The sequence below is a fragment of the Podarcis liolepis genome (assembly GCF_965112155.1).
Source record: "Podarcis liolepis genome assembly, chromosome: 12".
In the NCBI taxonomy this organism is placed as follows: domain Eukaryota; kingdom Metazoa; phylum Chordata; class Lepidosauria; order Squamata; family Lacertidae; genus Podarcis; species Podarcis liolepis.
Window position 1 is genome coordinate 46931838 of NC_139563.1, and position 576716 is coordinate 47508553.

Below are 576716 nucleotides of genomic sequence, written 5' to 3' on the forward strand. Positions count from 1 at the left end.
AGAAAGATCTTCCTTGTCCCTGACAATTTAAGATTTGGGGTATGTGCATATGTGTCTCATTTTAGGCCTCCGTGACTTGACCAGCGATTAACTGATTATCATGGAGCTCCAGTTCAGACCCTCCATGTGTCCCCTGTTTTCCATGGACAATCTCGGATTTACAGAAGCCACCCCAGCTTCTGATTCGATACTGGACTGCCCTGCTTTTCCTTAGGACGTCCCTATTTCCATTTGGGAAATTTTGGAGGGTATGGAATAGGCTGTCCCCAGGGCTTTTATTCAGCCGGAACATTCCAGAACTCAGTTCTGGCACCTCTCAGGTGGGCGCCATTGCCATTCTAAGAGAATGAGGGAGGTGTTCACACTGAGCTCCAGCAGCTCTTTTTCTACACATACAAGCACTGGACATTGCTTTTTTCTTCTGACAGAGGGCCTTCTCAGTAGTGGCGCCCGCCCTGTGGAACACCCTCCTTTCAGATGTGAAAGGAAATAAGTAGCTATCTTCTCTTTAAAAGACATCTGAAGGCAGCCCTGTTTAGGGAATTTTTAAATATTTAATGCTGTATTGTTTTTAACACTTGATTTGAAGCCGCCCAGAGTGGCTGGGGAAACTCAGCCAGATGGGCGGGGTATAAATTATTATTATTATTATTATTATTATTATTATTATTATTATTATTCGGAGAAATGTTGGAGAGTATGAATAGGATGTCCCCCTATTATTATTATTTGTTTTCACATATTACATTACAGTACAGATGTAACGAAGCCAAAACCATTCCAAGTGATCTATTTTCATTGTTCTCAGAGATTTCTCTGCATTAAATACTTTACTGGCACTCTATCTGTGCATCTCCACTCTACTTTAAACTCTGCTTGTGGGCCATAGCAACCCAGGGAGCTGCCTTGTACCTAGTTAGGACATTGGCCCCTCTAGGCTCAACACTATCTATGCTGCCTGGGAGCAGCTCTGTAAGGTTTCAGACAGGGACCTTTTCCAGCTGTTCCCAGAGATGCTAAGGGTTGAAATCAGGACCTTATGCATGCAAAGAACAGGACAAGGTCAGTGAGGATCAGGGAGGACAAAAACCTCCCGTGGAGCAGAAGGGAAAACACTCGCTTGACCCTAGCTCAGCTCCCTTGAGTCCTTAGGAGCTCTCCATACCAAATAGCTGCTTTGGGGTGGAAAAAATATGCGCATTAATCATGCTGTAGCTAGTTTGTCTTATTGAGGGATCCAGTATGGAAAGAGCCTATTTGTGTGATTTTTGATGAAGAGGCTAGAGGCTTCAAAAGCTAGGGTAATAAATAATCAAGGTGCTACTGTGCAGTGTGTCCTGACAATTCACAGAGTTCAACAGGAGAGAGTTGAGGGCAGGTTCAGGGATTAACCAATGAGTAGTGATGGTGGAGGGATGCGGGTGGCACTGTGGGTTAAACCACAGGGCCTAGGACTTGCCGATCAGAAGGTCAGCGGTTCGAATCCCTGTGACAGGGTGAGCTCCCATTGCTCGGTCGCAACTCCTGCCAACCTAGCAGTTTGAAAGCACTTCAAAGTGCAAGTAGATAAATAGGTGTTTCCGTGCGCTGCTCTGGTTCGCCAGAAGCGGCTTCGTCATGCTGACCACATGACCCAGAAGCTGTATGCCGGCTCCCTCGGCCAATAAAGCGAGATGAGCGCCGCAACTCCAGAGTCGGTCACGACTGGACCTAATGGTCAGGGGTCTCTTTACCTTTACCTTTTTAGTGATGATGGAAAAGGACCTGCCCGTTAGGTATCAATGGCAGAAGTAGCTATATAAAGGTTAAGCTTCTTGAGGGGAATGGAGGTCTCTTAACAACCCTCAGCACCCTTGACAAGCTACACTTCCCATAACTATTCAGGGGAAACTGAGTGTCTAAGGTGGTATGGTAGTGCTTTAAATGTATAGCATGGATGGGACCTTATCTTCCCTTTTGCATTTTGGCAAAATGTTGTGTGTAAAATGGAACATGATGAGAAGCAAAAGGCATGCCTGAATAAAAATATGAATATTTTTTTAATCCCATCTCATCTTTAGAGCTGATTAAAAGTACTTCAAAGCATTATTAACAGCTATTATTCCAGTATGGAAGAGTTGTGCTGCTAACTAATAAAGTTGTCCCTTTTGTTAATGAGACAATTGCGTCTTTGCTGAGGGCTTTCTCTGTAAAAAGAACCACGCGCCTTTCCTAGGCTCTGCAGAGACTTCAATTGGCTTAATTCCCAGAAACCGAATGCCTAGGGCTCATGCTATTGTAAAGATGACACCTTTCTATGCAGTGATTGTGCTCTGCTTTTCCTGAACGATTCAGGCTTCTGTAATAATAATTTCACCCTCAGCAGCAGAGAGTACAAGGGTGCTTCTCGTAAAACAATCTGTGACCAAAGGTGCAGAGTTTAATTACACGTCCCAGTGTTTAGGGGAAGTGGCAAAAATGGCTGGCCCCGAGACTGGTAAAACTGCAGGATTTTGAGGTACAGTTTATTTTACTGGATTGTACACTTGAGACTACAATCCAGTAAAATAAACTGTACTTCTTCAAAATCCTGCAGCTTTACCAGTCTCAGGGCCTGATGCGGGTGACGCTGTGGGTTAAACCACAGAGCCTAGGACTTGCTGATCAGAAGGTTGGCGGTTCGAATCCCCGTGACGGGGTGAGCTCCCGTTGTTCGGTCCCTGCTCCTGCCCACCTAGCAGTTCAAAAGCACGTCAAAGTGCACATAGATAAATAGGTACCGCTCTGGCGGGAAGGTAAATGGCGTTTCCGTGCGTTGCTCTGGTTCGCCAGAAGCGGCTTAGTCATGCTGGCCACATGATCCGGAAGCTGTATGCTGGCTCCCTCGGCCAATAAAGCGAGATGAGCGCCGCAACCCCAGAGTTGGTCACGACTGGACCTAATGGTCAGGGGTCCCTTTACCTTTTACCCTTGAGACTGTGTGTGTGTGTGTGTGTCTCAGATTTTTTTAATGTCAAACCCCTTGTTAACACAAAGGAAAAAAATGGGGGGAGTTCTCCCTTTGCCTACACATAGAACATTAGCGCCCACACACCCCTTTCCCCAGTGCTCTGCTCTACTATATTCCAGGAATAATTAAAAATGATATTTTTGGATATATTTATTATAATCCATAACTGAGAACAGAATGGCATAACTGTAAACTAAGGGGTTACAGCAAACTGGGCCACCCGTACTTGGAAAGCTTGGAAATCAGGGATCCTAGAGGGACACAGTGGTGGTCAGCATGGTCTCACGAAGACAATGGAAGGATCATACTGGCCAGCTCAGTTGCATCCCATTGTTCCTGCTGACAGGTAGGCTGCCTGGGTGTAATTTACCTGGCCTTTGTGTAAACCTTCAACACACGGACGAATACATTAAATTAGCATTTATATAGTTGGGCTTTGCATCTACAGATTACCGCAAGGAGTTTCGCAAACATCGGCCTGAACCTCCGCTGAAGAGATGTGTCCATGACAAGGTGAGCAAATAGATTATAGCAGCTGAGCTGCTTGAACAGAGTATCAGCTGGGCGATAAGGGATGTAACTGCTTGCTGTGAGCAGCCCATTAGAGGGGGGGAGAGAGAACTGTCCTTCCTGCTTGGTCGCTTTACGAGTTCAAGTTCAGACGAAGCAGCGACGAGGAAAACCTCTGAGGAGCATCCTTTCACCCCAACATGAGAAGAAGCATTTAAAGCAGCCTTGGCTCATCTAATCTCCTCCAGGTTTTCTGGACTATACGTCTCATACTCCCCAGCCAGTGTGGACTAGCTGCGTGAAATGCAGTTCAAAACATCTTTAGGGAACCAGTTTGGTGAAGACTGAAGAATCATTATGGGAACTAGGAATGTCTCTAGAAGCCAGGGGTTGCCAACTATCTGGGGCCTGTGGGAACATGTAGGATTTTGGGAAACGGCCATAGACACCAGTCTGTTAGTATTTTTCATTCTCCATTGCTGTTGGATCTCGTTCTCCACACTGTTTACATTCCATACTTCTGGAAGTGTGAGAATGGAAGCTTAGAGGCTGAACCTCCGTCCTATGTACTTTTGTTTTTAGGACAAAAGTTTGTGTGAGCTGCTCCTCGTCCTGCTGTTATTTTCTTTATTGTGATTTGCTTTAATCCGGTTTGATTTGATGTACAGCAATAAAATAGCGATGCTACATACTTCCGCAGCCAAGCTTTAGTTTACCCTGCTGTTCGTGTGCTCATATGAGCAGATATGACTCGCTGAGACACAGGACTGTTGCCAAACTCTTCATGAGAGTCCTGTTAACGGAGGGAGAGGCTCCGATACAGTCACACTCCATAGCCAGTGTGAGAGGCAGTGTGGTTAGAGGGTCAGACTAGAGGCTGAGAGACCAGGGTTCAAATCCCCGCTTAGCCACAAAGCTCACTGGTGACCTTGGGCCATTCACTGCCTCTCAGCCTAAACTACCTCATAGGGTTGTTGGGATTAATTGAGGAGGGGGATAACCCATGTATGGTTCGTGGAGCTACTTAGAGAAGGTGCACTATAAATGCAACAAACGAACTCCCCCGTGTTAGAAAGCACCCAATTGCCACCTAGTTCAATAGCCACTCTCCTCCCCACACAACCCACAGATGTAAAAATGTGTTTTAGCTGTGTTCCCCCCCCCAAGTCTAATATTCTTTTTTTGGTGGGGAGGGTAGCTTCCTGGAGCGTGCAACTGAGAAGGGAAGGTTAATCTTTTCCAATATTAATTGCTACTGGGGGGGGGGGACAATTGGTAGGGATGGCAACTGGGAAGCAAATGGTTAACTCCCCCCAGGTGTGAGTCCCCCCAATGAAAACACCCCTCTCCTTTGACCAGTAGAAAGTTCCATCCTCACCAGGCCAGGCTTAATTGCTGTGGGGTTTGGCAACTTCGGGGGGGGGGAGTCAGGGTTTGGGAGGAGAGGGTTAGGCTTCTCCATCAAACCTGTGGCCCTGTAAAAAATCACCCCTCCCCCACTGCAATTAGGTTTGAAAAAGGCCTTCTATAGGCTACAAACGAAGGCCACGTTTTAGTAGGGGGAGGGGAGGAGATGCTGTGACCAGATATGGGGTACCCAGGATCCTCCTGGGGCGCCAGCAAAGGCCTTTGTAGGCACATGAGGTCCTGTGGGCACCATGCTGGCAACCTCCGCTATGAACCTTCAAGGCAGCTTGAATGCTACAGCACCACCAATGACATGCACAGGCGAAGATGGTCCAAATGGACCAAATCCTTAGATGCCATTCTCTGCTTTCCACCCCCTAAAGCAGGGGCCATCAAACTTTTTCAGCAGGGAGTTCAGACCTTGTGGGAGGCCGGACTATATGGGGGGGGGGGAGAAAATAAACGAATTCCTATGCCCCACAAATAACCCAGAGATGCATTTTCAATAAAAAGACACATTCTACTCATGTAAAAACACACTGATTCCCGAACCGTCTGCAGGCCAGATTGAGAAGGTGATTGGGCCAGATCCGGCTCCTGGGCCTTAGTTTGCCTACCATGTCCTAAAGGCTCAGCAAGTTCACGTAGTGAAGAGTAGGGCTTGCAAGCACTGGGAGCTGGGGATTCATTTGCTATCGTCCGGATTTTCAGATGAGAGAACTATTTCTGCTGCTGAAACAATTTTCACCTCCAATTATGCCTTATTTTCTAAGGGAACCTATTTGGCACAAATCTTTCTTTCAAGGGTAGCTTAAGAGCTGTGTACTAATTATGAGGAACATCGCGGAAAATTGCAGTAGGAATCTTTTTTTCCACCAGAAAAAACATGCACACACACACGGCTAGCCCTACCATTTCCCTGGGTGATGCTGCTTATCTCAGGGAGCAGAAATTGGGGTACCATAAACAGTGGGGGAATGTCAATTATTTAGTTTTTCTACAACTGGTTGACTGCTAGTAGCCGTAACGGCTATGTACCACCACCAGTATTAGAGGCAGTATGTTTCTAAATACCAGTTGCTTTGATCACAAGTGGAAGAGTACTGTTTGGGTTCATGCCTTGCTTGTGAGCTTCCCACAGACGTCTGGTTAGCCACTGTGAGAACAGAATGCTGAACTAGATGGGACTTTGGTCTGATCCAGCAGACCTTTTCTTATGCTACGTGTTTATGCTCAAACAATTAAAACTCTTATCGGGAAGAAAAGATATACAATTTCATTTCTCCCTCAATACTAAAATTGTAAGGATGCCGTCATGCTGTAGTTCATGTGGTCACCAGTAGGTGGCCAGGCAAACTGCTGCAGGACGACATAAAAACAGGCACACAGCCCAGAGAGGCAAGTGAGCAAGCAGGCAGCTCAGGTAAGTGGTGCAGGTGGTGAGTAGCCCAGGCAAGCTGCAGAGGAACAGCCGGAACAGGCCAGGGCAAATCCCAAATAGCTATCCTACTGTGCTGTCGCTAGCCTCCTCACACCGATACCACTATTTTGGCCTCAACAGCATCACAGCACAAATCATGAACACAAATCATCCCAGTGAATGGAGAATAAAAAGGATGTATTGAGAGGTCCATAGTCCCTGGAGCGGTTGAATGCTGGAGAGAACAAATGGAAGAAAGCCTATTACATAACCAAATACTGCATGCATCTGGAAAAGGGGGACTTGGCTTAATCAATTATTCTGACATGAGGATCAGAGACACAGTGGGGGGAGAATACCCATTGACAATAGAGCTGGCCAATTACCAATACTCCAGGTAGGTAGCTAACACATTTGCTCCAGCATTTGCATTATCAACAGCAGCAAATTGATACTGTAGAGCAGAAAGCTCAGACCTCCAGAATATGTCACTGCCATATTAGCTCCTGTGGTCCCCCCTGGCCCAAGAACTGCCCCAAGACTTCATGCATTGTGCTAATATTTTAACCTACTGTACCCATTTGGATGATGTACGGGCTATAGCTACAACATTTTGTGCTTTGTGTCATGACAATCTTGCAGCCACAGAGATGAGAAGAGTCGTTCCATGGTCTGGAGAGGATTACTTCCTGGTTCAGGCAACAACACGGGTGGCGCTGTGGTCTAAACCACTGAGCCTCTTGGGCTTGCCAATCGGTAGGTCAGCGGTTTGAATCCCTGCAACTGAGTGAGCTCCTATTGCTCTGTCCCAGCTCCTGCCAACCTAGCAGTTCGAAAGCACACCAGCGCAAGCAGATAAATAGGTACCACTGTGGCAGGAAGGTAAACGGCATTTCCGTGCGCTCTGGCTTCCGTCACGGTGTTCCATTGCGCCAGAAGTGGTTTAGTCCTGCTGGTCACATGACCTGGAAAGCTATCTGTGGGCAAACGCTGGCTCCCTTGGCCTGAAAGCGAGAGGAGCGCCGCAACCCCACAGTCGCCTTTGACTGGACTTAACCATCCAGGTGTCCTTTACCCTTTTACTTCCTGGTTCACATGGAGATGCCGTATTCAACGGAGCCCAGTGACGGAAGCAAGTAGCTGTATTGAGGCAGCACCGGGGGTTGAAATTTTGCACCCTTAACAGTTTTGCACCTGGGACAACCATCCCTGTGCCCCCCCCCCAATGCTGTGCCACTGCTGTGGCTTAGCTCAGGGGTAGAGCATTTCCCTTGCATACTCCAGAGTGCAGATTCAGTTCCTAGCATCTCCTGGAAGGACTTGGAGATACTGCCATCTGGGATCTTGGTGGGCCACTGCCAGTCAGTAAGGCACACCATCCCTTCTTTTACTGGGCCATTTCACCCACATTTGTTAGTACTAAAAGCTGAAGGAGCAATCACCACCTTTTATAGAAGGACCCCAAGTGGCTGAACACCAACTATATGGTTTTGTCATGCTTTGAGGCGACAACAAGAACAGAACAACATAAAGAACCTAAAAGCTTCTACCCACAAAAATCTTTTCTGCACCTGAGGCTTGACAGCTTTACTTGTTTGTCCAGGTGGACATTAATTACACTTAAGCAGTTGCATTGTTGATTTCACCGAGGCCATCTAGAAGGTGATACAACAGGCAAAACAGGGCATTAAGAAAGCCTGACTTGCGTTTATATCACTGGAGTATCAATATGGCAGAGAAGAGAAATGCCACAAAAGACTAAAGAAGGAAAAGAGAGCAAATGTGATTTTTTTTTTTTTACACTGGCTATAGCATGAGACTCTTAGGCTGAATCTATGCATATATAAAAACACTGTGAAAATGCTTTAATATATATATATATATATGGAATTTGCCATTAGCTCACCAGCACCATCTAGTGTCACATTTGTATAATGCACTTAAAACGCTATATTTGCAGCTGTATAGCTGAGTCCCTAATCTCAGGGTTATGGGTCTGAGCCCCCAGCTGGGGGCAAAAAGATTCCTGTATTGCAGGGGGTTGGACTGGATGACCCTTGTGGTCCCTTCCAGCTCTATGATTCTATGAAACACACGAATAAAGGTGGGAAGAATGCGTGCAGTCCTCGTTGTACTATGATCTACCGAGTCATTTTGGCGGCATAGTGCAAAAAATTTTAGGCTTGGTTCGGGGAAACCTGGGCTCAAGTCCATGCTGACCCATGAAACTCATCCCCACCCCCACAAAAGACCTACCTCGAAGGGTTGTTGTGAGAATTCAGAAATGGGCAGAGCCCATCAATGGCACCCTGGACCCATTGGGGGAAATGGCAGGATATAAATGGCTGCAACTTCTGGCAGCAATTTCCCCACAGCGCCTTTGGCTGCTATCCAACAGAGTTATGCATGCTTCACTGGTAGAGAGTGTAAATAATGGCTTTGATCATTCTAATTCTACAGCGGGACAATTTACGGGGTAATCCTATACATGCCGACTCAGAACTAAGTCCCACTCAGATAAGTGTGTAAGACTGCAGCTTAACAAGTTCTTCTGCTGCCCTGATTAAACCCATTGTGTTCTTTCTCTTATTTATTTTCAAGAAACAGGGAAATGCTGTGATCCAAGGTGATTGTCACTTATTTCAAAGTACAGGGTTTGCTAACTAAGAAGAGAGGGGAAAGCAGACAGGGCAGCCTTAAGCAACTGACACTTTGAAGCCAACAAACATCTACTAAGCCTCTTTTTCTTCCTTTGTTATATATGAGCACTGCTACCCCATAAATCCTAAATCTAGTCCAATACCAGTTATATTCCTCTACTCCATACCAACTCAGAAGTATATCCCAGTCTTTTCAATGGGGCCTGCTCCCTTCGATGTGCTTGGGATTCTTATCTAAGTAGCAGTAGAGTAGTAGCATAGATTACTATAGATCTTCCTCCCATCTAAGGCCAGTCTTTAGCACAGACTACAAAACAGACTGGACTTCAAAAATGCAGAAAGAAAAAAGAAAAGACAACCGTATCATGATTCATAACAGTTAGAAGGGACCCTTAGGATCATTTGGTCCTGGGGTCAGCAAACTTTTTCTGCAGGGGGCCAGTCCACTGTCCCTCAGACCTTGTGGGGGGCCAGACTATATTTTGAAGGGAAAAAATGAACGAATTCCTGTGCCCCACAAATACCCCAGAAATGCATTTTAAATAAAAGCACACATTCTACTCATGTTAAAAACATGCTGATTCCAGGAATGTCCGCGGGCTAGATTTAGAAGGCGATTAGGCCGGATCCGGCCCCCGGGCCTTAGTTTGCCTACCCATGATTTAGTCCAACCCAAATATTCAGCTATCCCAATACAGGGATTGAACCTGAAAACTTGGCATCATCAGCACCATGCCCTAATCAGCTGAGCAGAACCAAGGTGAAATTTACTCTCCTTGTGCCGCCCACTTTCCCCTCTGGCCCTGCCCACCACTGCATTGTGGCCCTCAGAAGACTGGCCAGAGGGAAAAGCGGCCCTTGGCTTCCCCACCCCTGATCCAAGGGCTGCTTGGGCTGCATGGAAGGAAATTAAACTGTCATTCAAGCACTCAGCTTATCAGGGTGTGGTGTTTGAAGGTTACATCTGTAATCAATAAAGTTGTGGCCTGTTTTAGCCCATTAACCTAAATAATCGCATCTCTGTGTTATTAATCAATAGGGAACTGTGGGGCACAGGACCTGGGCATGCAACAGAAAGCATTTTCTGATCACTGCTTACTACCTTATATCCAAGACCCAAGATAACTGTTAGCTCTCTCTTTCTCCTCTTGGCAGCAGTCAGGAGTCGTCCCAAACTGCTGGGACAATGAGACATTGGACCCTCTCTCTCTCCTCCTATCAGAGCCAACACCAGGGCTCAGCATTGTGAAGCTGGGGGGAGAGAAGCATCTATTTTCCTCCTGAAAGTTCTTGGAAGAGCAAAGCTAAAAACATGCAACAAGGAACTGAATGCAATGGGGCATGCTTAGGTAGCAAGGCACAGATTTAGCTTTGCATGGACAGGTGGCGTCCCCCCAACCCCAGGCGATCCCCTGAGCGGAATAATGACTCAAGACAACATGCTATGGGATTAAAATTGGCCACAACGTTATTAAGTTTCAGATGTAGGGAGACCTTGGCTCAGGGATTGGGTGTTTATCCATCCCAGTCCCCAGCCGGGGATCTGGGAGACTTCAGGATTATCCAGAATGTGTGGGGATTGGGCTGGCTCTGGAGAACATATGTTGAAGCAGAGAGCCCGCCCCCTGTTTCACCGCCATTGGAAGGGAGAGCAATGACAACCTAATGGTGTATGACCAATGCCTCCCTTCAAGACCCCTTTAACGGGGAACCCTGGTATCCCTGGTATCACCGCTGCAAGGGGGGCGTGGGTCACCACTTCACACACACCCCATTTAGAAAGATAGACTAAAGGATTCCACCCAAGACCTGAAACCGCCAAAGTTGTAACTTTTTGCTATGGGAAAGGCAAAACCTGCCAGTGCAGGAAAATTCCTTTCTGGCCCTTCAACAGTGACCCTGACGTAGCAGCACCTGCGTACTTGTGGAGAAAAGGTTAACCTGCAAAAGAAGACTTAACTGAGGGAGGGAAAGGTGGGAGAAGCTCTGGAGCTGACTGCTGCTTCGCAGGTAAGATTCACCTTCTGTTGTGTGGGCAGGGTGGTCCCTCCCCTTACCTGACCAATCCCCTGGCAACGCCTCCCCAGACGGGATTGGGCGATTGGCTGAGGTAGGGAGAGACCTCCAGGTAGCCAGCCTGGGGAGGATGAAACCAGACCAAACTACCAGGAGTCGCACTGGGATTGGGGGGCTGTGCGCGACCACACAAAAGGCACCCCCATTTGATGTGGGAGCAGTCATTTCCTCTACACAAAAGGTGGGGTCCTGAGATCCCACCAGGCCTGGGTACTCAGTGCCATGAAAACAAGGCCCAGGCCACCCACAGCATACGAAAACAGCCCTCTCCGTCCTGCTGTGCCATATAAAAAAAACCCCCATATATATTGCATCTCACCGTGGTGTGGGGTCATGCAAGGCATTTGTCGAAGGGGGTATCGGCTATGTGTGTTCACCCTGCCTCCAGCTTCAGCCTATAAACACAACAGGCAGCCTTTCACCCTTCATCTTATTGCTTGATCTGTTCTCCAAATTGAAAATTGTTAGGTGACAGGATTGGAGCAAAGTGCGGCTTAGTAATGTACTTGGAGGAGAGTGGTGGAAATAACTGTTTGCCCTTGAAGAAACACTTTAGGAACGGGTTTTATACAGACCTAGGCAGCCAACAGCAAACAGAGGATAAATGATGGCTGGTGGAAAGGAGTTGGGAAGGAAGGGGCTGCTTGAGTAAAGTCACAGAAAATTAAATATGACTTATGAAAATGTTTGCTTTGAGTGAGATGAATGGGGAGATTCAACGGAACAATAATTTAGCGAATAGCTTGCCTGCTTCACAGGCATAGATGAAACGTATCTGTTTTCTCCAGTTCACTTGGTATGATAAATTCACATTGGCCATGAGAGATGGTGTTAATTCCACTTGAGACTTTTCTCTCCCAAATACATAATTTGTTAGTTGTGTTATCTTGCCCAAGGTAACCCAAAGCAACGTACCACCAAACATACACACACAAAGAGAAAGTTTCTGGGCCAGGTTTACTGGGTTACTTTCTTTGGGGGGGAGGGATGGAACTGAAGACTGAAATGGTATTATGTACCAGTGGAGGCACGGAGTCTGTCAAAACTGGACTTTCGACCTGGATTCGGGAAGCCTGCGCTCCTGTCCATGGATCTGGTCAGTCTGAAAGGGATACTGACTGGGCCTTTGATGCCTTTTGCAAAGGCAGTTTTAGGGCAGCACAACCAGTTCCCAGCACTGGCCATCAAGAGGAGAGGGCGCCCAGTAATCACTTGACAGGGTCTAGAGCCCCCCATCCCAAAGCCAAATATGTGAGCCAGTCAAGCAACACACGCAATAGAATGAGAAAGTCTTCAGGTGGCTTTGAAATGCTATTAGGGAGTAAGCCAGCTGTTGGGTGACCACATCATCAAATAAGAGGAAATGTGCAGTGCCAAAGGGCAAACGAGGATCAGGAATTGCATTGCATTCGCACATACTTCTTTATACAGTGGTACCTCGGGTGCTCCTGCCCACCTAGCAGTTTGAAAGCACGTCAAAGTGCAAGTAGATAAATACGTACCTCTCCGGCGGGAAGGTAAACGGCGTTTCCGTGCGCTGCTCTGGTTCGCTAGAAGCGGCTTAGTCATGCTGGCCACATGACCCAGAAGCTGTACGCCGGCTCCCTTGGCCAGAAAAGCGAGATGAGCGCCCCAACCCCAGAGTCGGCCATGACTGGACCTAATGGTCAGGGGTCCCTTTACCTTTACCTCAGGTTACAGGCGCTTCAGGTTACAGACTCTGCTAACTCAGAAATAGTACCTCGGGTTAAGAACTTTGCTTCAGGATGAGAACAGAAATCACGCAGCAGCGGTGGCAGCAGGAGGCCCCATTAGCTAAAGTGGTACCTCAGGTTAAGAACAGTTTCAGGTTAAGAATGAACCTCCAGAACGAATTAAGTTCTTAACCTGAGGTACCACTGTATGCACAGAAGCAAATCTAGAAAGAATCACCATTGTTTGAATATAGTTATGCAGCATGTCTCAGCCGAGTGGGGACGACTGTGACCAGGTGACCTGTCTGCCTCCTCAGTCTGCAGCACAGACATTTAACAACCCTGGCTTCTCCCATCTTACGGTGCTTTTATCTTTGTTCCAGGTAGGCCTTCAAATACCGGACTTCTTCAAAGAGAGGACTGCCCTCTGCAAAAATATTTCCTTTGAGGTTGTTCTTAGAGAGAGAAGCTGAACGGATGTACATGAAAGTACTCCTCAATATTATTATCTAGAGTATTGAAAGGAAATAAATCCTGCATCCCTAGTTATAAGCCAACCACTAGAGGAAGCCATGAGTACATGAACCAGGCAGGTGCAATTCAGCTTGCTTCTTCATTCTGCTGTGAGTTTTTTGATTTAGAGATTATGAATGTCCTATTGACTTCACCGAGCTCATTAGGGCTTAATCACAGGCAAGTGGGTATAGCCGTGTACTTTCAGTTGACTTTCATGCATGACGTCATATATAAAAGACATGGAGTCGTAAGAAAATGTCCAACTTCTTGTGAGAATTACAATAGTTGTTATATGCTATTCTAGTTTCAGTAGTGCCAGGCAACACAAAATTTCTATTTTGCATTACACTTTGCATTGAAACTTTTCTTTAAAAAAGTGTTGCATGTGTTTTTATTTAACCATTTATTTTATTTAGACCATTTCTACACTGATATATATATATATTAGTAAAGAAATTATTGGTAATATAGAAAATATCTATGATTCTATCTATATTAGATAGATCTAGAAAAGGTCTATAGCAAGACCTTTTGCTAACAAGATGTGGGAAAGAACTGAAAAAAAATGTGGAAAAGCTGATATTTTGAGAACCACAATTAAGCCCAGGTGCATTTAGTGTTCCCTCCTGTATTATGAACATATTGGCAAAGAGCAGAATCTTGAAGAACAAGTGGTCCAATCCCCCTTTTAAAAACCCTTCACATTTCAGATGTGATTGCAGAAAGCCTGGAGAAAGCTATCATCATTACCTTGATTACGCCCCCTACACACACTCAAGAATGTCACTGATTTCCCCCCCCCCCTTCCCCTCCTCCCCACTTTTCTGATTTGGTAATAGGGCTGCATTATAACCTACAATTTACTTCCATCCCAGATAGATTTACTCCCCACCCCCGCCCGGATCAGTTTGCCCAACATTTTGATCTCTCTGATCCAAGGTGCGTAAAGGACGCCGTGTCAAAATTTGTCTTTGCAAAAAGGAAACGGCAGAGGCTTTAAGTCAACAGAAACAGAGGACTGCTCTGAAAGAAGACGAGTTCCGATGCAACACCGAGATATTAAAATTGGAAAAATCTGACAATAGAGTTGACAGTGCTGTTCAGAGAAGAGATAGCCGCTGTGGTGTTGTTGTTTTTTAATGGCTATAGCTGTATCTGTTTGTATATACTGCCATTGCTGAGCATGGCACTTTGCAAGGGGAATCTGCAACAAAATGTTGCAGTGCAGAATGCTTCTTTTCAGTTTTCCAGCCAGCCATTCCTACTCTCCTCTGCAATATTCCCTGCCTGTTTCTCCATCTGCCCCACTTCTAATTATCAGTCCTTAGACACTGAGCACACTCCTGGGGAAGTTTTAGGGCCCCCCCCCTCAAGCATTTGACCAAAAGAGGTGGTGGAGTCTCCTTCCTTGTAGGTTTATAAGCAGAGGTTGGATAGTTCTCTGTCATGTAAGATCTAGTTGAGATTCCCGCATTGCAGGGGGTTGGACTAGATGTCCCTTGGGTCCCTTCAATTCTATGATTCTGTGATTCCTTAAACCTGCCAATACCTCTCTCCTACGTAAGGGTGGCACCAAGCTACAGTTAAAGCACAAGGCTTCCCTATAAGAATTGGGGAAACGATAGTTGACCCTTCACTCTAGGGCAGGCATGGCCAAACTTGACCCTCCAGTTGTTTTGGGACTACAACTCTCATCATCCCTAGCTAACAGGACCAGTGGTCAGGGATGATAGGAATTTTAGTCCCAAAACAGCTGGAGGGCCAAGTTTGGCCATGCCTGCTCTAGACACAGCGACTGTAACATATCTTCTACAAATTCTACCACACAAGGTTGCCTTGCTCATGATTCACACACAGGAGGAGGAGGAGGAAAAAACAATGTCCATTATATAAGAGATGGTAACACAACCATCAGGAAAATCTGAAACAGTGATGTTATTTTTGCAAATCGCCGTACCTGGCAGAGATCATACAAATTTAGCAAAATGCAATCCACAACACACTGCGTTTGAAGTAAGTGTAATGTAATGAAATCATCAGCAGGTACAGAATAGCGAACATGACGGCTGGGACCACCTTAGAGCTGATATTGATAAGCCACTCTGAGAGTCTTTTTGCCTAAACTGTGGGGCATACATCCTGCAAATAATTACCTAAAATATGCTCCTTAATCAGAGGTTTCTTTTTATTAAGGTAGGAAGCAATGTTGCTGACCAGTATTTTCAACTGCTATTAGATCTTGTCCAAAGTCATAAAAAATTAATAAAAACCACTCAGATATATATGTGTTTATTTTTCTGGCTTGGCAACTTGCTTGAGGTTACAGGTCGAACTCTGTAAAATAAACGAAGTGCTGAAACATTTGATCAAAGTAAAGCAGGGACAACCGTTGGCAATTTAGTAGTCACGACAGGGATACAACACGAAATTTGCACCACCAGTAGTGTAAGGAACCAAAGTGGTCTATCATCAAAGAAATGATCTGAACATTTTCTGATTGGAGAAAATGAATGAAAAGCAACAGTCTCCAGGTGTACCAATCTGGATATGAAATGGAATAATTAGCTACTGCAGCCTGCAGGAAACTGATGCTTAGCGATACATTATGTCCTCCTTTTCTGTAGAGAATTTAGCTGTAAAAGCTCTGTTCTTCTGGGGTGTTGATTTCAGTTATAGGCAATCATTTCCCTTTTATCGTAGCAATGGCTGATGTTCCCCCTGCCCCCACCGAGGAAAGACTGGCGGGGGATCAAAATACTTTCCTGATTTGTGCTTAAAAGCGTGCGCTAGCTAACTCCCACACATCTTGCCAGCATGGTTTGGCTATTTGTTTTCTACGACCACCATGCTATTAAGTGATCCTAAAAATAGGCAGGTTTTTTTTGAAAGGTCAAATGGCTGAAAACAAAAGTACAGAGGCAGCTTTCAACAGGTGTGACTTCCACTTATCTGAAAGGTGGTGGCAACGATTGGGGAGCAGTGCAGTTTGCATTTAAAAGTGAACCTACGTCGATTTGCACTTTCAGAAACAAGATGCAAATCAAAACATAGCCATCGTTTGAAATTTGCAATTCTCTGAATTTTGCAATGCCGAGAAAAGTGGAAAATGTACACCTTAGGATATAGCGAGCACAGAAACGCACATGTTTGTGAAAATAGTGTGCAAAATGCAGTATGTTAGGCAAAGTGCAATACAATGGTACCTCGGGTTAAGAGCTTAATTTGTTCTGGAGGTCCGTTCTTAACCTGAAACTGTTCTTAACCTGAAGCACCACTTTAGCTAATGGGGCCTCCTGCTGCTGCCGTGCTGCCGGAGCACGATTTCTATTCTCACCCTCAAGCAAAGTTCTTAACCCGAGGTACTATTTCTGGGTTAGTGGAGTCTAACCTGAAGCGTCTGTAACCTGAAGCGTCTATAACCCGAGGTGCCACTGTATTATGTACAAAATGTGTATACTGGGGGAAATTAGCACTAATATGCAGAATTGTCATGAGGCAGAAGCTGCAGCAGGTGATGGGAGAAGGGAGACCAAGATGCAGAGAGGAATCAGGATGGTGAAGAGTCATGGATGTCTCCCCCTCCTATGACCAGCTCCCCTTCCCGTTTATCTCCCAGAACCAGAAGAGGTGTGAAAAGGGCAGAGGAGAGGTTGCCTTCATGCAGGAGCAGTATCTAATTGCTTGGGGAAAGTCCTGGAGAAGAGGGAACAGTGGGAGCTTTCCATCTTGGCAACTGATCCATGGGGATGAGCTGCTGTGCTCTTTAGGCCCAACACTCCACCAAGTCTGTGCAGATCGTGTTCTTGCTAATAAATAGTTTGCTCCAACTTGAATGCTGTGATTTACTATTGGCTTGCTCTTGACAATTAGTGAGAAAAGGCCCTATGTGCATGGATATTTGCATCAGATATGCAGATGACACAACTTTGATGGCAGAAAGTGAGGAGGAATTAAAGAACCTCTTAATGAGGGTGAAAGACCCTGATGCTGGGAAAGATGGAGGGCACAAGGAGAAGGGGACGACAGAGGACGAGATGGTTGGATAGTGTTCTTGAAGCTACCAGCATGAGTTTGTCCAAACTGCGGGAGGCAGTGGAAGACAGGAGTGCCTGGCGTGCTCTGGTCCATGGGGTCACAAAGAGTTGGACACGACTAAACGACTAAACAACAAGCTCCTATTTGCATGGGACCCCTTTCTCACTGCTGCCAAAGATGTGGTCAAATAAGCATGTAGACACCTGGTGGAATCCCACTTGCTCCCCTGCCCTTGAATGTGTGAGAGAGGTGGACTGAATGGAGAATATTTATAATGGGATGTTTGTTTATAGTTTATGTATGCAGTGACGGCAGCGAGAATGCTTCTAGCCCAGAGATGGAAAGAAAGAGAAGTGTTGACCAGAGAGGAGTGGCAGACCAAGCTGATGAGAATACGCAGAAATGGCAAGACTGACGGGAAAGATCAGAAACCAGGAAGACCAAGTTTTTTTAAAAAAAGATTGGAATAACTTCTTAATATACTTAAAAGACCACTGTAGACAATTAAAATCATTGGCAGGGATACCATGACATTTGTAATGTGAAATGAACTTTGGTCACTATGATTATATTAATAGATGGTTAACGGTAAAAGATGAAGGAAAAAAGAAAAGGACAAAATCTTTAGAAAAAGAATCCATGGAGGGAGTGGGGAGGGGGTTCGAAATAACCTTTTTATTCCTGTGCTTTGGAATGGTCATAGTTATTGTGTATAAATTTATGTAAAACCAATATTATTTTTTTAAAATATATTATGAGACATTTATTTGTAACAAATATTTATCATGGGATTCTTCACAATGTCATTGTGGAGAGACATCGGATTTCAGCAGTGATTTCTGCATCGCCTGGAGAAAATAGCCTGAGCCGCTTAATTTTTCGCAGCATTTTTCTTTATAAAATCAGAAACGGGTTACTCGTGGCCTTGGCTGTGCTAGCTGGCTCTGAAGGCAGTAGGGAGTTCAGCAACAGCTTGAGGACCACAGGTTCCCTGCCCCTCAGTAAAAGTGTTAAATCAGGGGCTATTCTAATAATCCCCTTCACAAAGATAAATCCAGATAAATGGCTGTCCTCTGCAACGTTTGGTCCATTCTCATAAAGTATTGATATCTGAAGCACTTCTTGCCTCGGTACAATCAGAGGCAGAAAAGTTCACTGCCTATGTATGGGTGCATTCATATGTATGAACTTCTGCCTGTTCTTTGTATCTCTCAGTCCTTCATCACATGAAAAAGAATATGCAGAGATGCGCTGTGGATCAGCTTACAAGGAAGAGGAAGGCAGAGTGGGTGATTATTTTTCTGAATCTTATTACAATGCCCTTTGAATAGCACAGAGTACTTCCAGCTGGGCTCCCCTGAAGAATGATATGCTAAAAAAGAGGGCTTGTTTGAAATTCAGGTGTCCGGAAGAGAATTTTTGCGTGCGCGTCGGTATTTTGATTAAGAGGCTGCCGCGAATTGCAGAGAGTCCTGGCAAATGCAATTACTTAGACGCTGACTGGGCCCCATCCTATCTGCGCCCATCCATCAAGGGACAGGGTCCCTCCATCAGCGCAGAGGCCGGATAGGGCAGAAACTAGAAAAAAAATTATGCCATCTTACAATTCCAGCTGTGTCACAATCCTAAAAAATTGTGCTAGTGCTAATTTATTTGGCAGCTATATTCTTGCCAACTTGTTCATTCCCCTGCCCAGTAATCTATACCTTCCTTTTTTGGTCTATCATCTAGCCACCATGTTGCCATCAGTTGCCTTCATTCTCTCAGTGATCAGTGATGGTGTTAGTCAGGCCATGAAGGGAGGACAGCAAGGGTTGGGGGACCCTTTCCCAGCTCAGGAACTGTATTCCCTTTGTGGTCAATCTGAGGGCCACGTGTACACCTTCCAATATTCCTCAGATGAAAACGGGGACATTCTATTCTACATCAGCCGCGGTGGGTGAGGGCGGAGCTTTTTGGCACGTTAATATTTTCATTAAGGGATGTGGGTGACACTGTGGGTTAAACCATAGAGCCTAGGACTTGCCAATCAAAAGGTCGGCGGTTTGAATCCCTGCAATGGGGTGAGCTCCTGTTGCTCGGTCCCTGCTCCTGCCAACCTAGCAGTTCGAAAGCACGTCAAAGTCCACGTAGATAAATAGGTACCACTCCGGCGGGAAGGTAAACGGCATTTCCGTGCGCTGCTCTGGTTCTCCAGAAGCGGCTTAGTCATGCTGGCCACATGACCCGGAAGCTGTACGCCAGCTCCCTCAGCCAATAAAGTGAGATGAGTGCCGCAACCCCAGAGTCGGTCAAGACTGGACCTAATTGTCAGGGGTCCCTTTACCTTTATTTTCATTAAAGTTTTCCATGAGACAGACAACTTTTCCCCAAAACCAAGCTAGCTCCCTGGACCCCTCAAACTCCAGCCCCCCCCAAGCCTGGCTTCACCCCACCAGCTACATCCTCCCCACTCAGGGCCTGATCCTGTCCAGAGTGTCTTCCAGCCGCCACCTTCTCTTCAGGCCTGACCAGGCTCACTTTCTCCTCTTTGTTTTTATTCATCACGGCTGGAAGGATGGGCGGCTTGGTATTCACCAGGCCGGAGAGTCGCAGCCACCCACGGTGGGGATGGTGGTCCCCATTGCCTCATTCCCCCTTTGTGCTCCTGCTATTCCATTGGCCAGCCTGCCCAGCTCCCTCCCCTTAGACCCAGCTCATGTCAGGGAGGGAGCCGGGCACCTTTCCCGACTCCCAGGAGCAGAGGTGGCAGCGGCAAAGGCCTCAGTTGGCATCTCTTTTCCTCCTGCTTTGCCCAATGTCAAGCCATTTTCCAGTTAGCATACCTCAACAAAGGTGTGAATTCGGGACTCTGTGTGACAAAGTGAGATGCCCTAATGGTACAGTGGTACCTCAGGTTACATACGCTTCAAGTTACAGACCCTGCTAACCCAGAAATCTTACCTCGGGTTAAGAACTTTGCTTCAGGATGAGAACAGAAATTGCGAGGCAGCAGCGGGAGGCCCCATTAGCTAAAGTGGTACCTCAGGTTAAGAACAGTTTCAGGTTAAGGACGGACCTCCAGAACGAATTAAGTTCTTAACCCGAGGTACCACTGTATTGGCATTTTCAGGGCAGCTGGAGATGATGCACATGTCAGTGGTGGGTGGGGCAATGGATGTGACTCCTTTCTTTGCCCAGCTGTGAGAAAGCCAGAGGTTTCTATGTTCACATCTCTCCATGTTCACATTATAGTTTAAAGGGCACATTCCACCTTGGTCAGTGTGGGGTGTGGCCTCCAAAGAGTGCCAAGGGTCAGACAGAGAGATCTGGAAGTCTGCATTTGGCCCCGAGGTTCCCCACCCATGAAAGAGAAGATCTGAGGACCAAAGGATGGGGAAGCCCTCTTGTAGAGAAATGGGCATGTTTGGAATATGGTATTGCAGAAAGGCTAATGGTGAAGGCCAATTGTTACACTAGCCATTTCACTGTGTCTGGAAATGCTAAACATTGCTTGATCCAATCCCTTACTAATGGGCAAGTCTTTCCCCAGCGTGGCAATAAAGTGATTGCAACAACAACAGCTTAATTTCTGTGGTTCAGACTCCTTTAAAGTACAGGAAAATGGCAGAAGTGAAAGTGAAAGTGAAAACAAAATAGACTGTAGCAAAAGAGTTTCCAGGATAGGAGTCAGGGGGGTGTACGGAAAATGGCTTGGGTACTAGATGTCAGCAAGATCAGGAAGCTTTCAGTCACAAGCAAGTATACAGGTCAAAAGTTCACATTAGGTTTCAGTGAATTCCCAGCAATATTCAAGTGAAATATCAAACACGGTGAATGTTCACGCTTGCTGCTAATGTTGATATCCACGCCGTCCCAAGTCTCACTTGTAAACCTGGCGCTGCTGACAAAACATATCACACGTCTCAAGGCTGATCAGATTGGCTGAAAATAGAGGGGATTGTTTTGGCGTGGCGAAGGAGGGGTGGAGAAGGAAAGAGAGATGATCTTGACAGAATTGTCTTTGGGGATCTTCCTGGTGGCTTAATTGGGTGCTGGAGGAAGATTCACTGAAGTAGTTCTGTGCTTATTGCCTGCCCTGCCCTGCCTAACACTGAAATTGCTGTGTGAATGTCGCCCAATTGCTGTCTTGCGAATCTCACAGCCATTTGTTATAGAGCCCTGAAACCAGGGAGAGCTGACAGACACACTTTGGGTTCTCCACACGTTAAGAGCGATGAGTCCAAGCAAGGAAAAAAGTCCTGGGCCAGCAGCTGAAAACAAGGCAGGAGTGATCAACTCATAATGCTTTTTCTTATTGTAACTGTAGCAGGTGGGGACTAGATCAAAAAGGCATCTAGAACATAATGCATTTCATCAGCACATTTTTATATAAAAAAATAAGGTCTGTTCATAGTAAAAAGGTAAAGGGACCCCTGACCATTAGGTCCAGTCGTGACCGACTCTGGGGTTGCGGCGCTCATCTCGCTTTATTGGCTGAGGGAGCCAGCGTACAGCTTCCGGGTCATGTGGCCAGCATGAATAAGCCACTTCTGGTGAACCAGAACAGCACACCAAAATGCCGTTTACCTTCCCGCCAGAACGGTACCTATTTATCTACTTGCACTTTGACACGCTTTCGAACTGCTAGGTTGGCAGGAGCAGGGACTGAGCAACGGGAGCTCACCCCATCACGGGGATTCAAACCGCTGACCTTCTTATCGGCAAGTCCTAGGTTCTGTGGTTTAACCCACAGCGCCACCTGTGTTCATAGTACAACAGCACATTTTTGCTGCCTCGTGGACCAGCATCTCCACCGGCTACATGAATCGCATTGGACGGCACTCGGTTGATTGTTTATAGCTGGGTTTTGTCCTCTTTCACCCATGAGGCTCATTTAACTCCCCCTGAAGTCAGAATCTTCCTTCCCAGACCACCCAGAGCGCAACGCCAAGTCTATGTTGGTGTAAATGCTAGAATAAACCTGCCCCTACGGATTTAAAATCAAAGCTGTGAGTCATTTGTGTGGAACAAACAGAAGCAGACAGGTGTGAATCCCAACTGCAAGGGGATGGGGGGGTCGTACACTGCGGCTGGGGGGGGGGGGCTGGGAGGACAGTGGTACTCATCTTTCAGGAGCTGAGCAGAAAGCAGCTCGCAGACACAACTTAAAGCCCTTGTGACAGGCAGAATGGTGAACGCAGAAGAGCCAAGCAGGACGGGGAAATAACAAAACATTTTAGCTGCTCAGGCAACCCAAGAAAGAAAAAGAGGATTGGGGGGGGTGTTTGAGAATGACTCTAACTTTCACAGTTTCGAGACAAAGACAACTGTGACTTCATGGAGGAGTGGGAACTTTTTACAAACTATCCAAAAAGATAGTATTTAAATAAATAAATGTGATTTAAAACAGTAAGAAAAGTGAATAAGTTAGTTTTATTATGTGAGATTTGTTATAATTGTGGAAAATTTAATAATTTTTTTTAAAAAGACAACAAAATGAAGTGGACTCCTTGGCAGGTTTTGAATAAGCACACACAAATTTATTGGTTGATAACATAATAGATATGTAAGGATATGTACAATTTTATAATATGCAGAGAAAATATGTGAGGAGAAATCAGGGAGAGGAGCTGAGGGAAGTCCTTGGGGGGAGGGAGGAAAAGGGGGGGAATAATGTATGTGATTATATGGTTTGATAATTTGTTATGTGGAAATTGAGCAATAAAAATATTTTTTTAAAAAAAGAGAGAATGAGACCAACTTTTAGGTCCTGTATCAAAGAAATCACTCTTGGAGAATGCACAAAGGAATAGCTAGTGTCAAAATTGTACTTAAAATTTGCAGGGGCCATGTTGTAAATAAGAGACAGGCCTGCAGAGGGGCGAGGGAAGCAAGCATGCAGCCAGAGATTTGTTTGCTCCATCAAAACATCCTTCTCCCCCCCCCCCACTCCCAACTAGTGATTCAATTAATTCCATTTACATGGCACTTGTCAAAGAAGTAGTGCTGACGCAATGGACAAGGACAACGGCATACAAGAGACAATAAAAGTCCGTCTTATACTTAAGATTTCCATCTTGGCCCAGTATACCTAAAGGAGCGTCTCCACCCCCATCATACTGCCCGGACGCTGAGGTCCAGCACCGAGGGCCTTCTGGCGGTTCCCTCCCTGCAAGAAGCAAAGCTACAGGGAACCAGGCAGAGGGCCTTCTCGGTAGTGGCGCCCGCCCTGTGGAACGCCCTCCCATCAGATGTCAAAGAGATAAACAATTACCTGACATTTAGAAGACATCTGTTCAGGGAAGTTTTTAGTGTGTGACATTTTAATGTATTTTTAATCTTTGTTGGGAGCTGCCCAGAGTGGCTGGGGAAACCCAGCCAGATGGGCAGGGTGCAAATAAATTATATTATTATTATTATTATCATCCGCAAAAATCTCCTCATAGCATACAATGACAAGGTTGAACACCAAAAACTGTAGCGATCGAAGGCAGGTGACCATTTCCTTATCTAAGTGATCTCCCCATTTCCAGAAGTGACAACAAGAAAATAAAAGCTAGAGAGTGTCCTCCAAAGAACTGCTGGGTTTTCATTCAGTTCCACCGTTTAGCCTCACCAATAGAAAATGCCATTGCTGAGACGATGGTTAGATTTCTTTTTGAACCGCCACTGTCTTCTGACGAAGATCCGCAGAGTCTTTGCAGCTTGTGTAACAGACCTCAGCAACTCAGCATTTTGGCTAATCTACTTTATTTACATATAAACACACACACGGAGCACTGCAACATGGCTCCCTCTCTCTCTCTAGCATCAGACAGCAAAGAGAAAAAACAAAGGACAATAGTCCCACTTCACAAAACACAGTAACACAAACATCCTGTCTCCGTCACTCCCCACTCTGTGGAGTCAAAACATACACCGTCATGTGACAGACAAAAATTACATGACTGCAATCACAGAGCAGGAATTCTAACAGGATTAAGTGCTTTTTAATAATCCACACTTTTTTGACACAACACGGGTGAAACTGAGGGCATATTAACCTCTTTAAAAAGGTAAAGGGACCCCTGACCATTAGGTCCAGTCGTGGCTGACTCGGGGGTTGCGGCGCTCATCTCGCTTTATTGGCCAAGGGAGCCGGCGTACAGCTTCCAGGTCATGTGGCCAGCATGACTAAGCCACTTCTGGCAAACCAGAGCAGTGCACTGAAACGCCATTTACCTTCCCGCTAGAGCGGTACCTATTTATCTACTTGCACTTTGACATGCTTCTGAACTGCTAGGTTGGCAGGAGCAGGGACCAAGCAATGGGAGCTCACCCCGTTGTGGGGATTCGAACTGCCGACCTTCTGATTGGCAAGTCCTAGGCTCTGTGGTTTAACCCACAGCGCCACCCACGTCCCACTATTAACCTCTTTATATCAAACTAATTTCCTCTGTGGGGCAAATGCAGTGGTTTAGGAATTAGGGGGGAGGAAAACAATTCTTTGGGCTAGTTGAAGCAGATTCCCCCCAGCTGCCTAACCAAGTAAACAGCCTGATAGTAAGGGGCCTGAAGCCGCCTCCCCATGTATGAAATGCCCTCCAACAACAGGGCCACCAGCAACCGCATTATCCCAATAAAGAGGCTCCAAGAATATCAGTTTTCCCCGTTTGCAATTTTTGGATAAGTCTGACAGGCTGTGGTTCTTCAGAAGTGAAATGTTTCGCAGTGAGTTGCTCCACCTTTTGGGTCAAAATGGCAATATGCGATTTCTAAAACATGTGCATAGATTGCCTGTAATTTTACATTAATACTGGATATGAATTTGACACTACAAGCAGATCTCCCTCAACCTAGTCAGCCACAAACCCAAAGAAATCCCGACACGAAAACAAAGCAGGGGTGACAGGGAAAGTGCATGCTATTGTACAGTGAGGGCCAGCTCTGTCATTAGGTACAGTGAGACAGTCGCCTCAGCTGTCGTTCAGACACGGATTTATTATTTACAGTTTTATGGGCGAATCAGAAGACAATTGGTATCCGAAAAGATTATGAGCAAGTTACGGCAGCAAGAAACCAGTTTTATTTTTATGTTTAAAACTATTCATCCAGGGGGACTTAACTCTGAATTAGACCTCAATTGTTTTATTTGATTATCTGTATCTTTGCTGTTACTTTGTCCTGTGTCTCCCTGTTATTAGTATCACCTGGGGTTGGCTATATATATTTTTCAAAAAATGTTGTTAGTAACAGTGACTACATAATCGTATGAGCACTGTTCCAGAGTATTTTTCATTATATCTATTCGAGAAAAGATTGGGTATGTAACTTTTTAATGTTACAGTTTATCATTTCTACGCAATTTGAAGTTGTTGTTATGCATGTGCAGGTCATTGTTGGAATATTTTATTTTCAGTTAATGAAGAAATTACATCTCTTTCTACTTACAAGTGTTGAACCAATTGGCTGATGAAGAATTCAACGAAACAGTAGTTGTTATCCAGAAACACCGTTCAGCAGAGTTCAGAGTTGGACATCAGAACTGGACATTTGCTGAATATACAAAGCTTCACAGCTTGCTCTCCGCCGGGTAAAGTCTGGCACCGTGATTCATTTAAGGACTTTCAGAGACTTCAGTTTTGTTAGTTTTGATGTTTTGAATTATTCCATGAAGTTGTTCACATTACAGATAGGTAGCCGTGTTGGTCTGCCATAGTCAAAACAAAAAAATTCCTTCCAGTAGCACCTTAAAGACCAACTAAGTTAGTTCTTGGTATGAGCTTTCGTGTGCAAGCACACTTCTTCAGATACACTGAAACAGAAGTTGCCAGATCCTTCTATATAGTGAGAATATATAGAAGGATCTGGCAACTTCTGTTTCAGTGTATCTGAAGAAGTGTGCTTGCACACGAAAGCTCATACCAAGAACTAACTTAGTTGGTCTTTAAGGTGCTACTGGAAGGAATTTTTTTGTTGTTCACATTGTTATTGTTGCTGGCCATCGTGTTGCTTTCGATATTGCTGACTCATATTTTGCAACACAGGGGTTGGTTGGCTTACTCATTAGGTAGAGTGAGGTAGTCGCTTCAGGTGGTAGCTGCTGGGAAAAGGCTGTAGTAGCCTCACATATTGTTCTTGGGAGCCTGGCCATTCTCCTCTGTTGGAGGTGAGAGTTCGATGCGCCATAGCCCTGCCACATACCCCCATTAAGCGATCCTGCTATCCTGGAGGACATTCTCCTATTGCCAGCATCAAAATAAGATTCATTTGTGGAGGTGCCATCTTGCCTTTTGCCTCAGGCATCAAAACACCTCGAATTGGCCCTGCGTATTATTCTCCCTGCTGGCAAGTCATCTAAACACACTGAAAACCATCATCTTTGGGAGAGGCTATGGAAATCTGATCTGAAATTTACGGCATGTTCTTCATTGAAATAAAACTATATGAAAACGGTGTATTGGTGGCACTTAACTCCAGTAAAACCAGCAAAAATGTATAGAACAAGTACCAATATATGCTGGAAATGCAAAGAAAAAGAGGGTACCTTTTATCATATGTGGTGGAATTGTAATTTTAAAAATTCTGGGAAATGATATATAATGAAATGGGAAAAAATGTTTAAATTAACCTTTCTTTAAAAACTAGAAGCTTTTTTTACTAGGAATAATAGGTAATAAGATCCCAAAAGATCAGATGAAATTGTTTATGCTACAACGGCCACTCAGTTGCTGCTAGCCCAGAGATAGAAGGAGGAGACAACGCCGACCAAAGAATAATGGCAGATAAAGCTGATGGACTATGCCAAAATGGCAAAATTAACTGGGAAGTTCAGGATGACAAGAAACTTAAAGGGGAAATGTTTATAATGTATATACAAAATCATTGCAAACAGGTCAAAACATCAGCGGGATTTTAAATACACTTGTAAGGTAATAGAAACTACAGATAATTTAGGAAGATGAAAATTTTGGAGAAGTATTGATATGCAGAGGAAAACAGAATTAAGAGGACCCATGGATGGGATGGGGGGGGGAGTCAAGAAATTCAGAGTACTCTCGATACGTGAATGTGTATGACATTTTGATGTAGCTTTATTCCTTCATTTTGTTTTTCTTTGTTTTTGAAAATCAAGTAAAAAAGTTATATATATAAAAAGAAAACCATCTTTGGAAGTCAAGCCTAGTCCAATTCCTTTCAGACCCCTAGCATCCCACAAGAACCTCAAATAATGGGTGAAATCAGTATTCTTCGTCAGCCATTTTTGCAACTGCACAGTGGATACATAGATTGCCCCTACTGACCTGAGGGCTTGTGTGCACGACCTTTCTAAATTTATTAATAATATACCTCAGCACATTTCCCGCTTTACAGCTTGTGGACATTTTCACTGCTGCATAAGCTTGCTGAAATGTCAAGTGCACGAACCTTGCGCTGCATTTTATATATAATTCACTGTTTTGCAGTTAATTCCTAAAAGCTAGCGGGAATCATGATTAATGAAAGCCAGGAGGACGGAGGAAGGTTTGAATCATGGTTACGAGGCTAGGTTTTAACTGGTTTTCCTTTCATATTCAGAGATATTGCGCCAGTTAAATCAAACAGAAAGTATATCCCTTTTCAGGTAGTTTTACTGCACACATAATAGACTGAGAGGAAGTACTGTGATGGCAGCCTCCAAATCTTTGATATACTTATATTTGTTGTGGTCTTAAAAGGCCACATCCACAGAAGTGTATGTATGTTTGGGAGCCCTGCACTCCCAGACGCAGAGTCATTATAGGGCTGTAGAATATGTTCATTTTTTCCTCAATCACTCTGACTCCACGTTTTCACTGTAGAAAGCCTAGGCTGTTTCAGATTTTACTCATTTCCATTTATTTTGTTCTGAGGCAACAATTTGGCGGCGTTTCCCCCTCAATAAACACCTTTTAAGATGTTTTGTGCTGCTGTGTTTGGCAGCCGCCATTTTGATTTTTCCCTCAGAATGGCTAGACACAGTGTTGTTCCTGGGCATTTGGGAAGACAATGGCAGTTCTCAATGGTGGCGGCCATTTTGTTCCCCTAAAATGTCCTGGAACGATCCAGCTTCTAAGCATTCTGTGGAATACAAAATGGTGGCTGCTAGGACCAAATAACAATGCTTGCTCCTCTTGCTGCTGGCTTAGCTCTTGACACAAAGCAAGTCCTCCCTCTTTTTGAATGCAATGAATGGGCATAAATGAGAGTTGCATGGGAGTCCCAAGAAGACTTGGCCCCATTCCTCTTGCGCTTTTGCTGTTAGCCAAATGAACAACTGAACCAGATCAAACCCATTTGGTTCAATTACCCATTTGTACCAAAACAAATGTGCACCCCTAAGTTAACTGAAGACACGAGCAAATCATTTGAAAGAGGCTTATGTCATGATTAACTTTACAGAAACTAGGTCATAATCTTATTCTTTGTTTCTGTAATGGTTCACTTCAAAAGCAACAATTTTAGGCACATGCTTTATTCAATGAACCTTTTAAAGTAGAGATCTTTCCCAGGCAGCATCTGTATGGGAATTATTTTTAATAATAAAATAAAAACAATTATTTATATCCTGCCCTCCCCAGCCGAAGCTGGGCTCAGAGCAGCTAACAACATTAAAATATGTATTTAATGCTTTGTCACTTCTTGTTTGCTGCCATGGGCTTCTCTCTGAGAGGAAGGGTGGGATACATATTTATTTTTAATAAAAATAATTTAATAAAAAACTTTCACATTTCTAAGCGTGCAAGGGTAGATTGACATGATTCTTTCTCTATGTCTGCCTTCTAGTTAACATTAAAATGCTAACAAACAGGTAAATGACCACAGGAAAATAATTTTTAAAATGGTCCAAATTTCTTCAGTCTGGCCTGTGCGGCAGAGCCCAGTGGAGTGAGGCCAGCCAACCAGTAGGGTCTCAGAAGGGTAACCAGCATTTACAAAAATGACAACCGCATAAAAATACAGGAAATACAAGATAAACTAGGGGACACTCCAATACCCTGGGCTAACCCACAACCAACTACAAGCCTTACTAAACCACTCAGCAACCAAAACAGCAGCCACCAAGCCACTGACTAGCTTTGAGAAACTCCTAACAGAGACACAATATAGGGATGGCCTCTACAATATATAAAATACAACTCCAAGACACTACAGACCACCTTACCACAATTAAAAGCCAATGGGAGCAGGACATAGGACATGAACTAAACCACACCCAATGGTCATTCCTCTCAACAACTTTGATGAAGCTTCACCAAAAAAAAGCTCAACTACTCTGGTCAATCCAATGGGTAGATCACAGCCAGTTTATTTATAGTGGGAGTAGATTGCTATCTCTTGGAAGTTGGATGTGCCTGGCCTACACTATAGTCTAAACCACCATTCAAATTGAGAACTCACCCTGAAACATATACAGATAGTAGTTAACACCACAGAAGCTAGCAGACACAGCCAGAAACTTCATCTAAATGCTGGAAAGGCTGCACTGCAATAGGCACATAGCTCCCAATCCTCCCGGATATCAGTGCTGAAGGAAATTTCCAAAATAACAAAACAGGTAATAGAAGCAACTCAAGAACTCGCCCTATTAAATATCTTCCAGGAGAGCAACACACACAAACACTATAAGGAACTCATAAGTCACTTACTCTGAAACAGCCTGGGAACTCTTAACCTCTTACAATATCAATAAAAATAGATACACAAAGGACCTATCCGTGCGATGCTGACACAAACCTCCCTAAACTAAGAACAGGCAATGGAAGAAAAGACTATCCCTACCCTGACCCAACTGCAAGATGTCTATGACAAAAAGGTCTCTCACCAAACGTAAACTGTGAAAAAGTCTACAAACTGAAAGTGGAGACAACAGATGTACCGTTCCCGGTTTATCCGTTTGCTTTGTAACACAAAACCCCCCAATAAAATCTTTTTTTTAAATAAAGGGTACTTGCCTGGAGGCAGAGTCAGTAAGCAAAGTCAGGTCCAGTCCTAAGGTCAGGCCTATAGCAGCTCACGTGGTCAGAAAGTCCAGGGGTCAAGGTATCCAATGACCCAAGAGGAGGAAAAAGCAGCAAGGCTAGACCAGGAACCACATTGTTTCCATCAACTGACTGAGGGTGGAAGCCTTGCTTAAGAAAGGTGGAGCCAGCTGGTTCTCATCAGCACCTCCACCTCGGAGTCCTTGATGGCTGATCAGCAGCAGGTGGAGTCACTCTGCTTTCTGCCTTCAGGCTGCTGTTCAGCAGGTGAAGCTGACTCCTAGCCCAACCTATCCTAGTCCTTCATTCTGTAATGGAGGTTGTGTTGATTGGCTTTGAATTGGTGCCTGAGGCAAGTAATGAATACTGCATATGCATCAGGTTGGAGTTTCACTGTATATAGACTTATGCCACCAACACTGGCCTCTCCCCATTATCATATTAAAAACAGACCAGCCAGGCAGACCAGCTTCAGGGTTTTGGAATTGCTAGGATAAGATCATTGCTGCCATTACACAGTTAAGGCCCTGTCACTGTACATCTCTGCTCATTCTGTACATCTCTGCTCCTGTCTTTCCTAAGAAGCCCACATGAAATGGGAGCACCCCAATTCTTTTGCACCCAAAAAATGATGGGAAAGCAGAATCTCTCAAAAGCTGAGAGGCAGCAAGAAATAAATTGCTTGCCGGGAGTCACGGAGTGCTTGACTGCCAGGATTAGCAATGTTTGCTAGAATTACATGAATTAGCCAAGGGCGATGGAAGGGCCTTCCTCAATCCAATATAAACACGCCCATAATCTAGACTCGAAGGCAAATGCAAAAGGTTCACTCCAAGATGACATGAAGCAAAAACACACCAGGGAGACAAACATCAGTCCATGGACACTTCCCTGTCTCTTTTTGGGGCAAGAAATTAAAAACCTGGAGATCTGGCTGCCAATTACTACAAAGGAATAAAGGAGGGCTATTTAGGCTTCCTGGTGCAGCCTTTTTATTATTAAGCCGTTATCAGCTCTGAAAATTTTGCCTGTCTACAATGGAACTGTCAACAGCAAATACTTGTTCTCAGCTCTGGAAGGGAAGCACAGTATGTGAAGTCAAGAGACTGGCAGGCATTGGAGACATCTAAAGACAACCCGACAAAGGTTTAGGATGAGAGCTAGCAGACTTGATCCGGACTACATCTAAGAGAAGACGACAGAATAGCTGCAACGTTTATGCCTTTGAATACTAGTTGCTAGAAATGCTGTTACCCTCACATCCAACTTGCAGGCTTCCCACAGCATCTTGTCGGCCACTGTGAGGACAGAATATAGAGAGGACATTGGCCTGATCCAGTAGGCTTGTCTCATGTTCTTATGTTCCTAATACTGGCCCACTTTGCCACATCTTGTTACACCACGGTATAAATTAAGCTCTACTTTAATATGCACCAGCACTAAGTTTTCCATGGTACATCTCCATTTTTTTCTGTTGCCGTGCCACAAATAAGCCAGAATTCAGATTGTCCTGTTGTCTGAACCAGTTCCTTTTTTTGTAGGAAGCAAAGACCAACCAATCACTAGCACTTGCCATTGGTTTGGGGGAAAATGAACCATGTGCCTGGGTTTGGGTCACGTGAGACTTTTCATCTGCGGTGTGGCAGATGAGGGGTACTACCCTGACGCTCATTCGCATTAAGCCATAGTTTTTTAAACCTATGGTTCAGTGTGCCATGTGAACCAGGCCAGGCTCAAAGATGACTGAGCGTAGTTGGGAATGAAATACAGCAGTTGGTGGCAGTGAAAATCTCAGTGTAAGCCCCAGTATTGACTTACTTTTCTGCTGCTCTTGACTTCTGTATGGCAACATGTGATCCAGTACAGAATACTGCTTGCTTGATCAAAGCTTTTGGCACCCCAGATCTCTATATTGCTCAACATTTATCACTTTTATACATTACAGAAGCAACTCCAAGGACATTTTTATACTTTCCGAAACCAAGGAATGGAAACAGCAGAGAGGCAAAACATAGTACAGCAGACAAAATATAGTAAATTACAGGGAGATTACATGGAGCTGCCAGAAAACAAGAAAACACACCTCTTGGCATTGAGCAAGGATATACTATGGAGGTAGTCAACATGGTGCCCTCCAGACTACAACTCCCATCATCCTGAACCATTGGTCATGCTTGCAGGAGTTGATGGGAGTTCTAGTTCAATCCTTGCTGGGAAGCAACTCGGTTATATCAGAGTTCTACTTTTTCAAGTCATCATCCTATTCTGCCTTACATCATTGCAGGCCAGTAGATAATGCTTTTAAACAATTATCACCCTTATGACTCTATGTTGTATCTGCTAATAATAAGAAAGATGTGGAAGTCAACATATTCAAAGTTAACTGGGAGGCAGGCGGCTTGCTGTTATGGGACATGGCTGCGAAATCTCGTTAATTAACACTAATATTCCAAAATAACAATGACATCAAACAATATGGGGGGTTCTTCATTTTAGATTAATAGATTAGGAATATACTTTCAAAACATAATTTGTATTTAATATGTGGGATTTAAAATGTTTTTTTAAAAAAATTAAAATCTCATCATGCTTATAAACAAGCAATTATTTTTTAAAATAAGATAGAGGCCCTCATGTGAAATAATTAGTTACTAACTTGCATTAAAAACGTGCACTTTGATAGGAAATGATAACGGTGGTTGATATGGTATTGTGTCTCAGTGAAAAGGCACAGCACAACTCCAAATCAAAGTAGACAGCTTGGACATTTATTAATGTGACAGATTTGGGAGTTAGAGATGAGCACTGATGGAGAACAATTGCTTTCTCTCGTATGAGTGCAATCTTCAGGTAATTGAGGGTAGCCAGGATTGCCATCTGAAGCACTTAAGAGTGAACTGCAAACAGGCAAACTTGACAACTTTTTTTTTTTTAACTCTTCCCCTGCTCCTGTTGCTAGGGGACATCAGAAGACGGGAATTGCTCAAAAGATTGTGTTAAGTTCCTGAAAACACAGAGCACCATATATACTTCAGTCTGAACTGGGAGAAATTAGAAAGAAATTCTTTATCCCTCTTATTCATTGCACCCTTGTTGTTGAATATGCGAAGATCCCTGGCTTTGTTTATGTAGATGTATGTGAACAGCAGACACTGGATCTGCCTTCTCTGTGGGTTTCCCTTCAGCAACTCTCGACAGCCGATGCCAATACTGATGCGCCATTAAAAAAAGCGACTCGTCTTGCTGGCTGTCAGATCTGCTGTAGTAGGGACAGCCAAGGAAGCCACCACTGGGAGTGTGGGGCTTTCTACGATGTAGGTGACAAGGTCTCTTGAAGCACGCATAGCCTGTGTGTCTCCAAACTGCTCATGCACAGGGCAGAATGAACTTAAAAAGTGGTATTTTTCATATTAAGCAATTAACAACAGCCAATTTTCTGCTTAAGAAAGGAAAAAAACCAGACACACGTATCTGTTTCATAACATGATAGAGGTAAATATTACACTAAATATAAACACACACATGTATTATCAGTATGGAAGGTTTTGAGTTATTTTTTGAAAGTGTCAATCAGCCATGTCACTGTTTCTTTGCTTATCATCCTTTGGCATCTGTTGCGATGAAGAAAACTCTTAACAAAAATTGTTGTCCAGAGTCATGTGGGCAGGTTGGTGCCAGATGATACCTTTTCGGGGGAAGATTTTCCTGCTTTGCGTCTTCGGACCGACATTTTTGATGGGAAGCCTGCCTGCACCTCAGGATGTCAATAGTTAAGTGAATGTTATGGAGGGCTCAGTGAACTGAAAAATGTCCTCATCAAACAACTCATCAGACAGCTGCTCTTCGCCATCAGCGAAATAAGTTGGGAATGGTAAATTCTTGCTGTCATCTTTGTAAGCTGGTAGAGCCGAATCCTTGACCTAAAACACAACAAGCGCAAGAGGATGAAAAGTGGGCAAAAATTCACTTAGGATTCAAAACACAAAGCTATTGCTCAGAGCACCAGTTGGACTAACTAGATAAGGAAAGTGTAATGTGAGATGAGAACTTGGGAGGAAAGAAGTTTGTCATTAGACATAATGTGACAGAGAGGACAAGAAAAGAAAGATCAGAGAGGTAGTTGTAGAGATGTGAAAGCCTGGGGGGAAAACCTTGGAGTCAGGGCAAAAACATTTTTTTATCATTTTTCCTCCTAATAGAAAAAAATTTTTTTTGAGAGCATAGAAGAAAAAAAGCCTCCTATGAAACATTTCATCTTTTATACAGAGCTAATTATTTAGATTGCTTTAAGACAACCTATAGCATTAAAGAATGACACTCAAATGATCTGCGGTCATCTGCAAATGTGGCCACTTCACTGCTCTTCATGGATGATTCACGAGCAGGTTAAAGAACATTGATCCTTATACGGATGACCAGAGAACTCCCACGTCTCAGTTTCCCCCACTGTGAGAAGTGTCCATCTATTACTATACTCTGCTTCCTGTTCTATAACTAGATATCAACCCATAAGACGAGCTCATCTCATGGTTATTAATGTTCTCCAGAGGCATGAGCACATACAACAGAGTCTCTCTCTTGCTGTCCTTTAAGAGACAATTGGGGGAAACACTGATGAGTGGGTGCCTTGTAGGGTCTTTTATTTGTTGTGTGTCACCGGGGGGGGGGGGGGATGAGCCTGGTTATCCTTTGGATAAATGAATCTGGGGAGGGGCTCAGCTTTCCCACAATGTGTTTAATCGTGAAATGGTCAGCCTGGCTGCAAGCACAAATGTTACCAATTCCTTTGATTTAATATCTGCGTTAATGTCAACCAAAATAGATAATAAAGTATTGACAAAATGTGTGTATGTATGCCAACACCATCAGTATTTCCAGGTAGACACGCACAAAGATACTTGTTTTGCCATGCTCCTTGTTCTTTCTAAATTAAAGCTTTATCTTTAAAAAAATTAAAAAATAAAATAACAAACTAAAAAAGATCACACAGCAGGTATGTGTTTAGAAATGGGGCATAGGTATTCAACTGTTTAAAATGGGTTTTGGGTCACGGTTTTGCAAAACAGTAAATTAATGCCTTGTAGAAGCCTAGGGAAATGTACATACAAGACACTGTGCTAGTGACAGCAGAGGTCTCAAGTCTGAACAGCTACAGCTCAGCAGAACATAATCCGCAAAAATTGCTTGAGCATGTAGCAAGCTTAATGCTTAGAAGTAGGGTGAAGTCACAGACCACTTTGCAGTTTAGCAGAGCTCCAGGCTGAATCAGTACTTTGCATGAACAGTAACAAGATGCAAGACACTTACGTAGCAAAAAAAGGTACCTTTTCCCAAAGTGAGCAAGACTGGAATCTTTTTGCCTCAGTAAAAATGTTAGATATCAAAGGGCTAGGGACACTGAATGCTGCAAGACTTCTCTGCTCTCAACTGCTCCTAGGCTAAGGGTCATGGAGGAAAAAGCACCCTGCAAGAGTGAAGAAACTGTCCCACGTGAGTTTGTGTAGCCACCATTCCCCAATCCTATGGTTTACATTAATTTCCTTGTTTTAATTAGAAAACGTGCTTTAGATTTTTTTTTTTTGGGGGGGGAATATGCCCCAATTACATTCTGAGCATAGTCAAAATTATATGCACCACAATTTCCCATCAAATTAGGTTACAACAGCCAGAGGCAGCACAGTCTGCAATGAAGTCCAGCATTTCCATAGCATATATCCTACATGATGAGCTCAGGTGAAGCTCCTAGTAGGAAAGATAGACGAAAAAACTCAGCCTTTGGCATGAGTGATCATGATGAAAATTGAACATAACAAACTGTAGGACAGGAGCAAAATGGCACACTATTACTCTTAATATTTTTATTCTGCTTAATCTGGCAATCGCCCCCAGAGCACGATTTCTGTTCTCATCCTGAAGCAAAGTTCTTAACCTGAGGTACTATTTCTGGGTTAGCGGAGTTTGCAACCTGAAGTGTATGTAACCCGAGGTACCACTGTAATATCATACAGCCACATTTACTTTAAGGAATCAGCACCCAGCACCATATTATTCAATGCTGTGAAATTTGATTTCAGAAGAAAATCAAATTTCTATTTTTTTTTCTAGCTCGTACCACAGTACCAAATTAAAAATGATAATGTAAAAAGAGAAAGAGAGAGAGAGAGAGAGAGAGAGAGAGAGAGAGAGAGAGAGCGCTATCCTGCTTGTTAACAGGCTGCTTTGCAAAGGTCTTACCTGACCAACCACTGAAACATCACTTTGTATTCTTCTGTGACAGCTTTCAATGCTTGCCAGTATCCATTCACAATGTAAGGAGCTTTTTTTTGCAATTTAAAAAGAGTTCTTTGCCCAACCTGACACCTTCCAGATGTTCTGGACTACAACATCCATCACCTCTAGCCAGAATGGCCACTTGTCGGGAATGATGGGAACTGGAGTCCAAAACATCTGGAAGGCACCAGCTTGGGAAACAAAGCACAACACATTGATGCACATGGCACAAGGTGGAAGAAACAATAAAATCAAGGCTGACCATAGCAGTCATTGAATTCACTGTGTTGGCACATTATCCAACAGTTCAGAGCCAAACTTACCTTTACTAAACAGTTTTTATGACCTGGAACACAACCGTGTACATAAATGATATTGTGCTTCACACTGATCCGCCACACCTGAAAGATTAAAATGACCAAATTGAAACCAAAACATTCTGTGGAGGTTTTAAAAATTACTTGCTGTTCTAACTGCAGTGCTTTTCTGCAGACTTTCATATCTTGTGGGGAAAAGAAAATACAGCTCCAGATCCTCTTTACATAGCAACAGAACAGCACCATCAGCATTTCCAGACAAACTGTGCCTCACTTGTCAAGCAGGCCGGGCTGCACTGAGTACTGAAGAGGCACTTTGGTACTTTGACTTGCGCCTCGACAGTGGCAGGGTCACCACCTCCGGCGATTTCAAGTCCCCTTTCCCCAGCTCCATCAGTGGCCAGTGCAGGTCAGGGAAGTCCTCTTTCTCCCCCTGCCCTGAAGCAATGCTGTTGTCAGCAGGCAAGCAAGAGGGAGAGTGGGAGGAAAGGCCCTTATTCCACCTCCATGCTAACAGCAGTGGTCGTCTCCTCATGCCTTTGTGGGTTTGCCTCTTTGATACTTAAGAAGAAAACGTGATGTTTGCTATTACGTAAGGGTGATTATGCGCTAGGAAGGTACTTTATCAAAGGGGCAAATAAAGGACACGCACCTCACCTTTATTGCACATTCATAAGCCTCACCTTTAGTCCCACCGTTGTTCTGAAGACGTTTCCCATCCGCCCTGGCATTTTCTTTCCCTTGAAAACCCTTGCAACCTTCTGTCTCAAAAATACGAAATACAAATTAGGCATCGACCATGGAAGTGCTTTTATATGGCATGTGAACAAGAGTAAAATAAGATAAAATAAGATTCAAAACCAAAGCAGGTATTGTGTTAACAACATGCCATAAGTACTAGTTAAAAAACACATCTTGACACCTATGCACATTTACTTCTAAGTTTTATGGACTTGTGTCACGCTCACTATGTAGGATCCCAATAAACTGTTCAACGTAGAGAGCTCATTGTTTAATGAAATGTCTACATTCACTAGAAGAAACTTTTTCTAAACACTTGTCTTTTTGTAATGACAAAGTCATAGTAACTCAGTTAGGGAAGTTTTTAATGTGTGACATTTTGATGTATTTTTAATCTTTGTTGGAAGCCGCCCAGAGTGGCTGGGGAAACCCAGCCAGATGGGCGGGGTACAAATAATAAATTATTATAATATTTTTATTAAAAATACTTACGCTATTGGAAATGGCTCCAGGTCGCCTGTGTGTTTTAGTCTGGCCATGGGAAGCAGGCTGACCTTTAAAACCCCATCTTCTCATGACTCCTTGGAAGCCTTTGCCAAGTCTAAAGCAGAGAAGGCCAAGTCAAATCAGTTTTGAAATAACCCACTTGGAAAAGGTAATTTCCCCAATATATGGATTGCCGTTTCAGTACAAGGCACTTATAGAATGCTGTTCAAAAATGCCTCTGTATGGCAGATAGAAAGGCGCATGCGTCCTTTGCAGACTTCCCTGGGAGTAAGTCACCCTTGCAAAGAAGCCCCCTCTCGCCACAAAGATACAAGATTGCAGGCAGATGGCAGAGGACGGATGGGAAGCTGCAATTCTATGCTGCGTGTGGAGGAGGGAACTTCTTTCTCCATCAGTCCACTTGGTTTCAATGCTTCATGCAGAGAAGGAACAGAGCTCTTCCTCTCTCCTCAGCCAGCTCACTCTCCCACCTGCATTTAACTCCCGGCCACCTATGACAACCAGACTAGTGCTTAAATACAAAGTTGATGTAAGCCACATAGAACAAGACTTGCTTGCAATGTTAAAGCATGGAATCTACTTCAGGAGGATCCCGCATGCAAGTCCCAGTAGGCCAGATCACCTTTTGCAGCCTCCCAGTGAAGTAGAAGCAGAACCACCATAGAACAGCGTCCACGGTCCTATAAATCAGCTTGAAAGGGTATCTTAGTGGATGATACTGAAAGCCACTGAAGGGTCTCAGCAGAATCAAAGGGTCCACACACTGCTATTGTGCAGCAGATGTCAACCAGTGATCAACAAATGAAACTCATCTCTCCAAAATCTAAGGCAGGCCTCGATCAAGCCTTTGCCAGCATGACCAATGATCAGGGATGATAAGGAGTTGAAGGCATCACGTTGACTACCCCTGGCCTGGAAACTTGAATTTTCTACAATGGAGTTAAGATCAGAACAGACGCAGGATGGTTTTGGAAAGGAGTATTTTGCAAAAGAAAAATGTGATAGTGGGCCATTGAGGATTCCAAACCTTCCAACTGAAAAACTCTTTAACTACCCAGACTAAGCAATATACTAGGTTGGATGCAGACTAAGTTAGAGTTCAGTCCCACATGTCTCAGTGGGGCAGGTTAGATATAAGTAACTTAAATTCAACTTTTACAGTAGTAGTAAAATGTAACAAACAATCTCAATTGATTTAATCTTAATCCAACCCATTGTTTAGAGTATGTACTCCTTTCTCCCAAGATGGGTGCAATTAATAAAATTATGTTGCCAAAACGACATTTTTTTGAGTATAAATCAATTTGCTTTAGAGGTATAGGAAATACTCAAATACAGAAAAAAGGCAAAGTTGCCTATAAAACATGGTAATTTCTTTAGTTGTCAGCATAATTACCTATCATTACAGAAATATCTTATGTACATATTTCAACAGCATTTGTTTTAAGCAAAGTAGAACAGCACAAACATGTTTATTTAACCTGTAATTTTCAGACTGCTGCTCAATGGTCTATTAAGACAGAAGGTATGCAGCTGCATTTGGGCCTTAGAATTAAAAAATGATCACTTCTGCAAGTTAGCAGAAAGCAGTTTTCAATAGGTTATACCATATAAGGCATTGTCTTTCAAGAGCTTCTTGTATGGAAAACGTTAAGGACTTTCAACACAATCATATGCAGGTTTATTCAGAAGTAAATTCCAGTTCTTGTTCTTAATTTAATTTATTACTTATTCACTTTAAGGTCCCAGGGAGCGTGATAACAATTTAACATATAACATTAAAATAGTTTGTTTTGTTTTTGTTTTTTAAAAAATACAATTACAAAAATTATTGAGAGTCCTGAAAATAGACATTGCAGCATTCAACAAAAACTATAATGAAATTGCCAGAGGAAGAAGGTAGTCGAGTTTTGAAATGTTTGATTTACTGTTAAACTACTACTGAAATGTATATAAATGAAAATAATAAATAAAATTATTATTTTTTAAAGAGGAATGTTTCCTTGCAAGAGATTCATGAACTGAAGGAAGCAAACTTCAAAGAAGACAGCTCTGTCAACTTTAATCAACTGGCATAATCCCTGGTGTCGTAAGACCAAGTGTCCACTTAAACATTTCATCTGGATGGTCTGTTTTTATTTCATTCTTGCTTTTAAAAGAAATACCATGAATTATCCTCACAGCCAAAAATAGTCCTTTCCAAGGGATAAAAATCGAAAAGCAATTTCATCACAACCATTTGTGTGTGTGTGTGTGTGCGCGCGCGCAGCCACACTCAGGGAGCAGTTTTTCTTTTTCTGCCTGATTCAGGCACAAGCTCCAAGTATACGACAAAAGAAAAATTCCAGTGGCTTTGGAAAACATTTCCCTCGTTTTATTTTATTTCTCTGGCTTATTAATACCTTTTGTTTTAATATTTTATTGTAAATCACTTTGTGCATTTGCCTTCAAAGTCTAATACAGTGGTACCTCGGGTTACATACGCTTCAGGTTACAGACTCCGCTAACCCAGAAATAGTGCTTCAGGTTAAGAACTTTGCTTCAGGTCGAGAACAGAAATCGTGCTCCAGCGGTGCGGCAGAAGGAGGCCCCATTAGCTAAAGTGGTGCTTCAGGTTAGGAATAGTTTCAGGTTAAGAACAGACCTCTCGAATGAATTAAATACTTAACCCGAGGTACCACTGCAACTATCTAAAATAAAGTGGTTCAAAACATCCTAGTGCATAAATAGCAACAGGAGGAAACTTACGTTTTTGCAGTGACATCCACATATTGTCCAGGACGGAAGTGAGCAGCATACAGGGGAGTCCCTGGTGGGGAAGGAAGGTAATCAAGTAAACCTATTATCATTATTCTTATTTGTTTGTACAAAGTCCAAGGCATATCAGGCATTTCTGGAGTGCTGCGATGGGCCCTGAGTGATCCATGGCATGCAATGGTGAAGGTTGTAGTTTTTAGCAATTCCCTTTGTTCCTGCAGGGGGAGGCATCAAAAATAGCCTCCCTCCATGTTCCCCTGATTGGAACACCTTCCACAAAACAAAACAAAAATATATTTATCTCTAAGAAAGCTTTTAAAAAAGGTAGCAGCCGTTTCAGATAACATGACTTTCTGTGTGGGAAATGTATGGTTATAATATTGGACTTTTTACATACATAGGATTTGCTCCATTTTACCATAGGACTTCAAAACCTTGTCAGTTCTGCACAATGGCTCTGATCTACCAAGAGAAAATATTGTGCAAAATTATATTCCGCGGTTCTTCATTCTGCATAGATTACCTGGCTTAATAAGGGCATTCTCAGACACTCTAAACGTTGAAATCTTCTCCTTTGGCGGGATGCCAACAGTTCTGCACAACTCCATCATAGCTCTCCCTTTCTGTAAGAAACGCAACCAGTAACAACGAGAGAAATATTAAGAAATTAGATTGAAAATCCTCGAACACTTCAAACAATTTAAAATATATGCTAATTGTGTGGTTTTAAGGACTTGCTTCTTGATAAAATTTAGAGAGTCTTTGTCTCATAATAGTATCACAATGTGTGATCCTATATACAACTGCTCAAAATCTTTAGTTTTAAAGAAGTGTTTGTTATTATTTATTATTAAAATAAAATTATTATTCATTTTATTACAATGCATAATCAAGCATAGGAAAAAAAATCATAGAAAGAAACTGGAGCTCAGGATGGCAGATATGTTCTCCAGCTTTCTGCCCCATTTTATCCTCACAAAAACTGTGAATTAGGTTAGGAGGAGACACACTGGTTGGCCCAAGGTCAGCCAATGAGCTTTAAGGCTGTGGGGATTTCAAACCAGGTTTCCCTTGTCTAAATCCACCTTTTATTAACTACACAAGACAAAATGTGGCCTTGCTTAGTGATACAGGAATGCCTCTGTGAAAGCCTTGGGCTTGTGTGCTACCCACTCCCCCCCCCAGCGCAGCCACAAGGAGTTTGGAAAGCTTTTGCTTCCTTTTTCAACTAAACACAACTTAGTATTCTGTCTGATCCCAGACAGGCTGTGCTTATTCTAAACTATGCCCTGGTAAAACACAGCAACTTCAAAACCTAGTTTATGCAGCTAGCTATAGTTGAGATTAACTATAATTTAGGGTATTAAAACTGTGGATAGAAACCAAATTTTGAAAAGTGTGCGATTAATAATAACCTAATACCACAAATTTTTACATGAAGAATAATATTTTAAAATTTGCCGAAGCGTGAAGGTTCAATAAAGCATGGACAACCGAAGAGCCAGAATGAAAATGGTGAAAGAACAAAGTCTTGCAAGTTTTTAATTTTAATTCACCATACTAGAGTCTATAATCTTTAGCACAAGGATACTTCATTATTAACCAAACACATAGGAAGCATAGTTTATAAGTGGTTTATAGTGGATTAATTCTGAAATTGCCCTTGAGTCTCTCTCTCTCTCTCTCTCTCAACCTATCAACTAAACAGAAGTAAAATGAATGAAAACCGAAAATGCAAGAAGCCGTATTGCAGAGTGTTGTGCTTTAAATGGATTCCCCTAGAAAGCAATTTACATGACTGACAGGAGCGACACACTTGGATAATCACCATCTGTCAGGTGGTCAGTGTTGTAGAAGTTATCTGCAGTTTTCCTTTTCCCCAATGAAAGTGCCTTCCTGAACTTTCAGAGGAGTTCAAATGACAATTTTAAGGTTATACAGCTGCAGCATCTTGCCCCACCTGAAAACGCCCCCTGCTTATCATTTTGTGTGCAAACTGCATAAAATTGATAAACCTTTATAATACTGTTTTATAGACGAAGGTTAAAATACTTCTTAGTGTCACCTTCCTGAGATTCTCTCACACACAAATGACTACTATAAAAATAATTAAAATCCGGTCCTAAGAACACGTCATTACAGTAAGCTCCACGATGGTCACTGGAACTTATTTTCAAGCAATGCATTTAGGATAGGAGTGTTGAGTTTCTACAATAAAACATAGCTAATTTCTTAGTCAATCCTTTGCAAACTATTATATTTAGATAGCAAATGTATTTGTCATTGGTGCAACAACTTTAAAACATGTAAAAAATTATCCTACAACACATATATACATTAAAAGAATTTATAACCAGTATCTATGGATGCTCTTTTAGAGCAGCAAATAAGGGGAAAGGTGTGAATGAAGATAAAATAAAGTCTTAGTAGAATTAAAATAAATACAGTGGTACCTCTGGTCACGAACGGGATCCGTTCCAGAGGCCCGGCCACATCCCGAAAACTTCATAACCAGAGGTGCCCTTCTGCGCATGCGCTCGGCACAATTGAGCGCTTCCGCGCATGTGCGCACGGCGAAACCCAGAAGTATACACTTCTGGGGTTGCCGCATTAGCAACCTGAGGATTATGTTACCCGAAGGTCCACTGTAATAATAATTAAAGAAATGAAAAGACAGCCACTAGAGGCAAAAGCTTTTTAGGTTGTCTCCACGTATCTGATTCCAGCTTTCTATAACATCTAACACAAGAAAGAACATTTCATCAAGACATTTGACAGGATCAGGTAATCCTTTCAATTTCTGGAATTATTTTATTGACTATATTAAGTGTACTTAAAAATGACAGGATGCTTTAACTTATGTGTGCAGTTCACAAACATGTAAGATTTACCCAATGAGCTAGGGCATGAAACATCTATGTCCCAGTTATACTATAAACTTAGATGCACTTAGCTTTTGTAAATTTAAAGGCATAGTTTATCTCTAGACCTTGCAACAAGCAGCTGGATGCTGTAGGCATCAAAGGCATCTCCCTGCAGGAATATATCTCCTGCATATTCAGTCATTTCCAGAAGCTGTTACAGGACAGCAGTTTAGAATCTTCTGCCCACAATAAATTATTGATCTTTCAGGGTAGATACAGTGAAATGCCAATATCTGCAAGAGGCAGAGTTTTGATTCTGCATTGTAGAGCATGCTGAATGGGGATGATAGATCACAAATTATACATTGTGAGACTGGGTATGGCTGGCTGTTGCTGTTTCCTCTGAGTACCAATTAATCAAATATACTACAGTATACACATACTCTATGATTCCACACATATTATTTGAAAATTAATAACTCAATTCCAAGTTGAGGCCTTGTGAGGCTTTAACCCATCTCATAATCTCTCTCTCTCTCTCTCTCTCTCTCTCTCACACACACACACACCCACCCACCAACCATTGTTGTTGAAACTTTTTACATCAATAATAAGATGGAAATTAACTTTCTATAAAACAAAAGCATTTACCGCATTTTTCGCTCTATAACACGCACCCGACCATAACACACACGTAGTTTTTAGAGGAGGAAAACAAGAAAAAAAATATTCTAAACGAAACAGTGGATGTATGATTTTTGTGGTTCATGCTGTGGCCACAGACATGTGATCTGATGGTGAATTGGGGGTGACCCAGTGCAAAAATCCTGAGGATCCATGTGGATCCGTGCTTTGTAACCACGTTTTAAGTGGGGAGGGAAGGAAAAGCACTCAAGGGACAAGGAGCATGCGTGGGGTGGGTGGAGAAAGATGCTGCTAATAATGAAGAAGAGGGGTATAAGGGGAGAAGGCTCCTCTCCTCTCCCGCTTTGCTCCTTTAAAGCAAGCAGGCTCTGCTTTTCTCCCTCCTCCCCGCTCATCCCCGGCTTAGCGAGCTGAAAAACTTTGCTGCTATTTAGCGAGCTTAGTGGGGAGGAGAGAGGGACAGAGAGCCTGCTTGCTTTAAAGGAACCAACCGGACAGGAGCCGCTTACACTCGTGTAAGCGGCTCCTCTCCTCTCCCGCTTTGCTCCTTTAAAGAAGCAGGCTCTCTGTCCCTCTCTCCTCCCCACTCAGCGACTCTTCTCCCGCTTTGCTGTTTCAAAGCGAGCCACGGAGGTGGGGAGGAAGGGGAACCATGGATCCTCTGCTCACGACTGCAGCAGATCCCCCCCCCCGCCACCCGTAGGCATTCCCTCCATAACACGCACAGACATTTCCCCTTACTTTCTAGGAGGGAAAAAGCGAGTGTTATGGTGCAAAAAAAAATACGGTAATTCTGTTTCCAAATTGGAGCAAGTTTACACCTGAAGAGCTGAAGGTTTATTTCCACATATGCCCAATTTCAAAGGAATCAATGAACACTAAAGAGATCTATAAAACCTAGATATTGATTAAACTAGAGATTCAAATTTGTAAATGAGAACAGTTGCTAAAAATGAGGCAAAAAAAAGCTTAATAACAATTAACAGAAAATATGGTAGATTTACTCATTGATAGAGCACTTTCTTATATCCCACACAACATTTTCTCTGGACATCCCATGAGATCCATCTGCTATAACAGCGAACTAAATAATAACAGCAATCATCATCATCATCATCATCCCAGTGGATGCAAGCGATGTTATCCTTAAAATGCTTTGCAAACAAGTCATAGCAAGCTACCGCTGGTTCAGTCACCTACTTTGGGCCAGAGTGTAAAAGACCCCACACTACCTGGAAAAGCTTTGCCGGATGCCACCAAAAAGACACAACGGGGGAAGAAAAGTATGCCTTCTTAGCTACTAGGTACTACCTGTGCCATGTGCCCCTTACCTGGCCTGTTCCACCTGCCAAACCACATCCTCCTACTCTGAACCACAGTGATTGGGAGCCTCCTTGCTCTCCCAGCTCCTCCCCTCCCTCAATAAAAACAAACAACAACAATAACTAAAACCCCACACAAATTAAAAACGGTGGAAACAATGAATGGTTCCATGCATGGTCTGTGTCTCACTACAGATGCTCTAGACTGGCACATATCTGCTGGAATAGTTATTTATGTCCATCGTGTATGTTTTGGTATAAAGGGTGACTTGGATTTTTCCCCCCACAGGAAGGTAGCATGCTTGCTTTCTTAAAACAGGAAATAAAAATTATTAAAAGGAGGCTGAACAGGGTGGGGGAGAATTATTCCCCCTCCATCTTTGGCAGTTTCCCCCCCTCCTCTCAAGCTAATAATAATAATGATGATGATGATGATGCCTCCCTAGAAACCAAAGCCTTCTGTCTCAATTAGCCCTGTGTTTCTGTCCAAGGATAAATGGGAAAGAAGCTGCGTAGGAGCTAAAAAGCCAAGGCCTGCACATGCACATGCATGTGGGAAGAAAAGGAAGCAGAGAATTAGAGAATACATAGTACACCTAAATGAAGGGGGAAATGTTGCAATCAGGAGGGGAGAGGCCAGAAGAAGGACATGCTGTGCCTCCTTTTCCCCCTTTCCAACTGCGTGTTTAAGCAGCACCCAGCAGGACTGAATCCTCCACTCGCCTCAGCAATGCGGGTATTCCTTTAGGTACTCAGGCCTGAAGACATTAAGGGATTTACAGGTCAGCACCAACACTTTTAATTGTGCCCGGAAATTGAAATCTTTTAGGAACAGTGTTATATGGTCCTAGCAGCCACTCACAGCCATCAGTCTGGCAGCTGCATCCTGGATTAGTTGTAGTTTCCTTCAAAGGCAGTCCCACATTAAGCACGTTGCAGTAGTCCAAGCGGGAGATAACCAGAGCATGTACCACTCTGGCAAGACAGGGCACAGGCTGGGAAGGTCTCAGCTGGTATAGCAGATGGAGCTGGTAGACAACCTTGACATAGAATTGACCTGTGCCTCCATGGACAGCTGAGAGTCCATAATGACTCCCAGGCTGCGCACCTGGTCCTTCAGGGGCACAGTTATCCCATTCAGGACCAGGGAATCCTCCTCCCCATGTCCCCCATGCAAAAATCCTCTGCCTTCAGAGAATGGTAAAGAGTAGGGATAAATCACATTTTCAAGAAATGGCAGCAAACAGTGATGCATGCGAGCATTTTTTTTTAAAATAAAAAAGGCAGACTTTTAACTATAGAGGCACACCACACACCAAAATGCACTCTATAGAAGAAGTTGATGAAAACTCTATCACAAAAAGCAACACAGTAGACTTACATAAAACTGTGAAACATTTCTTCCTCCAACAAGCAGAAAGGGATCTTTTCCGCCCATTTCTTCCTTCGGTATATGCTTTAATACATGGCAGTCTCTAACCTTCAAGGAAAAAGAGCCAACACAGAATGGTAAAAGTAATCTCAAAACCCGTATACATATTTTGTTGAATAATAACATCCTCATCACCATTTGTTTATTAGAGTCAACAGACCAGGAATGTATCCAAACTACACCAAAATCTTACAAATATATAAAGTGTAACATCATTATATAAATCATCTAATAGGGATTTGCTAATTCAACCTCAGGTAAGCACTTGGAAATAACCCTTCCAGCTTCAAGTGCTCAATTTCCTGCTTATACAAACAACAATGAATAAGTAGTCAGATGCTGTACACAGTGCAGTACTGCAACCTTTAACCTTTATAAAGGGGAATTGAAAGTCAGCGTTTATTTTTAGAATTTATACCCAACCTTTTGCCATGAATGGCCTCAAGGTAGCTAGGAACATAGTAAAATATAATTTTAAAACCAACAACAAGATAAAGATACAGCACAGCCAGCAGTTTAGAAGAATAAACATGAATAAGGACACCTTTCTATAATGTCCAGTTCCGGAGAACTGCATTAACTGCTGATGTGCACTTGTATCTGCAGGTAATCTCAGGTTATTGTTCATGGGGTGAGGGGGGCAGGAGGCAACCAGGTCTGTTTCTTAAGCCGTATTTTGTGTCTGGCTCCACCTCAATACTTATTTTGCATCCAGCTCTGATTATTGGACTTCAGAGTTCTAGCAAAACCAAACAAGAGACAAAACAGATTTCACAAGCCTGCAAGGGGCACCGGGGAGGAGTGGGCAAGGAAGTTCCATTGTGCTGCTACAACTAATGGAGCTGTTTAGTTAGGATAGTGCCCAGATCTTAAATATGCAATCTAGAAGACAGGCTGCATGTTATTTTCTTCAACCTATCATGGGTTTTTAGAGACTAATATTTGCCTTACCTGAAGTAATGTGACAGGCACTCTTTCACCTTTCTTGGTCCACAATGGCATCATCCCCAACTTTACTGCAATAAGTCCAACTCTTTTGGAACCTGTGTTTAAAAGTGAAAGCAGTCCCTTTAACTGTTTAGCCAATGGCAGCCAGGTGCTCCATACAGGTGAGCACATGGAATTTCCTCAAATGTGTGTAGTGGCTGGTGAAAGAGGGACAGAGAACTCTGCTTCCATATTGACTACAAAGAAAGAAGCTTCTAGCTGGAAACTCCTCCCCCCATTTGCTTACCAGCCTGCTTTTTACTCATAAGAGGGGTCCATCATAGGAGTAAAAAGCAAACAAATATTTATTTTTGCATACAGCTATGTATTTTTGGCAGATTAGTACCAAACCCGAGTGAATGAAAGGGACTATGGTTGCAACTTAATATTAAATGACCTTTTGTGAGTGTTTCCTAATTGCGGTCCACAGACCACCAGTGGTCTACAAGCTTCATTCAGGTGATTCATGGCATGCCTGTGAAAAATGATGGGAGCGTCAGCCACAAAGGGCAAGAGCAGTGGCTGAGCCATCATTCTTAGAACCTGGCATTCTGCCCAGAAGGCAGATGGGATGGACTGGAAGTGGCAGGGCAGGGTGCTTATGGGAATCTAAGTGTGGACAACACCTGAAAAACAAAGGGTTCAATCAAATCCACTGGAGACCCAATGCCTGAGTACAGAGGGATCCCTTTGTGGCATGACAGAGCCCTTTCCCCTGTGTTATGCACATGCAAGTATTCACACAGGCACCACAACAGGGAACAAAAGGATTGTGCATGTATTCCATATTCCTAGCCAGTATAGATTCATTTAGTCAAGGACTACAGATTTGGAACATGTGGTCCTTGGGGATGAAAAAAGAAAAGGCTAGCTGGAATAATAATAATAATAATAATAATAATAATAATAATAATAATAATAATAATAATTTTATTTAGACCCGTCCCATCTGGTTGGGTTTCCCTGGCCACTCTGAGAGGCTTACAGCACATATAAAAACATATCAAATCATGAAACATTAAAAACTTCCTGATACAGGGCTGCCCAGTGATAATAATAATTGATAGGAACTTCCCAATTCTCATAATGGCCTGGCATGCTAAATGTTTACACACATGCACTGGGTGCAAGGGAAAATAACTCTTAGGTCCTACATGTGCTGCTTCCTTAATGGACTAGAATCCAGCTCGCTGATTTTAAAAGCATTTGTGTTTTAAGGAATCCAAATACAGGCTCAAGTACTGGACATAGGTTTGCTTTTGCTTCCCAACCTGTCATATACAAACCTGGCTCCCATGGATGCAAAGGCCAGGGTTCATCTTTTAGTGGACAGAGTTTACTGGCTGTTTGAGCTTTGAATTCTTCCGCTGTATACTTCTTAAGGAACTCGAAATTCTCTTTTGAAAGGTGCTCATCCCACCATGTGGAATTGTCAGTAATATGCCTAGCTGTGACACACCACAGACCACTATCAAACAGAAGATAAAAATGGTTTAGAAAACGAGATATGCACAATTGCCTTTCCCAATTCTCAGTTCTGATACCCAGTTATCTTCAAGGTATTGCCAAGCATAAATAAAGGTAGGCAAAAATAATAATCCCAGACTGGCAAACACCTGCAGCACATGCCCCAAAAGGAAGGACAGGAAGAGAAGGGATCTGATGACTACTATAACAGTTTAAAAGATTCGAACTAAAGAGTTGATTATCAATGTTGAAGGCTCTGGTTGAGATGCCAAACACAGAATGCATGTTGAGAGGTCTTGGCAAATAATCATGCTCTCCAGAACATTACACTAACATGTTTCACAAGCATATTAAAGGACAGCAGGATGGGAGTTAACTAGAACTTTTCCATGCCTTACAAGCGCTTTTATGTTAAAACTTTCCAAAGCATGTGGGCTGCGACCCAACTGACATTGCAGAAATGGAAGAATGAAGTGCATTACCCTAACTGTTGTAGGCTGATAATGAAATTGTAAGAAAGGTAGAAAGAATTGCTGATGAGAACATATTTAGTAAATTGGCAAATGGCAAAGCAGAAGACTTACAAAAATATTCAAGGTTCCTTGGAGAGTATTATGCAGCCAATATAATAAGCTAAATCTATGGTGCAATTTCAAGGAGAAACCCTGCTTTATTAAGGTGGACAGACAGGTTCACTTTACCTAAGGCAGCAGGTTATACTGTAATAGTTGAAGAAGCCTCTTATGTGAAGTGTCCAACTCTACCCCACTCACCTATAGTTGCCAGAACAATACCTTTTCATTGGCTAACAGAGAAAATGGTCCCAGGCTTAGGGCCATACAAGCAAACCAATGTAGTTGCAAAACACCAACTGATACAATAGCATACATCTTAAGAGTTCCCTTCACACATCACAATTTAACCAAGGAAGGGAATAAAACACGGGTTTCAAAATAAGTACCGTATTTCTCACTCCATAGGGCGCACCGGACCATAGGGCGCACCTAGTTTTTAGGGGGGGAAATAAAGGGAAAAAAATTATTCCCCCCCCAGCCCCAAAGAGCAACAAAGCCAAGACAGCCAGCGGGATCCATCCCGGGAGAGGCTGCGCACGGCTTCGTTTCTAGCCGCGGGGCCGGGGAAGCCTGAGCTTCCGACCCCAGAACAGGTCTGGGAGCGGAGGCAAGGTTGTGCAGCCTTGCCGCCACTCCCGGAGCTTGCGGGCTGGGGGAGCGCTCTGAAGGTTTGTGGATAGCTGCGTGAAGCCCAGGGAGCGCAGTGGGAGTTGGCACTGCGCTCCCCGGGCTTCAGGCTGCAATCCGCAAGCCTTCGGAGCCCGGCGGGAACTCAGCGAAAGCCTGCATTCGCTCCATAGGACGCACACACATTTCCCCTTCATTTTTGGAGGGGAAAAAGTGCGTCCTATAGAGCGAAAAATACGGTATATGCTAGGCCTGGGTGATATATTGATATATACAGGACCAGTATGTGGGGGCAGACCGCAATGACAGCTTCACTCAGCGGTATATCACTGGTGAAACCGTCACCACTCTTGAGTCCCTCTGCCTCCAGTGCCCAGTGTCCTGAGGAAGAAACAAACTAGCTGAGAGCTGAAAGCAGAGGGACTCAAGTAGCGGTGGTTTCACCTGTGATATACCAATGTTGAAACCACCATCACACTCTGCCCTGGCAGAGGGAGAATCAAGATGAATTGGTGAGGTCCCGATACAGCCTTTTCCTTCCTTCGCTTCTTTAAACTGCTTGGGCTGAGGAGCATGCTGCTGCCCTTGCCTCAGCCAAGTAGTTTTATGGAGCCCCTGACCCGATACTGGCTTGCACAAGCCAGCGGCAGGATGGGGGCTCCATTAAAGTGCTCCCCCTCCCCAACCGAGAGAGCCCCAAGCCCGCTGTTGCTTGCATGTGAGTAGGATCTGGCTGCTCTCAGCTGTGAAGCAGGAAGCCCCCGCTTCCCAGCTGAGAGATCCCTGCCCTCCCGCCCCCACCTGCACTGCTTGTGACAGGGGACTTGGGGCTGGCTCCGCTGGGGGCAGGAGCATTTCTGCCCCCCGGCTGAGCAGCAGGCTGGAGCCAGCTATATTGGCCACAGCCTGCGAGGTGCTGGGGTGAAAGCATCTCAGCTTCCACAATGAGAGCTGTGGCAGTTTCACACAGCATCTCGCCAGTTGGGGCCAACACAGTTTTTTTTCAACATCACAGTATATCGCCAAAGCGCAATGTTTGGCTGGCGCTACACCGCGATGCAAAAACTCAGCATCGCCCAACTCTAATACTGTATATGTTGTCATAAGAGACTTGTTTACGTGTCAGGCTCCTGAAAATCGGTCTGGTTCCCTGCTAGTAATAATAATCAAAATATTATTATTTGTACTATGCCCACCTGCTTGGGTCACCCCAGCCACCCAGGGCAGTTTCCAAAAAATATAAAAACACAGTGGGACATCAACTACTGAAAACCTCCCTATACAGAGCTGCTTTCAGACGTCTAAAAGTTGTATAGCTATTTATCTCCTTGATATCTGATGGGAGGGCCTTCCACAGGGTGGTCACCACTACTGAGAAGGCCCTCTGCCTGGTTCCCTGTAACCTCACTTCTCACAGTACAGTGACATAAATCCTTATTCATATACTGTACAGCTTTTCTCCCTTTCTCCCTCGCCCCAGTAAAACAAAGCAACCACAAAGGCACAGAGCATGGGGCAAGAGAAGAATATTAACCCTACAGCATAGACATACGGTGGTTGTGGTATGAAACCACCGTTTGATGCCCTGTCCACAACTTAGAAAAGTAGAGCACCACAAATTACTACAGGTGCACACCCTTTCTCTCCCCCTCTCAACATGTTGGGGAGAAAAAACCCAATATGCACTTTCGGAAAGTGAGTTTCAAGCAGTCTTTCGAAACTCCCATTGTCCTAGGCGCATTTTGCGACAGGGCATTTCATTAGTGCAAGCAGTTTCTGAACTCCTGCACCTAAGATTTCAGATTAAAACTGCAGAGTGGAAGGAAAGGGGGAGCTTTTTTCTGCCTCCTCACTTCCAGCTCCTCTCTGAAGACTGGAGAAGAGACTCTCTTGGGAATATTAGGGGGGTGGGAAGGGGAAGGACTGGACCATGTGAAAAAAAGGAACACAATATTTTAGCTGCAGTTCGTTCATTTTCAGCTTTGTTATATATAAAAAAGGCGCGCCTAGACAGTCGACCATAACCCAGGTTCCAGGTGCCCTTTAGCTCCCAGCTTTCCTATCTCAAGTTTCCAACACTGGTTCCAAAAAGCTTCAACGAAACTCTCCACATTTCCCCCTTGCTGCGTTTTACAGGCAGAAACCCAACAGGTAAAGCTTGGGTTCCACCCCCTTCAACCCCTGAGTCGTGCGGAGAGGGGAGCCCGCCTTCCCCTGTGGAACTTCTGCCTGAGGGAACGGGAGCCCCTTATTTGGGGTCACGGGGTGGGTGCCTGTGAGGGGGAAACCAGCGCCCGGCGACGGTTGAGAGCAGGGGCGCGCGCACGAACCCCGCCCCCCCCCCACGTACCCGCTCCGAATCCCCGCTCCCGAAGCCAGCAGCCGCGAGCCCAACCGACACAGCAGCCCCACGCGCGACATCACGCCCGCCGCGTTCCTCGACGGGGAGTCCGGCGGAAACCCCCCCCCCACCTTTCCGCCCGACACGCTCTAGAAACTTAAGTTCCGGCTACACTTGGTTCCTACCAGCCCCGCGCCGGCGCAGAAGGAAGCGGAGCTTTTTTCTAACCTCGAGGCACAGGCAGGCTAAGAAGGGGCGTTGCCTTTTCCCCAAACGAACACCCCGCCTACGTCATGATATATATATTTACATAAACCATAGACAAAACTTCGCCGGAGGGAAGCGGCTGCTTTTGACTTTGGCGGGAAACGGGGAGGAGGCGGCGGGTGCCGCGCCACCTGCCGGCGGGATGCCGCCGTTGCAGGGGCAAATGGCCGCAGATTTATCCCGGGATTCCCATCCGGGCATAAGAGGAGTCTCTCCTCTGATTTGAGTCATCCTTTTTTAATTAAACGAAAAAGCCTCCAATTCTAAAAGCAGTTCTCCTTGTCCCCCACCCCTAAGGATGCTGCTGTTTGGAGGCTGTTGCTGTGCCTCTGCTCCAACAAGTGAGCAACCCAAACTGGAATTCAGGCGGGGATGAACCTAAAGCAGAGGAGCAACAAACCCCTTCACCCCTAGAAAATATTCACTTATATATTCATGAGTATGGATATCCTGTTTTGTAGCCTCAATAGGCTCTCAAAGTGTTCTTACAGCAGATTCCCACAATGTACCATCAGGAACAGAAATAACATGGTGTCCGTCTGATGCCAGGAATTTACAGACACCATCTCCATTGTTGTTGTTTACTGGTGTCGTCCTCTGGCCGCTACCTCATAAACCAACAGTGCCCACTGCGGACCTAAGAATTTCACCCAGGCAAAGAAGCTTGACCAAATATGCCCCATACACCTTTTAAGTCATGAATAACTAGAATAGGTTGGTGTGGGCAGGTGGGCTTGTAAAGATCTCCAAATTCCAGAGAATAGGAACTGTTGTAAAGGTAAAGGGACCCCTGACCATTAGGTCCAGTCGTGACCGACTCTGGGGTTGCGGCGCTCATCTTGCTTTATTGGCCGAGGGAGCTGGTGTACAGCTTCTGGGTCATGTGGCCAGCATGACTAAGCCACTTCTGGCGAACCAGAGCAGCGCACGGAAACACCGTTTACCTTCCCACCGGAGCAGTACCTATTTATCTACTTGAACTTTGATGTGCTTTTGAACTGCTAGGTTGGCAGGAGCAGGGACCGAGCAACGGGAGCTCACTCTGTCGCGTGGATTCGAACCGCCGACCTTCTGATTCGCAAGTCCTATGCTCTGTGGTTTAACCCACAGTGCCACCCATGTCCCAGGAACTGCTATGGACTTATCTAAAAAGCTTGCTCAATGGCCATATGAATGTCCAGTTTGCCAGAGATTTCAATCCATGGAAGAGAAGCCACAATGGATGCCTCGTCTTCTCAAAACGAAATTGTTCTCAATTAGGAGACAACTGTTCTTCTAGTTTGAAGGTATATGCTGCTCTTCTTTTCCTTCAGGAAAGGGCCACATCTCCAGGACAGAGAATCCCAAACCTCCTAGGTTGAATCTCAGCCCATGTAGGGATGGGAAAGACCTTCTGGCTGAAACCCAGAAGAGCTGTTGATGGACCAAGTAGAGATAATACTGAGCACAATGGTCCAGTGTTGTGACTTGGTATACGGCAGCTTCCCATGTAAGACTAAGGTCTTTCTTTGTGATGCTGAAGTGCAGGGGAAGTTGTATGGTGTAGCAATCAGCAATCAGATTGCGACAAGAGATTTTAACATAAAAGGCAGCCGTGTAAGTGAATGTAAGTAATGTATGAGATGAAGCGAGACAGTGTGTTCAAAGCTTAATGGACTGTGGCACGCAGGGTTTTAAAGTCAGATTTGAAATTCATTGTACTAGATGGAATGACTCAATTCAGTAAGATATTAAAGGTTTGGGTGAGGGTAAGAATGGTAAAATATGCAGATATAAGCCACAAGGGGAGGGAGGGGGAATCTCCTATCACATCTTTTGCTAGATTTCACTTAAGACTGCTCTGCCATTAGGCTGCTCAGGACAGGTCTCTCAATACATTTTGAAGCAAATCTACAGCCCTTGGCACAAATGTACCATTGTAATGTTGAAATCCTAACACACACACACAACCCCGAACTCCCTCTTCTGTCACTCAAAAGCTCAGTTATGCAGACACTTTCAAATCCAATTCAGAATAAATTTTCAGGGTTGCCTTAATTCAGGTCTCTTCTAGACACCCTGTTTATTCAGCACTCATCCTGATTTCCTGGCTAAAAGCTTACACGGAGATTGCACTTAATCTGTATTGACCATTTGTACTGACTTGTTTGCAGGGAGGTTATATGACAACGAGCATTTATCCTGCATTCATCCTGATTTACTTTTGATACGTTTATTCTACATGCTCCCATTAATCATTTGTTCTATGCTTTTCGGTTCATTTCTCCATCACCTTCCCAAACTGCTTCTTTTTAAAAGTGGATTTTCGCACTGGAGTGACATAGCTCTTTGATTTGCTCTAATTGTGCAAACCTAAATTTCCTGATATGCGCTTGAATTACAGGGTATGCTCCTGTAAAATACGCACGGTCTGCAGGTGCCCTCATGCCTCAAGATCCGGAATATAGGTAATGAACTGAAGCAGTGAACAGAGGAACAGCGGGTGACTCAGCCTCCTGACAGCTGGGTTGCTGCTGCTTACTGAAATAGACGGGAGGGTGTGCTGCAGAGGTCAGTGTGGTGTAAATGGACCAGCAGCACAGGGGAGTTGAATTGCTCTGCTGGTGTGTTTGTGCCATGCCCACCTTGCCCCATTTCATCTTCTTCCTGGTAAGCAGCAGCAACTCAGCTGTCAGGAAGTCGGGTGAACATCCTCTCCCCACCATTCTGCCCACTACTCAACATGCCACCACCAGCTCCAAGAACAGGTTTGAGGAGAGGTGTTCATTTTTTTCCTGCTGTCCAGAAAGAAAAGGCATTTGGGTGTATATCTGTCACTTATTACAGACCCCCCCCCCCAGTGTCCCTGTTTCCCAGGGACAGTCCCAGATTTACAGAAGCCATCTCTGTTTCTGATTTGATCCCATAACATCCCGCTTTTCCTTAGGACGTTCCTATTTTCATCTGAGAAATGTTGGAGGGTATGGATTAGGACATCCCTCTTTTCATCTGAGACATGTTCAAAGGTAAGGAATAGGAATATGGAATTTGATTGATGTTGGAGGGTATGTTATTACTTAATTTTGTTTCTGCACCGTAAAGTATCTTAGCAGTGAGTGCCTCTCTTTCACTTTGGGGAACAGACAATGGCTTTCTAGTTTGATTCCAGCCCGGTGCAAACTTGCACACATCTCTTCAGGCATTTGTGCAGCTTCCTCCAGTGCCCTTAGTCTTGCTTTTAAGAAAGAACCTTGAAGATCTCCCTACTCTGATGGGAGGGCCTTCTTGGTAGTGGCGCCCACCCTGTGGAACGCTCTCCCCTCAGATGTCAAGGAAACAACTATCTGACTTTTAGGAGACATTTGAAGGCAGCCCTGTTTAGGGAAGTTTTTAATGTCTGATGTTTTATTGCTTTATCATCATCATCATCATCATCATCATCATTGATTCTGTTGGAAGCCGCCCAAATGGGTGGGGTATAAATAATAAATTATTATTATAGTAAATCAGTCAAGAGCTAATTCCTTTTCTGCTGGAAAAGAAGTATTAAATTAGCAATAGAGTGTAAAAAAATAAAACACATCCCCATTTTGTCAGTGCTTCTACTTCAGAAAGTATGTAAGAGTGGCAAATAATGAAATTACTTACTATAATCTTAGTTTGCTTCTTCCCAGCCCGCCTCATCCCTCCCTCCTCTTTGCCTCATTGCTTAAAAGTATTTTAAAAGTATTTTAAGTCTTTTGTGTCCAGAGTGCAAAGACAATATACTTTTGACATATCACATAGCATCTTATTCATGAGATTAAATTCTGATCTGCAACCAGGGGGAAAGAAAGAACGAACCATGGGGGCAAGGATTGATGTGGAAAGGACTCCTGTGTCACGGCACACAGGCAGAACCTGCCATTATGAAACTTCAGCCCCAGAGAGTTTGTTCCAAACATGATGAGTGTGGCATATTGTGCTGAAAACTGCTGACATGTGCCATCAAAAACGAAAGTCCACGGCCTTAGGTGGAATTTGGGATGCTCAGCCTTGTGTTCACGCGTTCTTACCAGCTCATCTAGTAGGTAACTTCTTGTCCTAAATGCCAACTCAAATGCAGCCTCCTTTCACGCAACTTGATTATATTTTAGAAAAACCTTGGCTAGGCAGATAACCTTTCATGTTCTTCTTACAATTAATGAAAACACTTTTGTGGTATAAAAAGGCAAGACTATTGTGGAACTGGGCAGAAGTCTGCTTGTTGCTCCTCAGCTGATGGAGAAGCTACAAATGGCACACAGAAATCTCCACTGTTTTTAAAGAGACTAAACTATATTTTCTCTGGAAGCTGGTAGAGAGAAGTGAGGACTAAGTGTTGGGAGCCTGAAAGCCGCTGCATTTGGGAGAGTCGATGTGATTGAGGAAATTATTTTTCAGCAATAATGCAGGTGGCCTGCACGTCACCTAGAATCAATGGACTCAGACCTCGAGTGGCAGTCGAATTAAGAGTGGCTTAAATTAGAGGCAGAATAACATACTGACAGTACTCAGAACACCTTGCCGGAGACCTGGAGTAATTGCTTTCTTCCCTTCCTTACTCCACCCTGCAAGCCATCGTTGCCCAACATGCGTGAGTCACACCCTGTCCTGGAGATGACACAGGGTAGCAAGCCTGTTGTTAAATAACGTGTGTGCATCAGACAAAGATGGACAGGGTTTAATCCTGATTGGTTTTGCAATCTGAGATCAGGGGGCTTAAAAGGGGAGGATGGGGAGACTTGCAAAGTACAAGGGGTTTTGGCAGCTGGGTCAAGTTTGGGAACAAAAAAAAGTTGCCCATTCCTGAGCTAAATAATAAGGGGGGAAACCACCCTTCTAAAATTTGGTTGGGCACAACTTTCTTTGCAACAAGTTGGAAATTATTTAGTTGCCCTGAGGAGGAATGCAGAGGGTAAACACATAAATGGAATTCTGGGAGATTTAAAAATCATTTTTTGAATAAATAATCTCCTTACACCGTTTTGTGCATTTTCCCTCCACCTGCTGAGATAGCTCAGCTGGTAAACCATGAGGCTCTTAATCCGACTCTACTCTGGTCTTTTCTGACTCTACAATTCTATGGTTCAAATACTCCTAGTTTTGGGCCTTCAGAAACACAGGCAGCCTGTGTAATAATCAGCCTTTCAGTGATCTGCTGTGTTAAAGCCATGCAGTTTAGGTTCCATAGTGTCTACACAAACCTGGCCATTGTGCATGAATGTAAAGAAACAAACAAAATGTTAATGTTACAAACATGATCAGATGTGTCCGAAACATAGTCCACCAAAATCCTGTAACAGCTAGCCATGACTATTTTTAAACATGACATGGCATGTAAGCCTACTGGCCAGTTAAGACGTATTGCAGCTGCTACAGTTTCCTGCTGTTACAGAAATTACAGTGGTGCCCCGCAAGACGAATGCCTCGCAAGACGAAAAACTTGCTAGACGAAAGGGTTTTGCGTTTTTTGAGCTGCTTCGCAAGATGAATTTCCCTATGGGCTTGCTTCGCAAGACGAAACGTCTTGCGAGTTCTTGCGAGTTTGTTTCCTTTTTCTTAAAGCCGCTAAGCCGTTAATAGCCGCTAATAGCCGCTAAGCCGCTAATAGCCGTGCTTCATAAGACGAAAAAACCGCAAGACGAAGAGACTCACGGAACGGATTAATTTCGTCTTGCGAGGCACCACTGTATGTGCATATCTGGGACTTTCTACACAGTCCCCAAACTTTCAAAATATTGGCTATTTTTGAGCACATCTTTTACAAGCTGTTCTCATGTTTGTTACAGACATCTTAGACTCATGCTTGGAAGTAAATCTCCTAGAATGTTCTGGTGTGATTTTTTAAAATTTATTGTTATTATTTGAAGAATGGAAGAGTCGATGAGAATTTTTCAGCAGGCAGCTTTGTGGCAAGAAATAAATAAACACAACAACTGCAAAACTGTGTTGTTTTTATTTTGGAACATGCAAAATACAGTCCATGCATCTGCCATTTTGAAAAAAAAACCAAAACCTTTTCATTTCATAGCAGATAAACCCAAAGACGTTTTGGCTATCAACTTCCAATAAATGTTTCAAAATGCTTTACAGTGTAAAGATAATAAGAAATTTAGCAAAATTTCAACAAACCTGTATAAAAAACAGATACAGATAACTTTTTTTTTCATTTCAAGGCGACATGCTGTAATGTAAAGAGTTATAATTTTGTTTTTGTTTTTGTTTTCATAAAAAGTCTTCAACAATACAATTGCTTTAACCTTTACCGGCAAGCCTTTAGGCTACACATGCAAAAAAAATTATTTGAGTTAAAAATCACCAAAACGTGCTATTTTCATTTAAGTACAGTAACTGTAAGTAGTAGCATATCTGAACTCTGTAAAAGTGTCCAGGGAAGGTCATGGAGCTACTGTCCTGGAAGACTCATACTCTGACATACATTTTGGTTTAATCGCTTTCCCATTGTAATAGTCCACCACTTGGTTTGGAACTTCAGCCAAAACACTTTTTGCTAACGCAGCTGGAGATGCCTGCAGGAAATGGCAGAAAATAACAGTTGTTAACACACTTCTACCTAAAACGTGGCCGTTCCACACACATAACCCCATAACCAACAGGGTTGTGATCAGCACAACTATGCTGGCCTTTAAGATGCAGGTTATTCCACTTCAATCTAGCCAAACACCTGTGAGTATATGATTAATGCTGCAAATACAAGGCTTTAACAAGGCTGCCCAGTTTCCCCCCCCCCCCTATGCATATGGGGCTATCTTGTCTACAACAACATCAAGGCCTCTGATGTAGGTAAGGCTATGTTGTCATTTGCTTTGTCTAATCACACTAAGATGGGGTAAAGCACACAAGTCATTTGGCATCCATCTGGTCAGCTGTTTGTGGAGACTGAGGAACTTTGGGTATTATTGCCCCAATCATCACTATGGCATGCAAAGGCCTTATAGTTCTATTGAAGTCTTTGGGGCCTTTGAGCATTAAATGATTTCCCACCATGCTTCTATTTTGCAGTACACTCCACCTGCTTATATTTTTGATTAACGTGCAAAAGGAACTGCATTTCTGCTAGCAGGAGAAACATCAAATACTTCCTGTAGTCTACCCTTATCTGTTATTGTTCTGTTACCTATATGCATGCATTTGGTAACATTTCTGAAATATATAGCATTCGGTTTAATGTATTTGCTGTGGTTTATTGTTCTAGAAGGCTACATGCCTATGGAGTGTTCAGTATTTATGCTTTAAGTTAGTCTTAGCTGCTGCTTTGGTTTCTGTAACAATTTCTATGCGTTATCCAAATTCCGAGTCATTAAGTTTGCATTGTCACAGTAAGCTTTTTCTTATATTAAAAAATGTTTGCCTTTTAGTTTACTGTCAATTTTGGGGGTCGTCTAATACGCCCAGTCGCCTAATACGCCGAAATCTACGGTAGATCCTGGATTTTTGCATAAACTCTGGAAGTCCTGCTAATAGTATAAACACATATGATGGAAAACACACATAAAATTCATAGTATGCTGAATAAACAAGATTAACACATGTACAAGCCTAGGTGGGCCTACTCAGAAGTAAGCCCCCACTGAGTTCATTGGGACACACTCCCAGGTGAGTGGGTGTAAGGTTGCCGCCCCTCTATTTACTTATTTTTAAAGTATTCAAATTTAAAGTTGAAAATACAATACAAAATGAAACAACTGTGCACAATGAACGTTAGATCTGCGATTTTATTTCATTCATACATATGCAAACGCACACTTCGGTTCGAAAGAAATGCAGAAATAAATCCTGCTTGAACCTTCTTTTGAGTCGATGGGATTAACAGTATAGCCTAGAAATCTAGCAGTCTTTAAAAGGTGAATTCTTCATGGCGACAATGGTTACTTTCTTTCTGGGATGAGAGTTGCTCAATGCCAACGTGGCAAACTTCAGAGCTGTGTGACAGAGGACCCTGCCTGCCAGGGCAGCGCTATCTGGCAATACCTTTTCTACGGCTGAATCCCCAGCTACAACCTAGCAAGACGATAATGGCATTTATCTTCTCAAGCTGGAGCTTAATGAGGGGCACGACTCCTCTCACTCGCTCACTGTCTCGCTCCTGTGCAGTTCTGTAGGATGATGGGAGCCTTGAAGGAGCTTTCAAGCATCTGTCTTGTTCTGCTAGATTAAAAGCTCATTGTAATGGCCATCCTTGACCTATTTGGAGCAGCTAATTTCTGTGCACAGATACTGAGGTGGAGACTCGTAGATGTCCACTTCACAAACCACTGAACGGCTCTCCTGCCTTCAGATACTAAAAAGGTAAAGGTAAAGGGACCCCTGACTGTTAGGTCCAGTCGTGGCCGACTCTGGGGTTGCTCATCTTGCTTTACTAGCCGAGGGAGCCGGCGTACAGCTTCCGGGTCATGTGGCCAGCATGACTAAGCCGCTTCTGGCGAACCAGAGCAATGCACGGAAATGCTGTTTGCCTTCCCGCCGGAGCAGTACCTATTTATCTACTTGCACTTTGACGTGCTTTTGAATTGCTAGGTTGGCAGGAGCAGGGACCGAGCAACGGGAGCTCACCCCGTTGCGGGGATTCGAACCGCCGACCTTCTGGTCGGCAAGCCCTAGGCTCTGTGGTTTAACCCATAGCGCCACCCGCGTCCCTTTGCCTTCAGATACTGCTTGACTATAAAACTCCATTCATCCATGACTGTTGGCTGGGACTGATGGGAAATGAAATGCAACAATATCTGAAAGGCACCAGGGGTCAGGAATGTAGGTTCACTCTTACGATTAGGATGCTGTTTTCGTACATCACTGAATCTTAGCCTAAAATCACTTGATCACACCACACTTAAGTAATTCAGTTAGCAGGAATATTGCAGTTTTAGTCCAATCAGATTGGCACTTGCAATTTCAGCCATTCAGCTGGGGATAATTTAAACTCTGTCCAAGTAAGGCGAAACTGGTTTTGCCCGGAAGCATATTTTCAATAAACTGAAAACAGATATAGTAGTACCAATTCATAAATCAGTCTCATTTCAATTCTTTTTACCAAGGAAAACTGTATTTAGTGACAGGAGCCGGACAGTAATATATGAGAATTTCCAAGATATAGCTTGTTAAAGCTGTTGTTTCATAGGTGGCCTAGTAGGGTTGTTAATGTCTAATATACTTGTCTAATAAATACGAACTTTAAACTGAAACTTGACAAAGAAAACTACTGCAGATGTAGGTGTGGGCGAACTGGTTTCTAATAACACGTTTAGTTCTCTGCCTTTCCACATCAGCTTTTTTTTAAAAAAAAAGTCTGCATAAAAATTCATTAGTATTTTAGTGCACAATTCTCTTAATAACAAATATTTTGTATACAATTTTGTCCAACACACACATTTTTTTTGCAAGCAATGATCACCAATATTATGCATATTTCCACGTTATTTCCATTTATATATGTGGCTTCATGTACACTTTACCCTAGTATATGCTTTTTTGTATATATTACTTGGCTAGAGAACTCAGCAATCAATGGTGAGTGGGACTGTTAATTATTAAATCTTAGAAATGGCTTGATACCTCAGAACATCCTCCAGGTTTTGTCCCTTTAAAAAACATCCAAGGCAGAAAGGAAACCAGGTTTTCCTAGCTCAAAACCTGCCGTAGTCAGGATATCTGAGCACTTCTGATTGGTACATCAGAGCTATTTTCCTGCATCGCTAGCACCACAATCCTTGTCTACTCAGAAGTAAGTACCATTGAGTTAAGTGGGACTTATTCCTAAGTCCACTGATCTTGATGGTGTCTACTTAGTTCCAATTCAATATGCATAGGATTGCACTGTTGGTAGAAAGTTGGAAATATATGCACTTGTTTTATGGGCTTGTGACAGTTTCACAAGTAAGTAGAGACAATGGAGTGCACCTCCAGGGGCGGAGTCAAACTGCTGGAGAATCACAGCTCCTGCTGTGGCTGCAGAGACAGGTAACATGCAACTGCTGCCTCCTGTGTTGTTTTTGCTGTGTTGGCAGCACCTATGTGACCTCTCTGGGCAGTGTGTATGGAGGTTCTGGGCGGCCCAGATGATAAGACCTCACTCTCAGCCTCGCTGATGTGGTCCAAAGGAAAACAGAGCAATACATTTGGCTCCAGTTTGGCTGCAGGAGTTACTGGAAGGAGGTGTACAAGATGCCATCTAACCGTCTTAGGGACTCTACTCTGGATTTGTGTAGGGTTTACTCCTTAGCCTCTCGAAGATGGGCAGACAGAGCCTTGCAATTAGTTCCCATATTATTAGACTCTCTGCCCCAAATTTGACTACTGGCTCCGCTCACAAACACCCATATGATTATTTTCTAAAAGACATTGGGGGATACCTCCCAATGGAGGATTGTAAAATCATGACCTTCCAAATCTAATAAATCTGTATTTTTAAATTTTATCCATTCCCAAATCCAACAAATACATGAGGCTTCATAATATAATTTCAGGTCAGGCAGTGTTCTAAAAGACATTGGGGGATACTTCCCAATGGAGGATTCCTCTCCTCGCCCCAAGCAAATACTAGCATAGGAAGAGGGATTTTCCTCGACTGCAGCAGAGAAAGAAAGGATTAGATTCCCTCTCTACACCTGTTCTAATACTATTAATTATCAGTCTTCCCACCACCAACTGACACAATTTGCATTTTTAAAAACCTGACTGTTTGATCCTTAGTTGGGAAAACAGGGGTTGGGGCTCATCAATTTTACAGTCCCTGTACTAAGAAATAACATATTCCAAAAGAGAACACAGCGGAAAGTAATCTTACATGTTTGAAGTTTCTGAATGGCACAAACTGAACAATGTCGCGAAGAACAGGCTCTCCCTTGGGCGATCTCAGGATCCCATCGTCCCCATCCAGCATCTGCATGTCACTGAAATCAGCATTTCCTACTCCAACTATAATGACCGACATGGGGAGATGGGAGGCATGGACAATGGCTTCGCGTGTATCGGCCATGTCTGTGATGACGCCATCCGTCAGAATCAGCAAGATGAAATATTGCTATAGAAGGGTTGAAAAAGAAAGTCAGTATTCCAATCCATTTCCAGCAACTATTTGGCTTCCTAAATCGATGATGCAGAGATTCCCTGGCACTTCTCCCTGGGAATTATGTGTTTTTTTTATTATGCTATGAATAAGTGGGGGAAGAGATCAAATTTTTAAAATAAGTTAAACTGTACATAAACTATGCTTTCACCTACTGGGGATGGGTGAATCTCTCAATTTCTGTTTCTCTTTTTTTCTTATTTTTCTGGTTTTAATTTGAATTTTGCACACTTTCCTATCAGTATGTGATTTTTTTTCTTTAAGTCCTTGTGAAAATTCACCAGCATTTTAATCTGCAGTTTTGCCAAAGATACATGTTTTTGCAAGCAATTTATCCTACTGCAATGCATTCTGTATGCTATTTTTATTTAAATATGCCTTTTATGTACACAAGCATATGCTGCATAGAATTTGAATAGTAATGGGGGATTTGCAACAAGGCAAGATGCCAGGGGTATGAATAGTTGTGACTGATTTTCCCTGATGGACTGATGGTCACCTGGATGACCAATCTAGTTGCTAAACAAGGCGGTATGAACTATTGTAAAGGTGGTAGAAATTACAGGCCATAGCCCTGTTCCATCTAAAGGTAGTCATAACTAACTTTCACTGAAAGCAAAAGGAATGATGTAAATGGAAAAGGTTTCAGTGGGGATTGTGGCCTCCAGGTTATCACTCCTTTGTGGAAGGGGCTGAAGCACATACCAAAAAGTTGGATTGTGCAACTGAAGAGGATGTTAAACTGCTATGCATAGCTGTCAACCGTCCCTTATTTGGCGGGAAAGTCCCTTATCCCAGCGCCGTGTCCCGCTGCTGTCCCTTATTGATGATGTCCCTTAAATTTCCCGGGTTTCAAAGGAAGCAGCTCCTCTCCCTCCCTCCCTGCCGGCCAGAGAGGAGGGAGGCTCCAACTGTGTTGGCTTGGCTGCGTTGCTCACCCAATAAGGAGTCTAAGAACGACTGGGGGGGGGTGGAGCTAGCATGCCTTGTGCGGATCAAATTGGCCGTGTTGCCTGGGGACTCGCTTTTGCTCAGCGCTTCCCAGTGGAGAGGTGACGGTGGTTTTCCTTGCTGCATCCCCTTTGCCGGGTTGCTGCGCTGTGGGAACCACTGAGGCTTTGTTTGGCTGCTGGCTGGGCTTTCTGCCTTTGGCTCGGAGGGGCCAAAGTTGAACATACCTGTGCCCAGAAAATCCCTTATTTTGGTTGCTGATCCCTTATTTTTGAGGCTGCTGGTCCCTTATTTTCAAATCAGTAAGTTGACAGCTATGCTGCTATGTTATCCTAGTTGTTGTTTTTTTAATGGGCTTTTTGCAGTTAGGAAAGTGACATGGAAATGCCCTGGAAAGTGTAGGATGAAGGAAAGTTCGGCAGGAAGATATGCCAACAGCCCCCAAGAAAATCAGAATGAATGCAGTACAAACGCTCATTGTTGTTGCACGGTCTCTTAAACAAATCAGAACAAATGATCAGTAAAAAAGGACAGACATATTCCAACATATTTGTGCAAGCAAATTGGGATGAATGCTGAACAAACAGGTTGTCCATCCTTTAGCTGGAGCTCTGTAGACCAAATGAACGGAACTGGACCATAGATGCATTACAGGCTGCAGAGGTTGTATGAACACAGCTATCTATCTGATTCTATGAAAATACATGTATATTTATTAAGACTATTGTGCCTCATATAATGAAAAGGCACTGTTTCTGCCTTACATACACAAGGCAACATGATGACCAAGTACAACAATGCAAGCCGTTTTCATCAGATAAGAAACTGTTATTGTTTCAATAATTCATTTGCAGTTTATGAAGCATTTCCGTATCCTGCTGCTGTGCTGAAGAAGAATTCTACAAAACAGTGGGTATATCCGGAATCACTGTTCACTACGTCTGTTTGCGGACCACTTCGGCAGCGTTGGACGTTATAAAACAAAGCTTTATGGCTTGTTTTCATCAGATAAGAATCGGACACATTGCTTCTTTCAGAGACTTGCATAGTCTACAAAGACTTTCAGAGACTTATAAGACTTATGTTTATTTGGTTTCCATGTTTTCAAGAGAATCCATCAAGAGTGCACATCTAGTGACTTTCAGAGATTTATAAGATTTCTGTTTATTTGATTTCTCATTTTGTTCAATGTTCCGTATAGACTATATAAAGAGTTTATACAGTGGTGCCTCGCAAGACGAAATTAATTCGTTCCGCAATTCTCTTCGTCTTGCGGTTTTTTCGTCTTGCGATGCACGGTTTCCCATAGGAATGCATTGAAAATCAATTAATGCGTTCCTAGGGAAACCACCTTCAGACCAGGTCCGGGGACAGTCTGTCCCCCGACCTCTTCTGAAGGCTGGGGGGGGGACAGGGGCTTTTCTTTACACTGCCAGCCTTCAGAAGGCTGTTCTGAGGGCTGGCGGTGGGAGGGGAGGCCCTTCTTCCCACCTCCCGCCCCGCAAGCTCCGGGCGGCCGTGCTTCGGGTGACAGGCTGCCGCCCCGAGCCTCGCGCGCCCGGCGGGACCTCCTGCCGGGTGCGCGGGGCTTGCAGGCATTCGCCCGAAGCAAGGGGAGCTCTCCGAAGGGCTCCCCATGCTTCGGGTGACAGGCTGCCGCCCCGAGCCTCGCGCGCCCGGCGGGACCTCCTGCCGGGTGCGCGGGGCTTGCAGGCATTCGCCCGAAGCAAGGGGAGCTCTCCGAAGGGCTCCCCATGCTTCGGGTGACAGGCTGCCGCCCCGAGCCTCGCGCGCCCGGCGGGACCTCCTGCCGGGTGCGCGAGGCTTGCAGGCATTCGCCCGAAGCAAGGGGAGCTCTCCGAAGGGCTCCCCATGCTTCGGGTGACAGGCTGCCGCCCCGAGCCTCGCGCGCCCGGCGGGACCTCCTGCCGGGTGCGCGAGGCTTGCAGGCATTCGCCCGAAGCAAGGGGAGCTCTCCGAAGGGCTCCCCATGCTTCGGGTGACAGGCTGCCGCCCCGAGCCTCGCGCGCCCGGCGGGACCTCCTGCCGGGTGCGCGAGGCTTGCAGGCATTCGCTTGGCCCTTGGCCCCCCCGCTGGACTTCAAAAGAGCTTCGGGAAGTCCAGCGGGGGGCCAAGGGATTCCCTCACCGCCGCCCGCATTTAGAAGCGCTCGGGGAAAGCAGCGCACTTCGCAGCTTTCCCCGAGCGCTTCTAAATGCGGGCGGCGGTGAGGGAATCCCTTGGCCCCCCGCTGGACTTCAAAAGAGCTTCGGGAAGTCCAGCGGGGGGCCAAGGGATTCCCTCACCGCCGCCCGCATTTAGAAGCGCTCGGGGAAAGCAGCGCACTTCGCAGCTTTCCACGAGCACTTCTAAATGCAGGCGGCGGTGAGGGAATCCCTTGGCCCCCCGCTGGACTTCAAAAGAGCTTCGGGAAGTCCAGCGGGGGGCCAAGGGGTTCCCTCACCGCCGCCCGCATTTAGAAGCGCTCGGGGAAAGCAGCGCACTTCGCAGCTTTCCCCGAGCGCTTCTAAATGCGGGCGGCGGTGAGGGAATCCCTTGGCCCCCCGCTGGACTTCAAAAGAGCTTCGGGAAGTCCGGCGGGGGGCCAAGGGATTCCCTCCCAGCCGCCCGCATTTAAAAGCACTCCGGGGAAAGAAGCGAAGTGCGCTGCTTTCCCCGAGCGCTTCTAAATGCGCTGCGCTTCCCCGCTGTCCCAGAGATTTCCCTATGGGCTTTCGTCTTGCGAAGCAAGCCCATAGGGAAATTCGTTTTGCGAAGCGCCTCCAAAACGGAAAACCCTTTCGTCTAGCGGGTTTTCCGTCTTGCGAGGCGTTCGTCTTGCGGGGTACCACTGTATTGATATTGCATTGTTGTACTTGGTCATCGTGTTGCCTTGGATATTACTGATAATTGTTTGCAACACAGGGGTTTAATTGTTTGGTTACTAACATACACAAGAGCACACTATTCCATACTCACTGAATTAAGTGGAAATGGCTTCCCTCTTCCCCCATCCCCATCACTTCTTGGTTCCAGACCAAGTGCCCCAACTAAAATGAACCCTCCAAACGTGCACTGAAAAAGTAGGGGAAACTCATCCCTTTACCATCCCTAGGATAGCAAGTACACACGGGTTGTCAGAGTGTGTTCATGGTCAATTAATCTGTTATGCATTATTGAGGATGCAGTTGACACCCAAGGTCTAGTTTAGCTTTCCAGTCTGCTATGATTCTCACCGATGCCTCCTTACTGTTGCTTTCTTCTGAGGCTGATTTAGCCACCTTCTGAATGATGGGAGCAATGTTTGTAGGCCCATAGAGCTGGAGCTTAGGCAGGCAGTTCTGATACGCTTCGACCACTCCTTGGATCCCTTACATTAAAAAGGGGGAAAGAACAGCAGATAACGTCATGACCAATCATTGAGCAAAATATATTTGGGGCAATGATTCCGTAGAGAGAGCCCTTGTTTCTTCCTCCCCACAAAAAGTTTATTTTGAGTGATTCACGTCATTCCGCTTCCACTATCCTGCCAATTTATTCTGCGCAGCTGTGGCTCTGAAAGGTTTGCTCAAAGCCTATCTCTCTCTCCCCTGCTGACCTGACCTCTTTCAGATGTTATGTCATATATAATTCATGAGCCAGCTTTTCTCCTCGCCAGCAGCATTTAAACGGTGCATTTTGCAGATATTAACCACCCTGAATGATATTAAAACACTTTGCAGCATGCATTAGTTTTCTATACCATAGAGGTCTTAAGATCTGGACACCAGAGGATGTCCACACCTTCAGCTCTGTAGATTTGAATGATTAGATGATAATAACTTTCTCTCTTGCTGCTTATAGCCAAATGTTTACTTGCAGTGAACCAGAGTGCAACAGACTGTGCCTTTTCTAAAGATCCATATTTCTTATATCTGGATTCCAGAAAAAAACATATCTGGAATCCTATTAAAATATTTATCCACCATTTGCGTAATTAATTTAAAATGTTCATATCCAACCTGGCTAGCATGGCAAGGTGACTCGTATTTAAAACGCCGCCCATGTTTTATACCAAGTCAGACCACTGGCCTATTTAGTTCAGTATTTTCTACTGTGAACCAGGGCTAGGGGAGACCTGGGGTACCCCAAAAGTCATGGGGATCCAGTTATCATCATCCCTGACCACTGACCATGCTAGCTGGGATTGATGGGAATCTGGAGGACTACAGACCCCCACCCTAAGACTACACTGCCTTGGTAGTGGGTCTCTGGGTTTTCAGACACTGGTTGTTCCCCAGATGTCAGGGACCATGCTGAGGTGGAATGGTGAGAGCCACCCCCTCCTCCTGATCCTGAATCTTCCCAGGAGCAGGAGGACAGGATAGATTTAGAACAGTGGTCTGCAGAGGGGCACAGTTCAGAAGGCAGAAGCTGGGAAGCACTGGATGGGGAACAGCTAGGAGAAGAAACACTAGAAGGGAGAAAGTTAACAGATTCACAGTCTCTGGATAGTATTCATGCCCCCTTCTCCAAAGTTATGGAGAGCTCAGAAAGTGTTAGAACAGAAAACACAGAGGCTACAAACTCAGATTACAAGACGTAGGAGTGACATAGATTAATAGGGATGGAGGGGGGAGTGACCCTTAATTAGGAGCACCGCCATCCTGGGTAGATGCTTTCTTTTGTCCCTCACTGTGTTTATTAAAGAAACTAACTGGTAAGAATTTCCTTTTGTTTGATCTGCTCATTTATGGCCAAGGGGGAGCAAGCCGATTCCCTGAAGCCTGACTCCAGCTATACATGAAGGTGCCAGGCCTTCAATCTGCAGCCTTTTCTACATGTGGCACTGCCTCATTTCATCTGTTTAAATTGAGTTTTAGACCACAAGCTATTTCCCCTTAGCTAACTGGTTCAGAGGTTCCCCAACTTCTTTGGACCAGTGGGCATATTTGTAAACCAGAGACGTTGTTGTGGGGCACCATACATTGCACCCAAGCATACACTGCAACCTATAATGCTAGCTCCAATTAAATGCTTCTTTCCAGGATAATTTCACTGAGGTGGAAGGGACCCTGTGGAAGGCCAAGGAAAGTGCATTCGCCATATGGCCATTCCCTGCACTAGCTGATCAAAAGGAAGATTAAATCATAGTGGAAAGAGGGGATTTCCATTTCATTTCATTTCACTTTTAATTTGCATACCACCTTTATATATTACTATACACAAGGCGGTTTACAAGCTGAAGAAACATCAGAATATACAACAAAGATCACAGGCCATCGAACAATCTGATCCCATACAAAAAAAAAGTCAAAATAAAAACCTAACTTTAAAATTAACAACTTATATCAAATAAAGCAATATTCAATAATCCAGTATAATATACTGGGACATGTAAAATGAAATACCAGCAAATGATAATTACACAGAAATTCACTCTTAGCAATTACAACAAATAATTACTAACCTATAATCAATAAAAAGAACAGCAAGTCCGAATGCATAAAATACCAGAATGCATACAAGACCATGTAAAAGGATCAAATAGAGGAACAAGACACACAACTTATATAATTATTAGTATTTTTTTTAAAAAAAAACATTAACCCCTCCCACTCTTTCACTAGAAGGAATCTAACAACTATAACTGTGTCTCCGTGACTCACATAGCATGTCCTATTATTTCTCAGAAGATAATGTAAACAATTAACAGGCACAAAAATGACACGGTCTATAGCCAAATATATGTTACATCAGACACATCAGTCTCTTTGCCGTAACAAAATGATTACCTGCACATTCTGGGTTGTCTTCATTAAAGTTGATTGCAAAATCATGAGAGACCTATGGGCAACCCCCCAAAAAAATTAAATAACATTTTAGTTCAGAAAAGTGACTCAGGTTTTTCCTGCAGCAGATGGAGAATTCACACAGGCTGTCCCTATATAGACAGTCACTGAAAATTGTTTAAAGGAACCTTTTATTTTTCATTTGAGTGTATTTAATTATCACACTGCCTCATACTTGTGGAATTTGTGTCATACATCTAGATTGCATGACTTGCTTTGATTGGAAAAGACAGCCAAATTAATGGTGGTCATTATTATTATGTTCATTACTTTCCCAGTTTCAGACAAGCTAATTCCATTGTGCATGTGTGAACATATGTGGAAGTAATTAAACTTTGGCTTAAAAGTGTATGTGACCAAACTTAACATTTCTTTAAATGCTTGTGGGCATAATTTTCACTCATACTACTAAGCACTTAATTGTACTATTTCAAGTGTATATCTTCCCAACAACGTATCAAGAGAAAAATGAATCAAATTTAATGTTCAAATATCATTCCCCCCCCCCCCCCCGCTTTTGCAAATCTATGCCTGTTTGAATTTCTAGCATCTTATTTGTCTTATACTTCATTCACTTCAAGTAATGTTAGGAAAAGCACAACCATGTATTTCCCCTGTAATTGCAAACAAAGCATGTCAGTGAGCGTGTTGGATGACTTTGCCATTACGTTTAGAAAGAGCCGCAAAGAGCATAATTCATCCTGCGCTGTGTTATTCCATTAAGGTTGTAAGTCAAAACAATATTATTGGCAGCTATAAACAGAATATCCAGTCACCCAGTCCAGTTCAGACATCACATTAAAGCAGGTGTCATACTAAAGCATTTTAGCATGATGAGATGAAGTAGAAGCAAGCCTTGGGCATGTGTGCTCTCCTCTTCTCCTCTGATGTGAAGTGAGGGGGTAAGAAACATTCCCTTCTGATTTTAACCGCAGCTTAGCTTGTCATCCAATGGTTAATAGTAACCATGGTTTGTTGGTTTGTTAAAACCAGCCTCATAACCCGCAATCCATATTTCCAATGCTCTACTCAACCACAATTTATCAGATTTGGCCAACATGACAAGCAGTTATTCTAAGCTGAAGATTTCCCCCTTGCAACCACACTGGAGGGATAAATTGGAGTGCACAAGCTCAAACCTTACTGCAGCTCATTGACATTGGGCTAAACTATGGCTTGGCCTGATGTCCAAAATGGGCCAATATACTGTATGTCCCCAGTAAGGACACTTCCATAAGCACTTTTCTAGCCTAGTAACTTCAGCTGTCTAATCATACTAAAAATGGATATTCATATTTCTTTATTTTCTATTGTTCTAGTTTATGCAATACCCCCCCACACCCTTTCACACAATGACCACCTTTGGGCTGGTTCTCAGACGCCATTCTTGAATCATAAACCATATTGCTTCGGTTCAAATGCATTCGCACCGCAAAGAAGAAGAAAGATTCCTCTGAGCAATTACATTAATCCTACCCCTTTGAAGCATTTGACACCCAGTCTCGATGCCAAATGTATTTTCTAAAAATAAGATTTGTCACAACAGGAGGGGGAACCGAGTGGCATGGGAACCCTGAAATATGGTAATATTCTGTGAAGAGCCAGAGGCCTTCAAATTATCTTCATTGGCAGAACGTTTAGGACTCACAATTATGCACACAGCAATATAGCATGCACAGAGAGCTTCAGAGCTGCAAGAATCTTGGGGAACTCTAAAACTGCTTGGTGATCTCCCCCAGAGCCTTCAAAATCCTTTCTCAACTTGTATGTCTTTTCTCCAGCAATCTACCCACCAAGAGAATGAGGAAGATTCACCTGTACACCTACTTTATAGTCCGGAGGTATCCTGGCTCCAAAACCGTAGACTGGGAACATTTTGTCGCTGAAATCAAAAGGAAAACAAGGATGCGCTGTTATACTAAGCCCTTTTCATTTATTCACAAGAATATCTCGGTGCAAAAAGAAGGCTTGAAATAAGAACATTAGAAAAGGCCTGCTGCCTCAGGTCAAAGGCTCATCATCCTGGCACACTCCTCCATTGTCTCCTGAGACAGATGGATGCCAACTCTAGTGTGTAAATGCTACCCTTAAAGGTAAAGGTACCCCTGACCATTAGGTCCAATCGTGACCAACTCTGGGGTTGCGGTGCTCATCTCGCTTTATTGGCCGAGGGAGCCGGTGTACAGCTTCCGGGTCATGTGGCCAGCATGACTAAGCCACTTCTGACGAACCAGAGCAGCGCACGGTAACGCCGTTTACTTTCCTGCCAGAGCGGTACCTATTTATCTATTTGCACTTTGACATGCTCTCGAATTGCTAGGTTGACAGGAGCAGGGACCAAGCAACGGGAGCTCACCCCGTCACGGGGATTCAAACCCCCGACCTTCTGATCGGCAAGTCCTAGGCTCTGTGGTTTAACCCACAGCGCCACCCACATCCCATGCTACCCTATCAATACCCACCCAATAGAATACAGTGGCTCCTTCTCATTGTGTTTTCTGCATGGATCACAACAAACGCAGTGCGTTGTTGCCTTGTCCTGCACCATATTAGCAATCAGTCTCAGAAATACGGGTTAGCATATTTTACATGGTGGTGATAGTCCCATCCCCCTTCAACAAGGGCTGTCAAAAGCAAAGTAGGTGATGCAACTTTAATTTTATGTTAATTGCCTGCTGATTGCCTATGCTGATTAAACGGTGGTAGAAGTAGGGAAGCCCTGTTTAATAATTAGGAATTGATATGCAAAAATATTCAGGAGACTAAGAAATCAGAACAACAACAACAAAGATTAAAAGGACTGAAAACTCTGCTCTACCAAAGAGGAATCAGAATTGGATTTAGAAACACCCTCCTCCTTTTCTTTATCTAAAGGGCAAGAGGAATCAGTTAGAATAGTTCAGGATACTGTTCTGCCCACAATTACATGCACATCTCTGTGTGCAGAACTGTGTATGCTACTGTAACCTTGGTATAATACCATGGGCCACAATATCTCACTCTACTCACTAATCCTATGATTGAAAACAAACAATAAAGGTGGTATTCAACTAAGGTTTACTCAGAGTAGAGCTGCTGAAATCAGTGACCCCAACCTAGCCATGTTCTACTCTGAGTAAAAACTAGTTGTGTAGTAAACTACATATCCAGAAGTTTCTGGTACCCTTTGATATGCGTAAAGGTTCTGAAGCCTTTACACCACCATATAGGTTTCATAATAATTTGCATTTTAAGACGGCAAATGGCCCTGCTCTTTTGTTAAATCTAGTAAAAGTTGCTCATCTTCTGTATCCTAGGTAAAGGTAAAGGGACCCCTGACCATTAGGTCCAGTTGTGGCCGACTCTGGGGTTGCGGTGCTCATCTAGCTTTACTGGCCGTGGGAGCTTCCGGGGCATGTGGCCAGCATGACAAAGCCGTTTCTGGCGAACCAGAGCAGCGCACGGAAACGCCGTTTACCTTCCTGCCAGAGCGGTACATATTTATCTACTTGCACTTTGATGTGCTTTTGAACTGCTAGGTTGGCAGGAGCAGGGACTGAGCAACGGGAGCTCACCCCGTCGTGGGGATTCGAACCGCCAACCTTCTGATCAGCAAGTCCTAGGCTCTGTGGTTTAACCCACAGTGCCACCCGCATCCCTTCTGTATCCTATTACCTACTAATTTCCTTTAACTCAGGTGTAGGGGACCTTTGGCCCCCCAGATGTTGCTGAACTACAACTTCCCCCATCCCCAGTAATTATAACTCCCAAATGGTAAACAAAGTCCCTTAACTCCTGTTTACCTTCCAGCATATTTGTGTGGATACTAACATTGCGTTTCAAGAAACTTCTTCTAAAATGCATAGTAGATTTCAAGTGCAAAGGCTTATGTTCATTATTACATAACCAAATACACTGGTGGGCCTTGGAAAACTACAGTAAGATAGTAGAATCGGTGTGTGTGTGTGTTTTTACAAGATCACATGATAAATGTTTAAAAAACAGATTAAAATATATGCACCTACTTTAATGACTGCCAGTTTTACATTCCACACCCCACCCCTACAAATTAATCCCGAGGTGCCTTGGGGAAGTGGAATCTGCTGACTATGAAAAAATGTGTGTCTATAATTGAGCTTTTAAGTGCACGGGGATGCAAAATGCAAGTGCGCTACCTACAAGAGGAATAATTAATGAACATGGGGAATACGCATGCCCTGAAGCTAACTTCTGAAAGGCATCTATGAGTGAATTAACCAGCCAAGCTAAATCTAAATACTAAACCCATAAATTTCACTGATCAACATTAAAAGAAGCTGCTCCGGCAAAACTCACGCCCGCTCCCCACAACTCCACGAAACGAGTTCTCAGATGTGTAGGCTAAGCACAAAGATGCAGTAAGCATCTATTTTTAAGACAACCATCAAAGCTTAGGAGTAAATGAGGGAGGGACAAAGACAGGGAGGTGCCTTATACTGCTCCGCGATTGGGCCATATAGCTCAGTATTCGTTATATTGCCCAGGCTAGCCAATGGGGTAGACAATTGTTATTGTGGTATCATGGGGCAGCCAATTGTTTTAGACCAGGAGCGGCCAACTCCCAAGAGACTGCGATCTATTCACAGAGTTGAAGACTGGAAGTGATCAAAGTTCAGGTCAAAGTTGTTGAGGAAGGAGGTAAAATGTTGAGGGTTTTTTTAGGGGAGCCACAGTTGTTCAGCTTCTTTGGGGAGAGCCAATGACCTAGCAGATCACGTCCAGTGATCTACCAGTAGATCACGGTCTACCTGTTGGATATGCCTGATTAGGGAAGCTTTTAATGTTTAATAGGTTATTGTATTTTAATATTCTGTTGGAAACCCAGCCAGATGGACGGGGTATGTATGTATGTATGTATGTATGTATGTATGTATAAATAAATAGACAGACAGACTAATACTTGAACTAGGATAATAGGAGAGAGGGTCTCTTAAGTGGTAGTCCCCCATTTGTGGAATGCTCTTCCTAGTGAGGTGCACCTGGATCCATCATTGTTAAATTTCAGGAGAAATCTGAAAACAGTTCTGTTTGCAGCTGAATAACACTGTTCCTAGAAACCCCGATATAACTGGATGCAAAGTTGTTAATGCTGTTTGTAGGATGTTTTAACTGCAACTGCTTATAGGTGTTTTTAACTGTAATTCTTTTTAGAATGTTTTGACTGTTTTAGAATATTTCTGCTTTGCATTCATTTTAACTTGTAGGTGTTTGCCACTCTGCGCTCCTTTGAGAGGAAAGCTGGGTAGAAACTGAATCCATCCATCTATCCACAGAATAGGTTAAAACACAAATAGCTACTTAGGATAATGTGTTGCAATAGGACATACAGCATGATGCTTTAACCAAATTCAAGCTGATAGTGTATCATATTTAGGGCCACATGTTAAAATGGCACTTTCATTTAAACGTTATTTAAACATAAAGCTTCATGCACACGTTTGCTAAGCTGGGAACACTGATTAAGCCTGCAGTCCTATTTATATACCTGGGAGTAGGTTTCATTGAATTCAGTAGAACTTCTGAGTAGACCCACCTAGGACATTGTGGCATTCTTTCATTGCACCCACTTTGTAGATACAGTGAAACCTCGGTTCCTGAATGCCTCCGTTTTGAGATTTTTCGGCTCCCAAATGCCGAAAACCTGGAAATAACTGCTCCAGTTTTCAAATGATTTTCGGAAGCCAAACGGAGGTTGTCGAATGTTTTGGAAGTCGAATGGTCCCTTCAGGAACGGATTACGTTCAACAACAGTGGTTTGACTGTACAGTGGTACCTCAGGTTACATACGCTTCAGGTTACATACTTCGCTAACCCAGAAATATTACCTCGGGTTAAGAACTTTGCTTCAGGATAAGAACAGAAATTGTGCTCCAGCGGTGCGGCGGCAGCAGGAGGCCCCATTAGCTAAAGTGGTGCTTTAGGTTAAGAACAGTTTCAGGTTAAGAACGGACCTCCGGAACGAATTAAGTGCTTAACCTGAGGTACCACTGTATAACAAATCAATGTTACTGCCACTATTTTTCTTATTCGAAACTTAGTTTACAATCTGAAGGGCTTGCTGGTAGTAGCTTAAAAGGAAAGACTAAATTGCGAGTCAACTTCCAAGGAAGGTGCAATGGTCACAGGGGAGATGCAAAGTCACGAAGGCACGGGAAACTTCATTTCTTCTTTGCACTCCCCACCCACAGCCAGAAGCATTGCTTGTTTCATGAATTCTAAACTCGAGAACTTTCCTATTGACTGGAAATGCAATTCCTGGGATTATAAGGAGAATTGATGCCATGTGACTGTGGGGAAAGGATGGAGGAAGGAGGCAGTCAATAGTAATCATTTCTTATCCCTGCTCTTTGCTGGCACTCATATAATCGGTCGTTCTCCGGGGATTTCATTCCAATTTGCAGAAGTTCCATTTATGCTCCTCTAGCAGAGTTCCACTCAACTCTTTCACTTGCCTTTGAAAAAAGGTTTCATTACCATGCAAATAGCAATCCTTTGAAGCTGCCTAATTACTGCACCCTGTCGTGTAATACATGGAATACAACAGTAAACTCCTCGAGAATGATCTAGAAGGCATTATTAGCATCAGGGCTGACAAGGCACTCCCTGTCAACTTGACAGCCGACATTTCAGACTGGTAAATAGGTTCTGGGTACCACATACCACAAGGTCCTGTGTGAGTGCCTGGAGGTGGTTGGAGGATGGATGGCGGCTAACAGATTGATGTTGAATCCTGACAAGACTGAAGTACTGTTTTGGGGGGACGGGGTGGGCAGGTGTGGGGGACTCCCTGGTCCTGAATGGGGTAACTGTGCCCCTGAAGGACCAGGTGTGTAGCCTGGGAGTCATTCTGGACTCACAGCTGTCCATGGAGACGCAGGTCAATTCTGTGTCCAGGGCAGCTGTTTATCAGCTCTGTCTGGTACGCAGGCTTAGACACTACCTGCCTGCGGACTGTCTTGCCAGAGTGGTGCATGATCTAGTTATCTCCCGCTTGGACTACTGCAATGTGCTCTATGTGGGGCTACCTTTGCAGGTGACCCGGAAACTGCAATTAATCCAGAATGCAGCAGCTAGACTGGTGACTGGGAGTGGCCGCAGGAACCACATAACACTGGTCCTGAGAGATCTGCATTGGCTCCCAGTACGTTTCCAAGCACAATTCAAAGTGTTAGTGCTGACCTTTAAAGCCCTAAACAGCCTCGGTCCTGTATACCTGAAGGAGCATTTCCACCCCATTGTTCAGCCCGGACACTGAGGTCCAGCACTGAGGGCCTTCTGGTGGTTCCCTCATTGCGAGAAGTGAGGTTACAGGGAACCAGACAGAGGGCCTTCTTGGTAGTGGCACCACCCCTGTGGAATGCCCTCCCTTCAGATGCGAAGGAAATAATCAGCCATCTTCTTTTTAAAAGACATCTGAAGGCAGCCCTGTTTAGGGAAATTTTTAATATTTAATGCTGTATTGTTTTTAACACTTGATTGGAAGCCGCCCAGAGTGGCTGGGGGAACTCAGCCAGATGGGAGGGGTATAAATAAATAAATAAATAAATAAATAAATAAATAAATAAAAACAACAACAATAATAATAATTACATATGACCAGGGGCAGCCGATCCTGTTGCGTTGCCTGAGGTGAAATGGGAAGGTGAGGCCCTGCGACTCTGCTCCCCCCTTGCCACCCCCACGAAGCCTCAGTTAATGGGGTGACATGGAGGAACCTTCCGAGTTCTGGTGAGTTCTCCTGAGATTTCACTGGGTTCTCGTGAGATTTTGCCAGATTCTGGAAGCCACTTTTCTTTGCTTCTCCAGCAGTGCCGGAGGCAGCCATGTTGCACCCCTTGGGTTCTGCTGCCCAAGGCAGCTGCCTCAGTCTGCATCATGGAGGGCCGGCCATGTAAACGACAAGTCACCTCTACATGTTTCAAGACCACTTGGAAAATAACATTTTTTTCACACCGAAGAGGTAAGCAGATAGAAGCTCTGATACTCAACCAAGGATCCAAATGATCAGTGGGATTTCTCTGTATAGTGGTACCTCAGGTTACATAAGCTTCAGGTTACAGACGCTTCAGGTTACAGACTCCGCTAACCCAGAAATAGTACCTCAGGTTAAGAACTTTGTTTCAGGATGAGAACACAAATCGTGCGGCGGCAGCGGGAGGCCCCATTAGCTAAAGTGGTGCTTCAGGTTAAGAACCGTTTCAGGTTAAGAACGGACCTCCAGTACAAATTAAGTTCTTAACCCGAGGTACCACTGTACATTTTTCTTGCCATTCTGTGGAATCTATATGTTTTGCATAAATGACTCAGGGTGCCTTCAGAGTGTCACTGTTTTGCCGGAGAGATTTAAGCACATACCATAACTTATCGAGTTTGTGGAGTTAAAGTGGGTTCAAGAACTGTCGCCGTACTGCAACAAATCTGCTTTTAAAAAAAGAATCAGACTTTTTGTGTTTTGGAATGTGAAGGGGAATGAATGCATGATTAACAGGAAGCTGTATAAACACCCTGCAGACTCAGGGTTGCACTAAAGCTTGCAGCACTTAACCACCAGCTTTGACATATTATTTGAACGCTGTGCTGTAGAAACGACTCTGAAAGAAATGTGGTTATCTTTTCACCTGTCATAGTCTTGGCAGATCTCCCCAACAGCTACCAGTGCCTTCAAGTATTCGTTCGGCTGATAGGGGTGGATATAGTGGAGTGAACAGCTGTTCCGGGGATCGCCGTTTGAGGCTGTAAAATCTATAGCTACCTGGAAAAGAATGGAGGGGGAAACAAGATATACTGTATAGCTTCTCTGCCATGTGCTTCCGTCTTCCTTTTCACGCTTCCCTAAATCTGCCTCTGACTGTAGACCCAGGACAGGTTACAAATCACAAAAAGCAAAACCAGCATCAATAAAACTCACACAGCATACCAAAAAAGCAGCAACATTTAAAAGCAACATTTTTTTAATTTTTACTATATATTTTTGTAGCCCGTCTTTCCACTAGACATGCGCAAGGCACTGGGGGGCGGGGAGGAGTGGGCAGGAGGAAATAAATTCACAATGAAACATAAAAACAGCAAACGGCAACAAAACAGCAATACAGATCCAGAATTGACATCAGCCAAAATATAGTAGAGAATATGACTTAGGATTTCCAAAAGGTCCAAGGCCTATTGAAAGAAGATCTTAAGAACCGTACTGTATTCAGCATGAATAGACATCATGTTCAATTCACTCTCAGAGGAGTTATCTGAGGTAGATCACTTTCCTCTGAATAAACAGAGAACTGAGATTGTAAGGTGGCGACTTCCTTTCCCCTCTAAGGCACTACTTGGCTTGTTTCCCTGAGGAATGCGGTGTAGTAAATGTTTTGGGACTACAACTCCCATCATCCCTAGCTAAAAGGACCAGTGGTCAGGGATGATGGGAGTTGTAGTCCCAAAACATCTGGCAGGCCTAGTTTGCCTATGCCTGATCAAGGGTATAGATGGGTAGGGATTGGGCTTTGGGAACATCACTATTCAAGGACACTCATCCCAATTTCACCCCACTCCCACACCAACTTTCTACAAAGGGTAGCTAAGGAAAGATAGGGGGCCAAGGGTTGAACATGGATGGGTCAGGATAGGCAGTCCAATTACACAAACTGAAGCAGAGCTGGAGACCATACTGCCCTCCCCAGCCAAGCACACAGACACACAATGGAGATATCCTAACAGAGCAAATGCAGGAGGACAAAATAATCACATATACTCCAGGTGAAGCCTTCTAGAACAGCAGCTACGGGAGCTCATCATCAATGATCAGAGGGGAAGGCACCTCTAACCCCCCGGGAAATTTAGTGCTGCCAAAAATGCTTCTCCATCTTTCCAACTAATTTCCAAAGCAAACTGCAAATGCCGGCAAATCTCAGCATGCTTAAAGTAAATCACATTATTTGTTTCAAGAAACACACCGTCTCTTCCAATTATATTACAATGTTCATTTGTTTAATTATAAGCTCAAAGCATGCAGAGCTTAATTTAATCCCCCACACTCAGGTGCTTTCAGGTTCACACATCTGTCTAACATAAAATCGCTGCAAAATTAAAATGTTCTACATTGGGGGTATGTGTGTGTCTATCTGTGTGTGTCTATCTATATATACATATATCTCCACACACACACACACACACACACACACACACACACACACACTCCAAGCAGTGTCATATGCCTACATTCATTTCATTCTCGCTGCTCAAACTTTATTATGATTACTATAAAACTAATAATTGGTATTTCACTTTCCATACCCAAATAATTTCATAAGCTAATTAACCGCTCCTCATTTCTTTTACCAGATGGGAGAGAGCTTGAAGGTGAGCCAGGAGGCAGAATTAAAATTTGAGCTTTGAACAAATTTTGATACACCATGCCCTCGTTTCTGAGAGACGAGAGTCATCTGGCAGTAAAAAAAAACAAAAAAAAAGGTAAAAATAAAGCTTTACTTAACCTTTTATAGAGCCCACGGTTTCTCTTTTTGGAAATGTCTTAGTGTTTTTCTAGATCACTGAAAATGGGATTGTGTCATCGTGGAGTCTCCTCAGTGAACCAGGACAAACATGCAAGACAAACGGGATGATCGTATGAACTGAAATAATAAAAATGTAATGGAAGTTTAAAAGGAGGGGGGGGGGTTAGTCACACAAAGAGTGAAGAAGTTTCTACCTGAAGACAAAAAAAATACCAGCTGGAAAGTATAGAGGAAGGAGAGTTGGTGGTTGTCAGCCAAGTCTCACAAGGCAAAGATGTCATAGGTAAAGGGACCCCTGACCATTAGGTCCAGTCGTGACCAACTCTGGGGTTGTGGCGCTCATCTTCCTTTATTGCCCGAGGGAGTCGGCGTACAGCTTCCTGGTAATGTGGCCAGCATGACTAAGCTGCTTCTGGTGAACCAGAGCAGTGCACGGAAACACCGTTTACCTTCCCGCTGGAGCCGTACCTATTTATCTACTTGCACTTTGACGTGCTTTCGAACTGCTAGGTAGGCAGGAGCAGGGACTGAGCAATGGGAGCTCACCCTGTTGCGGGGATTCGAACCGCCAACCTTCTGATCAGCAAGTCCTAGGCTCTGTGGTTTAACCCACAGCGCCACCCGCGTCCCCTAAAAATGTCATAAGCAAGGCCTTATCTGAAGATTGTAGTGTATGGAGGTATGGATATACAGTGGTACCTCGGGTTACAGACACTTCAGGTTATAGACTCCGCTAACCCAGAAATAGTACTTCGGGTTAAGAACTTTGCTTCAGGATGAGAACAGAAATTGTGCTCCGGTGGCGCGGCGGCAGTGGGAGGCCCCATTAGCTAAAGTGGTGCTTCAGGTTAAGAACAGTTTCAGGTTAAGAACGGAGCTCCGGAACGAATTAAGTACTTAACCTGAGGTACCACTGTGTGTGTGTGTGTGTGTGTGTGTATACAACCCCCCCTTAAAACGGGTCACCCACCTTTTGCAGCCAGGAGGTAGTGCACTTTGAATTTTGAGAGAGTGCTGGAGGTGCCAGTCACAAAACCATAACATAACACTTAATGCCTGCCATGGGGGCAGGAGGAGGAGACGTGGAAGCCCTTGACTCTTGCACCTGTTCTTATCTCTCCAATCCCGTAGCTTCTCCTGCCTCTGACTCTCCTCTCCTGGAAGTTACAGGCTCCCGTCAGATCACTGATCCCTTCTTCCCAGTCAGTCAGTCAGTCAGTCTGTCAGTCTCTAGCCCCACTTCTTCTGCTGCCCACTCATCAGTATCCAGCCACCACTCCTCTGTGCCCAGCAGATGGGCACAAAGGTCATCTCTCAGTTTCTCAATTTCCCAGTCTTAAGTTCAGTTCCCCATGTCTCTACATCAGTTTGCTTTCTTAAAAAAAGTAAAAAGGGGTCCTCGTGAAAATTTATCAGCATTTTTGTTTGAATTTCTCCTTACACATTTTTGCATGTGATTTTTCCTGATAGAAACAGCTATCCCCCCTACTAAAATGCATCTTTGAATGTTACTGTTGTAAATATATGCATTTGCAGGCACACTTTATACCCTGGGTATTTGCATTTTTGTATACCTTTCATGGGTGGAAAACTGTATTGCAAAATTTGGAGAAGTACGAGTCTGTTTTGCTTCAAATGTTTTTTCGGAAAGTGCAAATTAGGTACGTTCCCCATTAAACGTGAAATTAATCTCCCTTGTGAAAAAGGGCTTCTGCTTGCACAAACTGAGTCAAGTCAATTTTTTGCAGCTCCTCCCCTGCCTACTGCAGCGCTCCATGTCATATCTCATTCTACTGTAGAGCGTCTCCCAATCCCCGGGAGCCGGATGGGGTGGATAGGTGAAAATCAGGTACCCCAACATTTGTGAGTGGATGCACTTTAAAGTAAGGAAGAGCCAACAGTGGACACAACCCACAAAGTGTTATCCGGTCTGGGCACATCACGTTAGGTTTATGGGCAACTGATTCCCTCCCTTGAATTGAATCAGAATTGAATCATATTTCCATTGTACTCAAAAGAGCTACATGGAAACTCCAGCTATGTGAGCTATGAGATTACCGTATTTTTCGCACCATAGGACGCACCAGACAATAGGACGCACTTTGTTTTAGAGGGGGGAGAACAAGAAAAAAAAATTCTCCCCCTCTCTGCCCAGCACCCCTTCAGCAAAGCGGCAGGAGGCGCTGCGCAGAGAGGGGGAGAACTTTCCTCCTCTTGTTTTCCCACTCTAAAACAAGGTGCCGTTTAAGGTGCGTTCAGGCGGCTACCTTGGAAGCCTGGAGAGCAAGAGGGGTCGGTGTGCACTGACCCCTCTCGCTCTCCAGGCTTCAGGTTCCTTTCGACCTGCTCTTTGGGGCTGGCGGGGGGAAGCCCACCACCAGCCCCAAAGAGCAGGTCAGGGAGCAGCAGAAAGGCGCAGCGGAGAGGCTCCTGCCATAGCCGCGCGTCACCTCTCCAGCCGGGAGAGGGTCGCGGGGCTATGGCTTCTTTAGCCCCATGCGCACTCTCCCGGCTGCAGAGGTGACGCACGGCTATAGAGGCTCCTGCCATAGCCACACGTCACCTCTCCAGCCAGGAGAGGATTGCGGGGGGCTGCTTTAGCCCCGCACGCGCTCTCCCGGCTGGAGAGGTGACACGGGGCTGTAGAGGTTCCTGCCATAACCGCGCATCACCTCTCCAGCCGGGAGAGGGTCGCGGGGCTATGGCGTCTTCGCTCCATAGGACGCACACACATTTCCCCTTCATTTTTGAAGGGGAAAAAGTGTGTCCTATAGAGCGGAAAATACAGTATTTCTCTTTGGCGTCTAATGCAATGCCACCCAATTGCCCTGGTCAGCACAGATCCAGATTCAAAGAACATTTGTTAACATTTTTGCATAGAGGCCTCCTGCCCTCAAAGGGATGGCTTGATCATGATGTCTTTTAAAATGATACCGAAAGGACCACACATTTGCTTTTATTTATCAGAGAGGTTCTTTCCAGCCAAAAATGATGTGCTTACAAAGGATGTGCAGAGCATCTTCAGAGCACCCAGCATGATGCCACAAAAGCTCTCATTAGCTCTTCAAATTAGCAGGTACATCATACCATGGCTTTTTGTTCGCAAACCCATGCTTAGCGTCTTGGCTCCCTCCCCTATCAAACAGCCTTTCAGATCACAGCTGCAGCTCATTGTCTGCACCCAACTTGAACTCAATGGAAACATAATTAAATTGAAAACAAAAAGAGAGTGGGCTGACTTAGGAGTAACTCCAGAACTCTGCACCTGTGGTTCGGAGAAAAACTGTCAGTAAAAAAAAGCAGGTCCTTAATGCCGTTAAGGCTCCCATCAAATTATGGGGCCTATTTTCTTCTGTGGATATTGCAATAATTGTGTGTGCACGCACACATTTTAAAAACAACTGGAATCATGCTAATAATTTTTAAGCAACAAGACTTTTGCACAAAGAATGAACCCTGTTCATCCAAAGTTGGGATGACTAAGTTCATTTTGGCAAAAGTGTTTTACGGGGCAATCCTATGCCTATCTCCCCAGATGTAAATCCCATTGAGTTCAATGTGCCTTACGCCCAGGCAGGGATGGGGAAGAAATTTGATTCCGCTTGCATTTTAAGGTGATCTTACCAGATTTGCACTTTAGCCATGCAGTTCTCCAAGCAATGTGTACTAAAAAGCACCTATTTGGATAAGTGAGCCTCTAAATGCATACATTAGTGAAAACAACATACAGAAATGCATGGTCAAAACTGAGTACAAAAATACATTTATTAGGAGAAGTACACATGGAAATGAAGAAGAATTTTTATTAACATTCTTTAAAATCACCAATTGCTGCAGAAATGTGGAGAACTGAATTTAAGAATGGAAAAATGTACAACTGAAAGAACCAAAAATTGAAAGATGCGTTCATCCCTACTCCCAGCTTGATCCATAGGTTTCACTGGAACCTACAGCCCAATCCTAAACAGAAATAAATCACACTAAGTTCAGTAACTGTAACACACTAAGTTCACTAACTCCCAAGTAACTGTACACAGGATTTCAGGTTTAGTTGTGACAAATGTTACCTGGATTTGAGCCACCAGGTTTCCAAACGTTTGTCTGCCCCTCGTTTTACTGGGCTTATGTTTTGGGGTGTCTGAGGTAATCTGATTTATCATATCCATTTCCCAGCTACTGTCATCAACGTAGTTTCTGGCAAGCAGAGAAGAATCTGAAGAATCATGCAAACAACTGTCCTGATTACTGGTGGAAGTGGAAAGGCCTTGATAATGCCATGGAAATGCCTGTTTAGCGCAGGGAATGACCGAGCGGGTGGCAGGGTCTGCAAGGTTCGTGGGCCCGATTAACGAGCCTGGTGGGCCGTATCCGGCCTGCAGGCCTTAGTTTGATGACCTCTGGATTAGGCATTGGAATTGACCCAACTACCGTATTTTTCGCCCCATAAGACGCACCGGCCCATAAGACGCACCTAGTTTTTTGGGGGGAAATAAAGGGGGGGAAAAATTATTCCCCACCAGGTGTGCTGCGCTAATCCCGAAGCTTGGGGCGTGCGGAGCTCAGCACGCCCCAAGCTTCTGGGTGCCGGCAAGCAGTCCGCTAGCCGTGGGAGATCCGTGCAGCTCTCCCATGGCTAGCGGAGCGCTGCACTAATCCCGAAGCTTGGGGTGTGCGGAGCTCAGCGCGCCCCAAACATCTGGGTGCAGGCAAGCTCTCCGCTAGCCCTGGGAGAGCTGGGTCTCCCACAGCTAGCGGATAGCTTCCTGAAGCCTGGAGAGCGAGAGGGGTCGGTGCGTACCGACCCCCCTCGCTCTCCAGGCTTCAGCGAAAGCCTGCATTCGCCCCATAAGACGCACACACATTTCCCCTTCATTTTTGGAGGGGAAAAAGTGCGTCTTATAGGGCGAAAAATACGGTATATCTGACTCCTGCCTGCCAAGCAGGAAATCCAGTAAGGGTCAACCACAGGTAGGGAAGGCCCCGTCAATGCAAACCAACTCGAGTTCCCCTGGGTTCCCGACAGGGTCGTGGCATGGCCCTAGCCCCGCCCCGGACTTCGGACAAGATCCACACTCCCAGATTCCTTTAACGGAATACCCTTAAGCTTGGAGGGGCAGGTGATGGCCACACCTCCCCTCCCCCCATCACATGATCAACCAATGCCTAACCGCCAAACCTTACAAAGTGGTGACGATTGCTATGAGGTAGGCGAAAACCAGATGGCCCTTGCCAATTTGCCAAGTGGGAAAATTCCTACCAGGCCCCTCAACGGCGACCAACCAAGGTCCATAGCAAGGCCAATATCAAAACCTGAGAATTACGGAGGGTGGGCAGGAGATTGAGGAAGCGAGTCGAGAGGAAGCTCTCCTGCTCGCGCCTCAGTTTAAATGGGGCCCAGCCACGCCTCCCCAGCCAGCGGATTGGCTGGCCAGATGACTGTGTCCCCCTAACCTGGAGGGGAGTGGGTGGCCATGTGGTCCACCGCAACTCCTCCCTGCTGTGAAGCGGAGTGGATTTGCTGCAGGAGCATGGAGAGTGAAAACATGAAGAAGACCTCATTGCTGCTTGATAAATTTGAGAGACCACACCATACATTTAAAGCACACAACTTCCCCCAAAGAATCCTGGGAACTCTAGTTTGTTAAGGGTGCAGGTCATTGTAGTTCACAGAGTTCTTTGAGGAAGCCACACGCTTCAAATGTACTTTAAATGTGTGGTGTGCATGAAGTCCGCCTCAGAGTTTCTGTGACTTGGCAATTATGAGAAATATCTGCATACCGGCCCAAGAGCGTGGTTTTCAACAAAACTAGAATAGTAAAGCGGGAATGCAAAGAATAAACATTTAGATGTACATGAATGTGTAATGATAAATACATAAAGAGGGACATAACTGCAGAACAGGGTTGTTCTCGAATCTGACTTCAGTGAATATAACACTTGCTGTCAATGCAATTGTTAGCTGCTTGTAGGCAAAGTAATTCTGACACGCTGTCAGGTTTTAGCTGAACAAAAATAAGAATCATGCAAGCACCAGCATTTAAAACGTGCCATATGAACAAAAGTAGATAAAACACAAATAAAAGGCTTTTTACACATTTAAAAGCAATATTCACTATTTAAAATACACATAACACTATATCATCTCCAGAGCAGTCATAAAACACTATGCGCGTTAATGCAGTGCACCTAGAATAAATGCACACTTTGATTATGGTAAGGTGTTAATTTAAAACTTGAAATCTTTTTGTCTAATGTTTATTGAGGCTGCAATTCTGTATGTGTTTACTTGGGAGTGAGACCCATTAAAAATAATGGGACTTGCTTCTGAATATCCATGTATAGATTATGCTGCCACTCTCCCATGTGAACACAGCAAAAATGTACAAGACATGATGTATGGGGGGAAAACGGTACCTGGTTGTCTAATTTTGTCCTGTGTGTGGAAAAAACCAAATATTTAGTACTGTGAAAGCTATCCATCTGCTGTCCATTTAAAAACCACTTACTGTAAACTGTATTTGGCAGCCACCCATGATGTAGTCTAAGAATGAATGCATCTTGTGAATCTGGAAGAGAAGAGAGCCAGAAATTCAGATTTAAACGGCACATTCCTAAATACTTCTTCATGTATTAAATGGGAAGGTACTTCTGTGAAGAAGGCATTTATTTAGAGGGTGGGGTGGGGCTTATTTTAGGCCAGATCCTTATTAATCCTCAACTCTGTGGGCCAACTCTGAGAACCTGACATTATTACGGGCCCTGGGACCTTAGGGTAAAGGGCTGGAAATAAATATATAAGCAACCCCCCCATGCTACATGTGGTAAGCAGCTATATGCGTTTTGATTGCACACAGGGAACAGAATGGGTTTCTGAGGATCAGCAGCAACTACATTCCTGAACAACAACTGTCATCCCAGTGAAAACACTGATCCACCTTGACTCCGCAACATCTGTTATGCTACCTCTGGGAGTCCCTCGCTATAATTAATTTCTGAGACATGTTTCAGTGTACTTTTTTACTTTAGTTTAACATAGCAATGCCTACAAAATGCCTACAGTGAATTCAATTCCCTTTCATCAATTGGGCTCTTAACCTAGCTAAACACACACACACACACACACACACACACACACACACACACACACCCCACCCTTCCAATTCTAAATACTGTGACTCTGTTCAAATGACAGCACCTTGCAGAGATTGAGAATGACAATGCCAGAGTTCTTGTAATTCTTCTTCTTTACTTTGTACTTGGGGTTTATGCACTCCCACTGTACCTGTGAAGACACAAACCGGGAGCATGAAAGCCGTTTCATGTAAGAATCTGAATAATTTATTCAAGTTGCATAATGCGCGCTCTGCCGATGAAAACAGAAATCACATGAAACAGTCCAAAGCTAAAGACATTTCTAAACATCAGCCAATCAGGAGGGAATTATCCCTTATCCGAGACCTTCTGCAAAGTAAAACACCTGCATATCAATTATTATTTTTTTACAAGTGCCATTGCAAACACTGATTTGGGATGCACCTCTGCAAGCTACTCAAACATTAGGCTAACTCTGATGCCTTGTTGGAGCAGATTGGAGGTCCATCATGTATAGGGATGAGGAACCCACAGATTCCCCAAGCCCTGCTGTAGACCAAATGGAAAGGCAAAGCCTGTGTAAATGCTTCATAAGACAACCCATTGCCACCAGCTGTACTTTGAAGTGCGAGCCAGGTTTGTATAAATTTCTAAATATATAAAATGCATCCACAAAAATACAGCTATGGCTATTTAAGATGTCATGCACTGCCTCAATGAAAGTGCTTTAGTCCCCTAACCAGTCAAGCCAGAATGCTTATTTTATCAATGTAGTCCTATTTAAGTCAATGCAAATTTGTTTTTCAGTCTAGCACATATATATGGACAAAACATACATCTCCTTGATGTTATCATGCTTCAGTGTTTATAATCCATTAGTGGGTCTCATTTGATTCCATAAACTATTAAACTGTGTTATGCTGTTTAAAAAACTCAACCACTTACCCCAGGGTAAAGCCATTAGTGCTGGAGTCACAAATTGCTTAAAGGGACAATTTGCACTTAGCTGGCTTTACTCCCATTGAAGTTAAAGAATTAAACACATTTTCTGCAAACACAGGCATTATAAGGGATTGGAAGACACCGGCTATGGGTATGTTGAAACAAACAAACAAAAATCCTTCCAGTAGCACCTTAGAGACCAACTAAGTTTGTTATTGGTATGAGCTTTCGTGTGCATGCACACTTCTTCAGATATGGGTATGTTGTCGGACTACAACTCCTATAATCATTGGATGTGTTGCGTCGTGCTGATGGGAGTTGGGCATCCAACAACATCCGGTGAGGCACAGGTTCTCCAGACCTGCGCATAACCCAAAGGGAATGGCGGGGCCAGTGAAAATGTGTCAATAAGACAACCCCTTGGGCCTTGGCCATCAATTTTACTCTGCTATGCCAACCAATCTTGTGGTCTCACTGCCCACATGGGAGATTCCACTCTGCACACTGAGCTGCAGATGGGACATGTTGCCCCTCTCTTTTCATGTGTCCACAACTTTGGACCAAATATGATGCTGTTCTAAAAGGAGTCATCACCTCATCCGCAGGACACAATAACTAGTATGTAATATATAAGCAGTGCTGCTGCAAATAAATATTGCACATCTTTTCCTTTTCTTCTGCTGGTGCTCTTTGGATTTTCATCTTTTGGTCATCTCAGGTCATGAGCCACTCAGGCTGCTGTTCTTAGTGTATAAGGTAAAGGTAAAGGGACCCCTGACCATCAGGTCCAGTCGTGGCCGACTCTGGGGTTGCGGCGCTCATCTTGCTATATTGGCCAAGGGAGCCAGCGTACAGCTTCTGGGTCATGTGGCCAGCATGAATAAGCCGCTTCTGGCAAACCAGAGCAGCGCACGGAAACGCCGTTTACCTTCCCGCCAGAGCGGTACCTATTTATCTACTTGCAGTTTGACGTGCTTTCGAACTGCTAGGTTGGCAAGAGCAGGGACCGAGCAATGGGAGCTCACCCCGTTGTGGGGATTCGAACAGTGACCTTCTGATCGGCAAGTCCTAGGCTCTTTGGTTTAACCCACAGCGCCACCCAAGTCCCCCACTCAGGCTGCTGTTTTGAGTGTATAGCACCCAGCTAAACTGTCAGGAGGCTAAACTGCCGGGAGGCAGTGGAAGACAGAAGTGCCTGGCATGCTCTGGTCCATCGGGTCACGAAGAGTCGGACACAAGTAAACGACTAAAGAACAACAACAAAGGTTAAAACATGCTCTTTTTTAAACACTGCTGTCTTTGATCCTGCAGATGGAACTGATAACTAAACAAATTTAACAAGAGGGACATTTCCATACTCTGCCTGGCCCAGATAGCTGAATGTGGCCCAGCTTCCCCAGGAATTAAAATTATTCATCTTGTGAATTAATTCTCTTTTCCAGTCGAGGTAACAGACAGGACCACATGTTTCTGGGAATTTTTCCAACATCTTCATTTATTTTTTATTGCTTTCTGATCTCTGGAGTACCTGCTCAAGTTCAGCCCCTCCTTTCAGATCTGATATACTGTATCTTAATTGATGGTTTACCAAAACGCTGGTGGGAAGCAAATTTGACAGGGTTGTACTAGTCTAATAGTTCATATCTGCCCAGATGTTGGACCTTAGGGTGAAGGGTGAGGATAACAACAACAACAAGTAGTCCTGTGTGCTATGTGGACACCCATTTGCACATTTGCTTATGTTAATTTATACAAACAGATGCAAATTTAGAAGTAATTACTAACATCAGATTTAATTTTTACAGTTTAAATAGAAATACTGCACATCTCACCATAGTAGGAAAGATTATGATCAGGTCTGATTGGTTGCTGGCCGGGTGCTAACTGATGATGCGAAACTTCTTTTTTACATATTTTATTTATAATTTTCAGTTTTATACATTTCAATAATTTTACAATCATTTTAACATTTCGAAACTTCCTTCCCCCCCTTCCTGCGGTTCCTCAAATTTATTTTTAATATTTTTTGCATGTCCAAATTAACTTAATTTGCTCATTTATTCATCTACTTTAAATATATATACTCTTACAAAACTGCAGGTTATTACAATAATCCTGCCAATGTTCTTATCTGTTTACAGTTTGTAAATATTCCACAAACCATTCCCATTCTTTTATAAAATGTTTGTTGTTTGGATTTCTTATTATTCCGGTAAGTTTCGCTATTTCTGCATATTCCATAAGTTTTTGTATCCATTCCTCATTTGCTGGGACTTCTTTCCATTTCTGGGCAAGTAACATTCTTGCCACTGTAGTCGCATACATGAATAAATTTCTGTACAGTTTGGGTAGTTCTGGGAAACTTCTAAGCCCCTCCTGCTCTCCCTTCTTATGGTTTCATCTCTTTAAACTGGACTAGGACTGGAGTGGACAGACCTTCAAACAGAGGACTGTAAATTAAGACATATGGGAACCCCAGTGCTTTAGTCACCTTTTGTCACCTTTTGTACAAGGCATGGGAGATGAGGGCGGTACCACCTTGTCCTTTGCCTCAGGCAGCAAAATGTCTTCAGCCAGTGCTGTGTACGAAATTAGACTCCCAGGATTTGTCAAGCCCTTTTTCCAAGCACCACTGCGCCCATTTTACAAACACAAGTGAGATTCCTTGCACTCAGGTGAACTGAGAGAGAGTTCTTCAGTAATAAAGCAGACAAATTTTGGAGTCGGAAGCCCTGCCAGATCAATCTCACGATGCCAGCTAATGAGCCATTTTGTTATTAAACATGAGATTGTTCACATTTTATTTTTATTTTTTTTGGAAATGAGAATTTTATGTACAAAAGTGACATAACATTTGGATGCCCTGTGGAAATAATTTAGAAGACATGTTTAAATGTTTAGAATATTTCTGGATTTTTACAGTATTTTAACTACAATGAATTGAAAGTCCAAGAGGCCTTATTTTGTATGCGCCACATAACAAAAAAAAACAACAACAACCTCTAAGAAATGCAAGGCTATTGTATTGTTATATTGCCTGCCTCAGAAATCTAGAAGTGTTGGCCTCAGATACATGAATTTTTCAGATACATGAAAACTAGTTTTTCCTCCATAATTAAAATAGGTGTCATGTAGGAAGTATTATCCTGTTTAGGCTGAAATCCAGCACATACTTACCTGGTAGCTAGTCCCACAGAACTCAATGGTTCATACACAGGATTTCACTGTTAATATAGAAAATACATCTAGTTTTGACACTTCAAATCAGGCTTCCTCAACCTCAGCCCTCCAGATGTTTTGAGACTACAATTCCCATCATCCCTGTCCACTGGTCCTGCTAGCTAGGGATCATGGGAGTTGTAGGCCAAAAACATCTGGAGGGCCGAGGTTGAGGAAGCCTGCCTCAAATGTTCCTTTCCAACTTGTTTTTGAACTTCCAGAGATTAGACACTGTTCGTACGACTAGACTTTAACATACTAATAATTATAAACTATCATAGTTAAATAATATCCTCACCTTCTGGAAATTTCCATGGAGATTGCAAATGTTAGAGGTTTTCTCAAAAACCATTTACTTGTTGTTTTTTCCCTGTCGCAGAAACAGATTTTCACTTATATAATATTCCCATTGCTAACTGTCCAGGTGCACCTTCTTTTTAAAGGCTATTTTTAAACCCCTCTGGCTCCCTTGAGCTGAGCAGAGGAATTTCCTTGGCACCTTCGATTGCCTTTATCAAAACTTATAATCCAATTACATGCACGATGTATTGACATGTGTGCCATAGGGTTTTGTGTGGGTGGGTGGAACTGAAGGAAGTCGCCAAACAGAAAGGTGTAGAAGTTCAGTTTTCTTAATAAAATATGACCGAAAGAACAAATGATTCCAGCGTTACACACTCATCAGAAATTATTGTCGTTTCTCATTTTCAACAACAAAACAATGCAATGAGAGCCTACTTAATAAGGCCCATGACCCATCTAGTCTAGCAGTGCCTCTCCCAGGGGCTTATGGGAAACTTGCAAGCAGGACATGAGCACAACAGCATTCTCACACCTGTGACTCCTAGCAGCTGGTATTCAGAGGCACACTGCTCAGCATGGAGGTGGAACATAGTCTTCATGGCTAGTAGTCATTGACAACCTTGTCCTCCATGAACAGTCTAGCAGCAGCTAGACTGGTGACTGGGAGTGGCCTCCGGGACCACAAAACACCGGTCCTGAGAGATCTGCATTGGCTCTCAGTACGTTTCCGAGCACAATTCAAAGTGCTGGTCTGACTTTTCAAGCCCTAAACGGCCTCGGTCCTGTATACCTGAAGGAGCATCTCCAGCCCCATCATTCATACCGGACACTGAGATCCAGCGCCGAGGGCCTTCTGGCTGTTTCCTCATTGCAGGAAGTGAGGTTACAGGCAGAGGGCCTTCTCGGTAGTGGCGCCTGCCCTGTGGAACGCCCTCCCTTCAGATGTGAAGGAAATAAGCAGCTATCTTATCTTTAAAAGACATCTGAAGGCAACCCTGTTTAGGGAAGTTTTTAATATTTAATGCTGTATTGTTTTTAACACTCGATTGGGAGCCGCCCAGAGTGGCTGGGGGAACTCAGCCAGATGGGCGGGGTATAAATAAATATATCATCACCAACATTAATATTATTATTATTATTATTATTATTATTATTATTATTATTATTATTAACTTGTCTAAACCTCTTTTAAAGCCACCCAAGTTGGTGCCGTTACTGCCCTCTGTGGGATCCAGTTCCAGAGTTAAGTAGGGTTTCTACACCCTACTTAATAAAAAGTGTTACTTACTTCCTGTCCTGTTTTTCTAGAGAAACAGGTGCCAGAACTCAGCATGAAAGCCTCCCCTGTTCTCTTATAATGACAACGGTGTCCACCTGAGAGGGGCCAGAACTGAGTTCCAGAAAGTTCCAGCTGAAAGAAAAGTGCTGCTTTCTTCTTATTGTATTGTTCTTCTGTTGCAGGCACCCCCAAACTCAGCCATCCAGCTGTTTTGGGACTACAACTCCCATCATCCCTGACCACTGGTCCTGTTCGCTAGGGATGGTGGGAGTTGTAGTCCCAAAAATGGCTGGAGGGCCAGGTTTGGGGATGCCTGTTCTATTGCATAGAGCAGGTATTATGAATGAAAGCTTCAAAGAAGCAACCAGCTGTTGGAAGATGCAAGTCTTGGAAAGCTGGCTAAGCTGTTGAGCTCAGAAGATTCTTTTGGCTAACTATAATATTCAGGGGGAGTGTGGCAACAGAGAAACCTATGGGGGTGCATGAAATGTAGTGATGTGAGTAAACTAAAGAGCAGCAAGGAAACACATCTGCTCAGAAGCTCCCTTCAGTGTGGTTAATTCAGGCCAGTGTTTCTCAACCTTGGGTCCCCAGATGTTGTTGGACTACAACTCCCACCATCCCTGAGCTCTGGCTTCCTAGCTAGGGATGATGGGAGTTGTGGTTCAACAACATCTGGGGACCCAGGGTTGAGAAAGGCTGATTTAGGCAGTAGAGAATGAGTAGAAATATTAGCTCACCTGGCCTTTATGAGTAGTCTTCAGCCAGTTTGGTCCTGGAACCAACCTTCAAGCCAAGCATGCATTTGGGGACCATTCCTGAACATGGTTATGATATACTATCTGCCTGGTGTGTTGTGCTGCTAATGCAGCCCACCTTAGGTCATGGCATGACTCAATGGTGAGTCTCAACTCAACTTAGTGGCCTAAAGATTCAGAATGAGGATTAGACCCCTCCAAAATGTTTTCCTTCTAGGGGAGTAGGGGGAAAACCAGAATGAGTGGGATGGAGGGGAGAAGCACTCCCTTCATCCATGAAGCATCAGTGTCACCACTGCAGAGAAACAAAAGAATGTGCACTGGCACGCTGGATCAGAAGTCTTAATATCCTTCCCACAAGCAAACTGACAGCTTTCTAGATCTAAAGGTTGCTAATAAGTTGACCTGATAAAGTGGGAGGTCATCTACCCAGGGAGGAATAAGAAGTTTTCTCAGAAATTCCAATTAAAGTCTAGCTCAGCTCTGGCTCCCACTGAAACCACCGGTGACATTTTAACACAGCGCAGATGCAGGAGGCAAAAAAGCAATCTGTAAGGCGGAGGTGGTGAGAACAACTGTATTATTTTCTATAGAAGAATCAGTCTGAAATAAACAACATATGACTACTTGTTAAGATGTCTACTAGGTCTGAAATGTGATGACAGGTGGGTATGGATAAAGCCTGAGGAGGAAGAATGAGAACTGGGAAGAATGAGACACGGTCACCAGCCTCAGCTAGCCCCCCAACCCAACTGAACAATCAGTCCAGGGGGGGAAATTCCTGTCAGCTTCCTCCTCTTTAGCCTCAGTGTTGTTCCTTGAAACTCAGCAGGGAGGATGGGAGCAAACCTAGAATAATTCAGCTTTGTTTGTCGTTGGTTCTGACTCCTGTTGGCCTCTCTTGCCTTCCGCCCTATTAGTCTCAATGGCCACCAGCCACCACTGGATAAAGCGCTTATCCACACAAGTGTTCTGCATGAGCCCTGTCACATATTTGCCATATAGCTGGCTCTTTCATGTAAAGGTTTGGTGTTAAATTGGCTCCTTGCATCTAGTCCCGGGGCACGTTGAGTATCAGATTTGCTCTGGACCCCATATAAGTTCTCAGCCACCCTGGGGGGAGACAGGCCTTGCTGCCTTAGTGTTATTTCCAGCCCTACTACAAACAAAATGGTTATATGGTTTTGTAAGAAGACTAGTCCTCCTGTAAACAATTAGCTCATTTCGCAGTCTAATAAAATAGAAGTCTAGAGTTTTTAGTGTGCATTCTAATCACTTTTTGTCCACATTGTTGTTGTTTAGTCATTTAGTCGTATCCGACTCTTCGTGACCCCATGGACCAGAGCACGCCAGGCACCCCTGTCTTCCACTGCCTCCCGCAGTTTGGTCAAACTCATGCTGGTAGGCTTGAGAACACTATCCAACCATCTCGTCCTCTGTCGTCCCCTTCTCCTTGTGCCCTCAATCTTTCCCAGCATCAGTGTCTTCTCATGAGGTGGCCAAAGTATTGGATCTGTCCTTCCAGTGAGCACTCAGGGCTGATTTCCTTAAGAATGGATAGGTTTGATCTTCTTGCGGTCCATGGGACTCTCAAGAGTCTCCTCCAGCACCATAATTCAAAAGCATCAATTCTTCGGCGATCAGCCTTCTTTATGGTCCAGCTCTCACTTCCATACATCACTACTGAGAAAACCATAGCTTTAACTATATGGACCTTTGTTGGCAAGGTGATGTCCCTGCTTTTTAAGATGCTGTCTAGGTTTGTCATTGCTTTTCTCCCAAGAAGCAGGCGTCTTTTAATATCGTGGCTGCTCTCACCATCTGCAGTGATCATGGAGCCCAAGAAATTAAAATCTCTCACTGCCTCCATTTCTTCCCCTTTTGTCCACATTACTTTTATGAAATTGTCCTAAGCACCTAAGGTGCTTTCAGACTGTCACCATTTTCTGCTGGGAATCAATAATATAGTAGCAAATTTAGGCAGTACAATTAAAGCTTATTTCAGACTTTATGCAATCAGAAAAAGTGATGAGGAAATGCACAGAAGAGTGTGAGTAGCACTTGTTTGACACAGTGTCATACAACATTCCTGCAAGCAAATCAGATTGAATGCTCAATAAACAGCTAATATAATCTAACGTCCCTGCAAGCTTTGTGCAAACAAATCAGACAACCAACCATCTGGAATTCACCCTAGTGAAAAGCTGGCTTGAATGCTCATATCACTGCAGTACAAGGGACTGCATGTTTGGCAAGGCACCCCACGCATTAAACTCTGATGGCTATGGATTGAAAAGGTGAATCTTTTAATTCTGCTGTTGCTTTTCAGTGGCACACATTCACCTGAGCCTACCTGTCTCCCTTCCAGGGCTCCTCGCATCTCCTTGAATGTTGAACTGAATTCTCCAATGAAGTCATGCTTGCCATTGGAATCCCAGTCCCAAACTATGCACTGAAAGAAAAAAAGAGAGAGAGAGAAATAATTCTTCCCCTTCCTTTAAAAAGATTTCTGGAGCGGATTTTATCCAAAACAATCCATAGACCCAGTTTGTGTGACATGGTAAGCCAAACAATAGATTCGTAATACCTATGTGAATAATAATAATAATAATAATAATAATAATAATAATAATAATAATTTATTATTTGTACTCTGCCCACCTGGCTGGGTTTCCCCAGCCACTCTGCGCGGCTTCCACAAAGACCAAAAATACACCAAGATGTCACACATTAAAAACTTCCCTGAACAGGGCTGCCTTAAGATGTCTTCTGAATGTCAGGAACAGAAATTGTGCATGTGAATAACAGCAGTATTTGTTATTGTATTTTTTCCCCCGTTCACAAACATTGCTGTAAATAATTATGCTACGTTCTGATTGCTCTTTGGGCTAGCCCCACATTTAAAAACAGGGTCTCTAAAAAGATAATGTCTGTCTTAGGCTGCATCCCGTTTCCTTCATTTTTGAAGTGATTATGCAATACTTGAAAACCGAACAGTTTTTTAAAAGTATTTAGGGCCTCCCCCACATACATCCGAGGTCCTAAGCTGTGCATAAAACTGTACTGTGTGCATAAATCTGGCACTGTCTCTGTGTTATGTTGTTTCTGCCTGACATTTTGGAGTTTTTTTCCCTAACAAATGCTGCCACTTCCCACTCCTTCCCCCCCCCCCTTGGGAGAGTAGCAGGTTGGGAGGGGAGATCCAAGCAGATGGGTTGATTTGGATAGAAAAATTGGCAAGGATTTCCTCCAGTTAAATGCAAAGATAAATATAAATACAAGCAACTGTGATATATTAATTAATTCCTATGCACAGTACCTTTTGGCTGCTGAAGACCAAAATTTTAATATATGGTGGGGTACAGAGTACATCTGTGATCTAAGAAGAACTCCTTTGGGGGGGCAGGGGAGCTCCTGAGCAAGATATTCTGGTGCCTTTTCAGACTCAAGAGGAAGTGGGAAAAGAACACGACTGAAGTAGTCTGTCATTTTTCACCACATAAGTCTGCAGCTTCTGCTTTGACCTTTATATCCCAAAGGGACGGAATACGCTTGAATCAGGTGCAGGAACTACATCTCTCTCTTGAAAACCGACAAGCTTGCTGACAAGTCTGACAGAGATAGGAGTGATGTGCCCCTCTGTGCCCAGGTTTGTATGTTTAGAGGTATACAGTTAAAAAGAGAGATTGCTGTGAAATTTGGCCCCCCCTCCCCCATTTGATAAGGTTTCATTTTCACATTGCCAGTGCTAACAGGGAAAAGAACACACCTGGACAAGAAAATTGTGGGCAAGGAGAAACGATTTAACCTCTTTTCTGCTTGTTGTTCTCCAATTGGATATAAAGTCCCTATATCTAGCGCTACTTGGGGGGGGGGCGGGGCGGAAACCTCAGCTGGTTTGGATTAAAAACAACTGAAGGGGAAAATAATGGTATTGAGTCTTAAGGTGCCTCACTCGCCCCATACATTTAAAGATCTATTATATCACTGATTATATCATTTGGGTGGGGTTTTTACCTTTACATACAAGGCAGAGAAGGGTTTCTTCTTCTTTCTTTTATCAAAACAAAAAAATAAATAAAAATTAAAGGCTTTTCTGTCATTTCAACCGGCGGCTCAGCTGCATTTCTGGGGCAGAAGGCTGATTGGAATGACACTACACTGTGATGTAACATCATCCCCAAAGGCTCTCTTGAGGAATCTCCCTACGACTGCTGCTACATAATGATGAACTGTGGCTCCCAGGAGTTTTCTGTATCTGGAATGTGGCCCAGCTGCTGAGACCAGTCATACTGTTGCCTGAATTGGCAAGGTTGCCCCCCCTTTCTTTTGGTAAAGCAAAGAGAAAAAAAATCCTTCATACGCCTCTCATTTAAAAAGAAGATCACCCCCAGAAAAATCTGTTCCCAGCCCCCAGAGTTCTCAAAATACTCTGTCCACTTCCATGGGTGGTCAAATGGTTTGTCTCTAATAGACAATACTGACAACAGTTATATAACAGTTATATATTGTATTTTGCTTTGGTGAAATGCGGCGTATTTTCCATTGTGGTACTGGCCAGATGTTGTTGGACTTCAACTCCCATCATCCCTGACCTTTGGCCATGCTGGGCAGGGCTGATGAGAGTTGGAGTCCAACAGCAGCTGGAAGCTACCATGTTGGTTACCCCTCCTCTATTTCCATACTTGTTTGATTTTGCCTCTTTGAAAGGATGCAGAATTAAACCTGTTCTCCTTGGAGGAAGAGAGGGGAGTTTAAAGGTAAAGGTAAAGGGACCCCTGACCATTAGGTCCAGTCATGACCGACTCTGGGGTTGCGGCGTTCATCTCGCTTTATTGGCAGAGGGAGCTGGCGTACAGCTTCCAGGTCACGTGGCCAGCACCACAAAGCCACTTCTGGCGAACCAGAGCAGCGCATGGAAACGCCATTTACCTTCCCGCCGGAGCGGTACCTATTTATCTACTTGCACTTTGACGTGCTTTCGAACTGCTAGGTTGGCAGGAGCAGGGACTGAGCAACGGGAGCTCACCCCATCGCGGGGATTCGAACCGCCAACCTTCTGATCAGTAAGTCCTAGGCTCTGTGGTTTAACTCACAGTGCTACCCGCTAAAGACACAAACTCAGTTAGTTTTAATTTCCCCAGGGATCTTCATTCATAGATAGATAGATAGATAGATGATAGATAGATAAATGATAGATGAGAGATAGATAGATAGATAGATAGATAGATAGATAGATAGATAGATAGATGATAGATAGATAGATAGATGATAGATAGATAGATGATAGATATACATACATACATACATACATACATACATACATGTATTACACACTCACTCACAATCAAGATTGTGATATCAAGATGATATGCTGCTGGCATGGGAGCCATTCTCCCATGGTAGTCCTTCTCTTGTTAGTGCCATCAGGATAATTGCGAGCAGCCCTGGGACATGAGCGATGAGCCTCATATTCTCTCCGACAACAATATCAACCCTTAAAACACCACCCAAAGCTGGTTTGTGATGCAGTAGCCCCCATGCCACCAGGATAATGTAAGAGGAGCTTGCTCCATGATGTTGAAAGAGTAGCTAAGGGTGCAATTCTGTGCACATCTGTTTGGGCACAGGTTCCACTGAAGTATATGGGCTTTACATCCCTGCAGGATCCTTGTCGCTTCAGGAGACAGACTGGTGGGCAGGCAGCCCACCGGTCAAACTTGGCCTTTGGAGGGAGGCAGGGGCAGTTAACCAGCTGGTCTGTTGCTCAGATCCAGTTCCCCCACCCCTGTTCTAAGGAAACCAGTGTGCTGGCACCACTGACCTCTCTTGCTGCTTGAAGACTGGGCTGCATGTAACATTGCTACCTGCACTGACTAACAGCAGATCTCCAGGGTTTCAGAAAAGAGCGTTTCCCAGCCCTACCTGAAGACGCCAGGAACTGATGCTGGGACCTTTTGCATAGCTCCAAAGCTATGACTCTTCCCTGCTACTTTTATGGAGCATCAATCTTGTCTTTTTTCACATGTGTTTAAGGCAGCAGAGCCAATCTCACCTGGAGGAGACGATAAATCAAGTGGTTTACTGCTCTGTTAACTTCCAGAAAAACTGCTTGCCAGCTGAGTCTCTGTTTACAGACCCAGGGTCTGCTAGGGCACTATTTGCACACCATACAACTGTCCTCTGCTCTTTATTGAAGCAGGTTGTGAGGGATGCCAGGTTGCATAGCCTCTAATCACATGTCCTTTATTCCTTCAATAAAATGCTGTGTAGGGCTGCTGTTAAAGAGTGAAAAAACCAATTTCACCATCCCTCTCCCACATAGGTGCCAACTCCCTGGGGACCTGGGTGCCCGAGCATGAGAGGGCTGGGCACCCACAAATTTCAGTGCCAGAGCCATGCACACTGTATGGCACACATGGCCCCAGGCACCCATTGTCGCGGGACCAAGTTGGCAATCCTGCCCCTCATGTCCCCCAGCAGTCAGGATTCTGTGGCCACTGAGCATGCTCATTCCTCACTTATCCTTTAGCTGCTGCCCCTTCCATATTTTTTGTACTTTTGCAAATCTTATAATTGGGACACATGTGATACTGAACTAAACCACTGAACTTCTTGAGCTTGCCAATCAGAAGGTTGGCAGTTCGAATCCCCATGATGGGGTGAGCTCCTGTTGCTCTGTCCCAGCTCCTGCCAACCTAGCAGTTCGAAAGCACACCAGTGCAAGTAGATAAATAGGTACCGCTGTGGCGGGACGGTAAACAGCGTTTCCGTGCGCTCTGGTTTCCATAACGGTGTTCCATTGCGCCAGAAGCGGTTTAGCCGGCTCCCTTGGCCTGAAAGCGAGATGAGCGCCGCAACCCCATAGTCACCTTTGACTGGACTTAACTGCCAGGGGTCCTTACCTTTTTACCTTTTTATGATTTCCCCAAGCCAGGCAAAACCTCCCTTATGTATTTGTGGTGCTGTTTTGCTTTTAAATACATAAGCAATGGTACATTTTGGGTTTGGCTACAGGAGCCGCAGGACTCATAGCCTAAATAACATAAACAGAGAACAAATAAAAGCTACCATAGGCAATGTTCAGCCTCTCCTGTTCTTCCCCCTCCCCTAAAAAACAAACATTCACAATTGCCAGTTGCTGATTAAAGAAAAAGAACAAAGAAACCTGATTGCACTAATGATCCATTCATTATCTGAAGTTCGTTATAATGCCAGAAAGTTGTTAAGCAGAAGGCGAAGGCGAAGAAGAAAGGACTGTTTTGGATTATTTGAGGTTTGAATTTTAATTGGAGATCATTAAAAGTCAAATTGCATCTAACAAGGTCAAGGTTAACGTAGATCAAGCTGGTTGTTTATTTCATTCCTGTGGGCTTCTAACTTTAGCTTTAGGGAAGCAACCTAGTTCTTAGTACCACTGAGCTCTTGGACAAAAGAAGCCATTATTCTCTCAGTGTTGTTTGCACAGCTATAATCAGGGTGAGGGTAAGGGTGCTTGTTAGCTGGCCTATTATAATTGCCTATTATGCAAGAGATTTGCAACTGGCTATAAACATTCATTGCCACCCCAGGTCAGTATACTACATACAGTGGGCTGCTAAACAAAACAGCAACTGATGTGAATTCATGTACCATTTTACAGAACCAAATACGCTGTTAGGGATAAGCAAATCTGTAGGTTTCCTGTAAGTGTGTCACTTTTCCAATCTAAAGTTCACTTCCCAACATTTCCACATCCATTTGCAAATTCCTTTCTTGAAAAGTCCATCAGTATTTTAGTGCTGATTTCTCATTTTTGTATGCGATTTTGCCTAATATATTCTTTCCTAATATTATTTGTTTATTTATCAAAAAATTATACAAGGCTTGATTGTAAAGAAAACTTCAAAGTAGTTTACAAAAAGATAGAACCATAAAACCAGGATTTTTTTATTTTTTTAAAAAAAGAACACCAAAACATACAAGGAGTTAAAATACTAAGACACTATTTCTAGGTTTGTCTAAACAAGAATGTTTTTGGCAGGTGCCGAAAAGAATGCAGAGCTTGATCTTAATAGGCAGGGAATTATTTCCCAAAGTGTTGGTGATGCCACACTGAACGACTGAGTTCTTACAAATGCATTTTGTAGTACCTGCAGTAGTGGCAATTCCACCGACTGAAGCAGAAATAAAATGCATTTTTGTATGTTATTTTCACATATAGACACACTGGTGTACTGTACATGCATTTTTGTACCGATTGTCTGGCAAAATGCATTGCAAAATTAGAAGAATTTCAAAGGACAGCTGTGTTTTGGTTTGTGTATTGTTTTATATTCAAGTTAGATAGATAAAGGACGTTCAGTACACATTAAAAGCTGAATCTACCAAATCTGTGCACAACTGTCCTTCAAAATTTGCACTTATCTGAATTTTGCGACACAGTTTTCCAATCCCTGTTTACAAAATAGCATAGGTCAAGGGAAGTGTGTGCATACATGAAGGTGTTAATGAAAATAACATATAAAAATGAATTATGTTAGAGGAAATAGTTTGCAAAAATGTGTAGTCAAAACTGCATATAAAAATGAGTTTGTTAGGAGAAATTTGCACAATACGGGCGAATTGGCATGAGGGTTTACTCCCTACCCCAGAATACTCATTCACTTTTGATCAGCTGTCTCTGTCTTCTTTGAAGGTTGGTAGGAGAAATGGAAAGGCTGGACCTCTTACAGTATACAATTAAGAAGTAGGCCTTTTGGACAGTGAAATGCCCTCCATCTTTAAAGGTAAAGGTAAAGGGACCCCTGACCAGTCGCGGACGACTCTGGGGTTGCGGCGCTCATCTCGCTTTATTGGCCGAGGGAGCCGGCGTACAGCTTCCGGGTCATGTGGCCAGCATGACTAAGCCGCTTCTGGCAAACCAGAGCAGCGCACGGAAACGCCGTTTACCTTCCCGCCGGAGCGGTACTTATTTATCTACTTGCACTTTGACGTGCTTTCGAACTGCTAGGTTGGCAGGAGCAGGGACCGAGCAACGGGAGCTCACCCCGTCGCAGGGATTCGAAGCGCCGACCTTCTGATCGGCAAGTCCTAGGCTCTGTGGTTTAACCCACAGCGCCACCCGCGCCCCATCTTTACAGAGGTTCAAACAGCATCTGCACTGTTCTGAATACTTTGTACTCCTCAGAATGAGATGCTTCCATGCCCATCCAACTGTGGCTGAAGCCATCCTGCCACATTACCAACACTTAGTCAACCTCTGAGTCAACTGCTTCATTCTTAGTGATTTGTGGGTTGGAGGCTGGGAGGGGAGAAGTGGGAAACATGCTGTTGCAACTGCTACAAGAGCTGAAGTCTGGGACACTGCACACCATCAACATTGCCCGAAACAATGCATTATACTTGAAATGGGGAACTGTCTCTAAAGTTTTGTTACCAACACTTTTCTAGACCTCCCTGCTCCTAATGCAAACCAACAACAAAAGTTCTATGAATGGTAGCATCACACACACACACACACACACACACACGGTGTGTAATACCTGAATAGACAGAAGACAAGAGCCTTTTAAAGAATGGGGAATACCGGCAACATTTTTTTTCAATGGCCTGCTGGTGCCAAATAAAACACAGCATAGATCTAATTACACCAAGTGAGAATCTGGTCCTGTGAATCAATGTTTTGTTGTATAGCTTCCTGCAATATAAGCCACTGTTTCTACAACACAACAAAAGCAACATATGTATGATTGCCACTTTTGCGAACACTGTTTTCAGATTCTCTCTCACGCAACTGGTAAGGCTGCCAAAATGTCTCGGCAAGTTTTTTGTTTTGTTTTTTAACAATAATTATTCTCTTTTTAATTTCTTTGTTTGTTCTCGTCTCTCCAGCAAAGGCTACCTCCTGTATATATATGATAACTCAGATACCACATCCCCCTTGAATGTTTTCTATCTCTATTTTTCATGCACTAGCCACCTGGTGACCCAGACACCAACCCCAAAGAGGGGACTTGTCTCATCCTTGGTCTAGAGTAGTGATGCAGACATAAACATGGAGGTGGAGATCATGAAAGGATCAGAAGCTTCATCTAGGAATGAACTGATAAAGGATTCCATTGCAGGGAAAGGCCTCTGCCACATGGAAAACCATGTACCAGCAACAGAGTTCACCTGATTTTGATTTATTAGATTTCTAACCTGCTTTTCATTCATGTGAATTGCAAAGCGGCTTACAAACAATAAACAACACTAACCATAATAGGTAAAGGTAAAGGGACCCCTGACCATCAGGTCCAGTCATGACCAACTCTGGGGTTGTGGCGCTCATCTCGCTCTATTGGTCGAGGGAGCCAGCGTACAGCTTCTGGGTCATGTGGCCAGCGTGACTAAGCCGCTTCTGGCGAACCAGAGCAGCGCACGGAAACGCCATTTACCTTCCCGTCGGAGCGGTACCTATTTATCTACTTGCACTTTGATGTGCTTTCAAATTGCTAGGTTTGCAGGAGCAGGGACCGAGCAATGGGAGCTCACCCCGTTGCGGGGATTCGAACCACCGACCTTCTGATTGGCAAGTCCTAGGCTCTGTGGTTTAACCCACGGCGCCACCCGTGTCCCATGTACTAATCATAATTAAACATCACAAATACAACATACATCATATAGTTGCTGGCATCCCTCTGTCTTGAGAAACAAGGGAGTGCACCTCCAGCGGTGAAGTCAAACTGCTGCATTAGCAGCACTGAAATGACCTCCCCAGGATGCAAGCCTGGGAAGTGAGAATCTGTACTTAATATTTTTATAAGCCCTCCTTGCCCCCAAGAATCAGATACAGTAAGACATTGATAAAATGGTTCAAGATGGAAAACAATCACAAATGACGGTACAACACTTCTGAAGCAGCTGCAGGTCCTTTGTTCTGCAGCCAAAATGGCAAGTAATATTTAAAGTATGAATCTCATGTCAGTCCCCAAAGTGATGTCAAGTCATGCACATATTTACACGCTCCTCCAAATTTCTAGCGATTGCTTGCAGAAAACAACAAGGTTTAGTATTGTCAGGGAACTGCCATCAACTCAGAGACAAGAGATGGAAGGGCAGTTGTCTTATAGGGAGCCTCTGAAAATCTTGTGAAGCAGTTCCTCCTCCGGCAAGGAGGAAAGCCCCTCCTCCACTGCAGAAGAGGTGAAGGGACCAGGGGATGCTAGGAAGAGCCTCAACACCGAGCCTGAGCAAACCGGAGAGGCGGGAAGTACACTCCTGCCAACGCCCATTCTGTGCAGTAAGCTTTGGCGCAGGGAGGGAAGGAAAAGGCTGGGGGTGACGCGATTTTTATGCTGGGGGAGGTACAAAGACCGACCACTCCCAGATTCTGCTAGCGACTGAGCCAGACATGAACTTAGGATGCTCTTCACTGTAAATAGTTTGCACCAAGAATAAAGCCTGGAAAAAACAGGTCGGAGTCTTGCCTGTTTACTCTCGAGCAACCACACCAGCTGTGCTGGTCCCGGGGGGAGGTTACCGTGCAGCGTGGTCTGAGTCTGGTCCTAGGTTGAGGGTATGGAGGCTGTCCGTCAAGGGTGAAACGGGGTCCAAGGCAAGGAGCCGGGCGTGGTCAGGAACTCTGGAAGAGCAGGACAGGGTGCTGGCAGGAACAGGTTACCAACGATGTTGCTCCCGCAACCTGGGACTGGGCTGACTGGCCTTTATCTCCTCTGAGGCAAAGGCGGTCCTGGCCCACAGGTGACTCGTCCCTCCTGGCCTGGAGGCGAGCACTCCTCCTGCAAAAACTTAGTTCCCTCCGCCTCTCTGCCTGAGCCTCTGCAGCTCCGGAGAGGCTGGAGGGTTACTGGACCCAGAGGCAACCTCACCTTCCCCTGACAGGGCTGGGAGAGGAGCAGCTGCAGGCAATGGGTCCTCGATCACCTCCGGAGCCAGAGCGGATTCAGCTGGTGTCTGCTCCTGAGGTGAGGGCCCTTCAGGTTCAGGTGAGGGCCCTTCAGGTTCAAGCCTCTGCCCCGGCTCAGCTGGCCCTGGAGGCGGGGACTCCTGTGCAGGCTGGGATTCCTCAGGTTCAGCCTCTGAATCGGATTCCCAGGCCATCACACCAGCATCTGACAAGTATATTCAGGCGGTGCGATAGGACAGTGCGTCTGGCAGCTAGCCCAAAGGTTGGAGGTTTGAGCCCATCCAGGGACGGCTGTGGACAGGATTCCTGCATTGTAGGGGGTTGGACTAGATGACCCTCAGGGTCCCTTCCAACTGTACAATTCTATGATTCTATGTATTTGGGGGCGCACCTGCTGTTTCTGATGAGGGGGCCCCCAAGCCCTGCCTTGATGGCACCAGCAAGCAGACCATGCTGGTTCCCAACTATTCTCTGTTCCGCCTTGGTTCCCAGACTTCCCAGAAGCAGAGCTGTTCCTATCATTTAATTGGCACATAATCTTTTTTTCTAAAAGGTCTGAGCAGCCAGAGATTTTAATTTAACTCTTCCTGGCAACTTCCCCCAGATATTAACTGTCAGAGCAGATAACAGAAATTTGGCGGAGAAGGTGATTTCGACAGAGGGGTTGATAAGAGACTTGTGGAAGATAAATGGTAATAGTGAACAGAACCAAGGGATGGGGAGGTTAATAGAATGCTGGGAGGGAAACCAGCTCAGAGGTCTGAGACAGAACAGGATCACAGTGGCCTAGTCAGAAATGGATTTCAAAGAGGCAGAAAATGGATTGGTTTACAATTAACACATCAAGCACACATCTAAAGAAAACGTGGCGGGTTTAGTCATGTTGAGTATTAGGCACAAGCCGTTGTTCATGAGCTTTATTTCTACCGTTGGGTACTGGAGGTATGATGATGTACAAGGCAGTCATCAATCCAATTTGCTATCAGGCCCATTGTTAGTGGACTGCATGGTTTGCAGCCAGGCCTGGTGTTAATGGAAGAGCTGGTGTTAGGTGGAGGACACAGGTGGCGCTGTGGTCTAAACCACTGAGCCTCTTGGGCTTGCTGATCAGAAGGTTGGCGGTTCGAATCCCCATGATGGGGTGAGCTCCTGTTGCTCTGTCCCAGCTTCTGCCAACCTAGCAGTTCGAAAGCACACCAGTGCAAGTAGATAAATAGGTACCGCTGTGGTGGGAAGGGAAACGGCATTTCCGTGCGCTCTGGTTTCTGTTGTGCCACAAGTGGTTTAGTCATGCTGGCCACATGACCCAGAAAGCTGTCTGTGGACAAACGCCAGCTCCCTCGGCTTGAAAGCAAGATGAGCACTGTAACCCCATAGTTGCCTTTGACTGGACTTAACCAAGATGGAGCCCTTTACCTTTTAGTGGAAGAGTATCTGCCTCACATACAAAAGGTCCCAGGTTCAATCCCTGAGATCTCCAGGTGGGGCTGACAAGGATTCCTGTCTGAAACCCTGTAGAGCTTCTGCCAGCCAGTATAGAGAATGTTTCGCTAGATAAACCAATGACTTGGTATAGGGCAGCTTCCTAGGCTCCTATGACCTGCCTGAGCACAAATCCCAGCTAGGAGGGCCACTACTTATTGGAACCACTCCAGTTCCTCTCTCTGTCCCCCACAAGAGAAGCTGATTTGGCCATACCTCATTCCTTCCTCCTGCCCCACATTTCCTGAGAAGCCCCAAGAGCACATCCTGATTTCCATGACAACGAGGCCAGTGCTCCACACTGCATTAGCACTAGTAAAAGCAAAAGAGCAGGAAAGGACCAGGACTGAGAAGTACTGTGCGCTAAGAAATCAAGTTTGGCCGGAGTCCGGTTTCAATTTCCATCCAAGGGACTGTATTACGAAGAACAGAAGACAAAAAAGAGTTAACTACATACCGTATTTTTCGCTCTATAACACGCACCCGACCATAGCACGCACATAGTTTTTAAAGGAGGAAAATCCGTAGGCATGCCACCCGTAGGCATTCCCTCCATAACACGCACAGACATTTCCCCTTACTTTCTAGGAGGAAAAAAGTGAGTGTTATGTTGCAAAAAATACGGTACATTCTCCGGTGGTGTGTGTGTGTGGAATTCATATAGAAATTCCCAAAGAACATTTATTAAAGCATTGCTATAACGTTTATTTCACTGGCCATCCTGGCCCTCATCTGCCTGAACTAGTGCTTGACCCCAACCAGTCTCTGACACATATATTGCTTCTGTTCCTTCTGATGCTCACAAGCCTGTACCTGAACCAGACCCCAGATGCAGCCCAACATAGACTAAGCCAAGGCCTGATAATGTGAGCTGAAGGCCACCGGATGTAGACTTTTCCTCCATGGCTGTTACACAGAGATACACTTATGAGGGTACGTTTTACCATATGTGGTAGACTTGTAAAAGGGTAAAAGAGTATTGGGATATGATATATAATGAATTGAAAAAAATGTTTAAAAGTATATTTAAAACAACAACAACCCTCAGTCTCTTTTTTGTTGGGGATAATTCAGAGGGAAATTCCCAGGTGTCTACCACGGCCCATGTTTTGTTAGCTCAAAAATGGAAAGCAAGTGAGGTCCTAACCAAAAAAGAATAGCAACTTAAACTGATGGAATACGCGCAGCTTGCAGACTTAACTTATGGAATAAGAGAACAAGAAGAAGGCATGTTTAAAGAAGACTGGAAAATGTTTAATGAATATATAGGTGAAAATTGTGTTTATTTAAAAACAGTGGTAGCATTAAGATAAACTGAACAGTGTAAATAAGTTTTGATGGATGTAACAATGGAATATAGAATGGTTTAGTTCATGTAAAATATGCAGGGATGTATGGTATGCAAAATGAAGCACGGAAGGAGAAGAATGGAAGTCATTAATTTAAGGTTGTTTAAATGAATACTTTGAAATGTAATTTAGAAAATTCAATAAAAAATATTTTAAAGATGGAAAAAAGAAAGATACACTTATGATCCTTTCTCTGCTAATTCAGCACACACGTATTTTGAACCAAGAAAATAAGTGTACCAGATTATAAAACATCATATGACAAGCCACCATATGGTGAATTTCAAAAATAGTAATTTGATATTGCCTGGCTGAAAATTATAGCAAAATGGAAGACAGTCATCCTCTCCATGATCCTACTGTGAAATCTCACCTAGTCTCCCTTTTTCTCTGTAGAAGACCTGGTTATTCAGGTGGATTAAAAAGCCTTTTTAAAAACATGGCAAATCGAGAATGCTTAATGGCAGTAATGTTTAAATGGACAATTTTGTATGTCTTGAGGCCCTTCATTGCTCTTTTGTTAATTCAGCCCGCAGAAAATATTAAGTCCTGCTGGGATTTGAAGTGATAGATTTGACTGCCTGGGATATCTCTGTAAAAATGTTAAAACCATTATGTTGATATGATTGCTTATCAGAATAATGCTGTTCAGCTACTGATAATGTGTCAGACTGTAGTCTGCAGAATGGGGCAAAATATTGTTTATGTCTAGAATGTGCTAAACTGGTATCTCCAAAAATTTTGGGGTGGATCTTCCAACAGTCCCAGTCAGAAAAGGAAAAGTTTCTTTGGGTGATACTTCATGGTAGACAAACCATGGGATTTGAGGGAAAGGGGCATGATATAGTACCCAGGGGCGCCGACTTATAAAAAATATTGGGGGAGCCCGCGAAAGCTCATGAATAATAAATAAGCTCATGAATATGCAGATAAAGTGGCGTCGCCTCCTCGTGAGCGAATAGGGGAGAGCGTGCTGCGCCTATTAATCAGCTCCTAAGGAAATTGGGTGGAGCTTTTGCTCGGGAGGGAGGGCAGGAAGCATGCAGCCCGACCCTGTGCATTTTGGGCTGGGGGAGGGGCGGCGGTGGCGCTCTGCTGGAGGGGCGCCCGAGATTATTGGGGGGCGGAGCCCACCCAAACGAATTTTTGAGGGGGCTCGGGCCCCCTCAGGCCCCATGGAGTCGGCGCCTATGATAGTACCACTGTTTTATAAAGGCCTGCTTGGAATGAACTGGTTTAAACACATTTTAAAGGGGGGGGGAGAGAGAGAGAGAGGCGGAGATGGCCTAAATAGAGAAAATGTAGCACCAGGGCTTTCAATCACCTCTGTCTAAATTTTACAATTTAATTACAGCAGGAGGAAATAGGTCATCCAATTTAGATATTTAACTGCTAGTCTTGAATACCTTACCAGGTACCTAGGTTGCCCAAATAGGACCAATTACTCTCATAATAATTGCAGGTCTGAAATTAAAGGCTTGGTTAAAGAAGGCTCCCGAGGCCAACATTTTGCACCTGGAATATGCACTCTTCTGAGTTTCTACAATGGTAGCAAGCAACGCGATGTACTAAAGTAATACATGTTGTTAACATCCCTTAACTGACACATAAACTAACACTGGGAGTATCAATGAACCAGAAGACTAAATACGATTCCACTGAAATGTCTCTAAGCAATAAAAGGTATTCATTTAACTTGCCAGTAGAAGATGCAATTGGGAACCATCTCCTGTAAACCCTGCCTTTTCTCCTCCTGATCCTTCCTACCCCATCCTCTGCCACCATCTTATTTTCCTGCACCCCATTCTTTTTCTTACATCCTGCTCACCCTTCCTCTTGAACTTCTTGGATACTTTTTGGGAGAAGAAAAGCTCCCAGATGTTTACTCAGATCATGTGCGATCTTCCTTCCTGCCTCTAAAATGGGGGCATTGAAGGAGGAGAGTTAAGTTCTTACAATTGCTTGGGAGAAGAGGGGACAGACTTTGGGGCAACCAGAAGCTTTCTCATCATGGCAGCAGATCAGGGCATCTCCATTTAGATGGCTGTTTGGGACACAGGTGGTGCTGTGGGTTAAACCACAGAGCCTAGGACTTGCCGATCAGAAGGTCGGCGGTTGCTCGGTCCCTGCTCCTGCCAACCTAGCAGTTCGAAAGCGCATCACAGTGCAAGTAGATAAATAGGTACCGCTTCAGTGGGAAGGTAAACGGCGTTTCCGTGCGCTGCTCTGGTTCACCAGAAGCGGCTTAGTCATGCTGGCCACATGACCCAGAAGCTGTACGCCGGCTCCCTCGGCCAATAAAGCGAGATGAGCGCCACAACCCCAGAGTCGGTCACGACTGGACCTAATGTTCAGGGGTCCCTTTACCTTTTACCTTTGCATGGGCATCTTGGCTGCTCCGCCCCCCGGCGATAAATATTTTAAGACCGATGGCACTGCTATCCATTGTGAGAAGGAAGAAGAAGACACGGCACAATACAAAATGAGAATATTTCAAAACGTTTGCCATAAACCTAAATTACAGTGCGAGTTACACACTAGTGGCTCTCCTACAAGAAAGATTATACAGCAAGCCACCTGGCAAATTAAAGCCAGGTCCCCCCCCCCCCTGGACAAGAGATTAACCTTAGCTGAGAATGGTAATGATGTCAACATCTCATCAGGATTCCAACTCCGTTTTTAGAAACAGGAGGGTTGTTCTTGATTTTTCTGCTCCCTTCATTAACTTTGTATATGATATGACTCTATTAAGACAGAAAGCTCTTAATACTTGTGGGAAAGCCATACAACTGAGGGGTAAACTAACTAGACAGTACAAGACACATGCCATTTCTTATTTTTTTAAAAAAATGAACAAGCAAGTGTGCAGGGAGGGGTTTAAATCCTTCCTCCTAGTGCCAAGATCCTAGTGAAAATTCTCCCCCTCGCCCACCCACAGCTAATTAAGGAAGGGAAGCTGCCATTGGTGCTATTTCTTTTAAAATACAGTATACATGAAATGCAATTGTGTCTTTCTAGTATTATATGGTTCGATCCAGTTATATAGCTGGACCCAATATTGGGTCCAACAGTCAAGAAGGCAGTTACTGCATGTGCTGTTGAGGAAAATGAGGGGCAGATGGGGCTCGTTCACCTGGGAAGGTAGCCCATCTAGGAGAAGGAAAACTCTGATTATAAACCTCTGCTACCAGACAGCTATACTCATCCACAGGAAAGGCCTTGGGAGTAAACTCTGAGGAACAATCCAGAACCGATGCCTTGCATCTTGGGGAGAAGAAAGGGCTAAGGAATAAACCTTCCCCAAATCTGGAGTGCAGTGCCTAAGACAGTTGGATGATGCCTTGTACATCTCCTTCTAGCAACTCCTGTAGCCAAGCTAGTGCCAAATGTATTTGGTCCACACCAGCAAGATCAAGGTTGGGGGGTCTTGTCATCAGGGCAGACCAGGACCTCCATACAACACTGCCAAGGCCTGCACCCCAGAAAGGTCAATTCACATGGGAGGCAGCAGTTATGAGTTAGCAGTCTCTGCAGCCGCAGCAGGCGCTGTGATTCTCCAGCGGTTTGACTTCAGCCTCCAGAGGCGCACTCCATTGTCTCTTGAGACAGAATGGGTGCCAGCAACAACAATATAGTTTGACCCTTAGAGCCAGATTTCTTGGATATATTATAGACCATGTTTGAGTAACAGAATGTGAGATTTTGGAAAAGTTAAGTGTCCAGCGGATGTTTTTGGAGAGGGAACAAAGTTGGCTTCCTGTGCACAATCAAGTCCCAGCAGGCTGTAGATCCCACATGGTTCTGTGTAGCTTGTTAGTTCTCTGCTAGTTCTGAAGCTACCTGGTTTGCACTTCTCAAACTAATGTGCAGGTCGGAATGCAGTTACCATTCATTTTGGGCTTATCAGAGTATTGCAATGTAGATTTCAGCTCCAAAAAATAAATAAATACAAATCTTGTATAAAATCCACATATTAGGATAAAACACATCTAGAAATGCACACTTTTAGAGAAAACAAGATTAGAAATTCATGTTTGTGGATTCTGATTGTATTTTCTCGCCAAAATTAAATTCATACGTAAATATGGAGCTTTTTTTGGTATAGATTCTTTTAAAAATCACAGATTAATGCAAAAATGGGATGGAACGGACTTATGACTGAGTGCACACAAAATTGAAACAGGTCAGAAATAGACCAACCTATCCATTCCTAGTTCTGAGTTATCTCTTCTCACTCACACCAGGGATTCAATGAGTCAGTTTGGAGTATACAGCCATTATTGCCAATGTAATATTATGATCATTTGTCTTTAAAGATGCCAGTTTTCCAATACTCTTCAGGCCTGGGTAATTTAAGAGAATCTAGGCTCTGAACCAAACTGTCACCCCTACACAAGTTCAAATTGAGAGAAAACGGAATACAGGCTTTTCAGCTTTGTTTTTTAAGTGAGAGACAGAAAAGGCAGATTTGCACACACACAAAAATGCTTTTTAGCAGAAACTAATTGTCAGAGGCTGCCTCAGGTCTCAGCTCACAGAAGACCAACGCCAAGCTCTTCTTATATACAAGGATGTTTATTGCCCTTCATTATTGGTTCCACAACCGAGGCGTGCAGCCCCGAGTCTCTAACGTCAGACATTTGAAGTCCCCTCTGACTCGGTCCCGCCTCTACACCGACTTAAGAGGCTTGTGCTAGACCACCTCTTCCTGTCTTTCCTTTTCCGCAGGGTCTTTCTGCCCCCCTGGGTTCCTGCCCTCCTGCTCTCTCCTGAAGCGGATTCCTCAGATGCCTGTTCCCCCCTCCTTCGTGCTTTGGGGCCAGGCTCCTCCTCCGGGCTCTCTCCATTTCCGCGCGCCTCCACATTTGAACTTGGCGCGCGCTCACTACCCCTGACCTTCCTTTTGACACTTACACTACTCCCTGTACTACTCTCCGCCTCTTCCGGCAGGACGTTCTCCCCCGAACTCCTTCCCCTGTCTCTTTCCTGCTCCGCTCCGTGTGTCACACTGGGAACCCCCCTCTCTTCCCTTCGTTCCTGCTGGGAAGCCGGCCCCGATCTCCCACTCCCGCTCGGGGTTTCCCTGCTGCTTCCCTGCTCCTGGCAGGTCCCCCCTGTGACCCCCCTTGTCCTGACTCGGGGCGCCCCCTCCTGAGAATCCTCCGATTCACTTGAGAGACTCATGGAAGATCTCAAGTCATTGTCATCCTCTTCCTCACTGTCCTGGGATTCTTCCTCGTCGCTCTCCGTCTCCTCCCTCACCTGTGCCTCTGTCTCTGAACCCCTGACACTAATTTTATCATTTCTGTTTAAAGACGGTATCACTGATATCTAAACCAGGAAATGGCAATGAGCACAAAGACTTTAGGCACCAGCAAGACACAATCTTTTGGCTTTCAGGACATCAAAAGAAGGGATATGAATAATGTCATATCAAGGAGCTTCCGTAGATCACAAGCTCTGTTAATTTCAAAGTAATAAATGCATTCAGCTCTCTGATATTGATCTTTCATTACTAATAATGATGGATGTGAACTATTGGTGGGCATTCTTTTTCCACCCTCAGAATAAGCAAAGAACAGAAACTGTCCTGCAAATGAACAGTGGAGTAGACGTTCTAAAGTCTTAGCTTAAACTTGTACTCCTTGTGGCGAAAGTTCCTGCAAAAAATAAATAAATCCAAACACACCGAAAATGCTTTGTATGTAAAACATGGTCAATAAGAGGCAGACTCAAGGATAAACACAAAACAAGGGATAATTAAAACATTCAGTATAACAAACAAAATTTAAAAACCACCAATAAAAACAAAATGATCATCATATCAGGGCATCACTATAGCTATCCCTGTATGAAATTCTAATGGACCCATCTCACATGCTTAAATAAATATACCTGGATACTTACAGCTACAGTGGTAGCTCGGGTTACATACGCTTCAGGTTACAGACTCCGCTAACCCAGAAACAGTGCCTCGGGTTAAGAACTTTGCCTCATGATGAGAACAGAAATCGCGCTCCGGCGGCGCAGCAGCAGCGGGAGGCCCCATTAGCTAAAGCGATGCTTCAGGTTAAGAACAGTTTCAGGTTAAGAACGGACCTTTGGAACGAATTAAGTACTTAACCCGAGGTACCACTGTACTTGGGAAGCTCCCCCCACCCCTCTCCAAATAATATGTTTCCCCAAGAACTCTCCCTTTCTTCTGCAAATAATAGCCCAGGCAATCTGATTAGGGGTTAGCTTGTGATTTGAAGAGGGGCCACAGGGTGGTGTCTGCTCACTCCATGACCTGGAAGGCATACTTGTGACATGGGGAGCCTCCTGTATCTGAAGTGGTTAATATTTCCATGTATAGAACCATATCTGTTTTATAAAAGCACCTTCTTAATTTTTTTTTTTAAAGTAGCTCATAAAATAGAAATCACTATGTAAAAAGGTAAAGGGACCCCTGACCATTAGGTCCAGTCGTGGCCGACTCTGGGGTTGCGGCGCTCATCTCGCTTTATTGGCCGAGGGAGCCAGTGTACAGCTTCTGGGTCATGTGGCCAGCATGACAAAGCTGCTTCTGGCGAACCAGAGCAGCGCACAGAAACGCCGTTTATCTTCCCACCGGAGTGGTACCTATTTATCTACTTGCACTTTGACATGCTTTCGAACTGCTAGGTTGGCAGGAGCAAGGACCGAGCAACGGGAGCTCACCCCATTGCGGGGATTTGAACCGCCAACCTTCTGATCGGCAAGTCCTAGGCTCTGTGGTTTAACCCACAGCGCCACCCGCGTCCCTAAATCACTATGTATACCTTCCTAACCCCCTGACTCCAACTATGCTATCGTGCTCCTTTATTTCCCGGGGTGGGGTGGGGAGTGAGAATCAGTTTCTTTCTCCTTTGTCCAACCAGGATCAGGTGCAGAAACAACCTCTGGAACCCCCACTGTCTCTGAAAAGCCTCAGAGCCTCAGGGGCTCGAGACGTCCAGCATCATTCGTTTGTTTACTTGCTGCATCTTCTGCCCAGGTCTGCAGACTCATCAGCGTGTCAAGAGGCTGTAAGTGCTCTGTTTCCGAAAACACAGTGGGGCTGTGGCAGTGATCTGGAGAAAAAGCACCTGTCAGGCTGAAATAACATGCTCGCCTGCCAGAAGCCAGCCAAGCAGAGAGAGCGAGGCTCGGAACGCCCTCATCCCATTATGGGCAGGAGCTATTCATTGCCACCCTTCACCCTCAGCCTGCCAGGTCTCTAAAACAGAAGAGTCCTTGGAGACCCAAAGAGTGGTGCCGTTATTTTATTTCCCTGATAGCACATCTCCCAAGAAATCCAAGTTATTAGACCAGCTAATAGACGCCACTTACACTGTCTTTTGAACTTCAAAGTGTCTCTGAGGCAGATTAATTGACACAAATCTATACTAGTAATTAAACCGACGAGTCCTTTGCAATATATATGAGGAATTATAGTAACCATTGCCCATGACATAGGGGACATGAGCCAGTTCGGATCACGAGTTCAGCTGCAACTTTTGCAGTGGGGAGAGGGTTGTCCCCTCCCCTACTTGTGGAGGCTTAGAACCATACATTCCCAAATCATTTGCGGAGCCTTTATGAGAGCAGAAAAGACTGTAGACATTATGGCAGAACAGCCAACAGGAGTATGAATTTCTCCAGATATGCACAATGTTGCTTGCAATTTTGCGAAATATACACATTTCTGAAAGCGACCCCCCCCCCATTATCATGCATTTTCATATGTTATTTCCACAAATGTGCCATTTATATACACACACTTTACACTAGTATCCACACTTTTGTACACGTTGTTTGGCTGGGGAACGGCACTGCCAAATTTGGAGAAGTGTGAATTTCAACAAAAGGCTGTGTTTCAGTTCACACCTTGCTTCGAAAAGTGCGAATTAGGTTAGGTTTGCCTCCCCCACCTCTAGTTGCAGGGCCCTGCAGCCCCTTTCAGCTGACTTTTCCACTACAGGCGAGAAAAAACTGAAGAGAGCTCAGGTTTCCTTTAGGTAAGGGTTGGCTAATGGCCAGTTCAAGGGGCTCATCCAACATCCGAAGCAAATAATTTCTGTTGCCCTCCAAGATCCTACAGGTGATTGTAAAAAGAAAAGGAAATGGGAGTGGTGGGAGGCACCAGCTGGGGAACCCCCAGAGGAAGAAGGTTCAGAGCCAGGGGATTGGTGGTGGGACAATGGTGAGTGGTCAGAGGGGGAAGAGGGGGAAGACTGGGAGGAGGAGGTGTCAGAAGCTGAAGAAGCAACAGGGTTTAGTGAGCAGGAAGAGGCTGTGGCAGAGAGCAGTCCAGACTCTGAGGCAGGAGAGGAGGGTGGCCAGCAGACAGAGATGAAGCAGGCTGCTGAAGAATCCAGGGAATGTCCAGCCCCGCTTCCCCCTGGTCTCCCAGAACATACAGAGAAATGAAGAGAGACGAGATGAAGGAGCCTCAGGTGGCTGGGGAGGATCCAAGGGAAGAGAAGCCTTAGAGAGCAGTGGAAGGCAGGGGCCTTCAATCCTCACAACTGCCTCACTGTGGCGAGACCTAATGGGAAGAGTTGCTGCGATCGCTAGGTCTGAGTTGTTTTGGTTTCTTTGAATAAAGAGTTCACTGACACCAGGTGTTTTATTGCTGAACCGGCTCTGGCTCCTGACAAGTGGGCACAGGGCAGAAGGGTGAAAATTGACCCTTCCCTGTTGATCAGCTTGATTGATGAGAAAAAGAGAGGGCAATAGCTCTCTCCCTCAACTGATCTGCATAGATTTCGTGTGCACATGCAGTGTGTGTCTGTGTGTTGCTGTCTAGACCTGCCTTCAACGAGGAACGGACACAGTGCCTCCACCCCAAAACCCCACCCCACCTCACTGATACTTTCTTGTCTCTGGGGGAAGAAGAACACCTGCAGTTCCAGAATCAGATTCCAGAGCTGAGCCCAAACTCACATTAAAACTCCAGGGTGGTTTTAGACCAAGCTATTTTCTCTTTGTATTAATTCACTTGACCTGAAGATAACCCTTTTCGTGTGAAAGGAGGGCATAGGGGGAACAACGCAGCCCGATTGCTCTAATATTGTTCGGATTTTAGATAGATCAGTTTTTGAGCAGCATGCCTGCAAAGCTGATTGACACACGTAGGCCCCTTATTTTTGCTTTCTGAAATATTTCAATTTTGTTGGCTTAAGTGGTGTTACACTGAGAGACCTTTTACAATATTATGCACAATCATTAAGGAAATGTACTGCTGTGTGGGTTTCAATTCAAACTGCCAAAGCATAAATAATTCTGCAAGATGATGTACTTCAAGTCAAAGGAGTGTGTGTGTGTGTGTGTGTGTGTGTGTGTTCAGTGGCAGTCTTTAATTTCGAAGTTTTTAAAGAAAATGTTTTTTTTAATAGGAAAAAAAACTTGTTCCACACTTGATAAGAGACCACCAACCTTCAGCCTGCGATCCTGATCTCCGCTGCAGAGTGAATTTACAGACACCTTAAATGACTTCCAGGCTGGATTTAAGTTATTCATCACCACCTATGAATGAGAAGGAAAGGACTATAAACATATTTCAAAACCAAAATGCTAAACACCAATAATTATCACTTGCAAATGAAGTTCTATTATCACAATTTTAAAAAAAAAAACTGAGCAAAAGAAACAGTATCTTTAGGCATTATTCATTTTTTGTATACTTTTTGTGGCTATATGCTAGGCAATCAAGTCAACATAATATTGAGCATGCTTCTTGTTATCTTCTATTTGATAATTTATTTTGTCTTTTGACGCCTTTCCAAAGTCCATTAAAATCAGTGGGAGTCAGTTAAAAAACAAACAAACCCAAAGGATTGTACATCACAAAATGAGAAAACAGAACACAAAATGGGAAAACAAGATAAGGATTGAAAAGTCTGAAACAACAATCTGAACAGAGAAAATAAATTTGCTTTATGGGCAAATTTACTAGCTGTGGGGGGGGGGGATTCACACTCCCCTAACTACTGATCATGCTCTCCAATTAAACACTGGAATTTCCCCCATCTTCTATCCCTGTTATATGATCTAAGCCAGCCAACATTGTTGGAGCACTGTGAAATGGAATCAAGGAGTGACAGCAGCAACAAAGCTGCTTTGCTAACATATGGGCAAACACATACAGGGTTAGTCCTTTAAAAGAGGCCCCATGGATACAGACTACACATGTTCCACGGGGCCTCTTTTAAAAGACTCACCCTGTATATGAACAGAGAGAGGAGAATTACCTGTTGCCAAAGGAGTTGAAAGCCTATCTATGGCAGTGGTACATGTTTCAGGTAAGGGCCTGCAAGCCTAGATAAGCTTTCCCCTTGGAGCAGCTCAAGAAGGCCAACGCTTGCTAAATAGCATGGTATGTGACGAGTGAAGAATGTCTATCTCATTTGGAGGAAATAGGGAAGTAACAAATGTCCCTCAGATTGACATTTCTGGCTCTGGGAATCTGAATGTGACTGGTGATGCACAGAATAATGGCTACTGGTAGCTATATATCTGTTTGGACTTAAACAGCCACCTCTCACCTTGACTACTGAATCACTTCTGTGAGGGAACCTTTTGGCTGCTATGAGCGCCCTTCATCAAATGCTTAAAAAATATATATTTCAGAGTACTGTTGGCAACAACATAGCTCACTATTGTGGAAACACTAGAATAAAGATGGATTAAGAAACAAGGGGAGAGAAAGCACCCACCATCCATCACTTTAAACGTACAATTTGAGGAGCCTCAATGGAAGTCTTGAATAACCTTCCCCAAATGATCACGTGAGCAGGGAAATGGAAAGAGGTGGGCCGCTAATCATTTGTGACGTGACTGGTACTATCCAATACATGGCTGCGACCCTGACATAGCTACATTCCCCCCAGCAACTGCACCATTTTGTGCATTACTATTGCTTGCTTACTTCTCCTGAGGCCAGGCACATGCTTAATGTGCTACTGAAGCGCAGGACTGCTGACGTGACAGAGCAGAATGGCAAAACTGCCTCTTCTTCCACAGAGCAATGCCCAAGAGGTTCATACGACTTTTTATTTCCCCCTCCCATCCACCTTTGTTTAGATCACTTCTTTGAAGTGTAGTCCCCTTTCCGAGTGGAATGAGGTGCCAAAACACATCCTCCCAATTAATGGGGTACTGCTTTCTTCCCAGACCAGAGCAAAGTGTTTCCTTTTGTTCCTGTTGAGCAAGGCTACTTCTCTTCAACTACATGGGGACAGGATATTCTGCGGGTCTTGCTGGATCCATGCTACCACTAGTCATGAGTGGTTGGTGTATGAGGCAGTGCCACAGAGGAGCACACACACACACCCAACATTGGCATCACTGTCACTTAGTGAGACTAGTCCCTGCATAATCCTTGTAAGCAGCAGCTGTGCCATTGTCCGAAGGGCAGCCCCAGCACACAAGACACTGGTAAAGCACTAAAAGTCTAGCACATGGGTAGGCAACCTAAGGCCCGGGGCCCGGATCCGGCCCAATCGCCTTCTAAATCCGGCCCGCGGACTGTCCGGGAATCAGCATGTTTTTACATGTGTAGAATGTGTCCCTTTATTTAAAATGCATCTCTGGGTTATTTGTGTGGCCTGCCTGGTGTTTTTTACATGAATAGAATCTGTGCTTTTATTTAAAATGCATCTCTGGGTTATTGGTGGAATTTGTTCATATATATTTTTTTCCAAAATATAGTACGGCCCCCCACAAGGTCTGAGGGACAGTGGACTGGCCCCCTGCTGAAAAAGTTTGCTGACCCCTGGTCTAGTAGTTTATATTATTTCAAAAGACCCTAAATCTCCCCCACAACAACAAAATTATAAGCCTACCAAGGGAGGGGGGGCCACAATAATGCAAAACAAAGTAAAAGAGGGTTGCTTTTGAACGTCCTATAAAGTTCAATGTAAGTAAAAACAAAAAGAGCCCTCTTTTCCTTGCCACAGACAGCTGTGCCCAGCTGATTTCAAAACGGGCTCATTTCTCACCTCAGTCCTGTGGACGAGCTGCTGAGTGGCATCATCATTCATCCGGAAAATTTCCAGAAATGGATCGGATTTGCTGAAGAAATCCTGAAATCGAAACATATAGATCGTTATTCTTCCAGGCTTATTTGATTTTATCCACACAATCTCTCTGCTCCCCCTCCTGAAGGAAAATGAAAGTTCATTCCATTGGAGAGTGACATTACCAAAATATATCACCAAAAGAAGAGGAAGAGTTGCATAAAATTTGCATATGCTTGTTTATGCGCACACCTGTATGATTAGAAATAATTCCTATAATTTAAATAGAAGCACATTGCATCTCACCATAGTGGGGAAACTTCCAGGCCCCTGCTCTCCCTTGGTCTGGTATGTTATCTTGAATGCAGCCTTCAACTAGGTTGCTTTTCAAACATAGGATGCCTTCAAATACAGGACTATCCTCTGACAGACCTTGGAACAGAGGACACAACTCTTTCCAGTAGAAAACATGACCACACTGTGGCCAAATCTGTACCATGCATTTAGAAGCCCCATGATACAACTTTAACTGTCATGGCTTCCCCCAAAGGATAATGGGAACTGTACTTTGCTAAGAGTGCTGAGAGTTGTTAGGAAAGAACTGTAGCAGAGCTATAGTTTGAGGAGTGCTTTATCAATTCTTCTTCCTAGGGAACTCTTTGGGAATTGAAGCTCTGTGAGGGGAAGAGAGGTCTCCTAGTAATTCTCAGCACCACCAACCCCGGGATTCATGACTGTTAAAGTGGTAAAATAGTGCTTTTAATGTATGGTGTGGATGTGACCTGTTTCTCTTTAATTTACTCAGAGGAGTAAATAGGCCTGCTCTCTTCCGGGTGGCCCTGATTTTGACTTACGGTGGATAGCAATCCAATAGGACAAAGGCCTCTATCAGAAAGGGTTCTAGATGTGCCTCTCTAGGAGGTGAGAGTCAAGTCACTAGGATGGTAGTGTGGCAATATGTCCTACTTTGCGATCAACCCTTTATTTGAAGGCTGCATCCAGTTATTTTTCAGTTGCTAAATCTTCCTTGAGAGCCAGTGTGGTGTAGTGGTTAAGAGCGATAGACTCGTAATCTGGTGAACTGGGTTCACGTCTCTGCTCCTCCACATGCAGCTGCTGGGTGACCTTGGGCTAGTCACACTTCTCTGAAGTCTCTCAGCCCCACTCACCTCACAGAGTGTTTGTTGTGGGGGAGGAAGGGAAAAGGAGATTGTTGGCCGCTTTGAGACTCCTTCGGGTAGTGATAAAGCTGGATATCAAATCCAAACTCTTCTTCTTCTTCCTCACATATAGCCAGAATCCTGCTTCTGAACAGAGTAACCTCCCACCTTGCTGTTTTTCAGTTCCAGAAAGCATCATAGAACGTTCAGTCATACAAATACCAGATTTGTGAAATTCTTCTGCTTCCAAAGGCGAGGATTCATGTGAATTTGACACCTGCACAATGGCACATCCATATGGAATGCCCACACCAAAGGCAACATTATGTGTGTGGGGAAGAGGAGAACACCTGCTCCTTCAACCATAGGGTGGCTCTCAATCTGTCCCTTCTTGTCAGGTTTCCCGTGACTATAAATTGCAGCAAGATTTGTAGCACTATTTTCAGGTTCGTTGAGACTCGATATTGTTTAACTCTGGCCTTTTAGTCCAAAAGAATTGCCTGCTTGTATATTGATTTCCACTATGAAGGCTGCTTCACCCATAGGGCTGGATTCAGACTCAAGTCATTGTTAGAGTAGACCCATTGAAATCTATGGAACTTTATGACTAAATCTGGATTCAACCCATATGGCGGGCTCTGCCAACCTAGTACACCCCAGACACTTTGGAGTACATCTCCCAGGATTGCTGGGTGGGGCCAATGAGAGTTGCAGAAGATGGATTTAGGGAAACATGACTGGTTCCGCCCCCCCCAGATGCTGAGCCAAGGGGGTACCTTCCCGCCTCCTTCCCAAAGCCTAGTAAGCCCTTGCTTTGAGAAGGAAGTGTGAGGGCTCTGGCAGGGTCCTAGAGTTCCCCACCTCCTTCCCAAAGCCTAGTTAGCTTTTGGCAGCTTTAGGAAGGAGACAGAAGGGCTCTAGGACTCTTCCAGAGCCCTTACACCTCCTTCTCAAAGCCCAGCGCCTTGCTTACCCAGCTTTGGGAAGGCAGCTTTGGGCTCGGTGGGGGGCATCAAGTTTTGGCCTTGCACGGTAGCAGACTTTGGGCTCTCAAATTTCAATGGCACCTTGTGCAATGCTACAATTTGTGAATAGTATGCTGCCACCATAGAAACAAATTAACTTAAGATCACAGGAAGCTGCCTTATCCTGAATCAGACTATTTGGTCCATCTATCCCAGCATGGTCCCAGTATTTTCCAGTCCTAACGAGAGATTTTGAGGATGGAACCTGGGACTTTCTGCATACAAGACACATGCTCTGCTACTGAGCTGAGTCCTTCCACTTCAGCTGCAAGGAAGTCCAGTTACATTTTCTGTAGAACGTATTTATGAATTTGATCCCAAACTAATTAAAGCTCATTCTCCTTTCCCCCTCCCTCCCCTTAAAAGGCAAGACTCTAGTGTAGTGGGAAAACAAAATATGTTTAGCCTGGTGGGGAATGTTGATATACGATATGATAAGCCGATGTACTGGACCAAAATTTAAATAACAGAAAATAAGAGGGCTCACCCTGGGCAATTTGAATTACACACTCATCTTTAATAATTAGACTCTGCCAAGGGAGAGGAGAGGAAACTAGGATACATTGTTTCATAAAAGCTCTTTAAATGCATAATGCAAACACTAATTATTTATAAAGTAATGTTATAAACACAGCTTCTGATACTATTATTGCCTGGTAACAATCCAGAATAACTCTTGCTTAAGGAAATATTTTTCTGCTTGCTCTGATTCAGCAGATCTCCATTCAGAGTTAATGATATTTCCAAAATGTTTATTAAGATGGTAAAATGGGCCTAATAGCATGTTCAATTTCATTTTGTTGTGCCACAGCAGGAGACCTCTTTATAGAAATAAAAGGTTTAACAGCATTGTAGTTTCACAATATTTTTATAACTCTGTCAATAACAACATACGTATGTGTATATGGCAAACATATACAATTCTCTGGGAAGATAGGCATGCAAATATTTTATCATAGGTTTATCGTGGATTTTAATTTGGCATTGAAAGTATTGTTTGATGTCCATTCAAGCGAGCTTGAGAGAAAAGTGTTTACTCTGTCGTACTGCATAAAGGCAGAATTAGGTACTAGGTACAAAATAACTGCAAAGTACACAGTATGGTGTAGTGGTTAGAGTGTTGGACTAGAACCTGGGAGAAAATGGTTCAAATCCTTGCTCCACCATGAAACTCACTGGGTGACCCTGGGCCTGCCTTTTTCTCTCAGCCTAACCTACCTCACAAGGCTGCTGTAAGGATAAAATAGGGAAGAACAGAACAATGTAAGCCTTAAGCTCAAAGGAGCAAAGATGGGATAGAAGTTTCATTAAATTACATTAAATTAAAACATGTAGTCCTTATTCCTATGTAGTTTATTGTGTACAGCTACAAACCACCGTGGAAAACTACTTATTTATCTGTTGCCACTTTTGCTGCCATCCTGCTAATTTTGACATACAGTCAACTCACAACTTGTGCACCTTTAACTTGTACGATCGCAGCTTTACACGTTTGGCGGCGGGCCACTCAAAACTGCACAAATTAAGCACACTCAAGGTGGAGAGATTTAAAGCTCTTTCTCCGTCAGATTTTCCCTGCACGGAAAGAGCTCTTAAGTTCTCAGAGTTGCTTGCTCGGGGCTGAGAGGCTTTTGCGAGACCTTGCGTGGCTGTCCAAGATAATAATAATAATAATAATAATAATAATAATAATAATAATAATAATAATTTATTTATACCCTGCCCATCTGGCTGGGCTTTCCCAGCCACTCTGGGCGGCTTCCAAAAGAATATTAAAATACTATAATACATCAAACATTAAAAGCTTCCCTAAACAGGGCTGCCTTCAGATGTCTTCTAAAAGCCTGGTAGTTGTTGTTCTCTTTGACATCTGGTGGGAGGGCATTCCACAGGGCGGGTGCCACTACCGAGAAGGCCCTCTGCCTGGTTCCCTGTAACTTGGCTTCTCACAGTGAGGGAACTGCCAGAAGGCCCTCAGTGCTGGACCTCAGTGTCCGGGTAGAACGATGAGGGTGGAGACGCTCCTTCAGGTATACTGGACCGAGGCCGTTTAGGGCCTGAAAGGTCAGCACCAACACTTTGAATTGTGCTCGGAAACGTACTGGAAGCCAATGTAGGTCTTTCAAGACTGGTGTTATATAGTCTCGGCGGCCGCTCCCAGTCACCACCACAAGATCTTGCAAGAGCCTCCCTAAACTTGCGCGAGACCTTCCTCGGCAAGGCTTTTATGTTCTCCACCTTGTGGCAGGCTCTCTCTGCACAGCAGCTTCAGAAAGTTGCAGGTGGTCATACCAGTGTTGGCGCTAGGCTTGTTCCGACAATAGACAATTTTGACTTTACACGCAATCTCCAGAATGTAATTCCCGCACAAGTTGTGAGTCAACTGTATTTCCATCCAGGGAGATGGACACATAGAGGGCCACCTCTAGGTTTGAGGGGACTCCTGGCAAATTCCATCCTGGCGAATCCGATTGACACCAGCAGGGCTTACTGGCAGTGGGTAGCAGAAGCACCAGGATCAACGACGAACAACTTTGAGTTCCCTGCCATTTAAAATTGCTCATACTGCTCTGACATAGTGCCACCCAGGGCATCATGGTAAATTTAAAATGGTGGGTGGCTTCTCAGGCCAATCACTACCATCAGGTAAACCTGCAGCTGAAGGATCAGGCAGGTGGGAGGGCCAAAATGGGCATCAGCATGAGGGGAGAGACTCCATCAGGCAAGGCCTCCTTCCACCTGCCTTGCTCTACCCTCTGCTTCTCAATGTGTATTGTATTGTATTGTATTGTATTGTATTGTATTGTATTGTATTGTATTGTATTGTATTATGTACTGTGGCTTGCCGTTGTTTTATTGCTTATAGTTTAGATATTATTGTAACTGTTGAGTGGATTTCTGTTTAACTTTTATATGTCTATATTATTACTTTATACTATTCTAATGATTGTTGAATGATACGTTTTTGATGGAGGTTGCCTATTTTAAAGTTATGTTTTATTATCACATTTTTGTATTGCATTAGATTGTTATAAGATGTACACTTTTTTGTTTCTTCAGCCTTGAGTATTGTAAGACAGAAAGGCGGTATACAAATTAAAAATGATGAAAATGGTGATGATGGCACACAGTCGGGGCATTTGAACCGCAGCAGCTGCTTGGGATGATGAGCGCCTATGTTTGCTCTTTGCAGGCATGCTCCACGCTTTGGAGCTCAGTGACCCAGGCCCGTCCCCCAGCCACCTTTTCTTTTGCTCCAGAGGATTCCCCACAAAAACACTCTCTTTAAAACTCAATGGGAACAAGTAACCTATGAAAAACATGAACTGACATTTGCTCCGATTGAACGCCAAAGAGCAGCGTTTCGCGGGGGAAACTCCAGGATGAAAACAACAACAACACACAGACATACCTGGACACAGAGTTTTTATGTAAGTGTGGACCTGTGCATGGAAAGGGTGAGGCAAAAGGGAAGTGTGGATAAGCCCTCTCTCAAGCTCTTTGTTCTGACACAAAGGTACACAAGGCTTTTCTTTTCTCTCTCTTTCTCTTGCTCATCCCTTCTTTTGGGGTGCAGAACAGCACCCCAAAAGGAAGCTGCAATTACTGGGTAGAGTGAGGAGAACCCCCACCACCTTATTTCTCCTAGAGCTTTCTCTTCCCCTAAAAGAAACCCATTTTCAGTCAGATATCTACAATGCCAACCAAGGCCTATGAAGACAGGTAAGCCTATGTTACTCAAGATTAATCTGCCCTGATCCTGAATTATCACGTAATAGTCTTATTTTAACAAAGAATCCTTTTACATAGCCATAATAATCATGAGGGTGCATCACTCTGGGGATTTAAATTTACATTTAAATGCTTGTAAAAAATCTTCCCTGTGTGAAACAAGTGAGAGCTGCAGCAAGATAAGGCAGCGTGAAGCATTCTGTGACATTCTCTCTTGTACAGCGGTACCTCGGGTTACAAACACCTCGGGTTACAAACGCTTCGGGTTACAAACTCCACTAACCCAGAAGTAGTACCTCAGGTTATGAAATTTGCCCCAGGATGAGAACGGAAATTGCGCGCCGGCAGCAGGAGGCCCCACTAGCAAAAGCGCGCCTCAGGTTAAGAACGGTTTCGGGTTAAGAAAGGACCTCCAGAATGAATTACGTTCATAACCTGAGGTACCACTGTATCTGGCTTTCCATTTCACCCCCACCCACCTGCAACATACAGCAACCACTGAGTGAACTCAGTTCTCATTGGGATGTGCGTTTGGGTTTCCACCTTGGTGCACAAAGGTTCCTAAAGATTGTATCTCCTGCAAATTATGGGGCTCCCCCAATCCTGCTGCTATCTACCCCTTGTGAGATAGTAGTGCTGTTTTGGCTGCGAAAGCAATGGCATTCACGGCTTGAACATCAGAATTAGAGAGATGTCTGTTCTAGCCTATCCATTTTCCTAAATGCAGTGAAGGTTCTTCTCCAGGGTGGTAAGCAGGTAAGCATTCACAAACGTTCTCCACTGATACAATCTTGAGAGAGCTGTACCGCATGATTATGCAGAATGGGTGGATTGGCTTTTATTCAACTGATGGAGAGAGTTCATCTGCCGAACACATTAGCACAGTCTTCTAAAAAAACACCACCACTGGTGCATATTCTCCTCTGTTTTGATGTTCCTTGTAAGGCTGTGGAACTCCTGTCTCTCTGCTTTTGATACATACTTGGGATCAAATCTTCTGAATGACCTTAACAGCTATAATGTTAACTCTGCCTGCAAGGCCATTGTTTTCGCCAGATTATAGAGTACACTTTTGGAAACAAAGGAAAATCAGCTATGGGTGCACCTGCTCTTTTGTAATTTGGGGGGTGCTTTTCAAAAAAATATATTTTTGGCATGACCAACAGAACACAAACTACAGCTAACAAGCCTGCTATAATCTTGTGCTGTGTGGCTTCGCATGCGTGTGTGTGTGAAAACGCTTAAATTTAGCCTCTCAAACTCCCTGCCAAGGAGTTAAATATAATGGGCAGGTTTTCAAAGGAGATTGAGAACTAGTAGTTCTCTCCCCAATGAAGCACGATTCACCTTTCAGAGGAGAGGCAAAACCAAAGTTCCTGGATGGTTAGAATGATTAAAGATCCCTAACTTAAGGATGCTATTAACCTTTGCACTTTAGTCAAATTACAAAATCATTACACTCTGCCCACCTAAATATTTCTGGCAGTTTTAATTAGATTTGCTACTACTAATCATATGCAGTCTTTGCAGGCTAATGCTGTTCATAGTCATAATCTCCCCCAGGTGAACAGACCTTCTTCCACCGCTCCCCGCATGGTTTTACTTTCCTGATTGCCTGCAATCTTTGACTGCAAGGAACAGTGTTTAAGCATTTACAGCTGAACCTCAAGATAATATAGTTCCACTGACTTAAAATGAATGGTCTCAGTACAATAAGCAGGTGCACAGAGGCAGGAGCAGTTCATAGGTTGAAGGATACGAGCCTCAGCAATGGAGTCAACCCTGTGCACAGACCTCCAGGCTGGTACCAGGATTGAGAGGGTACTCCATTCTTAAGGAAATCAGCCCTGAGTGCTCACTGGAAGGACAGATCCTGAAGCTGAGGCTCCAATACTTTGGCCACCTCATGAGAAGAGAAGACTCCCTGGAAAAGACCCCGATGTTGGGAAAGATGGAGGGCACAAGGAGAAGGGGGCGACAGAGGACGAGATGGTTGGACAGTGTTCTTGAGGCCACAAACATGAGTCTGACCAAACTGCGGGAGGCAGTGGAAGACTGGAGTGCCTGGTGTGCTCTGGTCCATGGGGTCACAAAGAGTCAGACACGACTAAACGACAACAACAACATGGCAGTCACCCTCCATATCTCACTAGTGGTGGCAGTGGCAGACATTTAAATGTCTCAGAGTATTCACAATGCAGCATCACTCCTCAGCATTATGGGATTTGTTTTAAAAAGTGGTTCCCAAATCTACCACTCAGTGTGGGGGTGGGGGAGGCCCTGCAGCCGGCACCCCAACAGCTGCTCTTCATCCAAAATGGGAAGAGGGGACCTGCTACTCGCCAGGTGCAGCTGGACTAGATCCCCCATCATTTCTGACCATGCTGCCTGAGACTGATGGGTCTTGTTGTCTAACAATATCTGGAGGGCCACAGGTCATTACTGCCCCTGCCCCCCAGCTGCTATATGAGAACTCATAATTATAGAGGGGATACTTCCCATTAAGTTAAATGAGGAATTCTCAGTTATTGTGCTTGTATGATCTATTAGCGTAACTGGAGCGAAAAGAGTGATCTGTGTAGGTCAAACCCAGCTGCCAACAATCTTAGCTGCACACAAGCATGACCAAGGAACAACCAAGGTGGTGTTGGTAGAAGCAGGGTTATTTTCAAAGGTTGTGGTCATTGGGATTGTTCAACTACCAAACCAGTGGTCCCATCAAATGTTCCCCTTGCCTTTTCCCCACATGCATGAATGGCTACAGTCCACTCCTATGTGCACCTGGAAACATTGCTGTCTTTCACCCCCTCTGATCCCTGGTGGCTCACTCCACACTTATTGGAAACTATTGTGTGTGTGCGCATGTTAAGAGCATTGTGTCCTGCCTCCCCCTACGATCTCTGCAACGCCTCCACCACTCATAACAATGAGAATTTTGCTAGCGCTGTGCAGACATTACAGTACAGAAAAATGGAGAATAAAGTTTTTCCATAGAATAAGGACTGTTTGGTTAAATGAGCAAAAAAGTTGTGCCAAACACACACAAAGGGAATTAAATTCCCTGTTGCCTGATATGCGCAGCTAGGAAAACCTTCCAGAAAAACAACAGCCCAGACTCAAAACTATTCCACGGAGTCCCTAAATTTATAATTTAAGGCATCAATCTGCAATGTTATGTCTTTGATGGCTTGTAAAAAAAAGCCAACTGATGTGATTGGCGGCATTTTAAATACATGAGGTCTCAGCATAATTGAATTGTCTTGGTCTTAATTACATTCCATTGGGATTCTCTTTTTTTAATCTAATTACTATGCAACTTGAAGAAAGCCTTATTATGAGCATTGATTTGAAATCTCTGATATGTTTAATAACATCAGCATTCCAAAAATAGCTGCAGCAGGGGATGTCTGAGTAAAACTCATTTGTCTGCATTCTTATGCTGTCTTTCGGTCAGGTTAACATCAAACTGCTGGCTTACCTTGTCATCCAATTTCCGTGCACTGAAGGAAAGCTCAACATAGTCATCGTTACCAGATAATTCTTCAGCAATCACCTAGGTGAAAAATCACAGATACGTTTAAATGGAGGAGGGGTGGGGGTGGAATTAAATTTGGAACAGTGCCATTTCCTAATGTGCCTTCATGAAGATTTTACTTATGTAGTAAGCCCTGTGATGCTGCAGAAATGTGACAAATGTGACAAGGAAGCTCGCCTGATGCCTTTGTTAAATATCTTTAGGCGCCAGGAAAAAAAGTCCAGCTTCTCCCAGGCCTTTGGTTAATTAAGCCATCTATGTCCTCTTAAGCTGTGTGTGAGGAGTGGTGGTTTTTGCTTTTGTTACCATGCATTTTTGTGATTTTATATTGTAAACTGCCCTGTGATTCGCGGATGAGGGGCGGTACAGAAATTTTAAAAATGAATGAAATGAGGCACAAATGCCAATATAATTTAAAGCCGGGATATCCCATTTCTGGGCACCATTAATTCAGCCCTGGGGACCCACTCCACTGTCTCTCAAGACAGACAGATGCCAACCAAACAAGGGCACCACTGCTCACCAGACAATGAGCTGAGAGGATGGGGCAAAAGTCTATTTTGTCCATTCTGACAGAATCACGCTGAATAATAAATCTGTTATCCTAGCAATAAGGGCTTCGTGGTGTGGAGAATACAGACTTACACATAACTAAGCAATATCATTACAAGCACTATCCCGAGAGGGAGACAATGTTAAAGTGTGATCCCACTCTCTCTCACACTCATGTACACAACTTGAAACTTTTTTAAAATAAAAATGTTTCAGTGAAATTGAGACTGATCCCCCTCACCACTGTGTATAAGGTAAAGGTAAAGGGACCCCTGACCATTAGGTCCAGTCGTGACCGACTCTGGGGTTGCACCGCTCATCTCACTTTATTGGCCGAGGGAGCTGGTGTACAGCTTCTGGGTCATGTGGCCAATATGACTAAGTCGCTTCTGGCGAACCAGAGCAGTGCACGGAAACGCTGTTTACCTTCCCGCCAGAGCGGTACCTATTTATCTACTTGCACTTTGACGTGCTTTTGAACTGCTAGGTTGGCAGGAGCAGGGACCGAGCAACAGGAGCTCACCCCGTCGTGGGGATTCGAACCGCCGACCTTCTGATCAGCAAGTCCTAGGCTCTGTGGTTTAACCCACAGCGCCACCCGCGTCCCTCCCATGTGTATAAAGGTAAAGGTACCCCTGCCCGTACGGACCAGTCGTGTCCAACTCTAGGGTTGTGCGCTCATCTCACTTAAGAGGCCGGGAGCCAGCGCTGTCCGAAGACACTTCCGGGTCACGTGGCCAGTGTGACTAAGCTGCTCTGGCGAGCCAGCACCAGCACAGCACACAGAAATGCCGTTTACCTTCCTGCTATAAAGCGGTACCTATTTATCTACTTGCACTTAAGGGTGCTTTCGAACTGCTAGGTGGGCAGGAGCTGGGACCGAACGACAGGAGCTCACCCCGCCACGGGGATTCGGACCGCCGACCATACGATTGGCAAGTCCTAGGCACTGAGGTTTTACCCACAGCGCCACCCACGTCCCTATCCCCCTGTGTATAGCTGCATATAAAAAAAAATGTGTTGTGTTGTAGAGCTGGGCGATAATCAGCTTTTCAACACTGTGATGTATCACCAGCCAAACTTCGCAATACATTGCAATGTTGAAAAGCAGAGGAAGGAACAAGCTGCATTGGGCCTCAGCAGGAGCAATGGTGATTTCACCCTGATGCCTTGCAGGACCAGGGCTGATGGAGCTCGTTCCTCCACATGCCAGGCAGTGGCTGGAGTCTGTCCACTGACAGCACCCAGCACGCTGAGGGAGAAACGAGCTGCACTGGCTCCGGTGCCTCATTTCCCCCTTGGTTTGAGGGCCAGAGCACGATGGGGCCTTCACCCATGATATGCCACTGAGTGAAGTTGCCATGGCACTCTGGCCCTCAAACCGGTCCTGGGCGATGTACTGATACATCACCCAGGCCTAGTGTAGAGAAAGGGGATCCGGAGAAATTTTTCTTCCTTTCTCATAATACTACGGAAGATTCAGTGTAGACAAACTGAGTCAATTTTCCACACACTGCAGAGGTAAACTATGGTATCTGCTCCCACAAGAAGGAGTGGTACCTACTGTGACATTAACATATGAGAGTGCTGGAGGTGAAATAGTTAAACAACTTACCCAATCAGAACCCAAGGGGGTGGAGTCAGAGGGACTATAAAACCAGCTCTGGGAGGGGCGAAGAGGGGAGTTCGTTGGGAGTTGGGTGGTTGGTTGGAGTGGGAGTGAACTGGGATAGAGTCTGTGGGTAGGTTGAGTTAGTGTAGCGAAATAAGCTGAGTCAGGAACAGTTAGGAGCTAGGAAGACAAGCAAATATCTGAGAGGTGGTTTAGTGAGTGAGAGCAGGTGGCAGAAGTTATAGGTCTGGATAGGCAGCCCATGATTGTAATTGACCGATACCGTTTATGAAACCACACGCTTGTTAAACTGCAATAAACAAACAGAAGTTTATGTTCCAATTTAACCCTGACTGGACTCAGTATTGTACCAGGTAGGGCCTGGGTGGTGGCAGCGAGAAATAAAGTGGTGGCACGGGGCTCAATAGACGGTGAAACGTCTGGGGACCCTGTGTGATCGCCACACCTATCAAATTGGATGGCTTTTAAAAGGATTAGACAAATTCATGGAGGGCTAGGCTGTCAGGTATCACTAGCCACACTGGCAACTTCTACTCCCATTTCCATATTTGCTGAAATTCTCTCACACCCCCAAGTGTTTCTGTTTACTTATTTGTTTTAGACAAGTCAGTGAACATTTGACTGCTCCTTATAATCTAGACAAAATTACTCTTCCAGGCTCACTGACCGGATGATTCACGCTGATCTCATTTGTTTGATGGGTTTCAGGTCCATGAGAGACATTTAACTAGGTTACAAATACTGTCAATATAAATTTTAAACCCCATTAAAATTTCCCTGAGTTTTTAAAATTGCATTTTGTGGCCACATGCCCATATTATAATGCTGATTAGATAATTCCTCAAATAATGGGAAACTAAAGAAAATACCTTGGGTTATATCTGGACTTGGGTTGCAGCGTTACCTATGTATACACAGAAGTCCTATTGAATTCTAGGGTCTTAGAGTTAGGATTGAAATCTAAGTTGTTTATACTTTGTTCCTATTGAAATTGGTGCGGATTAAGTTCTTATTGATCTGTCCCACTGATTTCACTGAGACTTAGTGCAATTAAATTTCTGTTGCAACACACTAAAACTGCTAACCCTTTGCAAGCTGGTACATGAAGATTGCATTAAAAAGTGCTCATCCATGAGTCTGTTTTTTCCCTGTTTCCCTGTTTTCATTCTGTGATTTTTTTTTTAAAAACCCTGCCATAAAACTGTATTTAATTTTTGCATTTGTATTTAAATACATTTTTAAACAATCTGGGTTATAGTCAATGTGAGGAATATTGCATCTTTTTTATTTATAAAAATCATCCTGAGGCAAAAGAAAAGCTTATTCAGATGGACCTACCGTTATGGAAGATTTTCCTGCCGTGTTGCCATGTTTCAATAAAGATTTTGAGAGTTTTCTCTGTGAAACAATCTGTAGGAAATGATAAGAGAGGGTGTTAGAAAATGTATCTAGGTTTGTGATGTAATTTTCCTCTAAGAAATGTATGTACATGTCTCACCAAATAATTCACTAAAACAGAGATAAAGTAATTCCACAGCGCAGGAGATCGCAATCTGGTTTTAAAGATGAAGGATTAGTGAACGATCTCAAAATAGTTCTTGCACAGAAACTTAGAAGAAACCTAGAATCAAGGTTGCAATTCTGAACACACTTGTTAGGGAAGAAGCTTCAACTAGTACAGTGGAACTTACTTCTGGGCAAAAAAATCCAACATGCATATAGGATTGTTGCCACCTCTGTGACAAATGGGTTTTTCAGTTGTGGCCCCATTTGCGGACTGTGTTTACCAGAGAAGCAATGACTAGCACCTTCCTTCATAGACAGTTTTTTTTTACTTGTCAGGCTAAGACATTTGAATTAACTCAGGCTTTGGGTGCTGAAGTTAGCCACTACTATTTTGCTCATCTTTTTGTGGGGTGGGGTAGGACATACAATTTTTACTGAATGGTTGGATGAACATTTGGGGAATTTTATATTGCATGCTGTTTTTAATTTGGTTTTCTTTGTTTGCATTCCCTGGTAAGTCATTCTGAGGCTTTTTTTTAACAAAGCAGCAAGCTGAGGTAAACCATCATCATTTCCCATGTTCCTGCAGTGCCTTGGTGGGCACATACTTAACTTGTGTCTCTTAGGGGGGAAAGCAGGTATAGATATCATCATCACCATCATCGTAAAAACAATAACTTTTCAAGTGAAATGGATATCATTTCTAGAAGCTGAAGAAAAGGTGAGCAACCACTTACAGTGGTACCTCGGGTTACATACGTTTCAGGTTACATACGCTTCAGGTTACAGCCTCCGCTAACCCAGAAATAGTGCTTCAGGTTAAGAACTTTGCTTCAGGATGAGAACAGAAATCGTGCTCCGGCGTTGCGGCAGCAGCAGGAGGCCCCATTAGCTAAAGCGGTGCTTCAGGTTAAGAACTGTTTCAGGTTAAGAACGGACCTCCGTAACGAATTAAGTACTTAACCCGAGGTACCACTGTATTTACAACCTCAGAACTTTTTTTTGTCTGAGAGTGTGGGCTCATGGTGAGAGGGCAAAAGACTTTCTGAAACTGCTCCTGTTTTTGTTCTAAATGGCTTTTCTTTGTTATCTATGTCATTTTAAATTGTGATTGATATTAATGATGTATTCTTAGTTTTAGATTTTGTTATTCATGTGGAAATTGCTTTCCATTTGATTGTGTACATTTTGATGTGTTTTATTTATAGTGTATGACTTTTGTGATGTTGGTAATTATGTAAATCTTGTTATGTTGTAAGCCGCCTTGAGCATTGTTTTAACTGTGGAAAGGCGGCATCCAAATAAAATGATGATGATGATGATGATGCTCTCTACTCACCTTTTCAGCCATCACCTCCACCTGTTTCATAGTCTGGGCAATCCCAGTGATAATCATCCTGGTGGTCCCCATTTTCCCCTCACAGGGCATGGCCCTCACTCTGATTTGTCAACTCATGGCATCACCATGAAGCCAAATGAGAGCGAGGGCAATGCCTCAGAACATCCCAAGCTGAACAGCACAAATGAACCCTTGCATCTGGAACTAGGGAGAACGGCTTGCAGCTGACAGACATGACCTGGCACCAACACCTCTTGTTTGGGAAACCAATCAGTGGGAGATAATACATTTTGGTCATGCATCTACCTGAAGCTACTTCTGCCTTAAGCCACAGCCTCTGAAGCATCAAATAAAGCAGATATTGCTGCTTTTTGGATTCAGTGTCTGCCCGCATGGCTGGAAGATTGAGGTACCCTGTCAATCTGCAAGCTGTTACAATTATCTGTCATATGCCCACTTAACTTCCTGGGGGGGGGGGACATGATTGGCACCTATTTTCTTCTCTGGCAACTGTGCAATAAATCAAAATGTGCCACAGCTTCAATGGTGGAAGGAAGAACACTATGAAAAAGGAGGGCTGAAAAGCAAAGCATCATTTATGAGAAGCAAATATCAAATGCAAGACCAACTAAAATGTTTGGGCTAGCTTTAAAAAAAAAGAGCTCTGTCTCTTGCATCTGAGTACCCATTTTGTCTGAGCTACATTTTCGTGCTTCTTTTTTAAAAAATAGACAAATGGTATGCAAAATGTTTTGCAAAAATATTATGTGCATAATGCATGTAACAGTCAAGCCCCAACGTGATACCAAGTTTCTGCAGCATCATTTTAATGTGTAAGTATTTTTATACAGTGATATGCTCTGTTGTATGTTTCTGCATACTTTCAAAAACCCGGAGCATATATGCAAGCAATAATACACATAACAGTGTATATAATATGTGAGAATGGGTCATATTGTTAATTGAAGTGGTAAAAAATAATAATACTTCTTGTTGAAATCAAGGAACAAGACGTGAATTAGAAAAGCATTGTGTGGGTTGGCTTGACATTGACATTTTCAGAAAATACTGTCCCTGCTAATGATTCCCCACCTCCACCTTCACAACAACTTTGTGAGGGGGTTGTGCTGAGAGATGATAATAATAATAATAATAATAATAATAATAATAATAATAATAATACCTTTATTGTCAATGTACAACCTGTGTATAATGAAATTAACCGAGCCTCCCTCCCCCCGACACAAACACTCAATCTCATTGCACTCTGTGTGCTTGTCGCACAACACACCAACCCCAAAAGTCAGTTGCACTATATTATTTTCTGTTCAGCAGCCTAACAGCCCATGGATAGAAACTGTTTTATCCCACCTTTGTCGCCAGTATTAAGTAGTGGGTTGACAAAGCAGACCACACAGAGATTCCTCCAAGTAGTTCTTTATAAGTAAGCTGGAACTGAACTGAACTGAACAGCTCAGCCGGCCTGCTTTTATGGGCAGCCGGCTGTCAACATTGTAACAACAACCCAGGGTTTCCTGCCTAATTTAACTGATGTGGACCTGAGTGAAAACTATATACATAATATCCCTGGTGGCCAGGGTGAGCACTTCAATACATAACAAGCCTGTTGGTACGACTGGTTATAATTCTGTATCTCCTGCCTGAGGGTAGAAGATTAACCCTGGCTCATTCAGCTTCTTGGTTAATGGGGGGTGGGGTGGGGTGTCAGCAGTGATTTCACTATCCAATTCTATGACCGACGTTCTGCTTAACAGTATCATATAACCTCCCACCTCTCATTGAGAGCCATAGTTCATTGCAGAGAGAGTGTTGCCCTGGAGAGTAAGGTAAAGGGAGCCCTGACCATTAGGTCCAGTCGTGACCGACTCTGGGGTTGCGGCGCTCATCCCACTTTATTGGCCGAGGGAGCCGGCGTATAGCGTACATGTGGCCAGCATGACTAAGCTGCTTCTGGCGAACCAGAGCAGCGCACGGAAACGCCGTTTACCTTCCCGCCAGAGCAGTACCTATTTATCTACTTGAGTTTGACTGCTAGGTGGGCAGGAGCTCACCCCATCGCAGGGATTCGAACCGCCAACCTTCTGATCAGCAAGTCCTAGGCTCTGTGGTTTAACCCACAGCACCACCTGCGTCCCTTGCCCTGGAGAGAGAGAGGTTCAAAAACCCACCCAGCTGTGAAGCTCACTTTAGGACTTCTGGTAGGTTGAGAGATTGTGACTGGCCCTAACTTACTTTGCAGGATTGATGTAAGGACAAAATTTGGCGGAGGCCATGTTCATCACTCTGAGCTCCTTTGAGGAAGGAGCAAGATAGAACGCAGTCCATAAACAGGTACAAGATGGGATTCATTGCAAACCTTCCAGTAAGAAACCCTGAGAGATTTCTAATGAAGTGTCAAACACTGAGATCTTTGCTCATGCAGTAGCTACATTTTCTTAAATAGCGTGGTTGGAATTATTTTGATGCTTCTGTCACTCACTCGCTCATTTAAAGGAGTGCAGTTCTCCAAGAGTAATTTTGCCACAGCAAATATTTATCACACAGAAATGCGGCTTTTTTGTTCTCCCAGCCACAAGCTGTCAAACAAACGAATAGTAAAATGGATCAATTTGGCAGTTAAATGCCTTCATCATTGCCTTCGACAGTAATGAAAAATTAGGCAATGCAGGGCATCAATTATATAATTGAGAGGAAATCAATTTTTACTGGCATTAAACTGCCCTTTGAATATGCATGCCTCTTAACTAGTCACCTTTTGGAAACTGCCATCAATTATAAATCATGTTTATTGCTTATTTATAGGCATAAAAATCCCCTACCAAGAAAGATCATAAAGACTGCTGGCTTCTAAGCAAGCAAGTTGCAACGAAGCAGAAAACAGATATTAGAAGCAGCTGAAATATCAAAAATGCAAACAAACAAATATCAGTAGTTCAGGGGTCACGTTTCAAGGAAGATCTCTGATATGACTAAATGAGCACCCTTTGACTGTCTTAAGTTTGACCTCTTTTGTCTGCATTTTGCAGGCGAAAACTGGCTTTCAGTGGGTAAAAATTAATCTGTCAGACTTATAATACAGTTCTCAGTCTGTACTTTGCTGATCTTCATTAAGATAATGGAAAACTTCCCAGGCTCAATGTCAGATGCTAATGGTGCACTTGGGCCCACCCCTGAAAGGGGGTCCAGACTTTGATTTATTTTTATTTTTATTTTTAAGTAAGCCTATGTCCTCCTGAGAAGGAAGGTAAATTGATGCAAAATGTGCAGGCAGCTTTCTAACTAATTTCTGTGAGATGAACCAGCCTGGCTGGTCCCACAATTCAGTGCTTTTAGCCAAGCAGTGAAGACAAAGTAGTGATTGATAAGTGAGATATTTGGACAACCAGTGACAGGAATTAGTAGGTAAAGGGACCCCTAACCATTAGGTCCAGTCGTGACTGACTCTGGGGTTGCGGCACTCATCTCGCTTTATTGGCCGAGGGAGCCGCCGTACAGCTTCTGGGTCATGTGGCCAGCATGACTAAGCCGCTTCTGGCAAACCAGAGCAGTGCACGGAAACGCCGTTTACCTTCCTGCTGGAGCGGTACCTATTTATCTACTCGCACTTTGACGTGCTTTTGAACTTCTAGGTTGGCAGGAGCAGGGACCGAGCAACGGGAGCTCACCCCGTCACGGGGATTCGAACCGACAACCTTCTGATCGGCAAGTCCTGGGCTCTGTGGTTTAACCCACAGCACCACCTGGGTCCAAAAGAGCTGCAGTTTCTCCCTCCCCTTTAGTGCACCTTATTATTATTATTATTATTACTATTATTATTATTATTACTATTATTATTATTTTAATGAGGGTGAAAGAGGAGAGCGCAAAATATGGTCTGAAGCTCAACATCAAAAAAACGAAGATCATGGCCACTGGGTCTATCACCTCCTGGTAAATAGAAGGGGAAGAAATGGAGGCGGTGAGAGATTTTACTTTCTTGGGCTCCATGATCACTGCAGATGGGGACAGCAGCCACGAAATTAAAAGACGCCTGCTTCTTGGGAGAAAAGCAATGACAAACTTAGACAGCATCTTAAAAAGCAGAGGCATCACCTTGCCAACAAAGGTCTGTATGTTAAAGCACTGGGTTAAGGTGATGGAGGGGTGGACTCTGGTGCAGTTTCCAAAATAGCTGCCTTTTGCAGGGATGGGGTGCGTGTGGAAGCTACTGTACACAGACTGTAACCAGACCGTTGTGAGGAGATGCCTTTGTGTTAAAACAGAATTATAATAACAGCAACGATAAAAAGCCATCAAATTCAAACCTTCATTTCATTCAGTTCCCACATGGAGAAAGCACAACGAACGAGTTTTGCCTGTAGTTATAGATTTACCCAGAAAGCAATAAGCAGGAAAGCCTTGGTTCCTACCTGTCCAAGAGTACATTCCATGCCACCAAGGAAGTCTGCATCCTTAAGCCCATTGTGGTTGCTGCTGATGTCATGGACTTCAAATCGCAGCCGTTGAACCTCTTCAAAATAGAAGTCCACTGTGAAAAGCTTTGAGAAGATGGGATTTATGCAAGTTCGGATCACTTCCGTCCTGTCGACCTGTCAATCAAAAGACAGTTTACATGAGTGGGTTTTGTTTTTTCAACTGGAGGAAAAATGACATGTAAAAATCTCTTCCACCAAGTGGAAGAAGGGGTGTAAATGATGTATGTTTAGCACAACTACTGCTGAAAAACACTTTATTTAAAACAAAAGACTATCAGGACATGAGCCATTTTTTATGGCCTAGGACCCTCGTACCTACAGGACTGCCGCTCCTGGTATGTCCCACGGAGGACCTTACGGTCTTCAAACAAAAACATCTTGGAGGTCCCGGGCCACAGAGAGGTTAGGCTGGCCTCAACTAGAGCCAGGGCTTTTTCGGCTGTGGCTCCGATCTGGTGGAACGCTCTGTCACAAGAGACTAGGGCCCTGCGGGACTTGACATCTTTCCGCAGGGCCTGCAAGACAGAGCTGTTCCACCAGGCCTTTGGCCAGGGCACAACCTGACCCCCTCCTTTGGCAATCCTCACAGAGCCCAATGGTTGCCATTAATCTGATTTGAACTGATTTTATAATGAAATGATTGTAGAAATGATTGTATCATTTTACTGTTGTTAGCTGCTCTGAGCCCAGCTTCGCATGGGGAGGGCGGGATATAAATAAAATTTTGTTGTTGTTGTTGTTGTTGTTGTTTTGGGCCTTGCTAAAATAGGTTTGGTGAAGTTTTAAACCAGCCTTCACCAATGTTGTGCCCTCAAAAGGTTTCGTACTACAACTCCCATCAACTGTAATCCAAAGTATCTGGGAGGTGCAAGGTTGCTGAAGCCTAGCTTAAAGGTTCATACTTTTCAGAAAAACAAATAAAGTCATTGGGGTGTTCACATGCTACATTCAGTGAGTGTACAGTCTGTGTACCTGCATACCCAACAGTTCAGCTGTACACATGTTCAGTTATTCACATGTAATGTTCAGCAGGTGCACAGTCTGTGCACCTGTGCACACAATAGTTGAGTTCTACACAACTATGAACAAGCACACCCTCTTTCACACAAGCACTTGCACGTGTACAGACAGCTTGTCCCTGTGTCCAGCGTAATGTGTGAACACACCTATTAGTGGAAATAAAACAGCATGCAGATGGGTAGAATTTCTTCATCAATAGACAGCAAAGGAGATGAGCTTAGGCAAAATTTTATCATCTGAACATTTGGGATACATAAAAGATGCAGGATTGATCGCTGATTTGCACATGCAAATCAGATGTTTCATTCCTTGCCAACCTGCAGATGACCATGTGAACAGTGAAAGGCTTTATGATGTAAATTCAGCAAAAAGTAAGTCACAATAAGCAATTCTCATAGAAAGTGATGGCACACGACTCAGTTGAAACAAAACAAGACCCAACAATTTGCAAATGGGCCCAAGGTGGGACTTGGGATGGGAACATGGGATGGCTGCCAAAAATGGCAGCCTCATTTTCAGTTCTTTATCTTCTCCCCTGTAGTAATGGGAGCATGTGACATGATGTTGCAAGTAGGACTTTCTCCTGCCTCCCACCGCATTACACATCATCATCTGCTTCTAGGAGGGAAAAGCAAATTACTCTAGATGCCAGAACAAAGAGGGAAGTAGTCAGGGAAGCTCAGGAGAGAGAGTCCTTCTCTGCCCCCATACATCCCAGCTGCCTCAGGGCATCTGTCTCCCAGCTCCACCCAGTATGACGGCCGAGACCCTGCCTGCCTGCGCATTGTCTCGCCAGAGTGGTACATGCTCTGCTTATCTCCTGCTTCGACTACTGCAATGCTCTTCTGTGTGGGGCCACCTTTGAAGGTGACTCGGAAATGACAACGAATCCAGAATGAGGCAGCCAGAATGGTGACTGGGAGCAACCGCTGAGACCATATAACATCTACGTTGGCTCCCAGTATGTGTCAAACAGATGGATAACTACATGCCTTTTGGAGGATATATGAAGGCAGCCCTGTACAGGGAAGTTTCTAGTGGTTGAGGTTTTGTTGTGTTTTTAATATTTTGTTGGGAGATGCCAAAAGGGGGTCACCCAGTCAGATGGGTGGCATATAAATAATAAAATTATTATTATTCTGAGAAGACTAAAGCTGAATTTCTTTGAACTGGAACTTAACTTATATTATAATTTTTATTGTTAATGTCTGCAATGTCGCTTGTATTGTCTGTTTTATTATTCAATCAAATAAAACAAAACGATATAACATACCATAGTTAAGCAAGCCATGGTTTATAAGCCAACAACAACAAAAAAGAAAAAAAGAAGGACATTCTTGTTGAGTGTTCCTGGTGTCACGTTTCTGTTCCTCATCAACGTCTCATTCCACCCTTAGTCGTGACCTGCTGGATTCTGCCTACTGTGCTTGAGGAAGGAAGATCAGAGAGCTCTCACTCTGTGAATCACGTCTGCAAATGCTGTGAAGGTGGAATCAAATCATAACAGCTCTCCATGGTCTGAGGCCTTTCAAGAAAGCACCACTCAAACCCAACGACAGTAGCTTTTCACAAGCTTTAGATTTTGACCGAAGAATTGATTGAAGGTCAAAGAAGAAATATGGTCTTAGCAGACTTTAGGCTTTCATGACCGACAGCATAACCCTACATTTGTCTACTCAGAAGTAAGTTGCACTATATTCAAGCCATCTCATTTCCTAGCAAGTGTCCACTGCCATATAAAAACCTATAGAACTTGTGACCAGGATACAGCATATCATCTACCCAGTAGGCCACTGCCATCATTGGAAGATGCCCTGTTATCTTGTATTATTATGGAAACGGTCCTTCTCTGTAGTGTCACCAAGACCCTGGAATAGCATTGCTCATGCCATTTTGAATGTGGCATGTTTCAGACACCTCTTAGAAGTGTATTTCTTTGCTCTCTGATCATCAATTATTTCCAGATTGTGCTACTCAGTAATGAGAGCCAGTATTTTACTATGTTTTGAAACTATGTATCTCTTAGATGACATGCACATTCCTGAAATGTTCCATTTTGTTTTGTTTTGAGAATCTGTTTGAACCATTTTTAATCTTAAAAAATATTTTAATATAGACATTTATAAAAAATATAAACATAAACATAAATATATATTTTAGCTTTGCAGATTTGTGATTGTATACTCTCTTGTATGCCTCTTGGAGATTATTTCTGCGAAGCAAGACACACATATTTGAAAGAAATTATGTGCATTAAAAATCATTAAATGGCCATTCCTAAATATTGATTAAATCTGAGAAGCCTAAGAGAGAAAACATTGAATGTGGCTGTGGAGAGCAGTGTTATTTTTAGGACTAATGGAAATTAACAAGATGAAACTTTCCAGGCAGCAATAACTTATATGAGATTCCAACAGAAGCACAAAGCAATTTACACTTCACTTGGTAGCTCATGAGTAAGTTTGGCTTTTTATTATTAACTCTGCTTTCACACCACTTCATCTCCATTCCACAAATGGTCAGAAAGGTCACCATGCTTCAGAGCTATTGCTTTCACATTGACTGACGTTTGAGAATAGTGATGAGTAGCTCACGGGACGTGGGTGGCGCTGTGGGTTAAACCACAGAGCCCAGGACTTGCCGATCAGAAGGTTGGCGGTTTGAATCCCCATGACGGGGTGAGCTCCCGTTGCTCGGTCCCTGCTCCTGCCAACCTAGCAGTTCAAAGGCACTTCAAAGTGCAAGTAGATAAATAGGTACCGCTCCAGCGGGAAGGTAAACGGTGTATCTGTGCGCTGCTCTGGTTCACCAGAAATGGCTTAGTCATGCTGGCCACATGACCCAGAAGCTGTATGCCAGCTCCCTCGGCCAATAAAGCGAGATGAACGCCGCAACCCCAGGGTCGGTCATGACTGGACCTAATGGTCAGGGGTCCCTTTACCTTTACCTTAGCTCATGTGAAGCTCTTTTTTTCAGCATAGTGTTGGAATGTCCCAGGATTCGTGCACTAACCTAATTGTTTCAAATCCCTGCTTTGCTCCAGGGGTGAGTTATTTAGGCTGCAATCCTAGACCTCTGCCTTGTAAATAAGCCCACATGACTTTTCATGCGTGACAAACTACACCTGCTGAAATGGTGGTGAGCTTGGCATGGTGCAAGCACAGCAGCGGAGTCAATCTGGCACTCCCATTGCTGTGTTTGCCCAGCGCCAGCTTCTGCCACCTTGCCCTCCTCCTCTCAGTAAGCACAGCAACACAGCAGATGGGAGACCAGTTGCCCTGAAGCGCTCTCCATGCAGCCACCCATCCCCAATGACTAGCCACTGGATGCCCTTTCATGACACCCCAATTCAGCTGCCTCTCTCTGCTTAATAGTAGAGCTGGCCCTGTGTTATTGTTAAAATTTCTGTATCACCCTTCATCCAAAGATCACAGCAGAAAATGAGAATACAGTGGTACCTCGGGTTATGTACTTAATTCATTCCGGAGGTCCGTTCTTAACCTGAAGCTGTTCTTAACCTGAAGCACCACTTTAGCTAATGGGGCCTCCTGCTGCCGCCGCGCCACCGGAGCACGATTTCTGTTCTCATCCTGAAGCAAAGTTCTTAACCTGAAGCACTATTTCTGGGTTAGCAGAGTCTGTAACCTGAAGCGTATGTGACCCGAGGTACCACTGTACAAAAAACAAAATAAAAACAAAACAAAAACAAACCACCACCACCCACACTTAAATTTGGGATATTATCATCTATTTTATTCTCAAGTTACCATATCACTACTTTGCTTCATATATATTTGTTCTTATAGAACAAGATACTACTACATTTAAGAAATAGCCCTGCATAATTTCTAGAGCTTTCTCTTAAACCCCCCCTCTGCAGTCCGATCATTTTTCTTCTGCTGAGAAGGCCTTTACATTCTCTGAGCTACTGCTTTAACTAATCATTAGGTACTTGATATTCTCGAGTGAGGTGCCTTTCAAGTGCATTCAAATGCACTTCTTCAGAGAGGTCCAGAATTTTGAGGCTGATCCAGCTGCTGTAAGAAGTGTGACTCTCCATTAAAATATGAAATGAACAGAAGACTTTTTTTTAGGTCATTCAGTTTGACTGGGAAGAAAATACATGAAGTAGAATAAATGAGCTATTTGAATTCTATGCTTCACTTTCCCCATAATTCAGTTCCTGTACTTCTCTTCTTTTAGTTTTGATGATATGCCAATACCCTGCCCACACTAGTTCTGTCTGTCTATTTATTTATCTATCTGCATACACACACACACACACACACACACACACACACACACACGTACGTGTATTATGAAAAGTTGTTCATTATACATTTCAAAATCTCTTAAGATAGCATAGCTAAATTTTGCATTCCTGACATCAAGGAGTAGGTTTCTACCGACGTTTGGACACATTTGGACACCATTTTGAATCAAGATGACAGGCTGAACCTTTCATAATTGTACTGATTTGAACCACTGATTTCAAGACTGCACTAGTTTTTCAGTTTACCAGCACACCCATGAAGAAGACTCATGACTCAACTTACTACAGTGGTACCTCAGGTTAAGTACTTAATTCATTCCGGAGGTCCGTACTTAACCTGAAACTGTTCTTAACCTGAAGCACCACTTTAGCTAATGGGGCCTCCTGCTGTTGCCACGCCGTCGGAGCACAATTTCTGTTCTCAGCCTGAAGCAAAGTTCTTAACTGGAGGTAATATTTCTGGGTTAGCGGAGTCTGTAACCTGAAGCGTATGTAACCTGAAGTGTATGTAACCTGAGGTACCACTGTATTATTATTATTATTATTATTATTATTATTATTATTAGTTTGACCAAACTGTGGGGAGCAGTGGAAGACAGGAGTGCCTGGTGTGCTCTGGTCCATGGGGTCACCAAGAGTCAGACATGACTAAACAACAACAAAAAATATTATTATTATTAGAATTTATATACCACCCTATACCTGGAGGTCTCAGGGCAGTTCACAGGACAAAATCAAAATATAAAACCACAAAATATATAATCAAAATAAAAACAAATAAACTTACATGGTTTAAATGGTTATATTTGTTACATATAACAATTTAGAAGATCTGCCACAAATCAAATAAATCTAATCATAGGAGTCCAGGCAGGTGAGGTTGTCATAAAAAGGGATTAAATCCCTTTCCATTGGACATGTTAACAGCTGCAGCATGTGGCCATACAGAAAAGGACTCTTCATCTTTGCTGTGTGAACTTGGGTTATGTGGATCTGACAGGCGCACCCTGGCGCCACTCTCCAGCATTCGCCAAGGTGCGCATACCAAGTCTAAAGGGCACCCCCAAGGACCACCTTCTACACACCAGGGAAAATGGCAAAGATGTTATTTTATTAGAGTGGGAAACCAAAGATGAAGAGGTTAAATCAAAATAAAAAAATTCCTTCCAGTAGCACCTTAAAGACCAACTAAGTTAGTTCTTGGTATGAGCTTTCGTGTGCATGCACACTTCTTCAGATACACTGAAACAGAAGTTGCCAGACCCTTCTATATAGTGAGAAGGTGGGGAGGGGTATTACTCAGAAGGGTGGTGGGAATGGGAGATTGGCAGATAGCTGAGATGAGCCTGTTGACGACTCTTAAGGACTGCAATAGGTCTTATAGGAAAAGGCAAGGGGTGAGAAGGTGAGAAATGGCTTAGTCATGTATAAGGCCTAAGCCCTCCCCACCTTCTCACTATATAGAAGGGTCTGGCAACTTCTGTTTCAGTGTATCTGAAGAAGTGTGCATGCACACGAAAGCTCATACCAAGAACTAACTTAGTTGGTCTTTAAGGTGCTACTGGAATGAATTTTTTTATTTTGACTATGGCAGACCAACGAGGTTAAATCAGTTATGATTAAATGGGCTCAGGATGTGGGACACAACATTCAACTGGAAAGTTGGGGAAAATTGTGGAATATTGACATAAAATTCACAGATTGCATACTATTAAGAGAGAATTACATGAAAATGATGTATAGATGGTATATCACACCTTTTAGCTTCAGCCAAATTTTTGCCTTCAGAGAAACAAAAATGAAGATGAACCGTCTTTGGACTCTTGCATTCTCACCATATTTACATATTACGAGCAAACGCTGCAAGATTTACATTCTTTCAAGCCTCCTTACTTTGGATGTTCCTTGGTCCCAATGGTCCCAATGAAACCAACATCGGTGCAATTTAGAACTTAACTGCTTATAATTATATTAACATTGTAATAATTATTGTTATAACATAAACACTGCTGAATGAAGGGGTTGTTCACCTTACTGAGGATCCAGAAAGTGATCTGTTCAGAATGCAGAATGAGACTCTTCAATTACTTTTTTTTATTTTAAAGGTGTTTGTGATTGGAAATGCCTTTTAAGGTAGACAAACAATGCCTTTTAAGGTAGACAAACAACAGTCAATATTAAGCAGGCGTGGCATAGTTAAATAGTATTTTTTTTTTTTGAAGCTATGTTTACTCACAGCAATCAAGACTGCTAAATTCTGAGAAGTCACATTCTGAAGAATGATTTCAGCTTCATTCACTTAAGAAATTTTAACACTTAACAATCAAGTTGAAGGAAATAAGTGATTTTTTAAAAACAAAAAAAAAATCCAAACAGTAACTTGTAAACAGGTTTGTCTATCAGAAAATAGAAGAGAACAAACAATGGATATATTTAAAAAATAAATAAATGATGCCCTCACATCATAACTGCTGATGCCTGGAAATAAATAACTTTAATTTTCTTTGTCTATAGTGATGCTGTTACTATGAAGATCATTATCTGATCTTCTTACATCGGTGTGTTAACCTCATTACATCGTTCCTGTAATTTGCCACTTAATGAATTGCCTATAAATAGCAATCCAATAAGGCATTTGATGCTGCTAAAGATCTCCTAATGTATACGCTTGGGTAAGCAAAGCATGATTAATACTCATGCTCAGAGATGGGTTTATGAATCATATCAATTGATACAGATCCAGTGCAGCTGTCAGTTTAAGAAATCTGTCTGCTAATGACATGCTCTTAATGAAAGATTTATTAATTCACTTTCAATGGTATAATGCAAATGGCAAATCAATTATATTACTGAGGCATTAAAAAGATAGGGGACCCAACAGGGTTCCCTTTGAGTCTCTCTGCCGTAAGTGAAAGTTTTGAGATGAAGCTTGCACTTCTGCATGTTAATAATAATAATAATAATAATAATTTATTGCGGCCATAGGCCCATACAGATAAAAACAAGACATAAATAACAGCTTGTGCACGTGGGAAAAAACAGCCGCTAAAACACTACTATAACAATAAAATACTATAAGATGGAATGGCATACTACGCCTTAATTAGCTTGTGGTGCTCCTTGGCAACGCTTTTGGGTAAGGACAGTGACCAGGAACCTAGCCACTTTCAGGGTCGTATGGGTATCCTTATCCTGCAAGATTTGGGCAAGGTGGAATTTTGGTGGGGTACCCTCTAGTTTCTTACTTCTGCATGTTGAGATCCCATTGGATCAGATTCCATACCCAGTTACACATTTTGTTCTGTATTTGAAATCTACTTGGAGTCAAGAGTGGATTTCATGCTCTTTATTCAGCTCATAGTGGTGAGGAGGAATGGAAGTTCCCCCACAATATCTGCTTTATATACATTATTTACACAATGGGCTGCATGTGATTGGCTAATTCTGGGATTCTCCGGTAGGCCAATCAGGTTGTGGATTCACTTCCACCTGGAGCTGGATTGGGTGGCTCCTGCGGACCAATCATACTGCTGCATTGTTCTAGGACCAATCAGACTGCTACATTCTGAATCCTATTGTTCTAGGACCAATCAGACTGCCACATTTTGGATCCTATTCAACTCAGTACATAACAGTATTTTAGCCGCTATCCTTAGCATCTGCAACACTGCTCCTATTGTTAGAGTTACCATGGATCTCTACATTGTTAACGGAACATAAGAAGGGTGATCAGGCCAAAGACTCTTCCCAGTTTTACATCCAGCAGATACTGGTAGGAGGCCCACAAGCAGGAGATGACTGTAGACATAATATTTGGTATTCAGAGACATAGGTCTATACATAGCCATCCTAGCTATTTGCTTCTCCTTGCTTTGCCCCATAGGAGAACTGTGATGTTAGCCGTTCTTGCCTGCTACCACCAGTCCAATTAGAAACATGAGTGGGTTGAACACTGCTTACAAGCCCTCAATCTGTTCCCCACTCCAAGGCCATGCCATCTGGCCCCCAATGCCTGGCACATTTATCACTCCCATCTCTCCTTTGCTCTCCTCTCCATATGCATACAGTTCAGTTCAATCACAAGTAGACAACAAGGTGCCCCCCACATGTTGTTGGACTACAATTCCCAGCATCCACAACTATTGGCCATGCTGGCTAGGGCTGATGGGAGTTGAAGTCCCAACAACATCCTGAAAGGACTACATTGGCTACCTCTTAGTTAGGTACACATGAATTGCCAAGTGGCAATCAAAGAGGGTTTTGGTTTGGCGGCCAGTTTTCTTCTCATAGTATTATAAATTACGCCATGCATTCCATAAAGTAGACCTTAAGTGTTCATAATAATAAAATTATTGGCCACATTTTCTTCATTCCCCACAATATCAAGTTTGGCACCTTAAATAGTGTTTAATCACTTAGCCTTAGTTGTTCGGGGCACAAGGAGAGTGGGGTTCAATTTAAATGAAACTTAAGAAAAGTCAAGTATTCCACTCCACTTGGCTGAAATGACAGTCAGAACTGGGCTGCCCAGATCCATTTGGCACCTTTGAAATTGCTCAACTCAACACAATCTAGTGATATTTTCAAATACAGAAGGGTTTATACTTGAAGAGAAAACTTCTTAATAGCTTAGGTCAAACACTCAGCCTTTAATATCTTGGGAACTGGCAGCTGCCTCGAGAGAGCCAATCCATCAAAGGAGGAGCAGCAAATAGCCAAAAACATAGATGAGAGTGTGCAGGAAAGCATCCCATATTTTTAGAACCTATCGCTTGGCTTTTTAAAACTTATTTTTCAGGGGCAATATCAAACAATATTTTCAATAAGTGTCGGCTGGATAGAAAATGATTTGTTAAGGATAACTTTATTGGCCAAAGCCCCTCTAACATTACTTTGTAACTGGTCTTAAGAATTATGGGTTGTATCCAATGCTAGTCCTAGAGTATGCTAGTCCAGAGTATGGCTCATTCATTTCAATAGGTCTACTCTAAGTATAATGTAGCTGGATACAACCCATTGATGGGATCAGGGACCCTTTTGCTTGCAAACTCTGAAGGGCACCAGGTTGAGGGAGGCTGGTGTAGATGAAGCAGTGACCTGTCTCCATATTACAGCAGTTGAAACAATTTCAGGTACATGTTCAGTGAGAAATAAATAATAATAATAATAATAATAATAATAATAATAATAATAATAATAATTTATTTATACCCTGCCCATCTGGCTGAGTTTCCCCAGCCACTCTGGGCGGCTCCCAATCAAGTATTAAAAATAATACAGCGTTAAATATTAAAAACTTCCCTGAACAGGGCTGCCTTCAAATGTATTTTAAAGATAGGATAGCTATTTATTTCCTTCACATCTGAAGGGAGGGTGTTCCACAGGGTGGGCGCCACTACCAAGAAGGCCCTCTGTCTGGTTCCCTGTAACCTTACTTCTCGCAATGAGGGAACCGCCAGAAGACCCTCGGCGCTGGATCTCAGTGTCCGGGCTGAATGATGGGGGTGGAGACGCTCCTTCAGGTATACAGGACCGAGGCCGTTTAGGGCTTTAGAGGTCAGCACCAACACTTTGAATTGTGCTCGGAAACGTACTGGGAGCCAATGCAGATCTCTCAGAACCGGTGTTATGAGGTCCTGGCGGCCACTCCCAGTCACCAGTCTAGCTGCCGCATTCTGGATTAATTGCAGTTTCCGGGTCACCTTCAAAGGTAGCCCCACGTAAAGCGCATTGCAGTAGTCTAAGCGGGAGATAACTAGAGCATGCACCACTCTGGCAAGACAGTCTGTGGGCAGGTAGGGTCTTAGCCTGCGTACCAGGTGGAGCTGGTAGACAGCCGCCCTGGACACAGAATTAACCTGCGCCTCCATGGACAGCTGTGAGTCCAAAATGTCTCCCAGGCTGCGCACCTGGTCCTTCAATAGCCCTTTCTTAAAAAATAAAGGCATATCTCAGCTATGAACTAGATATGCACCTAACCATTCTTTAAATCATATGTTTGCATAACATTTGACGTACACTGAACATGTACATAACTGAAGCAGCCCTTAATCTGGGCCTTCTGTGCAGTGGCATGGAAAGCTTATGAGAACTGTTGAGTGCTGGAAAACGAACAGGGAGATGAAAGTGCTCCCTTTAAGCTTTCAAGCTAAGATTCAGAGTACGACCCAGAACTGGATATAATGCAAAAAGAAGAGGAGTGAACAGAACATCTTTTCTAACGCCAAAAAGCCTCTGCTGGTTGTTGTTTTTTTTACTCTCCGACCCCACTGTACATTTAAAAAAAGAAAAAGAATCTAGTCATACAAAAAAAAGTACAATGAATCAAAATCATCTTGATCATTGAGGACTCCTGAATAGAAGAGGATAATGCAAAGGGAGAAAGGTCTTTATTTTAAAATAGCAGTGCAGTTTGCATTAATTCGGTCCGTTTGAACTCAATCTGTTTGAATCTCTTCTATTCAAATTCTGCACGGAGGACGTGGACATGAACACAAAAAAAGCTGTGGCCTGCAGCATCCTCAGGCAGTATTGGTCAATGATCAAGGGTCCCGTCAGGACTGGGATTGTCTCCTGCAGCAATCCTGTTGAATATCATCCTTCCTTTCTATTCCCAGGAAGGGAGATGAAAGTTTATCTCCCAGTGCAAACAGCACTTTCAGGATTGCAGCAAGGCATTAAAAAGCCCCCTCCCCATGCACTCAGGCCCCTCATCCCTGCAATTTTAAATTGTTTTAACTAATCCAAAGCATGTTAATTGCATCCACCTAATGCAGGAGTCTAGTGATGTATGGAAGTGAGAGCTGGACCATAAAGAAGGCTGATTGCCAAAGAATTGATGCTTTTGAATTAGGGTGCTGGAGGAGACTCTTGAGAGTCCCATGGACTGCAAGAAGATCAAACCTCTCCATTCTGAAGGAAATCTGCCCTGAGTGCTCACTGGAAGGACAGATCCTGAAGCCAAGGCTCCAATACTTTGGCCACCTCATGAGAAGAGAAGACGCCCTGGAAAAGACCCTGATGTTGGGAAAGATGGAGGGCACAAGGAGAAGGGGACGACAGAGGACGAGATGGTTGGATAGTGTTCTCGAAGCTACCAGCATGAGTTTGACCAAACTGCGGAAGGCAGTGGAAGACAGGAGGGCCTGGCGTGCTCTGGTCCATGGGGTCACGAAGAGTTGGACATGACTAAACGACTAAACAACAACAACAACAATGAAGGAGTCAACAACACAGTGCCTGCAGGCACTCATGCACTTTCCCTGGTGCCCACAGGGTCGTCTCCTCTTGCTGAAATTAGCTCCAAATAATCCTTCTATCACAGCCAACAGAACAGGTTGTGGCATGTGCTTGGTGGCAGGGGTGCTCATGACAGTTCCTCCAGTTTGCAAATGTGCCCACCTGTTATGTACTAAGCTTGGATCCTAGAACAATAGGCAAGTAGTATCCTAGAATGCAACAACTGATTGGCTTGCAGGAGAAGACCAGTCAGGCTCTAGGAGGAAGTTAATCAGCCTACTAGGCTGGTAGGATCGTAGAATGCAACAACTGATTGGCCTGCAGGCTCCAGGAGGGAAGCAGAATCAGCCAGTCAGACGGGACTCATTGTGTAAATAATGTATATAAAAGCCTGAGGTTTGGGGGGCAATTAAATCACTGTTTCACAAGCTGCAATAAAGAGCATGAAATCACTACAGCAGTCCGAGTATATTTCACCACCGGACCCAAAGGTTTGACAGCCCCTGATAACGAATGTAGCATGTGGTTTAGGATGGCCTGAGTTTTACAACTAATAAAACTTCTGCAGCTTACTTGGATGTTGTGGATTACACCATTGGCTATGGATCTTCATATAACTGACCCCAAACACCCACTTAAAATGAGGATGGGGACCATCCAATGGAGCATGAAAAGCTTGGCCATTATTTTGCTAACCCTCTCCCCCTACAGAATCATAGAATTGTAGAGCTGCAAGAGACCCAAAGGGCCATCTAGTCCAACTTTTTCAGCAGGGGGCTAGTCCAATGTCCCTCAATCCTTGTGGTGGGCCGGACTATATTTTGAAAAAAATATATGAACGAATTCCTATGCCCCACCAATAACCCAGAGATGCATTTTAAATAAAAGGACACGTTCTACTCATGTAAAAACACACTGATTCCCGGACCATCTGCAGGCTGGATTGAGAAGGCAACTGGGCCACATCCGGCCCCCAGGCCTTAGTTTGCCTACCCATGGGTTAGAGCTGGGGTCAGCAAACTTACCACGCCTTGGGCCGGTGTCTCCAGCGCCAATCGTGCGGCAGGCCGGAGGGCGGGGGAGTGCGTGCCCATGCATGTGTGCGCACACTATTTCCGGCGCACTTCTGGGTCGGAGGAGCACCGGAAATAGCTTGTGTGCATGTGCACAGGCCTCCGCCCTGGATGTGCACTGGAAATAACGCTTGCGCATGTGCAAATAACGCTTGCACATGCGCACAAGCTATTTCCGGTGCTCCTCCGGAAGTGGGCAGCAGTGCAACGCCGGTAAGAGCAGGTGGCAGCAGTGGGCGGCGGGGGTCACTGCGGGCCAGATAAACGAGTCCCTCAGGCCTTATCCAGCCTGCAGGCCTTAGTTTGGGGACCCCTGATCTAGTCCAAACCCCTGCAAAGCAAGAATCTCAGCTAAAGAATCCATGACAGATAGCCATCCAACTTCTATTGAGCCCACCTCCTACAGAGGTAGTCCATTCCACTGTCCAACAGCACTTACCCTCAGAAAAGTTCTTCCTAAAGTCCTATTTCTATCCATTCATATAATTAACTCCCCAGCAGCCTTTTCTCCTGAGACTTTTAACAGGGAGAGAGGCATCACCGCCCTGGCACCTTGATCCCGCTGACAATATCATTTGGCACCATCTGGGGTCATTTACTGCTGGCTGCGAGAAATGGCATTATTTTACACCGTGACATTACCTGAAATAAGAAGACAAGACTAATGCACTGGCCTGACTGGAAAAGAACAAAGGTGTTTGGAAGAATGACACAAGTGGGCAGAACCTTTCCTGATCAAATCTGTGCAGCGCATTGTTCAGTTCAGGGTCTTTTTGCCAGTCATCCTGAATAAAATAAAAAAAACACCCCAGGAAATGACAGAATAATTAACACAGACAAAACTGTGCTATCTGCTTTCAAACTCAGAGAAGCCTAACACGAAAGATCGCATCAGCGACATCAAATTTCTAATGCAGCGGGGGGAAATGCAATAAATGTGCAACCCCCCCCAAAAAAAACCCCCACATTTGGACTTCAAACAATCTTTTTCATTCCCTGCAAATCCAATCCCTTTACACTTGTTATTAATAAGAGAGAACCACGGTTTCTAACAGCTTCTTTCTATTATTTCTTCATAGGATAGTCTCTCCCTCTCATCAGTCCGAATCAGATAATGCTGCTGAGGAGATTAGGGAGACGTTATCCACACGAAAGTGAAAAACAAGGATGAGCAAAAATAAAAGTAATGAAACTGTTAAATCTGTTTGTTACTTTTGACCTAACGCTTTTGAGAGCAGGCATTGAGAAAGGTACGCTATCAGGTGTTTGGAACAATCTCAGAAAGATGTCGCAATTTAGTGGGCAAACAAGGACAACTGAATAATAGCAGCCTTAATATCAGATAGGCTTAAGGCAGGCTTCCTCAAACTTGGTCCTCCTGATGTTTTGAGACTATGATTCCCATCATCCCTGACCACTGGCCCTGCTAGCTAGGGATCATGGGAGTTGTAGGCCAAAAACATCTGGAGGGCCAAGTTTGAGGAAGCCTGCCTTAAGGTCTCCAACTAGACTTACAGGTGTCTGCAGTGGTGCTAAGAATAATTCCCTGGTCCCCAGAAGGAGGCAGCCTACTCTATTTAAGGAGCAGGGTCATGTTGCAGTGACTGATCTCCATTTTCCTTGTTTTCCTTTGAAATTCATTTTGAACAACTAGAACTCCACATTATTAGCTTTGCAAGAGCTTTTATTAACCACTCCTTGTAATTATCAGTCAACCAACCAACCAACCAACCAATCAATCACCTTCCACACAGGCCTCAAGGCAATGCACAAAATACAAGCAGTTGAAAACAAGACAGAAAATAAAATCAGATGAATATGAAAACAATATAAAGTAGACACCAATGGCAGAGACTTATTCATCCATCTGGAAAAGTTTGTTAGAACAGAAATGTCTTCAATTGTTTCTGGAAAGTGCAGGCATTTTGGCACCAAAGGCAGAAAGTTCCAACAACTGCATTTCCCTAGGAGTAAAAATACAATAAAAAGAGGTTCGCTAGCAATTTACTGCCCTTTCATGACAACAATCAAAACCTGCTGCCTGAGGCAGTCACTCCAGTCTGCCTAATGATAGGGCCAGCGCTTTGTGCTGCCCACTCACCTGCACTATTGTCGTCCATGCAACAGCACCTGGCTTTGGATGACAGTGCGACAAAAGGTGACCTTTTATTTCTATTTGTGAAAAATAGCAGCGGTATTCATTCTTCCTATTATTTTACCCCCTTCTACATGTCTCTCCATAATGCCATCCTAATTGGTCCACCTGTGGATATCAATCAAGCGCTTTTCTAACTCAGTCGAAGTCCATTACACTTGATTAAGAGAATGAGCCCCATCTAGTATGAAGACAAATGTTGACATTTATTACACCATCCCGTATCCACGGTTAAGGCATATTATGTTCTCAGCGCCTTTCCATTACTATTCAAATGGATTTTTAAAATGCTCTCTAATAGCCATATTGCAGAAAGTGCTGCACAATCATCTGGATGCCTTCAGCCACATAATCCATGGCAGGCGAAAGTTTAATGCACCCTCTGGCATGTGGGCTGTTTATCTACATTTCAAAATCAATTTAGGGAAGGAGAAGCTTGCTTCTAATCCACTTTGGGATTGGGATCAAAGTCATTTAGGCCTTTCCCATCAAAAGGCATTTTAGAAAGATTAACACCCAAAACGGTGCTTCCGTTGGCTTCAAACCATAGTTTTTTGGGAAAAAAAATCTTTTTTCTTCTTCTTCAAGAAAACAGTGCCAAGAAACCATTTATGACATTTTAGGTTCTACGACACCGAAAAAGCTAAACTGTCAGAGTGCCAGGAGGGTGATGATCCTACACCAGGGGTAGACAATGTGTTGCTCTCCAGATTTGAACCAAACAATCCTTCAAGTTGAGGGTGTCCTCAAATAGAGGTTATGGCCACCCTGTGTCTTCTCCACACAGTGCTTCAGTATTTTCGAAGGGATTACTGCTTCTATTCCAGTTAAAACATATAGAACCATTAGTTGAGAGAGAGCAACCAATGTAGCTGCATTGTTTTATACTTTATAATATGACCATATAGTCATATTATAGGTCCGTATAGTTAAAGCTATGGTTTTCCTAGTAGTGATGTATGGAAGTGAGAGCTGGACCATAAAGAAGGCTGATCACCGAAGAATTGATGCTTTTGAATTATGGTGCTGGAGGAGACTCTTGAGAGTCCCATGGACTGCAAGAAAATCAAACCTATCCATTCTTAAGGAAATCAGCCCTGAGTGCTCACTGGAAGGACAGATCCTGAAGCTGAGGCTCCAATACTTTGGCCACCTCATGAGAAGAGAAGACTCCCTGGAAAAGACCCTGATGTTGGGAAAGATCGAGGGCACAAGGAGAAGGGGACAAGAGAAGGCCAAAATGGTTGGACAGTGTTCTCGAAGCTACCAACATAAGTTTGACCAAACTGCGGGAGGCAGTGGAAGACAGGAATGCCTGGCGTGCTCTGATCCATGGGGTCACGAAGACTTGGACACGACTAAACGACTAAACAACAACAAAATATGACCATGGGACATCCAGGAAGTATAAAACAATGCAAGTACGTAAGAATATGTATCATTCCCAAAATACAATATTGATTGTCCTCGAATCTTCCGGTCAAACTTGGCAACTTCTTCCTTGGAGAACCACTGGGTCAGGTAAATGTGAACTGGGTCTTCTGAGCGCAGAAAAAAATGTAGACCCTTGACAATGTGGTGGATGCCTAACTAAATGACTCAAGAGATGCCAACAACCACACTAAGTATGCGATGCTACATAACATTTATTCTGGATGTGATGAGCCTTACTAGTTCACGGAAACAGAGGTCTTTTGACATGTGCTCTGGGGATCAGAGTATCTCTCCCACTCATACAAACTCTTCAGTAGCCTGAAAGCTCTCCTCATAACAGCTAACTGTATTCCTTCTGCTCTGCATCTGTCATTGGTAGCCTTAACTTTGACACCTCTATTTACAACTTCACACTTCAACACACACAAAATCACATCACGTTCCTCAGCCTGTGACATGCTATATTAGTCATTCCTTCTCCTCCTCCAACTAATTCCTACTTTATGTAGCCAAGAACCACAAAGACCGAGGGACACTTTGCATTAACAAGCTACCTGCCTCCTGGCTCAGAAGGCTCTGGGATAAGTACAACAGGGAGATACATTGCTTCTGAGCAATTTCCGCAAAACTGATATGTGTGATGCCGGGTGTAGGAGATGAGCAAACTTATGTACACAGGTGACAGTTTGCAAAAAGCAGCTGGCAGATCAGAGCTGGATAAATTATCATGCTACGGGTGGTATTCAACTAAGCTTTACTCAAAGTTAGACTGACTGAATTAATGGACCTAACTTAGTCATGTTCATTAATTTCAGTGGGTATTCTGAGTAAAACCAAACATCACTCTGTGTAAGGAAGGGTGAGCCTAGGAACACTTTATCAGGGTCCCTGTTATGGTGAAGTAAAATCAACCATGTATTTTACACCGATAAGAAAATTATATAAAAATAATAATTTACAGCTCAGAGCAGCATTTTTCAACCAGGGTCTCTTAAGCAGCTTCCTGGAGAGGCCCACTGAAATGTTGAGCTTCCTACCAAACACCAATAATAAATTAAGTAGCTAGCAATTCTCTGCCTCGGTCCAGTATACCTGAAGGAGCGTCTCCACCCCCATCATTCAGCCCAGACACTGAGGTCCAGCTCTGAGGGCCTTCTGGCAGTTTCCTCCTTGCAAGAAGTGAGGTTACAGGGAACCAGGCAGAGGGCCTTCTCGGTAATGGCGCCCACCCTGTGGAACGCCCTCCCATCAGATGTCAAAGAAATAAACAACTCTTTGACTTTTAGAAGACATCTGAAAGCAGCCTTGTTTAGGGAGGTTTTTAATGTTTTATCGTATTTTTAATATTCTTTTGGGAGCCGCCCAGAGTGGCCTGGGAAACCCAGCCTGATGGGTGGAGCAATAATAATAATAATAATAATAATAATAATAATAATAATAATAATTTTAAGATACTCCAAAGCAGCTGCTTGAGGAGGCCATCACACTCTGCCTAAGGGACTGAGTGAACCCCGGGTGGCTGCCAAAATATAATATAATATAATATAATATAATATAATATAATATAATATAATATAATATAATATAATAGGTTGAAACATTGCTAGAGAGATTAACTTGTTTTAAAACGGGATGAACTGCATGAAAAGCAGGCCTATCAGTCACTCCAGGCTCAGAGTCAACATTCCTCTGAATTCCAGTTGTGTATGTGTGACAAATAGGGTCTTGTGTCTGTTGCCTTCATGCCCTGATGTGCTCTCCCCAGAAAAATCTGGCTGCCCACTGTTGGAAACAGATTGCTGGACTAGATGCTAGACATGGGTGACAAAAATCTTTCATAATGACACATCCCCTATCTTTGATTTCACACTTCCTGTTGATGCTGTCATAAATTATGGTTCCTGTTTCCTCAGTGTTTTTTCTCTGCTTAGGATTCCTAGTCAGACATGTGGTGCATGCAGTCACTTCCCCCCTCCCTCCCTCCCCAATTCACTGAAGGTATTTTTGGCACTTTAAAGGTAATGCCTCATGTGAATATTCAGGGATGAGTGCATAGACACCATACATTTAAAGCACATTCCCCCACCCCCTAAGCCAAGGCTGTTGGAAAGGGTGCTGGAAATTCTAGCTCAGGGGTGGGTAAACTATAGTTCCCAGGTGTGTGTGGGTGTGTGGGTGGTGTACATCAAACATATGGTGCATACACAATCTTGGTGTGATAAAAAATGAAAAAGGTGAAAATACCTCAGGCAGACCGACCTTAGGCAAAATATTTGGACCACTGACTCCAAACCTCACTACATTTCTTAGTGGAGGTATGCTCCTGCTATGCTATCATCGCTATGAGGGGCTGGGGTGTTGTTTGGGATTATTATTATTTTTGTCAAGGTTGATGCCGCTGGTATTTTGTATCTTTATTTTAGATCTTGTGATTTATGTGGGAATTGTTCAGCTTGGCTGTGTATTTTTTCAATTTGCCCCCCCCCCCCAACGCTGTAAGCCACCTTGAGCATGGTTCGAAGTGTGGAAAGATGGCATACAAATGAAATTATGCAGGCAGGTAGGTAGGTCATTTTCCAGTCAGACAGATTCCATCCATTATCTCTCCATCTTATCTCACTTCTGGGCTGGGGGAAGAAGTTCTCCAAGTGACAGGAAGGCACAGCGAGGGAGAAAGACAAAGTGGGGGGGGCGTTCATTTGCCTCTCCCTCCTCTGCTCTGTTCATATTCACATAGCTACCTTTTGGAAACTGCATGTCCCGTTTTCCCTTTTGCCAGGTGTGGCCTGCATGGTAGCATGAGGCAAACAGAGCCATTCTCCCAATAGCACCATCAGCGCTGCTTACCTGGAAGGTGTGGCGCTAGGGCACCATTAATGCTGGAGCCGTGTGAGTTCACCAGCACAGTCAGTGTGGGCTGCTTACCTCAGCCACACTCACACCATACATTTAAATCGGGCTTCCTCAACCTCGGCCCTCCAGATGTTTTGAGACTACAATTCCCAGCATCCCTGACCACTGGTCCTGCTAGCTAGGGATCATGAGAGTTGCAGGCCAAAAACATCTGGAGGGCCGAGGTTGAGGAAGCCTGATTTAAAGCATCACCATATCTATTAAAACAGTCATGGTTTCCCCCAAATGAATCTGAGAGCTGAAGTTTGGTCAAGGTGCTGAGAGTTGTTAAAGGTAAAGGGACTCCTGACCATTAGGTCCAGTCGTGACCGACTCTGGGATTGCGGCGCTCATCTCGCTTTATTGGCCGAGGGAGCCGGCGTACAGCTTCCAGGTCATGTGGCCAGCATGACTAAGCCGCTTCTGGCGAACCAGAGCAGCACACGGAAACGCCGTTTACCTTCCCACCAGAGCGGTACCTATTTATCTACTTGCACTTTGACGTGCTTTCGAACTGCTAGGTTGGCAGGAGCTGGCACTGAGCAATGGGAGCTCACCCCATCGCGGGGATTCGAACCGCCGACCTTCTGATTGACAAGTCCTAGGCTCTGTGGTCCTCTCATGGAGCCACAACTCCCAGAATTCCCTGTGAAGAGGGACTGATTGTTAAACTACTCTGGGAATTGTAGCTCTGTGAGAGGAATTGGGATCTTCTAACAACTCTCAGCACCTGTAACAAACTACAGCTCCCAGGATTTTTTGGGTGAAGTCATGACTGTTTAAAGTGGTATCATACTGCTTTAGAGGTATGGTTTGAACGTGGCCCAAGTTAAGCAGCCTTACAGTGATAGCATCTGCAGACTTTTGCCATACCAAACTTGACCCTTAGAAATGTGCCAGACCCAGAAAGTCTGTAACTTCAAAATCTGTTAGAAACTTCCCAAATAATCATTATTAATTGCTGTTAAAATAAAATCTGTTTAGTGAATTTTGCACTAGGAGCATTTTCCCATGTGGCTCTGTCATGAGAAAAAAAGTTGCGTATAAATAATTTCTCTGCTCCCAGCACCTGCCATCCACACTGGGATGCAACCAGAACAATACATTTCCCCTGTAGGGAGGAAATTGATTTAGCCTCATTTGATGCTCTCTAGGAAGAAATCCTAGAGGTGTGAGCATCCTAGGGTGTTTCTGTTTACTATACAAAAAGCCCGATCCTTGAGGGAAAAAGGGCCCCTGAATCGTGGCAAGAGGCATATATTTCACTCATACCAAAGTCAGAGACTGAAAAGACCCAACTTAAGAACTACCGCCCAATATCACTCCTCAATGTGGATTACAAAATTTTTGCAGACATTTTGGCAAAAAGATTTAAAAGAGTATTGATGGAGAAGATTCATAAGGACCAAGCAGGTTTTCTCCCCAAAAGACACCTGGCAGACAATGTAAGGAATGTAATAGACATTCTGGAAAAGCTAGAGGTGAATATAAACACTAAAGCAGTACTGATTTTTGTGGATGCGGAGAAGGCCTTTGACAACATTTCTTGGAGTTTTATGAGAAAGAATCTTCATGGGATGGGGGTAGGCCAGGGTTTTGAGAATGGTATGGCTGCAATATATTCTGAACAAAAAGCTAAACTGATTGGTATGGTATGGCTGCAATATATTCTGAACAAAAAGCTAAACTGATTGTAAATAATGTTATGACGGAGGAACTTAAGATAGAAAAAGGAACACGACAGGGGTGCCCGATTTCCCCATTACTTTTTATTTCAGTTCTGGAGGTGTTGCTGAACATGATAAGAAATGACCAGCAGGTTAAAGGTGTGCAGGTCGGAACTAAACATTACAAGTTAAGAGCGTTCGCAGATGACCTGGTATTGACTTTGCAAGAGCCAAACACTAGTACAAAAAAGGTTTTAGAAATAATACAACAGTTTGGCCAGGTAGCTGGATTTAAGTTGAACAAGCAAAAAACTAAAGTTTTAGGGAAAAATTTAACAGATATGGAAAAGGAGAAATTTCAAGAGGAAACAGGTTTGACTGTGGTAAAGAAGGTGAAATACCTAGGGGTTTATTTAACACCTAAAAATCAGAATTTGTACAAGGACAATTATGAAAAATGTTGGTCAGAAATTAAAAAAGATCTAGAAATATGGTCAAATTTGAAACTGTCAATGCTAGGCCGAATCGCTGTGATTAAAATGAATGTATTGCCTAGAATGCTTTTTCTGTTTCAGACCTTGCAGATTCTCGACAAGATGGAATGTTTCAAGAGGTGGCAGAAAGATATTTCGAAATTTGTCTGGCAGGGCAAAAAGCCCAGAATTAAATTTAAAATACTAACAGATGCTAAAGAAAGAGGGGGTTTTGCCCTGCCGGACTTAAAATTGTATTACGAGGCAGCAGCTTTCTGCTGGCTGAAAGAATGGATGCTCCTCGAGAATACTGATATCTTGGATCTGGAAGGTTTTAACAATGCTTTTGGTTGGCATGCATATCTTTGGTATGATAAAGTAAACAGCGCTTTTAAAAATCACATTGTTAGGAAAGCATTGATTAATGTTTGGATAAGATACAAAGATCTATTGGAAAATAAAACCCCTAGATGGGTGTCGCCAGTGGAGGCCAAAGCAGTGAAGAGACTCAATACGGAGGCCGGATGGCCGAAGTATTGGGAAATCTTAGAACAGGATGGAGACAAGTTCAGACTACAAAGTCAGGAGAAATTGAAGCATAAAGTTGGAAACTGGTTTCAATATCGTCAAATAATGGAATTTTTTAAACAGGACAGGAAAATTGGTTTCCAGGTGGAAAAATCAAAATTAGAAACTGAACTGTTAGAACCCAATACTAAGATTTTATCTAGAATGTATAACTTGCTGTTGAAATGGAACACACAGGATGAAATAGTAAAATCTGCTATGATTAAGTGGGCTCAGGATGTTGGACATAACATCATGTCAGCTGACTGGGAATGGTTATGGAACACCGGTATCAAATTTACGGCATGTAACGCCTTAAAGGAAAACATTATGAAAATGGTATACAGGTGGTACATGACCCCAGTCAAGCTGGCAAAAATCTATCATTTGCCTGATAATAAATGTTGGAAGTGTAAAGAGACTGAAGGTACCTTTTATCACCTTTGGTGGACTTGCCCGAAGATTAAGGCCTTCTGGGAAATGATCTATAATGAAATGAAAAAGGTACTTAAATGTACCTTTCCCAAAAAGCCAGAGGCCTTTCTTTTGGGCATTGTCGGCCAATTGGTGACAAAGAAGGATAGAACTTTTTTTATGTATGCTACAACAGCGGCAAGAATACTCATCGCAAAGTATTGGAAGACACAAGATTTACCCACTCTGGAAGAATGGCAGATGAAAGTGATGGACTATATGACATTGGCCGAGATGACAGGCAGAATCCGTGACCAACGAAAAGAGACGGTGGAAGAAGACTGGAGAAAATTTAAAAGTTATCTGAAGGACTATTATAAACTTAATGAATGTTAAAAATGTCGTGGTTTTCAGAAACAAGGGGGTACAGGGATATATGGTTAGAAGATAGAAAAGAACTAAGTTGACAGAGACTTGAAAGCAATAATTGGGAGTTGCTAGTTGAAGTATGGACATTGGGATGCAGAGAGTGGGGGGTATGGGGAAGTCCAAGAAAAGAGGTTTATAAGAAAATATGTATGAAACTATGCGTGTTTGTTTGTCATTTTTATTGTTTGTTTGTCTTTTTAAAACGTTGTAAAACCAATAAAAATTTTATAAAAAAAAAAAAAATACAAAAAGCCCGAAATGTCATCACATTTAAAAATGAATAAAAGGCAGTCTCTGGACCACAGGCTATTTTTTCTCCAGGCTAATGATTTATTGTCAGAATAATAAGAACATGTATATTAATGATGCCACCCTCAATCAATAGGTGTTTTCAAGGGATGTGCACCAGATACAGCCAAGTCCTGAGACCAACCGGGCATATTCAGAGGGCAGTGGGTGAGTCACATACAAGAAGCCACAGGTGGGTGGGTGGGAGATCAGGCAGGTAGGAGAGGCAAACATCAGATGGGAAAACCCCATGAAAAGGCTGAAACCTACCCTAACCCCTAGTTGCATCTTCCTGATCAACTCATACCTATCCCAAAGTGGAAGCATAGTTTCCTTCAGTCAATTAAGGCTGCAAGCTCATACTCACTAACTGAGGAGTTTTACTGAACTCAATTGGGCTTCGTTCTCAATACTCCAAATATTCATTTTTGTCAAAAAGCTCTATACTTGTCTATTGTATACATGTCTAATATATTGAACTCTCTCTTTTTTTGTTGTTTAAAATTAATATTTAGAGTATTCCCCACCAAATACATTTCAGCTCTATTCAGTATCATTTGTTTTCTGGATCCTAAAAAAATGTTCTTTGGGCTGTGTTTTAGGGAACCCCATAGTTCATTGGAAACTTAGTAGGAGCACCTCAATGAGAAGATAATTATTGATGGACAATGGCTTGGCTGTAACTTTGGACTATGTGCTTTGTGCAATTGCAACAGAGTGCTGGACCTGACCGGATTGACCTTGTGCCCTATTTGACCTGAATATGTGTCCTAAAATGGTGCAGGATCATTCAGTGTCATGGACGGGCTGGATGCATAGGAGAGGTGGGAGTAACCAGCTGTGGAAGCCCCAAGAGAAGAAGGCTCAGAGCCAGGGGATTGGTGGTGGGATGACGACGAGTGGGCAGAGAGAAGAGGGAGCAGACTGGGAGGAGATGATGTTGGAAGTTGAAGAGGTTACAGGGTTTAGTGAGCACAAAGAGGCTGTGACGGAGATAAGTCCAGAAGCAGAGACAGAAGTGAAGGCTGGAGAGGTGGGGTGGGGGAAGAGGCAGAGATAAGGTAGGGTTCTGAAGAAGCCAGGGGATTTCCCCCTCCTGCTGTGATCAGCTCTCCTCTCCCTCTGTCAAGCTCGGAGAGTCATCCCCTCCCTTAGGTAACTTCACAGATAAGAATTAACGAGCAGTTGATAAATTTATAGTCCTTTTATTACAGTTTCATGTTGAGGTCACGAAACACACAGCTCTCCGCGAGGAGGGCAGTTGCTTACTCTGAATCTGATTCCCTACTTTCGCAGCAAGGAGCGCGCCAACAGGAAGTCCCTCCCCCTTTCTGCCTCCTTTGTTCCCTGATACGTTCGGACCTCCGAGTCGGTGGGAAGCGGGGTTTCCCCACACTCTCGATTGATGTGTCTCCCAACTGCCCCCACCCTCCTGAATCTCTTGTCATTATCTCATAGCTGGGTAGCTCCTCCCTAATCCGTTCAGATTCTGCATCTGTGTCTGCCTGTTTCTCTGCTTCTGAAAACACCGGAGGTGGTGGTGTGTGTGAATATTCCCCGTCCGCCTCTTCTGAGAGAAGCTGATCTGCCTGTGACTGCATTCCTCCATCTTTCAGATCCAGACCATTTCCTGACACCCTGGTTTTCCAGGACCAGAAGCGGTATGAAGAGAGTGCAGCAGAGACAGACAAGGCGACAAAAACTCAAGATTGCTTGGGAAGGACCCAGGGGAGGAAGAGACTTAGCCGCATCAAGCAGTTGGTCCCTTACCTTTCCCACCCTGACCTGGCCACAGTGATCCATGCGACAGTCACCTCCAGGCTTGACTACTATAATTCACTCTATGCGGGGCTGCCCTTGAAGCTGTCCCAGAAACTCCAGCGGGTGCAGAATGCTGCAGCGAGGCTCCTCACGGGGTCTCTGCCATGGGAGCATATTCACCCAGTGCTTTTCCAGATGCACTGGCTCCCGGTAGAGTACAGGGTCAGATTTAAGGTGCTGGTTTTGACCTTTAAAGCCCTTCACGGCCTAGGACCCTTGTACCTATGGGACCGCCTCTCCTGGTATGCCCCATGGAGGACCTTAAGGTCCATAAATAGCAACACCCTAGAGGTCCCGAGCCCTAAGGAAGTTAGATTTGCCTCAACCAGAGCCAGGGCCTTTTCAACACTGGCTCTGGCCTGGTGGAACGTTCTGTCTCATGAGACCAGGGCCCTGCGGGATTTGATTTCTTTCAGCAGGACCTGTAAGACAAGAGTTGTTCTGCCTGGACTTTAGCTTAGAATCAATTTGATTCCCCCCCCTCTTTCTTTTTTCCTTTCTTCTCCTGTGAAGAGGCTGCATCTTAATGTTTTAATGTTGTATTTTAATCTTGTTTTTTAAGTTGTATTTTAATCAACTTGTTTTTATTATTGGTTGTTAGCCGCCCTAAGTCTTGTTTTCTTGAATAAAGGGTTAACTTCACTGACACTTTGTGATTTATTGCTGATCTGCACCTGGCACCTGCCCCCGACATCTACAATACTCAGGGGAGTCTGTAACAGACATGTCACAGTGGAAAGCATCCCCGTCCCTCCCATTAGGCACAGTGAGGGCAACTACCTTAAGTGGGTTGGGGCAGCAGCAACATTCCCCACCTGTTCTTCCTAAGACCCTCAACCATTTCCCTCTCTGTTGCCATGTGGCCCCTCCTGGACCTCCAACTCTGGCTTGCTGCCTAAGGTGTGGTGGCAGATGCCATCCCATTGCTGGTATTGAAATAAGATTTGACTGCCTGTTCAACCCATCAGTCCAGTACATGGAACGGGAAAAGGGCACCACTCTGTTCTTCACTCCTGGTGGCAAAATGTCTTGAGCAGGCCCTGCCCACAAAGGTGGTTAATTTGAATGCTTAAAAGGATGAGTTGATGCTGCTGTCAAAAGGCAGGAGCTGCCAATAGCCTGAGCAGACAAATGAATGTGTTTAAAAATTCCTTCTGCTTCCCTCTTAGACGGGAAGCCACGAGAGTCTCCTGTCGAATTGCCCATTCCTTGGCTTTTAAATCAGGCCAATCATTCTGTGTACAGTTCAAGCTGAGCCAGAGATGTCACCCAGCTGACAACCCAGAGGACGTCACACTGCTTGAGTGCCTAAACAGCAGAGCTATTCAGACCTTGAGCAGGAGGGGGAGAGGACCCTAAAAGCTTTTGATAATGTCCTTTTAGTCTGATGAACATGTCTGATAAAGAAGCAGTGGAGATGCTCAAATTTGTTGTAGGTTTTTTAATAGTCACTAAGGGCTTGCCCACACTTCTGCATTTCCTGTTTGCTCTTTATCACTAAACTGAAACAAACAGCAATTTGCTAAACTGTGGGTTTTCCCTGGGGGAAAGCAGTGGAGCAAATGGAGGTATAGATGAGCCCTAAGTTGGGGAGGGGGTGCACTTTTAGATCTGCGGAATCTAAAACTTTCTACCACTCACACTAATGGAATTTGGTCTTTGTTTACAGCTGACATTTCAGTTCCCAGACACTAAACCTGAAGTTTAAAAAGTTTGCTTCAATCCCTTTGTCCCTCAGCGACTACATGCTGGTGACCTACACACCAGGTTTCCAAAATAAAGTTCTGGTCCCCATCTGGGGTTTTTAAAATATATACAAACAACAATAATTAAATGTATTCGTGGTGACCTCTTGGGTGTTCTTTTCCTACCAGGGCCACTGCCACTGCCAGAGAAGCAAGACACAACAGCAGTGGCTTCTGGAATCTGGAATCTGCAGTTGTGTAACTCCAGTAAGCAAGACTTTGGTGGGGCAGAGGGGTCCCCACCTTCCTGTTTTGCCTCAGGTGGCAAAATGGGATGAACTGCCCCTGCCAACTCTGTGTGTGTGTGTGTGTGTGTGTGTGTGTGTGTATCTATATCTATATCTATATCTATATCTATATCTATATCTATATCTATATCTATATCTATATCTATATCTATATCTATATCTATATCTATATCTATATCTATATATCTACATCTATATCTACATTACAGTTTTTTAAAGGATAAAGGTAAAGGAACCCCTGACCATTAGGTCCAGTCGTGGTCGACTCTGGGGTTGCGGTGCTCATCTCGCTTTATTGGCCAAGGGAGCCGGCATACAGCTTCTGGGTCATGTGGCCAGCATGACTAAGCCGCTTCTGGTGGACTAGGAAACGCTGTTTACCTTCCTGCCGGAGCGGTTCCTATTTATCTACTTGCACTTTGACGTGCTTTCGAACTGCTAGGTTGGCAGGAGCAGGGACCGAGCAATGGGAGCTCACCCTGTCGCAGGGATTCGAACTGCCGACCTTCTGATCGGCAAGTCCTAGGCTCTTTTATTTAACTCACAGCGCCACCCGCGTCCCTTTTTTAAAGGATAATTATCCACAATTATTAATATGATTTTAAGCCTTCCTGTCTTCTCTAAAAGTAAACATCCAACATAGAATTAAACTAGCATACAACATCTGTATCAGCCTATGTCAACCTGGGACAATCCAGATGTTTTTGATGAAACAAAACCTCTGCAGGGCACCGCTTACCAAAGGCAAGTAATAAGTAGTGAACCAGCATCCGACATCCTCTTTCAGGTTCAGAAACAGGACTCTATGTTTCTTCTTCATCATACTGAATGGCAGTGGGTTTTGGGGTTTTTTGTCTTTAATCTTTATGGAAGATCTACAGCTCTGAGCAAAATCAGCAAGTTTTTGTGTCACCTGGGACGTGCTGGAAATCACTTTTTATGTATGAGCTTAGATATATTCTGCTTTGAACAACTTTATAGCTCTCCAGCAAACTCGTGACTGCAAATAGAAAAGGATATCTCCAGCCCACGGGGAGGGAAGGGGGGATTTTTAATTTATGGAAATCCTGATAGATAAGACTTTTATGAATTCATTAGGATGCAAGTGGGAGGGAGCTGCAACAAAACGTTGCACTAGGAGCCTCTCCTTCGAAACTGGACTGCTTTGCAAGAAGGGGCCATAGCTCACTGAATGCTGGGGGTCACAGATTTAATCCCTGGTACTTCTAGGTAGTAGACAAAACTGAGCTAGGTGTACTAGAGGTCTGACTCTGTTTATCACAGCTTCCCATGTCCCTACGCTCAGGGTGCCAGCCAACCTGCTATGTGCTCCACTGAAACACAATGTTCCTCGGCTATTGACCATGCTCAGTCCTCGTGGGGCTGTTCTCTGCGGTGTCCCCCATTTTGAAAGATCTTGTGTGCACCTGAAAATTTTGGGGTTTCCTAAAATGTGAAGATAAACCCCTCTTGCTCCTCGGGAGTCCTATTTTTGCTGCCTGGCGGCCACACAAACTAACTTCACTATGAGAAGGTGTGATGAAGCATTGTGAGAATCAAGTGCTCTTAAACAGGAGCAGAAAGATGCTGATTCCTCTCCTCACCTGCCTCTATAGTCTGATTGATGTGTGGCGTTTTTCTACGCTGATGACTAATCTCCATGTAGGAGATTTATAAAAAGTGTGTGTGTGTGTGTGTGTGTGTGTGTGAGAGAGAGAGAGAGAGAGAGAGAGAGAGAGAGAGAGAGTCTTATTTCCTCAGTTACAATCTGCATTCTCTTGGGAACCTTTTGGGTGAAATGTCATGACCCTGAAACACCTTCAGGTGCTGGAGCAACGCCAAGTTACTGTGAAAACAAGGATGCTGCAAATTAGCAGCAGAGCGAACACGTTCTGCTTTTCATACTGCACGGTTTCTGCATATATCCACCTAAAAAAGAATGTGCAAAGCAATGATTCCACCAGGGAACGACTGGGGTGAAAAAATAAAAACCAGCAAACTAAATTGCAGGAGCAAAAGAATTTAACCTTTCTAAACTCTCAAGGTAGCAATTGCAGGGTAGGGCCCAGGGAATGTTCAAGCACATACAGAGAGAGAGAGAGAGAGAGAGAGAGAGAGAGAGAGAGAGAGAGAGAACTCTCCTTCTACAGACACAGCTGAGCATTTTGAAGAACAGTACTGCAGACCACATTACTCTTTAATAAACAGGAGATTAAATATTTATTCCATCTTTTTCCTGAGCGTGTTGACTAACCACTGCATGACCTCAAAATCAATGAGAAACGGAGCAGTTTCCCATGTTTCTCGGCCAAAAAATAGATAGTTGAGGTGTTGTTTTTTTTAAAAACAAACCCACCCACACAAACAAACAAACAAACCCTCAAGCATGGTCCTATCAAATCAGTGAAGAATGGGAATATAAGGATAATAACAGAAGATCCACCACCTTTATTACGCTGGAGATAAATCGTACGGAAAAGAACTAGGTACGCATTTCACTGTGACAATCATATCTCCTGCCAAAAATTGGTATCCTAGCATTCAGTCCTTTTCCTCCACTCTGTATCCTGTAGCATTATCCCACTGTCAAGATGCCATGTTGCTTATCGTATCCGTGTCCCTGCCCTGTACCACCGGCAGGTTGTAGAGGCAAGACTGGAGAAATTCACAACACGTTGGCATTGTGACAAGTGACAGTGGCTACTACAGTAAGTTATGAAGGATGCCATTGTGGGAAACATCTGCACAATGCCTGTATTGAGCAGCCACTTCCTGGGTTTACAGCACTGAGTTTGCATGGAAGAGGCAGATTTTAATCAAACGGGAAGTTGTCCATTTCCCTAATGAGACATAAAACTTCAGCCTGTTCTCAGTCTACCTCCACTTTCCTGTCCTCTTACTGCAAACTGTCCAGCAGGGGGCACTTGCCTGTCGGCTTCCCCTTCCTTTGGCTCAGTGTTGCCCTTATAGAATTCAGCAGGGAAGCGGATGAGTGGACTATTATTATTATTATTATTATTATTATTATTATTATTATTATTATTATTACAAAATGAGCTGGCTCTACCTATAACTGACTCTGGCTCTAATAATAATAATAATAATTTAATATTTATACGCAGTCCATCTGGCTAGGTTTCCCCAGCCACTCTGGGAGGCTTCCAACAGGATATTAAAAACATGATAAAACATCAAACATTAAACACTTCCCTAAACAGGGCTGCCTTCAGATGTCTTCTAAAATTCAGATACAGTGGTACCTCGGGTTACATATGCTTCAGGTTACAAACTCCGCTAACCCAGAAATAGTACCTCGGGTTAAGAAATTTGCTTCAGGATGAGAACAGAAATCTCATGGCGGTGGCGTGGCAGCAGTGGGAGGCCCCATTAGCTAAAGTGGTGCTTCAGGTTAAGAACAGTTTCAGGTTGAGAATGGATCTCCGGAACGAATTCAGTACGTAACCAGAGGTACCACTGTAGTTGTTTATCCCTTTGACATCTGATGGGAGAGCATTCCATAGGGCGGGCGCCACTACCAAGAAGGCCCTCTGCCTGGTTCCCTGTAACCTCACTTCTCGCAGGGAGGGAACCACCAGAAGGCCCACCTCAGTGTCCAGGCTGAATGATGGGGATGGAGACGCTCCATTAGGTATACTGGGCCAAGGCTGTTTAGGGCTTTAAAGGTCAGAACCAACACTTTGAATTGTGCTTGGAAACGTACTGTTCTTCCTCCCCACCTTCCACTATACCAGTCTCAATGGGCACCAGCTGCCACTGCATGGAACTGAATAATACCACAGAAATTTCTAATGCTCACCATGGACGCATTGGTCTTTTTAAAATGGTGTTTGTATGCTGCATCTTCAGTAAGAATTTACTATAACTGAATCACCAAATTCAAACACAAAGCCCACGGCACACTTTCCAAATTCATCAGTATGAACAATGAAATTTCAGTGTTGAAAGCAACAGCTCGAATTCCCCCTTAGATCAGTAAGAAGAAGAAGATGATGATGTGATAAGGAGTATAGAAAGCAGAAATGGGAATAAAGGCTACATTGGATTATTTTTATTTTTTAGTGGAGTTGGCTGGGGTGAGTTATTTTAACTGGAAAGTTTTGATTTTGTTTCAGTTTGTTAAGGTGCAAATAATTTATATATTGTTCCATACAGGTTTTTTTAATGATGGGGGGATCTTTTATGGTGTGACTTGCCTCAAGGTCTTCAAGATTTAAAAGATTAAAATGTGGAGATTTTATATATATCTCTCTCACACCAAATAGCACACTTTCCCAAAGGCTTTCAATCCTTGCACAAACAAGAAAAATGCTCAGAATTTAAACAGATGACAATAATTTGGCAAAATCTGATGCAATTTTAATTGCATTAATATGTAATAAAACTCTTGTTTTTGACAGCCTGAGCTACATAACCACTTATTAGTTTAAATATTAAATACAACATGGGCTTTTCACATAATTAAACGCTTTTTCTTCCTGAAAGCATTTTGAAAACTAATGAGTAGCTTCAGTGCAGCTGGCTTCCACACTGTTGAGTACATTCAAGTGAGATTAAATATAATGTCTAGCATCACTTGGATATTAATCAGAAAACCATTTTCTTTTGCCATTCGGATGCACTGGAGGGGCTTGAAGAAAGCTGTGCAAAAAGGGCTCAAAGCTGCCAGACAAAAATGTTGCGCATAACATTTTTAGATAGGATAACTGGGTATGTGAGCAGTGTCTTATACACTTCCTTCCAGCAACTTCTGCAGCTACGATGGTGCCAAATGTACTGCTCTGCTTTCCTTTGGACCACATCAGCGAGGTCAAGAGGGGGGACTTGTCGTCTGGGTAGCCCAGAACCTCCATACAAGGTGTACGCCTTGGGTACCTCATTTTGGTACCTCTAACAAACAAAAAAGGATGCGGGTGGCGCTGTGGGTTAAACCACAGAGCCTAGGACTTGCCAATCAGAAGGTCAGCGGTTCGAATCCCTGCAACGGGGTGAGCTGCCGTTGCTCAGTCCCTGCTCCTGCCAACCTAGCAGTTCGAAAGCACGTCAAAGTGCAAGTAGATAAATAGGTACCGCTCCGGCGGGAAGGTAAACGGCATTTCCATGCGCTGCTCTGGTTCGCCAGAAGTGGCTTAGTCATGCTGGCCACATGACCTGGAAGCTGTACGCCGGCTCCCTCGGCCAGTAAAGCGAGATGAGCGCCGCAATCCCAGAGTGAGTTATGACTGGACCTAATGGTCAGGGGTCCCTTTACCTTTACATTTAACAAACAAAAACAATGCAGGAACTGCCAGTTATGAATTACTGGTCTCTGCAGCCACAGCAGGCGCTGTGAGTCTCCAGCAGTTTGACTCCAGAGGCACACTCCATTGTCTCTCAAGACAGACGGATGCCAACAATGAGACCAGTTCTTTGACAAGTTGGATAAAGGATAAACCTTTTTCCAGAACAGCCCTAATTCCTCTCTCATCTCCGGCCAAATAGCTGAGAAGAAAGAGTAAATCCCATACATGCCCTCGTGAGTCATCTGCTGGGGAGGAGATACAAGGCTAGTTGAGGCAGTGGGGAGGTTGGAACCAGCGCAGCCACAGAGCCAACCCTGCACTCCCAGCATTGCAGCCGCACCAACCTCCTTGCTGCCTAGTCCCTCCCGGTCTCAGTAAGCTCCTTCTACCTATCTCCCATTTGTTGAAAGGTCCGGCCCTGTCATTTGGCAGTGAGGCGGCTGTCTCAGGCAGCTGATTTTGGAGGTCATGAAAGCACAGCAAGTTATTCAATTCATTACTGGTGCGGTTTTACTGACAGGGTGGGGGAGAAGTGTTTGTGGGATTTCCTGGCTTGGGTGCCCAAACAATTTCCCTGGACCTGGGGACTACTGTGCAGCTGGACATGGGAGTCTTTGCTGTTGTGCTTCAGGGCCACAAACTATATCAGGCCAGCCCTGCAAGGCAAAAACAATGAAGTCCTATCTGGCGATATATTGTTCATTGGCTTGTCTTTTTTTCTCAGGTCTACTCATAGCACAGCCATATAAACTAATGAGCATGGCTAATGTAGGCCCATTAATTTCAATTGGTCTACTCTAAGTAAAACTTTGCTGGTGGCAACCCTCAGTTATAGACTGGCCAAAACTAGCACAGATCATGGTGGAGGCCGAACAAGGGGAACCATCTTAAATTCAAGTAGGTGTGTGGCTCAGGTTGCTTATAGATTCAGCGGAGAAATTATATTCCTGCTTAACTCCAGAACGCAATACAGTGGTACCTTGGGTTAAGAACTTAATTCGTTCTGGAGGTCTGTTGTTAACCTGAAACTGTTATTAACCTTAGGTACCAGTTTAGCTAATGGGGCTTCCTATTGCCGCCGCTGCACGATTTCTGTTCTCATCCTGAAGGAAAGTTCTTAACCAGAGGTACTATTTCTGGGTTAGCAGAGTCTGTAACCTGAAGTGTCTGTAACCCGAGGTACCACTGTACAATTTCTACTCTCTGGGACATAGAGGGTGGAGTAGATGCTGCCACTCTTATACCCAAAGCCTACTAACAAACCCCCCTTAGCCTCTATTAACATTTGCTACGATATCAGGTACAATACATTTGTGGAGTTTCATCTGGCCGAATCTACTTTTGGGGGCTTTTGGCAAAAGGGGAAAGATGTCAAATGTTTTGACGGATGCTGTAATAAAAGCATAACACAACTCTCAAGGGGCAGCTGTAATGGATATGCAACTGCTGATGTCTCTCTCTTACATAAATCAAGGCATGTGTCAAAAGTGATCATCATTCTACTTTCTTTTACCAATACTAGTTTTCTCTGCTTCGTTTGATTTTGGCTTAATCATCACACTGTGTTCTTTTTCCACACCTTATGGAATCCTCAACACTTGGAGACACGATGTCTAATGTCTTGCCAGTTACACTTTGACCCATATGCTCACTCTAAGCTAGATCAATGGGGTAACTTGAAAATACAGAGGCAATCCTTTTTTATGGAAGATGCGGATTGATAGTGGGATTGATACGTTAGAGCACCTAGTAGTATCAGGTGGAACTACAACAATCGTTGCCATCTTTCATGGACCATCTGCTTTGAGTTACCTTGGCTTATCCTGTTATTGCCGTAGGAAATAATTGGATCATCACAAAAAACCTAAACAGAAATGGTTATTGCAATGCTGCAAATTGGATGTTTAGGATCTTGGAGATGAACAGAATAGAGAGTTAGAGCTTGATGCCCTTCTGTGGCCATGAAGTCTATGTGTTCAGTTGATGGCACAGGGTTGTGCCCTACAGCACGGGGCCATTTTATATGTTGAACAGAACACAGAGGAGTTGCCACAAACAGAAGCCTTTCCCTCCAGTGACAATAGCAGATATGGGGGCTGTCCAACCATCAGCAAGTAGAATGGTGTTCAAGCTGTTCTGCACTCTGCACAGGGACCCGATCCAAGCTGCACCCCCACATTTGCAGTGAGCTCTTTCAAAGCCATCCACCACAATTGCTTATTTATCTAATTTATCTGGGATTTATCTTTTGTTTCTAATAATAATGATCGTATCAAGTATATGCGCAATCATGTTACAAAGCGCCTGGTACAAGTAAATAAAAATTTAAATCTATAAAGTTCCTAAAGTGCTGGACAATTTAAGACTTTGGGGAGGAGGGCAAGATCTGTAAAAGGAGATGCGTGCATTAAACAAAATGCACCATACACAGTACAAAAAAAGTTTTCTTTCTCCCAGTGGAAGACCAAACACTGTTTTTCATGAATATGTATAATTAGATGTTCTCTGTGAGTGAGAAGTAGTAATTAATTCAGCGTTAAAAATCACAACCTATTACTTGAACACCATAGCAACCAACACTGCCAAAAGAGAAAATGAAATTTCAAAGCCTATTTTTAAATTATTACATTTGCACATTTTCCAAAATTTCAAAGCAGGCTAGAATTATTTTTAGATAAAGACAATAGAAGTTAAGTTGTCAGAATACTAAGGCGTAAGCTTAGCAAAGCAACAACCCTTTGCTGCAGAATGATCAAATGGCTTGGTGACTTCTAAGATATCGGGAGTGTTAAAATAAAAAATCAAAACACAACAAAATGACGGACTGCTGTGCTTCACTTCTTTCAAGAAGAGCATGCCATGTAGTCTGATAATCGCGTCTTTATTATGACTGGAGCAATTATTTTCAACTTTTTTATTAGGGAGTCCTTTGTTGTGGAGACAACAACAAATTGTTCACTTTCTTTCATTTCCCTTCACTGCTGTTCACTTTCTTTCATTTCCCTTCACTGCTGTTGCCTCCCCTCCCTGTGACTGTTGTGGTGCATTTTTTCCCTTGATTCTCCTTCTTAGAAATTTTGGCATGTGTGGTTCCAGCCAAAGAGCACAGAGTCAATGTTATGACACCGCAACACTACAAAGTCAGCTTTGACAATGCAATTATGCCAGTAAGACCAAGTAAGGCCAACTGAGAATGAGAACAGCGTTTCTCGTTATCAGCATTTTGAATTTGTGAACATTTCTGCTTTTTTCAGAACTACTCATAAAAAAGAGGACTAAGGATTTTCAGAGTTGCTGAATTGGTTCAATGTGGAAAATACCCTTTTCTTTTCATCTCAGGCCTACCTGGTATATTTGGAGTTGGCTGGCAACCTTATTCATAAGCAGTCCAACTGGAAGACATTTCATGGGGGAACTCTTTGCATCAGATCAGCTCAATTTCCTCAATATGAATTTAAGGCCACATATACTGTGTATTCCTTTCACAAGTTTGCCCCACTTCATAGCTGCTCTGGCAGGGGAGACAAGGATATATATGTACAGGCATTTTGCTGCTGTTGCATTAAGTCCAACACAGTCATGCTTACTTCTAGTGAGAATGGATGGGAAGTAGTTGCACCGGTGTCTTGGTATCTTATCTATCTTCACTGACCTTGATCTTCTTTACAATAGGCATAGGCAACCTCCGGCCCTCCAGATGTTTTGGCCTACAACATCATCCCTAGCTGGCAGGACCAGTGGTCAGGGATGATGGGAATTGTAGTCCAAAACATCTGGAGGGCTGAGTTTGAGGAAGCCTGATCTAGATGGACAACCATGTACTTGGATTTGGGCATTTGTCAGAGAGAAAATGGGCAGGAGACAGCAGGAGACTAAGATCCTCCTGGGGTCTAAGATCAGGTGGAATCCAGGGCTACACATGGGCACTCTGCCTCCAATATCTTACAGTGTGGGAACATGGCATGCCTCTGGAAATGATGTTATTTCAACTGTACCATTGCAGGTTCCTTTCAGTCAAAACAGATGTTCAGGGGTTTAAGCCAGACGTACAGTACTTCAAGTTGCTCTTCATCACAGGTTGCCTATGCCTGCTCTAAATTAAATGTGAAAAAGCCAAGGCCCTCCCTGAGGCTCCCTTTCCCATTTTTAAGCAGGATTAGATATGCAAAAATAAATGCTGGACTCTGGGCCTTTACCTCTTTCCTTTGAACAATGCCTCCCATGGACTTATAAGTCATCATAGGAATCATAGAGAGCTGCAGTACCAAGCCGGATCATCGGTCCATCTAACTCAGTATTGACTCTACAGTGACTGGCAGTAGGTCTCCAGGGTTTAGTCAAAGAGTCTCTCGCAGCCCTACATGTAGATGTCGGGGATTGAACATGGGATATTCTGCATGCAGAGCAGATGCTCTGCCCAGGAGCCCAGGCTTCCTTCTTTGATCACTGGGAAGGCATTGTTACATTTTCTTTAATGGATAGCAATTATATCCCAAATCTCAAAAGGTTTGTTTTCATTATTTGATAAAACGGTTCTAATAATCTTAACTGTGTTGCTTTGAGACTATGCAAGTAATAAACAGGACTCTCTCCTTATGTAACCCACCCGGTTTTCCAGATTTATATAGCTCGTTTTTGCCCCTAGACACATGGATGGATGGGCCCTGCGGTTGGTTTGTGGTTGCCTGCTGAGTGGCTGCTTTTCTTAAAAAGCTACTTCCTATTTAATAATTTTTCAATTCCACTTTCCCAAAACATAAAATAGAGGGAGTAAATAAACAACATCTAGGGGTTGAAGCGGGAGTTGTCTGCATGGTGTCTGTGGAAACCAATGGACCCCACCAGTGTCTTCTTACGGCAGCCACAGAAGGTCTAGTAAATATTTCCTCAAACATCCTCAATGCACAAAAGGCTGTTCTTCCTGCTCAGTTCCTATTAGCAATGGCTCAGCCTCTCCTATATTGAACATGGTTCCACAAATATGGTCACATTTCATTGGATACCAAGATTGGATGCCCACCTTCCTTTCCATTTTGAATGGAGGAAAGATGCACAAGGGGGAGGAGCAAGAGCAAAGACTTTGGGAGATCTTTCCACATGAAGAGGAGGAGGAGGAGGAGGAGGAGGAGGAGTTTGGATTTGATATCCTGCTTTATCACTACCCTAAGGAGTCTCAAAGCAGCTAACAATCTCATTTCCCTTCCTTCCCCACAACAAACACTCTGTGAGGTAAGTGGGGCTGAGAGACTTCAGAGAAGTGTGACTGGCCCAAGGTCACCCAGCAGCTGCATGTGGAGGAGCGGAGACGCGAACCCGGTTCCCCAGATTACGAGTCCACCGCTCTGAACCACTACACCTATGACAATAACCCTAGTCATGGCATAATAGAAAAAGGCATGCTTTCTCAAAATGCAGAAAGAATGTCAAGAGACTGACACAATCTAAAGGAGATAACTTATTCTGTTAACCAATATCGTCTGGTCCTTATCAAGCCACATCACAAACACCAGGGAAGCAAGGACAAGATGGTTTCTGAACAACTTGGCAAGCCAACCAGATGGGTGGGGTATTATTATTATTATTATTATTATTATTATTATTATTATTGCAGAGTTTTGTCTGCATACAAACAAACATCAGGCAACAATACAAACAAACATCAGGCAACAAGTTAAGCAAGACGTTGGAGCATGAAGTCAATTCTGTGTCTTAAGCTTACATCGTGTATCCCCAAGACATGGCAGTGAACTCAGGGCAGTTTATTAAAATACATCAAAATATACCAGCAAATAGATGCAGAAAAAGAAAAACACAAATTGTTCAGGTTAAACAAATTCCTTTGCAGGGATGCACAATCTACCCATTTTAGTTCCTCATTATTTCCAGCCTCACAATTCCACATCAATTTGTGTCATTGTGAAAAGTCATTTAACATTTTAGTGCTAGTTTCACCCAGTACACAGATTTCTATGCACTGCATCCAGGTAGTGGTCTACAACCTGCAAACAGCCTCTTCACTTAGATGATGCAGAGAAATAGAGCTGAGGTTAATCTACCTTGCATGTAATGGTGCCTGCATGTGAAAGGTATGACTCTAGATAGAGGCTTTGTAATGCTCCTAGTGGAGGAGGCTTGAGTCTGCTCCATCCCAGAGGTGAACCGTTGAAATAGTACTTGGGCAGTGGGAGCTGTGAGTCTAGTCGTCCTTCCCTCTTCTCACTTCATACCACTTCCCCATTGTAGGACAAAACAGCCTCATGTAACAAGCATAGGTAAAGGGACCCCGGACCATTAGGTCCAGTAGTGACCGATCCTGGGGTTATCTTGCTTTATTGGCTGAGGGAGCCGGCGTACAGCTTCCGGGTCATGTGGCCAGCATGACTAAGCTGCTTCTGGCGAACCAGAGCAGCGCACAGAAACGCTGTTTACCTTCCCATCGGAGCGGTACCTATTTATCTACTTGCACTTTGACGTGCTTTTGAATTGCTAGGTTGGCAGGAGCTGGGACCGAGCAACGGGAGCTCACCCTGTCGCGGGGATTCGAACCGCCGACCTTCTGATCGGCAAGCCCTAGGCTCAGTGGTTTAACCCACAGCGCCACCAGCGTCCCATAACAAGCATACTTAACTCTAATTAATGCATGAAGGGGTTAAGACCATAGAGTAAGCTATCCTGCTAGGCTTAGCTAGGTCACTCCCACTCACATTGCTACCAAACTCTTTGTTCTCCCACTTTCCACAGTTCCAACGTGTGAACCCTATCAGTAAGGATGTCTAAACTGGATGCTCCAAGCTTAGACCATGTAAATTTAGCAAACCATCTTTGTGTTTCTATACAGATAATTTAGAAATCATTTTTGAAAGTAAGATGTACTGCCTGTCTTTTCTTGCTGCTGTATGGAAAAGCACATAAATCTGACCTTTGGAGCGTTTGTGAGTAAACAATTTTTAACTTATCAAATGCATAGTCTCTTTCTATGCTAATGGAAGTAGGAAACTTTGGAAGCAACTTAGAATGGGATATTTTAAAAGTTTAACAGCCTATATTTCCACATTTTACTCTGGTCCTCAAAACATATAAAATATACAGTAATACAATTGTCTTTAAGGTGCCATAGGACTGTTATTGTTGCTGCAACAGATGGGCAACTCTCTGCAGCACAGCTACTCCTCAAAAGTGAGATTGCTATCTATTCCTTTGGTTGCCAATATTGACAAAGAAATTTTGTTACTCTAGTCATGCCCTGAAGGCATTCACAAGTATTTCCCTAACATTTCTCTTCCCAAACCACTTTTGTGACCATAAATTGAAAATGTGCCCAGAGAGATCCCTAAAGGGGGTACATTGCAGAAAAAATACACTTATTAATGTTTCCGCCACTGTGAAAATATTTCAAAAGTGCCTCCTGTAATGGGTCTGAATGCATTCCAAATTAATTTAGTATTGGTTTTAGGATCTCTTTTATTTCTCATAAGGCAAATGGGATTTCAAATGCCTCTCCCCCAAGTATTTCAGATGGGTTGGGAAAGTACATCTAACTGAATAAACATCCTCTGTTGAATAACAATGGGGTTCTGAGATGGAAACCAAAATTAAGGGGCTTCGGTCCGCCCGCAAATACTCGGCTTCATTTCAATCCTGCTTTCAGGTTTCCCACATGCCACTGTGAAAACAGAATGCCGGAGTAGATGGGCCATCGGCCTGAACCAGGAGCACTATTTTTCTGTCCTTGTGACTAGGTGGACAATATTATGCAGCTCCTGTGCAATCACTAATCCAGGAGAAGCCAACACGATGCTCTCTAGGTAGAAAGTGGCCTGTAAATTATTTAAGCAAATACAGTGGTAAAGGTAAAGGGACCCTTCACCATTAGGTCCAGTCGCGGACGACTCTGGGGTTGCGGCGCTCATCTCGCTTTATTGGCCGAGGGAGCTGGCGTACAGCTTCTGGATCATGTGGCCAGCATGACTAAGCCACTTCTGGCGAACCAGAGCAGCGCACGGAAACGCCATTTACCTTCCCGCCAGAGCGGTATCTATTTATCTACTTGCACTCTGACATGCTTTCGAACTGCTAGGTTGGCAGGAGCTGGGATTGAGCAACAGGAGGTCACCCCACCGCGGGAATTCGAACCGCCGACCTTCTGATGGCAAGTCCTAGGCTCTGGGTTTAACCCACAGCGCCACCCGCATCCAAATACAGTGGTACCTCGGGTTAAGGACTTAATTCGTTCTGGAGGTCCGTTCTTAACCTGAAACTGCTCTTAACCTGAAGCACCACTTTAGCTAATGGGGCCTCCTGCTGCGGCCGTGCCGCTGGAGCACGATTTCTGTTCTCATCCTGAAGCAAAGTTCTTAACCCAAGGTACTATTTCTGGGTTAGCGGAGTCTGTATCCTGAAGTGTATGTAACCTGAAGCGTATGTAACCTGAGGTACCACTGTAAATAAATAAATAAATAAATAAAGGGAAGCGTGTGCTCAGTTGGAAATCCAATTGCTAATTTTTGATGAGAAATTTCAGAGTCCCTGCCATTCCTTATTATCTTTAAAACATACTTGGATCAGGCATTCATAGAGAGTAAGCCTTCAAATAGAGGCTTTTCCTCAGTAAAGTAGGACTTCACAGCTACCAAACTTACAGGCAAGAACAAACTTCTAATATCCTGTTTGAAAGCAGCCCAAGCAGTCTGTGTCCACAAGACCACTTCCTTATCTAGAATTTGGACCCAACATGCATTATACATTTAAAGCATCATGATACCACTTTACACAGTCAAGGCTTCCCCCTGTTCTGGGAGTTGTAGAATGTTAAGGGTGCTGACAGTTGTTAGGAGACTTCATTCTCTTCACAGAGCTACAATTCCCAGCGTGGTTTAACAGGTAATATCTCTCCCCAGGGAACTCTGGCAATTGTAGCTCTTTGATGAGAACAAGGGTATCCTAACAACTTTCAGCACCCTTAATAAGTTCCCATTGCTCATTGCTCGGTCCCTGGTCCTGCCAACCTAGCAGTTCGAAAGCACATCAAAGTGCAAGTAGATAAATAGGTACCACTCCGGCAAGGAGGTAAACGGCATTTCCGTGCGCTGCTCTGGTCCACCAGAAGCGGCTTAGTCATGATGGCCACATGACCCGGAAGCTGTACGCCGGCTCCCTCGCAAGGTGAGCGCCGCAACGCCAGAGTTGGTCACGACTGGACCTAATGATCAGGGGTCCCTTTACCTTTAGCATGGTCACTGCCTGTATTATCCTTGCATTTATAATATTTTTTGGTTTTTCAGAGATGGGAGAATCTTTCATCTGTTGATTGCTGGAAAAATACAGCCCACCTGTCTCAACAACATTGCTATGTGTGCATCCCTTAAAAAAAATAAGAACTGAGGCTCTAGACTTCCAAACGGATAATCTAATTACAAGAGCAAGAAATTCAGACAGAAATCGTCAGAAAGTGAAATCTGTCTTTAATAATGCAAGTGGAACAGTGTGTGTGTGTGTGTGTGTGTGTTTTAAAAACACTGCCAGGGGACCTCTGGCCTAAAAGAACCCAATATTTCTGTATCTCTGCAAAATTCATTTCCATCTATTCAAGTGGTTGATTAGGCTACTTGAAGAATACAATGCATTAAATTGAGAAACAAGGAAAAGCTGCAAGCTGATAAAGGGACAATTACTTTAATATTTGGCATTCATTAAAAACCAACCAGCTTAATTCCCCCCACTCTTGTAAAAGAGATAATAGTCCAATAAATATTCACAGTTTTAGAAAAAGACTGAGAATTAGACAAAGAAATTTATATGTGGAAAGTCTTTGGACATGTAACAACTCCTTGCTTGAAGGCCCACTCTAAAAGGCAACGCTAAGAAAAATTAACACTTTCAGTGGTCTCCTGCTAATAAAACCAAAGTGTATTTTTAGGCAACGGCTTAAAGTGATGCAACTTTCCTTCCTTTCCCTTTTTTTAAAAAACCAACCCTCCTCCTGCACCTTTAAGAGCAGATCAGGACACAAAAATAGAGGTTTTGCCATGCTAGAAGCAGCTGTTGATGGTTGAAAGCACAGGATTAGGAGCAGTAAAATAAGGTGGTAACCCCAAATGTGATTATTTGAGAAATGATAAAATCTCCAGCTCAGATTCCACCTTCTGTCTAGTTTAAGCCAAAAACATATTTTGTACGGCTCCCTTCCTGTACAGCAGCAAACCAAGAATAAATTCCTGTTTCTCTGAATCCTACCCCGCCATATTTATATATAACCTGTACACTTCTCTACTCACAACAACAAACAGCTCACACTCTCAAACAGCACAGTTAGGATGGTATTTAGGTGAAATATTTCAGATGCCTAACACAAGGAGCTGTGTGCTTTGACAAACCATTTCATCCAGAGCACTTATCTACCATTTAAATTTTAAGCACCACTGGGATAAAATGGGGTCAGTCAGCATATAAATACACGACTGTCTATTCCACACACCCCCAAAGCACTGATTAATCTAGCCCAGTGCTGTCTTCTCTGGTAGGCAATTGCTCTCCAGTATCTCATTGGAGGCCCTTCCTAGGCTTGCTATCCAAAATTCATTTAGCTGGACCACAGGAAGCCGTCTCATTTGGGGTCAGACTGCTCATCCATCTAGCCCAATACTGCCTGCTCTGACTGGTAGCACCTTTCCAAAGCCTCACGCAGATGACTTTTGAACCAATTGCTAGCTGATCCCTGGGGATGCATCAGACCTGCCACTTGTAAAAACTTGTGCTCTACAATTGACCAAAGGATAAACCAGGCCTGGCTATAGAACTGAATTGCCCTTGGTTGCCCTGATGGATGACCTTTGCAGAGTTCTCTGCACCCTTGCTCCTGCTTCTTGATTTCTCACTAGCATTTTATACTATCAACCATGATATCCTCCTAGACTAGCTCCAGAGAATGGGAATTGGGGCACTGTATTACAGTGGCGCTGTGGTGTATTACACTGTATTACAGGGACGCGGGTGGCGCTGTGGGTTAAACCACAGAGCCTAGGACTTGCTGATCAGAATAATAATAATAATAATAATAATAATAATAATAATAATAATAATAATAATAATTTATTATTTATACCCCGCCCATCTGGCTGGGTTTCCCCAGCCACTCTGGGCGGCTTCCAAAAGAATATTAAAATACTGTGATACATCAAACATTAAAAGTTTCCCTAAACAGGGCTGCCTTCAGATGTCTTCTAAAAGTCTGGTAGTTGTTGTTCACTTTGACATCTGGTGGGAGGGCGTTCCACAGGGAGGGCGCCACTACCGAGAAGACTCTCTGCCTGGTTCCCTGTAACTTGGCTTCTCGCAGTGAGGGAGCCGCCAGAAGGCCCTCGGTGCTGGACCTAAGTGTCCGGGCAGAACGATGGGGGTGGAGACGCTCCTTCAGGTATACTGGACTAAGGCCGTTTAGGGCTTTAAAGGTCAGCACCAACACTTTGAATTGTGCTCGGAAACGTACTGGGAGCCAATGTAGGTCTTTCAAGACCGGTGTTATATGGTCTCGGTGGTCGCTCCCAGTCACCAGTCTGGCTGCTGTATTCTGGATTAGTTGTAGTTTCTGGGTCACCTTCAAAGGTAGTCCCACGTAGAGCGCATTGCAATAGTCCAAGCGGGAGATAACCAGAGCATGCACCACTCTGGTGAGGCAGTCCACAGGCAGATAGAGTCTCAGCCTGCGTACCAGATGGAGCTGGTACACAGCTGCCCTGGACACGGATTTAACCTGTGCCTCCATGGACAGCTGTGAGTCCAAAATGACTCCCAGGCTGTGCACCTGGTCCTTCAGGGGCACAGTTACCCCATTCAGGACCAGGGAATCCTCCACACCTGCCCGCCTCCTGTCCCCCAAAAACAGTACTTCTGTCTTGTCAGGATTCAATCTCAATCTGTTTGCTGTCATCCATCCTCCAACCGCCTCCAGACACTCACACAGGACCATCACCACCTTCACTGGTTCTGATTTGAAAGAGAGGTAGAGCTGGGTATCATCCGCATGCTGATGAACACCCAGCCCAAACCCCCTGATGATCCTTCGCAACGGCTGCATGTAGATGTTGAAAAGCATGGGGGAGAGGACAGAACCCTGAGGCACCCCACAAGTGAGAGCCCAGGGGTCTGAACACTCATCCCCCACCACCACTTTCTGAACACAGCCCAGGAGGAAGGAGCGGAACCACTGTATGACAGTGCCCCCAGCTCCTAACTCCTCAAGACGGTCCAGAAGGATGTTATGGTCGATGGTGTCAAAGGCCGCTGAGAGATCCAGCAGAACTAGGAAACAGCTCTCACCTTTGTCCCTAGCCCACCGGAGATCATCAACCAGTGCGACCAAGGCAGTTTCAGTCCCGTGATGAGGCCTGAATCCCGACTGGAAGGGATCCAAATGGTCCACTTCTTCCAGGCCGGTGGTTCGAATCCCCACGACGGGGTGAGCTCCCGTTGCTCGGTCCCTGCTCCTGCCAACCTAGCAGTTTGAAGGCACTCAAAGTGCAAGTAGATAAATAGGTACTGCTCCAGTGGGAAGGTAAACGGCATTTCCGTGCACTGCTGTGGTTTGCCAGAAGCGGCTTAGTCATGCTGGCCACATGACCCGGAAGCTGTACTCCGGCTCCCTCGGCCAATAAAGCGAGATGAGCGCCACAATCCCAGAGTCGGCCACGACTGGACCTAATGGTCAGGGGTCCCTTTACCTTTACCTTTATTACAGTGGTATGAATCCTACCTTCAGGACTGAGTCCCAAGCGTAGCATTGGAAAAGTGCCTTTCAGCCCCCTGGCAACTATCCTATGGGGTGCCCCAGGGGACAATCTCTGGTGCTATTTAAGGGTCATCTAGTCCAACCCCCTGCAATGCCGGAATCACTCGACATGGGGCTCAAACCCACGACCCGGAGATTAAGAGTCTAATGTTCTACCAACTGAAATATCCAACCAAAGGATAAGTGCTTTCCATTCTACTTATTAGTCCAGTACAGGCATAGGGAAACTCAGCCCTCCAGATGTTTTGGGACTACAACTCCCATCATCCCTAGCTAACAGGACCAGTGGTCAGGGATGATGGGAGTTCTAGTCCCAAAACATCTGAAGGGCCGAGTTTGCCTATGCCTAGTCCAGTAGGTGTGAATCTGGTTGGTTAGCTTAAAAATGCAGGCCGAACATAATTCAGGAGCACCTCTACATGTAGCCAAGCTCTTAAGCCATTTAAAATTAGAGAGCTTCCTGTGATTCCCACAAATGCACATTTGCACTTGAACAACGGCAGAGAAACAGTCAGACAAAGATAAAGAACTTTTGATGATGGAGCACATTTTCAGAAGCCCGTTTCTATTGTATTCCATGACTCATAGGAAGGGGGATGCCATACTTGACTGATAAAGAACTCTGATGTCACGATGGCTAATTTTAGATTTACACAATGCCCATATTCCGGTCTAAGCCAGGTTCTTATCTTTGATAATAAATTCTCAGAGCATAGACTGCGACTTTCAAATGGAAAAATGCAGTACCTAGCAGTAGCCCTTTCTAGGACACAGCAGCTTTTATGAATGCCTCCTAACAATCCATAGCCTGTAAGCTTCGATAAACTGTATAATAGATTTTTTGCATTGTTTGAAGGCATTAGAAAAAAATTAAGATGGATTTCAACAAGAACTGCTTCCAGCAGAGCATAAAATCTTGCGACGTATGTTACAATTCATTTGCCAATTACATAGGAAAATCGGGTTCGTTGACTTCCTACTTCCTTGAAAGCTGTCTGTACGTGTCTATACATGTGCCTGCACAGTCTAAGAATCCAAGTAGCTCCCAATGCATTGCAAAGGCAATAACCAATATTATTATTATTATCAGTGGAGTGCTGGACTCTAAAATGATTTACCTGCTTTTACCCATTCACATAATGCTATATTTTCAGATTCTCTGACTTAGGTCAACAGAAGAATAGTGTCCAGATCAAGGGAATTAATAAAAAGGTAAAGGACCCCTGAGAGTTAAGTCCAGTTGCAGATGACTCTGGGGTTGCGGCGCTCATCTCGCTTTATTGACTCAGGAAGCCGGCGTACAGCTTCCGAGTCATGTGGCCATCATGACTAAGCCGCTTCTGGCAAACCAGAGCAGCGCACGGAAACGCCGTTTACCTTCCCGCCAGAGTGGTACCTATTTCTCTACTTGCACTTTTTGGCGTGCTTTCGAACTGCTAGGTTGGCAGGAGCTGGGACTGAGCAACAGGAGGTCACCCCACCGCGGGAATTCGAACCGCCGACCTTCTGATTGGCAAGCTCAAGAGGCTCAGTGGTTTAGACCACAGCACCACCCACGAGGGAAGTAATAGTCCCGCTCTATTCTGCCTTAGTCAGACCACACCTGGAATACTGTGTACAATTCTGGGCACCACAATTTAAGAAGGGTGTTGGCAAGCTGGAACGTGTGCAGAGGAGGGCAACCAAGATGATTAAGAATCTGGAAACCAAGTCTTATGAGAAACGCTTGAAGGTGCTGGGTATGTTTAGCCTGCAAAAGAGGAGACTGAGAGGAGACATGATAGCCATCTTCAAATATCTTAAGGGCTGTCACATAGAGGAGGGAGCATGCTTGTTTTCTCCTGCTCTGGAGGACAGGACCCAAAACAATGGCTTCAAATTACAAGAAAGGAGATTCTGGCTAAACATTTGAAAAACTTTCTGACAGCAGGAGCTGTTCGGCAGTGGAACAGACTCCCATGAGAGGTGATGGACTCTGCTTCCTTGGATGTTTTTAAACAGAGGTTGGATGGCCATCTGTCATGGATGCTTTAGCTGAGATTCCTGTATTGCAGGGGGTTGGACTAGATGACCCTTGGGTCCCTTCCAACTCTAAGATTCTATGATTCTAAGTTAGTGGTACTTAGTTCCCATTGAAATCAATGGGAAAAGTTTGAAGTCAAGCTAGTCGTCCATTGATTTCAGCAGAAACCCAGTAACTGGATGCAACTCTGTATAAAAATGTTTCAAGAAAGACAGAGTATTTCTTCAGATACATCCATTAGACAATACAGGATGCTTGCTGATAATTTTTTATGGGTCCAAAGAGATGACAGTCAATTTTATTTATCGGCTTCAAAGTCTGAGAGCTAGACTGCTTTGAGAACATGTTTAGACCATGTCTAAACAGTGCCTTTGAACTTGGGGCAGAGCCGAATTGAATTCAATGTAGTTCATTATGGACCATCCATGCTGAACATTTTTGAAATCAATACAGGTAGTTGCCCCAGCACATGATACAACCATGCTCAAAGCAGCAGGTCTATTTCCAGCCCATCTCCACTATGCATTTAAAGCAACATCATAACACATACATAGTCATGATTTCCCCCAAAGGATTCTGGGAACTGTAGTTTGTTAAGGGTGCTGTGAGTTGTTAGGAGACCCCTATGTTAGAATTCCTGCTCCATGATTGCAGTCATGCGACTTTTGTCTATCACATGACGGTATATGTTTTGATTCCACAGAGTGGGAAGTGACAGAGACGGGATGTTTGTGTTGCTGTGTTCCGTGAAGTGGGACTATTGTCCTTTGTTTTTTTCTCTTTGTTGTCTGATGCTAGAGAGAGAGGGAGCCATGTTGCAGTGTTCCGTGTGTGTTTATATGCAAATAAAGTAGATTAGCCAAAATGCTGAGTTGCTGAGGTCTGTCACGTGAACTGCGCAAACTCAGTGGATCCCTAAGTGTGCTGGTGTCGGTTAGCATTGGTCGCTGTGATGTTCGGGCTGAAGAAAACTTTTGAAGCTCCTGAACGATTGACCAGCAGGGAGGGAACATGCCAGTCAGGCATGTTTCTCTACCAGGGTCCTACTCAAGTGTAGGCTGAGCTCCCTATCCCTGCTCATACATCTAAAATTCCCAGTGTTCTATGAAACTGAAGCTCTGTGAGGAGAATAGGAGGAGAATAGGAATATCCTAACAACTCTGCACTCCCCAGAATTCTTAGGGGGAAGCCAAGTCTATTAAAGTGGTTTAGTGCATACAGGGCTTGGAACACTGACTGAATATCGAGATGCTTGAGGAATAGGGTCAATTCAAGACAATTTGTTGCCTTATTTATTTATTTTATTGTATTCTGTTGCCTGAGCTGAAGAATGATGGTGCCTTCCACATAACGAAGCCAACTGAATCTTCAGTGTGACAAGATAGCATCTCCCACTGTACCTGAGGGCAGCCGATCAGCTTAAAGGGCTCAGGAAGGCTGCACGACACACAAACATCTGTCCTCCAACATAAGGAAACAGCCCATTCATACTCTGCCTAATAAGTAAGGAGCTCAGGAATTCACTCTCTGCCAATTCAGACTTGCACAAATTCAGCCATGAACTCAGTGCACCTCTCCTGGACGCATAGATCAGAACGCATACATTCTGATTTCTCTAAATTTTACAGTATAGTTCTCAGCTCAATGTATCAAAATGCAGTTTAAAATAATTTTGCGAGGAGAAATGCATAATTAAATATGTGCAGGGTTTGTTTGCTTTCCCCCCAAAGGTGCAGATTAATTCAGAAACGGGAAAGAATTGATTCATGGATGAAAACATGCAAAAGCAACACAGGCCTATTGGGGAATGCCATGCAAGTTGCCCTCAGTTCTACAGAAGAAAGGTGGGATGTTAAGTACAATCAATTAATAGTGCCCTGCCTTGAGAAAAAACTTTGGAAAGTACAAGGGGGAGGGAGAAAGATCAGAACTGACAGTACCAGACAGGGCTATACTTGGGACATTAACATTTGCAGTTTCAATCAGACACCACATGAAAAGTTTCCTGTGGGGAGGTTGCATTAAAAGGACTATTTCAAGAAGACATTTGATTTAATGTGGCAGCATCTGCAAGCTGTGAGCTAATGGACAGAAAACCCATTTTCCTGACAAGTAACATTTTTAAAAGGAGGGAAACCCACCTTTTAGAGCAGTAATTACTGTTTTTGGTTTTAATGGAAATCATGTTTTCTAGTGTATCCAGGGGGGCAATCTAGATTCATCTACTAGAATAAGCATTCGCTAAAATGCACGTTCTTCGCTGTGTCACTTCACGACGCCAGCATAGATGGATGCGGCAAATTATTCCCTGCACAAATCTGTATTAACAAATGGTTAGTGTTGCAAGACAAATGTGAAGAAGCCGAGCAAACTATGGATGAAAGTTTGTTCGGTACGGTAAGCTCAGCGTTATCTTGCTTTCAGCATCACCACACTCCTGAAACACAACTTGTGTAACCCATCAAGTTGAACTTTACTCAACCAGCCATTTATAGTGCCTTGCCAAGGGCTTGACATTTACACCTCCACTGTTATTTTCAGTTCTGGGCAACAGCAAAAATAAAAAATAAAAATGTAACAGGCCTACACAACTTTTTATCAAGCATCTGTTAGGACATCATGGGTGGCTTGTGGACCGCTTGATGGATCACAAGTTGTGTAGGCCTGATATAACAAGGGCAGAGTGGAGACATATCGTGGTGGGGGCTGATCTGTTTGGGGGTGAGACAAAAGTACACAAAATAGCTCACCAGAGAAGCATCAAAGGGGCAGCGCTAATGTAAGGAAGCATTGAGAACATTTTCATCCACAGCCTTGCATTTGTACCAGTGGTGGATAAAAACAGAGAAGCAAATATGGTCCCACACCCCACGACACAAGGTGACTCCCATATTAGGGATGGGAGAGGAATTCGATTCAGAATTTTAACGAAACCTACATAATTCACACATTCCAAAACAAACATAGAGTCAACCCAAGCTACCCTTTAAAATCCACACTTCTCTGAATTTTGTAGAGCAGCTTCCCAACTAAATAATGTGTAAAGGGTAAAGGTAAAGGGACCCCTGAGCATTAGGTCCAGTCGTGGATGACTCTGGGGTTGTGGCGCTCATCTCGCTTTACTGGTTGAGGGAGCCGCCGTACAGCTTCCGGGTCATGTGGCCAGCATGACTAAGCTGCTTCTGGCGAACCAGAGCAGCGCACGGAAACGCCGTTTACCTTCCCACCAGAGCGGTACCTATTTATCTACTTGCACTTTGACGTGCTTTCGAACTGCTAGGTTGGCAGGATAAATAATGTGTACAACAATGCAAATATTGGCGAAACTGGCATACAAAAATGCCTAATATTAGGGGGAGCTGCTTGCATAATGTGTATATCAGGCAAAATTGCCTTAAAAGTGTCTATCAGGAAAATAATAATGTTGAATGTTCATGAGGACTTAAAAATAAATAAATCACGAACTGATGTTGAAATGTGGAGAGTTGAACTTAAGAGTGGAGAAATGAGAAACCGAGAGAAACTTAATTTATTCCACCACTAGCTGTCACCACCTCACTTCCGCCTCAACCCCACCAACACACTTCAATTCAAGGTTCCAAAATCATGCCTTAGTGGCATGTTCTCCTTGGGGCAGTCTTCTCCTGGGGATCGAGGCCACTTGCCCTTGCCTCTTTGACTACCTCTCCCTGCCCCAATGTCCCCTAAATGTACCCCAGTGGCAGAGGTGGGTGTTCCCAGTCCCCAGAGAGGGCCTTTTCCTGCTGAGGACTGGAACCACAAGTCCCAGAATCCCCAAATGGGAAACTGACACTCCGTGCCCACTCTATGTTACTTAGGAAGCATCAGTTTCCCACTAGGGTTTCTGGGACTTGTAGTCCTAGTTCCCAGTGGGAAAAGATTGAGGACATTGACCCAAGGTAGAAGCAGCAATAGATCAATCAATCAATCTTTATTACGGTCCAGAGACCCAACAAATCATTACAAATCAATACACAATTCATACAGCCTACCTCCAGGTTAATCAAGCATTTTGTTTAGAATATAGGGCTCATTTGTTCTTGCAACCACCGATAAAAACTTTGCCACTGCTAACGTTCTAGCTTTTGTCCGGTCTTCCAGTAGGAACCTGACATAGTGAGCCTCTGATTTTCCTGGGAAAGGTACCAGCAAGGGTAGTATCAGTTCAGCCCTGGCCAAGCAGCAATAGAAGCACGAGCATCTAGTAGGCTCCTTTCAAACCTATCCCTATCCATGATTAGGAGTCGGCTGGAATCAGCCACAAGCCTTCAAAGTCTAACACTATCCAGTATACTACATTGGCCGTGTGATACAGGGTTTCTGCAACTGTGGCATATCTGAGCTTATTTTCATATCGCACCTCAAATGCAATCATTTCTTTGGTAGTAAACCTGAAGCTTTTTCTTGAGTGTTGTGCATTATCTCCCGACAGCAGTTCAATAACCTGCTTTGTAGTTGACAGATAAAGTGAGCAACCCAAGCAGCTTCACGGTGTAACAAATTAACCTGCACCTATTGCTGTCCGGCAAGAAAACACTGAAAGGATACAGCATCACCATCAAATCCTGTCCTGTCCCCACAATTTTTTTTCCTGGCTGTCCCATGATCATATTATAAAGTAGTTGTTATAAATCAAGCACTGAAGGGAGTTGTTTATTTCTGTTTTCCAATATATTTCTTATCAATAAAAAAAGTGGTGTGGCGCAAGCAAATTTTTATTCTAAAATTGTGGCCCGGGGGGGGGGGGAGTGTGAGAACCACTGCATTATGGTCTGAGAGCTGCAGATCAAGTCATTTCATTTAGGAGTTTGCAATATCAAAATATTCAAGCATCTCTTTTGCATGAACTCTCCACAGCTTTAAAAAAAAACCACAGCAGTTGATGTTTTGCAAGAAAATATCAACCCCAACTGGGTGGTATTCAACAGAGTTTTACTCAGAGGAGACCCACCCTGGGACCTTAGGGCAAAGGGTGGGTGATAAATAAATAATCGCAGAGAGAAGAAATGGAATGGTGCCTCTGCAGCAGCACAACTGGACTCCTTTATCTGCCCCAGTTGCAACAAAACATGTCTCTCCCACATCAGTCTCTACAGCCACAGCAGGCGTTGCAACCTCCCAACACTTAGACCTCACCACCTAAGGTGCATTCCTACATTGTATCCCAAGGCAGATGGATGCCAACCTGTGACTGAGTTCAGTAAATGAATGTCCATAGGTCTACGCTGAGTAAAACTTAATTGAATACAACCCATGATATTAAGTATTTTATACCTTTATCTACCCTCATCTTATAAATCCAACAGCATTTATAATAGGGACAATTTTAAAAAAGTAACCTGCTAATTTTAAATCTGGAGTATTTGCTTGAGAATTCCATGCATCGTTTTTGTCAACTCCAAGAGACACTGCCTTGGTCTGCAATCCTACCCCTTTTTACCTGGGAAAAAGCCTCACTGTTCATTGGGACTTATTTGTGATTAGAAGTGGTTAGGATTGCAGCTGTGATCTGCAGCTCATACCCCATGTATTTTTAAAAGGGAAATTGCAGCCACATTTCTAGACACTTCAAGATGTTTGTGTCATACCAGCTAGCACAAATATACATATTTTTTAGGGGAGGGGGTACGATTGTTTAAGAGGCAACAGCAGACATTTATGAATGTTTATAAGACATATGGTAGATGCCAGAGCCACTCTTTCTTGCTATTGGCAAATTTTGCTGTGAAATTTGTTTCCATAATTAATGTGTTTTGAAGTAAGTGACCTTATGTAACAACAGAATAAGCCTTAATTATTGTCGGTGATTAATCCATTCTGTTGGTTTTATTTTTAATCCTGTTATCCTAAAATTAATTTCCAATTTAAAGGTCATTTTACACGTTGGTGATATCGCATATGGCATTGCTGAGCCTCTCTTTCTTGTGAGAAATAAGAGCATCTGATTATCAAAGACACAGAGTGACTATCCATTGCCCTATATGACAGGCTGGGGGATTCTGTCCATTTCTGTATCCCCACCCACCTAATCTGTGTGTATGAGGCAAAACTGCAGTTCTTTGGATAAATCCATATATATATACAGCGGTGTCCCGCAAGACGAATGCCTCGCAAGACGGAAGACCCGCTAGATGAAAGGGTTTTCCGTTTTGGAGCTGCTTCGCAAAACAAATCTCCTATGGGCTTGCTTCGCAAGACGACAATGTCTTGCGAGTTCCTGCTGGTTTTTTTTCCTCCCCCCCTTTTTCTAAGCTGCTAATCAGCTGATCTGATCAGCAGATAAGCTGCTAAAAGCCGCTAATAGCGGTAATCCGCTAATCCGTCAATGGGCTTGCTGCTTCACAAGACGAAAAAACCGCTAGACGAAGAGAATCACAGAACGGATTCTTTTCGTCTTGCGAGGCACCACTGTCTGTGTGTATATATATGCACACACACACACACATTTTAAAGCACCAGGCCAGTTGCCCAACCAGTCCAGCCTAGTATTCTCACCAGATGCCTATGGAAAGCCGGCAAGCAGGACCTGAGTCACTTTCCCTCACTGCGAGAAGCCAAGTTACAGGGAACCAGGCAGAGGGCCTTCTTGGTGGTGGCACCTGCCCTGTGGAACGCCCTCCCACCGGATGTCAAAGAGAAAAATAACTACCAAACTTTTAGAAGACATCTGAAGGCAGCCCTGTTTAGGGAAGCTTTTAATGTTTACTAGGTTATTGTATTTTAGTGTTTTGTTGGAAGCCGCCCAGAGTGGCTGGGCAGGGTATAAATAATAAATTATTATTATTATTATTATTATTATTATTATTATTATTATTATAATTATTATTATTATTCCCCTCTGGTGGTGGTTTCCAACAACTGGTATTCAGAAGCATACTGCCTCTGACAGAGAACATAACCATCAAGGTAGACAGCCTTGATAGCAGCCTCATCCTTCATGAACTTGTCTAACCCTCTTTTGAAGCCATCCAAGTGCCATCACTGCCTCCCATGGGAGTGATTCTCTGGGAGGGGATTATGTAAGACTGGAAATGATACAGGACCTGGTCCCAATGTTGCTTCATTGGAACGTGGTCTTAGTCTTGCGGAAAGAGGTGTTAGTGCAATGCCAGGGATAAGCAGTATACACAGACTGCAGTGGCGTCTATATAATCCACATGGGTATATCAAATATTATTATTATTATTATTATTATTATTATTATTATTATTATTATTATTATTATTATTATATTTATAGCCCGTCCATCTGGCTGGGTTTCCCCAGCCACTCTGGGTGGCTCCCAACAGAATATTAAAAACACGATAAAACATCAAACATTAAAAACTTCCCTAAACAGGGCTGCCTTCAGGTATCTTCTAAAAGTCAGATACAGTCATACCTCATGTTGCGTTTGCTTCATGATACGTTTTTTCAGGTTGCGTCCCGCGGCAACCCGGAAGTACCGGAAAGGGTTACTTCTGGGTTTTGCTGCTCTTTGCTGCTCGCGCATGCGCAGACGTGCAAAATGACATCACGCGCATGCACAGAAGCGGTGAATCGCAACCCGCGCATGCAGATGTGTCACTGTGGGTTGTGTTCTGCTCATGTTGCGAATGGGCCTCCGGAACGGATCCCGTTCGCAACCACAGGTACCACTATAGTTGTTTCTTTCCTTGACATCTGATGGGAGGGCGTTCCACAGGGCAGGCGCCACTACCAAGAAGGCCCTCTGCCTGGTTCCCTGTAACCCTAGCCGTGAGGGAACCGCCAGAAGGCCCTCAGAGCTGGACCTCAGTGTCTGGGCAGAACGATGGGGGTGGAGACACTCCTTCAGGCATACTGGGCCGAGGCTGTTTAGGGTTTTAAAGGTCAGCACCAACACTTTTAATTCTGCTCGGAAACGTACTGGGCGTCTAGCAGGGAGGAGGCAGCAAAGAGCAGAAGCTAAATGCCTGATAGTGGTGAAGGCAAGCTCTGTTGGGGCAGGGTGGCGTTGAAGTTACAGAGCTAGATTTCCAGAGCTGGAGAGTGGGCACAGCGAAAGCTTTGATCTCTGGAGATGAGCCAGCCCACCCTAAGCCAAGGTGAAGGCTGGCAGATCTTTAGCTGTCCCAAGGACAGTAGAGATGCTAAATATACTCTGCTTTTTCAGAAGGGGAGTTTTTGCACATTCCCATTGAATGTAATAGAATATCAAACTTCCAAGTGACTTCAATAGGATTATATGATCCTAGCTTCATAACACTTGGGTCAAGCTCTCAATGCCCTGTGAGTTAAGCAGGAAATAGTTCCCTTTTGAAGTCAGTCTCGGGAACTAAGAATACAAGCAATATTAACTGTTTAAGGTGTTGAATGTCCTCCTTCTGGGAAACTCGCTGCAACAAAAGAGGGGGGGGAGGCTCCCATTTACAGACGTTCTTACCAAATAGGGACCCATGCTATGAATGCAAATGGAAGTTTCCCTTGCTTTGCCTAGCTACCAATCCAGCACCCAGGATTCCTCATGCAGCTCCTGTTAATGGATTGGGATTTTTTCTTAATGTGCACATTTCTAAATATGCATCCTAAAATATACATTTTAACACATTTGGGTGAATGTTTTTGAGCAAAGAATTGTATTGTGAAATCTGGAGAAGCGCAAAATCTGAAGGATAAGTATGTTCTGATCTGTGTATTAATCTAGGAGGTGTGAATTAAATGTGCAGACCAAATGAAATTCTTCTCCATTCTTGGTCATGCATACAGTATTTTTATCATTGGGAACATTGGGGAAATAATACAGCTTCTTGCATTGCAACCCTATTCATTTCTACTTGGAAATGAACCCCACTGAGCTCAGTGTGCATGGGATATAACATCTCCAAAAGGAACTGCACTCTTGATTCTTCCTCTCACCAGCATTCCTTACATAATCCAAATAAAATAAAAAAATTCCTTCCAGTAGCACCTTAAAGACCAACTAAGTTAGTTCTTGGTATGAGCTTTCGTGTGCATGCACACTTCTTCAGATATCTTGGTATCTGAAGAAGTGTGCATGCACACGAAAGCTCATACCAAGAACTAACTTAGTTGGTCTTTAAGGTGCTACTGGAAGGAATTTTTTTATTTTGACTATGGCAGACCAACACGGCTACCTATCTACTACTATAATCCAAATAAGTTGGTCTATAGGAGGAACAATTGAAGCAAAATAATGCCCTTAAGTCCTCCCTGATTTCAGCTTAAGTCTCATTTGAAATCAATGAGTTACAGAAATGCTTTAGTGAGACAGTTTGCAGAAATCTTTATTTTTCCTCTACCAAGATGGATATAAGTTAGAAGTGGGGATTTTTTAAAAACATAAAACCTATTTTCCCACCAAGCAGCAGATTCCTTTTGTCATATTATAAGCCGCTTTCTAACCCTGATGGATTCAAAAGTAAGGGGAGAAAGGGGCTGATGCTCGCCCCAAAAACTAAGCAGAGCATATTGGTGCCTGTAAGCCCTTAGCACCCCCAGACTCCCCAAAGGGCCTTGCTGGATTGCAGCCTAGAGAACTGATTAATAGTTTTCAGCAGCAATGGGTAGTACAGCAGGATATCAAGTCAACTGCACACACATAAAGCCTCCAATATACGTTTAATTGGACACCTACCTCAAACCACTGCCCATGCGACTGCATTTTCAGGATGACACAAGGATCTGGCTTGGAGAGGGCATCTCTGTCTGATATGCTTTTGCATGCGACTCTCAGTTCCACCTTCGTCAGACATGGGCTACTAAAGATCCCCAGAGTATTGGCCGCTGATTCATAGATGTTGCTCATTTTCTGCATTCTCTGTGGAAAAAGAGGGAAAGGTTCAATGGTAAAATCACTTTTAAACAGGAACACTGTATTCTTGTATCCGTAGGGAGATTGCTCCAAGAATCTTCAGTTCTCAAATAAGGGACAATTTCTAACCAATAAACCAAGCATGTTTGCTCGGTGTAGTCTTTGGTTACAAAACCAAATGGCACTCAGGGCCTGAACATGATAAATCAATGAAATCAGAGCCGTCTTTCCCATTGGTGTTAGTGGTTCGTTGTACCAGGGCACCGGCCTCTCAGGGGTGCCCCAGCAAGTGGGGGAGCTGCGCGGCTTTGCCGGCAGCCTCCCCTTTCCCTGCAAGCCCGCCAGCTGCACCCCGCCAACTATATGGCTGGCGGGCGTGCAGCTTCCTTCCGAAGCCTCCGCAGGACGAGCACGATCCCTGCAGAAGCTTAGGATAGAAGCTGCGCGGAGCTTCCCTCCCAAGCCTCTGCATCAGCTAAAGACGGCCATGTTCCCAGTCGTTGTCTTCCTCCTGCTTCCTGGCAAAAGGCGGTGTGCAGTCTTCCTGGGCTGCTTTCTCGGGCGCTCCGACATCGGAGAGCATGTCCGCCAGCACGTTTTCCTGCTTGATCGTCACCACCACGCTGGGGATCAGGGCGGTTGGGGAGGCAGAGGACATTTTCCACCGCCCCCTCCCTTGTTTTGGAGTTGCCGGGGGGGGGCGCCGGAGGGATCTTTGCACTACGGCGCAGGACATGCTTAAGACGGCCCTGAATGAAATTATTATTTATGCTCCTACTACTCTGAAGTACAGACAGATCTCACTACCTGAACACAATGTGTTTTCAGGAAATCATTTGTTAGGTGAACGTTTGCATAACAAGTTGATGATATCCATTGATTCCTATGGGAAATTTTAAGGTTGCTTATTTGTTTAGAGTACACACAGGTCCAGCTGTTTGGATAGCTAAATCTGTGGTGTGTATAGCGAGGTTTGAGTACTAATTGCTCATGTCTGTTGCCGGGGTGAGGAGACAGGAATATTGGAGTGGGAGAGGTATTGTGGTGGAGTGGAGTAGCTGGAATTTTGAGCAGCAGCACTCTGTTCCACAACAGTTTGTTGCAGTCCCAGTTGCAATACTGACAGTGACTTTCATGCTTCATATCCGTCACACATGCAATAAAACTGGTCACTTACAGAATGCAGAAGGGCAATTATATTTTGAAGTGATGTTGGTATATTCGGTTGGTATAGAAATAGCAGCGGCAGAAAGCACAGTCTTAAGAAGGATGAGCTGGAACAGAAATCTTCCATTCAAATATCAGCTCATCCATGAGTGCAGCAGGTGGCCTTAGATAAACTACTGGCACTTTCCCTTATGTCACCATTCATAATAACTTAAGGGCATAAGAGGATCCTTCCTGGGTTCCTATCTAGTTCAGCATTCTCTTTCCCACAGTGGCCAATCAGATGTGCAGGGAGAGGCCAGGAGCCAAGCGATGAGCACAACACTTGTGATGCACAGCAACTGGTATTCAGAGGCATGCTGTCTCTGATCCTGGCCAAGTAGCCATCAAAAGTCCAAAATCAAAATCCAGGGATTTCCATGGCGGTTGTAATGATTGCTGGAATCATGCTTGTGAAAGCAACGATGCCTTATGAGGAACGGCTAAGGGAGCTGGGCATGTTTAGCCTGGAGAAGAGGAGGTTAAGGGGTGATATGATAGCCATGTTCAAATATATAAAAGGATGTCATATAGAGGAGGGAGAAAGGTTGTTTTCTGCTGCTCCAGAGAAGCGGACACGGAGCAATGGATGCAAACTACAAGAAAGAAGATTCCACCTAAACATTAGGAAGAACTTCCTGACAGTAAGAGCTGTTCGACAGTGGAATTTGCTGCCAAGGAGTGTGGTGGAGTCTCCTTCTTTGGAGGTCTTTAAGCAGAGGCTTGACAACCATATGTCAGGAGTGCTCTGATGGTGTTTCCTGCTTGGCAGGGGGTTGGACTCGATGGCCCTTGTGGTCTCTTCCAACTCTATGATTCTATGAAAGTGTGCTGAACAAAACTTGTTCTCCAGCAAAGACTGGTCATCTCCCAGCCAAATCTGAGGAGCTGTTTGTTCTTCCCAGGGCTCTCATGGCAGAAATGCATCCTCTGTGCATCGGTGGTGACCTTACTGCAACGTGCCTCTTCCCAGGGATAGTTGGGCTGTTATTCTTTGGCTGTTGAATCTCCACTTTTTTAAAAAAACCTCTCACCAGAATGTATGCAGCTGCACATTCACAGGTTGCTATTGCATTGGATTTTAAATAAGCATCCTTGGCATTATTATGAATTTATGGCAGGGCTGCAGAAACTCAGCCATAGCTGCCAGGTCACACCCCACACTGACTTGGCTCTGCACTCTTCTCTAGTGATTTCACTTGGCTGGAATGTGCCCTTGTATTTCACAAATACTAGAATCAGAACTTTTCTTTTAATTTTTAAAATGAGCTTTATCGTCCCCCCCATTTTTCTTCTCTTATCTACTTTGCTTTTTGTTATTGCTTTGATATGTTCTTCAGTGTCCTCTACTGTGGGTTAATGAGGGCACTCACATGAAGGTGATGGATGGTTGTTGAAGGACCCTGTGTGAGTGGCATAGAAGGGAAGACCTCCCAGGGTGGGAGGCTGGGAGAAGAAAGGGAAGCTCCTAGGTGGGAGCTGGGAGGGCCCACCCCCTTCTGTGTGAGCCAAGGGTTAAGATCTACCTTTGAGAGCGGGCTTTGAAGTTTGCTTGCCTGGATGGAGGATGGAGAGTTTCTCTCCATATCCACTTTCCCCACACCCTCCACTGCCATGCAGCCCCCAGAAAGTTACCCAAGAGGGAATGTTGCCCTTTGCTGGAAAAAGCTTCAACAACCCTGGTTTATGGGTTGGCCGTTAACTGGTGGGGATTGTCTTGCTAAAGTACCAATATGTCAAGGCAGTGGCATCAGGAAGTATTGAATTTTGAAACTTGCTAGGGGATAGATGTCCACAGCTTCAGAGTTACAAAATTATTGGAAAGTTTTGTGTCCTTTCCATCTCAAGCGAGCAAGGGGGTGGGGTGGGGGTGAGGGTGAGGAGAGTATCATCACCCCATTCTGCTACATTCTAGGTTATTTAAAACATTGCACTTGTTCCACCTTTCCAAACAGATTAGATGGGGTGTCAACATTTGCATCATTCCAATCTCACAAGACTCTTGAAATGTACTGTAATAGGGCTGGTAATGATTACACCTAAAAACAAACCAACCTGGATGACTTCAGTATCAGGAGAGGTGGAGGGAAATCTCTCCAAGGAACAGAACCTGATTGCCTCATTCTGCTGGGATATAATAAATATCTTTTCTCCTCCTTGATATAATGCTATACACTTAACCTACTCCTTCTATATGTAGCATCCAAGGACAGAGTGGGGCTTGTGGTTCTTCTTCTATGATTCCCATGACCCAGTCACTTTATTCCTACATTACTGAAATGGAATAAGAAATGGCAGGAGGACCAAATAGGCCTTTGCTACTGGCCCTTAAGTGTAATCACTAATTTGCAATATTCCAGTAAAGTTTGAATGCATCGAAGTTGGGGGGATAAGAAAAGTACAGTGGTACCTTGGGTTAAGAACTTAATTCGTTCTGGAGGTCCGTTCTTAACCTGAAACTGTTCTTAACCTGAGGTGCCACTTTAGCTAACGGTGCCTCCCGCTGCCGCTGTGCGATTTCTGTTCTCATCCTGAAGCAAAGTTCTTAACCCGAGGTACTATTTCTGGGTTAGCGGAGTCTGTAACCTGAAGCAACTGTAACCCATGGTACCACTGTATTTTATAGCACCTTTGATCACACTCAAACCAGACTGCATAAAAGGCAGATAAGTGAAATATTCCGCTGCATCTTAAATGGAGAATTATGTATGAGTAGTTGTTATTATAGTTTGCTTTAGTATTTCCCCCTCCAATATTTCACCAGCAAATTAGTATTTTATTAGCCACTTCCTTCAGTCCTTCCCTGGCGAGAAGCTAGTATTTCTGAGAGGGAGATAGTACAGAAACATGATGGGTTTGAGGAGGAAGTGTCCTCTCTAGGTCACACCGTAATGCATTTTTCATTCACTGCCACGTTGATTTCATTTTCCCTTTCTTTCATCAGGGAAAAGGGTACATCATGTCACCTAGGGACTCCCTTACAGAGTCATTTCTCATTAACCAGTGACACACCTCATGGCAGAAGAGATAGCTGAAAAAGAGATCCATACACAAATAGAAGGTGATTCAAAAAAAGGATTATTTTTTTTAAAGAAACCTTATGTAAAAGAAAAAAAATCCTTACTGGGGAAGAAGGAAATATGTAATCAACAAGGCTAGGGATTGTTCTTTTTGTTTGTATCTGAGTATAGATGCCAAAGTACAAAATACAAACTAGTTTCTTTGGCCGGGGGGGGGGGCACATTAAATTTGAGAAATTAGAATCTGCCTGCCTGCCTCATACTTCTCCCTCCTAGACGCACTTGATGGGGACACATGACAGATTGAAATTTATTTTATATCTCTCCTGGTATGCCCCACGGAGAGCCTCAAGGTCCATAAATAGCAACACCCTAGTGGTCCCAGCCCTAAGGAAGTTAGATTAGCTTCAACCAGAGCCAGGGCCTTTTCAATACTGGCTCCAGCCTGGTGGAACGCTCTGCCTCATGAGACCAGGGCCCTGCAGGATCTGATTTCTTTCTGCAGGGCCTGTAAGACAGAGTTGTTCCGCCTGGCCTTTGGCTTGGAGCCAATTTGATTCCCTCCCCCTCTTTCTTTTTTCTTTTTCCTTTCTCCTCCTGTGATGAGGCTGCATTTTAATATTTTATTGTTTCAATATTTTAATGTTGTATTTTAATCTTGTTTTTAAGTTGTATTCATTCAACTTGCTTTTATTATTGCTTGTTAGCCACCCTGAGCCCGGCCCTGGCTGGGGAGGGTGGGTATAAATAAACATTATTATTATTATTATTATTATTATTATTATTATTATTATTATTATTATTTGTATCAGCCGCTGCAATTTTTGCACAGAGTACATCAAACTTAAAGTACAACTGAACAGCTACAATTGCCAAATGAAAAATGGTACAAATTAAGACTCAGAGAGCACCATAGTGGCCCTTATTTTAATGGTAGCTGGTAGAAGTGTTGCTGTTGCACATGCTTTCAAATAATGTGATTTACTTTTGAGTATGAAAACCAGAGCAGTGACATTATAGATTTATTGTGCCCTAGAACTGCTGCTTGGAAATTCAGCTACATGCCTTAGGTTAATGGTTTAGCACTGACATAGCCTTTGCAACCACCTTGGTCACTGTACCATGTCTTATTTTATAAGTCCAGCTGGACAAGCAGTATTTGGTATGATTCCTGAAGATGCCCGATGGTCCAATTCAGAGCACCTATTGCCTACATGTCTACCATGCCCTGAAGTGTCCTAAGTGTATGACGTTTTCCAGTGACTTATTCACTTATTAAATGTATTTATAATCCACTCTTCAACCAAAGGTCTCAAGGCACAAGTATACACAGTCTAAACCAAAGACTAAACAATAAAACTGAAACATAAAACAAGATATGACATTTGGTTTGCAAATAAAACCAGTGGTATCGACCGATATTCAGATTTCCAATGTACCTCACCGCTTCCCAAAAGTCTTTACCTGCCTATGAAATGACACCAATGCTGTGGCAAGATGCACTTTTGAGGGGAGGTCAATCCAAAGGCAAGGGTTACTGCAGAGAAAGTGGACCCTTGCTCCACTCCATGCCTAATCTCATTAGAAATTAGGATTACCAGCAGGGCTTCTAGAATGGATAGAATATTTGTGGGGAAAGGGAAGTATTGTGAGTTCGATGCAATGAATACCTTCATTCCGGCTGGACTACATATTCATTCTGTGTCCTGTTTGAGAATGTTACTTTGAGACTACGACATGTTTTGGATAAACGTATGCTGCAATGACTTCAAATCATCAGACAGAAAGAAAGGCCGCCACATTTTCATGCATAGTAATGACAGAAACCCACTGAAGCAAAAGTTCATCTCAGTGCTCTCAGTGCTCCTTCCCAACATAATTATAACACAACAATGGCTTGGAAGCAACGTCTTCCTTATGATCCCCAAATAGTTTTCCAGTGTCAATTTGTATGACTTTCCTGTCAACTCATTTTACAGATGGCAAATCACAGAGGTTAAGCAATTTATTCAGAGACCATGTCGTCAGAGCCCATGTTGATACTTTTCTGTATATTTAAAGTTCACTTATTCTGTCTGAGAGATTCTGTAACAACAAAGTGAGCCTTCAACTAAGAACGAATGAGATTTGAACACAAGCCTGTGTACTGCTTAGCAAGCCAGGTCCCCCCTGTCCACCTTAAGAGAAAAATCCTCTTCCATCAGATTCTTCTCCATCACTTGCCATTACTCCAATAAAGACACAACAGCATGGTAGAATACAGCAAAACAATATAATACCAACAAAACTTGGCTATAAATCCACATTTGAGCAGACTCTCTAACCAAACTGACATGATTTGAGCTGCCTGTGTGACAAAGCAGTTTTCCGATTCCTTTAGCATGCTTTTTACTTTTGCAAGTTCTCTTCATTTCAGAGAGGTATGCATAATAGACATTCAACACAGGCATTTGTTACATTCTGCCCTGGTAATGTCTGCAGTGGCATAGTAACTGTGAGTAACAGTTCAGGACCATGGCCAGCTCCAATATATTTACTTGTTAGTCCACCAACTGCTCACAATGGATGTGTTCGTGGAATTTGGAAAATGTGGCAGGGAGCACAGGGCAATATTGAGGAGGGTTCTGAACCCTTTGGCTGCTTTGACGTTCTCCCCACAACTACTCCCTCCAGCTACCCCTTCCCCCCCCCCTGCTGTCTAGAAATAAGCTTGGCACAGAGTTCTGAGGTAAATCACTCACAGGGATAAAGTGGAAGGTGAGAGAAGCATGAAGCACTCGTTCTCACATATATCCCTCAAAATATACACTCCTTAATTTCCTTTATTCTGCATCCATAGGGAGGAAGAGTGAGGCCTGTGTTTCTTGGTGTAACATGAAGTTCTGTCCTCAGTTTAGTTGAACCCCTTGGTTCTGTTTGTGTTCAGTTCCTCATTACAGTGGTACCTCGGGTTAAGAACTTAATTCATTCCGGAGGTCCGTACTTAACCTGAAACTGTTCTTAACCTGAAGCACCACTTTAGCTAATGGGGCCTCCCGCTGCCACCGCGCCACTGGAGCACGATTTCTGTTCTCATCCTGAAGCAAAGTTCTTAACCTGAAGCACTATTTCTGGCTTAGCGGAGTCTGTAACCTGAAGCGTATGTAACCTGAAACGTATGTAACCCGAGGTACCACTGCATTATTTTTTGAAATTATCTCGACCTCCTGATTTACAGTCTAATTCTATGTGTGTTGGCTGAGAAGTACGTCCCACTAGTTGCAATGGAACTTACTCCTAGGTAAATGTTCATAGCTGATTTTTTTCCCTGAAGGGGAAGAGCGGTAGTTCAGTGGTAGAACATCTGCTTTGCATGCAGAAGGTCCAAGATAGGAGCAGGAGAGAGCCCTTCCTGAGATTGTGAAGAGTCACTGACAGTCAGAGAAAACAATACAGAGCTAGATAGCACTGTAGTCTTAGTATCATTCCAGCTTCTATTCAAGTGCTTTCTAAAACAGCACTTAAATACTTCATTTTCTCTCTCTCTCTCTCTCTCTCTCTCTCTCTCTCTCTCACACACACACACACACACATACAGAGCATTTTATAACCATTTAACATCACAGTTACCAGCTGACATCCATTAAATGGCAGAGGATCTTCTATCATCTACTATTCAAGACAACCATGTAAGGAGAGCTGAAAATGTATTCTTTATGGACCAGCTCTGATCAATCTCCATGGCGGTAATGCTGCAGCCTATTAAAATTATCTCCATTAATGAGGACAAAGTATAAACTGTCAGCACTAAATGGAATATATATTAACACTTACTATGGAAAAGGCAAGAGGTGAGCTACCTCCTTCCAAAGAAAAGGCCAGTGCCATGAAAAATTAATTTATCCTGCTCCTGCGCTGGTATTTGTGCAACTCAGGCAACAATCAGGGATGATTATTTAAAATGACATCTATGGAAAGAGGGAAAGAGCTCTTCGCAAAATGAGCAACATCAATAAATTCAGAAAGACGACAAGATGAGAAGAATTGGCAATTGCATAATTGTGAATGCTAAGCAGATCTCTTACGGCAGCTAATGCAGTTGGACAGCAGGGTAGAAGGTCTTAGAACAAAGTGCAAACCGTGCATATGGAAATATACATATCGCTAACAATGTTAAAGGACTCATTACCATCTAACCAGCTGTTTGAAATAGAAAGTGATAAGACAGCAATGGAAAGAAATTAAGACATCTGATGCCAACAGAACTAGGCTTGTTAATTCAGCTCAACTCTCAAGTAAGTAAAGGCAGTGGGTCACTGTATTTTGACGCTGAGCTGAAACTACAGTGCCTATTTCAGCTGAGTTTTTGTACCACCACAAAATATAAAGTCAATACTGATGTTGCAAATTTCCTTCATAACCAGCAAAAGACCTGGCTTGATTTGAGACTGTGGTAATCGATATAAAGGTGACTGCTTAATCTGTGGGTCAATACTGATATGCATTTGCCAACTCACTTGATAATCTGTTATATCCTACAAAATAGACAATTTGGATAATACTGTCCAGATCCTGTTGAAGCATTTGTGCATGAAAAGGTGCTCCTCACTGCTCAGCGAGATATTAATCCATTTATTAAGCAATGGGTGGATCCAATTAAGTCATTGCACAAACAGGATGATGTCTACTCATGCAATGGAACTTCCTGTTCCTCACCTCTGCACCAACCCAGGAGAAGGGGCAGATAAAGGAGGAGAATGATGTTGGAAGGCTGATTTGTCAACATGGGAAAGAGGGAACAGAGAGAAGAACCTCCCCAGATTGTCCTTTCTGGACAAACCTGTGCTGACCCTCCCTCAGATGCTAGACTTGGGGTTCCTAACCTCATTTCCTACTTCTTTCTTCTTCCTCCTCACCATGGGAGAAGAGCAAGCAGAACTCAAAGGATCTCCACCTTGGTTAGATAAAACTAGGATATTTCCAATCATGCCTGTATTTCCTGTAATAAATGTAGCTTTCTTATTTACCTAAACACAGAGTCTCAGTGTGATGATATTCAGGGTAAAGTGTGGTCCTTCAACAACGATACAGTAAACTTCCACTTCTGCTGATAATTTTAACTCTAAATGCCAACAAAGGAGGGGAAATTCCCATTGTGAAAGCAGAATTCATTCCACTTGCACAGCGACTTAGATGAATACAACCCAATGGCTTTCCACAATGTACATAACCTTGTACAAATAACAGTGACACATATTAATCTAGTTACAGATAGGTAGCCGTGTTGGTCTGCCATAGTCAAAACAAAAAAAATCCTTCCAGTAGCACCTTAAAGACCAACTAAGTACTTAGTTGGTCTTTAAGGTGCTACTGGAAGGAATTTTTTTGTTTTGACATATTAATCTGTTTGTGACTAAACTCCACAGGGGAATCATTGCCTGGCATCATAGTGCAAAACTGTGGAGTATCTGCAGCCCTGGCTTTGGATGAGTTGCAGAACTTGGCAGCCAGTGAGAAGCACGCAGTGGGACACTAGTATGAACAACACACTGTGGCAGCTATTGACAATACTAAAGCTAATTAATATGGTGACAACTACAGCAGCGATGGGGAGCCATGGTCCTCATTATATTGCTGGACTACAGCTCCCATAACATCTAACCACTGGACATGTGGGCTAGAACTGTTGGCATCTGCAGTCCAAGAACATCTCCATCCCTGAGCTAAAGAGCAGATCCACCACTGGTATAAAGTCTACCGAAGGTTGAAATAGTCATACAGAGACACATGTTCTAGGCTTCACCCTCTTGGGGGGAGTGTGTTCTGAGTCTGACTAGCCTTGAGAAGACCAGTCCTCAGTTAAAGGAGTAGTGATCTGTTTTGCTGGCATGCATTAAGGCAAAGTTGATAGCTCTCCTGCTACCCCTGAGTTAGTCTTGTTGTGAAGCAGGAATGCTCAGAAATGAGTTTCTGGGAAGAGTAAGAAGAATCTATTTTGGCAAGAAAATATTTTCAGGAAGAAGGGATCCAAGAAGCATGGCTCTTTGGGATTCATCCTCCTCATTCATGGAAGGCTCTACAACAGAGCTTTCCAAACTGTGTGTCACGTGAGTGTGTCGGCTGCAGTGTGTTGGGTGAACACTCCCCATGCTGCTGCCGGGGCTGGAAAAGGGTTAGTTTAACCTCCGGTTTGCTATGAAAACTGAATTACTGTGTTGTGAAATGATGCATGTCTAAAAAGTGTGTCACCGACATGAAAAGTTTGGCAAGCTCTGCTCTACAAAAAGATTGCGTCAGTGATTATTTCCTAAGATGGTTTAGGGAGAAAGACTCCTGGTTCTCAGTATTCTTTACATCCCACAGCACCTCTTCTGAAGCAAAAGTGTCCAATCCTGGACCATGACAATTATGGTCTGTGCCTGGGTTCTCCTGAATACAGTATTCCCTTAACCACAGGAGGCTAATGGTGATCTGGCACAGATTACTAGAGATAGGGTGCAGAGTCTTTTCAGTGGTGGCCCTAAAAATTGTATCTCTTTTAATATGAGGAGGCTGCTATGAAACATATATATATTTACCTAGGTTTTTAATTCCATTTGAAGATAGCTAATCACTTGGTTATTAATTGGAATATAACATGGCACATATATATGTAGTTTAGTTGCTTATTTTCTCTCCTCCCCCCCCCCCTCAGTGTTGAAGTCTCAAAAATAATCCACAGAGCAACTCTACCTGCTAACACAGCAACATTCGGTACTCATATTTCTTGTGCTCTCATTTTGTATTTCTTGACACAAAGCGTTGCAGAATATTGAAAAACACAATATAATTCAACAAAAGGGCATGGCATGTTACTGGCAGAAGGCTTGCCTCTGACAGCCACACAAATGATTGCTCAGGCAGAGCTCAACAAATTGGTGAAACGGACAGTAACACAATAGTTCTTGGTCAAAGAACAGAACATGAATGTTTACGCAGAGTTATCCATCCATGCTAGATCTAAACCTTTCATAGATTTGGAAGCTGTACATCAGCAACACACACACACTAGTTAAAAATATACATATTAAATTATCTAGCAATGGTGGTAGCATAATGAAAGAGTTGATTATTGTGGATTTTAAAAACACCACGCTCTTTTATTTCTTGTCTTTTGAGATTGATTGGTATTTTCCCCTCAATACCTACCGAAAAAGTTTTCCTTATGATATCAAACTGCCTTTATCTTCACCAGGAAAATGACATGGGACCCAATTTTGATTTTTTTTTGGGTTGACAGCAACCATCCTAATATGAATTCAAGTAAACCTCACAACCTTCAGAGAGGTAGTAAGGCACACAAGGACTATGCTACATTGTAGAAGATATACGGTGGTACCTCGGGTTAAGAACTGAATTCGTTCTGGAGGTCCGTTCTTAACCTGAAACTGTTTTTAATCTGACATACCACTTTAGCTAATGGGGCCTCCCGCTGCCGCCGCTACGCAATTTCTGTTCTCATCCTGAGCAAAGTTCTTAACCCGAGGTACTATTTCTGGGTTAGGGGAACCTGTAACCTGAAGCATCTGTAACCTGAGGTACCACTGTATAACATGAAAACTATCTGAGCATGGGTCTTGCGAGTTATATTCTTATTGGTGGAAATGTGTGTTGGAGGGGAAATATAGAAATAATAACATTAAAAGTTGAAATATGTGGGCAATGTGAAGGTTGGAACGTGAAGGTTGGGTCTGCAAGAGAGCCACAAGAGGAGGACAAAAAGACATGTTTGCAGGAGCTATTGCTATAACTGTTTAGGACAAAGCATGGAAGAAAATATAAAAAGTCACTATGTTTTGTGATTAAACCAGTAGAAGCTAGTAGAAAGACACACTGCCATACATGGACCATAGCTGCCCTTTTGCTTCCCTTTGCTTGAAAATGTATAAACACAGGTTATTTTTTCCCCCATATTTAGGGTGCACGACTTAATTACTTGCTGGTTGAGGCTGTGTCGCACTGGCTTTGAAATGCCTAAATAAATGTCTTGTTTGACAACTGGAGTCTTATTGGCTATCCAGGCTGAATCCACAGAGTATTGGGTATTGAATCCCAATATTTCCCCAACTGGTGGGATACTAATTATCTTAAACTACATAGATACACATATCCTTCTATTTCCAGTGTTCAGAGGAGAGGGCCTGTTTTTCTTGCAGCCATGCACAAGAGAGATGCCGCAAAGGTAAGCTCAAGGTAAACTCAAAATCTGGAGGATTACAAAAAAAGGAGGGGGGGGGACCAATGGGGAAAAGCATCCCAAACAGCTTAGTGAATAAAAGCACACTCAGTGGCTACATAATTCTGACTTGACTGGAAATGGGGAGGGAAGAAAACATGATAGAAAGAGAGATGGAATGGAGTGTTCTGAAGAGGGGCACGGCTGACTGGATTAGTGAATAGGAGCAAGCCAAGTTTTGTTGCATAGCCCATTTGTGAATACATCCTTTGCAGTAAACCTAAGCCATGAAACACTCTTTTCTCCTTGCTGAACACACATTGCCAAGATCCATTAAGTTTCAAGAAGCAAATACTCTCAGGCATCACAAAATTAGCCCCAGCTGAGAAGATACGTTAACTCGTGCATTCATTTCCCTTCCCCGTCAAAGTATTTTTTTTAAATATAAAAAATAAATGTTATTTTGAAGACAACCAATCCACTCACTTTTTGAATGCAGTGCATTCCAGTAAAGGGCAATCTGACCCATCACCACCATGAGCCACTCCATACCCTCTCCACCCACCCTGCTGCCTTGGCTGCAAAACTCAGGATGATTGCAAGCTACAATCTCTGCACATTTAGCAGCACATGTGTTGCTGATTTAGATTGTGTAGGATGGAAGCTGAAGCTCTGGCATACAGCAGCAGCAATTAATAAGTCAGTCCACTTGCCCTACCAAACACACCAAGTCCTAGCTTTACAGGTGATTCAATCGTTTGTGCAGATGCAATGGATCGTATTGGGGGCCTTAACGAGTCCAATAAAATCTCAAGGCCTTGGGTTTCAATGGGCGTGATTCATCTAGATCAGGCTTCCTCAACGTCACCCCTCCAGATGTTTTTGGCCTACAACTCCCATGATCAGGGATGATGGGAACTGTAGTCTCAAAGCATCTGGAGGGCCGAGTTTGAGGAAGCCTGATCTAGATGGACAACGGCATACTTGGTTTGGGGCATTTGTCAGTGAGAAAATGGACAGGAGACAGCAGGAGGTTTAGGGCTAAGATCAGGTGGAATCCAGGGCTTCACATGGGCGCTCTGCCTCCAATATCTAACCGTGTGGGAACGTGACATGCCTCTGGAAATGTTGCTATTTCAATTGTGCCATTGCAGGTTCCTTTCAGTTGACACAGATGTTCAGGGTTTAAGCCAGACGTATAGTACTTCAAGTTGTTCTTCGTCACAGTAAATTACTAGTCCAACAGCCTACTAGCTAGAGCAGGGATGGATGGACTCCATCTCCCATCATTCCTGGCCACTGGCCATGTTAATTAGGGCTGATGGGAGTTGAATTCCAACCACATCTGCCAGGACACAAGTTCCCTAGCCCTGCAATAAAGTCAACAATCACAAAGATGCTTATAACCAAATACCAGAGTTCTGGCACCTTGCACTTACTACCTGCATAATCAGCAATAGAATATGTGGTTGTCAAACCTACAAAGAAACTAAGTCCTTGGCATTGCCCCATAAATCTCACACTCCTTGTTCATCTCAAAAATAGCCTCAAAATTTTTTATTGGCTCTTCCTGCACAGAAGCAGATTCTGAATAACCCCAGTCAAAATTTTACACGAAAGCTCAACAATAGCAGAAGCATCAGGATTAAGAGAAAAGAAAATCTTGCTCTCTCTCTTTTTTTTGGCGGTATGCTGTCAGTTGCTGAACTTCAAAGTAATTGAAGAACCTCAAGCCTGTCAAGCATTTCTCTCTCACTCCACCAGACACATTATATGCCATCAAACACAACCCCACACTCAAAGAAAGAAAAATTCAACTTCAAAGCCATCTGTCCTCTATACACAGCTCAGTTCTATTGTTACTCATAAATTTAGCCTGTCAGTTGCAGGCATTATAGCCAGTCCTAAGCACAACAGTGATGCACATGACACTTCCTAAAGGAAGGATGCAAATCTTATGTATTGGCATTTCCCATTACACCAATTCTAGAATATTCTGTTATTAAAAACTTTTTATCCCCACCCCCATTTCTGGATATATCAAACAAGGTCCTTGAGAGACTGGCTGAAATGTTAACTAGACAGAAATACAGCACAACAACAACAATTCATTGATCTGATAATGTATTGCACTAAAATTATTATTTCCTGTCACCAGAGAGGCAGAAAGAGCTGTACTAATGCTTTATGATACAGCTTTCATTCAGGAAAAAATACCGCTTGAGAGTGAGAGAGGAAATAACTGTAGGATAGAACTCAAACGGGAGGGTTGACGCGGTGACATGCTCAAAATTCATAGGAAAAATTCCATCTGCGGTTAGATCTATTTTCCCAACCCTGAGCAGCAGATGTCAATAAAAAAATCAATTTGCCTATTTGAACTTCAACCATTTCTGTTTGTTTTTATCACTCTCAGTTCCCCTAAAGGCCCTGAATGTATGTGGCGTGAGGTTCACCTATGTCAATGATGGCAATTTGGAAGGGAAAGCTTTTTAAAAGCCATTCGGTTTGGTGGCCATTACTGTACTTTGTGGTAGCAAATCCCATAGCTTATGCGCTGTGCAAATGTGTCCTTCCTTTTGGTTGTTTTGAATCTCCCATTACTCAATGACTCTAGTACTTTGTGGGGGGGGGGTGTGTCTCTCTATCCACTTTCCACACAACATGCATAATTGTATACACCTCTGACATGGTCTCTACACCCGCACCCGTTCCTAACTAACTTCTTTCTTTTGACCTTAGGTAAAGGTAAAGAGACCCCTGACCATTAGGTCCAGTCGTGGCCGACTCTGGGGTTACGGTGCTCATCTCACTTTATTGGCCGAGGGAGCCGGCGTACAGCTTCCGGGTCATGTGGCCAGCATGACTAAGCCGCTTCTGGCGAACCAGAGAAGTCCACGGAAACGCCATTTACATTCCCACTATCTCCTTGCACTTTGACGTGCTTTCGAACTGCTAGGTTGGCAGGAGCAGGGACTGAGCAATGGGAGCTCACCCCGTCACGGGGATTCAAACCGCCGACCTTCTGATCGGCAAGTCCTAGGCTCTGTAGTTTAACCCACAGTGCCACCCGCGTCCCTTAAAGGGCTCGAAATCTTGTAACATGACCACCAACGGGAGCTTCTCCAGACCCCTGTTCGTGTTGGTTGCCATTTCAAACTCTATTATATCCTTTTTTCAAGGTGTTAACTACCTAAAAAAAAATAATGTGCAGCACTAGAAAAGCAGTCAAAGCTTGTGAACTTAGCTGCTCAAAACTCATGTCAATCTTAGTCAGCCCTAATATGAACAGCACCAGGGTTATCTCTGCTGAAGAGGGAAAGCGTAGAGCAAATCCAATCTCTCTTCCATTTTAGTGGTTCTCTCTCTCATTATAAAGGTTTCACCTGAGTGCTGTCAGCAGCAAATCTGCCCCTTTAATCAACAGTATATGAAGTTAGCCAACTGCTTGTCTCCTATGAGGGCAGAGCTGTTGGTCTATTTGGGGGGGGGGTGCCCAATATAATGTGAATTAGGAAACAACAGATAGCCAACAGATGTCCATCAGACATATTTTCTATTGCAGATATTGTCACTATGACAACACAAGAGCCCCTGGACGATCTTGGAAACATAATTATACAGCAAGAGGGGAAATGGAGTGTATCCCTTATCAACTTGATTGCATTTCCACTGCATATTTCAGGATCAAATTTTGCTTTAATGGCTTCTACAAGTGAATCAACTCATCTCAGAGTCCAGAGACGAAGAGGGGATTCACCTTGTAAGCATTTCCCCCTGAATATGAGCATCCATTTGCTTGGTTATCATTGCAGCGGTTTCCCCATTCACCACCCTATTTCTTGAATGCCTAGAGTTATAGTCTGTTTCTTACTCTTCTAGTGGTAGTAGCCATCACACGCCTTATTTATATTTTTATTATATTTATTATTACATTCTTATCCCACCTTGCCTCCAAGCAGCTCAAGGTGTCAGATATGGCTCTTCCTCCACCCCATTTTTATCCTGTGAGGTAGCGTAGGCTGAGGGGCAGTGACTCCCCAAGGTCAGCCCAGTCCGCTTTGTGCTGAGTGCGGATTTGAACCCTGTTCTCCCAGGTCCTAGTCCAACACTCTAGCCTCTGCATCATGCTGGCTTCCCAACACAAGCCCACAAACGTCAGAGATCATTTTGGCAGATGCAGCTTTTTATGCTTTCATTCCTGGTGCCATACATCTGTGTACATTTCAATTGGGATTTGTATTGTAATCTATTAATCTATTTTATGTATTGGTTTTATTGCACATTGCTTCCTCGCATTACTTTGAAATGGTATCAGAATCATAATAAAGTAAGTAAAGAGATGGGAGAGACTACAAGTCCCATCATCCCTGACCACTGGCCATGCTATCTCAGGATGATGATGAGAGCTGGAGTCCAACAACATTTGGGGAACCACAAGTTCCTCATCCCTGGATTAGAGTGCCAGCATGGGACTGGGTTGATTGCAATTCTAATCCTTATGTGCCTTGAAATGACTGGGTGATCTCTAACCAACAACCCCCCCCCAAAAAAACCTCGCTTTTTCAAAGTTCAATTCTAAAACTTTGAAACCCATTAGGAGACCCTTCCAAAAAGCGACTCCATAAGCCCCCACCCCAAAAGCCCCACACTGAGCTGTATTCTATTACTACCTTCACTTCCCCCAAGACATATTTCAGGGGTCCTTGAACGTTGAACATCACTGCCCATACTCACAATGCTGACCCATAGCTGTCAACTTTTCCCTTTTCTTGCGAGGAATCCTATTCAGAATAAGGGAATTTCCTTTAAAGAAAGGGAAACATTGACAGCTATGTGCTGGCCTGGACCCAAGGGAATCCGGGGCAGGGTTTCTGGAAACCCATCATAAAGCTACAGTTCTCCCCACTCTTAGAAAACTACAGTTCGGATATTATTTGGGGGAAGTCCTGTGCTTTAAATGTGTGGTGAATCTGCAGCCCCAGTGTAGACTGTCTGTATTGGATCTGTTACTAATCCTGACAAAATTCCTCAGCAATTTATCTTTGCTATTCATATTACCCGATGGCTCTCGACAGCATGTCTTTAACAGATGAGCAAACAACCAGGGTCTGTTCTGAGAGAGGACATTTCTTTCTTCTCCCACCTTTCTCTTCCTCCAACCCTTGAGCTGAAGGTGATATCATCAAGCTGAGTGCATGTGTGAAGAAACAGCAACATAAGGAAGAGACAGAATGGAGCTTGAGTTATCTCTGGATGCTGACTGTTCAGACAGTGAGTTTTGGTATAGATGTTGGGTGTGTTAAAGCTATACATAAGGACTTAAATGGAGCCCTGCTGGAACAATGGCCTATCTAAGCCCAGCATCCTGTTCACACAGTGACCTACCAGATGGCCATGTGAAGCCTGCAAACAAGACCTGAACTCAAGGAGCCCCTCTCCTCCACTTTTCATCAATTAGTATTCAGAAGCATACTGGCTCTGAACCCAGAGGTGGAACACAACCATGGTGACCACTGAAAGCCTTATCTTCTTTTGAGGCCATTCAAGTTGGTGACCATCACTTCTGGGAGTAGTGCAACACTGGGAATCACCAGAAGCTCAGTTTACATTCTAATGTGCATACAACTTATCAGAGAAATGGTTTTCAGAGAAATGTGGCCAAACTTTACAACCTCTAGAAATTCACTTTCCAAACCAGAGAAACAGGGTGCTTGGATAAAGAAGTCTAGTACGATCACAAGTAGTTTGAGAATCCTTTACTACCCTTGGTTCTCAAACTACTTGAGTTCTCGAATGGATAACAAAAAAGCAGTGCTGTTATTTCACAAAGGAGTTTAAAATAAAGTTCTTCTTTGGGTCAACTTGGATTTTCAGTGGTTTGGGTTAGGCAGCTCCAGGTCACCATCTCCCCATAGCCCACCGACTGCATTTTTACCACCAAATTTCAGTCTGAGGCCTTTTGTTGGCTGCTTGATTCAGCTTAGGGTCTGTCCAAATCTATTTCATTTCCTCCCCATTCACTACTGGGATATTATTATTATTTTTTAAAAAAATCTGCTATTCCACTTTCGACAAAAGTGGAGGGGATTTGCAGACCTAATAGCTTCTCCAGAGTGGACAAAGCCTGCCAAATGCAAACAATTGGATTTCTGACTTCCATTCAGTAACAATGGTAACAACAACAACAAAATCCCCCCTCAACAAAAAGTATACTGCTGAAATAAAGAATGCTGGTTGGGAAGAAGGGGGTAACCACCCCAGGAGTAGATTTATGTGTAGGAGGATTGTGAACTTCATTTATTTCATTCACAAATTCCTGGACTTATATTTCTAAGTATACATCTTTTGTTCCTGGCTCTGGTTGGCAGGTCTCAGGGGTCCTCGTAAAAAGCAAAATAAATCTGGAAAGTTTGAGGTCTGCTGACCCTGTAAATTACAAAACGTATAAAGCAAGTGATGGATAGGGGCACAGGGATGATCCTCATGTCACAATTGTCACTTTTTCCTAATGTTACCGGGCAGCTCAATCAGCAGCCTTCAGTTCTGTTAGCACAATTCTCAACAGTGGAGCCAGTTGAGATCATTCAGGTGATAGCTGAACAGTATCACACGTAGCAGTGGGGAAAGGAAATTAACTTCATGCCATACCGCCACTGAAGCACAGCCTTTTCGATTGCTGTGCATAGGTGAGGGAGGGGAGGCTGTATGCCTGAGCCCCCTTCTAATTCCTGGATCCAGCATAGATTCAATTCTAGGCTAGCTTTCAGTGAGACCCTCTAAGTATAGGCAGGGGTGGAGGAAGGGGTGTGTGGTGGGGGTGGACCGCCCCAGATGTCACCACTGAGGGGGGGTGACAAAATGCCAGGTGGCACTCACCGTGGGGCCTGCAGCGCGCCCGAGCCACGCGTCTCTCCTGGGAGTGATGCGGTGGCTTGAGCGCCCGCAGGCTCCACTCTGCCCCAAACAGTCCGCCCATTGCCTCCCCCACAGCTGTAGGGCAGCTGAGTGGGAGGAGGCAGGCAGACTCCTCGGAGGCCCCACGGAGTGTCCTGCCCTGGCTGGCCCCGCCTGTCAGGGAACTGCCATTGGCTCAGAGGCGAGAAATAGAAGGGCAGTTTTGTTACAGGGAGCCTCCGAAAATGGGGAAGAGGTGCAAGGACCAGAGGATGCTGGTGAGAGCCTTAACACCGCTCCTGGGCAAGCCGGACAGGAGGGAAACACGCCCTTGCCATTGCCCATCCTGCGCAGTAGCCTAAGGCGCAAAGAGGGAAGGAGAAGGTTGGCGGTAACAAAACTCTTATGTTGGGGGAGGTCCAAAAAAAGACCACTCCCGGATTCTGCTAGCGACTGAGCCAGACATGAGCTTTGGAGCTTTTCACTGTAAATGGTTTGCACGAAAATAAAATCTGTAAAACACAGGTTTGGAGTCCTGCCTGGCTACTCTCAAGCAACCGCAACAGCCATCTGACACTGTCCCTGGGCACAGGGCACACACGCCACCCCAGGCGCCAGATCAGCTTACTCCGCCACTGAGTATGGACCCTTGAGATAACAAAGAAATTGGCTCTGTGCTAGACAGAAAATGAGTTTTGGGCAAGGGGGGGGCCTCCTTCAACTCACTGGTAGTGAGAAAGACAAAGGCCAGAATTGGGAGTTATGGAGGCCAGCTAGAAGTGATACGTGGCAGGCAGGCTGCAAGGGGAGACAGAACCACACCTGATTCCGGTTTGAGTCCAAGGCTGAAGCTATGAAAGGACCACCCTGGAGTATTAAGGCTGTGAGCCCCTCCAGCAAAGGCTCAGGCTGTACATCATATTTCATAAAGACACGACCGTCTCTGCTGTCTCTCATTCCAAGGAAACCGATCTATGGGTAAGTGCCTGGAATCTGACACTGCTCCGAGATGAGGTGGTGTGCAACACTATAAGCAATGCAGAGAAACAGAGACAGGACGAAGGACTATTCTCACAGAAATGCAACTTCATGCAAGAACCTCAAGCAGGATTTTGATCACTGGCAACATCAGAAATTGTTCTGACTTCCTCCTGGACAAGTTTGTGCAGAAAACTCTTGCCGCACTGAAAGAGTTGGCAAATACCATCCTTTAATAGGCGGTCTCTTTCCACTATGATGAATTGCAACGGGAGAGAAATGTGTGTGTGTGTGTTTCAGGCAATGATATATGAAAAGAGGCATCCTCATTGCTCTGCTCAGGCTTGTGTGCACGAAGAGTTTTAATTAGCAACACAGCAAGTGGCAGCTCATCATATAGCAAGCAATTAAGTATCAGGGGGTTTACCTACATGATTCATCTACTAAGGGATGTGCAGTGAGCTGGTACTTTTGTCTCCTAAACACACTTTCATCCATAAATGATATCCCAGGGTGCCTTATCCCTGACTGTGTAGAAGATTCCCACTGCCCTCCTTTCCTTCTCGGGTTTTTTTTCTTTGCCACTTTTGTATAGTCAATGAAGAAGTGAAAATGGGACACCAAAGTTGATTACATATTACTTTTAGCATTGCATTAGCATAATTTCCCACACACTGAGAGAGGAACGGATGCACCCTTGTTTTAAAAATTCAACAAGCCTGGGGAATTGTCGTGATAGCAGTGAGCAAGACAAATGAGGAAATCTGACGGCTTGTGCCCCATCAAACGGGTTTTGAAGTATCAACTTGAAAATGCACATTTCCCTATACAGTCATACCTCGGGTTGAATGTGCTTCGGGTTGAGCGCGTTCGAGTTGCGCTCCGCGGCAACCTGGAAGTAATGAAGGGCGTTACTTCCGGGTTTCGCCACTTGCGCATGCGCAGGCGCTCAAAATGACGTCGCCGCATGCGCGGAAGTGGCAAAACGCGACCCGCAGACGCGCCGTTGCAGCTTACATTGCGTTCAGGATGTGAACGGGGCTCCGGAACAGATCCCGTTCGCATCCTGAGGTACCACTGTAATCTAGACAGCACCTATTTACACTTACAGATACCATACTTTCTCCTGAGGCCTTTTAGTGTAAAGAAGAAACTTTGCCAAATAGTGAGATGAATGTTCAGACTCCACCTAAAGCAGCAGTGGCTAACCTGTGACACTCCAGCTGTTGTCGGGCTCACATCCGCACCAGCTGGCATGATGGAACCTGTAGGCTAGCAACATCTGAAGGTTAGTCTCCCCTGATCCAGTGATTTTGGTAGGGTGACAGGGAACAGGGCCGTAAGTAGGGGGTGGTGAGGTGGGCCCCCATGATTGGGGGTCGCAAAATCGGCTAAAAAATATGTCCATAAATATAAATATCGATTATTGCCTAATAAGAAATGGTTTTAAATAGAGGGTGAATTGAATGGGGGGAGGGGGGAGGTTGGAGGAGAGACGGAAAGAAGAGCTAATTTGTCTGTGGCTAGGGGGCGCAATCTGGACGGTTCTGCCAGGGGCGCAAGATCACCCGGCTACAGCTCTGCCTGGGAGGTGGCAACTACTGCAGAGGGGGCATCTGATGGATATATGATGTCAGATGCCCGGAGAGAGGTCAGAGGTCACTGCAGTGGCAAGGACAGCAACAGCAGCAGGGCCAGCAGTAAGAAGAGAGGGTAGCCTTTCCTCTGATCCATGACGGAAGCAGAATCTTGCAATTTAGTTTTGCGGACAAATCTAGTGGCAATAGATGTACTCTCCCAAAATAGCACGGAGTAGGGGAGAAATAAGTTTTTCCTTCCTTCCCCCCTCCTCCTGTTAAGCTTGTACACTGCCCTAAATGTGGTGCTGCTTTAACTTCACCTCCCCACATGCTGTGGACCCAATGAAGGTTTCCTATCCCAAATATGTAAACTGCTGACAACACTGCATACTACGCATTTAACATTCTGTGTACTTAGGCCCTGAATAGAATCTGTGATTGGATAGTATTAATGGATAATATCATGTAAAGAGTGCACTGTGTTTTCTAAATGAAAAGGGACGCTACAAGAAACACATTTCCCATAAATTATAATGGAATAAGCTACATCAGGGACGTCCAACACCCAAGAGAATGTGATCTACTTGGGGGGGGATTGCAGTGATCTACCCATTTGGGGGGGATCCTAAGTTGTTAAACTTTGGGGGGGGGGAGAAGCCAAAGTTGTTAAGCTTTTTTTGGGGGGGGGGCAAGCCCAAGTTGTTTTCCAGTCGCACCGTCGCAGGAAAACAGAGGATGAGTGCCAGAAACGCCGCCTGATCACATGGGTAGACCGGCACGGCCAGAGAACCATGAAGCCTCCTGCTGGAGTTAATTTGCCACAGCTGGCTGGCAGGGGCTTCCAATACGCCTGCATAGCAAGGCACCAGCAGCCAAGCAATGACTGACTCTCACCAGGTCAGGACGGCACATGCGCAGATACTCTTTTTCTCCCGCGGAGGAAAATGAGTATGTGGTCTACCACAATCGACTGGTTGGAAATCCATATCATTCGTGAAATATACTCAGAGTCGCAAAGTGATTTCATGCTCTTTATTCAGCTCATAGTGGTGAGGAGGAATGAATGAAAGTCCCCTCACAGTATCTGCTTTATATACATTATTTACACAATGGGCTGCACATGATTGGCTAATTCCGGAATTCTACTGTAAGCCAATCAGGTTGTGGATTCACTTCTATCTGGAGCAGGATTGGGTGGTTCCTGCCAACCAATCATACTGCTGCATTGTTCTAGGACCAATCAGACTGCTGCATTCTGAATCCTATTGTTCTAGGACCAATCAGACTGCTGCATTCTGAATCCTATTGTTCTAGGACCAAGCAGACTGCTGCATTTTGGATCCTATTCAACTCAGTACATAACACTTCGCTGGATCCAGAACAGAACAGAAAAAGTACTATTACTGATTCACAAGAAAACCTTATTAAGGTTGGTCAGATACACTTGGCTATACTCAAGGATTTCACCTTCTAAAATATCCTGTGCTGAAGTAGTTAATTCTGGAGCTGCGTTCAAAAAATTCAGAAAGAAGTTCAAGCTAAAAAATAAGATAAATTGGCAGAGAAACTGGTTTCTGGCAGAAGCTGCAGAGTCTCTGTCAAAATGCAAGCTTTTGAGAAGAATCTGGATTAAACACCTCAGGAATTGCTTTCGCATGGGCTAATCCTGGCCAGGATAGAGGAGTGCAATTAGATAGCAACATCTGGAGGTACTTTTCAGTCATACAATATGATAGTTCTGTAATTCCAAACCACACTTTTCACTGAAGATATCATTGAGAGATCTAAGCTGGTTAGAGCATATAGCCAAAAAATAAAGTTAAACGTAGGGCTGTAACATTTGCAGGGCAATTCTATGCATGCATACTCAGAGGTATAAACATGCCTTAAATAAACTAAGTCACACTGCCTTGCTCCCAAGTAAATGTGCACAGAATTTCAGTCTGCAAGCTCTGTCCATTTGCATTAGAATTCCCAGAAACTATAATTCACAAGCATCTCTACTTCTGCACAGACAGGTTTAAGATTGCACCATATACCAATATTCAAACTCTTATCAGCTAAAAAATAGCCCAATTTGGATACTTTCCAGATTTAATTGCACTACAATTCCCATCATCAGTTGGGTGGGATAGACTTTGTCCTTTTCACAATATTGCTGGATGAGCATGTTAGATGAAACATCCTATTTTCTTGATGTATTTGGGTTTTTTAAATGTTTCTAAGCTTTATTTATTTTATGAATCTGCAAGTTTGCTTTGGGGCAGTTTTTGTGGGAAATGATGAATAAATGAAAACTATCCATCATCTACAGAATGTCTTGCTGAGATTATATGGACTGCTTAACATACTGAATACATATTGTTATAATCTCATACTGTTTGTATAAATAGTCCCCTGCAAATTTGCTTTTGAAGTTATATAAGCCTTTGGAAACTCTAAATTTTCTGCATATTGCATATCTCAGTGAGCACCTTCCTCATTATGATCTGCTTCCCAGATTTAAGATGAGATTTAAATCAGAAAAATGCCCTTGAAAATATTATTTGGCTTTTACAGGAGATTTTTAAAAATAAAATTCTTCTTAAAATAAAAATCTTTATAAATCTTCTGAGGTGAATCAGATAAAAATCTGATATTAAATACCAATGAGTTGCTTGTTAATCCTGTTCCAGGCGAGGATATTGACCTCACCATTAAGAAAATTAAGACCTCAAAGGCACAGGAACAGACAGCTTCACAGGGATTTTTTAATACAAAAGTTTGTTGATGGACTATCTCCACAACAGGTACACCTTTTTAACTCTTTCTTACAAGGGGATCGTCCCCCTCAAACCTGGACTTAATTGAGGATAGTTGTGTTATTAAAACCAGGCAAGGATTATTCATAGTTCAGAATATTTTAAATTTTATTTTATTTATTGAATTTATAAACCGCCCTACACCCAGAGGTCTCAGGGCGGTTCACAGATTATAACCTGGAAGTTCGTCACAAACAACAAAACCATTAAGACACATCACTAATCCTTTTGTGTCACTGGACATCAAAATTCAGAATGTTTGGGCAAAAAATTACCTCTCTCACCTCCCCATTGACTGCATTTCAGTTTCATCCCATCTTTCATAATCAGGACTTTCGATTTTCAAACTGGGAACCTTTATGGAAATCAACAGTCTTTAACTGGCATGCAGTCCGAGACTAAACTGGGAATAGTCAGAGTAAGTGGGATCCAACTTCACCAAGTGGTTCATTTCTGTATAAACAAACTGGTTCATCAAAAACAACGGGGTTCTTAACTGCTTTTGAAAAAATCCAAATAATAATAATAATAATTTATTTATATCCCGCCCTCCCTAGCCGAAGCCGGGCTCAGAGTGGCTAACAACAGTAAAAGTAACACAGTTTACATAAAATCACAATCTGTTAATCGAAATACATCCTAAAATCAATTCATTCTAAAATCAATTCAGAATCAAATTAATGGCAACCACTGGGCTAGAGTTCTATGAGTATTACGAAAGGAGGGGGTCAGACTGCGCCTTGGCCAAAGGCCTGGTGGAACAGCTCTGTCCTGCAGGCTCTGTGGAAAGATGTCAAGTCCCGCAGGGCCCTAGTCTCTTGTGACAGAGCATTCCACCAGATCGGGGCCACAGCTGAAAAAGCCCTGGCTCTGGTTGAGGCCAGCCTAACCTCCCTGTGGCCCAGGATCTCCAATATGCTTTTGTTTGAAGACCGTAAGGTCCTCCGTGGGACATACCAGGAGAGGTGGTCCTGTAGGTATGAGGGTCCTAGGCCGTATAGGGCTTTAAACCAATGGGGTTCTTTCAATCATCTACAAAATTATATGTGACTTTGCAACTAGTAAGTTTGAAGTGCTGAAAAACCTTTGGGAATCAGAGTTGCGGAAGGAACCGGTGGACTGTCAAAATGTCAGCTAAAAGCCCCAGTCTGCTCATACCCAATTTCTTCCTTACTGGCCTCTGGGGCAGGAGGCACAAGGATTCTGGGAGCGTGCTGGAGGCCAGTAACAAGCCACCATAGGTGCCAACTCCTTGGCGCCAACTCAGTGCCTGAGCACCCACAAAATTCCCCATGAAGGGGCTGGGAACCCACAATTTTTGGTGCCAGGGCCATGCACGCTGCATGGAACCCACAACCCTGGACATCCATGGTCACAGGGCCAAGCTGGTACTCCTGTAAGCCACTGTCTCAATTATCGGGCTCCTGGAAGCTCATGGGGGAGAGAGGGGCCTCCTGCAACCTTCTCAGAGCCTGGGGGAGGGCAGTTCTGGGGGGTTCTTGACTTTTTGTGCACTGACCCCCAGAACCAAACCCTTGCAAAAGTGGTGGGCCAACCGTACTTGTTGGCTATCAACCAGGCACTGGGCTTGCTCAAGAGTTTTCGAATGCCTGCCCTGAGGAACTCCAACTGTCTAACCTCGCTTGACCCCATTCAGAGGCAGGTCCAATCTATTTCTTTTCTTCCAAGACTCTGGTTAAGGGCAGAGCAATCTAAACCTGCTGCTGCTGCTACTGCCAAGGCTCTGCAGGGCAGCAAAGTTACTGCCACATCCGCAACCTGGTCACTCAGGCAGCGGAAGGAAAGAAGTTGCATATAGTTGCAGGGAACCAGGCAGAGGGCCTTCTCAGTAGTGGCACCCGCTCTGTGGAACGCCCTCCCACCAGATGTCAAAGAGAACAACAACTACCAGACTTTTAGAAGACATCTGAAGGCAGCCCTGTTTAGGGAAGCTTTTAATGTTTGATGTATTACAGTATTTTAATATTTTTTTGGAAGCCGCCCAGAGTGTCTGGGGAAGCCCAGCCAGATGGGTGAGGTATAAATAATAAATTATTATTATTATTATTATTATTATTATTATTATTATTATTATTATTAGTCTAATCCATGTGCCAGCTCCAAGTTTATGAAGTGAATCAGCCCCTATGCTCCCTGGCACCAGTGGAAGCTGGGACAGTTCTACCTCACAATATCTGTGTCCTTCTGTAGTCTAAGATGTTATAATGTTCCTTATTATTTGCTCTCTTTTTCATTTTTATGGGTTTTGTTTTTCTTTTTAAATGTAAACCGCTTGTATGAAAAAGCAGTTTTGGGGGAGTAAACAAAACATTTTTTTAGATAAAAACATTCCTGGCTAATTTTAAAAAACAAACAAACATTGTGTGGATATGAAAGTTTCAATAATGCCAGCAATGTTTCCCACAGGATTTCTTGTAGAACCCATCTCCTCAGTAGGGATGCTTGAGGGATCCGTTCTGCTCACATTCTGAAGTGAATTAACATTAGTCACACTTCTCGGAATAACTGATCAGAATGCAGCTCTGCCTCTGTTATGCCCTTTTCTGAATTTTGCAAACACCGTTTTGGCTCAAAACCCCCCACAAAAAACCACTCCATAATAAAATGCATACAAAATATGCATTTTGTATATGGGGTGAGATGCACATGAATAATGCAGATTTTTGTGCAGCTCCCCTCCTCCCCCTAAAACGCAGGTTGGCGCAGAAAAAAAGAGATGGAACAAATTTTTGAACTATCACATGTGAAACTGGCTCAGACTGGGAACAGGCTAAGTCATTCTATCCTACTATTCTATTACTATTATCCTACAGGCTATTAGCGGCTTAGCGGCTTAGAAAAAAGGGGGGGAGCGGAAAAAATCGCAAGACTCGCAAGACGTTTTCGTCTTGCGAAGCAAGCCCATAGGGAAATTCGTCTTGTGAAGCGCATCGAAAAACGGAAAACCCTTTCATCTAGCGGGTTTTTCGTCTTGCGAGGCATTCGTCTTGCGGAGCACCACTGTACTTAACCCGAGGTATCACTGTACATCTAATCTGAGGACTAGCAGGGACTGGATCTGAGAGACCCAGGTGGAATCTACGCACTTATTTTAAAAGTTCTGAAATGCCTTTTTTTAAAGCATTTTTAAAAATTCATTGAATTTTCCATAAGTCTTGCCATCACCATCTAGTGTCACATTGTATATTGCACTTAAAGCACACCTAAAACGTTTTATTTGCAGCTGTATAGCTGAGTCTCCAGGACGCAGGTGACAATGTGGGTTAAACTACAGAGACTAGGACTTGCCAATCAGAAGGTCGGCAGTTCAAATCCCCGTGACGGGGAGAGCTCCCGTTGCTCGGTCCCTACTCCTGCCAACCTAGCAGTTCAAAAGCACATCAAAGTGCAAGTAGATAAATAGGTACCGCTTTGGCAGGAAGGTAAACAGCGTTTCTGTGCGCTGCTCTGGTTCACCAGACGCGGCTTAGTCATACTGGCCACATGACCCGGAAGCTGCATGCCGGTTCCTTCGGCCAGTAAAGTGGGATGAGCGCCGCAACCCCAGAGTTGTCCGTGACTGGAACTAATGGTCAGGGGTCCCTTTACCTTTACCTAGCTGAGTCCCCAGATAGTGTTTCGGGTGGCTGCAGTGGGCAGTGAGTGGGGGAGGAAACACATCAAAATATGAATGAGTACATCAACTCATTCGATGACTACTTAACTATGTTCAATAAAAGCAACAAGCTGAAATGGGAAAACCATCTTCTATCTGTTATCTATTATTTTCCATTTCAGACAATGCTTCATCTTTGCCAGAGTGCAATTATCCAAGGATATACCTCTCTCAGCCCACACGATGTCTGTGGGAAATGGAGGAGCTGACCTTGGAAATGAAGACCACTGTACAGGCAAGCTTTAGCTCTTTTTAAGACCCATTGATTCCATTTGGAGAGAAAGCCAGGTATATGCTGAGCTCTGCCACATAAATCAATGAGGCTTAGGTGAGAAAGGAACACTGTGCTGTGAAATGCTAGGACTCATTTCATTGGTCAGGTATCAAGGGACTGCTTGAGGGCAAGGCAGAAATGGCAGAAATGTTAGTTGTTGTTTTTTAAGGGAGGGGGATGCAAAACTCGCTAAGTGATAGAAATCAAGAGAAGTAAGCAGTGCAAGAGGCTGTGAAATAGGGATGTGCCAACCTGTTGATTTCAGCTTCTCATTTTTCCTAAAAAAGTTCACTGCTCTACATTTCCATGTCACTTTGCAATGCATTTTTAAAATCCTGATGAAAATTTATCAGCCACTTAGGGCAATGCACACATTTTTGTATGCAATCTTGCTGAATGTACATTTTTTTTTTTTTTTTTGCAAAGGAATCTCCCCCAATGTAATGCATTTTTTTGTACGTCGCTTTCGCTAACAGTTGCATCTTTATGAGTCATATATACATTACTTAGCTGGAAAACTACCCTGAAAAATTCAGAGAACTGCACATTTTGGAGAACAGCTATGCTTTGGTTTGTGTATTGTTTCAGAACGTGCAAATTAGCCGAGTTCAACAGAACTGAATACCTGCCCCATCCCTACAGTGAAAACACGATGACACTGTGTTCTTTGCAGTTGCAAAGCAACAGTTTTTAAGAAAATAGCAAACACATTCAGTGGCTAGATAGGATGAGCTTCCTGCTTTCAAACCATATGAAAGGTTTTAAGGTTTAACACATCCTCTCTGCCCAGCTGCCTCACTGTCTCAGGCAGGGAGCCATGGAGCTTGCCAAAGGGTTTGTTCCACAGCATTCCCTTGCGAAGGAAACTGTATTTTTCAAACAACAAGGCAGGCTGCTTCCTAACCTTTAGCATGGCACACGCCCGTGTGGGCATGCAGCATTGATGCCGGCTGGCAGCAAACAATAGCATCCACGGCAGGATCTTTCTGTATTTTTAGAAAGAGGCACGCTGAAGATGCAGTTGCGATTCAGAAGCTGCACAATCCCATCCCTCCTAAGTAGTCATTTGGCTGACAGACTGGAAAATGCCAAGAGGGCTCCAAAGGTTGTTAAGATCAGTTGATTACACTAGGTGGGGGGAAGTTTGCGGCTACCATGATACACTTGACTTGCTCTAAAGGGGAAGAAAGGGAAGACATGATTGAAGAAAGAAAGTGTGTGTGTGTGTGTGTGTGTGTAAGAGAGCGAGAGAGAGAACTGACCATTTTTTTAAAAAACAGAAGGGTCTCAAAGCAAAAACCTAATCCTTTTTTTGTGTAATGTAGATAATTACACAGAGCCATTTTGCATGGCCTTCCTCTTTGTGACATTAGGGCAGTTAAGCCGTCATTGCGTCGGGAGCAGGGGCGGCAAATGTCTGGTCCAAACACATCCCTTCCAGATTCTCTATCTAGCCCAAGGATCAGCAAACTTTTCCAGCAGGGGGCTGGTCCACTGCCCCTCAGACCTTGGGGGGGCAGACTATTTGGGGGGGGGATATGAACGAGTTCCTATGCCCCAGAGATGCATTTTAAATAAAAGGACACATTCTACTCACGCATAGCTGTCAACTTACAGATTTGAAAATAAGGGACCAGCAGCCTTGAATATAAGGGATCAGCAGCCAAAATAAGGGATTTTGCTATTGTGAAGAGTTACACACATTGGTAGGATTGACAGATGCTGTCAATCCGGCATGAGGTGGTTGCTGTGCAGCGGCAGCCGTCTCTCCCCATCTGCGTCTCTCCCCATCCCTATCCTCTTCCTCCTTCCTCAGGCCGCCTCCTCAGCTGCCACCACCGCTGCTGCCTCTGGGCTTGCGGGCGGCATGGGTGAGTCTCTCTCCCTCCTCCCTCTCTCTCGGGGGGGAAGGGCCGATGGAACTCCTCGCACCAGGACGATGGCACCAGCACGCTCTCTCTCTCAAGGCGGAGGACCCCAAGCTGCTGCTTCCCTCCCAAGCCGGGCGAGCATGATACCCAGGAAATTTAAGGGACATCATCAATAAGGGACAGTAGCGGGACACGGTGCTGGGATAAGGGAGTTTCCCGCCAAATAAGGGATGGTTGACAGCTATGTACTCGTGTAAAAACACGCTGATTCCCAGATCGTCTGTGGGCCAGATTTAGTAGGCGACTGGGCCGGATCTGGGCCCCGGGCCTTCGTTTGCCTACCCATGAGCTAAGCCCAAGGTTTCCCAAACTTGTAGTTCAAAAACAACTGGCAACCCAACTCCCATCATCCCTACCTAGCAGGACCAATGGTCAGGGATGCTGGGAATTGTAGTCCGAAAACAGCTGGAGACCCAAGCTTGGAAAACCCTGATCTAACCCTTGAGATCTATCTCCAGGTGATAGACACTCTATCCAAGCTAAGCCGCCATTGCTCTTCCTCTCTCCTACACACAGAGTCAGACTGCTCAAGATGGTCCTCTCCAGGGTTTCAGCCCAAAGACATTCCAACTACTACCCAGAGATGCCACTGCTTGACTCTGGCATGCAAAGGAACTGCTCTACTATGGAGCTACAGCCGTTCCTGGGTGCTCCACGCCCTCCCCAAGGCTTTTTGCCCCCAGAAGGAAGGACTCTGCACCAGTCAGCCTAGTCCTAAGACAAATTGGGTATATTCGGAGGGAAACCACACTAGTTGGTTATACGCAGTTATGGGTCACTGTGAGTTGGATTAGTTGGCCCAGTGCAGTCTATGGCTGTCAGCGGGTGGGGCATTAGAAAGGCAGGATGGGAAAACTGCCCGAAAAGGTTAAGACCTGCCTGACTGGTGGCTGTGTCTTCCCCGAGTAAGGTAGGCTCAATGACGCAGCTCTCCTTCCTGGCTAATGCCCCGCAGGATCAATGCCTCCACTGAACAGCTGCTGAGTGGAGGCAATGGCCCTGTGGAGTGGGGGTGAAATATACGCTATAAAATCATAAGTCTGTGTCGCAAGTTTTTAAAAGTCTCTAGATCAAACAGGGGATTTAGCTTCCCTCTAGGCACACACATCCTGAATGATATCCTTGTGTGTGACTCCTCGGATTCCCTAGAGAGAGAGAAATCAAATTAATTAGGAGACTACTAAAACACACAATTCCCCGCCATTTGAGAATATTTGTTGTTGTTTTTATTAAACCACTTCAGCCGGAGAATTTTTCAATTACAAAAACAGCAAGGCATCAAGGAATCCTTCATTAACCACTCATTTCAGGAATAACCACCAATGTTCTCTTTTCAGGGTCACCAGAGATCAGACTCAGTCTACTGTATTTCCATATTTGTATCATCTTTAGCAGACATCTTTTAGAACTTGGTTTTTTAATTGGTCAGTGTCAATATAAATAGAGGATTGAGTCCAGCAGTGTTTTTGGTGTCCTTTTGGAAGCCGCCCAGAGTGGCTGGGGAGGCCCAGTGGGATGGGGGAAGTATAAGTAATAAATTTATTATTATTATTAACCTTTCAAACTTGTAAGGTTCCTACAGATCTAGACAATAATTCCCTTTCCCCTGATAAGACATGGTTACAAGTGTTGATACCACAAAATAGAAATACTGTACTTTGGGTCCTTAAAAAAATTATTATTACAACAACACCTTCTGTGGCGTAAGGACCACGCCACAGGGTCTGTGAACCTTACCCGTCTCTGTCATTCGGGAAAGGAAGTAACTTGTCACCCAAGTTTAAAAAATGAGAGAAATCCAGACTGTGAAATACTTGGAGCAAAAATTTTCACCATTGATGTCATGCAAGCAATGTCAAATTAAAATAATATGTTTTTCAAGGAATGAGGCTGTGGTCTGAATTTGTCTTTTCTCAAATTGTATAAAATTTCATGTTTTATTGGAAATGGTTTTTTGTATGTGCCAGATTGTATTTTAATATTATGGCTGGGTTTGTGGGTGCAATTTTTAAAGTCTTATTATGTTAATGTATTTTTATGCTTGCAGTTTGTTCATTGACTTGGGAGATGCACATCAAATAAAATAAGTAAATAATCATTCCCTCCAAGGTATAACCAACAGTATATGATCTTTCAAAATACAATAATTTATTTTGACTTGACGATTCAGACAAAACAAATCTCAAGTGAGCCTTTGGTATGGCCCAGTGACTCAGCCATTAGAAATCTCGAGTGCCTTTGTGTTGCTTCATAAACCGGGAGATCAGGTGCATTCAGATCTCCCTTAAGCTATCTTTTGCTATGGCTGGAGATCAGGTGCATTTAAACCTCCCTTATTACCTGGCCTACAAAGTGTAACAGCTGCTATCCTTGTGTTCCCACTGTCCCCTGTACATTTACCAAACAGTGTTTGTTGTTCACAGATCGGTTTTTAGGAGGCTTTGGCTTTAAATTGTCTCAGAGTAAAACATTGTTAGAATGAACGATGATTCTCACTGCTTGTATTCTCATGACAGAAGCCATGACAAATTCATTATCCCGTTCTTTCAAATCTTTTTACACAGAGCTATTTGATACGATTACTTTTTATTAAATCTGAACTACTGTTAATGTAAACAGATAAACCACAGATGGGCAACCTGTTGTTTTTACTTTTATAAAGCCCTGGATACATGGGTGCCATCGGGAGGGCAAACCCCCCCTCCAATTTCCAAGGAGGGGGCCAGGCCCTCTCAAAATCCTGTTGCGACATGCACATGCCACACAATGTGCTCGCCAGTGGCCAGGGATGATGGAAGCTGTGGTCTAACAACGTATGTTGGACACTACACTGGTTACTCCTTAAGCAGCCCAACAGAAACAGTGAAGAAGCAGGGCTTGCAATACAGCATGGTAGTGCCGTGGGCAACTCCAGAAAATGGCTGCCATGGGCAGCAAAGAAAAGAGGCATCAGTACCTTCTACCAGTGAGTACTGTCACAAACACACACAAAGCCCTGCCTGTATCGTTATGGCATAATCAAGACAAATTCTAGCACCTGAAGGAACAAGCAGGAATGTGTGGAGCTAGCTCTGCTCCTCATAGTGATGCCCTGTGCACCGTACAGGCTACTAGCATGCCATGGACTGTTTTGATGTATCAAAATGGTGCGATGAACCAGCTGGGGAACCCAGTAAGGGAAGAAGGCTTGGAGTCTGGGGAATGGTGGGACGACAATGAGTGTTCAGAGATGACTGGGAGGAGGAGGAGGTGTGAGAAGCTGAAGGTAACAGGGCTTAGTGAGCTGGGAGAGTCTGTGGCAGAGAGAAGTGCAAAATCAGTGGCAGAAGCTGAAGCAGGCAAGTGCGAGGCCAAGAGGCAGAGGAGTCAGGCTGGTGAAGAGTCACGGGTGTCTCCTTCTCCTGCTATAACAAGCTCCCTTCCCCCTGGTCTCCTAGAACCAGAAGAGGGCTGAAAAGGGTGGAGCAGCAACAGACTGAAGATGGAGCAGTCTCCGATTGCTTTTGCAAGAAGCCCTGGATAGGAGAGGATTTAGACAGCTGTGAGGAAACAGGGGCAACTGGTTTCATGGGGTAAGGCCTACTGGGAGGGAGGGGGTCTGGTCTGCTCATTAGGCCCAACACTCAACCAAGTCTGTGGAGATCGTGTTTTTGCTAACAAATAGTTAACTCCATCTAATTCTAAGCACATTTTGGTGAACATGCAAAGATTCCCCCCTCCTCCAGTTCAGCATGCAAAGGTGGCCAGGCGAAGCTCGTGGGGGCAGAGCTAGTAAGGGTGCCCCCGCCCCACTCCTCTTGAACAAGGCAAATGCCTGAACAAGGCTTGAGTTTCATTGATTCCAGTATGAAAAACACAAGTACAAGCTTGAGTCTCCCATTCAGCTGAACTGAAATACATCCCTTCTAATTAGATTTGCCATGTTGGCATGAAACGTTGGGAAAGAATCATCGCAGCAAAGCCTTCCAAAATGCTGTGCCCCACACCTGCTATATTTGCCTGCCCACTCGCCCCTTTAAGCCTGCCATTCATTAGAGTGCAACGTTCAAAACAGATGCAATTCCAGAATCTAATTTTAAAATTATAAACTGCATTTCACAAGGTAACATGTTTCCAATACAAGCACACCTTGTTTTTTCATTTGATTCTTTTCAATTGCTGCTTCAACCAGGATCTGCTTAACCCAGGCAGCAATTAGGGGCAGAAAAAGAAAATATGATAGTATCTCAGCGGGGTTTGCATATTGCTGGTTAGGTACTCTACAGCATGTTTAGAACCAATTCAAATGAGCATTCTGAATAGTGTCAACTTTATATTCGCGTTACAAAGCAATTTCAGAAAAAGATTATGTAAGAACTGATGCAATGGGATCTGTATAAAGGTAAAAAAGGTAAAGGACCCCTGGACGGTTAAGTCCAGTCAAAGGTGACTATGGAGTTGCGGTGCTCATCTCGCTTTCAGGCTGAGGGAGCCGGCGTTTGCCCACAGGCAGCTTTTTGGGTCATGTGGCCAGCAGGACTAAACCACTTCTGGCAAAGCAGAACACCGTGACGGAAGCCAGAGCGCATGGAAACGCCATTTACCTTCCTGCCATAGCAGTACTTATTTATCTACTTGCACTGGTGTGCTTTCAAACCAGGTTGGCAGGAGCTGGGACAGAGCAACGGGAGCTCACCCCGTCGCGGGGATCCAAACTGCCGACCTTCTGATCGGTAAGCCCAAGAGGCTCAGTGGTTTAGACCACAGCGCCACCCGAATCCCTACCTTTCCCTTTTTTTCTGTGTAACCAGTGCTAGTAAGTCACTTAGCTGTCACATTACTAAGCAAAATTTCTGAGAAGTCTACAGAGGCAGCCCCCCCCCCATACAATGCAGAGCAGTAGCCTAATCTAAGTTACTCTCAAGGTTACTTGAGTTACACCCATTTTAAATGTTCCGTTAATTTTATTCTTGTTTTTAATAATGGCTTTGTGTATGTGAATTTTGATTGGTTTGTTCATTTCAGTTGTGCTTCACACAACAATCAGGCTTATTATACGCCACTTGGCAATTTAGAGAGAGAAAGAGCTGTGTCCAGGTAGCTTACTTATGTGCAACTGTGCATAGCACTGTGGTGTAGAGTCATCCGGGTGAGACCAAGGGGTGATCCCTGGCTTTCCTTCATCCTTAAAAAGGCATGTTTCATATTACAGTGGTACCTCGGGTTAAGAACTTAATTCATTCCGGAGGTCCATTCTTAACCTGAAACTGTTCTTAACCTGAAGCACCACTTTAGCTAATGGGGCCTCCCGCTGCTGCCGCGCCACCACTGCACGATTTCTGTTCTCATCCTGAAGCAACGTTCTTAACCCGAGGTAATATTTCTGGGTTAGAGGAGTCTGTAACCTGAAGCGTCTGTAACCTGAAGCGTCTGTAACCCAAGTACCACTGTACAAAGAACTCTCTATCCCTCCTCTTGGATAATGCAAATCCAAAACTGCTTGGTTGGCATGCCTTTCATAATCTTAAATCATCCCATGTATTCATTAAACTTAATGAATCCCTCGAAACATCTGCTGAACACTTGCTGGAGCACATAATGTACAGAGGGCAAATCCATACCAAAAGTGAACATCTGGAGCCCATGCGCACACATGCATGTCTAGACACTCATCAACTGTCAGACACACGGATGATAAACAGCAGTTTGGGAAAGTAATTAACAGCAGACCCAACAAGGCACAGCTGTCTGGCATGATTTTAGATCTTGCTAGCTAGAGATTTGCAGTTAATTTTTGTTATATCAAAATAGAGCTACATTTTATTCGCCAGGGCTTCCCCCCACCCCTCTCCTTGCTAATTCCAGCAACATCTGATTATGGTTGCAACCGAAGTTAAATCAAGCCCCAGATATCTTAGAGCTACTTATTGACATAAAATATTTTAATATGCTAATAGTGCAATCATGATTCTCACAAGTAAATCCCACCATGTTCAATGAGGCTTACTCACAAATAAGCAGGATTCTCCGGGAAGCTGCTTGCAAAGGAGAACCCTAGACTGTGCAGGATCCGCACCTCTGATGAATAGTAATAATATAATAATAATAATTTATTATTTATACCCCGCCCATCTGGCTGGGTCTCCCCAGCCACTCTGGGGGGCTTCCAACTGAATATTAAAAACAGTACAGCATCAGACATTAAAAACTTCCCTAAAGAGGGCTGCCTTCAGTTGTCTTTTAAAAGTAAAATAGTTGTTTATTGCCTTGACATCTGCTGGGAGGGCGTTCCACAGGGCAGGTGCCACTACCGAGAAGGCCCTCTGTCTGATTCCCTGTAACCTTACTTCTTGCAATGAGGGAACCGCCAGAAGGCCCTTGGTGCTGGATCTCAGTGTCCGGGCTGAACGATGGGGGTGGAGGCGCTCCTTCAGGTATACAGGACCAAGGCCTGCTTATTTGTGAGTAATAGCTGTTTCTTGGAGGCACGGATCCTGCCCTGTGCTCCTTTGCAAGTGGCTTCCCTTTGCAGCATGAAGGATTGGTGCATCTGCTGATGGATTCATTAAATCCTGGGTGGTACTGCTTCAGGGACAAGCATCAGTCGGGCAGGGCAAGGCAGGTCACGGGCTCCTACCTTCTCCCAGGAAGACACAGCAAGTGGTCAGGGTCTGTCTTGACCTTCTGACAAGTTTCCTGCCCGGTGCCTGCCTCTCCTTCCTGCCTGATGTTCCACCTCATGAGAGCCATGGATCCAGTCCACCCCTGGATCAATCCATGGCTTGTCCAGCACCCTAGTTCCTCTGAAAATGCCCAATTCAGTTCGGGTCTCCGTCAGATCGAGTGAAGTGCTATTGCATATCATAGTAAGTGTGCTGGATGAAACCTAAGGGACAAACATTATTCAAAGATTGCTGCGAAGACTCAGGTAGGGAGAGCGAAGCAATTGACTCAGGATGTTCAATAGCAGTCTACTCTGGCAACTCTGCAGCAATGCAGCTTTATCACCTTCACTGTCTTCTTCTCTCTGTTACAAGCATCTTATTTTAAAAACACTTTGGATCACTCTGTGCAGCCCTGGCCAGCTTTTTGTTGCTGGAGTGGAGAAGCTGCCAATAAATTAGACCTGAGAGGCCTCCCCATTTGGCTCAAGAGGCCACCTGAGCCAAGCCACACCCACCAGCCCTGTGCCTACGTATGAGAACCGTACAAATCTCTATAAAGGTCTCACATAAAATATACATTAAAGCTATTGATAAAGGTCAGTAGGTAAAAACAAGCTGGTCTAACAATATAAAGCGGAATCCAGACATTATAAAATACTGTTACATGTTAAAATGCATGCCAGCTTTATGTTTCTGGGAAGGTTTGCCTAACCAAAAATGTTAACAGGTGGGAAAAATGATACAGTGAAGGTGCACGGGCAGAGTGTAGGTTCTGCCACCATGAGAAATGTGGAATAAGCATAAGGTGGTGTTATATGCATATTTGAGAACCATGTACACTGCCTTAATCTCACTGGAGACCAGGTAGGGAAAAAACCATAATTAATAATTTTCTTGGACTGGGAATACAGAAAGAGTGAGATTGAGACCTAGGAGGAAATCATTGGAAGAACAGCCTGGCGCTCCTCTGGCTCCTCTCTTTTAGAAGAACATGATTTTACACACACACACACACACACACACACAAATATCCCATTGATGAATGTTGGGCAAGGTTGACCCTGGCCCAATTTTCCCAATCAGGATGATTAAAACGTAGGAAGAGGATAGATTTCCTTGCCATTTCCTACAGACCACGCTTATGAGTGCTGTGTCTTGGTGGAAGGCATTCCTACTCTTTAACAGTATGGGCATATTCTGGATTAATAAAACAAAAGGGTGTGTTCTAAATAGCATTGGGTGCAGTTTAGCGGGGGACTGCAGCTTCTGCAGCTGGAGAACAGTGTCCAACTTATCTCAGAGTTGGAATCAAGGGACAACAACCCAACCCAACCCTATTCTATTTGAGCCCATGCGCGCACACACACACACACAAACACACACACACAATTCCCACTCATATATATAATTTGCTCTGTACTTTCTAAGTACTGAGCTTCAGCTTGTACTCCAGTGCCCCCTAGTGTCCTGCCACTCAAATAGCAGCAGCCAGCCTCTCACCTCCTCTGGAACTATCTTGAAAATAAATACACACCCCAGCACTGTATCTATCTATCTATCTATCTATCTATCTATCTATCTATCTCCCAAACCTTGACTCTGTTTCATCGAGACTGCTACAGCTTTAAGAGGGTGCCTAAAGAGAACTAACAACATATTCCAAAAAAATGTTATAGCGTGTTCCATGGTTTTTCTCTAGGATAGACTCCAGAACACTGAAAGAAAATGAAGCTGCTTTTTCTGCCGCTGAAACATTGTTGAAAGAAGCGGCATGCTCTGCTTTCTCCAGAGCTGTAAATTAATAGCCTGGGATTGAAATACATGCAACTTCAATTTGCCTCATTAAGTTAGATGCATGTTTGAATTTTCCTCCTCTTTCATTATGCTGAATGACAGTGGCTTTCAATGGGAAACTTGCTTTCCCAACAGGGCTGCATTAGTCTGAATGTGATGGGCAGACATTCACCTGGTAAAGCCACCAATGCCTTTAGTGCGCTTGGAAAAAAAATCCACTTGTAATCAACGCAATCTAATGGCCTGTGGACGCTTCACCTGGCATCAAAAGGACACGAGGGGTGATGCCAAGCACAGCCAGCCAACCCAAGGCTTCCTGGGGCAGAGCAGCAAGTCTGAGTTTCTCCATAGTTTCCCTATGCTTTTTTCCCATAGAAACCAAGTCCAGCCAAGTTATTTTTACCAAGTGAAGCAGAGCATGCCTCTGATCGCCAGTTGCTGGAAACGGCAGGAGGGAAAAGTGAGCACTTCCTATGTCCTTATGAAAATGTTCCCTTTCACAACACCCAAAATCAACTGCCTAAGGGGGCCATTTCAGTCTGTTTAACAGTAGACACAGCATTACGTAGTTGTGGAGGCTTTTTTCCAGCCACTGCCCACCTCGCCTCAGAAGGCAGGGTACCCAGAGAAGGACTTCAGAAGACCATAGCAGGTTCATAGAGGTGCAGATAAGGCTTCAGATACCCAGGTCCAAAGTGTCTTAAGCCATGCCCCTGTTGCAGGCCCTGAACCGCCATTGGGTGGTAGTGGGTGGGAAGAAAGAATCTATTATAACTCCACAAAACACGGTTCCTTTCTAAATTATGGGGAAGGGGAAACTGGATTTCTGGGGGAATTTTGTTTGGGTCTCTCACCATGAGATTCCGGCTGTTGCATTTCCTTCCTTGAAGACAACGCCTTGAAAACAACACTGAAAAAACTGCTATGTTCTTAAAAGATATGAGATAAATATAGGTTTCACTGCTCATTTGAAAGCCTGCTTGATGAAGGAGTCACGAGGTCAAGTTCGGTAGTCTTGGTTACAGGCCCCACTATTAATCATCCCCCAAACTGCATTCATGACGGTCACATCAGCTATGCTATGCATATTTAAAATTAATAATCTGATTCCCACATCAGCCACATAATCTTATCCATCGCCCATGCACAGAAACTTAGAAATTGCTTTTTAAAGTTTTGGCTGCCTTCAGCTGTTAAAGCCCTAAACAGCCTCGGCCCAGTATATACCTGAAGGAGCGCCTCCACTGCCATTGTTCAGCCCGGACACTGAGGTCCAGCGCCAAGGGCCTTCTGGCAGTTCCCTCACTGCAAGAAGCCAAGTTACAGGGAACCGGGCAGAGGGCCTTCGCGGTAGTGGCGCCCGCCCTGTGGAACGCCATCCCATCCCATCAGATGTCAAGGAAATAAACAACTATCTGACATTTAGAAGATATCTGAAGGCAGCCCTGTTTAGGGAAGTTTTTAATGTGTGATGTTTTATTGTGTTTTTAATATCCTGTTGGGACGCAGGTGGCGCTGTGGTCTAAACCACTGAGCCTAGGGCTTGTTGATTGGAAGGTCAGCGGTTCGAATGCCGGCAACAGGGTGAGCTCCTGTTGTTCGGTCCCAGCTCCTGCCCACCTAGCAGTTCGAAAGCACATCAAAGTGCAAGTAGATAAATAGGTACCACTCCGGCGGGAAGGTAAACGGCGTTTCCGTGTGCTGCTCTGGTTCGCCAGAAGCGGCTTTGTCATGCTGGTCACATGACCCGGAAGCTGTCTGCCGGCTCCCTCGGCCAATAAAGCGAGATGAGCGCCACAACCCCAGCATCGTTCGCGACTGGACTTAACTGTCAGGGGTACCTTTACCTTTACAATCCTGTTGGAAGCTGCCCAGAGTGGCTGGGGAGGCCCAGCCAGATGGGTGGGGTATAAGTAATAAATTATTATTATTATTATTACTGTCATTTTATGCAGACTGGAGGAAAAGCCACCACAAGCACCCAAAGCCACAAATGACCAGCTGTGACCTTGTATGTACTACAACCTAACTCATGCTGGAATGTTTCCATATAAGCCCATACTCTGGTGGGATGGCAAGGAGAAGAAAAAAATTGGATCCCATAAGCCAGAGGTAGGGAACCTCTAGACTGCCAGCTGAATTCAGCCCACCAAGGGTTCAGATTCACCCTGTAAAGTTCCCCAAACATGAGGCCATATGTGATGTCAGGTGTGGGGAAAAGAGAGGTGCAGCTATCGACACACAATTTATTGATGTGTGTGTGTATTTATTTATTTATTTGTTGCATTTATATCCCATTTTTCCCCTCTAAGGAACTCAAGGTGGTGTCTAAAGGCAATCTGGCCTAATTCGCACTTTCCCAAACAACCAAAAGCAGCCATCTTTCAAAAACCGGCAGTTGTCCAAATTCTGCAACACAGTTCCCTAGCCAAAGAAGATGTTTAAAAAAAAATGTGTTTAGGGTGGTAAAATTTGCACATATATGCACAGAGTGAAAAGAGCATTCTATTGGGGGAAATTACTTTGAAGAAAAAAAAAGGTGCCTTTTAGGAGAAATTCTCTGGTGAATTTTCATGAGGACTTTTATTTATTTTTATTTGCAAAATGATGTGAGCGACTAAACTTAAGACTCCCTACCCAACACATTTTGCTGCTTGATTAGGAGAACAAGATGGTGCCCTTCACCTTTGGCAAAATTCCACATTTAATTAATAAATTTATTATTATTATTATTATTATTATTATTATTAATACCTCATCCATCTGGTTGGGTTTCCCCAGCCACTCTGGGCAGCTTACAGCATTGTAAAACATCAAATATTAAAAACGTCCTGATACAGGACTATCTTCATTTTTTAAAAAAAATAATATTTATTAAAAGTTTAAGAATTACAGAAAGAAATAAAAAAGAAAAAGTAAACAATACAAATCAATACATTACAGTACATATATATAAAAAAACAAAACACAATACATCAAAACAAGAACAAAATCAAAAACAATTAAAAACACATCCAATATTTCCATATCTTTATCTTTCATTAACTTGTTTCATCGACCTCCTCACACCTCCCTTTTTTGTGTTCTAGTTATTAATTATTTCAGCAAATCCTTTCCATCTTTCACTGTTTTCTGTCATTTAATTGTCTTAATTTATTTTAACCTTATCTTACCATTAAAACCCTAAAACTTATTTATACTTAACTCCTTATAACATTTCTACTAAAGCTGTATAATTTCATTCCAACATTTTTCTAACACTCATTAATTTTACAATATTTCTCTAAATAAATTTTTAAACTTTTTTCCAATCTTCTTCCACCGTCTCTTCTCCCTGGTCTTGGATTCTGTCAGTCCTTTCTATCAATTCCATATGGTCCATCAACCTGGTGATCTTCTATCTGAGGCTCTTAACTCTTTTCCATGTCCCTTCTGCAGATCTTCTTCATATTTATACATGTGCTTTACTTTATCTTCTGCTGATCTTGTTCTTAATTTCCTTCCTTTGGCACTGAGGAGTAGATCTCGGGGAAACTCCAACCTAACAATGTCTTTATTCCTTCTCGACAGGTCAGCCCAATCTCCATAGTCAGAACTAAAGTCCAAAATATATTTCAGAGCGTGTTTCAAAATCCCTCCAAAGCTAAAGGCCCCCACAACTCCAATCTCCCCCTGACCCAAATCCAGATTCCCAAAAGCCAGAACATCCCTGCATACGGGGATCTATCCGACTTCCCTTCTCCCATCCGAGCGGGACTACATCCCTCCAAATCTGACTTTCTCTGGATTCAATCATAAAAGGCAACAGCTTATGTTCATCAAATTGCCTCTGTAAGGCCGGCGCTCTCTCCACTTGAATTACTTGAGGTTCAACAACTGCTTCCTCCTTCGTCTTCTCCACAGCTTGCCATGTCAAAACAGATTCCTGAATCAAATCCTGAGTTGTTTCTGTATAGATATTCACTTTTTGTCCCAAATCAGTCATTTTTTGTCCCACATTGTCAATTTTACTAATCATCACATCCGTCTTCTCATTAAGCTGTTCCAATAAACCACTTGTCTTGCAAAATGCAATCACTAAGGCTTCTTCTGTCAACATTCTTGTCCAAGGTCAATCTCTGATTCTCACGGTCTTTAATCTCTACAGCTGGAAAATTCCCCAGCTCCACTCCTGCAACAGTTTCAAAAGCTCCCTCTAGGGGAAACAATTTCTATTTGTATCCGTCCTTTTAAACGCAGATCCAGCAACAAAGTTAGTTCGATTTTCAGTTACTTTTTTTGCTCCTTTTTAAGTGCAAAAGGAAACAGTGGAAACAATATATTTCTCTTATCTGTCAACATACGTTTTATTCACAGTCAATGAACTTTCCCAAAACGTCGATCTTACTGGCAGCCCGTTCCCAGGTTCTAAACGGTAGTAATTTATCTTTCTTCACTCTCTCTCCTGCAGGCTTAAGCAATCTAAAATTTCCCCCCTCTTCTCCTGCTTCCAAGGGGGGTTTAGTAATTTTAACCGATGGAGATTTAATCCTTTACAAAAGGCTTTCCAGACTTTAGTTTGCAACGTCTTTGCTTCAATCTATTTACAAAAGAGGAAGGCGGACTTCCTGTTTGAAACCTTCCCGTTTTGATGCCAAATTAAGATGTTTAAAGATCCAATTTTCCGTTCTACTCACGGGTAGTTGTTTAGAGTCCAATTGTCCACAGGAAAAAGTCAGCGCTCTCCGGCAACAGCAATGCGGCTTCACTCCGTGAAAGAAGCAGTCGATTCGAAGCACCGCGCCGCTCACCCCACGTCGCTCTGGAACCCTGAAACCGGGTTTCCCCGCGAGTAGGGGAGGCACAAAAGGTGCCAGCCGAATCCCACGTCCACAGGCTTCTCCCGCTTGTGCTTTTTAGTGGGTCTCCGCCTCACCGTGGTGGTCCAGACCCTGATTTCCACGGAGCGGATTCCTCCAGATCAGAGGAAATCCGCCATTGCCGGAGGCGCTAACCCGGAAGTACAGGGCTACCTTCAGATGCCTTCTAAAAGTCAGGTAGTTGTTGTCATTGTCCCACATACGGCTTGCAGTTGACTCTTACTTCAATGTGGCCACAAGACAATGACCTCCACCTCATCTAAGAGCTAAGGTACAGTAGGTGTCACAGGGCAAGCCAAATGGCATGCAGGTCTGTTTTCTAACAGTTCACTGCTGCTCTAGGCCAGGCATAGGTAAACTCGGCCCTCCAGATGTTTTGGGACTACAACTCCCATCATCCCTGACCACTGGTCCTGTTAGCTAGGGATGGTGGGAGTTGTAGTCCCAAAACACCTGGAGGGCCGAGTTTGCCTATGCCTGCTCTAGGCACACCACCAGTAGCGGCATCTTCTGGTAGAGGCAGCTAACCCATTCAATCCAAGGGTAGAATCCTTTTTAAATAGCCTCTATTTGTCACTTTCTGAGATACTTCCTGTCCTGTGCCATATCAAAGCAGAAGTTCATTAATAGACTAAAGTGCAGGACTACCCACTGTGGGGCTTCTCAGATCTTACTGGACTCCAGCTCCCATCAGTCATGCCAGCATAGGCAATGGCCAGGGCTGATGGGAGTTGTAGTTTAACAACAACTTGGAGGCTATCTCTGCTACGCTGCCACTAACTGTTTTGCTCTTTGGACTGGAATGTGGGTGGGGTGTGCTATGCACATGATATCTAGAGCTAGTTTAAAGTCAAGTTAGTTTAGAGTACAGTGGTACCTCAGGTTAAGTACGTAATTCGCTCCGGAGGTCTGTACTTAACCTGAAACTGTTCTTAACCTGAAGCACCACTTTAGCTAATGGGGCCTCCTGCTGCTCTGTTCTCATCCTGAAGGAAAGTTCTTAACCTGAAGCACTATTTCTGGGTTAGCGGAGTCTGTAACCTGAAGCGTATGTAACCTGAAGCATATGTAACCCGAGGTACCACTGTACAGTATTCGCGCCCGCTGCACCTTCTAGCCATTGAAAAAAGAAACACGAAACAAATTTCATTTTCTATCCCAAAGGTTCCATAAGCTGCTCAGAATTTAAAGCAACCTTTCAATCAAAGACTAGACAAGACTGTTTTGTTTTTACGTTTTTTCAGATACACCCTTCGCCACTGATAGTAGAAGCTTCACCAGCAAGTGTCTGTGTGAGCCCTCTATGCCTATATTCCACCTGGGCATGCACAGGAAACTATTCTAGCAACCATCCCATAAAACATCAAATCAACAAACAGTGGTACCTCAGGTTAAGTACTTAATTCGTTCCGGAGGTCCGTACTTAACCTGAAACTGTTCTTACCCTGAAGCACCACTTTAGCTAATGGGGCCTCCCGCTGCCGCTGCACTGCCAGAGCCCAATTTCTGTTCTCATCCTGAAGCAAAGTTCTTAACCTGAAGCACTATTTCTAGGTTAGCGGAGTCTGTAACCAGAAGCGTATGTAACCTGAGGTACCACTGTAGTAGCAGATCACTTACTGAATAAATAACCATAAATAACCATAAATATCCATAAATAACTTAAATAACCAGGGGGCATTTCTAATGTTCCTCCTTTTCAATACATATCTGGCAAACTCAGGTAGAAAACCTGGATATTTCCCCACAGTTTTGAAAGGAACCGAGCCTATGCCACTTCTGTTTTATTTATTAAAACCAAAGCAGTTCGCAGAACATTAAAACACACACACACACAGAGCACACATTTTTTAAAAGCAGCAGCAACAACAACATTGTAATAGGTCATCCCAATAAAATCTTAGTAAAGGTAAAGGGACCCCTGATCATTAGGTCCAGTCGTGACCGACTCTGGAGTTGCGGCGCTCATCTCGCTTTATTGTCTGAGGGAGCCGGCGTACAGCTTCCGGGTCGTGTGGCCAGCATGACTAAGCCACTTCTGGCAAACTAGAGCAGCGCACGGAAACGCCATTTACCTTCCCGCCGGAGCAGTACCTATTTATCTACTTGCACTTTGACGTGCTTTCGAACTGCTAGGTTGGCAGGAGCAGGGACTGAGCAACGGGAGCTCACCCCATCGCGGGGATTCGAACGGCCAACCTTCTGATCAGCAAGTCCTAGGCTCTGTGGTTTAACCCACATCGCCACCCGCGTCCCAAAAATCTTAGTACAATAATACAAATCTGTATTTTGGAGTGGAGAAATGTGCCCCTCAAGGCTCTCTATCAGTTCCCCACGCCCTGGACTTTCCTAAGACCAGACTCCCTCTCCAGCCTTACACACACACATCTAAGACACTGGTCCTGCATTTCATCCTCTTTCAAAGTTTCTACTGTGTCCCTGGATTTTGCCTCTGGCTTCCATGGATGGAGGCTAGAGAGGGGTGTATGAGCAACTTTAGGAATTAGCTGAGGCTGCATTCAGACATGGCATTTATCATGTCAGCTTTACCAATTATAACAGTAGCCTTTCTGCTCCAATTTCTAAAGCTCCTTTCACACCGCAGTACCTATGTGCTGCCACGTCGTGCAAAATTCCATCCACGCCAGCAGGTACTGCAGTGGAAACTCTGCCTCCGTCCAACAGCTGTTGAGCAGAGGTCCGTTCCGCAGCTTTCCTTAAAACTGAGCAGCCAATCCAGAGGTGCGTATGATGCTCCGCAAGGAGCATTCTTGCATTCTGCAGGGTCCAGGTGATCCTGCCCTGTCTCTGCAGAACAGCTGTGAAGGGGCAGAGGCAATCCTGGAGATGGAGTGGTGCTTGTGAAACATCACCTGCACCCTGCAGGATCTTGGACACCCCTGCACAAAAACATGATTTTCTGGGTGTCCAGGCTTGTACACTGATGTTTTTCTGGAAGCAAATAAAATGGAAACTACACCTGTGTTTTATTCTGTTTGGCTTCCAGAAGTGGCTTTTATATCATATCACATAATAGCTCAGTGTTGAAATGAATACTCAACAACCAGTCCATTTTGTATGTGGAATTTTTGACCATTAAACCATCCCTCACAATCTTTGAATTTTTGGCGTTACTAGTGTCCTTGCCATCCTTCCGGTCAAATCCCAATTGAATTTAAAAACCAACAGAACATGCCATCTACTGTGGGTCTTTTTCAAGTGGTAGGAAAACAAGGGCATAAAAAAAGATTTAAAACTGTCAATCACCAAATCAGGATTACTACAAATACCTAAAACATAAATTACTTCCAGTGTGATATTTCACCAGACACATGTACATGACCATTTTAAGTATGAGATAGAAGACCTCAAATTTTTGTAATGAAATTTTGCCATTTAAAATATTATTATTATTTATTAAATTTGTATACCACCTTATACCTGTAGATCTCAGGATGTGTCTGATTAAGTGAGTGGGATAGGCTGCAATCCTCACCACACTTACCTAAAAAGAACTTACTTCAGAGTAGATATGGTTGAAATTACAACCATAGCCTGTTTTATAATGAACCGTTAGTCTGTTCATTAACTTTGTCTTTAAGTTACCATAAGGTTCTCAATTGCTTTTTCCAACAAAAGACTGGAAATTCACTAAATTCGAAAGAGAACACACAGGAAAATTACTGATAAATAAGTATATGCTGATGTGGCTGAGATATGCATATCTATTGTGTGCTATGATATATGAAAAAGAACGTATTTCCACATTTGTGGATTATGAAGTGGAATAAAGACTTGCGCAAATTAAATCAATTGTAGCAGAATGCAAAATGCCAGATGAAGGTGTGAATTAATGTTGGAACAGATTGTTCATACAACGCTAGTCCTATACTATCTAACCCGGGAGTATGAACTCAATGGGACTCACCTCTGAATAGACATGCATATGATTGTACTGTGTAATTCTAGCAAATGTGTTCTGGATTGCAACCTTAAGAAAACGCCTTACCAATAGTCTCTAACCAATCTCCCATATAATCCAATGCTTCTGAGATGAACTTTAAATGTGTTCCAAAGAGCCCCAGACAAAGGTCTTAATATTTGCTTCATTGAATTCCTATACTTTTCCCTTTTTCTAATTTAAGACTAAACAATGGTGGGGGGAGGGCATATTGAAAATCGGGGAGGAAGATCAAACCAGAGACATGGAAGGCGATAGTGATATGCACTTCTAATTACATCTAAAAGAGCAACAGATCTATCAGTAGATATTGTCTACTTTGGCTGTACGTCTGACGCTCCAGCCCTAAACAAGTTGACCATGATCGAACACCAAGTAATCCATGGTTACATGTACTGCACTCACTGGACTTGAACATCAACTTGCATTTAGATTGTGGGCACTGTGTGGAAATAGTTCCATTGATTTCAAAGTTCCCATTGCTATAATGTGTTCAGCATGCATTTTCAATCAGGATCAATAGGTTGGAGCCTAAGGAAACTTAGAGCTCATCCAGATTGCCTCTGGCACCACATTTCTAGGCACAGGTCTGAGCTTTAAAGCTCTGTGACTGAGCATTTGGGGTTGTTGTTGTTGTTGTTGTCACAGTGCTTTCCCCGGGGAAACCCACAGAACTGGAGCAACTGACAATTGAGTTTTCTGCAGATTTCCATTTGATTCAGCAGTAAAATGTGGGTTTCCCCAGGAAAATGTGGTGCAAAAGTATGGTGCAAAAGGAAGTCTGGATGAGACCTTAAAGAAGTTTTCAGAAGGGAACTTTCCTGTCTTCTCTACTACAATCTCCTGAAAAGCATCTCTGTATAATTAAGAGGCCCTCCTGAGCTATGTGGGATAGGCAACAGGGGAGGAGGAAACAGAAAACTTTCCTTCCATAAATGAACTTCCTTAAATTAATTTATCTGAGAATCCAAGTCATAAGAACATAAGGAACAGTCTTATACCAAGGTAGACAGATCGTCTATCAAGCATGGTATTGTCTACACCAGGGGTCTGCAACCTTTAAGACAAAAAGAGCCACTTGGACCGAAGGGAAAAAAACTGGGAGCCGCAAAACCATTGCGACATTTAAAACAGTGGGGAGTGTCGGGGCACACAATGCGCCTCCTCCCCTTGCTAGTATCCGCCCTGGAGCCGCGGCAAAGGTGTAAAAGAGCCACATGCAGCTCCGGAGCCGCGGGTTGCTGACCCCTGGTCTACACTGACCCTTTCCTGAGCAAGCAGATGTATTACTTCTATGAGATGGCAAAGGTTCTGCTACATTCATGCCACCAGTTAGTAGGCTCTAGACTTTAAAAAACCCCTACAATGACTTCAGATTTTCTGCAATAATTTAGTGGGGCATCTCAAAAAGAGATGCTCTAACACAAAGTTATTTAATCAAGTTTAAAGCCAGGTACATAGCAAATGATTAATAGCAATCTTAGGATCCATATACAGGCAGTGCTCCCAGCTGGTTTTAATATCAAATGTGCCTTATAAAGATTAACCAAGTGCCCAGACTAGCCCCAGTTCATCAATGGAAAATAATGGATATGAATTATTTTGAGGCAGTCTCATCAAAGCTGCACAAAATCACAAGATAAGCTTTAAAAAGAGCATTGTGAACTCGTATTTTGTTTTATCTACCATGTCTAAAATTAATCAGAGGGTTTAAACATTTCTTGGAGAAAAATTAGCAAAATCGCCACATTGTCTAGCTGTATGTTTATGTTTACACAGCCCCAAAGCAAATGTGGAACTAATCATGAAGGATCACATATGCAGAAAAACTGGAAGGCAAAGCTAATTTTAATCAACAGAAAATTGACTGTTTAAAAGGAAACTCTGTTTCTGAAACGAGATGCTGCCAATAGCTCACTTTACCGTGCCTAAGTGACGACACTGGAAGAAGTTGCCAGAGAGAAAAATTAAAGGAAGGTGGAAACAAGAGAAGGAACGGAGACAAGAGAAGAACCAAGCAAGTCATGTAATTGGATTGCACCAATATGCCTGAAAAGGAGATGAAGGGCCCATAGCTGTCAATGTTTCCCTTTTTTAAAGGGAAATTCCCTTATTCCGAATAGGATTCCTCACAAGAAAAGGGGAAAGTTGACAGCTATGGAAGGGCCAGCTGTCAATTACAAACAGTGACATTTATTTAACATAACTGTAGATTGCTAATGGATATTGTTGGCCAAATGTGCAAGATCAAATTCTGGCTTAGTAAACCAGGATACGTGGAAGCTTTGTGCAAACGGCTTTGTTCTTCCCTTTGCATAAGCAGAAAAACAACTCAGGAAGTCACAGTTAACTATAGTTCCCAGTAGGTGCAAACTTGGAGGCTTCCCAAAGCCATGCGGTTGGTCACTGTGAGATCAGAATGCTGCAGCAGCAAGATGCTTATACAAAATCAGACTGTTGGTCTACACTGAAGTACAGCAGCTCTCCAGGGTTCCAGACAAGGAGTCTTCCCTAGTCCGACTTAGAGATGCCTGTGACCAAATGTATACAAAGCAGATGCTCTATCACTGAGTTACAGCCCTGTTTACCAGATGAGCTTTTGGTTCTTTAACCAGGAACTATTGTTAATGGCTTCCAAATCCTGGATGTTCATAAGTTTTTAATTGCAGTTCTTGGACTGCATGTAATGGGAAACTTCCTTCCTTCCTTCCTGAGGCTGCATGCAGGAGTAAAAGGTAAAGGTAAAGGGGCCCCTGAACATTAGGTCCAGTCGTGGCCGACTCTGGGGTTGCGGCACGCATCTCGCTTTATTGGCCGAGGGAGCCGGCGTACAGCTTCCGGGTCATGTGGCTAGCATGACTATGTCGCTTCTGGCAAACCAGAGCAGCGCACGGAAATGCAGTTTACCTTCCCACCGGAGTGGTACCTATTTATCTACTTGCACTTTGACGTGCTTTCAAACTGCTAGGTTGGCAGGAACAGGAACCAAGCAACGAGAGCTCACCCCGTCGCGGGGATTCAAACCGATGAGCTTCTGATCAGCAAGTCCTAGGGTCTGTGGTTTAACCCACAGCGCCACCCGCATCCCTGCATGCAGGAGTAGCACTGATCATCTCAGGTAAAATTTGCACATCACCATAAACCCAGCAGGGCCAGATTTTGGTAATATGGCACCGTGAGTGAGGACAAAATCTAGTTCCCCCCACTCAATATTTCTTATTTCCACAACAATTCCTTTTGGCACAGTTGCTTTTTACGGCTATTCTCTGTAGGCACCTGTATAAAAAAGGCATTATTATTATTATTATTATTATTATTATTATTATTATTATTATTTTGCATCCCCTCAGCTTAGTGCTGAACCCAGTGCTCTTCAGTTAAGGCTGTTCACCCCTTCAGCTGCCATCACAATGATTAGAAAAACCCAGCAGTGCACATGTAATGCGTGAAAGTAAACCTTTTTGCATTCTGATCGGAGGCTTGCTTACTCACAAGCCCACTTCGTTTCAGTGGTGCTTACTACTAGTGTGTTTAGGATTACAGCCTTAGCTTTACATAACCAGGCAGGTTTGAGAAACCGGGCTCTACCATTTTTCCAACGTTTACATTATAGAAAAAGATTGCAGCTCAGAGCACAACATGTGTTCGCTGGTATCTCCAGTGAAAAGGAATTGGGTAGTAGATGGCAGCAAAGATCACCTGCTACTGGCTGTCAGACAATACTGAGCTAGATGGGCAAATGGTCTGATCAGGTAAAAGGGAGCTTCCTGTGTTCCTTCCTAAAGGAAACAAATCTAACTAGTGAAGAGTTGGAAAGCTTACATCCTCCTCCATCAGCAGGGGCTGATCCAATACGAGGTAGCACCTTACCCAACAAGGATCTATGGGACCAAACGAGCAACAAAAGGATGTGACTGAATCAGAGGATAACAACAACTTTATTGCCTCCGTCCAAAAACTGATCTACCCCATCTCTGACACAGTCAGTTCCTGATGAATTACAATAGGGGTGACCAAGCTGTGGTCTTCCAGATGTTTCCCTCCCATCAGATCTACCAGCACAGCTAATGGTTCAGGGATGATGAGAGTTGCAGCCCACAAAACACAGAGGTCACCACATTGGCAATCCCCAACCGAGAGAACCACAAGAAAACTAAAGGCACACCCTGTGGATACTATCCATGTTTGGAAATACCTTCTCAAGAGAGAGACTTGCGCCTGACTTTATACACCACTGTTGGCACACTGGTTGGAAATAAGTTCATGGGGGCAGCAAGAATATTATTGGCACAAAAATGGAAGCAAGAAGAATTACCGACGAAAGAAGAATGAAGGATGAAATTAATGGACTATGCAGAATTAGACAAACTAACAGGAAAGATCCAAAAGCTGTGGGACCAGAAATTCACAGAAGACTGGTGTAAATTTACAGACTATTTGAAAAGTAATAGTGATGATCAAACTATGTAGGTTTGCAAGAAGTTTTGTGAGGTAAATTATTGGAACTATTGCAAAAATGGATAAAGGGGAAGCCAGAGGCCTTTCTCCTGGGCATTGTCGGCCAATTGGTGCCAAAGAAAGACAGAACATTCTTTATGTATGCTACAACAGCAGCAAGAATACTCATCGCAAAGTATTGGAAGACACAAGACCTACCCACCTTGGAAGAATGGCAGATGAAGGTGATAGACTATATGGGACTGGCAGAAATGACTGGCAGAATCCGAGACCAGGGAAAAGAGACGGCGGAAGAAGATTGGAAGAAATTCAAGAATTATCTTAAGAAACATTGCAAAATTAATGAGTGCTAGAATGATGTGGTTTTAGAAATTAAGCGGAGTACAGCTGTAAAGACTAAGTTAAAAGAAAAGAAAGGTTGACAATTAGATAAAATTAAGGGTGAGGATTTGCTGAACATAATATTTGAAATGGGAATGCAGAAAGGGGAGGTATGAGGAGGTCGGTGAAGTAAGTTTTAAGAAAATAAGGTTTTGAAATTATACTTGTTCTTTTTTTGTTTTTGTTTGTTTGTATTGTTGTGTTTGATAAAATTTGTAAAACTTTAATAAATATCTTATTTAAAAAAATGGATAAAGGGGAGGATGATTAGTTAAGATAATTAAAGGCAAGATGAATTTAAGAAATGCATAAGAAGTGGTTAAAACGGGGGATCATCAGAGGTGCTGATGGAAGCCCCCCCCCAAAAAAAAGATTGTATAAGTGATGAAGTTTTGTGGTATGTATTATAATCTATATGTTAAAATTAATAAAAATTATTTAAAAAAAGGAAATAAGTTCATGGGGCTTACTCCCAGATAAGTACATATAGGACTGCAAAACAGCACCAGTGGATGCAATAAGATTTACTTCCACAGGAACCTGCATGGATCACCTTCCATATATGTCAGTGGAACTAGCTCTGACAAAAGAGTGAAAGCCGCAGGCTTATGTGGAAGTAAAGCCTATGTCATTTAACAGAGTTGCACCACAATCCTACACACACATCCTACCCTGGGAGTAAGTTCAGCAGAGTTGTTGGGGTGGTTAAGCGGGCCCAAACCTCAGGTCTGGACCCTGGGTCTCCTTTCCCTTCTTCTCCCACCCTACTCTTTAAACTTTTTCTAAAACAAAAAAACTTTGCTTACAAGGTGGCTGAGCATGATGCCAAAGATTGCTAACAGTCACCTGCCCTCTGAATATTCCTAGAGAGAAATTTGTGTATTGACTCTGCTCCCCGAGTCTTTTTTGGTGCCAAGCAATGCCCATGGGGTACGTTTAATGGAACTTAAGAGGGGGTCACCCCTGAGCACACACATATTGCAATGTTTCACGTTCAGTAAGTGTCATTAGAATTGCAGTATTAGAACCCCAAGCGGCAAGGCCAAATTTATTAAGGTAAAGGGACCCCTGACCATTAGGTCCAGTCGTGACCGACTCTGGGGTTGCAGCACTCATCTCGCTTTATTGGCCGAGGGAGCCGGCGTACAGCTTCCGGGTCATGTGGCCAGCATGACTAAGCCACTTCTGGCGAATCAGAGCAGCGCATGGAAACGCCGTTTACCTTCCCGCCGGAGTGGTACCTATTTATCTACTTGCACTATGACGTGCTTTCGAAATGCTAGGTTGGCAGGAGCAGGGAGCTCACCCCGTTGCGGGGATTTGAACCGCCGACCTTCTGATCGGCAAGTCCTAGGCTCTGTGGTTTAACCCACAGTGCCACCTGCATCCCTTCCCAAACTTATTACTCCAATGCAAAATCCATTTGATTCTAGCAAGTGTCTGAAGAACTTCAGCCTTAGAATGGCAACCTTGAGCTGCAACTCTAAGCTTCTTATTCAGATGCAAAATTCATGAAAATGAATGGGGCATATGCTAAATAAATGTCTTTGGGGATTGGGGAAATATTCCTATTTTTCACAGCTGTTCTTGAAGTTACAATCCTATCAAGGCCCCCTTCCCCCTGGGACTTTGGTCCAATTCAAATAGAACATCAAACACGTAAGGAAATCACACCTGTGCACCTTCTCCAATACACACAGCATCTCTTTTAAACCAGGATTCTCAGATGCCAGTACGCATGCAGTGTTAGCATGCTAGCCGGGCACCCACAGAACTCTGGCATGCTAACAAGGGATGCTTCAGTGAAGTGACCTGGTTTACAATACAATCCTATGCAGACCTACTAAGAATAAAGGATAGCGAGTGTAGGTTGAGGAACCTGAACCGCACACTGTCTGCCAAAAATGCATGGAACCGTTTTTCTTACACACCCACATTAACCAGCCTTTTGCATGCATATAGTCATGTACGCCTAAGTAAACACGCACAGGCTTTTTAATAATTGAGGCTCCGTACGCTTCACTTCTTTGAACATTTTTATTTCCCATGTTTGATAGCTTTTGGTGTTGTTTCTAATTTATCTTATGCTTCTTTGTGCTGGTTTTCTGCTGGGGTAGGGGGCTCTACTGGAATTTTAGCTTTTCATATTGATGGTTTCTGTTTGATTTCAAGCGTATTTTACCAAATAAATAAATGAATAAATAAATCACCCATTAATGGGTGGCACATAAACGACTAAAATCATATCAAATTGGACAACATCCTTGTTTCTGAAACCGGTTTCAACTCTTGACAGTTGCTACCACATCCCCTGACAATGAGTTCCAAATAATGCTACATCCCATAAAACGGTTGTTCTTTCAAGTTCCTGCAAGCAAAGCATCCAGATCCTCAAGCAAAGCATCCACACCAGGGTTTTCCGAAGTTGGGTCTCCAGCTGTTTTTGGACTACAAGTCCCATCATCCCTAGCTAGCAGGTCCAGTGGTCAAGGATGGTGGGAATTGTAGTCCAAAAACAGCTGGAGACCCAAGTTCGGGAAGCCCTAATCTACACTATCCCAAAGCTTTGCTTCTGACCATTCTGACTGTGCGTCAAGTGGGTGATGCCTTTAATGTGGCATATTTATTATATATTTGACTCAGAGTTTCCTTATGCAGTCTGAAAGTTCTAGTTACTTGGGACAAATGCGTAGATAGGTGGTGTCAGCACTGAACACAAGGAACATCATTTACCCTCCAAGGCACCAAAACCCAAAAAAACAATCAAGGGGTATTCTGAATAAGCCCTTCCCCTGTTTATAGGGCAGTATCTTTTATTGATTTTGGTAAACAGCTCTTGCAGCTTTCAAAAATGCAACTAATACAGTTCGAAAATACAACGCTCCACCCCACTAAAAAAGCCAAACCAAAATAAAAGAAATCTGAACATTGAATCTTAATAAAATAATGAACAGTTGTTTATGGCCATCCTTTCTTGTTGACACCAACTCAAGCCCAAAGGTCTTTTTCTGGGATGGGACAACTGGCCATCTCCTTCTCTGCAGGCAAACAGAAGCCAATGGACCTCTACCACTGCAAAGCTGAGCTCAGATTCTCCATATCCCTCCCCAAACATTGGGGTGAAGGGTGAGACCCTGAAATTCGCTTTGGAATCCTTTCCCCCTCTTCAGGAAAGGAGAGAGAATCTTTCACGACATTTTCTTTCAGGTTATAATCCTATGCCTACTTACTTGAAAGGAAGTCCCATTGATCACAGTGGGACTTATTTCTGAGTAAAGATGCCTAGGATCAAGGTGCGCGAAGCACTTCCCGAATCACAGACAAATTCAGGAGAGAAGTTGAAAGGGGGAGGGGATCCAAACGTACATCCTAGCCAATCCAGGTTTTCAAAAAAGAAGCCAATTTGAAAGCAACAAAAATGCGACTACTCAAGACAAGGTTGCAATTATCTCTGAGGGCAAATGTGCCTCAGGAACACTAGAAATGCGAGCAATTTTACAGTCCTCTTTTTATTTAGTAGATTTGTTAGTCGCCTTTCAAAACACAGCATTTTCCCAAAGAGGTCTCCCAAAAGCTATTCTTTCTTACTTTCTAATGATGTTTCCCGTTAATGCCGTTGTTCCCGATACTATTTGTGACAAATGCTCCCTCCTTATGTTTTCCCCAAACCACTAACAACAGTATATATCTTTTTTTCACGCACACACACTCGTTGCTTCTTTTGGGTTGTCCTGTGGTTATTACGCAAACGCAGCAAGTATTTTAGGTAGATAATCTATGAACCGGCCCCAATATTATTGTTTATTAACACTGGTAACCCATCACACATGTAAAACTTAAGGTGGAAGAAGTCAACGAAGCAGCAGATTTGAACCCAGATCTCACCCAAGTTCCCGTTACTGGTCCTGTGCACTCCCATTTGCCTCTCAAAAAATTGCCCTACACTGCCCAGGGAACCAGACATTCAAATAGAAGCCATGCCAGTAAACACTTGGGGTTGTATTGGGTCTGGGGAAATACTTATTGACACGTTATGCAGTGTATTCTTTTTGTAAACGGTGGCTTCAGCCTGGGCTTTCTCATCAGAAAATGAAAGTGCGGTGTTAGGCATGCCTACTCAGAAAGCAGCCCAGCTCAGGCTCAGTCCTAGGTAATATGGAGCACAGGGCTGCAGTTCAGATATGAAGCATCATCAGATGATCAGAAATCACTGCTGAGCACAGCACAGCTGAAGGGAGTTAGGAAGGCTTCAATGCCAGGTGTCAGATTCTGAAACTCAACAGGGATATGACGTCCATCGGTGGGTACTTTGAGCCAAAAAAGAGAAGTTGTTGAACTGGGTATGATGACTGATAATGACCAATTATCCACCCTTCTTCACCCTAAGGTGCCGGCATGGGTTACAACATTAAAACGCAATATTAAAAAACCCAGCTCAGAACAATTTACAATTGCAGAAATAAGGTAGGTCTTAAAACTCTACACCTCAAGTGTCAAAAGCCAGGGTTAAGAAGTGCGTTTTCAGCATTCGCCAGAAGCTGTGTAAGGCGCACCTCTGTGGGGAAGGAGCGCCACAACTTAGGGGGCTGCCACAGATATCCAAAGTAACCGGGAGAGAGAACGGAGCTGTGCGAGGATTTTGAAACGGAGAAACCAGTACAGGAGACGATTATCTAACGTTTTGAAACAAAACGCCCATCGAGGGGTTTTCTTTTTATAGAGAATATTGTTTTTCAAGATATTCCTTACACTTAATAACTGATACATATATATATACATACACTTATACCAGTAACTGCCACAGATAACAAGGCTGCTTCCTCTCTCAACTTCACCCAGACTGGAAATAAGTGCAAGGCAAAGAGTCTGCTGTAGCTGTGGGAGCCCATGCAGTGAGGGCAGCGCTGGGGGGGGGGGGAGACTCATGCTCTCGCCAACTTGGGCTGGGGTCCCTTTGCAAAGACATAAAAGGGATCCCGACGAATGGAGCCCAATCATTGCCCTATTTCCCCTCAATAACCGGAACAGAGCACAACCCGCTTCCGATAGCTCAGCGGGCCAGAGCATGCTGCTGCTAACACCAAGGTTGCAGGTTCGATCCCCGCATGGGACAGCTGCCTATTCCTGCATTTCAGGGGGTTGGACTAGATGACCCCCAGGGTCCCTTCCCCACTGGACAACTCTATGAAAAAAGGGACCGTTTCGTTTCCCGTGGACTCGAAATCACAGCTCTTTGCCCAAGAGTCCGGGGTTCCCAACTTCCCCCGGGAGACCCCCGTGACTGAGGGTCCTTCCGCACGGCGAGAGGCGCCGCGTAACGTGGGAACGCGGGTCTGGGAGGGAGAGAAAGAAGGAAACACACCCCAGAAACGGCTGGAGATGGAGAGAAAAAGTTAGCCAGCATGCCTTTTTGGAGGGTGGGATGCAAAGCGGAGCAGCCGAGGGGAAGCCGCCTTACCTGAGCAAGGGATCTGGGAAGAATGGAGCGCTCCGCGAACCGGCTCTTTCTCGCTCCCTCGCAGGACGGAGGGGCTCCTGCCGCGCTCTTGGCAAATCCTCGCTTGCAGCTAGCGGGGCGCTCAGGGAGCCGGTGGGGCGCTCGGGAGTTTCATCCCTCCAGGAAGCCGGGCTCCATCCCTCCGCGCTCTCGGGCTCCGCTCGCCTCTGACTGAGGAGGAGAAGGGAGAGAGAGAGAGAGAGAGAGAGAGAGAGGCTGGGCTGGGCTGGGCGCGGGCGGAGAGGCAGCTCCGCTCAGCGAGAGACGCCCGCCTTCTGGAGCGCGCGCGGGCGCCTGGGCTGAAAAGGAGGCGGAGAAACCCCCCGCGCGCGCCCCCTGGAGGCATCGGGCAGGCACAGCGCCTCCCCTTTATATTTATATTAAGCTCTCCGGTGTGTTTTTTCTCTCCCCCCACCCCGCACCTTTTCTTTTCTTTTTTTGCAAGCCGAAACTCCCCGGGGGCCGTTTGCCTTAAGAATATACTGCCTGCTCAGTTAAAGTTCTTTCAAGTGTGTCAATTGCTAACGTGCTCAGCGCGAAGCTAAGTGGAGCTCAAGAGAACGAGAAGATGTGTGTTGTGGTTTCCCAAATGAAGGATCAGGTAGAATCGTAGAGTTGGATCCCCGAGGATCCTCTAGCCCAACCCCCTGCAATAGGCAGCTGTCCCAAACGGGGATCGAACCTGCAACCTTGGTGTTATCAGCACCACGTTCTGAACCAACTGAGATGTGCAAAAGGTACTGTTTGTCCAAAAACCAAAAACCTCCTGGCGATTTATGGGACTGAGAGTTTCTATGAGGATGCTTTTATTTTCACCCCACTTCTAGCTCGGGGCTAGTTATAGCCCTGAGGGGGTGGGCAACCTGTGGCCCTCTGTCTCATTTTGTGTGGCCCTCGGCCAGATTTCATGGGGGTGGCAAGGAAGGGGAAAGGGGAGGGAAAAAGTGGCAGGAGAATAGAGCGTGGAAGAGAGAGAGAGAGAGAAATGTGTGTGGAAGAGAGAGGGGGTGGCAGAATAGAGAAAAAGGGGCTCGCCCCATTGCCTTTGTGTGGCCTCTGGCAAAGCACCTCCAAAGGATTATGCCCCCCCCCCGACAGAAAAAAAGGCTGCCTATGGAAGGGCTTCAGTCCTAGTCCTGGAAGAAATCTGAAATCCTCTGCACCTTTGCCAAACATTTAAATCAGCGTTAGGAGCCGTGAGGCAACATGCCACAACGTGGGAGCTCCTGGAGTCAAGGAATAGTCTTAAACCTATGAGCAGGGTCTATCCTATGAGGTGACCACCCCCAGGGTGCCCTCCTCAGAACATTACTGCTTGTTAATGCGCCGTGAAGGATATCGTGCCATGCTATGGCATTCCAAAGCACAGTTTGAGGTGTTGGAATTAAACTCTAGTTCCCATTAGCAGAATAGGCGGAAGTCAGCCTTGGGTTGTTTGACCCTTTAATTAGTTCTCCCCCACCCCCTTCGCAAGACACTCTTTTAAAGTTTAAATAACGGTTAACTTTTGCTCAGTGTGCTTGCAGTTGCAGATTAAATATACAATGCCGGTGGATGTTTCTAAAATTGCTAATACATCCGACATAGATCAAACTATTGCAACAGGTTGGCTAACTCTGAGGCAGACAGCAGCACAACACAACATGCCTGCTGCTGTAATTGTTAAGACTGTTAACTAACTGCCATAACTGAACCAATTGCCACAGCTGCCACACAGTTCTTGCCATTAACCCTTTGCACATGCATTTTGGATGCTGACATCCCACATGAGGAGCCCCAGGCCTGGGAGCTGAATCTGACTCTCCTGTCCTCTCCATCCTTCCCCTGGGACTCTCAACAGGCCTCAATATCCCTCACGTGTCTCAAGCACTCCTGCTCAGTTGGGATGCCCTCATGTCTTTTGCCTGTCAAGATAGATAGGGTGTGTGTGTGTGTGTGTGTGTGTGTGTGTCTTTTTTGTGGCCTCACTTACAAAGGAATGGTGCACCCATTTTGGTCTCTGGCCAAATATTGTTAAATTTGCCCATGGCAAGTCTATGTTTATACACAATTTTTTCCCACGTGTTGCAAGTTTGTACATAACACGGTAAGGAACATAGGGAACTGCCTTATACCCCCATCCAAACATTGATCCATCTAGCACAGTACAGTGGTACCTCAGGTTAAGTACTTAATTCGTTCGGAGGTCCGTTCTTAACCTGAAACTGTTCTTAACCTGAAGCACCACTTTAGCTAATGGGGCCTCCTGCTGCTGCCGCGCCGCCGGAGAACGATTTCTGTTCTCATCCTGAAGCAAAGTTCTTAACCTGAAGCACTATTTCTGGGTTAGCGGAGTCTGTAACCTGAAGCGTATGTAACCTGAAGCATATGTAACCCGAGGTACCACTGTATTGCCTGCACTATTGGCAGTGCTCTTCAGGATTCTCAACAGGAGACATTCCCAGCTGTGCCAGGGAGATGCTAGAGATTTGAACCCAGAACATTCAGCATGAAATGAAAATGCTTTCCCACTGAGCTATGGATGGGACCTCACATGTGCCACCTCACAATTCAGGATGGCAGAAAGATAACATACAAATGTTGGTACATTTGTACATCCATTTACAATGAATAAATGATTTGATACCCCTTAATGGTGCCGCTTCAGCCTGCCTTGTGGTGGGCATCGCCCTGCCTGGGTCTGCCTAGGCAAACCGCCACTCTCCCTAGATCTGTAGCAGCAAAGGTTTACTGAGCCCAGAAATACCACCTAGCCCTGTCTTTGACGCACATCCACAAATAATATATTGCTTGGGAAGCCAGTTCCTCATGGGAAGAGGGCATGAAGCCGTGATGGATATTTCCCCCCTTGCCCTGGTGAATTCAAGCAGTTGGCAAACTGGCAAATCACACTGGTGCAGAGCATGGGCTTTGAGATGCATGAAGTGCAGGAAATAACCCGTGGCTGCCATAGCCCATAGGATGATTGGTCACCAGAAGGTTTCCACAGCAAGGGGGGGGGGACTGTCGGATTCTCAGCGACATCCAGCAACAACAACAACTTGTAATAGAGAGCCAGCCTTCCCTGCCAGCAAGCCCTCGCTCTCTAATGAGGATGTATTAACAACTGCCAGGATTTTATCTCACTTTATCTTATTGCTGGAAACACATTAAAGATTCGTCTTAGTGTAGATAGGCAGCACATATGGAAATAATGCTTTTTCATGTGGCATGATTATTGAAAGTAGACTACCCTCATGCAACCTCAAAGATGTACAAGACCCAATGAGCATCTGTAAAAAATAAACACAATTCCCTGCTGTAATTCTGAGTGAGATTTACATTTACCTGTAACATCTCCTCCTAATCATCGGTTTCCTGTGTGTTTTCCCCTTACCTCCTTCCTGTACCCATTACTGTCAATGTACAAGGCGGTGTTGTCTTCCTAGTTCCTTATTTAGAACACCTACGGCGAAACAGCTTAAGGTTTTAACCATTTCTGATCTTCAGCAGCAAAGTTCATTTTCACATCTGGAGTTTGTATACAAGATGTCAGAGGTTAATAACACCAGGGACATCGATTTCATCATAGTGCCCTAGGCTAGTCCTATCAGAGGAATATGGAATATGATGACTAAGGAATGCGAAAGAAGGAACAGATTTTCTTAATTTGCAGCGCAATCTTAACCATGTCTACTCAGAAGCAAATCCTTTTGAATTCTATTGGAATTATTCCCAGTTCAGTGGAATTAGGATCCTATCATTGCAGCTCAAAGACATTTAGCCAACGTTTGGTCTGTATATATAAGCCTAGGTTGTTCACCTTCCATAATTCCTTCTTGTGATTAGAGCACAGAATTGAGTTTCTGAATGTCATTGACATAATATGTGTCATAAAATCCTAAAATTGTAGGGTTGGAAGGGACCCCAAGGGTCATCTAGTCCAACCCCCTGCAGTGCAGGAATCTTTTGCCCAACGTGGGGCTCAAACCCACAACTGAGATTTAGAATCTCTTGCTCTACCAACTGAGCTATCCCTTCAAGCAGTCCCAGCCTTCCTGGGTGTAGCAAATGCAGCCTGTGAATGGGGTGATTTGGGGTATGTAGCGAGGACCAAAGACATGCCAGCATACTGTATTTACATAGCCACCGCATTCACAGAACTACCTGCCCAGAACTTCCTGGTTACAGTTGTTCACCAGGAAACAGCTTGAATGGATATCAAATGCTTTGTGAGGATTGGCTCTTCCAGTTGTTGTTGTTTTTAAAAAACACATTTCTGTCTCTCATGGTTTTGCAAGCATCTGTGCACCACAGTTACCCTTTTATTTAAAAGAGGAATGCACAGCTCAGCCGTTGAACTTTGCATAGGTTAGATCCCATGGTCAATCCTTTGAAAAGTCCAGGACCCTGGAGAGCAACTGAGTACTGAGCCAATGGAACTGACTTAGTCAAGTAAAAGGAGTTTCTCGTTCCCACACCCTTCCTGTCCCTTATTTGCATGCATTCCCCCCACCTTCCACCATACCACACCTTGACAAAGAACAAGAAGCAGTTCCAGAGGTATAAGGGCAAATAACAGGTTAAGGTTTAAGCATGCTGCAAACTGAGCAGGTTATTCAATCAAACATATATATCACCAATTCATGTTAGTTATTGCTTCCTTCACTTCTTCCCTCTATCTTTCCATGCCTATATACTTTTTTGCCCTTTTTCAAACTGTATAATTTTGTATTTCCGAGAAGTTGCTTAGTCACATTCACCATGCCCTTGCATCAGGCGGGGGCTCCGGTGGGAGTGTGGGCTGAATTCTGGCTTGTGGGACCAAATTGTTTGTCTTTACACAAGAACCCCAAGAACTACCAATGAGGGCCAGGTACAAAAGTTGTACAGTTCGTATTAAAGAGCAAGGCACCTCTGAGCACATTCTGAGCCTAGAGATTTGTTTTCTGTGTGAGATCAGAACTCACAGTCCTTTCATATAAAAGTCTGTCCCTGGTTAACTTCCTTCATTTAAGCTGCCCAATTTAGACAGGAAAAGTTGTTTTGCTATCATTACTGTTGCTGATCTATCCCCCCAGAAACTGACTATAGAGAATACAAATCTACCTTCTACCAACCACTAATCTAGCGCATATTGTTCCAGAAAAATACTGGGGGGGAATTATAGACAAACACAATGTGCTTCGTGTTAAGTACAGGACCATCATTTAACTGCTCCAAGAGGAATATTTTTAAAGCATGTTTCCTGTCTTTGCTTGTCTCATAAACCAGCCTGGGGGTGGGGGTGGCAGAGAGCCTAGACATTATTATGTATAGAAGAAACAGCCTTGAATCTCACCCTGTGGTTATTTATATATCACTCTGATATGCTTCTCACCAGTTCGACTCTTTGCTCGATTTAACTGCTACGTCTCCATCCAGCACTGCTGAAGAGATCAGGTTTTCCTCCCCACCAATAGGATGTTCAGCTGTTCCAAGGAAGAAAGGCAGAGGAACCAAAAATACCATCTTCTTCCTGTGGGTGGCATCAAAATATCTTCAGTATACAAAAGGTTTGTTCCGAAAGAGAGACAGAAAGCGGAGAGAGACAGAGAAGGATTATTTGGGAGAGAAAGGTTTCTATTTTTGCCAGTGTTCTCACATGACTTAAAAAAAATAAATAAATAAGTCATTTAAATTAACACAACGATTTTAAATAAACCAGTGCCACAATACTGCAAGTATTATGACTATCACCTTTTGTCACATACTATGTAAGTGATGGGGAACTTCAGGCGGAGGGGCCAAATGTGGCCCTCAACTCCTCCTGGTCTGGCCCTTGAGACTCTCCATTGGCAACCCCCTTCACTGGCCATGCTTTGATAATGCTTTTGGAGAGTAGAGAGGGGTCTGTGGATGTGTGTAGAAACCAGACTACTGTACAGAGCTAAAACTTACATTTGCTCTACCCACCTATGTCTCTGCTCCTTGCCCACCACTGGGATGTGGGGCCCCAGGAAATCCCCTAGAAGGGAATGTGGCGCTCAGGTGGGAAAAGCTTCTGTTTCCCTGTGTTATGCAGATTTTGCAAGCAGAATGCTGCAGAGAAGTATCTAGGGAAGGAAGTACCCAATGGCAATGGCCATTGCAATGCACTGGTTCCATCTGAATGCATTGGGTGCTCTCAGGAATCATCTCTACATCAACATAATTGCTTACATGGTGGTTTTTAGGGGACAACTACAAAGGGGTAGTTTTTAGGGACTAGCTTCAAATGGTTGAACCCATTGTGAACGCATTGAACCTCAGCTGTCTGGCAGCTTAAAGAGTGGTCTTTAGGCATCATATCCAATGGACTAGAGCCACAAGGGTCCCTCAAATTTCCGCCAGCAACACCTGCACTGCAATGGTCCATCATCATAGACATAGGAATACATTGGATTGAGATTGAGAGACCCAGAGTTCAGCAGGAGCCCAAAATAAACATAAAACCCCACAAGTGTATAGACGTAAGAACGAACAAGAAGCAACCTTTCTTATTTTAGTCATGTTACACTCAAGCAAACTTCTGGAGAGAAATGTGGGGGAACACAAGCACAGGGGGAACACACAATGCTCACCCACTAGGGTAGGAAAACTGGTGCCCTCCAGAGCTTGGAATACAAGCCCCAACCTCTCATATGGAGCTCAAAAACACCCACAGGGCTGCAGGATACCATCCCTGCTATGAGGGGAATAGTTGTAACAAATCTTGGGGTAAGGGCTTTAGGTTCTCATGGGTGCAACACATTTCCTACTGCTGTTAAAAGGCTAAAACATATTTTTGTGGGTCTCCAAGTCCTATCAACCAACCCCTGCCAGCATGGCAAAGGGAAAGGAGGATGGGAGTTGTAGTCCAATTACATTTGAAGGGCCCCCAGGCCCCCACCCCCAAACTAAAGTGCCAATCCTAACTTAACATATTTGCTAGGGGGCAAGCCCCATTGAGCACAGTAGGGTTTACTTCTGAGTAAACATGCATAGGACAGGTCAAGGAATGTCGGCAGGAGGTGCCAGTCTCCAGGAGGGAGCAATTATTTTGAAGGCTAGGAAGGGTTTTGAGCTCCCAACCCCAACTCCCTTGTCTCATGAGGTTTTGTAACAATGTTTCTGGGGTATATATTATTTAGAAAGATTTAGAGACTGTTTATATTACAAAACTCTCGAAGCAGTGTGCATCCTACAGCATCCTAAAACCCACAAAACTGTTAAAAAAACAAGCATGCATGAAATAGTTCCCAATAAAACACAGATAAAATCAGGAAAACGATACGTGCAGCAGATTCCTCCTTTTCTTGCCAAATATCAATTCGCCAACAGAGGAACACAAACTGGTTTGTAAAACTAAATTTAAACATCAGCTTGTGACTCAGAACATGATGCTGCCATCTGGCAAAAGTGTTGAAAGTCCCACAGCAAGAGCAGATGTATCATTCATGCTTTCTAAACCAGGGTCCTTTGGCCTCTTCCATAGTTGCTTCCCATATTATGTGGAAGCGCCAATCGTGTGGGCTTGTCCTGATAACAAAAAATAACACCCGGACACTGGGGTCCAGCTCTGAGGGTATTCTGGTGGTTCCCTCACTGTGAGAAGCAAAGTTACAGGGAACCAGGCAGAGGGCCTTCTTGGTAGTGGCACCCGCTCTGTGGAACACCCTCCCACCAGATGTCAAAGGAAAAAACAACTACCAGACTTTTAGGAGGCAACTGAAGGCAGCCCTGTTTAGGGAAGCTTTTAATATTTGAAGGACTAATGTATTTTAATATTTTGTTGGAAGCCGCCCAGAGTTGTTGTTGTTGTTGTTGTTGTTGTTGTTGTTGTTGTTGTTGTTGTTGTTATCTTCATGGTGCTATCCAGAAGGAGATTACATTCTGAAGCCCTTGCTTTAGACTCCTTGCTGGACTCAAACTCCCATCAGTACCAGCCAGAATGACCAATGGACAGGAATGGCAGGGGCTGTAGTCCCCTAGTCCCCACAATATCTGGAGGATCAGAGGTTTCCCGTCCCTGCCTGCCTTGGACCTTATCTTCAACCTGCTCTGTTTCCCAAAACCTGAACTATTGACCCTTGTACTGCAAGATATAGCACCATGGAAGCCATCTGCAATATTCTGTTTTAGAAGCCTGATCTAGATTGATGTGTGACTGTTGATTTTACTATCCCCTTCAGTTAATTAAAATAAAAGCACCTGTCATGCGATAGAAGTCTTTTCCAGCTGACAAGTCTTTCATTTATTCTTATGAACCTGGGGATCAGTGTTATCCCAGGCAGGGGGAAGAGCGAGCTGGGTTTTTCCACTCATAAATCACCCTGCTTTGGAATACATAGAATCTAGCTGTTTCACAGGCTGGCTAAGAGACAGAAGACAAAGCCATGACATGCAGAGGGATGCAGAATTATACCCAAGGCAGAAAACCATCCCAATCCTCTCATCAATTTGGCAATAACATGCTGAACAAACAACTCCCCTGAGCTTCTGCCAGTGCATCCTTGCTTGTGTGGGACTCAAAGCCACAATCTGAATTATAGAAGACGATCAAGAGCAAGAAATATTGGAATGATGGGACTATGATTACCTGTAGAAGTCATGGAGACTAGATAAATCACTTCAGAGTTGCTCTCATGGCTTTTGACTTCACCTGATCCCCACAGCTGAATTAGACCTGCAACATTCAACTGTTGCCTGATACTTCATTTCTCCTTATACATATCGAAAAGTCAATTTGAATACAATAGCGTACTTGGCCTTGAGGGGTGTATGGGGTAGTTCCTCTGGTGGAGAACATGTTGTGCTCCTTCTGGGGTAGTTTGTTCACCTTTGGTCCCCACCCTGCACTCACCTCTCACCTGTGGCTCCTAGAAGCTGTCAGCATGCGACAGCAGACACACCTTGGGAACGGCTTAGACTGGCTGGCTTCTTCTTCTTTGGCGATCACTCGTAGCCGAGTAAGATTGTCTTCCGTAAACACGGTTTTAACAATGAGTCAGTAAGTGACTGCGGAGGCCAATTCTGGATGCACACGTCCTTCCACAGTGGGGACATTGGTTTCCGGGCAGGAGCTGATCACGGTGTCGATTTGCCAAGCGTGCCTTCCTCCTAGCACATTTCTCCTGAGTTTGAGTGTCTTCAAAGCCCATGACACCTTTGGTAAAGGCTGTTCTCTAACTTGAGCTCTCGCAGGCCAGTGTGATGAGGGTAGCCAAAGGCTCTCCTTCTGTGAGTTAGGGACTTTCCCTGCATGCAGAGACAGGCTCCAGAGGGTTGAGCAGACGGGACCAATAAGGGGTCCAATGGTCAAGAAGGCAGTTTCTGCATGTGCTGTAGAGGGAAGTGAGGGGCAGATGGGGCTTGGCAACCTGGGAAGATAGTCCATCTAGGAGAAGGAAAACTCTATCCTAAACCTCCGTTGCCTTGTGGGATATCTTTGGGAGAAGATAAGGCTAAGGAGTAAACCCTACACAAATCCGGGTTGGAGTCCCTAAGATGGTTGGGTAGCGCCTTGTTCTTCTTGCAGCTCCTGCAGCCAAGCTGATGCCAAACATATCCCTCTGATTTCCTTTAGACCACATCAGTGAGGCTGAGAGGGGGGTTGTCATCTGAGCAGCCCAGGACCTCCAGACACACTGCCCAGGCTTGCACCCTTGGGTGTAATTAACTTTGCCTCCTTTAATTCCCACCACCATTCCTCCATTTTGGGTAAAAATACATTCTTCAATCCGTGTCCATATTAAAATCTCTCCACTGTGCTCACATACTAGAATAAAAGTCCATTTTTTTCTTATTATACTGTACAGTGGTACCTCGGGTTAAGTACTTAATTCGTTCCGGAGGTCCCTTCTTAACCTGAAACTGTTCTTAACCCAAAGCACCACTTTAGCTAATGGGGCCTCCCACTGCCGTTGCACTGCCGGAGCACAATCTCTGTTCTCATCCTGAAGCAAAGTTCTTAACCCGAGGTACTATTTCTGGGTTAGTGGAGTCTGTAGCCTGAAGCATATGTAACCTGAAGCAACTGTAACCCAAGGTACCACTGTATATCCTTTAATTTATGCCCAGTTCCATATGCTCAAATTCCATTTCCTGTTTTTACGACAGTGAACCTGGGACGTTTTTCATTTAAAGCAAATTCTCTGTCACTGATCTATGACCTTTTTTGGAGTCGAAAAGACTAATGAGATCAAATGAATCCAAAGGTCATCCAGTCCAACCCCCTGCGGTGAAAGGCAGGGCCACTCGCTTTTCAACTTTCTGCACTGACACAACTGAGATCAACCAATGCAATCCAGGCAGTTAAAAGCACAGAATCGTGGAAACAGTGCAGGCAAGTGTCTCTAGAGGAAAAAGCTAAAGACGTAAAATGAAGTGGCCTTTATCTCCCTGCAGCTGAGTTTATTGTTCTTACCACATGCAACCCTTTAAAAACAACCTTGTGAGGAAGTTCCGATATTATTTTAATTTTATAGACTGCAACCTGAAACCTGATTTAGTATAAAATTGACAAGGTGGTGTAATTCTGCATTGAAGGCAAGGTAATTCATAGGCAAGGGAGATCTGAGGTCAGCGTTCAACCCTTTCCGCAGAAGATCACACCAAGCCAGTCACAGAGAGTGAATACCCCTGTGGGAGCTCTATAAAGTGAAGATATCAAGAAGGATTATCATTGCAGCACTGAAGTTTTTCTACATTGAGCCTGCTGTAACTTTTGTAGCAGGTTTTCTCCTGGTGAGCATCTGACCCAGAATCGAAAGGCCTCAAAGGAACTCTAGAGGTGTCGAATTCACTTTCTGTTGTCTGTCCCAAATCTTCCCATGTTCAGCTTCACTGAAAGTCACCGAGTTTTGGAATGACTTCACTTTCTTCTCAACGTGCATAACGGCCATTTCTCACTCCTTCCCCTTTTATAAAAACCTTTCTAAACTAGCCTTCAAGGAACTATTCTGGCAATGACAGCCAAGCTGGTTCCTTGGGGAGGACCAGGAAATCCCCTCCCCTGTTGTAGTGATCCTGTTCAGTTTGCTGTAACTGTAAATAATAAATGCAGTGGCCGAGTTCAGTTCAGTGCTTGCATCCGTCTGTTCCTTCCACGTGCAAAAGGAACACTTGCAACAAATGAACAATGGCTGTGCATTCTTTTGCTGCCTATTGTTGTGCTAAGGTGGCAGATTAATCCCTGCTGGGGTGATCATTTTATTGAATTTAGGGGACAGGGGAGGGAAGATGAGCTTGGGTTGCTAGGCAACTGTAGGATGCCTTCTCCAAACCATGCATCTCCTGGAGAACTTGGCTGGAGAAGGTTTCCTGGCATTAACTAGTGACTGCTATATGATATTGAGAAATAAAATACACGCTCAGGTAGCAGAACAAGTTAAAGGATCTTCACCATTGGTTATTCATGGGAAATGTAGCTTGTTGTTAAGAAGACGGCATGTAAAAGCGCACTTTTACCCCAGTCTATACAGAGAACATAGGGACACTGGTGGCGCTGTGGGTTAAACCACAGAGCATAGGACTTGCCGATCAGAAGGTCGGTGGTTTGAATCCCTCCGACGGGGTGAGCTCCCGTTGCTCAGTCCCTGCTCCTGCCAACCTAGCAGTTCGAAAGCACATCAAAGTGCCATTAGATAAATAGGTACTGCTCCGGCGGGAAGGTAAACGGCGTTTCTGTGTGCTGCTCTGGTTCGCCAGAAGCAGCTTAGTCATGCTGGCCACATGACCAGGAAGCTGTACGCCGGCTCCCTCGGCCAATAAAGTGAGATGAGCACCGCAACCCCAGAGTCGGTCACAACTGAACCTAATGGTCAGGGGTCCCTTTACCTTTATACAGAGAACATGGAAGCAGTTGTAGCATTTCTCAAGAGGTATGGTGATAGCCTGCCCATTGCAGTATTAAGCTATATAAGGAAGTGTGTTATTTCAGCCACCTTATTGCTTGTGTTTACTCCCATTTCCCACTCCTCTTACTGCTTGGGCCACGTCATACTGCCTGCGGCGCTGCTAGCCTGTCCCATTTGTCAAATAGCACCTGATTATGCCAGCTCCATGCTATTGCCTTGAAGGAAAGGAGTTGTATAGCTAGTTTAACAGTCATGATCTACTGCTTTTGCTCTTCCAAAGTGCCCGAGCTGAAGAAATAAAAGCATATTTTATGAGGAATAATGGCTTGCTTTGAAACACCCAGGCACATTCTGCTAACTTTCCACACACAACAGACGTTATTTCTCTTTACTCCACAGGGCTGGAGCCCACATCATGAAAGAGGTTTCTGACATATTATATGTAGTAGAGGAACCCTTGTTATTCTAAGCTTATTATCGGAAACCTCAAGGACATAGCCAGACAACTAAGATTTAAGAGCATAGATTTCTTCCTTCAATGCATCCAGTTCCTAGTGATAGGGAAATCTGTAAATTTCAGTGTCTCTATTATTATTATTATTATTATTATTATTATTATTATTATTATTATTATTATATCTTAAATTCAGTTTGCCACATCCCTTTGGCCATCTGGAATATATTGTTTTACATATATTGAGGGAAAGAAGACTTGACTTTTGAGAGCAACTGCCTTTTCCTTTGTGCCACTTTGGAATAAAATGACATGCCATTTTATTTTCTCCAAAGATACTAAAAACCATTAAAAAAATAAATAAAAAGTTACATCATAATCCTACATCTATAAATGTCCCCAAAGGAATCTCCTCTTTCTGATAATATCATTTACTTGGTTTTAAAAGGAAGGATATTCTGTTTAAGGTGGATGCATCAATGGGCAATAGGAACTTCAACTTTGCCCTGCTGTAAAATGTCACATACTTCAATTTTGTGCATGGATGACTTCATGCATAAGTGTGAATGGCATAACTCCCTGGGGTCTATGTCGTTAACTAAGCTTTATCAAGACTTGCATTAAAATTAAATAGGTGACAAATTTGCTACATCAGAAGGGTTCACTTTCAGTTGCTGAATGCGGGAAGAACATCCTGCCCTATTTTCTTCTTTCATTATTTTTTTTAAAAAACATTTTGATTTCTTTTCATACAGCAGCTGGGAGAAAGTTCAGGAGGTCATCATAATACTTCTAATTATACCAGTAAAGGAATTAAAGGAGCCACGACCAAATGCATGCATGTTGTTAGGCTATATTTTTCACAGCCAAGCCAAGTGACATTGTGTGTCCAAGGAAAGAATCCTAGAATTCGTTCCCTGGTCCACCTAGTCTTCTGGCAATGGAGCAAATCTCTCCACCCCTTAGCTCCGAGGACACACCACTAGACTCTGAGGTTTGGTCTATAGACCCTTGAGGACTCAAGAAAATGCTGAGAGGGGAAAAAAATATAGATGTGGAAACCCCATAATCTTAAAAGACCTAATGACTGCAGAAGAAGGCACTGGCTTTATAACTGCCCGGAAGGTTGCATTTGTGGGTGGGCAACTTGGATGTTTGATATCAGCTTCAGGAGCGCTATCCATGGTCCTGAACCCTCACCCTGCTCCCTTTTCAAACTGCTGAATTCCCTTGTCTTGTCATCCTGATAAACTAGGATCTGCCTTTCCTGGGCCATCATCTCTCCCCTGTGATGGGCATCCTCATGGATCCTGACAATGGTCACAATCTGCAAGTGGGTGACTTCCCTGCCATGGCTTTATCTAGTCACAATCGGACAACGTGTAGGCATAATGTGTGTGCTCCACACACCTGGATTGTGTATACAAAGCGGAGCTGACTGACTCTTCCCTTTCTGACGTCATTGTCTCAATTTCATCTTGCTTCTGCTCTTCACCTGAGTCTACCTTTCACATGATATCAATGCTATTCCCTTTTACCAATGGTGTACTTCTGATGTTTTTGGGTGGTGCTCTTCTAATGCTGTTGGGACTCGGGTGGCGCTGTGGGTTAAACCACAGAGCCTAGGGCTTGCCGATCAGAAGGTCAGCGGTTCGAATCCCCGCGATGGGGTGAGCTCCCGTTGATCGGTCCCTGCTCTTGCCAACCTAGCAGTTCGAAAGCACGTCAAAGTGCAAGTAGATAAATAGGTACTGCTCCAGTGGGAAGGTAAACGGTGTTTCCATGCGCTGCTCTGGTTCGCCAGAAGCAGCTTAGTCATGCTGGCCACATGACCCAGAAGCTGTACGCCGGCTCCCTTGGCCAATAAAGCGAGATGAGCACTGCAACCCCAGAGTCGGCCACGACTGGACCTAATGGTCAGGGGTCCCTTTACCTTTACCTTCTAATGCTTCTTCGACTACAGGTCCCATCATCCACAACCACTGGGCAGGACCGATGGGCACAGGAGTCCAACAGCATCTGCAGGGCATCATGTTGGTTCGCCCTTACCTTTGACCAATCATTTCGAAGGAATTGGAGTTCATAAGCAGACAAAAGAAGTGTCAGCCTCATTCCAGAGCATATTATTTTACATCCACATGTTGAGAGCTGCCTTTCTAGAAATGAAATCAATTTTTTTTAAAGGATGTGCCATTAAGAAAAGGATGGGGAAGATATCCTACAGGAAGTCCTTGCTGTTGCACTCTTAGTCACCTATATCTAATGCTGCTGAGCTGGTATTTTCTACCAAGTTGCTGACAACAGCACCTGTGCGAAACAGGGAAGACTTAAAGGGTACTGTGATATTCTCCATCATAATCATCACCAATTTTTTTTTTTTAAATGAGGAATCTCTCTCTCTCTCTCTCTCTCTCTCTCTCTCTCTCTCTCTCTCCCATGCCTGTTTTAGCTTTCCCAGAGTTCAGAACGTGTTGCCAGGGGCTGTCCTGATTCTTCATATTAGGCAGATCACATGCAATGAAGGCATTTAATCATTTGCCTGAAAACACCCTTAAAAAGAACAACCTCCATTAGCTCAAACTTTCTCTCAGCATGAAACACTGAGATGTCTGCCTCTAGTCCTCAAAATAGCAGCTGTACAGCTCAGTGCAAATAGCATCTTTAAAAGAAATCAGAACTGCTTTATTTACTTTTGATCTTTTCTTGCTCACTTCAGGTCAGCCCTCTTTCTTTGTGCACTCCTTACTCTTCCCCCTTCATATTTTGTCTTCTTATGTTAACTCGTTTTTTCTCCCATTTAATTTTCTCACCTGCCAACCACATTGTGTAGTATCTCCCAACCCAACCCTCAAATAATAATAATAATAATAATAATAATAATAATAATAATAATAATTTTATTATTTATACCCCGCCCATCTGGCTGGGTTTCCTCAGCCACTCTAGGCAGCTTCCAGCAAAATATTAAAATACAATAATTCATCAAATATTAAAAGCTTCCCTAAACATGTTAAGATAACAGTCCACTCCTGTCTCCTACTTGCATTAATAGCAACAAGACCTACAATCTGGAGTGGAGCTCAAGGCTGAGCTTGTACTGAAAAAACAACCGCCTTACTGTTCTTTATTTTATTATTTGTTAAAAGTCCAAGTTGTACACAGCCAAGGTAATTAAATTCCTCAACAGAGAAAGCTGAAAGTGCATATCTGGAAGTAGCCAAACAGTCTTGAAAAGATCAGCAACTGGATATAATCACCCACCCCACATCCACTAACTCTGGAAACAGACAAATATTCATTGTTATTTTACCATTAAATGACTAGATACTTAAGGCAAGGCAAGGAAAACCAGTGAGTCTCAGGGTGCTGAATCCTGCACACCATGGCAATTCCTGTGCTCATGAAATATTATCGCAGAACAACATATACGGTCCTCTTACTGTACCAGTGTTGAGGGAAAACTCATTCACAGCAGAACAAATCTGCTCCTCAAAATTCCTCTCAGTGTTCTTTCTGAATATTTGAATGTCTGCCAAATATCTGATAGCTGTATTTAGCACCCTTTCATATTTCTCTATCCAACAGGGTTTGAGATTTGACATTTAGCACTTGATGGCTGACACACAGTCATTTCTCCCAGGAACTTCCGAAGGATTCTGAGACAGTTTACACAGGGCAGTGGTGAGCCTCACTTGGCCCACTGTGAACTGGATATGCACCTCCTAGATGCATCACACTCATCATTCCCCTGTACATTGCACATCGCGGGGGAAAGTCAGTCGTGTTGGGCAAAGCAGTCTCCCAGGGCAGTAGCCTGTCCAACATTATTCATTTGATAAACTCCCCCAAACCCAAGACGGTTTGAAAATCAATGGTCAGGGCCAGCCCTAGACATTTAGCTGCCTGAGGCAATGGACAAGATCGTTGAATCAAACTGTTCCTACTTTGAATTGCAAAATGGGAAGATTCACCACACTCTGAACATTTGTCAATAAGTCACTTCTCCTCTGGTGTGGTTTCACTTTGGTTTGCTCAGGGGACAGATGCGAAAGAAAGGATATTCCCCTGGCGCAATGTGTGAGACCGGACAAAAGTCTGTTGACCTTTGCTGGTCAAACATTGTGTTGACAGTAGACCAAGTGTGAGGAAATTGTGGCCCTCCAGACTTCATTGGGCCCATACTCCCATCATCCCCTCCAGTATGGCTAAAGGTGAGGGATGATGGGAGCTGTAACAAGCTGCCCCAGTTGGAGCAATGTAGGCGTGAGGTGATTTTGGTGGGGTAGCAGCAACACTATGAGACTATGCCACTTGCAAGAGACATTTAGTTGCTGTTGCTTAAACCTGTGCTGCAACACCATGAGCTCAACCTGCAAAGAGGCTAAGTGCATCATTATTTCCAGGCTATCATGCTACCAACAGTCTGCTGCTACACATCTTAAGCAAGCTGCTTGAAAGGCAGCGAGAATTCCCCAGAGAGGGTTTTTCCACTAAATATTATATGTATAATATACACAGAGGGAATGTAGGAAGGTTTCAAGAAAAATCTCCCATACAAAACATTTCATTCTCGGGAGAGATCTTTTCTCCAAATCCATTTACACTGCAATTAGCTGTTCCTACACAGATGCACTGTGCAGCCTTCCTAGAGTGCAACTGTTTATAAACGACAACTTTAAAATCAGTATTAAACCTTCCAAGCAAACAAATAGAAGTCATTGTTAATTTATTAAGGAAGATGATGGTTATTAATATTTATTTAACTTATATACACCACACTTCATTCAAAGATCACAGGGCAGTTCACAACACAGAAATGCAAAATGAGCACAAAATACACACCAAAACATAAAAAAATCAAATAACACACTTCAAAACACATTTCAAAGGCCATAGAATGTTAATCAGCCAAATGATACTCATAATACTAATTTATTTGTACCCCGTCCATCTGACTGGGTTGCCCCAGCCACTCTGAGAGGCTTCTAGCATAAACAGAAACAGAATAAAACTTCAAACATTAAAAACTTCCCAATACAGGGCTTCCTTCAGATGTCTTCTAAAGATTGTATTTCCTTGACATCTGGTGGGAGGGTGTTCCACAGGGTGGGCACCACTACCAAGAAGGCCCTCTGCCTGGTTCCCTCACTTCTCACAATGAGGGAACTGCTAGAAGGCTCTTGGAGGTGGACCTCAGTGTCCGGGCTGAACGATGGGGGTGGAGATGCTCCTTCAGGTATACTGGGCGGAGGCCATTTAGGGCTTTAAAGGTCAGCACCAACACTTTGAATTGTGCTTGGAAATTTTTTTCATCTGGCACCCAAATGAAGGCACCAGGTAAGCCTCCCTGGAGAGAAACTTCCACAGATAGGGGACCACCACAGAAAGGCCTGTTCCCATGTTGCCACCCTCCGGACATCTCATGGGGAAGTCACACAAAGGATCTCAGATCATGATTGCAGGCTTCCTAGCTCTCCCCATCCCTTCGCCTCTATTGCCCAAGGCTGCCACCTCACTGCACCTAACAATTGGGCTGGCCCTGATTAACCAGCTGCAAATTCACACCCCTCAAATACCCACCAGCACCAGAAGCGACATTTTCAATCACCTGTGCAAATAATTCCCATTTTGCAAAATACATCACAAGGTGCAGCAGCAACCTATTGTTGAAGTTTCAGGTGGCAGAGCATTGAGCAACCCCTGCTGTTATGATGTGACAGGTGACAATTCTTTGTCATGTGATTTCTGCGCTCTGCAGCACCATTAAAAAAGCAGCAGGAGCCCTTTAGCCAAAGTAGCCACTGTAGCGATAATGACAGTGGTTCTGGGAAGTTCTTGCAGCTTCAGCAAGCTTTGCAAATGTTAGCAGATTGATCAGTGTGACATTTCCGGAAGATAGGCAGGAGTTGTGCGTACCCTTGGTGTGTACCCTTGAAATACACTCAGAAACATCAGAACGCCAACACCTATGAAATGTGCCGCAGCATATTTGACCAGCCTTTTCATATAAGTAATTGGCATTATTTCATTCTTCCTGCTATCCCCCGGCCTCCCCCACCTCTGTGCTCCAATTCAGAGGACGGGAGGCATATATAAGTTTTGTAGAAATACAATTAGATAACAGTTACCTAACTGCTTTGAAAATAGTTTAATTACTTATAATAAGACTAAGCCTTAACACTAAGCATACTATGTACAGAATACCGGAACAAAAGAGAGACAGAAAGAGAAAGTGAGTGAGACCCAGGCTCCTTCTGGCCTGACTATTATAGTCAGCATAACCTTGACAGAAAGATAACAGAACCAGTTTAAACCAGCTGTACTCAGCTTCTCAGAAGATATAACCAGTGCTTTCTTCCTGGGGGTACGCAGGGGTACGCATACCCCTAAACATTTTGTGAATCTTTGCACTTTTGTCCATTTCCTGTCTTTATTTTTCCCGATTTGAACTATAAAATGGTGATTAATTTTTTTTGAGTCAAAATGAGTACCCCTAAACATTTTGTTAGGGGGAAAAGCACTGCCAGTACCCCTAAACATTTTGTGAATCTTTGTACTTTTGTCCATTTCCTGTCTTTATTTTTCCCAATTTGAACTATAAAATGGTGATTTTTTTTGAGTCAAAATGAGTACCCCTAAACATTTTGTTAGGGGGAAAAGCACTGCCCGTACCCCTAAACATTTTGTGAATCTTTGTACTTTTGTCCATTTCCTGTCTTTATTTTCCCCAATTTGAATTATAAAATGGTGATTTTCTTGAGTCAAAATGAGAGTACCCCTAAACATTTTTTTTTTAGAAAAAAGTACTGGATATAACCCAAACAAGAACCTTCTTTCACACAGAGAAGAAACCTTCCAGTAGCTTCCTGAATCCTTCTGTATTAATCAGAATAGGAAAGATCTCTACACAACAGATCAATACCTTTTGCACTAAGAAATGCAAACTAACATTATGAAGCCCACGATCAACCCTTTCCCCTGCAATCCTACAAATCATTTATGTGTGCAGCAGATATGCCTTTTGTTTCAGAGGAGCGTCTGCATGAGCAGCAGTGCCCAGCTGTCGTTTGCCACCTTGCCACTTGACCTGAAGCTAAAAAATCAATGTGCTTCAAGTGGGTGTAACTAACCGACTGAAAGATTGCAGCTCTGCTCTCTGCATCAAATGGCAGAAACTGACAAAACGAGCAAACTTCTAAATGAGACAGATTGAAAGGAAGAGCCGGAAGAGGCAATGCAATTGGTTAAGAACAGAACTCAAACCTCCAAAAAGGGACAGAGAACGGGTCACACTCCACATTTGCCAGATTTGTTACATTTCAGTTAATTCACCCAAATTTCTAGTCTGCCTGATATCAGAGCCAGTAACATAAAAATCAAGGTATGACCAAATCTATTGACAGAACACTTACTTTATATTCTGTTGGAAGCCACTCAGCAGTGGTACCAAAAATATATTATTATTGTTGTTGTTGTTGTTTAGTTGTTTAGTCGTGTCCGACTCTTCGTGACCCCATGGACCAGAGCACGCCAGGCACTCCTGTCTTCCACTGCCTCCCACAGTTTGGTCAAACTCATGCTGGTAGCTTTGAGAACACTGTCCAACCATCTCGTCCTCTGTTGTCCCCTTCTCCTTGTGCCCTCCATCTTTCCCAACATCAGGGTCTTTTCCAGGGAGTCTTCTCTTCTCATGAGGTGGCCAAAGTATTGGAGCCTCAGCTTCAGGATCTGTCCTTCCAGTGAGCACTCAGGGCTGATTTCCTTAAGAATGGAGAGGTTTGATCTTCTTGCAGTCCATGGGACTCTCAAGAGTCTCCTCCAGCACCATAATTCAAAAACATCAATTCTTCGGCGATCAGCCTTCTTTACGGTCCAGCTCTCACTTCCATACATCACTACTGGGAAAACCATACCTTTAACTATACGGACCTTTGTCGGCAAGGTGATGTCTCTGCTTTTTAAGATGCTGTCTAGGTTTGTCATCGCAATGAACAACAATAATACTTGGTATTGTTATAGTGCTTGACATTTAAAATAAAGAAACTAATTCAACACAGTAATATCTTACAGCAAACTGTTAGGACAGTTTTATTAGCTGTTTAACCTTTAAGTGCCAGGCTGGAAACTTTTCTATACTGCCAAGCTTATGCTGGCAAATGAGAAAACATCCTTCTGTAATAGTTAATTGATCTATGATTTATTTTTATTTTTTTACTGTATGATTTACTGTATGGGTCTATGTATGATTGTAATAAACCGCTCTGATTTTTTAAATGATTAAATGTATATAGACATGTTTATGAATTGATTAGCTAGTTAGTTAACTAATAGTACCGCTATCTAATATTAAATAAGAACTTAACAGTGGATATCCAGTTTCACAACCAAGGCTGGATCCATAGCTGTCAACCTTCCCTATTTTGCGGGAAATTCCCTTATTTCAGCGCCGTTTCCTGCTGCTTCCTGCTGCTATCTTGGATTGTTAGATATCCTGTAGAATGTCCCCGGGACAGGTGAGGCTGCTGATCCCTTATTTTCGAGGCTGCTGATCCCTTATTTTCAAATCTGAAAGTTGACAGCTATGGCTGGATCTATTCTAGACACATCAAAGAAGTGTTTCAGTTAAACACATTGTAAACTTTGTATGAGAAATTGGATTGGCAAAACCGGAACTCCACAGCGTCATCTGCTGCCACAGTGTTATAATGCATATACAATGCATATAAAGTGCTTTTTCTTTGCCAATGTAGCTGAGTCCCAAGTCAGGCCAAGAAACAGGTTAACACACAAATGGGTAGGAAAATGAAAGTAACTCCAATAACAAGCTACAGGGTAGAATCTTAGCTCCAATTCTCTCATTACCTGTTACTACACTGCCTTTCAAAAATATGGCAGGCTTTGCCTCTTCATAAAGGATGAGTATGCCTACAAATTATATCCAAATCTTGCAGAAAATAAAAGGTTTTTTTTAAAAAAATAAACAAAACAAAACTTTAACAAGGGCATGTCTGAAAACCCCTGAATGTATCTGCCTAAAATCAGACAGGTTTACTCAGTTTTGGAGGGACTCCAATGCTTGTAAATGTATGCTTCTACAAAGAGCGGACAGAACTGTTATCATTCTTAGGTTCCCTGGTATAGTCAAAGGGTTGGGGGAGACTAGAGTTTCATTTTTATCCTGTTCTAATTCAGTCCCAAATAACAAGCTGGGATGGAAAGATATGAGTGGCTCTGAAACAGATCAGGCTGCTTCCCAAATTTTACGGCTGGTACCCACCCCTACAACTATTTAGTATTTGACGGCTTATTTCATATTCGACACCAGCTAATTTCTATTTTTCTTTAAAAAAAATGACAGGCCCCCTAATCTAGAAAGTGCGGGGAGTTAGAAACAAAATGTCACATTCATAATGCAAATTGCACTTACAAACCTGTCATTAAGAATTTGAATGGTAAAATGGAATTTGGGCAAATGTCAAGAAGCTGCAAATATTTATTTCACATCTGGGCAGTGCGCTGGCTGAGAGAGAAGATTTCTGCAGCCTTTCTCTGAATAATAAAAGCATTCAGTCTGTGCAGATTTCAGGGAGAGCAATCCTACGGAAGTCAGGGAGAGAGGGAGTCTGTACCAGAGGAATGAGCTACCGCCTGCCTAAGCCTTACAGGGCACACACCAGCCAGTACAGGTGATGGAGCTGTTTCTCCCCACCCCACTTCCATTTTGTGGTTAAAAGGTAAAGGGACCCCTGACCATTAGGTCCAGTCATGAACAACTCTGGGGTTGCAGTGCTCATCTCACTTTATTTGTCGAGGGAGCCGGCATACAGCTTCCGGGTCATGTGGCCAGCATGACTAAGCTGCTTCTGGCGAACCAGAGCAGCGCACGGAAATGCCATTTACCTTCCCGCTGGTAACACTTACTATTATTATTTATTAGACTTGTTAGCGGCTTGTTCCCTGACGGTTTCCAAGAAACAACAATTTTAAAAACAATAATATAAATACATTGTAGCATTTAAAACAAAACAACCCCTATAACAGCCTGAGGAAGCTTCGGCAGCTCACTAGTAAGAAAACATAACCATTCATAGGTGGATTCTGGACACATTAAAAAAAAAAAAAATCTTTTGAAAAATATATTGAATTTGCCATAAGCTCAACATCGCCATCTAGTGTCACATTTGTATAATGCACTTAAAACACACTTAAAACGTTATACAGTGGTACCTCAAGTTACAAACGCCTCAGGTTACAAATGCTTCAGGTTACAAACTCTGCTAACTTGGAAGAGTTACCTCGAGTTAAGAACTTTGCCCCAGGATGAGAACGGATATCGTGTGCCAGCGGTGCAGCGGCAACAAGAGGCCCCATTAGCGAAAGCACGCCTCTAGTTAAGAAGAGTTTCAGGTTAAGAACGGACCTCCGGACAAATAAAGTTCGTAACTAGAGATACCGCTGTATTTGCAGCTGTATAGCTAAGTCCATAATGTTATGTAATTTAATACACTTCAGTTAAACCCATATAATATTATGCAATTTAGTACAGTTCCATTTAACCCGTAGAATATGTAATTTAATATGATGCTGTTCCATCTGCGTAGCTTACCCTTTTAAATCCATCTAACAGGGCAGAAGATATATATTTCCCACCTATGACAAGCAAATGTGACTTTACGACGCCCAGCTTGCTTTTTCTCTCTCTGCCAGCTGTACAGCATTATGAATTATGACTATCACAGCAGCCAGCAGGTGAGAGAAAGTGCACAATAAGATGACATGATGCAACACCCACCCACACAAAATATTTCGCCAGGAGGAGGCAAACTAAATAAGATCAGTGCCATTTCCCACCTTGCTCTGGTTAAACAAAATCAGTGGCAAAGGCCCAATTACTTTCAACATGAGTTGGAGAAGCTCCTTGCTATGCCTGGTTTTGTTACAAGATTGGAAAAGACACAGCAATAAATTGTTTCTATACTATTGCTGTGGCAGAGTGCCAGCAAGGGACTATAATTTGTGAATCAGTTGTTCATGAGCTGGCTGTAGGTGTATGGAATAGGCGTGGTACACAAACACAAAGGCGGTGTTGCGATTCGTCTTATCAATCATCGGATATAAAGTAAGAAAGCAACACACATTTATGCAGAGCACGCCTGTGCCTTGGGTCCTTTGCAAGGAGTTTCCCCACCCTTGCGCTGCACGCCTAATGACGGCACACAATCGAATTCTCTGCAAACTACCATGGAACAAAATCACCGAAACATTCCATTACACTGTAGCCCGTAATAATAACGTCTCTGGAATTACAGCAGGGCTTGCCAGCTGCAAAAAAGAAAACAAAACAAAACAAAATGCCATACATGGCTGGAATTGGAGTTCTCTATAGAAGCATTAATGCAGGAACTTTGCGGCTTTGATGGTGCGATTGGGGCTCCTTTTTCCATCAATGCCAGCCAATGGTCAGGGATGATGGGAGTTGTAGTCCAGCAACACCTCAGAGGACCACAGGTTCCCTATCCGTGTATTTTGAGAAGGTTGATGAAATGTCACCCTTGATGGAAAAGCTCTACCTGTCTTGAGACCCCTCTGCTTGTTGTGATCTGTGGAACTCTGGTTCTGCACTATAGCCAGGAATGGGGCTTCATTTGAGTTGGAATACACCAAAGCTTAGGGGCGCAGGGGGCGCTGTGGGTTAAACCACAGAGCCTAGGACTTGCCGATCAGAAGGTCGGTGGTTCGAATCCCCACGACGGGGTGAGCTCCCGTTGCTCAGTCCCTGCTCCTGCCAACCTAGCAGCTCGAAAGCACGTCAAAGTGCAAGTAGATAAATAGGTACCACTCCGGCAGGAAGGTAAACGGCATTTCCGTGCACTGCTCTGGTTCGCCAGAAGTGGCTTAGTCATGCTGGCCACATGACCCAGAAGCTGTACGCCGGCTCCCTCAGCCAATAAAGCGAGATGAGCGCTGCAACCCCAGAGTCGTCCGCGACTGGACCTAACAGTCAGCGGTCCCTTTACCTTTGCTAAGTCCTTCTGGCAGTTTTTTCACCTGTACTGGCAGGTTAGAAATGCTTTCATGAATGAACGAACAAACAAATAATTGCCTGGCTGGCGAATGTTTCATAACCCAATTGTCTGCTATTGATTCCCATTAGCAAAGAATTAATACCATGCCTAAAAAGCATTGGCCGTGCCAGCTTGGGCTGGTGGGAGTTGGGAATCCATCAACATCTGGGGGGGCTCATGTTCCCCATTCTTGTCCTAAGCATTGAGCCATAAATCCAGACCATGATGACATGCTTGTACAATTTGCACACTAAGCAGGGTACAGACTTTTGCGAGTACTGAGAGGGTATCTATTGACTTTGAAAGCACACCTCATTTTTCTTTTATTCCTAGAATAAGCACCTGCAGTCTTCAATAAGCCAATCGTCCCAAAGTCCCAACCAACAGGCAGCTTCATCAGAGGCAAAAGCAGCTCACTGCTTCTTCTTTTTCTGCCAGAAATAATCAGAGCACCATCATCATCACAAACCATTCACTTAAAAGCCCCTTGTTATACTGGATGGAAGAAATAAGGTTATAATGACCCAAGCAATTTAGAGTCCTATGCATGCCAAATTTGTGATTAACATTCTGCTTTCTTTTTTTTTAAGCCTCTGCTCATGCTGCCTGTGTGTTTTCAGTATTCTCCTCCTTACAGTTGTGATATACGGTCCATGGAGGATTATGTAATGCATCTCAGAAGTTGTGGTTCACTGAACACATTTCTATCCTCTGTGCTTTGAACTAGCTGCCTAATATAAATGGGCAAGTTAATTTTCCCTTAACGTAATAGAGTTGCACTTCTGACATTCTTCAGATGACACACTGATACCCTCACCAGGCTTGGTGATTTGTGACTTATGAACTTCCAAACAACACAGGGAGATGAGTTTCTCAGCAAGTCATCTACACACTGTGGAGGGGATCAGAATTAGAATCAGCCATTAACCACCCCCTCACCTTCCTGAAAGGCCTGTTTGAGAAGGGAGAACAGCTGCTGGCCCAAGAGTCTTGCTCTATAAACAGTTCTGTGGAACTGATCCTCCCTGAACCAGAAACTTCACCAGAGTTTGCAGATTGCTGCTAGATATCACCATGTGTGCATAACCCCCCCTGGTGCGTTAGTTGGTCACTGATCTCACCCATCAGGTAGCACAGGATATCTTTCCATGCCTAGTGCAGTGGCTAAGCTGTCTAAGAATGATGCGAATTGTAGTCCAAAACCCCAAGGCTCAAGAACACCGGCTTGGAAACTACTGTTTATATGCTCATTAAAAGATGTGATCTTTTGCCCAATATAAGTTAAAAGATTGCAGTTGGTGGGACAGCACCCTATTTGTCATTATAGATCATCTTCTTCAGTTTCTTCTTTATACTTCATAACAGCAGCCCAGTCACAAAAGATGTTCTGTGGTAGAAAGAGTACTCATAATGGCTATGTTGGGCTGGTTTCATTCTCCACAGCTTTTCATTTCCCACGGGGAGACACACAAAACTCTCTTTTCTCTTCCAGGATGTGGAAATAGTGCTAGAGCAGGTATTATCTTGACAAGAATGTGATGTGACATACATGGAAGACTAACAAACAAAAATGTCAGGTTTCAGATCTCTAATGATGTGTTTCTCACACTGATACTGCATACACAAATTATTTTTCCCTCAGCACCCAGGAGGACATAGCGGATCCTTGGAGTCTGAAGATGGCATCATGAATGCTTCAGACCAGAAAGATGCTAGCAGTGTAGGGGCCAGTGGCGTAGCGTGGGTTGTCAGCACCCAGGGCAAGGCAAGTAATTTGCGCCCCCTAACCCGTGGATTTGCGCCCCCTAACCCGTGGATTTGCACCCCCTAACCCTAACTCCCAGATGTTGCACCCGGTGCGGCCGGCCCCCCCTGCACCCCCCACGCTACACCACTGGTAGGGGCTCTTCTGGTGCTGGAACCTCTGAGGAGGCTGGGATCTCAAAGACTTGTTCAGATGGCATATTCTCCTCCTCTGAATCCATGGCCTCTTCCTCTGAAGATGAGGAGGTAGAGCTCTGGGTCATGGTAGGGCAGTGGAGAGAGTCCCACAGAAAGTGCCCTAGTCCACACCACTCCATAATGTTCACGTCTTGAGTTGCTGTTATGAATCACTGCCAGAGTGAGAAAAAGATGCCACATACTTGTCATCAGCCCCAAGAGACAGTGTGGGGAATTCTTCATGGGTTAGCATCTGCATAATAAGTCACATCGTAAGCCTTCATTCTCCTGTTTTTAGTTTCCTTCCTATTGGAAGCGGTTTCTGTGGGGTGAGAAGAGTGGACAACTTGGCCCTCGCCAGTTACAGAATCAAAGAGTTAATTTCAAAGTTTATATGGGATATAAGGACTGGGGATATAGAGACCCTTGGGCATCATGGGGCGTGATTGTTTTTTGAAAAGTAGAGGAGGAAAACATTAAAGTTTGTGTGCACAAGCCCTTAGTAGCAAATGTACTTTGTAACCTGACACCAACCTACTGTGGCAGATCTTTTCACTGAGGCCTCCAGGCAATTTCAGCAGACGGTACTTGCTGCTGACATGCATCAAGGGTTGTAAACTGCAACATAGAACCAAGCATATTGTTCTTCTTCATTTATAGATCTGACTCAGAAGTACTGGTTGATGTGCCTTCATTAAGCTCCTTGTGGGACCCAGGTGTGAATACCTAGACTGACATTTTATATTACAGTCTGAGAGCCAACTTGAATTTCCTCCAAACCCATTCAAACTGGGTCAAGGAAGCTGGTACTCCAGTTATGGGAGGTGCAGGCTGATACAACAGGTGGAGGAATAGCCACAGTTTCCTATATGTTAGAAATGTGTGGTCCTCCATGTGTGGTTGGACACCAGCTCCTATCAGCCCCAGCCAACATAGCCAATTGTCAGGATGATGGCAGCTGTAGTCCAGTAGCACATGGAGGGTCATAGGTTCCCTGTCCTTTCTATACATACACAGCACAGGAGAGGAAAGGAAGACACATAGCTCAGAGAACCCCAAAATGGTAGCCATTTTCCTCAGCATCCAGGGAATCACCACCAAAGCCCAGTGATCAGGAACTCAGCCCTCACGGTGGACATGTAAATTAACTAAGGACTTCTGGGGTGTGATATATACTGAAATGAAAAAAATGTATAAAAGGTCTTTTGTAAAAAGACCAGAAGCATTTCTTCTAGGAATGATAGGGTCAGATGTCCCCAGAGATCAAATGAACTTGTTTCTCTATGCAACTATGGGAGCCCAAATGCTATATGCTCAGAAATGGAGGGAGGGAACAGTACCAATGAGCAAGGAGGGGCAGATGAAACTGATGGAGTATGTAGAATTAGCAAACCTAGTAAAAGAATAAGAAAGTAGGAAGAAAGAGTTTACAAGGAAGATTGGGAAATGTTAGTAGAATATCTGAAGAATTATTGTAAACAGGTTAAAACGTTGGAGTAACTTCAGCCGTATAAACTAAGCAGAGATATAATGGGACAGAGGGAAAAATATGGAGTACAGTGGTACCTCAGGTTAAGTACTTAATTCGTTCCGGAGGTCCGTACTTAACCTGAAACTGTTCTTAACCTGAAGCACCACTTTAGCTAATGGGGCCTCCTGCTCCCGCCGCGCTGCCAGAGCACGATTTCTGTTCTCATCCTGAAGCAAAGTTCTTAACCTGAAGCACTATTTCTGGGTTAGTGGAGTCTGTAACCTGAAGCGTATGTAACATGAAGCGTATGTAACCTGAGGTACCACTGTAATTAGAATATGCGGCAGTAATAGATAACTAAAATGAACTGTGGAAGGGGCGGGGAAGGGAAGTCAGTGATTAATGTATGGTTGTATTGGTTAATGTATGAATGTGAAAAAAAGTAACAGAAAAAAATATAAATAGAAAATTAAAATAAAAAAGGAACTCAGCCCACAGTGCTTGGATGCAGCTGATGCATGAAAGCAGCCAATGAACTCGCAGCAACAAGGGCAGATCTCAGCAAGAGTGCTGCATGGGGCAAGGGCCTGACTCCCGCATTTTGGCCCGCGTGATCAACCCGTCCAGCACAATTTTGACTGATATGTCAGGCCTGCCAAATTCGATCCTGCCAGGCTTCATTGCCCTTCCTTCTCCTCGTCCCTCCTTCTCTCCCCCACCCCAATTGTCAGCCTGATATACGGTACCTTGGGAGCAGAACCCGTTCACAGGACCTGTCCAAATCAATCCAGGGCTTAATTAGGTGGACACTTCCGCATCACCAGATGCATTACTGAAACAGAGGCCACCAGTTGGCAAACATGTACATAAAATGTGGACATGCTAATATTTATGGATAGATGCACATTTAGAAAGAATTGCTAGTGGGTGGGATCCTGTATACCCTTCCTTTTTTGTGTCACCTATAAAAGTTTTTTAAAGACATACGGAATAGCTTAAAAAAAATTACTAAAATCTAAATAGAAATACAATCTATTTCAGGCAACAATTGTGACTTATAGTATCTGCAATATATGGCTGTGCACTGAATCATCACCAGCATCATTAATTTATATACCTTTTAATGCTAAAATAGGCTTCTGGGTGGTGTACTAAATGTTTTTTTAAAAAAACCCAGTATGCTATCACTTAATTAGTTAAAAGGCCATTGATTGATTAGTCGATGAGTTTAAATTGATGGGTAGTGAAAATATTCCTGATCTCCACCCCCACCCCCAGCTCCTTTCATCAGGCAGCTTTTTTGTCTCCCACTTAATCATCTTTCCCAACTCTCTTACTTTCCTGGCAAACGTCTGATTCCCAGCTCCATCTCCCTTCGCAGCGTGCACTTGCAAAGATAAAGGCACAATCCAGCTACTCCAATGTAATTGCAGCCACTCCACTTTCAGCTTGTCAAGCCTGAGATTCTAACCCGATTAATGGGAAAAGCAAAATGGGGATGCTTTGACATTTCCCAAAGGCATTGCCCTTTCATCGCAAATACTAATTGCGCAGACACCTGTGTGCCACCAGCTTTTGCTGGCACAAGTCTCCCTGGTTCTATTAACTTAAGTAGAGCCAGGCCAAACCTGTGACAGAATCTGGAACAAATACCCAGTTTTGTTTTGTGTGGATAAAATCTTAACTCGCCCCCAAAAATTTGAGTTTTCCCAATGATTTCACACATTTTTGCTAAGTCTAAGCGCAATGCATATCTCTAGAGGCCTCTTCTAGAACGGAATGTCAGAAATGTATACAACAATGTTTTGTTTAAATCAGTCGTCAACTTTGATGATCAACTTCAGACTCCATACAAGTGCCAGTAGTAGGATTTACTCCCAGGTATACTGGCGGGTGGCGCTGTGAGTTAAGCCACAGAGCCCAGGACTTGCCGATTAGAAGGTCGACAGTTCAAATCCCCGTGACGGGGTGAGCTCCCGTTGCTCGGTCCCTGCTCCTGCCAACCTAGCAGTTCGAAAGCACATCAAAGTGCAAGTAGATAAATAGGTACCACTCCAGGGGAAGGTAAACGGCACTTTCATGTGCTGCTCTGGTTCGCCAGAAGCGGCTTAGTCATGCTGGCCACATGACCCGGAAGCTGTACGCCGGCTCCCTTGGCCAATAAAGCGAGATGAGCGCCACAACCCCAGAGTCGGCCACGACTGGACCTAATGGTCAGTGGTCCCTTTACCTTTACCTTACACTGGCATATTATTTAAATAAAAATAAAAATTGTCCAGTAGCACCTTAGAGACCATGGGTAATATAATCTGAAGAAGTGTGCATGCACACGAAAGCTTATACCTAGAACAAACTTAGTTGGTCTCTAAGATGCTACTGGACAATTTTTTAATTTTTATTTTGACTGCGTCAGACTAACATGGCTACCTACCTGAATCTGCCATATTATTTCATATAATTATCTACTGCTCAATACCAAAAGCAGTCTCCAAGTGGTCTTCAAAAAAGCAAAAAGAAAAAGAAAAAGGCAAACAATAATACTATAAAAATTGCCCATCTAAAAACATGACAGTAACATATAATACTGTGCAGTGGCATAGGGTGGGTTGCTGGTTCCCGAGGCACGGTAAATGTTGTGCCCCCAGTAAAAACAGTAGCTCAAAAGCATATAAAGACAAATCAAATTTCAAGGAATTCAAACAAATTAAAAAAGGGGGGTTGATATTATTAGTCAGGGAAAGCCTGGGTAATATAATATCCAAAGCTGCTGATGATTCCTGCTTCACATATGGATGAGGGAAGAGCATTCTGTAATACAGGGCAATAGCAGGAAATGCCTGGTTTTCGGTCACCAGCCTATAATATTCTGCAGGATGCAGCACCACAAGCAGAATTTTCCCCAGATTATCTTATTTTTGTCATGTAGCTTTAAGTGGATTTTAAAAATAATTTTGAAACTGTTTATCCCATCTCTAAACCAAAGTGCCTGTGGAAACAGAAACGAATTTGATTTTAGGAGTTTAGCTGTTTCAGTTAGCATGAATGAGGCTGTTGCTATGGGCTTGCCTAACAAGAGAGAGGCTTTGAAAAGCACCTCTGCAATTTCAGGCACTAGGCGCTGCTGATTCTACAGGCGCCAGCATGGCGCCATCATAGTCAGGCTCTAATCCACAGAGCTGCTTTCCTTCCCTAGCAGAGATGTCCTACGTTGCCTCTTTTTATCCTAGTTCCATGTTGTGAGTGGAAAACTACAAATGGGGAAAGCTGCTACTGTCAGAATTAAGGTGAAACATGCATCAAAGCCCTGAATCGTGGGAGTTTCAACAAGAGCCGGCTTTTCCAGCAAACTTTGTCATTCCATGTACATTTGTTGGTCTGCTTCAATACTTATGAGTTGTTTTTCTGGAATCAAGGCAGCAACCACAATATAAACCTACAGAAACCCTATAATTCATTAAAAAAAAATACACAGTAGTCCTCACTATCTCACATCTAGGGCACTTCCAGATCATTGCTATTTTCAGGCAGGATTCAATAATGTGCTGGCTAATTCAAGTTGTGCCCTTATAGTTGGTTGGGAGGTCTTGTACAACAAACTTACTGCACCTGGAACTGGGTGTGGAGAGCTGAGTGGGACACAGCTGTGGGCAGCCTGAGGAAGTACTATTCACCTTGGGCCTGCCCATCAAAAGCAGGTAACCAGCAGGGAATGCTTCAGCTCAGCCTTTGCACTGTTGTCTGAACACCCCTTGCTGCGCAGATAATGGAGAAAGCTCGTAATTGTATCCCTTCTGGCATCCTATTACGCTGGTGTAAACCCTGGTGGACCAGAAGCCCAGAATAGCAGCAAATAAAATCCACTCATACGTCAGCAACTGATAAGACTTGTCAACCAGTTCTTCCAAAGTCTTCCTAAATTATAAAACTCCAAAATACAGGCCAAAAGAAAGCAGCAACTGATAAGACTTGTCAACCAGTTCTTCCAAAGTCTTCCTAAATTATAAAACTCCAAAATACAGGCCAAAAGAAAGCAGGTTTGGGAAGAGCAAGGCATACAATGGGCACCACCAGTGAAAAGGCCCTGCTCCGTGTAACTCCTGCCCTGTCATTTGATAGAGTGGCCATTCTTGACATGGAATGCTCTCTATTGGAGTCTCCAGGTCAAGTACAAAGACCATAAGAAGGGACCCTGAAGTTCCCAACAGCTGTTAATCAAGCAAGCAAGCACACAGGTCACCTTTGTCACAGTCATGCTGCCTATGTCCTGGCCAGGCCTGCACCCAACCTTGTTTTTGTACAATCTTGTTTGTCCTCAATAGCCAAAATTATATTATCAACATATATAAGCAGAAAAGTTGTTTTCCTTTCCCCCCCTTTTTTATTTATACAACAAGAAAAACACACACAAAAAAAACACAAATACCAAAGAAAAGTTGTTTTCCTTCATTTGCAAGGACTCGTACAAAACCAAGTGACACTAATAAAGAAAAGTTCCAGGGTGGCAACAGAAAGCAAACTAAAAATGCTTTTGCAGTTTATCAGAACTATCCAGCAATATCAAGTTATAGTAGAACTGGTGCTATTAACAGTAATCCTTCTAGTTGGTTAATTGGTTCAGCAACTTCCATGCACATGCCGCGTGATGCTAATTATTTCCCCCAAGAGTTAAATGATAAATAATCAGAGGCAGCTACAGGAGAGCTATGAGATTCAGGTGAGGGTCAGATGTCTTATCAATCCCAGCAGGTATATAAGAGGACGACCCGGCCTGCCCAGGCCTTCCTAGGCCAATAAACTAAAATCAATATCAATTCATTGTCCTTCTAACACATGTAACTGTATATATAAGTGTATTGTAATATTTTGTTTAAGTTGTCTGTTGTTGCTTCAGTTTTCTCTACATAGTTTAGAGGTATTTTTAATATATTAGGTGGTGGTGGTGGTTGGCATCCGTCTGTCTCAAGACAAAGGAGTACTATTCTGGGGATGAAGTCAAACAGCTGTGTTATCAGCACTGATGCGCCAACCTGGGCAGTGTGTATTGAGGTCCTGGGCTGCCCAAATAACAAGACAGACACATACACCTTTGGTCTCCCTCATATGGTCCAAAGGAAAGCAGAGCAATACATTTGGCACCAGTTAAGTGGCATAGAAATTAAATAATCACTGGTTCGTTTCCGGCTCGAAGGACATTGTGTGTGTTTTTATGTGGGGACGGAGGTGGCGCTGTGGTCTAAACCACTGAGCCTCTTGGGCTTGCCGATCAGAAGGTTGGCGGCTCGAATCCCCACGATGGGGTGAGCTCCCGTTGCTTGGTCCCTGCTCCTGCCAACCTAGCAGTTCGAAAGCACGCCAGTGCAAGTAGATAAATAGGTACCGCTATGGCAGGAAGGTAAACGATGTTTCCGTGAGCTGCTCTGGTTCGCCAGAAGCGGCTTAGTCATGCTGGCCACATGACCCAGAAAAAACTATCTGCGGACAAACATCAGCTCCCTTGGCCAGTAAAGTGAGATGAGCGCCGCAGCCGCAGAGGCGTTCGGGACTGGACTTAACTGTCAGGGGTCCTTTACCTTTACCTTTTAATCAGTCAAAAAAAGCCCACTTTCTCCCAAATATAGGACTTTTTGAGATAAGGAAACTGACGGGGAAATCCACTGGAAGATGTAGGATAGCATATGCTTTAATACAATGTATTCTAACCTCACCATAAACAAATGAGAATCAACGCTTATTAAATAGCCAAATGTGGTCTAATCTTCCTGAAAACTAATCGGTATGAATGCTCCGTAAACAGGTTACAAGTCACTCTCTGTTGTTGATAACAGGTATTTAGCTTCATGGTGTGACTCAACTGAGGACTCGATAGAGCAAACAGCAATTATGGTTCAGATTCAGCGCTAAAGATCGGGTTTCCAGTGAGGAAAGCGCTGGGACAAACAGGTTTGGATAAGTCCTAAGAGAGCCTTCAAAATGGGAGAGTGAGATCTACTGCATAGATGTAAAACCAGAAAAAGCAAAAATATCACTTCAGCGAAAAAGAGGGTAGTAGAGGACAGAACCTCTTTTCCTTAAAATCAGATGATGGAAGTCTTCTTGCTCAACCTCAACCTCCAGCATCAGATGCAATTAGAGTTCTTTTTTGTAGCTTTGCAGTCTCACTAGGGAATTACAAGCAACAGATTTTGGAGACTGCAAATAAGCAAAAAAGTGTGAAGCCATTTCCCCTCAAATTAACTCTTCATTTCACCACCGAGTTATAAATTAAGCCAGCAGCATTTGTACGTTAGTAACGCAGAACAAGGTAGTATTCAACCAGCTTCATTCGGGTTGCCTAATAAACCTGTGAGTGAATAGATACTTATAGAAGTAAGTCACTTTCTACTGCACCCAGCCTAGAGTGGGTGATTTGCTTCTGGCACCAGATTATCTTATTTTATTTATCATTACATTTCTATCCCACCTTTCTTCCAAGGAGCTCAGTGTGGGACACATCGTTCTTCCCACCCCCCTCTCATCTTCACAACTACCCTGTGAAGTAGGTTAGGCTGAGAGATAGTGACTGGCCCATGGTCACCTGGTGAATATGGCTGAGTGTGATATGAATCCTGGCCTCCCAACACACTAATCACTACACCATTCTGGCTCTCATAAATTCAAAAACAACCACAAAAATGGTCATTGGACCATGGGAACATGCCCTATACTGAGTCAGATCATTGGTCCATCTAGCTGAGCATTGTCAGCCCTGTTTTCAGGCAGGAGTCTCTTCTAGCCGCACATGGAGATGCCAGAGATCGAATCTGGGACCTTCTGAATGCAAAGCAAATTCTCTACTCCTGAGGAATCAGTTGGAGTTATGTAAGTCTCTGTTGAGTATACAGTATACAGAGACAGTTCTAGAGTTGATCCTGCATAGTATGAATTCAGTTTTTGATTAGTAGTGAAAGGTGGAACCTTAAGCCAGTGGTGTAGCTGCTAGAATTCCTGCTCCATGATTGCAGTCATGGAATTTTTGTCTATCACATGATGCTGTGTGTTGTGACTCCACAGAGTGGGAAGTGATGGAGACAGGATGTTTGTTACTGTGTTCCGTGAAGTGGGACTATTGTCCTTTGTTCATTCTCTTTGCTGTCTGATGCTAGAGAGACGGGGAGCCATGTTGCAGTGCTCCATGTGTGTTTATATGTAAATAAAGTAGATTAGTCAAAATGCTGAGTTACTGAGGTCTGTTACGCAAGCTGCGAAGACTCTGCGGATCCCTAAGTGTGCCAATGTCTGTTGGCATCGGTCGCTGTGATGTTCGGGCAGAAGAAAGCTTTTGAAGCTCCCAAACGATCAACCAGGAGGGAGGGAACATGCCAGTCAGGCATGTGTCTCTGCCAGGGTCCTACCTCCTGACAGTAGCATGGGGGGCCAGGATGCACAGATTTCTGAGGGGGCAGACCCAGGTGCCCTCACAACAGGCTCCCTCATCAAGGATGGAGCTGTGAGGAGGTAAGCCATGCCCAGGCTGAACCTTCAGGGCTGGGGCAGCGGCACCTCTTCCTCCTCCTTGTGGCTGGCAAAGAGACGTCTGTACACACCCCGCCTCTGGGGCCAGCCGAGAGGAAAGGGGGGGTGTCCGCTGAGGAGGGAGGAAGAAGAAGGCGGGAAAGCACTGCCAAAGCCACATGCATTGCCCAGAGTGCCTCGCTGCAAGGACAGGAGGGTGAGGCAACACAGCGGCGCTCCTGGCTTCACGTTTCTCTGCCTTATCTCTGCTCCCAGGTTGGGGCTAGTTTAGAAGAAGAGACTCCCTTGATTAGATGCTGGCCAGCAAAGGGACTGACCTCTGCCCAGTCCACCAAGGGTTGCAACACTTGCCCTGCCCTGGGTGCCGGAAACCCAGGCTACGCCCCTGCCTCAAGCTGCTGTGCTGTGTAAGGTGCCATTTCAAGGGGGGAGTTTATTAAGATAGAGAGCAAAGATACCAATAGGCTGCCTAATTAGTTGCTAGGAGTGACTTATCTGTTGGAATTCAGTAGGAACTCATTGATTTGATTTGGCTCCTCTCCTCTTCTTGGCTGTTCTGCTCTGTGTCCTTGATTCTCCTTATCAGCCTTGACGTCTCATGAATGAACGGGCCAATATTGTTCTGACTTTGCCAGGAATTGTTAGCAATCCAAAGAGATGCTCACCGTTCATAACGTTGATACAGAAAATACCAAAATGAGTGCATACAGACGTTTTGCATGTCACAAAGTTGCTCCCATCAGTCAGCATAGAGCCAGAATGCATGGCTGACTTTATGCGGCAAAACTTGAACCAAATAATACCTGAACACACTGTCGGTGCTATAACAATCTGAAAGCAGCAAAAACCTCCCAGCACAAAGCCTGCTACTTGAATTCAAGAGAACACAAGCTGAAAGCCACACGACAGCAAGGAAATTGAAGCTTGCTTCTGAGAATCCCAAGTTCATCAGCATTTTAAAAAGCAGAGACATCACCTTGCCAACAAAGGTCCATATAGTTAAAGCTATGGTTTTCCCAGTAGTGATGTATGGAAGTGAGAGCTGGACCATAAAGAAGGCTGATCGCCGAAGAATTGATGCTTTTGAATTATGGTGCTGGAGGAGACTCTTGAGAGTCCCATGGACTGCAAGAAGATCAAACCTATCCATTCTGAAGGAAATCAGCCCTGAGTGCTCACTGGAAGGACAGATCGTGAAGCTGAGGCTCCAAGACTCTGGCCACCTCATGAGAAGAGAAGACTGCCTGGAAAAGAACCTGATGTTGGGAAAGATGGAGGAGAAGGGGACGACAGAGGACAAGATGGTTGGATAGAGTTCTCGAAGCTACCAGCATGAGTTTGACCAAACTGCGGGAGGCAGTGGAAGACAGGAGTGCCTGGCGTGCTCTGGTCCAGGGGGTCATGAAAAGTCGGACACGACTAAATGACTAAACAACACAATGGAGCCATGATCCAAACCAGCCATCTTACTAGTTTCTTCTATGCTGAACTTCTTGTCATTTCTGAACAGTAGTCCACCTCCTTCCACCTCCTCTTGTAGCATTTCAAACAGATCTTTAAACCCAGGGGGAGGTAAAATCTTTGGGCAAATCTCCTTCTGCCTTAATTCCCCCATCAGTAAAATGGGAAGAGCAGCCTACACTTCTTGAGTAGTATTCACAGAACTGAGAAAATGTTTGTCACCCACTGACCAGACCCAGAACTGCTTGCCTTCCACAAATTTGCTCTTATCACATGCTTTCACCCAACTTCATGGGGGAGATGCGGGAACCTCATCATTCCACCTTGAGCTCCTTTAGAAAAGGCAGTATTTTTTTTTAAAAAAGTTCAACCAGTTGCTCCCTAAGATTATGCTCATTTTAGGGTAAAATATTTTCAGAAATCTGTACACTGAGATAAAATGCCTATTTAATTAGGTATTAAAATGTGGATTTTCATATGACCTTTTTAAAAAATAAAAAACCAACAGATTAATGCAGAAATGAGATAGAGCAAACCTATGAATGAAGAAGCATGCAATTGATGGATCCATCCATTCCTACCAGGCAGCTCCATCTGGGAAGAGGTAATGACTTGATTTATGTACATTTGCTAGGACACTGCAATATAAGTGGTAGCTAATAATAGATCCTGGTTTTATGAGAACCTCACTCAAAATATAATGGTTTATTCTTATTAGCCTTATTAGGGGGCTCTGTCTCCTTTCCAATTCCATCCAAACTGTGACTCTCACATGTTTGCATTTTCTTTGGAAATAAATAATATGATTGAACTTGGTCAGTGTGTGAGGAAAACACGGCTTTGCCCTTTCCCTGTGCTTGCACAATGCTTCGCACAATGGGGTTCAAGGTGCTGCCGGAAAAAAACATAATGAATGTTTCATGATGAAGTATTCTTCCTGCCAGATGGCAAAGACATTGCAAAAGGGAACCCATAAGGCAGATTTTCATATCAAGGTCCAGTTTATCATATTTAATTTCCCAAGTAAATTGGGAATTGACCACAGAGGCTTTAAAAGGGAAAAAAGAACTTCAGTGCTTTTAATTAAGCTTTGTTTTACATACTGTTTGCAACTTCACCTGTAAATGGTCTAATTGCTTCTTGCAAACTCTCATAGGTGGATTTTCTAAAGGATATCATCTCTGTGATTATATTTGTTCCCAAGGCTTTCCAAGTTTATCTTTTAAATAATGGTTTAAATTATTCCCCTCCAAATGAAACAATGTCTATGAACTGAGGTATATTCTCCTTAGCAATATGGGAAGGGGTGCTTCTGGTTGGCTGATTCATGCACTATATTTCCTGCACGGCTCCTTTCCTTCATTCATTTCGCATTTCATAGAATGCTGTTCAAACTGGGTCAAAACTCAATTAAGATTGGTCTGTGTTCATAATGTGCCAGTGTATGTCTGCTGCCTCTTCAGGGTTACGGATGTCTGCAGCACAGTCTTATATTATCACACACCCAAATCACCAACTTTCTTCATAGAATCATAGAGTAAATCACCAATTCTCTGCTCAGTGTTGAAAATCCAAAGATAAAACTCAGAGCATTCTCAATGCTGTCTATTAATCCAAAGGCTGGTCTGGATTAAATGGTCTGGATTAAGCCTTAGTCTCTGAAAATCCAGAGCATCCCCAATAGTCTCTGATTGAAAACATCCAGGGAGAGTTTCACTGTCTAACTTTTCTTACCATTATGAAGTTGCTCCTAAAAGTTGCTCCAAAAATTTACCTTCCTGTAATTTAAGCACTTGAGACCAAGCCCTGACTGTTATGGGACAGCCCTTCAGATATCTGTACAATATACCCCTTCAGTCTGCTCTTCTCCAGGCAAAACCTACCCACTTTCTTCAATGTTTCCTGCTACAACTTGTTTTCCATACTGCTCGGCTGTCCTTGGAACTTATTCCAGATTGTCTACAGTATTCTTCGAAAGCTGTCCTTCAGGTAAGATCTAACTCATGGGTAGGCAAACTAAGACCTGGGGGCAGTGGCGTAGCGTGGGTTGTCAGCACCCGGGACAAGGCAAGTAATTTGCGCCCCCTAACCCGTGGATTTGCGCCCCCTAACCCGTGGATTTGCGCCCCCTAACCCTAACCCCCAGATGTTGCGCCCGGTGCGGCCCGCCCCCCCTGCACCCCCCACGCTACGCAATTGCCTGGGGGCCAGATCCAGTCCAATCTCCTTCTAAATCCGACCCGCGGACAGTCCGGGAATCAGCATGTTTTTACATAAGTACAATGTGTCCTTTTATTTAAAATGCATCTCTGGGTTATTTGTGGGGCCTGCCTGGTGTTTTTACATGAGTAGAAAGTGTGCAAGGAAATCAGCCCTGAGTGGTCACTGGAAGGACAGATCGTGAAGCTGAGGCTCCAGTACTTTGGCCACCTCACGAGAAGAGAAGACTCCCTGGGAAAGACCCTGATGTTGGGAAAGATGGAGGGCACAAGGAGAAGGGGACGACAGAGGATGAGATGGTTGGACAGTGTTCTCGAAGCTACCAGCATGAGTTTGACCAAACTGCAGGAGGCAGTGGAAGACAGGAGGGCCTGGCGTGCTCTGGTCCATGGGGTCACGAAGAGTCGGTCATGACTAAACGACTAAACAACAACAACAGAATGTGTGCTTTTATTTAAAATGCATCTCTGGGTTATTTGAGGGGCATAGGAATTTGTCCTTTCCTGCCCCAAAAATATAGTCCGGCCCCCCACAAGGTGTGGACCGGCCCCCTGCTGAAAAAGTTTGCTGACCCCTGGTCTATCTAGAAGCCCATCTGCACTGTACATTCACAGCAGCATTGTACCACTTTGAACAGTCAGGGCTTTCCCTCAAAGAATCCTGGGAAGTGTAGTTTGCTAAGGGTGCTGAGAGTTGTTAGGAGATCTCCCCATTCCTCTCATAGAGCTACAATTCTCAGAGTGGTTAACAGTAGATCCCTCTTCCCAGTAAGTTCTGGGAATTGTAGCTCTGCGAGGGGAGGGGGCAGCACATTAGCTCTCATTGTAGAAGCAGGAGGAGAATCCCAATTTCTCCCCAACTGGAAAACAATAAAAATTTGTAAAATGACTTATTAGCCACAGTTTGGGAACCCAATTGTGTCACCAGATTAGTAATGTTGACCTGAGTTGGGGAGGATGGGTTTCTTTGAAGGAAATAAGACTATTTGTGGATAAAATACCACCTACGGTGAAAATATAACAAGCTCTGATGATGACTGACATTTCTGAGGCAGCGAAAGCTCTTCTTGGAATGTCAGTGCAACAAGGAAACCGATAGCAACAGCATGAAATGGGAAGGCTGATTACATGTCAGTTTTGAACGTCACATTTCATTTTGCTATTTAAATAGTGGGCTGGATCAGTCCTCCAAAAGTCATCAAAAGTTTAGGCAAGAGTGACTGTGCTAATACTTCATTCTGACAATATTTTTACAGCATAACGTAATTTAGCACCATGGCTGCTGCATGTTATCCTACAGCCTGGGGGGGGAGGCTGTCAATACTCCCAAGAAGGCAATTAACCCTATATATTTGCCTCTGTTACTGCTAATGATACAATGAAGATTGGGACATTACAGCTATCCAGCAATGGAGCTCAATAACCAATGCCAGTCTTTGCTTTCTTGCTATGACAGGAGAAGGTAGCCTACATGCTTGGCCAACATGCCACACAGGTAAAGTCAGAGGAAGCATGTTGCTCCTTTGGGCTTCCAGATCTGAACCAACGTACACAAATGTTCTGGACCTCATAACAAAGAGCTTTCAATAGCCTTCAGAACTATAATGCCATTGCTGGCATCTAATAAAGAGCAAAAGAGATGGTTTTCCATCCATGATGTAAGTGTTCTAGCTTAGATGCCGAGAAATTTTGATTTAGGTCCAGGTCCATTTCAGTACACCTCTTCTTTAAGGGCATCACTTTACTAAGCAAAGTCAATGCAGACAATAGAATAATAGAATTGTAGAGTTGCAAGTGACCCCAAGGATCATGTAGTCCAACCCCCTGCAATGTAGGAATAGGAGTACAATAATTTGGCACGCACCATGTGTCTGTTTTTAATTGGTTAATATCCTTCCTATATTCAGGATATAGGATCCTAAGGGAATTATACTCAGCCATTTCAGAATTACCCTCAGTTAGGGATGGGGCACAAACTTGCTTTGATTTGCATCTTAATATGAGCTTCCCTGATTTGTAGTTGCCCAAACACATTTTAATATACATTTTAATAATTGTGCCACGAGAAACTGCTCAAATGCACTTTGCAGATGAAAATACTTTGCGTTACAGTGCTAGTCTATATTGCTCCCAAAACAACACTTGAACCAAAATGGACTTTTTCAAAATTGTGGGAGGCTGTTACTCTATTTATTTTAGAAAAACTGTCCAAAATGTGTGTATCAGGGGAGGGTGTGTCTATAAAGGCATATATTAGCCAAAAGAGCATACAGGAGCATGCATTTTATTAAGGGAAATTGCTTGCAACAATGTGCATATTAGAAGACAAGGACACTAAAAATGCAGATGACTTTTCATGAGGACTTATTGAAAAAGAATCGCAACTTGATGTGCAAATGTGATGAGTTTGAAGTAGAGCAACTGAGAAAAAACAGAATTGACAGATTTATCCATCTCTACCCTCAGTGGACTGCCAATCTCATTAAAGACATACCATATGCCTTCTCTTCAGTTATTTTTCCCTTCTGGAGGGAGAAGGGAACTTGGATTCATCCACAAATTACTCTACATGGATCTTAGAACATTTGCACCAACTTTCATATATATTTTATTTTGAAGTGATGGGGTTAAGGAAGCTTTTGTATGAACCAGTACAATTTTATTTCTAGGACTGTATGCCCAGTTGGACTCGGTTCATAGCTCAGACATATCCCACATACTATTTACTTGCAACGTAGGTCTTCATTAAGGGAGTCTGATGCAGCAGAACTGGAATGCTATAGTGGGCTTCCCCTAGGCATCCAGTTGGCCACTGTGTGAGCAGATCAATGTGCAAAAGACAGAATGGCACGCGCCATAGATAAAATGTCAGAGCATTAAGCACGACTAACCCAAAATTAACATTTCTAAAATGCTCGCTGAAATCAAAACGTCTTCACAGCACGCCAAAATCTGCACAGCGTTGGCATCTGCCTCACCGCTGCTGGGAGAGTGTTTCATAATGCAGGGACTACTGTGCTGGATACTCTCTTCCGACTACAGAGAGATTTGGTGTAACATTTATGTTTTACTGAGTGGTATATGTTCTGTTCCAATGCCATTTTTTTCTAATTCTGGATATTTCCTATAGCTCACGTGTCAATGAACTTCAGAGGTATACTATTAAAGTCTGCTATTTCTACACACACAAACGCACGCACCCCCCAAGAATCCAGCAGTTATGAGTTTGTTGAACAAGAGCATCATTTGAATATACAGAAAGCTATTGACAGGCTGCCACCAAGTGGCAACAACATGAACTTTGCTTTTCTCACCATCATCATCATCATCATTAAGAACTGGTTGCAGTGGAACAATTCCAAACCACCCTTTTGAAATCAGATTTCATTTGTAGGATTCTTGCCAAGATACTATGAAATCAGTTGAGCAGAACCAAAATCCAGGTCACAGGCTAGGTATAAAAATGTCCCCCAGGCCTGAAGTTTCCGAACCCTTTGAAAGGTAAGGAGGTTTAGTTATTTTATTTTTTGAATGATTCCACCAGGCCCCCTGTAATTTGAGCATCACTGCACAAGCCAACTTGATACTGGAATCAATTGGAAAGGTTTCATTGTCGGCCAAGGCACCATGCACGCATCACATGACTCACAAGGAGCTCTGGGATCAAGCAGTATGTCACCTGCCTATTCAACGTACTTGTGATGAGAAAGCATATCCAGATCTGAATCTATTCATGAAGCTGTCAGAGCCGGGCAGGGAAAGGCTAAGTAGATTATTTACTATGCATAGTTATCTAAGATCTAATTAAAATGCCTTCTCCTTCTCTATTGTATTGAGGCCCTTTAACTGAATATAGACAACATTATACCAGTAGTTGGGATTCAGGTAGTTTGGATGCATTCAGACAACCAAGGGCTTCACACCAGCTCTCACCTAGGGTAGTTGTCGAACCGGCAGTAAATCACACCGTGCAAGTTGGAGTTAAACTCTTTATTAGCAAGTACAGACTTGGTGGAATGTCAGGCCTAAGGAGCACAGCAACTCATTCCCCATGGATTAGTTGCCAAGATGGAAAGCTCCCACCTCCCCACAGCCATCTAAGTTCCCTCTTCTCCAGGGCTTTCCCCAAGTAATCAGAGAGTGTGCCTGCGTGATGACAACCTCTCCTCTGCCCTTTTCATGCTACTTCTGGTTCTGAGAAACTAAAGGGGAGGGGGGGTCACCAACCAAACCCATCTCTGTCTCTTGTCCTCCCTCCTCTCCTGCTTCAGCTTCTGATTCGGAACATCTCTCTGCCACAGACTCTTCCTGCTCACTAAACCCTGTCACCTCTCCAGCTTCTGACACATCCTCTTCCCAGTCTTCCCCCTCTGACCACCCATCGTTTCCCACCACCAATTCCCAGGCTCTGAGCCTTCCTCTTTTGGTGGTTCCCCAGTTGGTTCCTCCCACCATTCCTCTGTCTCCAACCAGTCCGGACTGGGGCAACCTAGTAAGATGTGTTGATTATAAATAGTAAAATTATCATTATGGAATGGGATGTCCCTATTTTCATCAGAGAAATGTTGGAGGGTATGCCTTCTCGGTGGTGGCACCCTTCCTGTGGAATGCCCTCCCAGTAGATGTCAAGGAGATAAATAACTATACAACTTTTAGAGGACATTTGAAGGCAGCTGTGTATTGGGAGGTTTTTCATGTTTGCTGTTGTATCCTGTTTTTATATGTGTTGGAAGCCGCTCAGAGTGGCTGGGTCAACCCAGCCAGATGGATGGAGTATAAATAATAAAATTGTTGTTGCTGCTGCTGCTGCTGCTGCTTCTGTTGTGTTTTGAGGGGAATCAATGCAAAGGGTTCCCCAGTCTTCTGACCTAAATGTTCTCACACTGCCCACACTCTTTAAATGACAATGCGTATTATTTCGTTGCCAGATTGAGGGCCCCTTCTGCTCATGTTTTTTGGGGGGACCCTGTATATCGGTCCCCAAGTCCTGCCTTCTTGCACCACTGGCTTCCCCCCTCCAAATGGCTATAATACATTAGCCTACATGTTAAATGAAGGCTGCCTGAAAAACCTCCTGGATTATAGTGTGCTGCAAACAAAAGGACTGGCAGATCTTTTGACAACATTGTGCAGTGTAAAGATTACCCAGTGACAGTCCGGTTGGAAACAATTCCACAGATATAAAAATAGAAAGGCGCATGAAAATGAAAACCCTCCCTTTCCTCTCATGTCATTGCATTCAACAGTTCAGGAGCTGCGGCTAAGTTAGAACAGTTATTGCTGGCCCTGGAATGTCGATATTTGACATTCAAGAATTTGAATTGATTCTTAAAGAGCCGAGTTGAAGGACAAATGCAATGAAAAACCTCTGAACACAAAAACCGGTCAGAAAGGCATCGCTCACATCCTTCTGAACTGCTGGAGAATCTTTTCATAGTTCATGCTTTTATTTTGCACTGAATTTCCGAGACCTACAACGGTTTCCCTCTCTCTTTTCTGTGGGCACATGTTCAGGATTGTTTGATCTCTTTTGTAGATGAGCGGAAGCCTAAACCGTCCTTGATCTTCATAGAGGCAAACAGTTGCAAGCAAACTGCATTTGCGGGGGCAAGAATGTACTGTCCTGTTTGTGCTGCGTTTTATAACCTGTGATGAACCGTTTTTCCCACGGGTGGCTAGCCAGATAGATTTGTAGTAAACTGACCACAGAAATGGGTCTAATATCAATCAAGAAGGATTGCTAAAGTCCTCAGAAATATGATGGATGACAGCCAGGTTTGTGGAGGACATTCATGGTGGCAGGGACCTACTCTGGTGTCATTTTGGCTTTAGGCAAATAACATTTTAATTGCGTGTTCAGACCCAGAAACCTCCCCACTAAATAAATTCACACATGACTCAAATTTTGGTTTTGGTTCTTGGCAGAATTTAGGCCACAACTTTATTGATTACAGAAAGTGACTGGTTGCATAGGCTCTGGTTCGACTAGCTCCCTGCCACGCAGGTAGCGCTGATCCAGGGTTCCAGCATAGGTCAGCCAAGGGTGAACACCTGGATAAGCAGAAAGCCAGGAACGGGATAACTCCGCCACCCAAATGTGCCCCTGGAATCAGGCACAGGCACAAAGCCCTCACAGGGGTTGACCAAACCATCGAGTCCCTGGATTCCTTCAGTTGTGAATTCATTCATTTAGTCATTCAATTATGTTGATTATGGCATTTATAGCCATTATCTTTCCTCCAAGGAGCTCCAGGCAGTGTGCATGGCTCTCCCAACTCTCATATTATCCTCACAAGAACCCTGTGAGGTAGGTTTGACTGACAATTGATGACAGGCCCAAGGTCACCTACTGAGCTTCATGCCCAAGTGGGAATTTGAACCCTGGTCTCCCAGGTCTTGGTCCCAACATTCCAGCCACTCCACCACACTAGTAACATGCAAATAACTTGTAAAGACTAAAAGGTAAAGGTAAAGGGTTAAGGAACCCCTGACCATTAGGTCTAGTCGCAGACGACTCTGGGGTTGTGGCGCTCATCTGAGGGAGCTGGCGTACAGCTTCCGGGTCATGTGCCCAGCATGACTAAGCCGCTTCTGGAGAACCAGAGCAGCTCATGGAAACGCTGTTTACCTTCCCGCCAGAGCAGTACCTATTTATCTACTTGCGCTTTGTGCTTTCGAACTGCTAGATTGGCAGGAGCAGGGACCGAGCAACGGGAGCTCACCCCATCGCAGGGATTCAAAATTCACATTTGGTTGGGCTCCTAATTCAGATCTTATGGAAATAGGCCCAGAAGCCAGCCATTATTGACGTTAGACATCACTGGATTTTCTGGACTTCCAAAACTGAATTGTTATTAGTCAAGAATTGAAATATCTGTGGGTTATCAGACAGGCTAAATGATTCTTAGCTATCCTGTGCACTACTTCTTCGTATCATTCTTTTAAAAAAATGATTCTTCTAATTTTGCACTTAAATCCTTAATCCAAGGACTGGATTGTTGCCTTTGGTGTTTCTCCCCTTTGGGGGTTTCATTTCCTCTGCTGCAACAAGGCTTCCTCTATAACAGCTATGTATGTAGGGGGCTGAACTAGATGACCCTTGGGTCCCTTCCAACTCTATGATTCTGTGATGTCATAAATAAATTATATCTGGGGTTAGGCTTCAGATGTCTTAGATAAATTATGTCTTGGGTTAGAATTCAGTAGTAGGAATCCTTGAGGGAAGGTAGTGTTTGTTTGTGTCAAATAAATATAGAAAGGCGAGAGAGGTGCTGAGTAACTTTTCAGGAATACGTTAATCACGAGCAGTACTTTTTGCTCAGCATTGGCTGTTCTTAAAAGACCCCAGAGAGCTTGTAGGCATCTCACATTCATCTTTCATTTTTTGCAGGCTTTGTGTTTTATCTTCAGCTATTTGCTGTCTAGCATGCGGTGCAATTCTCCTCTCCACCCACCTCCAACTCCCAAATCTAAACACCATGTTCACTCTGAGGAGGATTACAGTTTTATAACTGCAATTATAGGAGCCATTGCACAGGATCCAGCTGACGAGAAAGAGAAATGCTGTTTTGTGAAAATGTTTAAGACAGGTTTGCAGTCTTATCTCCCTATGGGGTGGCAACATGCAACATCTAAACAAGCCCGTTTGAAAAACCTCTGCAAGGGCACCCAATTGTCAGTTATAACTTGCCATTGTATTTTTACTGCTGGGGAGAGAAGTTTGTGGGTTTTTCTGCCTCAGGTGCCAAAATACCATGGTTGGCCTTGGACACTATGCACCTTGACTCGAAGCGGAAGGTTGAGGGGGTCATTTGTTACTCGAGTATATCATGGCACCCTCTGCATGATCATTTTGCAACAGCAATCATAAACACGCAACACAGAAGCAACAGGTGGCAGACAGCTGAAGCGAGAGGACAATAATGAGCAATCTTTTTCTTTCAAAAAAAGGTGATACAGAGTGATACAGGTTTCAGAATGCCAATGCACCTGGATTGCTCTGCTCACTATCTCCACCAGTTGCCAGACATTCCTCTTATGACAAGGTGGGGAACTTCAGGCAGGCCTGGAGGGAGCATATGTGGCCCTCTAGACCTCTCTCTCTCTCTGGCCCTTGGGAAGAGACCCCGGGCACATTCCTTCCCCAGCCACCCTATATTCCTCCAGGCCACACCCCTCGCCAGCAATGCTTCAACTCTTCTTGAGCATTTCCGCCCCTGCTGACATGTGTCCTCTGATAATGGCTCTTCCTTGCCTGGCTGGAGGGCAGAGAGGGCTGTAGAAAGTGGCCTACCGTACAAAGGTAAAATTGACATCCATTGCTCCCCTTGCTTTTGTCTCTGGCTCCACCCACCTGCCATGGACCGGTTGGACACAAAGGAATGGGGGAAGAAACAAGCTGGGGAACCCCCAAAGGAAGGAGGCTCAGAGCCCAGGGATTGGTGGTGGAGAAGAGGGAGCAAACTGGGGGGAGGAAGTCTTGGAAACTGAAGAGGTGACAGGGCTTAGTGAGCTGAGAGAGCTTGTGGCAGAGAGAAGTCCAGAAGCGGAAGTTGGAGAGTGGGAGGAGGGAGGCCAAGAGGCAGAGATGAGTCAGGCTGGTGAAGAGTCACAGGTGTCCCGCCCCCCCCCCCCGTCCCCCCGCTGTGACAAGCTTTTCTCCCCCTAGTCTTTCAGAACCAGGAGAGGCATGAAGCAGGAGGAGCAAAGGCAGGCATGCAGGCACAGTCTCTGGTTGCTTGGGAAACAAACTTGAGAGAAGGGGACTTAGGCAGCTGAGGGGAGACAGGGACCTTCAGTCTCAACAACCAGGCCCAGACAGAGGGCGGGGGCCATATGGGCCACTTAGTCCGGGCCTCCGATTCCAAAGGGGGCCTCGGTCAGCATATACACAATCGCAGGGGATGCACTGGGGCGAACGTGGAGGCGCAAAGTCATAATTTAGACAATTATTTGTCAGCATAACTTTTGTGAAAATTATTTATATACTTACGTATTTATAAGACTTCAGTTATCCCCAGGGTAAAAAAAGGGGGGGGGCACATTATCTACCTGGCCCGGGCCTCTGCCTGACTCTGCAAGGCCCTGACAACAACGGCTTCATGGGGGCAAGAACTGATTTGCTGTGCTTGTCAGGCCTGATCTGTAGCCCATCATGACCAGCATCCCGTATCTTGCAGTGTCCAACTAGGTTAAAGCAGGGTGTGAAGACAATTGCCCTCACCCACACATTATAATGGCAATTGCTATTTTCTAATCCCTCCCCCTCCCATTCTGACTCTTCTGTTGGGGGCAAGAGGGCAGTTTTCAAGGTTGCTACCTGTTTAGTCATTTCATAGCAACAGTGGCATCTGCTTGGAAGAGTGTGCATCTTCCAGCCAGAAGCTGCGATTGAAGCGGTCCATAACTGGGATTAGGGTCACAGTCTGATGTCACTTTAGCAGTCTCCCCTCCCAGGAAAACCACAGCCATAACAGTTTGTCCTTACTTGCCTAGCAAAAGGAAACTGCATCACTTCAACTGCATCATGCAAGTACACACATATTGCTGAAAAGCAGGGAATAAGAAAGGGAAGCTTTGTGGTCTAATTGAAACAACACAAACTCAAGGAACAATAGTAAAGAATACTGGCAATCGGATACATAGTATTTGATAACTATTGAAAAATGGTTTGTAATGTTCCCACAGGGTGTCCTTAAACACCTCTCCACTACTCAGTGATTAAAGCAGTTCATCTTCTCCAATAAAGCTACAAGAGGCTTAACATCGCAGCCATATACAGTTACTCAAAAGGACAGATGGGTTAATCTGTAAATTTTAGTTTTTCCTCTTTTTACACTTAAGTTCAGCTCTCCACATGTCAGTGATTTATTTATTTTTAATATTCTTGTGAAAATATATCAATGGATTTCTCCGAATAAATGCTTGCTTGCACAGAATATTGCCTAATATGCCTCTTTTGCAAGGCAATGTTCCAAAATGGGATAGCTCAGTTGGTCGAGCATGAGACTCTTAATCACACGGTTGTAGGTTCAAGCCTCACGTTGGGCAAACGTTTCCTGAATTGGAGGGGTGGGACTAGATGATTCTATAATGCACTTTGGTAAGTTATTTTCACCCATATCTTTTATATATATATATATGCAACTTTACCCTAGCACATGCATTTTTGCACCCATTACTTTGCTGGAGAACTGCCTTGCAAAAATTGGAAGTGCAAATTTTGAAGAAGGGCTGTGTATTGTTTCAGAACTGAAAATAAGGTGGGTTCACCTTTAAATGTCACTGGGCCCATCACCTCTTGGCAAATAGAAGGGGAAGAAATGGAGGCAGCGAGAGATTTTACTTTCTTGGGCTCCATGATCACTGCAGATGGTGACAGCAGTCACGAAATTAAAAGACGCCTGCTCCTTGGGAGAAAGGTGATGGCAAACCTAGACAACATATTAAAAAGCAGAGATATCACCTTGCCAACAAAGTTCCGTATAGTTAAAGCCATGGTTTTCCCAGTAGTGATGTATGGAAGTGAGAGCTGGACCATAAAGAAGGCTGATCGCCGAAGAATTGATGCTTTTGAATTATGGTGTTGGAGGAGACTCTTGAGAGTCCCATGGACTGCAAGAAGATCAAACCTCTCCATTCTGAAGGAAATCAGCCCTGAGTGCTCACTGGAAGGACAGATCGTGAAGCTGAGGCTCCAATACTTTGGCCACCTCATTAGAAGAGAAGACTCTCTGGAAAAGACCCTGATGTTGGGAAAGATTGAGGGCAGAAGGAGAAGGGGACGACAGAGGACGAGATTGTTGGATGGTGTTCTCAAAGCCACAAACATGAGTCTGACCAAACTGCGGGAGGCAGTGGAAGACAGGAGTGCCTGGCATGCTCTGGTCCATGGGGTCACGAAGAGCCGGACACGACTAAACGACTAAACAACAACAACAACAACCTTTAAATGTGGACTGAATTGAACCTCTCCCCATCCCTGCTCTGAGGTGAATCCCACTGAATCCAATGGGATTTACAGGTAAGTGTGATTCAGATTACAGCTTTAAGCATTCAGCACAGAAAGTCGTTCTTTGGTGGTTCCATTTCAAGAGTACCCTTCAACAATTACAATTATCTGGCAACACAGTAATTGCAGATTAAGGTATCCTATTCCTAGGGTAATGGAGATGAGCGTAGGACCCGTGTTTCTTCAGTGGAACAGCTGAAAGGGGGAAAGTTCTCCCTCCCTCCCTCTCTCACACGCTCTTTCTCTCATGCATCAGTTAAATTATACCTTTGTGCGAAGTGTTCCTGCTCTCTACTTTTTTCTTTGTTTGGAGATATCTATTCAATAGTGTTTGTAGAACCATCCCTGAGTCAATTGCATTTGAGAGCTGCCAAGGGCACAATTGGGATCTCAAGCAGAGAGAATGGGAGGGCATGCTTGCTTTTTAAGCATCTGAAATATGAACAGCTTAATCATGCATCTGGTAATTAATTTGTAATTAGGCACAAGGAGAATGTTAAGATTTGCATGGTGGGAAGCATGGGATGTGAAATGGAGAGAGAGTTTGTGTTTTGTATTCCAAGGAAGCTTCCTGATACTGAGACAGATCATTGATCCCCTATTTCAGTATTTTCCACACTGACTGGCAGCAGCTGTCCAATTATTCAGGCAGGCAGGAGATGCTGGGGACTGAATCTTTCTGCATGCAATGCGGGTGCTCTGCTACTCTGCCTCAATCCTTCCCCAAAGGCCTTTCACTGGGGTTTGGGGGCCAAACACACCTGAGAAACTTCCTTCCTTTATCTAACAGTCTCTACAATTCTATGATTCTTCGAGAAGATGGCTATGTTTCAGTGCATGTATTGTTTCAGAATGTGCAAGTAGATTTCCCTTTATGTAGGAACCGAGGTCAATTTCTCTCTCCCCTTCTCTAATTCTGACTAAATGGCACATATTATGCAAGAAGATTCCCTTTTATGGTCCCTTTTCCTTTCAGTGACTTAAAAGCTTGAGTGACTTAGTTGCTGTGGTAGTCTTCCCTGAACCCGGAGAGAAAAAGCAGCATCTTGTCTCCTTCATTCATTTTTAATATGGGAATATGATGTTTGAGTCTCGGAAAGCTGACCTGATTAAGAATTAGCATGCCTTAAATGCAGTTGCGCAGGGAAAAGCAGCTTCCTTAAAAGAAGATTAAAATGGGACATGGTATTATTCATTAACAAGGGGCTCATTGTTCAATGCCGAAAATCTTGCAGTTGCTTTTCTCTCACCCGTTCAATCAAAGAGTGTCTGTGGATAGTGTGGCTAAATGTGGTTTAGTCCAGGGATGGGGGAACCTGTGACCCTTCAGACATTGGAGTCCAACTCCCATCATCCCTATTTGCCATTCTGGCTGGGGGTGATGTAAGTTGTAGTCCAGCAATATCATCTTCCTGGCTTGTGTGTCCTCCAAGCCTTCCATGGTATGGGTTAAATTCACCTTCCTGCAAGGCCACCTGCTTTATGTACTATATGAATGAGCAGCCCACACCCTTCATCAGTGGATGCTGAACCTGGTAGTGTGACCTTTTCCTGCATATTGGCAATATGGCCTAAGAAAACTAGATTGTTTTGAATAGTTGTAGATGTGCCCATGATACACAGTAAAGCTGGTGGTTGGATAAAATGTGGTTGAGACTGCTGGAATAGTTTTACTTGACTTAGTGACTCCTGAGATTTAACCAATAGTTGCCACCAGGGATTTAACCAATAGTTGGTTCAATGTCAAGAAGGCGGATTCTGTACATGCTGTAGAGGGAAGCAAGGGGCAGGTAGGAGAGAAGGAAAACTGTGATCTGAAACCTCCGCTGCCTTGCAGGATATCTTCAGGAGAAGAAATGGCTAACGACTAAATGCTACACAAATCCGGAGTGGCGTCCCTAGGACGGTTGGATGGCAACTTGTACTCTGACAACTCCAGCAGCCAAGCTGGTGCCAAACGTCTTGCTCTGCTTTCCTTTCGACCACACCAGCAAGGGCAGCCCATGATCTCCATACACACTGCCCAGTCTTGTGCCCCAAGGAGGTTACTTTGGTCCTGCTAACATAGTGGCTTGACTTCATCCCCAGAGGTGCAAACCATTGTCTCTCGAGACAGACTGATGCCAACATATTCTAAGCAGCAATGCCCCAAATAGGGGGATAAACCTTTAAGATCTTGAAAGAAGCTTTGACTTGAAGAGCCACAAAAACATGTTATTGCTTGAATCAAGAGCTATGAGCAAAAGAAAACAGTGTATTGAACCCAGGACCGTCTGCATGCAAAGCAAATTATCTGCCACTGAGCTATAGCTCTTCCCCAGTAAGCTGTAGGAAGCCTTTGAACTAGAATCCCTGCATGTGGCTTTGTTTTCATCCCATGATCTCACTGTGTGTGGATGGCGTCCTTGGTGAATAGAAGCTTTCCACAAGCAAGAGCACTTGAGGTGACAGATTCTGTTTTGCAAGAGCTTTGGGTGAGCTGAGAGGCAGAAAATGGCACTAGCTGAGCACTTCAATTTAGCACCAGCCGTTTTCATGTGCGATGTTGAACAATTGCTTACACATGAAAGTATACACTATGTTTCAGAAGCCCAAGGTTTCTCTCTTTAAAGAGATGATTGATCAGAGAACTCTTTCTAACTGGAGAAAAGAAAAATAAAGATATGTTTTCTACCGACCTAACAGAACTGCAGTTGTGCAGTGTGGGTTCAAACCTCATCTCAAACAGAAACTCAGTAACAGGGCAAGGCTATGTCTGCTCAGAAGTAACTTCTTACTCCCAGGTAGGAAGGTATCAGATTGCAGCCTAAGTAGTTGTAAGAAAGACACTGGCTATACCCATGCTATGCATTTAAAACAATCCTATACCACTTTGACAGTCATGGCTTTTCAAAATGAATTCCGGAATCTATAGATTGTAAAAGGTGCTGAGAGTTGTTAGGAGGCGTCTCACAGCACTACGATTCCCAGAGTGGTTTAATTGTCAATCCCTCATTCCTAGGAACCCTGGGAATTGTAGCTTTGTGAGGGTGAACTGCTTTCAATAATGTATTAGAGGAGAGAGCAACCTTTATTCTGTTTTTAATCTGTTGGGATCGCCCAGAGTGGCTGGGGAAACCCAGTTGAATGGGCAGGGTATAAATAAATTCTTCTTCTTCTTCTTCTTCTTCTTCTTCTGGGTGCACAGTCCCTTGGGGTAATCTGGAAGTACCACAAATGGGCGATGCCAGTCAAAAGTGCGAAGCCCAGTGCCAAAGATGGGTAGGCCCATTAGGTTTCTCTCTCGCCCACTTTCCCCATATTATTCCATCCTTAACACCAGACGGAATCGGACCAAAGGTCACATGAGGCCATAGAGCAGCAAGCTGCTTGTCTCTGTTTTATCCCTACAATGCTTTTGACTTCAAATGCCCTTGGCATTTATTTCAAAAATGAGTATCAGGCTCCACAACTTGAATTATACACTAGCAGCTACATTACTAGAGAATTTGAGTTCAAAGAAACCAAAATAAGCAGTGTAGTTTTGCCATCGATCAGTGCATTTTTGAAATATTCAGTCTGCCATCTGGATTCAAAATTGGGTCCAGATGTAGCCATGACTAGATGAAAACTTGCTCCTTGATCTCAGGAACCATCACACAAAATTTGGTGAAGGTATCTTAAAAGAGGTATCCAAATGCATAATGAACAAACAACTTTTCAAAATAGATTCAGTAGATTAAATTATAGATGACAATTTCCCATCTCTATCAATCTTTGTCTCACTTTACAAAGCCTCTCTAGATAACTGGGATGTTAGCTGCACACTCACACCGCCTACACACCCACAATATAGTGGTTCTCTTCTCTTCACCTATTTTATGACCCTATAACACTTCAGAACCTCCCAGGTTATAAATGTCATTCCTCTAATACACCTTAGTACAATGGCAAAGTTAGATCTATGCTTCTTGCAGTGCCTTAATAAAAAAAATATATTCACCAACAGATCAAACACGGCTAAGCCTGCCAGCACACCATGAAATATTGCTTGCAGGAAATTAAAACTTCTATGCAATCTTCCATACCTCCTTATATGCAGAGATACTGTATTCTTTTCCAGGTGATAAGAGAAAAAGAAAAGGTCTTGAAACTAATTACTTTAGTACACTTCTTAGGGGGGAAGGATGGAGAAAATAAAATGAAACCTGTCTGGAGCAGTCATTCAAAAGACTGAGACACTGTGGTTGTTTTAGGAAGATTAGTCAAAGAGCCAAGTTATATAGCCCATTGTCAAAAAAATGACTGGCAGAAGAAGTAAAAAGAACACCAGTAGAAAATCCATTCTTATTCCTATACAATGTTTCCCTGTAACTTTTCCCTGAGGTTCAGTTTGCTGTTATATATTAAAAGGTATTTCCTTAACTTGGAACTTTTAGCGAAAAATGAAATCCCTAATTTCCTGTAAATATCACAATGCAGCTACATCTTTCTCAGGACAATATCTTCATGTTTTATTATGTTTTTATAAACATAATAATAAGCCTCCCAGAGTGGCTGGGGCAACCAAGCCAGATGGGCAGGGTATAAACATTACGACTACTACTATTACTATTGGCATTATTGCGATTTTCTGTACTCAATGTACTGTTGCTCATTGCTTATCTGGACCAGGGTGTAACGTTTCATGGAATCATATAATTGTAGAGCTGGAAGGTACCCCAAAGATCATCTAGTCCAACCCCCTGCAAGGCATATAAAAATACATCCTCTCTGTTAAAATATGGGGATCCAAAACACACACACGCACATATACAGTGGTGCCCCACAAGACGAATGCCTCACAAGATGAAAAACTCGCTAGACGAAAGGGTTTTGTGGTTTTTGAGCTGCTTCGCAAGACGAATTTCCCTATGGGCTTGCTTCGCAAGACGAAAACGTCTTGCGTTTTTTGCAAGTTTGTTTCCTTTTTCTTAACACCGTTAATACAGTTGCGACTTGACTTCGAGGAGCAACTCATAGAACACAGTGTGGTAGCCTTTTTTGAGGTTTTTGACGATTTTTGAAGCTTTTCCAAAACTTTTCCGACACCATGCTTCACAAGACAAAAAATTTGCTAGACGAAAAAACTCGCGGAACGAATTAATTTCGTCTTGCGAGGCACCACTGTATCCCTATCCCTAAGATGCATTAAAGCTGTAACCCAGCTATGATCTCCAATAATAATAATAATAATTTATTATTTATACCCCGCCCATCTGGCTGAGTTTCCCCAGCCACTCTGGGCGGCTCCCAATCAAATGTTAAAAACAGTACAGCGTTAAGTATTAAAAACTTCCCTGAACAGGGCTGCCTTCAGATGTCTTTTAAAGATAGGATAGCTGCTTATTTCCTTCACATCTGAAGGGTGGGCGCCACCACCGAGAAGGCCCTCTGTCTGGTTCTCTGCAACCTCACTTCTCGCAAAGAGGGAACTGCCAGAAGGCCCCCAGAGCTGGATCTCAGTGTCCGGGCTGAACGAACTATACTCCTTCAGGTATAGATGTTGTTGGACTCCAACTCCCATCATGCATCACCAATGGCCATGCTGGTTGAGGTTCATGGGAGTTGGGGTCCAACAGCATCTGAAGGGCACAGCTGCCTTATCGCTGCTGTTACCCTTAAGAGTCATTCAAGGAATATGGGATAGCACCAGTTCTAGCTAGGACATATCCTCATTCAATAGAATGTCCACAGGAAGTTGCTGCATGTACACATGGAAGCAGTAACCCTTCAAACAATGTTCCCGCCCTGCACACTTATTGAAAGCACTTCTGATTAACTGGAAAAGAAAGGGCCATTGTTGTTATGATCTACCACAAGGTGTCACTCAAGTGCTGCTGGGAACACAATGCAAACAGCAACTCACAGAAGGGACAGAGAAACCTCCCAAAACTGTTTGGTCTGGTATTTGGTGGGGGGTGGAATTACCCAGGTCTGTGGAATGACATGCATGAAACTACACTTTTCTTACACAAAGAAGCAAAAACAGGAAAGGGCCAGGGCAGACGGACAGACTGACTGAAGATATTTTCAGATAGATAGATAGATAGATAGATAGATAGATAGATAGATAGAAGAAAGAAAGATGGGCAGATTGACAGACACAGAAATTTTCCAGAATGATCTGGAAAGTCCATATTGGAAACAGAACCATGAACTATATGAAACTTTGACATCATCCAGGCAGGATTTGCTTATGCTCTGAACATGAAGACCATCAGAAGTACGTTGAATTGAAATTGATGGGGCTTATTCAATGGGATTAGCACTGCAGCTTTACAATGCAAACCGAGTGCCAAAATATGGAGGTTGGGAGAGGGTAGAATGCGGCATCTCTTCCTCCCCATCCCCATTAAAATGACCTTAAACCTTAAGTAATAATAATAATAATAATTTATTATTATTTATACCCCACCCATCTGGCTGGGTTTCCCCAGCCACTCTGGGCAGCTTCCAACAAAGATTAAAAATACATTAAGGTTGGATATAGTTACAATAGAATGGTCTCGGTGGTGGAGTGCACATTTTTCTTCTTATTTACTTACGATTATAACTTTGTCAAAATATTTTTTTAAAATTAAAAAGAAAGTATACAGTGTAAATAAATGTATAAAATATAAATAAAAGAATGAAATAATATATAGATAGATAGATAGATAGATAGATAGATAGATAGATATAGATATAGATATAGATATAGATATAGATATAGATATAGATATAGATATAGATATAGATATAGATATAGATATAGATGATATAGATATAGATATAGATATAGATATAGATATAGATGATATAGATATAGATATAGATGACCTTAAGCCAACACAAATTCCTTACTATGGTGTATCTACTTACCCCAACTGAGGGAAGGCAGAAGAAGTTGCCAGAAGTTACCTCAGTGCGAAGGTGACGAAAAGGAGTGTGTCGGGCCAGCGAAAGAGTGGGTTGGGTTTGGGGAGGAGGATAAAACAGCTGGAGGACCTACATTTTGGGGTCCCTGAAGCTTGAACTGTTATGGGGAGCCCTTTGCAACCAGCAACAAGTTCTGGGGTAACCCCTGTTGTCTTCTTCAACAAGGTTGTTCCTCGGCAGTTCGCCACACCTTGACGACACCTGTGCTACCGACTGTCAAACGTTGGGATTGTTGAAATAGATACAACAACAACAAAAATAAACAATTTGAATTGTGACACTGAGATTGGACCTAAAAAAACAAAAAGCAATGTGGACTAAAGTTGCTTCTGGGATTAGCGGCCCTGAAACTTAAGCTTCCTTAGTTTCATAGTAGATCTGCCCCGGCTCTTTATTAATTGATCCTGCCTACAAAGCAATTAATAACACCTCACAAAAAATGCAGGTGTAACCAGTGCTATTTTTTTCTAGAAAAAACAGTGCCAGAAGTCACTGGAACGCCTCCCTTGTTCTCTTTATAATGGCAATGGCGCCCACCTGAGAGGTGCCAGAACCGAAGTTCCGGCAAGTTCCGGCTGGGGAAAAAATGCCCTGGGTGTAACTAAAATTCACCCCACGGGGGTTGATGGAAGGACACAAAATGAAAGTTTCCACCACCCTGGTCTCACACATCAGGGCCAGGAGCACGTAGGATATAGTTTAAGCTATGTTGGTGGAGGATTGCCCTGCTAAACCCTCTTGCAGGCCATGTGGTGCAATCTGTGGATCTCCTCAGATTTGCACACTGGGCTGGCTCCAGTTTTATCATCATGCAGACACAGCACTCGCCCTCCCATAGCACCCTTCCAACCTTTGTGGCTGGTGGGTGCGCGTGAGGCATTTTATTTGGGAAGGGTTGCCACAGGGAGGATCGCAGTGGCAAGACAAACAGCGCTCTTATCAGGAAAGTGCTGGTTGCGGCCTACAGCCGCCATTTTACTTCCCCTCACAACGTCCCAGGGACCTGATGTACTATCGCTCAGGGCATAGCTGTCAACTTTTCCCTTTTCTTGCGAGGAATCCTATTCGGAATAAGGGAATTTTCCTTTAAAAAAGGAAAATGTTGGCAGCTCTGGCTCAGGGATGCTGTTTGAATCAAGTCTCGTTTTCAAAAGAGGGTTTCTTGTTATTAGATGCATAAAGCCGCCTACAATTTCACTGGGACCCGCTCATTTCCACACACAGTTGAAGTCATTTATGGCAGACAATTATTATTATTATTATTATTATTATTATTATTATTATTATTATTATTATTATTATTTACAGCACAGTAGTCCCACTGACAACAGTGAGTTGGCTCTTGTTAAATCTGAGGAAGGGAACATTAATTCTTTCTTATCCTCAGTACAGTAGTACCTCAGGTTAAGTACTTAATTTGTTCCAGAAATACTTTTATATAGAAAAAACAAAAACAATAAACAATAAAATGCGACTTTAACTTTCCCATTTTAAGAAAATTACATATCAAATGTAAACAATCACAGACTGTTTCATTTTCATCACTACAACATATTTATGTTTCCTGAGCCAATTACAGATTTAGAAAAAATATATATGATACAGTAGTACCTCAGGTTAAGAACTTAATTCAATCCGGAGGTCTGTTCTTAACCTGAAACTGTTCTTAACCTGAGGTCCCACTTTAGCTAATGGGGCCTCCCGCTGCTGCCGCGCCGCCGGAGCACGATTTCTGTTCTCATCCTGAAGCAAAGTTCTTAACCTGAAGCACTATTTCTGGGTTAGCAGAGTCTGTAACCTGAAGTGTATGTAACCTGAAGCACATGTAGCCTTAGGTACTACTGTAGTCTGTTGCCATTCGATGTCATATCTTTAAAAAGAAATATCATCATGTGGGTTAGAAAGCGTAGATTTTGCCGCTATTTATTTTGGTTTCTTTCCTATCAAAGCATAATCAAATATTCCTGAAGTTTCATATGGCCACATCACACCCATTGTGCCTTCCTGCTGAAGTTGCAACAAATATTCTGCTGAAAGACAAAACCGCATATCCTGTGGGATCTATCTGTGCAACCGTTTCTTTTTGCGTTTATCCTCTCCATTTCTCCCTGCTTGCAAAAATAAAAGTTGAAGGTACTGATTATTTTCCTTGATCTAGCAGACGCCTTCTAGCAAAGGCAAGATCAGACAGTAGGAAATTTGTATCACCCTGTGAACACAGCGGTGATTATGGCAGATGTCAGAACCAGGAAAATAGGAGAGATAGAAAACATAAATGCAAGTGAAAGGAGGAGAAGAAATGAGCTGGATCTCAGCACCAGCTATTCCAAACTGAGAGGACATATTTTGATTTTCTCAGATATTGGCAAAGATTGGCTCAGACATCATCCCGAAATCTCCTTGACCTACAGTGGTACCTTGGTTTAAGAACTTAATTTGTTCTGGAGGTCCGTTCTTAACCTGAAACTGTTCTTAACCTGAGGTACCACTTTCGCTAATGGGGCCCTTGTTGCCGCCACACAATTTCTGTTCTCATCCTGAAGCAAAGTTCTTAACCCGAGGTACTATTTCTGGGTTAGCGGAGTCTGTAACCTGAAGCGTCTGTAACCTGAAGCATCTGTAACCAGAGGTACCACTGTACATGAAAAATGGACAATTAATATTGTTCTCACAATGCTGTAGGCTTTGCCACTTGGACATGAGGACCTTCAGGGCACATTCAAAACCTATGATTCTAAGGTTGTAAGCTAAAAGAGTAGATTAATGGATTTGGAGAACGTCACATATCCTCAATCACTGAAACTCTGCTTTCTAGAGATATTGAAACTTCCCAGCTTTGCATTGCACTGTAGTTTTATGAAACTGTGTGTGTTTGTAGAACAATGTTGCAACTCAGAAGAGAGTACATGTTCATGGTTGTTATGGTTGTGGTTTGCAGCCATTCAGTAAGTGCTATGACACTGAAGCAATGACACTCATTCTGTATAACCATTTGGGAGGATCCCTTGACTCACCAACATAGCGGCAAATAAAACGTTTTAAATGTGTTGTGAAATGCAATAAACACATGTGACACTAGATGGCGACAGTGAGCTATGCAAAAATTCAATGTATTTTCCCAAACTTTTTTAAAAAAGGATTTTCACAGTGTTTTTAATATGTGTGTAGATTCCACCCCTGTGAACAGAATCATGCAAGGCTCACATTCAGATTTGTAAATGCTTTTTGCATTATTTTATTTCAATAGCCATAATGAGTTCCACAGAACCCAAACCATTTGCTCCTGGTCATTTTAACTCTGAAGAAGTAGAATTAAAGCTTTATGCTAAGTCCTTCAAAGACACGAAACAATGCATTATATATTCAAATAAAGTGATATTGTTTGTTTGTTTGTTTATTATTGAATTTATATACAGCCCTATAAATATAAATTCAACAATATTATATATATTGAAGGAGGTCACAGAACAACATACAACAAACTCTGTGCATATAATTTACAACCAAAACACGATATATTTGCAAACAGACACACAAGCCCTCCATCACGGCAGAGTGGGCTTTAGGCATGCACATGCCACTCTTTGGGTCTGCTTCCTCTCTCTCTCTCCCCGCAGGTGTGTCCCCAATCTGTTCCGGAGGGTTGGGAGAAGCCCAGAACAGGCTTATGGTGGGAGAAGAAGTGGAGGTTCTGCTGTGTGAGCAGAAATCATTTAACTTGCACAAGAATTTTGCTGGATTCAGCCCTCGTTCCCTCGCCAATGCGCAAACACAACACCGGACCTCACTTGTTTCCTAAAGGTTCAGATTCCCTTTCCATGTCTTCATCCTCTATGCCTGCTCCAACCCTTTGCATTTGGATGCACCTCCTAAATTCGAGCAACAAAAGGCTCAGATGGTCCCCAATGTCATGTCATCTCAGATCAGCTGGCCTTCTGCTCCTTAGCCTCCCTTGGCCCAGTCTCTTCCCCTAAGATCCTGACCCTGGAACATATTGATAATTCCACTGCGACATCCTAACTTGAGAAGTTCGCTACCTGCTTCAACCACATGACAAAGTTTCCTTGTATTTGAAACTGGGGAAATCCAACTTTTGCATCCAGGCGGTGTACAAATATAGGTGACTCTTGATTTCATTGCATTTCAGATCATCGTGAATACCCAGTAGGCTGTCAATCAGAACTTTTGTATCTTTCTGTGAAGTGCCAGTGTCAATCACTGTCTAGAAAAGCTGTGCTTTCGTCCCGTGAACATATGGCTGTGTTTTGGGCTGATATGACTCAGAAGAACCAGATTAGGATATCAAGAGACAAGTACGAAGCAGCTGTGCATGTATTCAGGCCAATTATTGCTTTAGCCCTCAAGGGCTTCATTTAAAGTCTTTGGCAAAGATGGATGGAAGGAAGGGGAAACATTAAAAGAAATATTTTACTCTCACAGTGTTCAGAACAAGTATATACATGAAACAGAATGATAAGAACTATATATATGGGGTCCTAGTTCAGTCGTAGAGCACAGGATCGGTATACAGAAAATCTCATCTTCAATCCCTGGTAAGGATGGAGTTCACATTTAATTCAGGTTCGCGTGTAAAAGCAAACATACCTAATCAAACACTTTCCAAAATGATACACAAGTGGAAACACAAACATCCTACAAACGCCACACTTCTCCGAATTTTGCAGTGCAGTTTTCCAGCCAAGCAATGTGCTAAAAAAAGCATTATACTAGGGTAAAATGTGTGCATAAAAATGCATGTATTTGTGAGAAAAGCATACAAAATGCATTACATATGGGGAAATCGCTTTTCAAAATGTGTTTATTAGGCAAAATTGCAAACAAAAATGTGTATATTGGGGAAAATGTGCACTATAACACGGGTGTATTTTTCATGAAAAGATTGTGGAGGGCTGAGCTTGAAAGAGGAAAAATGAGAGAGTTAAAGAAGCCAAAATTGATAGATTTGCCCATTCCCCAATTCTTGGCATCAGCAGTAGAAAGGGTCATGGAGGAGACTCCAAAGAATCATAGAGTTGGAAGGGACCATGTGGGTCGAGGCTCGAACCCATGACCCTAAGATTAAGAGTCTCATTACTGACTGAGCTATGATAGGAATGATCTCCATTTGAGATCCCAGGCAGTTGCTAGATGATGGGTTGTGCTACCTAGTCTGACCTAGGGATGGTATTTCCTTTCTTTTTAAAAAATAATTTTTATTGAATGATTTTATGCTACAAAAAACAATACAGCCATACTACCACTAAATATAATTCAGAAATAAAAATTACATACATCAATATTTAGTTTGTTATTTGTTATTTACCATCTTATTTCCTCCCAAACATTGCATATAACAACACACATTTGTGCAGACACCCACACACCCACACCCGCACACAAAATGATAATAATGAAAGCAAATATTTTTTCCCCTTTTATGTTCCAAAATCTTTTCTTCAACTTCGACTTCCTGTCAAGTCCCTTAGCATATATTTTATCTTACATTTGAATGTACACAAAACAATAAACCTTTCTATATAATTTTTCTAATACATTCTGAAAACATAATAAATCTTTAATTGTTGTCCACCTCCTTTTAGTTCCTTTATCACTCGAATGCTAGCACGGAGTCAAAACTATTGTTGTATTTTTGAACATATCTTCTATAACCATCCCATTTTCCCGCAAATTTTTGCTTTGAGTTTCCTCCTAGTCAGTTGAGCTGTCTCCACCAATTCCTGTAATTTGATTTGCCAATCTGTTATTTTTGGAGCCTCGTGATCTTTCCATTAGGGATGGTGTTTTCTGAAAGTTTTGGTGTCAAACTTATTCATGTTGATTTCCCCCCTGGTATTTGCTCATTGATCTTGATTAGAAGCAAGGTTTTTTTCATGTTCCACTAAAAATACAAACAATTTCCACATATTATAGATACCATTATACATATGGTATTATATTCATATTATATGTCTATGCATGACAAGTTTCCTAAAGCAACTAGCATACAAATGGATACATTCAGTAATGCATATAAAAACACAAATAAATACTTAGATGTGTGGATCGGAACTTAGTTATCCACCCGGTTTCACACTGCCCGAATGTTTCAGAGCAGTCCTGTGTTTTAAAGTAAGAGACCAGGATTTTCAGCTTTGCTAACACTTGTATATGTTGCTGCCTCTTAAGCTACTGCCTTTTAGACTTTTAAACCCAGCTGCATGAGTTAGGCACCAGGCTCAATCAGTTGTAAATGTTATGGTGATTTTATTCTGCTCAGATTCTGAGACAGCCAAAGGCCCAATAATTGCCTGGGGAGAAAGCGCCTGGAACAGGTAACCTGTTTGTTGATTTCAGTGAGATATAAATATGTAGCGATAGTTTTAATATAGAGGCCGTGCTGGATGTCTGTTACCGCAACCTGACATGCTCCATTATTTCACTTGTATAAACAAGACGGACTTTACATTAGCAGTTGTGTCGGAGGTGGAACAGCGTTTCATTGCTGCAGTTTGGAGATTTTGTTATATCCATGTTAACAAGAGTAATTCCCAGGGCACTAAGGGAGAGAATTAGGGCAGGATGTGGAGGGCAGACACAGAACTCCCCTACATGCTAGCATTCGGTTGTGCTGACATCTGTTGCCATAACTACTCTGACACGAAGCTCATCTGCTAGGAGAATTTCAGATCAGCCGGAGCTGGCGATTGTGTCCATTTCACAGCAGGTATGTGTGTGTCTTGTCACGTCACTGGAGTGTTTTGAAACAAGTTGGAATTGTCAGGGATCTTATGTGCCCACTTAAATTCCGCCCTGAAGCAGAGAGAGGGAATATGCAACCTCCTGCAAATCTAGGATGCTGTGGAGGTGGCGTTAAATCAACCTTGCAAATCAACCGTCCATTAAAAGTACAAGCTGCAACGTGTTCTTGGCACAAGTGTATTGTGCATTTGTAGTGGTTTCTTCTGTTTTATGAATGGTCCTGCAATGCTTCCGCAATACTACCACATCACCGCTGTCGACCATGAATGCACTACTATTGTGCCAAGAACTTGGGTGACCTGTCTCCATAATAAAATACTTAGGGCTATAACATGATGGATGCAAAGGTGCTGGAGGATTGCATACAGAACCCAAGAGAAAGACTTGACCAGCCTTAGATGTTTTACCAACCAAGTGCACTCTCTTCTAGGAAACAGAGACATGGCCGCTATGACACACACCTTTGCAATATCTTGCTGGACTATTGTAATGTGCTTAGGCATAGAGCTACCCTTGATAACAATCTAGAAATTCCGGTTAATCTGGTAGCTTCATTGTTAACTGGCACCAGAGGCTGGGACCAAATTTTGCCACTTTTAAGAGAGCTTTATTATTCATTATACATTTGTTTCTGGACTGAATTCACAGGACTTGTTTTGACCGTTAACTCCCTAGGAAAAGCGAGTCCAGGGTTACCCAGAGAGCACATTTTCCAATCAGATTCTCCACAAACATTAAGACCTCCAGGCAGTCATAAATTATCTTCCATAAGGTTGCCTCTTTTTCTGATTTATTTATTTTTGGTTGTGATACCTCTTTTCTGACACACCTCCTCCTATGAAGTCTTGCAGAGTTTGATCACTACTGTCTTCCAAAAGTAGGTCAAGGCCATTTGTCTCAGCAAGTCTTCAGAGAACAACATTAATCAATGTGCTCTTTTTTTTTTGTTTGGGGGTTTGTTTTGTTTTGGGCCATACTTTTAAATACTTGTAAAGGTTTCATTGATTTGGTGTTGGTGATTTGGGGGTTTGTTATGTCAAAAAGAATGCTGATTTTAAACGTGAATTGGAGTTGGGTATTGCAATTTCCTTGTTTGTCGTTGTAAGCTGTCTTGCAGGAAACTGACAGGGAATAATCGCAATTCACTAACTAACTAACTAACTAACTAACTAACTAAAGTTGGCTAGCATCCTTTGACTCCTCTGACTCTTCTTGAGCTAGTTAGTGGTATCTCACCCCCGCAAGAAAATGTCTTTACCTACAAAAATCCACGGCTGAGTGACACAAAGTATTCCCAGTGGCAAAAGGAACAAGGGAACTGCTTCCCTGAAGTGGAACTTTGTCAAAGAGCACACAGATTAAAAGCTGTGTCCTAGGATCCTCGCTGTTCCAACAGTGCAATTTTGATCTTGAAGCCAGCCTTCTAGGGCCCTTCAGATATCTATTTCTCCATTATATGAAAATGAAATATAGTTCTGAAAAAAGCCTCCACACCGAAAGTCTTTGTTGCTAAGGGTTTCTTTCTATTTTTATACAGATTATATGCTGTCTCCCATGAGAAAAGGGAATTCCTGGCCAAGAGTCTAAAGTTTCTACTTTTTTTTTTTAAAAGGCCACCGGGTATCAAACTTGCAGCTACAACCACTTAGACCTGATTTTCAGAAAGAAATGAAGAGCTGCCACTAAACAATTGAGCATCTTGCTGTTCTCTGCTTCTACCAGGTCCCACCCCCACCCCCACATTGCATTTGTTATTCATTAGCTGAAGAGGATTCTAACATCGTCCTTCTAATTTAGGGCAATTGCATTTTCCCATCCTACGTTATTTTGGGGAAATGGGATTGGGTGCCACCACCTGGAATTGTTCTTGCACAGAGAAGCATTTTTAGTCTGAGGCCCACATTCCCATCTAGGCAATGGTGGGCGGGGCTAGAAGCAGAAATGGGTAGGGCAACTTTGGGGCTTCCCCTAGACACCTGGTCATCCACTGTAGAGACAGATGTTGGACTAGGATGAACCCCCTCTATCCTGTATCCTAGCATGATCAGAATTGAAGGGCACATTTCAGCCCAGCCAAAAAATTCAATGAGGACACAAAGTAAAGATTGCCAACTAACTAAAAAACCTGGCTTGGTCTGTAGCTTGGGCTACAGAAACTGGTAGATAAAGCTTTTCATCACACCGTGATAATATTTATCACAGCCAATAAATGTTGCTGCAGCCTCTGTCGAAGACCCAGTGGGAGGAGGTAGTTCAAAAGTTGGCAATCCAACAATTCTATGATTCCATTATTTTCTTCCAGATGCACCCATTAACCAATGTCAGTGGGATAGGAGAATTTAAAAGTATACTTTGGAGGGAATATGAATGTGCTCACTTGGGCTTTCCCTGAAAGTTTGAAGGGATATGATGAAAGGATTGACAAAATGAGAGCCATTTACATCTATTGCGCAAGTAAACAATATACAAACTGAAGCCTCAGCAAAGAGAGGCAAGATAAATGTTCCTCTTCTTCCCTCTCAGGACCACAAAACATTCTGCGGGAAGTGCCAATCTTTTGCCAAATCATTTTCACCTTTGTGCTGAATTGTAGTTCTGAGGCCATTAGTCCTTTTGACTGAGCGGGAGAAATTGCTTAGCCATTCTGTCAATATATCTCTCCCCCACCTCCCACCCCAATGGCTCTTTCCATCAGCTGGCAATCAAATGTGATAGATGGAGTCAAGCTTCTTAGCTTTTGCATCTGTGCATATTAGCAGATTCATGGAACCATAGCTTCATTCGTCATTTTAATATTTTTTTAAAAAAATCTCCTTTCAGTGGCTCCTTATTAACAGCTTTTTCACAGTGAACCTCCCTGAATCAAGGATGAAATTACTTGAGCGCCCCCAAGTGTAAAAGATAAAGGTGGTTAATTGGGCAGAGCTTGCTCTCACTTAAACCTCAGTAGCAGCTGGGTCGTGGAATCGCAGAATTGAAAGGGGCTATGAGCTTCATCGGGACATGGGTGGTGCTGTGGGTTAAACCACAGAGCTTAGAACTTGCCGATCAGAAGGTCGGCGGTTCGAATCCTCGCAACGGGGTGAGCTCTTGTTGCTCAGTCCCTACTCCTGTCCACCTAGCAGTTCGAAAGCACATCAAAGTGCAAGTAGATAAATAGGTACTGCTCCGGTGGGAAGGTAAACGGCGTTTTCGTGCGCTGCTCTGGTTTGCCAGAAGTGGCTTAGTCATGCTGGCCACATGACCCAGAAGCTGTATGCCGGCTCCCTCGGCCAGTAAAGCGAGATGAGCGCTGCAACCCCAGAGTCGGTCACGACTGGACCTAATGGTCAGGGGTACCTTTACCTTTACTTTATGAGCATCATCTAGTCCAACCCCCCACAATGGAGGAATATTTCACCCAATGTGAGACTCGAACCCATGACCCTGGGATTAAGAGTCTCGTGCTCTACCGACTGACCTGTCAAGAAAAAAGGGAAGGTGCTTGGCCATTTGAGGCAGGAGGGTCATTCATTCATTCATTCACTGAGCATAAGAAGAACCTGCTGGATTAAGCCAATAGTCTATCTAGTACCGCATCATCTGCCATCACTGCCTTCCATGGGTGTGAGTTCCATAGCTGCACCATGTACTGCATGAAAGAGTACTTTCTTTTATCTGTCCTGAATCTTCCAACATTCATTGGAATTCCACAAGCTCTAGTGTTGTGACGGAGGTCTGGTGTTATTGGATTGGACACAAGTGAAGGTTATCTGATAGGAACCCAGGTGCAATGTTACACACATGCTATGGCTTCCAAACTACTGCGACCAGGATCATTGTTTTTCTATGTCAACATTTAGCTCCCCTCCCTGCCACATGAATCATTCCATACAACTTCCCAGTTGACTAAGGGTTGAATCAGATGCTCAGCAGCACATCTGGGCCTATTAGACCCATTGAAAATAATGGCCATGGTTGCTGGGTCCATTAAGTTGAATGGGTGTACACTGAACAAAACTTAGTTTGATACAACCCTAATTCTCCAAGTCTATTGATAGGATAGCATTTATTTCTGCCTAACGCAAGGCAGGGACGGTAGGTAATCATCACGTTCTATGACTATTGAGTGTTTTACAATCAGTTGTAATCTGAATCAGGATATCAGTTCATCCCTCTTGCCTCCACCTCAATGCAGAAGTAATTTCATTAGCCAAAATAGCATGCCATCTATTTCTCATGCAACTAGTCCATTTCTAGGACTGATTCATCCATCCCCTCTTATTTGAGAAATGTCATCTTTATATTTTAAGAAACGGTACACAATGCCCTGCTTGTTTAATTTGCTCTTTGCTCATGACATGACAAGCTGCATGAGAATAGTAACTAGAAGTTAACTAGTGCACAAACATTTCAAAATACAGATTTTTGTTTCCCTTGCTCTCTCGGTAACTCTGCAAGAATATAATTACTTGTCGGCTAAGTGCCCAGAATTTACCAGAGGCAAAGGATGGCAGTTTCCAGGGAGATGAGTTTTGTCCCCGTCCCCCCCATGGGAAACAAGTTTGGTTGATAGTTAAAAATATTCATAATCTGAGAACTGAACAAATTTCAGTGCTTGGATAAAAGATGTAATTCAAAGGACAAGATCACCCAGGCTATGGATATTGCCCTAGGTGGAAAAGCTGTCTGAGTTGACTTTTTGATCACTACTTTTTTTACAAGAAAGAGAGATTCCAACTACAAGCAAAATGGCACTCCGCTTCATCTGAACTGTTGGATACCTGACAATGGTTGCAGGGCCAATCTGGGTTTGAGGGGAGTATTCAGCATTGCACCCTCTGGTGGACATCCTTCTACAGCAGTGACCCCCAAAGTCCTGTTCTGGCCCTATGGAGGTGCCCATGGGGCATGGTGATTCACAGCACCACGGAGAGCTCCTAGTGAAACACCTCTGCCTTCGTTCACTTCTTGTGCTGGTCCCGGGGGGGGGGGTTACCGTGAGGCGTGGTCAGAGTTTGTTCCTGGGTCAAGTGTCACCTAGGGTGAAGCGGGGTCCAAAGCGAGAAGCCAGGCGGGGTCGGGAACTCTGGAAGAACAGGTCTGGGTGCTGGCAGAAACAGGTTTCCAACGACGTTGCTCCTGCAACCTGGGACCGGGCTGACTGGCCTCTATTTCCTCTGAGGCCAGGGGCAGTCTCAGCCCACAGGTGACCCGCCTCTCCTGGCACTCCTCCTCACAGAACATAGTTCCCTCCGCCTCTCTGCCCTGAGCCTCTGCAGCTCAGGAGAGGCTGGAGGGTTACTGGACCCAGGAGCAGCTTCACCTTCCCCTGACAGGGCTGGGAGAGGTGCACCTGCAGGCAATGGGCCCTCAATCACCTCCGGAGCCAGAGTGGATACATCTGGTGTCTGCTCCTGAGGATCCGGCACAGGTGCAGGCCCTTCAGATTCAAGCCCCTGCTCAGCCGGCCCTGGAGGCGGGGACTCCTGTGCAGGCTGGGACTCCTCAGGTTCAGCTGTGCAGGCTGGGACTCCCAGGCCATCACACTTCTCCTATGCTCCACTCGCTTTTGGGGAACAAGTGTCTCATTGCTGGTATGAAGAAGAGCATTTCTCCCCTGTGCTTCATGGTCTCCTGCCTGGTGTACTATTGGTGCAATTGAACTGGCAAGTTTGTGTGGGTGGCACTTGGTTCCTCGTTCTCAGAGAGACACCCTTGAGGGCCCAGGTGCTATGAGCCTGTGTGATATGGGACTTGAGTGAGTAGTGACAGATCAAACTCCAGACTTTCACGGATTATGCTGAATCCTTTCCATTCTTGGTTCTAGTCCAGCTTTCGGACAGAAAAGACTTGCTCATCTTGGTGGGTAATCTACACCAGGAATTGCACAGAAGGAGTGTGTTCCTGTAGGTTCTGCTGGACATCTCAGCAGCTTTTGATATCATCAACCATGGTTTGTGTCTAGGGCATCATGTAGGGATGGGGGTTGGGGTGCTGTTTATGGTGGTGGTTTGGAGTTATGGGGTTGCACTTCCCTATAGGCATCAGGCTGTCATGAACGAGCCAGCCCCCAGGGAAGGTTTGCAGACAGATCCCAGGGAAGGTTTGCAACCAGCTGAAGGAAGCAGCCAGGAACAGAGATGGTTAACTGCCAGGCAGGATGAGCATCGGCTAGTGTCAACTCCCCCACCCCTTGGAATGCAAATTGATAAGGGAATGACTGAAAGTCCCAACACTCTCGAGAAGTGCAAAATGCCACAAACAGAGAAGGAAGCAGTTTATCAGGCAGGAAAGAGCTAAGAGACAGCCTCTGAGAGAATGGGGAAGAGGTGGGAGCTGACCCTCTCAATCCAAGGTCTCGGTGAATGAGAGGGCTCCAAGACAGGAAGCAAATCAAGAGATGTCAGAAGCAAAAGTTCAGCTGCTTCTGGTCTCAGAGGAAGCAGTCTTCAGAAGGGTCATCATGACTGATGAGGCTGGCGGCTTGTTAGAGCCCTCCGGTGAACTTTGTTTTTGCAATAAATCTTCCTTTTTAATTAACTACACTTGCTGTGTTATCAAGACGGGAACCAGGACTCCTGACACAGGCTGACAGACTGAGAGTGCTCCTGGACCTAGCACTTTTCCTGGAGGCCCAGGTGGTGGCTGTGGCCAAGATTGCCTTTGCTCAGCATTGGTGTGATGGCCTGGGAATCCGATTCAGAGGCTGAACCGGAGGAACCCCAGCCTGCACAGGAGTCCCCGCCTCCAGGGCCGGCTGAGCTGGGGCAGGGCCTTGATTCTGAAGCGCCTGCACCTGTGCCAGATCCTCAGGAGCAGACACCAGGTGATTCCACTCTGGCTCCAGAGGTGATTGAGGACACAGTGCCTACAGGTGCGCCTCTCCCAGCCCTGTCAGGGGAAGGTGAGTCTCCCCCTGGGTCCAATAACCCTTCAGCCTCTCCTGAACTGCAGAGGCTCAGGGCAGAGAGGCGAAAGAAACTGGTTTCTCCCAGGAGGAGTGCTCGCCTTAAGGCCAGGAGAGGCGGGTCTCCTGGGGGCCGGGACCGCCCCTGGCCTCAGAGAAGATAAAGGCCAGTCAGCCTGGTCCCAGGTTGCAGGAGCAACGTCGTTGAATACCTGCTTCTGCCCGGACCCAGACCTGTCCTTCCAGAGTTCCTGTCCCCGCCCAGCTTCCTGCTTCGGACCCTGCCTCGCTCTTTGTGAACTGTTTCCAGACTCATGACCCAGGACCAGACTTTAACTGCGCCAACGGTAACCTTCCCCCCGAGACCAGCACAATTGGCTTCTGCACCAGTTGTGCTCTTTTCTGGATCATGCAGATCTGACCACCATCGCTCACACCTTGGACATGTTTGGATTGGACTGTTGCAATGCACTCTAGGAGGCTGCTCTCAAAGAGCATTCACAATCTCCAGCTGGTGCAAAATGCAGAGGCTAGTGGTTGCTTATCAGAAAATACACTAGTTTTCATTTGCATTGACTTCTGAACCATTTCCAGGCACAACTCAAAGTGCTTGATTTTACCTATAAAGTCCTAGACACCTTAGGACCAAGTTATCTGAAGGACCACCGCTTCTCACGTGACCTTGCATGAGTACTACCTTCAACATCTGAAGACCTGCTCCATGTTTTGTTACTTCCAAAGATTCTCTAGGTGGGGAAGTGAGATTGGGCCTTCTCAGTTGTTGTTGTTTAGTCGTTTTAGTTGTGTTTGACTCTCCATGACCCCATGAAGCAGAGCATGCCTTGGAAACTCTCACCTTCTTCTCAAAGCTTCTTCTTTTTTAGGTCCATGGAGTTTTCTTGGCAAAAATACTGGAGTGGTATGCCAGTTCCTTCTCCGGATGGATCACTTTTAGTCTAAACTCTCCACTATGACCTGTCCATCTTGGGTGGCCCTGCATGGCATAGCTCCTAGCTTCTTGTAGTCCCTTTGCCTTGACAAGGCACTGATCCATGAAGGGGACCTTCTCAGGAGCAGCACCCAAATTATGGAACTCATTCCCAAAAGAGGCTTAGCACGCACACCTTTCACTAAGCCACCCAGGAAATTATAGTGGTACCTTGGTTCTCAAACTTAATTTGTTCTGAAAGTCCGTTCCAAAACCAAAGCATTCCAAAACCAAGGCACACTTTCCATAGAAAGTAATGCAAAATGGATTAATCCGTTCCAGACTTTTAAAAACAACCTCTAAAAGAGCAATTTAACATGAATTTTACTATCTAACGAAAGCATTGATCTATAAAAGGAAAGCAATAAACAATGTACTGCAGTCACACAATCAATCAATGTTGGGAGGACATCGAAAAAACATTATCAATGGAAGTGATGCTGCATAGAAGCAGAAAACCACTAGAGGTCATCCTCTCCCTTCATTTGAGAGTGTGTGAGACATTCACATCTTTTACCTTACCTTTTTACTTTGCAGTTAACAATCTGACCACTTCAGCCTCTATGAAGGCCCGTCCTCTGTGAAAGATTGCCTCTTCCCCCCCCCCATCAGTCAAGATCAATAGTTCAAATCATGTGTTTAGACCTCTCCTGGGGTTATGATACTAAAATAGGAACTGAAAGCAACTGTATGCTACTTACGAAAAGGACTAAATGGTATGAAGTATAGTTGGGTGAGTACTGGACTCTCCACAGAGACTAAACTTAATGAATCCAGCTTAGCCCCAGAACCAGTTTATAAGTTCAGGACTGAAGCACATTGCCACATGCTTTTCTCACTGCTTGGTGACTCAGAAATCAGTGCCTAACCAATTCCATTGAAAAGAGCAGCAGACAATATGGTTGGTCTGTGCTGCTTACATAAGCTCCCTCCCGACAAGTCACTTCTGATACCAGGATGGAGAGGGGGAGAGCAGAGGCAGTGGTGAGGCTGGTGCAGAGCAAATGCACCAGCGGAGCCATTCCAGTGCTCCTGCTAGCGTGTTTGCACCACGCTGACCTCACTGCTGCCTCTCTCTCCTCCTGCTCTCCATCTCAGTAGGCAACAACAACTCAGCCAACGGGAGATCAGGTAAGCAGTGCAGTCACACCCCTCCATCCATTAGTGGTTGAAAAGTACTGCATTTGGAGTGAGGTGTGGTTCTATGAAAACGCCCACAGTCTCTCCGTTTTAATCTGCTTGTTGTCTTTGATTTCTGGAAGGAAATGTCACCAGAGCACAGAAAGAGCTTTCATAGCACCATACCTCACCTCCTGGAATAAATGTGAAAGTAGATGGGATGGCAGCGGAAGCAAGGACTCCATCAGGAGAAAATTACCAGTATATTAGAGGAACTTGTTACTTTAAATAAACTCTCAAGAGGCACATTAGAAGTTCAGTAGTTCTCTTCAAAAGCAGTCTTTGCTGATTTGATGCAGCGGCTTTTGTTAAACACTCTGGCTTATTTGCCTTGGATGTAGAATGGAGTTTCAGGATTTTCTTGCACTGAAATTCACCAAGAATTATTCAAGATATCGAAAGCATTTAATAGGGCAAGAAAATAAAAAATAGTGTGTCTTTTCTTTCTTTTTTTCATTACAAAGCCAGGATGAGTCACCTGTGGCTCTCCAGGTGTTACCTCTTATCAGCCCCAGCCAGCATGGCCAAAGATCAGGGATGATGTGAAATGGAGACCAACAATAGCTTGAGGACCAGAAATTGCTCACCCTTGTTACAAAGGAAGTGAACTTTCATTGCATCGCTCCCTCCCCTTCCTGGTTATGCAAACAGAAACACACTGAATACGGGAAAGATTTAATGTGTGTGTCCCATCCCAGCTATGTACTTCAAGGACGTCCATATGTTGGTAGCTGTCAATTTGAAGGACAAAACCTCAGAAAGGTCAGGCAGGAACACACCACCCACATATACAGCAGGAGATGTAGCAGAGAGCGCCATGCTCAGTTTCCAGCCAGGATTACGTATAATTTGTTTCTGCCTGCTGTTTGCAAACCAGTGAGCTCAAATGGCCAGGTTTCTGTCAATAGCAATGTTTCCAGCTTGTCATAGGCAGATACTGTGGTTTCTAGGGAAAGAAGTAGATGAATGGAATGCACATAATGAATAGGTGGTTGACTGCAATCTGGCAGCAAAGAGGGAGAGATATGAAACAGCGGCATCCCATCAGCTTTGCGGAGAGCCCAGCTTCAACTGACTCGTCCTCTGCATGAAACTGTTCCTCTTCCAGCTGATAACTTCTTTCCTCCTCTTTGTCCATTCCGCTTTTTTATGTCCTCCTGTCTTTTGGACTATAAACCTGCGGGTATTTTTAATTATTTTTGCTGATCTCATACAACCTGTTTGGGGAGCCATTTTGCTGAAGGGTAGGGTGAAGAAGAAGAAGAAGAAGAGGAGGAGGAGGAGGAGGAGGAGGAGGAGGAGGAGGAGAGGAGGAAGAAGGGCCACGAGATTTGACATTGGTTCAATACCTGAGCAAGTTGGAGGTATGCTAGGTTACAGTGGGTGCTCTGCATTTGTGGCCCTTTCCCCATTAAACAAAACAAAAAAGCAAAACAAAAAAACCCCGAACCATCAGAACATATAATTCCATAAAAGGAAATAAAAGGTCACAAGCCCACACTAGACTGGAAGGGGGAAAATCTTGTTTAGAAAAGATCAGTCACAAGGTGGCATATGACGTGCAGATGAATTCCATGCCCAACTGGCCTCAAGCAAATGAGCTTTCACTGTTTCAGTTATGAATGGGAGTAATGGGTCCAGATGTTGGGTGTAAAGAGTTACGTCAAATGTTCAAAGGCATGTTAAGCTTTAGTATTACAGTAGAGCAATCATAGGGACACGGGTGGTGCTGTGGGTTAAACCACAGAGCCTAGGACTTGCCAATCAGAAGGTTGGCAGTTCGAATCCCCGTGACGGGGTGAGCTCCCGTTGTTTGGTCCCAGCTCCTGCCAACTAGCAGTTCGAAAGCACGTCAAAGTGCAAGTAGACAAATAGGTACCGCTCCGGCGGGAAGGTAAACGGCGTTTCCGTGCACTGCTCTGGTTCTCCAGAAGTGGCTTAGTCATGCTGGCCACATGACCCGGAAGCTGTACGCCGGCTCCCTCGGCCAATAAAGCGAGATGAGCGCCGCAACCCCAGAGTCGGTCACGACTGGACCTAATGGTCAGGGGTCCCTTTACCTTTACCTTTTTAGAGCAATCATGGTTCCAGCAACCATACTGCCCTAATTCAGGTAATGAGATGGCATATTAATAATAACACAAGTGTATTTATGTAGCATTTCCCCTAAGTGTTCAAAACACTTAATACAGTCATACCTCGGGTTGAAGTTGCTTCAGGTTGAGCGTTTTCGGGTTGTGCTCCGCGGCGACCCGGAAGTAACAGAACGCATTACTTCCGGGTTTCGCCGCTCACACATGTGCAGATGCTCAAAATGAAGTCACATACATGTGCAGAAGCGGCGAATCGCGACCCGCACATGCGCAGACGTGGGTTGCGTTCGCTTCAGGATGCGAATGGGTCTCCGGAACGGATCCCGTTCGCATCCAGAGGTACCACTGTATAGATATATATACATTGGGGTTGTTTGTTTGTTTGTTTGTTTGTTTAAAAAAGAAGCATTGGTATTAATATCTAGATCAGGGGTTGTCAACCTGGTCCCTACCACCCACTAGTGGGCATTTCAGGATTCTAGGTGGGCGGTAGGAGGGGAGTTCTACGGCACAACCTGAATCCTTCCATCGAGCACTGGTGGGCAATAAGGAAATTTTACCATCAAGAAAGATGCATCAGTAGGCGGTAGGTATAAAAAGGTTGACTACCCCTGATCTAGATTAAAGTGTCATGGGTGCCAGCAACAGCAAAAAAAAAAAAAAAAAAAAAAGTTGTTCTAGTACTCACTGAGTAATATCACATCACCAAAAACCCTCTCTCTGTCTCTCTCTTTAACAGGGGTGCCCAACTCCTGATATACCCTCACACGCAAGTGTTTCTGGCCCCCAATATCTGACCAGCCATCTCACCTTCTTCAAAGTTGACACAGCACTGGTGTGGACAGGAAGATATAAACCTCTCCACCCAGCCAATGCCCCTCCCCAGTCCTCAGGTTGTTCATTTGATGAGCAGGGAGCAGTGATTTAAAAAAACCCAAAAACCACCCAACCCATGGAGGGGAGGGCAACCAGAATGATCAAGGGTCTGGAAACCAAGCCTTCTGAGGAACAGTTGAAGGAGATGGTTATGTTTAGCCTGGAAAAGAGGAGATCGAGAGGAGAATTCTGAGCCTTTTGTTTCCATGTCAATCTGCAACCAAAGACATACTGCCAAGCCATTCCTAGGGCAGTAAAATTAGATCTGCCTACTGAATTCTGGTTTCAGGCAAGGGCCATTTATAGCCCTACCTGTACATGTCAGGGATTGAACCTGGAGCCTCCTGCCTACAAGGCCGATACTTTGCTGCTTCCTTCATCATGACAGCCTCCACACCCTCAAGGAGAGTCCAGTCTATTAGGACAGTCACAAAATAGTGAGCTACCAAAGGGCGGTGTAGTGGTTGGCACATTAGCTGGGAAGACCTGTCTGAGCCAAGAAGATCATGTGCCAGGCCAGATCCATCCACCTATTGTCCACCCTCCTATTGTATTAACAAATCCCACATCCAGCAAATGATGCCATCACTCCTGTGATTACGGGGTGAGGGAGAGTTCTGTGCTCTCTGACTTTCCTGATCCACTTTGCTCCCAAGGAATTAAATTCAGAAGAATAGTCAAATATATTATGGTGCAATGGAAGAGTTTCCTCAGTAGGTAGAACTTTGCATGCGTTTAGATAAGAATCAGACCAGGTGTTTAGTCAAATCAAGCCTCTGTTCTTTCTGAGTCACAGCTTTGAAAGGCGGCGACAAAGTCTTGTGGAAGAAAGAAAATTACTTAACTCTAGTTCCCTGTTCCCAGATAATATGGCAAGGCCTAGCTGTGTCCCAATTTTTTTTCTGTTTGCTAGCAGAAACACTGTTTGTTTGTTTGTTTGTTTGTTTGTTTGTTTGTTTGTTTGTTTGTTTGTGCTGGATGGTACAAAAACAACCAGTGCTATTTTTCTAGAAAACAATGTGCTGAAACGCAACATAAACACCTTGCTTGTTCTCTTACAATGGCAATGGCACCTGCCTAAGAGGTGCCAGAACTGATTTTTGCTGAGTTCCAGCTAAAAAAAAGCCCCAGCTAGAACAATATGGGATTTTGCTATTTACTTCTTAATTGGATTAGGCTGCAACACTATGCCCACTTAACCAGGGGAACATCCCATGGAAGTGAACTAGATGAAGTTTTGAGTATAGTTGTATAGGATGTGTTAGTTCATAATTCATAAAGCATAACAAGGTGGCTGACAACATACATTATGTAATAAAATCAGTCTATAAATAGCAATAAAACATCATTTGAAACATCAATAAAACATCAGTAGGTACTGGCTGGTTAAAAAGAGAAATTCATCTTGAGAAGGCCTTGTAAAGGATTGCACTCCAGGGCTTCAAACATAGATTTCTATAACACACCATGGTAGGGACACGGGTGGTGCTGTGGTCTAAACCACTGAGCCTCTTGGGCTTGCCGATCAAAAGGTCGGCGGTTCAAATCCACATGGCAGGGTGAGCTCACGTTGCTCTGCCCCAGCTCCTGCCAACCTAGCAGTTCGGAAGCACACCAGTGCAAGTAGATAAATAGGTATCGCTGCGGCGGGAAGGTAAATGGCATTTCCGTGCACTCTGGTTTCCGTCACGGTGTCCCATTGCGCTAGAAGCGGTTTAGTCATGCTGGCCACATGACCCAGAAAGCGCCGGCTCCCTCAGCCTGAAAGCAAGATGAGCACCACAACCCCAGAGTCACCTTTGACTGGACTTAACCATCCAGGGGTCCTTTACCTTTTTTACCACACCATAAAATATTGTTACGTAATAACACATTATTAACGTTACAAACAAGATATAATGTGTCCATTACGTTATGAAAATCATTCCTTAACCCTCCCTTAGTATTATAAACCATGAGTTTAGATCTTTCCCAGGTCTTTTCTAACACAAAGAGAAGCCTCACTCCTTTGATCCTTACTTGTGCTAACACCTCATAACCCCAGGCTACTACCTCGAAGGAAATCAGACTGACTCAATTAACACAGTTTAGGAAGTTTGCCCAGCTTAATTAGCTTTTTATATGTGCCAATACCAGATGATTGGAAGTGGGTTGAACACACATCCTAGCTTACATTCTGACACTTGGTAGTTTGACATACAGTTTTATCGCACCAGCACCCTAATTAAATTCTAACATTTACTGAACCCAGGAACTTAGCACCTACAAACCCATAGGCACCATTGTTTCTAAGTACTGGTCATTCCAAAAACCCAAAGAGGAAAGACAAGCCTTTGCTGATTTTTAAACAGAATCTGGTATAAGAGCCATTGCTTGGTGGTTCAATAGCTGTCATCCACACAGCCATGACCCAAAAGAGCCAACAACAGAGACTGTTCCTGCTCAAGGAAAATCTCACCTAACCAGTCTTTTTAGGTAAGGGACAAGATGGATGGGGCCCTGATCCCAGTAACATTACTGATCCACTGATAGCTATGTTACAATGTCAAAACATTCCCAGGCTGTGTCAATATTCCTTTTCTGTCAATCTTACTCTTTTTTTGGGGGGGGGTGGAGTCTCACAGTGACCTTGGTTGCAGATCAACAAGGAAATAAAATGCACGATCTTGGATTAAAAAAGGGCCACAAGTTTACAATCTCCAATTGTACAAGGTCTTTTTAATTGCTCACTTTCATTCTCCGCTATATGTATTCACAAGACGGTAGATGCCGTCTCCTGCTACGTCATTCACCCCACGTGACCCCAAGCTGTCTCAGAGCTCAGAAGCAGTTGAAAGCACCATTCCCGATTCCTCACAGCCCCCACACATTAAATGATGAGCCAAGGGAGGCCTTCTGAGGCCCATTAGCTTTGGGTGAGAAATGCCGTCCAGCCCTCAATTCTCCCTGAGACTAGTAGTCCTGATAAGTAGATCTATGGAAGCCTATTCCAACTTTCAACTCATGCCTTTGCTATGGATGCTCACGCCTTCTCTCTCTCTCTCTCTCTCTCTCTCTCTCTCTCTCTCTCTCTCTCTCTCTCTCTCCACCTGAACTGACCCCAACATCTATGACCTCATAATAATAAACATCACGGCCGCAAGGAGTGAGATGTGCAGGGCAGAGTCGCCAACAGGGAGATGGAATCCCTGAGTAAGAAAATAATTATTAAGTCACAAAGAGGAATGAATGAGTAGATGTCAAACAATTTGGAAACTGTTAGAAAGCTGGTTTACCTTATATACAGTGGCGGAGGAAGCCCATGGGGTGGAACACACCACAGGGCCTCCAGATTCTGCCTGCCTCCTCCCACTCAGCCGCCATACAGCTGGGGGAGAGGCAGCAGGCGGACTGTTTGGGCAGGAGAGACGCATGGCTCGGGCGTGCTGTAGGCCCGGCGGTGAGTGCCGCCCAGCATTTTGTCACCCCCCTCAGTGGTGACACACGGGACGGCCCGCAACTACCACACACCCCTTCCTCTGCCCCTGCTTATATAGGCAGCATATTTCCACTTTGGGATGGCCAGCCTGCATAGGGCAGTTGTGACCTGCTCAGACATATCCGTCATCTTCTGCTCTGTACCATATACAAATCCACACACACACACACACACACACACACACACCTACATGATGTGAGGGGAGCAGAAAGGTGTGGGATTCTGCCTTGGGCAGCACAATATAGAAATATCCTCTTGAGCCAAATGATTCTAGAGAAAAAGGTTTTGCCCCTCCTCCCTTGTTTATCCTCCTTGCCTGGGACTGACACTGCAGCTTTTCAAAAGACGCTCGATTAAGAAATACGTCTGTTGTCATCTTATTGCCACATCATCCTGCAAATGCCAATGATGTGTCCACCCATTTGAGTTCTTTAAAAAGCAGATGCAGGAAAGGCAAAGCTTTTGCCTGTCTGCTGCCAGGATGGAAGAAACAAATCCAGCGAGAAACTCCAAGTGTTCCTACTTCTTCCTGCTTGGCTTCATTGGTTCCCTCCTCCTTCAATCTGCATCGGGTCGCGAGCTGGTGTTTGCGCTCTTAGTAAGTAAAGGAAAGCAAATATTTTGTTACTACTATGCATTTGGTTTGTGGGTTCTTCAAGGCGAAATTCTTGGGGCTGTGTCCAATTTTAGTTCTACTCAGAGAAGACCCATTGAAAGTAATTGATATGACTAACTTGGGTCCATTCATTTCAGTGTGTCTAAACTTAGTTGGAGCCCACCCTTGGTGTATGGCTCTCCAAAGGTTTCATGAATTAACTAGACTTTCAATGGTGGGTAGTACATGGTTTTCCTCCCTCCTACATTTACAGGAGTGGGGAACCTGTGGCTCTCCAGATGTTGCAGGATCACAGCTTCCATCATTCTTGACCAGTGGCTATGCTGCCTGGGGCTGATGGGAGTTGTAGTCCAACAACAGCTAGAGGGCCGCAGTTCAGTAAGACTGCACACTGTAAATTAAAAACTGATGCTAACACATTCCGCCGGTCGCTTGAATTATTTTAAGATGCACTTGTGTTTAATGAGGGAGCTTATGCCTCTTTAGTAAAGAACCTGCAGTCTGCCTATAGCTTTTAGAGATGTAACATGCATCAGAATATTAAAGAATATAAAGTTAACAATTGAAATGCTTCCTGGCCTTCAAGTGTAATGAGCTCATCTATAAACAAACTCCAAAGAGCAGCCATTTTAGATTGCTGCTGTTAAGATACTGCTCTATCGGATACATGAGGTTCAAAGGGAGGATAATCACAGCCTACATGTAAATAGATATACAGTTTTACAAGGTGAGCATAGGGCAGCATCCTGATAGAAGGGATAAAACATACTATTGAACCAGCTGAAGTCATGAAGACATTGCTGGATAGGACCAAAGACCAGTCTAGTGTGTCGCCACAATGACCAACTTGATGCCTATGGAAGGCAGGAGATGGCTGCAATAGCCCTTTCCTGCTCATGAGACCTCATAACTGATATTCAGAGGGATATTGACTTTTTGGAGAAAGTAGACAATGGGTATACACATGCAGTAACGATTCAGTTCAGACCCCAATCTTATGCTTTGGGAAACAATTTGCTTAGGTCTGATTATCCAGCAAAACCGTGCTTTGTGCTTTCCCCATTAAAGGATTCACATAACATCCCTTATTATTTTATGGACAATGTATACGGTAGAGGTAGTAGTAAGAAATCTCTGAAATTGCACAGTGCTGGTGCCTTTGAAGCTGGTTTGAAGTGCAAGGTGGATTTGGCTGGAGTGGATACATAGGCGTGTTCCATGGAAGCAGAAGAACTTGAACTTCCAGCATTTTACAAACAAACCCCATTAACAGAACGAGCAAATAGCGCTGAGCAGATAAGGACAAGGTGATATATTACTTCCACATCCCTTCCAAATCAGGACCAGCCCAAGGCGTTTTGCTGTCTGAGAACAAGTCTGTCCCGTCCCACCCCCGCATTCCACAGGCAGAAGCTGACTGGCTTGGAAGTTTATTTTTATTTAATACAAGTGTTGGGACAGTATTCTTCACCACACCTGAGGACAGCAGGCTAACTTAAGGGTAGCACAGCAAGCTGCAGGACATACACAACTCCGTCCTCCGATAGAGGGGAATGGTTAAGTGGAATGGTCAGGAGGAAGGGGGGTGGGCTACCACTGCTGGCTCCCACCCACATGCCCCAGGATCTGAGTTCTGTGGAAGAAGCCAGGTGGGGGGGAGGGGAACCCACTAATATTGGCTTTGTAGAGATCAATGATACATGCTTGGAGCAGCTTTCAAGGCAACTTCAATTGCCTGGAGATGTTATTTTCTTTCTCTCATTTTGCCCACTCCCCATAACTGCTTTACAGTAGTGGTCAGCTGTGTGGTAGCACTCACCTGATCTCCTGCCACCCATGTTACTTCTGTTTATGGCAAATAGATCAAAAGGGGAAAGGTGGCAGGGTGCAAACGCGTTGGCAGGAGGCCCAGAATGGCTCTGCTGGTGTGTTTGCATCGCACCAACTTCATCTCCTCCTCCACCTCCCAGTGAGCTGTAGGAACATGGGCAAAGTGAGGTCAGGTGAGTGATGCCTTCTTATCATCTGACTGCTACTGCTGCATATCACTGGTGTTACAAAGGAGCTTGTGAGCCATCCAAGTTAAATTCTGCTGATCCTTCTCATCAAGTTGCTGAAAGTAAATTGAAAGGCTAAAACTGTATTGGCTGAACAGACTTGAATAAATTATTTCAACTTTCCCCCATCTTTACCTCACAGCCTTTCCTAGTTTGCTGCTGGCATAATATATTATTAATATTTAGCCCCCAAGTGAAGTTATGTTTTGGTGCTTGCTGAATCCCCCCCCCCCCGCCCAATTTCTATCATAATTACCGTATTTTTCACTCCATAAGACACACTTTTTTCCTCCTAAAAAGTAAGGGGAAATGTCTGGGCGTCTTATGGAGCGAATGTGTGGTCCCAGGAGCTGAATTACCCATGGGCAAAAAGCAGATCTTGCTTTTTTTAAAAAAAAGAAAGAGGGAAGGGGGTGTTGAAACAAAGCCGCTGATCAGCTGATCAGCAAGCAATCGGAGGAAGATAAGGGACTCTAGCGATAAAGGAGGCTGCCTGGGAAGGGGGAGGTAAAGACAGCGAACTTGCAAGGAGAGGAGACAAGAATACTAAAACAAGCAACGAGGAGAAAAAAGAAAAGAAAAGGCGAAGCAAAGAACTGCTCCAGCTAAGGAAAAGACACTAAGGCAAACAAGAGGGAGGGGGGTGTTGAAACAAAGCCGCTGAGCAGCTGATTGGCAAGCGATTGGGGAGGGAGATAAGGGGCTCTAGAGATAAAGGAGGCTGCCTGGGAGGGGGGAGGTAAAAGCACATGGATCCTCAGGATTTTTGCATTGGGTCACCCCAAATTCACCATCAGATCACATAGCATGTCTGGGGCCACAGCATGAGCCACAAAAATAAAACATCCACTGTTTCGTTCAGAATATTTTTTTTCTTGTTTTCCTCCTCTAAAAACTAGGTGTGTCTTATGGTCAGGTAGACTATTTTACTTTAGCATTATTCACTCTCTTTTACTAGATTTATCGGCATGGTGACAGAAGCCCTATTGAAGTCTATCCTAACAGCCTACACAATGAAAGTGCCTGGCCACAGGGATTTGGACAACTGACTAAGGTTTGTTGGCTTTTCATAAAGTTTGGTTTGAAAATTTTCAAAGAATTAGACTTCTGGAATTTGGAATTTGTACAAAATTTCATTCTAAGCCTCGGACGTGATAGATCCAGGCTGAGAGCCGACAGACTGAAGGACAATTTCTGGGGATCAAAACTGGGGGAGGGGGGGAAGCTTTGGAATCCAAAGGGGTATAATTATATGTTTTATTTGATAGGTTGTCTTATAATTATTTTAATAATTGGGAACCTCGTGAAAGGGAACTTGGGTCGACCTTAGAAAAAGGGGCTAATGTTGAGTATTAAAATGAGGTTTAGAAGTTTAAAATTGGCTAATTAAGACGAATTAAGTAAAATATTAATAAGGGATAATTTGGGTATAAAGAACTTGCTGAGCTAAATTTCGGAATTGGGATGCAAGAAGGGGAGGTGGGGGAAGTCCGGGAAAGTGGTTAAGAAAATAAGGTTTTAAAATTATATGTGTTATTTGTGTGTAGTGTTGATGTGTATGTCTATGTTTTTGTGTTTGTCTAAAAAAAATTTGAGAAAATCCTAATAAAAAATTAAAAAAAACAAAATTTCATTCTAGCTCTAAGAGACATGATACCCCACTCTCTGATAGTCGCAGATTGAAGTGGGCCACCTAACCTGACCTGTAGTGATCAGTGCTTATCTCTACCTGACTTATCCAACACCCAAATCCCTCTGAATGTGCCTGATTTGGCTCAGGACTTGGAACTCGGGTGAATATGGTGCACAGCCCTAATAAAAGGGGCAATGGGTCTGTGATATAGCAGTCGAGAACCTTCCGGCTATGGGCTTGTTTAGGCCTGCTAGGCTATCCTATTTGGCCTGCAAGACCATTTCAGCCAAGCTGCACCCACCTGTCGATCACCTCATGCCATGTTTTGGGCAGAGATCAGATGCATACAGGAAACACCATTCACTCTCAAGTGTATCAAATCCCTTTCAAATTCAACCCAACAGAGAAAGGCACCAGATGCAAACAGTGCCAAAGGTTGAGCCATGGTTGCAAAGGAATCATTAGGAGCATCAGGAGCACAGTCCCAACCAATCCTTTGCAGCCAAGTCCCATGTGAAGTTGAGTCAAAGGACTACCAGGAGTGAACTGCCAACTGTTCATTTCCAGCCACAGCTTTAGTTTGGGTGCCGTTTGCACTTGGTACTTTACCTTGTCATGCTGCTTTCAACTGGAATCAGATACGCAGGAGCTCTTGCTCACTCCAAGCGTATCCAATTCCTGCCAACCGCAGGGCAACAGGGAGAGGCACCAAATTCAAATGGCACCAAAGGTTCAACTGTGGCTCCAAAGGAACAATCAAGAGCAGACTCCCAATGGCACATCTGCAGCTGTGGCTTTAACTTTTTCACATCTGATGTCACGTGCTTGACAAGTGGGCAGCCCTACCATTTGCCAGCCTGGGCCAGTATTCCCCAAACTTGGATCTCCAGCTGTTTTTGGACTACAACTCCCATCATCCCTAGCTAGCAGGACTGTTGGTCAGGGATGATAGGAATCGTAGTCAAAAACAGCCAGAGATCCTAGTTTGGGAAACACTGACCTGGCCCATGGAGGAATTGCTATGTCTGGATCCGGCACTCTGGCAGAAAGCAGTTCCCCACCCCTGGCTCTGAAATGTTTATTATTAAGAGCAAAAGGGTCACATGGTGGTTCCACCTGCATGGAAAACTGATCCTCTCCAGCCTCGGATCATTTTTGTCACATTTCTTCAATCATTCACTAGGAAAGCAGCTTGGCTGGAAAAACCATAAGACCGAACTCTGGCTTCAAGAGGAAATCATGTATCTATTGTTGCTCCCACAGATTGGAATGCAGCAGCAGTATGAACTTGGAAAATACATAAAGAAGAGGTACTCAAACTTCCTGAGTGCTGAATATAAACGAGAAGAGGTGGGTACAGGAATTTTCAAGAAAGAGGTTGGTGTGGTTCATAACAACATCAGATTCTGAGAAAACCCAAGGGATGTTTTGATATTATTCATCAGACATTCCAGTGGTGTTAATAAGTCTCCTCCAGCAACGGTTGCCACTTCTGGGTGTAGCATAAAGGAAATTTCTGGAGTAAAGCTTCTGGTAGTAGAGGTAGAGGGACCCCTGACCATTTGGTCCAGTCGTGACCGACTCTGGGGTTGCGGCGCTCATCTCGCTTTATTGGCCAAGGGAGCCGGCGTACAGCTTCCAGGTCATGTGGCCAGCATGACTAAGCCGCTTCTGGCGAACCAGAGCAGCACACGGAAACACCGTTTACCTTCCCGCCAGAGCGGTACCTATTTATCTACTTGCACTTTGACGTGCTTTCGAACTGCTAGGTGGGCAGGAGCAGGGACCGAACAACGGGAGCTCACCCTGTCGTGGGGATTCGAACAGCCGACCTTCTGATCAGCAAGTCCTAGGCTCTGTGGTTTAACCCACAGCGCCACCCGCATCCCAAGCTTCTGGTATCTGATGATATTCGAAGGGAGACATTCCTTTGGGTTGGCAACAGATGAAGCACAGTCCTTATACACTTATTCCTCTTCATCAATAGAGGCCTCTGCTAGAGAGGGTCCCTCAAAGGCTACCAAGCTGAGATGCCCTCAGATCCCATGACAGCCTCCCACTTCTAATGAAGAGGTTTCTGAGTCCAGATCCTGGGTCTTGACACACTCCCTTAACCCTTTCTAGATTTTGATCCAGAGTACCGAAAGCGATCGAACCATTATGAGTGCCCAAGCAAATCTTGCTGGTATGTACCCTCCTACGGGTGGTCAAATCTGGAATCCTAAAATCCTGTGGCAACCTATCACAGTGCATGTTGTACCAAGGGAAAGAAATCCGGTGAGTACCAGAGTCATAACCAATTTTGTCTGCCTTCCAGGCTCTTCCTCAGAAACCTAATACAGTATACCGAGAAGGAAGTGTATGCAAATGTTCATTTAAAATAATCATTTCCCTTAATCAGGGATTCCGCAACATATAGAAGAAGCACATTACCATTTGTAGCTCATTTATTTATAGCCCCGCCTTACTTTCTGCTGAGGGAAACAGCATTTGAATTTAGGATTTGGGGGCCAAGCTCCCTTTGAGGATAAGTTGATTCCTTGACTTCTAGTTCTGACATAGCGAACTGTCTTGTCCTCATGCAGGGACAGTTGGCTGTGTTGCAGCTGGTGTGATGTTGTAGCTGTTATCAGGGCCAATCCCAACACTGATTTAAATGTGCACATCAAAACCAGACAACTCTGTATCCACTGTACTGTTTTCGTGAAAGGATAATGCTACAGCTTGTACATGTATATAAAGCTATATAAAGCTTTCTGTCTATTACTATTATATTTTTTCATACAACAGTAGCACTGACTGGACTTTCGCAAGCAGCAAAATATACTGAGATGTTTCAGAGCTGCAAGGAGCTTTGGCAAAGATCCGAGCAGTATCTTAGGCCACACTGTATGGTGCGACAGAAAGCACGCAGTATCTTTTCTTGCTTTAAGGTTTTTGTAGCTTTGGAGACTAAAGGACATTTGGAAAGAGTTTTCTTAAAGGCACAATGGAAACACGTCTCCCTTGCAAGTCTCAAATTGTTTCCTCAAAACCTTTTGTTGGGCTCTCCCTTACAACCCATTCCCAGCAGTAGGCAGGTTATTTCCCAGGGCGAACCAAGAGAGTTTCATCAGTCGTCATCATAATCATCATCTGTCAAGGAACAGGAGAGCCAGGAATAATTAGTTCTCATTTTCATGCCTGTTGGTTGCATGCTGCTGCAGTTTAGTTGGGCAAGAGCTCCTACACCAGTCATGTGGGGTCTAATAACTGGCAGTTATCCACAAGTGAATCTCTTAGACCTATTCCTGGTCACATAATCTGTGCTGCGCTGAACTGTAGGCCTCAAGCAGGCTTCCTCAACCTCGGCCCTCCAGATGTTTTTGGCCTACAACTCCCATGGTCCCTAGCTAGCAGGACCAGTGGTCGGGGATGCTGGGAATTGTAGTCTCAAAACATCTGGAGGGCTTAGGTTGAGGAAGCCTGGCCTCAATTGCTGTCACTGTGGAGCTGCTGCTCAGGATATGTGATGCAAGGGCAAATGGCTGATGTTCTTTCTCTCTCAATTCTCTCAGAACTTTACTCTCCCCTCAAAATCTCCTCACCAAAACTCCCTTGTGTCAGGCAATACAGGGTGTGGGGCATTGAGGTCTAACCACCCCATGCCCAACCTCACAGTTCTGACAACATTCCTCACACAGAGCCAATTAGCTTTTTATTTGTTTTTTTATCTTTTTGTAGGCGGAAACTCCCATTGATACCAATGCGAGAGGTTCCTCTTTTCACTAAGTGGTGGGTGAGGGAGTTTTGTGAAGGCTGAGGTGGTGCAACTCCCCACACGCTGCATTACTCATTAATCAAGAGAGAACACGGAATATTAATTTAGCTTGACTCTGAGGATGCTTCCCTGCCAAACAGAAACGAGCTGCAGTCTTGATACCACACTGAGCAGCCATTCCCAAAGCTGGAAAAGCAAGAATTATATAGCACACATTTTGAGGGATAAGAAGCAAGAATTTTGATCATCTCTTCCCCACCTTCTCTCATCTGTCTTCCACTCATTTCTGGATTTTGGCCTGCAATGTTTGCATCAGATGTTGGGAGGATAGAAAAAGGAACAAAACTTCTTAGGCTCAACTCCTTGAGTCATAGACGCTCCTTAACGCCACACAGACTGTCTGACATGAGTTCTAGTTCCTCACTGGGACGCCAAGCCCTTGGGACATACTCGCATTTATGGTGGGAATGCTCCTAGGTTAAATGCTTTGGGGATATAGCAGTCCATGAAACTGGAACTATTATAAGGTGCCAAGTGACACCTTCTCCACAACAGGCAATAATATCTCCTTTATTCACTGAGGATTACACTGCTATGTACATTAAGGAATTAGTTGGGCACTTTCTTATTTGCAATTCACAACTGCAAAACTCTGCAGGGACTTGATATGAGTGAACCTGGTTTACTGGTATGGGATATTGTTACCAGAGGGAAATGACATTCAAATTAAGAGTGCCTAGAGGACAAAATAAGAAAGATAATTTTATTTTGGTATGGCATGGTTGTGCAATGTACGTTAAAATACAGGAACATGGAAGGTCTCAATATGTAGTTTCTAAACAGATTTGGATAATTTTAGTTCTACAGGGGTTCCAATCCCCTTTATAGTGTTTTCAGTTTTGGCAACCCTTTGCCCAGAGATAGAAAATGGGGAAAAATAAAATAAAATGATTCAGATGTTTATTTGATGTATTTACCTGAGTAAATCCTCTAATGAAGATGTTTAATACGTGCCTGCCCAGAGAGTTAACTCTAATCCAAACTGTATTTGCTGTAATTATATTTTGCTTTCCTTTTTATATGGTTCATGACAAAATGTATCTTATTTTCCTGTATGTTAAAAATAAGTAAACATTTTTTTTGGGGGGGGGGGGGGGACTTATTAGACTAAGCAAAAAACACAAAACAAAAAAGCAAGTCTGTTCTCAAAGCAAGACCAATGTTACAATACGTCATTCTGACAACCAGAAAATATCTCAGTGATCATCTTCACATTATTCTGTTAGTATATTAACAGCATGTCTATTTTGAAGCAGCTCCCATTGAGTTCAGTGGGGCTTACTGTATGTGTATGGATGGCGAGATCACTAAATCATGTGACTTCAAGCCAATGAACCCCTGCAGGTTATGAGACAGGTATAATTCAAAAATGGCATCATTGTGACAAACATCAATCCTACATAGAGATAAGCACTCTACAAAAACCCAGCTGAGAAGCTTGAAGTGAGACAGAAGGCAGTTGCAAGCATAGCTGTCAACTGTCCCTTATTTGGCGGGAAACTCCCTTATCCCAGCACCGTGTCCCGCTGCTGTCCCTTATTGATGATGTCCCTTAAATTTCCCGGCTTTCAAAGGAAGCAGCTCCTCTCCCTTCCTCCCTGCCGGCCAGGGAGGAGGAGGCTCCAACTGTGTTGTTTGGCTGCCTGGCCCGCCCCCCTCCAGCCTCCTCTCACCAATCTCGGCCCCCGGGAGCCCCTCCCCGCCAGGACTGAGGAGCCTTGAGAGGAGAGCGAGGGCAACCATAGAGAAAGCAGTTCAGAGAGAGGAGGAGGAGGCAGAGGCGGAGGCGAGGGCAGGTGTTCCAAGGGCTAACCATAGAGCGGGAAAGCGGAGGAAGGACCACAAGCGCTTCTCCCATAGATTTGTAGTGGTAAACTAGCCTAGATGGTCTGATCTGCGGGTTTACTTCAGGCGCTATTCCCCCCCCTCTTCCTCCCGCCCTGCCTGATGGAACTGAGAGCTGCAGATGGAGCACGAGAGAAAAGATACAGAACTGCAGCAGCATCTTCGTGGCTTGGATGTCGTTTTTCGCAAAAAGTGGTTGCTGCTTGTAGTTATTTAATTGCAGTGTTTCATCAGCTTGTGTCTTGAGCAGCAACCTCTGGAAACGAAGGGCTAAAAACCAGCGCTGCTCTCCAAAATTATCTGGTCCCTTTTAACTTCGTATTTCAGCTGGTTGACTAAAATTCCTTATTTTGGCTGCTGACCCCTTATTTTCGAGGCTGCTGGTCCCTTATTTTCAAATCTGTAAGTTGACAGCTATGGTTACAAGTTGTGTCATTTTTGTTTCAGAAATTACGTTATCCAATTTTAAATTGTCCACGCTACCTGGAACTTCTGAAGGAAACGATGAAATCAAGTGAATTCCAGGCCAAAATTCAACCGTACAAGGTACTTTATGCAGGATTGGGGATGGGTATTGTGTCAGTAATATTTCCACTACAGCCTAGGGTCCAGACATTTCGAACTCTAGTGGGTAATTGCATTACTGTTAGATTAAACCTCAATGTATCAAAACTAGCTAATTTAAAACATGTAGTATTTCTATATGCAAAGACCTATGCATACCAAACAATATACACAGGCCCAGTTCAGATTATCAGTTCAGATGAGTATTTTGCCCACACATTGTGTTCGGATGCCACCTCTTCCTTCCTGTGTTAACCAGGAAATCTTCAGTCAACTATAATCCCTTAATTATTCCAAACTGAGAAATTTATGTTTAGAAAGTTCGGAACAAGCCAGGATCACAAACTGGGTTGCCATACATCCAGAATCTTCCAGACATACCCAGAATACTGCAGTTGGAAACAGTGTCTGGGCAGATATTGGAAAATGTCCAGGAAAATCCATACATATGGCAACCCATGTCTCATGTCGGCAGTGTGATTGATTTTGCCCAAAAAGCTCAACAACTTTCCCCAAAAATGGCCAAGAGCTTTTGTGTCCGGATTTTCACTTTTTGAAATATGGCAACCCTGTCTTAAAACATGCTTGAAGTTGGTTTAAGATCCTGCATTTCCTGTTTATCCACTTTGGGTGGAATGAGAAACTATGGTTAATTAAACTAGGGTTAATTCTGGGATAAATTGTGGTGCACTTTAAAGGGAATAAGGAAACTGCTGTGTACCCAGGCACGAGGCTAAGTTTATATCTCAGCTAGTTATTAAGCCAAGGTATGATCAACTGAAACAAGCCACAGTGTTAGTGCAGAGCCTATGGCTACAATCCTCCACACAGAGTGTAATAATACATAAGATGGATATTAATGTGACTTACCTATAGGGAGAACTGCAGCCTATGAAATCTTAAGTGGCAAGTGACTACATTCCACCCACCTATCCATGCTTAGCAGTGTGCAGAATCATAACCTGTGTGATGAAAATATTAGAAAATCTTGGTGTCTGATTTGCATCTGAAGTATTCGTGTTCTCATTTCTTTTCAGGAATTTATAAAAACCATAGGTTTATATTCAGGATATGACCCTCAAGATCTCACCAATTTGGTCAACTTCAAAATCTGGCATGTACAGGATACTTTATTCTGTGAGGTATTTTTCTCTTTTTAAAAAATCTTTACAGTTTTATTGAGTTCTCCCATCAGACAGGGAGAAAACCCTGACTTATAATTAATTATTCAGTGGCACCTAAGAAAATTAAAAGGAGTGAAGGTGTTCCTATACAAGTGCATAATAGTTAAAGAAAATATGGAATGTTTTGTCTACATATAAATTTTATTTGGCTTAGAAAAGTGATGGGAAGGTGGATATTTTTGCAACTCATTAGAATATTTTGTCAGCTAAAGGTAGGATTTCCAGAGAAAGGTACCAAGTACTGGGGCTGTTCAGATGTAACAGTAAACCATGGTTTGGGAACAGGATAATCTGTGCACACACACCCATGTGTTGCTGATCTACACCTTTCCCTGCTTTCCTAATGGGAGCTGGAGTTCAGCCATAACTGGTAGGTCACAGATTTCCCATCCCTGATTTAGCAGACAAGCACAAACCATAGTTTGCCTTTGCAAATAGAATGGCAAGCTATGGTTTGACATTGAACCAAGACCTGAAGTTGCTATCTTGTAGAGAGCAACGGAAGAAAAGACAGCAGGGAGGTGAAGGAAAGATTGTATGAGCTTGAGTCTTATTACCATCATACCTCGAGTTGAATGTGCTTCAGGTTGTGCGCTTTTGGGTTGCGCTCCGCGTCAACCCGGAAGTAACAGAGCGTGTTACTTCCAGGTTTCGCCACTTGCGCAGACGCTCAAAATAACGTCATGCACATGCGCGGAAGCGGCAAAACGCGACCTGCGCACACGCTGACGCGCCATCGCACCTTACGTTCCATTCAGGATGCGAACGGGGCTCCGGAACAGATCCCGTTCGCATCCCGAGGTACCACTGTATAAGGGCATTACATCTCAACAGACATTTGACATTACATCTCAACAGGTCCAGTCTATGGCACCTCAATCTGAACTGAATGAAAATTTGCTCAGACTTAAAAGCAAGGCCAGAGACAGCAAAAATATAAAGCCAGATAGAGCTCTATTGGCTCCTAAATCACCTGATCCTGCCTGAACGCTTCTGTTCAGACATGATGGCATTAGACTCGCCGTTCTCTCTGCCTTCAAGTTTCCTTAGTAGGTGAAGAGAATAAAGTTGCCAGGCCTTGTTTCCAGACTCCCAAATTTTAGCCTTCCAGAACCTTCCAAGTTTGTATTCCATCTATGAACAGGGGTTATATCAACCATGTAGCTTTCAACAGCTTTTTGTGGCATGGTTTTGGTGCGCAGGAGAGCAAGGTAGAATCCATAGTGTGATTTACTACTTAGAGGGATCCTGCCAGAGTCAGAAAGCAAATCTAAGTGTGACATTGATGGCAGGAGCCCAGAGGTAGAGATGGGTGAGGAAAGAGTTCAGTATGCATTTTAATCTGAATTTATGCAATTTGCACTTCCTGAAACAACACACACACACACACACAGAGAGAGAGAGAGAGAGAAACAATGGCCCAACATGGCAATAAAAAACAGAGCTACAAAATGAGGTATTTCAAAAATAAGAGTAATGTGCTTCTTTCTATTGCAGTCTATTCACAATTTGACACTTCCTGTGTGGGCTACTAAAGAGGTGAGGGCAAAACTGGCTGAGCTGACCGTGTTATCCTTGTCGTCGTTATTTGGGATTTACAAAAGAGAAGAAAAGGCGCGGCTGCAAGGAGGTAACCAAGACCCTTTCACTTGAGGCACCGTGATTGACTTCTCTTGCTTTGCAGCACACTCTAGCTGAAACGAGGCAGGCCTTAGGGCTTGGGTGCTCTTAACTGGTGTAACTGGTACCTTAATTAACAAAAAGCCTTCGTGGGTTAATCAGTGCAAGCCAATTTTAATCAGTGATGGAGAATCTTAACTGGTGGAGCAGTGTGTTGAGGAGCACATGTTCATTTTGTTTCGCTGTTTTATTGTGGCATATGCTGGGCTTATAACTCATCCTTACCTCTCCAGTTGAAGGATGCAGGCTCTGGGACGGGGTGGCTAACTGATGGTCCTCCAGATGTTGTTGAACTCCAACTCCAACCAGTGCCAACCAGCTAGTGGTGAGGGATTATGGGATTTGTATCCCAGAAACATCTGGAGAGCCACAGGATAGTCACCCCATTCCTAGGACAATCCAGGGTGCTATCGAGCCCTAGAGGGCTCCAAATAAGTGGAAATGGACAAACAGGCAAAAAATATTTGATGATAAATGAATAGTTTGAGGAGTAGCTGAGGTGGACTGCGGTGCAATAATCTGGTTTTCAGTGTGGTTATGAAATAGTCTAGTGGTCTGGAGTTTTAAGTTCATACACAGGGTGGATCTACACTCATGGTTTATAACGCTAAGAAAACGTTTCAAAAAGGCCACCACCTATCTGATATCCATTGGAAGGGCGTTCCACAATACTGGGGCTGCTACACTAAAAGCTGCATTTCAACATGGAGCATGCAACAATGCAAGAAGCATCTCCCGTTATGACTGCAGCACTAATATATACAGTGGTACCTCGGGTTAAGTACTTAATTCGTTCCGGAGGTCCGTTCTTAACCTGAAACTGTCCTTAACCTGAAGCACCACTTTAGCTATTGGGGCCTCCCGCTGCCACTGCACCACCGGAGCATGATTTCTGTTCTCATCCTGAAGCAAAGTTCTTAACCTGAAGTAATATTTCTGGGTTAGTGAAGTCTGTAACCTGAAGCATATGTAACCTGAAGCGTATGTAACCCAAGGTACCACTGTATAGGATAAAGCAATCTCCCAGGTTTCCTGGTCCCAGCTCTTAAGGACCAGTACTAAAACATTAAACCTGGCCCAGTACCATGGTAGATCCCTCAGTGTAGATCCCTCAGCACAGATGTTATATGCTGATGATAGGTCCAACAGCTGCTCACCTGGTGAGGCGGAGAAATAGCAATAACCTCCTGGCAGTAACAAGAATGTGTGGGTTAGGGTATTTTTTCGTATGTATTCATATATATTTTCCTACACATTTTTGTGTCTATTTTTCCTCTTCTCTTTTTCTTTGTATCGCTTTATTTCTTTATCATCGAAACCTTTTTGATAAAATTTTCAAGAAAATATTAATACACACACACACACACACACACACACACACACACACACACACAAAGTCAGCAACAACGTTGGGGATGTGTGGTGCACCAGCAGAGACACAAACTGGCACTCCCACCAGGGACCCAGCATCAAACTGGCACTGCGTCACTGCTGCTGGGAAGTTATTGCTGTGGCTCCGCCCCACCTGGTGAACCACTCCTGAACAGGTTGCCCCAGTTAGCATCCTAACTGCCATGTTCTGCTCCAGATGCACCTTCTGAGGCAAGCCCTGGGGCACCCCACATAGAATGCATTTCAGTTTTTAGAAAGCCATGTGGTTTTTAAAATAACTGAGTGAGCAAATTATCAAGTGTCTTTTAACTGCAGCTAAAACATACCATTTGGAACTTGGAAACAGCTTTTCCAGTTTACGGATCTATCACCTATATGCCCAGTAGATTGTGCCAGCTGTTAACACCTCAATGCAAATAACATGATGTAGTATCAAACACCCACACAAACTGAGGCACGAAAGGAAACACTCAGGTGTTGCTTGACCTGAATTTCATCTGACTGTATTAGATGAGCACTCCCATCATTGCACTGACATTTCACGTGCTTTCCTCCTTCAAATTATTGGCTGCGTTCCTAAAGTGCTTACCTTTGGTTGGATCATGTCCCTTCTAGCTTTGCCTTAGTTGTCTTGCAGTACTTATGTTTATATTATTTCATCACACTCGTGATGCTGCAGTAAGTGTATTTATTTCTAAATATCTCATTACAGTGGTACCTCAGGTTACAAATGCTTCAGGTTACAGATGCTTCAGGTTACAGACTACGCTAATCCAGGAATAGTAACTCAGGTTAAGAACTTTGCTTCAGGATGAGAACAGAAATCACACGGTGGCAGCGGGAGGCCCCATTAGCGAAAGTGGGACCTCAGCATAAGAACTGTTTCAGGTTAAGAACAGACCTCCGGAACGAATTAAGTTCTTAACCTGAGGTACTACTGCATCATATATATTTTTTCTAAATCTGTAATTGGCTCAGGAAACATAAATATGTTGTAGTGATGAAAATGAAACAGTCTGTGACTGTTTACATTTAAAATGTAATTTTCTTAAAATGGGAAATTTAAAGTCACATCTTATTGTTGCTGGGGTTTTTTGTTTTTGTTTTGTTTTGTATATAAAAGTATTTCTATATGCCCCTACCCTAAAATATCTGGCTAGTGTACCGCGTTAAAACATAAAACACCATTAAAAAAATAATAAAATACAGATAATCACTAAGGTGACCGGCTAAAACTAAAAATTAAACAGCTACAAAGACCTGTCAGCATTAAAAGATCTTCATGAGAAGCCTGAAACTCAAAAGCGAGGGTGCCTTCTGAGTCAGCATTGGTTCAGCAGTGTTAAAGTAATTTCATTGTCCCCGAAGGGGGCAATGACAATAAAGATATTATTACTATTATTATTATTATTATTATTATTATTATTATTATTATTATTATTATTATTAAATGCCCTGACTTCTAGTTGAGCCCTGTAATGTAAGGGACTGCTTCTTGGGAGAAAAGCAATGACAAACCTAGACAGCATCTTAAACAGCAGAGACATCACCTTGCTGACAAAGGTCCGTATAGTTAAAGCTATGGTTTTCCCAGTAGTGATACATGGAAGTGAGAGCTGGACCATAAAGAAGGCTGATCGCCAAAGAATTGATGTTTTTGAATTATGGTGCTGGAGGAGACTCTTGAGAGTCCCATGGACTGCAAGAAAATCAAACCTCTCCATTCTGAAGGAAATCAGCCCTGAGTGCTCACTGGAAGGACAGATCCTGAAGCTGAGGCTCCAATACTTTGGCCACCTCATGAGAAGAGAAGACTCCCTGGAAAAGACCCTGATGTTGGGAGGAGAAGGGGACGACAGAAGACGAGATGGTTGGACAGTGTTCTTGAAGCTTCCAACATGTGTTTGACCAAACTGTGGGAGGCAGTGGAAGACAGGAGTGCCTGGAGTGCTCTGTTCCCTGGGGTCACAAAGAGTTGGACATCACTAAATGACTAAACAACAACAACAATGTAAGGGACAGTTAGCAGCGGTCCTCTAAATGATTTTAATGATCTCACTGAGATATAAGGGCTTGCACAGCGTCCATTTAGATACACACTGACTTATCATGATCTCTGGGCATAACTATCTATATTCCAGTGAGAATCACAGTTGAAAATAGCACCAGTATTGGACTCACAACTCACCCAGGGCACTTGCTAATTGCATGCTCTCAGTGATTGATGAGTGGATTTGGAATTATATCATATTTATATGTAATCGCTTGAGTGCTTGTTTCCCATGCTATAAGGACATAGCTGCCACTCTTGGCGATTTTTCATTTCAAATAGAAAGAGGCAACAGAAAGACAATCTAGCAAAACTATTCTAGTAACTATTGACAGTTTTTAATTCAAAGCTATAAAACACATCAGATTTGAAGTTAAGTACTGATAAATTCCATTTATTTCAATTTGGAGAAACAGGCTGCATTCCTGTATGCACCTACCTGGGAGTGAGTCCATTGATCTCAGTGGGAGTGAGTCCATTGATCTCAGTGGGACTTACTTCTTGGTAGACATGCACTGTATAGGAATGTGCTTTTAAACATCTGCTTGACCCTCCTGTTGACCAACGAATAACAAGTATTAATTAATTAAACTTGAACACTGCCCTTCATCCGAAGAGCACAGGGCAGCTCACAAGATAAAAATACAAAGCAACAACACAAAATGCATAATATAACAAAAGCAAACCAATATAACCCACCTCTCACAAACACATTATAAAGGACATAGAATGTTTAATCAGCCAAAGCCCTGGTTATAGAGAGACCAATGACAATTTTGGTGGGATGGTGACCCTGTTAATTGCTGGAGATTGCATAATTGGCTAATATATTATTGCCATTCATTGTTATATTGAATCAATTCTTTTTTTGCTCCTTTCTATGCTATCCTGTATAGGAACCTCACAATTTACAGGGCAATCCTAACCTTGACTACTCAAGAGGTCATTCCTCTGTAAATTCAATGGTGCTTACTGCCAGATAAGTGAGATTCAGACTGTAGGTTTAGTACGTAATTTTGCAGTATTTTTTTCTCCATCAATATCAACACTATCTCACTTCTACTAAGGTCTCCTTGTGAAAAATATTCTAGAAAAAATCTCCAGGGCTGCTAAAGGTTCAGAAAAGAGGAAAATGCTCGTCTATTCTGCAGTGAGTATATTTCCCCTAAAAACTTTGGTTGAAGTTGTGGGCATAGTTCGGCTGATCAATCTCAATTGGAATTTACTGTGTAATCCTAGAAAAGCCCACTCTGAAGCAAATCCCATGGAGTTCAATGGGACTTGCTCCCAGGTACGTGGGTATAGGATTATAGCATTAAGCAGTTTAAATCTGTGCAGGATTCTGCACTGCATCAAACTGGCTTTTAAGTTTAAAACCCTGAGATCCTATTCACTTTCTAGCAAACCTGAGACCAAATGTACTTGTCAGAACCTGGTAATGAGAAAACGGGCCTGTCTCTCTCCGTCTCTGTGGATTCAGCTCTACAGCTGCAAATTAAAAGTTTTAAGTGTGCTGTAAAGTGCATTATGGGACGCGGGTGGCGCTGTGGGTAAAACCTCAGCGCCTAGGACTTGCCGATCGCATGGTCGGCGGTTCGAATCCCCGCGGCAGGGTGAGCTCCCGTCGTTCGGTCCCAGCTCCTGCCCACCTAGCAGTTCGAAAGCACCCTTAAGTGCAAGTAGATAAATAGGTACCGCTTTATAGCAGGAAGGTAAACAGCGTTCCGTGTGCTGCTCTGGTGCCAGTTCGCCGGAGCAGCTTCGTCACGCTGGCCATGTGACCCAGACAGCGCTGTCCTCCTGGCCTCTAGAGTGAGATGAGCGCACAACCCTAGAGTCTGTCAAGACTGGCCCGCACGGGCAGGGGTACCTTTACCTTTAAAGTGCATTATACAAATGTGACACTAGATGGTGGTGGTGAGCTATGGCAAATTCTATATATTTTTCAAACTTTTTTTTAAAAAAAAGCATTTTCACAACTTTTTTATATGTGTCTAGATTCTGTCTGTCTGTATCTTTCTGTGTGTGAGAGAGAGAGAGAGAGAAAGAGAGAGAGAGAGGAGAGAAAGATGGAGAATGGGTGAAGGAAGAAGATATGTTATACATTCTCAAGTCTGCTGAACCGTGTTCTGCATCTAGCAATTAATGAAAAGGTTTCAAATTAGCAATATCACCAATAGTTACCTTTAGAAGCTGCCTTCATTCACAAAACTTTACAGATGTATGTTTGGGTTTCTTTTTCACAGCACGACACTACACTTGGTGCCTTGCAGATGGCACTCAATATCTACAACGAAAAGCTGCCACCATATGCAGCTTGCCAGTTTTTTGAACTGTATCAAGAAGATAATGGGCAAGTATTCTATTGTTTCCTCAACAATTGCAACTTTTCCCATTATGTGTGCATTCAAATTCTAAAATTACTGTACATGTACTGTTCCCCTAAAATGCACGAGGCTTAAATCTAGGGCCCAAAATCACAATGGCAACTTTTCAAATTTATTTATTTTTAAATCTCTTAGTGGCTAGTGTGGTTAAAACATGGGCAGCAATATAGATAAATAAGGACAGCCTAAAATATCAGCCACCAAGCTCAGCACCAAACAGGAGTCCTTAGGAGTGTGCGTCAATGTCAGGGCATCTCAACCAAAAAGGGCCTGTCATAGAATCATAGCATTGTAGAGTCAGAAGGGACCCCGAGGGTCATCTAGTCCAACCCCTGGAATGTAGGAATATGCAGCTGTCCCATATGGGGTTCGAACCTGCAACTTTGGCTTTATCAGCACCTTGCTCTGACCACCCGAGCTACCCATGCACTTCTCGCTCACCTCACTTAGGAAGCTGGGGAGGGCAGGAGCTGAAAATGTATTTCTATGAGGAATCTTAATAGCTGGGTACCCCCAAAAACCCATTTAGTTTAACCCTAGACTCATTACAATACAACTGAGAGGTTTTAATTGCCATACATTGCCCAGGTCAAGACTGAGATCTGCTTTTGCCTGTGTGGTATTACAGACTCTGGGTTTAGTTGTTCTCAAATAACTGTGCCTGTCGAGGCCTTTCCATTTCATTCCTGAATAGCACTCCTCATATCGTTATAATTTAACTTATGCTACATTTTCCTTCTTCTTTTTTTCCTTGGTTCTGCAAATCAGAGAGCAAACCGTTGAAATGTATTTTCGGAATCACACTATGAAGGACCCCTATCAACAAACTCTTCCTGGTTGCTCATCTGCGTGTCCCCTGCCAAAGTTTGCTGACCTGGTTTCCCCCATCCTAGTAGACGACTGGGCCAATGCATGCGGGAATGTAGAAAAAAGAAAAGGTATTGTAATTTCCTTAGCTAGCCACACACGATCATCAGTACAGAAATGGCTGAGAGCTGTATATTGGCTATTGTACCAATATGAAAACAGGGCTGGATCTACACTGACCTTTCTAACGTCATTAGAACAATATTAGATATATCTTTCTAAAATGTCACAGGGTGTACTGGTGAATTAAAAAACGTTCCTCCATAGCAATTCAGTTTCCATTACTGCTGGTTCCTGGTTTCTCTGCAGAACCCTTTGGTGTCACATTTGAATAGCACATTACTAATGTTACAAGCAAAACGTAATGTGACCACTACGTTATGAAAAGCATTCCTGAACCCTTCCTTAACGTTATAAACCATGAGTGTAGATCCGCCCCAGATGTGAGCAGTTGATTACTCAAGGCAAAAGTGGCCACCATTTGGACAGTGCTGCTCAAAAAAGCATTGCCAGTTAGTTTTGTTTGCCCTCCAGTGATGTCATCACATCGACAAACATGATTGGCTGTGTTGCACTGTGATTTCATCTTGTTTCATTGTATAGTTCCCCAACTGGCTGGTGACCACCCAGAAAATGCAGTAATCAGAAGCCACAAAAGGGGGGCTAATTGTGGCAGCAGGCAGGAGAGGAAAAGCAACAATAAATATGAGTGAGAAATCACACGTGGATGTCACAATTTGGGGGAGAAGAGGCAATATCGTTAGGTCAAAAATAGTGTTATGAGTTTGGAGGGAGGGGAGAGCAGGCTCTATGCCGAGACCATTATAATCCCTGGATCAAGCAAGTGTTAAAATATAAGCCAGGCTACCTTCATGATGGGATGCGGGTGGCGCTGTGGGTTAAACCACAGAGTCTAGGACTTGCCGATCAGAAGGTCGGCGGTTCGAATCCCCATGACAGGGCGAGCTCCCGTTGCTCGGTCCCTGCTCCTGCCAACCTAGCAGTTCGAAAGCACGTCAAAGTGCAATTAGAGAAATAGGTACCGCACCGACGGGAAGGTCAACGGCGTTTCCGTGTGCTGCTCTGGTTCGCCAGAAGCAGCTTAGTCATGCTGGCCACATGTACGCCGGCTCCCTCGGCCAATAAAGCGAGATGAGCGCCGCAACCCCAGAGTTGGTCATGACTGGACCTAATGGTCAGGGGTCCCTTTACCCTTTATATTTTTACCTTCATGATGAGGTGATCGCCTGGGAGATGAGCCATTAAGGGGAGCAAAGGAAAGGGGCTCTGTGCGAGATGGCAAATTGATGGGGCCCCTCCCTCAACTTGCAGTAGTTAGAAAGACGAGAACAGAGAGTGCAGGAATGTGAACTAAAAGAAAAGCAGCAAGCTGAAGAGAGAGTCAGAGCAATGTCTGATTTCTGTTTGAATTCAAGACTGCAGTTATGGGAGAAATGAACCTATTAGGGTGTTAATGCTGTGAACCCCTCCATTGTAGGCTCAGGTTGAATATATGTGTAAATAAACTATATATCATAAAGACACCAGAGTCTCTGCTGTGCCGCGTTCCGAAGGAAACATAAACCCTAGGTAAGCGCCTGGAACCCCGGGAATCTCACACCACTCGGAGATTGGGGTGGCATGCAACAATACATATGAAACCTTTTTTAAATATGTAACCTATTTTTAATAACATCTATATTTTAATCATGACTCTCGAGCCAGGCCATGTGATCAAAATGCACTATAAAATGGGCAGATTCTTCTGCAAAAATGTGTCCATTAGGTATACAGAAATATGTTTATCAATAGAAATCCACACGAAAATGCTGACAGGTTTTTATCAGGATTAAAAAACAACAACACGTTTTAAAAATTGCTGCAGAAGTGTGGAGAGCTGAATTTAAACCTGGAAAAATGAGAACCTGAAAGAAGTGAAACTCATAGTTCCATCCACCCCGAACTGATTTTCTTACCACTTGCACAATCTTGGTAGCTGGACTGGGGGGGGGGGGGCAAACGCCAGGTGCAGCACCTGTTTGTCCCTGCAGTTTCTCATCCAGCCTGATTCTGAGCCCTCTTCTCCCGATATCAGGCATTGGGCTACACAATCTACAGTTTACCAATTCTAGGGCTGTCTCAGAGCCTTTAACATAACTTACCTAAAATAGGCATTTTGCTGCCACAAAATCCGAAAGCCAAGGAAGGGGAAGATGAAAAGGATGAGGGGATAAGTAAGAATATTGCAATAGCCTTTTAATTGTTTCTTACAGGAAAATGTTCCCAAGAAAATGGACAGGCTTTGTGAAAGAAAGAAAGAAAGAAAGAAAGAAAGAAAGAAAGAAAGAAGATGCCTAACTGGAAAGAAGCAAGATGGAAGAGTAAACTGAGCTTCTGGAACACCTTGAAATGTGATGCTGCACTCAACAAATCCCAAATGTAAGGATCTCTTTTTAAAGGCTGCATTGGATTAATAATAATAATAATAATCCCGCTGCCTGATAACACTTCAACAATAAAGATTGCTTTAAATAAAGAACTGGGATTTTGGAGTTCACCTATTTCAATTGCCATCTGCTAGAGTTTGGATGGGCAGCAGGATTTTCCTTGTGTAGCTGGTTGTTGTTGTTTTAATGCCAGGCTGCTTCTAGGTCACTTGGGAGACGCTGTGTCTCCTTGCCCTCTTCCAGCCGAGAGCAGGGGTGTTTGGTCCAGTGTGTCGTTTCTGAACAAGTGGCTTCCATGTGGGGAAGGACATTCATGTGGGTTCTGCTGCAGAGTGTGGGAAGGCAGCAGGAGAGATCAGGCGGGAAAGCCACTTTGAGAAGGAGCACCCTGCACCCCTAACTTCTCCTGGGAAGATACAGTCAGCCCAGGACGTCCATCTTCTCTCCTCCTAGGCCTTTTCACTGCTTCTCCTTCTTGCTACCCAACCTCTTTCTTCCTGCCTCTGCTCATCCAACACCCCACCCTCGGACAGTCCTGGATCACTCTGGGTCACCTCACCTGACCCACAGGAATCTGGGGCTGCCTCCATCTGCTTCAGCTGAACTATGGATCCCCCAGAATAGGCCCCATTCAGTTCAGGATTCAGCCCAGTCTGATGCACAACCACCATGTACATCTTACTAGTGATATAAATATTTGCATCCAGCCATCTGTTACATGACAGGCACTGAAACTGCCTGGTCTCCCTGTACAGACAACATCACTTCTGACTCCCTGTGTTCAGTTTCTGCCAAGGGCTAACGTCAACATGGTCCACTGATGGTTGGCTCTGCTTTGGCAATGTGATGTACCTGAGCTTTTTAACATTCTCTTGCTCAGTGAACACTTAATCTATGAAGCTAATGGTATTGTACTGTGCTGATGTCCTCATTGACTGACCATGCTGTAGAAGTTTGAAGTTTGATGCATGCTGCTGTCACTATTTTTTGTGACAGCAGCCACCCTCCTCCTCTCCTACAAAGCCATGGATTGCTGATTGGTCCAGGGTATTGTTTTTTTGTTATTATTTATTTAATTGATACTCAAAAAAAGAAAAAAAACAAGACAAGAATACAAACAGAACAGTAATAAAGACAATATTAGTTACAAATCAATAAAGCAAAAAGCAATCCTTGAACTATAGTCCCGACCTCCCATCCAGTCCTTGTTTCAGTTATCTATTATTTGTTGCCAAGAATAGCAAGTCCGACTGCTTCCTCTGATCCAGTATCCAACTCCTGAAGTCCGTGCAGGCCCGACAGGGCGGCTTCTTCTTATTCGGTTCGGCGGCCGGCAGAGGCTGCCCCTCCGTGGGTTTTTCAGCCCCAGCCCTCGAGGCGGAGAAGGGGAAAGGGAAAGCGGACGCCGGTCGGGACGTACTGGGGCTGGGCGCCGCCATGTTGGGTGCGCGCAAAGCATGCTTGGCCAGAAGGGGCCCGCCCATTCGAGGGAGTCTGAGAGTGGTTGTCAATGGCAACTCCAGTAGGCCGCTTCCCCTTTTCCTCTTTACGCTGGAGTCCTCTTTTGCTTGCCACGCCTGCGGGCTCTCTTCTGGCCAACGCTGCCAATGACAGATCTCAAAAACCTGGGGTCGGTGAGATTCGGATATCGCAGCACCTTGCGCCTGCTGGACCTCCTGAGCGGAGCGGGTTGTGTCTTGCTCCTCGTGAAGTAGGGTGAAATGTGAGGAGTGTTGCAAGCCGGTGCAGAGGCAGAAGGTCTGGCCGAGATGGTAGAGCACGGCTTCTCTGCCAGGGGCGTCTTCCTAACCCAGTGGAACACCAGTATCATACGCCTCTTGGATGGGTTGGACATGCTGGCTGAAGAAGATGCTGGAGGCCCAAAGACCAGGGTGACTTCAAAGCGGCGGATGCAGCAGGCAGTTCCCTATCAATGGGGCCAAATCCAAGCAAATGTTAGCTCCCGTCCTGTTAAATCAATCCAGCAATTAGGAATGTTAAATAAGGAATTAATTCCTCAGGCAGTATGCAAAGACTCTATGTGGCTTTTCAATAGCTGGGAGCTCCCAACTACTGCCACTGTTGACAGCCTGTTGCCCCTTAAATCTACTTGAATGGGTTATGTCACAATGGTTCCTTAAGCCTTCATCAGGTGTTTGTGAGCATGAAAATGCTGTTGGGAGTTTCAGCAATGAAGGCTCAGGCATAACACACTGTTTGAAAGTCTGAACATTTCCTCTTTTTATAAAAAAACACCAAATTTATATACCACTTTTAGAATTTATATACAAATTATTAGGAGAGTAAGTTAAAAATATACTGTAGTTTATTCACTTATAAGCTACTTTACATACTGTATTCCTTCTTACACTTCTATCCCACCTTTCCTCCACAGAACATATACACTTCTGCCTCCACCTTCTCCATTTTATCCCGACAGCAATATTGTGAGCTAGGGCCATAGCTCAGTGGTAGAACAACTGCTTAGTATGCAGAAAGCATCAGGTTCAGTCCCCAGCATCTCCTGGTGGGAATGGGAGAGATCTTGCCTGAAATCTTTTTATTAATGGGCAATGTCACAGGATCAATGTCACAGGTTTTGCGGCCTAGTCGAGCCCGCACCACTCTCCCGGTGCCCCCCCCCCCCGCCGTAATAGCAAGCAGGCCGCGGCCTTGCTGGAGTCCCGCGCCGCCCGCCTGGGTAGGAAGGGGCACCGGGCAGCTGACGGTGGGAAGCGATGCCGCCCCCCCACCGCCCAAATGCAAGCAGCCCGCAGCTGGGGCCCAGCTGGGGCCCACACCACCGCTGGCCATCACAAAAGGCTGGTAGGCCGACCTAGCGGCCTACTCAGGGGCCGTGCTGCCCACTCGGGCTGGCAGCGCCCTGGGCAAGCAGATGCCGGTGGAGGAGCCAGCTCCCCCTCCCCCCGCTGCCAGGGAAAAGCTCCAAAAAAGGCCACAACGGGCCTAACCAAGTACGCAAAATGCGGCCTAGCAAATCCCCCCCCCCCCAGGCAAAAGTAAAGAAGGCCGGTTACTTACCTCAGTCCGGGCGCCTGGACACGCTCCTGATCTTGATCCTGATCCTGGAAGGAAGAAAGGCAAAAGAGGCTTGAGCCCAGGAGTCAGCCTCTTTTCCTTTTCGCCTTAGGTCATCCATTGTCCTCTCTGGCCAAGGACAGGTCAAAGGCCAGCTCAAGCAGGTGGGTGGCACCCGCCCAGGTGAGCCTCGCTTGGTGCCGCAAACCCCGTCCATCTGCGGGAAGGGAGGGCAGATATTGTAATGATAAATACTTAGTTCCTGGGCCATGTCACAGGCTCACACCCTATTCATATCTTAAATGTGCCCTTAAGACAGGATTTGTGAGGAAAGAGACAATGGGGAGGTTTCCCACTTTGACCTTGCAGAGAAAACATTTACTCAGTTTAGGAATCAAAATGGTTCCAGGTTGGTCTTCCTGTACTGTGCTTGGTTGGTACGCTTATGAACATTACCATATATCTAAGACCATAAAATTCCTATCACAGTAGTGTCCTTCCTTTTAGAGAAAAATCATGGGGCACATCCTCCTAAGTCCTGGCATCTGCCGTGTGAATTTATTGTATGGACTGCAAATTCTTTTAGTTTGCTTGTTTCCTTTGGATTATACGTACAGGCTATAATAACTGCACTTGTTACCATCCACATGAATGTTACGATCATGTATGTTTTAAAAAATATTTTATATGTAAAAGAAGAAATGGTTTAAAATTATTTACATACAAGCTTTTTTTTAATGGAAAAACACATTTGCATGACAATCAGAGGTTGAGACCCTGGAAATTGGCAGAGTGAGTGGAAGTAATTGGGAACACTTCCAGTGCTTAATTACTGCATGATAGCCTGCTGTTAAAAGCTTGGGAATACAGCCAACGACAATGAAAAGTGGCAGTCCAATGCAGAATTAGTATTTATCTATAAACACATCGAAGGCACGTTAGAGTTGTTTTATCCCAGTTTCTTAATGATGATCACTGACCATGATAACAAAGGTTAGATTTTCAGAGGAAATTTTTCTAAGAAAATGCCTGAGATTTTTCATTTTCTCTCCCCAAAAGAGAAAAGTCCACTTTGCAGAATTTTCTCTTAGAATCATAGAATCATAGAGTTGGAAGAGACCACAAGGGCCATCGAGTCCAACCCCCTGCCAAGCAGGAAACACCATCAGAGCACTCCTGACATATGGTTGTCAAGCCTCTGCTTAAAGACCTCCAAAGTAGGAGACTCCACCACACTCCTTGGCAGCAAATTCCACTGTCGAACAGCTCTTACTGTCAGGAAGTTCTTCCTAATGTTTAGGTGGAATCTTCTTTCTTGTAGTTTGGATCCACTGCTCCGTGTCCGCTTCTCTTACTACTCTCCACCATTTTTGTGACAGCAGCCACTCTCCTCCTCTCCTATAAAGCCATGGATTGCTGATTGGTCCAGGGTATTGCTTTTTATTATTATTTATTTAATTGATACTCAAAAAAAGAAAAAAACAAGACAAGAATACAAACAGAACAGTAATAAAGACAATATTAGACAATATTCCAACTCCTGAAGTCCGTGCAGGCCCGACAGGGCGGCTTCTTCTTATTCAGTTCGGCGGCCGGCAGAGGCTGCCTCTCCGCAGGATTTTCAGCCCCGGCCGTCGAGGCGGAGAATGGGAAAGGGAAAGCGGACGCCGGTCGGGACGTGCTGGGGCTGGGCACCGCCATGTTGGGAGCGCACAAAGCATGCTTGGCCAGAAGGGGCCCGCCCATTCGAGGGAGTCTGAGAGTGGTTGTCAATGGCAACTCCAGTAGGCCGCTTCCCCTTTTCCTGTTTACGCTGGAGTCCTCTTTTGCTTGCCACGCCTGCGGGCTCTCTTCTGGCCAACGCTGCCAATGACAGATCTCAAAAACCTGGGGTCGGTGAGATTCGGATATCGCAGCACCTTGCGCCTGCTGGACCTCCTGAGTGGAGCGGGTTGTGTCTTGCTCCTCGTGAAGTAGGGTGAAATGTGAGGAGTGTTGCAAGCCGGTGCAGGGGCAGAAGGTCTGGCCGAGATGGTAGTGCACGGCTTCTCTGTTAGGAGCGTCTTCCTAACCCAGTGGAACACCAGTATCATACGTCTCTTAGATGGGTTGGACATGCTGGCTGAAGAAGATGCTGGAGGCCCAAAGACCAGGATGACTTCAAAGCAGAGAACACAGCAGGCAGTTCCCTATCAATGGGCCAAATCCAAGCTAATGTTAGCTCCAGTCCTGTTAAATCGATCCAGCAATTAGGAACGTTAAATAAGGAATTAATTCCTCAGGCAGTATGCAAAGACTCTATGTGGCTTTTCAATAGCTGGGAGCTCCCAACTACTGCCACTGTTGACAGCCTGTTGCCCCTTAAATCTACTTGAATGGGTTATGTCACAATGGTTCCTTTAGCCTTCATTAGGTGTTTGTGAGCATGAAAATGCTGTTGGGAGTTTCAGCAATGAAGGCTCAGGCATAACATACTGTTTGAAAGTCTGAACATTTCTTCTTTTTTTATTTAACAAAATTTATATGCCACTTTTATAATTTATATACAAATTATTAGGAGAGTAAGTTAAAAATATACTGTAGTTTATTCACTTATAGGCTAGTTTACATACTTTATTCCTTCTTACACTTCTATCCCACCTTTCCTCCACAGAGCATATACACCTCTGCCTCCACCTTCTCCATTTTATCCCGACAGCAATATTGTGAGCTAGGGCCATAGCTCAGTGGTAGAACAACTGCTTAGCATGCAGAAGGCATCAGGTTCAGTCCCCAGCATCTCCTGGTGGGACTGGGAGAGATCCTGCCTGAAATCTTTTTATTAATGGGCAATGTCACAGGCTGAATGTCACAGGTTTTGCGGCCTAGTCGAGCCCGTGCCACCCTCCCGGTGCCCCCCCCCCGCCGTAATAGCAAGCAGGCCGCGGCCTTGCTGGAGCCCTGCACCACCCGCCTGGGTAGGAAGGGGCACCGGGCAGGCGGTGGTGGGAAGCGATGCCGCCCCCCCACCGCCCAAATGCAAGCAGCCCGCAGCTGGGGCCCAGCTGGGGCCCACACCACCGCTGGCCATCACAAAAGGCTGGTAGGCCGACCTAGCGGCCTACTCAGGGGCCGTGCTGCCCACTCGGGCTGGCAGCGCCCTGGGCAAGCAGATGCCGGTGGAGGAGCCAGCTCCCCCTCCCCCCGCTGCCAGGGAAAAGCTCAAAAAAAGGCCACAACGGGCCTAACCAAGTACGCAAAATGCGGCCTAGCAAATCCCCCCCCCAGGCAAAAGTAAAGAAGGCTGGTTACTTACCTCAGTCCGGGCGCCTGGACACGCTCCTGATCTTGATCCTGATCCTGGAAGGAAGAAAGGCAAAAGAGGCTTGAGCCCAGGAGTCAGCCTCTTTTCCTTTTCGCCTTAGGTCATTCATTGTCCTCTCTGGCCAAGGACGGGTCAAAGGCCAGCTCAAGCAGGTGGGTGGCACCTGCCCAGGTGAGCCTCGCTCGGTGCCGCAAACCCCGCCCACCTGTGGGGAAGGGAGGGCAGATATTGTAATGATAAATACTTAGTTCCTGGGCCAGGTCACAGGCTCACACCCTATTCATATCTTAAATGTGCCCTTAAGACAGGGTTTGTGAGGAAAGAGCTTGGGAATACAGCCAACGGCAATGAAAAGTGGCAGTCCAATGCAGAATTAGTATTTATCAATAAATACATTGAAGGCACGTTAGAGTTGTTTTATCCCAGTTTCTTAATGATGATCACTGACCATGATAACAAAGGTTAGATTTTCAGAGGAAATTTTTCTAAGAAAATGCCTGAGATATTTCATTTTCTCTCCCCAAAAGAGAAAAGGCCACTTTGCAGAATTTTCTCTTACTACTCTCCACCATTTTTGTGACAGCAGCCACCCTCCTCCTCTCCTACAAAGCCATGGATTGCTGATTGGTCCAGGGTATTGCTTTTTATTATTATTTATTTAATTGATACTCAAAAAAAGAAAAAAAACAAGACAAGAATACAAACAGAACAGTAATAAAGACAATATTAGACAATATTCCAACTCCTGGAGTCCGTGCAGGCCCGACAGGGCGGCTTCTTCTTATTCAGTTCGGTGGCCGGCAGAGGCTGCCTCTCCGCAGGATTTTCAGCCCCAGCCGTCGAGGCGGAGAAGGGGAAAGGGATAGCAGACGCCGGTCGGGACGTGCTGGGGCTGGGCGCCGCCATGTTGGGTGCACGCAAAGCATGCTGGGCCAGAAGGGGAAAAAGGAGGCTCAGAGTGGTTGTCAATGGCAATTCCAGTAGGCTGCTTCCCCTTGTCCTGTTTACGCTGGAGTCTTCTTTGGCTTGCCACGCCTGCGGGCTCTCTTCCGGCCAACGCTGCCAATGACAGATCTTAAAATCTTGGTATCGGTGAGATTCGGGAATCGCAGCACCTTGCGCCTGCTGGACCTTCTGAGCGGAGCGGGTTGTGTCTTGCTCCTCGTGAAGTAGGGCGAAATGTGAGGAGTGTTGCAAGCCGGTGCAGAGGCAGAAGGTCTGGCCGAGATGGTAGAGCACGGCTTCTCTGTCAGGGGCGTCTTCCTAACCCAGTGGAACACCAGTATCATACGTCTCTTAGATGGGTTGGACATGCTGGCTGAAGAAGGTGCTGGAGGCCCAAAGACCAGGGTGACTTCAAAGCGGAAGACGCAGCAGGCAGTTCCCTTTCAATGGGGCCAAATGCAAGCAAATGTTAGCTCCCGTCCTGCTAAATCTATCCAGCAATTAGGAACGTTAAATAAGGAATTAATTCCTCAGGCAGTATGATAAGACTCTATGTGGCTTTTCAATAGCTGGGAGCTCCCAACTACTGCCACTGTTGACAGCCTGTTGCCCCTTAAATCTACTTGAATGGGTTATGTCACAATGGTTCCTTTAGCCTTCATCAGCAGTTTGTGAGCATGAAAATACTGTTGGGAGTTTCAGCAATGAAGGCTCAGACATAACACACTGTTTGAAAGTCTGAACATTTCCTCTTTTTTAAAAAAATTACCAAATTTATATACCACTTTTATAATTTATATACAAATTATTAGGAGAGTAAGTTAAAAATATTTGTTGTTGTTGTTTAGTCGTTTAGTCGTGTCCGACTCTTCGTGACCCCATGGACCAGAGCACGCCAGGCACTTCTGTCTTCCACTGCCTCCCGCAGTTTGGTCAAAAGTTAAAAATATACTGTAGTTTATTCACATAGGCTAGTTTACATACTTTATTCCTTCTTACACTTCTATCCCACCTTTCCTCCACAGAGCATATACACCTCTGCCTCCACCTTCTCCATTTTATCCTGACAGCAATATTGTGAGCTAGGGCCATAGCTCAGTGGTAGAACAACTGCTTAGCATGCAGAAGGCATCAGGTTCAGTCCCCAGCATCTCCTGGTGGGACTGGGAGAGGTCCAGCCTGAAATCTTTTTTTTAAAATTATTATTATTTTATTAAAGATTTCCTTGTTTTACAGAAGTATGTGTAATGTCTCTTGTATTTTTTCCATGTAACATTTTTACAAATCAGTTTCATTTGTTGAGACATTGGGGGGGGGGGAGGTGTGGAGGGGGGAAGATGGGGGGGTCGGGTGGCGATGTTTCTATTTTGCTTAATGTATGTAGGTTTTCATGTCAGCGCTGTTCGTGCAGGTTCTCTGCTGTTCAGTTGTGTTTCTTTGGTGGTGAGAGAGGTTGGAGTTGGCCTAGGCCCTAGGGTGTGGTTGTTTGTTTGTGATTGGCTGTGGTGATCTTTGTTTTCGTGTGTGAGTGGGGTGGGTGGGTGTTTTGGATCAGGTTAGCCATATGGATTTGTATGCTGTTGGTGGATTATTGTCATTGTCTTGTTGGGCTGTATATGTGATAAAGGGGAGCCATACCGGGGTGAAGGTGTCTTCTTCTATTTGTTCCCATGTCAGTTTCAGTTTATTGGTTAATTTTTCCAGTAGGGCTGTTTCCTATACTATTTGGTACCATTGGTCTATGCTTACTCCTGACAGGTCTCTCCAGTGTCTGGTTATGGTGTTTCTGGCTGCTGAAAGTTCATTTTGCAGGGCTGTGAAGCCGCTTGTCCCTTGCAGAAGTTTAAAGAACTGGTTTCTCCTGTTGTACCAGAGGAATGGCAAGCAGAATGTGACAGTTAATGTAGGACGGCATCGTAAATGAGAGGTAAGATAGGGTTGAAACAAACACGTGTAAAATGGATGTTTCATCTTTCAACATCCCAGCTTGACCTTCCTCTCAAAATCATAATAACTAGAGGGGCTGGACTGTTTGAGGTTCGAGGCTTTAGGAATGCAGCTTCCACCCCCCACCTTCATCCTGTTCCACCCTCGAGACACTGGAAAGCAGACTGCCCTGTTATCCTGGGAACTGTAGTTCGTTAAGGCTGTCGGGAATTGTAGCTTTGTGAGGGGTAAAATGCAATTCCCAGTGTACTTTGGAGGACGTCATTGTTGGGAGGAAAGCTACAACAATTGTAATATGTTATCTAAAAAGGGAATGAAGTGGAAGACATAAAGGCAGCCTATTCTTCCTCCTTACTGATTCCTACTTTTTAGCAAATACTTATTGGTAAAAAATTTCACTTCCTTTCAGGCTTCAATTCCTTCATGCATCTTCTCCAAGTTTATTTGGAGTCAGTATGTTAACTAGTGTTGATTTCTTCTTAAGCAATTTCTGTTACCCTCTTTGCCACAAGTACTTTCCAGGTAGTTAACAAAATGCAAGAAGTACCTTTGCCACCCCAGTTATCCTTAAACAACCCTATGAGGTGGGCTAGACTGTGTGGCTGCCCCAAGGTGAGTCAGTGTGCTTCATGGAAAAGTGGATTTGAACCCAGGTCTCCCTGGTCCTAGTCCTGCACGGTAACCGATACGTCACCCTGGCTTTCATGTACTATAGATGGACATAGATCTAAAAGGAATGCACATGTATACATAACATATATAATGACTATCTGCATATTTCCCAAATATATGTTTCTAAATATTGGCAGTGTTTTTGACCTTTCTGGATGTTGCTGTTATCTCTCATCTTCTACCAGGATGAAAAGGAAAGTCAAATAAAGGGCAAATCAGCAAATTAACATCCTCAGGAAGGAAACTGGAGAGCAAATAAGTTGTGGGACACCAGAAGCAATACATGACTGTTGGTGCTTTCATGCAGTCCTCCTCATCAACATTTTCTTCTTCCCAGTGATGATTCTAATCAAATAAAAATCAGGCAAATAGTTGCAATAAATTAGTTTGAGCAAACACCACCAAATGCCACATCATTTGCAAGTTAATGTGTATTTATACGCTGCTGAACTGTAAATTCTTCGGGTTGGGAAAGCGTCTGGGGGTTGGGGGGAAACAAGGATCTTTTTTGCAACGTTACTGACACATATAAGGGTTAGGATAAAGCATTCCCAAGTGCTACTGAGCTTAATAATAATAATAATAATAATATATTTATACCCCACCCTTCTGGCTGGGTTTCCCCAGCCTCTCTGGGCGGCTCCCAACATAATATTAGAAACACGATAAAACATCAGACATTAAAAACTTCCCTAAACAAGTTTGCCTTCAGATGTCTTCTCAAAGTCAGATAGATGTTTATGTCATGTGACAAAGACATATGAGAGCAGAAGCAGCAAAGCAAAGCAGCAAAATTTCATGCACAAATCCTGTATTCTTCAAGCACTGCTTTCATTTATCGAGCTGTTGGATCGGCCAGAAGGTTTGAATTCTGACAACTCATCTAGTGTAGTAAACAATGACATAGGCGCCGACTCCATGGGGCTTGAGGGGGCCCGAGCCCCCTCAAAAATTCGTTTGGGGGGGCTCAGCCCCCCCAATAATCTCGGGCGGCGGTGGGCGCGTCCGCGGCTTTTATAGGGCGCCCGGCGCGCACCAGCTCGATAACGGGCACCGGCACGGCGGGGGGCGCCGGGCCGGGGGAGGGGGGCGGCCGGCCTGTCTCCTTGGCAACCCCATTGAGCAGCGCCGGCTCCCCCGGGAGGGCCATCCCCCCGCGCCGCCGATCGCCAACACCGCCGACGCTGTGGCTGCCCGAGCCCGAGCCCGAGCCCGAGCCTGAGCCCGACCCGGAGCCCGAGCCCGAGCCTGAGCCTGAGCCCGACCCGGAGCCCGAGCCCAAGCCCGACCCGGAGCCCGAGCCCAAGCCCGTCAGTCAGTCAGGAAGGAGAAATGGGGAGGGAGACGAGGGAGGAAAATTGCGCGCAGGGTGAAGAAAGGAGAAGGGCGAACGAGGCGAGCTTCCAACCCAAAAAAGGGCTGGAAGACTGGGAGGATGAAGGATCGGGAAAGAAAGCGACGCCTTCCCCGCCCGCGACGTTGCCCGCTTGTCATTGGCAGCGCAGCGGGCGCCCAGAGGGGCTGGGCACCGGCGCAGGGCCGCTCCACAGCCGCGGAGGACAGCTGCGCGGCTAGCAAGGTGCGCCGCGTAGAGCGCGGCCCTTGTGTGGCCCGGTGGCCAGGCAAGCTCGTGCGGGGACCCCCATGCGAATCTAAGACGGGAGAAGAGGGCAGAGCAAAGGGGGTCCCTTCCCCAACCTCTGGCTCTGAGACTTCCCTGTGCCCCAGAAAAGCGAAAGGATTTTCTCTTCTTCTTTTTTTATAAATATTTTATTAAGTTTTCAAATACAAAGTTAGAAACATACACTGAAGAAAAAAGTAAAAGAACAACAAAAAGAAAAAAAGAAAAAGAAGAAAAGAAAACCAACCATTCAACACATTTTTTATATAACTAACTGGACTTCCTCGCATCTCCCTTACCCTGCATTCTTTATAATAAAGATATCAGCAAATTATTACCTTGTTTCGTACCTTATTTTGTACTTTTCAAATACTATACCTCTAAATTTAACATACTTTTCATCAGTTACTTATATCTTAAATTAAACATAGTATTACCTTAGATTTTGACCTTTTCTTACTTAAAATATAATTTCCTGTTTCCCAAATCTAATTGCTGAAGCTATAGTTTCCGAATCGTGTAAATTTTTAACATTCATACAACTTATATTGTTTTTGTAAATAGTCCTTAAATTTTTTCCAGTCCTCTTCCGTTGTTTCTTCTCCCAAATCTCGGATTCTGCCAGTCATTTCAGCCAGTTCCATGTAGTCCATCAATTGCGTCTGCCACTCTTCCAGTGTGGGCAAATCTTGTGTCTTCCAATATTTTGCGATAAGTATTCTTGCTGCTGTAGTTGCATACATAAAGAAAGTTCTATCCTTCTTTAACACTTTCTGGCCAACAATGCCCAAGAGGAAGGCCTCTGGTTTCTTGGGAAAGGTATACTTAAATACCTTTTTTAACTCATTATAGATCATTTCCCAGAAGGCCTTCACTTTTGGACAAGTCCACCAGAGGTGAAAGAATGTCCCTTCAGCCTCCTTACATTTCCAGCATTTATTATCAGACAGGTGATATATTTTTGCAAGCTTGACTTGGGGTCATGTACCACCTATAAATCATTTTCATAATATTTTCCTTCAAGGCATTACATGCCGTGAATTTCATTCCGGTGGTCCATAACCTTTCCCAGTCCTCAAACATGATGTTATACCCAATATCCTGAGCCCATTTTATCATGGCTGATTTGACTGTCTCATCCTGAGTGATTTTCTCTTCAACCTGCCCTCCATCCTCTTGCGGAAAACTCTTTGCCTGCCCTGCCCGTATCTCGTTTTTGCTTTTTAATTCCACACACGCACCCTTCGGACTTCGTGGCAATCGGGCGTGCGGGTGCGTTTCCTAAGAGAGTGAGGACCCCCGCCTCCTCCCCACCTGCTCCCTTGCCAGCCAGCCAGCCGCGCGCCCTAGCCGGAGAGCCCCGGCCATCCCCGTCGCGCAATTGGCTGGATCTCCCTTCAGCAGGCTGTGCTCACAACTCGGCCCAGGGACCCCCAGCAGCGGATCTCCGGCTCAGCTGAAGAATCCGGCAACAAGCCCCCTCCTCCCCAATCGCTCCGCCGAAATACGCTCCAAAACCCCCCAGATAGGCCGCCGGCCGCCAAGTCTAGTGGCGCCCTGAGCGAGGGTCTCTCCCCAACACCGCCACCTCGAACTGCGTTCTCCCGGCTAGCCGAGCGAACCAGCGGCAGGACCCCGGTATGGGCCCCCCCCAATATTTTTTATAAGTCGGCGCCCCTGAACAATGAATACAGGTCATTTATGGGGGGTGGGGCGGGGGGCAGGCGATCTGCCAGCAACAATAAAGGAAAAAAATTGGGAAAGGAGGACTGTGCTACCAGGACAATTTGTACAGGATCTCAGCTTATCACTGCGGCTCTGTTCAGTTCCTACAGCTTTGAAGTGCCTGATCCCATGCCAGCTGCAAAGGCTGTTCCAGCTCCCTCCTCCCTATGTCAAAGAAGATGTGTGGGTGGGGAGAGAAACATTATTGCATGACACCCCAATCCCTGAGTGGAGTGAGATTCCAGGGATTCCAGACACTTTCCCAGACACTGTGTAGATGAAGGGAACACAGTGGATGTAGCCTACCTTGATTTCAGCAAGGCATTCAACAAGGTGCCCCATGATATTCTTGTAAAGAAGCTGGTAAAATGCGGTCTTGACTATGCTACCACTCAGTGGATTTGTAACTGGCTGACTGACCGAACCCAAAGGGTGCTCATCAATGGTTCCTCTTCATCCTGGAGAAGAGCGACTAGTGGGGTGCCACAGGGTTCTGTCTTGGGCCCGGTCTTATTCAACATCTTTATCAACGACTTGGATGATGGACTCAAGGGCATCCTGATCAAATTTGCAGATGACACCAAACTGGGAGGGGTGGCTAACACCCCAGAGGACAGCATCACACTTCAAAACGACCTTGACAGATTAGAGAACTGGGCAAAAACAAACAAAATGAACTTTAACAGGGAGAAATGTAAAGTATTGCACTTGGGCAAAAAAAACGAGAGGCACAAATACAAGATGGGGGACACCTGGCTTGAGAGCAGTACATGTGAAAAGGATCTAGGAGTCTTGGTTGACCACAAACTTGACATGAGCCAACAGTGTGACGTGGCAGCTAAAAAAGCCAATGCAATTCTGGGCTGCATCAATAGGAGTATAGCATCTAGATCAAGGGAAGTAATAGTGCCACTGTATTCTGCTCTGGTCAGACCTCACCTGGAGTACTGTGTCCAGTTCTGGGCACCATAGTTCAAGAAGGACACTGACAAACTGGAACGTGTCCACAGGAGGGCAACCAAAATGGTCAAAGGCCTGGAAACGATGCCTTATGAGGAACGGCTAAGGGAGCTGGGCATGTTTAGCCTGGAGAAGAGGAGGTTAAGGGGTGATATGATAGCCATGTTCAAATATATAAAAGGATGTCATATAGAGGTGGGAGAAAGGTTGTTTTCTGCTGCTCCAGAGAAGCGGACACGGAGCAATGGATCCAAACTACAAGAAAGAAGATTCCACCTAAACATTAGGAAGAACTTCCTGACAGTAAGAGCTGTTCGACAGTGGAATTTGCTGCCAAGGAGTGTGGTGGAGTCTCCTCCTTTGGAGGTCTTTAAGCAGAGGCTTGACAACCATATGTCAGGAGTGCTCTGATGGTGTTTCCTGCTTGGCAGGGGGTTGGACTCGATGGCCCTTGTGGTCTATTCCAACTCTATGATTCTATGATTCTATTCTATGATTCCCAGGGTTCATGTTTCCTTCAGAATGAGGTACAGCAGAGACTGTGGTGTCTTTATGATATATGGTTTATTTACACATATAGGCAACCTGAGCTTACAATGGAGGGAATCACAACATCAACACTCCAAAAAGGTCTTGCTTCTCCTATTGCCACAGCCTTGGACTGAAGCAGAAATCCAGGGTCCATGCTTAGGGTCATTATCAAGAAGCTGGCCTGACTATTCCAGCAACAGAATCCTTGCTGGATCCAGCAATTAGAAGGGACTCAGGCGTACAGCCCATAGCTGTCAACGTTTCCCTTTTTTAAAGAGAAATTCCCTTATTCCGAATTGGATTCCTCGGAAGAAAATGGAAAAGTTGATAGCTATGGTACAGCCTAACCCTGCCAAAACAACAACAGCAACTCACAACAATTCTAATGGATTGCCCTGCTGGCTTTGTCAAAATCAGTGTCAACCTGTCTTTTTTAAATGCGTATTTTTTCATAATACTGATAGCTTTGAACTTGTTAATGTCTTTCACCTGCATTTTCCAAATTACTAACAGCCTTCAACTTTTTGAGGTTGTAAAAGTATTTTGGCTCTGGTGTGCAAATAATTCAGATTCTATATTCCTGAATTCAGTAGTGGCACAACAACTATTAAAGATGCCCTTTCCTACTCTCTTTGGTGGCTTTTATTTATGTGGACATTGCCACCCTTACCCCTCCCTTTAGATTTCTCAAACAGAAGTCATTTATACAGTATAGGGGTTTTTTGCAGCAGGTAATTGCGTTAAAATCTTCAACTGGTCATCAAATTGCATTGCACTCTATAAACAACTTTCTTTGTTCTTCTGAAAAAGTGGTATCAATATATCCATATTGAAAAATATTCCTGAAGTGCTCAAGGAGTTGCTACTGTTTTTCCAGCAATAGATTTTGCAGGGAAAGAGTCTGCGTACTTGTATACTTCTGAATTATTATTATTATTATTATTATTATTATTATTATTATTATTAATTTAATTTCTTTAAATAATTATTACAAAATATAAGCAAAGTATTAGAAATACATACATACATCTATATTTCAGATAAGCACACATATATAAAAAGAACAAAAGAACAAAAGATAAAAAAGAAGTAAAGAAGAAATAAACAAATACAGAGGAAAAAAGAAGAAAAGTTGGAAGAATTTTTTCCAAATTTATTCTACAAATATTTCAATATGAAAATAATAATAAAATTTCATTGATTGACTTCCATCGCTTGCACTGCACTTCCTATATACATTTTAAGCAAGATAGTATCTGTTATTCCTTATTTTTCCCATACTATCTCTCACAAATATTCTAAATAAATTTTCTAAATCTTTCGTAAATCTATTCTAAACACAACCAATACCTTACATTTAATCTTTGTCTACATAAAGTTTATCCTATCAAAAAACAATTCTGGTCTTTTCATGATTAACCTGGGTGTGGGGTATTTACTATGGAGGATAACAGGACCCCTTTGGGCCATAATGAATGACCCCAATGAAGCATGTAGAACAAATGTGCATATTGATTGGGTGTGCACAAATATCTAAACTGATGAAACTGTGAAAAAGAACTTACTCACTAGATGTCAGTCTACTCCTTCAAATCTCAGATTGTGGTTAAGTCAGCCAGGGATGTTTTTCACTGTAAGCCAGAATCTCCACTCAAATAAACAAGGAATATTCGGTGTTATGTTGGAGGGGATGCCAGGAAACAGGGAATTATGTTCACATGTGGTGGGGGGGGGTGTAAATATGTACAATAATGTACAAATATGTACCTTTTTTTGGCAAGGGGTGTTTAAGAAGATAACAGAAATCATTGAGTTAAAGCTGACCAAAAGTCCAGAAGTAGCATTATTATCAATTTACGATGGCGTGGAAGGTTCACAGGCTATGAAGGACTTGCTCACAAATTTATTGACAGCTGCATGAATTATTATAGCTAGGAAGTGGAAGGGGCAAGCAGAATATAAAATGGAAGAATGGTATAAAGAGATCTGGGATATAGCTATTAATGATAAATTAGCATGTGCCATTAAGGTAAGATGGGGAATATGCAGGTGAAATTATTTTGAGGAGATATGGAGGGTGTCTGTAGAATTTGTACTGTTAAAACGGAAAGGTATCAAATCATTGCAAGAGGTGTTGAAATTTTGGAAGGTTGGATAGTTACAATGGAATGGTCTCGGTGGTGGAGTGCACATTTTTATTCTTATTTGTGATTATCACTTTGTCAAAATAAATAACAGTTTTTTAAAAACCCACAAAAATAGGGGAAAAAAAATTTCCAATTTCACCCCTTTCATAACATAATCAAATATTTGTTCTCCTGTGTTTTCCCTGTGCTTTTTCCAGTCTCTTTTGAGAACTCACAAAGCCTCGGTTGTTTTGGTAGGTGGGGTGGAAAACTGAACAGCAGTAGCATGATTGCTGCAGGCATAGATTTTTTTTGGCAAGGTAGTTCCACCCTTTCTGAAGGGGCGTATTTTTGACATGCGCACCTTGATCCAAACGATTCCAAGGTGCTCCAGTTCAGGGAACAGATCTGGGGATGGAAAATAGCCTGTTGGTTCCTGCTTAATCGTTTTGGAGGCTATGTGAAAAACCCTTCTTACCTAAACAGCTACCCCTTGAGTCATCAACCTTGGTGCGGGGGGGGGGGGGATTCTAAGGAGCTACCTGACCACAACTGCAGTAAGGTTTCTAATTGCAGCCTGGCCTTAGACATGTTTCCTGCAAAGTAAGTCCTAATGAGTTCAAAGGATCTAACTACAGTTTCCAAAGAGTAGTAAAGGTAAAGGGAGCCCTGACCATTAGGTCCAGTCGGGGCCGACTCTGGTATTGCGGCGCTCATCTCGCTTTATTTGACAAGGGAACCAGCATACCGCTTCCGGGTCATGTGGCCAGCATGACTAAGCCACTTCTGGCAAACCAGAGCAGTGCACAGAAATGTCGTTTACCTTCCTGCCAGAGTGGTACCTATTTATCTACTTGCACTTTGACGTGCTTTTGAACTGCTAGGTTGGCAGGAGCAGGGACCGAGCAATGGGAGCTCATCCCGTTGCGGGGATTCGAACAGCCAACCTTCTGATCGGCAAGTCCTAGGCTCTGTGGTTCAACCCACAGCGCCACCTGCATACCTTCCAAAGGGTAGAAGTCAACTACATTTTACTCAGAGCAGACCAATCGAAATTAAGGATCAGGTAAATTCATTTCAGCACAGTGGTACCTCAGGTTAAGTACTTAATTCGTTCCGGAGGTCCGTACTTAACCTGAAACTGAAGCACCACTTTAGCTAATGGGGCCTCCTGCTGCTGCCGCGCCGCTGGAGCACCATTTCTGTTCTCATCCTGAAGCAAAGTTCTTAACCTGAAGCACTATTTCTGGGTTAGCAGAGTCTGTAACCTGAAGCTTATGTAACCTGAAGCGTATGTAACCTGAGGTACCACTGTAGGTCTGAGTAGCATTTAGTTGAATGTCACCCATAGAATCTTACCTTAAAGATAACCAAATTTATTACGGCATAAGAAGAGACTACGGTCCATTTATTTAGATGCAGCGTTTTTTTGGGGGGGGGTGTACACACACACACACACACACACACACGGCTTGTGGAAATAAGGAGCAAACTTAGTGAGAGGACTTTGGTATAACAGTTGGTTCTGTGGCCGGCCCTACCATTGGGCAGAATAAAGCAACCACCTCAGCCAACAGTTATGATAAGTGGGGTGTGATGGTGAAGTGGGCAAGGGCTATGAGGAACTTAAAGAACGTTTTTCTCACTTGCCTTTATATTTTTAACTATATGCTCCTCAGATTCGTTGGGCAAGGCTCCCACCTTTGACATGAAGCATTCTTGCTTCTTCTCCTCTCCTTGAAACCTTGAACCTGGGAAGAGCCTGTGTACGTTAGTGCTGTATATTACTTTAACAAGGGCAAACGCGCTCAGTGGGAGAGGTGAGGCAAAGAGCGGCCACCATTATGGGCAACTAACTCGTTACCTCAGAAAGTTTAGATATGCCCAATGTTACCTTTCTGTAAGGCCCTGAACCTTTAAGTGCAGGTTGGTAGTGAGGCTTCCTTTAAACTTTCAAAATGGGTTATGAATTTCCTCAGCACTGTAAGTTCCCCACTTTTTTTGGTTGATACCTTTTTTGTTATAAAGGGCTCTAAATTTTAGTTCCTGAGCATGGCAACTTCTGAGAAAACTGCTGTGGAGCTGAGGTAAATGTGAAAATGCTGTTTCTGCTCCTGTCAGCGTGAAGCTCAAGCTTCAGGAGGCCACATCTCAAAAGACATTTCTGTGGAAAGTTTGTGCTATATGTTATTAATTTCACGACACTTCTGCACATGATATCATTTTTGTGAAATCCATATTGATGTCCTGATATTCATGTTATTTACCTCTGTATAAAAACTTTGCTGCGAGTCCCTCCAGAGACCTTTGCTAAACAAACTAAATAAATTAAATAGTTACATCTGTGCAGCTACAATGGTGCGGCTACACATCACTAAAATCCTGTTGCCCTAGAGTTTGCTATTCATATGTGAAAGCACCCCCATTTTGTTCTTATTTTTCAGGAAAAGATTATGGCAACGTGTCCTTTCCTTAGAGCCATGCAATATAATTTCCATTTCCCTCAAACAACCAGGTACACTCGGTTCCTCTCTTGCAAATCTTAGATGCCCTGTATTAGCTAAAGGGCATAATCCTGACCATAATGGATGCCTATGCTGTCTGTGTCCAATTTCTGCTAAGGGCAAATGTTACTATGGTCCATTGGCGGTTGGGTCTGTTTCTACAATATTATGTACCTCAGCTTTTAAACATTCTCTTCTTCAATGAACACTTAATCTATGGAGATAATGGTATTGTGCTGTGCTGATGTCCTCCTTGACTGACCATGATTATTTGCCCATACGAATACTTCAATTGGCCATGAGATTATGCATCTGTACAGAATATCTTCTTCTTAATCATTTTGATTGGTTTTACATATACAAAGTTATAAGCAAAGAATCATAAAGTATATTCATATAGAGATTCCTCCAAATTTCAGGACTTCCCTCCATCCCCTCCACGGGGTCCCATTTTAAACATTTAATACTGTACTCAGAGTAGACCAATTGAAATTAAGGATCAGGTAAATTAATTTCAGTAGGTCTGAGTAGCATTTGGGACACGGGTGGTGCTGTGGGTTAAACTACAGAGCCTAGGACTTGCCGATCAGAAGGTTGGCGGTTAAAAACCCCATGACGGGGTGAGCTCCCGTTGTTTGGTCGCTGCTCCTGCCAACCTAGCATTTTGAAAGCATGTCAAAGTGCAAGTAGATAAATAGGTACCACTCTGGCAGCAAGGTAAACGGCATTTCTGTGCACTGCTCTGGTTTGCCAGAAGCGGCTTAGTCATGCTGGCCACCTGACCCAGAAGCTGTACGCTGGCTCCCTCGGCCAATAAAGCGAGATGAGCGCCGCAACCCCAGAGTCGGCCACGACTGGACCTAATAGTCAGGGGTCCCTTTACCTTTACCTTACCTGAGTAGCATTTAGTTGAATGTCACCCATAGAATCTTACCTTAAAGATAACCAAATTTATTACGGCATAAGAAGAGACGACGGTCCATTTATTTAGATGCATCGTTTTTTTGGGGGGTGTACACACACACACACACGGCTTGTGGAGATAAGGAGCAAACTTAGTGAGAGGACTTTGGTATAACAGTTGGTTCTGTGGCCGGCCCTACCATTGGGCAGAATAAAGCAACCACCTCAGCCAACAGTTATGATGGTGCGGCTACACATCACTAAAATCCTGTTGCCCTAGAGTTTGCTATTCATATGTGAAAGCACCCCCATTTTGTTCTTATTTTCAGTTATTGAACATGTGTCTACGGAATCTTAATTAATGGAAAAGATTATGGCAACGTGTTCTTTCCTTAGAGCCATGCAATATAATTTCCATTTCCCTCAAACAACGAGGTACACTCGGTTCCTCTCTTGCAAATCTTAGATGCCCTGTATTAGCTAAAGGGCATAATCCTGACCATAATGGATGCCTATGATGTCTGTGTCCAATTTCTGCTAAGGGCAAATGTTACTATGGTCCATTGGCGGTTGGGTCTGTTTCTACAATATTATGCACCTCAGCTTTTAAACATTCTCTTCTTCAATGAACACTTAATCTATGGAGATAATGGTATTGTGCTGTGCTGATGTCCTCCTTGACTGACCATGACTATTTGCCCATACGAATACTTCAATTGGCCATGAGATTATGCATCTGTACAGAATATCTTCTTCTTAATCATTTTTATTGGTTTTACATATACAAAGTTATAAGCGAAGAATCGTAAAGTATATTCATATAGAGATTCCTCCAAATTTCAGGACTTCCCTCCATCCCCTCCACGGGGTCCCATTTTAAACATTTAATACTGTACTACATATTCTTTCACACTCCAATTTTCATATCAAACCATATTCTCCATGGTAATTTTAACACTACAAGTAAAGTTAAAATTCTGCTTTTGTTTCCATCTGCTTACAGTGGTCTCCTAAATAGCTTATAAATTTCCCCCATACTTTTATAAAGTTTTTGTCCTCTTGGTTTCTGACTGTTCCTGTCAGTTTTGCCATCTCGGCATAGTCCATCAGCTTGCTTTGCCATTCTTCTCTGATAGGGACTTTGTCTTCTTTCCATCTTTGGGCTAGTAGCATCAGGGCGGCTGTTGTTCCATACATAAAAAGTCTTTTCTGCTCCTTTGGTATGTCGGTACCTATAACGCCTAATAAAAAGGCTTCTGGGTTCTTAACAAAACTTATTTTCAGCACTTTTTAAATTTCATAATATATCATCTCCCAGAAAGCTTTTATTACCTTACATGTCCGCCACATATGATAAAATGTACCTTTTTTCATTTCCAGCAGATATTATAACTTGTCCTATACATTTTTGCATAGAATATTTTCTAAATAAAAGGTAAAGGGACCCCTGACCATTAGGTCCAGTCGTGGCCGACTCTGGGGTTGCAGCGCTCATCTCGCTTTATTGACCAAGGGAGCCGGCGTACAGCTTCTGGGTCATGTGGCCAGCATGACTAAGCCGCTTCTGGCAAACCAGAGCAGCGCACGGAAACACCGTTTACCTTCCCGCCAGAGCGGTACCTATTTATCTACTTGCACTTTGATGTGCTTTCGAACTGCTAGGTGGGCAGGAGCAGGGACCGAGCAACGGGAGCTCACCCCGTCGCGGGGATTCGAACCGCCGACCTTCTGATCGGCAAGTCCTAGGCTCTGTGGTTTAACCCACAGCGCCACCCACGTCCCTTTTATCTTCTAAATAGGTTTGGGTTATTGTTACCACCATCACTGACATACCTTTACCCTGAGTGACAACAAGTGTGGTGGGCGAGTGGCATGTTTCTCCCCTCCTGGCAGCAATGCCACTATGTTTGCTTATTTATTTAGAAGATTTGCACCCCACCTACCACTGGATTGAGCGGTCCTCAAGGCAGCTAGCAAAAGACCATAATAACACAAATGCATATACACAAACTGAGCTGGGGATGGCAAGGGGTTGGGGTAAGCTTCCTGCAGCGATTCCTTCTCTGGCCAGTTGGAAAGGTCTAGGCTCACCTTCAAACTACCATGATGTTCTTCCTGGAGGTCTGAGACTGCAACCTCCCCATTATCTTTGGTTCCCTGCCCATAAGCAGAGACCTAAGTGTCCTTCCTTTTGGAGAAAAGCAATGGGGCACATCCCCCAGGCAAGTGTGGTCCTCCAGGCCTACAGAATTTGGCATCTCCTTCTCAGTCCTTGACTGTATTACAAAAATACATAAATCAGTAGCCTTCAGGTTAAACTCCAAGATCAAATTTACAGAGAGTCTCCACCCCTTGATTTGCTCCTTATAAAACACAACTTTCTCCCTTTCCACCTTCACTAACGGGGAGTAATGGGGTCAGTGATGAATCTGTGGCACGGTTTCAATAGTTGCGGCTTCGCCTTCTTCATCCTGTTCTTGGGTCTCCTTCTCCCAAGTATCACAGGAAGGGAACTGAAGTATGTTGTAGTGGTAAGCGTGAGGTCTTCTTTTCATTGCTAACAATGACCTTGACAGTGTTGATCTTTGCTGTTCTTCTTTCTAAATTATGTTCCTGTGAATAATTTTATGCATTTTGACATGCTAAGGAGAAGTTTTTTCAGAAGGTTTGTTTTTATGAGAAAATTTCTGAGCTTTTTCTCTTCCCTCCCCCCTTAAAAAAGACCACTAGGAATATCCCACCCCTACCCCCTATTTCTAACCATATTTTGTGGTTGCCATCTTTCCATTTTTCCCATCCCACACAATGCTTTTGATGAATGATGCTAAGTACCACCACACACAAAAAGCATTGTTTAAAGGACAGGGTATAAAATGTCTAAACGAGCAAGCAAGTATACAAACCAGAGCTTGAACAAAAATATTGTCTAATTGAATTTAAACTCTTGGTTTTTCTGGTCAGCTTTATGAAGAACACACAATGGGCAGTGCATTCAATATTTCACTTGACATCTGAATGTCAATGCCCAACTGTCAGCAGATTTTGCAATGCATGTTTTCTGAATATGAGAAAATGTTATATTCCCCTTTTGCTTCCTTTTCCCAACCGTACAGCACTAAAGTTGCATGCAAACTATCACTTATTCTTAGCAGCACACAACAGTATTGTTGACAGTCTTCCTTTTGTAGATACCCACCCTCAAAGTCTGTTAGCTCTAGAATAGGGCTTCCCGGACTGTGGTCCATGCCCTTCCTTCAGGTGGCCTGCAACATGTCCTCATGAAGTATTCGTGATGATTTTGAATACTTATTTTCTTTCTTCCATTTTTTTCAGTTTGAATTATATGAAATGCAAAGTGTAGTACAATAAGATATAAGACATGAAAGAAGCACTAAAAATATAATTAAAAATTATACAGCACAGAGCAGATTGCAAGCACTACAGTAGTTAATAAAAACCATTAGGTGGTCCACCAAGACCATCAGCAGTTTTCAAATGGTCCAGGAGAAACCACTGCTCTAGAAATTCCTGACGTACATTGTGTTCTCATCTCAAAAGGAGAAGAACTAAATTCAAAATACAGCTGTATTAGCAAATCCCCTTCAACCTTTCACCCCTGCACAGAATTGCAAAGGCACAGGACCGCTAGGAGATATTCTGGCGGCTTTTTCATAGTGCATTTCTCTGATAGACGAAGGCTATAATATTATAGACACTTACTTAAAAAGCAGGACCTGCTGAAGTCAAGTCATTGGGACTTCTGAGTAGACAGGTATGGGGTAATGTTGTGAGAGGGTTGCGTGCTTCACATTTAGAGCGGCAGCAGGGCAGCTAATATTTCATTCTGATAGATTGCATCCAATTCTATTTTCTTGAAAACTAATGCAATCTTCAAAACATTTCACCAGGTTTACCGGCATGGCGACAGAAGCCCTCTTTCAACTTTTCCCACTAATGTGGTCAATGAAGATGTCTGGCCACAAGGATATGGAGAGCTCACAACGGTCTGATAATGCTCTAAGAAATGAAAACGTGTTTTGTTGATTTGTTTGCCTTTATATAATACTCATTAAGATACTAATTATTAGTTTTATTATTTTATTTAACAGAATGGCTATACTGCTCAAACGTCCAAATCTCTACAAAGCTTCTGAAACTTCTGAAATGTTGTTATTTATTATTTCAGGCTCCAGTAATAGCAATGCCCATTTCAGTACAATGTACACAAACAGTAATATAATTTATGTATGGTCCACTAACCCAAATTACAGAATGTTAACTACATAAATTTATTAATTTTTTTTAAAAAAGCAAAGAGCAATCATAGTCTAAGGTCAACTGCAGCATTTAGAAATTTTGCAACGTTCTAATCCGTGTGCTACGCTGGTGCTGGCTCGCCAGAGCAGCTTTGTCACGCTGGCCGCGTGGCCCGGCAGTGTCTCCGGACAGCACTGGCCCCCGGCCTCTTAAGTGAAATGGGCGCACAACTCTAGAGTCGGACACGACTGGCCCGTAAGGGCAGGGAGGTACCTTAATCTTTTGCTGCTGTTGAGCATGGGTTCCATCTTCCTCACCCCAAACTGAGTCCTTAGAAACGACACTTCCTCATGAGGTAGTGTTGTTCCAAGAATATTGCTGTTGGCGAGAAGGGAAAAGCCATGCATCAGCAGGATGTGGAATGGCAACAAAACATTGTTTAGAAGAAGAAAACCTGATGCCACCATCATAAGCCCCCGCTCAACGAAGAGCAGTGAACATTTTACTCCCAGGCTGCAGAAGTTGCCAAAACACAGCTCCCACTATCATAGTCCGCAGTTTGGGCTGTGAATGTAAATGGCGTTCATAACCCAGCTCTAGAACAATGCCAGTGATCTGAGAGCTACAGCCATATCAGCACACATCCATAACTTGTAACAGAATCTGGTCCAGCCTCCTTTTTCAGTCTTGGAGACCTGCCACAAATCTAGATGTTAACCTTGTTCTCCTGGTGCTGCGGAAAGGAACAGGCCAAAATCCAGAGCTTAGATTTTTCATGATGATGTAATGTACACCCAACACCGCGAGCCTAGAATACACAAAGTGTTCCTTTATCCTTTGAAATAGTCAGAAGTAGCTTGGAGGGGACGGTAAATTGCATCTATGAGTTTTACATGCATACTTTTCCTTTTCCTTTTTCCCACAGCATGGAATGCGGCAGCAATACTTGTTGGGTCAACTCATAAAGGACAGATATAAGGACTTCTTAAGTGATGAATACAAGCGAAAGGAAGCAAGTATTGGAACTAACTTCCCCATTTTCTCAGCAATAACATTTATACTAATATAATGTTAGGGTCAAACTATGATAATAATAATAATAAAATTAAAATTAAAATTAAAATTTTATTTATATCCTACCCTCCCCAGCCGAAGCCGGGCTTAGAGCGGCTAACAACAGTAAATGTAACACAGTTTACATAAAATCACAATCAATTTATTGAAATACATTCTAAAATCAATTCATTCTAAAATGCCGCTTAGCTATGGATGGGTTTCCCCATGCTTGTTGGATTGGAACAAGCAAATAGAAGCAGAAGTGTAGTGATTTCCACCATGTGTTCAAAATTTACTCATAATTGCAATCCCACAAGCCTAGCAGCATCCGCAGTGACTTTCCATCACCAACCTTTCCCCTCCTTACAATGGCTACTATGATCATTGCAGCAGAGAGGGCGAGAGAAGGTGAAAGACCCTGTCTTTCCTTTCCCGTGTCCTCCTGGTTCTGTCCCTCCCCTCCCACTGGATTTCCAGTTAGGAGATGGGGCACAGACAGAAAAAGAAGACAGCAGTCACCAGAACAGCAACCCTGAAAGTGGGTTGGTGTGGGTATGCAAGTTAGATCTAAACCTCCCCCTGTGGAAAACAACCATCTAGGATCAAAACAACAATACCATCCTGAGCCACTCTTTCATTTTTTCCTTCTCAGATTTATGTCCGAAGTACAGATTATGATCGAACCATTATGAGTGCTCAAGCCAATCTGGCCGGACTCTTTCCTCCTAAAGGAAACCAAATCTGGAACAAAGAGATCGCTTGGCAACCAATTCCAGTTCATACTGTGCCACGTTCAGAGGAAAGGGTAAGGAAACGTGTGGTATTTTTAACCTTTTCCACTCCCAGTTCAATGGAAACATGGCAACCTGAGAGGTGAATATTTTACTTAAATAGAGAGATAAATAGAGATAAGAGAGAGAGAAGTCTTGGAGTTATGATGCAGCGTTAGAGCTTCTATTTGCAAAAACCAGCTGTAAAGGTAAAGGGACCCCTGACCATTAGGTCCAGTCGTGACCGACTCTGGGGTTGCGGCACTCATCTCGCTTTATTGGCCGAGGGAGCCGGTGTACAGCTTCCGGGTCACGTGGCCAGCATGACTAAGCCGCTTCTGGCAAACCAGAGCTGTGCACGTAAACACCGTTTACCTTCCCGCCAGAGCGGTACCTATTTATCTACTTGCACTTTGACGTGCTTTCGAACTGCTAGGTTGGCAGGAGCTGGGACCAAACAACGGGAGCTCACCCCGTCACGGGGAGGCTCTGTGGTTTAACCCACAGCGCCATCCGCATCCCTCCAAGGGCTTGGGGAAGGTAGTCTGTGACGGCACTTGGAGCTTAAATGCACCAGCAGAAGTTACAGTGTTCATTAAAAGCCCTGCTCAGAGGGGCACACTTGACCCTTGCTGCAGTCACACTCAGACTCTGAGTAAGGAAAATAAGAACGTGAAGTTTATTGTAGGAAATATTTGTTGGATACCACAGATCCTAGGTGCAGCTGAGGTAAATGTACAAAGAACCATGCTTGCTCTTCCATCTCTGCAGTAGAGCGAGAAAGGAAAAACAACTCCTCTCAATGGTGGGGTGAAGAAGGAGGAAGTGAGGTCAGCAGCCCTGAGAGTATCAGTCTGAAGAAAGGTCAGCATTGAAAGTCTAGCAAACATGGAGGCTCTACTTTCTATCTCCATGCAAACCCACCAAGCCTTTAGCACAAGCCTCCCCTGACCAAGGCAACTTTTTGCAACAGAAAAAGTGGAAGTTGTAATCACACGCTATTGACTGGTTGCTCTTCAAGCATCTTCCCACTAATAATCTGAATTTAGGATGGACATATGTATTATACACAGGCAGATGACAATATGAGGAGGTCTTTTTAGCTGATATGTTTCATTTCATTTCATTAGTTGTTGCATTTTCCTGTTCGCGCTCCATGTCCAAAGTTCGGTCAGCTTCTAAAGGAAACTTTTGGATCCAAAACAGTCCAGGAAAAACTGAAAAGTCAAATGGTAAGAAATGGAAAGGGAAAATCTTATGGCTGCAATCCATGCGAGTAAATTCCACTGAAATCAATGGTGCTTACTTCTGAGTAGACATACCTCAGAATGTGCTGCGAATGTCTGATAAGACAGCCAAATGCCTTTTGTTTCTTGATGTGACATCTATTATAAACCGTTTTTCCTCATTATAAATTTGCTATTGTTTTGCTTACAGATCCTTTTAGCAGTTGTGCAAGTCAAACTGACTTCCATGGGCTGCTTAAAACTGGAGATGAATCAACCGTCCCCAGAGGGACTCTCTTATCTCTCTGAAATTACAACCTGTGCACTGTGCAGCTTTGAATTGTTTTATTTTTCTTGTTCCTGCCTGCTTGTAAAATAAAGCGAGAATCAATTTTCCCAAAGGGGGCAATGAAAGAGGTCTGGGCGGATTGCCTTGTTGGCTGTGGGGAGCAGGCCGTGGCGCTGCCAAGTTTGCAGGGGGCATGCACAAAATGCCCACTGGGGCCTCTCCTGCTCACTTTCCCTCTCCCTCCACCCCTCTGCCCTGGTTGGTTACTGCTCTCCACGTCCTTTTCACTAGCAAAAGGGAAATGAAGGGGTCTCTTGTTCTGTGGTAGCATCCCACCTGGAAGTAGTAAGAGGTTGGAAGTGTCCGTATTGGCAACTTCAAGTTGACTGGAGCTCAACAAACCCACCATTCATATCCTATGTCTCCAAGGCAATATAAATCTTTCCCATCTCGCAGTCGAAATGACCATTGCGTGGGTCTGCCTTTGAAGGCTCTTCCGAAGCTGTAACCTGACTGGTGCAGAACAATGGCAGTCAATTTTATTTCTGCTGCTGTCTTCAGGGGCCATTGAGCATGCTCAAAAGCACTCTGGTTGCCTATTAACGTCTTTGTTATGTACTGAGTTGAATAGGATCCAAAATGCAGCAGTCTGATTGGTCCTAGAACGATAGGATTCAGAATGCAGCAGTCTGATTGGTCCTAAAACAATGCAGCAGTATGATTGGTCCACAGGAGCCACCCTATCCAGCTCCAGGCGGAAGTGAATCCGCAACCTGATTGGCCTACAGGAGAATCCCGGAATTAACCAATCACGTGCGGCCCATTTTGTAAATAATGTATATAAAGCAGACATTTGGGGGTAACTTTCATTCCTCACTATTATGAGCTGAATAAAGAGCATGAAATCCACACTCGACTCCGAGTATATTTCAGTCTTGTTTGCCAATAGCTTTCAATCCCCTTGTGCTCCTTAGGATCAAGCTCTGAAAGCCCACCGTTTAATTCTGTCCTCTAAGATTGGGGGCTACTGCAGCACCCCCCACATTATGGAACTGGCATTAAAAAATGGCAGTCACTGCAGTATCAGGCCCTACCATTCATTTGCACTTACTGGTTCATTAATCCTTCTGCTCTTTATCTTTCAGCCATTTCTAGGTCAATTAGCATCTAACCTGGGATACGATATGAAGGCTCTTCTGGATTTTAACAGTCACAAACTCTGGAATGCGTACGATGCTTTACTTGTTCAGGTAATTTCTAGTAAACCTATATGAAACTCATTCATCCCCAACAAAACAGACCAAGGGGTTTAGGACGAGGTCAGGTGGCACATGGCAGATAAAAGCCACACTTGTGGCAAGGTCATTAACGATCCTGCTTTCAATATTATTTGTGCTGGAGGCTGTTGTAACCATAGTAGCAGAAGCTGCAGTGGTCCAAGCTACTGTTTACATTGTGGATGAGGAACCATTTTCAGCTTCAGGGACGCATTTCCATCTAGGAAACCTTCCAAGGTAGGACCACGTATCAGTGGTGGTTTTAGGGGGCAAGGTTGTGTAGAGCTATAAATGTACATTTTACCTTTGTGCGGTTCTCAACCTGTGGGTCCCCAGATGTTGTTGGACTACAACTCCCACCATCCCTGAGCTCTGGCCTTGCTAGCTAGGGGTGATGGAAGTTGTAGTTCAACAACATCTGGGGACCCACAGGTTGAGAAAGGCTGGTACACACACACAAAAACACACACACACACACACACAGCTCTCTATGCTCCCTATAAGAGACATTATCAGAAATCAAAGACACATTTCACCCAAGCTAAAACACCCCTTTAGTTAGGCAGAGGCCTATTCTCCCCCCACAAAAAGGGGAACTTCTAGACTGAGTTCATCAACCCAGTTGGGACTATGTGTTTTTTTTTTTTTTCCTTTAACTGCCATAGACATGGGGCTGGGAGAGGAGACCTCAAAAACCTATGTAGTCTAATTCTAATCCTACAATTGTGGAAATTAATTTAGACCAAATCCCTTCTCGTTGTAATATGGTTTTATTGGCTGGCTGTGAGCCATTTTGTGTGGGCCCCAATGTGGCATGGAATGGGTTTTCCTATATAGAAACATGAAAGTCTGTGAAACAACAGAACAGATGAGAGTGAGAGAGCAAAGGCATGGCTGACAGATGAGTCACCACCCCAGTGGCGTAGCGTGGGGGGTGCAGGGGGGGGCGGCCGCACCGGGCGCAACATCTGGGGGTTAGGGTTTAGGGGGCGCACATCCACGGGTTAGGGGGCGCAAATCCACGGGTTAGGGGGCACAAATTACTTGCCTTGCCCCGGGTGCTGACAATCCACGCTACGCCACTGCACCACCCGCTTTTATTTCTTTTCAACTGTAGAAAAAACATAAGCAGCCATTACCAGCCTGGGCTACTGATGAAGTCATGGGCAATTTGAAAGATCTTTTGGCATTTTCCTTAAATGCAATGTTTGGGATACATGAAAGAGAAAAGAAATCACGACTACAAGGAGGTAAGAAAAAGCAAAACAAAGCCCACATCTTTCTATATGGCATGCATATTATCTAAAGCAGGAGCAACTAACTTATCTTGGTTCCAGGGCTGCATTGAAGGCTGGAGACTCAGAGAGACCAAGTGCTGCGTGCCTCATGTGTAGACACAAAGGCTGGATCTAGACTCATTAACAAACGTTTCAGGAAAACGTATTATAAAGCTTATAGTGAGAAGTCATGTTGCCAAAGGGTCCAACTCTACAGCGCCATCTGGTGTCCCAATGTTATAGCGCATTTAAAACACTTCCTTCCGTTGCTAATGTAGCTGAGTCTGAAGACACATTCCTATGTGTATATAGACCAACTCAGCACCCATATTGTATACCCGTCAACTGTCCCAATTGAATTGGGAGTATTACTAGAATGTTAGAACTTCTCTGCCCCAGCTGGAAAAAAAGTCTTTGCCAATTTACTTTAACAATTGGTTAAAGATAAAAGGGCTTCTTGGTTTCACCAGCATTTGTATTCCTTTCCATCACCATTAAGGTCTCCTTGTGAAAGATATTTTGAATAAGATGACAGAGGCTACTAAGTCCACTGATGGAAGAAAAATGTTAATGTATTCAGCCGTAAGTATGAACATTTTAAATTGACCAAACCTTCTGTAGCTCGCATTCTCCTGCTACTTTTTGGCTCCCCTCTTTAAGCAGACTATTTGGAAATGCGATTTGTCTACTCAAGTAACATTATGCACATCACATCTTTTAAAAACAGGGTTGAAAAACAGAGTGTCACTTTTTACTTTGAAGGGGAAACAGTTATGCTCTTGATGAGTCGCCCTACCTTCCTGGTCTGGATTGGGCCACATTCTGTACATTATCTTTGGGGGGCTGTAGGGAGAGATTTGGGTAGGAAAACTGCATAGCCCTCCAGCCCAAATCAGGGTCCCAACACAGCTCATGTTCCTGCAAAATAAAAGTAATTACACAGAGAAAGAGAGAGAGATGATTGACATAAGGTTTCATCGATACTGAAGGCAGCCTCAGAGCTACAAATGTGAAGAAACTACATGTTAAAATACTAAATTAGCTGGCTGACTGCACATTTCATTCCCTTTAGTGCCTGCTTGGATTATTTGCAAGCATGATCCCTTTGCAATATCACATGTCCTAAAGACCATAATGAGGCCCTTGTCTAAAACGGCATCTTTGAAACTAGCAGAGTCTGAGATAAGAACTCTCTTTCTATATATTCATATATACACATATGTACACACACAAAAACTTCTGTCATAAAAGTTATAAGGAATTCTTTTTTCTCCCTTTTATAGCATGATACCACAATAGTTGCTCTCCAAGTAGCACTCAATGTTTTCGACGTAAAGCTACCTCCATACGCCGCCTGCCTATTTTTTGAGCTATATAAAGAAGACAGTGGGTAAATATGAACTCGTATATTCAATAATTACCAGTGATTTATTGGGTAAGCATCTGCAAATTCACTCATCTTCTCAAACACAGTATTTCTTCTCACAATTCCTGCACTGCTGAAATGGGTCAAAAATCAGTTGCGTTCCCTCTGTGTTTGAGCTTGACGTCTGGCTGTTCAAAATGCTATTGAAAAATTATTTCATAGCTGAGTGGGTGAGGTGTGCATACCTTTGAAAGACAGAAAGGGGTTGAAAGGGTTGAGTCACACTTTGTGCCAAATCTACAATATTGATCATTGATGCAGAGCTGAGAAATCCCAATTAAATCATAATTACTTGAAACAGCAGGTTAGAATTGGGCAACAATGAAAAGGTGTCATGGGCCTCCCAAATGAAAGACTGAGAGATGCTCAAGAGAGGTTGTCTACCCACTTTTTCCTAACTTTTCTCGATTATTAAAGAAAAACAAGACTAAATTCCACAAAATATCCAATTTCATGAAAGGATTTCTTAAACCACATCCAAAACAATAGTGCAATTCTAGTCACACTTAATGGGTCATAAGCCCCACTGGGACTCACCTCTGAGACAACATGTGTATGATTATGCCTGAACGCGCTTAATAGAGAAGAATCCCAACTGAACACAATGAAATTTACTTCTAAGCAACTATGCCCATAATTGCACTGCCTGAAGGCTACGTTCCTGGGCAGAATTCAACAAGGGCTGCCTGTAGGCATGAAATCCTTTGCAGGCTTACTTCGGAATAAACCCCATTGATATCTGTGGGACATATTTCTAAATATATATGCATGAAATAAATTGAACAACCAGGCAGCTTGCGACAAAGGGCTGGTTTTGCTTCTTTAAGTAAATCCCATCAAGATGATTAGCATTCAGTCAAGAAAATCAGCAACTTGTCTTGAGCCTTCCGTGGTTAGCAGTACAGAAGTCCACCCATCTTATCAGAAGACTTCTCAGATCAGTTCTTATGAAATGGAAGTGAGACCTGGGTGGTATATGGCTGCATCTTGTAGAAATGACTTCTTCTTTCTTTGGCGATCACTCATAGCCGAGTAAGATTGTCTTACATAAACACGGTTTTAACAATGAATCCACAAGTGACTGTGGAGGCCAATTCTGGATCCACATGTCCTTCCACAGTGGGGACATTGGTTTCCAGGCGGGAATCGATCACGGTGTGGATTTGCCAAGTATGCCTTCCTCCTAGCATGTTTCTCCCTTGCATCCTGAGTTCAAGCGTCTTCAAAGCCCATGACACCTTTGGTAAAGGCTGTTCTCCAACTGGAGCGCTTGCAGGCCAGTGTTTCCCAGTTGTCAATGTTTATACTACATTTTTTTAGATCTGCCTTGAGACAGTCTTTAAACCTCTTTTGTTGGCCACCAGCATTACGCTTTCCATTTTTAAGTTTGGAATAGAGTAGTTGCTTTGGAAGAAGATCATCAGGCATCCGCACAACATAATGCTCTTAATGACCTACATTTCTTCTTTTCAGTGAGTTCACCATTGAGATGCACTATCGGGCCCAAAAAAATCTTCCACCCCAAGCTCTTGTTTTGCCGGGCTGTGAAGCGGCTTGCCCCTTGCAGAAGTTTAAAGAACTGGTTTCTCCTGTCATACCAGAGGACTGGCAAGCAGAATGTAACAGTTAATGTAGGATGGCATCATAAATGAGAGGTAAGATAGGTAGCAGGGTTGATACCAACACATATAAAACCGATGCATCAACGTTGAATTTCTCAGCTTGACCTTCCTCACAACACCCCTATGAGGTAGATGAGGATGAATGGCCCAAGGTCAAACAGTGCACTTCATGAGGCTACCTTTGACCGTGACTCGGAAACTGCAAATAATCCCGAATGTGGCAACTAAATTGGACCATATAACACCAATCCTGAAAGACCTGCATTGGCTTCCAGTATGTTTCCGAGCACAATTCAAAGTGTTGGTGCTGGCCTTTAAAGCCCTACATGGCCTCGGCCCAGTATACCTGAAGGAGTGTCTCCACCGCCATTGTTCACTAAGGTCCAGCTCTGAGGGCCTTCTGGCGGTTCCCTCACTGCAAGAAGTGAGGTTACAGGAACCAGGCAGAGGGCCTTCTCAGTAGTGGCACGTGCCCTGTGGAACGCCCTCCCATCAGATGTCAAGGAAATAAACATCTATCTGACTTGAGAAGAGACGTTAAGGCAACCTTGTATAGGGAAGTTTTTAGCATATGATGGCCTCCTATGTTTTTATATTTGGGGAGGAAGCCCAGGACAACCAAGTCAGATGAACAGGGTACAAATATTATTATTATACAGGTACACATATGTATATATAACTTGTAATAACTATATGTGTATTTCTCGAAAAATATATTTCTAAATGATGGCAGTGCTGTTGGCCTTTTGACATGTTGCTATTGTCTCTCGTCTTCTACCAGGGTGAAAAGTAAAATCAAAGAAAAGGCAAATGAGGAAATTAACATCCCCAGGAAGGAAAGTGAACAGCAAATAAGTTGTAGGACACCAGAAATACTGCATGACTGTTGATGCTTCCGTGTGATTCTCATTATTAGGATTTTCATCTTCTCAGAAATTATTATGATCAAATAAATATCAAGCAAACAGATTCAAAAATCGACTTGGAGAAACCCTGCCGTCTGCTGCATCATTTACAAATTAACGTGTGTTTATATACTAAATCTAATGATGGGGGGGGGGGTGATGGCTTGTGAATGCTCTCTGCAAGAAATGCCTCTGCTCACTCAGAGATACATATATACATCCTTTATTTTACATATGTACAAGCAGCACACATAATCAAGCATCCGAATCCTCTGGGTCAGATTCTCGGAGTGACTTACGTCCACCCCTTTTCCAGCAGAAGAGGCGAGGCATTCTCATGTGATGTCTCTGCCCCCTCCTCTTTAACACTTTCCTTTCCTGAGCAGATGGAACCGGCACTGCTTCGCTGTCCGTGCCAGAGCTTCCTGTGCGGTGTTGAGGCTCTGCTCCAACATCTGAGAGCCTTCCCTCCTCCCAGTGGCGTAGGGTGGGGGTGCAGGGGGGGCCGGCCGCACCGGGCGCAACATCTGGGAGGGGGGGCGCTCGCAGCTCTCTGCCCCTAGGGCAGAGGGGGCACAAATTACTTGCCTTGCCCCGGGTGCTGACAACCCACGCTACGCCACTGCCTCCTCCTGAGTTTCCCTCCTTTCCTCCAATGGCACTTCCTGCCCCCCTTCCTCTACTTGTCTCTCCTCCTTCCCTGCGTTCTCCGTCAATACCATTACGGGTGGGGGTGGGGGTGGTAACAAAAGCCTGGGGAGAGAGCAGCAATTGATTTTGCAACCTTATTGACAATATTTTTAAAATACTGGTGTGTTTTTTTGAAAAAAAAAAGTTCAACTGTGCAACTGAGCTTCATATTCTTTTTTTAGAAGTCTATTTATCAAAAATGGTTAACATATTTTGGACATTAACCCCATATTCTTCAAATATTCTTATATAACTGTGAAAGTGAGCACTTGTACAGTTCCCATTCATTTCAACGGGTGTTAGGACTTTTGAAGTCCCTGCTCCCATACAAAGTGTACAAGTTTTCTAGCCCCCTCCTCCCTGTTGCCAAATAAGATGAAAAGGAAACATAGGAATGTTTTGTCCTGCAGAGCATTTGCCTTCCTACTCAACTGAAACTGACAGGTGTTCCATCAACATCAGTGTCACCTTGTCCTTTAGATTTGTATTTTGCTTAATGCTGGTAACCTTGAACTTGTTTGTGTCTTTAACCTGCATTTTCCAAATTATTGACACCCTTAAATTTATTGATGTTGTCAAAACATTTAGACTCTGTTGTGTTATGGTAAATAATACAAATAATTCAGATTCTATATTCCCAAAGTCAACAATGACACAGCTATTAAGGATGTCCTTTCCTTCTCTGTTAGCTTTTGTTTATGTGACTGTTTCTTCCCTTTCACCTCCCTTTAGAGTTCTCAAACAGTAGATATATATCTACATATCTCTATCTTTATCTAGATATATAAACACACACACACACAATGTGTGCATTTACCTGTAATGGGTTAAACAATGAAAGGGCAGTTAATCATGTTAAAATCTACAACTGCTCATCAAATCATATTGTGCTCTATAAATAATATAGACTTCTTCTGAAACAGTGGTTATCAGGCCATAAAAAATGGCTGCAAGCAAAGCATGCAGAACAAATGTATATAGTGAATGGTTATTCCAAATCATTCCAAACTGATGAAACAGATTGTAAAAACAAACAAACATGTTAATCACTAGATGTCATTATTTAAAATATTAAACTAAGGTCAAATGAAGATGTTCCCACAGAACTTTACTCCAGAATTTCCACTTTCCCCCCACTCGTGTTTTATAGGGAAGTTATATGACATTAAAGGGAGTGGGCAGCACTGTGGTCTAAACCACTGAGTCTCTTGGGCCTGCTGATCAGAAGGTTGGCGGTTTGAATCCCCAGATGGGGTGAGCTCCCATTGCTCTGTCCCAGCTCCTGCCAACTAAGCAGTTTGAAAGCACACCAGTGCAAGTAGATAAACAGGTACCCCTGCAGCGGGAAGGTAAACGGTGTTTCCGTGCGCTCTGGTTTCCACCACAGTGTCCCGTTGTGCCAGAAGTGGTTTAGTCCTGCTGGCCACATGACCACAAAGCTGTCTATGGACAAACACCGGCTCCCTCGGCCTGAAAGTGAGATGAGCGCCACACCCCATAGTCGCCTTTGACTGGACTTAACTGTCCAGGGGTCCCTTTACCTACACAACATTGTTCTTCTGTGTTTTTTCTGTGTTCCTATGGTTTCTTTCTAGAACTTACCCAACCTGATTTTTGGGGAAAGGGGGAGTACAACCAAACAGTATCATGATCTCCGCAGGTGTAGATCATTTGGCACGGCGGTTCTGCCTTTCTGAAGCTTTGACACATGCACCTTAATCCAAACAAGTCAAAGGCGCTCCAGTTCAAGAGAACATATCTGAGAACATATTTACTGTGGCAAAGTCAGAGGTATTAGTGTTTACATGGTGGCAGCAGAATACCAGTAGTTGGGAGAATGTTTGAGGTACCAGAAACCTGGAACTGGGGACTCTATAAGGCAAATAGGGTTTGAGATAACCTTTGCCAAGCAAAAGGAGATTGGTGATTTGAATTAAAGGGCCCTCTTGCTCCTAAAGTGATGGACTTGGGCAGGGGAAGGTGCCTGGTTGTCAGGTGCTTTCAGGGGCAGGCAAGCCTTGCCCTCACCTGCATGACATCTGGTGTAGGGCGAGTGGCTATGGTTTGCCCAAAACAGCTTCATGGGCCAAATGGGAAAGTCTGATGGGCTGAGAATAAATAACGAACCCTGCCAAAACAACAACAGCAACTCACAACAATTCTAATGGTTTGCCCTGCTGGCTTTGTCAAAATCAGTGTCAACCTGCCCTTTTTTAATGCATATTTTTTCATAATACTGATAGCCTTGAACTTGTTAATGTCTTTCACCTGCATTTTCCAATTTACTGACAGCCTTCAACTTTTTGAGGTTGTAAAAGCATTTTGGCTCTGATGTGCAAATAATTCAGATTCTATTTTCCTGAATTCGGTAGTGGCACAACAACTATTAAATATGCCCTTTCCTACTCTCTGGCTTTTATTTACGTGGATGTTGCCACCCTTACCCCTCCCTTTAGATTTCTCAAACAGAAGTCATTTATACAGGTGGATTTTGCAGCAGGTAATTGCGTTAAAATCTTCAACTGGTCATCAAATTGCATTGCACTCTATAAACAACTTCTGAAAAAGTGGTATCAATATATCCATATTGAAAAATATTCCTGAAGGACTCAAGGAGTTGCTACTGTTTTTCCAGCAATAGAATTTGCAGGGAAGGAACCTGCATACTTGTATACTTCTGAATTCAGACACTTCTGGATTTTACTAATTACAGAAACCAATAAGTTTATCCTATCAAAAAACAATTCTGGTCTTTTCATGATTAACCTGGGTGTGGGGTATTTACTATGGAGGATACCAGGACCCCTTTGGGCCATAATGAATGACCCCAATGAAGCATGTAGAACAAATGTGCAATTGATTGGGTGTGCACAAATATCTAAACTGATGAAACTGTGAAAAAGAACTTACTCACTAGATGTCACTCCACTCCTTCAAATCTCAGATTGTGGTTAAGTCAGCCAGGGATGTTTTTCACTGTAAATCATAATCTCCACTCAAATAAACAAGGAATATTCGGTGTTATGTTGGAGGGGATGCCAGGAAACAGGGAATTATGTTCACATGTGCTGGTGGGGGTGTAAATATGTACAATAATGTACAAATATGTACTTTTTTTTGGCAAGGGATGGTTAAGGAGATAACAGAAATCACTGAGTTAAAGCTGACCGAAAGTCCAAAAGTAGCATTATTATCAATTTACGATGGCGTGGAAGGTTCACAGGCTATGAAGGACTTGCTCACAAATTTATTGACAGCTGTACGAATTATTATAGCTAGGAAGTGGAAGGGGCAAGCAAAATATAAAATGGAAGAATGTTATAAAGAGATGTGGGATATAGCTATTAATGATAAATTAACAGGTGCCATTAAGGTAAGATGGGGAATATGCAGGAGAAATGATTTTGAGGAGATATGGAGGGTGTCTGTAGAATTTGTGCTGTCAAAACAGAAAGGAATCAAATCATTGCAAGAGGTGTTGAAATTTTGGGAGGTTGGATAGTTGCAATGGAATGGTCTCGGATGGTGGGGTGCACATTTTTATTCTTATTTATTTATGATTATTACTTTGTCAAAATAAATAACAATTTTGAAAAAAAAAACCCACAAAAAAGAATAGGAGGGGGAAATCTCTACTTTTCCCCCATTCACGTTTAATGGGGAAGCCACGTAACATAATCAAATATTTGTTCTCCTATGTTTTCCCTGTGCTTTTTCCAGTCTCTTTTGAGAACTCGCAAAGCCTCAGTTGTTTTGGTAGGTGGGGTGGAAAACTGAACAGCAGTAGTATGATTGCTGCAGGCATAGATTTTTTTTGGCAAGGTAGTTCCACCCTTTCTGAAGGGGCGTAGTTTTGACATGCGCACCTTGATCCAAACGATTCCAAGGTGCTCCAGTTCAGGGGAACAGATTTGGGGACGGAAAGTAGCCTGTTGGTTCCTGCTTAATCATTTTGGAGGCTATGTGAAAAACCCTTCTTACCTAAACAGCTACCCCTTGAGTCATCAACCTTGGGGCGGGGGGGGGGGGAATCTAAGGAGCTACCTGACCACAACTGCAGTAAATTTTCTAATTGCAGCCTGGCCTTAGGCATGTTTCCTGCAAAGTAAGTCCTAATGAGTTCAAAGGATCTAACTACAGTTTCCAAAGGGTAGTAGTCAACTATGTACATTTTACTCAGAGTAGACCAATTGAAATTAAGGATCAGGTAAATTAATTTCAGTAGGTCTGAGTAGCATTTGGGACACGGGTGGCGCTGTGGGTTAAACTACAGAGCCTAGGACTTGCCGATCAGAAGTTCGGCGGTTCAAAACCCCACGACGGGGTGAGCTCCCGTTGTTTGGTCGCTGCTCCTGCCAACCTAGCATTTTGAAAGCACGTCAAAGTGCAAATAGATAAATAGGTGGGAAGGGAGAAGGCGTTTCCGTGCGCTGCTCTGGTTTTCCAGAAGCAGCTTAGTCATGCTGGCCACCTGACCCAGAAGCTGTACGCCGGCTCCCTCGGCCAATAAAGCGAGATGAGCGCTGCAACCCCAGAGTCGGCCACGACTGGACCTAATGGTCAGGGGTCCCTTTACCTTTACCTTACCTGAGTAGCATTTAGTTGAATGTCACCCATAGAATCTTACCTTAAAGATAACCAAATTTATTACGGCATAAGAAGAGACTACGGTGAGGGAAAGAGCAGCCACCATTATGGGCAACTAACTCATTACCTCAGAAAGTTTAGATATGCCCAATGTTACCTTTCTGTAAGGCCCTGAACCTTTAAGTGCAGGTTGGTAGTGAGGCTTCCTTTAAACTTTCAAAATGGGTTATGAATTTCCTCAGCACTGTAAGTTCCCCACTTTTTTTGGTTGATACCTTTTTTGTTATAAAGGGCTCTAAATTTTAGTTCCTGAGCATGACAACTTCTGAGAAAACTGCTGTGGAGCTGAGGTAAACGTGAAAATGTTGTTTCTGCTCCTGCCAGCGTGAAGCTCAAGCTTCAGAAGGCCACATCTCAAAAGACATTTCTGTGGAAAGTTTGTGCTATATGTTATTAATTTCACGACACTTCTGTACATGATATCATTTTTGTGAAATCCATATTGATGTCCTGATATTCATGTTATTTACCTCTGTATAAAAACTTTGCTGCGAGTCCCTCCAGAGACCTTTGCTAAACAAACTAAATAAATTAAATAGTTACATCTGTGCAGCTACAATGGTGCAGCTACACATCACTAAAATCCTGTTGCCCTAGAGTTTGCTATTCATATGTGAAAGCACCCCCATTTTGTTCTTATTTTTCAGGAAAAGATTATGGCAACGTGTTCTTTCCTTAGAGCCATGCAATATAATTTCCATTTCCCTCAAACAACCAGGTACACTCGGTTCCTCTCTTGCAAATCTTAGATGCCCTGTATTAGCTAAAGGGCATAATCCTGACCATAATGGATGCCTATAATGTCTGTGTCCAATTTCTGCTAAGGGCAAATGTTACTATGGTCCATTGGCGGTTGGGTCTGTTTCTACAATATTATGTACCTCAGCTTTTAAACATTCTCTTCTTCAATGAACACTTAATCTATGGAGATAATGGTATTGTGCTGTGCTGATGTCCTCCTTGACTGACCATGATTATTTGCCCATACGAATACTTCAATTGGCCATGAGATTATGCATCTGTACAGAATATCTTCTTCTTAATCATTTTTATTGGTTTTACATATACAAAGTTATAAGCGAAGAATCGTAAAGTATATTCATATAGAGATTCCTCCAAATCTCAGGACTTCCCTCCATCCCCTCCACGGGGTCCCATTTTAAACATTTAATACTGTACTACATATTCTTCCACACTCCAATTTTCATATCAAACCATATTATCCATGGTAATTTTAACACTACAAGTAAAGTTAAAATTCTGCTTTTGTTTCCATCTGCTTACAGTGGTCTCCTAAATAGCTTATAAATTTTCCCCATACTTTTATAAAGTTTTTGTCCTCTTGGTTTCTGACTGTTCCTGTCAGTTTTGCCATCTCGGCATAGTCCATTCTTCTCTGATAGGGACTTTGTCTTCTTTCCATCTTTGGGCTAGTAGCATCAGGGCGGCTGTTGTTCCATACATAAAAAGTCTTTTCTGCTCCTTTGGTATGTCGGTACCTATAACTCCTAATAAAAAGGCTTCTGGGTTCTTAACAAAAGTTATTTTCGGCACTTTATTGGCCAAGGGAGCCAGCGTACAGCTTCCAGGTCATGTGCCAACATGACTAAGCCGCTTCTGGCGAATCAGAGCAGCGCACGGAAACGCCGTTTACCTTCCTGCCAGAGTGGTACCTGTTTATCTACTTGCAGTTTGATGTGCTTTCGAACTGCTAGGTGGGCAGGAGCAGGGACCGAGCAACGGACGCTCACCCCATCGCGGGGATTTGAACCGCCGACCTTCTGATCGGCAAGTCCTAGGCTCTGTGGTTTAACCCACAGCGCCACCCGCATCCCTTTTATCTTCTAAATAGGTTTGGGTTATTGTTACCACCATCAGTGACATACCTTTACCCTGAGTGACAACAAGTGTGGTGGGCGAGTGGCATGTTTCTCCCCTCCTGGCAGCAATGCCACTATGTTTGCTTATTTATTTAGAAGATTTGCACCCCACCTACCACTGGATTGAGCGGTCCTCAAGGCAGCTAGCAAAAGACCGTAATAACATGAATGCATATACACAAACTGAGCTGGGGATGGCAAGGGGTTGGGGTAAGCTTCCTGCAGCTATTCCTTCTCTGGCCAATTGGAAAGGTCTAGGCTCACCTTCAAACTACCATGATGTTCTTCCTGGAGGCCTGAGACTGCAACCTCCCCATTATCTTTGGTTCCCTGCCCATAAGCAGAGACCTAAGTGTCCTTCTTTTTGGAGAAAAGCAATGGGGCACATCCCCCAGGCAAGTGTGGTCCTCCAGGCCTACAGAATTTGGCATCTCCTTCTCAGTCCTTGACTGTATTACAAAAATACATAAATCAGTAGCCTTCAAGTTAAACTCCAAGATCAAATTTACAGAGAGTCTCCACCCCTTGATTTGCTCCTTATAAAACACAACTTTCTCCCTTTCCACCTTCACTAACGGGGAGTAACGGGGTCAGTGATGCATCTGTGGCACGGTTTCAATAGTTGTGGCTTCGCCTTCTTCATCCTGTTCTTGGGTCTCCTTCTCCCAAGTATCACAGGAAGGGAACTGAAGTATGTTGTAGTGGTAAGCGTGAGGTCTTCTTTTCATTGCCAACAATGACCTTGACAGTGTTGATCTTTGCTGTTCTTCTTTCTAAATTATGTTCCTGTGAATAATTTTATGCATTTTGACATGCTAAGTAGAATTTTTTTCAGAAGGTTTGTTTTTATGAGAAAATTTCTGAGCTTTTTCTCTTCCCTCCCCCCTTAAAAAAGACCACTAGGAATATCCCACCCCTACCCCCTATTTCTAACCATATTTTGTGGTTGCCATCTTTCCATTTTTCCCATCCCACACAATGCTTTTGATGAATGATGCTAAGTACCACCACACACAAAAAGCATTGTTTAAAGGACAGGGTATAAAATGTCTAAACGAGCAAGCAAGTATACAAACCAGAGCTTGAACAAGAATATTGTCTGATTGAATTTAAACTCTTGGTTTTTCTGGTCAGCTTTATGAAGAACACACAATGGGCTTGTAAGTGTTCAGTGCATTCAATATTTCACTTGACATCTGCATGTCAATGCCCAACTGTCAGCAGATTTTGCAATGCATGTTTTCTGAATATGAGAAAATGTTATATTCCCCTTTTGCTTCCTTTTTCCAACTGTACAGCACTAAAGTTGCATGCAAACTATCACTTATTCTTAGCAGCACACAACAGTATTGTTGACAGTCTTCCTTTTGTAGATACCCACCCTCAAAGTCTGTTAGCTCTAGAATAGGGCTTCCCGGACTGTGGTCCATGCCCTTCCTTCAGGGGCCTGCAACATGTCCTCATGAAGTATTCGTGATGATTTTGAATACTTATTTTCTTTCTTCCATTTTTTTCAGTTTGAATTATATGAAATGCAAAGTGTAGTACAATAAGATATAAGACATGAAAGAAGCACTAAAAATATAATTAAAAATTATACAGAACAGAGCAGATTGCAAGCACTACAGTAGTTAATAAAAACCATTAAGTGGTCCACCAAGACCATCAGCAGTTTTCAAATGGTCCAGGAGAAACCACTGCTCTAGAAATTCCTGACGTACATTGTGTTCTCATCTCAAAAGGACAAGAACTAAATTCAAAATACAGCTGTATTAGCAAATCCCCTTCAACCTCTCACCCCTGCACAGAATTGCAAAGGCACAGGAGATATTCTGGCGGCTTTTTCATAGTGCATTTCTCTGATAGACGAAGGCTATAATATTATAGCCACTTACTTAAAAGGCAGGACCTACTGAAGTCAAGTCATTGGAACTTCTGAGTAGACAGGTATGGGGTAATGTTGTGAGAGGGTTGTGTGCTTCACATTTAGAGCGGCAGCAGGGCAGCTAATATTTCATTCTGATAGATTGCATCCAATTCTATTTTCTTGAAAACTAATGCAATCTTCAAAACATTTCACCAGGTTTACCGGCATGGTGACAGAAGCCCTCTTTCAACTTTTCCCACTAACGTGGTCAACGAAGATGTCTGGCCACAAGGATATGGAGAGCTCACAACGGTCTGATAATGCTCTAAGAAATGAAAACGTGTTTTGTTGATTTGTTTGCCTTTATATAATACTCATTAAGATACTAATTATTAGTTTTATTATTTTATTTAACAGAATGGCTATACTGCTCAAACGTCCAAATCTCTACAAAGCTTCTGAAACTTCTGAAACGTTGTTATTTATTATTTCAGGCTCCAGTAATAGCAATGCCCATTTCAGTACAATGTACACAAACAGTAATATAATTTATGTATGGTCCACTAACCAAAATTACAGAATGTTAACTACATAAATTTATTTATTTTTTTAAAAAAAGCAAAGAGCAATCATAGTCTAAGGTCAATTGCGGAATTTAGAAATTTTGCAACGTTCTAATCCGTGTGCGGCGCTGGTGCTGGCTACCCGTAAGGGCAGGGAGGTACCTTAATCTTTTGCTGCTGTTGAGCATGGGTTCCATCTTCCTCGCCCCAGACTGAGTCCTTAGAAATGACACTTCCTCATGAGGTAGTGTTGTTCCAAGAATATTGCCGTGGGCAAGAAGGGAAAAGCCATGCATCAAGCAGGATGTGGAATGGCAACAAAACATTGTTTAGAAGAAGAAAACCTGATGCCACCATCATAAGCCCCCGCTCAACGAAGAGCAGTGAACATTTTACTCCCAGGCTGCAGAAGTTGCCAAAACACAGCTCCCACTATCATAGTCCACAGTTTGGGCTGTGAATGTAAATGGCGTTCATAACCCAGCTCTAGAACAATGCCAGTGATATGAGAGCTACAGCCATATCAGCACACATCCATAACTTGGAGCAGAATCTGGTCCAGCCTCCTTTTTCAGTCTTGGAGACCTGCCACAAATGTTAACCTTGTTCTCCTGGTGCTGCAGAAAGGAACAGGCCAAAATCCAGAGCTTAGCTTTTTCATGTAATGTACACCCGACACCGCGAGCCTAGAATACACAAATTGTTCCTTTATCCGTTGAAATAGTCAGAAGTAGCTTGGAGGGGACAGTAAATTGCATCTATGAGTTTTACATGCATACTTTTCCTTTTCCTTTTTCCCACAGCGTGGAATGCGGCAGCAATACTTGTTGGGTCAATTCATAAAGGACAGATATAAGGACTTCTTAAGTGACGAATACAAGCGAAAGGAAGCAAGTATTGGAACTAACTTCCCCGTTTTCTCAGCAATAACATTTATACTAATATAATGTTAGGGTCAAACTATGATAATAATAATAATAAAATTTTAAAAAATAAAATTTTATTTATATCCTACCCTCCCCAGCCGAAGCCGGGCTCAGAGCGGCTAACAACAGTAAATGTAACACAGTTTACATAAAATCACATTCAATTAATTGAAATACATTCTAAAATCAATTCATTCTAAAATGCCGCTTAGCAATGGATGGGTTTCCCCATGCTTGTTGGATTGGGACAAGCAAATAGAAGCAGAAGTGTAATGATTTCCACCATGTGTTCAAAATTTACTCATAATTGCAATCCCCACAGAGGGCGAGAGAAGGTGAAAGACCCTGTCTTTCCTTTCCCGTGTCCTCCTGGTTCTGTCCCTCCCCTCCCACTGGATTTCCAGTTAGGAGATGGAGCACAGACAGAAAAAGAAGACAGCAGTCACCAGAAGAGCAACCCTGAAAGTGGGTTGGTGTGGGTATGCAAGTTAGATCTAAACCTCCCCCTGTGGAAAACAACCATCTAGGATCAAAACAACAATACCATCCTGAGCTACTCTTTCATTTTTTCCTTCTCAGATTTATGTCCGAAGTACAGATTATGATCGAACCATTATGAGTGCTCAAGCCAATCTGGCCGGACTCTTTCCTCCTAAAGGAAACCAAATCTGGAACGAAGAGATTGCTTGGCAACCAATTCCAGTTCATACTGTGCCACGTTCAGAGGAAAGGGTAAGGACATGTGTGGTATTTTTAACCTTTTCCACTCCCAGTTCAATGGAAACATGGCAACCTGAGAGGTGAATATTTCACTTAAATAGAGAGATAAATGCACCAGCCGAAGTTACAGTGTGCATTAAAATCCCTGCTCGGAGGGGCACACTTGACCCTTGCTGCAGTCACACTCAGACTCTGAGTAAGGAAAATAAGAACGTGAAGTTTATTGTAGGAAATATTTGTTGGATACCACAGATCCTAGGTGCAGCTGAGGTAAATGTACAAAGAACCATGCTTGCTCTTCCATCTCTGCAGTGGAGCGAGAAAGGAAAAACAACTCCTCTCAATGGTGGGGTGAAGAAGGAGGAAGTGAGGTCAGCAGCCCTGAGAGTATCAGTCTGAAGAAAGGTCAGCATTGAAAGTCTAGCAAACATGGAGGCTCTACTTTCTATCTCCATGCAAACCCACCAAGCCTTTAGCACAAGCCTCCCCTGACCAAGGCAACTTTTTGCAACAGAAAAAGTGGGAGTTCTAATCACACGCTACTGACTGGTTGCTCTTCAAGCATCTTCCCACTAATAATCTGAATTTAGGATGGACATATGTATTATACACAGGCAGATGACAATATGAGGAGGTCTTTTTAGCTGATATGTTTCATTTCATTTCATTAGTTGTTGCATTTTCCTGTTCGCGCTCCATGTCCAAAGTTCGGTCAGCTTCTAAAGGAAACTTTTGGATCCAAAACAGTCCAGGAAAAACTGAAAAGTCAAATGGTAAGAAATGGAAAGGGAAAATCTTATGGCTGCAATCCATGCGAGTAAATTCCACTGAAATCAATGGTGCTTACTTCTGAGTAGACATACCTCAGAATGTGCTGGGAATGTTTGATAAGACAGCCAAATGCCTTTTGTTTCTTGATGTGACGTCTATTATAAACCGTTTTTCCTCATTATAAATTTGCTATTGTTTTGCTTACAGATCTTTTTAGCAGCTGTGCAAGTCAAACTGACTTCCATGGGCTGCTTAAAACTGGAGATGAATCAACCGTCCCCAGAGGGACTCTCTTATCTCTCTGAATTTACAACCTGTGCACTGTGCAGCTTTGAAATGTTTTATTTTTCATGTTCCTGCCTGTTTGTAAAATAAAGCGAGAATCAATTTTCCCAAAGGGGGCAATGAAAGAGGTCTGGGCGGATTGCCTTGTTGGCTGTGGGGAGCAGGCCGTGGCGCTGCCAAGTTTGCAGGGGGCATGCACAAAATGCCCACTGGGGCCTCTCCTGCTCACTTTCTCTCTCCCTCCACCCCTCTGCCCTGGTTGGTTACGGCTCTCCACGTCCTTTTCACTAGCAAAAGGGAACGAAGGGGTCTCTTGTTCTGTGGTAGCATCCCACCTGGAAGTAGTAAGAGGTTGGAAGTGTCCGTATTGGCAACTTCAACTTGACTGGAGCTCAACAAACCCACCAATCATATCCTATGTCTCCAAGGCAATATAAATCTTTCCCATCTCGCAGTCGAAATGACCATTGCGTGGGTCTGCCTTTGAAGGCTCTTCTGAAGCTGTAACCTGACTGGTGCAGAACAATGGCAGTCAATTTTATTTCTGCTGCTGTCTTCAGGGGCCATTGAGCATGCTCCAAAGCACTCTGGTTGCCTATTAACGTCTTTGTTATGTACTGAGTTGAATAGGATCCAAAATGCAGCAGTCTGATTGGTCCTAGAACAATAGGATTCAGAATTCAGCAGTCTGATTGGTCCTAGAACAATGCAGCAGTATGATTGGTCCACAGGAGCCACCCTATCCAGCTCCAGGCGGAAGTGAATCCGCAACCTGATTGGCCTACAGGAGAATCCCAGAATTAACCAATCACGTGCGGCCCATTTTGTAAATAATGTATATAAAGCAGATATTTGGGGGGAACTTTCATTCCTCACTACTATGAGCTGAATAAAGAGCATGAAATCCACACTCGACTCCGAGTATATTTCAGTCTTGTTTGCCAATAGCTTTCAAACCCCTTGTGCTCCTTAAGATCAAGCTCTGAAAGCCCAGCGTTTAATTCTGTCCTCTAAGATTGGGGGCTACTGCAGCACCCCCACATTATGGAACTGGCAGGGCAAAACTTTGCCCCATTAAAAAATGGCAGTCACTGCAGGATCAGGCCCTACCATTCCTTTTCACTTACTGGTTCATTAATTCTTCTGCTCTTTATCTTTCAGCCATTTCTAGGTCAATTAGCATCTAACCTGGGATACGATATGAAGGCTCTTCTGGATTTTAACAGTCACAAACTCTGGAATGCGTACGATGCTTTACTTGTTCAGGTAATTTCTAGTAAACCTATATGAAACTCATTCCTCCCCAACAAAACAGACCAAGGGGTTTAGGACGAGGTCAGGTGGCACATGGCAGATAAAAGCCACACTTGTGGCAAGGTCATTAACGATCCTGCTTTCAATATTATTTCTGCTGGAGGCTGTTGTAACCATAGTAGCAGAAGCTGCAGTGGTCCAAGCTACTGTTTACATTGTGGATGAGGAACCATTTTCAGCTTCAGGGACGCATTTCCATCTAGGAAACCTTCCAAGGTTGGACCACGTATCAGTGGTGGTTTTAGGGGGCAAGGTTGTGTAGAGCTATAAATGTACATTTTACCTTTGTGCGGTTCTCAACCTGTGGGTCCCCAGATGTTGTTGGACTACAACTCCCACCATCCCTGAGCTCTGGCCTTGCTAGCTAGGGGTGATGGGAGTTGTAGTTCAACAACATCTGGGGACCCACAGGTTGAGAAAGGCTGCTACACATGCACAAAACCACACACACACCTCTCTATGCTCCATATAAGAGACATTATCAGAAATCAAAGACACATTTCAGCCAAGCTAAAACACCCCTTTAGTTAGGCAGAGGCCTATTCTCCCCCCACAAAAAGGGGAACTTCTAGACTGAGTTCATCAACCCAGTTGGGACTGTGTGTTTTTTTTCTTTAACTGTCATAGACATGGGGATAGGAGGTAAAGGTAAAGGTAGCCCTGCCCATATGGGCCAGTCGTGTCCGGCTCTAAGGTTGTGCGCCCATCTCACTTAAGAGGCCGGGGGCCAGCGCTGTCCGAAGACACTTCCGGGTCACGTGGCAAGTGTGACGAAGCTGCTCTGGCGAGCCAGCACCAGCGCAGCACACGTTAACGCCATTTACCTTCCCGCTATAAAGTGGTACCTATTTATCTACTTGCACTTAAGGGTGCTTTCGAACTGCTAGGTGGGCAGGAGCTGGGACTGAACGACGGGAGCTCACCCCGCCGCGGGGATTTGAACCGCTGACCATACGATCGGCAAGTCCTAGGCACTGAGGTTTTACCCACAGCGCCACCCGCGTCCTACTGGGGCTGGGAGAGGAGACCTCAAAAACCTATGTAGTCTAATTATGATCCTACAATTGTGGAAATTTATTTAGACCAAATCCCCTCTCGTTGTAATATGGTTTTATTGGCTGGCTGTGAGCCATTTTGTGTGGGCCCCAATGTGGCATGGAATGGGTTTTCCTATATAGAAACATGAAGGTCTGTGAAACAACAGAAGAGATGAGAGTGAGAGAGCAAAGGCATGGCTGACAGATGAGTCACCACCCGCTTTTATTTCTTTTCAACTGTAGAAAAAACATAAGCAGCCATTACCAGCCTGGGCTACTGATGAAGTCATGGGCAATTTGAAAGATCTTTTGGCATTTTCCTTAAATGCAATGTTTGGGATACACAAAAGAGAAAAGAAATCACGACTACAAGGAGGTAAGAAAAAGCAAAACAAAGCCCACATCTTTCTGTTCTGCATGCCTCATGTGTAGACACAAAGGCTGGAATTAGACTCATTAAAGAAACATTTCAGGAAAACGCATTATAAAGCTTAAAGTGGGAAGTCACATTGCCAAAGCGTCCAACTCTACAGCGCCAACTGGTGTCCCAATGTTACAGCGCATTTAAAACTCTGTTTCTTTCTTTCTTTCTTTCTTTCTTTCTTTCTTTCTTTCTTTCTTTCTTTCTTTCTTTCCTAATGTAGCTGAGTCGGAAGTCACAATCCTATGTGTATATAGACCATCTCAGCACACATATAGTATACCCTTCAACTGTCCCAATTGAATTGGGAGTATTACTAGAATGTTAGAACTTCTCTGCCCCAGCTGAAAAAAAAGTCCTTGCCAATTTACTTTAACAAATGGTTAAAGATAAAAGGGCCTCTTGGTTTCACCAGCATTTGTATTCCTTTCCATCACCATTAAGGTCTCCTTGTGAAAGATATTTTGAATAAGATGACAGAGGCTACTAAGTCCACTGATGGAAGAAAAATGTTAATGTATTCAGCCGTAAGTATGAACATTTTAAATTGACCAAACCTTCTGTAGCTCGCATTCTCCTGCTACTTTTTGGCTCACCTCTTTAAGCAGACTATTTGGAAATGTGCTTTGTCTACTCAAGTAACATTATTTTTCTCCCTTTTATAGCATGATACCACAATAGTTGCTCTCCAAGTAGCACTCAATGTTTTCAAGGTAAAGCTACCTCCATACGCTGCCTGCCTATTTTTTGAGCTATATAAAGAAGACAGTGGGTAAATATGAACTCGTATATTCAATAATTACCAGTGATTTATTGGGTAAGCATCTGCAAATTCACTCATCTTCTCAAACACAGTATTTCTTCTCACAATTCCTGCACTGCTGAAATGGGTCAAAAATCAGTTGTGTTCCCTCTGTGTTTGAGCTTGACGTCTGGCTGTTCAAAATACTATTGAAAAATTATTTCATAGCTGTGTGGGTGAGGTGTGAATACCTTTGAAAGACAGAAAGGGGTTGAAAGGGTTGAGTCACACTTTGTGCCAAATCTACAATATTGATCATTGATGCAGAGCTGAGAAACCCCAATTAAATCATAATTACTTGAAACAGCAGGTTAGAATTGGGCAACAATGAAAAGGTATCATGGGCCTCCCAAATGAAAGACTGAGAGATGCTCAAGAGAGGTTGTCTACCCACTTTTTCCTAACTTTTCTTGATTATTAAAGAAAAACAAGACTAAATTCCACAAAATATCCAATTTCATGAAAGGATTTCTTAAACCACATCCAAAACAATAGTGCAATTCTAGTCACACTTAATGGGTCATAAGCCCCACTGGGACTCACCTCTGAGACAACATGAGTATGATTATGCCTGAACGCACTTAATAGAGAAGAATCCCAACTAAACACAATGAAATTTACTTCTAAGCAACTATGCCCATAATTGCACTGCCTGAAGGCTACATTCCTGAGCAGAATGTAGGCATGAAATCCTTTGCAGGCTTACTTCAGAATAAACCCCATTGATATCTGTGGGACATATTTCTAAATATATATGCATGAAATAAATTGAACAACCAGGCAGCTTGCGACAAAGGGCTGGTTTTGCTTCTTTAAGTACCGTAAATCCCATCAAGATGATTAGCATTCAGTCGAGAAAATCAGCAACTTGTCTTGAGCCTTCCGTGGTTAGCAGTACAGAAGTCCACCCATCTTATCAGAAGACTTCTCAGATCAGTTCTTATGAAATGGAAGTGAGACCTGGGTGATATATGGCTGCATCTTGTAGAAATGACTTCTTCTTTCTTTGGCGATCACTCATAGCCGAGTAAGATTGTCTTACATAAACACGGTTTTAACAATGAATCCACAAGTGACTGTGGAGGCCAATTCTGGATCCACACGTCCTTCCACAGTGGGGACATTGGTTTCCAGGCGGGAAGCGATCACGGTGTGGATTTGCCAAGTATGCCTTCCTCCTATCATGTTTCCCCCTTGCATCCTGAGTTCAAGCGTCTTCAAAGCCCATGATACCTTTGGTAAAGTCTGTTCTCCAACTGGAGCGCTTGCAGGCCAATGTTTCCCAGTTGTCAATGTTTATACTACATTTTTTTAGATTTGCCTTGAGACAGTCTTTAAACCTCTTTTGTTGGCCACCAGCATTACGCTTTCCATTTTTAAGTTTGGAATAGAGTAGTTGCTTTAGAAGACGATCATCAGGCATCCGCACAACATAATGCTCTTAATGACCTACATTTCTTCTTTTCAGTGAGTTCACCATTGAGATGCACTATCGGGCCAAAAAAAATCTTCCACCCCAAGCTCTTGTTTTGCCGGGCTGTGAAGCGGCTTGCCCCTTGAAGAAGTTTAAAGAACTGGTTTCTCCTGTCATACCAGAGGACTGGCAAGCAGAATGTAATCGTTAATGTAGGATGGCATCATAAATGAGAGGTAAGAGGTAGCAGGGTTGATACCAACACATATAAAACCGATGCATCAACGTTCAATTTCTCAGCTTGACCTTCCTCACAACACCCCTATGAGGTAGATGAGGATGAATGGCCGAAGGTCAAACAGTGCACTTCATGAGGCTACCTTTGACCGTGACTCGGAAACTGCAACTAATCCCGAATGTGGCAGCTAAATTGGTGTCTCGGAGCGGCTGCAGGGACCATATAACACCAATCCTAAAAGACCTGCATTGGCTTCCAGTATGTTTCCGAGCACAATTCAAAGTGTTGGTGCTGGCCTTTAAAGCCCTACATGGCCTCGGCCCAGTATACCTGAAGGAGTGTCTCCACCGCCATCGTTCACTAAGGTCCAGCTCTGAGGGCCTTCTGGCGGTTCCCTCACTGCAAGAAGTGAGGTTACAGGGAACCAGGCAGAGTGGCGCCCACCCTGTGGAACGCCCTCCCATCAGATGTCAAGGAAATAAACATCTATCTGACTTGAGAAGAGACGTTAAGGCAACCTTGTATAGGGAAGTTTTTAGCATATGATGGCCTCCTATGTTTTTATATTTGGGGAGGAAGCCCAGGACAACCAAGTCAGATGAACGGGGTACAAATATTATTATTATACAGGTACACATATGTATATATAACTTGTAATAACTATATGTGTATTTCCCGAAAAATATATTTCTAAATGATGGCAGTGTTGTTGACCTTTTAACATGTTGCTATTGTCTCTCATCTTCTACCAGGGTGAAAAGTAAAATCAAAGAAAAGGCAAATGAGGAAATTAACATCCCCAGGAAGGAAAGCGGACAGCAAATAAGTCGTAGGACACCAGAAACACTGCATGACTGTTGATGCTTCCATGTGATTCTCATTGTTAGGATTTTCATCTTCTCAGAAATTATTATAATCAAATAAATATCAAGCAAATAGATTCAAAAATTGACTTGAACAAACACTGCCGTCTGCCGCATCATTTACAAGTTAACGTGTGTCTATATACTAAATCTCATGACGGGCGGGGGGGGGGGTAACAAAAGCCTGGGGAGAGAGCAGCAATTGATTTTGCAACCTTATTGACGATATTTTTTAAATACTGATTTTTTTTAAAAAAAAAGTTCAAATGTGCAACTGAGCTTCATATTCTTTTTTTAGAAGTCCATTTATCAAAAATGGTTAACATATTTTGGACATTAACCCCATATTCTTCAAATATTCTTATATAACTGTGAAAGTGAGCACTTCTACACTTCCCATTCATTTCAACGGGTGTTAGGACTTTTGAAGTCCCTGCTCCCATACAAAGTGTACAAGTTTTCTAGCCCCCTCCTCCCTGTTGCCAAATAAGATGAAAAGGAAACATAGGAATGTTTTGTCCTGCAGAGCATTTGCCTTCCTACTCAACTGAAACTGACAGGTGTTCCATCAACATCAGTGTCACCTTGTCCTTTAGATTTGTATTTGGCTTAATGCTGGTAACCTTGAACTTGTTTGTGCCTTTAACCTGCATTTTCCAAATTATTGACATCCTTAAATTTATTAATGTTGTCAAAGCATTCGACTCTGTCGTGTTATGGTAAATAATACAAATAATTCAGATTCTATATTCCCAAAGTCAACGATGACACAGCTATTAAGGATGTCCTTTCCTTCTCTGTTAGCTTTTGTTTATGTGACTGTTTCTTCCCTTTCACCTCCCTTTAGAGTTCTCAAACAGTAGATATATATCCACATATCTCTATCTTTATCTAGATATATAAACACACACACACACACACACACACACACACACACACAATGTGTACATTTACCTGTAATGGGTTAAACAATGAAAGGGCAGTTAATCATGTTAAAATCTACAACTGCTCAACAAATCATATTGTGCTCTATAAATAATATAGACTTCTTCTGAAACAGTGGTTATCAGGCCATAATAAATGGCTGCAAGCAAACCATGCAGAACAAATGTATATAGTGAATGGTTATTCTAAATCATTCCAAATTGATGAAACAGATTGTAAAAAAACCCATGTTAATCACTAGATGCCATTATTTAAAATAAGACTAAGGTCAAATAAAGATGTTCCCACACAACCTTACTCCAGAATTTCCACTTTCCCCCCACTCGTGTTTTATAGGGAAGCTATATGAAGGAGCGTCTCCACCCCCATCGTTCTACCCGGACATTGAGGTCCAGCGCCGAGGGCCTTCTGGCGGTTCCCTCACTGCGAGAAGCCAAGTTACAGGGAACCAGGCAGAGGGCCTTCTCGGTAGTGGCACCTTCCTTGTGGAACACCCTCCCACCAGATGTCAAAGAGAACAACAACTACCAAGCTTTTAGAAGACATCTGAAGGCAGCCCTGTTTCGGGAAGCTTTTAATGTTTGATGTATTATAGTATTTTAATATTCTTTTGGAAGCCGCCCAGAGTGGCTGGGGAAGCCCAGATGGGCGGGGTATAAATAATAAATTATTATTATTATTATTATTATTATTATTATTATTATTATTATTATATAAAGGGAGTGGGCAGCACTGTGGTCTAAACCACTGAGCCTCTTGGGCTTGCTGATCAGAAGATTGGTGATTCGAATCCCCACGATGGGGTGAGCTCCCATTGCTCTGTTCCAGCTCCTGCCAACCTAGCAGTTCGAAAGCACACCAGTTCAAGTAGATAAACAAGTACCCCTGCAGCGGGGAGGTAAACGGCATTTCTGTGCACTCTGGTTTCCGTCGCGGTGTCCCGTTGTGCCAGAAGTGGTTTAGTCCTGCTGGCCATGTGACCCGCAAAGCTGTCTATGGGCAAATGCCAACTCCCTCGGCCTGAAAGCGAGATGAGCACCACACCCCATAGTCGCCTTTGACTGGACTTAACTGTCCAGGGGTCCCTTTACCTACACAGCATTGTTCTTCTGTGTTTTTCCTGGGTTCCTATGGTTTCTTTCTAGAACTTGCCCAACCTCATTTTTGGGGAAAGGGGGGAGTAGAACTGAACAGTATCATGATCTCCGCAGGTGTAGATCATTTTGGCACAGCAGTTCTGCCTTTCTGAAGGGGCGTAGCTTTGACACATGCACCTTAATCCAAACAAGTCAAAGGTGCTCCAGTTCAAGAGAACATATCTGAGAACATATTTGCTGTGGCAAAGTCAGTCAGAGATATTAGTGTTTACATGGTGGCAGCAGAATACCAGTAGTTGGGAGAATGTTTGAGGTACCAGAAACCTGGAACTGGGGACTCTATAAGGCAAATAGGGTTTGAGAGAACCTTTGCCAAGCAAAAGGAGTTTGGTGATTTGTACTCTCTTGCTCCTAAAGTGATGGACTTGGGCAGGGGAAGGTGCCTGGTTTTCAGGTGCTTTCAGGGGGAGGCTAGCCTTGCCCTCACCTGCATGACATCAGGCGTAGGGCGAGTGGCTATGGTTTGCCCAAAACAGCTTCATGGGCCAAATGGGAAAGTCTGATGGGCCGAGAATAAATAATTAAGAAATCACCACAGAAGCTGGTGGTCTCTTGCTTTGTCTCAGGGAACAGTAAATGGACTTTTAAACATAATTTAAAATAAACACCACAAATATAGATAAATATTATAACCTCTATCACCCTAACAACCAGGCACACTCAGCTCCTGTCTTGCCGTCCTTAAGGGAAAGGGACCCCTGACCATTAGGTCCAGCCATGGCCAACTGGGGTTGCTGCGCTCATCTCGCTTTATTAGCCGACTGAGCTGGCGTACAGCTTCTGGGTCATGTGGCCAGCATGATTAAGTCGCTTCTGGCGAACCAGAGCAGCCCACGGAAACCCCATTTACCTTCCCGCCGGAGCGGTACCTGTTTATCTACTTGCACTTTGACGTGCTTTTGAACTGCTAGGTAGGCAGGAGCAGGGACCAAACAATGGGAGCTCACCCCGTTGCGGGGATTCGAACCGTCGACCTTCTGATCGGCAAGTCCTAGGCTCTGTGGTTTAACCCACAGTGCCACCCACGTCCTTGTCGTCCTTAGTTGCCCTGTATTAAGCAAGGAGCATGATTGTGATTGTGACCATAATGGATGCCCATGTCCTTTTAAAAAAGGTCTTGCCAAGCTACCTCACCAAGTACTCTTGAGTAAGCTTAGCAATCATGCAACAAGAGAAGTCGTCTCTGGATCAGGGATCTGTTAAACAGCAGTGTTACGGGTGAGCAGTGAGGTGGCAAGATCAGAAGAATCTTTATTTGCCTTAGCCACTAGCCATCGCAGTAAAATAAAATAAAATAAAATGTACTGAAGATAGAGGTAAAAACTTAACTGTACAAAATACATTTTGGGAGTTTACATCAATAATCAAATAATAGATCTTATTCTAATTGCCCCTGCTAAAAAAACCTTGCAGTTTTTGCTGTCACCTGATCATCTTGATCTGCTCAAAGAAAGGACACGGTAGCAATGGTTGAGCAACAGTAATAGAGGGGTGTAGTGGTTGGGAGTTACTCGTGTGTAATCCTGCCCCGTTTGAGCATCGGATTGCCTGGTTAAACCCTCCGGACTGCACAGCCCATCTCAGCGTGGCTGCCCTTAGTCACTCGTAGAATCTGTCTGTGGGCGTTTCTTAAAGCGCTGCCAACATAAGAGCTGTTTGACGCCCAATCGTCTCCGCCTCTCACTGCGCGGGAGTCTCCTGTGCAGGGTGGGCGTGGGCAGCGGGGTGCTTGGGCTCTCCTCACTAACTTCCAACGAAGAGTCCTGGAGCCCCTGCACCTCCCTGTCCCGTTGCTCTCTTGGATCCCTGGTGTTACACTCATTCTCTTCCCCTTCTTCCCAGCTGAGTCTCCCCCTAGCGCTGGGACCTTCTCCTGCAGAATCAGAGACCCTCTCCTTCTCCCGTGCCTCTGATGTCAGTTTCCTGACAAGGGGTAATAACCTCACTCCTCAAATCTTTATGAAGAGTGCAAGCCAGAAGCACATTGAGCCACTGACTCAATACTGCCATCTCCACATGGACATAACCATTTTTCCAGTGAATTTTTTTGAAATCGACCCTCAAGTACAGCCGAAGGCAGCATATTCAATCTTGCGAAAGTGAAAGCGCGTCTGTATTTTGGAACTGTTAAATTTTGCAAAGAGGGTGCCAACGTGTCAGAATGGCTAGGTAGAAATTAATCATACCATGGACAAAATTTCCTTATTGTGGCCAAATTATTCTGTCGCTCAATATCATACAGGCACTGTCTAATTAAATTATTTGCTTTACTGAAGCCCAGTATTAACAACTGTTGTTAAACCTGAAAAGTAAAGCTTTTGGTTGACAGTTTTAGCCCAAGCACTCTCATGACAATCTTGCGATACTAAGGGTAGTAGATCAGTGGGGTTTAAATTTAGCCAAAGTCAATAATTAAATGTCCTACGCCAAATCTGTAATTCAACAGAGGGGAGATTAGCCTCCAAGTGCAATGAAGCATTTGGAACACAGGATGGAACAGGGGGTAAATTGCCTTAGGAACTCGGATTGAACAGCTTCTGTAAATCCAAGGTGAGTGCCTGTCCAAATCTGAGCCCTGTATAATAACTGTGCTTGGGGTTTAGCCTTAAACACTTCAAGGGCTGATAGTATGTGATTGCCAAGTGAGGTGGCAACGTTTGCCGAGGAGACTAAAGTGTTCAGGGTTGTTAAACCCAAAAGAGATTGTGAAAGAGCTTCAAAAGAACCTCTCCAAACTTAGTGGATGGGCAATTAAATGTAAAATGCAATTCAGTGTAAACAAGTGGAAAGTGATGTATGCTGACATTAAAAAAATCTTAATTTCACATTTATACTTATGGGGTCTGAACTGGTGGGGAATAATCAGGAACAAGACCTTGTGGTTATAATGGCTGCTTACCCAGTCCTGGGATGGGTGGCGGTTGTGGCTCTTAGTCAGGGGTCAGCAAAACTTTTCAGCAAGGGGCCGGTCCACTGTCCCTCAGATCTTGTGGGGGGCCAGAATATATTGGGGGGGGGATGAATGATTTCCTATGCCCCACAAATAGCCCAGAGATGCATTTTAAATAAAAGGACACATTCTACTCATGTAAAAACACACTGATTCCTGGACCTTCTGTGGGCTGGATTTAGAAGGCAATTGGGCTTCTGCCCCCAGGCCTTAGTTTGCCTACCCAAGCTCTTAGTGGTGGGCTCTGAGCCTCAGGGAGCAACGCTGGTCTGGGCGCTTGGCAGTAGGGGAATCCCCAGGTCAGCCGCTTAGAATGGCGGGAGTTCCCACTAGCTGTAATATGAATTTTGGCCAGTCATTTTGAATACTGTGTACTGTCACTTCACCTCACAAAGGGTATTGCAGAGTTGGGAGGGGTTCAGAATAGGGCAACCAAAATAATCAAGTGACTCACCTCTGAATAAAGTTTTTAGTATAGCGAAAAGGTGACTGAGAGGTAACATGAGAGAAGTTTATAAAATTATTCATTGCATAGATATAGAGGCTAGGGAACAGTTTCTCCATCACTCTCTCTCCTAACAGTAGAACTCGTGGACATCCAATGGAGATTAATGCTGGAAGAATCCGGACAGATATGTGAAAGTACATCTGGAGATGCAATGAGGTTCAGGGTATTGTTGTTGTTTAGTCGTGTCCGACTCTTCGTGACCCCATGGACCAGAGCACGCCAGGCACTCCTGTCTTCCACTGCCTCCTGCAGTTTGGTCAAACTCATGCTGGTAGCTTCGATAGCACTGTCCAACCATCTCATCCTCTGTCGTCCCCTTCTCCTTGTGCCCTCCATCTTTCCCAACATCAGGGTCTTTTCCAGGGAGTCTTCTCTTCTCATGAGGTGGCCAAAGTATTGGAGTCTCAGCTTCAGGATCTGTCCTTCCAGTGAGCACTCAGGGTGTTCCATCATATGCGGTGGACTTGTAAAAGGGTAAAAGAGTACTGGGAAATAATTTATAATGACCTGAAAAAAATGTTTTAAAGTACTCCCCCTCCCCCCCCAAAAAAAAAACCAGAGTCCTTTTTGTTGGGGATAATTCAGATGGAAATTCCCAGGTGTCAGCTTCCCAGACATTATTTATGTATGCCACTACTGCAACCCATGTTTTGTTAGCCCAAAAATGGAAAAAGAGCGAGGTCCCAACCAAAGAAGAGCAGCAACTTAAACTGATGGAATATATGCAGCCAGCAGACTTAACATATAGAACAAGAGAACATACGTTTAAAGAAGATTGGAAAATGTTTATTGAATATCTGGGTGAAAATTGTGTATACTTAGAAACGCTGGTAGCATTAAGATAAATTCAACAGTGTAAATAAGTTTTGATGGATGTAACAATGGAATATTCAGTGGTTTAGGTTATGCAGGGATGTATGGCATGCAAACTGAACCATGGAAGGAGAAGAAGAGGTTCCCATAGGAGGCAGTCATGACAACTTAGATGTCTGAGTTCAATTTCTGCTAAGGGTTAATGCCATTATGGCCCACAGGTGGTTGTTTCCCCTTGGCAATAAACCTTTTAACATTCTCTTGTTCAATGAGCACTTAATCTATGGAGCTAATGGTATTGTGTTGTGCTGATGTCCTCCTTGACTGACCACCCTGTGGAACCTTGATGTCCATGATTATTTGCCCATGCGAATACTTCAAGTGAGACTGTGAGATTCTATGCATAGCTATCTATGCAGAATATCTTATCGATACGCTTGGTCTATGGTTGCTCCCATCACTTTCATATCTGTACCTCGGTCCTGGATGACTTATTACGCGCACTAGCAACCAGGAACAGCCAATATGGCAGAGCACTGGTGTATTGCTGCCTGCCTAGCCATTAGCAGAGACTAGAGTGTCCTTCCTTTTGGAGAAGAATCATAGGGCACAGCCTCCGGGCATCTGTTGGGTGGCAAGGGTGGTCCTCCAGCCCTACAGAATTTGACCCCTCCTCCTCTGCCTGATGTTCTTCCTGGAAGTCTGAGACTGCAACCTCCCCATTATCTTTGGTTCCCTGCCCATAAGCAGAGACCTAAGCGTCCTTCCTTTTGGAGAAAAACCATGGGGCACAGCCTCCAGGCAAGTGTGGTCCTCCAGGCCTACAGAATTTGGCATCTCCTTCTCAGTCCTTGACTGTATTACAAAAATACATAAATCAGTAGCCATCAAGTTAAACTCCAAGATCAAATAATAATAATAATAATAATAATAATAATAATAATAATAATAATAATAATAAATTTATTTATATCCTGCCCTCCCCAGCCGAAGCCGGGCTCAGGGTGGCTAACAACAATCAAATAATCAAACAATCAAATAATACAACATTCTAAAAACATTTCATCATAAAAATTAATTAAAATCAAATTGATGGCAACCGTTAAGCAAAATTCTGTGCAGGTTGCCAGAGGAGGGAGTCAGGCTGCGCCCTGACCAAAGGCCTGGTGGAACAACTCTGTCTTGCAGGCCCTGCGGAAAGATGTCAGATCCTGCAGGGCCCTAGTCTCTTGTGACAGAGCGTTCCACCAGATTGGAGCCGCAGCTGAGAAAGACCTGGCTCTAGTTGAGTCCAGCCTAACCTCTCTGTGGCCTGGGACCTTCAGGATGTTTTTATTTGCAGACCGTAGGTTCCTCTGTGGGGCATACCAGGAGAGGCGGTCCCGTAGGTATGAGGGTCCTAGGCCGTATAGGGCTTTAAAGGTTAAAACCAACACCTTAAACCTGATCCTGTACTCCACCGGGAGCCAGTGCAGCTGGTATAGTACCGGATGAATGTGATCTCACAGCAAAGACCCCATAAGGAGTCTCGCCGCGGCATTCTGCACCCGCTGGAGTTTCTGGGTCAGTCTCAAGGGCTGAGTTACAATAATCCAGTCTGGAGTTGACCGTTGCGTGGATCACAGTGGCTAGGTCAGGGAGAGAGAGATAAGGGGCCAACTGCTTAGCTTGGCAGAGATGAAAAAATGCCGCCTTTGTTATAGCTGTAATCTGCGCCTCCATAGAGAGGGAGGTATCGAAGATTACACCCAAACTCTTAATGGACGGTGTGGCACTAATTGCACCCTCGCAAGAGATGGGAGTTGCCCCCTCAATCCCATATCGTCCCGTCCCAGCCAGAGGACCTCTGTCTTCGAAGGATTTAACTTCAACCGGCTCCCACGTAACCATCCAGCCACAGCTTCCAGACATCTGGTCAGTGTGTCTGGGACCGAGTCAGGATGGCCATCCATCAACAGACAGAGTTGGGTGTCATCGGCATACTGATGGCAACCCAGCCCAAAACTCCGGACAAGCTGGGCGAGGGGGCGCATAAAGATGATAAAAAGCATCGGGGAGAGTATCACACCCTGAGGCACTCCACACACCAAGGAGTGGCGCAATGACAATTCCCCTGCCCCCAAGCACCACCCTCTGTCCCCGACCAGAGAGGAACGAGCGCAGCCATTGAAGGACTGTGCCCTGGATCCCCACGTCGGCAAGGTGGTGGTCCAGGAGTTCGTGATCGACCATGTCGAAGGCTGCTGACAGGTCTAGAAGAATCAGCAGCCCCGACCTGCCTCGATCCAGCTGCCTGCGGAGATCATCTGTTAGGGCGACCAGAGCCGTCTCGGTCCCATGACCAGTGTGGAAGCCGGACTGGAATGGATCCAGAGCCGATTTAGAGAGAGTCTCCACCCCTTGGTTTGCTCTTTATAAAACACAACTTTCCCCCTTCCCACCTTCACTAACTAGGCAATTCATAATTACTGCCAGGAGCAACGAGGTCAGTGATGCATCTGCTACACAATTTCAATAGCTGTGGCTTCGCCTACTTCATCCTGCTCTTGGGTCTCCTTCTCCAGAGTATCACAGGAAGGGAACTGAAGTTTGTTGTAGTGGTAAGCATGAGGTCTTCTTTTCATTGCTAACAATGACCTTGACATTGCAGATTTGTGCAATTCCTCTTTCTATAGCCGGATTCCATGAATAATAATGTGCATTTTGTACAGCTGAGGTGCAATAGTCTTATTTCAAAGATGATTTCAGATATTTTTATTTTCTCATCCCCTCCCTTTGGGGGGGGGCAGGCAGGGAGGAAGGCCATTTTGCATAATTCTTTCTTCCTACACAATGCCTGGGAATGATGTTCAGTCCAGCGCATTGCAGAGCATGCAAAATGGTGGCCAGGCTTCCAACGCATTTGCTCCAAGAAAGAGAGGAGAAAATGAAAGCAGTGGTGTTGCTGCTGCTGAGCCCTCCTTCCCAAGACACCGTTGGGAGGAATTTTCCTTCCCCAGGAGAAACTTGGTAAAATTGTCCCCCAATTCCTTTGCTCACAAACAGAATGGAGTTTTTTGAGAGGCAATTAGCACCCAGCCATAGCATTGTGTAGGGACGTGGGTGGTGCTGTGGGTTAAACCACAGAGCCTAGGACTTGCCAATCAGAAGGTCAGCGGTTCGAATCCCCGTGACGAGGTGAGCTCCCGTTGCTCGGTCCCTGCTACTGCCAACCTAGCAGTTCGAAAGCACGTCATGTGCAAGTAGATAAATAGGTACCGCTCCGGCGGGAAGGTAAACGGTGTTTCTGTGTGCTGCTCTGGTTCGCCAGAAGAGGCTTAGTCATGCTGGCCACATGACCCGGAAGCTATATGCCGGCTCCCTCAGCCAGTAACGTGAGATGAGCGCTGCAACCCCAGAGTCGGCCATGACTGGACCAAATAGTCATCGGTCCCTTTACCTTTACAGCATTGTGTACCACCTTCACAGAACACATCGTGGATCTGATCAAATAGGCATATAAAGCCAGTTTATTTCTATGTTGTCACTGGGGCAAAATTCGATTCATTTTTCATTTCAGTTTCTGAACCAGGGATGCCAACTTGAATAAAATATTGGGGGCCCCAGATAAGCCCCACCCCACATAATCGATCACATGACACCGCACACACACACTATTTGAATGGCAATGCCCAGCAACTTTGGGGGGGCAGCCCCCTCAAATATTTTATTGGGGGGTGGCTGAAGTTGGCGCCTATGATGATAGCTGAAAAACAGCTATCCTTGTAAATTCACATTTTTCTGAATTTTGCAATGTAGTTATCCAGCTCACATACAAAATGCATTATATTGGAGAAGCAATCTCCACACAGTCTTTAGAGGCAACCCTTTTGCACTCCATTGTAATAGTCTACCAGAGCATGAAAACATGCAAAGTGACTTGCAGTATCTGTGTTTCTGGTGCCTGCATTCAGATGTGATACAAAACTATGGTTAAGTACTGCATGAATGAATATTGGGTTTGCAATTCCCCCATTCCCTTTCCTCCTCCATCACAGCTGGAAGCATTTACTTCCATGTTCGACTAACTGCAGTTCATCTTTTTTTCCAAACGGTGGCTGGTTTTAACCGTGCTTTGCCCTTAACAGTTTACTTCAAATCCATGGTTTATGACTCTTGGTCATTCAGCAAAACCATAATCTGTAACTCTCAGTTTAAGCCTAGGTTGAAAAAGGAAGCAAATGTTTCTGATTTTTTCCTTGCAGTTCCATGGGAGGAAGAGAGGGATGGAGAAGACATGTGCAGATATTAAACCAGCTACTTTCCCTAACTTGCTACTTTAGACAGCAATTCCCATCAAACCCAGCCAGCATGGCCCAAGTTCAGGGATGATGGGAGTTGTAGTCAAAAAGGGGGAAAGGAACCAGATAAAGTAAGGCTATACTAAACCACAGCGCTTTGAGAGGGGGTGTAAAAAATGAGGTTGCAGTACTCATTTCTTGATAAAAAGTGTTGTGGGTGCCAGCACAAAATGGCTGAAGCAGACAGAGAGAGACGATGATCATGAACTTCTGAGTACCATCACACAAAAAAGCACTGTCTGAAGGACAGGGAATAAAAATGTCAAATCAAACAAGTAAGAAAAGACGCCAGAGCTTGAGCAAGCATTTGCTTAATTGAATTTAAAGTGGCTAGCTTTGTGAAGAACACACAGCGCATGGAATATTCTGCTGGAACCTGAATATAAATTCAAGAGACAGGGAGCTGATTTTGCAAAGTATATGTATTTTGAGTATAAGAAAACGTTTCATTCTTTCTTTGCTTCCTTTTTATGGATGAACCCCAGTAAAGTTACATGTAAATTATTACTTATAATTTGCAGCACAGAACTGCATTCTTGACAGCCTTTTATTTTGTAAATCTGTTCCCTCTAGAACAGGGGTTTCCAAACCCATCACTTTTATCCAGGTGATCTGCAGCATGTCCTCATTAAATAGTCATATTGATTTTTTGAGCTATGGCAAGAAAGCGAATGTCTAATTCAGATAAATTGCAAACAATTATAGTTTCTCTGAAAGCTAATACGGTCTCCGAACCATTTTACTAGGTTTACCGACATGGCGACAGAAGCTCCCTTTCATCTTTCCCCACTAATGTTTACAACGAAGAAGATGCTTGGCCGCAAGGATTCGGACAGCTCACGAAGGTTTGATAGCTGCTCTTAGAAATGGAAGCATATTTTGTTTCATATGTTAACATTTATTTCATGCTCATTAAGATACTAATCAATCAAAATATACTCCAAATGTTTTATTTTTATTTATTTTTTTAAGTTAACAATATCTAAATACAGGTGTTAACCTTGCTGTTGTCCTGAAGTTGTGAAAAAGAACAGAGCTTAGCTTTTTCATGATGCTGTAATGTACAATCAACATTGTCATCCTAGAATACACAAAGTCTTTATCCTCGGAATGGGCAGCCAAATGTATCAATCAGTTTTACATGCCTACTTTTCTTTTCTTTTCCCCTCAGCTTGGAATGCAGCAGCAATACGAATTGGGCCAATTCATAAGGAAGAGATATGAGGGCTTCTTAAGTCCTGACTACAAGCCAAACGAAGCAAGTATTGGAACTAACAAGAGACTTTAGCCTTGTTCATTTAGTGTTAACATTTATACAAACATAACGTTAGGGTCATACTTCAGGTGAACTTTGGATTGGGACAAGCAGTTGCAAGTAGAAGTGCAGGATGTGTGTCTTCAGGGCAAGGGGAAACTGAGAATTGATTTCCCCTATTTACTCAAATTTACCCAACTTTACTCATAATTCCCATCCCCATGTGCCCCAAATCTCCCTGTCCAGCACCAGTGGCAGAGCTAACAAGAGACTTTCCCCCTGTTCATTTAGCAGTAACATTTATGGAAACATAACAGATGAGTTTCCCCCATGCTCTTTAGATCGGGACAAGCAAATACAAGCAGAAGTGGAGAATGTGTGTGGAGGGAACGACAAATGATTTCCCTTTGGGGTTCTAAACTTACTCACAGTTGCGATCCCTATGTACCCCAAATCTCCTTGTCCAGCAGCAGTGTCAGGGACTGCTGCTAAATACCGTATTTTTCGCTCTATAAGACGCACCAGACCACAAGACGCACCTAGTTTTTGGAGGAGGAAAACAAGAAAAAAAATATTCTGAATCTCAGAAGCCAGAACAGCAAGAGGGATCGCTGCGCAGTGAAAGCAGCAATCCCTCTTGCTGTTCTGGCTTCTGGGATAGCTGCGCAGCCTGCATTCGCTCCATAAGACGCACCCACATTTCCCCTTACTTTTTAGGAGGCGAAAAGTGAGTCTTTTAGAGCAAAAAATACAGTATGTCTGTTTCCATGCTTCCTCCTCTGTTATCAGCATGGCAGCAGAGGAAAGAAGGTGAAGACCCCTCTCTTTCTTTTCCCATGTCCTCCTCTTCTTTGGTCCTCTCTGACCCACCCCCATTATTGTTGTAACGTCCCCTGGGACCTTACGGTGAAGGGCAGGGAATAAATTAAAATTATAACACTCACAACAAAAAGAATAAGAACAACACTGGGGAATAAGCCCCAGAAATCATTGACATTTCCCAGCATTTGGTGATTGAGGAAGAGAAGGGGGTTCTTCACTGGCTTGGACTAAACCAAAAGCTGGAGAAGGACTGGGTTCCAATGCCCGCCATATTTTAAGGCACATGTTATGAACTGCTATGGTTTGTATTCTGAGAAAATGAATTGTGAAGTCCAGTGACACGACTCACACTTTCACATACCCACATGAACTCGCCAGCTCTCACAACAGAGTGAACACGCAGGAACAGGTGGCCTGTCAGTCAAATCTACCTCATGGCTCCTGGCAGAAATAGGGAAGAAATATTCACCAAGGATTCTCAAATGTTGTTCTTTCTTCTGTTTCTCTTTGGGGTATATGCTTAATGTCCAAGTCTCCCCAAGAGAGTATTTTACTGGGATTCAAATCAACTTTACATAGAATTATACCTTCGGTTGTAGGATCAAAAAACAAAACAAAACAAAAAAACACAACACTATCCTATAACTGCACTTTTCCTTTTTTCCACTCTCTAGATTTATGTCCGAAGTACAGATACTGATCGAACCATTATGAGCGCTCAAGCCAATCTGGCCGGACTCTTTCCTCCTAAAGGAAACCAAATCTGGAACAAAGAGATCCTTTGGCAACCAATTCCAGTTCATACTGTGCCACGTTCAGATGACAAGGCAAGAAAGCGTGTGGTATTTTTAACCTTTCCTGCTCCCTGTGCAATGAAAACATGGGCTGGATCCAGACACATCAAAGAAGCATTTCAGTTTAAAGTGTGGTCAATTTAAACAGGGAAAACAAGTAGAGAAAAACAGGACTCCATGTCGCCTCCTGGTGGCTCAATATTATATCGCACATACAACACATACAAAACACTTTTTCTTTACCATTCCAGCTGAATCCATGGTAACCTAAAAGAGAATATATACCGTATTTTTCATCCCATAGGACGCTCTGTCCCATAGGACGCACCTAGTTTTTTGGGGGGGGGAAATAAAGGGATTTTTCCCTTTATTTCCCCCCCAAAAGCAGGTCGGGGAAACCGAACCAGGAACAGCGGGATGGCGGCACTGCACCTCCTTGCTGTCCCCTTAGCTTGTGGGGCTGGCCGATGTCTGTCCGGCGCGCGGGACGCTCTGCTTTAGGGCACCTTTGCGCCGGGCGGCAGGCTGCTATCCGCAGCGTAGGGAGCCCTGCGGATGTGTTCCCGAAGCGGCGGGCGCTCTGCTTTCAGGGCTGCCTAGGCTGCGGATGTGTTCCTGAAGCCTGGAGAGCAAGAGGGGTCGGTGCGCACCGACCCCTCTCGCTCTCCAAGCTTCAGTGAAAGCCTGCATTCGCCCCATAGGACGCACCCAGATTTCCCCTTCATTTTTGGAGGGGGAAAAGTGTGTCCTATAGGGCGAAAAATACGGTATATGCACGCACGTGCACACACATTAACAGAGAGAACACAGACCTATTCAAGGTGTAGACAGGTATATATTAAGAAAGTCTGAGATATATATATATATATTAAGAGAGAGAAATAGAAGGCTTAGACCTGTAATGCTGGGTTGGAGGTGTAATGCAACAGAAATCAGACTCCAGCCTCAAGAGTCTCAACAGCATCAAGCTTTAAGCATTTTCCCGCCTGCCAAAGTATTGAATGTGTGCAAACAACCTCAGACTATTAATCATAATCCAAATTTAGGATGGACACATGGATTATGCACAGGCAGGAGACACCATCAGGAGGCCTTTGTAGTTAGTTAATACATTTTATTTATTTGTTCTTATTTTAGTTGTTGTATTTTCCTGTCAAAGCCAAATGTCCGAAGTATGACCAACTTCTAAAGGAAACGTTTGAATCCGAAACAGTCAGGGGAAAACTGAAAAAGCACATGGTAAGAAAGGGATAGGTGGTAACTTTAAAGCTGCAGTCCCTGCAAGGCAGGCCCACTGACGTCAATGGGTCTTACTTTTGAGTAGACATCCCGAGGAATGTGCAGCAAATGTCTGATTTGACAGCCAAACCGTTGTAGCGCCAGCCTATAAACCTGTTTGCTCATGACAAATTTGTCGCCGCTGTTTTTTTCCAGGTCATTTTTTTAAGAATTAGTTGTGCAAGCGCTCCTCTAGGCTACTTAAAACTAGAGATGTATCAACTGACCAATAGGGAAACTCTTTCTCTACCTGAAAATGCAACCCATGTACTTGCGTATGTAGCTTGGAAGTGTTTTATTTCTCTTGTTCTCACTTGCTTGCAAAATAAACAGAGAATAAATTTTCCCAAAAGGGAAAGATGTCTAGACAGATTGTCATGTTCAGGGGTCAGCAAACTTTTTCAGCAGGGGGATAGTCCACTGTCCCTCAGACCTTGTGGGGAGCCAGACTATATTTGGGGGGGGGGGGAGGATGAAGGAATTCCTATGCCCCACAAATAACCCAGAGATGCATTTTAAATAAAAGGACACCTTCTACTCATGTAAAAACACGCTGATTCCCGGAGCATCTGCGGGCTGGATTTAGAAGGCGATGGGGCCGGATCCAGCCCCCAGGCCTTAGCTTGCCTACCCATGGTCTTGTTGTTTTGGCATGGAAGACAAGAGCACTTCCAGATTTGCAGGGTCCAATGTCCGTGTGCTTAACCCCTTCCCTTCTGAATACCAGAAGGGAATGAAGGGTCCCTTCCGCTTTCTTTGAGTGGCAGGTCGGAATGAGGGGAAAGGGCCCCCAATTTGCTCCCTTCCCATCATCTGGGAAGTGGAGAAACTGATCCTTTTATTCTTGAAAAGCCTGTACAGTATTAAAGGACAGGGCTAAACTTTGCCAAATCATAACACACCAACAGGAACAGGCGCTATTGATCCCTGCGTACCCATTCGCACTTAGTGATTTATTGATCCTTCTGCTCTTTCTCTTTCAGAAATTTCTAGGTAAAATGGCAGCTAACATGGGATACGACTTGCCAACGGTTCTGGATTATAAAAGTCTCAAACTCTGGAAGGCATACGATGCTTTAGTTGTTCAGGTATTTCTAAGAGAACTTTATCACTCATCCGGCTCCAATAACAACAACAAAATACAGTGGTACGTCGCAAGACGAATGCCTTGCAAGACAAAAACTCGCTAGACGAAAGGGTTTTTTGTTTTTTGAGCTGCTTCGCAAGACGATTTTCGCTATGGGCTTGCTTCGCAAGACGGAAACGTCTTGCAAGTTTGTTTCCTTTTTCTTAACACCGTTAATACAGTTGCGACTTGACTTCGAGGAGCAACTCATAGAACGCGGTGTGGTAGCCTTTTTTGAGGTTTTTAAAGACTTTGGTGACTTTTGAAGCTTTTCCAAAACTTTCCCGACACTGTGCTTCGCAAGACGAAAAAAATCGCAAGACAACAAAACTCGTGGAACGAATTAATTTCGTCTTGCGAGGCACCACTGTAATAGGTTAGAACAAGATCTGGCAACCAAGGGCACATGAGAGCACTTCATGTGGAACAATGATTAGCCAATGGCGGAGCTTCATGCTCCGGCACCGGGGGGCGGAGAGCAGGTGGGGGCGGGGCTAGCATGCGCCCCAGGGGCGTGCGCTGCCCCCACACCCCTCTTCCTCCACCAGTGTGATTAGCGGCCCTGTTTTCAATACTGCTTGTGTCACCATAGCAACAGAAACTGCAGAGTGGTCCAAGCTACTGTTTAGACCCAGGGGTGCCAACTTGAATAAAATATGCGGGGGCAGGTAAGCCCTACCCCCGTAATCAATCACATGGTGTGGCATACCCACGCCATTTGGGGGCAATGCCTATCAACTTTGGGCCTGCCCGCCTCAAATATTTTATTGGGGGACTCGAAGGGACTGTGGCCTCTAGGAGTTGGCTCCTATGTCACCAGGGAAGGGGGAAGGGAAGAAATAAATGTCCCATCATGAGCTCCGGCTACTTAGTTTCTGTGGCACAGGCAACACATCACCTGTACTGGGCCACCTCTTTAGTTATGGAAAGGCCCATTCTCCCAAAAAGGAGGAATCTATCAGGCTAAGCTCATCCATCTTGGCTGACCACTCTAGCAGTCATTTTATTTAAACACCAGAGTCACAGGGTTGGGGAGGCGACTCCAAAAACCTATTTAGTCTAACTCTGACCTTAGAACCACAGAAATTTATTCAGACCAAGGACTCAGCTACACTCAGTCAACTATATCATTATAACTGTGTTATAAATATGTGACACCTTTTTTTTAAACTGTGTGTAGATCCAGCCCCAGCCTCCTCTCATTATAACATGTTTTTATCGGCTCTGGTTTTTGTTGGTGCTTGTGAGCCACTTTATGTAAACCAAAAGGTGGCATGTAATGGGTTTTCCTAAATATAGATATGAATCAAGAGAAGAGGTAACTGTGAGGGGGGGGGGAGGGCATGGATCACAGGAGGGGGAAAAAACCTTCTTTTTTTCCTCACTGTAGAAAATCCATAACCTGCCTCGCCCAGACTGGGCTGATGATAAAGCCATGGACAAATTGGGAAAGCTTTTGGCCTTTTCTTTACATGCCATGTTTGGGGTACACAAAAGAGAAGAAAAATCACAACTACAAGGAGGTAAGGAGGGAAAATTCAATATGACATGCATGTATCCTTCTTTATCTTAAGTGGGGGCAGCTAATTTTTTAATTTTTTTGCCTCAGGGGCTGCACTGAGGGTTGGACACACATACCTCAAGGGGCACATGACTCATGTGTGCAAAAGCACATGTATGTGTGTATGCCTACCTCTGCACCCGTCCAGCATGGGCCTAGGCTGCTCCCGTCACCATCCAGAGAGTGATGAGCAAATGCCTTTGTGGTTGCCAGCCTCTGCCAGGGAAACAGCCAGACTCTACAACATGTATTGATCACGTTATTATTGGTGACAGTGGTTGTGTTTGGAGGGCATTGCTAGGATTCCATATCACCTTGAAAACAACAACAACAACAACAACAACAACAACAACAAAAACAACAACAACAACAAAGTTAGATGTTCTCAGTCCCAGCTTTTTGGGGAGCAGGGAGGAGTTACCACAGTGATAAAGGGGAGTGAAAGGCTGGGAATGGCTTACTGGTTTCACCATCATTTGTATTCTTTTTCATCACCATTAAGGTCTCCTTCTGCATGAGATTTTGGATCAGATGACACAACTTCCTAAAGGAAGAAAAATGTTAATGTATTCAGCTGTACGTATGAACAGTTTTTAAATTGACCAAACCTTCTGTAGCTCACATTTTTCCTGCTCCTTTCTAGCTCCCCTTTCTGTTTGGCAACACTATTTGTCTACTCAATTCACATTACGCTCGTCACATATTTTAAAAGTTGGGTTGAAAGCTAACGCTTTTAAATTTGAAGGGAAAGCAGCTGTGCCCCTGATCTGTGGCCCTGCCCTCCTGATTCGGATTGGGCCCCACACAGTACATTGTACTTGGGAATATATGGGGAGGCTTGAGGCTAGGAAACCTGCAGAGCCCTCCAACCCAGGTCAGGTGTGGTGTGCTCTTTCTGCAAAACAGAAGTGGAAATCTCACACATATACAAGATTAATGCAACATCTCACTGATACTGAAGGCAACCTCAAGGCCATCCCCAGGTCTCAGGAGTATAACTTAAAAGACAACAATAATGCAAAAAATAAATAAATCTCAGCTAGATTCTGGAGTCATGTTCTAGGGCAGAAAGGGGAGATCCCAAGTGTCTTGTAACATGTTGTCAGTTTCAGTGCTGGCATGTATTTGCTAAAGGGCTTTCTCCATTCTGTTACTGCTCACATTCTGTATTCCAAACCACAAATCATTCATTTTTCAATATGAATATGACAGGTTCTTACATGATTCACATTGTCAAGTTTCACTTTCTTATTGGCGCTGGATATAGACATGTGCCTCCTCCCCTCAGGGAGCAGAGTTGCGTATTGACTCCAAAATGCTTAATAACCCTGCTCAGTACTTTCTTGTAAACATTAAACAAAATGGGAGGTAAATCAAAGCCCGCAGAACCCCACAGCACCCAAGCCACCTTCCCAAAGCACCACCTTCTGGGAACAACTATCCAAGTTGGAGCAGAACAACTGCAAAACAACTTCCCCTACTCCCAACTCAGATAGTCTCTCAGAAGAATTCCATAGCTGGTGGCAATAAAGACCCCTGAGAGGTCAAGGAGACCCAACAGGGACATACTCGACCTTTCCATTGTTCATACATAGGACCTGCCTGTGCAATCCTTTTTAGGGCAGATAGACTGCATGACTGGAGTACACACATTTTATGTACAATATGTGTATACAGTCCTGGATTCATATGCAGAAGAGTGAGTAGCATAAACTTTATTTCAGATGGACGTATGCAGAATGAAGCACAAATGTGAAGTAACTACATGTTTAAACAATACTGAAGAAATGTCTGAACCAAGGTCCTACATCCCCGGGGCTGCACATTTTATTCTCTTTAAATTCTTGCTTGGGTAATCTTGCGAAAGGGGTCCTTTTGCAATTAAATCCATCGCATGCCATAGACCACAGTGGAGGACTTTGTCTGATACCACATCCTTGGAACTTAAGGCCGGCCCAAGACATTTTGGCACTTGAGGTGGACACAAAATGTAGTGAAGATCTGCCTCAGGAACAAAGGGGAAATAAAGATTGGCATCATTACCTGCTGCCCCTGTGCAACTTGCCACCTGAGGCAGTCATCTCACCTTGCCTCATGGGTGGGCCGGCCCGGCTTAGAGCTAACAGTGTCTAAGTACTCTATACACAAACGCACTTCTGTCATGGGAGTAGTAAGGAATTCTTTATTTTCTTTTCATAGCATGATGTCACACTAGCAGCTCTCCAGGTAGCACTGGGAGTTTTCAAAGAACATCTACCTCCCTTCGCCGCTTGCCATTTTTTTGAGCTATATAAAGAAGACAATGCGTAAGTACTGATGCATAGATAAAATAATCAGCAATGGTATATTGGGTAAACAAGATTCACTCACCTTCTCAAACCTGCACAGAACACAGTATTTCTTCTCACAATTCGTGCACTGCTAAAATGAGTCAAAAAAAAAGATGCGTTCCCAGACTCTCCAAATTCCCGCTGCGCAGCTCTCCCTCTCTGCTGAAGCCGGGAGAGTCTTGCTCTCCCGGCTTCAGCAAAAGGAACCTGAAGCCTGTGGGGCGCAGCGGGAATTTGCGCTGCGCTCCGAAGGCTTCAGGCAGCTATCCTTGAATCCTGGAGAGCGAGAGGGGTCGGTGCGCACCGACCCCTCTTGCTCTCCAGGCTTCAGCGAAAGCAACGCAAAGCCTCCGGAGCGCGGAGGGAGCACTCCTTCTGTGCTTCGGAGGCTTTGCATTGCTATCGCTGAAGCCGAGGAGCCTGTATTCGCTCCATAAGACGCACACACATTTCCCCTTAATTTTTGGAGGGGGAAAAGTGTGTCCTATAGAGGAAAGAATATGATACGTTGGAAGCTGCCCAGAGTGGCTGGGGCAACCCAGTAAGATGTGTGGGGTATGAATTATCATTATGGAATGGGACGTCCCTATTTTCATTGGAGAAATGTTGGAGAGTATGCATTCCTCTGTGTTTGAGCTTGACACCCAGCTGTCCAAAATGCTATTGGAAGTGCATTTCATAGGTGAATGGCTGAGGTGTACCTGCCTTTGAAAGACAGAAAGGGATTGAAAGGGTTGAGCCACACTTTGTGCCAGCGTTCTTCAATCTAGAGTCCCCAGATGTTGTTGGACTACAGCTGCAACATCGACGGTCTTAAGACATAAGGCTGCTGCTGAAGCAACAGTTGCGTTTTGCATGTAGGTCCTTCGGTGTTTTGCCACCTCTGCACAAGTCCCATTGTGGTGCATGCAAAGGTGTGCTTGAGAGGGCAGGTGGGGACACACTTGAATTGCAGGATAGATGCACTGAAGGAAAGAAATGGAGGGGGCATTGCCAGACAACAGCAGTGCACAGCAGGGATAGTGGGCGGTGGGGGCAGGGGTGGAGGCCAGGCACCCACAGCAAAAGTTCTGTGGGTACCCGGCCCCCTGGAGTTAGCGCCAATGTCCCTGGGCAATATATGGCTGCATCTTATGAGAATGACCACATAGGAATCCAATCAGGGGGTGACCTGACTTTCTTCTTTTCAGTGAGTACACCGTCGAGATGTACTATCGGACCAGTACTGATGCTCCACCCCAACAGCTCGTTTTGCCAGGCTGTGAAGCGGTTTGTCCCTTTGGTCGGTTTGAACACCTGCTTTCTGATGTCGTAACAGAGAACTGGAATGCAGAATGTAACTATTGGTGGCCTTCTTACGAAGAGGTAAGATAGGGTTGAAACAAACATGTGTAAAACGGATGTGTCATCATTCAAGGTCCCAGCTTGACTTTCCTCTCAAAATCATAATACAGTGGTACCTCGCATTAAGTACTTAATTCGTTCCGGAGGTCCGTTCTTAACCTGAAACTGTTCTTAACCTGAAGCACCACTTTAGCTAATGGGGCCTCCTGCTGCCGCTGCACCGTTGAAGCACGATTTCTGTTCTCATCCTGAAGCAAAGTTCTTAACCTAAGGTACTATTTCTGGGTTATCGGACTCTGTAACCTGAAGCGTATGTAACCCGAGGTACCACTGTAATTAGTGGGGCTGGCCTGTTTGAAGTTTGAAGCTTTAGGAATGCAGCTCCCACCCCCCACCTTCATCCTGCCCCAACCTCGAGAAACTGGAAAGCAGACTGCCCTGTTATCCTGGAAACTATAGTTTGTTAAAGCTGTCGGGAATTATAGCTTTGTGAGGGGTAAAATGCAATTCCCAGTGTACTTTGGAGGACGTCACTGTTGGGAGGAAAGCTACAACAATTGTAATATGTTACCTAAAAAGGCAATGAAGTGGAAGACATAAAGGCAGACTATTCTTCCTCCTCACCGATTCCTACTTTTTTAGTAAATACTTACAGTCATACCTCGGGTTACAGATGCTTCAGGTTGCATTTTTCCGGGTTATGTTTTTTTTTAAAAATAATATTTATTACTTTTAAACACTACAAAAAAGGAAAGAAGAAAGAAAAGACAATACAATACAATATAAAAAAATTACACAACACTAACACAATAAACTAAACAAGACAAAACAAAAACAGTAACACACATCATACAATTTCAATATCTTATCTTACATTCACTTGTTTCAACGACCTCCTCACATCTCCCTTTTTGTATTCCACTTCTATTAATTATTTCAGCAATTCCTTTTCATCTTCCTCTATTTTCTATCCTATAATTCTCTTAACATATTCTACCCTTATTTTTCCTTTAATACTCTAATAATCTATTTATACCTAATTCCTTATAACATTTCTACTAAAGCCATATAACTTCATTCCAACATTTTTCTAACATTCATTAATTTTACAATATTTCTATAAATAGTCTTTAAACTTTTTCCATTCTTCTTCCACCGACTCTTCTCCCTGGTTTCGGATTCTGCCAGTCATTTCCGCCAGTTCCATATAGTCCATCAACCTGGTGATATTCTGTCCGATGCTCTTAGCTCTTTTCCAAGTCCCTTCTGCAGATCTTCTTCGTATTTATACAAAAACTTTACTTTGTCTTCTACTGATCTTATTTTTATTTTCCTTCCTTTGAAGCTGAAGAATAGACGTTGGGGAAACTCCCACCTAAAGATGATTTTATTCCTTCTCAGCAGGGCAACCAAATCTCCGTAGTTAGACCTAAGATCCAAAAGGTATTTCGGGACGTCTTTAAAAATTTCCACTCTTGGCTGTTGTACTTCTAGGTTCTTCTGGTAGTGCCAACAGTCTCTTATTCTATTCTTCTCTTTTTTCCCTCCTCTTCCAAATCTGAAGGCCCTCACAGTTTTAATCTCTTCTTGACCCAAATCCAAGTCCCAAAAATCAGCAAATTTCTGTGTGAAGAAGTCTATCAAACTTTCCTTCTCCAATTCAGGTAGGGCTCTGATCCTCAAATTCGTTTGTTTTTCTTTAAATCATAGCAAGCGTCGACTTATGGTCATCAAGTTGCCTCTGTAAGGCTGGGACTCTCTCTCTCTCCAATTGTGTTACTTTACATTCAGCAGCAACGGCTTTCTCCCTAGCTTCCTCCGCAGTCTGCTGTGTCAAAATAGATTTCTGTATCAATTTCTGAATTGTTTCTGTGTTGATATTCACCTTTTGTCCCAGATTATTTATACTTTCTGTATTTAAGTCAATTTTAATAGTTGCAGCATCCACTTTCGCATTTATCACGTCTGTTTTCTTGTTAAGCTGTTCCAGTGAATCATTTATCTTACTTAATGCATCCGCTAAGGCCTCTTCTGTCGACATACCTCTTGATTTTGAATATACTGTTACAAACGCAATAGGAGAAGAAGCAGGGGGGGAAGGCGGACTTCCTGTATTGAACCTCCCCGTTACGATACCAACTTAAACATTTAGAAATCCAATTCTCCCGCTTCAGCTCTACTCACGGGTAATTACTTTAAAATCAAATTGTCCACAGGAAAAAGTCAGCGCTCTCCGGCAACAGCAATGCGGCTTCGCTCCGTGGAAGAAGCAGACGATTTGAAGCACCGCGCTACTCACCCCATGTCACTCCGGACCCCCAAAACTGGGTTTCCACGCGAGTAGGGGAGGCACAAAAGGTGCCCACCAAATCCCACGCTCACAGGCTTCTCCCGCCTGTGATTTTTTGCGGGTCTCCACCTTCGCCGTGACGGTCAGACCCAAATTCCCACAGGGAAAATTCCTCCCGATCAGAGGAATTCCGCCATTACCAGAGGCACCAACCCGGAAGTCTGCATTTTTCCCGGGTTATGGACCGCCGAAACCCGGAAGTACCAGAACAGGTTACTTCTGGGTTTCAGCGATCGCACATGCGCAGAAGCGCTAAATCGCACTTTGTGCATGCACAGAAGCACCGAATTGCAACCCACGTGTGCACAGATGTGCAGGTGCGGGTTGCGAACGCTGCAGGTTGCGAACACGCATTCCACACGGATCATGTTCACAACCTGAGCGTCCACTGTATAGGTAAAAAAATGCTTTACTAAATTTCAACCTTTTTAACATACACAGTCAAAACACACTTTCATGTTTTCTCTTATTTTTGTTGACTTCCCACCCCATTTTCCAGGCAATACTGCTTAAGCGTTGACAACGTACTGGTAGGACAGGACACAGGATTCTGGCAAGAAACAAGGTGGGTGGGTGTGTATTTTTGTAAATTAAAACTGGTGTACGGACTCTGTCAAGTTGGATACCTACTGTTCTCCGGATGGGGAATTTCTGACAATTAAATGCAGACCTTTCTATCTTCCCCGGGAATTTACAACAGTGGTGTTAACAGCGGTGTACATAGCACCAGCTGCAAATGCATGCAGGGCCATGAGCAGTATGCATGAAAACATCAATGCTAAATTGAGCAGATACCCGGAGGCTGTGCAGATTATTGCGAGGAACTTCAATCACACAGATGTGAGGGCAGTACTCCCAAAATTCCATCAGCACATTGAGTGTGCAACAAGAGGAGAAAATACTCTTGACAAGGTGTACACAAACATTAGACGGGCATATGAGGTCAAAACCTTGGCGCACCTCGGTGGTTCAGATCATGTGTTCCTGCTTCTGACACCAGTATACACACCCCTCAGGAAACAAGGCCAGATACAAACACGGGTGGTTACGGTGTGGCCTGAGGGAGCCTCTCAGCAACTGCAGGACTGTTTCCAGGAGACCGACTGGAATATCTTCGACCATGAAGATCTAGAAACTTATACATCAACGGTCCTGGATTATATTAGATTCTGCACAGCAAATGTCACCAGGGGAAAGTATGTTAAGTTGTATCCGAATAGGAAGCCCTGGATGACAGGAGAGGTTAGGAGATTATTGAAGGCCAGAAATTCTGCTTTTAGAACTGGGGATCGGGTATTGTATGGCATAGAAAGAGCAAACTTGAAGAGGGCTATCAGGAAAGCAAAAGCGGAGTACAGAGGAAAAATTGAGGACATTCTGAGAAATCATGATACTAGACAAATGTGGCAGGGAGTCCAACATCTGACTGGTTATAAATCAAGGAATTCATCAGTGGTAGAGAGTACTGCTTCCTTGGTGGGAGAGTTGAATACCTTCTTTGCCCGATTTGAGGTGACACCAACAGTGACTCCAACAGGGATGCCAGAGCTATTGGCGTCACTACCTACAGGAAATGCTGCCAGGGTGGAAGAGGGAGAAGTGAGGCAAATATTAAAGGAGGTAAACACGAGGAAGGCTATGGGCCCGGATGGGGTGGCTGGCAGGGTGCTAAGAGATTGTTCGGACCAACTGGCAGGAATCTTTACGAAGATTTTTAACCAGTCTCTGGCCCAAGCCACTGTTCCACCCTGTCTGAAATCTGCTACCATTATACCCCTGCCAAAAACATCAAAGATAGACAGTCTGAATGATTTTCGCCCTGTGGCACTGACACCCATTATAATGAAATGTTTCGAAAAACTGGTGAGGAACTGCATCTTATCTTGTCTGCCAGTGGGACTTGACCCTTACCAGTTTGCGTACAAGCCAAAGAGATCCAGAGAGGATGCTGTGGCAATGGCTTTATATGCTGTCCTGACTCATTTGGAGAAGCAAGGGAACTACGCGAGACTGTTCTTTGTAGACTTTAGTTCTGCATTTAATACTATTCTTCCGCATAGATTGGTGCCCAAATTATTAGACCCGGGACTTCCACCATGTTTGTGCAGGTGGATATTAAACTTTCTATCAAACACTTCCCAAAGGGTCAGCTTGGGTTCCCACGTCTCTGCGGATCTCATCACGAATACGGGGACGCCGCAGGGGTGCGTGTTGAGCCTGCTTTTATACATGCTCTATACAGCTGACTGTGCCCCCCAATACCCCAGTAATAAGATCATTAAGTTCGCAGATGATACAACGGTGGTTGGTTTAATTATGGCTGGAGAGGGGGAGATGGCCTATAGGAAGGAAGTTGAGCAGTTGGGGGAGTGGTGCAGGAAAAACAACTTACTGCTTAACTTAAAGAAAACAAAAGAGATCATTGTGGACTTTAGGAAATGTAAATTGAATATTCAGCCATTTATTATTGAGGGGAAGTGCGTGGAACAGGTCTCAGTGTTTCAATTTCTGGGAATGGAGTTGAGAGACGACCTAACCTGGGGAGAGAACAGCAAAGACCTGGTGAAGAGAGCACAGCAGAGGTTATATTTTCTGAGAATCCTCCGGAAAAACAATCTCTCAAACACCTGTTGATGGCATTCTACCATTGCACTGTGGAGAGCATACTAACTTATGGTCTGTGCGTGTGGTTTGGGAGCTGCACGGACAGGGTAAAAACAATGCTATCCAGGGTTGTAAAGAGAGAATTATTGGGTGCACTCTTCCCACCTTAGATCAAATCTATGCTGCCAGGTGCCATAAGAAAGCGGCAGAGATAGCACAGGATAGTACGCACCCCGGAAATGATCTCTTTCAGCTTCTGCCTTCTGGAAGAAGGTATAGGGTTATAAAGGCCAGGACTCGCCACCTGAAAAACAGTTTCTACGCTAATGCAATTCTGGTTCTAAACGCAGCATAAGGGGTCTCTGTAGTATAGTGTATTTTAAAATGGGGTTTTAGAGTTTTTTAGGGGCTTTTGAATGTTTTATGTAGTTTTATGTAGTTTTGTGGTAGTTTTCATGTAGTTTTATGTAGTTTTTATGTAGTTTTATGTAGTTTTTCAATTTCATTGTTCCGCAAGGAACCATGAGAGTAAATATATCGGGGGGGGGGGAGTTGCTGTTTCCCCCCTTCTGCTACACCCTGTTTTCTAGCTATCAAATGAAAGCCACAACATTATAATCTAATTCCTTCTGTTGTTCATAGCTCAAACCCTGCTGGCAAGTTCATCACACTATAACACTTCTTTAAATAGTCTGAAAAAGGCATCCATTCTTCCATAAAAACACTCGTCATTAGATTCTCTGAATGCAAATGTATACATAACTTGTAATGACTATCTGCAAATTTCCTAAATATGTATTTCTAAATGTTCGCAGTGTTGTTGACCTTTTGTCATGTTGCTGTTGTCTCTCACCTCCTACCAGGATGAAAAGGAAAGCCAAAGAAAGGGGAAATCAGCAAACCGACCTCCTCAGGAAGGAAACTGGACGGCAAAGTTATAAATCACCGGCAACACTACATGATTGTTGATGCTTTTGTGTGGTGCTCATAATCAAGATTTTCTTCTTCTCGTTGAGAATTCCAATCAAATAAAATCAGGCACATAGGTGCACTAGATTAGCTTGGACAAACACCATCACTTGCAAGTTAATGTGTGTCTATAGATTTAATCTAATTACTTGAGGGTGGGGAAAGCAGGGGTCTATTTTGCAACCTTACTAAGGGTTAGGAATATATGGATATTCCTAATTCCAAACTGCTGCAGAGCTTAACAACCTTTGTCAGAACCCCATTCATCCAAAATGGTTGACCCATTTAATATATTACCCTGTATCGGTCCCTACAGCCGCAGCAGGCGCCGTAAGTCTGCAGTGGTTTGACTTCACCCCTGAAGGCACACTCTTCCATTGTCTTCCAAGGCTGATAGCTGCCAACAATAACTTCAGTTGGCACTCTTATTTATCCAGCTGTTAGATTAGTCAGACAGTTTGAATTCTCAGACCCCATCTAGACCCAGCGAGAGTCACTGTGCAGTAAAAACACTGACAACTAACTGAGAGTGGAGAAAGAGAGAAAACTCGCCAGAAACAATAAAGGAAAAACAGAAAATGGAGGGATATGCTGTAATCATCACACTAGATGTCCTATCAGAACAATCTTTGCATGATCTCAGGTTATCACTGCAGGTTTGTTCTGTTTCTACAGCTTCTATTGCATGGGTAGGCAAACTAAGGCACAAGGGCCGGATCCAGCCCAATCACCTTCTAAATCCAACCCTTGGACAGTCCGGGAATGAGCGTGTTTTTACATGAGTAGAATGTGTGTTTTTATTTAAAATGCATCTCTGGGTTATTTGCAGGGCATAGGAATTTGTTCATCCCCCCCCCCTTCAAAATATAGTCTGGCCCCCCACAAGTCTGAGGGACAGTGGACTATCCCCCTGCTGAAAAATTTGCTGTCCCCTGTTGTGTTGAATGGAAGCTCTTGCACAGTTCCCACAATTTCAATGGGCTTTTGAAGTCCCTGCCCCCATGCAATCTGTATAGGTTTTCTAGATCCCTCCTCCCTGTGCCAGATGTGTTGAAAAAGAAATATAGGAATGGTTTGTCCTGCAGGCCATTCATTTGCCTTTGAAGCTTCCTACCCAAGTGAAACTGACCTGTGTTTTGTGCGCCAGTAGTGATTCAGTCATGCTGGCCACATGACCCGGAAAAGCGAGATGAGCACTGGTACCCCATAGTCACCTTTGACTGGACTTAACCATCCAGGGATCCTTTGCCTTAACTACATAAACCAAAGGTGTTTCCTTCCTCTAGAGTTCTCAAACAGTAGGCATGTACATATTGCAATGTGTACATTTAGTGGTGCAGCAATAAAACTGCTAGCACATTTGCAAAGTGAAGTATGTTTTCAAATTGGATGGGGGACCATGTCGTGTTGAAATTCCTGCATTGCACAGGGTTTGGACTAGATGACCCTCAGGGTTCCTTCCAATTCTATGTAGTGGGTAAATCAGTTAAAGGGCAGTCGCAGTTAACCATTTTCAAATATCCAGTTGGTCATCAAATCATATTGCACTCTGTTAATACCTTCTTGACTTCTTCTGACTTCATAAGTATTGAAATGTTCGAGGATTTCCCACCGTTTTTCCATTTATGGAAACTGAAGGAAAGGTTTGTATACTTCTGGGCTCACATACCTCTGGATTATTCGAAACCCAGAAATGTATCCTATGAAAAAACAATTGGAATTCATATGGTTACCTGTGGGCTTTTCATAATTAACCAGGGTACTTAATGGAGGATAACAAAACCCATTTCGGCGATAATGAATGACCCCAAACAAAGCATGCAGAACAAATACTGTCTATATAGCAAATGGATGTTCCAAAACATCCAAAATGATGAAAAAGCAACTTAATCACTAGAGGTCACTCTGTTCCTTCAAATCTCAGAAATAATCAACCAAGAATATTTCCACACTACTTCACTCTAGAATTTCACACACACACACACACACACTTTTATGGGGAACTTACATGACATAATCAAATCTTTGTTCTCTAATTCCTCCCCCCCCCCGCCCGCCCGTACTTCTATGTTCTCTTTTGAGTGCTCACAAAAGCTGACAGGACAGGGTGGGCTGGTTCTCTGCAGGTGTAGACCAGTCTGCCTTGGAAGGGGCATCGTTTTGGCATGTGCACCTTAATCCAAACAAGTCAGAGATGCTCCAGTTCAAATCTGAGGTGGAGCAGACAACGACATCCCACCCTCCAACTCAAGGCCAAGTCGTTCTTGGCACCTGAGGCAGAAAATCCCAGAAAAAGGGAAGGGTCATCATAGCACAGCAGGAATGCAGCTATGATATCCTCAGAATCTTAGAGAAAGGCTGTGAATGTCACTTCTCCGGAACCCTGCATAGCCGCTTCCAGTTAGCATAGACCAGGGGTCTGCAACCTTTAAGACAAAAAGAGCCACTTGGACCCGTTTCCGAAGAAAAAACAACAACTGGGAGCCGCAAAACCATTGCGACATTTAAAACAAATATATCTCCGGAGCCACGATCTGACAGCGGGCGGGAAGGTGACGTCGGGACGGTGCGTGACTAATGCACGCACCGCCCCCATGCGACGTCACAGCCAGTACAGCGCCCGCCACAGTGAGGAGTGTCGGGGCGCACAATGCGCCTCCTCCCCTCGCTAGTATCCGCCCCGGAGCCGCAGCAAAGATGTAAAAGAGCCACATGCGGCTCCGGAGCCGCGGGTTGCAGACCCCTGGCATAGACAATACCCAGCTTGAGGAACCAACAGCCTGACTCACTATGAACCAGCTTTCTACGTAAGTGTGTTTCCTCTTCCCTGGTAGTAAAAAATACAGCAATACTAAATTAAATCGCTAACAGTTTGTTGCCCATTCGTAAAAATGCCTCCCTCTGCCTAATTAAAGGACATACTCTGTAGCCCTTAGCCATCCACTGCCACGTAGAAACATTTAATTTTTTTTTACTGCTATCTGACCTGCTGAGCTGAGGAATGTTGCTAAACTAACCCAGCTTTTTAGCACAATATTTTCTGCTGTTATTTGTCCCTTGTGCTACAAGTTTTTCATATTTTAGGACTGGCAATTTGGTTATGGTTAGTGAAGATCAGAAGGCCCTTAATGACATCCTTTTTGGATGGTACCTCAGGTTAGGAACTTAATTCGTTCTGGAGGTCTGTTCTTAACCTGAAACTGTTCTTAATCTGAGGTACCACTTAAGCTAATGGGGCCTCCCACTGCCGCTGCTACACAATTTCTGTTCTCATCCTGAAGCAAAGTTCTTAACCCAAGGTACTATTTATGGGTTAGCAGCGTCTGTAACCTGAAGCGTCTGTAACCCGAGGTACCACTGTATTGCAATCTGTGGTGTGTGGTCAGTGGACTAGCGGGACTGCGCTGGCCCCTAAACGTTCCTGGTAAATTAGAGGATTAAATCCTGGCACCTCTTTCCCAAAGCCTAGGAAGCTTCTGCCCAATTTAGGGAGGGAGGCGTGATGCTCACTGCGATGTCGCAACGTCACAACATCACTCTCTCAAGCTGGCATCTCTGGCTGTGTTTCCTGACGAAAAATATCGCAGCTGATTGCAATGCAGTTATTTCCCGACACACACACATACAAAAAAAAAAAAATCACTACTGATTGCAGTGCAAGGGTCTGTCTCTAAAGAGCCTCCAGAAACTTCTAGGAGGTCCTCAATCATGCCCCTCACAATGAACAAGCAGCACGCAGTCAGTGAGTACTAAACAACCTTTTTGCAGACGTGCAGTGCCAAGAACCTGACCATGCTGTGGAACCTTGATGTCCATGATTATTTGCCCATGCGAAAACTTCAAGTGAGACTGTGAGATTCTATGCATAGCTATCTATGCAGAATATCTTATCGATACGCTTGGTCTATGGTTGCTCCCATCACTTTCATATCTGTACCTCGGTCCTGGATGACTTATTACGCGCACCAGCAACCAGGCACAGCCAATATGGCAGAGCACTGGTGTATTGCTGCCTGCCTAGCCATTAGCAGAGACTAGAGTGTCCTTCCTTTTGGAGAAGAATCATAGGGCACAGCCTCCGGGCATCTGTTGGGTGGCGAGTGTGGTCCTCTAGCCCTACAGAATTTGACCCCTCCTCCTCTGCCTGATGTTCTTCCTGGAGGTCTGAGACTGCAACCTCCCCATTATCTTTGGTTCCCTGCCCATAAGTAGAGACCTAAGCGTCCTTCCTTTTGGAGAAAAACCATGGGGCACAGCCTCCAGGCAAGTGTGGTCCTCCAGGCCTACAGAATTTGGCATCTCCTTTTCAGTCCTTGACTATATTACAAAAAGACATAAATCAGTAGCCATCAAGTTAAACTCCAAGATCAAATAATAATAATAATAACAACAATGAAATAATCAAACAATCAAATAATACAACATTCTAAAAACATTTCATTATAAAAATTAATTAAAATCAAATTGATGGCAACCGTTAAGCAAAATTCTGTGCAGGTTGCCAGAAGAGGGAGTCAGGCTGTGCCCTGACCAAAGGCCTGGTGGAACAACTCTGTCTTGCAGGCCCTGCGGAAAGATGTCAAGTCCCGCAGGGCCCTAGTCTCTTGTGACAGAGCGTTCCACCAGATTGGAGCCGCAGCTGAGAAAGCCCTGGCTCTAGTTGATGCCAGCCTAACCTCTCTGTGGCCTGGGACCTTCAGGATGTTTTTATTTGCAGACCGTAAGTTCCTCTGTGGGGCATACCAGAAGAGGCGGTCCCGTAGGTACGAGGGTCCTAGGCCGTATAGGGCTTTAAAGGTTAAAACCAACACCTTAAGCCTGATCCTGTACTCCACCGGGAGCCAGTGCAGCTGGTATAGTACCGGATGAATGTGATCTCACAGCGAAGACCCCATAAGGAGTCTCGCCGTGGCATTCTGCACCCGCTGGAGTTTCTGGGTCAGTCTCAAGGGCAGCCCCACATAGAGTGAGTTACAATAATCCAGTCTGGAGGTGACCGTTGCGTGGATCACAGTGGCTAGGTCAGGGCGAGAGAGATAAGGGGCCAACTGCTTAGCTTGGCAGAGATGAAAAAATGCCGCCTTTGGTATAGCTGTAATCTGCGCCTCCATAGAGAGGGAGGTATCGAAGATTACACCCAAACTCTTAACGGACGGTGCTGGCACTAATTGTACCCTCGCAAGAGATGGGAGTTGCCCCCTCAATCCCATATCGTCCCGTCCCAGCCAGAGGACCTCTGTCTTCGAAGGATTTAACTTCAACCGGCTCCCACGTAACCATCCAGCCACAGCTTCCAGACATCTGGTCAGTGTGTCTGGGGCCGAGTCAGGATGGCCATCCATCAACAGACAGAGTTGAGTGTCATCGGCATACTGATGGCAACCCAGCCCAAAACTCCGGACAAGCTGGGCGAGGGGGCGCATAAAGATGTTAAAAAGCATCGAGGAGAGTATCGCACCCTGAGGCACTCCACACACCAAGGAGTGGCACAATGACAATTCCCCCCCAAGCGCCACCCTCTGTCCCCGACCAGAGAGAAACGAGCGCAGCCATTGAAGGACTGTGCCCTGGATCCCCACGTCAGCAAGGCGGTGGTCCAGGAGTTCGTGATCGACCATGTTGAAGGCTGCTGACAGGTCTAGAAGAATCAGCAGCCCCGACCTGCCTCGATCCAGCTGCCTGCGGAGATCATCTGTTAGGGCGACCAGAGCCGTCTCGGTCCCATGATCAGCATGGAAGCTGGACTGGAATGGATCCAGAGCCGATTTAGAGAGAGTCTCCACCCCTTGGTTTGCTCTTTATAAAACACAACTTTCCCCCTTCCCACCTTCACTAACTAGGCAATTCATAATTACTGCCAGGAGCAACGAGGTCAGTGATGCATCTGCTACACAATTTCAATAGCTGTGGCTTCGCCTTCTTCATCCTGTTCTTGGGTCTCCTTCTCCCGAGTATCACAGGAAGGGAACTGAAGTATGTTGTAGTGGTAAGTATGAGGTCTTCTTTTCATTGCTAACAATGACCTTGACATTGCAGATTTGTGCAATTCCTCTTTCTATAGCCGGATTCCATGAATAATAATGTGCATTTTGTACAGCTGAGGTGCAATAGTCTTATTTCAAAGATGATTTCAGATATTTTTATTTTCTCATCCCCTCCCTTTGGGGGGGGGCAGGCAGGGAGGAAGGCCATTTTGCATAATTCTTTCTTCCTACACAATGCCTGGGAATGATGTTCAGTCCAGCGCATTGCAGAGCATGCAAAATGGTGGCCAGGCTTCCAACGCATTTGCTCCAAGAAATAGAGGAGAAAATGAGAGCAGTGGTGTTGCTGCTGCTAAGCCCTCCTTCCCAAGACACCGTTGGGAGGAATTTTCCTTCCCCAGGAGAAACTTGGTTAAATTGTCCCCCAATTCCTTTGCTCACAAACAGAATGGCGTTTTTTGAGAGGCAATTAACACCCAGCCATAGCATTGTGTAGGGACGTGGGTGGCGCTGTGGGTTAAACCACAGAGCCTAGGACTTGCCAATCAGAAGGTCAGCGGTTCAAATCCCCGTGACGGGGTGAGCTCCCGTTGCTCGGTCCCTGCTCCTGCCAACCTAGCAGTTCGAAAGGACGTCATCTGCAAGTAGATAAATAGGTACCGCTCCGGCGGGAAGGTAAACGGTGTTTCTGTGTGCTGCTCTGGTTCGCCAGAAGCGGCTTAGTCATGCTGGCCACATGACCCAGAAGCTGTACGCCGGCTCCCTCAGCCAGTAAAGCGAGATGAGCGCCGCAACCCCAGAGTCGGCCACGACTGGACCTAATAGTCAGGGGTCCCTTTACCTTTACAGCATTGTGTACCACCTTCACAGAACACATCGTGGATCTGATCAAATAGGCATATAAAGCCAGTTTATTTCTATGTTGTCACTGGGGCAAAATTCGATTCATTTTTCATTTCAGTTTCTGAACCAGGGATGCCAACTTGAATAAAATATTGGGGGGGCCAGAAAAGCCTCACCCCACATTATCGATCACATGACACCGTGCACACACACTATTTGAATGGCAATGCCCAGCAACTTTGGGGGGGGCAGCCCCCTCAAATATTTTATTGGGGGGTGGCTGAAGTTGGCTCCTATGATGGCAGCTGAAAAACAGCTATCCTTGTAAATTCACATTTTTCTGCATTTTGCAATGTAGTTATCCAGCTCACATACAAAATGCATTATATTGGAGAAGCAATCTCCACACAGTCTTTGGAGGCAACCCTTTGGCACTCCACTGTAATAGTCTATCCTGGAGGCAACCAGAGCATGAAAACATGCAAAGTGACTTGCAGTATCTGTGTTTCTGGTGCCTGTATTCAGATGTGATACAAAACTATGGTTAAGTACTGCATGAATGAATATTGGGTTTGCAATTCCCCCATTCCCTTTCCTCCTCCATCACAGCTGGAAGCATTTACTTCCATGTTCAACTAACTGCAGTTCATCTTTTTTTTCCCAAACGGTGGCTGGTTTTAACCGTGCTTTGCCCTTAACAGTTTACTTCAAACCCATGGTTTATAACTCTTGGTCATTCAGCAAAACCATAATCTGTAACTCTCAGTTTAAGCCTAGGTTGAAAAAGGAAGCAAATGTTTCTGATTTTTTCCTTGCAGTTCCATGGGAGGAAGAGAGGGATGGAGAAGACATGTGCAGATATTAAACCAGCTTTCCCTAACTTGCTACTTTAGACAGCAATTCCCATCAAACCCAGCCAGCATGGCCCAAGTTCAGGGATGATGGGAGTTGTAGTCAAAAAGGGGGAAAGGAACCAGATAAAGTAAGGCTATACTAAACCACAGCGCTTTGAGAGGGGGTGTAAAAAATGAGGTTGCAGTACTCATTTCTTGATAAAAAAGTGTTGTGGGTGCCAGCACAAAATGGCTGAAGCAGACAGAGAGAGACGATGATCATGAACTTCTGAGTACCATCACACAAAAAAGCAGTGTCTGAAGGACAGGGAATAAAAATGTCAAATCAAACAAGTAAGTAAATACGCCAGAGCTTGAGCAAGCATTTGCTTAATTGAATTTAAAGTGGCTAGCTTTGTGAAGAACACACAGCGCATGGAATATTCTGCTGGAACCTGAATATAAATTCAAGAGACAGGGAGCTGATTTTGCAAAGTATATGTATTTTGAGTATAAGAAAACGTTTCATTCTTTCTTTGCTTCCTTTTTATGGATGAACCCCAGTAAAGTTACATGTAAATTATTACTTATAATTTGCAGCACAGAACTGTATTCTTGACAGCCTTTTATTTTGTAAATCTGTTCCCTCTAGAACAGGGGTTTCCAAACCCATCACTTTTATCCAGGTGATCTGCAGCATGTCCTCATTAAATAGTCATATTGATTTTTTGAGCTATGGCAAGAAAGCGAATGTCTAATTCAGATAAATTGCAAACAATTATAGTTTCTCTGAAAGCTAATACGGTCTCCGAACCATTTTACTAGGTTTACCGACATGGCGACAGAAGCTCCCTTTCATCTTTTCCCACTAATGTTTACAACGAAGAAGATGCTTGGCCGCAAGGATTCGGACAACTCACGAAGGTTTGATAGCTGCTCATAGAAATGGAAGCATATTTTGTTTCATATGTTTACATTTATTTCATGCTCATTAAGATACTAATTAATCAAAATATACTCCAAATGTTTTATTTTTATTTATTTTTTTAAGTTAACAATATCTAAATACAGGTGTTAACCTTGCTGTTGTCCTGAAGTTGTGAAAAAGAACAGAGCTTAGCTTTTTCATGATGCTGTAATGTACAATCAACATTGTCATCCTAGAATACACAAAGTCTTTATCCTCGGAATGGGCAGCCAAATGTATCAATCAGTTTTACATGCCTACTTTTCTTTTCTTTCCCCCTCAGCTTGGAATGCAGCAGCAATACGAATTGGGCCAATTCATAAGGAAGAGATATGAGGGCTTCTTAAGTCCTGACTACAAGCCAAACGAAGCAAGTATTGGAACTAACAAGAGACTTTAGCCCTGTTCATTTAGTGTTAACATTTATACAAACATAACGTTAGGGTCAAACTTCAGGTGAACTTTGGATTGGGACAAACAGTTGCAAGTAGAAGTGCAGGATGTGTGTCTTCAGGGCAAGGGGAAACTGAGAATTGATTTCCCCTATTTACTCGAATTTACCCAACTTTACTCATAATTCCCATCCCCATGTGCCCCAAATCTCCTTGTCCAGCAGCAGTGGCAGAGCTAACAAGAGACTTTGCCCCTGTTCATTTAGCAGTAACATTTATGGAAACATAACAGATGAGTTTCCCCCATGCTCTTTAGATCGGGACAAGCAAATACAAGCAAAAGTGGAGAATTTGTGTGGAGGGAACGACAAATGATTTCCCTTTGGGGTTCTAAACTTACTCACAGTTGCGATCCCTATGTGCCCCAAATCTCCTTGTCCAGCAGCAGTGTCAGGGACTGCTGCCAAATACCGTATTTTTCGCTCTATAAGACGCACCAGACCACAAGACGCACCTAGTTTTTGGAGGAGGAAAACAAGAAAAAAAATATTCTGAATCTCAGAAGCCAGAACAGCAAGAGGGATCGCTGCGCAGTGAAAGCAGCAATCCCTCTTGCTGTTCTGGCTTCTGGGATAGCTGCGCAGCCTGCATTCGCTCCATAAGACGCACCCACATTTCCCCTTACTTTTTAGGAGGCGAAAAGTGAGTCTTTTAGAGCAAAAAATACAGTATGTCTGTTTCCATGCTTCCTCCTCTGTTATCAGCATGGCAGCAGAGGAAAGAAGGTGAAGACCCCTCTCTTTCTTTTCCCATGTCCTCCTCTTCTTTGGTCCTCTCTGACCCACCCCCATTATTGTTGTAACGTCCCCTGGGACCTTACGGTGAAGGGCAGGGAATAAATTAAAATTATAACACTCACAACAAAAAGAATAAGAACAACACTGGGGAATAAGCCCCAGAAATCATTGACATTTCCCAGCATTTGGTGATTGAGGAAAAGAAGGGGGTTCTTCACTGGCTTGGACTAAACCAAAAGCTGGAGAAGGACTGGGTTCCAATGCCCGCCATATTTTAAGGCACATGTTATGAACTGCTATGGTTGGTATTCTGAGAAAATGAATTGTGAAGTCCAGTGACACGACTCACACTTTCACATACCCACATGAACTCGCCAGCTCTCACAACAGAGTGAACACGCAGGAACAGGTGGCCTGTCAGTCAAATCTACCTCATGGCTCCTGGCAGAAAAAGGGAAGAAATATTCACCAATGATTCTCAAATGTTGTTCTTTCTTCTGTTTCTCTTTGGGGTATATGCTTAATGTCCAAGTCTCCCCAAGAGAGTATTTTACTGGGATTCAAATCAACTTTACATAGAATTATACCTTCGGTTGTAGGATAAAAAAAACAAAAAAAACCAACACTATCCTATAACTACACTTTTCCTTTTTTCCACTCTCTAGATTTATGTCCGAAGTACAGATACTGATCGAACCATTATGAGCGCTCAAGCCAATCTGGCCGGACTCTTTCCTCCTAAAGGAAACCAAATCTGGAACAAAGAGATCCTTTGGCAACCAATTCCAGTTCATACTGTGCCACGTTCAGATGACAAGGCAAGAAAGCGTGTGGTATTTTTAACCTTTCCTGCTCCCTGTGCAATGAAAACATGGGCTGGATCCAGACACATCAAAGAAGCGTTTCAGTTTAAAGTGTGGTCAATTTAAACAGGGAAAACAAGTAGAGAAAAACAGGACTCCATGTCGCCTCCTGGTGGCACAATATTATATCGCACATACAACACATACAAATCACTTTTTCTTTACTTTTCCAACTGAATCCATGGTAACCTAAAAGATAATATATACCGTATTTTTCATCCCATAGGACGCTCTGTCCCATAGGACGCACCTAGTTTTTTTTGGGTCGGGGAAACCGAACCAGGAACAGCGGGATGGCGGCACTGCGCCTCCTTGCTGTCCCCTTAGCTTGTGGGGCTGGCCGATGTCTGTCCGGCGCGCGGGGCGCTCCGCTTCAGGGCGCCACTCGGGCCGGGCGGCAGGCTGCTATCCGCAGTGTAGGGAGCCCTGCGGATGTGTTCCCGAAGTGGCGGGCGCTCTGCTTTCAGGGCTGCCTAGGCTGTGGATGTGTTCCTGAAGCCTGGAGAGCAAGAGGGGTCGGTGCGCACCGACCCCTCTCGCTCTCCAAGCTTCAGTGAAAGCCTGCATTCGCCCCATAGGACGCACCCAGATTTCCCCTTCATTTTTGGAGGGGAAAAAGTGCGTCCTATAGGGCAAAAAATACGGTATATGCACGCACACGCACACACACATTAACAGAGAGAACACAGACCTATTCAAGGTGTAGACAGGTATATATTAAGAGAGTTTGAGATATATATATATATTAAGAGAGAGAAATAGAAGGCTTAGACCTGTAATGCTGGGTTGGAGGTGTAATGCAACAGAAATCAGACTCCAGCCTCAAGAGTCTCAACAGCATCAAGCTTTAAGCATTTTCCCGCCTGCCAAAGTATTGAATGTGTGCAAACAACCTCAGACTATTAATCATAATCCAAATTTAGGATGGACACATGGATTATGCACAGGCAGGAGACACCATCAGGAGGCCTTTGTAGTTAGTTAATACATTTTATTTATTTGTTCTTATTTTAGTTGTTGTATTTTCCTGTCAAAGCCAAATGTCCGAAATATGACCTACTTCTAAGGGAAACGTTTGAATCCGAAACAGTCAGGGGAGAACTGAAAAAGCACATGGTAAGAAAGGGAGAGGTGGTAACTTTAAGGCCGCAGTCCCTGCAAGGCAGTCCCACTGACGTCAATGGGTCTTACTTTTGAGTAGACATCCCGAGGAATGTGCAGCAAATGTCTGATTTGACAGCCAAACCGTTGTAGCGCCAGCCTATAAACCTGTTTGCTCATGACAAATTTGTCGCCGCTGTTTTTTTCCAGGTCATTTTTTTAAGAATTAGTTGTGCAAGCGCTCCTCTAGGCTACTTAAAACTAGAGATGTATCAACTGACCAATAGGGAAACTCTTTCTCTACCTGAAAATGCAACCCATGTACTTGCGTATGTAGCTTGGAAGTGTTTTATTTCTCTTGTTCTCACTTGCTTGCAAAATAAACAGAGAATAAATTTTCCCAAAAGGGAAAGATGTCTAGACAGATTGTCATGTTCAGGGGTCAGCAAACTTTTTCAGCAGGGGGATAGTCCACTGTCCCTCAGACCTTGTGGGGAGCCAGACTATATTTGGGGGGGGGGGGATGAAGGAATTCCTATGCCCCACAAATAACCCAGAGATGCATTTTAAATAAAAGGACACATTCTACTCATGTAAAAACACGCTGATTCCCGGAGCATCTGCGGGCTAGATTTAGAAGGCGATGGGGCCGGATCCAGCCCCCAGGCCTTAGCTTGCCTACCCATGGTCTTGTTGTTTTGGCAAGGAAGACAAGAGCGCTTCCAGATTTGTAGGGTCCAATGTCAGTGTGCTTAACCCCTTCCCTTCTGAATACCAGAAGGGAATGAAGGGTCCCTTCCGCTTTCTTTGAGTGGCAGGTCGGAATGAGGGGAAAGGGCCCCCAATTTGCTCCCTTCCCATCATCTGGGAAGTGGAGAAACTGATCCTTTTATTCTTGAAAAGCCTGTACAGTATTAAAGGACAGGGCTAAACTTTGCCAAATCATAACACACCAACAGGAACAGGCGCTATTGATCCCTGCGTACCCATTCGCACTTAGTGATTTATTGATCCTTCTGCTCTTTCTCTTTCAGAAATTTCTAGGTAAAATGGCAGCTAACATGGGATACGACTTGCCAACGGTTCTGGATTATAAAAGTCTCAAACTCTGGAAGGCATACGATGCTTTAGTTGTTCAGGTATTTCTAAGAAAACTTTATCACTCATCCGGCTCCAATAACAACAACAAAATACAGTGGTACCTTGCAAGACGAATGCCTTGCAAGACAAAAACTCGCTAGACGGAAGGGTTTTTTGTTTTTTGAGCTGCTTCGCAAGACGATTTTCGCTATGGGCTTGCTTCGCAAGACGGAAACGTCTTGCAAGTTTGTTTCCTTTTTCTTAACACCGTTAATACAGTTGCGACTTGACTTCGAGGAGCAACTCATAGAACGCGGTGTGGTAGCCTTTTTTGAGGTTTTTAAAGACTTTGGTGACTTTTGAAGCTTTTCCAAAACTTTCCCGACACTGTGCTTCGCAAGACGAAAAAAATCGCAAGACAACAAAACTCGTGGAACGAATTAATTTCGTCTTGCGAGGCACCACTGTAATAGGTTAGAACAAGATCTGGCAACCAAGGGCACATGAGAGCACTTCATGTGGAACAATGATTAGCCAATGGCGGAGCTTCATGCTCCAGCACCGGGGGGCGGAGAGCAGGTGGGGGCGGGGCTAGCATGCGCCCCAGGGGCGTGCGCTGCCCCCACACCCCTCTTCCTCCACCAGTGTGATTAGCGGCCCTGTTTTCAATACTGCTTGTGTCACCATAGCAACAGAAACTGCAGAGTGGTCCAAGCTACTGTTTAGACCCAGGGGTGCCAACTTGAATAAAATATGGGGGGGCAGGTAAGCCCTACCCCCGTAATCAATCACATGATGTGGCATACACACGCCATTTGGGGGCAATGCCTATCAACTTTGGGCCTGCCCCCCTCAAATATTTTATTGGGGGACTCGAAGGGACTGTGGCCTCTAGGAGTTGGCTCCTATGTCACCAGGGTAGGGGAAAGGGAAGAAATAAATGTCCCATCATGAGCTCCGGCTACTTAGTTTCTGTGGCACAGGCAACACATCACCTGTACTGGGCCACTTCTTTAGTTATGGAAAGGCCCATTCTCCCAAAAAGGAGGAATCTATCAGGCTAAGCTCATCCATCTTGGCTGACCACTCTAGCAGTCATTTTATTTAAACACCAGAGTCACAGGGTTGGGGAGGCGACTCCAAAAACCTATTTAGTCTAACTCTGACCTTAGAACCACAGAAATTTATTCAGACCAAGGACTCAGCTACACTCAGTCAACTATATCATTATAACTGTGTTATAAATATGTGACACCTTTTTTTAAAACTGTGTGTAGATCCAGCCCCAGCCTCCTCTCATTATAACATGTTTTTATCGGCTCTGTTTTTTGTTGGAGGTTGTGAGCCACTTTATGTAAACCAAAAGGTGGCATGTAATGGGTTTTCCTAAATATAGATATGAATCAAGAGAAGAGGTAACTGTGAGGGGGGGGGGGAGGGCATGGATCACAGGAGGGGGAAAAACCTTCTTTTTTTCCTAACTGTAGAAAATCCATAACCTGCCTCGCCCAGACTGGGCTGATGATAAAGCCATGGACAAATTGGGAAAGCTTTTGGCCTTTTCTTTACATGCCATGTTTGGGGTACACAAAAGAGAAGAAAAATCACAACTACAAGGAGGTAAGGAGGGAAAATTCAATATGACATGCATGTATCCTTCTTTATCTTAAGTGGGGGCAGCTAATTTTTTAATTTTTTTGCCTCAGGGGCTGCACTGAGGGTTGGACACACATACCTCAAGGGGCACATGACTCATGTGTGCAAAAGCACATGTATGTGTGTATGCCTACCTCTGCACCCGTCCAGCATGGGCCTAGGCTGCTCCCGTCACCATCCAGAGAGTGATGAGCAAATGCCTTTGTGGTTGCCAGCCTCTGCCAGGGAAACAGCCAGACTCTACAACATGTATTGATCACGTTATTATTGGTGACAGTGGTTGTGTTTGGAGGGCATTGCTAGGATTCCATATCACCTTGAAAACAACAACAACAACGACAACAACAACAACAACAACAAAGTTAGATGTTCTCAGTCCCAGCTTTTTGGGGAGCAGGGAGGAGTTACCACAGTGATAAAGGGGAGTGAAAGGCTGGGAATGGCTTACTGGTTTCACCATCATTTGTATTCTTTTTCATCACCATTAAGGTCTCCTTCTGCATGAGATTTTGGATCAGATGACACAACTTCCTAAAGGAAGAAAAATGTTAATGTATTCAGCTGTACGTATGAACAGTTTTTAAATTGACCAAACCTTCTGTAGCTCACATTTTTCCTGCTCCTTTCTAGCTCCCCTTTCTGTTTGGCAACACTATTTGTCTACTCAATTCACATTACGCTCGTCACATATTTTAAAAGTTGGGTTGAAAGCTAACCCTTTTAAATTTGAAGGGAAAGCAGCTGTGCCCCTGATCTGTGGCCCTGCCCTCCTGATTCGGATTGGGCCCCACACAGTACATTGTACTTGGGAATATATGGGGAGGCTTGAGGCTAGGAAACCTGCAGAGCCCTCCAACCCAGGTCAGGTGTGGTGTGCTCTTTCTGCAAAACAGAAGTGGAAATCTCACACATATACAAGATTAATGCAACATCTCACTGATACTGAAGGCAACCTCAAGGCCATCCCCAGGTCTCAGGAGTATAACTTAAAAGACAACAATAATGCAAAAAATAAATAAATCTCAGCTAGATTCTGGAGTCATGTTCTAGGGCAGAAAGGGGAGATCCCAAGTGTCTTGTAACATGTTGTCAGTTTCAGTGCTGGCATGTATTTGCTAAAGGGCTTTCTCCATTCTGTTACTGCTCACATTCTGTATTCCAAACCACAAATCATTCATTTTTCAATATGAATATGACAGGTTCTTACATGATTCACATTGTCAAGTTTTACATTCTTATTAGCGCTGGATATAGACATGTGCCTCCTCCCCTCAGGGAGCAGAGTTGCGTATTGACTCCAAAATGCTTAATAACCCTGCTCAGTACTTTCTTGTAAACGTTAAACAAAATGGAAGGTAAATCAAAGCCTGCAGAACCCCACAGCACCCAAGCCACCTTCCCAAAGCACCACCTTCTGGGAACAACCATCCAAGTTGGAGCAGAACAACTGCAAAACAACTTCCCCTACTCCCAACTCAGATAGTCTCTCAGAAGAATTCCATGGCTAGTGGCAATAAAGACCCCTGAGAGATCTTGGAGACCCAACAGGGACATACTCGACCTTTCCATTGTTCATACATAGGACCTGCCTGTGCAATCCTTTTTAGGGCAGATAGACTGCATGACTGGAGTACACACATTTTATGTACAATATGTGTATACAGTCCTGGATTCATATGCAGAAGAGTGAGTGGCATAAACTTTATTTCAGATGGACGTATGCAGAATGAAGCACAAATGTGAAGTAACTACATGTTTAAACAATACTGAAGAAATGTCTGAAACAAGGTCCTACATCCCCGGGGCTGCACATTTTATTCTCTTTAAATTCTTGCTTGGGTAATCTTGCGAAAGGGGTCCTTTTGCAATTAAATCCATCGCATGCCATAGACCACAGTGGAGGACTTTGTCTGATACCACATCCTTGGAACTTAAGGCCGGCCCAAGACATTTTGGCACTTGAGGTGGACACAAAATGTAGTGAAGATCTGCCTCAGGAACAAAGGGGAAATAAAGATTGGCATCATTACCTGCTGCCCCTGTGCAACTTGCCACCTGAGGCAGTCATCTCACCTTGCCTCATGGGTGGGCCGGCCCGGCTTAGAGCTAACAGTGTCTAAGTACTCTATACACAAACGCACTTCTGTCATGGGAGTAGTAAGGAATTCTTTATTTTCTTTTTATAGCATGATGTCACACTAGCAGCTCTCCAGGTAGCACTGGGAGTTTTCAAAGAACATCTACCTCCCTTCGCCGCTTGCCATTTTTTTGAGCTATATAAAGAAGACAATGCGTAAGTACTGATGCATAGATAAAATAATCAGCAGTGGTATATTGGGTAAACAAGATTCACTCACCTTCTCAAACCTGCACAGAACACAGTATTTCTTCTCACAATTCGTGCACTGCTAAAATGAGTCAAAAAAAAAGATGCGTTCCCAGACTCTCCAAATTCCCGCTGCGCAGCTCTCCCTCTCTGCTGAAGCCGGGAGAGTCTTGCTCTCCCGGCTTCAGCAAAAGGAACCTGAAGCCTGTGGGGCGCAGCGGGAATTTGCGCTGCGCTCCGAAGGCTTCAGGCAGCTATCCTTGAATCCTGGAGAGCGAGAGGGGTCGGTGCGCACCGACCCCTCTTGCTCTCCAGGCTTCAGCGAAAGCAACGCAAAGCCTCCGGAGCGCGGAGGGAGCACTCCTTCTGTGCTTCGGAGGCTTTGCATTGCTATCGCTGAAGCCAAGGAGCCTGTATTCGCTCCATAAGACGCACACACATTTCCCCTTAATTTTTGGAGGGGGAAAAGTGTGTCCTATAGAGGAAAGAATATGATACGTTGGAAGCTGCCCAGAGTGGCTGGGGCAACCCAGTAAGATGTGTGGGGTATGAATTATCATTATGGAATGGGACGTCCCTATTTTCATTGGAGAAATGTTGGAGAGTATGCATTCCTCTGTGTTTGAGCTTGACACCCAGCTGTCCAAAATGCTATTGGAAGTGCATTTCATAGGTGAATGGCTGAGGTGTACCTGCCTTTGAAAGACAGAAAGGGATTGAAAGGGTTGAGCCACACTTTGTGCCAGCGTTCTTCAATCTAGAGTCCCCAGATGTTGTTGGACTACAGCTGCAACATCGACGGTCTTAAGACATAAGGCTGCTGCTGAAGCAACAGTTGCGTTTTGCATGTAGGTCCTTCGGTGTTTTGCCACCTCTGCACAAGTCCCATTGTGGTGCATGCAAAGGTGTGGTTGAGAGGGCAGGTGGGGACACGCTTGAATTGCAGGATAGATGCACTGAAGGAAAGAAATGGAGGGGGCATTGCCAGACAACAGCAGTGCACAGCAGGGATAGTGGGCGGCGGGGGCAGGGGTGGAGGCCAGGCACCCACAGCAAAAGTTCTGTGGGTACCCGGCCCCCCCGGCCCCCTGGAGTTAGCACCAATGTCCCTGGGCTGCATCTTATGAGAATGACCACATAGGAATCCAATCAGGGGGTGACCTGACTTTCTTCTTTTCAGTGAGTACACCGTCGAGATGTACTATCGGACCAGTACTGATGCTCCACCCCAACAGCTCGTTTTGCCAGGCTGTGAAGCGGTTTGTCCCTTTGGTCGGTTTGAACACCTGCTTTCTGATGTCGTAACAGAGAACTGGAATGCAGAATGTAACTATTGGTGGCCTTCTTACGAAGAGGTAAGATAGGGTTGAAACAAACATGTGTAAAACGGATGTGTCATCATTCAAGGTCCCAGCTTGACTTTCCTCTCAAAATCATAATACAGTGGTACCTCGCATTAAGTACTTAATTCGTTCCGGAGGTCCGTTCTTAACCTGAAACTGTTCTTAACCTGAAGCACCACTTTAGCTAATGGGGCCTCCTGCTGCCGCTGCACCGTTGAAGCACGATTTCTGTTCTCATCCTGAAGCAAAGTTCTTAACCTAAGGTACTATTTCTGGGTTATCGGACTCTGTAACCTGAAGCGTATGTAACCCGAGGTACCACTGTAATTAGTGGGGCTGGCCTGTTTGAACCTCGAGAAACTGGAAAGCAGACTGCCCTGTTATCCTGGAAACTATAGTTTGTTAAAGCTGTCGGGAATTATAGCTTTGTGAGGGGTAAAATGCAATTCCCAGTGTACTTTGGAGGACGTCACTGTTGGGAGGAAAGCTACAACAATTGTAATATGTTACCTAAAAAGGGAATGAAGTGGAAGACATAAAGGCAGACTATTCTTCCTCCTCACCGATTCCTACTTTTTTAGTAAATACTTACAGTCATACCTCGGGTTACAGATGCTTCAGGTTGCATTTTTCCGGGTTATGTTTTTTTAAAAAAATAATATTTATTACTTTTAAACACTACAAAAAAGGAAAGAAGAAAGAAAAGACAATACAATACAATATAAAAAAATTACACAACACTAACACAATAAACTAAACAAGACAAAACAAAAACAGTAACACACATCATACAATTTCAATATCTTATCTTACATTCACTTGTTTCAACGACCTCCTCACATCTCCCTTTTTGTATTCCACTTCTATTAATTATTTCAGCAATTCCTTTCCATCTTCCTCTATTTTCTATCCTATAATTCTCTTAACATATTCTACCCTTATTTTTCCTTTAATACTCTAATAATCTATTTATACCTAATTCCTTATAACATTTCTACTAAAGCCATATAACTTCATTCCAACATTTTTCTAACATTCATTAATTTTACAATATTTCTATAAATAGTCTTTAAACTTTTTCCATTCTTCTTCCACCGACTCTTCTCCCTGGTTTCGGATTCTGCCAGTCATTTCCGCCAGTTCCATATAGTCCATCAACCTGGTGATCTTCTGTCCGATGCTTTTAGCTCTTTTCCAAGTCCCTTCTGCAGATCTTCTTCATATTTATACAAAAACTTTACTTTGTCTTCTACTGATCTTATTTTTATTTTCCTTCCTTTGAAGCTGAAGAATAGACCTTGGGGAAACTCCCACCTAAAGATGATTTTATTCCTTCTCAGCAGGGCAACCAAATCTCCGTAGTTAGACCTAAGATCCAAAAGGTATTTCGGGACGTCTTTAAAAATTTCCACTCTTGGCTGTTGTACTTCTAGGTTCTTCTGGTGCAGTCTCTTATTCTGTTCTTCTCTTTTTTCCCTGCTCTTCCAAATCTGAAGGCCCTCACAGTTTTAATCTCTTCTTGACCCAAATCCAAGTCCCAAAAATCAGCAAATTTCTGTGTGAAGAAGTCTATCAAACTTTCCTTCTCCAATTCAGGTAGGGCTCTGATCCTCAAATTCGTCTGTTTTTCTTTAAATTCAAGCATAGCAAGCGTCGACTTATGGTCATCAAGTTGCCTCTGTAAGGCTGGGACTCTCTATCTCTCCAATTGTGTTACTTTACATTCAGCAGCAACGGCTTTCTCCCTAGCGTCCTCCACAGTCTGCCGTGTCAAAATAGATTTCTGTATCAATTTCTGAATTGTTTCTGTGTTGATATTCACCTTTTGTCCCAGATTATTTGTACTTTCTGTATTTAAGTCAATTTTAATAGTTGCCGCATCCACTTTCGCATTTATCACGTCTGTTTTCTTGTTAAGCTGTTCCAGTGAATCATTTATCTTACTTAATGCATCCGCTAAGGCCTCTTCTGTCGACATACCTCTTGATTTTGAATATATTGTCACAAACGCAATAGGAGAAGAAGCAGGGGGGCCTGATATTGAGGCTCTCCTAGATTGCTGCCAAGTCCTCCCAGACCTTAATGTTTTTTCAAGAATTGACTAGTCCGTTTTTTCCTTTCCATTTGCCATAACACTTAAACGATGCAAGGTCAGTCCCAGAGTCTCACAGCTTTTTATCTTGCAGCTGGAAATTCCCCCAGCCCAGCTCTTGTAACAGTTTCAAAGGCTTCCTCTAGGGGGAAACAGTTTCTGTTTATATTAGTCAATAATGTCCTCTTTTAAAAACAGCTCAATCAATGAAGTTAGTTTCAATTTTCAGGTACTTTTACTCCTTTTTAAAAGCAGACGGAGACAGTAGAAACAACGTATTTCTCTTATTAGCTAACTGTCAACGAACGTTCTAATCGCTGTCGGTGAGCCTTCCAAAAAACGTCAGTCCTGCTAGCAGCCAGTTTCCAGGGTCTGAGTGGCGGTATTTTAACACTCTTCACTCTCTCCCGCAGGCATATTCCGTTCACAACTCCCCCCCCTCTTCTCCTGCCTCCCAAGGGGGGATTTAATGTTCTTTACCGATGGAAATTTAGTCCTTTACAAGAGGCTTTCCAAGGCTTCAGCTTACAGCCTGAATGCTTCAGTCTATTTACAAAAGGGGAAGGCGGACTTCCTGTATTGAACCTCCCCATTACGATACCAAATTAAACTTTTAGAAATCCAATTCTCCCGCTTCAGCTCTACTCACGGCTAATTACTTTAAAATCAAATTATCCAAAGGAAAAAGTCAGCGCTCTCCGGCAACAGCAATGCGGCTTCACTCCGTGGAAGAAGCAGATGATTCGAAGCACCGCTCTACTCACCCCATGTCGCTCCGGACCCCCGAAACTGGGTTTCCCCGCGAGTAGGGAAGGCGCAAAAGGTGCCCGCCAAATCCCACGCTCACAGGCTTCTCCCGCCTGTGATTTTTTGTGGGTCTCCACCTTCGCCGTGACAGCCAGACCCAAATTCCCACAGGGAAACTTCCTCCCGATCAGAGGAATTCCGCCTTTACCAGAGGCACCAACCCAGAAGTCTGCATTTTTCCCGGGTTATGGACCGCCGAAACCCAGAAGTACCAGAACAGGTTACTTCTGGGTTTCAGCGGTCGCACATGCGCAGAAGCGCTAAATCGCACTTTGTGCATGCACAGAAGCACTGAATTACAACCCACGTGTGCACAGATGCGCAGGTGCGGGTTGTGAACGCTGCAGGTTGCAAATACGCATTCCACACGGATCATGTTCGCAACCTGAGCGTCCACTGTATAGGTAAAAAAATGCTTTACTAAATTTCAACCTTTTTAACATACACAGTCAAAACACACTTTCATATTTTCTCTTATTTTTGTTGACTTCCCACCCCATTTTCCAGGCAATACCGCTTAAGCGTTGACAACGTACCGGTAGGACAGGACACAGGATTCTGGCAAGAAATAAGGTGGGTGGGTGTGTATTTTTGTAAATTAAAACTGGTGTACGGACTCTGTCAAGTTGGATACCTACTGTTCTCCGGATGTGGAATTTCTGACAATTAAATGCAGACCTTTCTATCTTCCCCGGGAATTTACAACAGTGGTGTTAACAGCGGTGTACATAGCAGGGCCATGAGCAGTATGCATGAAAACATCAATGCTAAATTGAGCAGATACCCGGAGGCTGTGCAGATTATTGCGAGGAACTTCAATCACACAGATGTGAGGGCAGTACTCCCAAAATTCCATCAGCACATTGAGTGTGCAACAAGAGGAGAAAATACTCTTGACAAGGTGTACACAAACATTAGACGGGCATATGAGGTCAAGACCTTGGCGCACCTCAGTGGTTCAGATCATGTGTCCCTGCTTCTGACACCAGTATACACACCCCTCAGGAAACAAGGCCAGATACAAACACGGATGGTTACGGTGTGGCCTGAGGGAGCCTCTCAGCAACTGCAGGACTGTTTCCAGGAGACCGACTGGAATATCTTCGACCATGAAGATCTAGAAACTTATACATCAACGGTCCTGGATTATATTAGATTCTGCACAGCAAATGTCACCAGGGAAAAGTATGTTAAGTTGTATCCGAATAGGAAGCCCTGGATGACAGGAGAGGTTAGGAGATTATTGAAGGCCAGAAATTCTGCTTTTAGAACTGGGGACCGGGTATTGTATGGCATAGAAAGAGCAAACTTGAAGAGGGCTATCAGGAAAGCAAAAGCGGAGTACAGAGGAAAAATTGAGGACATTCTGAGAAATCGTGATACTAGACAAATGTGGCAGGGAGTCCAACATCTGACTGGTTATAAATCAAGGAATTCATCAGTGGTAGAGACTACTGCTTCCTTGGTGGGAGAGTTGAATACCTTCTTTGCCCGATTTGAGGTGACACCAACAGTGACTCCAACAGGGATGCCAGAGCTATTGGCGTCACTACCTACAGGAAATGCTGCCAGGGTGGAAGAGGGAGAAGTGAGGCAAATATTAAAGGAGGTAAACACGAGGAAGGCTATGGGCCTGGATGGGGTGGCTGGCAGGGTGCTAAGAGATTGTTCGGACCAACTGACAGGAATCTTTACGAAGATTTTTAACCAGTCTCTGGCCCAAGCCACTGTTCCACCCTGTCTGAAATCTGCTACCATTATACCCCTGCCAAAAACATCAAAGATAGACAGTCTGAATGATTTTCGCCCTGTGGCACTGACACCCATTATAATGAAATGTTTCGAAAAACTGGTGAGGAAGCGCATCTTATCTTGTCTGCCAGTGGGACTTGACCCTTACCAGTTTGCGTACAAGCCAAAGAGATCCACAGAGGATGCTGTGGCAATGGCTTTATATGCTGTCCTGACTCATTTGGAGAAGCAAGGGAACTACGCAAGACTGTTCTTTGTAGACTTTAGTTCTGCATTTAATACTATTCTTCCGCATAGATTGGTGCCCAAATTATTAGACCTGGGACTTCCACCATGTTTGTGCAGGTGGATATTAGACTTTCTATCAAACCGTTCCCAAAGGGTCAGCTTGGGTTCCCACGTCTCTGCGGATCTCACCACGAATACGGGGACGCCGCAGGGGTGCGCGTTGAGCCCGCTTTTATACATGCTCTATACAGCTGACTGTGCCCCCCAATACCCCAGTAATAAGATCATTAAGTTCGCAGATGATACAACGGTGGTTGGTTTAATTACGGCTGGAGAGGGGGAGGCGGCCTATAGGAAGGAAGTTGAGCAGTTGGGGGAGTGGTGCAGGAAAAACAACTTACTGCTTAACTTAAAGAAAACAACAGAGATCATTGTGGACTTTAGGAAATGTAAATTGAATATTCAGCCACTTATTATTGAGGGGAAGTGCGTGGAACAGGTCTCAGTGTTTCAATTTCTGGGAATGGAGTTGAGAGACGACCTAACCTGGGGAGAGAACAGCAAAGACCTGGTGAAGAGAGCACAGCAGAGGTTATATTTTCTGAGAATCCTCCGGAAAAACAATCTCTCAAACACCTGTGGATGGCATTCTACCATTGCACTGTGGAGAGCGTACTAACTTATGGTCTGTGCGTGTGGTTTGGGAGCTGCACGGCCAGGGAAAAAACAATGCTATCCAGGGTTGTAAAGAGAGAATTATTGGGTGCACTCTTCCCACCTTAGATCAAATCTATGCTGCCAGGTGCCATAAGAAAGCGGCAGAGATAGCACAGGATAGTACGCACCCCGGAAATGATCTCTTTCAGCTTCTGCCTTCTGGAAGAAGGTACTGGGTTATAAAGGCCAGGACTCGCCGCCTGAAAAACAGTTTCTACGCTAATGCAATTCTGGTTCTAAACGCAGCATAAGGGGTCTCTGTAGTATAGTGTATTTTAAAATGGGGTTTTAGAGTTTTTTAGGGGGTTTTGAATGTTTTATGTAGTTTTATGTAGTTTTATGTAGTTTTGTGGTAGTTTTATGTAGTTTTTATGTAGTTTTATGTAGTTTTTATGTAGTTTTATGTAGTTTTTCAATTTCAATGCTGTTGTCTCTCATCTTCTACCAGGATGAAAAGGAAAGCCAAAGAAAGGGAAAATCAGCAAACCGACCTCCTCAGGAAGGAAACTGGACGGCAAAGTTATAAATCACTGGCAACACTACATGATTGTTGATGCTTTTGTGTGGTGCTCATAATCAAGATTTTCTTCTTCTCGTTGAGAATTCCAATCAAATAAAATCAGGCACATAGGTGCACTAGATTAGCTTGAACAAACACCATCACTTGCAAGTTAATGTGTGTCTATAGATTTAATCTAATTACTTGAGGGTGGGGAAAGCAGGGGTCTATTTTGCAACCTTACTAAGGGTTAGGAATATATGGATATTCCTAATTCCAAACTGCTGCAGAGCTTAACAACCTTTGTCAGAACCCCATTCATCCAAAATGGTTGACCCATTTAATATATTACCCTGTATCGGTCCCTACAGCCGCAGCAGGCGCCGTAAGTCTGCAATGGTTTGACTTCACCCCTGAAGGCACACTCTTCAATTGTCTTCCAAGGCTGATAGCTGCCAACAATAACTTCAGTTGGCACTCTTATTTATCCAGCTGTTAGATTAGTCAGACAGTTTGAATTCTCACAGCCCATCTAGACCCAGCGAGAGTCACTGTGCAGTAAAAACACTGACAACTAACTGAGAGTGGAGAAAGGGAGAAAACTCGCCAGAAACAATAAAGGAAAAACAGAAAATGGAGGGATATGCTGTAATCATCACACTAGATGTCCTATCAGAACAATCTTTGCATGATCTCAGGTTATCACTGCAAGTTTGTTCTGTTTCTACAGCTTCTATTGCATGGGTAGGCAAACTAAGGCCCAAGGGCCGGATCCAGCCCAATCACCTTCTAAATCCAACCTGTGGACAGTCCGGGAATGAGCGTGTTTTTACATGAGTAGAATGTGTTCTTTTATTTAAAATGCATCTCTGGGTTATTTGTAGGGCATAGGAATTTGTTCATTTCCCCCCCCCCTTCAAAATATAGTCTGGCCCCACACAAGTCTGAGGGACAGTGGACTATCCCCCTGATGAAATTTTTTCCTGTCCCCTGTTCTATTGAATGGAAGCTCTTGCACAGTTCCCACAATTTCAATGGGACTTAGACAGGACTTTTGAAGTCCCTGCCCCCGTGCAATCTATATAGGTTTTCTAGCTCCCTCCTCCCTGTGCCAGATATGTTGAAAAAGAAATATAGGAATGGTTTGTCCTGCAGGCCATTCATTTGCCTTTGAAGCTTCCTACCCAAGTGAAACTGACCTGTGTTTTGTGCGCCAGTAGTGATTTAGTCATGCTGGCCACATGACCCGGAAAAGCGAGATGAGCACTGGTACCCCATAGTCACCTTTGACTGGACTTAACCATCCAGGGATCCTTTGCCTTAACTACATAAACCAAAGGTGTTTCCTTCCTCTAGAGTTGTCAAACAGTAGGCATGTACATATTGCAACGTGTACATTTAGTGGTGCAGCAATAAAACTGCTAGCACATTTGCAAAGTGAAGTACATTTATGTTTTCAAATTGGATGGGGGACCATGTCGTGTTGAAATTCTTGCATTGCACAGGGTTTGGACTAGATGACCCTCAGGGTTCCTTCCAATTCTATGTAGTGGGTTAATCAGTTAAAGGGCAGTAGCAGTTAACCATTTTCAAATATCCAGTTGGTCATCAAATCATATTGCGCTCTGTTAATACCTTCTTGACTTCTTCTGACTTCATAAGTATTGAAATGTTCGAGGATTTGCCACCGTTTTTCCATTTATGGAAACTGAAGGAAAGGTTTGTATACTTCTGGGCTCACATACCTCTGGATTATTCGAAACCCAGAAATGTACCCTATGAAAAAACAATTGGAATTCATATGGTTACCTGTGGGCTTTTCATAATTAACCAGGGTACTTAATGGAGGATAACAAAACCCATTTCGGCCATAATGAATGACCCCAAACAAAGCATGCAGAACAAATACTGCCTATATAGCAAATGGATGTTCCAAAACATCCAAAATGATGAAAAAGCAACTTAATCACTAGAGGTCACTCTGTTCCTTCAAATCTCAGAAATAATCAACCAAGAATATTTCCACACTACTTTACTCTAGAATTTCACACACACACACACACACACACTTTTATGGGGAACTTACACGACATCATCAAATCTTTGTTCTCTGTCCCCTCCCCCCCCCCCCGTACTTCTATGTTCTCTTCTGAGTGGTCACAAAAGCTGACAGGACAGGGTGGGCTGGATCTCTGCAGGTGTGAACCAGTCTGCCTTTGAAGGGGCATCGTTTTGGCATGTGCACCTTAATCCAAACAAGTCAAAGAGGCTCCAGTTCAAATCTGAGGTGGAGCAGGCAATGAGATCTCACCCTCCAACTCAAGGCCAAGTCGTTCTTGGCACCTGAGGCAGAAAATCCCAGAAAAAGCGAAGGGACATCATAGCGCGGCAGAAGAGCAGCTATGATGTCCTCAGAATCTTAGAGAAAGGCTGTGAATGTCACTTCTCAGGAACCCTGCATAGCCGCTTCCAGTTAGCATAGACAATACCCAGCTTGAGGAACCAACAGCCTGACTCACTATGAACCAGCTTTCTACGTAAGTGTGTTTCCTCTTCCCTGGTAGTAAAAAATACAGCAATACTAAATTAAAGGACAGACTCTGTAGCCCTTAGCCATCCACTGCCACGTAGAAACATTTAATTTTTTTTTACTGCTATCTGACCTGCTGAGCTGAGGAATGTTGCTAAACTAACCCAGCTTTTTAGCACAATATTTTCTGCTGTTATTTGTCCCTTGTGCTACAAGTTTTTCATATTTTAGGACTGGCAATTTGGTTATGGTTAGTGAAGATCAGAAGGCCCTTAATGACATCCTTTTTGGGTGGTACCTCAGGTTAGGAACTTAATTCGTTCTGGAGGTCTGTTCTTAACCTGAAACTGTTCTTAATCTGAGGTACCACTTAAGCTAATGGGGCCTCCCACTGCCGCTGCTACACAATTTCTGTTCTCATCCTGAAGCAAAGTTCTTAACCCAAGGTACTATTTATGGGTTAGCAGCATCTGTAACCTGAAGCGTCTGTAACCCGAGGTACCACTGTATTGCAATCTGTGGTGTGTGGTCAGTGCACTAGCGGGACTGGGCTGGCCCCTAAACGTTCCTGGTAAATTAGAGGATTAAATCCTGGCACCTCTTTCCCAAAGCCTAGGAAGCTTCTGCCCAATTTAGGGAGGGAGGCGTGATGCTCACTGCGATGTCGCAACGTCACAACATCACTCTCTCAAACTGGCATCTCTGGCTGTGTTTCCTGACGAAAAATATCACAGCTGATTGCAATGCAGTTATTTCCCGACACACACACATACAAAAAAAAAATCACTACTGATTGCAGTGCAAGGGTCTGTCTCTAAAGAGCCTCCAGAAACTTCTAGGAGGTCCTCAATCATGCCCCTCACAATGAACAAGCAGCACGCAGTCAAGGATTACTAAACGACCTTTTTGCAGACGTGCAGTGCCAAGAACCTGACCATGCTGTGGAACCTTGATGTCCATGATTATTTGCCCATGCGAATACTTCAAGTGAGACTGTGAGATTCTATGCATAGCTATCTATGCAGAATATCTTATCGATACGCTTGGTCTATGGTTGCTCCCATCACTTTCATATCTGTACCTCAGTCCTGGATGACTTATTACGCGCACTAGCAACCAGGCACAGCCAATATGGCAGAGCACTGGTGTATTGCTGCCTGCCTAGCCATTAGCAGAGACTAGAGTGTCCTTCCTTTTGGAGAAGAATCATAGGGCACAGCCTCCGGGCATCTGTTGGGTGGCGAGTGTGGTCCTCTAGCCCTACAGAATTTGACCCCTCCTCCTCTGCCTGATGTTCTTCCTGGAGGTCTGAGACTGCAACCTCCCCATTATCTTTGGTTCTCTGCCCATAAGTAGAGACCTAAGTGTCCTTCCTTTTGGATAAAAACCATGGGGCACAGCCTCCAGGCAAGTGTGGTCCTCCAGGCCTACAGAATTTGGCATTTCCTTTTCAGTCCTTGACTGTATTACAAAAAGACATAAATCAGTAGCCATCAAGTTAAACTCCAAGATCTAATAATAATAATAATAAAAATTATTTATATCCCGCCCTCCCCAGCCGAAGCCGGGCTCAGGGTGGCTAACAACAATCAAATAATCAAACAATCAAATAATACAACATTCTAAAAACATTTCATTATAAAAATTAATTAAAATCAAATTGATGGCAACCATTAAGCAAAATTCTGTGCAGGTTGCCTGAGGAGGGAGTCAGGCTGCGCCCTGACCTAAGGCCTGGTGGAGCAACTCTGTCTTGCAGGCCTTGCGGAAAGATGTCAAGTCCCGCAGGGCCCTAGTCTCTTGTGACAGAGCGTTCCACCAGATTGGAGCCACAGCTGAGAAAGCCCTGGCTCTAGTTGATGCCAGCCTAACCTCTCTGTGGCCTGGGACCTTCAGGATGTTTTTATTTGCAGACCGTAAGTTCCTCTGTGGGGCATACCAGGAGAGGCGGTCCCATAGGTACGAGGGTCCTAGGCCGTATAGGGTTTTAAAGGTTAAAACCAACACCTTAAGCCTGATCCTGTACTCCACCGGGAGCCAGTGCAGCTGGTATAGTACCGGATGAATGTGATCTCACAGCAAAGACCCCATAAGGAGTCTCGCCGCGGCATTCTGCACCCGCTGGAGTTTCTGGGCCAGTCTCAAGGGCTGAGTTACAATAATCCAGTCTGGAGGTGACCGTTGCGTGGATCACAGTGGCTAGGTCAGGGCAAGAGAGATAAGGGGCCAACTGCTTAGCTTGGCAGAGATGAAAAAATGCCGCCTTTGTTATAGCTGTAATCTGCGCCTCCATAGAGAGGGAGGTATCGAAGATTACACCCAAACTCTTAACGGACGGTGTGGTACTAATTGCACCCTCGCAAGAGATGGGAGTTGCCCCCTCAATCCCATATTGTCCCGTCCCAGCCAGAGGACCTCTGTCTTCGAAGGATTTAACTTCAACCGGCTCCCACGTAACCATCCAGCCACAGCTTCCAGACATCTGGTCAGTGTGTCTGGGACCGAGTCAGGATGGCCATCCATCAACAGACAGAGTTGGGTATCATCGGCATACTGATGGCAACCCAGCCCAAAACTCCGGACAAGCTGGGCGAGGGGGCGCATAAAGATGTTAAAAAGCATTGGGGAGAGTATCACACCCTGAGGCACTCCACACACCAAGGAGTGGCGCAATGACAATTCCCCTGCCCCCAAGCGCCACCCTCTGTCCCCGACCAGAGAGGAACGAGCGCAGCCATTGAAGGACTGTGCCCTGGATCCCCACGTCGGCAAGGTGGTGGTCCAGGAGTTCGTGATCGACCATGTCGAAGGCTGCTGACAGGTCTAGAAGAATCAGCAGCCCCGACCTGCCTCGATCCAGCTGCCTGCGGAGATCATCTGTTAGGGCGACCAGAGCCGTCTCGGTCCCATGACCAGTGTGGAAGCCGGACTGGAATGGATCCAGAGCCGATTTAGAGAGAGTCTCCACCCCTTGGTTTGCTCTTTATAAAACACAACTTTCCCCCTTCCCACCTTCACTAACTAGGCAATTCATAATTACTGCCAGGAGCAACGAGGTCAGTGATGCATCTGCTACACAATTTCAATAGCTGTGGCTTCGCCTTCTTCATCCTGTTCTTGGGTCTCCTTCTCCCGAGTATCACAGGAAGGGAACTGAAGTTTGTTGTAGTGGTAAGCATGAGGTCTTCTTTTCATTGCTAACAATGACCTTGACATTGCAGATTTGTGCAATTCCTCTTTCTATAGCCGGATTCCATGAATAATAATGTGCATTTTGTACAGCTGAGGTGCAATAGTCTTATTTCAAAGATGATTTCAGATATTTTTATTTTCTCATCCCCTCCCTTTGGGGGGGGGCAGGCAGGGAGGAAGGCCATTTTGCATAATTCTTTCTTCCTACACAATGCCTGGGAATGATGTTCAGTCCAGGGCATTGCAGAGCATGCAAAATGGTGGCCAGGCTTCCAACGCATTTGCTCCAAGAAATAGAGGAGAAAATGAGAGCAGTGGTGTTGCTGCTGCTAAGCCCTCCTTCCCAAGACACCGTTGGGAGGAATTTTCCTTCCCCAGGAGAAACTTGGTTAAATTGTCCCCCAATTCCTTTGCTCACAAACAGAATGGCGTTTTTTGAGAGGCAATTAACACCCAGCCATAGCATTGTGTAGGGACGTGGGTGGTGCTGTGGGTTAAACCACAGAGCCTAGGACTTGCCAATCAGAAGGTCAGCGGTTCGAATCCCCGTGACAGGGTGAGCTCCCGTTGCTCGGTCCCTGCTCCTGCCAACCTAGCAGTTCGAAAGCACGTCATGTGCAAGTAGATAAATAGGGACCGCTCCGGCAGGAAGGTAAACGGTGTTTCTGTGTGGTGCTCTGGTTCGCCAGAAGCGGCTTAGTCATGCTGGCCACATGACCCAGAAGCTGTACGCCGGCTCCCTCGGCCAGTAAAGCGAGATGAGCGCCGCAACCCCAGAGTCGGCCACGACTGGACCTAATAGTCAGGGGTCCCTTTACCTTTACAGCATTGTGTACCACCTTCACAGAACACATCGTGGATCTGATCAAATAGGCATATAAAGCCAGTTTATTTCTATGTTGTCACTGGGGCAAAATTCAATTCATTTTTCATTTCAGTTTCTGAACCAGGGATGCCAACTTGAATAAAATATTGGGGGGGCCAGAAAAGCCCCCCCCCCCACATAATCGATCACATGACACCGCACACACACACTATTTGAATGGCAATGCCCAGCAACTTTGGGGGGGCAGCCCCCTCAAATATTTTATTGGGGGGTGGTTGAAGTTGGCTCCTATGATGGCAGCTGAAAAACAGCTATCCTTGTAAATTCACATTTTTCTGAATTTTGCAATGTAGTTATCCAGCTCACATACAAAATGCATTATATTGGAGAAGCAATCTCCACACAGTCTTTCATTCTTTCTTTGCTTCCTTTTTATGGATGAACCCCAGTAAAGTTACATGTAAATTATTACTTATAATTTGCAGCACAGAACTGTATTCTTGACAGCCTTTTAGTTTGTAAATCTGTTCCCTCTAGAACAGGGGTTTCCAAACCCATCACTTTTATCCAGGTGATCTGCAGCATGTCCTCATTAAATAGTCATATTGATTTTTTGAGCTATGGCAAGAAAGCGAATGTCTAATTCAGATAAATTGCAAACAATTATAGTTTCTCTGAAAGCTAATACGGTCTCCGAACCATTTTACTAGGTTTACCGACATGGCGACAGAAGCTCCCTTTCATCTTTTCCCACTAATGTTTACAACGAAGAAGATGCTTGGCCGCAAGGATTCGGGCAACTCACGACGGTTTGATAGCTGCTCTTAGAAATGGAAGCATATTTTGTTTCATATGTTTACATTTATTTCATGCTCATTAAGATACTAATTAATCAAAATATACTCCAAATGTTTTATTTTTATTTATTTTTTTAAGTTAACAATATCTAAATACAGGTGTTAACCTTGCTGTTGTCCTGAAGTTGTGAAAAAGAACAGAGCTTAGCTTTTTCATGATGCTGTAATGTACAATCAACATTGTCATCCTAGAATACACAAAGTCTTTATCCTCGGAATGGGCAGCCAAATGTATCAATCAGTTTTACATGCCTACTTTTCTTTTCTTTCCCCCTCAGCTTGGAATGCAGCAGCAATACGAATTGGGCCAATTCATAAGGAAGAGATATGAGGGCTTCTTAAGTCCTGACTACAAGCCAAACGAAGCAAGTATTGGAAATAACAAGAGACTTTAGCCCTGTTCATTTAGTGTTAACATTTATACAAACATAACGTTAGGGTCAAACTTCAGGTGAACTTTGGATTGGGACAAGCAGTTGCAAGTAGAAGTGCAGGATGTGTGTCTTCAGGGCAAGGGGAAACTGAGAATTGATTTCCCCTATTTACTCAAATTTACCCAACTTTACTCATAATTCCCATCCCCATGTGCCCCAAATCTCCTTGTCCAGCAGCAGTGGCAGAGCTAACAAGAGACTTTGCCCCTGTTCATTTAGCAGTAACATTTATGGAAACATAACAGATGAGTTTCCCCCATGCTCTTTAGATCGGGACAAGCAAATACAAGCAGAAGTGGAGAATGTGTGTGGAGGGAACGACAAATGATTTCCCTTTGGGGTTCTAAACTTACTCACAGTTGCGATCCCTATGTGCCCCAAATCTCCTTGTCCAGCAGCAGTGTCAGGGACTGCTGCTAAATACCGTATTTTTCGCTCTATAAGACGCACCAGACCACAAGACGCACCTAGTTTTTGGAGGTGGAAAACAAGAAAAAAAATATTCTGAACCTCAGAAGCCAGAACAGCAAGAGGGATCGCTGCGCAGTGAAAGCAGCAATCCCTCTTGCTGTTCTGGCTTCTGGGATAGCTGCGCAGCCTGCATTCGCTCCATAAGACGCACCCACATTTCCCCTTACTTTTTAGGAGGCGAAAAGTGAGTCTTTTAGAGCAAAAAATACAGTATGTCTGTTTCCATGCTTCCTCCTCTGTTATCAGCATGGCAGCAGAGGAAAGAAGGTGAAGACCCCTCTCTTTCTTTTCCCATGTCCTCCTCTTCTTTGGTCCTCTCTGACCCACCCCCATTATTGTTGTAACGTCCCCTGGGACCTTACGGTGAAGGGCAGGGAATAAATTAAAATTATAACACTCACAACAAAAAGAATAAGAACAACACTGGGGAATAAGCCCCAGAAATCATTGACATTTCCCAGCATTTGGTGATTGAGGAAGAGAAGGGGGTTCTTCACTGGCTTGGACTAAACCAAAAGCTGGAGAAAGACTGGGTTCCAATGCCCGCCATATTTTAAGGCACATGTTATGAACTGCTATGGTTTGTATTCTGAGAAAATGAATTGTGAAGTCCAGTGACACGACTCACACTTTCACATACCCACATGAACTCGCCAGCCCTCACAACAGAGTGAACACGCAGGAACAGGTGGCCTGTCAGTCAAATCTACCTCATGGCTCCTGGCAGAAAAAGGGAAGAAATATTCACCAAGGATTCTCAAATGTTGTTCTTTCTTCTGTTTCTCTTTGGGGTATATGCTTAATGTCCAAGTCTCCCCAAGAGAGTATTTTACTGGGATTCAAATCAACTTTACATAGAATTATACCTTCGGTTGTAGGATTAAAAAAAACACACAAAAACCAACACTATCCTATAACTACACTTTTCCTTTTTTCCACTCTCTAGATTTATGTCCGAAGTACAGATACTGATCGAACCATTATGAGCGCTCAAACCAATCTGGCCGGACTCTTTCCTCCTAAAGGAAACCAAATCTGGAACAAAGAGATCCTTTGGCAACCAATTCCAGTTCATACTGTGCCACGTTCAGATGACAAGGCAAGAAAGCGTGTGGTATTTTTAACCTTTCCTGCTCCCTGTGCAATGAAAACATGGGCTGGATCCAGACACATCAAAGAAGCGTTTCAGTTTAAAGTGTGGTCAATTTAAACAGGGAAAACAAGTAGAGGAAACAGGACTCCATGTCGCCTCATGGTGGCACAATATTATATCGCACATACAACATACAAATCACTTTTTCTTTACCATTCCAGCTGAATCCATGGTAACCTAAAAGAGAATATATACCGTATTTTTCATCCCACAGGACGCTCTGTCCCATAGGACGCACCTAGTTTTTGGGGGGGAAATAAAGGGAATTTTTTTTCCCTTTCTTTCCACCCCAAAAGCAGGTCGGGGAAACCGAACCAGGAACAGCGGGATGGCGACACTGTGCCTCCTTGCTGTCCCCTTAGCTTGTGGGGCTGGCTGATGTCTGTCCGGCGCGCGGGGCGCTCTGCTTCAGGGCGCCTTTGCGCCGGGCGGCAGGCTGCTATCCGCAGCGTGGGGAGCCCTGCGGATGTGTTCCCGAAGCGGCGAGCGCTCTGCTTTCAGGGCTGCCTAGGCTGCGGATGTGTTCCTGAAGCCTGGAGAGCGAGAGGGGTCGGTGCGCACCGACCCCTCTCGCTCTCCAAGCTTCAGTGAAAGCCTGCATTCGCCCCATAGGACGCACCCAGATTTCCCCTTCATTTTTGGAGGGGAAAAAGTGCGTCCTATAGGGCGAAAAATACGGTATATGCACGCACGCGCACACACATTAACAGAGAGAACACAGACCTATTCAAGGTGTAGACAGGTATATATTAAGAGAGTTTGAGATATATATATATATATTAAGAGAGAGAAATAGAAGGCTTAGACCTGTAATGCTGGGTTGGAGGTGTAATGCGACAGAAATCAGACTCCAGCCTCAAGAGTCTCAACAGCATCAAGCTTTAAGCATTTTCCCTCCTGCCAAAGTATTGAATGTGTGCAAACAACCTCAGACTATTAATCATAATCCAAATTTAGGATGGACACATGGATTATGCACAGGCAGGAGACACCATCAGGAGGCCTTTGTAGTTAGTTAATACATTTTATTTATTTGTTCTTATTTTAGTTGTTGTATTTTCCTGTCAAAGCCAAATGTCCGAAATATGACCTACTTCTAAGGGAAACGTTTGAATCCGAAACAGTCAGGGGAGAACTGAAAAAGCACATGGTAAGAAAGGGAGAGGTGGTAACTTTAAGGCCGCAGTCCCTGCAAGGCAGTCCCACTGACGTCAATGGGTCTTACTTTTGAGTAGACATCCCGAGGAATGTGCAGCAAATGTCTGATTTGACAGCCAAACCGTTGTAGCGCCAGCCTATAAACCTGTTTGCTCATGACAAATTTGTCGCTGCTGTTTTTTTCCAGGTCATTTTTTTAAGAATTAGTTGTGCAAGCGCTCCTCTAGGCTACTTAAAACTAGAGATGTATCAACTGACCAATAGGGAAACTCTTTCTCTACCTGAAAATGCAACCCATGTACTTGCGTATGTAGCTTGGAAGTGTTTTATTTCTCTTGTTCTCACTTGCTTGCAAAATAAACAGAGAATAAATTTTCCCAAAAGGGAAAGATGTCTAGACAGATTGTCATGTTCAGGGGTCAGCAAACTTTTTCAGCAGGGGGATAGTCCACTGTCCCTCAGACCTTGTGGGGAGCCAGACTATATTTTGGGGGGGGGGAGGATGAAGGAATTCCTATGCCCCACAAATAACCCAGAGATGCATTTTAAATAAAAGGACACATTCTACTCATGTAAAAACACGCTGATTCCCGGAGCGTCTGCGGGCTGGATTTAGAAGGCGATGGGGCCGGATCCGGCCCCCAGGCCTTCGCTTGCCTACCCATGGTCTTGTTGTTTTGGCATGGAAGACAAGAGCACTTCCAGATTTGCAGGGTCCAATGTCAGTGTGCTTAACCCCTTCCCTTCTGAATACCAGAAGGGAATGAAGGGTCCCTTCCACTTTCTTTGAGTGGCAGGTCGGAATGAGGGGAAAGGGCCCCCAATTTGCTCCCTTCCCATCATCTGGGAAGTGGAGAAGCTGATCCTTTTATTCTTGAAAAGCCTGTACAGTATTAAAGGACAGGGCTAAACTTTGCCAAATCATAACACACCAACAGGAACAGGCGCTATTGATCCCTCCGTACCCATTCACACTTAGTGATTTATTGATCCTTCTGCTCTTTCTCTTTCAGGAATTTCTAGGTAAAATGGCAGCTAACATGGGATACGACTTGCCGACGGTTCTGGATTATAAAAGTCTCAAACTCTGGAAGGCATACGATGCTTTAGTTGTTCAGGTATTTCTAAGAAAACTTTATCACTCATCCGGCTCCAATAACAACAACAAAATAATAGGTTAGAACAAGATCTGGCAACCAAAGGCGAATGAGAGCACTTCATGTGGAACAATGATTAGCCAATGGCGGAGCTTCATGCTCCGGCACTGGGGGGCAGAGAGCAGGTGGGGGCGGGGCTGGCATGCACCCGAGGGGCGTGCACTCCCCCCCACCCCTCTTCCTCCACCAGTGTGATTAGCGGCCCTGTTTTCAATACTGCTTGTGTCACCATAGCAACAGAAACTGCAGAGTGGTCCAAGCTACTGTTTAGACCCAGGGGTGCCAACCTGAATAAAATATGGGGGGGCAGGTAAGCCCTACCCCCGTAATCAATCACATGGTGTGGCATACACACGCCATTTGGGGGCAATGCCTATCAACTTTGGGCCTGCCCCCCTCAAATATTTTATTGGGGGACCCGAAGGGACTGTGGCCTCTAGGAGTTGGCTCCTATGTCACCAGGGAAGGGGAAAGGGAAGAAATAAATGTCCCACAATGAGCTCCGGCTACTTAGTTTCTGTGGCACAGGCAACACATCACCTGTACTGGGCCACCTCTTTAGTTATGGAAAGGCCCATTCTCCCAAAAAGGAGAATCTATCAGGCTAAGCTCATCCATCTTGGCTGACCACTCTAGCAGTCATTTTATTTAAACACCAGAGTCACAGGGTTGGGGAGGCGACTCCAAAAACCTATTTAGTCTAACTCTAACCTTAGAACCACAGAAATTTATTCAGACCAAGGACTCAGCTACACTCAGTCAACTATATCATTATAACTGTGTTATAAATATGTGACACCTTTTTTTTAAACTGTGTGTAGATCCAGCCCCAGCCTCCTCTCATTATAACATGTTTTTATCGGCTCTGGTTTTTGCTGGTGGTTGTGAGCCACTTTATGTAAACCAAAAGGTGGCATGTAATGGGTTTCCCTAAATATAGATATGAATCAAGAGAAGAGGTAACTGTGAGTGGGGGGGAGGGCATGGATCACAGGAGGGGGAAAAACCTTCTTTTTTTCCTAACTGTAGAAAATCCATAACCTGCCTCGCCCAGACTGGGCTGATGATCAAGCCATGGAGAAATTGGGAAAGATTTTGGCCTTTTCTTTACATGCCATGTTTGGGGTACACAAAAGAGTAGAAAAATCACAACTACAAGGAGGTAAGGAGGGAAAATTCAATATGACATGCATGTATCCTTGTTTATCTTAAGTGGGGGCAGCTAATTTTTTAATTTTTTTGCCTCAGGGGCTGCACTGAGGGTTGGACACACATACCTCAAGGGGCACATGACTCATGTGTGCAAAAGCACATGTATGTGTGTATGCCTACCTCTGCACCCGTCCAGCATGGGCCTAGGCTGCTCGCGTCACCATCCAGAGAGTGATGAGCAAATGCCTTTGTGGTTGCCAGCCTCTGCCAGGGAAACAGCCAGACTCTACAACATGTATTGATCACGTTATTATTGGTGACAGTGGTTGTGTTTGGAGGGCATTGCTAGGATTCCATATCACCTTGAAAACAACAACAACAACAACAACAACAACAACAACAACAACAAAGTTAGATGTTCTCAGTCCCAGCTTTTTGGGGAGCAGGGAGGAGTCACCACAGTGATAAAGGGGAGTGAAAGGCTGGGAATGGCTTACTGGTTTCACCATCATTTGTATTCTTTTTCATCACCATTAAGGTCTCCTTCTGCAAGAGATTTTGGATCAGATGACACAACTTCCTAAAGGAAGAAAAATGTTAATGTATTCAGCTGTACGTATGAACAGTTTTTAAATTGACCAAACCTTCTGTAGCTCACATTTTTCCTGCTCCTTTCTAGCTCCCTTTTCTGTTTGGCAACACTATTTGTCTACTCAATTCACATTACGCTCGTCACATATTTTAAAAGTTGGGTTAAAAGCTAACGCTTTTAAATTTGAAGTGAAAGCAGCTGTGCCCCTGATCCGTGGCCCTGCCCTCATGATTCGGATTGGGCCCCACACAGTACATTGTACTTGGGAATATATGGGGAGGCTTGAGGCTAGGAAACCTGCAGAGCCCTCCAACCCAGGTCAGGTGTGGTGCGCTCTTTCTGCAAAACAGAAGTGGAAATCTCACACATATACAAGATTAATGCAACATCTCACTGATACTGAAGGCAACCTCAAGGCCATCCCCAGGTCTCAGGAGTATAACTTAAAAGACAACAATAATGCAAAAAATAAATAAATCTCAGCTAGATTCTGGAGTCATGTTCTAGGGCAGAAAGGGGAGATCCCAAGTGTCTTGTAACATGTTGTCCGTTTCAGTGCTGGCATGTATTTGCTAAAGGGCTTTCTCCATTCTGTTACCGCTCACATTCTGTATTCCAAACCACACATCATTCATTTTTCAATATGAATATGACAGGTTCTTACATAATTCACATTGTCAAGTTTCACTTTCTTATTGGCGCTGGATATAGACATGTGCCTCCTCCCCTCAGGGAGCAGAGTTGCGTATTGACTCCGAAATGCTTAATAACCCTACTCAGTACTTTCTAGTAAACGTTAAACAAAATGGAAGGTAAATCAAAGCCCGCAGAACCCCACAGCACCCAAGCCACCTTCCCAAAGCACCACCTTCTGGGAACAACCATCCAAGTTGGAGCAGAACAACTGCAAAACAACTTCCCCTACTCCCAACTCAGATAGTCTCTCAGAAGAATTCCATGGCTGGTGGCAATAAAGACCCCTGAGAGGTCAAGGAGACCCAACAGGGACATACTCGACCTTTCCATTGTTCATACATAGGACCTGCCTGTGCAATCCTTTTTAGGGCCGATAGACTGCATGACTGGAGTACACACATTTTATGTACAATATGTGTATACAGTCCTGGATTCATATGCAGAAGAGTGAGTGGCATAAACTTTATTTCAGATGGACGTATGCAGAATGAAGCACAAATGTGAAGTAACTACATGTTTAAACAATACTGAAGAAATGTCTGAAACAAGGTCCTACATCCCCGGGGCTGCACATTTCATTCTCTTTAAATTCTTGCTTGGGTAATCTTGCGAAAGGGGTCCTTTTGCAATTAAATCCATCGCATGCCATAGACCACAGTGGAGGACTTTGTCTGATACCACATCCTTGGAACTTAAGGCCGGCCCAAGACATTTTGGCACTTGAGGTGGACACAAAATGTAGTGAAGATCTGCCTCAGGAAGAAAGGGGAAATAAAGATTGGCATCATTACCTGCTGCCCCTGTGCAACTTGCCACCTGAGGCAGTCATCTCACCTTGCCTCATGGGTGGGCCGGCCCGGCTTAGAGCTAACAGTGTCTAAGTACTCTATACACAAACGCACTTCTGTCATGGGAGTAGTAAGGAATTCTTTATTTTCTTTTTATAGCATGATGTCACACTAGCAGCTCTCCAGGTAGCATTGGGTGTTTTCAAAGAACATCTACCTCCCTTCGCCGCTTGCCATTTTTTTGAGCTATATCAAGAAGACAATGCGTAAGTACTGATGCATAGATAAAATAATCAGCAATGGTATATTGGGTAAACAAGATTCACTCACCTTCTCAAACCTGCACAGAACACAGTATTTCTTCTCACAATTCGTGCACTGCTAAAATGAATCAAAAAAAAGTTGCGTTCCCAGACACTCCAAGTGTTCCTATTTTCCAAGGACACCCCTAATTTAGAGAAGCTGTCCCAGTTTCTGATTTAATCCCAGAACTTCTCACTTTTTCTTAGAAAGTCCCTATTTTCATTGGAGAAATGTTGGAGGGTATGGAATTATCCCAGCCCTCAGCTGTCTGAAGCCAATCCTGTATAGGGAAGGTTGTTTTTAATGTTTAACATATTATCTTGTTTTTATATACCGTATTTCTCGCTCTATAGGACGCACCTGGCCATTGGACGCACCTTGTTTTAGAGGGGGAGAACAAGAAAAAAAAAATCTCCCCCTCTCTGCTCAGCGCCCTTTCAGCGAAGCCGCAGGAGAAACGGAGCCCCTTCCATTTCTCCTCCTACTTGGCTGAAGGAACGCTGCGCAGCTCTCCCTCTCTGCTGAAGCCGGGATAGTCTTGCTCTCCCGGCTTCAGCAAAAGGAACCTGAAGCCTGTGGGGCGCAGCGGGAATTTGCGCTGCGCTCCGAAGGCTTCAGGCAGCTATCCTATCCTTGAATCCTGGAGAGCGAGAGGGGTCGGTGCGCACCGACCCCTCTTGCTCTCCAGGCTTCAGCGAAAGCAACGCGAAGCCTCCGGAGCATGGAGGGAGCACTCCTTCTGTGCTTCGGAGGCTTTGCATTGCTATCGCTGAAGCCAAGGAGCCTGTATTCGCTCCATAGGATGCACACACATTTCCCCTTAATTTTTGGAGGGGGAAAAGTGTGTCCTATAGAGGAAAGAATATGATACATTGGAAGCTGCCCAGAGTGGCTGGGGCAACCCAGTAAGATGTGTGGGGTATGAATTATCATTATGGAATGGGACGTCCCTATTTTCATTGGAGAAATGTTGAAGAGTATGCATTCCTCTGTGTTTGAGCTTGACACCCAGCTGTCCAAAATGCTATTGGAAGTGCATTTCATAGGTGCATGGCTGAGGTGTACCTGCCTTTGAAAGACAGAAAGGGATTGAAAGGGTTGAGCCACACTTTGTGCCAGCGTTCTTCAATCTAGAGTCCCCAGATGTTGTTGGACTACAGCTGCAACATCGACGGTCTTAAGACATAAGGCTGCTGCTGAAGCAACAGCTGCATTTTGCATGTAGGTCCTTTGGTGTTTTGCCACCTCTGCACAAGTCCCATTGTGGTGCATGCAAAGGTGTGCTTGAGAGGGCAGGTGGGGACACGCTTGAATTGCAGGATAGATGCACTGAAGGAAAGAAATGGAGGGGGCATTGCCAGACAACAGCAGTGCACAGCAGGGATAGTGGACGGCGGGGGCAGGGGTGGAGGCCAGGCACCCACAGCAAACGTTCTGTGGGTACCCACCCCCCCGGCCCCCTGGAGTTAGCGCCAATGTCCCTGGGCAATATATGGCTGCATCTTATGAGAATGACCACATAGGAATCCAATCAGGGGGTGACCTGACTTTCTTCTTTTCAGTGAGTACACCGTCGAGATGTACTATCGGACCAGTACTGATGCTCCACCCCAACAGCTCGTTTTGCCAGGCTGTGAAGCGACTTGTCCCTTTGGTCGGTTTAAACACCTGCTTTCTGATGTCATACCAAAATACTGGGAATTAGAATGTAACTATTGGTGGTATCGTGACCTAGAGGTAAGATAGGGTTGAAACAAACATGTGTAAAACGGATGTGTCATCATTCAAGGTCCCAGCTTGACTTTCCTCTCAAAATCATAATACAGTGGTACCTCGCGTTAAGTACTTAATTCGTTCCGGAGGTCCATTCTTAACCTGAAACTGTTCTTAACCTGAAGCACCACTTTAGCTAATGGGGCCTCCTGCTGCCGCTGCACCGTTGAAGCACGATTTCTGTTCTCATCCTGAAGCAAAGTTCTTAACCTGAGGTACTATTTCTGGGTTATCGGACTCTGTAACCTGAAGCGTATGTAATCCCCCACCTTCATCCTGCTCCACCCTCGAGACACTGGAAAGCAGACAGCCCTGTTTTCCTGAGAACTATAGTTCGTTAAGGCTGTCGGGAATTATAGCTTTGTGAGGGGTAAAATGCAATTCCCAGTGTACTTTGGAGGACGTCACTGTTGGGAGGAAAGCTACAACAATTGTAATATGTTACCTAAAAAGGCAATGAAGTGGAAGACATAAAGGCAGACTATTCTTCCTCCTCACCGATTCCTACTTTTTTAGTAAATACTTACAGTCATACCTCGGGTTACAGATGCTTCAGGTTGCATTTTTCCGGGTTATGTTTTTTTTTAAAAAAAAATATTTATTACTTTTAAACACTACAAAAAAGGAAAGAAGAAAAAAAAGACAATACAATACAATATAAAAAAATTACACAACACTAACACAATAAACTAAACAAGACAAAACAAAAACAGTTTAACACACATCATACAATTTCAATATCTTATCTTACATTCACTTGTTTCAACGACCTCCTCACACCTCCCTTTTTGTATTCCACTTCTATTAATTATTTCAGCAATTCCTTTCCATCTTCCTCTATTTTCTATCCTATAATTCTCTTAACATATTCTACCCTTATTTTTCCTTTAATACGCTAATAATCTATTTATACCTAATTCCTTATAACATTTCTACTAAAGCCATATAACTTCATTCCAACATTTTTCTAACATTCATTAATTTTACAATATTTCTATAAATAGTCTTTAAACTTTTTCCATTCTTCTTCCACCGACTCTTCTCCCTGGTTTCGGATTCTGCCAGTCATTTCCGCCAGTTCCATATAGTCCATCAACCTGGTGATCTTCTGTCCGATGCTTTTAGCTCTTTTCCAAGTCCCTTCTGCAGATCTTCTTCATATTTATACAAAAACTTTACTTTGTCTTCTACTGATCTTATTTTTATTTTCCTTCCTTTGAAGCTGAAGAATAGACCTTGGGGAAACTCCCACCTAAAGATGATTTTATTCCTTCTCAGCAGGGCAACCAAATCTCCGTAGTTAGACCTAAGATCCAAAAGGTATTTCGGGACGTCTTTAAAAATTTCCACTCTTGGCTGTTGTACTTCTAGGTTCTTCTGGTAGTGCCAACAGTCTCTTATTCTGTTCTTCTCTTTTTTCCCTCCTCTTCCAAATCTGAAGGCCCTCACAGTTTTAATCTCTTCTTGACCCAAATCCAAGTCCCAAAAATCAGCAAATTTCTGTGTGAAGAAGTCTATCAGACTTTCCTTCTCCAATTCAGGTAGGGCTCTGATCCTCAAATTCGTCTGTTTTTCTTTAAATTCAATCATAGCAAGCGTCGACTTATGGTCATCAAGTTGCCTCTGTAAGGCTGGGACTCTCTCTCTCTCCAATTGTGTTACTTTACATTCAGCAGCAACGGCTTTCTCCCTAGCTTCCTCCGCAGTCTGCCGTGTCAAAATAGATTTCTGTATCAATTTCTGAATTGTTTCTGTGTTGATATTCACCTTTTGTCCCAGATTATTTATACTTTCTGTATTTAAGTCAATTTTAATAGTTGCAGCATCCACTTTCGCATTTATCACGTCTGTTTTCTTGTTAAGCTGTTCCAGTGAATCATTTATCTTACTTAATGCATCCGCTAAGGCCTCTTCTGTCGACATACCTCTTGATTTTGAATATACTGCCACAAACGCAATAGGAGAAGAAGCAGGGGGGCCTGATATTGAGGCTCTCCTAGATTGCTGCCAAGTCCTCCCAGACCTTAATGTTTTTTCAAGAACTGACTAGTCCGTTTTTTCCTTTCCATTTGCCATAACACTTAAACGATTCAAGGTCAGTCCCAGAGTCTCACAGCTTTTTATCTTGCAGCTGGAAATTCCCCCAGCCCAGCTCTTGTAACAGTTTCAAAGGCTTCCTCTAGGGGGAAACAGTTTCTGTTTATATTAGTCAATAATGTCCTCTTTTAAACACAGCTCAAACAATGAAGTTAGTTTCAATTTTCAGTTACTTTTACTCCTTTTTAAAAGCAGACGGAGACAGTAGAAACAATGTATTTCTCTTATTAGCTAACTGTCAGTGAATGTTCTAATCGCTGTCGGTGAGCCTTCCAAAAAACGTCAGTCCTGCTAGCAGCCAGTTTCCAGGGTCTGAGTGGCGGTATTTTAACACTCTTGGCTCTCTCCCGCAGGCATATTCAGTTCACAACTCCCCCCCCCTCTTCTCCTGCCTCCCAAGGGGGGGTTTAATGTTCTTTACCGATGGAAATTTAGTCCTTTACAATAGGCTTTCCAAGGCTTCAGCTTACAGCCTCAATGCTTCAGTCTATTTACAAAAGGGGAAGGCGGACTTCCTGTATTGAACCTCCCCGTTACGAATTACAAATTAAACTTTTACAAATTAAACTTTTAGAAATCCAATTCTCCCACTTCAGCTCTACTCACGGGTAATTACTTTAAAATCAAATTGTCCACAGGAAAAAGTCAGCACTCTCCGGCAACAGCAATGCGGCTTCGCTCTGTGGAAGAAGCAGACAATTCGAAGCACCGCACTACTCCCCCCACGTTGCTCCGGACCCCCGAAACTGGGTTTCCCCATGAGTAGGGGAGGCGCAAAAGGTGCCCGCCAAATCCCACGCTCACAGGCTTCTCCCGCCTGTGACTTTTTGGCGGGTCTCCACCTTCGCCATGATAGTCAGACCCAAATTCCCACAGGGAAACTTCCTCCCGATCAGAGGAATTCCGCCTTTACCAGAGGCACCAACCCGGAAGTCTGCATTTTTCCCGGGTTATGGGCTGCCGAAACCCAGAAGTACCAGAACAGGTTACTTCTGGGTTTCAGCGGTCGCGCATGCGCAGAAGCGCTAAATCGCACTTTGTGCATGCACAGAAGCGCCGAATTGCAACCCACGTGTGCACAGATGCGCAGGTGCGGGTTGTGAACGCTGCAGGTTGCAAACACGCATTCCACACGGATCATGTTCGCAACCTGAGCGTCCATTGTATAGGTAAAAAAATGCTTTACTAAATTTCAACCTTTTTAACATACACAGTCAAAACACACTTTCATATTTTCTCTTATTTTTGTTGACTTCCCACCCCATTTTCCAGGCAATACCGTTTGAAGGTTGACAACGTACCGGTAGGACAGGGCACAGGATTCTGGCAAGAAACAAGGTGTGTGTGTGTGTATTTTTGTAAATCAAAACTGGTGTACGGACTCTGTCAAGTTGGATACCTACTGTTCTCCGGATGTGGAATTTCTGACAATTAAATGCAGACCTTTCTATCTTCCCCGGGAATTTACAACAGTGGTGTTAACAGCGGTGTACATAGCAGGGCCATGAGCAGTATGCATGAAAACATCAATGCTAAATTGAGCAGATACCCGGAGGCTGTGCAGATTATTGCGAGGAACTTCAATCACACAGATGTGAGGGCAGTACTCCCAAAATTCCATCAGCACATTGAGTGTGCAACAAGAGGAGAAAATACTCTTGACAAGGTGTACACAAACATTAGACGGGCATATGAGGTCAAAACCTTGGCGCACCTCGGTGGGTCAGGTCATGTGTCCCTGCTTCTGACACCAGTATACACACCCCTCAGGAAACAAGGCCAGATACAAACACGGGTGGTTACGGTGTGGCCTGAGGGAGCCTCTCAGCAACTGCAGGACTGTTTCCAGGAGACCGACTAGAATATCTTCGACCATGAAGATCTAGAAACTTATACATCAATGGTCCTGGATTATATTAGATTCTGCATAGCAAATGTCACCAGGGAAAAGTATGTTAAGTTGTATCCGAATAGGAAGCCCTGGATGACAGGAGAGGATAGGAGATTATTGAAGGCCAGAAATTCTGCTTTTAGAACTGGGGACCGGGTATTGTATGGCATAGAAAGAGCGAACTTGAAGAGGGCTATCAGGAAAGCAAAAGCGGAGTACAGAGGAAAAATTGAGGACCATCTGAGAAATCGTGATACTAGACAAATGTGGCAGGGAGTCCAACATCTGACTGGTTATAAATCAAGGAATTCATCAGTGGTAGAGAGTACTGCTTCCTTGGTGGGAGAGTTGAATACCTTCTTTGCCCGATTTGAGGTGACACCAACAGTGACTCCAACAGGGATGCCAGAGCTATTGGCGTCACTACCTACAGGAAATGCTGCCAGGGTGGAAGAGGGAGAAGTGAGGCAAATATTAAAGGAGGTAAACACGAGGAAGGCTATGGGCCCGGATGGGGTGGCTGGCAGGGTGCTAAGAGATTGTCCGGACCAACTGGCAGGAATCTTTACGAAGATTTTTAACCAGTCTCTGGCCCAAGCCACTGTTCCACCCTGTCTGAAATCTGCTACCATTATACACCTGCCAAAAACATCAAAGATAGACAGTCTGAATGATTTTCGCCCTGTGGCACTGACACCCATTATAATGAAATGTTTCGGAAAAACTGGTGAGGAAGCGCATCTTATCTTGTCTGCCAGTGGGACTTGACCCTTACCAGTTTGCGTACAAGCCAAAGAGATCCACAGAGGATGCTGTGGCAATGGCTAAGTTCGCAGATGATACAACGGTGGTTGGTTTAATTACGGCTGGAGAGGGGGAGGCGGCCTATAGGAAGGAAGTTGAGCAGTTGGGGGAGTGGTGTAGGAAAAACAACTTACTGCTTAACTTAAAGAAAACAACAGAGATGATTGTGGACTTTAGGAAATGTAAATTGAATATTCAGCCACTTATTATTGAGGGGAAGTGCGTGGAACAGGTCTCAGTGTTTCAATTTCTGGGAATGGAGTTGAGAGACGACCTAACCTGGGGAGAGAACAGCAAAGACCTGGTGAAGAGAGCACAGCAGAGGTTATATTTTCTGAGAATCCTCCGGAAAAACAATCTCTCAAACACCTGTTGATGGCATTCTACCATTGCACTGTGGAGAGCGTACTAACTTATGGTCTGTGCGTGTGGTTTGGGAGCTGCACGGCCAGGGGGGAAACAATGCTATCCAGGGTTGTAAAGACTGCAAAGAGAATTATTGGGTGCACTCTTCCCACCTTAGATCAAATCTATGCTGCCAGGTGCCATAAGAAAGCGGCAGAGATAGCACAGGATAGTATGCACCCCGGAAATGATCTCTTTCAGCTTCTGCCTTCTGGAAGAAGGTATAGGGTTATAAAGGCCAGGACTCGCCACCTGAAAAACAGTTTCTACGCTAATGCAATTCTGGTTCTAAACGCAGCATAAGGGGTCTCTGTAGTATAGTGTATTTTAAAATGGGGTTTTAGAGTTTTTTAGGGTTTTTTGAATGTTTTATGTAGTTTTATGTAGTTTTATGTAGTTTTGTGGTAGTTTTATGTAGTTTTTATGTAGTTTTATGTAGTTTTTATGTAGTTTTATGTAGTTTTTCAAATTCATTGTTCCGCAAGGAACAATGACAATAAAGATATCGGGGGGGGGGGGGAGTTGCTGTTTCCCCCCTTCTGCTACACCCTGTTTTCTAGCTATCAAATGAAAGCCACAACATTATAATCTAATTCCTTCTGTTGTTCATAGCTCAAACCCTGCTGGCAAGTTCATCACACTATAACACTTCTTTAAATAGTCTGAAAAAGGCATCCATTCTTCCATAAAAACACTCGTCATTAGATTCTCTGAATGTAAATGTATACATAATTACTATCTGCAAATTTCCTAAATATGTATTTCTAAATGTTTGCAGTGTAGTTGACCTTTTGTCATGTTGCTGTTGTCTCTCATCTTCTACCAGGATGAAAAGGAAAGCCAAAGAAAGGGGAAACCAGCAAACCGACCTCCTCAGGAAGGAAACTGGACGGCAAAGTTATAAATCACCGGCAACACTACATGATTGTTGATGCTTTTGTGTGGTGCTCATAATCAAGATTTTCTTCTTCTCGTTGAGAATTCCAATCAAATAAAATCAGGCACATAGGTGCACTAGATTAGCTTGAACAAACACCATCACTTGCAAGTTAATGTGTGTCTATAGATTTAATCTAATTACTTGAGGGTGGGGAAAGCAGGGGTCTATTTTGCAACCTTACTAAGGGTTAGGAATATATGGATATTCCTAATTCCAAATATCTGCAGAGCTTAACAACCTTTGTCAGAACCCCATTCATCCAAAATGGTTGACCCATTTAATATATTACCCTGTATCGGTCCCTACAGCCGCAGCAGGCGCCGTAAGTCTGCAGTGGTTTGACTTCACCGCTGAAGGCACACTCTTCAATTGTCTTCCAAGGCTGATAGCTGCCAACAATAACTTCAGTTGGCACTCTTATTTATCCAGCTGTTAGATTAGTCAGACAGTTTGAATTCTCACACCCCATCTAGACCCAGCGAGAATCACTGTGCAGTAAAAACACTGACAACTAACTGAGAGTGGAGAAAGAGAGAAAACTCGCCAGAAACAATAAAGGAAAAACAGAAAATGGAGGGATACGCTGTAATCATCACACTAGATGTCCTATCAGAACAATCTTTGCATGATCTCAGGTTATCACTGCAGGTTTCTTCTGTTTCTACAGCTTCTATTGCATGGGTAGGCAAACTAAGGCCCAAGGGCCGGATCCAGCCCAATCACCTTCTAAATCCAACCTGTGGACAGTCCGGGAATGAGCGTGTTTTTACATGAGTAGAATGTGTGCTTTTATTTAAAATGCATCTCTGGGTTATTTGTAGGGCATAGGAATTTGTTCATTCCCCCCCCCCTTCAAAATATAGTCTGGCCCCACACAAGTCTGAGGGACAGTGGACTATCCCCCTGCTGAAAATTTTGCTGTCCCCTGTTCTATTGAATGGAAGCTCTTGCACAGTTCCCACAATTTCAATGGGACTTAGACAGGACTTTTGAAGTCCCTGCCCCCATGCAATCTGTATAGGTTTTCTAGCTCCCTCCTCCCTGTGCTAGATATGTTGAAAAAGAAATATAGGAATGGTTTGTCCTGCAGGCCATTTATTTGCCTTTGAAGCTTCCTACCCAAGTGAAACTGACCTGTGTTTTGTGCGCCAGTAGTGATTTAGTCATGCTGGCCACATGACCCGGAAAAGCGAGATGAGCACTGGTACCCCATAGTCACCTTTGACTGGACTTAACCATCCAGGGATCCTTTGCCTTAACTACATAAACCAAAGGTGTTTCCTTCCTCTAGAGTTCTCAAACAGTAGGCATGTACATATTGCAACGTGTACATTTAGTGGTGCAGCAATAAAACTGCTAGCACATTTGCAAAGTGAAGTATGTTTTCAAATTGGATGGGGGACCATGTCGTGTTGAAATTCTTGCATTGCACAGGGTTTGGACTAGATGACCCTCAGGGTTCCTTCCAATTCTATGTAGTGGGTAAATCAGTTAAAGGGCAGTAGCAGTTAACCATTTTCAAATATCCAGTTGGTCATCAAATCATATTGCACTCTGTTAATACCTTCTTGACTTCTTCTGACTTCATAAGTATTGAAATGTTCGAGGATTTGCCACTGTTTTTCCATTTATGGAAACTGAAGGAAAGGTTTGTATATTTCTGGGCTCACATACCTCTGGATTATTCGAAACCCAGAAATGTACCCTATGAAAAAACAATTGGAATTCATATGGTTACCTGTGGGCTTTTCATAATTAACCAGGGTACTTAATGGAGGATAACAAAACTCATTTCGGTTATAATGAATGACCCCAAACAAAGCATGCAGAATTTTAAACATTTAAGTATTTGATAAAAAAGATTTAAAATTGGAGACATAATATTGGGAAACTATAAAATAAGAGTCAAAAGAAGGTGATGAATTGCTGAATATAATTGTATAATTAGGAACGCAGGAAAGGGAGATGTGAGGAAGTCCGAAGGTTATGAAAATATGGTTCTTTGACACTTGATTATGTTGTATTACTCTGTGTTAACTTTTTTGTTTTTTCTTTGTTTGTTTGTTTTATGTTGGTGATGGTGTTTTATGTGTCTGATGATTTATTGTTTAAAACCTTTAATAAATATCTTTTTTTAAAAAAACAAAGCATGCAGAACAAATACTGTCTATATGGCAAATGGATGTTCCAAAACATCCAAAATGATGAAAAAGCAACTTAATCACTAGAGGTCACTCTGTTCCTTCAAATCTCAGAAATAATCAACCACTACTTCACTCTAGAATTCCCCCCCCACACACACACACTCACTTTTATGGGGAACTTACATGACATCATCAAATCTTCGTTCTCTGTCCCCTCCCCCCCCCCTCGGTACTTCTATGTTCTCTTTTGAGTGCTCACAAAAGCTGACAGGACAGGGTGGGCTGGATCTCTGCAGGTGTGGACCAGTCTGCCTTTGAAGGGGCATCGTTTTGGCATGTGCAACGACATCCCACCCTCCAACTCAAGGCCAAGTCGTTCTTGGCACCTGAGGCAGAAAATCCCAGAAAAAGGGAAGGGTCATGTTAGGGATTGATTAGCTGCTTGTGCGTAAAAACGTGCTCCCTCAGAGTTTGTGCGACCCCACAAACCTCCGTGTGTGACGGATCTCCTCAGACATGTCTGCTCTAGTCACTAGTAGAGTCCGACAGTGGCTGTCTGCGGAAGCGTTTCCAGCAAAGGAGCTCCTTAACGGAAACGCGTCTCCTGGACTCACGGCGTGACAGTTTCCGGCGAGGTGTGGGTCTCCCTATGGGAGACTCAGATACCTCCCCACTGTTCTCGCTGGAAGCTTCCCTGAGCCCTCCCTCCTGCTCGCATTCCCTCAGAGACCCACTCCTCCCCCTGCTGGTCCCTGCTTCAGCTGTTGAGTCTCTTTCTTCCTCCCTGAGTCCCTCCACCACCTGATGCTCCGATGGCAGTTCCCTGACATCCACCTCCCCTCCAGGGCCCCCCTCACCCCCTCCCATTTCCTCTCCCCTGGGAGGTGAAGGGCTAAAACCCCGAAACGAATCTTCCTCATCTTCCGACGTCTCGAACAATTCCCTCCATCGATCGTCGTCCTGGCTCGCTGAATCCTCTTCCTCTTCAGAATCTGGGAACCCCTCCAACTCCTCTTCCTCGTCGGTGGTGGCAAAGTATTCCCTTCGGAACCTCGCTACAGGCTGAGGTTTACGTGGGAACCTCTGATGAAAAGTCTTTATTAAAACTTCGTCATTGACATCCTCTGCCCTAACCCAGGTGTTTTCCGACTCCGGTTCCCCTTCCCACATTACCAAATACTCTACTTGATCTCCCTTCCACCTGGAATCGAGGATCTCCGCTACATGGTAGCTGTGTTCCTTCTCCTCCATTGCTGGTCCCCTAGTGACCCTCCCTTCACTGTCTCCTCTATACGGTGACAGCAACGACCTGTGAAAAACTGGGTGCAGCTTCATGTGGTTCGGTAACCGGAGCCTGAAAGCCACTGGATTGACCTGCTGCATGACTTCAAACGGACCCAGCCTTTTGGGTCTTAATTTCTTACAACCTCCTTTGAACGGCAACCCTTGGGTTGACAGCCACACCTGGTCCCCCACCCTGATGCTTTCACCTTCCCTTCGGTTTTTGTCTGCCTGCCTCTTATATACCTCCTTAGCCCTGTTTAAGTTGAGTTGGAGCTGGCGATGGATCGCTTCCATTTCTTCAACGAACTGTTCTGCAGCTGGAACGCTCCAGTTCTCCCCCTCCCCCCCTGGGAAGGCTCTGGGATGGCACCCGTGATTAGCCAAAAAGGGGCTCATCCCCGTGGACACGTTCTCTGCATTGTTGTAGGCAAATTCTGCCAACGCCAGCTTCTCCACCCAATCATTCTCTCTGTCATTAACATAACACCTCAAATATTGTTGGAGAACCCCATTTGCTCTTTCCGCCTGCCCGTTGGTTTCTGGATGACGGGCCGTTGAAAAATTAACCTCTACATGCAGTAAGCTCATGAGCTTCCTCCAGAACCTGGAAGTAAATTGTTTCCCTCGGTCTGAAACCACCCTCAAGGGGGCGCCATGCAACCGAAACACATTCTCTACAAACAATTTGGCTGTTTCTTCTGCTGTGACCGCATGTGAGCAGGCTATAAAGTGGGCCATTTTAGTTAACAGGTCTACTACAACCATGATGGCTGTCTTCCCTCTAGACCTTGGCAGATCAGTCATGAAATCTATTGCCACTGCTTCCCACGGTCTTTCAGGTGTGGGCAGTGGTTCTAATAAACCAGCCGGCGCCCGCCTGTCCCCCTTGGCTCTTTGGCATTGTTCACACCCTCTCACATACTCCCGCACATCTTCCCTGACCTTGGGCCACCAAAATTCCCTGGTAACCAGCCACATGGTCTTGTGTTGCCCAAAATGCCCTGCTGTGGGGCTATCGTGCAGCTGCTTGAGTACCTTCTCCCTCAATTCCCCTTCAGGTATATATAACGCTCCCTTATAATACAATGCCCCGTTTCTCTCCTCAAAACCACCGGATTTGTCTTCCTCCCTCCTGAGATCCCTGAGTTTGTCCTGGGCGTATGCATCCTGCACCGTACCCTCTACCAATTCCCTTTGCCCCACCAAAGTCGCCCCACACACCCAGCGGTCCTCTGGAATGATATGGGTTTCTTCGGGTGCTCCCTCCCCCTCCAAATATTCAGGTTTGCGTGAGAGAGCGTCCGCCCTAACATTCTCTGGGCCTGGCACGTAACAAATCTCAAAGTTAAATTTGGAGAACTCCTGGGCCCATCTCAACTGCCTTTGGTTGAGCACTCGCGCAGTTCTCCAATACTCTAGATTTTTATGGTCCGTGCACACTTGCACCTTATGTTGTGCACCAACTAGCAGATGCCTCCATCTCCGGAACGCCTCATGAATAGCAAGAAGTTCTCGGTCGTACACCGTGTAGTTCCTCTCGGATTTGTTCAGCTTTCGCGAAAAGAAGGCACACGGTCGCCACTCTGACTCCTCCTTCCCCGGCTGCAGAAGAAGCACCGCCCCTATGGCTCTGTCAGATGCGTCTGTTTCAACCCTTAGCTTCTTTCGTAAATCCACATGCAGAAGTTGTTCTTCAGAGGCGAAGGCCCTTTTCAGCTCCTCAAACGCTCGCTCCGCCTCCGCCGTCCATACAAACTTCTTTTTACTGCTGAGACAGTCAGTGATGGGCGCCGTCAGATGGGCGACGTTGCGGATGAACTTACGATAAAAGTTTCCAAATCCTAGGAATCTCTGCACATCCTTCTTGGTTTTGGGTGTTTTCCATTCCAGCACTGCCTGTACCTTGCCGGGATCCATGGCCAATCCCTTGTCTGACAGGCGGTACCCCAGGAATTCCACCTCCTTGGTATGGAACCGACACTTCTCCAGTTTGACCCACAGCCTGTTGGCTTGCAGTCTGCTCAACACTTCTCTGACGTCTCTCACATGTTGCTCCTCATTCTCCGAATACACCAACACATCATCTAGGAAAGCAACGCAATTCTTGTAGAGCAAAGGGCCCAGTACGTGGTTCATAAAAGATTGAAAACACGCTGAGCCTGCTTGTAATCCAAATGGCATAACGAGGTATTCAAATGCCCCCAAAGGGGTAAACATGGTGGTTTTCCATTCATCCCCTTTCCTTATGCGTATCAGGTTGTACGCCCCCCTTAGATCCAGCTTTGTAAAAATCTTTCCCTTCCTCACCCTGGTCAAAATATCATCAATTCTGGGCATAGGGAAAGCCACCGGTTCAGTCACTGCATTTAACCTCCGAAAATCGCATACAAGTCTCGGCTTGTCCGCGTTTTTTTTGTCCACAAAGAACACTGGGCTACCCCCTGCTGCTTTGGACTCTCTGATGAAGCCTCTCTTCAGGTTCTTGTCAATAAACCCTCGCAACTCCTGCATTTCTCTGTCTGACATGGCATACAACTTGCCCACGGGAAGCTGTGCTCCAGGGAGTAAATTGATCTGGCAATCAAAGGGTCTATGAGGTGGTAGTTGGTCAGCTTCCTTCTCGCTGAACACGTCGCTGAGATCTGCATACTGTGGTGGTACCTTCACCTTCTCCATTACTTCAGTCCCTGCTAGGGTGGCTTGGGCCCCTGCTGAACCCTTTTCCCCTTTGCAGTGTTCTAAGCAATGTGCTGAACCAAAGGACACCACTCTTTGATGCCAGCCAACCAGCGGATCATGTAGAGCTAGCCAGCTCATTCCCAAAATAATGGGAGCGCCTCCCAGGGTGGCCACATTAAACGCTATCAGTTCTGTGTGCCTTGCCACCCTCATTATCATTGGGACAGTCTGCAAGCTGACTCCTCCTCCCAACAACTCCCTGCCATCAATCGTGGTCACCTGCAGGGGGTTGCTTAAAGGGATAGTCTGTATCTGGTGTTCAGCAGCAAACTCCTTGCTCATAAAATTGCAGGAGCTGCCTGAGTCCAATAGCGCCTTTATTTTTAGGGGGTGCCCATTTTGCAGCTCTAGCGACACTTCAATCACTAGAGCAGGTCGAGGAGCTTCTGGCACGGGCACTTTCACTGCTCTTTGGCCTGGCTGCAGTGCCCCGATTGTGGCAACCAGGCGTTGGCTTTTACCTGCTCCGTTCCCCCCTGTTCTCCCCCCTCAACAGCTCCCACCATCCCTTGCCATTCCTTCCTCTGGGGGCAGACTCTGGCAAAGTGGCCTGGCTGTTGGCAGAGATAGCATTTCCGGGAGCCCTTTCCCTCCTTCTTAGCCCCCTCGCTGGTTTTTGAAAATGCGCGCGCGCGCGCTGTTCCGATTTCCATCGGCTCTGCCGGCGGGAAAGCTGGCTCAGGAATGTCTGGAATGCGGAACTCCTTCCAACGTTCCCCTCTCCCTTCCCGCCTCTCCAAGGCTCTTGCCTCCTGCCGCGCTCCTATGGTCAGCGCCGATTTGGTCAGCTGATCCATAGACTCCGCCCTGGGGCTCCGTGACAGCTCGTCTTTCACCGCCGAAGAAAGACCTTCTTCAAATAGCATTTGAATGGGTGCCGCCGATAAATCCCAACTCAGTCTGTGAATCAGCATGGTAAACTCAGTCCAGTACTCACGGACAGATCGACTTCCCTGCTTACAAGCCATTAGCTGTCTGCGCACCGCCCCTTCCTCAATATCGCTGGAAAACATGATATCCATTGCACGAAAGAACTTCCTCGTGTCCTTTAGTATGTCATTGTGCGTTGCCATTAGGGGTCGAACCCAGTCTCTCGCCCCTTTCTCAAGATGCCCAATTACAAAAGCAACTCGCGATTCCTCATCAGGGAACTCATCGAACTGCACATTAATGGCATATTGCATCTCTGTCCTAAAGGCATGGTAATCCTTGGGGTCCCCCCCAAATTTTTGCACCAATCCTGGTACCTTTCTGGGGAATTGAGTGGCTCTCCCCTTCTTGTCTGCATCCTGAGCCCTTCTCTCCTCCAGCCTCGCCGTCTGCAGCGCCAGTTGGACCTCCAACGCTCGGTATCTATCTTCCAAGCTTGGACCAGCTCCAGCCCCCGCTCCTCCGGTTCCGGTTGGTTCGCTCATGATGCTTTCTCTTGCACAGGCAGCGTACAGAGACTGTCGGACTGCTGTTAGGGATTGATTAGCTGCTTGTGCGTAAAAACGTGCTCCCTCAGAGTTTGTGCGACCCCACAAACCTCCGTGTGTGACGGAGCTCCTCAGACATGTCTGCTCTAGTCACTAGTAGAGTCCGACAGTGGCTGTCTGCGGAAGCGTTTCCAGCAAAGGAGCTCCTTAACGGAAACGCATCTCCTGGACTCACGGCGTGACAGTTTCCGGCGAGGTGTGGGTCTCCCTATGGGAGACTCAGATACCTCCCCACTGTTCTCGCTGGAAGCTTCCCTGAGCCCTCCCTCCTGCTCGCATTCCCTCAGAGACCCACTCCTCCCCCTGCTGGTCCCTGCTTCAGCTGTTGAGTCTCTTTCTTCCTCCCTGAGTCCCTCCACCACCTGATGCTCCGATGGCAGTTCCCTGACAGGTCATCATAGCGCAGCAGGAGAGCAGCTATGATGTCCTCAGAATCTTAGAGAAAGGCTGTGAATGTCACTTCTCAGGAACCCTGCATAGCCACTTCCAGTTAGCATAGACCAGGGGTCTGCAACCTTTAAGACAAAAAGAGCCACTTGGACCCGTTTCCGAAGAAAAAACAACAACTGGGAGCCGCAAAACCATTGCGACATTTAAAACAAATATATCTCCGGAGCCACGATCTGACAGCGGGCGGGAAGGTGACGTCGGGGCGGTGCGTGACTAACACACGCACCGCCCCCATGCGATGTCACAGCCAGTACAGCACCCACCACAGTGAGGAGTGTCGGGGCGCACAATGCGCCTCCTCCCCTCGCTAGTATCCGCCCCGGAGCCGCAGCAAAGATGTAAAAGAGCCACATGCGGCTCCAGAGCCGCGGGTTGCAGACCCCTGGCATAGACAATACCCAGCTTGAGGAACCAACAGCCTGACTCACTATGAACCAGCTTTCTACGTAAGTGTGTTTCCTCTTCCCTGGTAGTAAAAAATACAGCAATACTAAATTAAATTGCTAACAGTTTGTTGCCCATTCGTAAAACTGCCTCCCTCTGCCTAATTAAAGGACAGACTCTGTAGCCCTTAGCCATCCACTGCCACGTAGAAACATTTAATTTTTTTTTTACTGCTATCTGACCTGCTGAGCTGAGGAATGTTGCTAAACTAACCCAGCTTTTTAGCACAACATTTTCGGCTGTTATTTGTCCCTTGTGCTACAAGTTTTTCATATTTTAGGACTGGCAATTTGGTTATGGTTAGTGAAGATCAGAAGGCCCTTAATGACATCCTTTTTGGGTGGTACCTCAGGTTAGGAACTTAATTCGTTCTGGAGGTCTGTTCTTAACCTGAAACTGTTCTTAATCTGAGGTACCACTTAAGCTAATGGGGCCTCCCACTGCCGCTGCTACACAATTTCTGTTCTCATCCTGAAGCAAAGTTCTTAACCCAAGGTACTATTTATGGGTTAGCAGCGTCTGTAACCTGAAGCGTCTGTAACCCGAGGTACCACTGTATTGCAATCTGTGGTGTGTGGTCAGTGGACTAGCGGGACTGGGCTGGCCCCTAAACGTTCCTGGTAAATTAGAGGATTAAATCCTGGCACCTCTTTCCCAAAGCCTAGGAAGCTTCTGCCCAATTTAGGGAGGGAGGCGTGATGCTCACTGCGATGTCGCAATGTCACAACATCACTCTCTCAAGCTGGCATCTCTGGCTGTGTTTCCTGACGAAAAATATCACAGCTGCTTGCAATGCATTTATTTCCCGAGACACACACATACAAAAAAAAAAAAATCACTACTGATTGCAGTGCAAGGGTCTGTCTCTAAAGAGCCTCCAGAAACTTCTACGAGGTCCTCAATCATGCCCCTCACAATGAACAAGCAGCACGCAGTCAATGATTACTAAACGACCTTTTTGCAGACGTGCAGTGCCAAGAACCTGACCATGCTGTGGAACCTTGATGTCCATGATTATTTGCCCATGCGAATACTTCAAGTGAGACTGTGAGATTCTATGCATAGCTATCTATGCAGAATATCTTATCGATACGCTTGGTCTATGGTTGCTCCCATCACTTTCATATCTGTACCTCGGTCCTGGATGACTTATTACGCGCACTAGCAACCAGGCACAGCCAATATGGCAGAGCACTGGTGTACTGCTGCCTGCCTAGCCATTAGCAGAGACTAGAGTGTCCTTCCTTTTGGAGAAGAATCATAGGGCACAGCCTCCGGGCATCTGTTGGGTGGCGAGTGGTCCTCCAGCCCTACAGAATTTGACCCCTCCTCCTCTGCCTGATGTTCTTCCTGGAGGTCTGAGACTGCAACCTCCCCATTATCTTTGGTTCCCTGCCCATAAGTAGAGACCTAAGTGTCCTTCCTTTTGGAGAAAAACCATGGGGCACAGCCTCCAGGCAAGTGTGGTCCTCCAGGCCTACAGAATTTGGCATTTCCTTTTCAGTCCTTGACTATATTACAAAAAGACATAAATCAGTAGCCATCAAGTTAAACTCCAAGATCTAATAATAATAATAAAAAAAATTATTTATATCCCGCCCTCCCCAGCCGAAGCCGGGCTCAGGGTGGCTAACAACAATCAAATAATCAAACAATCAAATAATACAACATTCTAAAAACATTTCATTATAAAAATTAATTAAAATCAAATTGATGGCAACCGTTAAGCAAAATTCTGTGCAGGTTGCCTGAGGAGGGAGTCAGGCTGCGCCCTGACCTAAGGCCTGGTGGAGCAACTCTGTCTTGCAGGCCTTGCGGAAAGATGTCAAGTCCCGCAGGGCCCTAGTCTCTTGTGACAGAGCGTTCCACCAGATTGGAGCCGCAGCTGAGAAAGCCCTGGCTCTAGTTGATGCCAGCCTAACCTCTCTGTGGCCTGGGACCTTCAGGATGTTTTTATTTGCAGACCGTAAGTTCCTCTGTGGGGCATACCAGGAGAGGCGGTCCCATAGGTACGAGGGTCCTAGGCCGTATAGGGCTATAAAGGTTAAAACCAACACCTTAAGCCTGATCCTGTACTCCACCGGGAGCCAGTGCAGCTGGTATAGTACCGGATGAATGTGATCTCACAGCGAAGACCCCATAAGGAGTCTCGCCGCGGCATTCTGCACCCGCTGGAGTTTCTGGGTCAGTCTCAAGGGCTGAGTTACAATAATCCAGTCTGGAGGTGACCGTTGCGTGGATCACAGTGGCTAGGTCAGGGCAAGAGAGATAAGGGGCCAACTGCTTAGCTTGGCAGAGATGAAAAAATGCCGCCTTTGTTATAGCTGTAATCTGCGCCTCCATAGAGAGGGAGGTATCGAAGATTACACCCAAACTCTTAACGGACGGTGTGGCACTAATTGCACCCTCGCAAGAGATGGGAGTTGCCCCCTCAATCCCATATCGTCCCGTCCCAGCCAGAGGACCTCTGTCTTCGAAGGATTTAACTTCAACCGGCTCCCACGTAACCATCCAGCCACAGCTTCCAGACATCTGGTCAGTGTGTCTGGGACCGAGTCAGGATGGCCATCCATCAACAGACAGAGTTGGGTGTCATCGGCATACTGATGGCAACCCAGCCCAAAACTCCGGACAAGCTGGGCGAGGGGGCGCATAAAGATGTTAAAAAGCATTGGGGAGAGTATCACACCCTGAGGCACTCCACACACCAAGGAGTGGCGCAATGACAATTCCCCTGCCCCCAAGCACCACCCTCTGTCCCCGACCAGAGAGGAACGAGCGTAGCCATTGAAGGACTGTGCCCTGGATCCCCACGTCGGCAAGGTGGTGGTCCAGGAGTTCGTGATCGACCATGTCGAAGGCTGCTGACAGGTCTAGAAGAATCAGCAGCCCCGACCTGCCTCGATCCAGCTGCCTGCGGAGATCATCTGTTAGGGCGACCAGAGCCGTCTCGGTCCCATGACCAGTGTGGAAGCCGGACTGGAATGGATCCAGAGCCGATTTAGAGAGAGTCTCCACCCCTTGGTTTGCTCTTTATAAAACACAACTTTCCCCCTTCCCACCTTCACTAACTAGGCAATTCATAATTACTGCCAGGAGCAACGAGGTCAGTGATGCATCTGCTACACAATTTCAATAGCTGTGGCTTCGCCTTCTTCATCCTGTTCTTGGGTCTCCTTCTCCCGAGTATCACAGGAAGGGAACTGAAGTATGTTGTAGTGGTAAGTATGAGGTCTTCTTTTCATTGCTAACAATGACCTTGACATTGCAGATTTGTGCAATTCCTCTATCTATAGCCGGATTCCATGAATAATAATGTGCATTTTGTACAGCTGAGGTGCAATAGTCTTATTTCAAAGATGATTTCATATATCTTTATTTTCTCATCCCCTCCCTTTGGGGAGGGGGCAGGCAGGGAGGAAGGCCATTTTGCATAATTCTTTCTTCCTACACAATGCCTGGGAATGATGTTCAGTACAGCGCATTGCAGAGCATGCAAAATGGTGGCCAGGCTTCCAACGCATTTGCTCCAAGAAAGAGAGGAGAAAATGAAAGCAGTGGTGTTGCTGCTGCTGAGCCCTCCTTCCCAAGACACCGTTGGGAGGAATTTTCCTTCCCCAGGAGAAACTTGGTTAAATTGTCCCCCAATTCCTTTGCTCACAAACAGAATGGAGTTTTTTGAGAGGCAATTAGCACCCAGCCATAGCATTGTGTAGGGACGTGGGTGGCGCTGTGGGTTAAACCACAGAGCCTAGGACTTGCCAATCAGAAGGTCAGTGGTTCGAATCCCTGTGACGGGGTGAGCTCCCATTGCTCAGTCCCTGCTCCTGCCAACCTAGCAGTTCGAAAGCACGTCATGTGCAAGTAGATAAATAGGTACCGCTCCGGCGGGAAGGTAAACGGTGTTTCTGTGTGCTGCTCTGGTTCGCCAGAAGAGGCTTAGTCATGCTGGCCACATGACCCAGAAGCTGTACGCCGGCTCCCTCAGCCAGTAAAGCGAGATGAGCGCCGCAACCCCAGAGTCGGCCACGACTGGACCTAATAGTCAGGGGTCCCTTTACCTTTACAGCATTGTGTACCACCTTCACAGAACACATCGTGGATCTGATCAAATAGGCATATAAAGCCAGTTTATTTCTATGTTGTCACTGGGGCAAAATTCAATTCATTTTTCATTTCAGTTTCTGAACCAGGGATGCCAACTTGAATAAAATATTGGGGGGGCAGATAAGCCCCACCCCACATAATTGATCACATGACACCGCACACACACACACTATTTGAATGGCAATGCCCAGCAACTTTGGGGGGGCAGCCCCCTCAAATATTTTATTGGGGGGTGGCTGAAGTTGGCTCCTATGATGGCAGCTGAAAAACAGCTATCCTTGTAAATTCACATTTTTCTGAATTTTGCAATGTAGTTATCCAGCTCACATACAAAATGCATTATATTGGAGAAGCAATCTCCACACAGTCTTTAGAGGCAAGCCTTTTGCACTCCATTGTAATAGTCTATCCTGGAGGCAACCAGAGCATGAAAACATGCAAAGTGACTTGCAGTATCTGTGTTTCTGGTGCCTGCATTCAGATGTGATACAAAACTATGGTTAAGTACTGCATGAATGAATATTGGGTTTGCAATTCCCCCATTCCCTTTCCTCCTCCATCACAGCTGGAAGCATTTACTTCCATGTTCAACTAACTGCAGTTCATCTTTTTTTTCCCCAAACGGTGGCTGGTTTTAACCGTGCTTTGCCCTTAACAGTTTACTTCAAACCCATGGTTTATGACTCTTGGTCATTCAGCAAAACCATAATCTGTAACTCTCAGTTTAAGCCTAGGTTGAAAAAGGAAGCAAATGTTTCTGATTTTTTCCTTGCAGTTCCATGGGAGGAAGAGAGGGATGGAGAAGACATGTGCAGATATTAAACCAGCTACTTTCCCTAACTTGCTACTTTAGACAGCAATTCCCATCAAACCCAGCCAGCATGGCCCAAGTTCAGGGATGATGGGAGTTGTAGTCAAAAAGGGGGAAAGGAACCAGATAAAGTAAGGCTATACTAAACCACAGCGCTTTGAGAGGGGGTGTAAAAAATGAGGTTGCAGTACTCGTTTCTTGATAAAAAGTGTTTGTTTTTTTTATAAATTTTTATTAAAGTTTCCATATTTTTTATAACAACAACAACAAAACAATACAATACAATAAACACAAACCAACAAAGAACAAGTACAATTTCAAAATCTTATTTTCATATAATTTACTTCCCCGACTCCCTCATACCTCCCCTTTCTGTATTCCAATTTTTAATCGTTTATTCAGCAAATTCTTCCCTTATTTTAACTTTAAATTTAATCTTGCTCATTTTCCTTATCTTATCCGTTACCGCTGGTAACTGCTTATTTTCTAATCCAACATCATTTTAACACTCATTAATTTTACAGTGCTTCTTTAAATAGTCCTTAAATTTTTTCCAATCTTCCTCCGCTGTTTCTCTTCCCTGGTTTCGGATTCTGCTCGTCATTTCTGCCAAACCCATGTAGTCAATCACCTTCATCTGCCATTCTTCCAAGGTGGGTAGATCTTGTGTCTTCCAGTACTTTGCGATGAGTATTCTTGCTGCTGTTATAGCATACATAAAAATTTTTTTATCCTTATTTAACACCCCTTGATCGACAATACCCAAGAGAAAGGCCTCTGGTTTTTTCGAGAAAGTATATTTAAATACCTTTTTCAGTTCATTATATATCATTTCCCAGAAAGCCTTAATCTTTGGGCATGTCCACCAAAGGTGAAAAAAAGTACCTTCCTTTTCTTTACACTTCCAACACTTATTATCCGGCAAATGATAGATTTTTGCAAGCTTGACTGGAGTCATGTACCACCTGTAAATCATTTTCATAACATTTTCTCTTAAGGCATTACATGCCGTAAATTTTATCCCGGTGGTCCACAACCTTTCCCAGTCAGCGAACATAATATTATGCCCAATGTCCTGAGCCCACTTGATCATTGCTGATTTGACCATTTCATCCTGTGTATTCCATTTCAGCAGCAAGTTATACATTTTTGACAAATTTTTAGTGCTGGATTCTAACAACTCACTCTCCAATTTTGATTTTTCCACCTGGAAGCCAATTTTCCTGTCCATCTTAAAAAGCTCCATTATTTGGCAATAGTTAAACCAGTCTCTCACTCTCTTTTAATTTCTCAAAACTCTGCAGTTTCGGTCTGTCCCCTTCATTTTCAAGAATTTCCCAATATTTCGGCCATTTAGACTCCATATTAAGCTTCTTAGCAGCTTTTGCTTCTATTGGCGACAACCACCTTGGAGTTTTGTTTTCCAGAAGGTCTTTATATCTAGTCCAGACATTAAATAGTGCTTTCCTGACAATATGGTTTTTAAAACTTTTATGAGCTTTAACCTTGTCATACCACAAATATGCATGCCACCCAAAGATATTATTGAAACCTTCTAAATCCAAAATGTCTGTATTCTCAAGAAGTAGCCAGTCTTTCAGCCAGCAGAATGCTGCCGCTTCATAATAAAGTTTAAAGTCTGGCAGGGCAAATCCCCCCCTTTCCTTTGCATCAGTTAAAATCTTTAATTTTATTCTGGGCTTTTTGCCCTGCCAGACAAATTTTGATATGTCTTTATGCCACTTCTTGAAACAATCCATCTTGTCAATAATTTGCAGTGTCTGAAATAAAAATAACATTCTTGGCAGTACATTCATCTTTATAACCGCAATTCGACCCAACAAGGAAAGCTTCAAGTTTGTCCAAGTTTCTAAATCCTTTTTCACTTCTATCCAAACCTTCTCATAATTGTCTTTAAATAAATTCACATTTTTAGCTGTCATATTTATTCCCAAATACTTCACTTTCTTAACCACAGTTAACCCTGTCTCATTCTGAAACCTTTCTTTTTCAAAAGATGTTAAATTTTTCTCCAATACCTTTGTTTTAGATTTATTCAATTTAAATCCTGCCACCTGACCAAACTCTTGTATTAATTCCAAAACCCTTTTTGTACTAGCTTCAGGCTCCTGTAATGTGAGTACCAGGTCATCTGCAAACGCTCTCAGTTTGTATTGTTTAGCTCCGACCTGAATCCCCTTGACCAACTGGTCCCTTCTAATCATGTTTAACAGAACCTCCAGGACTGATATAAAAAGTAACGGAGAGATTGGGCACCCCTGACGTGTTCCTTTTTCTATCTTAAACTCTTCTGTAACCACATTATTTACAATTAATTTTGCTTTTTGTTCAGAGTAAATTGCACCTATACCATTTTCGAACCCTTGGCCTACCCCCATCCCCCGGAGATTCTTCATCATAAAACTCCAAGAAATATTGTCAAAGGCTTTCTCGGCATCTACAAATATCAAAACTGCCTTAGTGTTTATGTTCACTTCCAACTTTTCCAAAATGTCAATTATATTCCTTACATTGTTCGACAAGTGCCTTCTTGGGAGAAAGCCCGCTTGGTCCCCATGAATCTCCTCCATCAAAACTCTTTTCAGTCTCTTCGCTAAAATATCAGCAAAAATTTTGTAATCCACGTTTAATAACGAGATGGGTCGGTAGTTCTTAAGTTGAGTCTTTTCATTCTCTGTCTTTGGTATAAGTGTAATATAGGCCTCTCTCCACGTATCTGGTGCCCTTTTCCCCTCCATGATTTCATTACAGACTTCCTTCAAAGGTTGTAATATCCATTCCTTCAATACTTTGTAATATCTGGAAGTCAGTCCGTCCGGTCCTGGAGATTTACCCAATGCCATACTTTGAATGGCACCTTCTATTTCTTGTTCTGTTATTTCTTGGTTCAAATTTTTTTTACTTTCCTGTGAAATCTTTTTCAGTCCATTTTTCTCTAGAAATTGTTCTATGTCCGTATCTTTCTGAGGCCCTTGTGTGTAAAGTTGTCTGAAGTATCTCTGAAAACAATTCCTAATCTCAATTGGGTTTGAAATACTCTTTCCATCCACTTCTAAATTTGTTACTGTATTCAATTTTTGTCTCTTCTTTATTTGCCAAGCCAACAGTTTGCCACATTTATCTGCAGATTCGAAGGTCTTCTGTCTCATTTGTTTGATTTTCCATTCTATTTCTTGATTCATCAATTCCATATATTGTGTTTGATGTAATTTAATTTCTCTTAGAATCTCATGTGATTTTGGTTTCATTCTTAATTTCCTTTCACCTTCTTTTATTTTTTCCAAAAAAATTTCTTTCTTTTCATTTTGGCTTCTCTTTTTTATTGCATTTTGCTGTATCAAAAGCCCTCTCATCACGGCTTTACTTGCATCCCATATTATTCTTTTCTCTACTTCAGTCTTTAGATTGATTTCAAAGTAATCTTTCAACGTTCTTTGGGCCTTTTTACGAACCTCCTCATCTCCAAGTAAGGTGTCGTTCATTCTCCATCTGAAGGAACCAGTTGAAGTTTGCTTCATCACCATCTTTACTGCATTATGGTCGGAGAAGGTTTTTGGGCAGATTTCCACTTTTTTTATATTTGGTACCATTCCGCTAGTGACCCAAATTTGGTCAATCCTAGTCCATGTCATTTTGGCTTCAGAAAAGAAAGTTCCTTCTCTTTCTAAAGGGTGTTTTGTCCTCCAAATATCAACCAAGTCCATACTGTCAGTCATTTCAAAAAATGTTTTTGGTAGTCTTCCAACTTTGGTCACGACCTGTCTTTGTGCTTTATCCATGTTTGTTGAAACTACCCCATTCATGTCTCCCATCATAATTAAATTATAGTCCATGTAGTCCCACAGTATCTCATGCAACTTCTTAAAAAATTCAGCTTTCCCCTCATTAGGTGCATAAATTCCTACTATCAGAACTTTCTCTCCTTGAACTTGGATTTCAATTGCCAAATATCTTCCTTGATCGTCTTTAAAAATTAATTTCGGCTGCAGTCTTTCCTTTGCATATATCACTACTCCTCTCTTTTTTACTCTGTCAGAAGATATAAATTCTTGTCCCAATCTTTTATTAATAAGTAATTTTCTATGCAGCCTTGTTATGTGTGTCTCCTGTAAACAAATTAAGTCCAATTGTTCTTTCTTTAATGCGTGAAATACTCTTTTCCTCTTTCTGGGGATGTTAAGACCATTACAGTTCCAGCTTAGAAGTTGCAGAGCCATGATGGGATTATTTGTTTTCTCCTCCTACTGCTCCCAGTTGTTGTTCTTCTTCAGTCGGTGGTTTCTGACCATGCGGTAAGTTTACTATATCCAGTGGTCCTTTTCTCCAAGGAGGCAGCTCGTGACCCGAAGTCACCTCCTTCTGCAGCTCTTCTTGAGCCTTGAGGAAATTCCCACCTGAATGGTATGTAGTTCCTTTTCAGTAGTGTCGCCAAGTCCTTGTACAGGCCTCTTGCGTCCAATATATTTTTCGGGATATCTTTAAAGATCTCAATGTAAAAGCCTTCAATTTGCAGGGTTCTTTGGTAGTGCAGATTCAGTATCTTGTCTCTCTCTTCCTTTGATCTCAAAGTTATTAAGCAGTCTCTTGCCTTATTCTTCCTTTGCCTTGTTCCCAGTCTGAATGCACTCTCTATCTTAAATTCTTCCTTGTCCAACTCCTGCTTCCAAAAATTAGAAAATGCTTTTGTCAAATACTCCACCAAGTTGTCTCCTTCACTCTCCGGTACTTGTCTAATTCTCAAATTCCTCTCCTTCCTTTGCATCTCAAGCATAGACAATGCTAGATCGTGCTCATCCAATTTCTTAAGCACCGGTGGAAATTTTTCCTCAGCAGCAGTTGCAGTTTCTTTCACATCCTCAGCTATCTTTCGAATAGTCGATGATTCTTCTAATAGTTTTCCAATTGATTCTGCGTTGGAGTTTACTTTATTTCCAAGATCAATTATGCTCTTTGTATTTAGATCAATTTTCCCTGAGATTTCCACTATTTTCTTATTGGTTTCAGCTACTTGTAAGTTAGTCTCTGCCCCTTGCTTTTTTAGTTCATCCAAAGAGTCATTAATTTTCCCAAGTGCTTTCGCAAGTGATTCCTCAGAAGACATAGTCTTTACTTTTATCTGTGGACCAGCTGGAATTCCAGAGGCTCCAGATATAGAAGCCCTTCTCTTTGCAATGTCAGTTTTGTACTGTCTGCCGGATCTCAGAGTCTTTTCCTGTAAATCTCCTTTCTCTTTACCATCTGCCATAACAAAGTCTTACTGTCAAGGTCATTCCCACATTCATGAATTTGTCAAAACAAAGGATCTAAAAACTTAAGTCCAATTGTTGTTGAAACTATCCCCAAATCCTCTAGGGGGCGAAATATCTCAGGTTTCTTTCAGTCTTTAACTTAAGCACATTCTTGCATATAGACCAGTTCCACAATCTTTAAAAAACACATTCAGAGTCTCTTTTAAAATAGTTCTTATAAATCCACAGCGATACTGTCCTGCTTATAACTTTGCAGTAAGACCAAGTCAAGATGTTTCAAAGTTGAGAGTATCCACAGTCTATATTTCAGAAACTTTTTAACCTTCATGTAGCAACTGTCCCTAGCCGGCTTCCTTTTCTCCGGCAGTCCGATCCCAGGGTTCAGAACAGCGGTATACGCTTTAAAGTCTTTCTAAAGGCAGGTATATAATATAAGTCTAGAAAGCGAATGTCTAATTCAGATAAATTGCAAACAATTATAGTTTCTCTGAAAGCTAATACAGTCTCCGAACCATTTTACTAGGTTTACCGACATGGCGACAGAAGCTCCCTTTCATCTTTTCCCACTAATGTTTACAACGAAGAAGATGCTTGGCCGCAAGGATTCGGACAACTCACGAAGGTTTGATAGCTGCTCTTAGAAATGGAAGCATATTTTGTTTCATATGTTTACATTTATTTCATGCTCATTAAGATACTAATTAATCAAAATATACTCCAAATGTTTTATTTTTATTTATTTTTTTAAGTTAACAATATCTAAATACAGGTGTTAACCTTGCTGTTGTCCTGAAGTTGTGAAAAAGAACAGAGCTTAGCTTTTTCATGATGCTGTAATGTACAATCAACATTGTCATCCTAGAATACACAAAGTCTTTATCCTCGGAATGGGCAGCCAAATGTATCAATCAGTTTTACATGCCTACTTTTCTTTTCTTTCCCCCTCAGCTTGGAATGCAGCAGCAATACGAATTGGGCCAATTCATAAGGAAGAGATATGAGGGCTTCTTAAGTCCTGACTACAAGCCAAACGAAGCAAGTATTGGAACTAACAAGAGACTTTAGCCCTGTTCATTTAGTGTTAACATTTATACAAACATAACGTTAGGGTCAAACTTCAGGTGAACTTTGGACTGGGACAAGCAGTTGCAAGTAGAAGTGCAAGATGTGTGTCTTCAGGGCAAGGGGAAACTGAGAATTGATTTCCCCTATTTACTCAAATTTACCCAACTTTACTCATAATTCCCATCCCCATGTGCCCCAAATCTCCTTATCCAGCAGCAGTGGCAGAGCTAACAAGAGACTTTCCCCCTGTTCATTTAGCAGTAACATTTATGGAAACATAACAGATGAGTTTCCCCCATGCTCTTTAGATCGGGACAAGCAAATACAAGCAGAAGTGGAGAATGTGTGTGGAGGGAACGACAAATGATTTCCCTTTGGGGTTCTAAACTTACTCACAGTTGCGATCCCTATGTGCCCCTAATCTCCTTGTCCAGCAGCAGTGTCAGGGACTGCTGCCAAATACCGTATTTTTCACTCTATAAGACGCACCAGACCACAATACGCACCTAGTTTTTGGAGGAGGAAAACAAGAAAAAAAATATTCTGAATCTCAGAAGCCAGAACAGCAAGAGGGATCGCTGCGCAGTGAAAGCAGCAATCCCTCTTGCTGTTCTGGCTTCTGGGATAGCTGCGCAGCCTGCATTCGCTCCATAAGACACACCCACATTTCCCCTTACTTTTTAGGAGGCGAAAAGTGAGTCTTTTAGAGCAAAAAATACAGTATGTCTGTTTCCATGCTTCCTCCTCTGTTATCAGCATGGCAGCAGAGGAAAGAAGGTGAAGACCCCTCTCTTTCTTTTCCCATGTCCTCCTCTTCTTTGGTCCTCTCTGACCCACCCCCATTATTGTTGTAACGTCCCCTGGGACCTTACGGTGAAGGGCAGGGAATAAATTAAAATTATAACACTCACAACAAAAAGAATAAGAACAACACTGGGGAATAAGCCCCAGAAATCATTGACATTTCCCAGCATTTGGTGATTGAGGAAGAGAAGGAGGTTCTTCACTGGCTTGGACTAAACCAAAAGCTGGAGAAAGACTGGGTTCCAATGCCCGCCATATTTTAAGGTACATGTTACGAACTGCTATGGTTTGTATTCTGAGAAAATGAATTGTGAAGTCCAGTGACACGACTCACACTTTCACATACCCACATGAACTCGCCAGCTCTCACAACAGAGTGAACACGCAGGAACAGGTGGCCTGTCAGTCAAATCTACCTCATGGCTCCTGGCAGAAAAAGGGAAGAAATATTTACCAATGATTCTCAAATGTTGTTCTTTCTTCTGTTTCTCTTTGGGGTATATGCTTAATGTCCAAGTCTCCCCAAGAGAGTATTTTACTGGGATTCAAATCAACTTTACATAGAATTATACCTTCGGCTGTAGGACAAAAAAAACAAAAAAAAAACAACAACACTATCCTATAACTACACTTTTCCTTTTTTCCACTCTCCAGATTTATGTCCGAAGTACAGATACTGATCGAACCATTATGAGCGCTCAAACCAATCTGGCCGGACTCTTTCCTCCTAAAGGAAACCAAATCTGGAACAAAGAGATCCTTTGGCAACCAATTCCAGTTCATACTGTGCCACGTTCAGATGACAAGGCAAGAAAGTGTGTGGTATTTTTAACCTTTCCTGCTCCCTGTGCAATGAAAACATGGGCTGGATCCAGACACATCAAAGAAGCGTTTCAGTTTAAAGTGTGGTCAATTTAAACAGGGAAAACAAGTAGAGAAAAACAGGACTCCATGTCGCCTCCTGGTGGCACAATATTATATCGCACATACAACATACAAATCACTTTTTCTTTACTTTTCCAACTGAATCCATGGTAACCTAAAAGATAATATATACCGTATTTTTCATCCCATAGGACGCTCTGTCCCATAGGACGCACCTAGTTTTTTTGGGGGGGGGGAATAAAGGGATTTTCCCCTTTATTTCCCCCCCAAAAGCAGGTCGGGGAAACCGAACCAGGAACAGCGGGATGGCGACACTGCGCCTCCTTGCTGTCCCCTGAGCTTGTGGGGCTGGCCGATGTCTGTCCGGCGCGCGGGGCGCTCTGCTTCAAGGTGCCTTTGCGCCGGGCGGCAGGCTGCTATCCGCAGCGTGGGGAGCCCTGCGGATGTGTTCCCGAAGCGGCGAGCGCTCTGCTTTCAGGGCTGCCTAGGCTGCGGATGTGTTCCTGAAGCCTGGAGAGCGAGAGGGGTCGGTGCGCACCGACCCCTCTCGCTCTCCAAGCTTCAGTGAAAGCCTGCATTCGCCCCATAGGACGCACCCAGATTTCCCCTTCATTTTTGGAGGGGAAAAGGTGCGTCCTATAGGGCGAAAAATACGGGATATGCACACACGCACACACACATTAACAGAGAGAACACAGACCTATTCAAGGTGTAAACAGGTATATATTAAGAGAGTTTGAGATATATATATATATATTAAGAGAGAGAAATAGAAGGCTTAGACCTGTAATGCTGGGTTGGAGGTGTAATGCAACAGAAATCAGACTCCAGCCTCAAGAGTCTCAACAGCATCAAGCTTTAAGCATTTTCCCGCCTGCCAAAGTATTGAATGTGTGCAAACAACCTCAGGCTATTAATCATAATCCAAATTTAGGATGGACACATGGATTATGCACAGGCAGGAGACACCATCAGGAGGCCTTTGTAGTTAGTTAATACATTTTATTTATTTGTTCTTATTTTAGTTGTTGTATTTTCCTGTCAAAGCCAAATGTCCGAAATATGACCAACTTCTAAGGGAAACGTTTGAATCCAAAACAGTCAGGGGAGAACTGAAAAAGCACATGGTAAGAAAGGGAGAGGTGGTAACTTTAAGGCCGCAGTCCCTGCAAGGCAGTCCCTCTGACGTCAATGGGTCTTACTTTTGAGTAGACATCCCGAGGAATCTGCAGAAAATGTCTGATTTGACAGCCAAACCGTTGTAGCGCCAGATTATAAACCTGTTTCCTCATGACAAATTTGTCGCCGCTGTTTTCTTCCAGGTCATTTTTTTAAGAATTAGTTGTGCAAGCGCTCCTCTAGGCTACTTAAAACTAGAGATGTATCAACTGACCAATAGGGAAACTCTTTCTCTATCTGAAAATGCAACCCATGTACTTGCATATGTAGCTTTGAAGTGTTTTATTTCTCTTGTTCTCACTTGCTTGCAAAATAAACAGAGAATAAATTTTCCCAAAAGGGAAAGATGTCTAGACAGATTGTCATGTTCAGGGGTCAGCAAACTTTTTCAGCAGGGGGATAGTCCACTGTACCTCAGACCTTGTGGGGAGCCAGAATATATTTGGGGGGGGAAGGATGAAGGAATTCCTATGCCCCACAAATAACCCAGAGATGCATTCTAAATAAAAGGACACATTCTACTCATGTAAAAACACGCTGATTCCCGGAGCGTCTGCGGGCTGGATTGAGAAGGCGATGGGGCCGGATCCAGCCCCCAGGCCTTAGCTTGCCTACCCATGGTCTTGTTGTTTTGGCATGGAAGACAAGAGCACTTCCAGATTTGCAGGGTCCAATGTCAGTGTGCTTAACCCCTTCCCTTCTGAATACCAGAAGGGAATGAAGGGTCCCTTCCGCTTTCTTTGAGTGGCAGGTCGGAATGACGGGAAAGGGCCCCCAATTTGCTCCCTTCCCATCATCTGGGAAGTGGAGAAACTGATCTTTTTATTCTTGAAAAGCCTGTACAGTATTAAAGGACAGGGCTAAACTTTGCCAAATCATAACACACCAACAGGAACAGGCGCTATTGATCCCTGCGTACCCATTCGCACTTAGTGATTTATTGATCCTTCTGCTCTTTCTCTTTCAGGAATTTCTAGGTAAAATGGCAGCTAACATGGGATACGACTTGCCGACGGTTCTGGATTATAAAAGTCTCAAACTCTGGAAGGCATACGATGCTTTAGTTGTTCAGGTATTTCTAAGAAAACTTTATCACTCATCTGGCTCCAATAACAACAACAAAATACAGTGGTACCTTGCAAGACGAATGCCTTGCAAGACAAAAAACTCGCTAGACGGAAGGGTTTTTTGTTTTTTGAGCTGCTTCGCAAGACGATTTTCGCTATGGGCTTGCTTCGCAAGACGGAAACGTCTTGCAAGTTTGTTTCCTTTTTCTTAACACCGTTAATACAGTTGCGACTTGACTTCGATGAGCAACTCATAGAACGCGGTGTGGTAGCCTTTTTGAGGTTTTTAAAGACTTTGGTGATTTTTGAAGCTTTTCCAAAACTTTCCCGACACTGTGCTTCGCAAGACAAAAAAAATCGCAAGACAACAAAACTCGTGGAACGAATTAATTTCGTCTTGCGAGGCACCACTGTAATAGGTTAGAACAAGATCTGGCAACCAAGGGCAAATGAGAGCACTTCATGTGGAACAATGATTAGCCAATGGCGGAGCTTCATGCTCCGGCACTGGGGGGCAGAGAGCAGGTGGGGGCGGGGCTGGCATGCGCCCCAGGGGCGTGCACTCCCCCCCCCACCCCTCTTCCTCCACCAGTGTGATTAGCGGCCCTGTTTTCAATACTGCTTGTGTCACCATAGCAACAGAAACTGCAGAGTGGTCCAAGCTACTGTTTAGACCCAGGGGTGCCAACTTGAATAAAATATGGGGGGGCAGGTAAGCCCTACCCCCGTAATCAATCACATGGTGTGGCATACACACGCCATTTGGGGGCAATGCCTATCAACTTTGGGCCTGCCCCCCTCAAATATTTTATTGGGGGACCCGAAGGGACTGTGGCCTCTAGGAGTTGGCTCCTATGTCACCAGGGAAGGGGAAAGGGAAGAAGTAAATGTCCCATAATGAGCTCCGGCTATTTAGTTTCTGTGGCACAGGCAACACATCACCTGTACTGGGCCACCTCTTTAGTTATGGAAAGGCCTATTCTCCCAAAAAGGAGAATCTATCAGGCTAAGCTCATCCATCTTGGCTGACCACTCTAGCAGTCATTTTATTTAAACACCAGAGTCACAGGGTTGGGGAGGCGACTCCAAAAACCTATTTAGTCTAACTCTAACCTTAGAACCACAGAAATTTATTCAGACCAAGGACTCAGCTACACTCAGTCAACTATATCATTATAACTGTGTTATAAATATGTGACACCTTTTTTTTAAACTGTGTGTAGATCCAGCCCCAGCCTCCTCTCATTATAACATGTTTTTATCGGCTCTGGTTTTTGTTGGTGGTTGGGAGCCACTTTATGTAAACCAAAAGGTGGCATGTAATGGGTTTTCCTAAATATAGATATGAATCAAGAGAAGAGGTAACTGTGAGGGGGGGGGGAGGGCATGGATCACAGGAGGGGGAAAAAACCTTCTTTTTTTCCTCACTGTAGAAAATCCATAACCTGCCTCGCCCAGACTGGGCTGATGATCAAGCCATGGAGAAATTGGGAAAGATTTTGGCCTTTTCTTTACATGCCATGTTTGGGGTACACAAAAGAGAAGAAAAATCACAACTACAAGGAGGTAAGGAGGGAAAATTCAATATGACATGCATGTATCCTTCTTTATCTTAAGTGGGGGCAGCTAATTTTTTAAATTTTTTGCCTCAGGGGCTGCACTGAGGGTTGGACACACATACCTCAAGGGGCACATGACTCATGTGTGCAAAAGCACATGTATGTGTGTATGCCTACCTCTGCACCCGTCCAGCATGGGCCTAGGCTGCTCGCGTCACCATCCAGAGAGTGATGAGCAAATGCCTTTGTGGTTGCCAGCCTCTGCCAGGGAAACAGCCAGACTCTACAACATGTATTGATCACATTATTATTGGTGACAGTGGTTGTGTTTGGAGGGCATTGCTAGGATTCCATATCACCTTGAAAACAACAACAACAACAACAACAACAACAACAACAACAACAACAACAACAAAGTTAGATGTTCTCAGTCCCAGCTTTTTGGGGAGCAGGGAGGAGTTACCACAGTGATAAAGGGGAGTGAAAGGCTGGGAATGGCTTACTGGTTTCACCATCATTTGTATTCTTTTTCATCACCATTAAGGTCTCCTTCTGCATGAGATTTTGGATCAGATGACACGAATTCCTAAAGGAAGAAAAATGTTAATGTATTCAGCTGTACGTATGAACAGTTTTTAAATTGACCAAACCTTCTGTAGCTCACATTTTTCCTGCTCCTTTCTAGCTCCCCTTTCTGTTTGGCAACACTATTTGTCTACTCAATTCACATTACGCTCGTCACATATTTTAAAAGTTGGGTTAAAAGCTAACGCTTTTAAATTTGAAGGGAAAGCAGCTGTGCCCCTGATCTGTGGCCCTGCCCTCCTGATTCGGATTGGGCCCCACACAGTACATTGTACTTGGGAATATATGGGGAGGCTTGAGGCTAGGAAACCTGCAGAGCCCTCCAACCCAGGTCAGGTGTGGTGTGCTCTTTCTGCAAAACAGAAGTGGAAATCTCACACATATACAAGATTAATGCAACATCTCACTGATACTGAAGGCAACCTCAAGGCCATCCCCAGGTCTCAGGAGTATAACTTAAAAGACAACAATAATGCAAAAAATAGATAAATCTCAGCTAGATTCTGGAGTCATGTTCTAGGGCAGAAAGGGGAGATCCCAAGTGTCTTGTAACATGTTGTCCGTTTCAGTGCTGGCATGTATTTGCTAAAGGGCTTTCTCCATTCTGTTACTGCTCACATTCTGTATTCCAAACCACAAATCATTCATTTTTCAATATGAATATGACAGGTTCTTACATAATTCACATTGTCAAGTTTCACTTTCTTATTGGCGCTGGATATAGACATGTGCCTCCTCCCCTCAGGGAGCAGAGTTGGGTATTGACTCCGAAATGCTTAATAACCCTACTCAGTACTTTCTTGTAAACATTAAACAAAATGGAAGGTAAATCAAAGCCCGCAGAACCCCACAGCACCCAAGCCACCTTCCCAAAGCACCACCTTCTGGGAACAACCATCCAAGTTGGAGCAGAACAACTGCAAAACAACTTCCCCTACTCCCAACTCAGATAGTCTCTCAGAAGAATTCCATGGCTGGTGGCAATAAAGACCCCTGAGAGATCTTGGAGACCCAACAGGGACATACTCGACCTTTCCATTGTTCATACATAGGACCTGCCTGTGCAATCCTTTTTAGGGCAGATAGACTGCATGACTGGAGTACACACATTTTATGTACAATATGTGTATACAGTCCTGGATTCATATGCAGAAGAGTGAGTAGCATAAACTTTATTTCAGATGGACGTATGCAGAATGAAGCACAAATGTGAAGTAACTACATGTTTAAACAATACTGAAGAAATGTCTGAAACAAGGTCCTACATCCCCGGGGCTGCACATTTTATTCTCTTTAAATTCTTGCTTGGGTAATCTTGCGAAAGGGGTCCTTTTGCAATTAAATCCATCGCATGCCATAGACCACAGTGGAGGACTTTGTCTGATACCACATCCTTGGAACTTAAGGCCGGCCCAAGACATTTTGGCACTTGAGGTGGACACAAAATGTAGTGAAGATCTGCCTCAGGAACAAAGGGGAAATAAAGATTGGCATCATTACCTGCTGCCCCTGTGCAACTTGCCACCTGAGGCAGTCATCTCACCTTGCCTCATGGGTGGGCCGGCCCGGCTTAGAGCTAACAGTGTCTAAGTACGCTATACACAAACGCACTTCTGTCATGGGAGTAGTAAGGAATTCTTTATTTTCTTTTTATAGCATGATGTCACACTAGCAGCTCTCCAGGTAGCAATGGGTGTTTTCAAAGAACATCTACCTCCCTTCGCCGCTTGCCATTTTTTTGAGCTATATAAAGAAGACAATGCGTAAGTACTGATGCATAGATAAAATAATCAGCAATGGTATATTGGGTAAACAAGATTCACTCACCTTCTCAAACCTGCACAGAACACAGTATTTCTTCTCACAATTCGTGCACTGCTAAAATGAGTCAAAAAAAAAGATGCGTTCCCAGACTCTCCAAATTCCCGCTGCGCAGCTCTCCCTCTCTGCTGAAGCCGGGAGAGTCTTGCTCTCCCGGCTTCAGCAAAAGGAACCTGAAGCCTGTGGGGCGCAGCGGGAATTTGCGCTGCGCTCCGAAGGCTTCAGGCAGCTATCCTTGAATCCTGGAGAGCGAGAGGGGTCGGTGCGCACCGACCCCTCTTGCTCTCCAGGCTTCAGCGAAAGCAACGCAAAGCCTCCGGAGCGCGGAGGGAGCACTCCTTCTGTGCTTCAGAGGCTTTGAATTGCTATCGCTGAAGCCAAGGAGCCTGTATTCGCTCCATAAGACGCACACACATTTCCCCTTAATTTTTGGAGGGGGAAAAGTGTGTCCTATAGAGGAAAGAATATGATACGTTGGAAGCTGCCCAGAGTGGCTGGGGCAACCCAGTAAGATGTGTGGGGTATGAATTATCATTATGGAATGGGACGTCCCTATTTTCATTGGAGAAATGTTGGAGAGTATGCATTCCTCTGTGTTTGAGCTTGACACCCAGCTGTCCAAAATGCAAAGTGCATTTCATAGGTGAATGGCTGAGGTGTACCTGCCTTTGAAAGACAGAAAGGGATTGAAAGGGTTGAGCCACACTTTGTGCCAGCGTTCTTCAATCTAGAGTCCCCAGATGTTGTTGGACTACAGCTGCAACATCGACGGTCTTAAGACATAAGGCTGCTGCTGAAGCAACAGTTGCGTTTTGCATGTAGGTCCTTCGGTGTTTTGCCACCTCTGCACAAGTCCCATTGTGGTGCATGCAAAGGTGTGCTTGAGAGGGCAGGTGGGGACACACTTGAATTGCAGGATAGATGCACTGAAGGAAAGAAATGGAGGGGGCATTGCCAGACAACAGCAGTGCACAGCAGGGATAGTGGGCGGTGGGGGCAGGGGTGGAGGCCAGGCACCCACAGCAAAAGTTCTGTGGGTACCCGGCCCCCCGGCCCCCTGGAGTTAGCGCCAATGTCCCTGGGCTGCATCTTATGAGAATGACCACATAGGAATCCAATCAGGGGGTGACCTGACTTTCTTCTTTTCAGTGAGTACACCGTCGAGATGTACTATCGGACCAGTACTGATGCTCCACCCCAACAGCTCGTTTTGCCAGGCTGTGAAGCGGTTTGTCCCTTTGGTCGGTTTGAACACCTGCTTTCTGATGTCGTAACAGAGAACTGGAATGCAGAATGTAACTATTGGTGGCCTTCTTACGAAGAGGTAAGATAGGGTTGAAACAAACATGTGTAAAACGGATGTGTCATCATTCAAGGTCCCAGCTTGACTTTCCTCTCAAAATCATAATACAGTGGTACCTCGCGTTAAGTACTTAATTCGTTCCGGAGGTCCATTCTTAACCTGAAACTGTTCTTAACCTGAAGCACCACTTTAGCTAATGGGGCCTCCTGCTGCCGCTGCACCGTTGAAGCACGATTTCTGTTCTCATCCTGAAGCAAAGTTCTTAGCCTGAGGTACTATTTCTGGGTTATCGAACTCTGTAACCTGAAGCGTATGTAACCCGAGGTACCACTGTAACTAGTGGGGCTGGACTGTTTGAGATTTGAAGCTTTAGGAATGCAGCTTCCACCCCCCACCTTCATCTTGCCCCACCCCCAAGACGCTGGAAAGCAGACTGCCCTGTTTTCCTGGGAACTATAGTTCGTTAAGGCTGTCGGGAATTATAGCTTTGTGAGGGGTAAAATGCAATTCCCAGTGCACTTTGGAGGACATCACTGTTGGGAGGAAAGCTACAACAATTGTAATATGTTACATAAAAGGGGAATGAAGTGGAAGACATAAAGGCAGACTATTCTTCCTCCTCACCGATTCCTACTTTTTTAGTAAATACTTACAGTCATACCTCGGGTTACAGATGCTTCAGGTTGCATTTTTCCGGGTTATGTTTTTTTAAAAAAATAATATTTATTACTTTTAAACACTACAAAAAAGGAAAGAAGAAAAAAAGACAATACAATACAATATAAAAAATTACACAACACTAACACAATAAACTGAACAAGACAAAACAAAAACAGTTTAACACACATCATACAATTTCAATATCTTATCTTACATTCACTTGTTTCAACGACCTCCTCACACCTCCCTTTTTGTATTCCACTTCTATTAATTATTTCAGCAATTCCTTTCCATCTTCCTCTATTTTCTATCCTATAATTCTCTTAACATATTCTACCCTTATTTTTCCTTTAATACTCTAATAATCTATTTATACCTAATTCCTTATAACATTTCTACTAAAGCCATATAACTTCATTCCAACATTTTTCTAACATTCATTAATTTTACAATATTTCTATAAATAGTCTTTAAACTTTTTCCATTCTTCTTCCACCGACTCTTCTCCCTGGTTTCGGATTCTGCCAGTCATTTCCGCCAGTTCCATATAGTCCATCAACCTGGTGATCTTCTGTCCGATGCTCTTAGCTCTTTTCCAAGTCCCATCTGCAGATCTTCTTCATATTTATACAAAAACTTTACTTTGTCTTCTACTGATCTTATTTTTATTTTCCTTCCTTTGAAGCTGAAGAATAGACCTTGGGGAAACTCCCACCTAAAGATGATTTTATTCCTTCTCAGCAGGGCAACCAAATCTCCGTAGTTAGACCTAAGATCCAAAAGGTATTTCGGGACGTCTTTAAAAATTTCCACTCTTGGCTGTTGTACTTCTAGGTTCTTCTGGTAGTGCCAACAGTCTCTTATTCTGTTCTTCTCTTTTTCCCCCTCCTCTTCCAAATCTGAAGGCCCTCACAGTTTTAATCTCTTCTTGACCCAAATCCAAGTCCCAAAAATCAGCAAATTTCTGTGTGAAGAAGTCTATCAAACTTTCCTTCTCCAATTCAGGTAGGGCTCTGATCCTCAAATTCGCCTGTTTTTCTTTAAATTCAATCATGGCAAGCGTCGACTTATGGTCATCAAGTTGCCTCTGTAAGGCTGGGACTCTCTCTCTCTCCAATTGTGTTACTTTACATTCAGCAGCAACGGCTTTCTCCCTAGCTTCCTCCGCAGTCTGCCGTGTCAAAATAGATTTCTGTATCAATTTCTGAATTGTTTCTGTGTTGATATTCACCTTTTGTCCCAGATTATTTATACTTTCTGTATTTAAGTCAATTTTAATAGTTGCAGCATCCACTTTCGCATTTATCACGTCTGTTTTCTTGTTAAGCTGTTCCAGTGAATCATTTATCTTACTTAATGCATCCGCTAAGGCCTCTTCTGTCGACATACCTCTTGATTTTGAATATACTGCCACAAACGCAATAGGAGAAGAAGCAGGGGGGCCTGATATTGAGGCTCTCCTAGATTGCTGCCAAGTCCTCCCAGACCTTAATGTTTTTTCAAGAACTGACTAGTCCGTTTTTTCCTTTCCATTTGCCATAACACTTAAACGATTCAAGGTCAGTCCCAGAGTCTCACAGCTTTTTATCTTGCAGCTGGAAATTCCCCCAGCCCAGCTCTTGTAACAGTTTCAAAGGCTTCCTCTAGGGGGAAACAGTTTCTGTTTATATTAGTCAATAATGTCCTCTTTTAAACACAGCTCAAACAATGAAGTTAGTTTCAATTTTCAGTTACTTTTACTCCTTTTTAAAAGCAGACGGAGACAGTAGAAACAATGTATTTCTCTTATTAGCTAACTGTCAGTGAACGTTCTAATCGCTGTCAGTGAGCCTTCCAAAAAACGTCAGTCCTGCTAGCAGCCAGTTTCCAGGGTCTGAGTGGCGGTATTTTAACACTCTTCGCTCTCTCCCGCAGGCATATTCAGTTCACAACTCCCCCCCCCTCTTCTCCTGCCTCCCAAGGGGGGATTTAATGTTCTTTACCGATGGAAATTTAGTCCTTTACAAGAGGCTTTCCAAGGCTTCAGCTTACAGCCTGAATGCTTCAGTCTATTTACAAAAGGGGAAGGCGGACTTCCTGTATTGAACCTCCCCATTACGATACCAAATTAAACTTTTAGAAATCCAATTCTCCCGCTTCAGTTCTACTCACGGCTAATTACTTTAAAATCAAATTATCCAAAGGAAAAAGTCAGCGCTCTCCGGCAACAGCAATGCGGCTTCACTCCGTGGAAGAAGCAGATGATTCGAAGCACCGCTCTACTCACCCCATGTCGCTCCGGACCCCCGAAACTGGGTTTCCCCGCGAGTAGGGAAGGCGCAAAAGGTGCCCGCCAAATCCCACGCTCACAGGCTTCTCCCGCCTGTGATTTTTTGCGGGTCTCCACCTTCGCCGTGACAGCCAGACCCAAATTCCCACAGGGAAACTTCCTCCCGATCAGAGGAATTCCGCCTTTACCAGAGGCACCAACCCGGAAGTCTGCATTTTTCCCGGGTTATGGACCGCCGAAACCCAGAAGTACCAGAACAGGTTACTTCTGGGTTTCAGCGGTCGCACATGCGCAGAAGCGCTAAATCGCACTTTGTGCATGCACAGAAGCACCGAATTGCAACCCACGTGTGCACAGATGCGCAGGTGCGGGTTGTGAACGCTGCAGGTTGCAAATACGCATTCCACACGGATCATGTTCGCAACCTGAGCGTCCACTGTATAGGTAAAAAAATGCTTTACTAAATTTCAACCTTTTTAACATACACAGTCAAAACACACTTTCATATTTTCTCTTATTTTTGTTGACTTCCCACCCCATTTTCCAGGCAATACTGCTTAAGCGTTGACAACGTACCGGTAGGACAGGACACAGGATTCTGGCAAGAAACAAGGTGTGTGTGTGTGTGTGTATTTTTGTAAATCAAAACTGGTGTACGGACTCTGTCAAGTTGGATACCTACTGTTCTCCGGATGTGGAATTTCTGACAATTAAATGCAGACCTTTCTATCTTCCCCGGGAATTTACAACAGTGGTGTTAACAGCGGTGTACATAGCAGGGCCATGAGCAGTATGCATGAAAACATCAATGCTAAATTGAGCAGATACCCGGAGGCTGTGCAGATTATTGCGAGGAACTTCAATCACACAGATGTGAGGGCAGTACTCCCAAAATTCCATCAGCACATTGAGTGTGCAACAAGAGGAGAAAATACTCTTGACAAGGTGTACACAAACATTAGACGGGCATATGAGGTCAAAACCTTGGCGCACCTCGGTGGTTCAGGTCATGTGTCCCTGCTTCTGACACCAGTATACACACCCCTCAGGAAACAAGGCCAGATACAAACACGGGTGGTTACGGTGTGGCCTGAGGGAGCCTCTCAGCAACTGCAGGACTGTTTCCAGGAGACCGACTGGAATATCTTCGACCATGAAGATCTAGAAACTTATTGTCAGGGGTTTAGGAGCAGAGGCACGGGCAAGGGAGGAAACAGAGAGCGAAGGGGAGGAGGCAGAAGAAAAGATGAGTGATGACGACGACCCGAGATCTCCTAGTCTTTCCAGTGAATCAGAGGATTCACAGAAAGGAGCACCAGTGGCCAGGGCAAGGGGGGAGTCTAGGGGGGCACCCCAGGAAGATAGAGCCAGAGGGGACTCAGGGGGGAGCAGCTGGAAATCGGGACCAGCGTCACCGCCAGGAAGCAGGGAAGAGGAAAGGAGCCAGGGGGGAAGCGCTGGCAGCTCACCACAGGAGGGAGGGCATGAGTCAGGAGTGGCCACACCTCCATCGGGGAGCGAAGAAACGGTTAAGAGGAAAGTGGAAGGTTGGGCGCGCGCGCCAAGTTCAAATGCAGAGGAAGGCGGCGCAGTAAGCAGCCCCGAAAGGGAACCAGGTCCTAAAGCCCGGCGCAAGGAGGCAGGAGGGTCCGGGTCAGCGTCAGAAGAATCCCGGAAGGAAGAAGCCCCGGGGGGTAGAGGGACCCAGAGGAGGACAGTCAGGCGGAAAAGGTGGAGCAAGGCTAGGATATTAAGTTGGTGCACACGGGGCGGAGACTCAGACGGAGCCTCGCCGATCTAGCTACTAGACGTAGAGTTGCGCGCAGCAGTGTGAGAATGGAAACTGTAATTCAATAAAGACTTTTACTTAATGATCGCTGGCTAGCGTGATCCTCTGTGAGCTAGGATCTTCAAGCAGCTCTGACAGTAGGCTCCGTCTCCCAATTGTGGGCATCTACAGCCTCGAGGAGGGGAGAGAAGGAGGTTCCTACCAGCGAGCTCACGAACGGCAGCCGACATGACGGCTGAGCAGCAGATAGCGGAACTCAGAGAAGCAGTGTCACAACTGAATGCAGCGGCTCTCGCATCCAGGAAGAAAGAGGAGGAGGCAGCTGCCGCCTGCAGGGATCTCCAGGTCAGGTTAGACGTGCTGACAAAGCAGATACCCCGGCAGGAGGGAATTGGGTTGGCGAGACGGACAGGCGGGCTGGTCTCTCACTTCGATGGGAACCTGCAACAGTATCCCAACTTTAGAGCCGACGTACTGTGCGCACTGCAACTGCTGCATAAAGACTTTAGAGATGAGCAAGAGAGAGTGGGATTCATTATGTCCCATTTGCATGGGGATGCTAGAGCATGGCTACGCAATTTATGGAGAGATAAGGATCCGGCGCTCCAGAATGCAGATGCCTTTATTAAAGCGATGGATGGGTGTTTTTTATCAAGTATTGACGTGGATCTTGCACGGAAGGAGGTGCATGGGCTGAGACAAGGGGGGGCCAGCGTCAGGCAGTATCATGCCCGCTTTTTCGCCTTGGTCAGTGCCCTGGAATGGGACAGAGATTCGGCTCCTGTAAGAGACCTCTTTTGGGAGGGGCTGCACAACTCGATTAAAGATGAGATCGCGAGGGGGGAGAGACCCCGAACCACCCAGGAGGTCGTTCAGAGGGCACTGGCAGTGGGGGTGAGGCTGGAAGGACGTCCGTGGAGCAGGGACGAAGGGCGTGGAGGGCGCGAACCAGCCAGGGGCCCCTCCTTCCTTCCCAGAGAAGCAGCGCGGGCGCAATCCACGCCTCCGCCAGGAGGAGGAGCCGAACCTATGGAGGTTGGAGGTGCAAGGGCTCAGTCAGCAACCAGAGCCCTAGCACCGGCAGCAGTGAAAGCGAAGCCTCCTAGAGGGAACAGGAAGTGTTACGTCTGTGAGGAGCCAGGGCATATGGCAAAAGAGTGTCCCCAGAGGCTCCACAAGCTCACTGCAGCCTCAGCAATGGTGACTGCAGCAACGCAGCAAGGAGGACCACAGCAGGGAAACGACGCAGTCTGGCTGGAGGAAGAGGCACTGGGGCCCAGCCAGACGTGTTAGTGACGCAGTCCCCAGAGATTTTACAGCCCGTGAACCCCCTCCCGCCCAAACCAGTAGTGAGGCTCACAGCATCTCTCCAGCTGCCCAATGGAATCACCATGGACGTGCCAATCACCATTGACTCAGGCAGCAATGCGGACTTTATAGGGCAGGACTTTGTCGACAGGCACGCTGTGCAGTTGCTGCCGGCCACACTGCCCCTGCAGGTTGTCACAGTGGATGGCAGGGAGCTGCTCGGGGGGCAAGTGGTGAAGCAGACGCCACCAATGGTGATGCGACTTGGGAATCACAAAGAAATCATCAGCTTCAACGTCACTCAACTATCTGACACGCCCATTGTATTGGGCATGAGTTGGCTGGACAAGCACAGCCCAACGATGGCTTGGTACCAGAGGCAGCTGACCTTCGGCTCTTCCTTTTGTGCTGAACACTGCATCGTGCCCAGGCAGGAAGGAGAGGAAGAGGGGTCACAGCTGCTGCTAGGCACGCTGCAAGCGATTCCCCACAAGTACGCTGAATTTTTGGAAGTTTTCTGCGAGAAGGAGGCAGACAGGCTACCCCCTCACAGACCATATGACTGCAAAATTGACCTGCTGCCGGGGGCGGCACTGCCTAAAGGGAAACTGTATTCCATGTCAGAGGACGAATTGCAAGAACTCAAGGAGTTCATTGATCATAATTTGCAGCGCGGTTTCATCCGGGAGTCCAAGGCAGCGGGGGGCAGTCCTGTATTCTTTGTTAAGAAGCGGGACACGCCCCAAAAGAGACTCGTAGTGGATTACAGGATTTTGAACAGTGTGACTAGGCCATCGGACTTCCCCATGCCCCGAATTGACGACCTCCTCGCAAAGGTACGGAAGGGCAGAGTGTTCACCAAGTTGGACCTGCGGGGGGCGTACAACCTCATTCGCATGCTGGAGGGTGATGAGTGGAAGACAGCCATGTTCACGCCACTGGGGACCTACGAATATAGAGTTATGCCTTTTGGATTGCAAAATGGCTCCCACGTTTTTCAAGCATTTATGCATCACGTGTTGGCGGGACTTCTCTACAAGACGTGCGTCTGTTTCTTAGATGACATCCTGATCTTTTCGGAGTCGCAGCAGGAGCATGACAAACACGTCAAGGAAGTGCTGAGCAGGCTAAAGCAACATAGGCTCTACGCCAAGCTGGAGAAGTGCCAATTTGACGTGACGGAGGTGGATTTTCTGGGCTACAAGCTGTCCGACAAGGGGCTTGCCATGGACAGCGCCAAGGTTCGAGCGGTGTTGGATTGGAAAAGCCCGCGCAACCGGAAGGAGGTCCAACGGTTTGTCGGCTTTGCGAACTTCTATCGCAAGTTTATCAAGGGCTTCGCGATGCAGACAGCGGCCATCACGGACACGCTTAGCTCCAAGAAAAAGAAGTTCATTTGGACAGAGCAGGCGGAGCAGTCCTTTCAGGCACTCAAGCGCCTCTTCGCGTCGGAAGAGCAGCTGCTTCATGTCAACCCCAGCAGGCCGATGAGGGTGGAGACGGACGCCTCGGACAGAGCCGTGGGGGCGGTCCTGCTGCAGAAGGACCCGCAGGGGGTGTGGCGACCGGGAGCGTTTTACTCCAGGAAGCTCAGCAAGTCCGAGCAGAACTACACCATCTGGGACAGGGAGTTGCTGGCCATTCATGCAGCGTTCAAAGTGTGGAGGCACTTCCTGATCGGCGCCAAGCACACGGTGCAGGTTTGCACGGACCACAAGAATCTGGAGCACTGGCGCACGGCACAGTTCCTAAACCAGAGGCAGATACGTTGGGCTGAGTTCTTTGCGAACTTCGACTTCCGCATAGAGTATGTCCCGGGGGACACTAACATCATGGCGGACGCTCTCTCCCGTAAGCCACAATATCTGGAGGACGCAACGCCAGCGGCCGCCATGCACATCTTCGCACCAACAGTGTGGGCGTGCGCCGCGGCAACCGTGGACCTGGAGGCGGTGCGACGAGCGTTGCAGGATGACTCCTTCGCGCAAGCAAAGATGGCAGAGGTGCAAAGGGGCAAGGCAGCGGCCGACGGTTTCCAGCTAAGAGATGGATTGCTCATCCGTAAAGGGGCCATCTACGTGCCGGGAGACGACCTTCGCGCCAAGGTGCTGCAGCAGCTGCACGACGCGCCCACTGCCGGGCACTTTGGCAAGGAGAAGACGGTGGAATTAGTCGCCAGGGATTTCTGGTGGCCTGGAATGAGAGGGGAGGTCGCAGACTACGTGGCGAGGTGTGACACCTGCCAGAGGGCCAAGCCACTGCACAGACCGCCGGCCGGACTGTTGGAACCGCTGCAAACTCCGGTCGAACCTTGGGAAAGGGTGGCCCTGGACTTTGTCACGGATCTGCCCAGCTCGAGGGGCAAGACGGCAGTGCTGGTGGTGGTGGACCTGTTTTCCAAGATGGCACATTTCATTCCGTGTGCTAAGGTGGCCACGGCGGAGCAAACCGCCAAACTGTTCATAGACCACGTGTTCAAGGTTCACGGTCTGCCACGGTCTATTCTGTCTGACCGGGGGCGGCAGTTCATCTCGAATTTCTGGCAGAAGCTGATGGGCTTCCTGAACGTCAAGATCAACCTGGCGTCGGCGAGACACCCGCAGACCAACGGGCAAGCGGAGCGGGTCAATGCCATCATGCAGCAGTACCTGAGATGTTATGCAAATCAACAGCCTGCGACGTGGGTGGATTACTTGCCGCTTGCCGAGTTCGCCTACAACAACACGAAGCACGTGTCCACGGGGGTCACGCCGTTCTTCGCCAACAACGGGAGGCACCCCAGAACCTTCCCGGGACTGGAAAGAATGGGGGAGGGGGAGCCGCAGACAGCAGATGCGTTCGCGTCGGAGCTGCAGGAAGTCCACGATCAGCTGAGGCGCCACCTGGAGCTGGCCAAGCACGCATACAAGGTACAAGCGGACAAGCACAGAAGAGTTGGCGAAGAGCTCCACGTGGGAGACTGGGTCTGGTTAGCAGCCCACGCAGTGCCGGCCAGGTCGTTGGCCAAGAAGAAACTAGGGCATAAACAACTGGGGCCCTACCAAGTCGAAGAGCAGGTCAACCCGGTAGCTTTCAGACTGGCACTTCCTGAGGGTTCCAGGATGCATCCGGTGTTCCACAGATCGGTGCTCACTCCCTACAAGGCACCGCACAGGTTCCAGGAACCCGGAACGGCGCCGAGTCCGGTCAGAGACAGAACAGGGCAAGCGGGAGTGGCACAGAAGGAGCGCATCAACGAAGTCACGGAGATTTTGGACTCCAGATGGGGGGAAGAAGGGGTAGAATACTTTCTCGCCAAGGAGGGCACCCCGGCCAGTGCGAACAGCTGGGTGCCGGGCTACGCCTTGGACGAACCTCTGCTCAAAGACGAGTTTCATGCCCTCTTCCCACATAGACCAATGCCAGCAGACTTTTTCGACGACTGGCTTTTCACGCCCACGCTTTCGGCCAGCACGTTCCGGGGGTTCGACTCGGACGAGGACCCGACACGAGACGTCCGTTCCCCGGAGGGGTCGCCCTCGGGATCTGCCTCAGAACCCTCGTATTGGTGGGACGATAGACCAGAGGAGCAGTTCCGCAGAAAGTGGCTGGACTGCCCAGGACGAGCAACGCCGCCAGGAGGAAGTGAGGGAGAGACGGACATGGACGTTTTCGGGGACGACCCTGGTTTCGAGCACGGCGGCACAGAGATGGAAGCGGAGGTGACCGTCGTCGACGAGAGCAGGGAGGAAGACCCGCGAGACTTCAGATGGAGACCCGCCACGGGAAGCGACCGATATCCGACGTTCGTCCCTTTGCAACGGCAGCCCCCAGCTCCAGCACCGGAAGGAGGGGAGGGGGGAATGGGGGGCTTCGAGGGGGGGATGGATGTCAGGGGTTTAGGAGCAGAGGCACGGGCAAGGGAGGAAACAGAGAGCGAAGGGGAGGAGGCAGAAGAAAAGATGAGTGATGACGACGACCCGAGATCTCCTAGTCTTTCCAGTGAATCAGAGGATTCACAGAAAGGAGCACCAGTGGCCAGGGCAAGGGGGGAGTCTAGGGGGGCACCCCAGGAAGATAGAGCCAGAGGGGACTCAGGGGGGAGCAGCTGGAAATCGGGACCAGCGTCACCGCCAGGAAGCAGGGAAGAGGAAAGGAGCCAGGGGGGAAGTGCTGGCAGCTCACCACAGGAGGGAGGGCATGAGTCAGGAGTGGCCACACCTCCATCGGGGAGCGAAGAAACGGTTAAGAGGAAAGTGGAAGGTTGGGCGCGCGCGCCAAGTTCAAATGCAGAGGAAGGCGGCGCAGTAAGCAGCCCCGAAAGGGAACCAGGTCCTAAAGCCCGGCGCAAGGAGGCAGGAGGGTCCGGGTCAGCGTCAGAAGAATCCCGGAAGGAAGAAGCCCCGGGGGGTAGAGGGACCCAGAGGAGGACAGTCAGGCGGAAAAGGTGGAGCAAGGCTAGGATATTAAGTTGGTGCACACGGGGCGGAGACTCAGACGGAGCCTCGCCGATCTAGCTACTAGACGTAGAGTTGCGCGCAGCAGCGTGAGAATGGAAACTGTAATTCAATAAAGACTTTTACTTAATGATCGCTGGCTAGCGTGATCCTCTGTGAGCTAGGATCTTCAAGCAGCTCTGACACTTATACATCAACGGTCCTGGATTATATTAGATTCTGCACAGCAAATGTCACCAGGGAAAAGTATGTTAAGTTGTATCCGAATAGGAAGCCCTGGATGACAGGAGAGGTTAGGAGATTATTGAAGGCCAGAAATTCTGCTTTTAGAACTGGGGACCAGGTATTGTATGGCATAGAAAGAGCGAACTTGAAGAGGGCTATCAGGAAAGCAAAAGCGGAGTACAGAGGAAAAATTGAGGACCATCTGAGAAATCGTGATACTAGACAAATGTGGCAGGGAGTCCAACATCTGACTGGTTATAAATCAAGGAATTCATCAGTGGTAGAGAGTACTGCTTCCTTGGTGGGAGAGTTGAATACCTTCTTTGCCCGATTTGAGGTGACACCAACAGTGACTCCAACAGGGATGCCAGAGCTATTGGCGTCACTACCTACAGAAAATGCTGCCAGGGTGGAAGAGGGAGAAGTGAGGCAAATATTAAAGGAGGTAAACACGAGGAAGGCTATGGGCCCGGATGGGGTGGCTGGCAGGGTGCTAAGAGATTGTTCGGACCAACTGGCAGGAACCTTTACGAAGATTTTTAACCAGTCTCTGGCCCAAGCCACTGTTCCACCCTGTCTGAAATCTGCTACCATTATACCCCTGCCAAAAACATCAAAGATAGACAGTCTGAATGATTTTCGCCCTGTGGCACTGACACCCATTATAATAAAATGTTTCTAAAAACTGGTGAGGAAGCGCATCTTATCTTGTCTGCCAGTGCTTGACCCTTACCAGTTTGCGTACAAGCCAAAGAGATCCACAGAGGATGCTGTGGCAATGGCTTTATATGCTATCCTGACTCATTTGGAGAAGCAAGGGAACTACGCGAGACTGTTCTTTGTAGACTTTAGTTCTGCATTTAATACTATTCTTCCGCATAGATTGGTGCCCAAATTATTAGACCTGGGACTTCCACCATGTTTGTGCAGGTGGATATTAGACTTTCTATCAAACCGTTCCCAAAGGGTCAGCTTGGGTTCCCACGTCTCTGCGGATCTCATCACGAATACGGGGACGCTGCAGGGGTGCATGTTGAGCCCGCTTTTATACACGCTCTATACAGCTGACTGTGCCCCCAAATACCCCAGTAATAAGATCATTAAGTTCGCAGATGATACAACGGTGGTTGGTTTAATTACGGCTGGAGAGGGGGAGGCGGCCTATAGGAAGGAAGTTGAGCAGTTGGGGGAGTGGTGTAGGAAAAACAACTTACTGCTTAACTTAAAGAAAACAACAGAGATGATTGTGGACTTTAGGAAATGTAAATTGAATATTCAGCCACTTATTATTGAGGGGAAGTGCGTGGAACAGGTCTCAGTGTTTCAATTTCTGGGAATGGAGTTGTGAGACGACCTAACCTGGGGAGAGAACAGCAAAGACCTGGTGAAGAGAGCACAGCAGAGGTTATATTTTCTGAGAATCCTCCGGAAAAACAATCTCTCAAACACCTGTTGATGGCATTCTACCATTGCACTGTGGAGAGCATACTAACTTATGGTCTGTGTGTGTGGTTTGGGAGCTGCACGGCCAGGGAAAAAACAATGCTATCCAGGGTTGTAAAGACTGCAGAGAGAATTATTGGGTGCACTCTTCCCACCTTAGATCAAATCTATGCTGCCAGGTGCCATAAGAAAGCGGCAGAGATAGCACAGGATAGTATGCACCCCGGAAATGATCTCTTTCAGCTTCTGCCTTCTGGAAGAAGGTATAGGGTTATAAAGGCCAGGACTCGCCACCTGAAAAACAGTTTCTACGCTAATGCAATTCTGGTTCTAAACGCAGCATAAGGGGTCTCTGTAGTATAGTGTATTTTAAAATGGGGTTTTAGAGTTTTTTAGGGTTTTTTGAATGTTTTATGTAGTTTTATGTAGTTTTATGTAGTTTTGTGGTAGTTTTATGTAGTTTTTATGTAGTTTTATGTAGTTTTTATGTAGTTTTATGTAGTTTTTCAAATTCATTGTTCCGCAAGGAACAATGACAATAAAGATATCGGGGGGGGGGGAGTTGCTGTTTCCCCCCTTCTGCTACACCCTGTTTTCTAGCTATCAAATGAAAGCCACAACATTATAATCTAATTCCTTCTGTTGTTCATAGCTCAAACCCTGCTGGCAAGTTCATCACACTATAACACTTCTTTAAATAGTCTGAAAAAGGCATCCATTCTTCCATAAAAACACTCGTCATTAGATTCTCTGAATGCAAATGTATACATAACTTGTAATGACTGTCTGCAAATTTCTTAAATATGTATTTCTAAATGTTCGCAGTGTTGTTGACCTTTTGTCATGTTGCTGTTGTCTCTCACCTCCTACCAGGATGAAAAGGAAAGCCAAAGAAAGGGGAAATCAGCAAACCGACCTCCTCAGGAAGGAAACTGGACGGCAAAGTTATAAATCACCGGCAACACTACATGATTGTTGATGCTTTTGTGTGGTGCTCATAATCAAGATTTTCTTCTTCTCGTTGAGAATTCCAATCAAATAAAATCAGGCACATAGGTGCACTAGATTAGCTTGAACAAACACCATCATTTGCAAGTTAATGTGTGTCTATAGATTTAATCTAATTACTTGAGGGTGGGGAAAGCAGGGGTCTATTTTGCAACCTTACTAAGGGTTGGGAATATATGGATATTCCTAATTCCAAACTGCTGCAGAGCTTAACAACCATTGTCAGAACCCCATTCATCCAAAATGGTTGACCCATTTAATATATTACCCTGTATCGGTCCCTACAGCCGCAGCAGGCGCCGTAAGTCTGCAATGGTTTGACTTCACCCCTGAAGGCACACTCTTCAATTGTCTTCCAAGGCTGATAGCTGCCAACAATAACTTCAGTTGGCACTCTTATTTATCCAGCTGTTAGATTAGTCAGACAGTTTGAATTCTCACAGCCCATCTAGACCCAGCGAGAGTCACTGTGCAGTAAAAACACTGACAACTAACTGAGAGTGGAGAAAGAGAGAAAACTCGCCAGAAACAATAAAGGAAAAACAGAAAATGGAGGGATATGCTGTAATCATCACACTAGATGTCCTGTCAGAACAATCTTTGCATGATCTCAGGTTATCACTGCAGGTTTGTTCTGTTTCTACAGCTTCTATTGCATGGGTAGGCAAACTAAGGCCCAGGGGCCGGATCCAGCCCAATCACCTTCTAAATCCAACCTGTGAACAGTCCGGGAATGAGCGTGTTTTTACATGAGTAGAATGTGTGCTTTTATTTAAAATGCATCTCTGGGTTATTTGTAGGGCATAGGAATTTGTTCATTCCCCCCCCCCCTTCAAAATATAGTCTGGCCCCCCACAAGTCTGAGGGACAGTGGACTATCCCCCTGCTGAAAATTTTGCTGTCCCCTTTTCTATTGAATGGAAGCTCTTGCACAGTTCCCACAATTTCAATGGGACTTAGACAGGACTTTTGAAGTCCCTGCCCCCATGCAATCTGTATAGGGTTTCTAGCTCCCTCCTCCCTGTGCCAGATATGTTGAAAAAGAAATATAGGAATGGTTTGTCCTGCAGGCCATTTATTTGCCTTTGAAGCTTCCTACCCAAGTGAAACTGACCTGTGTTTTGTGCGCCAGTAGTGATTTAGTCATGCTGGCCACATGACCCGGAAAAGCGAGATGAGCACTGGTACCCCATAGTCACCTTTGACTGGACTTAACCATCCAGGGATCCTTTGCCTTAACTACATAAACCAAAGGTGTTTCCTTCCTCTAGAGTTCTCAAACAGTAGGCATGTACATATTGCAACGTGTACATTTAGTGGTGCAGCAATAAAACTGCTAGCACATTTGCAAAGTGAAGTATGTTTTCAAATTGGATGGGGGACCATGTCGTGTTGAAATTCCTGCATTGCACAGGGTTTGGACTAGATGACCCTCAGGGTTCCTTCCAATTCTATGTAGTGGGTAAATCAGTTAAAGGGCAGTAGCAGTTAACCATTTTCAAATATCCAGTTGGTCATCAAATCATATTGCACTCTGTTAATACCTTCTTGACTTCTTCTGACTTCATAAGTATTGAAATGTTCGAGGATTTCCCATCGTTTTTCCATTTATGGAAACTGAAGGAAAGGTTTGTATACTTCTGGGCTCACATACCTCTGGATTATTCGAAACCCAGAAATGTACCTGTCAGGGGCTCAGGAACAGAGGCACAGGGGAGAGAGGGGAAGAATCTGAGGGCAGCGTAGGGGAGTATGACAGTGACCCGAGAGATTCCATGAGCTTCTCCAGCAAATCAGAAGATTCCCAGAAGGAGGCGCCGATGGTCAGGGCAAGGGGGGTCCCAGGGGGAACACACCAGAAACAAGGGGCCAGCGGGGACTCCCAAAGCAGCAGCTGGAGATCAGGACCAGCTTCCCCACCAGAGCGTAGTGGGGGGGAAGAGTCCCATGTGTCAGGGCCAGCGTCTCCTCCAGCAGGAAGAGAAGATGAGTCAGGACTGACCACGCCTCTATCGGAGAGTGGGGGAACGGAGGGGAGGTCAGGTCCAGCTAGCCTCCCCGAAGGGGGAAGCAGTGACAGGAGCAGTGTAACGGTCAGGAGGAAGGTTGCCGGCTGGGCGCGCGCACCAAGTTCGAATGTACAGGCGCGTGGGACAGCAGAAAACCCGGATTGGGAACCAGGTCCTAAAGCCCGCCGGAGGCAGGGGGAAGACTCAGGGGACTCAGCGTCAGAAGAGTCTAGGAAGGGCGAGACCCCAGCTGACAGGCGGACCCAGAGGAGGAAAGACCAAAGGAAGAGGTGGAGCAAGGCTAGAGTCTTAAACTGGTGTCTGGGGGGAGGAGATTCAGACGGAGCTTCAGCGGTCTAGAGTTTCAGATGTAGAGCTGCACGCTGCGGCTGTGAAAGCGAAAATGAACTTCAATAAAGACTTTTGTATATAACAACGAAGTGGCGTTGGTCCTTTGTGAGCCGGGACCTCGGGCAGCTCTGACAGTACCCTATGAAAATACAATAGGAATTCATATGGTTACCTGTGGGCTTTTCATAATTAACCAGGGTACTTAATGGAGGATAACAAAACCCATTTCGGCCATAATGAATGACCCCAAACAAAGCATGCAGAACAAATACTGTCTATATAGCAAATGGATGTTCCAAAACATCCAAAATGATGAAAAAGCAACTTAATCACTAGAGGTCACTCTGTTCCTTCAAATCTCAGAAATAATCAACCAAGAATATTTCCACACTACTTCACTCTAGAATTTCACACACACACACACACACACACACACACTCTCTCTCTCTTTTATGGGGAACTTACATGACACCATCAAATCTTTGTTCTCTGTCCCCTCCTCCCCCCCCCCCGGTACTTCTATGTTCTCTTTTGAGTGCTCACAAAAGCTGACAGGACAGGGTGGGCTGGATCTCTGCAGGTGTAGACCAGTCTGCCTTGAAAGGGGCATCGTTTTGGCATGTGCACCTTAATCCAAACAGGTCAGAGAGGCTCCAGTTCAAATCTGAGGTGGAGCAGGCAATGAGATCTCACCCTCCAACTCAAGGCCAAGTCGTTCTTGGCACCTGAGGCAGAAAATCCCAGAAAAAGCGAAGGGTCATCATAGCACAGCAGGAGAGCAGCTATGATGTCCTCAGAATCTTAGAGAAAGACTGTGAATGTCACTTCTCAGGAACCCTGCGTAGCCGCTTCCAGTTAGCATAGACAATACCCAGCTTGAGGAACCAACAGCCTGACTCACTATGAACCAGCTTTCTACGTAAGTGTGTTTCCTCTTCCCTGGTAGTAAAAAATACAGCAATACTAAATTAAATCGCTAACAGTTTGTTGCCCATTCGTAAAAATGCCTCCCTCTGCCTAATTAAAGGACAGACTCTGTAGCCCTTAGCCATCCACTGCCACGTAGAAACATTTTTTTTTTTTACTGCTATCTGACCTGCTGAGCTGAGGAATGTTGCTAAACTAACCCAGCTTTTTAGCACAATATTTTCTGCTGTTATTTGTCCCTTGTGCTACAAGTTTTTGATATTTTAGGACTGGCAATTTGGTTATGGTTAGTGAAGATCAGAAGGCCCTTAATGACATCCTTTTTGGGTGGTACCTCAGGTTAGGAACTTAATTCGTTCTGGAGGTCTGTTCTTAACCTGAAACTGTTCTTAATCTGAGGTACCACTTAAGCTAATGGGGCCTCCCACTGCCGCTGCTACACAATTTCTGTTCTCATCCTGAAGCAAAGTTCTTAACCCAAGGTACTATTTATGGGTTAGCAGCGTCTGTAACCTGAAGCGTCTGTAACCCGAGGTACCACTGTATTGCAATCTGTGCTGTGTGGTCAGTGCACTAGCGGGACTGGGCTGGCCCCTAAACGTTCCTGGTAAATTAGAGGATTAAATCCTGGCACCTCTTTCCCAAAGCCTAGGAAGCTTCTGCCCAATTTAGGGAGGGAGGCGTGATGCTCACTGCGATGTCGCAACGTCACAACATCACTCTCTCAAGCTGGCATCTCTGGCTGTGTTTCCTGACAAAAAATATCACAGCTGATTGCAATGCAGTTATTTCCCGACACACACACATACAAAAAAAAAATCACTACTGATTGCAGTGCAAGGGTCTGTCTCTAAAGAGCCTCCAGAAACTTCTGCGAGGTCCTCAATCACGCCCCTTACAATGAACAAGCAGCACGCAGGCAGTGAGTACTAAACGACCTTTTTGCAGATGTGCAGTGCCAAGAACCTGACCATGCTGTGGAACCTTGATGTCCATGATTATTTGCCCATGCGAATACTTCAAGTGAGACTGTGAGATTCTATGCATAGCTATCTATGAGGAATATCTTATCGATACGCTTGGTCTATGGTTGCTCCCATCACTTTCATATCTGTACCTCGGTCCTGGATGACTTATTACGCGCACTAGCAACCAGGCACAGCCAATATGGCAGAGCACTGGTGTATTGCTGCCTGCCTAGCCATTAGCAGAGACTAGAGTGTCCTTCCTTTTGGAGAAGAATCATAGGGCACAGCCTCCGGGCATCTGTTGGGTGGCGAGTGTGGTCCTTCAGCCCTACAGAATTTGACCCCTCCTCCTCTGCCTGATGTTCTTCCTGGAGGTCTGAGACTGCAACCTCCCCATTATCTTTGGTTCCCTGCCCATAAGTAGAGACCTAAGTGTCCTTCCTTTTGGAGAAAAACCATGGGGCACAGCCTCCAGGCAAGTGTGGTCCTCCAGGCCTACAGAATTTGGCATTTCCTTTTCAGTCCTTGACTATATTACAAAAAGACATAAATCAGTAGCCATCAAGTTAAACTCCAAGATCAAATAATAATAATAATAATAATAAATTTTATTTATATCCCGCCCTCCCCAGCCGAAGCCGGGCTCAGGGCGGCTAACAACAATCAAATAATCAAACAATCAAATAATCCAACATTCTAAAAACATTTCATTACAGTGGAACCCCCAAGACGAACGCCTCGCGAGACGAAAAACTCGCAAAACGAAAGGTTTTTTCATTTTCGAGTTGCCTCGCAAGACGAATTTCCCTATGGGCTTGCTTCGCAAAACGAAGCTTGCCCCGGGGACAGCGGGTCTTCTCTTTTGAAGCAAGGGGCGGTGGGGAGATCGCTTCTCCCCACCGCCCCTTGCTTCAAAAGAGGTCCGGGGGCAGCGGGAAGCGCTTCCCGCTGCCCCCGGACATCTTTTGAAGCAAGCGGCTGCGGGGAGCGCTGCTCCGAAGCCGGGCGGGGGGGCGGGAACACCTGCCCCAGCCTCCGGGCTTCGTAGCGCTGCTGCGAAGCCGGGCGGGGGGGCGGGAACACCTTCTGAAGGCGGGCGGGGGGCGAAAGTCTTTGTCCCCCCTGCCTGCCTTCCCAGGGGCTTTTAAATCGCCTCGGACAGCGGAGAAGTCCTCCGCTGTCCCGGGGCGGTTTTAAAATGCCGCCCGCCAGCATTTTAAGATCGCCCGGACAGCGGAGAAGTCCTCCGCTGTCCCAGGGTTTTTTAAAATGTTGGGGGTGGGAAGAAAAGCCCTTGTCCCCACCCCCCAGCCTTCAGAAGAGGTCTGGGGACAGACTGTCCCCGGACCTGGTCTGAAGGCGGTTTCCCTAGGAACGCATTAATTGATTTTCAATGCATTCCTATGGGAAACCGTGCATCGCAAGACGAAAAAACCGCAAGACGAAGAGACTTGCAGAACGAATTAATTTCGTCTTGCGAGGCACCACTGTATAAAAATTAATTAAAATCAAATTAATGGCAACCGTTAAGCAAAATTCTGTGCGTGTTGCCAGAGGAGGGAGTCAGGCTGTGCCCTGACCAAAGGCCTGGTGGAACAACTCTGTCTTGCAGGCCCTGCGGAAAGATGTCAAGTCCCACAGGGCCCTAGTCTCTTGTGACAGAGCGTTCCACCAGATTGGAGCCGCAGCTGAGAAAGCCCTGGCTCTAGTTGATGCCAGCCTAACCTCTCTGTGGCCTGGGACCTTCAGGATGTTTTTATTTGCAGACCGTAAGTTCCTCTGTGGGGCATACCAGAAGAGGCGGTCCCGTAGGTACGAGGGTCCTAGGCCGTATAGGGCTATAAAGGTTAAAACCAACACCTTAAACCTGATCCTGTACTCCACCAGGAGCCAGTGCAGCTGGTATAGTACTGGATGAATGTGATCTCGCAGCGAAGACCCCATAAGGAGTCTCGCTGCGGCATTCTGCACCCGCTGGAGTTTCTGGGTCAGTCTCAAGGGCAGCCCCACATAGAGTGAGTTACAATAATCCAGTCTGGAGGTGACCGTTGCGTGGATCACAGTGGCTAGGTCAGGGCGAGAGAGATAAGGGGCCAACTGCTTAGCTTGGCAGAGATGAAAAAATGCCGCCTTTGTTATAGCTGTAATCTGCGCCTCCATAGAGAGGGAGGTATCGAAGATTACACCCAAACTCTTAACGGACGGTGCTGGCACTAATTGTACCCTCGCAAGAGATGGGAGTTGCCCCCTCAATCCCATATTGTACCGTCCCAGCCAGAGGACCTCTGTCTTCGAAGGATTTAACTTCAACCGGCTCCCACGTAACCATCCAGCCACAGCTTCCAGACATCTGGTCAGTGTGTCTGGGGCCGAGTCAGGATGGCCATCCATCAACAGACAGAGTTGAGTGTCATCGGCATACTGATGGCAACCCAGCCCAAAACTCCGGACAAGCTGGGCGAGGGGGCGCATAAAGATGTTAAAAAGCATCGAGGAGAGTATCGCACCCTGAGGCACTCCACACACCAAGGAGTGGCACAATGACAATTCCCCCCCAAGCGCCACCCTCTGTCCCCGACCAGAGAGAAACGAGTGCAGCCATTGAAGGACTGTGCCCTGGATCCCCACGTCAGCAAGGCAGTGGTCCAGGAGTTCGTGATCGACCATGTTGAAGGCTGCTGACAGGTCTAGAAGAATCAGCAGCCCCGACCCGCCTCGATCCAGCTGCCTGCGGAGATCATCTGTTAGGGCGAACAGAGCCGTCTCGGTCCCATGATCAGCATGGAAGCTGGACTGGAATGGATCCAGAGCCGATTTAGAGAGAGTCTCCACCCCTTGGTTTGCTCTTTATAAAACACAACTTTCCCCCTTCCCACCTTCACTAACTAGGCAATTCATAATTACTGCCAGGAGCAACGAGGTCAGTGATGCATCTGCTACACAATTTCAATAGCTGTGGCTTCGCCTTCTTCATCCTGTTCTTGGGTCTCCTTCTCCCGAGTATCACAGGAAGGGAACTGAAGTATGTTGTAGTGGTAAGTATGAGGTCTTCTTTTCATTGCTAACAATGACCTTGACATTGCAGATTTGTGCAATTCCTCTCTCTATAGCCGGATTCCATGAATAATAATGTGCATTTTGTACAGCTGAGGTGCAATAGTCTTATTTCAAAGATGATTTCAGATATTTTTATTTTCTCATCCCCTCCCTTTGGGGGGGGCAGGCAGGGAGGAAGGCCATTTTGCATAATTCTTTCTTCCTACACAATGCCTGGGAATGATGTTCAGTCCAGGGCATTGCAGAGCATGCAAAATGGTGGTCAGGCTTCCAACGCATTTGCTCCAAGAAATAGAGGAGAAAATGAGAGCAGTGGTGTTGCTGCTGCTGAGCCCTCCTTCCCAAGACACCTTTGGGAGGAATTTTCCTTCCCCAGGAGAAACTTGGTAAAATAGTCCCCCAATTCCTTTGCTCACAAACAGAATGGAGTTTTTTGAGAGGCAATTAGCACCCAGCCATAGCATTGTGTAGGGACGTGGGTGGCGCTGTGGGTTAAACCACAGAGCCTAGGACTTGCCAATCAGAAGGTCAGCGGTTCAAATCCCCGTGACAGAGTGAGCTCCCGTTGCTCGGTCCCTGCTCCTGCCAACCTAGCAGTTCGAAAGGACGTCATCTGCAAGTAGATAAATAGGTACCGCTCCGGCGGGAAGGTAAACGGTGTTTCTGTGTGCTGCTCTGGTTCGCCAGAAGCGGCTTAGTCATGCTGGCCACATGACCCAGAAGCTGTACGCCGGCTCCCTCAGCCAGTAAAGCGAGATGAGCGCCGCAACCCCAGAGTCGGCCACGACTGGACCTAATAGTCAGGGGTCCCTTTACCTTTACAGCATTGTGTACCACCTTCACAGAACACATCGTGGATCTGATCAAATAGGCATATAAAGCCAGTTTATTTCTATGTTGTCACTGGGGCAAAATTCAATTCATTTTTCATTTCAGTTTCTGAACCAGGGATGCCAACTTGAATAAAATATTGGGGGGGGGCTAGAAAAGCCCCACCCCACATTATCGATCACATGACACCGTGCACACACACTATTTGAATGGCAATGCCCAGCAACTTTGGGGGGGCAGCCCCCTCAAATATTTTATTGGGGGGTGGCTGAAGTTGGCTCCTATGATGGCAGCTGAAAAACAGCTATCCTTGTAAATTCACATTTTTCTGAATTTTGCAATGTAGTTATCCAGCTCACATACAAAATGCATTATATTGGAGAAGCAATCTCCACACAGTCTTTAGAGGCAAGCCTTTTGCACTCCATTGTAATAGTCTATCCTGGAGGCAACCAGAGCATGAAAACATGCAAAGTGACTTGCAGTATCTGTGTTTCTGGTGCCTGCATTCAGATGTGATACAAAACTATGGTTAAGTACTGCATGAATGAATATTGGGTTTACAATTCCCCCATTCCCTTTCCTCCTCCATCACAGCTGGAAGCATTTACTTCCATGTTCAACTAACTGCAGTTCATCTTTTTTTTCCCAAACGGTGGCTGGTTTTAACCGTGCTTTGCCCTTAACAGTTTACTTCAAACCCATGGTTTATAACTCTTGGTCATTCAGCAAAACCATAATCTGTAACTCTCAGTTTAAGCCTAGGTTGAAAAAGGAAGCAAATGTTTCTGATTTTTTCCTTGCAGTTCCATGGGAGGAAGAGAGGGATGGAGAAGACATGTGCAGATATTAAACCAGCTACTTTCCCTAACTTGCTACTTTAGACAGCAATTCCCATCAAACCCAGCCAGCATGGCCCAAGTTCAGGGATGATGGGAGTTGTAGTCAAAAAGGGGGAAAGGAACCAGATAAAGTAAGGCTATACTAAACCACAGCGCTTTGAGAGGGGGTGTAAAAAATGAGGTTGCAGTACTCATTTCTTGATAAAAGGTGTTGTGGGTGCCAGCACAAAATGGCTGAAGCAGACAGAGAGAGACGATGATCATGAACTTCTGAGTACCATCACACAAAAAAGCACTGTCTGAAGGACAGGGAATAAAAATGTCAAATCAAACAAGTAAGTAAATACGCCAGAGCTTGAGCAAGCATTTGCTTAATTGAATTTAAAGTGGCTAGCTTTGTGAAGAACACACAGCGCATGGAATATTCTGCTGGAACCTGAATATAAATTCAAGAGACAGGGAGCTGATTTTGCAAAGTATATGTATTTTGAGTATAAGAAAACGTTTCATTCTTTCTTTGCTTCCTTTTTATGGATGAACCCCAGTAAAGTTACATGTAAATTATTACTTATAATTTGCAGCACAGAACTGTATTCTTGACAGCCTTTTATTTTGTAAATCTGTTCCCTCTAGAACAGGGGTTTCCAAACCCATCACTTTTATCCAGGTGATCTGCAGCATGTCCTCATTAAATAGTCATATTGATTTTTTGAGCTATGGCAAGAAAGCGAATGTCTAATTCAGATAAATTGCAAACAATTATAGTTTCTCTGAAAGCTAATACGGTCTCCGAACCATTTTACTAGGTTTACCGACATGGCGACAGAAGCTCCCTTTCATCTTTTCCCACTAATGTTTACAACGAAGAAGATGCTTGGCCGCAAGGATTCGGACAACTCACGAAGGTTTGATAGCTGCTCTTAGAAATGGAAGCATATTTTGTTTCATATGTTTACATTTATTTCATGCTCATTAAGATAATAATCAATCAAAATATACTCCAAATGTTTTATTTATTTATTTTTTAAGTTAACAATATCTAAATACAGGTGTTAACCTTGCTGTTGTCCTGAAGTTGTGAAAAAGAACAGAGCTTAGCTTTTTCATGATGTTGTAATGTACAATCAACATTGTCATCCTAGAATACACAAAGTCTTTATCCTCGGAATGGGCAGCCAAATGTATCAATCAGTTTTACATGCCTACTTTTCTTTTCTTTCCCCCTCAGCTTGGAATGCAGCAGCAATACGAATTGGGCCAATTCATAAGGAAGAGATATGAGGGCTTCTTAAGTCCTGACTACAAGCCAAACGAAGCAAGTATTGGAACTAACAAGAGACTTTAGCCTTGTTCATTTAGTGTTAACATTTATACAAACATAACGTTAGGGTCAAACTTCAGGTGAACTTTGGATTGGGACAAGCAGTTGCAAGTAGAAGTGCAGGATGTGTGTCTTCAGGGCAAGGGGAAACTGAGAATTGATTTCCCCTATTTACTCAAATTTACCCAACTTTACTCATAATTCCCATCCCCATGTGCCCCAAATCTCCTCGTCCAGCAGCAGTGGCAGAGCTAACAAGAGACTTTCCCCCTGTTCATTTAGCAGTAACATTTATGGAAACGTAACAGATGAGTTTCCCCCATGCTCTTTAGATCGGGACAAGCAAATACAAGCAGAAGTGGAGAATGTGTGTGGAGGGAATGACAAATGATTTCCCTTTGGGGTTCTAAACTTACTCACAGTTGCGATCCCTATGTGCCCCAAATCTCCTTGTCCAGCAGCAGTGTCAGGGACTGCTGCCAAATACCGTATTTTTCGCTCTATAAGACGCACCTAGTTTTTGGAGGAGGAAAACAAGAAAAAAAATATTCTGAATCTCAGAAGCCAGAACAGCAAGAGGGATCGCTGCGCAGTGAAAGCAGCAATCCCTCTTGCTGTTCTGGCTTCTGGGATAGCTGCGCAGCCTGCATTCGCTCCATAAGACGCACCCACATTTCCCCTTACTTTTTAGGAGGCGAAAAGTGAGTCTTTTAGAGCAAAAAATACAGTATGTCTGTTTCCATGCTTCCTCCTCTGTTATCAGCATGGCAGCAGAGGAAAGAAGGTGAAGACCCCTCTCTTTCTTTTCCCATGTCCTCCTCTTCTTTGGTCCTCTCTGACCCACCCCCATTATTGTTGTAACGTCCCCTGGGACCTTACGGTGAAGGGCAGGGAATAAATTAAAATTATAACACTCACAACAAAAAGAATAAGAACAACACTGGGGAATAAGCCCCAGAAATCATTGACATTTCCCAGCATTTGGTGATTGAGGAAGAGAAGGGGGTTCTTCACTGGCTTGGACTAAACCAAAAGCTGGAGAAGGACTGGGTTCCAATGCCCGCCATATTTTAAGGCACATGTTATGAACTGCTATGGTTTGTATTCTGAGAAAATGAATTGTGAAGTCCAGTGACACGACTCACACTTTCACATACCCACATGAACTCGCCAGCCCTCACAACAGAGTGAACACGCAGGAACAGGTGGCCTGTCAGTCAAATCTACCTCATGGCTCCTGGCAGAAAAAGGGAAGAAATATTCACCAATGATTCTCAAATGTTGTTCTTTCTTCTGTTTCTCTTTGGGGTATATGCTTAATGTCCAAGTCTCCCCAAGAGAGTATTTTACTGGGATTCAAATCAACTTTACATAGAATTATACCTTCGGTTGTAGGATTAAAAAAAAAACAAAAAAAACCCAACACTATCCTATAACTACACTTTTCCTTTTTTCCACTCTCTAGATTTATGTCCGAAGTACAGATACTGATCGAACCATTATGAGCGCGCAAACCAATCTGGCCGGACTCTTTCCTCCTAAAGGAAACCAAATCTGGAACAAAGAGATCCTTTGGCAACCAATTCCAGTTCATACTGTGCCACGTTCAGATGACAAGGCAAGAAAGCGTGTGGTATTTTTAACCTTTCCTGCTCCCTGTGCAATGAAAACATGGGCTGGATCCAGACACATCAAAGAAGCGTTTCAGTTTAAAGTGTGGTCAATTTAAACAGGGAAAACAAGTAGAGAAAAACAGGACTCCATGTCGCCTCCTGGTGGCACAATATTATATCGCACATACAACATACAAATCACTTTTTCTTTACCATTCCAGCTGAATCCATGGTAACCTAAAAGAGAATATATACCGTATTTTTCATCCCACAGGACGCTCTGTCCCATAGGACGCACCTAGTTTTTTGGGGGGAAATAAAGGGAATTTTTTTCCCCTTTATTTCCCCCCCAAAAGCAGGTCGGGGAAACCGAACCAGGAACAGCGGGATGGCGGCACTGCGCCTCCTTGCTGTCCCCTTAGCTTGTGGGGCTGGCTGATGTCTGTCCGGCGCGCGGGGCGCTCTGCTTCAGGGCGCCTTTGCGCCGGGCGGCAGGCTGCTATCCGCAGCGTGGGGAGCCCTGCGGATGTGTTCCCGAAGCGGCGGGCGCTCTGCTTTCAGGGCTGCCTAGGCTGCGGATGTGTTCCTGAAGCCTGGAGAGCAAGAGGGGTCGGTGCGCACTGACCCCTCTCGCTCTCCAAGCTTCAGTGAAAGCCTGCATTTGCCCCATAGGACGCACCCAGATTTCCCCTTCATTTTTGGAGGGGAAAAAGTGCGTCCTATAGGGCGAAAAATACGGTATATGCACGAACGCGCACACACATTAACAGAGAGAACACAGACCTATTCAAGGTGTAGACAGGTATATATTAAGAGAGTTTGATATATATATATTAAGAGAGAGAAATAGAAGGCTTAGACCTGTAATGCTGGGTTGGAGGTGTAATGCGACAGAAATCAGACTCCAGCCTCAAGAGTCTCAACAGCATCAAGCTTTAAGCATTTTCCCGCCTGCCAAAGTATTGAATGTGTGCAAACAACCTCAGACTATTAATCATAGTCCAAATTTAGGATGGACACATGGATTATGCACAGGCAGGAGACACCATCAGGAGGCCTTTGTAGTTAGTTAATACATTTTATTTATTTGTTCTTATTTTAGTTGTTGTATTTTCCTGTCAAAGCCAAATGTCCGAAATATGACCAACTTCTAAGGGAAACGTTTGAATCCAAAACAGTCAGGGGAGAACTGAAAAAGCACATGGTAAGAAAGGGAGAGGTGGTAACTTTAAAGCTGCAGTCCCTGCAAGGCAGTCCCACTGATGTCAATGGGTCTTACTTTTGAGTAGACATCCCGAGGAATGTGCAGCAAATGTCTGATTTGACAGCCAAACCGTTGTAGCGCCAGACTATAAACCTGTTTCCTCATGACAAATTTGTCGCCGCTGTTTTCTTCCAGGTCATTTTTTAAAAAAATTAGTTGTGCAAGCGCTCCTCTAGGCTACTTAAAACTAGAGATGTATCAACTGACCAATAGGGAAACTCTTTCTCTATCTGAAAATGCAACCCATGTACTTGCGTATGTAGCTTGGAAGTGTTTTATTTCTCTTGTTCTCACTTGCTTGCAAAATAAACAGAGAATAAATTTTCCCAAAAGGGAAAGATGTCTAGACAGATTGTCATGTTCAGGGGTCAGCAAACTTTTTCAGCAGGGGGATAGTCCACTGTCCCTCAGACCTTGTGGGGAGCCAGACTATATTGGGGGGGGGGATGAAGGAATTCCTATGCCCCACAAATAACCCAGAGATGCATTTTAAATAAAAGGACACATTCTACTCATGTAAAAACATGCTGATTCCCGGAGCGTCTGTGGGCTGGATTTAGAAGGCGATGGGGCCGGATCCAGCCCCCAGGCCTTCGCTTGCCTACCCATGGTCTTGTTGTTTTGGCATGGAAGACAAGAGCACTTCCAGATTTGCAGGGTCCAATGTCAGTGTGCTTAACCCCTTCCCTTCTGAATACCAGAAGGGAATGAAGGGTCCCTTCCACTTTCTTTGAGTGGCAGGTCGGAATGACGGGAAAGGGCCCCCAATTTGCTCCCTTCCCATCATCTGGGAAGTGGAGAAACTGATCCTTTTATTCTTGAAAAGCCTGTACAGTATTAAAGGACAGGGCTAAACTTTGCCAAATCATAACACACCAACAGGAACAGGCGCTATTGATCCCTCCGTACCCATTCGCACTTAGTGATTTATTGATCCTTCTGCTCTTTCTCTTTCAGAAATTTCTAGGTAAAATGGCAGCTAACATGGGATACGACTTGCCGACGGTTCTGGATTATAAAAGTCTCAAACTCTGGAAGGCATACGATGCTTTAGTTGTTCAGGTATTTCTAAGAAAACTTTATCACTCATCCGGCTCCAATAACAACAACAAAATAATAGGTTAGAACAAGATCTGGCAACCAAAGGCGAATGAGAGCACTTCATGTGGAACAATGATTAGCCAATGGCGGAGCTTCATGCTCCGGCACTGGGGGGCGGAGAGCAGGTGGGGGCGGGGCTGGCATGCGCCCGAGGGGCGTGCGCTCCCCCCCACCCCTCTTCCTCCACCAGTGTGATTAGCGGCCCTGTTTTCAATACTGCTTGTGTCACCATAGCAACAGAAACTGCAGAGTGGTCCAAGCTACTGTTTAGACCCAGGGGTGCCAACTTGAATAAAATATGGGGGGGCAGGTAAGCCCTACCCCTGTAATCAATCACATGATGTGGCATACACACGCCATTTGGGGGCAATGCCTATCAACTTTGGGCCTGCCCCCCTCAAATATTTTATTGGGGGACCCGAAGGGACTGTGGCCTCTAGGAGTTGGCTCCTATGTCACCAGGGAAGGGGAAAGGGAAGAAGTAAATGTCCCACAATGAGCTCCGGCTACTTAGTTTCTGTGGCACAGGCAACACATCACCTGTACTGGGCCACCTCTTTAGTTATGGAAAGGCCCATTCTCCCAAAAAGGAGAATCTATCAGGCTAAGCTCATCCATCTTGGCTGACCACTCTAGCAGTCATTTTATTTCAACACCAGAGTCACAGGGTTGGGGAGGCGACTCCAAAAACCTATTTAGTCTAACTCTAACCTTAGAACCACAGAAATTTATTCAGACCAAGGACTCAGCTACACTCAGTCAACTATATCATTATAACTGTGTTATAAATATGTGACACCTTTTTTTTAAACTGTGTGTAGATCCAGCCCCAGCCTCCTCTCATTATAACATGTTTTTATCGGCTCTGGTTTTTGTTGGAGGTTGTGAGCCACTTTATGTAAACCAAAAGGTGGCATGTAATGGGTTTTCCTAAATATAGATATGAATCAAGAGAAGAGGTAACTGTGAGGGGGGGGGGGGAGGGCATGGATCACAGGAGGGGGAAAAACCTTCTTTTTTTCCTAACTGTAGAAAATCCATAACCTGCCTCGCCCAGACTGGGCTGATGATCAAGCCATGGAGAAATTGGGAAAGATTTTGGCCTTTTCTTTACATGCCATGTTTGGGGTACACAAAAGAGAAGAAAAATCACAACTACAAGGAGGTAAGGAGGGAAAATTCAATATGACATGCATGTATCCTTCTTTATCTTAAGTGGGGGCAGCTAATTTTTTAATTTTTTTGCCTCAGGGGCTGCACTGAGGGTTGGACACACATACCTCAAGGGGCACATGACTCATGTGTGCAAAAGCACATGTATGTGTGTATGCCTACCTCTGCACCCGTCCAGCATGGGCCTAGGCTGCTCGCGTCACCATCCAGAGAGTGATGAGCAAATGCCTTTGTGGTTGCCAGCCTCTGCCAGGGAAACAGCCAGACTCTACAACATGTATTGATCACGTTATTATTGGTGACAGTGGTTGTGTTTGGAGGGCATTGCTAGGATTCCATATCACCTTGAAAACAACAACAACAACAACAACAACAACAACAACAACAACAACAACAACAACAAAGTTAGATGTTCTCAGTCCCAGCTTTTTGGGGAGCAGGGAGGAGTCACCACAGTGATAAAGGGGAGTGAAAGGCTGGGAATGGCTTACTGGTTTCACCATCATTTGTATTCTTTTTCATCACCATTAAGGTCTCCTTCTGGAAGAGATTTTGTATCAGATGACACGAATTCCTAAAGGAAGAAAAATGTTAATGTATTCAGCTGTACGTATGAACAGTTTTTAAATTGACCAAACCTTCTGTAGCTCACATTTTTCCTGCTCCTTTCTAGCTCCCCTTTCTGTTTGGCAACACTATTTGTCTACTCAATTCACATTACGCTCGTCACATATTTTAAAAGTTGGGTTGAAAGCTAACGCTTTTAAATTTGAAGGGAAAGCAGCTGTGCCCCTGATCTGTGGCCCTGCCCTCCTGATTCGGATTGGGCCCCACACAGTACATTGTACTTGGGAATATATGGGGAGGCTGGAGGCTAGAAAACCTGCAAAGCCCTCCAACCCAGGTCAGGTGTGGTGTGCTCTTTCTGCAAAACAGAAGTGGAAATCTCACATATATACAAGATTAATGCAACATCTCACTGATACTGAAGGCAACCTCAAGGCCATCCCCAGGTCTCAGGAGTATAACTTAAAAGACAACAATAATGCAAAAAATAAATAAATCTCAGCTAGATTCTGGAGTCATGTTCTAGGGCAGAAAGGGGAGATCCCAAGTGTCTTGTAACATGTTGTCAGTTTCAGTGCTGGCATGTATTTGCTAAAGGGCTTTCACTTTCTTATTGGCGCTGGATATAGACATGTGCCTCCTCCCCTCAGGGAGCAGAGTTGCGTATTGACTCCAAAATGCTTAATAACCCTGCTCAGTACTTTCTTGTAAACGTTAAACAAAATGGAAGGTAAATCAAAGCCCGCAGAACCCCACAGCACCCAAGCCACCTTCCCAAAGCACCACCTTCTGGGAACAACCATCCAAGTTGGAGCAGAACAACTGCAAAACAACTTCCCCTACTCCCAACTCAGATAGTCTCTCAGAAGAATTCCATAGCTGGTGGCAATAAAGACCCCTGAGAGGTCAAGGAGACCCAACAGGGACATACTCGACCTTTCCATTGTTCATACATAGGACCTGCCTGTGCAATCCTTTTTAGGGCAGATAGACTGCATGACTGGAGTACACACATTTTATGTACAATATGTGTATACAGTCCTGGATTCATATGCAGAAGAGTGAGTGGCATAAACTTTATTTCAGATGGATGTATGCAGAATGAAGCACAAATGTGAAGTAACTACATGTTTAAACAATACTGAAGAAATGTCTGAAACAAGGTCCTACATCCCCGGGGCTGCACATTTTATTCTCTTTAAATTCTTGCTTGGGTAATCTTGCGAAAGGGGTCCTTTTGCAATTAAATCCATCGCATGCCATAGACCACAGTGGAGGACTTTGTCTGATACCACATCCTTGGAACTTAAGGCCGGCCCAAGACATTTTGGCACTTGAGGTGGACACAAAATGTAGTGAAGATCTGCCTCAGGAAGAAAGGGGAAATAAAGATTGGCATCATTACCTGCTGCCCCTGTGCAAGTTGCCACCTGAGGCAGTCATCTCACCTTGCCTCATGGGTGGGCCGGCCCGGCTTAGAGCTAACAGTGTCTAAGTACTCTATACACAAACGCACTTCTGTCATGGGAGTAGTAAGGAATTCTTTATTTTCTTTTTATAGCATGATGTCACACTAGCAGCTCTCCAGGTAGCATTGGGTGTTTTCAAAGAACATCTACCTCCCTTCGCCGCTTGCCATTTTTTTGAGCTATATAAAGAAGACAATGCGTAAGTACTGATGCATAGATAAAATAATCAGCAGTGGTATATTGGGTAAACAAGATTCACTCACCTTCTCAAACCTGCACAGAACACAGTATTTCTTCTCACAATTCGTGCACTGCTAAAATGAGTCAAAAAAAAGTTGCGTTCCCAGACTCTCCAAGTGTTCCTATTTTCCAAGGACACCCCCAATTTAGAGAAGCTGTCCCAGTTTCTGATTTAATCCCAGAACTTCTCACTTTTTCTTAGAAAGTCCCTATTTTCATTGGAGAAATGTTGGAGGGTATGGAATTATCCCAGCCCTCAGCTGTCTGAAGGCAATCCTGTATAGGGAAGGTTGTTTTTAATGTTTAACATATTATCATGTTTTTATATACCGTATTTTTCGCTCTATAGGACGCACCTGGCCATTGGACGCACCTTGTTTTAGAGGGGGAGAACAAGATAAAAAAAATCTCCCCCTCTCTGCTCAGCGCCCTTTCAGCGAAGCGGCAGGAGAAACGGAGCCCCTTCCATTTCTCCTCCTGCTTGGCTGAAGGAACGCTGCGCAGCTCTCCCTCTCTGCTGAAGCCGGGAGAGTCTTGCTCTCCCGGCTTCAGCAAAAGGAACCTGAAGCCTGTGGAGCGCAGCGGGAATTTGCGCTGCGCTCCGAAGGCTTCAGGCAGCTATCCTGGAGAGCGAGAGGGGTCAGTGCGCACCGACCCCTCTTGCTCTCCAGGCTTCAGCGAAAGCAACGCGAAGCCTCCGGAGCGCGGAGGGAGCACTCCTTCTGTGCTTCAGAGGCTTTGCATTGCTATCGCTGAAGCCAAGGAGCCTGTATTTGCTCCATAATACGCACACACATTTCCCCTTAATTTTTGGAGGGGGAAAAGTGTGTCCTATAGAGGAAAGAATATGATACGTTGGAAGCTGCCCAGAGTGGCTGGGGCAACCCAGTAAGATGTGTGGGGTATGAATTATCATTATGGAATGGGACGTCCCTATTTTCATTGGAGAAATGTTGGAGAGTATGCATTCCTCTGTGTTTGAGCTTGACACCCAGCTGTCCAAAATGCTATTGGAAGTGCATTTCATAGATGAATGGCTGAGGTGTACCTGCCTTTGAATGACAGAAAGGGATTGAAAGGGTTGAGCCACACTTTGTGCCAGCGTTCTTCAATCTAGAGTCCCCAGATGTTGTTGGACGACAGCTGCAACATCGACGGTCTTAAGACATAAGGCTGCTGCTGAAGCAACAGCTGCATTTTGCATGTAGGTCCTTCGGTGTTTTGCCACCTCTGCACAAATCCCATTGTGGTGCATGCAAAGGTGTGGTTGAGAGGGCAGGTGGGGACACGCTTGAATTGCAGGATAGATGCACTGAAGGAAAGAAATGGAGTGGGCATTGCCAGACAGCAGCAGTGCACAGCAGGGATAGTGGGCGGCGGGGGCAGGGGTGGAGGCCAGGCACCCACAGCAAAAGCTCTGTGGGTACCCGGCCCCCCCGGGTTAGCACCAATGTCCCTGGGCAATATATGGCTGCATCTTATGAGAATGACCACATAGGAATCCAATCAGGGGGTGACCTGACTTTCTTCTTTTCAGTGAGTACACCGTCGAGATGTACTATCGGACCAGTACTGATGCTCCACCCCAACAGCTCGTTTTGCCAGGCTGTGAAGCGGTTTGTCCCTTTGGTCGGTTTAAACACCTGCTTTATGGTGTCATACCAGAGAACTGGGAAGGAGAATGTAACCATAGGTGGCATCGTGGCAGAGAGGTAAGATAGGGTTGAAACAAACACGTGTAAAACGGATGTGTCATCATTCAAGGTCCCAGCTTGACTTTCCTCTCAAAATCATAATACAGTGGTACCTCGCGTTAAGTACTTAATTCGTTCCAGAGGTCTGTTCTTAACCTGAAACTGTTCTTAACCTGAAGCACCACTTTAGCTAATGGGGCCTCCTGCTGCCTCTGCACCGTTGAAGCACGATTTCTGTTCTCATCCTGAAGCAAAGTTCTTAACCTAAGGTACTATTTCTGGGTTATCGGACTCTGTAACCTGAAGCGTATGTAACCCGAGGTACCACTGTAATTAGTGGGGCTGGCCTGTTTGAGGTTTGAAGCTTTAGGAATGCAGCTCCCACCCCCCACCTTCATCCTGCCCCAACCTCGAGACATCAAGTTGCCTCTGTAAGGCTGGGACTCTCTCTCTCTCCAATTGTGTTACTTTACATTCAGCAGCAACGGCTTTCTCCCTAGCTTCCTCCGCAGTCTGCCGTGTCAAAATAGATTTCTGTATCAATTTCTGAATTGTTTCTGTGTTGATATTCACCTTTTGTCCCAGATTATTTATACTTTCTGTATTTAAGTCAATTTTAATAGTTGCAGCATCCACTTTCACATTTATCACGTCTGTTTTCTTGTTAAGCTGTTCCAGTGAATCCTTTATCTTACTTAATGCATCCGCTAAGGCCTCTTCTGTCGACATACCTCTTGATTTTGAATATACTGTTACAAACGCAATAGGAGAAGAAGCAGGGGGGGAAGGCGGACTTCCTGTATTGAACCTCCCCGTTACGATACCAAATTAAACTTTTAGAAATCCAATTCTCCCGCTTCAGCTCTACTCACGGGTAATTACTTTAAAATCAAATTGTCCACAGGAAAAAGTCAGCGCTCTCCGGCAACAGCAATGCGGCTTCGCTCCGTGGAAGAAGCAGACGATTTGAAGCACCGCGCTACTCACCCCATGTCACTCCGGACCCCCAAAACTGGGTTTCCACGCGAGTAGGGGAGGCACAAAAGGTGCCCACCAAATCCCACGCTCACAGGCTTCTCCCGCCTGTGATTTTTTGCGGGTCTCCACCTTCGCCGTGACGGTCAGACCCAAATTCCCACAGGGAAAATTCCTCCCAATCAGAGGAATTCCGCCATTACCAGAGGCACCAACCCGGAAGTCTGCATTTTTCCCGGGTTATGGACTGCCGAAACCCAGAAGTACCAGAACGGGTTACTTCTGGGTTTCAGCGGTCGCGCATGCGCAGAAGCGCTAAATCGCACTTTGTGCATGCACAGAAGCGCCGAATTGCAACCCACGTGTGCACAGATGCGCAGGTGCGGGTTGCGAACGCTGCAGGTTGCGAACACGCATTCCACACGGATCATGTTCGCAACCTGAGCGTCCACTGTATAGGTAAAAAAATGCTTTACTAAATTTCAACCTTTTTAACATACACAGTCAAAACACACTTTCATATTTTCTCTTATTTTTGTTGACTTCCCACCCCATTTTCCAGGCAATACCGCTTAAGGGTTGACAACGTACTGGTAGTACAGGACACAGGATTCTGGCAAGAAATAAGGTGGGTGGGTGTGTATTTTTGTAAATTAAAACTGGTGTACGGACTCTGTCAAGTTGGATACCTACTGTTCTCCGGATGTGGAATTTCTGACAATTAAATGCAGACCTTTCTATCTTCCCTGGGAATTTACAACAGTGGTGTTAACAGCGGTGTACATAGCAGGGCCATGAGCAGTATGCATGAAAACATCAATGCTAAATTGAGCAGATACCCGGAGGCTGTGCAGATTATTGCGAGGAACTTCAATCACACAGATGTGAGGGCAGTACTCCCAAAATTCCATCAGCACATTGAGTGTGCAACAAGAGGAGAAAATACTCTTGACAAGGTGTACACAAACATTAGACGGGCATATGAGGTCAAGACCTTGGCGCACCTCAGTGGTTCAGATCATGTGTCCCTGCTTCTGACACCAGTATACACACCCCTCATACACACCCCTCAGGAAACAAGGCCAGATACAAACACGGATGGTTACGGTGTGGCCTGAGGGAGCCTCTCAGCAACTGCAGGACTGTTTCCAGGAGACCGACTGGAATATCTTCGACCATGAAGATCTAGAAACTTATACATCAACGGTCCTGGATTATATTAGATTCTGCACAGCAAATGTCACCAGGGAAAAGTATGTTAAGTTGTATCCGAATAGGAAGCCCTGGATGACAGGAGAGGTTAGGAGATTATTGAAGGCCAGAAATTCTGCTTTTAGAACTGGGGACCGGGTATTGTATGGCATAGAAAGAGCAAACTTGAAGAGGGCTATCAGGAAAGCAAAAGCGGAGTACAGAGGAAAAATTGAGGACATTCTGAGAAATCGTGATACTAGACAAATGTGGCAGGGAGTCCAACATCTGACTGGTTATAAATCAAGGAATTCATCAGTGGTAGAGACTACTGCTTCCTTGGTGGGAGAGTTGAATACCTTCTTTGCCCGATTTGAGGTGACACCAACAGTGACTCCAACAGGGATGCCAGAGCTATTGGCGTCACTACCTACAGGAAATGCTGCCAGGGTGGAAGAGGGAGAAGTGAGGCAAATATTAAAGGAGGTAAACACGAGGAAGGCTATGGGCCTGGATGGGGTGGCTGGCAGGGTGCTAAGAGATTGTTCGGACCAACTGGCAGGAATCTTTACGAAGATTTTTAACCAGTCTCTGGCCCAAGCCACTGTTCCACCCTGTCTGAAATCTGCTACCATTATACCCCTGCCAAAAACATCAAAGATAGACAGTCTGAATGATTTTCGCCCTGTGGCACTGACACCCATTATAATGAAATGTTTCGAAAAACTGGTGAGGAAGCGCATCTTATCTTGTCTGCCAGTGGGACTTGACCCTTACCAGTTTGCGTACAAGCCAAAGAGATCCACAGAGGATGCTGTGGCAATGGCTTTATATGCTGTCCTGACTCATTTGGAGAAGCAAGGGAACTACGCGAGACTGTTCTTTGTAGACTTTAGTTCTGCATTTAATACTATTCTTCCGCATAGATTGGTGCCCAAATTATTAGACCTGGGACTTCCACCATGTTTGTGCAGGTGGATATTAGACTTTCTATCAAACCGTTCCCAAAGGGTCAGCTTGGGTTCCCACGTCTCTGCGGATCTCACCACGAATACGGGGACGCCGCAGGGGTGCGCGTTGAGCCCGCTTTTATACATGCTCTATACAGCTGACTGTGCCCCCCAATACCCCAGTAATAAGATCATTAAGTTCGCAGATGATACAACGGTGGTTGGTTTAATTACGGCTGGAGAGGGGGAGGCGGCCTATAGGAAGGAAGTTGAGCAGTTGGGGGAGTGGTGCAGGAAAAACAACTTACTGCTTAACTTAAAGAAAACAACAGAGATCATTGTGGACTTTAGGAAATGTAAATTGAATATTCAGCCACTTATTATTGAGGGGAAGTGCGTGGAACAGGTCTCAGTGTTTCAATTTCTGGGAATGGAGTTGAGAGACGACCTAACCTGGGGAGAGAACAGCAAAGACCTGGTGAAGAGAGCACAGCAGAGGTTATATTTTCTGAGAATCCTCCGGAAAAACAATCTCTCAAACACCTGTTGATGGCATTCTACCATTGCACTGTGGAGAGCGTACTAACTTATGGTCTGTGCGTGTGGTTTGGGAGCTGCACGGCCAGGGAAAAAACAATGCTATCCAGGGTTGTAAAGAGAGAATTATTGGGTGCACTCTTCCCACCTTAGATCAAATCTATGCTGCCAGGTGCCATAAGAAAGCGGCAGAGATAGCACAGGATAGTACGCACCCCGGAAATGATCTCTTTCAGCTTCTGCCTTCTGGAAGAAGGTATTGGGTTATAAAGGCCAGGACTCGCCGCCTGAAAAACAGTTTCTACGCTAATGCAATTCTGGTTCTAAACGCAGCATAAGGGGTCTCTGTAGTATAGTGTATTTTAAAATGGGGTTTAGAGTTTTTTAGGGGGTTTTGAATGTTTTATGTAGTTTTATGTAGTTTTGTGGTAGTTTTATGTAGTTTTTATGTAGTTTTATGTAGTTTTTATGTAGTTTTATGTAGTTTTTCAATTTCAATGCTGTTGTCTCTCATCTTCTACCAGGATGAAAAGGAAAGCCAAAGAAAGGGAAAATCAGCAAACCGACCTCCTCAGGAAGGAAACTGGACGGCAAAGTTATAAATCACTGGCAACACTACATGATTGTTGATGCTTTTGTGTGGTGCTCATAATCAAGATTTTCTTCTTCTCGTTGAGATTTCCAATCAAATAAAATCAGGCACATAGGTGCACTAGATTAGCTTGAACAAACACCATCACTTGCAAGTTAATGTGTGTCTATAGATTTAATCTAATTACTTGAGGGTGGGGAAAGCAGGGGTCTATTTTGCAACCTTACTAAGGGTTAGGAATATATGGATATTCCTAATTCCAAACTGCTGCAGAGCTTAACAACCTTTGTCAGAACCCCATTCATCCAAAATGGTTGACACATTTAATATATTACCCTGTATCGGTCCCTACAGCCGCAGCAGGCGCCGTAAGTCTGCAATGGTTTGACTTCACCCCTGAAGGCACACTCTTCCATTGTCTTCCAAGGCTGATAACTGCCAACAATAACTTCAGTTGGCACTCTTATTTATCCAGCTGTTAGATTAGTCAGACAGTTTGAATTCTCACAGCCCATCTAGACCCAGCGAGAGTCACTGTGCAGTAAAAACACTGACAACTAACTGAGAGTGGAGAAAGAGAGAAAACTCGCCAGAAACAATAAAGGAAAAACAGAAAATGGAGGGATATGCTGTAATCATCACACTAGATGTCCTATCAGAACAATCTTTGCATGATCTCAGGTTATCACTGCAGGTTTGTTCTGTTTCTACAGCTTCTATTGCATGGGTAGGCAAACTAAGGCCCAAGGGCCGGATCCAGCCCAATCACCTTCTAAATCCAACCTGTGGACAGTCCGGGAATGAGCGTGTTTTTACATGAGTAGAATGTGTGCTTTTATTTAAAATGCATCTCTGGGTCATTTGTAGGGCATAGGAATTTGTTCATTTCCCCCCCCCCCCTCAAAATATAGTCTGGCCCCACACAAGTCTGAGGGACAGTGGACTATCCCCCTGATGAAATTTTTTCCTGTCCCCTGTTCTATTGAATGGAAGCTCTTGCACAGTTCCCACAATTTCAATGGGACTTAGACAGGACTTTTGAAGTCCCTGCCCCCGTGCAATCTATATAGGTTTTCTAGCTCCCTCCTCCCTGTGCCAGATATGTTGAAAAAGAAATATAGGAATGGTTTGTCCTGCAGGCCATTCATTTGCCTTTGAAGCTTCCTACCCAAGTGAAACTGACCTGTGTTTTGTGCGCCAGTAGTGATTTAGTCATGCTGGCCACATGACCCGGAAAAGCGAGATGAGCACTGGTACCCCATAGTCACCTTTGACTGGACTTAACCATCCAGGGATCCTTTGCCTTAACTACATAAACCAAAGGTGTTTCCTTCCTCTAGAGTTCTCAAACAGTAGGTGTCAGGGAACTGCCATCGGAGGGACAGGTGGTGGAGGGGCTCAGGGAGGAAGGAAGAGACTCAACAGCTGAAGCAGGAACCAGCAGGGGGAGGAGTGGATCTCTGAGGGAATGCGAGCAGGAGGGAGGGCTCAGAGACGCTTCCAGCGAGAACAGTGGGGAGGTATCTGAAGCTCCCATAGGGAGACCCACACCTCGCCGGAAACTGTCACGCCGTGAGTCCAGAAGGCGGGTTTCCGTTAAGGAGCTCTTATGTTGGAGACGATTCCGAAAACAACCACTGTCGGAATCTACAAGTGACTAGGGCAGACATGTTTGTGGAGCTCTGTCACACACCGAGGTTTGTGAAGTGGCACAAACTCTGAGGGAGCACGATTTTACGCACAAGCAGCTAATCATCCCATCACAGCATTCCGACAGTCTTTGTAAGCTGTTTGTGCAGGAGCAGGCATCATGAGCGACCCAGCCGGAACCGAAGGAGCAGGGGTTGGAGCTGGTCCAAGCTTGGAAGAAAGGTACCGAGCGTTGGAAATCCAACTTGCGCTGCAGACGGCGAGGCTTGAGGAGAGAAGGGCTCAGGATGCAGATAAGAAGGGGAGAGCCACCCAGTTCCCCAGAAAGGTACCAGGATTGGTGCAGAAGTTTGGGGGGGACCCCAAGGACTACCATGCCTTTAGGACAGAGATGCAATATGCCCTTAATGTGCAGTTTGATGAATTCCCTGATGAGGAATCGCGAGTTGCTTTCGTGATTGGGCATCTTGAGAGGGGGGCAAGGGACTGGGTTCGACCCCTGATGGCAACGCACAATGACGTCCTAAAGGACACCATGAAGTTCTTTCGTGCAATGGATATCATGTTCTCCAGCGATATTGAGGAGGGAGTGGTGCGCAGACAGCTAATGGCTTGCAAGCAGGGAAGCAGATCTGTCCGTGAGTACTGGACTGAGTTTACCATGCTGGTTCACCGATTGGGGTGGGATTTATCGGCGGCACCCATTCAGATGCTATTTGAAGAAGGTCTTTCTTCGGCTGTTAAAGACGAATTGTCCCGGAGCCCCAGGGCGGTGTCTATGGATCAGCTGACCAAATCTGCGCTGACCATAGGAGCGCGCCAGGAGGCAAGAGCCTTGGAGAGGCGGGAAGGTAAAGGGGAACGTTGGAAGGAGTTCCGCATTCCAGACATTCCTGAGCCAGCTTTCCCGCCGGCAGAGCCGATGGAAATCGGAACAGCGCGCGCGCGCGCAGTTTCAAAGCCCAGCGAAGGGGGTAGGAAGGAGGGAAAAGGCGCCCGGAAATGCTATCTCTGCCAACAGCCAGGTCACTTTGCCAGAGTCTGCCCCCAGAGGAAGGAATGGCAAGGAATGGTGGGAGCTGTTGAGGGAGGAGTGGAAGAGATATCGGAGCAAGTAAAAGCCAACGCCTGGCTGCCACCGTCAGGGCACAGCAGCCAGGCCAAAGAGCAGTGAAAGTGCCCACGCCAGAACCCCCCAAACCTGCCCTAGTGATAGAGGTGTCACTAGAGTTGCAAAACGGATACCCTCTGAAGATTAAGGCGCTGTTGGACTCAGGCAGCTCCTGCAATTTCATGAGCAAGGAGTTTGCAGCTGAACACCAGATACAGACGATCCCTTTAAGCAACCCCCTGCAGGTGACCACGATCGATGGCAGGGAGCTGTTGGGAGGGGAAGTCAGCTTGCAGACCGTCCCAATGACAATGAAGGTGGCAAGGCACACGGAACTGATAGCGTTTAATGTGGCTACCTTGGGAGGGGCTCCCATTATTTTGAGGATGAGCTGGCTGGCGTTACATGATCCACTGGTAGGCTGGCATCAGAGAGTGGTTTCCTTTGGTTCCGCACATTGCTTAGAACACTGCAGGGAGGGAAAGGGTTCAGCAGGGGCCCAAGCCACCCTAGCAGGGACGGAAGTAACGGAGAAAGTGAAGGTGCCACAACAATACGCAGATCTCAGCGACGTGTTCAGCGAAAGGGAAGCTGACCAACTACCCCCGCATAGACCCTTTGATTGTCAAATCAATTTACTCCCTGGGGCACAGCTCCCTGTAGGCAAGTTGTATGCCATGTCGGACAGAGAAATGCAGGAGTTACGAGAATTCATCGACAAGAACCTGAAGAGGGGTTTCATCAGAGAGTCAAGGGCAGTGGGGGGGAGTCCAGTGTTTTTTGTGGATAAAAAAAACACGAACAAGCCGAGGCTTGTGTGTGATTTCAGGGCCTTAAACGCAGTGTCAGAACCATTGGCCTTTCCCATGCCTAGAATAGATGACATTTTGAACAGGGTGCGGAAGGGAAAGATTTTTACCAAGCTGGACCTAAGGGGGGCGTACAATCTGATACGTATAAGGAAAGGGGATGAATGGAAAACCACCATGTTCACCCCTTTGGGGGCATTTGAATATCTCGTTATGCCATTTGGATTACAAGCAGGCTCAGCGTGCTTTCAATCGCTGATGAACCACGTACTAGGGCCTTTGCTTTACAAGAATTGTGTGGCCTTCCTGGATGACGTGTTGGTGTATTCTGAGAATGAGGAGCAGCATGTGAGAGACGTCAGAGAAGTGTTGCGCAGGCTGCTAGACAACCGGCTGTGGGTGAAACTGGAGAAGTGTCAGTTTCATACCAAGGAGGTGGAGTTCCTGGGGTACCGCCTGTCAGACAAGGGATTGGCTATGGATCCCGGCAAGGTCCAGGCAGTGCTGGAATGGAAAACTCCCAAAACAAAGAAGGATGTGCAGAGGTTCCTAGGGTTTGGGAACTTTTACCGTAAGTTCATCCGAAACTTTGCTCACTTGACGGCGCCCATAACGGACTGTCTCAGCAGTAAGAAGAAATTTGTTTGGACTGAGGAGGCGGCGCGAGCTTTTGAGGAGCTAAAAAGGGCCTTCGCCTCTGAAGAACAACTTCTGCATGTGGATTTACAAAAAAAGATGAGAGTCGAAACAGACGCATCAGACAGAGCCATTGGGGCGGTGCTTCTCCTGCAGCCAGGGGGGGAGGAGTCAGAATGGAGACCGTGTGCCTTTTTTTCGCGAAAACTGAACAAATCCGAGAGGAACTACACAGTGTACGATCGAGAACTTCTTGCTATCCATGAGGCTTTTCGGAGATGGAGGCACCTACTAATTGGCGCACAACATAAGGTGCAAGTGTGCACTGACCACAAGAACCTAGAGTATTGGAGAACGGCACGAGTGCTCAACCAACGGCAGTTGAGATGGGCACAGGAGTTCTCCAGATTTAACTTTGAGATTTGTTATGTGCCAGGCCCAGAGAACGTTAGGGCGGACGCTCTCTCACGTAAACCTGAATATTTGGAGGGGGAGGGAGCACCCGAAGAGAGACATGTCATTCCAGAGGACCGCTGGGTGTGTGGGGCGGCATTGGTGGGGCAAAGAGAACTGGTAGAGGGAACGGAGAACGATGAATACGCACAGGACAAACTCAGGGGACTCAGGAGGGAGGGAGATAAACCCGGAGGTTTTGAGGAGAGAAACGGGGCGTTGTACTACAAGGGAGCGTTATATATACCTGAAGGAGAGTTGAGGGGGAAGGTACTCAAGCAGCTGCACGATAGCCCCACAGCGGGGCATTTTGGGCAACACAGAACCATGTGGCTGGTGACCAGGGAATTTTGGTGGCCTAAGGTCAGGGAAGACGTGCGGGAGTATGTGAGGAGTTGTGAACAATGCCAGCGAGCCAAAGGGGAAAGGCGGGCGCCGGCAGGGTTATTAGAACCGCTACCCACACCAGAAAGACCATGGGAAGCAGTAGCTATAGATTTCATGACTGATCTGCCAAGGTCCAGAGGGAAAACAGCCATCATGGTTGTGGTAGACCTGTTAACCAAAATGGCACACTTTATAGCCTGCTCGCATGCGGTCACGGCAGAAGAAACCGCTAAATTGTTTGTAGAAAATGTGTTTAGGTTGCATGGCGCCCCCTTGAGGGTGGTTTCAGACCGGGGGAAACAATTTACTTCCAGGTTCTGGAGGAAGCTCATGAGCTTACTGCATGTAGAGGTAAATTTCTCGACGGCCCGGCATCCTGAAACCAATGGGCAGGCGGAAAGAGCCAATGGCATCCTCCAACAATATTTGAGGTGTTACGTCAATGACAGAGAGAATGATTGGGTGGAGAAGTTGGCATTGGCGGAATTTGCCTACAACAATGCGGAGAACGTGTCCACGGGGATGAGCCCCTTTTTGGCAAATTACGGGTGCCATCCCAGGGCTTTCCCAGGGGGGGGAGGGGAGAGATGGAGCGTTCCAGCTGCCGAACAGTTTGTAGAAGAAATGGAAGCTATCCATCGCCAGCTCCAACTTAACTTAGACAGGGCCAAGGAGGAATATAAGAGGCAGGCAGACAAACACAGGAGAGAAGGTGAAACCATTAGGGTGGGGGACCAAGTGTGGCTGTCAACCCAAGGGTTACCCTTCAAAGGGGGTTGTAAGAAGTTAAGACCCAAAAGACTGGGACCATTTGAAATCACACAACAGGTCAATCCAGTGGCTTTCAGACTCCGGTTACCGAACCACATGAAGCTGCACCCAGTTTTCCACAGGTCATTGCTGTCACTGTATAAAGGGGACAGAGAAGGGAGGGTCACTCGGGGACCAGCAATGGAGGAAAGGGAACAAAGCTACAATGTAGCGGAGATCCTCGATTCCAGGTGGAAGGGAGATCAAGTAGAGTATTTGGTAATGTGGGAAGGGGAACCGGAGTCGGAAAACACCTGGGTTAGGGCAGAGGATGTCAATGACGAAGTTTTAATAGAAACTTTTCATCAGAGGTTCCCACGTAAACCTCAGCCTGTAGCGAGGTTCCGGAGGGAATACTTTGCCACCACCGACGAAGAAGAGGAGTTGGAGGGGTTCACAGATTCCGAGGAGGAGGAGGAGTCAGCGAGCCAGGACGGCGATCGATGGAGGGAATTGTTCGAGACGTCTGAAGATGAAGAAGATTCTTTTCGGGGTTTTACCTCTTCACCTCCCAGAGGAGAGGAAATGGGAGGGGGTGAGGGGGGCCCTGGAGGGGAGGTGGATGTCAGGGAACTGCCATCGGAGGGACAGGTGGTGGAGGGGCTCAGGGAGGAAGGAAGAGACTCAACAGCTGAAGCAGGAACCAGCAGGGGGAGGAGTGGATCTCTGAGGGAATGCGAGCAGGAGGGAGGGCTCAGAGACGCTTCCAGCGAGAACAGTGGGGAGGTATCTGAAGCTCCCATAGGGAGACCCACACCTCGCCGGAAACTGTCACGCCGTGAGTCCAGAAGGCGGGTTTCCGTTAAGGAGCTCTTATGTTGGAGACGATTCCGAAAACAACCACTGTCGGAATCTACAAGTGACTAGGGCAGACATGTTTGTGGAGCTCTGTCACACACCGAGGTTTGTGAAGTGGCACAAACTCTGAGGGAGCACGATTTTACGCACAAGCAGCTAATCATCCCATCACAGTAGGCATGTACATATTGCAACGTGTACATTTAGTGGTGCAGCAATAAAACTGCTAGCACATTTGCAAAGTGAAGTATGTTTTCAAATTGGATGGGGGACCATGTCGTGTTGAAATTCCTGCATTGCACAGGGTTTGGACTAGATGACCCTCAGGGTCTCTTCCAATTCTATGTAGTGGGTAAATCAGTTAAAGGGCAGTAGCAGTTAACCATTTTCAAATATCCAGTTGGTCATCAAATCATATTGCGCTCTGTTAATACCTTCTTGACTTCTTCTTACGTCATAAGTATTCAAATGTTCGAGGATTTGCCACCGTTTTTCCATTTATGGAAACTGAAGGAAAAGTTGGTATACTTCTGGGCTCACATACCTCTGGATTATTCGAAACCCAGAAATGTATCCTATGAAAAAACAATTGGAATCCATATGGTTACCTGTGGGCTTTTCATAATTAACCAGGGTACTTAATGGAGGATAACAAAACCCATTTCGGCCATAATGAATGACCCCAAACAAAGCATGCAGAACAAATACTGTCTATATAGCAAATGGATGTTCCAAAACATCCAAAATGATGAAAAAGCAACTTAATCACTAGAGGTCACTCTGTTCCTTCAAATCTCAGAAATAATCAACCAAGAATATTTCCACACTACTTCACTCTAGAATTCCCCCCCCCCACCCACACACACACTTTTATGGGGAACTTACATGACACCATCAAATCTTTGTTCTCTGTCCCCTCCCCTCCCCCCCCCGTACTTCTATGTTCTCTTCTGAGTGCTCACAAAAGCTCACAGGACAGGGTGGGCTGGATCTCTGCAGGTGTAGACCAGACTGCCTTGGAAGGGGCATCGTTTTGGCATGTGCACCTTAATCCAAACAAGTCAGAGAGGCTCCAGTTCAAATCTGAGGTGGAGCAGGCAATGAGATCTCACCCTCCAACTCAAGGCCAAGTCGTTCTTGGCACCTGAGGCAGAAAATCCCAGAAAAAGGGAAGGGTCATCATAGCACAGCAGAAGAGCAGCTATGATGTCCTCAGAATCTTAGAGAAAGGCTGTGAATGTCACTTCTCAGGAACCCTGCATAGCCGCTTCCAGTTAGCATAGGCCAGGGGTCTGCAACCTTTAAGACAAAAAGAGCCACTTGGACCCGTTTCCGAAGAAAAAACAACAACTGGGAGCCGCAAAACCATTGCGACATTTAAAACAAATATATCTCCGGAGCCACGATCTGACAGCGGGCGGGAAGGTGACGTCGGGACGGTGCGTGACTAACACACGTACCGCCCCCATGCGATGTCACAGCCAGTACAGCGCCCGCCACAGTGAGGACTGTCGGGGCGCACAATGCGCCTCCTCCCCTCGCTAGTATCCGCCCCGGAGCCGCAGCAAAGATGTAAAAGAACCACATGCGGCTCCGGAGCTGCGGGTTGCAGACCCCTGGCATAGACAATACCCAGCTTGAGGAACCAACAGCCTGACTCACTATGAACCAGCTTTCTACGTAAGTGTGTTTCCTCTTCCCTGGTAGTAAAAAATACAGCAATACTAAATTAAATCGCTAACAGTTTGTTGCCCATTCGTAAAACTGCCTCCCTCTGCCTAATTAAAGGACAGACTCTGTAGCCCTTAGCCATCCACTGCCACGTAGAAACATTTAATTTTTTTTTTACTGCTATCTGACCTGCTGAGCTGAGGAATGTTGCTAAACTAACCCAGCTTTTTAGCACAATATTTTCTGCTGTTATTTGTCCCTTGTGCTACAAGTTTTTCATATTTTAGGACTGGCAATTTGGTTGTGGTTAGTGAAGATCAGAAGGCCCTTAATGACATCCTTTTTGGGTGGTACCTCAGGTTAGGAACTTAATTCGTTCTGGAGGTCTGTTCTTAACCTGAAACTGTTCTTAATCTGAGGTACCACTTAAGCTAATGGGGCCTCCCACTGCCGCTGCTACACAATTTCTGTTCTCATCCTGAAGCAAAGTTCTTAACCCAAGGTACTATTTATGGGTTAGCAGCATCTGTAACCTGAAGCGTCTGTAACCTGAGGTACCACTGTATTGCAATCTGTGGTGTGTGGTCAGTGCACTAGCGGGACTGGGCTGGCCCCTAAACGTTCCTGGTAAATTAGAGGATTAAATCCTGGCACCTCTTTCCCAAAGCCTAGGAAGCTTCTGCCCAATTTAGGGAGGGAGGCGTGATGCTCACTGCGATGTCGCAACGTCACAACATCACTCTCTCAAACTGGCATCTCTGGCTGTGTTTCCTGACGAAAAATATCACAGCTGATTGCAATGCAGTTATTTCCCGACACACACACATACAAAAAAAAAAAATCACTACTGATTGCAGTGCAAGGGTCTGTCTCTAAAGAGCCTCCAGAAACTTCTAGGAGGTCCTCAATCATGCCCCTCACAATGAACAAGCAGCACGCAGTCAAGGATTACTAAACGACCTTTTTGCAGACGTGCAGTGCCAAGAACCTGACCATGCTGTGGAACCTTGATGTCCATGATTATTTGCCCATGCGAATACTTCAAGTGAGACTGTGAGATTCTATGCATAGCTATCTATGCAGAATATCTTATCGATACGCTTGGTCTATGGTTGCTCCCATCACTTTCATATCTGTACCTCAGTCCTGGATGACTTATTACGCGCACTAGCAACCAGGCACAGCCAATATGGCAGAGCACTGGTGTATTGCTGCCTGCCTAGCCATTAGCAGAGACTAGAGTGTCCTTCCTTTTGGAGAAGAATCATAGGGCACAGCCTCCGGGCATCTGTTGGGTGGCGAATGTGGTCCTCCAGCCCTACAGAATTTGACCCCTCCTCCTCTGCCTGATGTTCTTCCTGGAGGTCTGAGACTGCAACCTCCCCATTATCTTTGGTTCCCTGCCCATAAGCAGAGACCTAAGTGTCCTTCCTTTTGGAGAAAAACCATGGGGCACAGCCTCCAGGCAAGTGTGGTCCTCCAGGCCTACAGAATTTGGCATTTCCTTTTCAGTCCTTGACTATATTACAAAAAGACATAAATCAGTAGCCATCAAGTTAAACTCCAAGATCTAATAATAATAATAATAAAAATTATTTATATCCCGCCCTCCCCAGCCAAAGCCGGGCTCAGGGCGGCTAACAACAATCAAATAATCAAACAATCAAATAATACAACATTCTAAAAACATTTCATTATAAAAATTAATTAAAATCAAATTGATGGCAACCGTTAAGCAAAATTCTGTGCAGGTTGCCTGAGGAGGGAGTCAGGCTGCGCCCTGACCAAAGGCCTGGTGGAACAACTCTGTCTTGCAGGCCCTGCGGAAAGATGTCAAGTCCCGCAGGGCCCTAGTCTCTTGTGACAGAGCGTTCCACCAGATTGGAGCCGCAGCTGAGAAAGCCCTGGCTCTAGTTGATGCCAGCCTAACCTCTCTGTGGCCTGGGACCTTCAGGATGTTTTTATTTGCAGACCGTAAGTTCCTCTGTGGGGCATACCAGGAGAGGCGGTCCCATAGGTACGAGGGTCCTAGGCCGTATAGGGTTTTAAAGGTTAAAACCAACACCTTAAGCCTGATCCTGTACTCCACTGGGAGCCAGTGCAGCTGGTATAGTACCGGATGAATGTGATCTCACAGCAAAGACCCCATAAGGAGTCTCGCCGCGGCATTCTGCACCCGCTCGAGTTTCTGGGTCAGTCTCAAGGGCTGAGTTACAATAATCCAGTCTGGAGTTGACCGTTGCGTGGATCACAGTGGCTAGGTCAGGGAGAGAGAGATAAGGGGCCAACTGCTTAGCTTGGCAGAGATGAAAAAATGCCGCCTTTGTTATAGCTGTAATCTGCGCCTCCATAGAGAGGGAGGTATCGAAGATTACACCCAAACTCTTAACGGACGGTGTGGCACTAATTGCACCCTCGCAAGAGATGGGAGTTGCCCCCTCAATCCCATATCGTCCCGTCCCAGCCAGAGGACCTCTGTCTTCGAAGGATTTAACTTCAACCGGCTCCCACGTAACCATCCAGCCACAGCTTCCAGACATCTGGTCAGTGTGTCTGGAACCGAGTCAGGATGGCCATCCATCAACAGACAGAGTTGGGTGTCATCGGCATACTGATGGCAACCCAGCCCAAAACTCCGGACAAGCTGGGAGAGGGGGCGCATAAAGATGTTAAAAAGCATTGGGGAGAGTATCACACCCTGAGGCACTCCACACACCAAGGAGTGGCGCAATGACAATTCCCCTGCCCCCAAGCGCCACCCTCTGTCCCCGACCAGAGAGGAACGAGCGCAGCCATTGAAGGACTGTGCCCTGGATCCCCACGTCGGCAAGGTGGTGGTCCAGGAGTTCGTGATCGACCATGTCGAAGGGTGCTGACAGGTCTAGAAGAATCAGCAGCCCCGACCTGCCTCGATCCAGCTGCCTGCGGAGATCATCTGTTAGGGCGACCAGAGCCGTCTCGGTCCCATGACCAGTGTGGAAGCTGGACTGGAATGGATCCAGAGCCAATTTAGAGAGAGTCTCCACCCCTTGGTTTGCTCTTTATAAAACACAACTTTCCCCCTTCCCACCTTCACTAACTAGGCAATTCATAATTACTGCCAGGAGCAACGAGGTCAGTGATGCATCTGCTACACAATTTCAATAGCTGTGGCTTCGTCTTCTTCATCCTGTTCTTGGGTCTCCTTCTCCCGAGTATCACAGGAAGGGAACTGAAGTTTGTTGTAGTGGTAAGCATGAGGTCTTCTTTTCATTGCTAACAATGACCTTGACATTGCAGATTTGTGCAATTCCTCTTTCTATAGCCGGATTCCATGAATAATAATGTGCATTTTTATAATGTACAGCTGAGGTGCAATAGTCTTATTTCAAAGATGATTTCAGATATTTTTATTTTCTCATCCCCTCCCTTTGGGGGGGGCAGGCAGGGAGGAAGGCCATTTTGCACAATTCTTTCTTCCTACACAATGCCTGGGAATGATGTTCAGTACAGCACATTGCAGAGCATGCAAAATGGTGGCCAGGCTTCCAACGCATTTGCTCCAAGAAAGAGAGGAGAAAATGAGAGCAGTGGTGTTGCTGCAGCTGAGCCCTCCTTCCCAAGACACCGTTGGGAGGAATTTTCCTTCCCCAGGAGAAACTTGGTTAAATTGTCCCCCAATTCCTTTGCTCACAAACAGAATGGAGTTTTTTGAGAGGCAATTAGCACCCAGCCATAGCATTGTGTAGGGACGTGGGTGGCGCTGTGGGTTAAACCACAGAGCCTAGGACTTGCCAATCAGAAGGTCAGTGGTTTGAATCCCCGTGACGGGGTGAGCTCCCGTTGCTCGGTCCCTGCTCCTGCCAACCTAGCAGTTCGAAAGCACGTCATGTGCAAGTAGATAAATAGGTACCGCTCCGGCGGGAAGGTAAACGGTGTTTCTGTGTGCTGCTCTGGTTCGCCAGAAGCGACTTAGTCATGCTGGCCACATGACCCAGAAGCTGTACGCTGGCTCCCTCAGCCAGTAAAGCGAGATGAGCGCCGCAACCCCAGAGTCGGCCACGACTGGACCTAATAGTCAGGGGTCCCTTTACCTTTACAGCATTGTGTTCCACCTTGACAGAACACATCGTGGATCTGATCAAATAGGCATATAAAGCCAGTTTATTTCTATGTTGTCACTGGGGCAAAATTCAATTCATTTTTCATTTCAGTTTCTGAACCAGGGATGCCAACTTGAATAAAATATTGGGGGGCCAGATAAGCCCCACCCCACATAATCAATCACATGACACCGCACACACACACACTATTTGAATGGCAATGCCCAGCAACTTTGGGGGAGCAGCCCCCTCAAATATTTTATTGGGGGGTGGCTGAAGTTGGCTCCTATGATGGCAGCTGAAAAACAGCTATCCTTGTAAATTCACATTTTTCTGAATTTTGCAATGTAATTATCCAGCTCACATACAAAATGCATTATATTGGAGAAGCAATCTCCACACAGTCTTTAGAGGCAACCCTTTTGCACTCCATTGTAATAGTCTATCCTGGAGGCAACCAGAGCATGAAAACATGCAAAGTGACTTGCAGTATCTGTGTTTCTGGTGCCTGCATTCAGATGTGATACAAAACTATGGTTAAGTACTGCATGAATGAATATTGGGTTTGTAATTCCCCCATTCCCTTTCCTCCTCCATCACAGCTGGAAGTATTTACTTCCATGTTCGACTAACTACAGTTCATCTTTTTTTCCAAACGGTGGCTGGTTTTAACCGTGCTTTGCCCTTAACAGTTTACTTCAAACCCATGGTTTATGACTCTTGGTCATTCAGCAAAACCATAATCTGTAACTCTCAGTTTAAGCCTAGGTTGAAAAAGGAAGCAAATGTTTCTGATTTTTTCCTTGCAGTTCCATGGGAGGAAGAGAGGGATGGAGAAGACATGTGCAGATATTAAACCAGCTACTTTCCCTAACTTGCTACTTTAGACAGCAATTCCCATCAAACCCAGCCAGCATGGCCCATGTTCAGGGATGATGGGAGTTGTAGTCAAAAAGGGGGAAAGGAACCAGATAAAGTAAGGCTATACTAAACCACAGCGCTTTGAGAGGGGGTGTAAAAAATGAGGTTGCAGTACTCATTTCTTGATAAAAAGTGTTGTGGGTGCCAGCACAAAATGGCTGAAGCAGACAGAGAGAGACGATGATCATGAACTTCTGAGTACCATCACACAAAAAAGCACTGTCTGAAGGACAGGGAATAAAAATGTCAAATCAAACAAGTAAGTAAATACGCCAGAGCTTGAGCAAGCATTTGCTGAATTGAATTTAAAGTGGCTAGCTTTGTGAAGAACACACAGCGCATGGAATATTCTGCTGGAACCTGAATATAAATTCAAGAGACAGGGAGCTGATTTTGCAAAGTATATGTATTTTGAGTATAAGAAAACGTTTCATTCTTTCTTTGCTTCCTTTTTATGGATGAACCCCAGTAAAGTTACATGTAAATTATTACTTATAATTTGCAGCACAGAACTGTATTCTTGACAGCCTTTTAGTTTGTAAATCTGTTCCCTCTAGAACAGGGGTTTCCAAACCCATCACTTTTATCCAGGTGATCTGCAGCATGTCCTCATTAAATAGTCATATTGATTTTTTGAGCTATGGCAAGAAAGCGAATGTCTAATTCAGATAAATTGCAAACAATTATAGTTTCTCTGAAAGCTAATACGGTCTCTGAACCATTTTACTAGGTTTACCGACATGGCGACAGAAGCTCCCTTTCATCTTTTCCCACTAATGTTTACAACGAAGAAGATGCTTGGCCGCAAGGATTCGGACAACTCACGAAGGTTTGATAGCTGCTCTTAGAAATGGAAGCATATTTTGTTTCATATGTTTACATTTATTTCATGCTCATTAAGATACTAATTAATCAAAATATACTCCAAATGTTTTATTTTTATTTATTTTTTTAAGTTAACAATATCTAAATACAGGTGTTAACCTTGCTGTTGTCCTGAAGTTGTGAAAAAGAACAGAGCTTAGCTTTTTCATGATGCTGTAATGTACAATCAACATTGTCATCCTAGAATACACAAAGTCTTTATCCTCGGAATGGGCAGCCAAATGTATCAATCAGTTTTACATGCCTACTTTTCTTTTCTTTCCCCCTCAGCTTGGAATGCAGCAGCAATACGAATTGGGCCAATTCATAAGGAAGAGATATGAGGGCTTCTTAAGTCCTGACTACAAGCCAAACGAAGCAAGTATTGGAACTAACAAGAGACTTTAGCCCTGTTCATTTAGTGTTAACATTTATACAAACATAACGTTAGGGTCAAACTTCAGGTGAACTTTGGACTGGGACAAGCAGTTGCAAGTAGAAGTGCAGGATGTGTGTCTTCAGGGCAAGGGGAAACTGAGAATCGATTTCCCCTATTTACTCAAATTTACCCAACTTTACTCATAATTCCCATCCCCATGTGCCCCAAATCTCCCTGTCCAGCAGCAGTGGCAGAGCTAACAAGAGACTTTCCCCCTGTTCATTTAGCAGTAACATTTATGGAAACATAACAGATGAGTTTCCCCCATGCTCTTTAGATCGGGACAAGCAAATACAAGCAGAAGTGGAGAATGTGTGTGGAGGGAACGACAAATGATTTCCCTTTGGGGTTCTAAACTTACTCACAGTTGCGATCCCTATGTGCCCCAAATCTCCTTGTCCAGCAGCAGTGTCAGGGACTGCTGCCAAATACCGTATTTTTCGCTCTATAAGACGCACCAGACGACAAGACGCACCTAGTTTTTGGAGGAGGAAAACAAGAAAAAAAATATTCTGAATCTCAGAAGCCAGAACAGCAAGAGGGATCGCTGCGCAGTGAAAGCAGCAATCCCTCTTGCTGTTCTGGCTTCTGGGATAGCTGCGCAGCCTGCATTCGCTCCATAAGACGCACCCACATTTCCCCTTACTTTTTAGGAGGCGAAAAGTGAGTCTTTTAGAGCAAAAAATACAGTATGTCTGTTTCCATGCTTCCTCCTCTGTTATCAGCATGGCAGCAGAGGAAAGAAGGTGAAGACCCCTCTCTTTCTTTTCCCATGTCCTCCTCTTCTTTGGTCCTCTCTGACCCACCCCCATTATTGTTGTAACATCCCCTGGGACCTTACGGTGAAGGGTAGGGAATAAATTAAAATTATAACACTCACAACAAAAAGAATAAGAACAACACTGGGGAATAAGCCCCAGAAATCATTGACATTTCCCAGCATTTGGTGATTGAGGAAGAGAAGGGGGTTCTTCACTGGCTTGGACTAAACCAAAAGCTGGAGAAAGACTGGGTTCCAATGCCCACCATATTTTAAGGCACATGTTATGAACTGCTATGGTTTGTATTCTGAGAAAATGAATTGTGAAGTCCAGTGACACGACTCACACTTTCACATACCCACATGAACTCGCCAGCCCTCACAACAGAGTGAACACGCAGGAACAGGTGGCCTGTCAGTCAAATCTACCTCATGGCTCCTGGCAGAAAAAGGGAAGAAATATTCACCAATGATTCTCAAATGTTGTTCTTTCTTCTGTTTCTCTTTGGGGTATATGCTTAATGTCCAAGTCTCCCCAAGAGAGTATTTTACTGGGATTCAAATCAACTTTACATAGAATTATACCTTCGGTTGTAGAAAAAAAAACAAAACAACAACAACAACACTATCCTATAACTACACTTTTCCTTTTTTCCACTCTCTAGATTTATGTCCGAAGTACAGATACTGATCGAACCATTATGAGCGCTCAAACCAATCTGGCCGGACTCTTTCCTCCTAAAGGAAACCAAATCTGGAACAAAGAGATCCTTTGGCAACCAATTCCAGTTCATACTGTGCCACGTTCAGATGACAAGGCAAGAAAGCGTGTGGTATTTTTAACCTTTCCTGACACATCAAAGAAGCGTTTCAGTTTAAAGTGTGGTCAATTTAAACAGGGAAAACAAGTAGAGAAAAACAGGACTCCATGTCGCCTCCTGGTGGCACAATATTATATCGCACATACAACACATACAAATCACTTTTTCTTTACTTTTCCAACTGAATCCATGGTAACCTAAAAGATAATATATACCGTATTTTTCATCCCATAGGACGCTCTGTCCCATAGGACGCACCTAGTTTTTTTGGGGGGGGGGAAATAAAGGGATTTTCCCCTTTATTTCCCCCCCAAAAGCAGGTCGGGGAAACCGAACCAGGAAGAAGAAGAAGAAGAAGAAGAGTTTGGATTTGATATCCCGCCTTTCACTCCCCTTCAGGAGTCTCAAAGCGGCTAACATTCTCCTTTCCCTTCCTCCCCCACAACAAACACTCTGTGAGGTGAGTGGGGTTGAGAGACTTCAAAGAAGTGTGACTGGCCCAAGGTCACCCAGCAGCTGCGTGTGGAGGAGCGGAGACGCGAACCCGGTTACCCAGATTACGTGACTACCGCTCTTAACCACTACACCACACTGCGCCTCCTTGCTGTCCCCTGAGCTTGTGGGGCTGGCCGATGTCTGTCCAGCGCGCGGGGCGCTCTGCTTCAAGGTGACTTTGCGCCGGGCGGCAGGCTGCTATCCGCAGCGTGGGGAGCCCTGCGGATGTGTTCCCGAAGCGGCGAGCGCTCTGCTTTCAGGGCTGCCTAGGCTGCGGATGTGTTCCTGAAGCCTGGAGAGCAAGAGGGGTCGGTGCGCACTGACCCCTCTCGCTCTCCAAGCTTCAGTGAAAGCCTGCATTCGCCCCATAGGACGCACCCAGATTTCCCCTTCATTTTTGGAGGGGGAAAAGTGCGTCCTATAGGGCGAAAAATACGGTATATGCACGCACACGCACACACACACACATTAACAGAGAGAACACAGACCTATTCAAGGTGTAGACAGGTATATATTAAGAGAGTTTGAGATATATATATATATTAAGAGAGAGAAATAGAAGGCTTAGACCTGTAATGCTGGGTTGGAGGTGTAATGCGACAGAAATCAGACTCCAGCCTCAAGAGTCTCAACAGCATCAAGCTTTAAGCATTTTCCCGCCTGCCAAAGTATTGAATGTGTGCAAACAACCTCAGGCTATTAATCATAATCCAAATTTAGGATGGACACATGGATTATGCACAGGCAGGAGACACTATCAGGAGGCCTTTGTAGTTAGTTAATACATTTTATTTATTTGTTCTTATTTTAGTTGTTGTATTTTCCTGTCAAAGCCAAATGTCCGAAATATGACCAACTTCTAAGGGAAACGTTTGAATCCAAAACAGTCAGGGGAGAACTGAAAAAGCACATGGTAAGAAAGGGAGAGGTGGTAACTTTAAAGCTGCAGTCCCTGCAAGGCAGTCCCACTGACGTCAATGGGTCTTACTTTTGAGTAGACATCCCGAGGAATGTGCAGCAAATGTCTGATTTGACAGCCAAACCGTTGTAGCGCCAGACTATAAACCTGTTTGCTCATGACAAATTTGTCGCCGCTGTTTTCTTCCAGGTCATTTTTTTAAGAATTAGTTGTGCAAGGGCTCCTCTAGGCTCCTTAAAACTAGAGGTGTATCAACTGACCAATAGGGAAACTCTTTCTCTACCTGAAAATGCAACCCATGTACTTGCGTATGTAGCTTTGAAGTGTTTTATTTCTCTTGTTCTCACTTGCTTGCAAAATAAACAGAGAATAAATTTTCCCAAAAGGGAAAGATGTCTAGACAGATTGTCATGTTCAGGGGTCAGCAAACTTTTTCAGCAGGGGGATAGTCCACTGTCCCTCAGACCTTGTGGGGAGCCAGACTATATTTGGGGGGGGGGATGAAGGAATTCCTATGCCCCACAAATAACCCAGAGATGCATTTTAAATAAAAGGACACATTCTACTCATGTAAAAACACGCTGATTCCCGGAGCATCTGCGGGCTAGATTTAGAAGGCGATGGGGCCGGATCCAGCCCCCAGGCCTTAGCTTGCCTACCCATGGTCTTGTTGTTTTGGCATGGAAGACAAGAGCACTTCCAGATTTGTAGGGTCCAATGTCAGTGTGCTTAACCCCTTCCCTTCTGAATACCAGAAGGGAATGAAGGGTCCCTTCCGCTTTCTTTGAGTGGCAGGTCGGAATGAGGGGAAAGGGCCCCCAATTTGCTCCCTTCCCATCATCTGGGAAGTGGAGAAACTGATCCTTTTATTCTTGAAAAGCCTGTACAGTATTAAAGGACAGGGCTAAACTTTGCCAAATCATAACACACCAACAGGAACAGGCGCTATTGATCCCTGCGTACCCATTCGCACTTAGTGATTTATTGATCCTTCTGCTCTTTCTCTTTCAGAAATTTCTAGGTAAAATGGCAGCTAACATGGGATACGACTTGCCAACGGTTCTGGATTATAAAAGTCTCAAACTCTGGAAGGCATACGATGCTTTAGTTGTTCAGGTATTTCTAAGAAAACTTTATCACTCATCCGGCTCCAATAACAACAACAAAATACAGTGGTACCTCGCAAGACGAATGCCTTGCAAGACAAAAACTCGCTAGACGAAAGGGTTTTTTGTTTTTTGAGCTGCTTCGCAAGACGATTTTCGCTATGGGCTTGCTTCGCAAGACGGAAACGTCTTGCAAGTTTGTTTCCTTTTTCTTAACACCGTTAATACAGTTGCGACTTGACTTCGAGGAGCAACTCATAGAACGCGGTGTGGTAGCCTTTTTTGAGGTTTTTAAAGACTTTGATGACTTTTGAAGCTTTTCCAAAACTTTCCCGACACTGTGCTTCGCAAGACGAAAAAAATCGCAAGACAACAAAACTCGTGGAACGAATTAATTTCGTCTTGCGAGGCACCACTGTAATAGGTTAGAACAAGATCTGGAAACCAAGGGCACATGAGAGCACTTCATGTGGAACAATGATTAGCCAATGGCGGAGCTTCATGCTCCAGCACCGGGGGGCGGAGAGCAGGTGGGGGCGGGGTTAGCATGCGCCCCAGGGGCGTGCGCTGCCCCCACACCCCTCTTCCTCCACCAGTGTGATTAGCGGCCCTGTTTTCAATACTGCTTGTGTCACCATAGCAACAGAAACTGCAGAGTGGTCCAAGCTACTGTTTAGACCCAGGGGTGCCAACTTGAATAAAATATGGGGGGGCAGGTAAGCCCTACCCCCGTAATCAATCACATGGTGTGGCATACACACGCCATTTGGGGGCAATGCCTATCAACTTTGGGCCTGCCCCCCTCAAATATTTTATTGGGGGACCCGAAGGGACTGTGGCCTCTAGGAGTTGGCTCCTATGTCACCAGGGTAGGGGAAAGGGAAGAAATAAATGTCCCATAATGAGCTCCGGCTACTTAGTTTCTGTGGCACAGGCAACACATCACCTGTACTGGGCCACCTCTTTAGTTATGGAAAGGCCCATTCTCCCAAAAAGGAGGAATCTATCAGGCTAAGCTCATCCATCTTGGCTGACCACTCTAGCAGTCATTTTATTTAAACACCAGAGTCACAGGGTTGGGGAGGCGACTCCAAAAACCTATTTAGTCTAACTCTGACCTTAGAACCACAGAAATTTATTCAGACCAAGGACTCAGCTACACTCAGTCAACTATATCATTATAACTGTGTTATAAATATGTGACACCCTTTTTTTTAACTCTGTGTAGATCCAGCCCCAGCCTCCCCTCATTATAACATGTTTTTATCGGCTCTGGTTTTTGTTGGTGGTTGTGAGCCACTTTATGTAAACCAAAAGGTGGCATGTAATGGGTTTTCCTAAATATAGATATGAATCAAGAGAAGAGGTAACTGTGAGGGGGGGGGGGAGGGCATGGATCACAGGAGGGGGAAAAACCTTCTTTTTTTCCTCACTGTAGAAAATCCATAACCTGCCTCGCCCAGACTGGGCTGATGATCAAGCCATGGAGAAATTGGGAAAGATTTTGGCCTTTTCTTTACATGCCATGTTTGGGGTACACAAAAGAGAAGAAAAATCACAACTACAAGGAGGTAAGGAGGGAAAATTCAATATGACATGCATGTATCCTTCTTTATCTTAAGTGGGGGCAGCTAATTTTTTAATTTTTTTGCCTCAGGGGCTGCACTGAGGGTTGGACACACATACCTCAAGGGGCACATGACTCATGTGTGCAAAAGCACATGTATGTGTGTATGCCTACCTCTGCACCCGTCCAGCATGGGCCTAGGCTGCTCGCGTCACCATCCAGAGAGTGATGAGCAAATGCCTTTGTGGTTGCCAGCCTCTGCCAGGGAAACAGCCAGACTCTACAACATGTATTGATCACGTTATTATTGGTGACAGTGGTTGTGTTTGGAGGGCATTGCTAGGATTCCATATCACCTTGAAAACAACAACAACAACAACAACAACAACAACAACAACAACAACAAAGTTAGATGTTCTCAGTCCCAGCTTTTTGGGGAGCAGGGAGGAGTCACCACAGTGATAAAGGGGAGTGAAAGGCTTGGAATGGCTTACTGGTTTCACCATCATTTGTATTTTTTTTCATCACCATTAAGGTCTCCTTCTGGAAGAGATTTTGTATCAGATGACACGAATTCCTAAAGGAAGAAAAATGTTAATGTATTCAGCTGTACGTATGAACAGTTTTTAAATTGACCAAACCTTCTGTAGCTCACATTTTTCCTGCTCCTTTCTAGCTCCCCTTTCTGTTTGGCAACACTATTTGTCTACTCAATTCACATTACGCTCGTCACATATTTTAAAAGTTGGGTTGAAAGCTAACGCTTTTAAATTTGAAGGGAAAGCAGCTGTGCCCCTGATCTGTGGCCCTGCCCTCCTGATTCGGATTGGGCCCCACACAGTACATTGTACTTGGGAATATATGGGGAGGCTTGAGGCTAGGAAACCTGCAGAGCCCTCCAACCCAGGCCAGGTGTGGTGTGCTCTTTCTGCAAAACAGAAGTGGAAATCTCACATATATACAAGATTAATGCAACATCTCACTGATACTGAAGGCAACCTCAAGGCCATCCCCAGGTCTCATGAGTATAACTTAAAAGACAACAATAATGCAAAAAATAGATAAATCTCAGCTAGATTCTGGAGTCATGTTCTAGGGCAGAAAGGGGAGATCCCAAGTGTCTTGTAACATGTTGTCCGTTTCAGTGCTGGCATGTATTTGCTAAAGGGCTTTCTCCATTCTGTTACTGCTCACATTCTGTATTCCAAACCACAAATCATTCATTTTTCAATATGAATATGACAGGTTCTTACATAATTCACATTGTCAAGTTTTACTTTCTTATTGGCGCTGGATATAGACATGTGCCTCCTCCCCTCAGGGAGCAGAGTTGCGTATTGACTCCAAAATGCTTAATAACCCTACTCAGTACTTTCTAGTAAACGTTAAACAAAATGGAAGGTAAATCAAAGCCTGCAGAACCCCACAGCACCCAAGCCACCTTCCCAAAGCACCACCTTCTGGGAACAACCATCCAAGTTGGAGCAGAACAACTGCAAAACAACTTCCCCTACTCCCAACTCAGATAGTCTCTCAGAAGAATTCCATGGCTGGTGGCAATAAAGACCCCTGAGAGATCTTGGAGACCCAACAGGGACATACTCGACCTTTCCATTGTTCATACATAGGACCTGCCTGTGCAATCCTTTTTAGGGCAGATAGATTGCATGACTGGAGTACACACATTTTATGTACAATATGTGTATACAGTCCTGGATTCATACGCAGAAGAGTGAGTGGCATAAACTTTATTTCAGATGGACGTATGCAGAATGAAGCACAAATGTGAAGTAACTACATGTTTAAACAATACTGAAGAAATGTCTGAAACAAGGTCCTACATCCCCGGGGCTGCACATTTTATTCTCTTTAAATTCTTGCTTGGGTAATCTTGCGAAAGGGGTCCTTTTGCAATTAAATCCATCGCATGCCATAGACCACAGTGGAGGACTTTGTCTGATACCACATCCTTGGAACTTAAGGCCGGCCCAAGACATTTTGGCACTTGAGGTGGACACAAAATGTAGTGAAGATCTGCCTCAGGAAGAAAGGGGAAATAAAGATTGGCATCATTACCTGCTGCCCCTGTGCAACTTGCCACCTGAGGCAGTCATCTCACCTTGCCTCATGGGTGGGCCGGGCCGGCTTAGAGCTAACAGTGTCTAAGTACTCTATACACAAACGCACTTCTGTCATGGGAGTAGTAAGGAATTCTTTATTTTCTTTTTATAGCATGATGTCACACTAGCAGCTCTCCAGGTAGCAATGGGAGTTTTCAAAGAACATCTACCTCCCTTCGCCGCTTGCCATTTTTTTGAGCTATATCGAGAAGACAATGCGTAAGTACTGATGCATAGATAAAATAATCAGCAATGGTATATTGGGTAAACAAGATTCACTCACCTTCTCAAACCTGCACAGAACACAGTATTTCTTCTCACAATTCGTGCACTGCTAAAATGAGTCAAAAAAAGTTGCGTTCCCAGACTCTCCAAGTGTTCCTATTTTCCAAGGACACCCCCAATTTAGAGAAGCTGTCCCAGTTTCTTATTTAATCCCAGAACTTCTCACTTTTTCTTAGAAAGTCCCTATTTTCATTGGAGAAATGTTGGAGGGTATGGAATTATCCCAGCCCTGAGCTGTCTGAAGGCAATCCTGTATAGGGAAGGTTGTTTTTAATGTTTAACATATTATCATGTTTTTATATACCGTATTTTTCGCTCTATAGGACGCACCTGGCCATTGGACGCACCTTGTTTTAGAGGGGGAGAACAATAAGAAAAAAATCTCCCCCTCTCTGCTCAGCGCCCTTTCAGCGAAGCCGCAGGAGAAACGGAGCCCCTTCCATTTCTCCTCCTGCTTGGCTGAAGGGACGCTGCGCAGCTCTCCCTCTCTGCTGAAGCCGGGAGAGTCTTGCTCTCCCGGCTTCAGCAAAAGGAACCTGAAGCCTGTAGAGCGCAGCAGGAATTTGCGCTGCGCTCCGAAGGCTTCAGGCAGCTATCCTTGAATCCTGGAGAGCGAGAGGGGTCGGTGCGCACCGACCCCTCTTGCTCTCCAGGCTTCAGCGAAAGCAACGCGAAGCCTCCGGAGCGCGGAGGGAGCACTCCTTCTGTGCTTCAGAGGCTTTGCATTGCTATCGCTGAAGCCAAGGAGCCTGTATTCGCTCCATAAGACGCACACACATTTCCCCTTAATTTTTGGAGGGGGAAAAATGTGTCCTATAGAGGAAAGAATATGATACGTTGGAAGCTGCCCAGAGTGGCTGGGGCAACCCAGTAAGATGTGTGGGGTATGAATTATCATTATGGAATGGGACGTCCCTATTTTCATTGGAGAAATGTTGGAGAGTATGCATTCCTCTGTGTTTGAGCTTGACACCCAGCTGTCCAAAATGCTATTGGAAGTGCATTTCATAGGTGAATGGCTGAGGTGTACCTGCCTTTGAAAGACAGAAAGGGATTGAAAGGGTTGAGCCACACTTTGTGCCAGCGTTCTTCAATCTAGAGTCCCCAGATGTTGTTGGACTACAGCTGCAACATCGACGGTCTTAAGACATAAGGCTGCTGCTGAAGCAACAGCTGCATTTTGCATGTAGGTCCTTCGGTGTTTTGCCACCTCTGCACAAATCCCATTGTGGTGCATGCAAAAGTGTGCTTGAGAGGGCAGGTGGGGACACGCTTGAATTGCAGGATAGATGCACTGAAGGAAAGAAATGGAGGGGGCATTGCCAGACAGCAGCAGTGCACAGCAGGGATAGTGGGCGGCGGGGGCAGGGGTGGAGGCCAGGCACCCACAGCAAAAGTTCTGTGGGTACCCGGCCCCCCGGCCCCCTGGAGTTAGCGCCAATGTCCCTGGGCAATATATGGCTGCATCTTATGAGAATGACCACATAGGAATCCAATCAGGGGGTGACCTGACTTTCTTCTTTTCAGTGAGTACACCGTCGAGATGTACTATCGGACCAGTACTGATGCTCCACCCCAACAGCTCGTTTTGCCAGGCTGTGAAGCGGTTTGTCCCTTTGATCGGTTTAAACACCTGCTTTATGGTGTCATACCAGAGAACTGGGAAGGAGAATGTAACCATAGGTGGCATCGTGGCAGAGAGGTAAGATAGGGTTGAAACAAACACGTGTAAAACGGATGTGTCATCATTCAAGGTCCCAGCTTGACTTTCCTCTCAAAATCATAATACAGTGGTACCTCGCGTTAAGTACAGTACTTAATTCGTTCCGGAGGTCCGTTCTTAACCTGAAACTGTTCTTAACCTGAAGCACCACTTTAGCTAATGGGGCCTCCTGCTGCCGCTGCACCGTTGAAGCACGATTTCTGTTCTCATCCTGAAGCAAAGTTCTTAACCTAAGGTACTATTTCTGGGTTATCGGACTCTGTAACCTGAAGCGTATGTAACCCGAGGTACCACTGTAATTAGTGGGGCTGGCCTGTTTGAGGTTTGAAGCTTTAGGAATGCAGCTCCCACCCCCCACCTTCATCCTGCCCCAACCTCGAGACACTGGAAAGCAGACTGCCCTGTT

At 44.5% G+C, this 576716-nt stretch overlaps 6 protein-coding genes across 31 annotated transcripts; 4 read left to right on the forward strand and 2 right to left on the reverse strand.

Moving 5' to 3' along the window:
* Positions 1-33015: 33015 nt before the first annotated feature.
* Positions 33016-53363, reverse strand: MRPL3 (mitochondrial ribosomal protein L3). Its single transcript, XM_083468512.1, has 10 exons — positions 53131-53363; positions 49398-49579; positions 48076-48167; positions 47074-47172; positions 41385-41484; positions 40853-40913; positions 38090-38198; positions 37540-37617; positions 36863-36940; positions 33016-34189 (listed from the first exon to the last, which is right to left on the reverse strand). The coding sequence occupies exons 1-10, from the start codon at positions 53199-53201 to the stop codon at positions 34040-34042; spliced, it is 1020 nt and encodes a 339-aa protein (XP_083324638.1). The 5' UTR covers positions 53202-53363; the 3' UTR covers positions 33016-34039.
* Positions 53364-59325: 5962 nt separating this feature from the next.
* CPNE4 (copine 4) lies at positions 59326-314503 on the reverse strand. Of its 6 annotated transcripts, none has more exons than XM_083468247.1 (18): positions 313753-314501; positions 262259-262396; positions 256861-257070; positions 198572-198754; positions 141024-141203; positions 135087-135158; positions 131507-131581; positions 122094-122177; positions 119530-119619; positions 97724-97822; positions 88973-89059; positions 88284-88343; positions 79891-80024; positions 73070-73136; positions 71198-71249; positions 68660-68793; positions 64190-64426; positions 59326-59918 (listed from the first exon to the last, which is right to left on the reverse strand). In XM_083468247.1, exons 4-18 carry the CDS (start codon positions 198749-198751, stop codon positions 59787-59789), a joined length of 1683 nt encoding a protein of 560 aa, XP_083324373.1. In that variant the 5' UTR covers positions 198752-198754; positions 256861-257070; positions 262259-262396; positions 313753-314501; the 3' UTR covers positions 59326-59786. The 6 variants fall into 6 exon arrangements, with proteins under 6 accessions (XP_083324373.1, XP_083324374.1, XP_083324375.1 ...); XM_083468248.1 differs by lacking the exon at positions 313753-314501 and adding an exon at positions 276603-276667; XM_083468249.1 differs by lacking the exon at positions 256861-257070 and having other exon boundaries at positions 313753-314503.
* A 21939-nt stretch (positions 314504-336442) lies between these two features.
* On the forward strand, positions 336443-358705 carry LOC310689907 (prostatic acid phosphatase-like). The gene is made up of 11 exons (XM_083468421.1): positions 336443-336669; positions 339703-339798; positions 341641-341727; positions 342502-342654; positions 346490-346588; positions 347644-347748; positions 349288-349420; positions 353980-354062; positions 355159-355269; positions 356072-356237; positions 358440-358705. Exons 1-11 carry the CDS (start codon positions 336514-336516, stop codon positions 358472-358474), a joined length of 1224 nt encoding a protein of 407 aa, XP_083324547.1. The 5' UTR covers positions 336443-336513; the 3' UTR covers positions 358475-358705.
* An 8693-nt stretch (positions 358706-367398) lies between these two features.
* LOC310689916 (lysosomal acid phosphatase-like) lies at positions 367399-393081 on the forward strand. Of its 21 annotated transcripts, XM_083468457.1 has the most exons (12): positions 376565-377409; positions 379220-379325; positions 382799-382922; positions 384073-384159; positions 384856-385008; positions 386104-386205; positions 387634-387738; positions 388883-389015; positions 389542-389624; positions 390326-390432; positions 391942-392123; positions 392872-393081. In XM_083468457.1, exons 2-11 carry the CDS (start codon positions 379252-379254, stop codon positions 392096-392098), a joined length of 1125 nt encoding a protein of 374 aa, XP_083324583.1. In that variant the 5' UTR covers positions 376565-377409; positions 379220-379251; the 3' UTR covers positions 392099-392123; positions 392872-393081. The 21 variants fall into 21 exon arrangements, with proteins under 21 accessions (XP_083324574.1, XP_083324586.1, XP_083324577.1 ...); XM_083468448.1 differs by lacking the exons at positions 376565-377409; positions 379220-379325 and adding an exon at positions 367399-367828; XM_083468460.1 differs by lacking the exons at positions 376565-377409; positions 379220-379325 and adding an exon at positions 368166-368460 and having other exon boundaries at positions 382799-382894.
* On the forward strand, positions 377666-411532 carry LOC310690005 (prostatic acid phosphatase-like). The gene is made up of 12 exons (XM_083468670.1): positions 377666-377998; positions 398980-399050; positions 402296-402419; positions 403446-403532; positions 404148-404300; positions 404960-405061; positions 406506-406610; positions 407939-408071; positions 408561-408643; positions 408782-408888; positions 410387-410568; positions 411323-411532. Exons 2-11 carry the CDS (start codon positions 398989-398991, stop codon positions 410541-410543), a joined length of 1113 nt encoding a protein of 370 aa, XP_083324796.1. The 5' UTR covers positions 377666-377998; positions 398980-398988; the 3' UTR covers positions 410544-410568; positions 411323-411532.
* Positions 411533-472151: 60619 nt separating this feature from the next.
* On the forward strand, positions 472152-483331 carry LOC310690340 (prostatic acid phosphatase-like; the record flags this gene model as incomplete). The annotated part of the gene is made up of 8 exons (XM_083469096.1): positions 472152-472268; positions 473371-473472; positions 474494-474598; positions 475667-475799; positions 476328-476401; positions 478025-478131; positions 479731-479905; positions 483311-483331. 8 exons carry the CDS (start codon positions 472152-472154, stop codon positions 483329-483331), a joined length of 834 nt encoding a protein of 277 aa, XP_083325222.1.
* Between the last annotated feature and the right edge of the window lie 93385 nt (positions 483332-576716).

What these genes read in the sequence shown, in the direction of transcription:
- MRPL3 (XM_083468512.1), bottom strand. Translation starts at nt 53,201, where the DNA reads ATGTCGCGCGTGGGGCTGCTGTGTCGGTTGGGCTCGCGGCTGCTGGCT. An exon ending in GAATGCCCTTATTAAGCCAG is followed by an intron (nt 40,914 to 41,384) that starts GTAATCTATGCA and finishes CTTCCCCACCAG; the next exon opens with GGACTCCCCTGTATGCTGCT. An exon ending in ATAAAAACTGTTTAGTAAAG is followed by an intron (nt 34,190 to 36,862) that starts GTAAGTTTGGCT and finishes GTTGTGTTTTAG; the next exon opens with GTCAAGGATTCGGCTCTACC.
- CPNE4 (XM_083468249.1), bottom strand. Translation starts at nt 198,751, where the DNA reads ATGCAGAAAATGAGCAACATCTATGAATCAGCGGCCAATACTCTGGGG. An exon ending in CAGGAAAATCTTCCATAACG is followed by an intron (nt 131,582 to 135,086) that starts GTAGGTCCATCT and finishes TTTTTCACCTAG; the next exon opens with GTGATTGCTGAAGAATTATC. An exon ending in TCATTCTCAATCTCTGCAAG is followed by an intron (nt 88,344 to 88,972) that starts GTGCTGTCATTT and finishes CTTCTCTTCCAG; the next exon opens with ATTCACAAGATGCATTCATT.
- LOC310689907 (XM_083468421.1), top strand. Translation starts at nt 336,514, where the DNA reads ATGCAGGAAAGGCAAAGCTTTTGCCTGTCTGCTGCCAGGATGGAAGAA. An exon ending in CCAAAATTCAACCGTACAAG is followed by an intron (nt 346,589 to 347,643) that starts GTACTTTATGCA and finishes ATTTCTTTTCAG; the next exon opens with GAATTTATAAAAACCATAGG. An exon ending in AAATGCTCGTCTATTCTGCA is followed by an intron (nt 354,063 to 355,158) that starts GTGAGTATATTT and finishes TCTTTTTCACAG; the next exon opens with CACGACACTACACTTGGTGC.
- LOC310689916 (XM_083468446.1), top strand. Translation starts at nt 381,302, where the DNA reads ATGGGGTCAGTGATGAATCTGTGGCACGGTTTCAATAGTTGCGGCTTC. An exon ending in AACTGAAGTATGTTGTAGTG is followed by an intron (nt 381,422 to 382,798) that starts GTAAGCGTGAGG and finishes ACATTTCACCAG; the next exon opens with GTTTACCGGCATGGCGACAG. An exon ending in TGCCACGTTCAGAGGAAAGG is followed by an intron (nt 385,009 to 386,103) that starts GTAAGGAAACGT and finishes TCATTTCATTAG; the next exon opens with TTGTTGCATTTTCCTGTTCG.
- LOC310690005 (XM_083468670.1), top strand. Translation starts at nt 398,989, where the DNA reads ATGGCAACGTGTTCTTTCCTTAGAGCCATGCAATATAATTTCCATTTC. An exon ending in ATGCTCTAAGAAATGAAAAC is followed by an intron (nt 402,420 to 403,445) that starts GTGTTTTGTTGA and finishes TTTTTCCCACAG; the next exon opens with CGTGGAATGCGGCAGCAATA. An exon ending in ACGATGCTTTACTTGTTCAG is followed by an intron (nt 406,611 to 407,938) that starts GTAATTTCTAGT and finishes TTTCAACTGTAG; the next exon opens with AAAAAACATAAGCAGCCATT.